This window comes from Suncus etruscus, chromosome 19 (genome assembly GCF_024139225.1).
Source record: "Suncus etruscus isolate mSunEtr1 chromosome 19, mSunEtr1.pri.cur, whole genome shotgun sequence".
Lineage (NCBI taxonomy): Eukaryota > Metazoa > Chordata > Mammalia > Eulipotyphla > Soricidae > Suncus > Suncus etruscus.
In genome coordinates, this window is record NC_064866.1 from 5,177,014 (window position 1) to 5,753,729 (window position 576,716).

General features: G+C 37.5%; 3 protein-coding genes and 2 non-coding genes across 5 annotated transcripts; 3 read left to right on the forward strand and 2 right to left on the reverse strand.

Annotated features, from left to right (window-relative positions):
* Positions 1 to 88,149: 88,149 nt before the first annotated feature.
* LOC125997784 (small nucleolar RNA SNORA51) lies at positions 88,150 to 88,282 on the forward strand. Its single transcript, XR_007491803.1, has one exon. It is a non-coding gene; the product is annotated as a small nucleolar RNA SNORA51 (small nucleolar RNA).
* Positions 88,283 to 96,002: 7,720 nt separating this feature from the next.
* On the forward strand, positions 96,003 to 332,395 carry SPAG17 (sperm associated antigen 17). Its single transcript, XM_049766018.1, has 49 exons — positions 96,003 to 96,089; positions 143,021 to 143,161; positions 143,630 to 143,716; positions 178,225 to 178,356; positions 193,972 to 194,164; positions 196,137 to 196,331; positions 198,194 to 198,375; positions 202,171 to 202,332; positions 203,817 to 203,892; positions 204,082 to 204,197; positions 213,437 to 213,574; positions 213,667 to 213,777; positions 214,347 to 214,497; positions 216,863 to 217,090; positions 217,187 to 217,405; positions 227,017 to 227,069; positions 227,695 to 227,808; positions 237,023 to 237,177; positions 252,614 to 252,789; positions 255,132 to 255,220; positions 257,416 to 257,652; positions 259,949 to 260,060; positions 262,172 to 262,315; positions 266,665 to 266,778; positions 270,317 to 270,486; positions 273,791 to 273,908; positions 275,361 to 275,536; positions 278,765 to 278,924; positions 281,506 to 281,509; positions 287,832 to 288,042; positions 295,090 to 295,234; positions 298,149 to 298,303; positions 302,569 to 302,757; positions 304,716 to 304,861; positions 304,981 to 305,111; positions 308,307 to 308,434; positions 309,150 to 309,332; positions 310,410 to 310,523; positions 313,804 to 313,849; positions 315,922 to 316,018; positions 316,240 to 316,287; positions 316,661 to 316,748; positions 317,517 to 317,619; positions 319,838 to 319,969; positions 320,375 to 320,511; positions 322,194 to 322,378; positions 323,327 to 323,387; positions 328,457 to 328,601; positions 332,259 to 332,395. The coding sequence occupies exons 1-49, from the start codon at positions 96,003 to 96,005 to the stop codon at positions 332,393 to 332,395; spliced, it is 6,621 nt and encodes a 2,206-aa protein (XP_049621975.1).
* Positions 332,396 to 340,746: 8,351 nt separating this feature from the next.
* On the reverse strand, positions 340,747 to 383,200 carry WDR3 (WD repeat domain 3). Its single transcript, XM_049765904.1, has 27 exons — positions 383,192 to 383,200; positions 380,695 to 380,896; positions 379,083 to 379,292; positions 377,054 to 377,172; positions 371,650 to 371,728; positions 370,070 to 370,165; positions 369,209 to 369,322; positions 368,778 to 368,879; positions 368,285 to 368,382; positions 367,060 to 367,167; positions 365,666 to 365,896; positions 363,853 to 363,946; positions 359,263 to 359,364; positions 355,109 to 355,194; positions 354,811 to 354,946; positions 353,082 to 353,138; positions 351,739 to 351,839; positions 351,055 to 351,166; positions 350,408 to 350,542; positions 350,103 to 350,153; positions 349,111 to 349,176; positions 348,590 to 348,682; positions 347,947 to 347,994; positions 347,229 to 347,272; positions 343,891 to 344,019; positions 341,382 to 341,475; positions 340,747 to 340,928 (listed from the first exon to the last, which is right to left on the reverse strand). Exons 2-27 carry the CDS (start codon positions 380,863 to 380,865, stop codon positions 340,773 to 340,775), a joined length of 2,832 nt encoding a protein of 943 aa, XP_049621861.1. The 5' UTR covers positions 380,866 to 380,896; positions 383,192 to 383,200; the 3' UTR covers positions 340,747 to 340,772.
* On the reverse strand, positions 357,689 to 357,828 carry LOC125997763 (small nucleolar RNA SNORA29). The gene has a single exon (XR_007491783.1). It is a non-coding gene; the product is annotated as a small nucleolar RNA SNORA29 (small nucleolar RNA).
* A 209-nt stretch (positions 383,201 to 383,409) lies between the features above and the next one.
* GDAP2 (ganglioside induced differentiation associated protein 2) lies at positions 383,410 to 453,591 on the forward strand. Its single transcript, XM_049765926.1, has 14 exons — positions 383,410 to 383,530; positions 395,777 to 396,012; positions 397,083 to 397,222; positions 405,101 to 405,254; positions 406,287 to 406,375; positions 413,308 to 413,384; positions 422,222 to 422,381; positions 423,559 to 423,712; positions 433,104 to 433,180; positions 436,309 to 436,385; positions 437,541 to 437,680; positions 438,988 to 439,042; positions 449,089 to 449,232; positions 453,382 to 453,591. The coding sequence occupies exons 2-14, from the start codon at positions 395,837 to 395,839 to the stop codon at positions 453,427 to 453,429; spliced, it is 1,491 nt and encodes a 496-aa protein (XP_049621883.1). The 5' UTR covers positions 383,410 to 383,530; positions 395,777 to 395,836; the 3' UTR covers positions 453,430 to 453,591.
* Positions 453,592 to 576,716: the final 123,125 nt, after the last annotated feature.

The window sequence follows — 576,716 nt, forward strand, 5'->3', positions numbered from 1 at the left end:
CCAGCCCTCCTCTCTTTTGTCTCTGAAAATTATTGCAAGAATGTCTTTCATTTTTTCTTAAAAACCGTAGATGAGGGAGACTATTCTGCGTCTTTCTCTCTCCCTCTGGGAATTGGTCTCTCATGTATATGTCCCTGAATGTTCTGAATCTTCACATCATTAAACTCACAAGCACATGTGATGCTCTGGACACATTGAACCTCCAGTTATGGGAGATTGGAGAGATAGTGCAGGAGAGAAAGTGCTTGCCTTGCACACAGCCAACCTGGGTTTAATCCCGAACACTCTTCAGGTTCTACAATCTTCTCTATGAAACATTTTGTATATATTTCTGCTATTTCACCAACACCTTTTTTGAGTCTTCCTAAAAGAATAAAATCCAAATTTTATATTCACTTGTCCGTGCAATTTTTATATTGTAGTACTATGCCATAGCTTGACATTCATGATCATTTTTGGTCTTGAATTTTTGAGTGGGGAACACCTAGCAATGCTCAAGGATTACTCCTTATCTGAACTCAGAGAATCTGAACTCTGAAATCACTCCTTGCTGTGCTCTGGTGGACCATATGGGATGCTCAGAACCAACCCAAGTTGGCTATATTCAAGGCAAGCATTTAACATGCTGCACTGCACTAACTCTTGTTTGTGGATGACTTTAGTTCAACACACCCCAGTACTTCATATGGTCCCCATTAGGAGTGAGCTTTAGTTATGAAGTCAGAAGTCTCGGGTCTTAGGTACCGGAGATATAGCATAGAGGTTGGGCATTTGCCTTGCATGCAGCCAGGTTCAATTTCTGGCATTCCATCTGGTCCTCCAGTCTGCCTGGGGTGATTTCTGAGTGCAGATCCAGGAGTAACCCCTGAGCACTGCTGGATGTGGCCCAGAAGCCAATCAATCAATCCATCAATCCATAGATAAATAAATAATAAATAAATAAAGTTTTTTTTTAAAAAAAGAAGTAAACCAGGAGTCTGAATCAAGTGAACAGAGTGTGGACCAAAAATCAGGAAGCAGAGGGACTAAGAAAGGAAAAGAAAGGAAACAGGAAAAGAGAAGGAGGAGAGCAGGAGAAATAGAGGAGAGAAGGGGTAGAAGGATAGAAGAGTAAAATTAAGTAGAATAAAGGAGAAGAAAAAAGAAGAGAAGAGAAGAGAGGAGAAGAGAAGGGGAATAGAGAAGAAAGGTGAAGGAAGAGCAAAAGAATAAGAGTGGGAGAGGAGGGGAGAGAATAATAAAAGAGGAGAGGAGAAAAAAGGGGAGAGGTAAAAGGAGTAGAGAAGAGGGAAGAGGAAGCATGGAAGAAGAGGGGAAGGGAGGAGAAAAAGAAAGGATGTCAAGGATAGGAAAGGAGAGGTGAGAAAAAGGAAGGAGACAGAGGAAAGGAAATAAGAGATTTTTGCAAAAGTTGACAATCATAGGAAACATGGGACAAACATGGGACAAACAAAAAAGGTTGATAACAAAGAGGTCCTATTTGGAAGAGTTGGTGGTAGTGAGCAGGGAACTTGAGAAATACACCAAATATTTACATGGCCTTGGCTGTTGGAAAGGATCAAGGTCCTAGACCCTGGAGATAAGAGGATGAGATGAAGAAATAGCTAAGCACTTGAGGCCAGAAGATATCTGTGGGGTGCCCTGATTTATTTGGGGGAAGTCATTCAGCAGCAGCTTTCCATTAGAGATTGCAAATTTCTTTTTCCCTTCTTAATGTTCGAAAGTAAACTTTAGTGTCCACTCCATCCCCAGTTCAAAATTATGCCAAAGAGGATGGAAAGATGGTATGGGATTAAGGTCCCTGTGTGGCAGATAGCTATGTTAATGACCTTGTTTTGAATCTCAGTACTGCCAGTCCTTGACCCTCAAACATAAATCCAGGTATAACTTCTAAGCACAGAGTCAAGTATGGGCCCTGAGTGCTGCCAAAATGAAAATGAAAATTATACCAAGTATAAAGCAAGATCTCATTTATACATAAATCTTAGGAAAAGTTATATTAAGAGACACTTGTTGTGGATAGGAGGCAGGTAAACCATTATTGCTGCTATTAGCTCTCTAAAGATTTAATAAATAATGTGCCTGATTTTTTCAAGGCTTTGGTGGGCCCTTTATTTTTTGTTTGATTTTTTTTATAGTTGCAGGTTCACGTGATGAAATTAAGAACTATTTCCCGAAATTGCTAAAACCATAATATCAAGTTATAAAATTCTGATATCATGAAATTATGTTAGACTTTATGTACAGTTAAGTCGTGGCCTACAAGTACTTTCTACGAGGCATTTTAGTACAGAATTGCACAAATAGAATATGACGGGTCAGTCTCTGAAATCTCATGGGAGATTCTAAGCTTCTGCATAAGAACTGTATTAATAAGAGTGGCATTCGTGCTTTAACTTGCCAGATCTGAGGTCGCAATAGCAAAATACTGTTCCCTATCCCAGTATTTCTAAGCTAGTCACATAGTTTCTGTTGAGGATCTGGGAGCTGTTATATAAACAGATAGAATTTCTCAAGGAAGACAAGTGATTTGACCCAAAAAAATAATAACAATAACAATTCAAAATAAATTTTGAATCTACTGGACTTACCACCTACTTATAAAAAGCTGAGGGTTACTTAATGAGGTAGAGCCCTACAAGTCAAATCAATTTAAAGGACTAAATTTAAAAAGTCAAGTCAGTTGAAGTCAGCTGGTGTGATTTGCTGCCACCAGGGAAGGCCAAGTCAAACACTGTACTAGAGTTTGAAAACAACGAGGTCATCTAAAGACCATTCCTTGCATTCAACTCAGGTCAGAAGAGGATAAAGATCTGAGTAATCAGGGCTGAAGTTTCAGAACATGATGTGATTACGGTGGTGTTCACTCTCTCATGGACAGCCTTCCCAGCTGGCACTGGGTCTGATGAAATTCCCTTCCTCCGGCATGTGGAACCTTTGCCACATGAGATGGATGGGGACATCCCCACAGCCTGACCTATTACTTTGTGTTCTCATAAAATCATCATGGAGTCTAGTAGACCCTTCCCTGTCGGCACAAGGAAGAGTCCATCCACCATCATGGGAATGGAAAGGTACTGCATGGAGCAAATACATAATGCTAATGTGTGGTTTTTGAATAGTCAACTATGAAATTCTGGAAACACACGAAGAGTGGTTCTAACCCACATATCTTTCAATGCCAATGGGAGTAGAAAGAGACAATTAAAAATTAAAGAAGAAGTAATCCTGCTAATCCTGCCCAGAACTACCCAAGAACTACTTTAAGTTTAGGGACACACATGCTCAGCCTTCAGACATGCCTAAGGGTGCATTTTGTTAATCCCTATCACCGTGTGTCAGGGATAAGTGATCTATGACTAAAAATAGTGTGAGGACAGCAATACCAGCCATTTAGGGCTGAAGTAAGGACACAGTGGAAAATTTGACAGTAGCACTGTAGAACCTTCCTGGCCTGAGGCCACTTGCTCAAGGACAAATTATCTGGCTTCATCTGTTGGGGAAGCTTGATAGAAAGGTTTGCTGGGTGCTTTTACTTTTATTTTGGTAGTTACTGTTTTTTGTTTGCTTGCTTTTTGTGTTTACTGTTGTTTGTTGGGTTTTTTTTTTTCTTCTTTCAGCAGAACCAACTTGAATCATCTTGTTCTGCCTCATGAATTGAGAGGGAAAATAAAAATGAATGGTACCAGGACCAAACAGCCGTATGAACATTGAGTGGAACTAAAAATATGATCAGACTTAAACACCAAACCCAAAGTCAACAACAACAGAATTATACCCTAGCTACAACAAGCTAGACACAGAGGAGAACAGTTACACTAGCAATCCGGGGGCAAAGAAGGGAGTTATGGGACACATGTTGGGAAAAGGTGGGGGTAGAGGGAGGACAACCCTGGTGATGGGAATGGCCCTGATTCATTGTCAGTATGTTCCTTAAATATTACTGTGAATGATTTGTTGTTCACTTTTGGTCACAATAAAATTATTAAAATAAAATAAAATAAAAGATTAGTTTTTTTTAATTTTTTTCTTATTAACGTCTTTATTTATACAATTTAATTACAAACATGATTGTAGTTGGGTTTCAGTCATATAAAGAACACCCCCTCTTCACCAATGTGACATTCCCATTACCAATGTGCAAATCTCCCACCTCCCTACCCCTCACCCTCGCCTATATTTGAGACAAGCTTTCTATTTCCCTTATTCATGCTTGTCGTCTTATTTTATTGGGTACCTTCTGTATCTAAACTAAAGCACTAAAGATGTAATGATATAAACTATAGCTTTTGACTAGGGAAAAAGGATCCCTTAATAACTGAGTGCTATTTTAAGGAATATGTCAAATAAGATTTAAAAACAAATTCTACTTTACTGCATTAACTTTTCTATGAAAGTTTTTACTTTCTAATACCTACCCTAAGAAAAATAAAGCAAAATAAGAAGAGATTTTCACCCTTCTTCATCCTAGTATGATCTTTTGGGTGGAAAGAAAAAGCAGAGAGATGGGAAAAATTGTTTAGGTCACATTTACTTTTTTATTTAAATTAGTGACAAGTAGTTAGTATCAAGAACTACTCCCCATGTGATATGTGAGTTTAGTGTTATATTTTCCTACTCTCCACCTCCTTATGTGTCCTATATCTGGACAGAGACTAAACAATATTACACTTCAATGCTTGCTCTTTGGGCACAGTTGGAGTTTCGACAAAGCCAAAACTAAAGATTTAATAATTGTTTGTGCAGAATGATGCGCAGCACCCTTTAGTTTCACCCACAATTAGAGGGTGATGCAGAGAGCTCAGTCTTTAAGCAGGTTGTTATTGTTGTTAAGTTCTCTGGGTGTTAAAGGGAAGTCTCTGTTGAATAGGTCTATGCCAGAGCAGTGGTAGGGTCTTCACTGGTAGAGGATTGCATTCAGGTGATGTAGTACACAACCATGGTTGTTTTGTAGATAGCATCCCTGGTTCAGGGGTAAATGGACAATGCCCACTCTTTCAAGACATGAGCCAGGTCTTTATGACAATACTCAGGGTGTAAGGTCCGACTGCATTACAAGATTTGGGTGTTCCCATCTCTATAAGATAAGAACGTGTTTGAATATAATTTCCCATTTTAATGTGCCTATGCAAAGGAAGAACAGTATCACATGGTGAGATTGGTGCCTATGGGGATGCTAGAAGAAGTCTAACAAACCAATTGACTTGGTTCTTATATAAACGTTAAATGGAGGGACACTTCTACAAACTTCCTTATTTAACAGATAACAAAGGGATAAAAAGTGGGGAAAATAAATAATCTAACTTAGACAGTGGACTCAATTGTCACCGTTTGTGGGAACTATTCAGAAACCTAGTATGGTAGTAACCACAGTTACACAATGAAGGAAGGAAGAGGCCAAGAGGCTTCTGAGAGTAGACAAGTAGGAAAAGAGTACTGGTCTATTCCCAGCCTGAGAGTCCATCCTCCCATTTTTTATTTTAAATATATATGGTACCCACACACGAACTGGTCTCTTCCCAGCCTGAGAGTCCATCCTCCCATTTTTATTTTGAATAAAAACTGCCCCTGCGCAGTTTTTAAAATGGCGACCAATGAGAAAAAAAAAAAAACACCAGTGAATGTCACAATATACACCATATAAGATATGGACATATTCTGAGATCCTTGGCTACAGAAACCTGACATCAACAACAGTGACTGTGTGAAAAATAAAAGTGTATTGGCACTACAGACAATGACTTGGGTTGGACAACCTAATAAGCCTGAAGCCTAGAATTGGTCTTATGCCAGAAAACTTCAGGGGTAAGGTCTTCTTGTATTTAGGTCAAGGCTTTTTCTTTCCATGTCCCCTATATTTTTCTGGGCCTATGCAAACAATTTCCACACTAACACAGTCTTTGAGGTGCTCCTTGGACTCATTCTTAATGAATTATTGTATTATGATCAATTGTGTCAACAATACTACAGCTTTTAATGTTAAGGGAGTTGCATAAATTTTTTGGCTTTGGATTGCTTTGTGTAAGAAATATAATGTACTACAATCTGGGGGCTCGAGGGACAAAGTAAATGTACATATTAAAATAAATAAAAAAAGAATATTCTAAAACATAAATAAAATTTATTATTTATGAAAAAATAATTGTGCATATACTTGTATTTAAAATGAGAATGAAACAAAAGTGACTGCATAAAAAGCCTGAATAAATAAATAAATAAATAAATAATAAATAAATATATGTAATTCATGCCCCATTTGTCCACAGATAGAAGAAATTGTTCCTTTCATCTATTTCCAGTAGGCTCAGTCCCTCTTTAAGCTTTAGGACCAGTTTTGAAATGGGAAAATTAAAGGAGTTCTGGATTCTTTTCAACTTTTCAATAACATCTGTAGTTAATCCAATATATAAATCCAATCTGGGATTTGGGTCCCTGCTTTATTCCCCAGGACTTCAGCCTCTATGATAACTTTCCCAGAAACTGAATTCTACTCCCTTATTCATGATGCTAAGGATTTAGGAGTAGAGCAAGAATGAATAAATGGGACCAGGGAGAGATTGTTATTCCAAAACAACAAAAAAAATTTGAGCAAATTTTCAAACTTAACACAAAACTTAAAATAATTGCATCGGTGTAGAAAACAATTACTAGAGTCAGTTCCTTGAATGTTACAACAGAAGGCACAAATTGTATGCGTAAATGTACATTGACATTCCCAAATTCAAACAGCAACAGAATTTATTGGTATTTTGAAAACCAGGAAACTCTCAATATGCTCCAAGATGTTCTAATATATGTCAAAGGAAATTATACCTTGCTATCCTCTAAGATCTTAAAGGATCATTTGGAAAAAAATTTCAAAAGCCTTTTATCCTTAATACTGTTATTTATCTCCAACCACTTAAGTCAACTCAACAGGGACTTTTAGCATGAATATTAAATTTATTTGATTGATGAAGCAGAAGCTAAGATGAAGAAGAAATTAATTCATCCATTAATATACTTCCAAAATATCTACACATGTAAATTATGAGTCTTAGGTTCAAGTTTGTTGAATATATTAGTAAATAATTATCAAAGTTCTATAGAATAAATGTCATTAATGTATGTAGAGAAATATTCCCTGCTAAATAAAAACCTTACTGGTTGTCTATTACAGTACTTTCTGTACATTTACTTTTTTTTTGTTTTTGTTTTTTTTTGGGGCCACACTCGTTTGATGCACAGGGGTTACTCCTGGCTAAGTGCTCGAAATTGCCCCTGGCTTGGGGGAGCCATATGGGACGCTGGGGGATTGAATCGTGGTCTTTCCTTGACTAGCGCTTGCAAGGCAGATACCTTACCTCTGCGCCACCTCACCGGCCCCCATTTACTATTATTTATAAGGTTTAAGGAGACAGAGCAATAGCACAGTGAGTAGGGCATGCCTTGCATGAGGCCAACCTGGGTTTGATCCCCAGTATGCCATATGGTCCCCCAAGCCTGCTAGGAGTGATTTCTGAGCGTAGATCCATAAGTAACCCCAAGAATTGCTCATATGACCCAAAAAACAAACAAATAAAAACCCAAAAAGAATGAAAAAGAAGGAATACAAAATTTGAGGTAGTTGTTGACAGCTTTGAAAGGAGCATTGATCCATAGAGTTCAGTTGCTCTTAAATATCCAACAAACTGAAAGGTTAATCTTCCAAGAAACTTAACCAAAACATGGCTGACTCATCCAGTTCGAGCATCAGATAAATGAAACATGAAGAATTTATGTTAAACATCTCACTAATAAACACAGGTCAACCACCCATTCATTCATTGCTCTGTGGTTGCCCATCACAGAAAACTTGTAAACAATACTATTTACTCATCTGGGGATCATTAAATCATGACTCACCCTAAGTTTTATGATAGGTTTAGTTTCCATGTTAGAACCATCAATGACACATTTCTGAAATATTCAATTATATAGAGGGGTCAAAATGATCAGTGTGATGTGTATAGCACCTTGAAAGAAAAGTTGGGGTTAGAGAGAAGGGTTTTATAGATCTGAATGATGTCCAATTATATTTGCTTGTTGTGAAAATTGGTCCCAGAGTCAAGCATAACAGAATATGTCAGCACGTTGTGTATGAAGACTGCCAGCTGCACAACAAAAACGAGAAGATGAAAGTTTCTCTCAGAAGAGTGCTTTACACCTCTTTGGCAATTCCATCTGGAAAATCTCAAAACAGTTGATTAATTTAATTATATATTTATAATTATGTTTTACACTAGGTTCCATAGAGAGGAAATGAACATTTATTGAGAGCTTCCCTCGTGCCAAACACTGGACGGGTTGTTTGACAAATGTAATGGGATGCTAGAATGGAACTTAATACTGAGATGTGGAGAAACAATCTGCTCTAATTTGCGCAATTGGCAAAGATAAAAAAATTACTCTCATATACTCAATTAGTCACTAACGTCATGAATATAAAAAATCAAGCAGTGTAGCAGTAGTATATATACACATATATGACACACTTATTTTTATTATTTTAATAATATATTTATTTAGGCACCATAATTACACAATGCTTGTGGTTGGGTTTCAGTTATAAAAAAGAACACACCTTTTCACCAGTGCAACATTCCCACCACCAGTGCCCCCAACTCCGTCTTCTCCCACCCCCCTGCCTGTGTTTGAGATAGGCATTCTATTTCTCTAACTCACTACCATTGTTATGATAGTTATTAGTGTAGTTATTTTTCTAACTGAACTCACCACTTTTATGGGTGGACTTCAAATCATGGGTTGGTCCTTCCAGCTCTCATCTCTATTGTCTCTGCATATAACTATAATCATGCCTTTTATTTTTCTTAACTACTACAGATGAGTGAGACTATTCAATGAAGGACACACTTTTAAATATCTTCAACTATTTGAGTGAATTGAGCTCTGATTTGAAAGCTCCTTCAAGAGCAAAAGGGTGAGATACTGCACCCTAAAATCAAATTCAGGGGCCAGAAAGATAGTTCAGGGAGTAACAGGTTTGCTTTGCTGTGACCAGCTCAACTTTGCTACGCAATCCAGTGTATAGTCCTCCAAGCACTGCTCAGAAAGACTCCTGAGCACATAGCCAAGAGCAACCTCCGATCACCACTGAATGGTGTTCAAAAATAAGAAATCTGAAAACAAACCACCAGATCTTAAGGAGATTTTTGACAACACAAATATGTTTATCTTTGTATAAGTCCTATGAACATATAGAGACATGAAGCTTGGATATTTGGATCACACTAAGGAATATAAACAAGCAGATATGGATCAACAAGGACTGAGAGACTACAGGACGGTCATTGACGACCTTCTGAGTCATAGCAGGATTATTTTTGAGGAAAAGTGTTTTAAAATAGTATTATTAATGCTTCTGGTTTTGGTTCACAAAATTAGTGCTCTTCTACCACCAAAAAGCCAAAAGCTACCCATCTTTATCATTCTGTCAGTTCTAAGATTTTGTGTATTTTCTGGGAGCAACATAAAAATATAATTGCCTGGAGAGTCAAGAGAACCGTGGTGGGTAGCATGGAAGCTTCTGGATGCCTAGAGGCAGTGTGAAAAGTCAAACAGTCTAGGATGAGAAGGAGATTTTAGTCAGGAGAACCTCACTGTTTGCTGAGGGCAGGATCACCAAAGTTCTTTCAGAAACACTCAGAAAAGAAAGAATAATTCAAGTATATTTATATACATTTGGGCCCCACGGACTGTTGCTCCTGGAATATCACAACTTTAGCAATTTCCCTTACCTATGCTGTCTCGTTTCAGCTCTAACACTAGAAAAATAAAAAAGCTCTGGTTAGAGAAGAAAGCTCCACGAGGAATGAGAGAAACACCTAATTATAGTACCTTTCCTTGACTCTACACTTTCTACTCAGGTCATTATATGTTAATGAAGTGAAAATTATAAGATGCATAATGTGTGTAATATGCATATGCATATAGAAACTCAAATAGACCTTCTAGGGAGGAAGCATAATGTCTAAAATAAAAAAACACACTGGAAGCAAGTAGCACTTGAAAAGACAAAAATCTCAATGAATTTAAACAGTACAATATTAATCATAAAGAAATAGAGAAATAGATTTAAAATGAACAGAAAGTTAGTGATTCTTTTTCTTAAAGGTTTCTATCTGTTGGGAATTAAAAGCCAAATATAGAAATTAATAATTTTGTGCAATAGTAAAGTTCTGGTCAGGGCTAGTTGGAAAGATATTAAGATATCTTCAGAATGATGACCAGGTCAAGAAGATAAAACAGATACAAAATATAGGGGCTGGGAGATAGTAACAGCAACTCAGGTTTGATTCCTGACAACACATGGTCCCTTGAGCATTACTGGGTACAACTCTAGACACTTCCAACACTACTAGGTTGTCAGCCTATAGGCTTATTTCTGGCACCTCAGTGCCTAAAGAACATCACATCTTAGTCATGAGTGGTGTTTCTACAGTGCTCAAAAGTTCTTTTCATGGGACCGGAGAGATAGCATGGAGGTAAGGCATTTGCCTTGCATGTGGAAGGATGGTGGCTCGAATCCCAGCATCCCATATAGTCCCCTGGGCTTGCCAGGAGTGACTTCTGAGAGTAGAGTCAGGGGTAACCCCTGAACACTGCTGGGCATGACCCAAAAACCCAACCTTCCCCCCCAAAAGTTCTTTTCATTGAAACTGATAGGCAAAAAATTGCCAATAGGTCTTCAAGTTTCCTTAGCATCATTTAGGAACTCCCCCAAAAGAAATGCATAGTTCAATAAAACCTTAGAGAAATTAATTAATTGAAAGTAGTTTGGGTTGGATTTTGGAATTCCATCTACCTAAGTCAGTTAATAAATTTTGAATATATTTACAGCAACACCAGGGAGTAGCTAAATTTAATCTAATGATATACCATCTAAAGATATGCCTTGGAGTCCATGTCAACTTAAGGCCATAATAAATAACCCAGTGTGGTTATTCTGTGGTCAGAATGTCACTTACAGAGGTTCTCAATCTTTGTACTATGTAATATTATGTATGATGCAATGCATTTTTGTTTGATTACTGCTTATCTTCTAAGATGATAAAATTACATCCTGAACTCTCTGAACAAATGGAATCATCTCAGATATTTACAACACCACATCTCTTATTCCTGTCTTGGCTATGACCCAAATATGAAAACAACTTAATTAAGAATGAAAGACTGGGCCCGGAGAGATAGCACAGCAGCGTTTGCCTTGCAAGCAGCCCATCCAGGACCAAAGGTGGTTGGTTCAAATCCCGGTGTCCCATATGGTCCACCGTGCCTGCCAGGAGCTATTTCTGAGCAGACAGCCAGGAGTAACCCCTGAGCACCGCCGGGAGTGGCCCAAAAACCAAAAAACAAAAACAAAAACAAAAACAAAAAGCAAAAAAAAAAAGATTATTTCTCAGCATAGATTAAATATGAATTAAGCTACTTTATGATATTTTTCTTTTCCAAGGAAAATTTCTCAGACAGTAACAGAGTTGACCTAGTTGATAAAATGCTTATTATAGCTTGGAAAAATGTCATACAATTTTCATCATCGATGGAATGGATTATCAGATGAAATAATTTAAGACTCATATTATAAGTTAATTATGCCCCTGAACCTGGTATTTAAAAAGTGTAAAACAATAATATACCCAAATATACAAAAAGACTCACAAAGACACTATACTATTGTTATCAACAAACTAACTTGATAATTATGTTGGGACATTAAAAATTGTCAAAAAATGATTAAATATGAAATTACAGCTAGTGCAAGTTAAAAAGATATTCCAAAAATAACAAAAAGCCTGAACTTTTTTATTTGTAAATGACTAGTACTCATGGAGAAATTCAATGGCTTGACTAATAAAAAAAGGATTGTTTTCCACGTTTTTTTCTAACAAATGTAATACTTTTATTTTCTTGTAGGCATGCACTAATAATTTGTTAAATAGGTTATTGCAATTTTTCCTAGCCCCAAAATAAAGTTTATCATTGTAACACTCAGCATAAGCAATGATTTTAACCAGTTGTTTGCATTTTAAAATTTTAACTCCAAGTCCTGTGACATTCTGTCAAAAGTACATTCAGTTAGTTCTGTTTTTGCTGGGATCTAGCTTGTGCATTGATTTTGCTCATTTATTTTTCTTTATTATTATCAAATAAAGAAGTATTTCCCTTCTTTCCAGCTGTCAATAAGATACTTCTGACTATAAGCTTCAAGAGTTGTTGGCTTTAGGGATAATTTAACGATTGCATATTTGTTCCCAGTGATTGATCCATATTATATATTTTATTATAAACTATGGAATATAATGAAGGATTTGCTGAAGAGTTGAGAAAATTTTATTTTGTATAAAAAACAAGTCATTCTCATCCTCTAGATTAAGTTTAGGAAAATAGTCCTAACTACTGTGAAAGAAAATAGATTTGAAAGGAAATTTGAGAAAGAAAGTGGATTTGACATGAACACAGATGTAAACCTCCTGAATAAAATATTATTAAACTGAATTTAACAAATCTTTAAAGATATCATATAGCATGATCAAGTGGGATTAATTCTAGTGATGTATAATTCACAAATTAGTGTGACATACAATAATATCAATACAAAGAATAAAACATCTTATTAGCTCATAAGTGCATAAAATTATGTAGAAAAATTAGACATCTATACAGTATAACAAAATCTCAAAAAATAACACATGGGGAGATAACTCAGTAATCGTCACTGTCAAAGTCATACTGAATAGAAGAAAAGATAAGCACTGAAAAGTTTGTTCTTTAAATTAGGTGTAAGTTAAAATAAATGCCTCACTTTTATTCAAGATAGTGGTAGAAGTTTTAGCTAGAGAAAGTAGATAAATAACAAAAATTAAAACATTCCATATAGAAAATGAAGAATTAAAATGATCTCTATATGCAGATGGTTTTAAATAGATATAAAACCCTATAGACCACCCAAAAATGTGCTCTAATGAATAAAATTTAGCACAGTGATAGGATACAAAGATATATATATGTATGTATACATACATATATATATATATATATATAAATCACTTATAGTAACTGAATTTTAAATTTTTTAATTTAAATTTTTAAATTTTTCTTTATAGGGACCAGAATAAAAGGACAGCATGTAGGACAATTGCCTTCATCAGCACCCTGTATAGTCTCCCAGAGCCCTTCCAAGACTGATCCTAGAGCACAGAACTCTAGAAGTAAGTCCAGTATACAATGAGGTGCCCCTCCCCCCAAAAGTACAACAAGAAAATCTATTGTTGCATTAAATAGAATATAATTTCTGAGAACAAAATTGCTAAACAGAAAATTTTAGTATCTCTGTACTAAAAACTATAGGCTTTGTTAAAAATTAAAAAAAATTTTGCAGTGAATTTACTTAAATGGATTCATCTTTCCAAACCATGTCCAATAAACATAATACCGTTACTTACAGATAATGTAAAAAGGTGGCATGGCCCTTGAATATTAGACTGTTACTATCTTTAAAAATGATATACCTGACTTTGGCTTTCTTCCAGACAAGATTAAGGGTAAAAGTGTTGATGAGAGGGTGGGGAGGAGGGAGATTTGGGACATTGGTGATGGGAATGTTGCACTGGTGATGGGTGGTGTTCTCTACATGACTGAAACCCAAATACAATCATGTATGTAATAAAGTTGGTTAAATAAAAAAATTTAAAGAAAACATAAATAAGTTTAGCTGTGGGGAAAAAACCCAACTGTATAATGAACAAACTTGTAACCAGTGTTTAAATAAAATAATTAAAAATAAATTAATTAAGAAAAAAGAATCCTATATTATGACTCCTTGAAATACTCTCATAATTATACATCTTTTATGGGTAGTCTAATGTATTCTCCCCTTTTTAACTCTAGAAGTTGAAAACTGTGAAACCAACATAACCTTCCTTAACACAGGTAAAACCTATATCTGATTTTCCTGTTTATATTTTCAGACCTTCCACTACTGAAATAAAGATAGAGTATCTCTCTTTTTATTCTATATAAAATAGATCACTCCAAAAAAATGTTATTCTGAACAATCATTCTGGAGATATAACTCTCCATATATATGATCTTGTCTTTATGCATGATCTGATTTTTGGAGTCCTTTGATCTTTCATATTAAACCCACTCATATGTGCACTTTAAAATAAATCCGAAATTTGGGTTGCAACTTCACTTTCTATTATGAAATGACTTGTCTTTAGTAACATCATCCTTTCTCAATAAGCAATAGTCCCTTAGCAAGTGATGCTAGTAACCACTTTGGGGTTCACTTTTTACTGGGTAAAGAACTAGGAGTCTAGAAAGAGTCAAGTATAAACAAGTATAGAGTAGGCAAGAAGGAATAATGAGGATAAATTCCCTAGTGAGCATAAAAATCTGACTGCTTATGAACTTGAATTCTGCAGCCAGTATCCTTTTAGTCCCCTTGGATTAAAATGACCTGGTGAACTCGTGTGTTAACCTAACTGCGAAGAGATGAAAAAAACGCAGCTAAGAATTAATAAACTCTGCAACTAGATCAAGGTTTCGAAATGCATCCTCGTTAAAACTGGCACAAGTGGGAATTTCAGAGCCATATCCTCTGACACTAAAATTACCTCTACACTCAACAATTGGCTTTCCTAAATCATACCTTTTCTGTGTTTATTCTTTTTGGGGAACCTCAAGCAGCCAAGTTTCTCCAGATCCTGCAAGTGTAAAATTGATGACATAATCAAGTGATGGTGTCTATGGGACTATTACAGGAGGATTAAGCTATTATCAACGAATCAGGAACGAGTATTGTTTTATCAGCATGGGAGTGTTTTCAATTAATTTGTAATTAAATAAAGGAAGCAATTTACTGGGTCTTGAAAAAGTCAGGGCTGGGGGAGGCTTATCTCATCAGTCTCAGCTGTGCATTCCTCATGCACCGGCTCATTGTTTAGATCACAGTGGAGATACATGATCTGACCTATAGGAGTAATTCAATAAAACATCAATATTTTTCTTCCTTTAACCCAGGGTGTTGTGATGACTGGTGAAATCTGCCTGGAATGGCTTCTACCCTGAGCTCCATCAAGGTCTCCTCTTCGGCTTCAGGTCTCACTGCTGTTTCAGCTATTTCTGCCAAAGAACCTGCCCATGTCAGAAATGATGTAGCTGTGGATTTAATAAGTTGCGATGTGAATTAAATGACTTTGTATCTGGATTTTGAGGGCACCATATTGGCATGCTTATAAATACGGTATTGGCAGGAACAGAAAAGTGATCCTATATGTTGAAAAGCCATATACTGCTAGAAAAAGCAAGTAAGCATTTGGGTACAGAAAGGTCCCAATGTCTCCTTTCTTCAAGAGAAAGGAGAAAGGATATCAATCCACAGAACTCCTAATGAAAGAGGCCCAGTTGGAATCTCTCCTATGTCTAACCTACAACAAAGCCGATATTTAACAATTCCCCTTATCTTCAAAACATGCATGATCCCCCTAACCTACAGCACCCTAAAATCATGACAGTTCCATTAAAGGATAATAGAAGCACAACACCAATTAAAACAGCTTTGCTTTCTAAGGAAAGCCTACCTATAAATAGAAAGGTGCCACAAAAAGAGTTGTACAAAATGTAAGAGTTTATAGTCATCTCTCTTCCCCCCATTTTTCATGGGGTTAGGTTGTTTTCTTCTCATAAAATTCTACCACTGCTTTGTATATCTTTGGTGTTAACCTTTCATCAGATTAATGGTTGGGCAAATATTTTCTCCTCATCTGTAAAGTGTCTTTTTTATTCTGTTCATCATTTATTTTGTACTGGAGAAGCTTCTTCATTTGATGTACTTTCATTTATTTATCTTTGCTTCCGTTTTCTTGGCTAGTTGCATGGAACTATTAATGATAACCCTAGCTTCAATATCATGATGTGTTGTATCTATGCTATACTTAATATATTTTATTTATTAATATATGATGTAAAATATTTTATATGTTTTATTAGAGTTTTGTGTATGCTGTTAAGTGTCTGAATTCATTGTTTTTGCATGTAAATATCAGTTTTTCCAATACATTTTCTTTAGAGGATTTCTTTGCTACATGTAACACTCTTATCCCTCCATTCAAGATGAACTGTTCAAACAACTAGGGATCTGTCCCTGGTCTTTCAATTCTAAGAGTCTCCTTATTCCAGTACCCCACTCTTTTGATTACTACAGCTTTATTATACAGTTTGAAGTTGGGTCAAGAGAAGAATCCAAATGGCTGAGGCTATTTACATAAGGTAAAGCACTTGCCCTGAAAGTTACCAACCCAAGTTCAATCTCCAGCATCCAGATGGTCCCCTGAGTACTTCCAGGAGTAATTACTGAGTATTCTAGAGCCAAGACTAAGCATGATCACCACTGCATGTAACCCCAAAACAAAAAAAGAAAGGGGAGAATGAGAAGCTTCTATCTTTTAACATAGGATTGCTTTTCCAAAACAAAAACAAAAACAAAAAATAACCCAAAGGGGCCAAAGTGTAGCACAGTGGTAGAGTGTTTGCTTTGCATATGGCTGACCCAGGATGGTGGTGGATTCGATCCCCGGATCACATTTGGTACCCCGAGCCAGGAACAATTTCTGAGTGCAGAGCCAAGAGTAACCCCTGAGCACCACCCAGGTATTCCCCACCTCCCCCAAAAAAAGATTGCTTTGGTTCTTCAGGGGTGTTATATTGTTCCATATAAATGTCAACGTTTTTATCTATGACTTTAAAAATTGCCATGGGTATTTTATAGAGATGGAAACCTGCATTTGTTCTAAATATTTCAGCAATACCTTGCCAATAATTTTTCATTTTTTCCACTGACTTGACTACAGATGACTTTCTGTCATTTTCAAGTAGTCTTAAATACCTTTCTCACAGTCCTGACTATAAATATCATTTTTAAAGTCCACTTAACAGGTGGACTTATCAACACCTTTGCAGCTATTTTAGAAAAAAAAGAGTTATTACTTAAATTTTACAGTAGTGTTTTTTAAAAAAAAGATTTTGGTTTTTTTCTAAAGGAAAAGAAAAAATTGCTTGACGTGAGAGTGAAACAGACATAAGACCTTATTCCCTTTTAGCCCAGCCTGCTGCAGTGTCTAACACTCCCCATCTGAAACTTTCTCCCTGTCTGGATCTGCCCATTGTCCTATTGACTTTCAAACTGACAATTCATTAAAACTAAGGTAGCATTCAGTTTTATCCCTTATGTAGGTAGGGCTTACAGACCTTTGACCAGCATGAAGAAGTTACAGAAGACTAATTTTCACCCCTTAAAAGATTTTAAGGTGATGAAATCTCCAGGGGGGAACAGAAAGCAAGTAGGCAGGAAGGCAGGGAAGGGGTTCCCCCTTTCCTAAAGTAATGAATTCTTGAGATGTAATGAAAAAAACAAGAGACAGAATTTGGAGAAATTACTTCATCATTAGTAGGAAATACCTGGCACGATGGTAGACCCAAAGAAAATTGGACCCCCTACCAGGGAAACTTCAACAAGAACCCTAAAGGAATATCAAAGTCTATCAACTACCCTTAACCCTTCCCCCTGGCAACCACCCTAGCAACAGAATTCTTATCTGGGTAGAAAGCCCCATGTGGAAAAACCCTACAAAAGTCAATTAAGAACATTGAGCATCGCACATGTATTTGCCTGCGTATTTGGTATCCTAGCATGTGTCACCTGTATCTCTCCTCGTGAGATGTGAACTTTTCTATGTTTTTTTTCTGAGTTGTGTGCCAAGGCTTCCTTTACCTTTGGAGAATACCTTCAGCTCTCTGGAGTATGTTACTCTCTTGCTGCTCACTCTATTTCTTATCCTCTCCCTCTTTTTCCTCACTACCTTCCAGTCAATTCTATTTTTTAATCTGTAAACTAAATGAAAAGAAAGAAAAGGGTTTCAGACTTTTCCATAAAGTAAAGTGAAATGTTCTTTTATTCAGTCTTTTTCTCAAACTACTAGTAAAGGAGAAAAAATGTGAAATTCTACTAAACCCATTCTAGAATACTTTAACAAAATAATGTGTCATTTTGAAAAGATAAATATCCAATAAATTCTAATCCAAACAGAATGTCAAATAATAAGTGTCAAGTGAGTCCGACCCCAGAAAACCAGGATAGTCATGTTTTCTTAGAAGTCTTCTCCAACATGACTAAAACACAACTCCAATCGTATTTGTAATCAAGGTGTTTAAATAAAGATATAAAAAAGAAGTCTTCTCCAATTCCAACTTGATATTGTACAGTTTGATGAAAATCATTGCTCATTTAGAGCAATTCCAAGATATGATGTTTAACATTATTCCTGAAATATCTATGTCTTCCTGTTAGCAGTCAACTTCCATCTATTTTTTTTAATATTTATTAAGTTTGTGGTAAAGAGATGCTGAATTAATTCGTATCTCTCAAACAAGACATATAAAATGAGTTAGGTAAGAGAACCAGTAAATAGAGTCCAGCTCACATCTCATTGTTATGACATGTTATAAGATTAATTACCATGGAGGATAGTGGATAAGGGTCTCCCCAGGACTGTTTGAGATCATAGGGATCAACCACTTCACTAATATTCAGCTAGGTGGTGCAGGTCTGAAATGAGTGGTTTTTAAGTACCAGTAGGGCGATACCAGAAAGTACTCCGAAGTCCTTTTTGGGTTGAATATTGAACTCAAGACATCATGCATGAAAGGTATATACTTTAGCCTTCAGCCATTGTCCAGGCCAATCACCGTTTTTAAATAGGTTTTCTTTTTTTTATCATATGTATATGACAGTTATTTCCATGTGTGTGCAGGACCCAGCATAGTACCTAGTATCCAGTTACTTAATATTAATTTCATAAACAATTAATAAAGTGCTAGTAGTTTTGAAATCTGAAAGAATAGAATTTCAAAGGAGATGAAAAACCCAAGAAGACTTCAATAAGATAAACTCAAAGAGGAAGCCCAAAGTAAATTGAGAAGAGTAAGAAAGGATCTTCTAGTCATTGGGAAGAAACAAGTGTAAACACATGGATATGAGAAATAGCATATGCTTAGGGAAATCCAAGTTATTCTGGATTATTGTGGAATAAAGTGGAGACATGACAGAGAATAAATTCAGAACTAGTTGGAAATTTGGTCAACTTTAGTCATGGTGAAATTAGGATTGCTTTAAGACTGCACATATAGATTTAAATGACTTTTTTGAGGAATGGAAGATTCAACTTCATCCAAACTCCTGAATCAACAACAACAACAAAAAATGAAACTTAGAAAAATTAGAGTTCAGACCAACATGGTTATGAATCCTTGGAAAGAAAAAAGAATTAAATCTGTCCCAAATTAGACCTGTTCATCTGGATCAGATATAGGAAAGAGATTTTCTTAAGCACTCGGTCTTTGAATTAGAGTTTCAGTTGATCAGTCTCTGTTTGATTTAAATAACAAATTAATTAATCAATAAAATATAAAGGGAATTCAATTAATTAGAATCACTTAACGTTTCTAACACACTCCCTTGTTTAATTGTCTTGACTTTAAGAATATCTATCTTTTCCAAGAAGAAAATTGGACAATTTAGTGATTACAAATGATGGAAATTATTTGCAAGTTGTGTGAATGCCTGTATGATTATAGAAGGCAAGTGGAATGAGGGATGGCATAAAGCAGAGAATAAAATTGTCTTTTTGTCAGCGCCTTTAGCTACACGATCACTGAAAATACTTCTGGGATTTTGTCCACATTGTTATCTCTTGCTTAGGGTATTATAATTCTCTTGCTCAAATTCCCACATCTAGTTTCTAACCATTACTATAGGGTTAATTATCTTTCTAAAGCCCAATCCCTTTACCAGTTTTACGTTAACATCTCCCATGAATAATATACACCCCATATTTTCCCATACAGACTGACCAATTCATAATTATCCAAGTATTCCTTCACTTAAACACTTCCATGTATTTTATCTTAGAACTCATTTGACTGATATTTTATCCAATTCAAAATTCAATTGGTTAAATGACTGTTTCTCTTACTTTTTTTTTTTTTTTTGTCACACCAGGCAGCGCTCAGAGGTTACTCCTGGCACTACACTCAGAAATCACTCCTGGCAGGCTTGGGGGACCATATGGGATGCTGGGATTCGAACCACCATCCTACTGCATGCAAGGCAAATGCCCTATCTCCTTGCTATCTCTCTGGCCCCTCTTACCTTTTGTCTGAAAGCACCTCACTACTTTTCCAACTCTTGTGAGAATTTGTCTTTTAAATATTGTGTGTACTTTGCACTTTATAATAAATTATATGTATGCATATATACATATGCTGAATTTTCATTGTTCTTGAATTCTGAATTTTGCCCAAGTTTGCATTCCTTAGACTTCCTATCATAGTGTCTGACTCATAGTGGGAAGCCAATAAAGAATGGAATGAGTCAAGGTGTCAGGAGACTTCCTTTTGCCAAAGAAATGCTGAGAGCTGAGGGATTCTCTGAGCAAAACTAGTCAAACTACAATGCCTCTTTATTCCCAGCTGGCTTAGGTGGTGGTGAAGTTCCCAGCTGGGAACATCTGTGCCAGTTGGGGCCAGCTGAATAGCTAGCAATACTGCAGAATAAAAACATCAGGCAGGGGTATATTTTTTTCCATACTACTAACTTGGTCTTAAGTAGTTGTATCCCTGGGAAGTCTATCCACATTTCTCAGGCTTCTGGGTGGGCTTCTGAGCATTTGTGTCACTTGTTAACTAAAGTCTCTGGAAGTGTTTTTGTTCTAGTTTCTTTGTCATCTGAGTAAGGGAAGTCTTGTATATTTGGCTCCCAGAATTTCCTAGATTCTCTTTAGAGAGTGACTGGTATCAGGATGACCATATTGGGAATACTGCTATAGCAAATAATTATTTCTTTAAATTCACTCATTTTCAAGGACATATAGTGCGTATATGTTTTTAAAATGAGAAAACCAAGTCCAGAGAGATTGTATAGTTAATAGAGAGTCAGAAACTCAGTTTCAACCAAGCATTCTGAACTTCAACACAGTCCTAACACAGTTATGGTGGAGTGTGCTATCTTAGTGTAAATAGGAATAAACTCTAAGTAGTTTCTGTCCTTAGAACTACATTCAATAGTTTCTGAATTTAGCGTCCAGAATAAAATTAAGAAAGTCTTATGTTCAAAGGAAATTGCATTGGAATTGCATTACCAAAGAGGAACTTTTAGCTCACTGGAAAACCACAGAAGTGAGACAAGCAGGTGGACAAAAATAAAATCAATATCACATACTTGGAATATTCTAGCACTTCTACAACTCTATACATATATTATGTTGAATGACCTAAGATATATATCATTCTGGATCTTGATACTAGACATGAATGATAGAAAAGAGGTTTAAAGTTAGTCCTTGAGATATGTAAAACATAGAACCGGAGAGACAGTATAGCAAGCACATTTTCCTTGACCACAGCCAAGCCAGGTTTGAACCTTGGTATCCCATTTGGTCCCCTGAGCACTGTCTGAGTGCAGAGCCAGGAAAACCTCTGAGCTTCATCACCAGGTGCAAACCAAAAAATACTTTTTAATTGCCCAAAGGATTCTTCAACTAGAGTCTCTAGGCAAAGACTGATGACCATTTGCCAGGAAATCATACATCAATAACGTATTGATATTCTTTAAGGTCTTTTGCAAGGAAAACCTGTTGTGATTCTACAAAAATCATGATATATTTACAGAGTTATCAGACTGAAATGAGTTTCCATCTGCAGATCTTTATTCACTGAAAATATTTATGCCAATTAAATCATACTTTGATACTTTGACTGTTGGAGTTATCGGATTGTTTGTATGTGGTATTAAATTGAAAGCTGGAATCTAGGAAATAGGAAAAATATAACTAAGGTAGAAAAGACATTATTAATGATATAAAATATGTGAATACCTTATATTTGACAAAGGGTTACTGTCTAAGATGTAAAAAAATGCTCACCAAACTAAATTCAAGCAAACAACCTCATTAGAAATAGGGAAAAGAGGGGCCAGAGTGGTGGCACAAGTGATAGGATGTTTGCCTTGCATGCACTAATGTAGGACAGACTTCGGTTCAATCCCCTGTGTCCTATATAGTCCCCAATCCAGGTGCAATTTTTGAGTGCATATCCAGGAGTTACCCCTGAGTGTCATCAGGTGTGGCCCAAAAAACAAAAAACAAAAAAGTTTTATTAGACTGGAGCAATAACGCATTGACTACACACACCCAACTGAGGTTTTAACCTTGGCATCCATATGGTCCACAAGCAAATTGCCAGTGATAATTCCTGAATGAAAGCCAGGAGTACAAAGTGTCAGTACTGAGAAATTGTGGTATAGGTACATAATAAAAAACTAATTAGTTACTAACATCATTTATAGTGTAAGATACTCAGCTATTAACATTATTTATAATTTAATATAAAATCAAACATTTTGCTACATATGGGTAGAATTCTAGGGTTTCGTGTTAAAAAATATAAGACAGAAAAAAAGACAGACACAGGGTGATCTGTGGAATGCTATGTGCAATATAAAGAAAATAAGCAAAGAAACAACAGCCAATGAAAACAAACTTTTCAACTAGAACAACAAAGCTAAGTTGACCAAGTAAAAGATGGAAAAAGAAGAGAACAGATGGGCCAGAGCGGTAGCACAGCAGTAGGGTGTTTGCTTTGCACACAAGCAATCCAGGACCGACAATGATTTTAATTCCAGCATCCCCTATGGTCCCCGTGCCTGCCAGGAGTGATTCCTGAGCAAAGAGCCAGGAGTAACACCAGATGTGATCCCCAAAAAAGAAGGGAACAGATAAGAAGTGACCTAGAGGTGCAGGAATATTGGCACTGTTGTGATAGGGTTGGTTATACTAACACTGCCTGCCCAAAGCTTAAGCCTTGCAAATCATATTACCTGGATAAAAATAAATAAAAATCTAGTTATACATTCAAACTATATCACAGATGGACAGTACAAGGCAATCCACATAGCAGTAATTTTATTTCTCCAACATTTTATAAGTGGGAAAAGGATTTTGGTAGACATGTGTGTCATAAGTAGACATGTGTAAGAGTATACAATACTCATCGTCTAGTAGAGGCAATGGAGAAACTCAGCCAAAGCCATTGGTGTCACATAGTTTTGTCTGGATGAGACAAATGTGACGCAAGCCTTCCCAGGACATTCTCACATAACCACATGTTCTACATCCAAAAATTTCATTCTCCTTAGCAAAACTATTTCGTCTTTTCCAGAGAAGGGGAACAAAGTATAGGGCCCTTGGCATGACTTTTGTGGCTAGCATATTGTAATAGAAGGAGAGCAATGGTTGGCATAACCTACTGTAGGGTTTTGGACATTCAAATACCTATACTAAAATCCTAAAGGATGCTTCTGGAGCAATCTAGTGTATTCTTCTAAATATTCTCTTTAGAAAATGTAGGGAAGTTACAGAAGTGATGAGAAAAAGTTCCGATGAGGCATGAGAGACAGGGTGGGCATAGTAAGGCAGAATAATAACAAAGAACACATTAGGACATAAAGTGATCAAATCAAACTTCAGGAAAAAATAAAGTCAGGAAAAGGAAATGGATTGGAAGTAGGAAGAAATTGAAAGTCTTGAGACATTATTTCTTAAAGATGGGCCGCCAATGAGCTATATTTGAATCCACTTTAATACTTACTAAAATACAGCTTCTTGCATCTCCAATCTATTTTACAGAATTAGAAATTTGAAAGGTCACTTGAAACGTCCTCATTAGGTTATTCTTGTTTGTTTGTGGCTAGTTATGCTTCAGACTTACCGCTGGCTCTACACTCAGGTATCCCTCCTGGGAGTGCTTGAGGGACCATAGGATGACAGTGGTCTACACCAGGGTGGCTATGTGCGAGGCAAGTATCCTACTTGGTGTATTATTACTCTATCATCTAGGTTATTCTTTTTGATGCCAAAGTTTGAGAACTAGGAAAACTACAGTCCTTAGAACTGAAAATAAAAAGTGGCAATTCATATGCTTCAGGTGCATAGAGAACACATGGATGAGAGCCAGAACTTTCTACTCTGTGTAATAAAATGTATTTGCAATTCTAGAAGGTATCGTTTTGATATGTGTACTCTGTAGAAGTCATGGCCCTAGATACCATAATAATGTGTCAGGGAAAAGATTTGAATAATGTTTTGCTAGTGATAACCCTTCCCCCACTCCCATCCATCCTACCTAATACAACTAGAACCCAAAATATGGAGTTCATCACAAAGAGTGGTGAGTGCAGTTAGAGAAATAACTACACTAACAACTACCATGACAATGTTAATGAGTGAGAGAAGTAGAATGCTTGTCTCGAATACAGGCAGGGGTGGGGGAGGAGAAAGATGGGGGTACAGGTGGTGGAAATGTTGCACTGGTGAAGGGTGGTGTTTATTTCATGACTGAAACCCAACTGCAATCATGTTTGTAACCATGGTACTTAAATAAAGATATTATATAAAAATAAATAAAATATAATAAAAAATAAAATAAAATGAGTCCTTAACTTCTTGAGTAGGGCTATGTACTAGAATTGCTAAATAAAGAATGTGACAATCTGTGATAAGAAAGAGATGTAAGAAAACCATAGATGATATGAAGTAGGGGCTAAAAATATCCATTTTGAGTAAGAGCCAGAGAAGAAACAAAGAGGCTGGCCCTGAGAAATTCAACTGAGAGAAGAAGAAAGATGAAGTGGCAAGGACTCAGAGGGGAATTCTTGGGAATTCAAACAGGATTTTATGAGATTTTTGTCAAATAGTTTGTGATGTAATCTCTCTTCCCACCATCATTCCCAAGTAAATTCTTACCCAGAAAGCCTCTTAGAAAACTTCTGGGACACCAGTGACATGCCAGGTTTTGCTATGAGGTGGCTGGCACTGGCCAAGAACAGAGGCTACCCAGTTACCTTCAGTCCTAACACCATAAACCCATTCTGGCTAATGCACTTGCCAACTTTGCCACCCAAGTCTATCCTGCTCACCTCTACTGTCTCTCTCGTATGAACCCCTTGTGGATTTTACAGAATCTGTGTGGTAATTTTATTTATTGCCTCAGTGTTTTCCAAGCAGAGAATCTGGAATTAGAGTGACCTTTCACCCACAGCAGCTGCTGATTTATCACAGGATAAATCTGTTAGAGTCTCTTCCAGATGTTGATGTTCCTGACATGAAGCCATTTAATTTGAAATGGTCTCAGCTGGAAAATGAGGCGCAGGATTTTTATAGTCACAGAACAAGGCAGAAATTTTATTCCCCACACCCTTTATTTTTTAACAAGCCCAAAAGGTGCTAGTGGTAGAAACCACAATGTAAAGAAATTTCAATCCTGGATTCAGCAAAGCATATCTGGAAGAAGTCTCAAACAGGAGAGGCAAGTTCAATGGGTCTTATAAAGGACATCAATGTTGAAGTCTCAGTAAAGCTCAGCGGGAGCTGGAAGGAATCTGCAGATGTTTGGGATCTCTGCACAGATCAGGTGAGAGAAGAAGTCTATTCCCTCGCCCCAATCACAAAGAAGGAACATATGAATTTGATGCATAACTCTACCCTACCCTAGTGCCAGGATCACTTCTGCAGATTAACTGCCTGCAGGTCAGACTTTCCATCATTAGGTGGTCCAAGGTACCTGTCAGAGTCCCCAACCTATTAAATGCTGTATAAAGAATTTCAGTACCTTCACACTGTTCTGGATCCCTGCCAGGAGAAGGTGGGTGGTACTAAGTGGTTGCCAACCTTGGGGAGCAGTTATCTGTGTTGGAAAGGAGACATTATTCACGATTCTTTTCATTGTCAAAAAAAAAACCAGCTCTGTGAGTGAAGATGAACTTGGAGGTGAAATAAAGATCAGAATGAAATCCATCTGGATTTGACTCATGAGGCAACCTCTCACTCATAAAACGTAGGGTGCAGCCAAACTCCAAATCAAGTCAGGAGAGGATCTTCCTCAAAGAAGCAGATCACGCTTGTGTTTAAGGCTTTAAGTTCAAATATGCACCAATCTTAGTTTGCACAGCCAAACAACTGTACCAAAGAGACAGCAAATTCAAGAACTGGAGTGGAGTTTTTCTTCAGACTTTTAAAGTTTCTCAAGTCAATCATCTCAGATTCTAAATCTTACCCTGAAATTCTCTTCCTCGTCATGTGATCAATGGAGATAATAAAACCATGTCACTGGAATATTAAGAGGATGTAGAAGGGACCATGTGTTCCATGTTTTGAATCTTCCAGAAAGATAATTAGTGTTTAAATGCAAAATATGTTTTTAATTTAATTATATGAAGGGACAAGTTGGGCAAATTATGCAAACTGAAAGAATTGGATCGTGGGGATATTTGGAAATGTTTACCGCAATTCTACAGCCAAGCAAGATTCAAGTTCCTGATTCTCCCTGGATTTGTCACATCTGGATATACTTATTTTGGAATAGGTGCCCACTTCCTAACCCACAATTTTTTTTATAATAGTAAGCCCAGCATTTCCACCCAGGGCAAGTCACTTTAGCATGATCTTTTTTATATTAGTTCTTTGCTGGTAGGATTGAACCTACCAGAAACAATCATATTTTTTTAAATAGAGCAAAATTACTGAGCTGTGACTTTATTAACTAAAATATTAATATGAAAACGTTCACTGTAGTGGGACTCATTATCCAAAAGTATTGTCCATCCTTGCCAGACATCTGGATTTGGTGGAGAAACATCTGAGTGGCTCAAACTGAATTTTTCCTTTTCAGTTGGATGTTTTGGTGTCCTGTAAGACTTGCCTCAGTCAAGACTTGGCAGGAAGAAAAATAAAATAAAAAAACAACTGAATGACTTAATGCAATATAGCAGTCTTAAAAGAATAAATATTTTTCATTTATGATTTCCATGATGTGAATAGACAAAAAAATAAAAATAAAATCCCACAGCATTCTTCTTAAAAAGGTCAATGTGTAATGACCAGGCAACAGAAAATAATGAACAAAACTCTCAAACCTCTTACACAATTCAGGCTAATGATCGATAAATTAGGAAGCCATAAAGTAATTCAGAATAAGCTGAACTCTAAATTACTTGCATCTATTTGGAAATTATGAGTCCATGAAACTTAGCAGCCAACAATGAACATGATGTGAGGTATAAAAAGTGTTTAGAAGAACCCACTCTTTTTGAAAGCTAATAAAGAATGGAGAAGAATTCCAGAAATCTGGTTAAAAAGAAATATTATTAGTTCAAACTGGGAAAGGAGGAAAGGGATTCAAAACACTACCCTTCCTTAAAACTCAGCTCCTTTACAGTTGAGGGCTTACACGTCACTTCGTCACTTCCCCCTGTAGACTTCTTAGAGGCTCTTGAAAGAGAAAGGGCATGGCACATACAAGGTGCATCTCTGGACAAATGAGACTCCGAGCGGGGTCTCAAACTCAATTTACCTGCGGGCTACAGGAGGCAAAGTCGGGGTGATCCTTGAGTGCAAAGTCAGTAGTAAGCTTTGAACATTGGAGGGTGTGACTCAAACAACTAAAACAAAACAAAACAAAACAAAACAAAAAGAGTCCTCTAGGGCAGGGCCACAAAATGTTGTACGGAGGGCCATTTGCGACCCTTGGGCTGCAAGTTTGAGACCCCTGCTAGGGTTAAGAATTAAATTGACAACATTGCTGTAGTCTTAAACTAAGAGCTAAATAATTTGTAGCATATTTCCTTCTTCATTCTTCCCCCTCTCCTTAGCTTTCATACACTATCTTAGGAATATTAGTTCTCTAGACCTTTGGAAAAATCACCAGAACTACTTTGCTAATAGTCTGCCCTGTTAATTGTATAGTTTCCTTCCTCCCTCCCTTCCTTCCTTCCTTCCTCCCTCCGTCCCTCCCTTCTTCTTTCCTTCCTTCCTCCCTCCCTTCCTTCCTTCCTTCCTCCCTCCCTCCCTCCCTCCCTCCCTCCCTCCTTTCTTTCTTTCTTTCTTTCTTTCTTTCTTTCTTTCTTTCTTTCTTTCTTTCTTTCTTTCTTTCTTTCTTTCTTTCTTTCTTTCTTTCTTTCTTTCTTTCTTTCTTCCTTCCTTCCTTCCTTCCTTCCTTCCTTCCTTCCTTCCTTCCTTCCTTTCTTTCTTTCTTTCTTTCTTTCTTTCTTTTCCTTCTTTTTCTACTGTAGAAGAGTTTATTGAAGAGAAATAACACATTGTTTTAATCGACACAGTAGAGCTTCCAAAGAAAGAGATTTGGCTGACATTCTTAGGTGACATATTTCAGACCATATTTTTCGGTTCCTTTAGGTGGAAAACTGCTTTCTATAGATTACTTAATCCTTAGAAAGGATAAGCAGAAAACATGTACCCAGTTTGAGGGAGAAAATACATTTTATATAAAATATACTAAAACTATTACATGCAAAAGATAAGAAATATATATATACATAAAGATTAATTAACTACATACATTTTGGGCTGTAGTGATAGCACAGCTGTAGGGCATTTGCTTTACCCATGGCCCACCCAGGAAGGACCCGGTTCAATCCCCAGCATTCCATATGGTCCTCCAAGCCTACCAGGAGCAATTTCTGAGTGCAGAGCTAGGAGTAACTCCTGAGCACTGCTGAGTGTGACCAAAATAAAAAACAAACAAACAAAATAACAATGTACATTTAATTTCTGTGGGTTTGTCTCTTCATCTGTAAAAATGCAAAAAAATGAAGAGCATAACTTTATTGATAGCATTTATTTACAAGTTGTCAAGACTTACAGGAAGTAAGCACTTGTTAAATGAAAGAGAGCACTGGAACATGTAAAGCACATGCAAAGTGAATTTTCTAACTAAAGGTAAGGGCAAACCTATGCTTTCAGTGGCATTGCTAAAATCAGGTAGTAAACGTGAGGTAATAGGCAAAGAGACATGGAATAGAGTTTTGGAGGTAGTGTTCATAAAAGTCAATAAATCGACAGATAGTTCAGAAGCAGCAGACCCTAGTATGGGCAGGCAGTGAACACATGAACAATATTAAAAGTTTATAGAAATACGGATGGAAATGAATACAATGAGATTCAACTGAGAAAAATGCAAAGTAATGCATTTGGGAGAAAGTAACAAGAAACACATGAGTTGGAAATATCTTGTAGCAAGAAAACTCAGCTAGAAACAGAATTGTACCAGTGAGCAGAAGATGGATGATCTCTGCATTCCCTGTGGATGCCATACTTGGAATTCTGAGTTCAAATGTTCCCCTTTAAAAATAAGTGATGAGAAAGAAAAATGAAGAGACTATCGGTAAACTGCAGAACGAATTGCATAATCAAAGGCCGACTTAAAATGAGAATTTCAAAATTCCTTAGCAGAGTCTGGCTGGATTCTAAATTATAATAGGAACATGGAACATGGCGAACCTCACTTTGTAAATTTCTATGTAATTAGGGAAAATTAGAGAAGTGTCAGAAACCTACTTCCTGACTTCTATTTTACAAAGAAAGCCAAAACTCAAATTCTATGTGTATTGTTATTGTTGTTTTTCTCTTAAAGATGTATGAGGCCAGGCCAGGAGAGATAACACAGTGGTGTTTGCCTTGCAAGTAGCCGATCCAGGACCTAAGGTGGTTGGTTCGAATCCCGGTGTCCCATATGGCCCCCCTGTGCCTGCCAGGAGCTATTTCTGAGCAGACAGCCAGGAGTAACCGCTGAGCACTGCCGGGTGTGGCCCAAAAACAAAAACAAAAACAAAAACAAAAGATATATAGGGCCAAAGCAATAGCATAGTGGTAGGGTGATTGCCTTGCACTTGACTGACCCAGGACCGTTGTTGTCCCATATGGTCCCCCAAGCCAGGAGCTATTTCTGAGCGCATAAACAGGAGTAATCCCTTAGAGTCACCGGGTGTGGCCCAAACACCCCCCCAAAAAAAGAAAAGAAAAGAAAGGAAAAAAATAAGATGTAGTTCATTGAAGTGAATTTACTTATAAAACTGTAAATGTTAATAATAATAACAACAACAACAACAATAATAAAGGATCTCTTGCTTGCTTGTTACCTGGTAATCTCTTAAAATGGTATAACTTTTGATGTCTTATATATAAGCATAAATTTATTATTTTTATGTCTTGGGACCTCCCCTTATCACCATCATCAAATCTCTCCTGGTTTTTTTTCTCTACTGACTAGTTTCCTCTACCGCATACCATCTCCTTCTATAATATACATGTCTTCTTCACCTGACAAGGTGGCTTTTCTCAGAAGTCAGCTGCAGCTTAAGAAACTTCTCTCTGTCAAAGTTGGTTTTGTTTTCTGTCAATAAGGTATCTTATTGAGATACTGTGTTGTCTTTGACTCTTTGTTACTCCTTTATTGTGTATCTTTAAGTCCCACTAATGAAAGATGTCATTCTAAGATAAAATGAATAGACATGTTCATATGTTCTGGTGAGAAAGTTGTGAGCAAGGAATTATTATGCACTGCTGGTGGGAATGTTGTCTGCTTTGACTCCTGTGGAAAACAGTATGTAATGTCCTTGGTAAAGTTAGAATTGAGCTACATATAACCCCCAAACAATTTTTTTTTGGCTTTTTGGGCCACACCCGGTGACACTCAGGGGTTACTCCTGGCTATGATCTCATCAGAAATCACTCCTGGTTTGGGGGGACCATATGGGACTCTGGGGATTGAACCTGGTCTGTCTTGGGTCAACCCGCTCAAGGCAAACACCCTGTCACTGTGCTATCTATCCGGCACCAGTTGCATAGATTTTATTGTGTAACTATATCATCACTTCTTGATCCATTCAACTGTAGTAAACCATTTGAGTTGTTTCCATATCTTGGTTATTACATTAAGTACTGCAATTAACATCAATGTATATATAGTCTTTTGAATTAAAGTTTCTGTGTTTGAGAGATAAGTGATTTGGGGCCTTTTAGACTTCCATCAAGGCCACGTATTATAAATCCCTTATTTATATCCCACTATATCTGAGGGTCAAAATGGTGTCTCCCACTTTTTTCCCATAAGGCCTCATATAAATGTATTTCTCAGAAATATGAAGTGAATAGAATGTTCCATTTTCCTCTCATTGCTTACTTCTTAAGCTGTTCCTTGACAGAAAATTTTGGAATGCAATGTATATAATGTTGGGATACAATATGTAACATAATTGGTATAAGATTATAATATTATTTGTTCCCTTTATATACTTTATCCGTGGAAGTCCTTTTCAGAATCACATCTAAACAACAAAGCACAAGTAGTCACTCTCCCATCAAATATAGCCACATATCAAATCCTAACAAGTGTAGCCACAATTTATTGACCAATTCTACTCTTCAGCTTCAACTGAAATGTGTTTTATATTTAGAAGATTCTAGGCATTGTGTAGCATAATACATTTATCTAATAAGAACAAATTCATGGTGAAATAAATAGAAAATATGCCTCGTGTACCCCAAATCTCAAAGAAGTGATCAACAAATTGTGTCTCAGTAATCTTTCCATGTGATAGCTTGAGGAAGTCGTGTTTATGACTTTAATATATGTTCATATTATATCCTTTTGCTGTAAATTAATATTGTGTGTCCAGCCCAGTGCAATATGTAACTCGTTTAATTTTCACAACCTTCTAATGTATAATTGTTGTCACTGCTTTACAGATGAGTAGATTGAAACAAAGAGAAGTTAAGAAATATGCTGCAATTTGACAGCTAAAGTGCAAAAGAATTAAATGCCATGCATTTCTAACTTCAGGGCCTGGTATATCAACAGCCTAAAACTTCACAACTCTTTTAAAACAGTTAATATTTTTGATACAACCTCTCTTCTCTGGTCTCTTGAGTCTTCAGGCCTTTTCCAAATGACAAGTTTGCAATTCATGTTGATCGTTATGTCTGTTCTCTGAACTAGCTCTACAGCTCTATGTTGTTGTCCAGTATAGTTCTCCAAAATAATTCTGGCATCCTAATGTGAACTGACTGACACTCAAGAAGCAAATGATGACCTCTCTCTAAAGACACATTCAACTCAGGAACTTTTATTTCTGGAGTCATTTGCCATATCAGTGCCAGGCCATGTGCCCATGCTTAGCTAAACAATGAACTATGGAAAGCTTTCTCGGCAAACCCTCTGACAAGTGAAAGAAACCATGATATCAGTAAGTAAAAGCTATCCTCCACTATCCCCATCTAGACAAGTCTGTAGGTATTATGTAGGCCTCACATGAAGGAATTTTTACAGTTAGGATCCTTTATTAGCAGCACTTCTAGGAGAGAGTCAAAAAGAGTGAACACCTAGAAAATGGGAATTTTCTTTTAAGGATGTTATTTTCTTAACATTAAAAGCCAAATGGAAAAGATGTAAAAAGGGAAGAAGTTACTTTCTCTTTTCTGTTTACTTTTCTTTCCTTTCCTCTCCTTTTCTTTCTTTCCTTTCCTTTTGTTTCTTTTCTTATTTTTTCTCTTTTGAGTCTTTGGGTTGGGGGCCATACCCATCAGTCCTCAAGTTGACTCTTAGCTCTTTGCTCAGGGACCTCTCCTGGTGGCGATCAGAAAACTGTATAGGGTATCCAGAATTGAACTCTGGTTATTTCTCAAATCCCACATTAAATCTTCATATACAGAAGAATTCATATCCAGCCTATGGGACATTTTAGATGCTGAGATTTCTCATTTCTTAGAATACTTTGTTCAAAAAAGTAGAACTGGAGTGGGTTCTAACCTAGATAAAGAGGTCAGGCCTCCCTTAAATGAGAATTTCTTCCCTTGACATATGGGGATTGAGTGTTTCTTAGCGAATATGTTTCCTCTAATTACTAATTATACCAGAGAAAAGGGCTTTATGGCCAGAGTCCTGGAAATGTGAAATCTGATCAGTAGAGATTTACAGTAAAGATGTAAGATTGATATGTGACGTCAGACAGCTGGCAACGATGCCCATCGGGCCAGGAGGCCAGCAGCTGCTCATAGCAGATTTGAGAGAGGTGGTGATGGGGATAATATAGAACTTTATGGAGAGTCAGGAAGAAGAGATGAGTAGGAACATCTATATTTTAATAATTTTATTGTGACCAACATGAATTACAGTAGTGACAGTGAAATAGGACCATTCTCACCACCAGTGTTGTCTTCCCTCCACCCCTGTTCCCAGCATGCATTCTATACTACCTCTCTTGCCCCCCTGGACTGCTAGTATAATAGGTCCCCTCTGTGTATAGATTGATGTAGATTTGGATAATTGATTCTGTTGTCCTTGACTTTGGGTTTGGTGTTTAGGTATGATCAATTTTGAATCCATCGACCTCTAGGTTATGGGCCCAGCATGCTTCCACTGAACTACTCTGCTACAAGGTATAATCTTTTTTAATTTATACTTAATGTTCATGCAACAGTTTGCTCCTGGTAGCATCTACTTTTTTTGAAGCAGAACAAGAGGATTCAAGTTCTGTGGTTCTGTAGAAAAAAAAAAAGAAAAAAGAATCTGGGAGGAGCTTGTCTAGAAGCTATAAAAATAGATTTCAAAGAAAAAAGAAAACTAAAAAAAGAAATCAAAAGACCTAACCAAAACAAGCAATAACAAAAAACACAACTAAACAAAAAGAAAAGGAAAGGTCCGGTGTGGCAAGGTTTTGTTTGTTTGTTTGATTTTGCATAGGTAGAGTAAGTATTGGGGGGAAATTAGGAAGGGAATCCCCTTGGGCTAGGAGATACAGGGTTTCTCCTTCCTTGAAGCATACCATCATAGGAACTACTACAGGCTCTGGACATGCTCATTGTGGAACTCCAAGGAACATCTTTTTTTTTTTTTATCAGAATTATTTTATTTTTTTTTAATGCATAATTTTTTTTTATTTAAACACCTTGATTACATACATGATTGTGTTTGGGTTTCAGTCATAAAAGGAACACCACCCATCACCAGTGCAACATTCCCATCACCCAAGTCCCAAATCTCCCTCCTCCCCACCCAACCCCCGCCTGTACCCTAAATAGGCTCTACATTTCCCTCATACATTCTCAATATTAGGACAGTTCAAAATGTAGTTATTTCTCTAACTAAACTCATCACTCTTTGTGGTGAGCTTCCTGAGGTGAGCTGGAACTTCCAGCTCTTTTCTCTTTTGTGTCTGAAAATTATTATTACAAGGGTGTCTTTCATTTTTCTTAAAACCCATAGATGAGTGAGACCATTCTGCGTTTTTCTCTCTCTCTCTGACTTATTTCACTCAGCATAATAGATTCCATGTACATCCATGTATAGGAAAATTTCATGACTTCATCTCTCCTGACAGCTGCATAATATTCCATTGTGTATATGTACCACAGTTTCTTTAGCCATTCGTCTGTTGAAGGGCATCTTGGTTGTTTCCAGAGTCTTGCTATGGTAAATAGAGCTGCAATGAATATAGGTGTAAGGAAGGGGTTTTTGTATTGTATTTTTGTGTTCCTAGGGTATATTCCTAGGAGTGGTATAGCTGGATCGTATGGGAGCTCGATTTCCAGTTTTTGGAGGAATCTCCATATCGCTTTCCATAAAGGTTGAACTAGACGGCATTCCCACCAGCAGTGGATAAGAGTTCCTTTCTCTCCACATCCCCGCCAACACTGTTTATTCTCATTCTTTGTGATGTGTGCCATTCTCTGGGGTGTGAGGTGGTATCTCATCGTTGCTTTGATTTGCATCTCCCTGATGATTAGTGATGTGGAACATTTTTTCATGTGTCTTTTGGCCATGCGTATTTCTTCTTTGTCAAAGTGTCTGTTCATTTCTTCTCCCCATTTTTTGATGGGGTTAGATGTTTTTTCTTGTAAAGTTCTGTCAGTGCCTTGTATATTTTGGAGATTAGCCCCTTATCTGATGGGTATTGGGTGAATAGTTTCTCCCACTCAGTGGGTGGCTCTTGTATCCTGGGCACTATTTCCTTTGAGGTGCAGAAGCTTCTCAGCTTAATATATTCCCATCTGTTAATCTCTGCTTTCACTTGCTTGGAGAGTGCAGTTTCCTCCTTGAAGATGCCTGTAATGTCCTGGAGTGTTTTGCCTATGTGCTGTTCTATATATCTTATGGTTTTGGGGCTGATATCGAGGTCTTTAATCCATTTGGATTTTACCTTTGTACATGATGTTAGCTGGGGGTCTAAGTTTAATTTTTTGCAAGTGGCTATCCAATTGTGCCAACACCACTTGTTGAAGAGGCTTTCCCTGCTCCATTTAGGATTTCCTGCTCCTTTATCAAAAATTAGATGGTTGTATCTCTGGGGAACATTTTCTGAGTATTCAAGCCTATTCCACTGATCTGAGGACCTATCCTTATTCCAATACCATGCTGTTTTGATAACTGTTGCTTTGTAGTACAGTTTAAAGTTGGGAAAAGTAATTCCTCCCATATTCTTTTTCCCAATGATTGCTTTAGCTATTCGAGGGTGTTTATTGTTCCAAATGAATTTCAAAAGTGTCTGATCCACTTCTTTGAAGAATGTCATGGGTATCATTAGAGGGATGGCATTAAATCTGTATAATGCCTTGGGGAGTATTGCCATTTTGATGATGTTAATCCTGCCAATCCATGAGCAGGGTATGTGTTTCCATTTCCGTGTGTCCTCTCTTATTTCTTGGAGCAGAGTTTTATAGTTTTCTTTGTATAGGTCCTTCACATATTTAGTCAAGTTGATTCCAAGATATTTGAGTTTGTGTGGTACTATTGTGAATGGGGTTGTTTTCTTAATGTCCATTTCATCCTTATTACTATTGGTATATAGAAAGGCCATTGATTTTTGTGTGTTAATTTTGTAGCCTGCCACCTTGCTATATGAGTCTATTGTTTCTAGAAGCTTTTTGATAGAGTCTTTAGGGTTTTCTAAGTAGAGTATCATGTCATCTGCAAACAGTGAGAGCTTGACTTCTTCCTTTCCTATCTGGATTCCCTTGATATCCTTTTCTTGCCTAATCGCTATAGCAAGTACTTCCAGTGCTATGTTGAATAGGAGTGGTGAGAGAGGACAGCCTTGTCTTGTGCCAGAATTTAGAGGGAAGGCTTTCAGTTTTTCTCCATTGAGGATAATATTTGCCACTGGCTTGTGGTAGATGGCCTTCACTATATTGAGAAAGGTTCCTTCCATTCCCATCTTGCTGAGAGTTTTGATCAAGAATGGGTGTTGGACCTTATCAAATGCTTTCTCTGCATCTATTGATAAGATCATGTGGTTTTTATTTTTCTTGTTATTGATGTTGTGTATTATGTTGATAGATTTACGGATGTTAAACCAGCCTTGCATTCCTGGGATGAAACCTACTTGATTGTAGTGGATGATCTTCTTAACGAGGCATTGAATCCTATTTGCCAGGATTTTGTTGAGGATCTTTGCATCTGCATTCATCAGTGATATTGGTCTGTAATTTTCTTTTTTGGTAGCGTCTCTGTCTGGTTTAGGTATCAAGGTGATGTTGGCTTCATAAAAGCTATTTGGAAGTGTTTCTGTTTGTTCAATTTCATGAAAGAGTCTTGCCAAGATTGGCAGTAGTTCCTCTTGGAAAGTTTGATAGAATTCATTAGTGAATCCATCTGGACCTGGGCTTTTGTTTTTCGGCAGACATTTGATTACTGTTTTAATTTCATCAATGGTGATGGGGGTGTTTAGATATGCTACATCCTCTTCCTTCAACCGTGGAAGATTATAAGAGTCCAAGAATTTATCCATTTCTTCCAGGTTCTCATTTTTAGTGGCGTAGAGTTTTTCAAAGTAGTTTCTGATTACCCTTTGAATCTCTGTCATATCAGTAGTGATCTCTCCTTTTTCATTCCTGATACGAGTTATCAAGTTTCTCTCTCTCTCTTTCTTTGTTAGGTTTGCCAGTGGTCTATCAATCTTGTTTATTTTTTCAAAGAACCAACTTCTGCTTTCGTTGATCTTTCGGATTGTTTTTTGAGTTTCCACTTCGTTGATTTCTGCTCTCAGCTTTGTTATTTCCTTCTGTCTTCCTATTCTTGGGTCCTTTTGTTGAGCATTTTCTAGTTCTATTAGCTGTGTCATTAAGCTACTCAGGTAAGCTCCTTCTTCCTTCCTGATGTGTGCTTGCAAAGCTATAAATTTTCCTCTCAGTACTGCTTTTGCTGTGTCCCATAAGTTCTGAGAGTTTGTGTCTTTATTGTCATTTGTTTCCAGGAACCTTTTTATTTCCTCCTTGATTTCATCTCGGACCCACTGGTTATTGAGCATGAGGCTGTTTAACTTCCAGGTGTTAAAGTGTTTCTTCTGAGTCCCTTTGGAGTTCACAAATAATTTCAGAGCCTTGTGGTCAGCGAAGGTAGTCTGCAAAATTTCTATCCTCTTGATCTTATGGAGGTATGTTTTATGTGCCAGCATGTAGTCTATCCTGGAGAATGTCCCATGTACATTGGAGAAGAATGTGTATCCAGGTTTCTGGGGATGGAGTGTCCTATATATATCCACTAGGCCTCTTTCTTCCATTTCTCTCCTCAGGTCTAGTATATTCTTGTTGGGTTTCAGTCTGGTTGACCTGTCCAGTGTTGACAAAGCCGTGTTAAGGTCCCCCACAATTATTGTGTTGTTGTTGATATTATTTTTCAGATTTGTCAACAGTTGTATTAAATATTTTGCTGGCCCCTCATTCGGTGCATATATGTTTAGGAGAGTGAATTCTTCCTGCTCTACGTACCCCTTGATTAATATAAAATGTCCGTCTTTGTCCCTTACAACCTTCCTGAGTATAAAGTTTGCATTATCTGATATTAGTATGGCCACTCCAGCTTTTTTATGGGTGTTGTTTGCTTGGATAACTTTTCTCCAGCCTTTTATTTTGAGTCTATGTTTGTTCTGACTACTCAGGTGCGTTTCTTGTAGGCAGCAGAAGGTTGGATTGAGTTTTTTGATCCATTTAGCCACTCTGTGTCTCTTAACTGGTGCATTTAGTCCATTGACATTGAGAGAAAGAATTGTCCTGGGATTTAACGCCATCTTTATTTCAAAATTTGGTGTGTCTTTTGGGTAGTCTTGTCTTAGATTAGGTCTTTCAGTTTTTCTCTTAAGACTGGTTTTGTGTTTGTGAAGTTTCTGAGCTGTTTTTTGTCTGTGAAACCATGTATTCTTCCATCAAACCGGAAAGTGAGTTTTGCTGGGTATAGTATTCTAGGTGAAGCATTCATTTCATTCAGTCTTGTCACAATATCCCACCACTGCTTTCTGGCATTGAGCGTTTCTGGTGACAGGTCTGCTGTAAATCTCAGGGAAGCTTGCTTGAACATGATTTCCCCTTTTGATCTTGCTGTTTTCAGAATTCTGTCTCTATCTGTGGGATTTGTCATTGTGACTAGGATGTGTCTTGGGGTGGTTTTTCTGGGGTCTCTTTTGGTTGGTACTCTTCGGGCATGCAGGATTTGATCACATATATTCTTTAGCTCTGGAAGTTTCTCTTTAATGATGTTCTTGACCATTGATTCTTCCTGGAAATTTTCTTCCTGGGTCTCTGGGACTCCAATGATTCTTAAGTTGTTTCTGTTGATCTTATCATAGACTTCTATTTTCATCTGTTCCCATTCTTTGACTAATTTTTCCATTGTCTGCTCATTTGCTTTAAGTTTTTTGTCCAATCTCTCCTGCTGTATGGAATTGTTATGTATCTCATCTTCCACAGCACCAAGTCTATTCTCAGCTTCTGATACCCTGTCCCAGAGCTTATCCATTTTGTCATTCACTTCGTTTACTGACTTTTTCAGTCCTGTTAGTTGACATGTTATTTCAGTTTGGAGTTTTGTCATTTCTGCCTTCATATTTTCTTGGTTCTTATTAGTGTTCTGTTCAACTCGATCCATGGTTTCTTGGAGTCTGTTGAGCACCTTCCATATTGCTAGTCTAAAGTCCTTATCTGAGAGGTTGATTAGTTGTTCAGTCATTATCTGGTCCTCAGAATTGTCATCTTCATTCTCTATGTCTGATGCTGGCCTGCGTTGTTTCCCCATTGTCACACTTGTATTGTTGGTTTTTATACGTGTTGTGGTGGTATTCATTGTCTATATGATGTAGGCAGCACACTCCTCTGGCTCCTCCCTTTCTGGATGGGCTGACTTGCCTCTAAGGGAGGGGAGTCCTCCGTGGATGAAGCCTCACACTGGGTCAAATCTTAGGCCCGAGCATGCAACAGAGAAGACAGTCCAGAGAGAAATGTTTGCTTCTGTGATATAGCGCCGTTCTTAGTGTGATTTTTCCTTCTTGTTGCAATGGAGTTCTTTCCTTAGAAAGAGTGCACAGCCGCGTAGCGAAGCGGAGCGGCCATGCTCCTCTGAGCCTCTTTTTGCCCCACTCGCAAGAGTTTCACGCAAGAGGACAGTAGACAGACATAGACAGGTCACACTCACAGTCTTTCACAGCTGAGCCCCACTGGGCCGGTGTCGGAACTCCAAGGAACATCTTAACCGTCCCCTGCCCCATTCTTCTTTCTGAGACTTAGAGATAAGTGTATATTATGCTTCTATGTCTGAGGCTGTAGTCAATAGGTGACTGGCATAAAATGTAGTTACTGAAGTGAGAAACTTTAGATTGTGAATAAGCACTGAGTAATTATCTTTATCATTTTTAGCATTTCACACAAACCCTTAGGATCAGATAGCAATGCCACTTCCTAGAACCTACCCTGGGCTTCCATAGTCTGAATCTTTCCCTTTCTTTTTCTTCTTTTTTTTCTTCCAGATTTCTGTTTTGTTTGTCTTTGAGCCACACTCGGCAGTTGTCAGTAACTCTGGATCTACAGAGTTATTCTTTGAGGTATGCTGGAGAATATATGGGATTCCAAGGATGAAACCCAAATAGGATGCATGCTAGGCTAGCACCCTACCCAATGTACTAACATCCAGCCTCCCTCTGAGTCTCTGAAGTGGGGGTAGTTTCATCTTTAATTGTTTTCTTTCTTCATCACCCCATTCATTTTCTTCTTTGCACCTAAGCCATGATCAACATCTCTTCTTTTCCTGTCTTTCCCACGGGAAGAGATGATGTTCAAAGGATCAGGGGGTGCCACCTTAGATGAATATCCCCTGGCATAATAACTATTTGTTCATTGGATATATCAGTAAATTGTAGGAAAAGAGAAAAGGTAGAAGGCTAAGAGCACTGTCCCTGAAATATGAATTAAAAACAACAATGAAGTATTATTCCAAACAGTAAGAGTAGTACATAACAAGAATGCTGAAAACTATTGTTACAATAAATAAAATAAAAAGAGAAGCTTTATTCACTGATGGTGGGGGACATTGTCTCGTTCCTTCTTTACAGGAAACAATATGGGGATTTCTAAAATAAAAACAAAATAAAACTAAATATGACCCATAAATTATACTTCATGACACTTATCCCTGAAAGACAATATATTAATTTGAAGTGATAGATGCAAACCTATATATTGCAATGCTTACTACAATAGTCAAAATATAGAAACAACTCAAAGTCCAATGGTACACAAAAAGAAAAGAAGTTGTGAATATATAATAGATAATATATACTTATACATACCCACTATACAGCCACAATAAAATAATGAAATCATGTGGCTTGGACTAAACTGGAGGGTAACATGTGGAATAAAATTAGAGGGAGAAGGATCAATACCAGATGATCTTACTCATCTGTGGAAAATAAAACAAGGGTAGGGACAATATTAATAGATAACAAACCCTGACTTGTTTGTTGAGAATACCAGGTAAAGGGGTGAGGGAAGACAGTATGCAGGAGGAATGAAGAGGCAGACTAGAGATAACACTAGAGTACTGGTGTGTGTGTTTACTTGGGCATTTCTGTGATTAATGCATATACCTAGAACATAAATATTTCAAAAACTGGCATCCCTGAAAACAGAACAATGAGGAACTTTGAGCATCACTGGTGAGACAACTTCCCCAAATAAATTACTTTTAAATCACACAATGCTCACTCTGATGAAGAACAAGCCAAGAACAGGCCAGATTCCTTTCTTTGGAATTCTTGGCCAAGGATTAATCAGAGTGACACTCAAGAGAGAATGAGATTACTAACTACCATATTTTCCGGCGTATAAGACGACCAGGCGTATAAGACGACTGGATTTAGCTCCGAAGAAGTATATGTATAAAGTCTCACCTACCATGTCAAAAAGTATGGAAACAGTCTCAGGGATCATAAAGGACATGGGGAAAGAAATAGCCAGCATTTCTGTGTTTCATTTTGGGACTCTTCATGTGAAGATCATTGCTTGGCATTGGTAGGGTCTCACTGGCCTTGCCAGATATTTTCACCTTTCCATTATTCCACTAATAACGGGTTAAACATCAAGTTCTTAATAACCCTGAGGCTTTGCATTGCCTTGGAAGTACCAGCATACTCTTTGGCCATTACATGAACTGTCCTTGATCTGCAGGGTTGCTATGCCATCCAGAGGAAACACGTGTCATGGCAGTCTTCATAAACTCATAAAGACTAGGATGGAATGAGCTCTATTCTTATGAGGTCCTAGAAAAAAAGACGTCCCTTTACATGGTGGGGGGCAGGGGGAAATCCACAGGCTTTCTTTGGGTAAGGCCATGTTGGCTCCTTCACCACTACTATTCTTTCCCACATCTCTGAGAGTCATTATCACAAGCTCTGTCAGTTCCAGGATCCACCGGATCCAGGAAGGGATGACGAACAGGAAAACACAACAAAACCCGAACTATGAGTGAGTTTTTTCTTCTCATTTCTAAAAGGATATAAAGATTCAAACATTCCTTGTCACAGAATAGAATAGCCATCAGTAGTTCTCAATCTAAGTTGGCATAGTTTTTCATGGAGTTTTAAGAGCGTTGGCATTTGTGAAGGAGTTGAACTCTCAAGACTACTTACTGTGTTTTGTAAACTATAAATATAGAAAACTATATAAATAGTTTTCACAAACTATTTCTGAGAGGTAAGCAAATAAAATACTATTGTCCTTTTTTGAGATCAGTAAGCAGACGTGTCTTTCTGTACTTTCTGTGTAAGGAATTCTGCATCCCACAGAATTCAGCTCATTAAATGCAAGTCCCTGTAGGAAACCTTGCTAAATTTCCTTCTGGAAGGCCTAACTTTCTTTGCTTCACCCTTGTGCTAACCCTTCAGTGACAGTCCCATCCTGTGGGATTTTAATAATGTGCTTTAAAAAGTCTCCTTTACGCAATAAATTCTGCTCTTTTCTAGAGTAGAGGGGGATTGGTTTTCTGTATCTTTCTGTATCTCCCCAACCTCCCTTCCACCTTCTCTCTGCACCACCCCCATTTACTTTAAAAGTAATTTTAAGTAAAGTACTTTTAAAGACTGACACATAAAAGATACTGAGAGTAAAAAAAGAAAAAAACACATTCAAAAGAAGGAAAGTTAAGTAACTTACCCCAAAAGTCATGCGGTATAGCATCAGAGTTCTGATGTTGAGTGCAAGACATAGTTCTAAACTAGGCTGTCATCTTGCTTATTTGATTGTACACACAAAGTGACACGTATTTTTAAGTATGATTTTACTAACAAAGAAATGAAGACCATGCAACCCGGGCCGGTTCATTCTCAAGTATGATTAGACGATGGCTTATAGGCCACATCTATGCTTTAAATCAAGATTATTTTCAGGTCTAATGAAAATGACATGGTGGCTTTAGCTTCACAAGGAAAGAACTTAGAGCTAATCAGCCCTGGGAAATGCCACCATCTGAGATGCCAAGGAGAAAACAAAGAAATGAAATCGGTTAAGAGTCACCCCTCAAGAACCTTCCAAGGCTGTGGGGCTGCTGAGATGAATCCTAGCCACAGGTTTAATTGGCTTTGCAAGAGGCCACAGCTGTTACTATAGAGAAGAGTGGGACCTAAACCCTGTTTTCTTTCTTTTAATATTTTGCTCATCTTCTCAGGATGGTCTGAGCTGTCTTGTCCCCCAACTTCTCCTAAATGATGCTTTCTTCAGTGCCTTGTATATTGGCCTGCTTCTATAGTTGTTGCAGAATACACCAAATAAGAGACAGAACCATACATGCAAGTCATGTATGTGTTCTACCACTTGAACCACATCTTTGACTCAGCTTTTCTTTCCATTTCCAGCACTTCAATAATACAAGTAATGTACTCGCTAAATGTCTCTCTCTCTGATTAAGTATGTAAGTCATCAAAAGTAGAGATTTAATAGAAAAGGATAGACCCCTGGCAACACAGAAGAGATTTTTTTTCCTCATTTTAGCAACCAAGATTGCCCTTAGTCTTTTCATTAGAAGGTAGAAACATGAGCAAAGTAGACGTAGTTGTCCTATTATTTTAATTTTGACCAGCATACAAATTTGTCCATACAAAATTTTCCCCTTTGGGCTGAAGCAAGAGTAAGCAGGTAGACTACTTTGCTTACAGATGGGGTTCTATCCCTAGCACCTCAAAAGGTCCCCCCGAGCTCCACCAGAAATGATCCCTGAACACATATATAGCGAGTAATTAAATTTAGTGGTATTAAGCAGTGCCAGCAATGGGAAAATAAAAGAAATTGAATCCCCCCACAGAATCACAAATAGGTTGGACTCAAAGCTAAAAATTAATAGGCCAGAGAGTATTATGAGGAACGTTAGCTTCATCCTCAAACTGTTCTCTCCTTTTATTTCATTAAGTTTCAAACATGTCTCTATCATATTTGTATCTTCATATCAAACATACTTTCTTACAACCATAGGCAATGTAGTGTTGTCCATATTACTTTTAGAAAAGAAATGTACATTCTGTTTATGTTCAAGTAGCCACAATGTTTTCTTAATTTCTTAGGAAATTAAAATATTACTTAAATATGCAAAACATTTATCCTCTAACTAAATATTTTATGAATGTTATTTAAATATTTAAATATCATTAAAATCAATATCTAAAATAATTAAAATTAAATAAATTCACATTAATAAATTTATTGATAATAAATATAAATGATAATATTTTGAGGAAATTCATTTAAAATCTAAATTAAAGTATTCTCTAAAAACTACATTCTCTCCAAAGTCAAAATTCAAAGGTTCCCAAGTGCTTTTTGGTTAACGATTTATTCAGTCCCCTCAGGGGATTATTCCTACGATTAGTCTTAGATTCTTTCTATATTCAACATGCCCTCATCCTCTCATTACTAACTATGAATCACTTGAAACTTAGTGTTTCAGGAAACTCATAATTAACACTCAATTCATGGGCCACTTAAGTAACTGTCAGTTGATGTTCACTAAGCTATTTTATGAGTCTCTTTCTTTTCTTGTGTGTGTGTGTGTGTGTGTGTGTGTGTGTTTGTGTACCAAGGATATGTAAACCACAATATGAGATATTTTCACATCATCTGACATCTAAGTAGAATCCAAACATGGCAAAATTTCTTTATCTCCTCTTCTTCCCCTCCTTCAAGGCTGCAGCAATTATTTAAAGCCATGAGACTGTTTTGCTTATTTATTTGTTTATTTGCTTGTCTTTATGTATTTTTTCTTTGCAAGTCAGCCCTTGATGGAGTTGACTGATGGAGGGCTGGAGGATGAGGTCTTTCCCCTCCAGCTCGGAGCATGCGTCTGCCACCCTGTCCAGCCGTCGGTTCTGAGGTGAAACGGCGGGTAAACAGCTCGCAGACAGTCAGGCTTGTGGAAATATTAGCTTTATTCGGTGGACAAGACTGAAGTCCAAAGTCTCAGCCTTAGTTCCAGCCAAAAAGCCCTTCGCCTTCCACAGACCCTTGTTTTTATCCCCCAGAATCAGGTACCATCCAATGGTGGGATCAGATACCACCCAATGGTGGAAGCAGAATCAGGTACCAGCCTAGGGTGGGGGCAGAATGCCAGGTCACACCCTAGGGTAGGGCACAATCACCGATCAGGGTAGGGTCAGTAACATAATAATCCCATAAAATATTTATATACACAACATTTTTTGGTGCTAGCCACTCCCAAATTAAAAGTCACAATTCAGAAGCCAGAGGGAAGCCAGGACTATTCTTAAGTATCTACAACCAGACAGACAATGCATGTGATCTGATAGCTGCCTAGCATCAGTGTCTTTAAGAGTGAGGAGGAAAGGTTTTATTTCCACAAAATAGCCCAAAACAGGGAATGAAAGTGATATAAATAACCCATAATGTCTTGATTCTCCCTTCCTTTTAAGGAAGGAATAAATTTTCTTTCCTACATTCAGGTGGTCCTCAGATGTCCTAAACTAAGACTCAGTGAGAATGACATTTTCATAACCATCCTGCACAAATTGGTCTACCTTGATCTTAGTCCCTACATGGGGTTCTGGGATTTTCACCCATTGGAAACGTTAGAGGGAAGCAGGCTCAGGAGAAGTAAAATTCCTTTCTCTGTGTTGGAAAACAGCCAAGATTGTGAGGGTTAATCACCCAAATCTTGTAAAAGGTACCACGGGGCCTTTAATAAACATGGAAACTCTTGGTTTTACACTTCATCTGTGCCATAAGGAGTTTGGAGTTATAGAGAAATAATCTACGCAATGCCCCAAAGTAGAGGCAGAACGTCAGAGACAGAGAGCCTGCAATTGTGATCTCTGAGAATAGAGACTTGAGATTTAAAGAGAGATTCTTTGAGTGATAGTTTTCCATTGCCTTCAAGGTCAAATCTAAAAACCAAGCATTTCAAGGAGTAAATGACCTTTATCAAGTAGCTTTATGTCCTCTTTGCTCTCCTGGGTGCTGTCGACCACTCAGTTTTCAAGTACTATATGAAATACTGTCTCAGGAATACAATCTTTCTCCCTTTTAGTGCCTATCTACTTTGAAACACACTTGTTTTTATATTTCCTTAAGTTAGTTTATTATCGGTTGGGAAATTCTAGAGGTAAGTCCTCAACAAAGGAACTAAGTGTGGATTTTCATTTTGTTCTGAGTCATAGTTTAAACTAAATTTACATTTTTATTATATCTAAAAAGTCAAATATCACATAATTACTTGTTGAATGTGCTGGCAAAATTTAATGGCGCCATTTTCAAATTTAAAAAGTATGGTTTGAATGTAAGCTGCTTAATATTTCATTATGCTACCCATTTTGATGATTATGACGAAGGATACCAGAAGAAAATTTGTGTGTATAGGGGGTGTTTTGTTTTACTATGTTTTTCTAGTGTGATGTAACTTTTCAAAATCAAGGCATTAACAAAGCATATACACTGTCACACTGAACCACTTCTACAAATCCTAAAAAGATATAATTTTTTTGATTTTGTGAGACTAGACCAGGCTTGGTATTCAGGGATCACTCCTTCCAATGCTATCTTTTTTTTTTTGCTGGATATTGAACCCATGTCTCCTTTTTGTGAAGCGTGCACTTTAGCTATTTCTTTCGCTTTAGGAAAATATAACTTTAAAGAATGAAGTCCTTCTCTCAGAGTTTAGATTATTATGTCCACAAATAAATGAAGAACTTTGGGGACTGGAGATGTAGAATAGGAGGGAAGGAACTTGCATTATATGCCTACTTCAATCCTTGACATTTCTTATGGATTCCTGAGTACCAACAAAGCTGATCTCTGGTCACTTTGCCAAAAAAAAGAACTTTGTAGGGGTCTGAAAAATAGTATATTGGGTAGGGGTCTTGCTTTTTACATGGCTAAGTTTATTACCTAGCATCCCATAAGGTCTCCTGGGCCCAATCTGATGTAATCCTTGAGAATAGAGACAGGAGTAAGCCCTGCGCACCACCAGGTCTGGCCTAGGCCCCCAAAGAACCTTCTGAGTTTCGATAGACCTCAGAAAGAAAACAATTAAAACCCATCATTTTTATCCTGAAGAGACAAAATACTCTTGTATTGTTAGTACAACAGCAAAAATTTGATGTACATTAAAAGAAAATGTCAAAAGTTTTAGTTACGAGAAAAGCATGCCCCCAAATTCAAAAATTTAAGGTGAGACATCTTATTACAAAGTAATTATAATAAAAATTTTCATTATGAATTTCCCTCTCCTATTCTATTGAGTTGGTTCATGATAAAAAAGCACCCTTACTACAACTAAGAATTTTACCTTTATAAGTAGCATTTTATTCAGAATATAATTTACATATATATAAAAAGACCAAATATTAAACATAAACAATTTCATGACTTTAGACATATGTAGACAATTTTGGAAAATAGTTACAAGTAGAAAATTTACTTTGTTTTTTTAATAAAAAGTGTGTAACAATTAGTAGTGAAATTAATTATAAGATAAATCTTGGATTTTGCACTATTAATATTAAGGAGTATATTCAGAATTCACATATCTTTTTTTTTAATTTATTTAAACACCTTAATTACATACATGATTGTGTTTGGGTTTCAGTCATGTAAAGAACACCACCCATCACCAGTGCAACATTCCCATCACCAATGTCCCAAGTCTCCCTTCTCCCCACCCGTCCCCCACCTGTACTCTAGACAGGCTCTCCATTTTCCTCATACATTCTCGTTATTAGGACAGTTCAAAATGTAGTTATTTCCCTAACTAAACTCATCACTCTTTGTGATGAGCTTCCTGAGGTGAGCTGGAACTTCCAGCTCTTTTCTCTTTTGTGTCTGAAAATTATTATTACAAGGGTGTCTTTCATTTTTCTTAAAACCCATAGATGAGTGAGACCATTCTGCGTTTTTCTCTCTCTCTGACTTATTTCACTCAGCATAATAGATTCCGTGTACATCCATGTATAGGAAAATTTCATGACTTCATCTCTCCTGACAGCTGCATAATATTCCATTGTGTATATGTACCACAGTTTCTTTAGCCATTCGTCTGTTGAAGGGCATCTTGGTTGTTTCCAGAGTCTTGCTATGGTAAATAGTGCTGCAATGAATATAGGTGTAAGGAAGGGGTTTTTGTATTGGATTTTTGTGTTCCTAGGGTATATGCCTAGGAGTGGTATAGCTGGATCGTTTGGAAGCTCGATTTCCAGTTTTTGGAGGAATCTCTATATCGCTTTCCATAAAGGTTGAACTAGACGGCATTCCCACCAGCAGTGGATAAGAGTTCCTTTCTCTCCACATCCCCGCCAACACTGTTTATTCTCATTCTTTGTGATGTGTGCCATTCTCTGGGGTGTGAGGTGGTATCTCATTGTTGTTTTGATTTGCATCTCCCTAATGATTAGTGATGTGGAACATTTTTTCATGTGTCTTTTGGCCATGTGTATTTCTTCTTTGTCAAAGTGTCTGTTCATTTCTTCTCCCCATTTTTTGATGGGGTTAGATATTTTTTCTTGTAAAGTTCTGTCAGTGCCTTGTATATTTTGGAGATTAGCCCCTTATCTGATGGGTATTGGGTGAATAGTTTCTCCCACTCAGTGGGTGGCTCTTGTATCCTGGGCACTATTTCCTTTGAGGTGCAGAAGCTTCTCAGCTTAATATATTCCCATCTGTTAATCTCTGCTTTCACTTGCTTGGAGAGTGCAGTTTCCTCCTTGAAGATGCCTGTAATGTCCTGGAGTGTTTTGCCTATGTGCTGTTCTATATATCTTATGGTTTTGGGGCTGATATCGAGGTCTTTAATCCATTTGGATTTTACCTTCGTACATGATGTTAGCTGGGGGTCTAAGTTCAATTTTTTGCAATTGGCTATCCAATTGTGCCAACACCACTTGTTGAAGAGGCTTTCCCTGCTCCATTTAGGATTTCCTGCTCCTTTATCAAAAATTAGGTGGTTGTATGTCTGGGGAACATTTTCTGAGTATTCAAGCCTATTCCACTGATCTGAGGGCCTGTCCTTATTCCAATACCATGCTGTTTTGATAACTATTGCTTTGTAGTACAGTTTAAAGTTGGGGAAAGTAATTCCTCCCATATTCTTTTTCCCTATGATTGCTTTAGCTATTCGAGGGTGTTTATTGTTCCAAATGAATTTCAAAAGTGTCTGATCCACTTCTTTGAAGAATGTCATGGGTATCTTTAGAGGGATGGCATTAAATCTGTATAATGCCTTGGGGAGTATTGCCATTTTGATGATGTTAATCCTGCCAATCCATGAGCAGGGTATGCGTTTCCATTTCCGTGTGTCCTCTCTTATTTCTTGGAGCAGAGTTTTATAGTTTTCCTTGTATAGGTCCTTCACATATTTAGTCAATTTGATTCCAAGATATTTGAGTTTGTGTGGCACTATTGATTCACATATCTTTTTTAAAGATAAAATTAATAATAGCATGCCTTATTTATTGATTTTGTTTTCATTGATAATTTTCTGAATAAATATACTTTCTTTCTATATTTAGAAGTTTCATTTTGTTATGTTAAGTTCCTAATTTGAAGTGTTCTACAGAGAGTTTTCACCAAGCTTATAAGAATAATATCCACTCTGCGAACTTGATTTTTGGCCTTGCACTCATTCACTTGTGTTAGTTATTTTTCCCCTTTTTACCAATTTATCTTGTGCATTTCAACTGGAAATATAGTAAATCCAGCCCATATATCTTAAGCCATTTCCAACAACTAGAGAGTTATAGTCAAACAAATGTATAATAAATTAAAAACTGGAAAAGATAACTTTGAGTGGCAAAATGAGGCAGAAAGTACATTTATCTTGGGTTTTTCTCATATATAATAAAATGAAAAATTCTAATAATTTTCATTTTATTCTGCCATTGGTCTTTGCCTGGTTCACAATAGCATAAATTTTTTTAGATTTATATACCTTGTCTATCTCATTAATACTGAAGGTGTAGAAGTTTGTCCCATCTAGAGGCTCTGTTTTCTTTATTTCATTATTTTAGACCAATGTGTATGTGTGTGTGTGTCTGTCTGTCTGTCTGTCTGTCTGTGTGTGTGTCTGTGTGTGCATGTGAAACACAATTATTGTTTACTGTTGATTCTTGTGCAATAGTTTGTCTTTTTTGTTTTGTTTTGGGTTTTTCTGGGGGGATGACCACACCTGGTAATACTCGGGGTTTATACTCTTGGCTCTGCTATTAGGAAACAATCTTCAAAAATCTCTGAGAGCCATATGTACTACTAGAAATGGAACCTGGGTCAACCACAAATATGGCAAGAGCTCTACCTGCTGAGTTACCTGTTTGGCTCTCAATTTATGTTAAAGAAATCACATTTAAGTCTGAGCCACCTGTGATACATGCTTGTGGCAAATATCAAAGAATGTGTATGGTATTAGGGACTCGAAAATGAAGACATTTTCTAGGAAGCATTTTCCATGAAAGTGAACATAAGGAATACTGAAAATGGACCTTTTCCCTCACTGAAAATTATCAGCAAATCAGTGGTACTTCCACATGAATCTTATTTGGGAATGATTGCTACATACTTTTACTTATTTGAGTATTTTATTTTTGGTATTGTGCCTGGTATCTTTCCACCTACAGTTAGGAATTAGGAATTCCAACTATAAGGAAAAAGAGAAAACTTTGAGTATCCTCCGACCCTGACTTTAGTTCAGGCCTCTCCCTGCAGCTCCATCCTCTAAACTTTTCCAATCTCTGATCCCTTCTTCCTCAAATAAAGTGCAATTGTCTGGATGTTTATTCTTACATTAGATATCTGGTGAAAACATAAGCTATTGAAATAAAAAGAGACTCAATATTTTTTTTAAAACCTTGAAGGAAATGTAGAACAAATATTTCTGGGATTTAATTCCACTTTTTTTTTTTTGTTTGGTTTTTGGGCCACACCCGTTTGACGCTCAGGGGTTACTCCTGGCTATGTGCTCAGAAATCGCCCCTGGCTTGGGGGGACCATATGGGACGCCGGGGGATCGAACCGCGGTCCGTTCCTTGGTAGCGCTTACAAGGCAGACACCTTATCTCCAGCGCCACCTTCCCGGCCCCCCTTAATTCCACTTTTAAGTGTTGGTGTACTAAACAGTCATTTTTATTATTTGTATTTCCCTAAAGAAAGGAACGTAAAGATAGAGAAGCTAAAATAGACGAAATCAAGAATTCAGTCCTCACAACCTCCTGAATCACATCGATTTAGAATCTGCTTTTGAAAAAAATAATTTTTATTCAGACCAATGTGAATTACAAGTTTTTCCCAGTTATATTTAAAGTACATAGTGACAGTGAATTAGGGCCATTCCCACCACTAATGTTAACCTCCCCAAACCCTGTATGCACCCCATAACTCCACCCTTAGCCCCCTGGACTGCTAATGTAACAGGTCCCTTTTGTGTATAGCTTGTTGTGGTTTGGGTCTCTTGATTCTATTGTCATTAATTTTGGATTGGATATTTAGGTCTGCCCTTTTTTTATGTCCATTCAATCAATGTTCATGATGAGACTGCTTGTCTTTGGTACCATCCACATTTTTTTTTATTTTTCCTCAATTTATGAGGCAGAACAAGATGATTCACATTCTATGGTTCTGTTGGGGAAAAAAGTGGGGAGGAACCCCTGTCTAGAAGCTATAAATTATTTATAAAGTACTTTTAGTGAATAGTTGAACCAAAAAATTAAGAGAACTTCTAGCATGGATTTAAGTACAAATTGTCAGGATAATGTTGTTTGTTAAATGTCCCAAAGTATATCATAAAATAATACACACAAAACACATGCATAATGAATGCATGTGTTTTTGGTGCCCCCGAGTTTAATAAAAAATGAGTATAATGACTTTATAAGCACACATTTTTTCACTTCTCTAGAACTCTTTGAATGCATCTGAAGGAGAACGGAAATATAACAAATAATCTGAAGAAAAAATTGTTTTGAGCCTTGCCTATGAAGAAGTTAACCTCCGCTTTCCACTTATCTCAGCTGAGCCATGTCCTTGGAAAGTGACACATGCCACGAGTTAATATCCATGTCAGCGGATCTATGTAAGGTGCCACTTTCAGTCTGAGCAAGGGGTAAAAATTCTACCTTCTGGTCCCAGCCATCCGAACCTCTCTACAAAGCAGATCAATCAGTATGGGGCTGCCCCCTTGAGGTTTAAGGAAATCTGTTTCCTAAAATGCGTTAGGATCTAAAAAGGATTTCAGAGAAAGCTGAAAATAATCCAAATCTATTTCAAAAAGAAGCAAGATGGCTTAAATTAAAAAAAATTAACTTACACAGCTGTAATTATCCACAGATTCCATTCAGTAAAATTATACAATAGATTATATAATCAATTCCTCAACAAATTTTAAATGAACCACAGGTTTTGAAACTAAGAATACGTGACTAAATTGTCTTTTAAAATTCATAGTTCACAGAATGTAGTTGACTTCTTGAAAGCACTTATGAAACATCTATTGAAGATAAGGCACCAGGTAAACACTTTCCATTAGTGGTTTGTTTCCTGACCACAGTAATTAATCCCATATAAATAAATTCAGGAACTGGAATACCCAAAGTAACTTCTCAACTCTCTGCTTCGTACATTTTAAAACAACAATCCTCTCTCCTATCTATTTGTAGTCAAATGCTAGTTGCCACATTTTTTTTAATCTTTATACAATCAAAATCAATTTATTATCACTGGTCCCTAAGACTACCTACATACTTGTGAGGACAAATGGTAGATGATTCTGATGGACTTTATTGAGTCTGTACTAGTGAGTCAGAGAGACTTAGGAAATAAATGATCATGACCTTAGACCAAGTTAGTTTACTACATTTGAAGTCTGCAATTTGGGAGTGATGTGCTTACTCTCCTCATCATAGTGCCCTTTTGTTGCTATATAGTTAGAACCTAATTAGAATATAATGTAATGCAATGACAATCTTATGTTGTTAGTGATGAAAAATCAGATTAAAAAGCAACCTGATATTATTATTAGAGCAAATAACATTTGTCTGAGATGAGAAAAGCTATTATGTTAAAATATGAATGCTTTTTTTCTGGCTAGTAGGGTAATGGTTAATTTGATTTTTTCTGAGAAATGAATTGAGGAAAAGAAAAAGAACATCAAATATAGCACAATTGAAATCCTAGGAGACAGACTCCAGTTCTTCTCAATTGGTAAATTTGAAAGGAAAATAAGCATTAAAGTGAGGAAAAATAGAGGTGCTGGCCCTAACTGAGTTATGTAGGATTCTTGCTCTCGAACAGCGGGAAGAAATGATTAAAGATATGTTATCATTTCTTTTCTAAAAAAGAAGCATATTCTTAAAAAAGTTTTGAAATAGCTAAAATATTATTTTTTAAGGATGTAAATTGCTGAACTCTTTCATATTGCCTAAGCTGAAAGTTGTCCAAATTCCTTTGAAAAAGAAACTTTAAGGATGAGGGCCATACCACTTTTAGAGGGAGATTTCCCTTCTCGGTGGAGCTAAGCAGTGTTTCCAAAATATCTGGCTGGATCTTAAAAGTCACTCATGACAGGTGATAATTGATTACATATTGAGTTTGCCAAAAACTCTAATGTCATTGGCATATAGAGACACAGCATTACCACAGTGTGCATGTGCAAAGAGCTGGAACACAAATAGAGGGCTTCATAAATTAAATTTAATGTTTCGTAGCTCTTCTTTAACCAAACAAAGTAGGTGTGGAAATTATTTTAAGTTAAAATTTATTTCTGTGTAAAATAAAACAAATCTCTGGGTAATAAGTGGAATGAGAAAGCAGCATTGAAGATCATGTATAGTTCTAAATTGAACTTTAAAGAGAAAAGATATTTCCATATTAAAAGAAAAAGTTCAAACGCTAAAAGTTCAGTCGTGGTTGGTATATAAAATAGTAAAAATAAAATGTGAATATGCACACAAAATCATTGAAGAGCATCTGTTAGTGAGAATATTTAAATGAATAAATAGATTTGGTGTTTTTTTCCTACTTTTTCGAAATTTTCTGTTTATTATAATGCTGTGATTTACCAAGTTGTTTATAATCAATCATTTTGGGAATTAAATATTCAAACACCAATTCTACCACCAGTGTGACCTTCCCTTCGCCAATGTTGCCACTCTAACTTCCACCAGCGTAGCTTGACTTCATGCAGACAAAAACAAATTTGCTTCATATTGTTTGTTACAACAGAAAGGCAAATGGAACTATCAAACCTTAGCTCAACACAGGTCACTTTGAATTGATTGTTATATTTCACTGTGGAGTTACCAAAATCAGTGTCTTAGGACTTAGTAGATTGTGGGTTGGTGCTTAGGTGTGTTGTTGTTTAGGCTCATTGAAATGGATAGATTACTGGGGCAGGTAAGTAGTAGGGGAATCCCCCCTCCCTTTGGCAATAAGTTATTGGGAATTAATAAAATCGAAAAGATGGAATTTGAAGAAGCCACTCTTGTCACTAATCTTAAAATACCAGGAAACTGGGATACTTAAACTAAGGCATGATAAGAGAAGTTCCAGTAGTTCAAAATCCAGGGAAGAAAGGTCAAAGAAGATCAGCTGATCTCAAGCGGTCTTCCCGATGATCACAATGGGACTCATAACATAGATAGAAAGCCCTATAAGGGACAAGTTGAGAGAAACCCTAAATAAACCAACTGAGAACAAAGGAGAGGCACAAATGTGCTCCCTAGATCCAATGAAATATGTTGCCCCATCTTCCCTCTTAAGACATGTACTTTCCTACTCTGTGTGTTGGGGCTCTCTTCACCTTTGGAGAAGCCCACACTTTCTCTCTTTAGTATATTATTCCCTCTTTCTTCTCTGTTTCCTTCCTCAGGATTTCCCAGTGAAACCTGTTTTAACTTCACTCTTCCTCTCTCTCTGTGAAATACTGTTGGGCACTGGTTAAGAGTAAGAGAGAGAGGACAGTTGGTAAGTCAGACAAAGACACAAGAATGCAAAACCCAGAAGCAGTGTATTTGCTTAGCTAGGTAAGGGTCCAAGACTTGCCCTTGAGAGCAGGCTTCCAGTCAAGGACCCTGAGTCACTATTCCGCTCAGATTATATACTTGTTCAACATCACTATAGACCCACCCAGTTACCCACCCAGGTAACCTATTGTTACCTGCTATTTCAAAGAATACACCTTCTATTTTATTGGGTACCACTTAATGTTAAAATTATGACAGCCTTATTCCACGGTGATAGACATTGATGTACATGTCTTTTTTTTTTTTATTTATATCTCCCATCCTGCATCCATATGGGACATCCAGGCCATCTAGTCCTGACTGGTAGTCCCCCATCATCCCCAACTCTTATCTGAAGGTCATATTCCAATAGGCCTACAAGCTAACAAAGGGAGTATACAGAAGCTACTAAGCAGCTTAAAGCAATTTAGCAAAGAGCAGAAACTTTCATGGGGAAATCAAAAATCTCAGGGTTCCACAATAATTTTCTGGGAGAGAAGGCAACTGGCCTGAAAGCCCAGGCAAAGCAGTCATCCAGGAATATCCACAGGCATCATTACTATGTAACTTCCCCCCTCAGATTTTTTATTATACATTGGGCTGACACATGGAAGATATTGTTGACCATGTAGTTTGGGATTTATAGATCAAAAACAACTTAGGTAGATTGAAAGTTTGATTAGACTAAGTCACAGAGCTGAGCCATTTCTATCAGAAGGTAGAGGTGTGACACTGTTGTTCAGAAAGAAAAGGGAATTTGTGCCCTTTGTGGCCCCACTTTGTGAGAATGCCACAGAGATATCAGCTAAGAGCCAGTGGCCTGGAAAATACAGGTGACTATTATTTTATTTTGGAGCTTGGCGGAGGAACTAACAGGATTTCTGCGAGGAAGATGGCAGCTGTGTGCAGGAAGTTTGGCTCAATCCAATTTCACAGGGAAATACAGTTTTCAGCCCTATAGTCTAATCTTACCTGAAACTTGGAGCCCCAAGCAATAATGGGGAAGGCACACAATTTATATATTTTCAGCCCCTGTATTCCAGGTACATGTCCATATTCATTCAAGGCACATATTAAGAAACGCATATGCTAGATTAAGCCATGCATCTTGTTTACGAGCCTGGTTTGCTTGTTGTTGTCCAACCCTTTCCCTCTCAGAGAACCAGGGAGAATTTTTCTAATTTCATTTCGGGCATTGGACGGGCCTAGTCCCATTTTGTTGTCATAGGTTCAGGCCAGAAATGTGTAATGACAACACTCTAGTTCACAATATTATTTGGTTTTAGTTGTGGAGCTGAGCCTTTTCTATCGGAGTTCTGTAAGGATGGCATTAGGTTGCTTTAGTTCATTCAGAAAAGGTAATCTGTTCCTTTTTCCTGAGCATGCCACAGAGATTATCAGCCAGAACCCACAGACTAGAAAAGTATCAGTGGCCATTATTTTCTTTTTCACATTAACATTTTTACATTAATTTTTATTTTGACCAAAGTAGATAACAAATCATTCACAGTAGTATTTTAGGTACATAGTGACATTGACTCAGGGGTATTCTCACCATCAGTTCTGTCCTCCCTCCACCCCTATTTCCAGCATGCGTCCCATATCCCCTTCCTTTGCCCCCCAGGCTGCTAGTATAAGTGGTCCCCTCTGTGTCTAGCTTGTTGTAGATTGGGTATCGATTCTGTTGTAGTTGGCTTTGGATTTGGTGTTTAAGTCTGATCATATTTTATTCCTACTCAATGTTCATATGCCTGTTTGGTCTTGGTGCCCTCCATTCTTTCCCCCTCAATTTGTGAGGTAGAACAAGGTCGTTCAAGTTATGTGGTTCTGTTTGAAGGTAAGAAGAAAAAAATAAAAAGAATAAAAGGGGGGGCAAAAATTCAAACAAGCAAAAAATGGGAGGAGTCCTTCTAGAGACTAAAAATCAGTTTAAGAAAAGAAAGGGGAAAAGGAAGGAAAACATAAATCATCCCCCCCCAAAAATAAAAAACCAACCAACAAACAAAAAACCTGAAAAGCACCACAGCAATAAAGACAACAAGCAAACACTAATCATGGTCACGAATAAAGACAAATCAAAGCGCAGAAAAAAGAAGAGAAAAATAAAGGCAAAGAAAAGAAAAAAAATGCAACAACAATTACAAAAAAAAAATAATTTGTGCTATTAACTTTTATGTATGCAGAGAACTGCAATCCAGGACTATTTGAAGAAATTATATATCAACTTTACCAAAAAACCATTATCTGCCTATTCTATTCTGGAAATGCCCATGTTTTCTCTTGAGCATATATTTTTTGTCTACTTTTCTCCTTCCTTCTTTTTATTTCCCAAGTATACTTGTTTTACTTATTTGTCTTCTCCTGGAGTTCTTTCCTATTGAAACAAAAGGTACTAATCCCCCCAAAAGATTTAGGACTGACTTTCCTTTCTTGTGAAGAGCAATTCCTTGCTCCAGTTTTAATCCTTTGCTCCCTGAAAAATATGGTGGCAGGTGTTACCTCCCACACCATCTAAAGCAAGTGGACCTCAGGTGCATTTTGATGTTCATCAAAGATTTTCATCAGTTCTAAACTTCCCAGGTACTTCCTGGAGTAACTAAGAGGGAAATGGTAGATTTCTTTCTTGGGATGCCTTCTCTCATCTTCCCTTTTTCACATAAGTAGCTCAGGAAACACTACTTCTTCTCTGGTAGGTGTTGTATCTCCCAACAACAACATGATTTAATCCTATGAACACATAATTATGTGTACGCTGTAGACCTCAAAGCAAAAGCAATAATTTTCACCAGTAAAATAGACGCATTCCAAAACAACAGAGGATAGTTCAGATCTCATAGCAAAACACAAGCACACTTTTTCAGACCAAAAGGAAGAGTTTTTCTTGACCTTAGAAGAGACATAATCTCAGTGGTTGAGTTTTGCAAGCTTACTCCTCCTCCTCCAACCCCTGGGGCAGCTTCTGTGGGATATTCTCTTCTGGTTAGATTGATTGGGAATTAATTAGAAATCTCTTCTAGGTTTCCCATCTCATTTATGTTTTCTGTATATTTTTTACAGCATTAAAAATTAAAAGATTTGAATTGGGAATTAATTAGAAATCTCTTCTAGGTTTCCCATCTCATTTATGTTTTCTGTATATTTTTTACAGCATTAAAAATTTGAATTTGAAATTGACATTGAAAAGTCAATTATTATATGGCACCTAGAAGTTCAGTGAGACCAAATCTATTTGGTATTTGCAATGCTATAAGAGAAAACATACCAGTTACTCTTATCGGCAATTACACTGTACCACACTATTTTTGTTCATCCATCTAAAATCCATCTCTATTGATGTCCTTTATTAACATGATCACTTAGGATATAAACTAATGATTTACTAGTCAAGTTATACTTCTTTCTCTTAGGATGTCTTTTTATCCAAACTGACACCTCTGGACAACTAATTTTCATTTCAGTCAATTGTTTATACTATGCAGCACTAGCCAGTCACTAAAATAATAAAGATTTTTTTCTTTTGATGTACCTCACACTGCACATCTGCTTCAGCTCCTCTGCCAGATGTTCCTATTCATTTATATTTTTTGCGTAAGTTCTTGAGATACTTCTGCTCTGGGAAAACACATATTAGTGCTATAAACCATGTTACACAGAATGTCAAAGTAAGTAGTGTGTTTACCAAAATTTACACAACAACTTCAATCTACTAAATGCAATTTGATTCTAGAAATTGTTCAAATACACACTTTGTATTGAGACCTTAAATCATTCTTGATTCCTGTTTTAGGTTTTATTTATATTAAAATATCCATTGGCAAAATGCAAAGCAGGATTTTCAAAGCTGTATCTACTGCAAAAACATTCAATAAATAGGCATCTGTGATCAGTTAGTGCTTTTCACCAGATCTGAATCACTTCCAAAATTATTTTCATAGCATATAATTCTAATATAAATGTATTTAGCACCTAGTATATGTCAGATACATGCTTTATACTTCACAAAAATGTCACTGAATTCCCATAAGGCAATTGCTGCTAGAATATCTCTCTGGCAGAAGCCTGGATTTGACATCCCTGGTAAATGACAGAGCAAGGAATCAAGTCCAGAATAGCTTGAATCTTCCCTAACTTTCCTATCATACCACTTTGATATCAAATAGCATGGTTTCATTACTTAATAGAGTTGTTCAAGTCACACACCAGCAAAACTTAATGCTTAACCTAATTGTAGTTTCAGATTCTCCCTAAAGATTATTTGTTTTGTTTTGTTTTGTTTTTGGGCCACACCTGGTGATGCTCAATGGTTACTCCTGGCTATGTGCTCAGAAATTGCTCCTGGCTGAGAGAACCATATGGGATGCTGGGGGATCGAATCTCAGTCCATCCTACTCTATTGCGGGCAAGGCAGATGCTTTAATCTCTTGTGCCACGGCTCTGGCCCCACCAAAGTAGATTTTTAAACCAATCTGTAGGTTCTAATCTGTAGGTTCAGCAACAATGAAGTTATTTGAATAATTTGCATAATAAAGCCTCCCCATCTTTTCCAAAGAAAACTGTTTTTTGCCTGTAAAGCCTTTTCTTATTTATGGGGGAACTTTGTTTTTCTTCCCTCTTGAGGGCTACCATACCTTCCATTTTGTACAATTCCCTTCAAAGCCTTTCTACTTATTAGATGGCATATCACCAAAGTTATGAGCCTTTTAATAAGCCATTTAAAAAAAATTAAGGCCACTACTAATATTTCTAAATTTGGTGGCTGATGCTTGTAACAGAATATGTATATTTTGTTTTGGAGTGAATACAATAACTCTTTTGGATTTTGTGCACAAAAAGTGGCATTTCAAGGAACCCAGGAGTAAGTTGCCTGTTTTACAAGCATGAAGCCAAAAAGTTGGTCTCCTGTAGCTCCTCACAGGTTGAGGGTGATTTCAGTGCCTCAGTAGATGAATGATCTCTGACACAAGACAACTAAGAGTATGAGCAGTATAGTTCTCATAAAAATAACTTAGGGAAGTTATTCAACCTGGTGATGGTTGAAAGACACATGCAAGAAGAAATACCAGAGGTGTAAGAAAAGTTGCAAGACTATGGAAACAACCTAGATGCCCTTCAACAGACGAATGGCTAAAGAAACTGTGGTACATATACACAATGGAATATTATGCAGCTGTCAGGAGAGATGAAGTCATGAAATTTTCCTATACATGGATGTACAAGAAATCTATTATGCTGAGTGAAATAAGTCAGAGAGAGAGAGAGAGAGAAACGCAGAATGGTCTCACTCATCTATGGGTTTTAAGAAAAATGAAAGACATTCTTGCAATAATAATTTTCAGACACAAAAGAGAAAAGAGCTGGAAGTTCCAGCTCACCTCAGGAAGCTCACCACAAAGAGTGATGAGTTTAGTTAGAGAAATAACTACATTTTGAACTGTCCTAATAATGAGCATGTATGAGGGAAATGGAGAGCCTGTTTACAGTACAGGCGGGGGTCGGGTGGGGAGGAGGAGACTTGGGACATTGGTGTTGGGAATGTTGCACTGGTGATGGGTGGTGTTCTTTACATGACTGAAACCCAAACACAAACATGTATGTAATCAAGGTGTTTAAATAAAAAAAAAAAGAAAAGTTGTCCTAATTTTAAGATCAAATACAAGTGAAGGATGATTTAAAAAAAGCATGTAGCCATTCCAAACACAAGCATGCATAACTACAAAGCCAACAAAATGAAGAGTTGGAGATGTGAAGGACCCATATCCAACTATCATACTTTATGTTTCCTCTTCAATCCCTCCATCACATGATACTTTGACCACAGATGTGTATATTTGGCCTGGATTGCTCATCCAACTTTCCTCACAAAGCAGTGTCCCTCAGCAGTAATCCTGTCCAAATATTTTCACAACCTGAGCAGTTTACTATGGACAATTGGTGCTGCCAACTATATTCTGGGCAAGTCGTGAAGAAGCCTGGATGTCTACGCCATGGAGCCCTCCCCACTTTTTTGGTAGGGATTTATGTTTAGAGAAAAAAAAAATTGTTGTGAAGGATAAGAGTGTTTCGTTTTGTTTTGCTTTGTTTTGTTTTTCTTTCAGTTGACAACCATTGTTTCAGCATACTAGAACTTCTATTAGTGAGATTTGTTGCATAGTCCCTGAAGAAAGCAGTGAAAGTGTGAACATGCTGGGAACAGAGGTGGATGGAAGACAACAATGGTGGTGAAAATGCCCCTAAGTGTGAACATTTAGACAGGGGCATCCAAAAAATGTCATGTGGTTTTCTTTTTCTTTCTCTTTTTCTTTCTCTTTCTTTCTTTCTTTCTTTCTTTCTTTTTTCTTTCTTTTCTTTCTTTCTTTCTTTCTTTCTTTCTTTCTTTCTTTCTTTCTTTTTCTTTCTTTCTTTTCATTTTTCTTTCTTTCTTATTATTTCTTTCTCTTTCTTCTCTTTTTCTTTCTCTTTTCTTTCTCTTTTTCTTTCTTTCATTCTGTCTTTCTTTCATTTTTTCTTTCTTTTTTCTTCTTTATTTCTTCTTTCTTTCTTCTTCATTCCTTCTTTTTCTCTTCTTTCTTTCTCTCTTTTTCTCTTTCTTCCTTATTTTCTTTCTTTCTCTCTTCTTTCTTCTTTCTTCCTTTTCTTTTTCCTTCTTCTTTCTTCCTTCTTTTTCTTCTTTCTTTCTCTCTTTTTCTTTCCTTTCTCTTTTGTTTCCTTCCTTCCTTCCTTCCTTCCTTCCTTCTCTCTTTTTCTCTTTCTTCCTTATTTTCTTTCTTTCTCTCTTCTTTCTTCTTTCTTCCTTTTCTTTCTTTCTTTCTTCTTTCTTCTTCTTTCTTTCTTTCTTTCTTTCCTTCTTTCTTTCTTCCTTTCTTCTCTCTTCTTTTTTCTTTTTTTGTGCTTTAAAGTGAAAGAAAAGCTCAAAGCTGCCTCCAGTTCCCCCTTGTTTTTAGGAATGAGCAACCTGAAACCGCAAGGAAAGGATAGAAGGCCTTTATTCCCCCCCTTCTCCGCTATGGGAGCACAGAACATGTCTTTGGAACCGTCATGCAAATTTTGGCAAAGGCACTACTTATGTGCATATTCTCCATCACATCTCACTTATGGCTTCTAAGATGAGCTTTTACTTTGGTTTTTGTTTGTTTTGTTTTGTTTTGTTTTGGCCACACCCAGTGATGCTCAGGGGTTATTCCTGACTATGTGCTCAGAAATCACTCTTGACTTGGGGGACCATAATAGACACCAGGGAGTGAACTGAGGTCCGTCCTGGGTCAGCTTTGTCCTGCAAGGCAAATGCCTAACCACTGCGCCATTGCTCCAGCCCCGTGATGTGCTTTTTTTTTTTTTTTAACTTTGAATGGTTTCACTGAAGAACACCATGGTGTTTTCAGACCCTCCTTGACATTCTTTCTTAGTCTACCTTCTTTCTTCGGGGTGCTTAATTCTGCTCATGAATTTCATTATACATGAGAAGATAATTGACTAATCATAGACATACCCATAATTGTTGAGTATTACAGACATATGCCAACAGACATATCCCCTTGGTAGTCACCACAAGTCAAAGCCTCTACTCACCACCTCTTTCAAAGATTTTAATTCTGTCATGTTCCATGATTCAATGTCTAGCAACATTAAACATTTACTTTCTCAAACAAGAACCCTGAACATAACATTTCTGTTTTAACACTCAGTTCATTCCATTAGTCACCATTACCAATTAATTCGTTTAGACTCTTCATTCCCTCTAGGGTCTTTCTGCTTTACTTCTCTTTCATCTCAGATCCAGCACTACCCGACAGGTCTTTCTCTCACCTATTTTCCCCATTTGATTTTTTTAAATTTTAATAATTTTTTTGACCAAAGTGGATTACAAATCTTTCACAGTAATATTTTAGGCACATAATGACATTAACAGGGGCATTTTCACCACCAATGTTGTCTTCCCTCCACCCCTATTCCCAGCATGCATCCCATAACCCCCTCTTTTGCCCACCCCCAGCTGCTAGTATAAGTGGTCCCCTCTGTGCCTAGCTTGTTTTAGATTGGGTATTGATTCTGTTATCATTGGCTTTGGATTTGGTGTTCAAGTCTGATCATTTTTTGTTTCTACATAATGTTCATATGACTATTTGGTCTTTGTAACCTCCGTTATTACTCCCTTAATTTGTGAGGCAGAGCAAGATGGTTCAAGTTATGTGGTTCTGTTTGAAGGAAAGGCCACATATTACATTTGTATCTGTTTTGTTTCTTCATTGCAAAATAAGATATATGCAGTGTGCATAAGAATTCATTCATAAGTTTTGTTTTTACTATAGTCAGACCCTCCAATGGTCTGAGGGACAGTGAACTGGCCCCCTGTTTAAAAAGTTTGAGGACCCCTGGTTAAAGCCATAACACGATAAGGGGTAGAAAGTGCCATGGGTATACAATCAAAGCAAAGAGTTTTAAAAATGGTACTTATGTATGTATGTATGTATAGATATGTTACATTAAGAATTTAAATCATTTATATTTGGAGTTCTCAGGAAAAGCTAAATACTTTTTTAATACAATGATTGATGCATTAGAAATTTATTGTAACACCTTGCTTTTACTCAAAACAGAGGTGTTCCCCAACTTTCTCTTTCCTTTCACCTCTCCTCTTTGACATGTAAAAGTAGATTGGCTTATAGGTACTTTTGTCACTCACTCCTCTTGGTTGATAATAAAGAGGTTTCTGTTTGGCTTGGCCTGGCCAAAGAGAGACCATAAGGTGGTAAAGTCACTGACTCCATGATTCTCTTCTCACTCTTGGTTTATTTATGCACGAACCAGCTTCAGACCAGCTCACCAGAAGTTGGAAATGCAGTGTGTGGGTAATTTCACAGAAATTTACATTTAATATCAAGCTAACAATTAGTTAAATTTAATCTACTAATTTCTTCTTTAGAAAGGATAGTGGTGATGGTGGTGGTGGTGGTGGTGGAGGGATTAAAGCCTGTCTAGAGTACAGGCGGGTTGGGTGGTGAGGAGGGAGATTTGGGACATTGGTGGTGGGAATGTTGCACCGGTGAGGGGGTGTTCTTTACATGACTGAAACCCAACTAAATCATATTTGTAATCAACGTGTTTAAATAAAGATATTAATAAAAAATGAAATACATTAGAAATAAAAAAAGAAAATACATTTAAAAATAGAACAGATGCTGCAGGAGAGGGCAGTGTGGTGAAGGGTGGGATGATGTGAGAACGATGGAATGAAAAATTTCCAGGTTTTATGGCCGCAAGTTGCAATGTCATAATATAAGCTGCTACTCTTGAAAATAAGAATTCTGCTAGATGTCCATTTAAAGGATTTATAAGTTTTGATCTTGCACAAAGAAAAAGCTCAAATAAAATGACTTCAAAATTTCAGTGTTTAAGTTATACTGGTAAACAAATTATTTGATTGCCATTTATAAAATATTTATAGAGGAGCCAGAGTGGTGGCAAAGCAGTAGGGCATTTGCCTTGCACATGGCTGACCTAGGACTGACCATGGGTTTGATCCCCTGGTATCCCATATGGTCCCCCAAGCCAGGAGTGATTTCTGAGCACATGGCCAGGAGTAACCCCTGAGCATCAGTGGATGTGGTCCCCAAAACAAAACAAAACAAAATATTTATAGAAAATCTGATTAAGCAGGTTATCTTCCTACCAAAATTTTTCCTTTACAGAAAGCATGTAACAAGAATCTTGTTGGGGATTGAGGGGTGAGGGGGGCTTATTATTGAACCCCTTTCTGTTTCTTATCTCTATCTTGCATTTCTCGAAATCAATAATGTGATTTTAAGTGTCAAATAATCAATTTTCTATGGAAATTTAAATAAAGGATATGATTTGCAGAACTTGACGATTTCTATGGGACAAATACTCTCATCAGAGCCAGTTATAAGTGACCAAGGTCATGTCAAGTTGAGGAAAGACATACATAATCAATTGGCCCTAGCCAGTGTGAGTCAACACGCAACCAGACCACTGCCAGAATCCTGGGACTGACTTATCTAAAGAGAATTCTTCTGGGAAGATCTTTCCAGAGCAGTTTATCAGGCTTTTGTTGCCTTAATCTAAAAGCCTTTGTATTACTCATGTATTATTATCTACTTAACCACAGTAGGTGCCCAGTGCAGGAGAAAACTCTGCTTCACAAGGACATTCAGATGCCAGTCTGAGAGGTTTCTTTTAATGGAAAGTCATGGCATAAAGAAGGTCATGGAGACAAGGGTGTTGGAATTCACCAATTTAGCTCACGTTTCATTAGTAAGAACAAGTTTGGCAACTCCAACGAAGTGCAAAGAGTGTGTCAAGTCAAAGGAAGAGAAGAATGAAAGATTTGGTGCAAACCACTCTTGGCAATCATGATGATTTCAGCAGCCATGACTGTATTTTTTGAAAATTTAGGACAAAGCACATTCAGGGGCTAAAAAGGGGTTCAGAGGAATAAATCAGCCAACCTAAATGCACTGAGAAAAATAAGAAAATCAACCCAGAGATACCAATTGAAAATTTTTTCTTTGAGTTTGTATTGTTCTGGGGTCATCCTCAGCAGTTGCTCAAGGCTTACTTATGGCTCTATTCAGGGACCACTTCTGGAATTGAGCTGGGGCTAGTTACATGCAAAACAACTACCTTGATCCCTATTCTATCAGTTAACTGGCCTATATGACAATTTTTAACTGTCATTTTATGTTATTGTTCAAAACCAATTGTTCTCTTTTTGACCAGAAAGGTTATTACAGCTCAACCAAAAACCTAGACAGGATGGGGCCGGCAAGGTGGGACTAGAGGTAAGGTGTCTGCCTTGCAAGCACTAGCCAAGGAAGGACTGTGTTTTGATCCCCCGGTGTCCCATATGGTCCCCCCAAGCCAGGGGCAATTTCTGAGTGCTTAGCCAGGAGTAACCCCTGAGCATCAAATGGGTGTGCCCCGAACCCCCCCCAAATAAAAACCACCTAGACAGGTATTACTCTGGTGTTCTTAACTACACTAGAGAGATATTGTAAGTTATTATGAATTTTCTTGTCTAAATAATAAACTAGCAGTTTAAGTGTTTTAAAGTCTAGTAAGCCCAAGGTTCTTTTTCAGCAGCATATATCATTCTTGCAAGATGTCAAGTTTTTTCCTCTTTGAGATAAGGAAAGCCTTAGACAGGGCGTTGGGAATCCCATAGACTCATGCTTAATGTCATGGCATATTTTGGGGGAAAGGGGTTAGAGTGATAGTACAATGGGTAGGGAGTTTGCCTGGCATTCAATCAACTTGGGATGTTGATTCTTGGTATCCCATAGGTCCTGTTTGTCCCACAGAGTGATCCCTGAGAGCGGAACTAGGAGTATGCTCTGAGCACCATATGTGACCCCCCAAAAAAACAAAAAATGCAATGAAAGTCAGAGCATTTCATGTTAATGCAATAGATAAGTGGTTTCTGCTATTGAAGTTCAGTGTGGAAGTTCCTTTTAGGGCATATTACTAATGATAGGGTATCAGACGCCTCAAATTCTTCCGTTTCTTCGCAAACTTTTTTCCAGATCACACATATGTTTTTTTTTTAATATTTTATTGAAACACTTGTTTCAAACACAAAGTTTTTCATAGTTGGGTTTTAGACATACAATGGATTAGGGCCAATCCCACAACATGTTGACCTCCCTCCACCAAAGTTTCCAGACTGTCTCCCAGCCTGCTTGTGTAATGGGCCCATTTTAGGTTTTGATTGTTTGGATCTCATGATTTCATTGTTGTTGACTTTGGCTTGGATATCTAATTACGCCCATTTTTAATACCATCAATGCACCTGAGACTACTTGGCCTTTAGCCCTCATTATTTCATATTTGTGTTTCTCCTCCACTCAATTTATTTCCTTCTCCTCACTATACTCTGAGACCAAGAGTGTTTGAGACAACTCCCATTTAAGCCATTATATTTTTTCATACAGTTATTCTAAATACCACATATAAGTGCTATCATTCTGTATTTATCCTACTTTTTCTGGGTTACTTCATTTAACATAATACTACCTTCCAGTTCATCCATGTTGCAGAAAATTGAATATTGCACTATTCCTTGTAGCCACACATGATCTTAACCACTTCTATTCTGAAAGTCAAAATGAGCCTAAGGCTAAAAATGTGCAAATGCACAGAGAAATACCAGACAATGTGGTTTTGACTGAAGCTCCATCCTTAATGAATTTCGGCAATGATTGAATTTGGAAACATCTCCTTTCTTGGGGTCTTCAAATTTCTCTTCAACAAATGGAAAGTATAGAGGTCAAAGCAATCCCACTTTCTTTTCCACACTTCGAGGAACTGATCTGCATAAAGGAAAGAAAGCTCATGGGGAAGGCCCCTGAACTCCATTGGAATTTTCAACCCTGAAAATACTGGGTTTCATATATGGGATTTCTAGAGCAAATTGTTCCTAGCATTCTTGAAAGGAATCACTGCTTCATGAATTAAGTGAAAAACATTTTACTTCTTCTTTTCCAGGTTCAAAAGCCACTTTAGGGCTGGAACAATGGTACAAGAGAGAGGATATTTGCTTTGCATGTGGACAACCTGGGTTCAATTCCTGGCACCCGATTTGGTCTCCTGAACCCACCACATGTGACCTCTTAGCACAGAACCAAGAGTAAGCCCTGAGTATTGCTAGATGTGGCCCCCAAAACAATAAACAAATAATTATATAAATGCTACTTTGATTATCTGAGGAAGTCAGAGTAAATGGTGAAGACTGCTAGCTACCGCTGTGGTCCTCGAAAGCAATTCTTCCTGATAATTTATGGAACATTCTGCTGGAATATTTGCCTCATCCTTTAGACAACTGCTTTATAACTGCAGCCTTGAGTTCAGCCTCTCCCTGTAACCCCGCCAACCTATTACAAAAAATCTCAGCCTATGCAAGCAGCCTGCAAAGGAATGGGTCTTAGGACTTCCCTGAAATGAAGGCAATAGACCGCAGCCTGTGCAGAGAGTATATGGTTTGGAATATTTCCATCAAATATTAAACCATACAAGAATTTTCACTCATCTTCATCCTGGAGGTTACAAAACAACTCTGCTCTAATGAATTCTTTACATTGGCAGCTCTTCTATTTTTCTCCCTTCCTCCTCGGATTCCCAACTTCCACCTCAACCCTCCTCCTTGCCTTGCTGTGAGAGTCTCACATGTGGTAACACTTTTCCTTGATTTAGGCCTTGAATTGGTCTACACCTGTGTAGACCTTCTAGCAAGGGCTCAGCAGGCTTCCCAGAGAGGTCATGCTCCAGAAGTGCTCTGCGCACACAGGGCCCGTCACTCTCTGCTAAGACCTGCCAGCACCTTGCCTCCTCCTTTGTTCCAGGCATTCAGACACCTCCATATATTACTCCCAATATGCCATTTTTCCCCTGAAGTTTACAGGGATGCAGTCAGTCTTCATAGCATGACACCCCAGGATTTCCTTTAGAAAGTTTGTCAAAGCCTGCGACCTTAAAAGGGAAATGTAAAATAAAAAGACAAAAAGAAAAAAGAAAAAAAATGAGAGAAAAAAAATAGAAGTAAAACTTTACTTGAAACTTTCTGGAATGTTCTCCTAATAATATTGTGAGGTTGATTTTGTGCATCTTTTAAATTAAAAAGAAAAGAAACTGAGGTTCAAGTAAGTCAAATGAAGTGATCAAAGTCATAGTGCCAGATGGTCAGAATAATGATTGAAGGGTAAAGCCTTAAGTGCAGGTCCAAAATACTGTCAAACTATAAAGCCAATTTTTTTGTTTTGTTGTTTGGAGATGTAGCCATTAATTCGTAGCTAGGAATTGAGGTTCTATACTAGATGTCCTATAGAAATTGTTTCATTTTTCCCAATAGTCCCAACAGGTAGGTTTAGCTTAAATACTTACAGGACTATACAGAAATGGACACCATGAAAATTACATTGTCCAAGACTGAAGAGATTGTACAGGAGCAAGGTACCTGACCTGAATTGTGGCCAACTCAGATTCTATTGTCACATATAGTTGCCTGAGTCCTGCCAAGAGTTATTCTTGAACAGAGTCAAGAGTTAGCCCTCTAAAGTACAGGTGGGGGTTCGGTGGGGAGGAGAAAGAATTGGGACATTGGTGATGGGAATGTTGCGCTGTTGAAGGGGGGTGTTCTTTACATGACTGAAATTCAACTACAATCATATTTGTAATGAAAGTGTTTAAATAAAGATATTATTTAAAAAAAAGAGTTAGCCCTCAGCACAATCAGATGTTATCCATAAACAAACCAGCTAAAAGTTAATATTGTCCAAAATCACATTTCCAAGTATAGGTGAAATCCTAATACATTCTGTCTCAAATTGTTTACTTTTCATAATAAAAAAATAATGGGTAGCTTCTATGTTTTTAGGATTTAAGAAGATTCTCATTTTAACTCACCAAGAATATCATCTCTGGTTCCTGTCCACGCATTCTCTCCTAATGATAAGGAACCATTTTCTCTTCCTCAATCCTAAATGTGCTATAAACTGGTTCATTTCCTTTGGTAAATGACACTGGCCAGATGTTTTGGAGTCTTTTTGGAAGATGGATTAAAGGAATAAACTTTATTTCACTTGAGTGGTCTCATCCTTGGATTCTGGATTCTAGTATTTGGGGGCTTGTTCCAGATTGAACTGACAATGACTCAGTTGCCAGCAAGGCTGCCTAGGTCCTGGAACATAAAGTGGGACACCCTCTAGAAGAGTTCCTGAGGGTGCAGCAGAGAAGATCTCCTGAGGGCACGCCAGCAGAGGTAGGCTGTCTCTGCACATGAAGGGTGGAGCCTGAGTCTTGCCATGTGTTTTGCAAATGGGAGACATTTTAAAAGGCCTCTGCTATGCTCCATGCGTGGCCATAACCACCCCATCCTGAAAGCTCTTGAAATCTCCTGAGAGCACACTAGCAGAGGTAGACTGTCTCTTCCTAGGAAGAACAAAGAGCCAGAGGAGTCCATCCTCTCCATTCTGCTTTGAAACTACACACATATTCTAGCCAAAGAAAATGCAGCAGCACAACATGTATAAAACACCACACTACACACATTACAATGGAGAAACAATGCAGGCCAACACCATGATAGAGAATAAAGGTGGCAGCTCTAAAGACCCAAAAAGTGCCAACCACCTATTTAGCCTTTCAGATAAGGAGTTTAGAAAAGAAATATGGAGAATATTCAAATATTCAAGTCAAAGAAAGCATGGATAGAGATGAACAACCACAAATAAGAATTAAGAGGATATAAAGATAGAAATAAGAAAACACCAAACTTAAAAAACAGGACTGAAAAACTTAGTAGATGAAATGAAAACCTCACTAGAAAGCTTCTCCAACAGAGTAATAGCAGCTGAGGACAGAATAAGTGAGCTAGAAGATGAGGTGCATAACAACTCCATACATCAGAAGAGATCAGAATAGAGCCTTAAAGCAAATGACCAAAGGAAGAAACCTTGAAAGAATGTGAACAGACAAAAGTAGAAGTCTTTGATAAACTCAACAGAATAGAAGGAACTTTCCTCAATATAGTCAAGGCCATCTACCACTAGCCAATGAAAAATATTATTCTCAATGAAGATAAACTAATAATCTTTTCTCTAAAATCTGATACAAGACAAGGATGCCCTCTCTCACCACTCCTTTTTAAAATAGTGCTTGAAGTTCTTGCCATAGTGATTAGGCAAGAAAAATAAATTAAGGGCATCCAAGTAGAAAAGGAAGAAGTCAAGCTCTCATTGTTTGCATCTACTAGACTAGACTACACTAGACTAGACTTAGAAAACCCTAAGGACTATACCAAAAAGCTTCTAGAAACAATAAATTCATATAGCAATGTGGCAGGCTACAAAATTAAAACTCAAAAACCAATTGCTTATATACCAATATTGATAGAGAATAAATGGAAATTATAAAACAATCTTATTCACATTAGCGCCCCACAAATTCAAAAAACCTTGCACTCATCTTAACTAAAGAGGTAAAGGATCTATACGAATAAAACTACACAACCTTGCTTTAAGAAATGAAAAGGACACAAGGATATGAAGATACATATCCTGTTTATGAATTGAGATAATTAACATTATTAAAATGTCAATACTCCTCAAAGCTTTGTACAGATTTAATGTGATCTCTCTAAAGGCACCCATGACATTCTTCAAAGACAAGTGGATCAAACATTCCTGACATACATGTGGAACAAAGAAAACCCACAAGTAGCTAAATCATTCCTTAGGAAAAGGAATATGGGTGGCATCACTTTTCTCAAGTTTAAATTATATTACAAAGCTGTATTCATTATAACAACATGGTATTGGAATAAAAACAGACCACCAAATCAAATGAATAGACTTGAATATTTAGAGAATGTTCCTTGGCATACAATCAATTATTATTAAATAAAGGGGCAAGAAATACAAAATGGAGCAAGGAAAGCATCTTCAACAAGTGGTGTTGGCACAACTGGTGAGTCATATGCAAAAAGGTGAACTCCTACCTCCATCTAAAACCATGAACAAAGATCAAATCTAAATGGATTAAAGACTTTGATATCAGACCCAAATCCATAAGGTATATAGAACGACATGTAGGTAAAACACTCCATGACATTGAAACTAAAGGCATCTTCAAGGAGGAAACTTATTGTCCAGTTGTGAAATTGAAGATAAACAAATGGAACTATATTAAACTGAGAAGCTTCTGTACTTCAAAGGAAATAGTGACTAAGATATAAAAGTTATCTACAGAATGGGAGAAATTATTCACCCAATACACATCAGATAAGGGGGAAATGTCTAAGATATACAATGTACTGACAGAATTTAATAAGAGAAAAACATTTATGAGCTGGAGCGGTAGCACAAGCGGTGGAACATCTGTCTTGCATGCACTTACCAAGATGAACCACGGTTTGATCCCCCAGTGTCCCATATGGTCCCTCAAGCCAGGAGTTATTTCCGAGCACATAGCCATGAGTAACCCCTGAGCGTCACTGGGTGTGGCCCAAAAAGCAAAACAAACAAAAAGAAACCACATTTAATTCCATCAAAAATGGGGAGAAGAAATGAGTAATTTCTCAAATAAGAAATACAAATGGCCAAAAAGGCACATGAAAAATGTCCCACATCTTGTAAAGTTCTGTCAGTGCCTTGTATATTTTGGATATTAGCCCCTTATTTGATAAATATTGGGAGAATAGTTTTTCCCACTCAGTGTTAGGAATTTAGATTTTTCCTATCTACAAAGCACACTATAAAAAATAAACACAATAAAAATGAGTACTGTAGTTGGCATTTTGTTAACAACACAAAATTGAAGTCACTGGTCAAAAGGCAAGAAATAGCCACCAGCAGCCCCTCCTACCAACACCAATATAGCTCCAAGATAAATATAATGTTGCTTAGTAAATGAATAATGGAGTTACTGAGCATAACAGCTTACTCAGCCTTCTGGGGCCTTTTTGCCAAGTTCTGTCTTCTTAGAGCTAGTCATAATAAATACAGAAAAATATCATACTAATCCAGGCATGTACTGTTATTAAAAATTGTCCAGATATTTCTTGGACCTGTGCCACCTCCAGCTGCTCAGGTACATGCCTTCCTCAGCCTTTCTCCTCTGTCACTGCCACATCAGAATGAGCCATCATGTGTGGATAACCAGTTATTTCTCACCAACATAAAGGACCTTCCCATGTGGAATTTCTACACTGGGAATAATAACAGCAAAGAGAAGATGCAGAAAGTTCCTGGAATTATTATATGAGATAGTTGCCTACAAGAAAACCTGCTCTATTAACCCGAGTAGTGTCTCTATAAAGATGGATGCACCAGGTTTCTCCTTCAAAAATGGCAGAAATATTGTATGATGAATGCTATGATGTTGAAGCCATGTCAGGAAACCCAAAGGAAACAAACAACAGCAGAGATAAACTGCAAAATACAATTTATGTGTTTTTAAAAGATGATAAGAATGGGTGGAGAGTCATTTATGAGCTATTTAAAATGATGACACTTTGCAAAGGACCTGTAACTATAACACAGAAAATAGAATTGTTTTCTGAGTTTTATGTCAACTCATTTTGTCATAAATTTCAGAGCCTCATCTGGACACCACACAGGATCATCAGCGGTTCTCTGATTCATTAAAGCATGTTTGATTAAAACACTAAAACTAAGGAATATTTCCCAATAATTTTATAATTTATAAGAATTTTCTCAAACACATTATTCTTCCAATAATCCTGTGAGGCAAATTCTACCACTTACTGGTAATTTATATTTGTGAGTTAATTGATATAGTCAAAGTTAAGTGACTCAAGTAATACAGTGTGATGGTGAATTTTATGTGCCAGCTTGACTGAGTCACTTGGATGCCCAGCTATTTAAATATTATCTGCAAGGGGGTTTTTCATGTAAGAATTTATTTAAATTGGTAGGCAGATATAAAACAGATTACTTTCCCCAGCATTATCCCATATAATACCACAAAAGCCAAACAAACAAACAAACAAACACAAAAAAAGGGGGGGGGGAATCTTTGCCTGCATGATTGAGCTGGGTAAACTGTCTCCTGCCATCAAGCTGGAGCTGTCACCATTTTTTCCTGACTTGGAATTATTAGGATCTAAAGTTTGATTTAGAATTAACTTGGACCAAACTTTGCTGTGAACATAAGTATACCCATGACAAGCTCAAGTTTTAAGGAACGACAAGTAGGCCTGAACAGCCAGTTTCAGGAACTTTGAGGGCATGTACCAAAACAGATAAAAAAGCAACACCCGTGGGGTCTGTTGGTGGACAAGGTCACAGGTACCCAGTTGGCTCCCAGCCCCTTTTCTACTACATCAGATGATGAAGACCCCCAAAGCCCTATAAAAACAATATTCCACTCTAGATATCTAGTCATAAAAGGAAACACCCTAGACAACACCAATCAACTTCCAGGTTAACTGTGATTGTTTGAAGCCTCTGTAACCCAATAAAAGGAGCCTACGAGCTCAGTAAGGGGTTATTGCCTTACAGGGGCCACCCCAGCATGTTGGTAAATAAAATCGCATGACTTATTGCAGTGCTGTTCATCTCCTTGGTGGTCTTCGTAGGATGAATCTTAAGTTCAGAGCTTACAGAATGGGTCTACACAAAGCATAGTTACGGCCTCTATAGTTATGTGAGTTTTTTTTTAATAAAATGACATCGACTATATATTATTGTTTCTATTTATCTGAAAAACACTTACTAATATTATGGGTTCTTTGGGACTTGCAAGCAATACATTCCTACTCCTAACCCCCCTAATCAAGGCAAATTTGAAAGCCTAGAAATAATACCTACAAAACCAATGAGAGGAGAAACTGATTTTTCTACGCTCAGAACCAAGGCTCCAGTCCTTCGTGACCTCAGATAACAAAGCCTAAATTATGCTGTGTGTCTCATACTGACTTAGATACAGTCAAAACAGAAAGAAATATAATATGGTTTCTCTTTTTTTTTTTTATGGAGAAAGATCTCTTTTTCATAAGCATGTATCTAATTAAGACATAGGAGTTATGGAACAATGAAATTATTAGTTTTGGATAGAAAGAGGCAAGGCTCGGTTTAAGAAAAACAGGGCTGGAGCAATAATACAGGCACTTGGTTTAGAGTACTTGCTTTGGGGGCCACTTGCTTTGTACGCATGAGTGACTTAAGCTTGCTCTCCTACAACCCATAGAATTCCTGGCACCCTATCTGACCTTCCCAAGCCATGCCAGGTTTGATCCCAGAGCACAGAGCCAGGGATAAACTTTTAGCAAATCCAGGTGTGCTTCCCAAAGACAAAATTAATTAAAAAAGAAAAACATAAAGAGTCAAGCATACAGAGGAGATGGAATAATTTTAATAACATAATCATAATCATATTGCAAGAAGTCTCAGTTATGGATTTCTCAAGATCATAAATTCTTCCTCAGGCCTTAGATTCATGGAAGACTCAGAGACAATGAATAAAATATAAATTAAATAGTAGCCTAACAGATATTCCAAAAGGCCCCCAAATTAGCCAGACCATCCGGTATAATCTTTGTATTTTCTATCAAAATTCTTGTCACCAGGAGCCGGAAAGATATCATGGAGGCAGGGCATTTGCCTTGCATTCAGAAGGACAGTGGTTGGAATCCCGGCATCCCATATGGTACCCCGAGCCTGTCAGGAGCGATTTCTGAGCATAGAGCCAGGAGTAACCCCTGAGGGCTGCCGGGTGTGACCCAAAAAAACAAAAAGATGAAAAAAAAATTCTTGTCACTTGATAAGTCACACGAAGACTCAGTTTCCTATTAAATAATAATAAAAACACACACACACACACAATTTGAGCCATATTCAATTTAGTCCTATACTAAATTCATCCCTGGTTGGGGAATTTATTTTCTTTTCCTTTATACTTCCTTTCCAATAAACTTTTCTATTTTCAACTTTTCTACTTTCAACTGAATCTTTATTACTACACATTTCCAATATTTTAGAACTTGGGAGCCTTGGTCCCAAGGTCCCATGACAGAGATCCACTGTCATGGCACCTGTATCATAATGAATAAATGACGTTCATAGTTTATAAAAAATACAATATGATCGTCTCCTCAAAGTAATTCAAGTCTTTCTGTCTCCTACTAGGTTTGTTCTCTCTCTTGAACACCATGTCTCTCTTTAGCATCCTTCATATTTCTCTAAGTGAATTTTTTAACCATGCTGACACACTAAAATTAGTGTTAATCAAAGTGTTTCAGGCAGGAAAGTGGGGAGTGAGGAAAGTAACCTTAAGCAGACAGTGTTTCTATCTCTTCTTTCAACCCACCTGTCCACCGAACATTGTCAGGACTGTTGAAGTTGGCTACAAGCAACTGAATTCTCATCGTGCTGGAGCCAGAAATCACTCTTTCGTGGAAAAGAAAAGTCATCCCTAATCTCAGCACAGGAGTTCCAGGAATGTTACCTACCTTCCCTTGCTAAAAAGGAACTTCATTTGGAATCCAAATACTAATGAAGCAACGTAGTTTTTATTGAAAGATCTGATCTTTCTTTAACGAACGAGATATATGTTTAAGAAGAACATGGCTTCTCCAGAATAAAACAAAGTTGAAAATTGCTTTTGGGATAAAGTTGTATATCATTTCTCCAAAGAGCCTTGGCCTAAGTTTTTGCAAACAAAAAAGTTATTCTGGGTGTGTCATGGGAAAATTTTTTTATTCTTGATAGTCATTTAATAGTCTTATCAAGATCTTTAAATTCTTCTGTAACTTCTCCTTTTCTGAAGTTTCAGTTTCTGCTTCTCCAATGAACTCAGGACTTACATCCAATGAGATGTGGTCTTTGTATCTTTGAATTTCTTCAGGGCTAGGCAATGTCTTCTTTAGTTTTTTTTTCTCCAAATTACATTATTAGGATTGTCTACCTACCTACAACAAACCACAGTTGACTATGAGCCTCCAATGTTACGTCTCTCTCTAAATGCCTGCCCCAGAGAGAAACCAGGGCATTGGTGATGGGAAATTTTCATGGGTGAAGGAATGGTGTACATTATACGACTAAAATTCAATCATGAACAACTTTGTAATCCCAGTGTTTAAATAAAATAACATTTTTTCTATTATTTATTTTGTCACTGAATATAAATGTGAGAATTTGGAGGGAAAAATTTCTAACAATAAAAGGGTCTCTGAATCAATCCAGAATTGGTTTCCTCTGTTGAAAGAAAAAAATAGTAGTGTTGGGGTTTGTTTTGTTTTGTTTTTATTTGTTTTCTTGTTTGTTCTTTTTTCTTAAATTTTATTTTTATTTTTTAATAATAATAATAATAATAATACAAAAATGTTCACCTAACATATTGCCATCTGGTTGCCACAACTGATCTTTCTGCTCTGCAAATCTGAACCACTGTTCCTTTCTCTTCTTGTTCTTCAGACTATTCCTGCTCTGCTCTCTCCCACTTCAAAATGCTCAAGAAATGCAATTCAGTGTCGTTATACTGCCAGCAGCCCACTCCATCTGTTTCTATCCACCAAGCCCTTCCTCAATATTTCTTAGTGCATTGTTCATTTCCCAAGGGCAACATAGGGCCCCCTCCAATGAGGGGGTGGAGTGGAGTAGAAGGAGTAAATACAAGGTGTGGTTCCAGTTGAATCTGCATTTTATATCTATGCTGTTCTCCAGTAAGTGATTTTTGTAGAGTTTGTTGCCTATTACTGTGTGACCTTTGACTGGAGGATTTCCTGTGCTACATATGTGCTCAGTATCTTTCTCATGTGGTAGATAATGTCTTTGATTGCAATGGCATTTATTCCATGCTTGAAAAATTTATGCAGCCTCATTTTTTAAAGTCCTTCTGGGATGTGTGTGTGTGTGTGTGTGTGTGTGTGTGTTTGTGTTTAAACTCTTTCAGGGTATTAATTATGGTAAATGACTTTGTTTTAATTCTTTCCAAAATATATTCCTATAGTTAAATCTTTTATAGAGTAGCTTATGTAGGTTTTTCCTTTTTATATTCAACTGTTTCTATTATTGGCCAGGCTCTATTTGGCTTCAATATGCACAGAAAATTTACACATGCAAAATAAAATGTGTTGATATTGATTAAATAGAAGTTTAAGGAAAATAAACTCATAAATTGTATTCACATAAATATCAATTCTTAAAGTTAAAAACACACGTGTTTGCACATGTTGAAGTTACCAGACACTTATCTAGTTGCTCAAACTAAAACTCTCAAGTGTACAGATTATAAATTGAATAGTGAAGAAGCTATTTACCGTGCTATCATCTTGTTTAATTTTAATGGCTGCTTTGTCTAAGATAGACATTAACTACACATGGATTTTAAAACCTACATGTCAAACATAATGGTACACTAAATGCAACGAACAACATTTGATTTCCAAAAATATTTAAATGACATTTGAAAATAGAAAAAAGGTATTTAATAAACTGGCAATAATGTATAAAAATCCTCAGAAGCCAAAATGAAAACAAAAGTCCGAAACTAAGAAAGTAAGGAAGCACCAACATGGTGGGAGAGCTTAGGAGGGATGAAATGGACCTCGGGAAATGATTGGTATTTGAAACATGGTATGCTTGAATCCAGTTGTGAATAATTTTGTAATTTCATGATGACTAAATTAAAAAAAATTAAGGAAAGAAAAACACTAAAGTAAGCATTTGTTCCAGGTGTTAACACTCAAGTGTTAAGCAAGTGAGGAGCTGAATAGTCTAGAAACAGCATCTAGGGCTTCCCCAAGAGAAGTCATCTGTAAGCTCCCAGATAAAATTGCACCTTTGTCAAAATAGAAAGCAGAAATATGTGCAAATGTAGACTCAGAATAAACAGGAAAGAAATTACATGCTCTAGTCTTTGCAAAGTTCAAAAATTTACCTATTTCCTATTTCAAAACTATAAACTCACTTTTAAAATGTAACTCAGGGGATGGAGAGGAAGTTCAGTTGGGTTGAATGTATGCTCTGACTGTGGAAGTCCCACAGTCTCACAGAAAATGCTCTGAGCACCACTAGGAGAAACACGCTAGCACAAAGCCAGAAGTAGCTGCTGAGCACCAATGGATGTGGCCCTTAACACCAACAACCAAAAAAAAAAAGTAATATAATCAATTTTAAATTGAACTTACCCTTATGAAAAAAAATATTTAACTCAGTCCTTAAATATTTTATTCATATGAATTCAAATTCAGAGGAAACTAGTAATAAAATTTATAAAAATAATCCACAATAAGTCCAGAAATTATATATATTCAAACATGTTAATACTCCAAATGATAGAAATATCAAGAATATGAAATAACTATTTGTATACTGTAGTATTAAAGGAATTTATTAAAGAGATCAAATAAGACCACCCCATGAAAAAATATCACAGAGATTTACTGTAACCGAGAAAAAGACTACATAGATACACTGCAATAGAAATTTAAAACAAAATAATGAAATATTAAGCAGAAAGTTAAATATCAGTATAGAGAGAACCATCAATTTAGATGATAAATCTAAATGGATTACAAAAAATTCAACACAACTTAAAGCCAAATTTGATTTAAAGTCGAAGACAAATTTATAAATCTGTCTTTAAGGGATAAATTTATTTACTTTGTTGTTGTTGTTTTTTCAGGAAGAAGCAAAATAATGAAGCAAGGGAGTTTTTCTTGAAAAAGATGGGAGGGAAGAGTTAGAGAGAAGTATGGATTCAAGAGACAACACAAGCTTCTCCAGAGTGGAAATATGCAAGCAAAGAAACAGATAAGAAAGCAAGATACATGTAACTGAAACTCAATTATGAACCACTTTGAAATTGTGAGAAAACAAAACAGAAGGGTTGTGAAATTGTGAAAAATAACCCTAGGTTATTATAAAAAAATAAACTTGTAACTACAGGGTTTAAAGAAGGAATAAATTGAGAAAGAGGGAGAGGGAAGGAGAGAGAGAGAGAGAGAGAGAGAGAGAGAGAGAGAGAGACAGAGAGACAGAGAGACAGAGAGACAGAGAGACAGAGAGACAGAGAGCGCACAAGGGCCTGAAGAGCCTGAAGAGCAATATTTCTAGCAGCTACCCAAACAATTTAACAGAGTAACCAGGCAATATTTCAGTCAGGATAGTTTTTTTTAATTAATAGAAGCCATATTCACTGAGCCAGGGCCTGGGGGAAGCTGAAGTTTTATCTTGTCATGCTCATTTTAACAGTATAGGCTTGACAGTCAGAGCTCTGTCCTACTTTAGGTACAGAGAGATATTTAAGGTCATCTGGATGTCACCTGGCAGTGCTAGGATGATATGCGAATCAAGGGATCAAATCTCTTGAATATGCTAAACATGTACTCTACCATTTGAACCATCTCCTCTGTCCCTGAGTGGAAATATTTTTAATAGAGTTAACCCTGATGTCTTTACATTAGACATTGTTGTCATAAGTTGAAGAAGGCCCATTAATTTTAAGTGCACACCAAAAATTACAAAATTAAGCACAGAATCAACCATTAAAACATATCAATAAATTTTAAACACAGACCTCATTCACAACACAATAACCAAGTTAAGTTCAATTTCATATGAAAGAGATAACTAGGAAAATTCACATCCTTGAAAACAACCACATTTCCAGTAATCTCTGGGTCATAAAGAAATCACAATAAAAATATAAAGAATAGCAATAATGAAATACTACTTATAAAGCCTTGTGGTATAAAAACTAAAGTAATATGTCAAGAGCCTTTTGAGGACCTTAATGGTTATAGCAGCAGAAAAAATATGACTCAGATTAATGTAATAAACACCAATCGTTTTGCAGTGAGAAATAATAGGAAACAACATAAAATATTGAAGAGAAGAACAAAGACAATTGTAAAATAAATAGTAAACATGAGGGCTAAAATAATTGCACAAACGTAAGTTGCACCAAGTGACCTTGGTTCATTTCCCAATACTGCATATGGCACCTCAAACACTACCATAAACACTACCACTGGGTGTCTACCTGTCCCCTTCTCCCTCCAAAAAACAAATAAAATTAATGGGAAATGCATGAACAACACAAAGAGACTCAAGAAGTACAAGATATTCTTAAAACAAACAAACAATGCAGTTGACTAAGCCCTGGAAATATTATTCTATTCAAGTAAAAGAAAGAATGCCCACATGAATACAACTTTCAAAATAAAGGGGCGATTTCTGAACGCAGAGCTAGGAGTAACCCCTAAGCGTCACCAGATGTGGTCCAAAAAAAATCAAAAAAAGAATGAAGGAGGAAGAATTATTTTAATAATAAAAATGATAACAGTAGGACATTATAACAGTCTTACATCATCAACTACAAAGCTAAAGATTTTTAAGAGAAGTCTGACTTGTTACAACAAACTTAAGACTAGCTCGGACAGTGAAATATTATTACACAATAAAGGAAATCAACTCATTGTTAAATATTTTTCACCAAAAGAAAAATCTCACCAAAACTATATTTTTTTAAACTTTATATATTTATTGATTGATTGATTTTTGGGTCACCCTCACCAGTGGGTTCACTCTGGGATCACTTCTGGCTCTGCACCCTGACAGGCTGGAGGACCTTATGGGATGCCAGAAATCAAACCTGCTCCTTCCCAGGTTGGCTGCATGCAAGGCAAACGCCCTACAGCTGTGTTATTTCTCTGGCCACTAAAACTATAATTTTTGGAGGTAATCACACCCAATATAACTAATAACTTAAACTCTTAGCAAACAGTAAAAGAGTAAACAACACTCAATCTGTTTTATAGTCTAGTATAACTTTACTTATAAGGAAAGCTGGGATAAAAGTATCAATTAGGCCAAGGAAATTCCCTTTCTAATTTCCCCAATATTTGCTGTGTCTACACAGAAAAAAAAAAGAGCAGCACAAAACAATTTTTGTTTAGGGTTTTTGTTATTGTTGTTGCTGTTGTTGTTTTCATTTTTTGGGCTTGGTTTTGTTTTTATTTCAGGATCGTCGTTATTTATGTGGTGGTTGTCTTTATTGCTGTGGTGCGGTTTGGGTTTTTTTGTTTGATTTTTCTTTTTGTATTGTTGATGTGTTTCTTTTCCTTTTCCCCTTTCTGCTCTCAAAGTAATATGTATAGCCTCTAGAAGGACTCCGCCCACTTTTTGCTTGTTTGATTTTTACTCCCATTTTATTTTCTTCTTTTCCTCAAACAGAACCACATAACTTGAACCCATCTTGTTCTGCCTCTCAAATTGAGGGGGAAACAATGGAGGGTACCAAGACCAAACAGTTGTATGATCACTAAGTCATAATAAAAAAAGATCAGTCTTAAACACCAAATCCAAAGCCAATGACAACAGAATCGATACCCAATCTACAACAGGCTAGACACAGAGGGGACAACTTATACTAACAGCCCTGTGGTTAAGGGAGGGGAATATGGGATGAATGCTGGGAATGGGGTGGAGGGAGTACAACTTTGGTGGTGCCCTGATTCAATGTCAATATGTGTCTAAAATATTACTGTGAACAATATGTAATCCACTCTGGTCAAAATGAAAATTATTATTCTTATTGCACATACCATAGGAATCTTCATTTCCCTGGTGAAGGATTGAATTGGGTTGAATTAAAATAATTTAAATATTGACTAAATAAATAGCACATAACTATACTGGGGAATTTTGTTTTCATAAACAGCAAAGTAAAGCACCAAATTCAGAGGCCTTAGAGTGCTGGCCTCTTGAGGGGATAGATTTAGCAATGCTCAAAACTTGCTCGTGGTTTTGAGCATAAAAAGAGCTATTTTCTCTTTTCTGAAGAATAATTCACAGCCTCCAATGCCTAAATATTGTAGGTGAACATATAGAAACTCCTCTATGACACATTCCCTAAAAATTCATGTCTGTGGCAATTGTAAGATGCCACCATAAGTCCTGGAGTTATATTACAGTGGGTAATATGTCTTGCATGTGGTCAACCCAGGTTTGATCCCTGGAATCCCAAACGGTTCCCTGAACTCTACCAGGAATGCTCCCTGACTCTAGAGCCAGAAGTAAGTCCTGAACACTGCTGAACGTGACTCAAAACAAGCAAAAAAAAATATGCCACTATAGACAAAGAACCTTATTATTTTTTAATAAATGAACTCATCAAAAATTGGATGTGAAAAAAACTTGTAGAGTGTGCTAGAAAGATGGAAAGGAATAACATGCTTATGAAAGATTCTTTTGCTGGACTATTTCATGAGAAACCTCACAGGACAAAGAAATGAAAGAAGAGAAGGAAGGGTCAGCAGGAAATGAACAGCCCATAACAGGCAGTATTACTTCATAAGTAGGAAAAAAGATACAATTGGATAAAATAAGTTGGAAAGTTATACTATTGTCTGTGGTGCCAGGCTTTAATAGCATCAAATAAAAGAAGTACAAAACAAAAGGGGAGAGGGAGAGGATGCAGTCTGAGTGATGAGAATAAAAAGGGTAAAAGAAGCCCAAAAGGGAGAAAAATAAAAACCAAAAAAGAAAAAGAAGGAAAATAGAAAAAAAGAAAAAGAAGAGAAAGAAAAAAGAAGAAAAAATAAAAACGAAGTACACAACAATTTTGTTAAGTGAATTCTCAGTTGCATGATAGCTTGTGGATAGCTTTACCCAGTTATCAGTTTCCTCATGTTTATTGTAGAGTGCAAAATAGAATCATAGTTAACAAAATCTGTATCATGAATCAGTGAATGAATAAATAATAAACTAATAGCAGGCTAGAAAGAATAAGTTATTTTCTTTTATGAAGTGGTGAGTGTAAGAATGAACTAATGTTTACCTTCAAGTAGATCTGTGTTTATATGTATAATTTATTCAGAGAGAAAAATAATTGTGTGTGGAGGCTGGAGTGATAGTACAGCAGGTAGAGTCTTGTATGTGGATGAGTTGGGTTGGATGGACCCAGGTTTGATTCTCAGCATCCCATATGGTCCCCGTGCCTGCCAGGAACAATTTCTGAATGCAGAGCCAGTAGTAGCTGCCCCTGAACACCACTGGGTGTGTCCCAAAAACACCAACAAAAAAGGAAAACAGACTTACACTAAGCTCCTCCCCCACATGGGCATTTCCTTCTTCCTCCTCTACACTACTATATACTTTCCTACCTTCTAAAAATAAATTAGGTAAACTTTATATTGGGAAAGGAGCACAGTGGTAGGGTCTTTGCCTTGCAAGTGGCCAACCAGGAATAGATCTGGTTCCCCAGCACCCATATGGTCCCCAGAGCCTGCCAGGAGCGATTTTTGAGTACAGAGCCAGGAATAACACCTGAGCACTGTCATTTGCAGCCCAAAACCAGACAAACAAAAAAGTTATAAAGGGCATAGCATATGCCACAGGTTTTTATAAGAAATGTTGTTGTTGTTGTTTTTGTTGTTGTTTTTGTGCCACACCCAGCGATGCTCAATGGTTTCTCCAGTCTCACACTCCAGAAATTACTCCTGGCAGGCTTGGGCCAAATGGGATACTGGAAATTGTACCCGGGATGACTGTGTGCAAGGCAAACACCCTACCCACTGTGCTATCGCTCCAGCCTGTGAGAAATTATTTCCAATAGCTACTTTAATCTTCACAATAACCTTATAATGTAAAGTGCTAATCTCTGACACATAAATACAAAACTGCAGTAAGTGTGTGTGAGATAGAGAGAGAAACAGAGAGAGAGAGAGAGAAAACGGGGAGAAATTTATGTATAATTTGGTCAAGGCTTTTACATAGCAAACCAGAGATTGGGGCAGTGAACTGAACCCAACAGAAACAAATGTGCCCACTCAGTACTCGGGGATCTCTGTAAACTATTCGCTATGATTGGATTTTATGTATTGAAATAACTGTGTATCATACTGAAGAAGCACATAGCAATTTAACATATTAATATCTAGAAGTTTCATAAACTAAGATTATTTTTTGTGTGTGTTTTGTTTTGTTTGGGGGGGAGCACACCCAATGGTGCTTAGAACTTACTCCTGGCTTTGTATTCAGGGATTACTGCTGGTCGATTTCAAACCACATGGGATACTGGGGATTGATTCTGAGTTGGCTGTGTACAAAGCCAGTTCCCTACCCAATGCACATTGGTTGGTCCCAGAAATAACAGGGTTTTAAACTTCTATCCAGAATAAAGGAAGAGAAGAGATTATATGTATACATATGTGAGTTTCTTAAGCTTTCTATAAAAACATACAAAGTGAGAGATTGACTTTGTGGAATAAATTGTCAATGGTTATTATCCAAAACTACAATGAAAAAAAGAGTCTTATTCTAAAGGATTAAGACTTCTGTCTGATTCACAACAGAATCTATACCCAATCTACAGCAAGCTGTACAAGTGGGGACCAGTTACACTAGTATTCTGGGGGGTAAAGGAGGAAGATATGGGATGCATGCTGGGAACAAGGGTGGAGGGAGGACAACACTAGTGGTGGGAATGCCCTTGATTCATTGTCACTATGTACCTTAAATATTTCTGTGAAAGATTTTTAATTCAAAAAAAATTAAATAAAAAACAAATAGAAAAAATGACTTCTGTCTGATTCTCATGTTACATATATGATTTGACAAAAATAAATTTTATAAAATATGGATGATTGATGAATTATATAACTTGATTGTAAACAGTAATGGAAGTTTAGAGATTATAAAGGAGAAATTAGAACTACTGAAACCAAAAAAAAAAATCACAACTAATAAGAAAAGAAAAAGTGAAGTCCAAAATCAAAGCATAACAAAGAATAAGGTCTTGTTTTATTTAATATAGTGGAGAGCTGAAATATAAGAAAGCGTCAATGAAGCCATTATTTTAGCAGATGAAGTTAGAAATGGTTGGCTCCCATTAAGAAAATGGTAGAAGAGTTGAATAGATTTATTCAGAAATGAAATGGGGTCTTGAAAACAACCTCTAAGAGGACCCTTAGAAGCAGTATTTATTCTGCTGACTGGCTGATGCAGTAACTGAAATGATTTTATTATATTTTATTTTTGGTGGATGCTTCCCAAGTAGTGCTCAGGAGAGTTAGAGGCCCCAACAGTAAATCTCAATCAGCCAGATTGGTGGCTAGGGGCAAGGAGTTGAGGATGTAATGCTGTCTAGTCCTGGAAGAGTTGGGAATTACCCAGTCTACCCTAGTGGTGCTCACTAGGACTTCATCTTGATTAGGACTTACATGGTGCCAGGGATAAAAGTAGGGTTAGTTGCATGCAGGGTTTGAGCCTAAACAATTGTACAATCTCCACAGACCTGTTTTAGTTTTGAATGTCTTTCTTAAGATCTTTTTCTTCTTATTTATTGTCTGACATCAGGTACTTTTTTCCCCCTCTGATAGTCTTTAATTCGATTAATTTCAGCCATAAGGGAGAACTTTCACTGTTACTTTATTCAAGATGTGTATGTAGAAGGGATAGGATGAAGTTTTGCTTGGTAACAGAGGAATTCATCCTTTTCCACACTGACATCTTTATGAAACAAGGTAGATTTCCATTAAATGGTTCTATTCCTATTTTATTCATATCAGAGAGTTTCATATTTCAATAAAATCCCACGTCTTAAAAATACTTCTTAAAAGTATAAAATGCTAATGTGAACATTTATTTATATATCTGAAGAAGTCAAGCATATTGATACTTAAAAATGTCAAATAATGCATATTAGAATAAAACATTGTAGGGATCAGGGCATATTGTACAACAAATAAGGTGCTTGCCTTATTTTTAATTTTTTCATGTTTATTTAAAAAAACAATAAAAACAAGAATATTTTCCCTCTGGTTTGAAAAAAATAATTAGTTCTTCAGATCAGTATATTGTAAAGATTGGGACTAAAATATGGTTCTACTAAGGCATCAAGGATAAATAGTTCATGTTATTGGAAAGTACATTTTTTTGAAATGTTTGACTCTTAAATTGACATATTATTGTTTTAATTAAACACTGTGTATACAGGTTGTTAATAATACAGTTTTTTATTTTAAATCTTTTTTTATTTTTTTAATAACTTTATTTATGGGTGCTTATCTTAAATGTGGCCTACCCAGGTTCAATGAATGGCACCTGAGCCCTAGAAGGAGGGAACGTTCAGATTGGGGCTAGGAATAAACAAATAAAATCTATATTATAGTAAAAGTTATTTTTAAATATTGCACTAAAATGACAGCAAATATAATTATCATTTTTTAAATTTAGACATTGATCTACAGTCATTTACAATTATTTTTTAGGCATACAATGTTCCTGCTTCAATCCGCATCCTGTACTACTTAATCTAGACTACCACCCTTCCCAACCTTAGTCCTTTAATGAAGTTTTACTGATAAACTAGAGATTTCCAAAAGAAACAGTCAATAAAAATTAAAGGAAAATAGGCAAAGAACATGAATATGAAGGACTACTTTATTAAATTACATATGATGACATGTCCTCTAACTATTCCTATATTCCTGTAACCAAGATCTACAAACCCAAGAAAACTAGTAGACTAATTTTTTGTCTAAAAACTCTGGTCTAAGGTTCAGGGAACTGATGCAACCAATGGTTTAAGTCACTGTTTAGTTCAAAGGACTAAAAATCCAGCACCCTTTTGTTTTATTCATGGCCTCAATTAATTGGATTTTGCTCAAACACAAAGGTAAGAATGATCTTTACTCAGTCTACTGGGACAAATGCTTATTCTGATTTCTTCCAGACATAGCTTCATAGATACTCACCAAAATAATGTCATTTGGGCATCCATTGGCCCAGTTAGATGATCTATAAATAACTACTACAATTACTTAAATCCAAGAACAGTAAGAAAAGTTACCTGCTTAAGAGCTGCATTTTGATGATTACTTACTATGTTCTGAAGACTTTCAATCAGTAGCTCACCTCTTACCTCTTTCCCCCTATATTCCTAAATCTTTTTTCAATCTTTCTTACCTGACCAAAATTTCTAGTAACTCAAGCCTATCAGAAACTCCCTTCTGGAAATACTGTCATCCTTTGGCTTTGCAGCAAACCTCATTTATATTTTCTCTTTTCTATCTGATACACATCTACTCACAGATCTTTCTGCTTACTTATAGACATTGGCTACCGAATCCCTAAAGATTCACTCTTTTCCCTGCCTCTCTGCCTATTGTATGGTCTCTCCAGGTTAACTCATCCATTCAGGCATCATTGCTACACAGCTAGAGATGATCCATTCCTGTCTACTTCTGCTAGGAGTACCTTATATCATGTCTAATTCCTGGTTTTACATGATTAGCTCTCTCAAAAATACACTGGTTGAATATATTTAAATCTAACATCATAATTTCCTCACTTTTCCAATTCCAGACCATTCTTTTATTTTATCATTATAAATAACACAGATTGATTAGTAGCATACAATCTCATCACATAAATTCCATTTCTTTTCAGAAATGATAAGCCTATAAGATTCTCAATATGAAAGGCAAAAATAAAAATTAACCCACATGCCCAAGAACAGATGATTGGCTAAAGAATCTGTGATATATCTACACAATCATTAGCATTATTATTGGAAAAAGGAAGTCAAGAAATTTGCTTATACTTGGCTGGATATGGAGAGTATTATGCAGAGTAAAATGAGTCAGAGGGATAATAATAGACACAGGATAATAACAATCATTTTGTGGGATGTCAGAAAAAAAGATACTATGGTAATAATATCCAGAAACAATAGAGATGAGAACCAGGAGAAGCAATACAGTTAGGGCACAGAAGGGAATCACAAGAATAGTTGGAATTGATCATTCTAGACAAAAGTGGGGTGCTAAGAGGGGCTAAAGTAATAGTCATGATACATACCCCTTCGATAACAACAGTGCAAGCCAAAAACAGGTGAAGAATTTATATATATATATATATATGAAAAGATAAGGCCTCCCAATTCTTACCACAGGCTGTGTTCTTTACACTGACTGTATAGAAAGAAGAGGTACAGTAAATACACCCCATATACACCTCAATCCAAGCCCTTTGTCTGGTCTGTATTGTGAATTGGGGGACCAAACAAAACTAAAAAGCGGGGGGGGGGAGAGAGAGAGAAGTAAAATGTCTGCCAAGAGGCAAGCAAGGGAAGGGTGAGAAGGTGGGAGGAAAAGGGGGCCATTGGTGGTGGGATATGTGCACTGGTTAAGGGTGATGAGCATCGTATGACTGAAACTCAATCATGAACAATTTTGTAACCACAGTATTTAAATAAAGTAATTATTAAAAAAAAAAAAAGAATTTGCAGGGGACAAAGCAGTAACGCAGTGATAGGGCTCTTGCCTTACACGCGACTGACACAGGACGGACCTTGGTTTGATCCCGGAGTCCCATGTGGTTCCCAAGTCGGGAGTGATTTCTGAGTACATAGCCAGAATAACTTCTGAGCATCACAGGGTGTAGCCCAAACCATTCTCCCTGCAAAAAAGAGCTTGCGAAATAAAAAGTATAGACAGAATATATTAAAAACTATTGAATAAATAAATGAGTTTGCAAACATGAAAGAAAAGGTAGAAATTTAATTTTACTTATTCCCCTTCTCAGTTTCGGAAGCAATAAGCAGCCTGATTTGGATTTGCTTGACACCAAAAAGTAACACAGAAGTTGGAAGTTTGCAAAAGAAATCTTAGTGCAAACACAGATTATCATGCATGATAGAAAAAAGAAACTATTCGTTGTTGAGTTTCAACTTTACAGGATCATCCTCAAACTTCCCTGGAAGTCATTCAGACATCTTTTGACCCTGCAGTTTTAAGAGAAGATCAGGCTAGGAAAATGGAAGAGAGCATTTCATGGAGGAAGATTAAAAAATAGAGCTAATAGCTTTGCCCCAGCCATCATATATAGTGTTTCCCATTCCTAGGATCCCCATTATAATTATATTTTCTCTCCCAAATCTTGCTCTGTGGTCTGTATAATATATTGGTACCCGCTCTAACTACAACTTTTTAAGGTTGTACATAGATAAAGTGAAAGTTATTATCTAAATTAGCACAAATTTTGATGGAACATTCTGATAAAACATTAAGAAATCAGACAGTTAGCTAAGCATTTAGAGAAGGAACTTTCATGAGTTATGAATTTTACAATAGTCCCCAAGAGATTTGCAGCCAATCCCTTCACTGAAGACATTTAAAATTAGATTCACAGCAAAACTCGAGTGAGAGACTACTAGAGTGAAAACTCCCACACTAACAAATATAAAACAGATGAATTTTTAGCTTTTTTCTATTTTCAGCATATACACCCGCTATTTCTCTGATTCATTAAAACAAAATATATCTAGTAAATTAGACTCTTGGCCATAAATAACATAAAAATTAAACTGACATCACTTAATTGTGGGTCCAGAGACCTGCAGCTGTATGATGACACTCAAGGCCAACACTGTAAACTTTGAATATGGCTTTTATCACTGACAGAAACAGTTCTTAAGACGGCTCTTGTTTAGAAAGACATCTCCTCCCAGACTCCCCACAATTCACTTGGGATTATGAATGCTAAGCATGACAGCTGATTTTAAATGCCACCATGATGCATAGGGAGAGATGTGATATCCGAAATAACTGGATTCTAAACAATAAGGGTCTTTAAAGATTAAAGTCAGCACTTTAAATTGCACTTACTACAGAAGAGGAAGCTGATGCTGACCATAGAACGCAGGTGCAATATTCTCCATATGTTTGAATATATTGTAGCTGCAAGAGATCAAACCCTCTGCATTACACTGAAGGAAACCTCAAGGATGGTGTAATGCAACATTTTGTTTGGAAGGCTAAGGACAAGATTATGACCCTCAATGACACAGATGTCATGACCCAAGGTGTCCTAGAATATTGGATGCCAACCTCAGACATTGCTAGAGTCTTCTTGGTCAATGAAAGCAGTCAGCTAAGCTGCTGAATGTACTTTGATTACCTAGATTCTTGGTCTAACAGTGAATTGGTACAGGACCAAAGTAGCACAGCAGTAGGGTGCTTGCTTTGCATGTGGCTGACATAGGAGACCTGGTTAAGATTTCCAGAAACCTATATGGTCCCCTGAGCACAGAGCCAGGAATAAACCCTAAGCACCATTGGGCAGCACCTCATATAGTTTTTTGAGCCTATGAGATGTAATTCCTGAGTACAGTCCAGGAATAATTCTTGAGTACAACTGGGCATAGCTCTCAACCCCAAAAATAAATAAATAAAGTTATTCGCAGTGAAAAATTTGCCAACATTGATTAATGGCTAGACCCATTGAAGTGTGAGAAATAATTTCTTCAAACTTTACACATAAATAAGAATTTATCTAAACTCTTAAGATAAAAGTAAAAATTTGGGGGAGAATGATGTAATAATAGCATTTTTATAAAAGTCATGGTCCACTTAAAAAGGCAATCCTTAGTGAACTAAATGGATAGTAAAAGCAAGATTTTGTGAAAAAAATTTAAACAAACTGGAATAATTCTGTCAATGTGAAAGAAAATTCTCCAAATATTATAGTTTTGTTTTAGTCACTAACATGTGGGAAAATTCAGGTAGAAAAGTATTTGCTTAGATTTAATAGAGGAAACAATTTATTATATTCCCCTTTAAAAATCCATAAATGTCTGACAGATGGTAATTTTTCCTTATTCTTGCCAGTGTCCCATTAAAACTAAATAACTTTCTCTTAAAACTATGAGTATTGTCATTCACACCTTTTCTTTGAAATTAAACAGACCAGTTCTCTGCTCATATTCCCTTTAAACTGAATTATTATATACTATCGCCCATTTTTGTATCATAAATTAACTAAAGTGCCACATTCTTTAGAATAATGAAAATTGCCAACTTGACAACAAGAATTCTATGATAAAATATTTACTTTAAACTCTCTCTAGCTTTCGATAGATAGGGTTTTACAGAGTAAACTACAGAAAAACCAATTCTTTAACTTTAAAGTTTTCAGTTTGACTATTAAATATTCAACTGTTTTTAGATTACTTCCTAAATTGTTATAGTTGGTGTATATTGATAGCTAGGCAGTGAATACCTAGACTTCTAAATATTGAGTGTATTTCCATAAATCTACATAATATAATTTTACTCATTTATTTACTTCAATATGAAAGCAATTTTTGAAGAAATGTGGTAATTTGAGGGATGATTCGATTGTACAGGATTTAGGATACATGCCACAGGAAAGGGTTTAGGCTATTCCACATGGCCTCCTGAACATGCTAGTGTGGCCTTCATGAATGAAACAACAGGCAATTGATTGAATAGCATCAGTAGGAACTCTGAGCATCCCATGTGAGACCCCTTATAAAATGTGATTACTTAATAAATAAGAAAAAAGTATACTGAAGACATAAGTGAGGTAATTGGGGTGTTATTTGTGAATATTACCAGTTAGTGTCCATGGTTAAGGTCTTTATCTCTCTAGCAGTAGCCAACATTGAGTCTTCTGTTTGAAAGTAAAAAAGTATTTTATTTCTCAGGCCATTAATGGGGAAGCTGGCTGCAGTCAGATGTATGGATAGTTGAATCTAACATGAAAATTATAAAAATGTTAGCATAGAATAGCTGTCCAGTATATTTACTATTCCAACAGGTTAAGGAAATAAATCTGTTTACTTGTCCATTTAATAGGCCTAGACAAATGTCTGTAAAGGGGAAGGCAAGGTTATCTCTGTCATAGCAAATATTCAGAGGCTAAACTTTCAGAGACACTCCAATACCTGAGCAAACAGGAAAATCTAGACAATGTTTTGGGACTGTATTTCAGGGTCAGGCTTAAAAATGGAGATAAAACCTTCTGACTGACATCTCATCTCATTGGCTAGAACCCAGTCACATGCTCCCATCTAAAGATACGGTCAACTTAACTACAGAGGAGAAAAGAAAATGAAATCTTTCGTGAATAACTAGCCAGTTTCATTACAATAAATATCCCAGTAACAATATCCCAACATTGGATATAAGACCTTCCCTTGCATGCAGTAAACTTTTTCGGATCTTTAGTATGTCCTTCTAGTCCACCAAGTACTTCCGGTATTTGTCCTGAGCACAGAACCAGGAATAATACCTGAGCATCTTTGGGAGTGGTCCCAGATCTAATATATATATTAGATGAATAAATTAAAAATAATATCTTACTTTATTGCTGAAAAATTACTGAGGAAAAATTATCACTTGTAAGATGGATTTCATAAGTCCTTACATTTGACAAGTCCTTACAACTTTAAAACTTAACTTTTTTTTCCTCTTGTCTGCAATCGATTAGTTTTTGGCTAGTGATTGGACTGAACTGCTATTTGTGCTCAATTATGAAGTAAACATTCACATTCATAAAAAAGAAAATTAGTAAATAAGATTAAAAAAATACTCACCACACCAGCCCCCTCTTTTATTAGTTCATAATTATAGCTCCCACACAGGGGATCCCACCCACTTTCTTTTCTTTTTTAATTAGAACCATAGATCATGAATCATCTTTTTTCTGCCTCCTATTTCTATGTCTTTCTAAAAACTGAAAAATAAAGTAGATGGTACCAGGGGCAACGCAGTTTCATGAGCATTGAGTGGAAATAAAACAATGGTATGGCCTAAATACCCAATCCAAAGTTAACAACAATAGAATCAAGAGACCCAAACCACAACAAGCTCTCCACAAAAGGAACCTGATATACTAGCATTCCAGAAGCTAAGGGTGGAGGTATGAGATGCATGCTGGGAGCAGTGGCACAGGGAGGTCAACACTGGTGGTGAAAATTGCCCTAATTCACTCTCACGATGGACCTTAAATATAACTGTGAAAGACTTGGAATTCACATTGGTCTCAATAAAATTTAAAAAGAGAAAATTAGTAAATTATATAGATATTTATATACGTATTTATAACATAAAAATCTAATGTAAACACTAAAGTATATATAAATAAGTGTATATAAACTAAAATATATATAAAGTAAAGTTTAAAATTGAGATATAAATATATAAATTATAATATTTCTTTTTTTTTTTTTGGTTTTTGGGCCACACCTGGCGGTGCTCAGGGGTCACTCCTGACTGTCTGCTTAGAAATAGTTCCTGGCAGGCATGGGGGACCATATGGGACACCGGGATTCGAACCAACCACCTTTGGTCCTGAATTGGCTGCTTGCAAGGCAAACGCCGCTGTGCTATCTCTCCGGGCCCAAATTATAATATTTCTAATACACAATAAAGTTTCTTTAAGGCTCATAAGTAGGAAGTCAATTTGTGTATGTGTATAATAAGACAGTTTTAGTTGAATTCAGAAGACATGAGGGTAGAGAAAGAGAGAAAAACTATTCAAGGGAGAATATAGGCTTTAAAGGACAAATCTAAACATTGATTTTATTATTTTTTTATTATTATTATTTTGGGTTTTCACTACATCAGCAGCACTCAGGGGTTACTTGTGACTCTGTGCTCAGAAATCACTCATGGCAGACTCAGGAGCCATATAGGACTCAGGGATCTGAAACACTGTTCGTCCTAAATAGCTGTGTGCAAGGCAAACACCCTACCTGTTGTGCATTTATTTTTTTATAGCATAAAAATGTAGGGTTTTTTGTTCCTATTTACATTTTAGTGTAGAAAATTTGAAGACAATTTTATAATAGAACAAAGGTCACCTAGGCAATTACTACTCTTGAAACCTTGGTGAAAATCTGTCTAGTTTTTTTATTTGATTTTTGGGCCTCACTGGGAGGTGCTCAGGAGTTTATTCCTGGCTCTACTGGACTCAGGGGTCGCTCCTGGTGGACTTGGAACTATTTGAAATAATAGATTCCAGCTCTGCTACATGCAAGGCAAATGTCCGACACTCTGTTCTATCTCTAGCCTAGGAAAAAAACCCTTTTTTGTATGACACTAAGCACCACCATGTGGAAAACATGTCTCCTCCCAAGAAAAGAAGAGTGTGAGATGTGCCTTATACTATTATAAAGGTCTGAATCTATTCCCCTTCCCAGCCCAGAATTCTTACAAGAAAGAGTTTTAAAAACATAAATTTCAATTTCATGTGGAAAATCTGCTTCCTTTTAAGGAAACCAGAGAGACTTGCTTGTTCAACAGTCTTTTAAATATTAAAGATTTTAAATGCACATTCTGTTTAGTATCTATCTGTGGTTTTATTATTTCAATTTTATATTTCGCCACCCGTGCAACAAACCCACTCTGCCTGAAGTGGCTTCCTTGAAATCCCACTGATGGCTGTGGAACAGAAGCAGCCTGCAGCATCTATCTGAAAGAATTAAGGTGGAAAAACTCTCCTTGGCCTCTACCTTATGAACAGCAGTTGAAATGCATCATCTTGAAATCTAGACTCCAGATGAAAGAAGAGGAGTCACTGGATATCACTATGGTCTTTGCAATTTCTTACTCTGATCAATCTTAAATACCCAACTCAAAGCTAGTGACAATAGAATCAAGAGACCCAAACCACAACTCTACACAAAAGGGACCTGTCACACTTCCCCTTGTGGAAGGTCACCTGGTGGGGTTACTTTCAGGTGGTCAACTTCCTCACCTTGATTACCTTTTTACCACTGTGAAAAAAAACGGAAGCATCTCTTCTCCAGGAAAAGGGCAAACTTTCCTGGAAGGAATAGCTCAGTTTTGATGATTTAAGGACTAAAGCAAAATACCCTTGGTTGAGTTTGGTCTCTGGGTGCTTACAAATCCGTTTGATTGCAACAACAATAAAAGAAAAATATAGAAAAAATGAGTAGAGCTCCCCAAAGTTTTCTTCTTTCATGTTGGTGAGTTTATTCTGGTAGTCAGTAGTGTAGAGCTTAACTACTAGATCATATAATTGTAGGAGAATTTTTATATACTGCAGGATTTGAATTAGTTATTAAAATACTTGAACCACACAAGTATCCAAAAGAAAAGAGCTCGTACAGTTACTACTACCCCAACTACTAGTACCACTCCTTGATACCTGCCCAACTAGGCTATTTTATTTTTCTGTTTTACTTTACATTATTTTTTAAAAATAATATCTTTATTTAAGCATATGATTACAAACATGATTGTAGTTGGGTTTCAGTCATAAAAAAAGTAAAACCTTCACCAGTGCAATATCCCCATCACCAATGTTCCCCATAGTGGTGAGAGCAAGAGTGAAAGAAAGAAAACATTTATGTACAAGTGGGAGACAGCTTTTAAAAACTGAGAATGAAAAATAATAATAAAAAAATTAAAAAGACATGAATGCCATCTACAGTTCTACAGAGGGTCCCTTGCAGGAGTAATTGGATCAGTTTAGTAAGGCCCTGGGATACAGAAAGAAGACTCAAGCAGATGAGGTGCAGAGAAAAATTTCCTTCCACGAGGGTGATTGAGTTCTCCTTTTGGGGTACCCCGATGAATTCCAGGAATTTTGAGTTCCTGGCCCATGCCAAGGGCCAGAAAAGTCTCCAAGAAGCAGCAGAGGGATGAAGTATGTGAAAGCAATTGGATTTTTCAGCCAGCCTCGTCTTGTTCTCTGTTTGCAGGAAAATCCAGATCTCTGGGCAGTAAATAGCATCTCCAGGGGCTGCAAATTTTGGTCCAGGGAAGTCCTGCGCCTGCAAATGCAATTGCTATGGAGACACAAGCGGTTGACCCAGGGATTGCAAACAGGTTGCAAGGAGGAAAGGAATGCAACCAGACACTGGGCGGGGCCACGGTTACTATGGCAGCGGGGAGGACGCCTAGCTGGGGCCTAGTGCCTGTTTCAACGCCCCAGGTTTTCTGTCTTTACCAATGGCACCCAAGAAAGAGAAAGGTGGGTCTGGAAATATTGGCCCGAAGCTATGGGAACCATCACTCATTGCAGCACAGTTCAATCAGGTGAGTTCAGAGAACCCCTAAATCCTCCCAGGCCAGTTGCAAGCCCAATCTCCCTACCAGGATACTTTCCAGTCCTGCAGCCCAAAGTGTTTGTTGCCACTGAATCTTTTTGCTCTCAAAAAGACCTGTAAGGACTATGGGGCCTTTTTTTGGACTGGGTGGGATTTTAAGAGCCAGGAAAGGCCCTTGGATGGACTTCCTTTCAACATCTAGGTCCTCAAACTTGTCCACATGGACCTAGTTGTCTTTTTAGAAATATTTACCTTGTCCTGGCCTATAGTTATCTTCCTCCAAGTTAATCAAATTTCTATATTTAATTCCTATCTAACAAAATATCATTCCTATATGATAAAATTCCTATATTTTATTCCTGCAGTGCCTTGCAGGTCAGAACTCTGGTTGAATCTTCTGTAGTTTGCATGGCCCATAGTAAAATGTAAGTAATTGAGCAGGCAAGCACTGTCAGGGCAATGTAGTTTTACATCTAGAGGAGAAAGCCTGTCTTTCTTATGCAAGGCCACTGCTACTCCTTTGTCAAAGTTTAATTCTTTGTCAACTTTGAAGTTTTCTGGACTTTTCCCAGCTGACTTCAGGCTGCTAAGCATATTCGAAGAATGCCCACAAAGGCACAAAGCACAACACAACATGCCTTCCTCATGACTTCAAATTGCACTGAGTTTCAGAACTGGCTTGCTGCCTTCCAGTTCAGGTCCATCCATCTCTGGTCACTTGGGGATGTCATAGCTCTTGTCATCTCTGGCTGGAATTCCACTCAAGCCCTAAGTTTCTAAATGCAGGTAAATATTGGGAAGGAAGGAGGATGATTAAGGGATTTCCAGCCTGTTTTTCCAAAATACCTTAAAAACTGGGAAATATTTTGTGTGTGTATACGTATCCAGTATCCTAGAAACTTATAGAAAAAATCTGCAGTCTTTTGGTGCACTTTTGAGAACTATTTATTACATTCTTTTCCACTGTAATCAACTTCTATAAATTGGCCTGATAATAAAATTGATTTTATTTAAAAAAATAATGTATACTAATAAAAACAAAATTCTTGAACCTATTTAAGAAGTTGGTGATACTGACATGATATGGCATGGCATAGAGGGTTTTTGGTGATTTTGTTTGTTTGTTTGTTTTTGGTTTTGAGCCACACCTGGTGATGCTCAGGGATTACTCCTGACTATGCACTCAAAAATCGCTCCTAGCTTGAGGGACCATATGGGACATGAGGGATCGAACTGTGGTCCGTCCTAGAACAGTTGCATGCAAGGCAAACTCCTTACCACTGCATCATCGCTCTGGCCCTGCTTTTGGTGATTATTATATAGGAATGAAAGGTGTCCACTCAGAATTTTCCAGTATATTCTCAATTTTTAAAGGTATTTTTCAAAATACTCTGCAAAAGCACCCTCTTTGGCTTTTATAAGTTCAAACTAGCCAGGATATTTTTTTTCTCCGCCATTTTCTTTGAGATTGTATAGGCCAAGCTAGAGCTTGGAATGCCTTCCTTCTGTTTGAATTATAAACTGCTGAACAACGGAGTTTGATAGAGGTGCTGAAATTGCATTAACTTCAGTGTTGCATATATGAAGCTATAATTTCCTTGTTAAATGGAAAACCTAGAGGCACTGTTTTTACTCATGACTGGAAAACCTGAAATAATATGCAGCTTTCTTGGTCCTGCCCAAATGGTATAAGTTCAATAAATCTTCTATTTAGTCAAACTCAAACTCAAAATATAGCTACAGAGAGTGAACTTAATTGTGTTAAAATACAGATTTTTATTGTAGAAGGAGAGTTGCACTCCATCCCTTCTCATTTTTACTCTCAGCTTGATTTCATACCTGATGAAACAATAAAATTCCTACATTAACTCAGAAATACAATGCCCAGAGGCATAGCCTAATCACCAATGTGACTTAAATTTGGGGGGCATATTTAAATATGATGACAAATGTGTGAATTCTTTATCTTCCTGGTCATTTTTTACATCATGGATAATTTAAAAAAAAACGTATTGCCTTTTTTTATCAGCATGTTTTTTTTTTCATGTACTTGTTATGTGCAAAATTGTGTTGTGGAATGTTTAATGTTTTATGATACTACCTTTTGTGTTGTGTTTATGTGCTAAGGATTGGAGATAAGGAAATTCCATCTCCCAGATTTCTTAAATAACCTAGTTTCTGGAATTAACTATGTTAGGGTGTTTGCCTTGAATGCTGCTGACCCTGGTGTCCCATATGGTTTTCCAAGCCAGGAGCTATTTCTGAATGCATAGCCAAGAGTAACCCTTCAGCATCACCAGGTGTGGCCCAAAAAACAAAAACCAAAAAAAAAAAAAAAAAAAAAAAAAAAGAATGGTTACAGTGAAAAGAGGACAATTGTTTTTAGGTCACTAGACCAGTGTATGCTATGGCATCAATTGACTTGTGGGATTATTCTGACCTCATCCCACTCAGTATAGCCTTGTTGCTTGTTGGTTAGAGACCTTTTTGGAGCATATTGGATTGGTATGTAGATCCCACCTCTGGTGTGGTCTCTTCCTTTGGAATAAATACTCGGATATTCAGGGAAATGATCTCTTGCATTTCTGGACTTCCACAGAGTTTGCTGCTTCTTAGAGGCTGAAGGCTTACGTGTTGGAATTCTTGGATCTCTTTCTGTGTGTGTGTGTGTGTGTGTGTGTGTGTGTGATTTCCTAGATCGACATTTGTTTCTAGACCCACATCTTTCCAGTGTTTTGGCTTTAGAACCTGAGCAATAATTCTATAGTATGCCATAAATAAATCTGGGCTATTTGGGGAAATGATAAATGGGAAGTTAGACCACTTCTGAGGGTACATTGCTCCTAAATTTGTTCACCTAATAGCTATTAAATAACTTTTCTGTCCATGCAGCAAAAATCTTAGGTGATTAAATTTGCTGCTACACAGATGATAGATCTGTGGAGAGTATTTATGGAGAATATCATGCTGAGTGAAATTTGGAGGACAGGAATAGATCTGCCTTATGAGACAGAGTAAGGGAACATCAAATTTCCAAAGGTAGCAGAAACAATTGATATTTTGAAGGAAGCATAACACACGGTAGGGGCAGTGGCAAGGATAGAATGGGTATGGAAAACACTAGTGCAATGGTAAAGGGAAGCAGACACTGTGGTGGAGAGTATGGTGTTGGAATGTTTTATACATGAAATTATGCCATTATCAATATTCTAGGTCATGCTACCCAAAATAAAATAGTAAAAACCATGTAAGTTATTAATATATATAAAATATTATCTCAAGTTACATTATAAGCATATCTTAATGGGAGTTTGTATGTGACAGAAATTATTTTTATAGCTCTAGCATCATGTAGAAGCTTTGTTGTTATCTTTTTTAATTTTTAGTTTTTTAATTTTTTAAGATTTCTTTCATTTTAAATTGATATCCCTATTGTAAGTAATTTTTAAAAAATTATTAGTCCAGGATCTAAAGCTATTTCAAAAATTCTTTTATTTTTCATCTTTTAAATAATACCTTTATTTAAGCACTATGATTACAAACATGTTTGTAGTTGGGTATCAGTTATAAAAAAAGAACACCTCCCTTTCACCAGTGCAACTGTTTGCAATTTCTCAAAAAACTGGAAATTGAGCTCCCATATGATCCAACTATTCCACTCCTAGGTATACACCCAAGGGACACAAAACACAATACAAAAAATATGGCTTCTGCTCACCTATATTTATTGCAGCTTTATTTATAATAGCCAGAATCTAGAAACAACCTAAATGCTTGACAACAGAAGAATGGCTAAAGAAACTGTGGTACATATACACAATGGACTACTATGCAGCCATCAAGAAAAATGGTTATGACCTTTTCCTATACATGAATGGACATGGAAACTATTATGCTGGGTAAAATAAGTCAGAGAGAGAGATAAATGCAGAATAGTCTCACTCATCTGTGGGATTTAAGAAAATTAAAAGATAGTATTGTCATAATACCAAGAGACAATAGAGATGAATGCTAGAAGGACCATCCCACGATATGAAGCTTACCATAAAGAGTGTTGAGTGCAGTTAGAGAAATAACTATACTGACAACTATAGTGATAATGGTAACAAGAGAGAGAAATATAATGTCTGTCTCAAAGACAGGCAGGAGGTGGTGGAGGAGGGAGATGGGAGAGCATTGGTGGTGCTTCTGAATTTTTATGGCCACAGTGAGAGGTTAACTACATGACTTAAAAGATCAGTGACAAAATGTAGTTAGTGACAAATTGTTCTAAAATACTATAAATGTTTTTATTGTGCTAAATATAACATAGTCACTATTTTAACCATTTAAAAGTATACGGTTAATGACAGTATGTACATTTATTTTGTCATATAATCATTACTTTCAATTAAATTTCCACCCATTCCTTTTGTCAGCCCTTGAAAAAATTTACTTTTTGTTTTCATGTTTAATTACCCCCAGGTACTTCATGAATATCATAGCACATAGAATTTTCTCTATGACTGATGTTTCACTTAACACAATACCTTTCATACTTATTCATTTGTAGTAAATATTAGGATATTCTTTTTTTTTTTTTTTTTTTTTTTTTTTTGGTTTTTGGGCCACACCCTGTGACGCTCAGGGGTTACTCCTGGCTGTGCGCTCAGAAGTTGCTCCTGGCTTCTTGGGGGACCATATGGGATGCCGGGGGATCGAACCGCGGTCCGTCTTAGGCTAGCGCAGGCAAGGCAGGCACCTTACCTCCAGCGCCACCGCCCGGCCCCTATTAGGGTATTCTTAATCTGAGGCTGCTTCCAAATTCTTGGCTATTGTGAAAAATGCTAGTATTAACATGAATATAAAACTATGCATCCTGCTTTTCTTTTTAAGTTATATGTCCCAACTTTTATATATTTTTAACAAATATGTAAGGATATGTGCTAAATTTTATGGTTCAGTCAGTAGGGACTTCCATACCGGTTTTTCATAGCAATAATATTTTATGTATAGCCTCTAAATCTCTACATCATACCCACACTTGAAATAATGAATCAGGGGCTGGAGCGATAGCACACTGGTAGGGCTTTTGCCTTGCATGCAGCTGACCCAGGACGGATCTGGGTTTGATCCCTGGCGTCCCATATGGTCCCTCAAAGCCCGAAGTGATTTCTGAGCACATAACCAGGAGAGTAAGCCCTGAGCGTCTTTGAGTGTGGCCCTTAAACCAAAATGATATGGAACATACATATATTTAATATCCTAGAGAGAGACACATATCTTGTCTGGTATAAAGTAATATTTCATTATGGTTTTGATTTAGGCATCCCTCATGATTAGTGATACTGACCATTTTTTAAAGTTCCTCTTGGTCAATTGTATGTTTTCTTTCATCCATTCTAAGCTCTGATTTTTTGGATTTTGTTGCTGTTGTGATTTAGGAGTTCTTTATATATTCTTTTTTTATTAACAATTTTCATTTTGACCAAAGTGGACTGCAAATCATTCACAATAGTATTTTAGGTACATAATGACATTGAATCAGGAGCATTCCCACCACCAATGTTGTCCTCCTTCCACCCCTGTTCCCAGCATGCATCTCATATCACCCCTCCTTTGCCCCTGGGCTGCTAGTATAAATGGTCCCTTCAGTGTCTAGCTTGTTGTAGATTGGGTATCGTTTCTATTGTAGTTGGCTTTGGATTTGGTGTTCAAGTCTGATCAATTTTTATTTCTACTCAATATTCTTAAGACTGTTAGGTCTTATATATGCTTATAAATAATCTGTAACTATTTGATTACATCTGAGTTGCTTTTTCACTAAGTCATTGATGTACAATTTTTAGTTTTGATGAACTTTAAAGTGCATTTAAATTTTCTTTTGTTGACTCTGAATGTGAAGGCATATCCAAGCAATCATTGTCAAACCCAACATAATGAATTCCCTGATATATTTTCTTCTAATAGTTTTATATGCCTTCTATATAGGTATTTTATTCATTTTGAGTTAAGTTTTTGCTTTGAGGTAAGAGTTCAAATTTATTGTTTTATGCAAAATGTTTCCAAATTTCTGATCAATAATTATTATAAGCAATGTTTTACCTAAGTTAAGAAGATTTGTTTCCAAACAATATTATATTAGTCTATCTTTACATACGTTTCCTCTTAGTTTTGACAGAATCTCGTAAAGATCAAAGAATAAGTCTTCTAATTTGGAGACTCTATTAGATTGGTTTTGGCTATCTGGATTCACTTTAGCTACCTCATAAATTTTAAGAAGAATTTTTCTATCCTCAAAAATTATCACAGATAAATTTGATAAGAATCAAAAATGGGAGGATTAACATTTTAACAATATTTTACTATGTGTTATTTTAATTTAGTCCTATCTCTGATCCTTTGGATATTATTTGCAAGGTATATTCTTTTCTATCCTTTCATTTTTGTAATAATATTTTAAAATTTAAACACTATAGTTTAAAAGTTATTCATAATACAGTTATTTCTGTCATGTCAACACCAATCCCACCACCAATACAACAGCATTCCCTCCAACTTTTTCCTCAGTCTCACACCTTCACAAAGCTGCCTGTTGGCAGGTACAAATAATTTGTTTAATATTGCTTGTTGCAACTAAATGGTAATATAATTATCAGAAAAATACTTCATTTGTGTTTTGTTTTGTTTTTATCTCGGGATCATGTTTATTGTTTGGTTTATGTCTTTATTGCTGGAGTGTTTATTGCTGTGGTGCTATAGGGTTTTTTGTTTGATTTTTTTTTGTATTCTTGTTATGTTTTTCTTCCCTCTTCCCTTCCTTCTCTTAAATTAATATTTATAGCCTCTAGAAGGACTCCTCCCAGGTTTTCTTCTGCTTGTTTGATTTTTGCACCCCCTTTTTTCTTGAACCTCTTAAACCACATAAGAACATAAAAACCACATAACTTGAACCTCTTGTTCTGCCTCACAAATAGAGGAAAAAATAATGGAGGGTACCAAGACCAAATAGTCATATGAACATTGAGTAGAAATAAAAAATGATCAGACTTAAACACCAAATCGAAAGCCAACGATACCCAGTCTACAACAAGCTAGACACAGAGAGGACCACTTATACTAGCAGTCTGGGGAGAAGGGGCAAAGGAGGGGAATATGGGATGCATGCTTGAAACAGGGGTGGAGGGAGGACAACATTGCTTGTGGGAATGTCCCTGATCCAATGTCACTATGTAGCCCAAATATTACTGTGAAAAATTTGTAATCCACTTTGGTCAAAACAAAATTTTTTTTCTGAGTGGATTGGGGGACACTTTCTTTTTTTAATTTTTTTATTTAAACAACTTTATTACATACATAATTGGGTTTGGGTTTCAGTCATGTAAAGAACACCACCCATCACCAGTGCAACATTCCCATCACCAATGTCCCAAATCTCCCTCCTCCCCACCCAACCCCCGCCTGTACTTTAGACAGGCTTTCTATTTCTCTCGTTATTTGGAAATATTCTCATTATTAGGATAGTTCGAAACGTAGTTATTTCTCTAACTAAACTCATCCCTGTTTGTGGTGAGCTTCATGAGATGAGCTGTAACTTCTAGCTCTTTTCTCTTTTGTGTCTGAAAGTTATTATTGCAATAATGTCTTTCATTTTTCTTAAAACCCATAGATGTATTTTAAAAAAAAGGAGATTTGTGAAAACTGTCATATCTTACAATGGGGTCGTTAAGTTATTGTCTGCAGGTTTACTTCGCTGTTTGTTGTTCTTTGAGCATTCTGTTGTTGGTTTTGTTTGTTTAACTTACATGATTTCTTTGATAATTTCATATCTTATTTGGTGCATTCCTACTATGTGGTCAGTATTGAAAAATATAGAGGTGACATATAGTTGCATGCTCCAGGACTTTGAGAATCTGTGGAGGTGGGCTAATACCCTGACATGGCTAAAGCTGTGGATCAGGACCATGGCTGCCAGGACTTCTAGAAATACAGAAACATGATGTGCGTGGTATAAAGCTGCCTGTCTTGACTCCAAATAGACACCAGAGATTTCCCCAAAACTGGCATACCTGGAACTTTTGGTTGTTCAGTGTCTGAGAGATTAGTGGAAAAGAGCAGTGGTGGATGTTGGGCAGCTGCTCAGGCTTCAGCAGATTGGGGGTGTTATCCTGGCCCCCTCTCAAGACTTCCCATGGTGATCAACTGTAATACCAATAGCCACAAGTGTTTGCGGCTTGACTTGCCTCTCTTTTGAGAGTGAAATGACCCATTCTTTCATTTTTAACCTGTGTATGTTCTTAGATCTAAAGTGAATGTTTTGTAGACTGTATGTAGTTAGACCCATGTTTTTCTATTCTTTCTGCCAGTCTTTGTCTTTTGATCAAAGAATTTTACCCAGTTGCATATTTATTGATATAAAACAAATGTTAAAAATAAATTGTTCCCTGTCTTACAGCTTTTTGTTCTTCATTCTCTCTATTTGTTCTTTGTAGTCATGCATTTTTATTCCTTTCTTATTTTGGTTTGTGTACACCTTATGTTTTCTTTGTGGTTACCATTTATATATGTTTATATAGCAAAAATATAAAAATATTTCTTATTAACTTCACCTTAATTTCAATCTCATATAAAAACTTTTAATTTCTTTTATTTTCTCATTAATGTCACAAATTACATCTCTATATGTTGTACACCTGTTAAAATAGAATTGTGATTTTTGTGTGCATTTTCTAAATCCCTTGGGAATCTTTAAAAGAAAGTTTCAAGTAAAATTTCAATGTTTTAAATATTTTGAAGAAATGTAAAATTGTACCCATAAAGCAATTGTAATTTTTAGGCATTGATAAAACATTATAAAATTGTACTACTGTAGAGCAATGGATAAGGCATTTGCCTTGCATGTAGCTGGCCCAATTTTAATTCCAGGCAATGAACATGGTTGCTTCAACCGTACTAAAAGTGATCCAAAACAGAGTCAGGAATAAACCTTGAACACTGTCAGATATGGCCCAAGAACCCAAAAAAGTTTTTTCACGTATTTATCTTTGCAAAGAATTTTTTTTTGTGTGTGTGTAGCTGAAAACTCTCTCAATTTTATCTCAAAGAAATTTTTCTAGCCTATTGATTAAGGTAATCCTAGTGGAAATAAACATCAGCTTCTGTTTTCCGAAGAGTATTATAGTTTCTCCCTCATTTTTTTTAAATATAATTTTACTGGATTGGAACTCGCAGTTCTGTTTTTCGTTAGATGTGTCATCTGCCTTCTAACTTGGAATATGTTTGTCAAAAACTTATGGATAATATCAAGGATTCATTTGTACACCACCACTTTCTCTTTTCTTGCTTCTTTTAAGATTCTTTGTTTTTTTTACCATTTGATTGTGTCTTTTGATATTTGATATGAGTCCCTTTGTGTTTGTTGAGCTTCTTGAATTTGTGTATCCATGTATTCCTCCAAATTTGGAATCTTGTATACACGATTTCTTAAAAAACAAACAAACAAACTTTGGGGTCTTATCTGGTGATGATCAGGACCTAATCTCTGGTTCAACTATTAGGGGTAGCCTTAGAAACCATTTGCTTTTTACTATATCTTTGGCCACTTGATTCCTTTTACAATTTTTCAGATACTGTGCTTTTAATTATTTTTTTCTATGCCCTTTTTTAAATGGTCATTTTATGGAATTATATACCAGATACAATACATAATATCTGAATATTTTGTGTCCCTTATGTCTATGAGACACATTTTTCATTGGTTTGTTTTCTTTCTCTATAATTGAAAAACGGGAATTCAAGGTTCCTAATTTTTTTAAAACCTATCTATTGCTTTCTTTTAGTTTCTCTAGTGAAATTGTCAATTTAGTGATCGCCTTTTAGCTTTAGAGAATATTTTTAATATTCTCTATCTTTACTTCATTCATTTATCATTTTCTTTTTATACTTTAGCTTTTAATTCATGTTCTTCAGCTCTTTAAACATATTTTAACTTATTAAAATGTTTTTTTTTTTTTTTACAAAATCTAAGTCAAGCATCTCTTCAAGGATGGTTTCTGGAAACTTTCTGAATAAACTATTTTCTTCTATAACCTTGTTTTGCTACGTGATATTTTGTTGAAAATTCAACATCTCTTCCAGATTTTGAAAAATGGTGAAGAAAAAGTTGCCTTGGTCAGTAGGTTCTACCTTGAGTCTTGAGAACATTTCTTTTTTTTTTTTTTTTTTTTTTTTTTTTTAGCAGGAAGAAAACAGATTTAACTTAGATTTAATGTATATGGCATCCCACAGAGACTTGGGGTGTCCCCCAATAGTCAAACACTTAGGGTCCCATTGCCATCCTAACTGAGGGAGAAGGGGGCAGGAGTCTGATTCTTGGAAGGGAAGGAAGACAATTAACAAACACTACATTGGTAGATAAATGGGCAGGGCTGAGCAGAATCATTGGGACCAAAAATCTTGGAAGAAAATGGCTTGTCTCGGTTCCCCCAGTGCCTCACACCAGTTTGAATCTTTCTGGTTATCTCTGCCAGACCCCAGTCTGATTCCTGAGAAGGACACCCTTACAAATGAAGGTTTCCCCTCATGCAGGTGAATGCCTAACAAAGGGTTCATTCCGGTTTCCCCTCATGCAGGTGAATGCCTAACAAAGGGTTCATTCCCACTCGAGAAAACTCTTTAACATACACTTTATCTCTAGGTTAAACCTTCTTTTAGGATCGAAGCACGTGACCAGTCAGACCACCAAAGCAGTACCTGCGATGTACAGACCTAAACTACAGGCTCTAGTCATCGAACACATTCAACCAAACCAGCATTCCCTTGCTATTCTCTTCTTTCTTCTCTCTACTTTTTTTTTCTTCTCTTTTCTTTTTCTCTTCTATTCTTCTCTTTACTTTTTTCCCTTTCTCTTCTCCCTTTCTTTCTACGGTATTTTCTCTTTTCTCTGTCTTCATACCCCTCCCATATACCTTCCCCTTTCTCCCCCCCAGAAATCCAACTATCCCTTCACCCCTCAATCCCATCCAGATCTCCCACCATATTATAACTCTCCACCCTCAGTCCTTAATCTTTTAGGCATCAAGATCGACCTCCTACCCAATGAACCAGTACCCAGCACCCAGGCGAGGGGACACCCAGCCGAACCCACACCTCGTCTCCTGCAAGAAAAGACAGCCAACTCCCCTGTGGACTCATGCTGCGAGACCCTCCCTACCAACTCCCCCTAACGTGGACTGTTTCTTGAAACCGGACTTAGGTCCAATAGTATCCCCAATGCAAGAACTCTTCCAAGACCTCCCTGCTGCAAATTTCTACCAATCTGAAGAGGGTCAGGGGGTATGATTGGAAGATGCCTGGGAGCCCACACACCACAAGTAAAATCCAAAAGACAATGGGAAAACTGTACTTCCAACATAGGCATAAGACCTGTAATACACCACCTCTTTACCTGTTCTCCCCCAAATGCAAAGTAGTCTTTTGCACCACTTTGGTCCTTTAAAAACTTCGCTAACTCATTTTATTTCTTTTTTCTTTTTTTTTATTTATTTATTTAAATGTTTGCCCTACATATACATTTGTGGGCACATACACTTTTATTTCCTTTTTTTTTTTAATCGTTTTTGGGTATGTGACCTATTTCTGTTATCCACTTTGTCCACCCCAAATACTCCGACATATAATGGAGCACCACTTCCCCCTGCAAAGGCACACTAAATAAAGGGGAAATCTTACATATTTAAAAAAAAAAAGAGCTCTTATCTACTAGAGATAGGAACTCATAGTTGTTTACAATACAGGAATATCTCCAACCTTGAAAATATGTCATGTGGAATCAACTTAGACCTCAGGTGATTAGATATCATCCATCCAGCCTTGAACCCTGGATCCCAGACATAGAAATGGCACAGCTCTTCACAACAGCTGCAAGAAACAAACTCCATCTGGGACAGCCTTAATACTGCAGGGTCAACAACAAGGGCCAGCTCTAACATGATATCCCGACAATGAGGAAAATGTGAACAACTTGACCTTAGAACAGTTTAGCCTACCTTACCAGCTAACGACAAGACAAAACCAGAAGACATGGCACCCTTTGGTAGATACAAAAGCCAAGATCGTGATTTACAGATGACTGGTTGCTAGAACCACGACCAGACCGTATACATCTTGGGACCAACATAAAAGCCCTAGTCTAGGGTTTGAACTAAGACCTGCACAATAAACATGATCCCCAGTTCCAAAGGTCCGGCAGAGACAATTGTAACGGAAAGGGGCTTCTGGAAGAACAAAGAAAGATGCTATCCTAGATGCCTTCCTAGGTTTAGCGCAAAGACCAAGATCACCAACCACAGAAGATGGATTAAAATGGCACTGAGGCAACAGAACCTCTAGATTCACAAAGACTGACTTCACCATAAGTCCCACCTCAGGATATGTACAGATACTGAGACCTCTAAACACAGAGCTCTGACTGTATCACACTGGACAGAGCAGAAGCCTTCCACACACCAAAAAAAAAAAAAAAAAAAAAAACACAACCGGGAGAGTAATGATCCTGAGCAAAGACTAGAGCTGATCCCATGACAGTATACTCCAAGGACGGAGAAACCCCATATCTCATAGGGCAAGTGAATTCCTTTTCGAATGACCCCAATATTTACTGTGCCAGGGCAGGAGGGAAAAAAAAATACAAAAAACACAAAACCTTTGTTATTTATATATATCTTACCTTCATCTATTATTTTTATTATTATTTTTATTTACCTAGCTATTTTGGTCGATTTCTCAGTTTGGATGTGATTATTGAAATTGTTGTCCCCAATTATTCTTATTTTTTTTTTCTCTTCCTTTCTTTTCTTTCGTTATGTGCTACGCCATGTTTCTTATTTCAAGACCACGGCGTGTTTTTTGTTTGTTTGTGTTTGTTTTTTGTTTGTTTTGTTTTGTTTTTTATCTGTTTTTTTTTTTTTTGTGGTGCTTATCGTTATAGCTGGAGTCCTCACTGGATATTTGACACTTCTTTTGGTACTGGTGAAGTGTTTCAACTTCTTTTTCTCCTTCATTTCCCAAATCGATGATGAGAACCTCTAGAAGGATTCTGCCCATTTTTGGGGTATTAAACTCTTACCCCAGTTTATTTATTTTCTCTTTTTCAGGCAAAACCACGCAACTTGAACTAGCCACCCCTGCCCCTACTTAGAGGGGGAAATAAGGGAGGCATCAAGACCAAACTGATGCAAGACTACTAAGTAGTTGGTTAGAGACAGAGGGGACCACATATTCTAGCCGCCCTGGGGGTGAGGGAAGAGAAAAAGGGAGGTAAGACAAAAACGGAGGTGTAGGGAGGGCAATTTGGGGATGGGAATCCCCCCTGATTTTATGTAAATATGTACCTAAAATATTATTGTCAACAATATGTAAGCCACTATGATCAAAATAAAAATTATATTAAAAAAGAAAGAAGTAAGAAAAAAAGAAATAAAGAAAGAAAGAAAAGAAAGGAAGGAAGAAAGAAAGACAGAAAAGGAAGAAAGAAAGAGAAGAAAGAAAGAAGAAAGAAAGAAAGAAAGAAAGAAAGAAAGAAAGAAAGAAAGAAGAAAGAAAGAAAGAAAGAAAGAAAGAAAGAAAGAAAGAAAGAAAGAAAGAAAGAAAGAAGAAAGAAAAGAAAGAAAGAAAGAAAGAAGAAAGAAGAAAGAAAGAAAGAAAGAAAGAAAGAAAGAAAGAAAGAAAGAAAGAAAGAAAGAAAGAAAGAAAGAAAGAAAGAAAGAAAGAAAGAAAGAAAGAAAGAAAGAAAGAAAGAAAGAAAGAAAGAAAGAAAGAAAGAAAGAAAGAAAGAAAGAAAGAAAGAAAGAAAAAGAAAGAAAGAAGAAAGACGCTTTGACAACTGAACATTTCTATGATGAACATTTCTCAGGCCTTTTCTGGGCCCGGGTATGTGATTTTTATTATTTATGTTTTCTCAAATGCGTGATTACTTTCAATTTCTTAATATAGCAGTGAGTCTCACCCCAACTTCTGCTTGGGGTCCAGAATGTTCAAATATGTTCTTTTTTAATTACATAATTTTTATTTTGACCAAAGTAAATTACAAATCGTTCACAGTAATATTTTAGACACATAGTGACATTGAATCAGAGACATTCCCACCACCAGTGTTGCCTTCCCTCCACCCCTGTTCCCAGCATGCATCCCATATCCCCCTCCTTTGAATTCTGAGCTGCTAGTAGAAGTGGTTCCTTCTGTGTCTAGCTTGTTGTAGATTGGGTTTCAGTTCTGTTGTCGTTGGCTTTGTATTTAGTGTTTAAGTATGATCATTTTTTAATTTCTACTCAATATTCAAACAAATATGTTTTATGACTATAATCTCTTTTTAATGATTTGTCATTTCCCTAAAATATTTGTGTATCAGGGCTGTAGAGGTAGCACTATGGTAAGGGTCTTGCATGCAGCTGAGCCAGGACTGATGTGGGTTCAATCCCCTGAGCCAGAAGCCATTTCTGAATGCAAAGCCCTGAGTGCCACTGGGTGTGGCAAAAAAATAATAAATAAAATAAAATATTCTTATATCCTGGAGCCTACAACTAATCTCAATAGTTCCTACTCATCTAAGATTCAAGCATACTCTTCTTCTCTTTCAGATTCTCAAGTCAAATGAGACATAAAACAGTGTCTCTCAGGAAGTCTATAGATGGATTATAACATAGCAAAGAAATTGTATTATGATCTCCGAATTTATAAGGAGGAACGAACCAATAATGAAGCTAGTCTCTAACCTTCAAAGCCACACATCCTCAGAAAGAGAATCGGGCAAAGGAGAAACACGTACTATGGAAAGTCCTACCAAGTTGAATGTGGCTTTTTGTTGACTTGTTTTATTACTTATGGATAGGAACTTGAAAAATTATTTGATCAGTGTTTAAATACGAATACAAAGTGTTGCTTAAAGCACTCCCTAACCTGTATCTCATCACTTTCTTCTTTTTTATGGCCTCTTGTCTCCCCTTCTAGTTCTTAAATAAAATACTTACTTTACAATAAATAAAGACCCTTTAAAAGACAAAGTAATAAGAGCAAAAGAGAAATAAGGGAAAGCATCTATTTTGCAGAAACTAGCCTGCCTCCTTACATCTCTCATTCTCAGACTCTCTTAATATTTAAAAGAGAGAAAAGCCACATGTTGTTATTGTTCCTGGTATTATGATATTCTTCTTGGTGTTTCTGCTCAAGGCTGGCTCATTAGCATCTTAGATCATTTCTTTTGTTTTGTTTTGTTTTTGGTCACACCCAGCAACACTAAGGGGTTACTCCTGGCTCTATTCTCAGAAATCGCTCCTGGCAGGCTCAAGGACCATATGGGATGCCAGGGGTTTGAACCACCGACCTTCTGCACGCAAGGCAAATGCCTTACCTCCATGCTATGTCTTCGGCCCCATCTTAGATCATTTCTGTCTTGCAACTGTCCAATAACACTGAAATTCTCAGCATCCCTAAAGCCCATTTGTGAACGATTGATCTTGTTATATAGTCTGCATCTTAAGTTTTCTTGATTTTCCTTGGCTTTTCCTCATCTCCATCTCGTCTCCATTCACGAAATACGTTCTTCCTAGCTCAGGCCTTTATCTTTTGATATATGAATATTCATGAGAATCATTTACTCTATAAAGTCATCTATTGCTCTTTGTTGAATGAATCAAAACTGTTTCAAAATAAAAGAGCTGGAACCAGAATTAAAACTATCACATGCCTCTGGATTTGGATTGATAAATGCAAAGAAATCTTTTCTTTTTCTATTCTTTTTTTTTTGGCGGGGGAGGCATACCCAGTGATGCTCAGGATTTATTCCTGGCTATGTGCTCAGAAATCACTCCTGGCTTGGGGGACCATATGGGACACCAGGGGATAGAACCCGGGAATCAAACTTTGATCTGTTCTGGGGAAACCACATGCAAGGCAAATGCCCTACTGATGCGCCATCACTTTGGCCCCAAGAAGGCTTTTCTTACCATAGCCTTCCCCTGAAAGCCAGTAATGGAAGATAACCTATTGGATATTGAACCTTTAATTAATTTAATTAAACCTTTAATTAATTTTTTCTTTAGATTTATAAATAAATTGAGGTATTCCACAAAGGACCTGCCTACAAGAGACTTTATCAATGGCCAAAGTGCCTTCCAGGGCCCACCAGTCTGTAGTCTGCCCTTAAAATAGATGGTCTTGGTCTTTGTTCCTCTTTGCTGCTCTTAGCTGCTCTTACTATGTAGGCAAGATCTTTGTGTGTTTGTGTGTGTGTGTATGTGTGTGTGTTAAAATGGTTATGAAAGTAATTGTCAGGATTTTACTGAGTTGTCTGTTGCTATTGAGCCTTCTATAGTACTGTTCACTTATTGGAATAAGAAGTCATACGAATAGAACTAGAGGAGGAGAAACACCAACTGATCTCACTTATCTGTAGTGTATAGAATTATATAGAATGAGGAATACAAGTTTTAAGAGGGAGTGAATGCTTAGATTACTCCCCTAGAATATAGAAAGGAGGACAAGGAAAGAAAGAAATTAAAATGGGGGGAGGTGGATAGAAGGTAATAGGGTCAGGGTCCTTGGGCATATTGAAAGTATAGAGGTATGGTATTTCTCTATCCCCAAACCACATAGCCAATACCACTGAAAGCCTGCATTCCAAACTACAATAACTAAACTTAAAATTTTGCCAGTCTTATTTTTCCTTTCTTTTGGTTTTTGTTTTGTTTCCTATTTCAGGACCTTGGTTATTGTATGGCTGCTGTCTATATTGCTCTGGTGCTTTTTGAGTCTTTTGTTTGATTTTTTTATCTTTTATTTTTAATTTTTTGTACTGTTGTTATGTTTTTCTTCCTTTTCCCTCTCTGCTCTTAAACTGATAAATATAGCCTCTAGAAGGACTCCTCTCATATTTTGCTTGTTCTTTTTTTTGCCCCATTTTATTTTATTATTATTATTATTATTATTATTTTCTTCTCCTTCCTTCAAACAGAACCACACAACTTGAACCATCTTGCTCTGCGTCACAAATGGAAGGGGAAATAATGGAGGGTAACAAGACCAAACAATCACATGAACATTAAGTAGAAATAAAAAAGGTTTAAACTTAAGCACCAAATCTAAAGCCAATGACAACAGAATTGATACCCGAATCACAACATACTAGACACAGAGAGGACCATCTATACTAGCAGCCTGGGGCAGGGGAGGGATAAAAAATGGGGGATATGTGATGCATCCTGGAAACAGGGGTGGAGGGAGGACAATATTGGTGGTGGAAATGCCCCTGATTCACTATCACTATGTACCTAAAATATTGCTGTGAAAGATTTGCAATCCACTTTGATAAAAATAATAAAAAGAAAAATTGCCTGTCAAGGAGCCAGGATGGAGGGTGGAACAAGGAGTAGAAGGGGCACTGGTTGAAGCAAGTTGACACTGATAATGGAATCGGCCTTGAAACATAGTAGGCCTGAGCTCAACTATGAATTACTTTTTAATTCATTGTGCCTTAATAAAAAAAATAATGAAAAATAAAACTTCCTGAAAGTTAGGTACAAAGGACTGGAGCTCAGAGCTTCACCCCTGTCGGAAACAGAGCACATCAGAAGGAGCCCCTTAGCATAAACATAAAAATTTTCTGACATTTCTGCCACCCCCCAACATTGAGATAATTTATACTGAAATTTCTCCCTTATTAGAATATTATAATCAAATAAAAATCTACCTTTAATTTTTGAAAAAATAAAGACAATAACATAAAAACACAATATTTTCATTTACCAGATATTGGTTCTGTTTTTCCTAGCTACTGTGATCAGTCTGGCCTCTACCCTTAATCTCAGCAAGGGGAAGATTCAGATGGGATTCAGGGATTTCACAATTTGAAAGAAAAGGTTCTTGTCCATATGAATGACTCAAACAAACCTCTACAAATATACTTCTGTAATACCTAATTTTATTCCACAGTATAAAAATGTATCAGCAGCAACAAAGGCTATTTATGAGAGAGAGAGAGAGAGAGAGAGAGAGAGAGGAGAGAGAAGAGAGAAGAAAAAGAGAGAAAGAGAGGAGAGAGAGAGAGAGAGAGAGAGAGAGAGAGAGAGAGAGAGACTCCATTACCAACCAAAAGCCATTCTTGTGAAAATTTCTTAGAATATTTGAAAAATAGAAGCCAGAGAGATATAGTATGATGGGTAGGCCTTGCAGGCAATCAACCAACCTCTATCCCAGGTTTGGCCCCTTGAACTCACCGAGAGTGATTCCTGAGTGCAAAGCCTGAACACCATAGAGTATGGCCCCAAAATATTCAGTTTAAGAGCTTCCTTATACTTCAGTTGAAGAATAATATTTTTTTTCATATAAAAATTAGCTTAGTGACGCTAGCTAGTTGTGCAAGCTTGCGTAGTAAGTCCTGAGCAAATCTTCTAATCCTTGTAAAAGTTTGGATGACGGAGAAGCGTTCATGATAGGATTTCTGAAACATTAATATCTTCAACCTCATAAGACTGAAGTGTATGCAGATATTAGGAGACAATGTATTGAGCCCTGTTGAGTTTGTGTGGTGAGAGAGAAGTGTTCAGTTGAACTAAAGTGCTTGAAACCATTAGAAATGTAGTTTATAAAAAGGGAAAATATATTTTATTGCACAGAACCCTTGAACATTTTTTGAGAGGCAGTAAAGGATTTTTCAACTTTTTTTTTTTGATCTTAAACAGTAAGCTATTTCTCATGTTAATGTGTTTTTAAGACTTACTGGAAATACTCATAATATGAGCTGAAGACTGATGTCTGGCAGCAAGCGTGTTTATGAAATTGGGTTGGTTTTTATTACTGTATTTTCTGAAACACGCTTTCATTGATATTTACAAAACAAATTGCCAGTTCACACAAAGGCTGTTTTAATAAAAGCCAATAAAAACAACTGAGTTGCTAGGAAGAATGTTAAGAGGGAAATGGACTTTTCATAACCTTCCAGTATAATTTCCCTCTTTGGACAAAAATGTATTATGCGAATGAGCTTGGGACCAGAGGAATAAGCATGTCAAAATATCCACCTATATGTTATATGTGATCATGTTTATTGCATGAGAAAAATATTAAATATAAGTAAAATTTAAGTGTTGCCAAAATGACTTTGGCAACATCTTAGGAAAATGTTAGTTAAGGAATGGTCATAGCGTACTGTGTTTTAGTTTTAGCCATAGAAAAATCATCATTGACTTCTAGTTACCCACAGGATAAAAATCCAAGTTTCATGGTCCAGATAATTTGGCATTCTCTGCCTATTTCCACCTTTTAATCTCTGGCTTCTCCAATTCAGTGGTCTCTGTGGTACCACCAGATACATACAAGTTTTATAGTGTCATGTTTTCCCTTAAATATCTCTTTACCTCCAATCATTCTATTTCACTAAATTCTTCTCTGTATCTTCTATGAAAGGAGCTGAAGTCATACCATCTTAACACCCACAGTCTTTTTTCCTCTGTCCATTCCATCACTTTGCTGATTGTTATCATTGATGCTATTCTAAATTGAGCTGTAATGTAACAATTTCTCTGCCATCTTTTATTACATCTACATTCCCTTACATCATTGCAAATTCTTGGAGGGTAGCAAAAGATTATTATATTTTATTTCCTTAGCCTGGTCAGAATATCTAATAATAATAAGCACGAAGTGAATCAGATTCATTAACTGTATTTTACTGGGTCAACCTCCTGGATTGTTTTTTCTTTTAAGCTCCAAAACCATGACTAACCCATTTGTTTTGAGAACATAAAACAGGAATAGTGATTGGAATGTGTGCGCAAACATCTTTTTAAAAGATTGATGAAATAATCTTAGTGTATTTAGTATCTTAGAACATTCAAATCTAGACTCTGGATTTCTCTCTTTGAATCTGTTATCAAGTTTTTACTGTCTAGTTGAAAGGTGTTACCAGTTACTGAGTAAATCACTAGGATTAAAGACCAAACTCATTGCTTTTATTCTGCTTTTTCTGCACATATATTGTCTTTCCTGATCATCTTACTTAAACTACACTGCTCTATCCACTTGCCCTAGTTTCATTCTTGATCTATTTCATGTTATTGTTCTACTTTTTTTCATGTGAATTTCATGTGAATATAAGCTCTATGAATATAGGGTTTTAACTTTTCTTTTTCGGGGGGGGGGGGGGAAGTGGTCAGTGCTCAGGTCTTACTCTTTTTGCAGTGCTCAGGGTACCATATGTGGTATAGGGACCAAACCCGGGTTGGCTGCATGCAAAGCAAACACTCTACTTGTAGGAGTTCCCTTACTGATAACTCTCTAGCACTTGACATTGAGAAACTCAAATAACAATCATTAAAATATTGGCATACTCATTAGCCGATTTAAATTTCATTTCCTACATCTTGTTCTTCTCTGAGCCATTGAGTTGACATGAGCAATGTTCATGGGTTCTTCCATATATTTTTTTGAAATTGGTAGTCATATAATTTGTAGTTCTTTAATCATAGAAAAATATTTCTATCGTATTGTTCATAATATTAAAAATCTCTCAGCTTTTGAATTTTTAATAATTACATCATAAAATTTTTAGCCTCATATTTTCTGAGATGTTTTATATACTTAATTTTTTTATTATCAGCTAAGCCACAAAACAATTTCTAAGAAGTTCATATTTATTTAGTTGGCTTGATTTTACAAGTAATTGGCCATTCTAAACCCACTTTATTTACCAACATAATGGGACTAAAGTTCAGTATTAGGGCTGAAGTTTTTCATCAAAGAAGTTAATATTTCTTTTATGTCTGCCATAAAATAGACCATTTCTGTGTAATTTATTAAATAACTTGCAAATTTTTCTCCTATAAATTTTACTTTATTTTGAGATGGTTTGAAATTTGTATGATTTATTTCTATGTTCCTATTTATCATCTCTTTTAGATAGTTTATGTTACTAGTTGTATATGGGCAACATATTTTCATTAATTATAAACTAAGAGAGTATTAACATTTCTTTAGAATATTTTAATTTAAAAGCCCCCAAAAGTTAATTATATTTTTCAAATGCTTAACTTCTCCCACTTTACAATTTACATTACAAAGGGACACACAAGGCTTGGCATGATTTCCACCCAGTGTTCAGTTCTAATACTGTTTGCCAGGCCCTAATGGTTTCTAATGTTCGATCGCAAGTTGGCTTCTGATGTTTCATTGTCTCTGTCATTGACTTAAGATATGGTAGTAAATTGAAAATTTTGCCAAGAGGAAGAATTTATTTGGTATATGTCTTTTGGGTGTCTTCTGGATAATATTGCATTTAATGATTTATGACTTCTGGAACCTTTTTCAAAATTGAAAATTCCAAATGTCCTGTGTCCTCGTTTTAATAGTTTTTAGGTAAATAATTATGAATGACCATTTTTCTTGGTGCCTGTTAAAATCATTTCAGATATCACACAGATGTTGTTCTACCAAGTTTTAGTGGCTCTACCAAGTTGTTCAACAACAGAGATTGATCATTTATGCTTGCTGAAAGACTTCATAAAGTGAAAAGCAATTGCTGAGTAGTTTCATATTTATGTGGAATAGAACTATCCAAAGAAAGCTGTCATTAAAAATAACTTGAACTTTGTGTTCCTAGGGTATATCCCTAGGAGTGGTACCACTGAGTTGAACAGGCGCTCAATTTCCAGTTTTTGGAGGAATCTCCATATCGCTGTCCAGAAAGGTTGAACTAGTCGGCATTCCCACCAGCAGTGCATAAGAGTTCCTTTCTCTCCAAATTCCCGCCAACACTACTTGTTTTCATTCTTTGTGATGTGTGCCAGTCTCTGTGGTGTGAGGTGGTACTTCATAGTTGTTTTGATTTGCATCTCCCTGATGATTAGTGATGTGGTGCATTTTTTCATGTGCCTTTTGGCCATTTGTAGAAATATTTGAGAAATATGTTTCCTAGAGGAGGAGGGTTAACAAAAGAAGGAGATTTCTGTCATACTTGATAGATATATAACATAAACATGTTACATAGTAGGTGCTCTCATGTCTAGAGAAAATTTTAAGGGATACCCTTCTTTCTCTGACATAATGCTTTGAGTTTATCATTCTTAAAGTCATAGCTCAATTTTCCCCACTACTGCCTTTCCAATTTCCCTGTTTCTATAGTATTTATGTATAATAGGATGATAGTACATACCATGCTTGTTATAGTTATTGGTATGTTGGTGCTCCATTTCACTGTGAACTCTGCAAGGGCAAGAAGTCTTTAGATCTATAGGTTCTCTTTGGAAAGAAAGCCCCTGACTTTCTTTTCTTCGTATGTGTATAGTGTTTATATATAATTGGATATCATGTTTATTATAGTGACCGATGTGTTTGTGCTCCACCTCACTATGAACAAGAGCAAGAAGCCTTTTGGTCTTTAGCTTCTCTTTGCAACATAGTAGTGGGAGCATATTTGATTTTGTTTGTTTTTGTTTTGTTTTGGAGAAACAACCAGGAAACTCGGGGTCTGTTCATGGCTCAAAGCTTTGGGGGAATAAATGGTGCTAGAGTAGGTTTCCTACATGCAAAGAATGTATTCCAGCATATGAAATAATTTCTCCAACCCCTCCATCTTTCTTTTAAAATTTACTTTATTTAAGGGCTAGAACAGTAGCACAAGCAGTAGGGTGTTTGCCTTGCACACACTAACCTAGGAAAAACTGCAGTTCAACCCCCCCAGCATTTCATATGGTTCCCCAAGCCAGGAGAAATTTCTGAGCTCATATCCAGGAATATCTCCTGAGCATCACAGGGTGTAGGGAAAAAATTACTTTATTTAAAGAGCATAGCTCACATACTTGGTCACAATACATTTGTTTTTAGATAAGTGGAAGTGAAGTAATTAAAGGAAAATTTAAAAATGAAAATTTGATAATATTATTATATCTCCAATGAGGTCATTAAGTCATTGTGAGAAGGTACAGTAAGCTCTTGTTGGCCATTTATTGCTTAATTTGTTTTTGAACACTAGGTAGATTCAGACAAACATTGATATCTAAATGTGCTTTTACAGGAGGGATTGTATTAAATAAAAATCTATGGCTGCATGGTCAGTAATTCAAAGCACTATTGCTGATATTGTGATTTTGGCTGCCAGATCTTCCAGAAGTACAAGGAAATGGACATATACACTGCTCATGGGTGGAAAGGATGAAGATAATTAAAATGACAATACTTCCCAAGGCATTGTATAGATTTAATGTAATCCATATACAAATACTCATGACATTTTTTTTAAAAAGTGGATCAAACTCTCTTGAGATTCATTTGGAAGAATACATTTCCTTGAACAGCTAAAGCAATCTTTGGGAAAAATAAGATGGAGGCATCACTTTCCCAACTTTGAACTGTAACATAAAGCAGTAGTCATTAAAACAGCACTATGAATTAAAGAAAGACTCTCAGATAAGTGGAATAGACTTGAATATTCTGAGACTTACCTCCCACATATATGATGAATTAATTATTGATAAAGGGGGAAGACATAAAAGTGGAACCTCTTCAACAAATGGTGTTGGTAAAACTGGTCAACTACATGCAAAAATGTAAATTCAGTCCTCTCTCTGACACCATGCAAAAAGATCAAATCAAAATGGATTAAAGACCTTGATATTAGACCTGAAACATAAGGTATGCAGAGGAAAAGGTAGGCAAAACACTCCATGATATTAAAGTTAAAGGCATGTTCAAGAATGAAACACCACTGGCCAAGCAAGTGGCAGAAAAGATAAACACTTGGGACAACATCTGAAGCTGCTGCATTTCAAAGAAACAGTGAGGATACAAAGACTACACATGTAATGAGCAAAACTATTCACCCAGTATCTATCAGATAAGGGTTAATATCTATGATATACAAACTATTGATAGAGCTTAGAAGGAAAAAATACCTAACTTATGCAAAAATGAGGAGAAGATATGAACAGACATTTCCTCAAAGAAGATATAGATGGCCAAAGGACACATGAACAAAATTCTCTATGACATTGCTCATCAGGGAGAATCAAATCAAAACAACCATGAAATATCTCAGACCACAGAGACTGGCACACATCATAAAGAATAAGAAGAACTAGTTCTAGCATGTACTCAGGAAAAAAAGGGATCTCATTCATTGCTGGTGGAAAAGTAGACTAGCCCAGCTTTTTTGGAAAAAAATATGGATATTTATCAGAAAACTATAAATTGAGCTTCCATATGATCCAGCAATACCTCTCCTAAGGATATATCATAGAGTCCACAAAACACCACGCAGAAAAGCACATTAAATTCCTAGTTTATAACAGCACTATTTAAAAAAGCAGAATCTGGAAATGAGCAAAATGCCTGAGAACAGATAATTGGCTAAAGAAACTGCGGCATAGCTACATAACAGAATACTATGCAGCTAGAAAAATGAACCAATGAAATTTGATTATACAGGGATGGATATTGAGAACATTATGGTGAATGAAACAAATCAGAGCGGGAGGGATAAACATACAATGATTTCACTTATTTATAGGATGTATAAAAAATAAAAGTATGGAAATATTATCCAGAGACAATAGAAATGAGAGCCAGCAAGACCAGTCCATGGTAGGAAGCTTGCCAGAAGTTTATTGGTGAAAATTATTGCATCACCAATGAAGTCATTAATACAATGGCAGAAGGTTTAGTAGGCTCTTGTTATATGTCTAGTCTATTAAACTGGGTGTTCCTTTAAGGATGACAGCATCAAACAAATGAAACTGTCTAGAAATCCAAAACTATGTATGATACTACAAATTTTAAGACCATATACTTCTGGACTTCCTGGAAGAAAGTTGGATTTGATGATCAGGACTGCATTTGTGGGCTTAGTTACAGCTGCCAGGGTTTCCCAAAAGAAGGAAGATATGGGGGTTGAGTGCCAACACTTGCTCCAAAAAAGAATTAGAGTTTTGGTGAAACTGTTCCCCACCTTGTTCTCACATTAAACATTTAGAAAACTAAGCAAGAATAAAGACAGCTTCTTTAGTTGCACTTGTTAATGTAATTATAAAGGCAGAATATTAAATAATATCTATTGCTTAATTTTTGTGCATGTTTACAAATAAATCTAGGAAAAAAACTTATGGAAAATTTGATTTATTGTGACCATATTTTCAATCTTGGCTATTAAAATAAATGTGAATATATTGCATCCTGCTTTGTGACCAATATGCCACTTTTATCAAAAGGATAAATGCAAAAAATTATCTTTTGGGGTTGATATTTGGTTTGAGGAGGTAACTCTTTGATGCTTAGTCCTTTATTGTGATTAATAATGAAATAATGTGTTGAGAAACCTCAGTTTTGGGTCATGAGCAGAACTTTGTAAATTTAGTGAAAAACTTATAGGAGCTAAACTTTCAACACATATTTCAAAGCTACTAGGAAAATCAGCCCATCCTCATGTCAGCTAAACCTTCTAGAATCCCTTTTCTTTTTATTTTATTTTATTCTGTTTTATTTTATCTTCCTTTCTTATTTTTGGGGGGTTTGTGGTACACCTGATGGCTCACAGGGGTTACACCTTGCTCTATGCTCAGAAATTATTCTTGGCATGAACCTGAGAGAAAGCATGGAGGTAAGGTGTTTGCTTGCATGCAGAAGGTCGGTGGTTCAAATCCCGGCATCCCACATGGTCCTCAGAGCCTGCCAGGAGCGATTTCTGATCATAGAGCCAGGAGCAACCTATGAGCACTGCCCAGTGTGACCCAAAAACCAAAAAAAGAAAAAATAAACTACTCTTGACAGGTTCAGGGGACCATATTAGATGAAGGAGATCAAATCCAGGTCTGCCACATGCAAAGCAAATGCCCTTCCTGCTTTGCTATTGCTCTGGGCCCATAGAATCCCTTTTCTTATCTAGTGGTACCTTTCCTGAAAAGATGCTCCATCTTTGTCAACATTTTTTTCTTTTGTTCAAACTCTTTGGTGAATACATCATCTCTAATTATTTGTAGAAGCCAGAGTTCTAGCAAAATTATGGTTGATGAGATTTTCTCTCCACTTCTAATTTTAAGTGCTGGTAAAAAGTCTTTAAAGTCATTTAACTTAGTTTGGTCAAGAATAGTTTTCAGTCAAATGAATGAATGTATAGAAATAAAAATGGTGGGGTTTTTCATAGAGATTTAAATTCATTGAATTGGGTTGTCTAACTTGGATAGAAAAAAGGGAACTAAAGCAAAGACAGTCTAAGAAAGGTGATTATCTTATTTTGTGAGGGAATCTTCATAGTACACATTCTTGGAGTTTAAATACCATGCCTTCTGCCCATGTAATGTGGGTAAGCCTTTGGAAAAAATAGGCCCTTATAAAGCTGCCAGCAACAGATTCCCTCCAGTTTGGGACAGGTTTATCCTCTTTTTAACTTGTTGAAAGTTCTTCTCATTTTCCATCCCTTGTTCTAGCTTGCTGTCTACACTTTTATTCTTATTCCTTTCCCCAATTCTCCACTGGACTTTAGAAGAGGTGGCCTAATGATCATTGGCAGAAGTATACCATTATAGGGAAATCATTGAAAGCATTATGAATTTCCAGGATATTAAGTCAAACATTCCCAGATATACAGTAATTTAACAATACATTCCAAAGGGGCCAGTTCAATAGTATATAACAGGAAGGGTGTTTGCTTTGCATGTGGCTGACCTGGGTTCAATCCCTAGAATCCCATGTTATTCCATGAACACCACCAGAAGTGATCCCTGAGCACAGAGCCAGGAGTAAGCCTTGAGCTCAGATTGGTGTGGTCCAAAAACAACAATAAGAGGGAAAGATAACTTTATTTTTAAAATTTTCCCTGAGTCCTTATAGTCCTCACTAACATGAGAAATAGAGGATTGTCTGACTCTATGTGTATCTGGTATGTTTTTCTTCAGGTTGTTTCCTTTTAGTACATTTTTAAATAATGGAAATAATTTCAGACTACTTTCACCAGGGTCAGAAGTTTAGTACAGGGGTTAAAGCAACTTATTCTGGTTTTATCTCTGATGCCATACATGATCTCCCAAGCACTTCTAAGAGTAACTACCTAGCACAGAGCCAGGAACAGCTCCTGGGCACCACAAGGTATGCCCCAAAAGAAAACTAAATTTCATGCATAATCTAGTGGATATGGAATTTATTCATATCATCGAGTAATTAAATTTAATCAAAAATTGTTCCTTATATATTTTGTAAATATCCTTTTTTGTAAACTGGGGACAGGGGAAAGAGCCAGTAATAAAGATCATTAACAATATCCTGCCAATGAGGAGTCTATAATCTGAAAAATAATAGTCACTAGTGTTTCTAAAAGTTAGGTATTTATATTAGAAACAATAGTATCACCTGGGAACCTACAAATACATATTCTTGGAGTCTACCCTGAATTTACTGGATTACTGAATGAAAAACACAGGGTGGAGGGAACTCAAGTGATTCATTCTGTACTGAGTACAATTCTGACACATGCTAAAAGCCAAGACAAACACGAATTTAGTGACCACAATGTATTACTATATTACTGGCATAAAAGTGATAACATTTCATGGGCCTGCAGTGGACATAGTGGAAATAGTTGAGCTCTAAGACATATAGGAGAATTCAAAAATGCAATAGGAGTTTTAGATAGAAGGAAGACATACCACATTTTTTATGAAAGAGACTGAGAAAGGCATCTGGCCTATTTGTGATACACAGTTAATCACTAGCTAGATATTACCAGATACTAAACACTCACTGTAATATCAACCCTCACTACAACTCTTAAAAATTATTTACCCCTTCACTTGAAAAAGATAATGTTCAAGAATGTACACAGAGCAAATAACCTGGGTGCTATTAAGAATGTAGAAGAGTATTGTGAAATATGGTCTTAGAAATCTGAACAAGTATAAAGACTTAGGATTTTAATTTGTGGAGTTTGTGGGGTTTTTTTTCTGTAGTCTAAAGAATAAGCCATTATTTCTAAAGAATAGAAACATCTAATCCTATCAAAAAATGGGGAGAAGAAATGAACAGACACTTTGACAAAGAAGAAATACAAATGGCCAAAAGGCACATGAAAAAATACTCCTCATCACTAATCATCAGGGAGATGCAAATCAAAACAACGATGAGATACCATCTCACACCACAGAGATTGGCACACATTACAAAGAACTAGAACAATCAGTGCCTGCGGGGATGTGGATAGAAAGGAACTCTTATACACTGCTGGTGGGAATGCCATCTAGTCCAACCTCTATGGAAAGCGATATAAAGATTCCTCCAAAAACTGGAAATTGAGCTCCCATTTGACCCAGCTATTCCACTCCTAGGGATATACCCTAGGAACACAAGAATACAATACAAAAATTCCTTCCTCACACCTATATTTATTGCAGCACTATTCACAATAGCCAGGCTCTGGAAACAACCAAGATATCCTTCAACAAATGAATGGCTAAAGAAACTGTGGTACATATACACAATGGAATATTATGCAGCCGTCAGGAGAGATTAAGTCATGAAATTTTCCTATACATGGATGTACATGGAATCTATCATGCTGAGTGCAATAAGTCAGAGGAAGAGAGAAGAGATGCAGAATAGTCTCACTCATCTATGAGTTTTAAGAAAAATAAAAGTCATTTTTGCAACAATCCTGAGACAATGAGAGGAGGGCTGGAACTTCCAGCTCACTTCATGAAGCTCACTACGAAGAGTGGTGAGTGCAATTATAGAAATAACTACACTGAGAACTACCATAACCATGTGAATGAATGAGGGAACTGGAAAGCCTGTCTAAAGTACAGATGGGGGTGCGGTGGGATAGAGGGAAATTTGGGACATTGGTGGTGGGAATGTTGCACTGGTGAAGGGGGCTGTTTTTTACATGACTGAAACCTAATCAAAATCATATTTGTAATCAAGATGTTTAAATAAAGATATTATTAAAAAGAATAGAATGTTATTTCTATAAAGTATGGATGACTTATTTCTCTCTCTGACTTAATTTATAAGTTAAATAAGTCAGAGGGAGGAAGATAGACATAGAATAGTCTCACTCATCTATGGTTTTAAGAAAAATAGGACATTATTGTAATAATGCCCAGAGACAATAGAGATGAGGGGCTGGAAGGACTGGCTCAGGATATGAAGTTCACTACAGAGTGGTGAATGCAGTTAGAGAAATAACCACACTAACAGCTAACAGCTAACATGACAGTGTTAATGAGTGAAAGAATTAGTCTGTCTCAAATACAGGTGGGGGGTGATGGGGGACATAGGTAATGGGAATGTTGAACTGATAAAGGGGGTGTATTTTTTATGACTGAATCCCAACTACTGTCATGTTTATAATCAAGGTACTAAAACATTAAGTACGGATGAATTGCTTAAATTGATATCTGAAGAAAATTAATCATTTGGAAATAGAAGAGGCTGGAAGCTTAGCTATTCTAGGTTCAAGGTAATTACAAGTTAAACTAAAATAATAACCATACAAATAAAAAGAAAGGGAAAGGCTCAAGAAACTGAAGAAACTAACTGCAATTGTATGCCCCAAAAATTAGGAAAATTTTGAAATTATGATAAATTGTCAAAATTGAAAAATATCAGAGTCTAACATTTAGTAGAATGAATTTAGGTAATATTTTCATTGTGATAGGAATATTTTTGTTGGGGTAGTGTTTGGTTCCTTATACAGAGTTCAAGATCTTAGGCAAATGAGTTTGAAATAGTAGTGGGACTTCAAAATAGAAATATTTAGTAAGAAGTCAAATGCATTCACTCTCATTCACCAGTCATGGTTGAAAATATTGGTGTTGTCAGAAGAGGTGAGAGTGACTACCATGGGAGCATTTTTTAGTATTCAGTAGTGAGTATGAACTAAGAGTAGACCATGCAGTTGGAAAGAGAATTCTGGAGAATATTCTAAAAGTTCTGACTTATAAGACAGAAAGAAAACATAGAGCCTATTGATAGGAGAAGAAACAGCTAAAGGAGTAAAGACAAAATGATCTGGAGGTCCGATTAGAGAGAGGAGCATTTGAAAAGGGAGGAACCATAAGCAAAAAGTGTTTTGTTGAAGAGATGGCGTGAATGCCGTTTTGTGGGAAGTGAAAGAGCAAGAGACATAGTCAACGAATTCCGTCACCATTTCTTCAGGGGCGCCTGCCCCCCCTTTTTTATTTAATTTAATTTTTATTTTGATCATAGTGGTTTACATATTGCTGACAATAATATTTTAGGTACATATTTACATAAAATCAGGGGGGATTTCCATCACCAATTTGTCCTCCCAACACCTCCGTTTTTGTCCTGCCTCACATATGCTTTTCCCTCTCCCCTAGGGCTGCCAGAATATGTTGTTCCCTCTGTATCTAGCCTAATACTTAGTAGTCTTGCACCTGTTTGGTCCTGGTGCCTCCCTTATTTCCCCCTCTAACTGGGAGGCAGGACTAGCTAGTTCAAGTTACGTGGTTTTGTTTGAAGAAGGGAATAGTAGTAAACTGGGGTAAAGGTCTAATACGCAGAAAATAAGCGGAATTCTTCTAGAGGGTCTCATCCTCAGTTAGAGAGACCAAGGAGAAAAAGGTGAAACACTCCACCAGTACAAAAAGAAGTGTCAAATATCCAGTGAGGACTCCAACAATAACGCTAAGCACCGCATTAAAAAAAATAATAATAAAATAAAAAAATAAAAACAAATAAAAAAAAGAAAAAAAACGCCACGGTCTTGAGATAAGAAACATGGCTGAGCATATAATGAAAGAAAAGAAAAGAAAAGAAAAGAAAAAAAGAAAAGAAGTGTAAATGGGGGCAACAGCTTCAATAACCACACCAAAAAAATAAAAAATAATAAAAAAAATAATAAAAGAAAAAAAACGCCACGGTCTTGAGATAAGAAATATGGCTGAGCATATAATGAAAGAAAAGAAAAGAAAAGAAAAGAAAAGAAAAGAAAAGAAAAGAAAAGAAAAGAAAAGAAAAGAAAAGAAAAGAAAAGAAAAGAAAAAAGTGTAAATGGGGGCAACAGCTTCAATAACCACACCAAAACAAAGGTGTGCCTTTGTTTAAGGGGCGCCTGCCCTTAAATCTTTTCTCTAGATGCAGGGAAAGATGTGGGCAAGGAAAAGGCCATCACTGAACATTATGACTGCTCAGATATTCTTTCTTCTGCTGTACTGTGGGCCTTTTGATAACATACTTTGTGGTGCTCTTTTAGATGCATAATAGCACAAAAGGTAAAATAACAAGCATATTTATGCTATCACAAAAGTTTGGAAATTACTAGTTTGCCTTTCTAAAATATCCCTAATAAAAAAAAAACAAGGCACATCTTTGTTTTTACTCAGACCCTCAATTCCATTCCTTTTCTTACTTCCCAGAAACACACTCTTATAATCCTTACATATATTTTGAACCTTTGAATCTTTCTCTATCCACAAACAATTTATATTATTGTATGAAGTGTTCATTTTTAAGTTTACCAAATGGGTTCGTATGATTCTTATTATGTCTGAAATGAAACTTTGGGCTTCTTGAAACTTTGGGCTTCTTGCTTACCACACAGCCACAGATCTATTTCAGGATTCTATAATTTGTCTTTATATGCAAAATTATACTTTTAAATCTGTTCATAGTGAATGTACAGATTTAGTTCTTTTTTTTTTTGGGGGGGGGGGTCACACTGGCAGAGCTTAGGGGTTACTCCTGGCTCAGAAATCACTCCTGGCAGGCATGGGGGACCATATGGGATGCCGGGATTAGAACCACAGACCTTCCGCATGCAAGGCAAACGTCTCACCTCTATGCTATCTCTCTGGCCACCCAGATTTAGTTCTTTTTGTTTTTAAATTAGATTTCTTTATTTTAAACACTATAGTTTACAGAGTTGCTCATCATATACAATTATTTCTGACATTCAGCGCACACAATCTACGTGTGTAAAATGACCTCCAACATTGTCACTAGTTTCTCAACCTCCTCTAATCATGTTCTTTGCAGGTATGAATGATTTAATTAAAATTGATTGTTCCAACTAAATAAAATTGAAATTATTGAAAAAACTTCATTAAGGGGCTAGAGCAGTGGCACAGAGATAGAGTGTTTTCCTTGCACATGGCTGACCTAGGATGGACCTTGGTTTGATTTCCCTGCATCCCATATGGTCCCCTAAGCCAGGAGCGATTTCTGAGCACATAGCCAGGAGTAACCCTGAGCTCCACCATTCTGGCCCCAAAACCTAAAACAAATTAAAAAAAAACCCTCATTAAAAGAAAATTGGTGAAAAATATCTCACAATGGGATCATTATATCATTTTCTGACAGTTTACTGAACTGTTACTAGCTGTATATTTGGTTTCTATGATAATTTCACATCTAGTTTGATATATTTCTACAGGGAAGTCAGTATACTAATAAAATTATGGGGGTATCCTATAGCTGCTTATGCAACCAGGCAGTCCAGGACTTGGTAGATCTGGAAAGCTGAGCTGATGAGTGCAAGCTGCAAAATCAATGGCTCATGGGTATGGCTTCCAGGATTTCTGGAAATACAGAGGTGTGGCGGGAGGCGGCATGTCCTGGCTGCAAAGGGTCCCGGAGATTTCAGCCACAAAACCAGCAGGCATACCTGGAGTTTCTGGATTTTTTTTTTTTTTTTTTTTGGTGACTAGGAGTCTTTGCAGAGATAAGTGAAAAAGCAATAAAGCTGAGCCATTGTCATGGCAGCAATTGTAGAGTGGGGTTTGTCTGAGTTCTTTGTATAAACTGCCTTTATCAGTTCACCTTTATATTCTGCATTTCTAGGACAGATATTCACATAAGAAATATTAATGATTGAATAAGTTAGTTTAAATACCATATTTAAAAAGTGACACTTTGTACGATTTTTATAGTTATGAAATACCTTTATCTATCATCTTATTTCCCTCCTCAAGTTGATGTTCTTTTCAAGATAGTGGTTATACGTCTTGCCTCTATATTTTATTTCTGCTGTCCACTTCAATGTTAAATACAGGGGAACTCCCATTAAATATTGGTTGAATAAATGAAAGGGTCCCTGCTAGTCACATTATTTTACTAAGTTCAAATATTTAAATATTTTTTCCAGAATCAGGACTCACGATCAAAAATTCTGATAGTAAAACCAGTGCTATTTTTATTACACCATTGAAAAGACTATTAGAAGGACTATATTAGAGAATTAGTAGGAAAGAAATAATTATAATGAATTACTGCCCTGATGTACTCAGTAAATAGAGTCCATGTTCATATTTAATTGTAGAAAACTAACAACCATATCCAAAACTACGTACTTGGAATTCATCTTGATTATTAACTTGGAGGATTTTGTCACATGACCTTAACTGAGGTTCAGACTGTGAAGGAAATATATGAATTTTGAGAACGTATTGAATTGCAGGAAGAAAGAAATGACCTGGAAGTAGTTTTACCCCAATTTAACTGTGATCTTCTAGTTACCATGAACTATGCTCCCTGGTTTCAGTGACACGTTCCCACTTGGCTTTCCTCTTTCGGTCTGCCCTCTAAGAAACCCTTCTCTAGCATTGTGGCAGTTGAGGGGAGGATTTAAGAAATTACAAGCAGTCTAGGGGAAAAGATGTCAAGAATTGCCACACTCTCATCTGCCTTCCTGTTGCAATTCTTTGATGTTAATCATTGTATTTTATATTTAATTTCCCCCTATAAAATATCAAAATCAATGATCAAATTGATAATTAAAAGTAGTATTCTAACTCCCCTGAAGGGTTACTCAAAGAAACTGGAGTCCTTAAGTCACCTGCACAAGGTAAAGACCCCCTTGCCCAAATCACACTGATTTAAAACTTTTATTTAAATTTTATTTTAGCACTTACAATGCTATTAATGATATAAGGTTTTATGCATACAGTTCCTAATAGTCTCACCTGTGCCCACTTCTCTCTATTATTTCCTAGCCTCCTCTGCCTATCCAATTTAGTTCTATAAATCAGTTCTCATGTTTTGTTGTCATTGGTCATTTGTTTTTCCTTTATTATATGCTTATTTATATACCATATGTAAGAAATAATTCCGTATCTGTCTCTTTGTTTATTTTCCTAACTTCACTCTGCTTTCTAATCTCCAGATCCATCCTTGTATAAGTAAGTTGCTTGATTTTTACTTTACTATCTTCACTTATAACCAAAGTGTATTGTATAGCGTATGCCATAGCTTCTGTCTTCCCTGCTTTGTTCTCAGACCACTTGGTTCATTTTCAGATTTTGACTACTGTAAAAAATGCTTCAGAAAACATAGGAGTGCAAATGTCTTTCTGAATAGAGGTTTTCGGCTACTGGGGTAGATACCAAGAAGAGGGATTTCTCATTTGATTAATTTGTAATATGGAAGATAGTACCTCATCAAGGAAGGCAGGAAAAGGCCTCATGTCTGAGGAATGAGTTGATGAAAGATCGTAGCCTTTAACATCTGATGATGAAAAGAGATCTCCTTTCTTTGGGGTGAGTTCCTGATTCCAATTTTATATTTGTGGGGCAATTAAAAGGACTCCTCTTGGTTTTGCTTGGTCTCCTCTGTTAGAAGAATGTCTCTGATATGTAATATTTGTTTGAAAACCCAAAGAAGCTTGTTTCCTTTTGAGGTTCGCCTTCCTTTTTTTTTTAATGTTCTGAAGTTCATTTTGGACCTCAGATTTTGCTCCAAGCAATAAAACTCATTGGGTTGTACTAACATAATGGAGCCATAATTTTAGCCAACTGTTGGGGATGGGGAGAGGGTTAAGGTGTGTAGTGGTTTCTGTGGTTTCTCTGTGGAGTAGAATTCCCTGCAAAGCTTTTCCATGTGGTGTTTTAATAGCTGTCTTAAAACTCTCTGATGCATGGAGCAAAACTGAATTAGGCTCATGTGCTAGATTGGAGGGGTGGGCCAAGGACTCTGAAAAAAAAAAAAAAAAACAAAGAAAAACAATCAAAAAGCTTTAGCTCAGGCTGAACTATCTAAAGATGATCTTCGGAGCATATCCAAATTCAAAAATCACAGGAACCACCACTTCTTTTAATCCATTTTTGCAGCACTTTCTAAGGCAAATCCTTAATATTTCTTTTGCAAATACGATTTACCATGATATAGTACTTTATCATTTACAGTATTACCCTAGACATATTTGTCCACTGGAGTACTGCAGCTACCTTTGAAAGATTATATTAGTAAATCAACTTTTATAAATGAGAAGACCAAGTCTCTAAGACTCGGGGTTAGTTCACAAAAACAAAAGAAAATAAAGCACAAATATGTTACAGATACAGAGTGTGGTATGACTTCATAGCTCTGCAACTTTTATAACTTTATTCATAATATTTAATATTTATAAAACCAAGAAAACAGCGATATGAGTGTGTAGATACACAGTCAAGATGTTTCTAGACCAAATTTTCACCAATTATTATAACAGGCTACACTGTTCTCTAAATGTCAAAGGAATAAGCTTTCTCCTATCCAAGTACTCACTTATTCATAAACATGCTTCCTTAACTGATAAAATGCCACATACTTAGTTGGTAACCCAGAACTAGAGCATATGTAAAAATTCTCTTTAGTGTGTGGTTTTGGCTGGTAAGTTCAGGAAATATTCATTGAATGCTGTTATGACTCAAATGTATTCTACCACTTGAGCCATGGCCCCACCTCATTAGTATTCATTTCTGAAAATTCAAATATCTGGGAGGGAAAATAAACTCTTAGATATTCTTAGTTCACAGAACCTTGAACTATATTGCAGATGAGTTCTTGAAAACTGACTTTAAGTCAAACAGTGTAATGACATTGAATCAAATTTGGTACTTGCATGATGCCATTTTAATTTTTGCTCATGTCAGAGAATTATTTTTTTCATTGTTATAATGAAAGTTATTGAGCTGAATGACATATTTGACCTCCTAATATAGTAAGGCTTTGGGGTGATTAGGAAGGTAATAGCTGCAATTCAAACACCATGCATCTAGCCATGTTCTGTTATTTTTCTTTAGCCAAATAAGTTGATTCCTAGCTTTGATTCAAATTAGCCTGACGCTATTACCTTCCTTCCCATTTTCCTGGTAATTCCTCAGTTTCTATCTCCATAGTCAGCCTATACAGTTCTATCCTTAGTGTCTTTTCTTTGGTTGATGAGGGGTGAATATCCAAGAATAAAATAACTTGAGGTCTCCATCTCTCCCATGCTCATTCATTCTTTAGCTCACAAAACTTTGAAAGATTCAAATAGTACATTCATGTTTTTTTCTTTCCTTTCCAAAGACCTGACACATTTAGACCCTTAGCTGCATTTTTCCATTGAAAAATATAATCAGCTTTAGAGTTTATAACTTGTTCATGGTTGTCCAAAACAAAAACTTACAAATTGAATCATTCAGATTGCTCTGTGCTTTACTGTGATACAACTGTTGATATTATATTTGAGCTTTGAGCCTTGGTTCATCCATAAACCACTTATATGTGAAACAACATATATGAAATCAACATGTTGGATCTAATGATTAGCAAAAGCAGAAGTCAGCTCCAATCCCCTAACGTGTTCATGATGTTGGCTCTTGCTAAATGCAAGAGGAAGGCTTTTTAATGGTTTTTTCATTCAATCTTAACTGTGATCCTAAGAGATATATATTGTCATTATTTCCTTTTACACTTGATAGAGAAGTTAAGAAATTTGTCCAGGGACCAGAGCAATAGCACAGCAGGTAGGGTGTTTGCTTTGCATGCAGAAGGTTCCCCCCAAGTCTGCCAGGAGTGATTTCTGAACACAGAAACAAGAGTAACTCTGGAGCTCCACTAAGTGTGGCCCCAAAATAAAAAAAAATTAATAAGACTAAAAGAAATAAATAAAAAAAAATCTCTATAGGTATAACATCAGTGCACCGAAATTTAAATCCAGGCAACATGATTGAATGCCTGATTCGTCGTCTTTGTGCCACGTGATTTGTATTTCTCCATGGAACGTCCAGAATGAAAGACAGTCTGGTGACCTGTGAGCAAAGAATGCTAGAACGCCTTCTCTAATATTGACTTCCATGCTTAGATGCCTGTTGGACGAGCAAAAGTAGAGCAAAAAGTGTTGAATGGATTGACCTTCTGTAGTACCTTTGGTGCATCCCTCTCCTGACTTTCTCCAATGCTCTTGGTTGAGTCCATTTTTGAAACAGGACACTCAAGATTGTGTCATCTGAAACTATATTGAAAATTATCAGTTCACACACACATCCAGCTGCAGCAGATGGCTATGGGATGCAATAAGTGGAGAGAAAACTGGCTTGCCCTCAATTCTTTCTCAGAGGCAGTCTTGGCTTCTTCAAAGGAGATCAGCTTTAAGTCAACTTTTGACTCAAGGGCTTTCTGCATGCCTTTGAAGGAGTTGCATGGATGATTGAAGTGCTGGTTGATTGGCTGTGATAGTCTTTGCTCACGAAGGGAAAAGTTGTGACTTAAGCATTTACCATTGCTAAGTACTTCCTATGAAGCAAACTTTAGATTATTTAATGCAAATTCATTAACAGTGACAGGTAGATACAGTACACACCAGGCAGAAAAAGCATGAAAAAAACATCAAAACTCAATTACAATGCATGTATTGTGTTGAATGCAGTGGTGTTGAATGCTGCAGGAGGCTGATAACAGATTCAAATGCTGTACCTCCCCAGAATGTAAATCTACATTACTCATTCTGTATATGGCTTCCCTCTATCTCCTTTTTCTTTGTACTGCTCCCTAAAATTCTTCTACCATAAAGTCAAATTAATAAGAATTTCAAAGGTGGACCAGGACCAAACTTCATGTATGTGTGAGGCTCTGGGTTTAATTCCTAGTATGTCTGTGGACACACACACACACACACACACACAGTGTAATATCTAAACTGCCTAAATATCTTACATATCTTATTCTTTTGGACTACAACCCTTGGTGTTCAGGGCTTATTCCTGGATCTATGCTCAGTAATCACTCCTATCAAGGTAAGTAGTCTACCCACTGCATTCAATGTTTAATCTTCAAATTACATAAATATCTTATAATATGGTTGAGAAAACAGGACAGTCAGATGAACCAATTCCTATAAGAAGCAGTCTGTGTAAAGCATAATCGTATGTCAAACTACTAGAAATGAAACTCTTAATAAATTTTGAAGAAACTTTAAGTAGAGACGAATCTATAATAAGAGTTTAATAGAAGCAATAAGAATCATAGAACTGACTATCTTGGTTGTTCATAATGTTCTTGCTTGTTATGTAAGCAAACAAACCCATTTTTAGCCTATATTACCAAACTATTTTACAGTTAGAATCTCTTTTTAACAAACACAATTATAGCAAGCAGCTCTATGTAATAAAAATATTTCTTCTGCTGGCCCACAGCCCACACTAACACGGTTTTGTTGATGGAGATCCAAGACTTCTTTTGAAGGAAAAAGCCCCATATGAGAAAGACATTCAGAAATCCCTGTCCATTTGGCAGTAAATCTACTTAACAAAAAGGTTATCCTTTCAACAGGACACACATAGAAAGTATGTTTGCATATCTGCACAGAGTTCAATAATTCGTAGCAAAATCTGATTTTCCCCCCAACACTGCGTTGATTTTATGTGGGGTTCATGTATCTATCCATCTTTCTCAAACAAGGTGTTGACCACTCTTGGTTAGTAGATTTTGGCAGACTCTGATGAAAGTTTTAGGGTTATGGGATTCTCATCTCAGATCTTTTTTCGACCAGGTGGTATCCCCAGTAGTCTGACAAAGGTGGAAGAAAAGAGTGTCTGATCTACCACTGCATTCCCCAAACCAACTGAAGTAGGAGCCCCAGGATCATTGTCCAAAAGTTACGTTCCCTTATGTTTGTGCAAAGGAGGTTTTGTGATTCTCTTAGAAAATGAGAGTGTCAGAGTAAAATTTTAAGAATTCTCACTAGATGAAAGGAAAATAGTTATTAATCTACCCAGTGTCTCCAGGACAGGGGGCTTTATGTGAGACAGCCAGATTCCCTGCATTTTACATGAATACTTTTATGCCTTAGGAGACTTGTATGTAAGTGTTTGGGTTAAGACGCCCTCCTGCCAGGTTTCAAATTACGTGAGGCTTGTAAAGTAAATAAAAGGTAATGGATTGTGTCCATACATGACTTCATTCCATCCTTTGAGTGGCTTTATCAATAACTACTAGGGAGTAAAATTCTGCAATAACCAAGCAAAACATGTGCATCCAGGCAATAGGGCTAGCTTTATTTCCTGAGGTACTTGCTGCTAAAATCCTTTTCTCTCTTGCATTCCACCAGTGTAGTTTTTCCAAAATGATTCATGTTTTACTTTCTTTAGGCTTTTTCTACTAGTGGCACCCAAGGTTTTTTTTTGTTGAATGGTCTTAAATAAATTCACCTATATATAAGTAGGGACACTATTGCTCCCTCTGCCCCTACAGGTATAGTGAATCGTGCTGTAATCTCCACAGCCAACATGCATTCTCTGAATGCAAATTCTCTTGCTGCCTGGCAAAGTCAAATGTAGGAACTTCATTAACTGTGTACTGGGTGGGCTGTGGGGGAAAGCTATAGTTTCAATAACATTTTGCCAAATATAATTTGTATTTTATTTTTTCCCAAATAATTTCTACTTCTAAAGCTGTTGCCAGTAACTAGGGTTTATAGTTATCTTGAAATATTTAAAGATTTAAGCTGTATTTGTAGAGCTTTATTTTTAAGAAAGAAAACTAATCAGACATAGAAATGCCTTGCTCATTACTTGGTTCCTACGCATTTCTTGGCATCTCACTGCCCCCTGGTGCAGATGCCAGTGAGAACATACTGTACTTATGGCTTGCTTTCTGTTATGATCTACGAAGTCCATTTCATGCTTTCTTGGGAGGTTCTGGCAACCTTATTGAGCATTTATCCATGACTAGGAGAAAGCTCTACATGAGTTCTTCTTTACCAAATAGATCTATTTCTTTAACTTGCGTGTGTTTTTCTTTCTTTGTTTTTTAATTTTTAGTGTGACCAATGTGAATTGCAAGTCTTTCACAGTTATATTTAAGGTACATAAATAGTGACAGAGAATTAGGGCCATTTCCACCACCAGTGTTGACCTCCCTCTGCCATAGTTCCCAGCATGCTTCCGCCACTCTTCCCAGCATGCATCCCATAGCTCCCCTCTTTGCCCTCTGGACTGTTAGTGTAACAGGTCCCCTTTGTATATAGCTTGCTGTAGGTTGGGTATCTTGATTCTGTTGTCATTGACTTTGGGTTTGGTATTTAGGTCTGATCATTTTTTATTTCCACTCAATGTTCATCTAATTGTTTGCTCCTGGTACCATCTATTTATTTCCCTCAATTTATGAGACAGAACAATATGATTAAAATTCTTTGGTTCTGTTGGGTAAAAAAAGAAAAGAAAAAAGAAAGAAAGCTGGGAGGAGTTCATCTAGATGAAGCTATGAATATCAATTTCTACAATAATGTTTGTAATCAAGGTGTTTAAATAAAGGTATTTAAAAAAAGAAGGAAAGAACTTGGGTATTTGACAACAGGACTAAGGCTATTAAGTAAACCCAATTAAGACTGCTTTCCCTACTGAATTCATATTATTTGAGAAAAGAAATTTTATCATTTAAGTCCGTTGGGTGGATTTTTTTATTTTTGTACTTGCATTCTCTGACATCATAATTGATACAACTCCTAATAAATACAGTTATGAAATCACAAGCAAGACATGTGTGAATAAAGATAACTTCATAGTCAAAATAAAAAAAAAACTAAAATAAAATAAGTAAAGGAAAAGAAAGAAAAAGAAAATGCAATGACATAACACACAACAGCAACAATAAACAATTGTTAAACAACAACAAGAAAGGAAATAAAAAGTGAGGAGGGCTGATGTGTTTTGTTTTGTTCTGCTTTTGCATAGGCACAGTAAGTATTGGGGAAATTAGAAAGGGAATTTCCTTGGCCTAAGAGATACAGGGTTTCTCCACTCTTGAAACATACTGTCATGGAAACAACTACAACCTCCGGACATGCTCATGCGTGTGTCTTTTTCTCTCTGTAAATAATAGTGCACCAACTGAAAAGTGATTATGTACAAGAGGATTTTGCTGAGCTAGTGGATTCTTGAGAATTGTAAGGATAATTTGCATAAGAATTTGTAGTTTATTGTGAAATTTAAATAAATGGGTATGGATCCCTCCTCAAATGTCCAGGCCTCTATTTCACCTATGTACAACATAACTCAACCTGTCCCTGGTGCTGCTCCATCCCATCATGCATGACTTCCTAAGTTGTTCCCCATGGTCTACTTTCCTTCAATATATGGTGACTTGGACTTGTCCCTGCACCACTCTACCCAGTGCCCACTTTCTTGTCGCTGAGCCTTTCCTGGACTCCTCCCCAATTGGACCAGCTTTCCTAATCTCTGATCACTGCCAACATACATGTGAGTGAAGCTACTCTGCTTTGTGCCTGACACTGGCTGTACCCCAGTTTTCCCATCTCTAACCCCTGTCATGTCCTGCTAGGGGTGACTTCTATACTCACTATCTGTTTCTTGGACCTTGAGGCCTGCCTGAAGGATGCCTTCTGTCTCAGTGTGTGAGATTTTTCTAATCCTGCAGTCTGCCGGAGCATATGGGGAGGGAGTAGAGGAGAAGGGAGGGAGAGAGGTAGAGAGAGAAAGAGAGAGATCAAGGGAAAGAGAGGACAGAGAAAGGAAGAGAGAGGAGAGAAGAGAGAAAAGAGAACGAACTTGGGGGCAGCTTGCTTTTATCTGCTGTGCTCTCAGATCCCCAGCTATCCCTTTCATTGGCTACCTGTTCATTGGTTTAGATTTAAAGTGAAATGGCTTAATTCACCTTCAACTCTCACTGTAACAAAGGTATTCCTGGGGCTGGAGCAATAGCACCACAATAGGGCATTTGCCTAGCATGTTGCTGACCCAGAACAAACCTGGGTTCGAACCCCGGCTTTCCATATGATCCCCCAAGCCAGGAGTGATTTCTGAGCGCATGCCAGGAGTAACCCCTGAGTGTTACCGGGTGTGGCCCCCAAACAAAGCAAAACAAACAAACAAAAACCCAAAGGTATTCCTTAGGGATTCAATGAGATTGCATGCCAGACTCCTGGGTAATTCTCAATGATTGGTAGTTTCTTCCTTCTCATGTCAACTTATTTTTTTCTGGTTGGAAATGATAACATTTGCTTTCAATAGTATGGCTTGATGATAGGTCGTGGTGATCTGTTTCTAAATTGCCAGTCCCACCCTTAGCTGAGAAAAGGTTCTTTCTTCTCACCATTGGATTTCACATATGGTAAGGTCATTTGCACGGATAGAAATTAAGGAATTAGAGATGTCGGTTCTTTAGTATTAAAGGTGTAACGACATCTTTCAAGGTGCTACTTGTTCAGTAACATTGAGTATTTTATTAGAGATTGTTTCTACTTTTAATGGCGATGAAAATTGCATCACACACAAAAATAAGAAGGAATCTAATAGGTGATATTTTTACTCCCAAAAGGTAATTTTATTTTAACTTTTTTAAACTTTATTTATTGATTGATTAATTGATTGATTTGGTTGTTGGGCCGCACCCAGCAGTGCTCAGGATTTGCTCCTGGATCTGCACTCAGAAATTGCCTCTATATGTCTGGGGGACCATATGGATGCCAGGAATCCAACCAGGTCCCTACCAGGTCAGCTACATGCAAGGCAAAAGCCCTACTGCTATGCTATCTCTCTGGTCCGCAAAAGTTAATTTTTTTGTTTTTTCTTTTGGTTATTTTATTGGCTTTTGGGGCCACACCCATTTGATGCTCAGGGGTTACTCCTGGCTAAGTGCTCAGAAATTGCCCCTGGCTTGGGGGAACCATATGAGACGCCAGGGTATGGAACCACAGTCCTCCCTTGGCTAGTGCTTGCAAGGCAGACACCTTACCTCTAGCGCCACCTCACCGGTCCCGTAATTTTTCAATAATAAGAATTTTTTGAAAGAATACTTTTGTTATTTCTGCTCTCAGAATCATTATTTTAAAAAATGGGTGCTTTAATCTTTCAGTCCTTAATTGGCTAACAACTAAAATGGTTTCAGACTCGTGATAATTGGGTCACACTTATAGCCATCCACAAATACTTTGTAGGTAAATTATATTTTATGCTTTTATCTATGTTTCTGGTTTTGTTGCTAGCATGGAAAATCGGGTGAGTTTTGTTACAGAGTATTGTTAAGACATTTCCATATATAGAAATGAGAAGGTTAAAGATAGTTACTGTTTGATAAAGGAAATAGGACACATGTTCCTGAAAATACACATGGAACCATAAAAGACCTCAGATCAGCTAAAGCAATCAAGAGTAGAGGTTGATAGGTGTTCTTCTGTACAGCCTTCAATTACCAGCACTGTCAGTTCAGGGGTCTGGAGGCCTTAGCAGCAAAAAAGTGTTAAGAGTCTGCTTTGGACTATAAGTATTTGGAATATAAATATAAATAAAAATATTGCAAATCGCCATGTCTAAAGGGAAATAAAATGGAAGAGAGAAAGAGAAAGAGATCTCCCATAGATGCGGGAAGCACAGGACAATATTGCAAACCACAGTGTCTAAAGGGAAAAAGAGAGAGAAAGAGTAAGAGGGGGAGAGAGAGAGAGAGAGAGAGAGAGAGAGAGAGAGAGAGAGAGATCTCCCATAGATGGGGGAAGGATAGGACAATATTGCAAACTACAGTATCTAAAGGGAAATAAAATGGGAGAGAGAAAAAGAGGGAGAGATCTCCCGTAGATGGGGGAAGCACAGGATAATATTGCAAACCACAGTGTCTAAAGAGAAAGGGGGAGAGAAAGAGAGAGAGCGAGAGAGAGAGAAAGAGAGAGAGAGATCTCCCATAGATGTGGGAAGGACAGGAAGGAAACTAGACATTGGTGGTAGGAAATGTGCACTAGTCATGCCATACACTGTATGACTTAAATTCAATCATGAACAACTTTGTGTCTGTAGAAACTAACAACAGTATTATGAACAACCTTGTAACCACAGTGTTTAAATATAGTAAAAAACATATACATTTACTATTAAATAAAAGGGGAGATGAATGTTGATATTGTATGACTGAGACTCAATCATGAACATGGTGATTCAACTAAAGAATTTATTTTACTAAAAATAATAATGTATGGGGCCGTAGCGATAGTACAGGTGTTTGCTTTGCGTGCAGCCAACACAGGATGGAGCCCAGTTCGAATTCCAGCATCCCATATGGTCCCCCCTGCCTGCCAGGAGTGACTTCTGAGTGCAGAGCCAGGAGGAACCCTGAGCATCACTGGGTCTGACCAAAAAAAATCAAATAATAATAATAATAATAATAATAATAATAAAAGTATAAATAAAATACTAATACATATAATGAAGAAACCATGGGAAACATACTCCATGGCAATGGCTTCTACAATTAATTTAGAAATTAAGTTTCTGCAGCAAGAAAAACAAGCAAATGGGATTACATTAAACTAAAATGTTTCTTTTTTGAGTTTATAATTTATAATTAATATTTTCACTGTGTATAATATTTTTATTATAATAATAATTTTATTTTAACCAAAGTGGATTACATATCTTTCTAAGTAATATTTTAGGTTGGAACAGAGGCATTCCCACCACCAGTGGTGTCCTCCTTCTACCCCTGTTCCCAACATGCATTCCCATATCCCCCTCCCTTATCCCCAGGGCTGCTAGTATAAGTGGTCCCCTCTGTATGTAACTTGTTGTGGATTGGGTATGGATTCTGTTGTAGATGGCTTTGAATTTGGTGTTTAAGTCCGGTCATTTTTTTATTACTACTTAGAGATCATACAACTGTTTGGTCTTGGTACCCTCCATTATTTCCCCTTCAATTTGTAAAGCAGACCAAGATGGTTCAAGTTATGTGGTTCTGTTTGAAGAAAAGAAAAAAAAATGAAATGGGGCAAAATTCAAACAAATGTTTCTTAATAGTGAATGAAAGCATCATGAATGTGAAATGATAGCCTACTGTTATCTTTTGTACATCATGCATCTGATAATTTTCATCAAGAAGGAAAGAAGGAAAGGAGTGAGTAAGGAAGGAAGATGAGAGAGGGAGAAAGGGATAGCTGAATAAGAATAAGAAAATCACCTTTTAATTTTTTCGATATTTTGGTGCCAGCCAGAGACATGCCTCAATATCTAGAGTGTATTCTGCACACGCAGGAAACCTAGGTTTGACCCCCATCATGCCATGGGCTCCCAATCTCTGCCAGAAATATCCCTGAACACAGAGCTAGGAGTAGTGCAACATCAGATGTAGTTCCCAATCCCCATAATACAATGAATAAAAATTATCACCCAGGAGATAACCCAAAGGACTGAGCAGATTTTTTGCAAGTAGGAGGCACACATTTTATCCCATATTCCCAAGAGCATCACTGATCCCCAATCACAAAGCCAGCACCCCTGTTTTTCTGCCATAGTGAATTAAATGCCCCATCACATACAACAAACACATTATTTGTTATAAATTTTCATGCCCATGTTTTAATATTTTAGACCATTTCTTATTGAGCATGAAAAAAAAATTCTTACGGGTGAACTAGCAATACTTTCTTTCTAATTGGCTGGAGAAGACATGTTTTGGTTTTTCATTTTGCCAAAAATTCGATAATTTAACTTTTCTTGATATAATGTAATTATTAATATTGCTCAACAAATATTTATTGAACTTTTACTGTCTTTGGATGTATGTGGGAACAGATTCCCCCTTTTGAGCTTATATTTTGATGTGTATTATAAAAATACAAATTATCTATTGCTTCTCAACGCCAAATTATTCTTGGATGAAATTCTAATAAAAATGTGTTCAAAAAACATTTAGGCCTAAATTTCTCCAAGAAAAAAAAAAAATTTTTTTTTCAAGTTGAATGAACTTTGACACAATACTGCCGCCTGGTGGCTTCTTAAATCAGGTGTACACAACACTACAGGGTCATTTTTCTCTGAACCTTTATTTAACCTGTCAGGTGAGGTTTAGAGAAAACTTAAAAATATTTTTTTTACGTAGTAAACTTTGACCTAAAATTAACCTGACGACGTGGAGGGGGGGTGTTGCTGTTGTTGTTTTTGTTGTTGTTGCTGTTGTTTTGTTTTTAATGTAATCTTTTTTGTTTTTTTTTTTTTGGAAAGCCAGAGCAAGTTTAATAAATTAATATGTCAGGGTTTGCATTCTCTAACTCTAAAATACTTTATCAAGCTCTGGTAATCAAGACAATGTATAACTAAAATATATGCATAGGCAAGTCGTAGAAGAGAAATGAGATCCCAGAAGTAAACCCACACACGTGAACAACTAATTTATGACAAAGAATCTAGGAGCATTAAGTTAACAAATGAAAGCTTCTTCAGCACAAATTGAATAATCACACAGGAAAAATAAAATAAAAACCCTATGTCCCATCATACACGTAAATTTATGAATCAAAATACTAGAGCAGAATAAAGAACATATAAGAAAATATTAGTAAAACTCTCTATGACATTGAGAGTTATCTCCAATGATTTGACTCATAAAGAAAATAAGAATAAAAACAAATAAGACCATCTCAAACTAAAAAGTTGTTGCATTGCAGAAGGAAAAAGTATTTTAAATGCCATATTGGTGCAACTCTATGGAAACAACTCTGGCAGTTTTGGGGGAAAAAATCCTAAGAATAGAGCTTCCATATAACCCAGAGATTCCATTTATTGACATCTAACTCAAGGATCCCCAAACACTGTTACAAATGGACATTTATAAGAGTGTGTTCTTTTCAGTGCTATTGCCAAAATCTGGAAACAACCCAAGTTCAGCTCATAGAGAAATAGATAATAATATCTTTTCTGTTTTTTACAGGCCGACTGGAAGTGTTCCGTTGCTTTTGTTGTCGGTGACAAGATAGAGGATGAGCTTCTCATTAATGCCCTCATCCAAGCTATTGAGCTTCCCCAGAGAAAACTTTTCAGCGTGGTGTCCTGGCAAGCTCTTCTCCAACAGGTATAGTACCTTGCCTACCTTTAAGCTTTTGCACAGATTTTCCTAAACTAGAATAAAAACATATTAAGTTTGGGGGGGGGTGAAATGTGATGAGCAAAGTATTTGCAGCAAATATTTTTAAAGCAAGCATACATTTGACTGAATTTGGGTGAATCATTTTATCACATCATTTCATTGTCTACTCAATTGACACCGAATTTTATGCCAGGATCAAACCAGCTCTATGTGCTAGAATCTATGAGTTATTTAGTAAAAGATTCAATAGTAAAAGACAAAATGTGTTGTAGCGTAGTCTACAAGGAATGATCAAAAGAACATCCACAGCACTGTGACTGGTAGGGGTCAAGAAGGGAAGGAAGTTGTGACAGAGAAATTATCTACATCCTGTCAGATAGCACCCACAAATACAATTACTGACAATCTGCCATCCTAAAAGTATTTCACCAATTCAGTGATTATATTTTACAGATCAATGAAATATATCCATTTCCTGGAGCCACAGGAAAAACAAAGGGAAAGAAACCTATAGGCAGTGGACCTTCCTTATATTCCGAGGTAGGTGAATTTATTTATTAGCAATAGACCTTTATAACATTAGAAAATGAGGTCCAGCTCACGATATGAAGCTCACCACAAAGAGTGGTAATTGCAATTAGAGAAATAACTACACTGAGAACTATTCTAACAATGTGAATAAATGAGGGAAGTAGAAAGTCTGTCTCAAATTACAGGTGGGGGGTGACAGGGAGGAGGGAGATTTGGGACACTGGTGATGGGAATGTGGCACTGGTGAAGGGGGGGTGTTCTTTATATGACTGAAACCCAATTACAATCCTATTTGTAGCCACAGTATTTAAATAAAGATATTAAAATTAAAAATGAGAATTAAAGTAACCTGAAAATCACCTTTTAAACAATTTGATTCAGGACTAGAGTTGAGGGTATTTGCCTGGCTGACCCAGGTTTGGTCCCTGGCGTCCCTTATGGTCCACTGAGCCTGCTAGGAGTCATTTTTGAATGCAGAACCAAGAGTAATAACTACTGAACTTGTCCAAGTTTGGCCCAAAAACCAAAAAAAAATTTTTTAATTCATTTTGCAAAGGAAAAATTCTGGGTTTTGTTGGCAGTGATGCTGGACACTTAAAACAAACTTCTTCCCTCTGATAAAAAATTCTTCCTAGAAATAAAATTGTCCAAGTTTGGGGCTGGAACGATGGTGCAACGATAAGGCATTTGCCTTGTATGTGGCTGACCCAGGATGGATCTGGATTAGATCCCTGGCGTTCCATATGGTCCCCCAAGCCAGGAGCGATTTCTGAGCACATAGTCAGAAGCAACCCCTGAGCATCACCGGGTGTGGCCCAAAAATCTAAAAAAAAAAATTAATTGTCTTAGTTTATCTTATCTATCTTTGGCTTTCGTTGAAGACAATTAAACCAGAATATTCTATATGTAGAAGTGTCTGATCCTACTTATTTATGAAAATTATTGAGTAAGTGATTGTATGTTCATGAATTGCAAAGCACTGGCTTCGTTTGAGAAATATAAAAATGCCAGAGATAATGTTTTCTGTACTAGTCTGTACATAGCTGTAATAATTTTGCATCTGTTTATGAAGTTAGTACGCATTTAGCACCATACTTTAACCAATGTGAAAATAACAGTGATCTTTGGATAAAGGGTTCTACTTCTAGCATGCTTACCCTCAAAATCTGGCTTGGGGGAAGAGTGGATTTGTGTAAAGGATTTAGAACTGATATTCAGTACCAAGGGGATTTCTTCTCACTCTTCCTTGTTAATGTCTAAAACACAAGTTACAAGAAACTATAAAAGTCAACCATTAATTAAAATCTCACTTAAAAATATCCAGGGACTTTTTTTTAATGCCTCTGCAGACCCAAAGAATAAACATTTTTTTGGATCTTTCTAAAGTGAACTTTTTGCCCTTTATTTCAGTGATGACTCATAAAACATTTTATGTGTCTTCGATCTTGGATGGTTTTGTAATAGGCACTTCAGAATTGCTTAAGGATGCTCAGAACAGATTTCCTTGGATTTATTTACCGTAGACAGTTCTGTGGATTTTATAGCAGTGACTCTGAACTCCCACTTCTCACAATCACAGAACTCTGTTGTCCTCCAACTGTGAAGCTTCTCTTTTGTTATGCTCAGGTGTGCTCTCCAGTTCGAAACATCATGTGATACCTGGGTTGAAAACTATTGAAAATATTCTTCTGAAGTAGCCATACAAATCTATGGCCTCTTCTGAGGTCTGGTATCAATTAGACCCCCAAAGGACTCTTTCTTCTTCAAAGATTCTCAGTACAATTCAGAGATGATAACAGGCCAGTTTGACATCTAATCTGGACAGGCATTTTGACTTGGATGTGGGCTTGCAGAATATTATAAAACCACCCCTCTCCAGCATATGCTTGGTTGTCTCTCCACTCGGGGAGGTCCCTTTCACATCTGGCTTTACCACATTCTTCCAGCATTTGGGAAATAACCCTCCCACACCCACTCACATACCCTTTTCTGAATGATTCCAGAACAACAGCGAAGGTCTGATGAGCATCACAGAGATTAGTCTTGGGTGCCCCAGACACATATTACTGACAATCACTGTGGCAGAAATGCTCCCCCCTCCCAAAAAAAAAAAAAAAAAAGTCCAGCCAATCTCAACTCCTAAACAGCATTAGCTAAAGACAGAACGCACATCCAGCCAAGTGGGGCACGTTTCTAATCTCAGTCTGTGCATATTTAAGCACTAGCCAGGAACTATGGTTTGCACCTCACTCCAAATGAATAGAAATCCTGGGAGAATAACATAGGAAGCTCCCCAGAGCTGTGAGTGGTTGTCATAAAATAAGTCAAATTACTTTGGGATGTTTATGAATATATGCGAACAGACTGTGCTTGGGTCTAGTTCTGCTTAAAGTCATAAATGATGTGTTTCAACTAGGTCATATGTTACATACTGGTAACATCCTCAGGACTCTATGTAGAAAGTCTATTTTCTTTCTTTCAAGAGGTAAGGATATAGCATGTGGCAAGGCACTTGTTTTGTATATGTGAGACCTTGGGTTTCAATTTCTAACACTGAAAAAAATTTTAGACTCATCTTTTTTTTTCCCTACCCCAAAACAAATAGTGATGGAGTTGGGGATCAAGGCAAAGCTATTCTAACAAAAACACATCTGTTACAAGGGAAACTCAGTTTTATTTGCTTGCATACCTTTCTTTTTTGGGCAACTTGAAAATCAATTTTATAAAGGCCTTGCATTTATATTTATTTCTATTTGTAGGTCGATTTCTTGGTCTTAAGTCATCCTTTAAATAGAGTTCTATCCAATTTGGCTTTCTGGCTTGGTAGCCTGTGGTCATTAGGAGCAGCAAATTAAAGTGTAGCTTATTGTACTGCAGTTTATTCAGAAGCAGTAAAATGGTATCAAAACCGCAGAACGTATTTCCAACGACGACTTGAAATGTCTGGGTTCGCAAAGACCACATTCCTGAATGATTCGCTCAAACTCTCATTTGGATGGGTTGGTGTTGCGTCTACACAACCTTCTTCCAAAATTGTGTAACTTCCTGAAACTTTAGAATTTCATCTAGCCATGGTATTGTATATATGAGACAGTCTTTATTTATAAACCACGGTTCTTTGAAAACCTGCTTAGATCTGTGCTCATAGAATTCCAATTTGACAGAGCTGGAGCCTATTTGTTCATTCACCTTTTTGTAGAAACCGATTTTCTTTAACAGAAACTTCTGCAAGGAATCATGAAGGAATGCAAAGATAATATTCTCCTTTATGTGTAGTTTTAGGAATGTTAGCTATGACTTTTTTCTTTTTTATTATTATTAATAATAAATATATTTTAATCACGAGGATGAAGGAGGTAATGCTCTGGCATGACAAATGAGCACAATTTTCTGCTTGGAATCATGTTGATATGGATATGTGAAAACGCATATACAAATACTGTTTTCATTGCACGATGAAAAAATTAAAAAATAACAACTTACTAGCTCAAGCATTAATGTCAAATAAAATATAGACTAAGGGGCTGGAAAAATTGATATATTGCTAATTTTTTTAATGTACTTTTGGGGAGACTAGCTGGCCCTATTCTCAGGGATCACTTCTGGTAGGACCAGATGCAATACTGGGATAAAAGCTGCATTGGTCACATACTGGACAAGATTTCTACCTACTGTACTATCTTTCAGCTTCCCCTCCCCCAGGAATTAATAGTATAAAACTTAATTTAAGAATCTCAATGACATGGGGGCCGGTAGAGCATGCATAGTGGTAGAGCATTTGCCTTGCATGAGGCTGACCCAGGATGGACTGTGTTTCGATTTTTGAGCACATAGCTAGGAGTAACCCCTGAGCAGCACTGGGTGTAGCCCAATACCAAAAATAAAATAAAATAGTTTTAATATCTCAGAGAAAAATTAAACAAAATTTTAAAACTTATAGTTTAAAATTTCTACTAGCTTGACATTATAAAAAGTTCAAGACTTAACAGTCGTATGGACATTGAATAGGAATAAAAAAAATGATCAGACTTAAACACCAAATCTAAAGTCAACAAAACAGAATCAATACCCAATCTACAACAAGCTAGACACAGAGGGGGCCACTTATACTAGCAGCCCAGGAGGCCAAAAAAAAAAAAAAAAGAGGACTACAGGATGCATTCTGGGAACAGGGGTGGAGAGAGGACAACACTGGTGGTGGGAATGGTCCTGATTCAATGTCACTATGTACCTTAAATATTACTGTTAAAGATTTGGTTACAATAAAAATTATTTAAAAAACTATAAAAAAAAGTTCAGTGAATGTTTGTTAAACACGTGAATAATTCAGAAATTGATGAAGTCCATGGAGAATAGTGGAGGTGTGATGGAAGGCATTCAACAGAAGAGATTGCCGCCAGTAAGAAGAAACAGAAGAGAAGGTGCCTTCCAGTGCAGTTCTGTGGGTTGGTAAAGAAAAATGTGGATGACACTTTTGACATTTTATTTATTTACTTTTGATGGTTTAAATATATTGTTTCCAAATAACTTCTATCATAAACAAAACTCTTTTATATGTGGGAGATGGCGGAAGAGAGGAGGTTAGTTCTAACCTAATCAGGACACAAAAGCACTTGAATTTGACCCTGATTGAATGCAAGCCCCTCTTTCCATAAACTCTCTCACTGGGTTCTAGGCTGTCAGATCTTTGATCCATAGACCTTCACATTCATATTCATATGCAGGAAAGGGAATTCTAAAGGAAGGAACTGCTGAGGAAGAGGTATATGTCAGACTTGACAGCAGGGCTGGAGAGATACCACAGCGGTTAAGGCGCTTGTCTTTAAGATGCAGCTGAACTCAATTTGATCCCAAGCATTGCATATGTTTCCCTTGAACACCACCAGGACTGATCCCTAAGCACTCTGCCAGGAGTAAGCCCTGAGTACCACCAGGTGTGACTCAAACCTTCTCCTCAAAGGAAGAATACTAATAGTCATTGAAAGTAAATGACTTTGAATTTTAGGAACCAAAAATATTGGGAACCAAAGCTTCCAATATGAGAGTGTGCCATTCATACAAAGGTTCTCACCTATGATCAAATCTGATACATAATACCTGAGCACTATAAGAAAAATACATAGATTCAGATTTTACTGTTTGACTTTGATAAATGGATAAGAAAACCCACCAATTTTAGAAGGGCTTCTTGATCCAAACTTATTGGAAATCAGAGTCAACTATCTTTAAAAGTTTTAGGTTTCACTCTATGGTTCTCTTGGTTTCTTGCTCTGGTAATCCTTGTGTCTCCTAACCTGGAAATGAACCTTCATACACACGTGGACTGGGATTTATATGCCAGTGACTTACTCCAAAAAGATTGTCACTAAAATGAATAAATTAACTGCTGAAATGAAACGGATCTATAAAAAATAAAAGTTAAATACCATAGTTGGTGGCCAGATCTCTCTTTTAAGCAGACAGTTCTATACAGAACTTGGATGATGCAAAAGATTGTGTTTTATATATAAATATTTATAAATAAATATATATAAATATAAATATATATAAACATATATATTTATATAATTGAAATTATATAAATGCAAAAATTATTTTATATTTATAAATATTTATATTTATAAATATTTATAAATAAATATATATAAATATATATTTATATAATTGAAATTATATAAATGCAAAAATTATTTTTAAAAATTGAGGACAAGATGAATAATTTAGTTTTCTATATTTTAAGCAAGGAATGGCTTTTGGCTTTTATATTGGGATTTTTTTGGTTGGAGATCATAAAATGTGGAAGGATTTTTCTGATATGTGATTTGAGAGTAGTAGATTTGAGAGACCATTTTTTATTTTAAAAATCCTTTACTAGTACTTTATTATCCTCAAATATAATAGATTTGGGAGTATGGAGTTCATACCCAGCAATGCACAGGGACTACTACTGGCTCAGTGATCTCAGGATTAAATTTGAATCTTCTGCAAGAAAAGCATGTGCTCAGCCATTTGAGCCATCTCTCCATTCTCAACACTAGTTTCTTTTTCCTCCTTCCTTTTTCTGCTTGTGCAGATATATTTCTCAGCTCTTTCCAACAAATAACTCACTATAACTCACCGGTTAGAACACAGAATTAATTATAACCTACTTGCTGTATTTTTCCAGCTTCCCAACATGAAACTCATTTCTTAAACGGTGTCTCAAATTGTCTTTTCAATGGAATTGCATGCAGGCTCTTCTTTGGGGGGGACTGGCCCTTGTCATCATGAAAAATGGAAAACTCATAGTTCAGAGATAGAAACAAATATTATGTGAAAACATTTAAGAGATTTGTAGTTATTAAAATGGCAGATCTACTGGGAGCAGAAAGAACAGTGTGTCATGGAAGAAACACGGGAAGGGGAGACAGGAAGCATTTTCCTGGCCTTTTCAATCCTGCGTTTTAAAACAAAACAAAAAAAAAATTCAGGGAGAATTGGAAGGGAGCCAACCTAATGCCGTTATTTCATAGAGCTTAGGGACACACCAGGAAATTACAGGCCAGTTAGTTTGACTTTACTTGTAGGGAAAGTATTAAAAACTGCTGCAGGAGATCAAGTAAAAGGATGCTTAGAAAAGCACAGCTTGATTAAGGCAAGCCTGGGCAGCGTGGTTTTCGGAAAGGGAAGGTCATGTCTTAGGAACTTGTTGAAATTCTTTGAAGCTATTATGACCAATACAGTCTTCAAAGCCTGCAGGAGGCCCTGTATCTGCCTATCTTTCTTGTTCCACCTCAGTGCTTCGGGGATTCAGATCCCAGCTACATCAGGGCCTTGGCACTTCACATTTAGAAACCACTTATCAAAATAGCATAAAATAACCTCGGATGGAAGATTTTAAAAGCTGGAACCAATTAATACAACCTGATATTTATAAATGTAAAATAAGGACTTGGAACAGAATTTAGGAATATTGCGCTATAACAAAGAGGGACTACGTAGGGACTAACTATAAAAACAATCTGGGAGCTTGGAGACCCAAATCTAGACTGTTGGAAGCACTTCTCACCCAAAGCAAGGCAAAGGAGGATAATTCGCTGTGCTTAGACTCTTACATGCACAGGAGAGGTATAAAGAGTTGCAAATAAATGGATTTTGTTGAGATGGGAAAAGAAGTGGTCAAATACGCTAACAGCTCTGAGCCAACAAGACTTTCACAAGACAGAAAAACAGAGCTAAGAAGTCACGTCCAGGGCAGTAAGGTCAGAATTCCATTACCTAAGGAATGAGATTCCAGGGTTCAAATGCACTTACTTCTCAAATCAGAAGTCTGGAGTTCTGTTTTCAATGAAAAGAACGCAAGCAAGGGCATTAAAAAACATTTGGGCCATGCCCGCAGCTAATCAGGACCCCATAGCAAGTAGTCAGCCGACCTAAAGGAGGGAAAGTCCCTGGCGATGAATAATATGAAAATAGAGGTGTCTTAGAGCAAGCATAAAAAATGTATAACCCACAAGGTTTGGGGGACCAGCTAGGATGTTCTATCAATAAAATATTTGTTTGATAAGATAGAAAATTAGTGAAAAATTTCAAGATATAGGGCCAGAAAGATAGCATAGAGGTTGAGGCACTTTCTTGCCTTGCATGTGCCTGACCCTAATTTAATCAATCCCTGGTACCACATGGTCCCCTGAGCACTTCCAGGAGTGACCTCTGATCAAAGAACCTCTGAACACAGTTGGCTATGATACCTTTCTCTCATCCATGTACTTCCCTCCAAAATTTCAAGGCACATATCTGTAGAAGAGCAGACATAATAATTTAAGCAAGATTGAACCAATGAAGTGTGCACCTTTGTTTCACCAAGTCTGGACAGGGGTATATGATAATGTATACCAAATACTTAACTCTCTATGCCCACCATGAATTAAATGATTCAAGGAAGGAATCAGGAAGACTTCAACTATATCTATGACTGTGAAGAGTTTATACTTATGAATGACATACTGACCATTTATTTAATATGTTCATATTATTAATTTTGATGAATGATAACTAAATTATTTGTCAATTGAGTTATTAATTGAATATAGGTGTATTGAACCTTGACTATTGACCACTTAACATATATTAACTTCTATAAGACTCTCAAAGGCCTACCAGTAGGTACTTACAAAGGATGAAAGTGGCGTTTAGATGATAGAATTATACAATGTTTATAAAATAAGTCGTGGAAGGAAAAATGTTCTCACCAATTTTTGCAATATAAAGAGATAAATTTGATGACTAGACCACATAAAAGAATACCATCCACCAGTGAGCATTAGAATTGACAATGGATCTAAGGTTACCTAAGGAGAAGAAAGAAAGGGTTAGGGAGTAAGGTTTCCTGAGTAGAAAGATGGTAATTTTCCTTTATAAAAGAATCATAATCACTAGAAAACAATATAGCATAGTTTAGTCAAGTAAAGTAATTATTCATTTGGAAGCCTCTGCTTCTTCCTGCTATATTACACAAACTAATTGATGAAGACCTTAGATTCTATGGGTTTAGCATTTTATAAATATAAAGATACTATTAGTAATTCCTGAAGCTATAGTCTGTTCATTGCTTTTCCTACCTCAGGCAGAAACAATAAAAAAGATATGGCTACAAGTGAAGTCATTAGAAAAGTTTGTTCATGTTATTGAATTACATTGAGAACTTACTTTGTCCAAACATTTGGACAAAAGGAATTTTAAATTCATATAGAAAAAATTTATATAAATGAGTCTTTTTCTTGGGGGGAAGAGGAAAAGTTAAAACACATTCAGAGATGAAAGTGTGGAAAGAAGTGCCTATTTGATATTAACTAATTTTGTGTTTCTAAGATAATTGTCAAAAACAAAATTTATCTCCAGAGTACCTTCTACTCGTTGTGAGAGATACAACCTAGTGGTTAGATGCACTGATCCAAAGTATTTTGCTTGAATGTATACCCTGATTTTGTTATTCACTAGCAGTTAGATATCGGTCAAGTTAGTTAACTCAACTGGCCTGCTATTTTCTCTTTGTAAAATTAGTGTAGATGGTGGCATCTATTTATGTAATATTGATTATTAAAGGAGATAATATAAAATATTTAGCAATGCTGGCATATACTGTCCATTAATGTTTAATTATTGTGATTAATACTTTGCATGATAAAGTTATTCATTCTAAAGGTTGATTTTTTGCATTGGAACATGAAAGAACTAAAGATATCTATGAAGATTTATCTTTAATTTTATTGTGGCTAAAAAATCTGAGTTATTTCTAAATATGCAATTTAGTGGTATTAACTATATCAATACTTATGCAATCAATCTCCACAAGAGTTCCATTTTACAAAGCTAAAATTCTATACTCAATAAAAAATAATAAGTCTGGGGGCTGGGCCCGGAGAGATAGCGCAGCGGCGTTTGCCTTGCAAGCAGCCGATCCAGGACCAAAGGTGGTTGGTTCAAATCCCGGTGTCCCATATGGTCCCCCGTGCCTGCCAGGTGCTATTTCTCAGCAGACAGCCAGGAGTAACCCCTAAGCGCCGCCGGGTGTGGCCCAAAAACCAAAAAAAAATAAATAAATAAGTCTGGGGGCTGGAACATTGAACTGCACAACAGGTAGGGTGTTTGCCTTGCACATGGCTACCCCAGGTTTGATCACCAGCATCCCATATGGTTCTCTGAGCCTGCCAGAAGTAATTTCGAGTATTGAGCCAGGAATAACCTGAGTGCTACTGGCTGTGGCCCCCAAATTTAAAATAAATAAAAGTCCATTTTCTGCTTTCTCCTGGTCCTTGGTGAACATTATTATATTTTGCTTTATTTCTCTTCTATTTTGGATTAGATAACCTTAGATATTTAGTGAAAGTGGAATCATAGTGCATTTGTTTCTTAGTTTATTTTACTTCACATAATAGTACCAAAATTCAGTCATGTTGCAGTATAGGTATGTCAGAAGTTCCTTTTTATAAGAAAAAGATATATCATCAAATGTATTTAGCACATTTGTTTACCCCTTTAAACATGGATATAGGGCTGGAGAGATGATACAGCAAGTATGGTTCTAAACAGCAACATGACTGACTATGTTTAGCCTCTAGCATCCCATATAGTCCAATAGGCCCCACCATAACACAGAACCAAGAGTAAGTCCTGAACACTGCCAAGTGTTGCCTGAATACAAACAAAGATGGATGTATATATCTTTGAGTAAATCTTCAAAGCAACTCAGTAAGGTATAGAATAGATAATACTTCATTTCCATGCATTCCACAGATACTTGAGTGGATTTTATGCCAAATTTATAATTGAATCTATCTTGGTAACTAAAATAGATAAATATAAATAAATATAAAATAGATAAATACAATAGATAAGCAGAAAAAACAAATGTGTATAAGATACACATAATTATAATGTGATGTGGTTGTCCTAAATCAGAAAGAATTGTGAATGCAAATGGACAAGATAGCATGGGGTAGAAAGAAAACAAGCTGAACAAAGGAGAAAATATTTCAGCAGAATAACAATATGTGACAGAAGAATCAGATATCAAAGGAAAATAATGTGACATGATAGAGGAATAAAAAAGACCAGTATATTCAGAATATAAAAAAGTGAACGGAAGTCAGCTTGCCTTCCAAGGCTTTCTGGGTACCTGCCGCCAAGCAGATTCCCTTTTCTGTCTCTGTATTCAATGAGTAGTGTTGGGACAATTGATCAGCCACATGCAAAAATTGTGAATGCAGACCTCTACCACCATGCACAAAGGTCAAATAAAAAATGGATTAAAGACCAAACCTTGATATCAGACTCAAAACGATTAGGTATACAGGAGAAATTGTAGGCAAAACAATCTATGACATTGAGACTAGCAGCATCTTCAAGGAGGAAACACCACTGTTCAAACAAGTGAAAGCAGAGATATAAAGAAATGGAACTACATTAAACTGAGAAGCTTCTGAATCTCAAAGGAAATAGTGAGTAGGAAACAAAGTTCACCCACGAAATAGGAGAAACTATTCACCCAATACCCATCAAATAAGGGAATAATATCTAAGATACAGTGACAGAACTTAACAAGAAAAAAATCTAATCTCATCAAAATGGGGAAAAGAAATGAACAGACATTTCCTCATAGAAGAAATACAGATGACCAAATGACACATAAAAAATGCCCCACATCACTAATCTTCAGGGAGATGCAAATCAAAACAACAATGAGGTACCATCTCATGCCACAAAAACTGGCACACATTAGAAAGAACAAGAAGGTGCTGGCATGGATGTGGGGAGAAAGGAACACTCTTATTCACTGCTGGTGGGAATTTCATCTAATTCATCCTTTCAGGAAAACAACATGGATATTCCTCAAAAGCCTGAAAATTGAGCTCCCATATGATCCAAAAATACCATTCCTAGGGATATATACCCTAGGAACACAAAAACACAATATAAAAATGCCCTCTGCATTCCTATGTTCATTGCAGCACTATTTACAATAGCCAGAATCTGAAAACAACCCAGATGCCGGACAACAGATGAGTGGCTAAAGAAATTGGTACAACTACACAATGGAATACTAAGCAGCTGTGAGGAAAAATGAAGTCATAAAATTTGCTTATACATGAATGGATATGGAGACTATTATGCTGAGTGAAATGAGTCAAAGAGAGGTAGACACAGAATAGTCTCACTCATTTGTGGGATTTAAGAAAAATAAAAGACAATATGGTAATAATATCCAGAGACAATAGAGATGAGGGTTGGAAGGACAAGCCCATGATACGAAGCTTACCACAAAGAGTGGTGAGTGCAGTTAGAGAAATAATTACACTAGCAACTACCACGCCAATAATAAGGAGAAAGAGAAATTGAATGCCTGTCTGGAAGACAGGCAGGGGGTGAGGGAGGAGGAAGATTGGCGACATTAGTGACGGGAACATTACACTGGTAAAGGGTGGTGTACATTCAATGACTGAAACCCAACTATGAGCAATTTTGTAACCACGGTAATTAAATAAAGAAATTATTTTTAAAAAAGAAAAAGAAACGTAAAAGGAATGCACGGGGATATAAGATAAATCTGCTGGACTTGGCAAGCCATTGTTAATAATTTGCTTTTTTTTCCTCAACAAAAGTGGGGATTTATAAATGCTTCTAAAATGACAAGTGACACATGTGAGTGGTCTAAAGTATTTTCCTGGTGCTCAGGATAGAATAAGTTATGCGGGAGGCAGAAGGGAAGCATGGATAAGAGGCTATTGAAGTATTCCTAGAGAAAGTGTGTGCAGAGAAGCAAGGTGTATTTTGCGGGAACCATCAGCGAAATTGTGCCAGGGATGTAGGGGTGTAAAACAAAGCTATGAGCAAAGAAACTGAGTGAAAATATCTCCGGATATAATGATAATTGAAAAACAAATTTGGGGAAAGTTTGAAAGTACAGTTTGGGGTTATGCTAAAGTTTAAATAGCTGAGCAATAGCCAAGAGGAAATGTTGCAAAAGAAGTGATTTTCTTTAGTCTTTTCTTTTTCAGATCCTAAGAGCTTAGCTTAATAATGAGGCAGAGAAAAGATCAAAGGGATATTTGCTGACCAAAAAATATTAGTGTATTATAATTGAAAGACTAAGGAAAGTTACTTGTAAGAATGGCAACAGTGAACAATAGATGATCATTTGAACAATTTAAGTTCAATAGTACTTTCTAAGTCCTTGCGATTTGAATGCCATCCATTTTCTATTCCTTTTTTATAGTGCGTTTCAAACTGGAAATTGGGTGACAGTCTAGTGGTTTACAAAAATATTTAGCTGAGTGACACTATGTGTGTCTATCCATATAAATCATGTTATAATGTGTTTATTATTATTGTAAATATAGATAAATACAGTTCTTTAAAAAACTATGCCTCAAGGGCCAAAGCAATGGCACAGCATTAGTGTGCTTGCCTTGCACGTGGTTGACCTAGGATGCACCGTGGTTGGGTCCCCTGGCATCTTAGATGGTCCCCCAAGCCAGAAGCGATTTCTGAGTGCATAGATCAGAGTAACCCCTGAGAGTCACCAGGTGTTGCCCCAAAACAAACAGATAAATAAAAAAAAAACATACAGCTATGCCCCAGAGTCCTCTAAACCTATTTTATGGTGTATATATTTTTATTTTTAGTTTTTGGGTTTAGGATACACCTTGCCATGTGCTCAGGGGCTAGTCATGGCTCTGAGCTCAGAAATTACTCTGGCAGGCTCGAGGAACCATATGGAATGCTAGGGATCAACCCCAGATCAGATGTGTGCAAAACAAATGCCCTATTCACTGTGTAATTATTCCAGCCCTGTTACCTTAACTTTTTTAATTTTCTTTCCTATCTCACCTGATGCTGATATTAAGGATATTTATATATAAACATATATATGTATGTGTGTGTGTGTCAAGAACTTGTGTAAATTTACATTGTATTCAGCAACTGTGTCCAGAATTCAATCAGTACTGGATAATGGACCTATATCGAATTAGGTCTGGCTTCTGCTATCCTTCTATTTTGGGATTTTATAATACCTTGTAGCCACTCTGATATAAAAGTTGTATATTGAATCCCTAGTTGAAATTGAATCTGTTCCTCATTGAGCCCGATAGCTGACCTCATTTATTGTTCATAACTTTAAGCCAAAGGTGTAGTCCCTAGACTAAATAGGTTGGAAAGAGAAGAATGAGAGGGTCAAAAGACTCATCCAAACAGTCAAAGAAGTAACAATGATATAGAGGCTCTATTTCTCTGGAGGGAAAGAAAATATAATTTGGTTTACATTATATAAGTTGTCATGAATTTACATTTAACCTCTGATTTTGAAGTTTTTACATTTTTTCTCTATCATTGGTTGCAAGGAAAGAAAAGAGAAAACAAAGTAAAGGTAGAAAAAGTAACTTAGATATTTTTACTTACATGTGTTGAAAATGAAAAGCTACTCTGCATTTTTTTTTTTTTTTGGTTTTTGGTTTCTGGGTCACACCCGGCAGTGCTCAGGGGTTACTCCTGGCTCCACACTCAGAAATCGCTCTTGGCAGACTTGGGGGACCATATGGGATGCTGGGATTTGAACCACTGTCCTTCTGCATGCAAGGCAAACACACTACCTTCATGCTATCTCTCCGGCCCCTACTCTGCATATTAAGCACTCAATATTAATGTTAATATGTGACTTCATGTAGATATTATATATTGATATATATTCTTCATTTATATAAATATAATTGGCCAAACTCCCCTAAAACTTAATATTAAGGAGTATGATAATGTAAGTTAGCCAAAATGTGACCTTGTGTGTTGGACTTAAAGATACATAGCAAGTTAAAAATCAAAGATCTACTGCTCCTAACTTGTTGAAATAAATATCTGGAACTCAGATGTTGAGCCAGGCTTGTATTGAACTTTGTACAACCTTAAACTTAGTAGTTTATTATCATCCTAATTCCTTAATTACAATTTTTTTCTAAAAACACAGACCTTAGGCTCTGTTCCCTCAGTCACCAAGTAACCTTTAACGAGGTTATCTTCTTCATCAATGGAAGAACATCTAATTACTCAAATTAATTCTGAAATCTTGCAGTTTCATCTCTGAGGTTGTGAAGTTATCTCAGAGGCCACCAGTTCTGGGCCTTATGTCCTTTTTGAATTGCTAGTCTCATTGCATTCTCAATGATTCATTTTAGGGGTATTACTGGGAGGGGGAAAAAAAGATCCTATCTGGATTTAATGCCAGGGGATAATATATTACTTTATGTAGCTAATAAAATTTCAAGGACTGACAGCAAATTTCTGATTTGCTTTTCCCCCAGTAAATATCTGCTTTGAATTATGCATAAAGAATTCTTTCTGCCAACTTATTTCAATTCTCTGTGCAAAATCATCCACAGAACATTGTCAGGGGGTTCCTACAGAGGTTTCTTTTAGGATTTCTCAGCCATTGGAGGAATAGATTCTCTCTGGTTTTTGTTTGTTTGTTTGCTTTGTTTATTTGTATTGTTTTTGAGCAAGCACAGAAAAATGTATTAAGTTGGGAAATTGGTCCAGTTTATACAAATGTTTTCCCTTTTTGAAAGCAGAGACGCAGACACAGATTAGTCATCAGAAGGGGAAAGAGTTTTTGGTCTCACTCTGTGCTTGAATCCTGTTTTATATTTGCAGTCCCGCCCTGTGAGTAGGTGGAGTATGCAATTGCCCTGAGATGTGATTTAAGAGGTGCTGGATATTCTGCCTGTCCAAAAATAACCCCCACACCCTCCCTTTAATTTCAGCACAGTGTCCATAAAACCTTGGTTGAGATGAAATGAAACTGCATTTCAGAATGTTAACCCATTCTATTCATTATTCTATCAGCATATATTTGTTTATCAGATACAAACTAGACCCTAAGGGGATAAAGAAAGGCCTTTAGCAAGGCCCAAGGCTTACACTTGTTATAAGTCACCAGAAGCCATTTCTGCCTAACCAAGAGTGATTTATTTACACTAACCCTTTTCTCTACTCATTACTTCACTCATACATTCAACCCGTCAGTTCATCCATTTTTGCTGAATCCATATTTTATGGAAGATAATATTTCTTAAATAGTTCACATTCTTCATTGAGACCTTTAAAGAAAAAAACATTGATATTTGGAAGACTCCTCAAACAACTACACACCGTGTCAACTCTGATCACAAAGAATTTGCAGGACTCTTGCATCAGACAGTTCACAAGTTGCAAATGAAGGAAGTCAGCAGTGAAGTGACTTGTTCAGCTCTCACAGGAATGAATACAGAGCTTCCCATTGCAATTCAGGCATCCTCACTCCAAACTCGGGGTTCGTTCTACTATGTCAAGCTTTCCAAAACCTGGACTCTACTATAATCAAGGAGCTGACAGTTGAGTTTAACCTGCTTCGTAATTGCTTCAAGTTCAGAAAGTAAGCTCTGGGATTTTTCACCATTGATATTACTGAGGCAGTTTTTCCCTCAGTACAGTTTCTGAAAGCACTTTATCAAGCACAGACTTCTGGGGGGCATACAGTTGGCATCAACAACTTTTTAAAATTTATTTAAAGAAAATGCATCACTAGTGGACATGGTTGATTATAACATATTTTCTTCCAGATAAGTGAAAGCGAAGTTATTAAAAATTAGAAAAAAAGGGGACATAATGGTGGTGCAAGCAATAGGGCATTTGCCTTACACGCTCTGACCTAGGACGGATCATGATTTGATCCCCTGTCATCCCAAATGGTCCCCCAAGTCAGGAGCGATTTCTGAGAACTTAGCCAGGAGTGGGCCCTGAGTGTCACTGGGTGTGGCCGCAAACACCAAAAAATTTAGAATGAAAAATAAATTAGAAGAGAAGAGAAAGAAAAATTACAGTAGCAAGCACATTTGTGAAAATTATTGCATTTCCAATCAAGTAATGAATACATTAGCAGAAGGTTTAGTAAGCTCTGGTTTCTTTTTCTTCAAACAGGTTATATATTTTATTTATTTTCTTCAAAGGAAAATAGATAAACTATTTATAATATCTTTATTAAACACCTTGTGATTATAGTTGGGTCTCTGTCATGTAAATAACATTCCCCTTCACCAGTTCAACATTCCCACCACCAATGTCCTGAATCTCTCTCCTCTTTGTCAGCTCTCTATTTTGTTAAATTGGGGTGTTTTCTTTTAGAGATGAGATCATCAAACAAATGAAGTTGTCCAGAAATTCAAAGCACTATTATATTGGTTTTTGTTTTTGCGACATTTAAGAATCAATACTGAGCTACCAAGAGTTCTGGAAGAAGGAAAATACGGGGGTAGGGTGTGTGCAGTCATGCCAAAAATCCCTAGTGATATCAGTCCCCAAAAACGGCATGCCTGAAGTGTGGTCAAATTGGTGGCCCCGAAGTGAATCATAGAGGCAGGGCCATTGGGGAAATGGAGATTCTGGATGATGGAGGCAGCAAGTGTGGCTTCAGTAGGTTAGGGACTTGACCCACCCTTTCTTCCTGAGATGGACAGCTTTGTGCTGCATGGGTTGGTGTGGCCATATTTTTCACAGCTTGGTTTATATCTCATTCAAGAACTGAGTCACACTATGGAGGTTGCCCAGTTCGCACATCATGTCAACAATTTCTGTTGGGTTTTATCCTTCACATCATTTCACAGATCACCCACCCCCCAAAACACTCCCACTGCCCTGTCTTCTGCTTAAAGCACTAACAACCTTGTAGAAAGTTGTAAACTACAATAGAACAGATTAGGTCAAAGGAACAAAGTTAAATTGTCGGGAATCAGGGTCATTTTCTAGATTAAACCCGTAGGCCTCAGAGAATTTAAGATAATAAATTGGAAGTTGTGGAATCACCTGAATAAATGTTTGGACGTGGCTTAAAGCTAAGATTTGTGTGTCCAAAATGCATACACCTTGTTCTGTGGTGGGACACATGCATCTCCACTCCTTTTGCTCATGTATTTGCGTACTGTCTGTAGTTCTAGTTGACCCTCTTTTAGCTATAAGAACACTGCCACTCGCTTTATATTTCTTCCTTAGCAAGCTCATAGCAAGTTGAACGGCAGCATGTATAATTTTTATGTAGGCATTTCTTTTCTCGTTTGTTTTTGTTTGTGTTTGGGGTCACACCCGGCAGCGCTCAGGGGTTACTCCTGACTCTATGCTCAGAACTTGCCCCTGGCAGGCACGGGGAACTATATGGGATGCCGGGGTTCAAAGCACCATCCTTCTGAATGCAAGGCAAACGCTTTACCTCCATGCTATCTCTCCGGCCCCATCTAGGCATTTCTATATATCACTCAGATAACTCTGTTCAGATGCTTTTCTTTTATGAAATTGCCCTGGATGCCCCACCTCAAAATTCATCTTGTTATCTTCTATTGCAAATGTTTGTATTTATTCAAGGTTCGCTCTGAGAACATGTGAACCTCAATATTAAAGCCACAGTACTATCAGCCTGCATTTTTCAAGCCATTGAGCTCAAATATGCCATCAGTTAAAATATGAGCAGATAAATAAATGGATATGAGATAAATATCACAACAAAAGCAGAAAATCCTCAAATTGGGAAATTAAAACAGAGGAAGAAAAAATCTAGTCAGGCTTTCTATTGTCTCCCCTGTCTTCACACACACACACACACACACACACACACACACACACACACACACACACACACACTTGTGGATAGCCTGGTGGAAGTCCAGGAGCTGATTTTGAGATTAAAGTCATTGATCTCCAGATGACTTGGTAGTACTCAATGAGTGTTTGTGGAATGGATAAACTTAGAAACAGATCCTCCGCTGACACATGGTCTACCTGTACATTAGATATTCTCATAGCATTGCATTCTGAATTGCAAAAATTGGTGACATTTGATCACTAGTCTTTGAATATCCTGGCTTGGCAAGAGGAGGGCTAGAATTCAGCACACACTCACCCACTTAAGCATCATGGTTTCAAAATTGTTCATGATTGAGTTTTTGACATAGAATGTATAGGATCCTTCACCAGTACTCTTTTTCTGCCACCAATGTTCCCAGTTTCCCTCCTACACCACCACCTGCCTTTTTTTTTTTTAGTAGATATTTTACTTCTATCTCTCTCTTTCGTTTTTGGCACTATGATTTGAACTATTGCTAATGAAAGGGTATCATGTATATTACTTTATCCCTTTTCAGCACCCAGTCTTGTCCAGAATGATCAGTTCAACTATCATGGCCATAGTGGACACTTTACTGATGTCACTGTACTGCTCCGTTACTTCTGTGAAGCTTCCTACCACATTATCTTGTACCATATTATCTTTTATTTTTCTTATATCTCACAAATGAGAGATTATTCTGTCATTTCCTAGCCTCTGACTCAGCATAATAATCTCCATATCTGGGGCCAGAGCGATAGCTCAGCAGTATGGCATTTGCCTTGCAGGTGGCTGACCCAAGACAGACCTCGATTCAATCCCCGGCATCCCATATGGTCCCCCAAGCCAGGAGCAACTTCTGAGTGCAGAGCCAAGAGTAACCACTGAACATCACTGGTGTGGCCCAAAATCAAAAATAAAAACACTCTCTATATCTATCCAAATATAAGCACATTTCATGACTTTATTTTCCTAACAGCTATGTAGTATTCCATTATGTAGATGTATCACAGTTTATTTAGTCACTCATCTGTTCTCAGGTACTTGGGTTGTTTTCAGATTCTGCTTATTGTAAATAGTGCTGTTACAAACATGAATGCAGAGGGCTTTTCTGGTGTTTTTGGGTAGCCAGGAAATATCCCAAGCGTGTTATTCAGCATGGTCTTTTTGTTTGTTTGTTTGTTTGTTTGTTTTCTTTTGAGGCCAGGACTGGTAGTGCTTTAGGATTTACTCCTGGCACAATACTCAAGGGAGGCTGAAATACTAGGAATCAAACCTAGGCGTCATGCCTGAAAACCATTGAGTTCTCTCCAGCCCTTAATCAGAGTATAACTCATTGTTTGCCACTCACCTTGTGTTCAGCTTGAAAAACAGATCTAAATTCCTTCTAACGCTGCTAATTTGAATACATCCTCTCTAACATGTTTTAAATTATAGTCACTATGATAAGCACAAACCTTAACACTCAGTCATAATTTTATTGCCCCTGGCTTGTGAGTATGGAATTGATTAGAGGGAAATGACTAGTTCCATTTTCAGGTTTCTTGTGATAATAGGAGGGGACCCCTGTATAGTCTTAACTCAGAATGGGGAATGCTTGCTGTAAGTAATTTTAAAACAGATTGTAAGGGAAGGGCTGGAGCAATAATACAGTATGTACGGTTTTTGTCTTGCATGCGTTCCATCCCTGGCACCATTTAGTATGCCCAGAGCACCCCCATGGGTGTCCTTGAGTGAAGAGCCAGGAGTAAGTCCTAAGTACAACCTGGTATGACTCTGGCCATATAAAAAATGAACACAAAAACTAATAAAAATCAGATTGTAAGTACTATAAGTATAATAAAAGGAATATCCAATCCTGTGGACACTGCACAAGACCTAGGTAGACAAAAATATGAGAAAGTGATGATGGCATAAGTGCAAGAAGGGTCTCCTGGAATATGCCTCAGGGACAGGTAGCAGGAGCAAGCAAGAGAGAGTTTAGTAGATAAATCAGGCTACCAAGGATTGATACGGAAAGTTCTTTTGGTCTAAGACTTTCTGATTTCCTTTTTCCACATACCTTAAAAATCACCCAGAGATTTCAATAAAGTAATACTTATTGACATCATTATTATAACTATTACCATCAGTATTATTTGTGTGTGAGGTATTGAACTCAGGCCTAATTTGGTCTACCATTAAGTCATATATCTAACTTCTTAAGAATTTTGGGTTGATTTATTTTTTGGGGGGTGGTCTCACCCAATGATAATTGGGAGCTATTATTTTGTGTGTATGTAGTTTTATTTTCTTTAATTTTTTATTTTCATTGTGGTCAAAGTGAATTACAAATCTTTCACAGTAATATTTAAGGCATATAGTGACAATGAATGAGGGCATCTCACCACCAACATTGTCCTCCCTCCACCCCTGTTCCCAGCATGCACCCCATATCTCCCTCCTTTACACCTTTATACCTCCTTTACACCTCTATAATACTCTATACCTCTATAGTGTAACTGTTCCCCACTTGTAGAGTTTGTTGTAGATTGTGTATCGATTCTGTTGTTGTTGACTTTGGGTTTGGTGTTCAAGTCTGATCATGTTTTATTACCACTAAATATTCATAAGATTATCTGGTCTTGGTAACATCTATTTTTCTCCCTCAAATTATGAGGCTGATCAAGGTGATTCCAGTAATGTGGTTCTTGTTGGAGATATAAGAAAAGATATGGGAGAAGAAAAGAAAAAAAACAAAAACAAAATTAAGTGCTATTCTTATCATACATTGTTCAGGAGAACCTGTGAGTCTGGGAATTCAATTCAGGCCTCCTGCATACAAAGCATGTGCTCTTGCCCATTAATCTAAACTCCGTTTTATAAAATTATTTCTTCTATTTAATTAACATGCTTTATACCTAGAGATGCATCAGATTTTATATGTTACATGTGCGGACTTAGGAAAATGAGTCAGATAAAAATCTGACCATCCCAGCCATGAAAGTAATCAAACCTAGTCCACAATTTCAGGATGAGAGAGTGAAATCCCTAAGAAGAGATTTTTTTTTTTAAAAAAATGTCTTAGAGTTGTGTCACAAATTTCAGTCTAAGCTGACAAAAAAAAAAAAATCAAGTAACTTCATAGGGATGGGAACTTCTTGGGACTAAAGGAAAAATCTTGGGGCTGTAGAGATAATATAAATTTTAAGGCATTTGCCCTACAAACAGACAATATGGTCTGATCCCTGGCACCAATGTTCCCCCAGAACAGAATCAGGGAAGATTCTGAACAAAGAGCTAAGAAGTAAATGCTGAACACTATCAGTTATATCCCGCCCAGCCCCTCATAAGTAAAATTAGTTAAATTAATGGAAAGATCTTGATCTTATAAAAATTGTAGGAAGAGCATGGCTTTGCCTGTCTGATGCCCTGAGTTTGATGTAACATTACCACTAGGTATGATTCTGAGCATCCCATCACCACCACCACCAACAACAACAACAACAACCAGGACTGGGAAAATTAGAAAATTATGTTGCTGATCCACAACTGAAACTGAACTTCCTATATCATCCTTCCACATAACACCTCCTCTAGCTATATGGATATTTAGAAATATTTAGATATTTAGATATATTTAGATATTTAGATATATTGGATATTTCGCCAGGTAACTAGTGAAGACCTTCTTTAGCGAAAAAGGGAAACTTTGGTTTTTCTTCTTTGAAATACTGATTCTGACAAATATTCTTAAAAGAGAGCTCTGCGCTTTTTGACATGTGCAGATTAGATGTTCAAAATGCATATCTCCTTTGGGAAAATCATCATATTTCAAATTATACATGTCTGTATAGCGTAGATCTGTTGTACCTTCCATGAATTTGTTATTACTGCTCCTGAAACTTCCTTCCAGCCCCAAAGAGGTCTTAATCCCTGTCAAATATTATTATGTAACCAACTTTTATGTAGTCTTGAAAGAGCTTGTTTATTTAGTTTCAGTGACTTCTTGTTTCTGCCAAATATTATTTCATTTCAGCACAGATGTAAAGGGTCCAATGACTGGAATTATTTTACAACTCTCACATTGTCAAGAGACGGATACCAGTTTAATTATGGACAGCTGAAAATGATCTCTGAGTCACCTGCTAAAGATATTCATCATCTTTATGAACTTCTCACCAAGCTGTGGTCTGAGTACAGTTCCTTTTGCATCAGACAGTCAATGTGATCTGTACAAAGTCTCTCTCTTCCATCACTTTTACGTTTCGAGATAGACAGCTATTCAGAGCTTGATTATTTTCTTTTCCTCTCTTCAAAGTGAGGAAGTATGCTTCAGTCATCCTCCTTCTTTGGCTTTCCATCTTTTCTGTCTCTCTTCCTTGTGCTCCAATCTGTCACCCTTACTCTCCCAGCTGCTTTTTCAAACTATGGCACACTGAAAACTTTTCATTATTTAGAGACTGTCAGTTGGATAGACTAGACCTAGAAAGGATCAAATAATGGAATGATTTGATTTAATTGCCTCTCTATTAATGCAATTAACCAATGTGATTAATGAAAGGACGGAGGAAGGAGGAGAGGAGATAGAAGAAGGAGAATGTGGGTTTCAGAACACTTCTAATTGTTCCATGTCACATTGAAGAAAATCAACAGCAAACTTACTTTCTTCTTCTCTACCATGAAAGCTTCACCAGAACACAATGCATTTTTATACCTGCTTTTGTTATCTCTTCAACTAAGGGGATGTTGATTTATTCAGATGTTGATTTGTCAGAGAAGAGGAAGAGTTAGATCAGAGATTCCCAAAAGGTAACTGTCTAATCACCCCCTTTTCAGAAAAAAAAATTAGTCAGCATGTCCTGAAAAAATAACTTCTTTAACCAACAGAAAATGTTCCTCCAGCTTCAAAATTCTGAATTAAATAAGATGACAAGTGATGATTTTCACCGCTGATAATAAAAATCAAGTCACTACCATGCCTGTCCTTATGTTCTTCACTCTCTTAATTACTATTTTCCCCAAGCTAGGCTGACAGGTCATAACAAATACAAATCCTGTTCTTATTGGTAGCACCTACCAATGCAATGCATACGCATTGATTGCTTTGGTTTATTTCCTTTTCCTCTATTTAAAATTGTAAATATATTTCAGAGAAAATTAAAAAAAAACATGTTTATTTATCATTCACCAGGTTGTCTTTTTTATAAAATTCTATTTTATTTTTTATATTTTTAATTTTTTATTGTGGACAAAGTGGATTACGGATCTTTCACAGTAACATTTAAGGAACAAAATGGCAATGAGTCATGGGCATTTCCATCACCAGTGTTGTCCTCCCTCCACCCCTGTTCCCAGCATACATTCCATATCTTTCTCCTTTACCCCCAGAGTTGCTTCTGTAACAAGCAAGTCCCTTCTGTGTATAGCTTGTAGATTGGGTATCGATTCTGTTGTCATTGAGTTTGGGTTTGGTGTTAAATAAGTCTGATCATTTTTTATTTCTACTCAATGTTCATACGACTGTTTGGTCCTAGTACCATCTTTTTACCACCTCAATTTATGAGGCAGGACAAGATGATTCAAGTTATGTGGTTTTGTTTGAAAAAAAAAAAAGAAAGATAAAAGAAAAAACTGGGAGGAGTCCATCTAGAGGTTATAAATGTCCATTCAAAAGAAGAAAGGAAAAAAAGAAGAAAAACATACCAAAATCAAAAAATAAACAAACAAATATCAAAACTAGCAACTCCAAAATAAAATCACAACAGCCAGTCTGTCTTTTTATGGATTACTTCATCTATTTTTCAATAATTCTTATTGTTATTAGGGGGAAATCTGAGAAACTGGAGTTTTCTGCCAATCTCAGTCCTTCATCAGAGAAATAATTTAAGGGCAAGACAATATAAAAAACAGTAAAGATTTATTAAAGAAATAATACACACTCTAGGCATGGTCACTGGTGCTTTCAAGGGAAAGATTTACTGTGGGTTGGGTAAAGGATACTTAACAAGTGAGTTAAGTAAGGGGAACTGTCTATACTTCCCTGAATCTGCATAGTTCAATTCTCTCCAAATCAACCATGTGCCTCAGGTTAGACACACCATAGTCTTGCATAGAGAATCCAATTTTCCTTCATTGTCTGGCATTAGTAGTGGATTTTAATTTAAAACAGTGTTTCTCAACTTTCTCCAGTGATGACCCCTTCCACCCTTATTTCTTTCTTATGATCTCCTCTGTCCCACCATTTTGCCTTTTAGCCTCATGGTGTGGTCCTTACATTTGCATGATTTTCAATTGCGCACCCCATTACAATTCTTTCTTATGGTCTTCTCTGCCCCACCATTTTGCCTCCTACTATCATGATGTGGCCCTTACATTTGCATGATTTTTACCTGCACCTCCCTTAGAATATTAAGGACCTACAATGGCCCATCTGGATCCTGGTTGAGGACAATTTAAGAGTTAACACTATGTGCATTATGGCCACACTGAATAACTGAACAGTTCAGAAACAAGGTATTTCATTGGTCCAAAAATATTTGATTATATCAGGGCCAACAATTAAGAGACTCAGATATCTTTTTTTATATTTCTCTTCTTTCCTCCTTTCTCGCTCCTCCAGGACTTCCATCTAAAAATCTGCCTGCCTACTCTAACATTAGGAGGTCTGCACATTTCATAATCTGTCATTGGTCTTTAGATCAATGGTTCTCTACCAGGAATAAAAATTTTTCCTTCAGACAAATTTGGCTTGTGTCACTGACCAGTATCTGGAGATATCTTTGGTTACCACAGATGGTTAGACAACACTAAACTTGTACAACACAATGAAGACCCCCCTAAAGAATGTCTTGACTCAAAATGTCAATAGCTCCAACTTGGGAGACCCTACTAAAAATCGAAAGGCCATATTTAAGTGTTAACCATCTTCCCAAAGCTTCCATGAGGTATTTGAGAAGTTTAAGAATACAAGTGTAGACTGTGCTTTTTACTATTTGCAACATACGTGATTGAAGCAGCCTTAGTAGCTGACTTGTCATGCTTCATCACAGAGGACCTAACATTTCCATCGTTTTCCATGAGAGTATCTCCAAATAAGCAACTTCAGTCATTGGTAAATGAATCATCTGCTCTTCCTGTAAAATGAAAAATTAATCCATCCAAAGCAGCCCTTGAAAAATGAAGAATTTACCCAAATAAAGTAACCTTTGATACTAAACAATAAAAATATATGTGCGGGAGCCAGAGAGATAGAACAGGGCTATGGGGTTTGCTTTTCATGTTTTTCCCCAGTGCAATCCCTGGCACTATTTATGGTCCCCTGAGCACCCCTAGGAATCATTCCTGAGTGTAGTCCTCCAAAAAATGCTCCCAAATAAGTAAGATACACATATTAGATCAAAAGTTTCCTTGAATAATATATAATAATATATACATCAACAAATAGCCATGCTATGAAAGCAACAATCACTGGAGATAGCACAGTGTAGATACACAATTTACTATGATTAAAAAATCATCCATATTTAATATTTTATGATAAAAGTTAAACAAAATTCCTTGTGTTCTTCAAGATCATCAGATATAAATTGTAAATAGTCTACAATATTAACTTTTAAGGTGCCAATAAAAGGGTAGCATTCTATTTTTATTCTTCAGTAGACATAATCTTAATTTTTAAGTGTTTTCAGAAATGGTATACTTTTTCTTCCTGATTTTTATTTTAACACTGTGATTTACAAAGTTGTTCATACTACAGTCATTTCCGGTATTAAATGTTCAAATACCAGTTCCACTCTCAATATGACCTTCCATTCATCAGTGTCCCCAATTATCCATCCACCACCATAGCCTGCCTCCTAGTAGGCGCATAAAAGTTTTACTTCATATTGCTTATTACAACACAAAAGCAACTGGAATTATCAATTATCTGTGAGCAACACAGGTAAATTTGAAATCATTGTTATATCTCTCCATAATATTGTCTAAGGATTCTGATTGGTGCTAGTTGGGCCTTCTGTGTTACCTTCTGTGTAAGCTCCTGTGTTCATACTACAAGATATGTACCATACTCCATACAAAGGTCCAAACCATATTTACTTGTCTGAGCCATCCAGGGACACTGCAAATTTTAATGTAAATAGAAAGATGACTTCCCTCTCTGAATTCTTTTTTTTTAATTTTTTTATTTTGAATTATGAGAACAAAAGATGCAAAGAAAGAGGACAAGGTAAAGTTACAGTGGAAGGACAATCAGCCATAACATAATTCTCAGACGAAGTCCCCTTGCTGATATCTTAACTTTGAACTTTCAGCCAAAGAACATTAAGATAAATAAAACAGAATCCATGTACAATTACTTTGTCCCTCAAGTCCCCAGATTGTAGCACATTATAATATTTCTTAACAGCACACAAGGCAACATAAAGCCATAAAACTTATGTAACTCCTTAAACATTAGAGGCATAGTATTTTTTACATTTCCATGTACATGCATATTAGCTTAAGTTAACCTCAAATTTTAAGTGGGTGCATTTAACCTCAAATTTTAAGTGGGTGCATTTTAAGGATTAGTGTCAAAGCAGCACAGTTAAAATGGTGTTAGAGTGGCAATTATTGTTTGCATAGGCCCACCAAAATATGAGAGGCATGGAAAGGAATAACCTTGGCCTAAATACAAAGAAATCCTACCCCTGAAGTTTCCTGGCATAAGACCAACTCTAGGCTTCAGGCAAGTTATCGTCCAATCCAAGACATTGTCTGTAGTGCCAACACACTTTCACACATTCTGCCCTTTTGCATACCCCTTCATAAGATCATATTTCTCTTTAACTTCCTTAGTTCCTCTCTGAATTCTTAACCACAACACCTTTTACTTATGAAATTATTCCATTGGTCTATCTTTTGTGTAATTAAAAATTAATCTTTTATTTAATTAAAAAGAGTTAATCTTTTTTGTAATTAAAAAATAAAATCCTAAAGTTGGGACTGGAGAAGCAGCAGGGCATTTGCCTTGCACATGGCTGACCTAGTACAGACCATGATTTGATCCCCTGGCATCCCATATGGTTCCCCGAGCCAGGAGCAATTTCTGAGCGCATAGCCCAGAGTAACCCCTGAGCATCACTGGGTGTGGCCCAAAATCAAACAAACAAAAAAAAACAACCTTAAGGTTTAGCCACTTGTTAAATAAGAAATAAATTGTATTAATGAATGAATGCACTTCATTCAAATGAGTTCCTAAATTAAATCTTTTCTATTTTAGTAGTAGGCAGGAGGGATTTAGAAGCAAAAGGATGCAACAGAAGAGAACGGGGTCACAAAAGCTGGAAACAAACTTTATAATTCCACTTAGCCCGTGAACTATAGATATTCATTACTTTCTGCCTTGTGATTCTCAGGAGTGGCTTCTGGCTCTTTGCTTAGAAATCACTCCTGGTGGGTGCAGAGAACCATAACAGATAACTATCATGCCTAACTCTAAATAAAATAAATGAAACTATTTTCCTACTATCTGCTGTCCCACAGACACGCCTTATTTCCAATATTATGCACAAACTATATAGATAGCTATTTAAAATTTTAATCAATTAACGTATAAAATTGAGGTGGTTGGAGATAGTACAGCGGATAAGGTATTTTCCTTGCATGTATCTGACCTTCGTTAAAACCCTAGAATCTCAAATATACTTCTAAATCTACTAGTAATGAGCCATGAATGCAGAGCTAGGAGTAATCCCTAATCATTGCCAGGTATAGCCCTAAAGAAATAAAAAAGATTTATTTTAGAGTTTTTTAGAGATTTTTGACTTTAAAAATTTTCAGTTTTATTATGCATTAGAGCCTTTATCTTGCATGTGTTTGTTCTATTGGATTCAAGTCCCAGAACTGTTCCTCGTTCCAAAAAAATTCACTCAGTCATAGGAACATTATTCAAGTGAACAGCAATTACATGTGGTAGGATGCAACTGTATAGTACAAATAATGAAGAGGTAAGATAATAACAGATAAGACCCAAAAATTGAACCATCCTGAAATTAAGGTGGAAAATCTGAGAATATTCAGTGTTGAGGAAATGGGCTTTTTATATTGCAGTGTAAGAGAAAAAAAATACAACTAACTTTTCAAATGTAAATTAGAAAACATCACTCAATATGTAAAAATGCATGTTTGGGCCCAGAAAGATAGCATAACAGGTAGAGTGTTTGCCTTGCACGTGACCAACCTGGGTTTGATCCCCGGCATTCCATATGGTCCCCCTAGCCTGCCAGGAGTAATTTCTGAGCACAGAGCTAGGAGGAATCTCTGAGTGCCACCAGGTGTGGCCCCAAAACAAACAACAACAACAACAAAGTGTATGTTCATTTGATAGAAGAATAAAATGAAATTTCCTAAATGTCCTTCAATAAGAATCAAACTGGTGGGTCCAGAGTGGTAGCACAGTGGTAGGGCATTTGCCTTGCACATGGCTGACCCAGGACAAACATGGGTTCAACCACAAGCATCCCATATGGTCCCTTGAGCCAGGAGCGATTTCTGAGCACAGAGCCAGAAATAACTCCTGAGCATAGTTGGATGTGGCCTTGAAAACCCCAAAACAAACAAACAAAAAAGAATCAACCTGGTTAAATAATTCATCAAGGAATTCATAGAAAGGGTATAGAAATAATTTCTAAATATAGAAGTAAAATAGGGCTAGATAGTACATCAAGTAAAGATCTTTTCTTACATGTGTCTCACCCAAATTTGATGCCAGATGGTCCCCTGAACAGTGCCAGTAATGATTCCTAAGCTAAAACCATGAGTAACCCCAGATCATCACCAGTTGTGACCCAGTCCCCCCAAGTTAAATAATCCCGTAATTATAGGTGTAAGTAATACATGTCAGTCCAGTAAGCTATCCTAGATTTTATTTGTTTTGTTTTGTTTGTTTTTGTTTGGAGGACATTCCTAGTAGGTTTGGGGGGCCATATGGGATACTGGGAATCAAACCTGAGTCAACAGCCTCATGCAAGGCAAATGCCCCACCCACTGTGCTATTTCTCTGGCCACCCTAGATTTTTTTTTGTGTAAAGACAAAATCACTGACTACTTGAAAATATTAAAGTATTATTTTATAAATAATAAATGTAAATGAACATAATAAGTGCATGAGAACTTACATCAGCATTCATGAAATTGGTTTAAAGAGATTATCCTTGAAAGAGGGCATAATATGGAAGCCTCTTCATTATACAGACTTCTGGTGCTGTTTGGATTTTTTTATCATGATAAATGCTATTAAGTATCATTATGTTTAATCAGCTCTATGATGAAGAAAATGAGTTACCTCAAGAGATGTTAATACCACAAGAAATTGATCTTTAGAGTATTTAAAAGAAAAATACTATTTTTCAGTCCTCTGTTAGCATGAAATAAGTAAAATTTATATTCTTGCTGTTTATGGAAACGTTTATACATCCAAAACACTGCATTCTTGATAAATAAGTTCTATCCCATGCTTCATCATCTCTGTTCCAGTAAAGGAAGTCTTTGAGAAAATAAAAAAGAGGGGTGGTATACATTGTATGATTGAAACTCAATAATGAAAACTTTTATGAACACAGTGATTAAATTAAGTAATTACTTTATTTAAAAAAAGAATAAAAAATTTTTGAGAACTAATAGTTAAGTGAAATTTTTAGAGGGAATGTCTTCTCTTAGAGACCCTTCTTTTTTTTTTTTTTTTTTGTTTTTTGTTTGGGGTCACACCCGCAGCGCTTGGGTTACTCCTGGCTCCACACTTAGAAATCACTCCTGGCAGGCTGAGGAGACCATATGGGATGCCGGGATACGAACCACTGTCCTTCTGCATGCAAGGCAAATGCCCCACCTCCATGCTATCTCTCCAGCCCCTTCTTTCTTTATTTTAAGGCAGTTTATTGATTGATTGATTGATTGATTGATTGATTGGTTTGGGGACCACACTCAGCAATGCTCAGGGGTTACTCCTGGCTCTGTGCTCAGAAATTGCTCCTGGCAAGCTCAGGGCACCACATGGGATGCCAGGAATTGAACCAGGTCCATCCTGGGTGAGCTATATGCAAGGCAAATGCCTTACTGTTGTGCTATCTCTCTGGCCTTAACTACCTTTCTTTCTGTCTTCCCTCCATGGTCCTGCACCAGAATATCCCATTCTTACCTACACCATCTCTTTCTTCTGGCCAGTTCTAGGCAAGAACCTAGAAAATATAGCTCCCAAGTCCTTATTCAATTGAAATAATTATAGAGCAAGTTAGACAACAATAACGATTTCAGCTACTCTGTTTGCTTTTTAAGCACACCAGGAAAATGGCTGTTGACCTCAAGGACGTGTCAGTCAATCTATATATTTATCAATCAGATCCACCTTGCATCTATAACTATACAGCCATGTATGCATCGATCATCGTCATATTACATATGTTATAGGATGTATGTGTTTTTATGTATATGACTATACATGTAAATGGGTTTTCATAGAATTGTCTAACACTATTCTAAGTGTTTCTCAAAGCAGATACTCACTGTGATTCTATGTTGGAGTACCAAGAGACATGGACAGAGGATGAGAAAGCACTATTGTTCAATCCCCATACAAGGAAAAAATTTGGTTTCTGTGTTACATTTTTGTTGAATCAGAATATTAGATAGTGATCATGACCTAAGACTTTGAGCCAAGTCAGTGTTGAGGGAATTTTTTAAAATTTCCTACTATGCTGAGAATTACAAACTTCCTAATAGAAAATGGGACATCCACCCTCAAAATAACATCTCCACATGAGAAAATTTAATGAGTTTCCCTGCCTCAACTGCACCCCTAAAAATCACTTTTCCACCTCCAGCACCTCCAAGATGGCGCTCCACCTGGGAGATCAACCTTAACCTTTTCCTCGCCCACCCCTCACCCTGGAAGGCTGCTTTGCCTGACCCAAGTACCCCCCCCCCAAAAAAAAAGTCAGCCCTAGCCTGGAAACAGTTTTATTCTTTCTTATTGAGCCTCATTTGTCCATAAAATTCATTTCTTAAGTGTTTGACTCATTTGGTATTTTGCCTTGATGACTACCCAGATTTTGACCTATTAAAAAAGTGGGATTTTTGCCTAGCTCTGGAAGCTTAAGTTACTCACTAACACCTCCAAGCACACCATTCCCACCTTCTCTTGTATTCCTTGTCATCTAGCCTTCCATTGTATGCATATTCCCAAATATTTATAAAGACACCCAAAAATACAAATATATTGGTGAGAAACTAGATGAGTAACCCTTACAAAGCTGAAAGATTGAAGATTTGATTAAATTTTGATTAATATAAGTAGCGCTTGCCCAGGACTATTTTTCGAAGGTATGTAAACAGTTGGATTTTCCTTTCAAATTCTATTTCTTTTGCCTTTTTTCTTCCTGCGAAGCGGATTTTGCAAACAAAGCTCCTTGAAATTTTTGACTTCTCTCCTGCAAGCAAACCACCCGGCTCCTGATTGGATGGAATGGAGAATTATGGGGTAGGAGAGGAAAGAATTTTCATAGAAAGTCGTTTGTAAACATTTCTTTTGCATTCTCTCCTGGGAATGCTCCACAACAGACCAAACAAATTTCAGACTCATTTTCACTTCCCCAGAGACTTCTTTTATCTTCTGTTATCCCAAAGTATTCACATCTCATTCCTCTCCAGGGACAAACCAAAAGAAAAGTGACAAGTGTGGGTTATTAAGCTGCCTTAGAATGAACTCAGTCATGTCCACTGCCTTCCTTGGCTAACTGGTGCCTGTCTGACCTCCACATAGCCCCAGCGGTGACAGGAGGTAGGAGCCTGCTTCAGACCTTCATGGCAGCCTACCCCTCCCCTAGTTCCACTGCTCAGCAATTCCAACGACAGCCCCTCACTGCAGACTTGCCTGCATTACAGTGGGGTTACAGTTAGGTTGATACCGTGCCAAATTTACATTTTAAACCCAGCTCTCTACAGACAATTTTAGACCGACCAGAAATAGCTTTTATGGCCTGCAAAATACCTTTCTCTGGGGACATTTTGTTGTGCTTTGAGTACATTTTCACACAGTGAGGTAACCTGTATAGACTCGAGTCATAGACACACAAGGATAGGGGTAAGGAGCAACTCCAGAGACGACCCATCCATCACCACGACGCCAGGCAGGCTTCCCCCAAGTCACTCCAGACATAGATAAATATTCTGTGTTCACAGGTCATCAGGAAAAAAGGCTCCACACCGCTCCGGGGTGACCAAGTTTGGTGTTGACTTCCCTTCAACACTGTTATTATACTTGGATTACTGGGAAACGCCCCCCTAACCCCCACTGGACTGCTGTGAGCTTAGAAAACCCAAATTTGTGCATATTTTTGGAGCCAGATGTCAGCAAGCAGCCAGATTGTCAACACAGTTTAACGGTCTTGAAAAATGCCTATTTCAAACCCAGTACCTCTACTCCAGGGGCCGGACCCAATTTGATAAGTTTTCACTTTGCAGTGAATGCACCACTGTCCATCCCCCACTCAAATCTGACTGTCAGTAAATGGGGAGGTTATGCAAGTTGATCTTTAGTCATCCCTGCTCTTAAAGGTCCACTTTGGTCAAAATAAAACGTATTTAATTAAAAAAAAAAGATCACAGCTATTATGTCCCTGCCCCTAACTTGTATTAACAGGAGAACTGCACAGAAAGAAGTGGCCCAAATAAAAATTGAAAATGAAAACATAGTCTTAAATTAAAGGTAACTGCCCTTTTCATGAGCAGTGCTCTCTCTCTCTCTCTCTCTCTCTCTCTCTCTCTCTCTCTCTCTCTCTCTCTCTCTCTCTCTCTCTCTCTCTCTCTCACACACACACACACACACACACACACACAAATCCACACACAGAGTTTTCTGTTCCTTTGGTTATTGGAAATAGCAACTTGAAAGAAGGCCTTTCTCTTGGCTTTTCTTCTGCCATGCAATGCATGCAGCAAACCCCCATCATCTTGGAGAGGTCCCATTCCATTTTGGCAAAGGCTAATTCACAGGGCCTTGTGCAGTGAAAAGCAAAAACACCCAAGAGCTAGCTCTCTTTCTTTGGGCTATTTCCCTTGGCAAAGTGGAAATTCATGAAGAACCCCATTGGTCAGGAAAGTCCAATGGCAGGAGTGGTATGTACCTCAAGCAAGACCTTGCAGTTGGATGAGCTGTCTGTGCTCAGTGATTGTCTGTGCCTGAGCCTTGGTCTTGAAAATCGACACCATATGCGAGTTGGAGGAGTAATTGCTCCGAGGGGGGAAGAAATGCAACATGTCAGAACATTTTAGTAACACCTAATTCATCCTGGGGTTATAAATAAATCTGTGGCTTGCTTAAAAACAAAAGTCGAAAAATACTTTGACTAGATTACTTTTGTGACAGCGCTTCCGGCAGAGGTGAACTTTATTAGCGAGACAACATGAAGAAAGAGAAACACATAACAACTTTTTATGGGATATTTTACGTGATTTTATTTTTTTTGCAGTAAATAAAGTGGTTATAGGACTCCAAGGAAAAGGGCCCAGATGTTAGAGAGTTGTGCGAAATTTAGGGGAAGCAAGCTGTAAAAAGTGCAGCCATAAAGCAGCCTGCCAGTGCCACACATCTGGACAATACAGCTGTGTGTTCCCAGTGGCTGTCGTCACCCCCAAGAAAACTCAATAACCTTATTTCACCCCAATTAGGCTGCATTCCAGCGGGATCAACGTTTATATTGCGAGGGGTGAGGAACGACATACGCGTGGCACCTCTGTGTCAAACAGCTTTTATCTTGGATTCGAATTTGGTCACCAAGAAATAAAACACTGCTAACATAACCCTTTCCATTATTCTAAAACTCGACTTAACTTACAACGTCCTAATAAGTCACAGGTTGACAGTTTTGACTCTTGGTGGTGCCAAACAATAGACTTTCTATTGAAAAGAGACTGTCTATGAAAAGTGACCTGTCCCTCATGGTGCACAGCCTCCCCTTCTCTGTCCTTTTTTGGGGGGTCTAGACTATCATAGAAAACATTCTTCTTCATTGGGAAAAGAAGTTCATTTGTTTTTAAATGATATCTTTATTTAAGCACCATGATTATGAACATGTTTGTAGTTGGGTTTCGGTCATAAAAAGAACATTCCCCTTGACCAGTGCGCCATTCCCATCGATTGACACAAACCCAATTTTTGTTGAGAATAAATGCTCACTCTCTGTGGTATTAGGACATTTTTTCCTAAATTTTGCAATGAGGCACCTTTGCAGGAAGACAAATATGACCCAACTCAAACAGCATTTCAGCTTTTTAGCCACTGATGGAGGCTCTGCCAAAGGCTTAAAGTGCCACTTTTGTTAATAAGCTTATTTCTTTGTAGGTGTTAATGGCAGCAAAAGCAATTATGGAGAATGGCGAGAAATTAACTTTACCGCTGATAGGAAAACTCTTGAAATTCCAGCTTCTCCACATTAAATCCAAGGACCAACAGCGACGGGAAAATGAAAAGAAGGTACTGTTAGGGAGTGAATTTTCTAGAGAGCAAGCAGTAAATGAATGGCATTGAAACCTGGTGCTCCAGGACCCCTTTACCTTGGCATGGTTAGAAGTTACTTCAACTTCTTAGGAGAAAGTCAAAAGTCAGTCATCTCTTAGAGGAGTTATATCTTCTCAGAGACAAGACCATTAAAAAAAGTTCCTTTAGAAACAGGACAAATTTAAGGGCTTGTGGTTGATTGTTTTTAATTTAATCAATATCAAAGCAGGGAATCAAAGAAGTTGGGAAAAGCATGTAAAAATAAGGGGTGAATTAATCATCAAAGTCAGGTATATTTAAAATATTTTATATGATGCAAAACAGAAGTATCTATTAAAGTAATTGGCTACATCTATATCTTCATAATAATCTGAGTATTTCACCATCAGTCCATCACTACCATGCCCATGTTATATGATTATTTTTTCACATGTCGCTTTTTTTTATTTAATTTGCCCATGAAAATAATTTTGTTCTTTCCAAAGCTTTATTATTTTCATCTGAAAAAATTTTTGAATTCTTTTTGAAAAGAGATTCCAGGTTCAAATCCATTTGCTATTATTATTACTCAAAGAGATGTTTTTCCAGAGTAAAGTGCTATTTTTAATATCATGCCAGAATTAATTTTTTGAAAGTTGAACGTTTTTGTTTGTGCCTGAATAATGCCTTTTGTGTGTATGAAATAGATTTCAATGTAACTTGTGCTTTTATATGCCAAAGTGAAAGAGTCAAATAAATTAATGGAAGAAGAAAGAAAGTAAATATGTTCTACAAATAGCTTACCTGTAGAAAGGTTATCTAATCTGGGTTACCTATTTGAACTTGACTCATAAGAACAAAGTTATAGAAAAATAATAAAAACACCTTATAATTGCAAAAGAGGACTTAATAGTTTTCAACGAAGTCCTCTCTATAGAATTGGACTAAACTGGTATCTACTATCCTTAGGAAAATTCTCTTTATATGAATTCAGTCGATGAAATATTTTTCCATCCATTGAATCTCTTTTCATCTTGTCCAGGAAGGTTTGTACCTTAAGGAAATACACAGTAAAATTGAGACTTGGCAGAAGAAAATTTGGAAAATTGGAAACTGGTATAGAAACATATTTTCATGCCTGTTTAAATTCCAATGTCATAGGAGAATTTGAATTATAAAAGTAATGTATGAAAACTCTTGCACCCCCTGATCGCTTTGTGGTTTTCCCAAGCACTTACTAATATACCTACAGAGTTAATAGGTGTCAGTTACTTGTTTGCCATCAATTTAAAGTGAGTAATTGTGGTAGAAGTCGGTTTTAGATTTCAGTTAACATATTTTAAGTAGCAATAACTGGAATACTCTGGCAGTACATGCAAAGCTTTTAAAGTTAGCAATAACAAAAATTTTTGTCTGCGTTGTTCCTTTGCTTTCTGTCTTTGAAATGTGAAGTCAAAATAATAATAGTCTGAGTGTTAATCATATGAGTTTATGAGATACAGAAATAATCAAACCATTGATTGAAAATGCAAGTATTCTAAGAAATGGTGGCTTGAAATTTTAATATGGGTTTTAAAAGAGTAATATACGTGTAAATGAATACTTCAAGCAATTATATAATCCAATTTGATGTCTTCGTTAAACTTTCTCCCCAAAACATCAGCCACAAATCTGGGAGTTGCCAACGTCATGAGCAAGTGTTAAATAAGATGATGAAAACTAAATGTTTCGAATTACTCTCCAGGAAACTCTCTTGGTAAATATTCAGGGAGTTACTTGATATCTGTGTTCATTTTAACAATAATGCCTAGCAGGTCAGTTGGAACCACCAAGATTATTTAGGTTCATAGAGATAGCACACTGAATAAGGCCCTTGCCTTGCATGTGTCTGGCCCAGGTTTGATTCCTATTACCCCATATGGTCTCATGAACCACACCAAGATTCCCTAAACACAGAGCCAGGAGTAACCCCTGAAAACTTTGACCTGACAAAAAAAAAATAAAGTAAATAATTCAAAAATAAAATTATTGCTTGTAAGCTGGAGATTTTGGCAGAAAGCGAAGTATAAAGGTATGCTTTTATATATACAAGCCAGGCTGTGGATTACAAAATGAATAAAGGGAAAAGATGATTCTACCAAAATCTTTCTTTTTTTTGAACCCAGGGTGAAATTCTGAGATTTCTCCAAAGGACATGACTGTCTTTTCAGGTTTTTAACATCAATGTATGGATGGTTCTTTTCCAATGTTAATGTTGTTCACATATATACAACACAAAGAGGGATTTGTATCTTTTATGTTCAAGTTTTAGACTTACAAATTTTTAAATGAATATTTAAATAATCCATAGAAAATGATGAGGGACAGGGGGCAATGGGTTTGGTGATGGAAGGAAATTACAGAACTAAATAGCCAAGCCAGAGACAACAAAAATGAAAACGTGAAATCCAATCTTTTAACACCAAAATTAAATAATGGGCCTTTTAAGATGGTGGACTGGGGGCTTCGAGTTGGGGGCATTGCTTTTGATTACATTCATTGAATTACTTATATCACTTTGTCTGGGCTATGACTCCTTTGGTTTGTTCAAGAGGAAAATTACGGGCTAGATTAAATTTGTTTTAAAATAGAAGAAAAATTATTTCTTAGAAGAACAGTTACTTTAGAAACCTTTGTGGGCCCGGAGAGATAGCACAGCGATGTTTGCCTTGCAAGCAGCCGATCCAGGAACAAAGGCGGTTGGTTCGAATCCCGGTGTCCCATATGGTCTCCCGTGCCTGCCAGGAGCTATTTCTGAGCAGACAGCCAGGAGTAACCACTGAGCACCGCCGGGTGTGGCCCAAAAACCAAAAAAAAAAAAAAAAAAGAAACCTTTGTGGATGTCTTCAAATTATATTATTGCCTCTCTCTAACTTAGTTGAATTATGGTCTGTCTCTAATTTGTTTACAATTTAAATGAATCATACCTATTTAAGAAACATTACCAATTGGGAAACTCCATGTTGGTTACTTCTAAATATGTATATCATGAAGAATATATACTGTAATTATGTAACTATAACTTAGTATTTCAGAATTTTGGTTTAAGATTTTTTTCATAAAATTATTCCAAATTTAATTTTTTCTATTCTAATATTAGAACAAGTGTTTTGTTTAGAAATTTCCACACATATTATCCCTCTACATTCATCTCAACATTTATTTCACATTTGCTGCTTTATCCTACCAATTTATAGTTAATTAAATTAAACATTTAAATAAATAATATGCTGCTTGAATATTTGTATTATATTTGTTAGAATTTTAAAATAAATTGCATGATATCTATTCTGATCCATGTATTTAACTAGTCATCTAAATATTTTAAGTTAATTTACATTTAACTATAATTTATATCTACACATTATAGATATTTATTTAAAACAGAAGTCCCTGGATTTTAGTTAATAATGCATAAAACATATCAAGGATTCAACTAAAAGAATATGTATCTTCAAAAACAGGTAGAAATTAAAAAAAACAGGTGAAAATTAACATAATATAAAAATAACCCTTAAAATAGTCTATAACTCAAAAGGGTTTCACAAAGATACAAATATCTTTTAACAGTGCTTTCACTTTAATTTTGGATTCAACCAGTCCCTATTTTCTTAGAGATTTGCAGCCATCTCTTTTACATAAAAGCAGAAAATTCTTTCTCTTTATGGCGTATACACTGAATACAAATTACCTTGTTTCCCAGAAGTAAAGAGAATGGAGATATGCAGAAAAGAACTATGGAGAGATGGCATTAAAACAATTCAAAGCTAAAAGTGCCTCAATGTGTTAAGTCATCATGAGGAAGAGACCAACCCACCCGGGAGGGCCTGATCCAGAGAAGGGATGAAGAGAAAGTAGGTTAGTTTTACAGACATTTCCATGCAATTCCATGAAATGCAAAGCTTACTCCATTCGAAACCTTGAAACACTGGAAAGCAGCCAATGTAAGCCATTGTGTGTGTGTGTTTTGTTTTAGAAAGAAATGCCATAGGGACATACCGGGAAATTATAGGCTGGTTAGTTTTGATTCGGTTGTGGTTAAAAATCTTCAGAAACTATTCAAGGAAATCAAAGAGAGGAAGAGCAGGAATCCAGTGGAGAGAGTAACCATGTGGTTTCAGGAAAGAAATCACTCACCTCACTAACTGGATGGAATACTTTGAGGCCAAATGATCGAAGTAAGGATGCTATGAACTGTTGGATCTAAAGCAATACAAGGTTCAACAACTCAGTTGGCTAACTTGTCTATAATATAGAATAACACCTTCTTCACTGGGGTGCTTTCTTTTGTCTAATGTTGTTTTGAATGGCCTTAAATTTAAAAACAACAAAGGAATATCTGCCTTGATGGTGCATAGACTAATTGATTCTATTTGAGACTTTTACCACTATCCTAGTAGTCAAGTTGTCAAATTTATTTGTTGAGTTTATTCGGTTCTCACTAATGCCTTCTGATTCATAAAGCAGGTTGTTTAGGATACTACACTAAGTAAACAAGTTATTTTAGATACTAGTGATATGTTTTATTCCATTAAGTAAAATCTTATTTCCTTTTTTTTTGGGGGGGGGGTTCAGCAAGCCCATGGGCCGCTGTGGTGGTGGTTCTTTTCTTTTTTTAACTAGCACATATTCTTTATTGTTTAGATTATTTCTAAATGCTATATATACCAAACCAAATATGTCCTTTTTAATTTTTTTGTTTTTATTTTAAATGATCATTTAAGAACTTAGTTACAGAAATGTTCACATTTGGGTTTCAGTCAGTGCAACTTTCTCACTACCAGTGTTCGACATTCCCCGTCGTCGCCCCACTTCCTGCCTATCTCTGGGGCAGGCATTTTGCTTCTCTCTCTCTCTAACTTTCTCTCTCTTTCTTCTTCCCTCCCTCCCCCTCTCTCCTCTGTGACACTGTGGTTTGCACTATTATTAATAAAAGGCTGCCACATGTATCACTTTATCCCCTTTCAGCACCGAGTTCTTGTGCAAAGTAATCAGTTCCAACTATCATTATCATGGTAGACCTTTCTTTTTTTAATATCTTTATTTAAACACCTTGATTACAAACTTGATTATGGTTGGGTTTCAGTTATGTAAAGAACACCTCCCTTCACCAGGGCAACATTCCCACCACCAATGTCCCAAATCTCCCTCCTCCCCACCCTACCCCCACCTGTACTCTAGACAGGCTTTCCACTTCCCTCGTTCATTCACTTTGTTATAATAGTTCTCAATGTAGTTATTTCTCTATCTGCACTAATCACTCTGTGGTTAGCCTCATGTCTTGAGCTGGACCTTCCAGCCCTCCTCTCTTTTGTCTCTGAAAATTATTGCAAGAATGTCTTTCATTTTTCTTAAAATCCATATATGAGTGAGACTATTCTGTGTCTTTATCTCTTCCTCTTACTTATTTCACTCAGCATAATAGATTCCATGTACATCCATGTATAGGAAAATTTCATGACTTCATCTCTCCTAACAGCTGCATAATAAAATGATGGGGATTCTTAAACAATTGGACTGGTTGTTAGATTCAAGGGCCACAGGATTCGATGGTGCCTTCTTTAAAAAATATATATAAACTTGTTTGTCTTCCCTCAAGATACAACTCCAGTGCAAACAACAACAATTGCCACTCTCACACCATTTTTACTGTATTTCTTTAACTCTTACCCTTAAAAAAAAAGAGCTTACTACTAAACCTTCTGCTAGTGCTTTAGTAAGTTCATTGGTGATTCAATAATTTTCAAAAATATACTTGCTACTGAACTTTTTCTTCTTGCTTTTCTCTTCCATCTCTTTAGTTTTTCTTTCATTGTTCTATTTTTTTAGAACTTTGCTTTTGTTCTTCCTGAAACAAATGTATTATGATCAGTTATGTCAACTATGTGATGCATTTTTTAAATAAAGTTAATTAAAAAAGAGACAATTCCTAATCATCTTTTGATACTATGCTCTTTTCTTTACATCACCAGTAACTGTTTTCCTTCTTGCACTATAGCTATAAGTTATACAATGTATATATTTAGTACAACTTAAGAATACAGCTAAAATAATTTATCTTATATGAATCCAAATTATGTCTCCACTTCTCAAATTGTCCTGATTATGACACTATATGCTTAAATGTAGCTTTCCTTTATTCCTTTTTTAAACTATTTTATTAAATGGTGTTTTATTTGGAGACCACTCCTGATGATGCTTAGGGGTTAATTTCTCCTGACTCTTCACTGAGAAATCATTGCCGGAGGTGTGGGAGGGACTATATAGGATGCCAGGAATCAAATCCAGTTGGCTGCATGTAGGACAAGTGACCTATCTGTTTACCTTGTACTATTGCTCTGGCAATAGCTCTTTCTTAAAAACTATTTTATTTTTTATTTTTAAAAGCTTGATTGATTGATTGATTGGTTTTGGGGCCACACTCAGCAGCACTCAGGGGTCACTCCTGGCTCTGCACTCAGAAATTGCCCCACGGTAGGCTGGGGATGATATGGAATGCCAGGAATTGAACCAGGTTCCTCCCAGGTTGGCCAAATGCAAGGAAAATGCCCTACCTCTGTGTTATCTCTTCAGCCCCTAAAAACTATTTTAATAGATTTTTTATACCTCCCACTTTATCACCCTCCCCCTGTCACCCTTTCCCTTTGGTAGTCACAGTTCTATAGTAATGAAAAATGGTTTATCTTTTTATCTCTTTATCACATTTTTGTCCTTATAATTCACACATAAGTGAAATCATCCAGTACTTTTGTTTTTCCTTTTAACTGACTAATTTAATTCCCTTAAGCTTCTTCCATTTTATTTAAAATGGCAAAATTTCATCTTTCTATTGCTCAGTACAATTCCGTATATGCACCACATCTTCTTTATCAACTCATGTATGAAATTGGCTCTTCAGTGGCCTCCAATTTGAGCTACCATAAATAATGCTGCAATAATATAGGTATAAATTTCTGTGTTAATATTTTCTTATTCTTTGGAAAGATAACCAACAGTGGGGTTTGCCATATTAGATCTTTACCTCTATGGAAAGTTTATCATATGTTTCTCTCCTATCATATCTCTACTTTTAACTTCTTAAGGAATCATCATTGCTTTAGTTTTCCAAAATGACCATGCAGATTTATAGTTTAATTGGGATACTATCAACAATGAGCATGTTTTATATAGTGTAGGAAAATGTAAAGAAATGTTTTATTTTTACTTATTCATTCGATTTTGGGCCACTACTCATGGAGGGAGTAGAGCCCTGCTCAGGGGTCCCTCATAGCATTGCTCCTGTGGCTATATTCAAAGTGGAAATTGAACTGGCATCAGACACGTGTAATACAAATGCCTTACTACTTGCATTTCTCTAAATTATTAACAAAAACAACATTTAAATTAAAATACTCTTTTTCATTTAAAATAACTACAGTTAAACATGTGAATAATAACTTAACATTCTTGATTGGTGCTATTCCAACCTCTTTATGCATGTTATATCATTGAATCTTTCAAATGACTTTTTACAGTACAATTATTCCTAATTTGTTGACTTGAAAAATAAGGGTGAAGTGGTTATTTCTCAAGGCCAAATAGTTATTAAATTGTGGAGCTGCGATCCAAATTCAAATTTTTCAGTCTAAAGATAGTGTTCTCAGCCTCTGTATATACTCCTTCCAGGTCTTCAGTAGTTGTGTGACATATCTCTCTTGGCTATACTCAGTAATGCCAGCAGCACAAAGATGGCATTTCTTTGTGGGAATGATACCTTGCTCACCAATCTTCCAATTACCATCTAGCCCTGCTCATCTCATTAAATGCAACATCCTGAAGACGAAAAATGGGACAAAATAACAAAAACAACATGGGTACTGGAGAGATAGTATAGGGGTTAGGATGCTCACTTTACAGAAGACCAATCTGGGTTTGATACTGGGCACTTATGTTATTTTGCTACTTGAAACTCACATTATCATCTGAACTTTGCCAGAAGTGATTTCTTAGTAGAGTCGGGTATGCCCAAAACAACACTGTGTGTGGCTTAAAGATAGAATAGAATAAAATAGAACAAAACGAAAAGTGAAAATGACAAGATTAGGGGTTCTATATAGGCCTAGTACTTAATACTAGATAAAAAAAAAAGTGAAATGTGAGGGCCGGAGAGACAGTGTGGAGGTAGGGCATTCACCTTGCATGCAGAAGGTCAGTGGTTCAAATCCCAGCATCCCATATGGTCCCCCGAGTCTGCCAAGAGTGATTTCTGAGTGTAGAGCCAGGAGGAACCCCTGAGCACTGCCAGGTGTGACTCAAAAAAAAAAAAAAGAAAAAAGAAAAAAACACCCCAATTTATTATTGATTGAGAAAAGGTTTCCCTCAGCTCTCTCAATTATGAACAGATGACCACAGAATCGGAATTTGCAACTTGCATGTAATGCAATAAAATAAAATAAAATAAAATAAAATAAAATAAAATAAAGTAAAATTAAGAGGAGCCAAAGAAGTTGGTGTGAAGATAATTTTTTAATGTTTTAGTGAGGAGTTAACTTTATGAATGCCTAACTAATCTGTGTTCTCCCTCCTCTCATAAATTCTAGACATTCATTCAAAATTTCTTGCTTAAAATTGAGAGAATACAGGTAGAAAGAGAAGAAATCATCATTTTCTGTTGATTGGGGCTAGATAGAACAGAATGTTTTACTTTTGCACCAAAGAAAATTCTAGAAAAGGTATCTTTACATACAATCAGAAATACGAATAATTTTTCTAATTTAGCTTGAGTGTGAATGATTGTAACCATGAGGAATAGACTGAACTTGTAAGACATGGGTAGAACTACTAGACTTGAATATGGGAAAGCAGAAGAAACTGTTCAAGAAAATTGTTCAGAAATTCAACAAGAATTTCTCTACCTGGACCTAGAGCCCAAGAGGGCCCAAGAAATTCTATTAATTTTTATTCTTTACCATCTATTTTCTCTGTTTTAAGAAAGTACATTTGTAATTCTCTTCCTGGTGAATTCTTTGCATAGTAACACTTCTTCAAATTTTTCTCATTGAAGATACAGCATTGTTAAATAGAAACAGTACTAAGAGTTATTATGTACAGACCATAACAATAAAAATTATGTAAAAATATGCGTAAATATTATTTGAAAGAATGCACTAAGATCTCTTTACTCATCTTCTCTGTACGGTGGAAGTCTTGCAATTTTTGTAGGTTCTTTTTATTACTTACTTTTTTAATTATTTTTTATATTTTATTTAAACACCTTGACTACATACATGATTGTGTTTGGGTTTCAGTCATGTAAAGAACACCACCCATCACCAGTGCAACATTCCCATCACCAATGTTCCAAATATCCCTCCTCCCCACCCAACATCCGCTCTGGTTCTTTTATGTCTCTTCTTACATTGGATTTTATTCTTCATAGTCTTCATGAAAATTTGCAGCTACTTGTAAGCTCAATGAAATAGTACCTCACACTTTTCTGGTGTAGAGAGAAATATGGAGGCTTTTGGTACCCATCTATCTTGCCTTGTGCTTTTTTGTTGCCTGCACCAAGGGAGATGGCACTGAAATTAAAATTTAGAATAACATTAATTTACTAAATAAAAGAAAAATTAAATTGACATCTACCACAATTCTGTAACTTTCTGTTCTCTTTGACTGTTTATTATTGTGAAGAGTACATTTGTATTATTGAAAGTAAATTGTGACCCCTGGGTAAAATATGACAGATTTGACTTGAACATTGAGTGTCCCTTTCCTATTTATTTTTTATTTTATTTTATTTTATTATATTTTGTTTTGGGACTACACACAGGCAGGCATCCTGGCTCTCTGCTCAGAATCTCTCCTGGTAATCACGAAGGATCATATGGGATGCCAGGTTTTGAACCACTGTGGTCCTGAGCCTGCAGCTTGAAAGGCAAATGTCCTACTGCTGTGCTATCTCTCTGCCCCCTCCCTTTCGTTTCAATTTCCCTTTGCCTCCTTGAACTCCAAAATTCACCCCTGTAAATGTCTTTTTCTTTCCTTTTTCAAACTTTATTTAAAAATGCATCATACAGTTGATATAGTTAAACATAATACATTTGTTTCCTGAGAAGTAAGAGCAAAGTTATTATTAAAAGAAAGAAAGATGGGGGCTGGAGAGACAGCACAGCAGTAGGGTATTTGCCTTGCATGCAGCCAACCCAGGAGGAACCTGGTTCAATTCCCAGCATCTCATCTGGTCCCCCACCCTACCAGGGATGATTTCTTAGTGCAGAGCAAGGAGTAACCCCTGAGCAGTGCCATGTGTGGCCCCAAACCAATCAATCAATCAATCAATAAAGTTTACAAAAAAAAGAAAGGAAAAAGTAAAGATGAAAAATGAATAGACATGATGTTAACTGGGGGTCTAAGTTCAATTTTTTGCAAGTGGCTAGCCAGTTGTGCCAACACCACTTGTTGAAGAGGCTTTCTTTGCTCCATTTAGGATTTCTTGCTTCTTTATCAAAAAGAAGATGATTGTATGTCTGGGGAACATTCTCTGAGTATTCAAGACTATTTCACTGATCTGAGTGTTTCTCTTTATTCCAATACCATGCTGTTTTGATAACTATTGTTTTGTAGTAAAGTTTAAAATAGAGGAAAGTAATTTCTCCCATATTCATTTTCCCAATGATTGCTTTAGCTATTCTAGGGTGTTTATTGTTCCAAATGAATTTCAAAAGTGCCTGATCCACTTCTTTGAAGAATGTCATGGGTATCTTTAGAGGGATCGCATTAAATCTGTATAATGCTTTGGGGAGTATTACCATTTTAATGATGTTAATCCTTCTAATCCATGAGCAGGGTATGTGTTTCTATTTCCACGTGTCCTCTCTTATTCCTTGGAGTAAAGTTTTATAGTTTTCTTTGTATAGGTTCTTCACATCTTTAGTCAAGTTAACTCCAAGATATTTGAGTTTGTGTGGCACTATTGTGAATGGGGTTGTTTCCTTAATGTCCATTTCTTCCATATTCCCAATGGTGTATATAAAGGCCATTGATTTTTGTGTGTTAATTTTATAGCCTGCCACCTCCTATATAAGTCTATTGTTTCTAGAAGCTTTTTGGTAAACTCTTTAGGGTTTTCTAAGTAGAGTATCATGTCATCTGCAAACAACAAGAGCTTGACTTCTTCCTTTCCTATCTGGATTCCCTTAATGTCTTTTTCTTGCATAATCGCTATAGCAAGTACTTCCAGTGCTATATTGAATGGGAGTGGTGAGAGAGGGCAGCCTTGTCTTGTGCGAGAATTTAGAGGGAAGGATTTTAGTTTTTCACCATTGAGGATAATATTTGCCACTGGCTTGTGGTAGATGACCTCGATATCCGACCCGAAACCATAAGATATATAGAACAACACATAAGCAAAACACTCCAGGACATTGAGACTACAGGCATCTTCAAGGAGGAAACTGCAATCTCCAAGCAAGTGAAAGCAGAGATTAACAGATGGGAATATATTAAGCTGAGAAGCTTCTGCACCTACAGGAAATAGCGCCCAGGATACAAGAGCCACCCACTGAGTGGGAGAAAGTATTCACCCAGTACCCATCAGATAAGGGGCTAATCTCCAAAATATACAAGGCACTGACAGAAATTTAGAAGAAAAAACATCTAATCTCATCAAAAAATGGGGAGAAGAAATGGACAGACACTTTGACAAAGAAGAAATACAAATGGCCAAAAGACACATGAAAAAATGCTCCACATCACTAATCATCAGGAGATGCAAATCAAAACAACTATGAGGTACCACCTCACACCCCAGAGATTGGCACACATCACAAAGAATGAGAACAAGCAGTGCTGGCGGGGATGTGGAGAAAAAGTAACTCTTATCCACTGCTGGTGGGAATGCTGTCTAGTCCAGCCTCTATGGAAAGCAATATGGAGATTCCTCCAAAAACTGGAAATTGAGCTCCCATACGATTTAGCTATACCACTCCTATGAATATACCCTAGGAACACAAAAATACAATACAAAAATCCCTTCCTTACACCTATATTCATTACAGCACTATTTACCATAGCAAGATTCTGGAAACAACCAAGATGTCCTTCAACAGATGAATGGCTAAACAAACTGTGGTACATATACACAATGGAATATTATGCAGCTGTCCAGAGAGATGAAGTCATAAAATTTTCCTATACATGGATGTACATGGAATCTATTATGCTGAGTGAAATAAGTCAGAGAGAGAAAGAATAAAACACAGAATGGTCTACTGATCTATGGGTTTTAAGAAAAATGAAAGACATTCTTGCAATAATCATTTTCAGACACAAAAGAGAGAAGGGCTGGAAGTTCCAGCTCACCTCATGAAGCTCACCACAAACAGAGATGAGTTTACTTAGAGAAATAACTACGTTTTTAACTATACTAATAATGAGAATGTATGAGGGAAATGGAAAGCCTGTCTAGAGTACAGGCGGGGGTTGGGTGGGGAGGAGGGAGATTTGGGACATTCGTGATGGGAATGTTGCACTGGTGATGGGTGGTGTTCTTTACATGACTGAAACCCAAACACAATCATGTATGTAATCAAGGTGTTTAAATAAAATATATAAAAATAAATGGATACGAATTCTGTAGTAATGTCATAAAATGTTTATCATTGCTTAGGATGCTTTTTTGTACAATATAACTATTATGTTATATTTTGCCTGTTTATTAAATTAGGGCTTTTCATAGTTTTACTTGATCTATCTAATTTCAATTAGAATATATACTTGAAGAGAATAAAAAGACGTATTCATTCAAAAACAAAAGAAAAAGAAAAATGAATAGAAGAAAGACATTTTATAAAAAAAAAAGGTAAAAAGAATAGGAGCAAGCACATTTGTGAAACTTTTTGTATCTCCAATGAAATCATTAATAAATGACAGAAGGTTTATTAGCTGCCCATTATGTTAAATTGGTATGTTTCTGTAAGAATGACAGCATCAAATAAATGAAGTTGTCCATCAACTCAGAGCACTGTTACTGATACAGCAAATTTTAGGGGCATGTGCTCAACTGCTTGGCTTCCTGGAAGAAGGAAGATATGAAGAGAGAGTGCCCATATTCATTCCAAAATTTTCTGGTTATATCAGTCCAAAACTTGTGTAGCTGAAGTTTGATCAGTTTGGTGTCTTAGAAGCAAAGTCTAGAGGGGTACTGAGGCAGGGCCATTGGGAAAACAGTAATTCTAGGTGATGATGAGCAGGCTTGGTTTGTTTCAGCAGGGTGGAAGCTTGGCCCACCCTCTCCTCCTGAGATGGCCAGCTTTGTTTTGTTTTGTTTTGTTAAATAATATCTTATTTAAACACCATGATTACAAACATGTTTGTAGTTGGATTTCAGTCAGAAAAAGAACACCCCCTTCACCAGTGCAACATTCCTACCACCAATGCTCTCCAATTCCCTTCTCCCCCACCCCCGGCATGTATTCTACTTCTCTTACTAATAAACATTGTCTTGATAGTTGTTTGTGTGGTTATTTCTCTAACAACACTCACTACTCTTTGTGGTGAGCTTCATATCATGAGCCAATCCTTCCAGCCTTCAGTGAGATGACCAACTTTGTGCTGCATGGCTTATATATATAATTTTTCTTTACACATCTCTGAGAAAAATGTGAGTCTATGTAGCTGGCCCGATACAACCAGGGTGACTGCATTTGTGAGCATGGTTACCGCAGGAATTTATTCTTTAACATTTGCCTTCAACTTTCCTAAGGTGTTTGGCCTCTTACTTATACACATGAAATTTATTTTCTGGAAAACACTGGACTCTATCATGATTTGTGTCTGTTCCCACTACAGACTCTCAATGACACCTGAAAATTTTGGTTGATGCCATCTTTACTCTAAGGGACAGTGGAGTAACTCAGTATGCAGACAGAGGCACCAGGTACATAGGGAGAATCTATGGGCACCTCTGATACTTCTCATAAATGCTAAAGAAAAAGTGGATTCTCCAAAGTCTTTAAATCCAGATGCCATATTGAGCAGAGAACTCTCTTTTTTGTTTATGGCTACCAAAGCAAATTTTTCTCTCCAAAATCTTCATGTCCTAGAATAGTTTTCCTCATATGATTTCATACCTTAAGGAAAGTAAAGAACCACATAGATTATAATATACAATGATTTATTTAGCCCTTTATTTCCCTATTTTTTCACTCACATTATGAATTCCATATTTGTTAAGTCATAGAAAAGTGCATAATTGAAGTCTACTCTGGATCCTCTTATACTTTATCAGCCAATAGTATATTTCTTTTTTTTTATATTTTGACCAAATTGGATTATAAATCTTTGACATTAAATTTTTAGGTACATAGTGACATTGAATCAGGGGCATTCCCACCATCAATGTTGTCCTCCGTCCACCCCTGTTCCCAGCATGCATTTCATATTTCCCTCCTTTACCACCTGGGTTGCTAGTATAGGTGGTCCTCTCTGTGTTTAGCATGTTGTAGATTGGGTGTCGATTCTATTGACATTGGCTTTGGATTTGGTGTTTATAAGTCTGTTCATTTTTTCACTTCTACTTAATGTTCATATGACTGTCTGGTCTTGGAACTCTCCATTATTCCCTCCTCATTTTGTGAGGCAAAACAAGATGGTTCCAATTATGTGGTTCTGTTTGAAAAAATAAAATAAAATAAAATGGGGCAAAAATTAAACAAGCAAAAAATGGGAGGAGTCCTTCTAGAGGTTATAAATATCAGCTTAAGAGAAGAATGGGGGGAAAGGGAGAAACATAACAACAATACTAAAAAAAATAGTATATTTCTTTTCAATGCACAAAATCTATTTATAAATACAAACATTAAAAGCATAATTACAAGGTTATGCACAGAGTTTGGGCAATTTTTGGAAATAAATAATGGTGGGAAAGTTTGGGTTTTTACATGGTACCTGGCAATCTAAACATTCCCCAGGACAGAGTATAGAGAATTTGCTTCGCCAATGATAATTGATGCTACTGATCCTATCTTCAATGTATCAGCTGCTATCAATCATTAATTATGTTTATATATTTTAATTAAATATCATAGTGGTAGGTTCCTGCAAGATAAAAGAGTCTATTTGTCTTAAAGTTGATTATACTATAATTTTATTAGAGAATTTTTATAGGTAAATTTTTTAAATTTTTAGTAGTTTGTTCATTGGAGAATTATATCCATCCCCAATACTCAAATGCATATTCCCTATAGTTAGATAACAAAATAAGGCAGTAAAATAAATCTCAGTACCTTCCCTTTCCATGTATTTAGTCATCCATTCTTCCTGCCTCTGAAAAACTGACATTGTTTAGTAAATAACTTTATTTTCCTTTAGGAGACATTCTTTTCTGTCTCTTGGGACCCACCTATACAGTCCCCATGCACAAATGATTTTCCCTCACAATTTGAGCCTAATGTGGACTCTCCACTCTCCTGATGCCAAGAATGAATAAATGAAGAGAACTGGAGAACCAATTCAACTGATGGTAAAGGAAAACAAAAGCCATTTCCTTGCGCATGTAACAATGTGGAGATCTATTATTCTCTCTCTTTTCAGATGTCAGAAGACAGGCTTAAGGTAGATAAAGAAAAAGCGAAAGGAAAATCTTCCAAGGAGAAGAAGATCTCAAATACCAGTGGCAAGTTAAGCAAAGGAAAGGGAAAGGAGCTACCTGAGGCGAGCTTCACCGTGAAAAAGAGCACCCAGTTAAAACGGAGGGGAGAAGAGGATGAAATTAAGTCTTACATTGGTCAGTAAAGTGCTCCTGAGAGTGTTACTTTTCACTAATGGAATAACTAGAAATAAAACCAATAGCTGCGCTTGATCTTTTCAAGTCATTTCACTCTTTATAAAGCCATAAATTATCTACTTGCATGGCACCCTCATGAGAAAATATCTAGCTTTCAATTCATTTATGTTTCCCGTACATAGAATGGTTCGAACTATTCTAAACGTGTTGCAAGCACATGTATATAGTACAAATAATTGCAACTAAGAAATGAAATAACTGGCTGATTATTTCATCATATTGGAAACTTTAAAAGTTCCACATAATTATAAGGGAAAGTGAAGTGAATGAAATTCAGAGCAAATAGATCACTGATCTCAATTTCTCTCTCTTCATTTGCCCTAGATCCATTAACTAGATTTTCTTCCCTTTTTAAACTGTTGATGGAAAAAGGATTTGACTAAGACTGCTCTGCCAGCCAACTGCATTATATTTAGTGAGATGCCATGCCTTCACATCTTTTAATACTGTCAACCACTCAATCTATCTATAAAAAAAATAACCAAAAAAAAAGAAAAGAAAAAAAACTCACAAGCCTTGGAAGAGATAACTTAATGGTTTGCATAATCAATATAGACACATTTGTTTCTATCAATAAACTCATTTGTTTAGTACAGAGATCCCCAAACTTTTAAAACAGGGGCTCAGTTCACTGTTTTTAAGAGTTTTGAGGACTAAACTATAGTCTATAAAGTAAACTATTAATTATAGTGGCCTGCAGGCCATAATTTGAGGATCCCTGCCCAGGGAGGAGTCAAGAAACAGAGAAGGAGGGGAATCAGAGAGTGCAGGGCATATTTTACACATGCGCACTGTAGCCCTGGATAAATGGCTGCTAAGCAGGATAAATGTCCTCAGCTGGAAAGATGCTGTCTGCAGGCCCCTAGGTTGAGGACCGCTGTTTTAATGATAGAAGAAAACTGATTGAAAGTTCATGCAAGTTCATGCGTTTATCATGTTATTTGTAAATTGGTCTTAATATGCTATCAGAATCACAATGATTCTCAGCTCCAAAATAAAAAATTTTTTTTTGGTTTTTGGGCCACACTCGGCAGCACTCAGGGGTTAGTCCTGACTCTATGCTCAGAAATCGCCCCTGGCAGGCACAGGGGACTATATGGGATGCCGGGATTTGAACCACTGTCCTTCTGCATGAAAGGCAAACACCTTACCTTCATGCTATCTCTCCGGCCCCAGCCCCAAGATCTTATATTCTAAGAAAAAAATCATGTTTTGACACTAATAAAGCAGCAAAAACAAGGAAATAATAATTCCAGGAAAGTATATATATATATATATATATATATATATATATATATATATATGTATGTATGTATGTATACTTATATTACATATATGTAAATATATATTCACTAAATGGAATTGATACTTGTTGCTACTTAACTTGTCTTAGCATTTACATCTAGTGACATAAATATACATGATACTTTGATGGGAAGTTTATCCATACTCAATATTTCCCTCACTTGTAAACACCTCTACTTATAAAATACCATAAAGCTGTGACTACTTTTAGTTCAGCAATAAAACCAGATGGTGCTCAAAAGACATTACACATTTAGACTCAACTCTATGCATATATATTTTTCAAAACTATTTCTATATATGTAAATAATAATTTTACCCAAAAAAGCGAGCATTGTCTATGACCACAGTGTAATTGTCCTTCCATTATGCATATATCTCATTTGTTAAAGTGACTTAATATTTTGTATAAATGGCCACAGCTTCTTGCTAGAAAGGCAATAATGAGAACCAGTCAACACAACTAAATTCCAGCCAACTAGACTGTTATTTGGCAAGTGATGGGGATTATAGATGCATAAATAATGTAGAGAGCCATTGAACTAACTGGGTGCAAGCTGTTCTCTTTTCGAAGGAGGGCTGATCTTCTTTATGGTATTTTGAACAGATGATGAGCCAGATGATGGTGCCCAACATTACATTATAGTTGTGGGCTTCAAGAATCCTCAGCTATTAGCAATTATGACTGAGCTTGGCATTCCCATAAGCAGCGTGATTAAAATATCTTCCGAGAATTATGGACCTCTGCGGACACACCTGGCAGCAGTTAGCCAGCAGCAGGAAGCACTTGCTCATCCAAAAGGTATGTAGTCTGCTATGCAACTTACTTCGTCCTTCAAAATTACCATGGTCCTTAAAGTACAGATACAATTTGCTCTCCAAAATATAGTCATGCGCTATATACATTATTAAATACTGAAACAGTTTTGACTTGCTATTTATCCTGCTACCACTAGCCAAGTGTTGTAAATTTTAGAAATTAAAATCATATTCTGAGCTCCTATCCCTGTGTTGCCACAGAAAACATAGGGGTGGGCCAGATTTGGGTTTTCGCAACATATTTCTCAGAAACCTTAGGTCTATAAATTCTATTTAAAGATTGTTACTATGGATCTTCTATAGGTAATCTGTCCTTCCAGAAGCTGCATCGACAAACTGGCTCAAATAAGATCAAAACCTTGAATTCTTGCAATGTTTGGCTACTGGTTCATTGTGATAAATCAGAAAAGTGATTTTATTTTCTAGGACTTAAACTATGAAGTTTAATTCCAACCATATCATACAGCCATTGAGAAGCCCTGGGATCTTTATCTTCTAAAGGATCCCAAACTTAAGTTTGAGCTACAAAGTCCCATTTTCAGAAACAAAAGTAGTCAGTTCTTCCCCAGTAAATATCTGCCTTCTTTAAGAGAAAAAGTTTAAGTGCTCCTGATTTTACCTAACTACCACCAGCGATTGAGTCACCCCACTACCTTCACTTAGTTAAACACAGGAGATAATCAAGGTATGTAATCACTAGGTAACCATTTATCTTCAGTAGCAGAACTGTGACTTGATTCTTAAGATTACAAGTTCAAGTTCTTTCTGTCATATGCTTCTGTTTTATGGTTATTCACGTCTTTTGTTCAGAGATTTGTAATGTACATGACCACATCTCAGCAATTTTTGAACAACCAGGCAGTTCTAGGGATTAAACCCAGGCCCCTTGCCTACAATGCATGTATTACAGCCTATTGGCCCAAATACCATGTGGTCCTCAAATGTATTTCTAAGGAATTAGGGAGAAAAGAGAAAATAGTCAAAGCAGATTTGTCTGCTCCTATGTAGATATGATTTAAGAGAAATAAAAACATTAAACATTTATGTTCTTACATGGGTGATCTTATCATTTATCTTGACATCAGTGATAAAATGAAGGGATAGATAAAGTCAGGGCGGTGGCACAGCAGTAAGGTGTCTGCCTTGCACGCACTAGTCTAGGACAGACCTCAGTTCAATCCCCAGCGTCCCATATGACCAGGTGCCCCAAGCCAGGAACAATTTCTGAGCACATAGCCAGGAGTAACCCCTGAGTGCCACCAGGTTTGGTCCCCCCCAAAAATGAAGGGATAGAGTAAGCTCATGTGTAATATCAGTTTCGGAAATAAAATCCTCTGGCTTTATGATTAAACATCTTAGGTCTAGAATCTTTTTTTTTTTGGGTGGGGGCACACCTGGCAGTGCTCAGGGGTTACTCCTGGCTGTCTGCTCAGAAATAGCTCCTGGCAGGCACGGGGGACTATATGGGACACCGGGATTCGAACCAACCACCTTAGGTCCTGGATCGGCTGCTTGCAAGGCAAACACCGCTGTGCTATCTCACCGGATCCTAGAATCTTTTCAACATTATTTTTGTTTCCCATTTTCTGGTGGTACAGGAAATCAAACCCTAAGTTTCACATACTCGAGCACTCCACCACAAAGCTTTCTCTCTAGACCACCATTAAATTTCTTATGTGCATTTTCCTGGCACCATACTGGCATCATGTAGCCAGTTCCCTTATGTTGGGAAGAAATTAAACAATCTATATTGTAGTAAATGGAAGTGATAGATACATCATTTATGTCTGGGGGTGGAATTCAACACCCCATGTTGTAGTAAAATGTGTTCTTTTCTGTTATTAGATATAGAAGCTGAAAACTTGAAGAAAATGAATGCCGAAAAAGAACTTGAAATGTTTTGGAAGTACTTGGAGCCAATCCTGAATAACGAGAAACCTGAAACAAATCTCTTTGATGTGGCCCAACTTCATTATGTACTCAAGGAAGAATACTTTCCTTCTGACTGGTCAAACAGTGAAATGATGGTTAGTGCACAAATTAATGAGTGGATAAATTGGTGGTTTGAACATATGACACTGTAGAGCCATGACTATGTTTATTAATTCCAAGGCTATATGCAGAAGACAATATGGACCAACATCTATGCTAAGCTCCTTTAGCTGTCAGGAAGTGGGAACAGTGACTTATTTTTCAGGGCTTACTTTTTGCTCTGCTCAGGGTGAACTCCTGAAGGTGCTGGAGATAGAACCGTGGTCGTTTATGTGCAAGGCAAACTCTTTAATCCTTATGTTATCTGTCCAGTTCCCTTTTTCTTTGGTATTTAGTGAAAGTACAAAGAACAATATGTAGATTGAGATAATAATAATATTTCTTTTATTTGGTCATTTGTATCTCAGCAATGTTCTTGGGTGGAGCTTCACTCTATAATTGTGGAAAAAACTGAATTTTTACAGTTGGCTGGTTATGTTGTAATTTTAAAAACATATGGGTTCCAAAATACTGTTTCCTAAACCCTTGATTATATTGCCCAAATTGGACCTTTAATTTTTATTGTTAGTTTGGTTTTTGATTCATATCATAGGATGCTCAAGAGCTACTCCTTACTGTCCTCAAATGTCATTCACTGCAGCTCTTAGGGGACCCTACAATGCCAGAAATAAAACCTGGGCCTCCTATATGTAAAGCCTATGCTCAGCATATTGTGCTTTCTTCCAGCATGATGAGCTTCCTTTTATTCCTAAGTAATATTTTAAAGTATATTTGACCGACAAGATTTTCTTCATAAGATGGTTTAACTTCAACCCAGCAATGAGCAGGCATCCTGCTCATTGTGCAAACTCATGGTGGGTTTGCAGAAAGACCAAAACCACAGGAAGGTCACATATGTGTAGGTGCTCCAGTATTTTAAATACATACTAAGTTTCATATTAAGAAAAATTAGAATGCGCTTGCATTTCAAGTCCTTGTTCTTCCTTGAACACATATCTCCTGGCTTGTCTCTTTGCTTGCCTTTTTATCACTCTAGAAAAGCCTCTATTCTATCCTGAGCATGTATTTTTTTATTCTCCCTTTACATATTTATTAGTAGGTTTTATTCAATAAAATCTAGATTAAATTTAAAGAAAGAAGAAGAAGAAATAAAACACGCTCATGGGTGTTTAGAGAAGTGGTTACAGAAAACTTCTCAGTTTTTTTTCTGGTCAATCTCACATCCCAACAAACAGAGACCAGGGGTGCTGACTTCCTTGCCTTCATAAAGAGTCCAACATCAAGGAAGCTGAACCAAGTGCAGAGTCCTGCGAAGGAGATGAACATCACATGAAAAACATGAGGGAATTGGATGAGGTAGATTGAGGAAGGGAGGGAGACTGCATACAGTGGCCATCTCAGAGGATAGCAAAAGCAAGGTCTGGGATAGTTTTTAATCCATGGGAGGATGCTTGGAGTCTTGATTCATCCCAAGTTAGATGTATACTTGATGAAGCAACTGAAAAACTCAAATGGGAGGTGTGGATATGAATCTTGAAGGCGAACATGAATTAAATTAGCAGCAACGGATAGACCAGCTTGAGTTACCTTAACTGACAATGAAAGGCATTAGATGTAACTGTAGAAACAGGACACTTGAAGTGATTATCTTGTCCACCACAGATTAATCAATTCCAGGCTTGCCTACTCTAAAAGGGTGAGGCTAACCATAGCAGAGCTATGGATGATGGCAGATCTTGAACTAGGTACAACTGGCTTCTCTAGACATTTCTTGCATATCTTCTTTCCAACCTTCATTTGTAGATCTTAATTAATCTTTTCCACTTCGCCCTTCATTCTCCTGCCTCCTGCACCTGATCTCACAAAAAACAGAGCCAGTGCTGTCTGACTTTATTGTTTCCTAAAGCCATAAAAGATTGTTTTATTGGTTTATGAAGGTAGGCCTGTGTTTCTTAATACTAGAGATGATGACATCTCAAGTAATTTACATACATGAAAACTCCATGCTATTTTATTGGAATTTCAGATTACATTCAACAAATGTGTGATTTGTTAGGAGAAGAGTCTATTTCCCTGGTCTCCCGACATCCCACCTCAGAGTCACTTTTCTACATTTTCTTCTCCAGTACAGCAGCTTTTCTCTCAAAAATGTCAAAACTATGGCTAACAAAATCTCAAATCCACTGATTTCTGTTGGTAGAAATAGCCCTCTTCTCATCTGGGTCAAGATCTGACTATGTTCTCTGTGAAAAAGATGATGCCATTTTTATTTCAGTTGGACAAAGGTGGTTTTGGTCATGCATAGTATTTCTTGAACCATAATTCAGGGGTGGAAATAAAAACTTTTTTGAAGGAAGCCACATTAAGTACCTTTTATTTCTATTCTGACTGAGACTTTCTTCTCTGTATCTTGTTGTTGTTTTTTTAAATATATTTATTTAAGCACCATGATTACAAACATGTTTGTAGTTGGGTTTCAGTCATAAAAAGAACACCCCCCCTTCACTAGTGCAACATTCCTACCACCACTGACACCCAATTTCGTCCTCCCCCACTCCCTGCCTGTATTCGAGATAGGCATATATCTTTATGTCCCAGGCACAAAGTGATATTAGATGAAATATATTGAATTCAAGATAGAGTATATCAAGTATTGTGTTATTCCTACAGAGATGGAAATACCAGGGCATACAACCACACCCTCAAAAGAACCAGATCCACTATTAGCATCCTGTTTCTCACACAACAGTCCAAATCATTTTGTTCACTCCAATATTTTTATTAATATCTTTATTTAAACACTTTGATTACAAACATGATTGTAGTTGGGTTTCAGTCATGTAAAGAACACCCCCCATCACTAGTGCAACATTCCCATCACCAATGTCCCAAATCTCCCTCCTCCCCACCCCACCCCCACCTGCACTTGAGACAGGCTTTCTGCTTCCCTCATTTATTCACATTGTTAGGATAGTTCTCAATGTAGTTATTTCTCTAACAACACTCATCACTCTTCGTGGTGAGCTTCATGTAGTGAGCTGGACCTTTCAGCCCTCCTATTTGTCTCTGAGAATTATTGACAAAATAGTCTCACTCACCCCAATATTTTAATCACTCCCTTTTTAGAGAAACTGAGTGACTTTGGCTATATGTTACTTTCAAACACACATATATACAGAGTAGAATGCCCTGTCTTCTGGGCACAGGAAGTCTAGCGGTGTACTCTTTATATGAGGATGGAGCAGTCACTGCTCTGCCTTCTACCTGGAAGAAATTCCCTAACCCCCCAAAACTGTCTCATTTCACTTCAGATTTTCAACTCAGAGGATTTTGCCTTTATTTGCTTTCAAGCAGACATCCTCCTAACAGTGTTTTTCTACATCCACTCCATGTTAACTAAAAGAAGAGCTGCAAGGAAACAATTTTGATTGCACATATATGACTGTGTGCTTGGGTAGATGATACTCAAAACTGAGCTTGGGAATTCTCCAGTTTTTCTTGCACCATCAAGAAGAACGCATTGCTTATGTTGAGAGAAGGATAGAACTGACTTCTTTGGCATGTTATTTTAGGAACTGTGATATCAAGAATAAGGGCCACACTGCTCAAGATAATTTCGAGGGTGATTTCACTTAGGCAAGAAAATAATTAGGCTCTTAAAATATTAGACAGCCAGAAGATCCTCCAAAAGGAAGAGTCTACATTAGTGTGAACATAACTAGAAGCAGTTCCCTGTGAAATGTAACGGGATCAGCTGTCCAAAGAGACAAACCAGACATCTCATTCCAGCACTATGAGACTAATAACTGTCATTATTCTCTCACCTGTAGTTGGAATTGGGCACCATTATTTTTGAAAATGTTGCCTGTTTGATGTATGACTGCCTAGATTGGAAAAGGCAGCACCAGCACTATTTGGAAAGCATGAAACTTACTTATGTCCCACTTATGTTTGCCGAGAGACCTGTCTTGGAAACCATATTTCTTCCTGAGGTATGTATGTGCCCCAGTGTCCTCAGGGAGTTGGGGGATTGACTGGACAACCTACTTCCCATGTTTGTAAAATGGATGAAGAAAATTTTACATAAATGTATATCTTATGTAGTCCTATCTGCTGTGATCTAATAGGTGAGGATGCAAACAAGATCAGGATGTCAAAAGGTGCCTAAGTGGTGAGAGCTTTCTGAAGCTACCTAATCATTGGCTATATTTAGAAATGGCAGTGGAATCCATTTTTCAGCCATTATTACAATGACAATATAATTCTGAACAAGGCAGGATATTGATAAATAAACAGCACACCAATCATGTACTGGCACTAGCAAAAGATCTGATGATACAATAATAAGCAAGACCTACTTCTACTTCTCTCCTTTTCTATTTCTTCTTCATGAAGTTTAGCTTTTAGAGGGGATGGGTATCTAGCAAGCAGTAGTTTTGTTGGGTTCATGTTAGCAGTCCAGTGATAAGACAAAGAGACTACCTGGCAATGCAAGTCACAAAGTGGTGTTTTATTTGCTTAACTAGCTAAGGGTCCAAGACTTCCACCTGGGAGCAGTCTTCCAGTCAAGGAACCCGAGCGTGGGGAAGGAAGGAGGGAGGGAGGGAGGAAGGGAGGGGGAGAGAGAGAGAAAGAGAGAAAGAAAGAAAAAAAGAAAGAAGAGAGAGAGAAAGAGAAAGAAAGAAAGAAGAAAGAAAGAAAGAAAGAAAGAAAGAAAGAAAAAAGAAAGAAAGAAAGAAAGAAAAGAAGAAAGAAAGAAAAAAGAAAGAAAGAAAGAAAGAAAGAAAGAAGAAAGAAAGAAAGAAAGAAAGAAAGAAAGAAAGAAAGAAAGAAAGAAAGAAAGAAAGAAAAGAAAGAAAGAAAGAAAGAAAAGAAGAAAGAAGAAAAAAGAGGAAAAAGGAGGAGGAAGGAAGGAAGGAAGGAAGGAAGGAAGGAAGGAAGGAAGGAAGGAAGGAAGGAAGGAAGGAAGGAAGGAAGGAAGGAAGGAAGGAAGGAAGGAAGGAAGAAAAAGAAGATAGATAGATAGATGATAGATAGATAGATAGATAGATGATAGATAGATAGATAGATAGATAGATAGATAGATAGATAGATAGATAGATAGATAGATAGATAGATAGATAGATAGATAGATAGATAGATAGATAGATGGGAAAGATGACATGATTCCGAGTCCCCCAGGAAAAGACCTTTTTGAAACTTGATGTTCCACTTCTCCAGCATTTTCCTGGAAATTACATACTGAACTGTGTTATGGGGGTTGTTGAAAACTGTCCATCGCCATTTCTTTCCTATTCTTTTCTTCCTTAGGTAAAATTCCGTTCATATGTTCCGATTATTTGCATACACTTTTGCAGTGTGAATATTCCTATACACTCCTGTGATCCTGTCAGATCCATCATACTAGCCTCTGTTAAATGCTTCTTTCAGCCAGATAACTGAGTTATTGCTCTTTTAATTCTTATATATTCCACAGGTTGTTACATCAGTATCTACAAAGAAGAAGCCACAAATTGAAGATCAACTTCCACCATCAGGCATGTACGGGACCTGTTGGTGGATAATAAACATCAGAAACTGGTGTTTATGGGAAGGGCAGAAGGGCAGCACCCCTTGTCATTTTCCAATGTCTCTCCGCTTCTATATCCCACGTTGATTAATAGTTTGAGTTTGTGGGTTAAATCTTTATAGAAGTGCAGAACACATCTTAACTTAGTAATTGTAATTTGCATATTTTACAGTGTCTTTCGTGGGCATCACCTCTGAAGTAGATATGAGATATTATAATGATTTGTTGAACATGATTCCAGAGGAATTTATTTCGGTGCCTCTAATTCTTCATTGTATGCTGGAACAGGTAAGTGGATAAGGTTGAGAAGTCCCCTACAAAAAAGAGTACTGTCAGTTACTTCAACTTTCTTTGGTCTTTTTTGTTATTGTTATTATTGTTTGCAAGAAGGGGAGAAAATCAAAGGCTTTATTTACTTTCCGACTTTTGCTTTACTATTCTTTTTTTAATTAATATCTTTATTTAAGCACTACGATTACAAGTCTGTTTGTATTTAGGTTTCAGTTATAAAAATGAACACACACACCATTCACCAGTGCAGCATTCCCATCACCAATGCCCCCCCCATTTCCCTCCTCCCCCACTCCCTGCCTATATTCGAGACAGGCTTTCTATTTCTCTCACTCGCTACCACTATTATGATAGTTGTCAGTGTAGTTATTTCTCTAACTGAACTCACCACTTTTTGGTAAACTACATACCTTAGGACAGTCCTTCCAGCCCTCATTTGTCTATTGTCTCTGGGCATTATCAAGATAACGTCTTTTATTTTTATAAATCCCATAGATGAGTGAGACTATTCTGTGTGTGTGTCTCTCTCTCTGAATTTTCACTCAGCATAATAGTTTCCATGTCCATTCATGTATAGGAAAATTTTATGACTTCATCTCTTATTTTTTAAACTTGATTGATTGATTGATTGATTGGCCCTTGAGCCACATCCAGTGGCGTTCAGGGGTCACTCCTGGCTCTGCACTCAAAATCACCCCCGTAGGTTGGGGGCCCATATGGAATGCCAGGAATATAACTGCTCCCTCCAAGATTGGCCACATGCAAGGCAAATGCCCTACCGCTGTTGTATCTCTCCAGTCCAGACTTTATCTCTTTTGAAGCTGCATTATATTCCATTGTATATATGTACCACACTTTTTTGGCCACTATTCTGTTGTCAGAAATTTGAGTTGTTTCCAGATTCTGGCTATTATAAATAGCGCTGCATTGAATATAGGTGTGTAGAAGGCATTTTGGTGTTGTTTTTGTGTTCCTAGGGTATATATCCCTAGGAGTGATATGGCTGGGTCATATGGAAGCTCAATCCCACCAGCTACTTAGCTATTCTTTTTTAGCAGGTGGGGCCACATCCTGAGGTTGTCAATGTTTACTCCTGGCCCTGTGCTCAGAAATTACTTCTGGTGGTGCTCAGAGACCATATGCACCGTTGGTGAATGAAATTGGGTTGATCTAATGCGAGGCAAGCACTTTAACCCTTGTACTATATTGACTCCAGCTATCTTTTATTTTTTATTAATTCACCATAATATATAGTTAAAAAGCTGTTGATGGTTGATCTTCATACAATGTTTCAACAACTGGTCCTTCAGAAGTGAATGAACACCATCAATAATCCCAATTTCCTCCCGATTTTTCTTACTCTTTTGTCCCTGTTTTCCATTTAGTCACAGTGGTTTGCAACACTACTACTGAGATGAAATCATATATATCATTTTACCTTCTTTTAACACCCATTTTTTGTCCAAAGTGAACATTTTTAACTATCATTGTCTTAGTAGTCCTTCCTCTGTTATAACTGCATCCACCCCCCACAACTTTTCTGGCAAGCTTTCTACTATAGACCAGTCCTCCCTCCTGTCTGTTGTATTTGGGTATTGTTCTCATAAATGTTTTTATAGCCTGCAAAGGAGTGTGATCATTCTGTTTGTCTCTCTCCCTCTCTGATTCATTTTATGCAGCATGGTACTCTTCAGATATATCCATAACTTCATTTTTCCTAACTGTTGAGTCATATTTCACTGTGTAGATGTACCAGTTTCTTTATACTATAATCTGTTTGGGGGTACTTGGGTTGTTTTCAGATTCTGACTATTATAACTAGTGCTGCAATGAACATAGGAATGCAAATGCCTTTTCTGCATTGTATTTTGGGGTCCCTGTGGTATATTCCCAGGAGCAGTATTGCCAGATCATATGGAAGCTCAATTTCTAGTTTTTTAAGTAACATCCACATATTCTAAAATGTCTGGAGTAGTATATATTCTTATTAGCACTTCAAGCTACTCATTTTCTTTTGAGTCTCTATTTGACTATATTCTGTTTTTTTTTCAATGCATTCCATTTATATTTTATGTTGATATATATTTAATTTGGAACACAAATGACCATGCTGACAGCTTACCCATGGCTCTATACTCATAGAACACTCCTGGAGATGCTCAGAGAAACATGTGCTTCTAGGAATAGAACCAGGGTTGACTACAAATGTGTTACTCCTGCTGTGCACACTATCTGTCCTACATTTCTTTTTCATATAAATTATTTTATTTAAAGACAATATATTACATAGTTGTGAATAAAACATTTAAAAATATTTTATTTACAAGTATTCTATAATAAAATTATTTTATTAGTGTAATAAAAATATTTTTGAAAATCAATTTAGCTTTCAGTGAGATCACTAAATCATCTATCATTAGAACATTTGCTAAGCGACTTGTTGCAGTTGATTTTCTGTTGTTTTGTTTCTGAAAATTTAGTGGCTTTTATTTCATATTAATGTCTAACTTGGTGTGCTTCTACTGGGATAACGGTATTGAAAAAAATTGATACTGAAATTCCAAGTTTTGTGGCTAATGTTGAGGCTTTTGCGGGCCATGGTTTTGACTGCTAGGGCTTCTGGAAGTACAAGAAGGCTGGAGAGGGTGGTTGCACTCATTTCAAAAAAGTCCTGAAGATGTCAGCTCAATTACCAGCAAGCCTTGAGTTTTGGTCAGTTTGGCATCTGGGTGAGTGGTGAAGCTGGGTCATTGGAAAAGCAGTGGTTATGGGTGGTGGGTGAACTGACATGGCTTCAAAAGGGTTGTTGTGTCTTGGCTCACTCTCTTCTGCCAATATTGCCAGCTTTGGGCTACATGGCCATTGCACCCATGATTTTTTATGACTTGGTATTCATCTCTTTTGAGAATAGAGTGAGTCTAAGGAGATGACCAAAAGCAGGCATGTTAACTGCATTTGTTGGTGTGGTTTGGGCTACCAGGGCTTTCCGAGGTAAAAGAATGGGAAGCGTGTTGCATTCACTTTCAAAACGTTTTGGAGATGTCAGCCCAAAGTTTCAGTCAGTTTAGCGTCTCTATCGAGCTCTGTATTTGAGCATGCTCTTTCATTTCTTCTTTATTTTTTTAAGCGCCAGCTTATAACTTGATTACTTTATGTTTCAGAAAACATGGCATGCATTGTAATTTTGGGGAGGAGGATATACCAAGATGTGGTCAGGGCTTACTTCTTACTCTGCATTCAAGGATCAGTTCTGTTGTCATATCTTTGTCATAAATATTAGATATTGTCACTGTTATAGGTCTCCCATATCTTTTCAAAACTTTTTTTATTATAATACCATGATTTACCAAGTTGTTCACAAGTTAGTTGTTTAATCCATTAAATATTAAAATGCCAATCCCAGCACTAGTGTGTATTTACTTCAACCAGTGTCCCCAGTTTCCCAGCTACCACCATAGCCTACCCCTTTCAGGCACAGGTTTACTTCAGAATCACAACACAAAGAGAAATGAAATGATCAAAACTTTTATCATTCTTTAATAATGATCAATTTGCAATCATTGTTATATGTCTCCATGGTGTTACTAGTCACTGTCTAAGGATTTTCTGGGCTGTGGTTGGTGCTTGTTGAGGCAGAATTCTGTGTTGTTTAGTCTCACCGAACTTGATGTTCTTCTATTCAACTTTCCCATCAGATTTGCTGTGATACTACTGGGGTGACATTATTATGAAATTTGGAGGTGTCATGGACTGCGCATTCCAGAATCTTTAGAATAAATTTGGTGGCTTGGCAGTTTGATAAGGATGCTGTACTTTCCTGCAGAAAGAAAATCTGCCTGCCCCATTTCTAGAAAGCCCTAATTCTCAACCTATATCGGACTACCTGGGAAAAGTCTTTCCTTTGGAGTTTATTTGGGGAGCTGGCTGCTTTTTCTCTAACATCTTTTATTGACATGTTTTTCTTCTAGTTCAATGTCAACACATTGAATGTGGCAAACTTTTGTGAGTTAACTTGGTAGTAATGGTTTATTGTTGACTTTTATGGTTTACTTTGCTGTAATGGTTTATTATTTCTAGGAGCTTTTAAATGCACCCTTTACAGTCCTCAATGTATAATATCATGTTATCTGCAAATAGTGACAATTTTACTTCTTTTCCAATTTGAATCCCTTTTATTTCTTTATTTTTTTTGGCCTGGCTGCTTTTGCTAATATTTCTAATATTATATTGAGTAAAAGGGTAGTGGACATTCTTTCTATGTACCTTACCTTAAAAAAAGTGCTCTCAGCTGGAAGTTACAGCTCACCTAATGAAGCTCACCACAAACAGGGATGAGTTTAGTTAGAGAAACAACTATGTTTTAAACTATCCTAATAATGAGAATGTATGAGAGAAATAGAAAGGCTGTCTAGAGTACAGGCGGGGGTTGCGTGGGGAGGAGGGAGATTTGGGACATTGGTGATGGGAATGTTGCACTGGTGATGTGTGGTGTTCTTTACATGACTGAAACCCAAACACAATCATGTATGTAATAAAGTTGTTTAAATAAAATTAAAAAGTGCTCTCAGTTTTTCACCATTGAGAATAATACTAGATGTGGATTTACTACAGATGGCCATTACTATCTTAGGGTTCCCTCCAGCCCATATAGTTGGGGGATTTTGTATCAAATGTATGCTGTATCTTGTTGAAAATGTTCTCTGAATCAATTAGTATGAAAATATAATTTTTATATTTTCTTCAATTGATGTTGTACCCCATTAATAGTTAGGTCTATTAACTTATTTGCATCTGTTGAACTATCCTTGCATTTCTGGGATCAATTCCACTTGTTAGTGGCACATCATTTATTTTTACATGCTACTGAATTCAGTTCACTAAGTTTTTATTTGAGAATATTTGCATCAATGTTCATCAGAGAAATCGATCTGAAATTTTTTTTCTAGTACTATTTCTATTTAGGGGTAGATTAGTATCATACTAACTTCATAGCTGTTTTTAAGGATTCCTGTTTCTTCAATATCTTGGAAGCACTTAAGGAGTAAAATAAGTCATCTTTGAAGACTTGAAAGAACTCAGCAATTAACCATTCTGCATCGGGCCTTTTGTTCTTGGGAATTTTCTTAATTACTGTTTTAATTTTCTTGTAATTGGTGTGGTTAGGTTTTTGTTTTTATCTCCTCTTTATTTTTGAGAAATTACACAATTTTAGGAATCTCTTTCATTTTCTCCAGCTTAATTTGTTCATAGTAATCCCATAGTATGTTGAGTTTTTGAGCTTTCTGTTGTAATTTATCCCCATTAACTTCTGATTTCCTTATCTGAGTATTCTCTCTTTTTTGTTTTTATTTATGAACGTAACCAGTAGTTTCTCTATTTTGTTTGTTCTTTCAAATGTCCAATTCCTGATTTCACTGGCTCTCTATATTGTTTTTATATAATTGATTGACACTCTAGTTTTTATTTTTTCCTTAACTTTTGCTAGTTTTGGGGTTCATTTGTCATTTCTTTCCCAAGTATTAAAGTTGTGTATTTAGGCTGTTGATTTGAGCTTTTTTTCTAATTCCTAACATGAGCCTGTATTGCTATGAAACTTCCTTTTAGATAGCTTTTGCTGCATATTATCAAGTACAATAGTTTGCATATTTTTCTTTTTTCATTTGTTTGTTTTGTGGGCCATACTTGTGCTGCTCAAGCTATGAGCTCAGAAATTGCTCCTGGCTTGGAGGACTATATGGGATGCCGGGGGATTGAATCATGGTCCGGTCCATTCTAGGTTAGCACATGCAAGGCAAATGCCATATTGCTTGCATTGTTTGCTTATTTTCCTTAGTTTCAAAGAATTTTTATTTTTTCTCTCATTTCCTCTTTGATAAAATTTTTATTTAGCAGCATTTTGTTTACTTCCAAATGTTGTTTTCCCCCAATTTTTTGTTTCCCCTCCAATTCCCTCAATTGTTATGTTAATTTCTACTTTCATGGCATCATGATCTGGAATAATAGTGCTTTATATAATTTTGATATGCATAAACTTATGTATTCTGAGTTATGCCTTAGTATGTAATCCATCCTGGAGAATGGTCCATGTTCATTAGAGAAAAATACATATTAAAATTTTTGGACGTGGGGCTGGACCAATAGCACAGTGGTAGGGCAATTGCCTTGCACATGGCCAACCCAGGATGGACACCAGTTTGATTCCCAGCATCCCTTATGGTCCCCTGAGCCTGCCAGGATCTATTTCTGAGTGCAGAGCCAAGAGTAAGCCCTGAGTGCTTCTGGGTGTGACACCCCCAAAAAAAATGAAAAAAAAAAAAAAAGGTTTTGGATGATGGAAGACCCTATATATGTCCATTAAGTTCTTCAAATTATTCATTTTGGGATCTTGGGCTCTACTAATTTTCTGTTTGTTTGACATGTCTAGTTGTGAAAGTGTTGAATTTTACCTCTACTACTGTGTTTCTTTCCATGTGTTTGTTTAGGTCTGTGATAAGAATCTTTATAAACTTTGCTGTTCCTTCATTTTCTGTCTGTATGCTGATGAATTGTGGTGCTGACACACATTTGGCTGAAGTGCTACTAAAAATTGCATGTGGTTTTGGGGATCACAGACAGTGGCCCGGTTTAAACAGCAAAGCTATAGGAATTTGAACCCATGACCTTAGATGTTTAAGGCAGATACTCTCAGTTACTGTGTTATTCCACTGGGTTTCTTCATTTAAGTTTCCATTCCATTTTATTCATTTAGCAATTCCAGCTTAACTTGCAACTTATCTATTCTTTAGTATGATGTCATCTTTCATGGAAGTTTATTTCAATAAAACTGTCTTTTATTTATTTTTGGTTTTGGGGTCACACTCGGCAATGCTCAGGGGTTACTCCTGGCTCTATGCTCCTGGCAGGCTGGGGGACCATATGGGATGCTGGGATTTGAACCACTGTCCTCCTGCATGCAAGGCAAATGTTATCTCCCTGACCCCTGTCTTTATTTTTTAATTCTCTAATTTTTTATAACTTCTATTCTTGTCCCTCCTTCATGGATATATCATAGTATTATTATGATGATGATAATTATAATCTCTCTGGTTATTAAAATGTTTATTTTATATAAATGTTATATAGGTAGGTTGTAAATATATAATATATAGGTAGGTTGTAAATATCTAGCTTGTAAATTTTTTAAATAATAAAATGTGTATTTTAGATAATGTCTTTAGATAATGTTTTAGATAATGTCTTTCAGACATTATCAATTTGTTACTTCCTGTAAGTATTTTTATATTTGTTCTGTGTTTTCAGTTTTTAAATAAACTTCATACGCACTCACATTTGCCTTTAATTTACCCATTACATTTTTAGAAAACCACTAGTCTATCATAAAATTGTTTATAAAAGCTCAAAAGTGGGGCCTAAATATCAAGTAGGGTGTTTATCTTGCATCAGCTGACCTTGGTTTAATTCCTGGCACCACATATGGCCTCTAATATCACCAGAGTAATTCCTGAGCCCAGAACCAGAAGTCAGCATTAAGCACCATCACCCCCCAAAATAAAAAAGCTCAAAAGCCCTGTGGAGCATGCCATATCATCATTTGATTTATTGTGTTCTTATTCAACTTATTGATTCAACTCCAAGCAACTGCTTGTTTATCAGCTACCATATTCTAGATACCAAAGGGGATAATTGATAACCTCTAGAGCCAAGCAGGAAGAAGATACATATCTAATAGTAGAAACATGTTGACGAAGAGGAGAAAACAGTAAACTAGACTGGGGGTGGGGAGAATTTTATAGAATGGCTTCTTGGAGTTTTACTTTTCAGAGATGGAATGGTTTTAAGTGGGTCTTTGTGACTAGAGTAGTCCAAGAGCGGTAGTTGAAAGATATTAAGTGGAGAACTGAGTAGATATGAGTGACACTTGAAAAACTATTCATGTTGATAAACATAAAAATACCTGAGGATATTTTGTCTTTTTACTGTAGCAAGGATTCTCTAGAGAGGGTGCTTTTCTTTTCCAGGAAAAAAAAAATTTCAGAGATATACATTATTGTCACAATTGATGGATTGTTTCCTGGTGATTAATGGATCAAAAATAAGGATTTTACTATACATTTTATATTATACAGCACAACCCCCTTCAAAAATAATTGTCCCATCTCAAATTTCTTATATTCCATGTTCAGAACCCTTGGAGGGCAAGGTAAATCATAAATGATGATTGTGGTATTTAAGTTAAATAGGAAAGCAATATATTTAAGATTCTTATTATAACTTCTCTTATCATGTAAAACTGGAGGCATGAGTGATAGCACGGCAGGGAGGATACTGGCAACACACACACTTTGATCCCTGGCATCTCATATGGACCCCTGAGGCTGCAGGAGAAAATCCTGAGTGTAGAGCCAGGAGTAACCTCCGGGCATTATTGGATATGGCCCACAAACCAAAACCAATAACAACAACCAAAAACCAAACAAACCAACCAAAAAGAAACCAGGTATTTTATCTTTCTAGACCTTACTTCCTCATATAAAAGAAGCTATTACTTGTTACTAATCTCATCATCTCTAATTTTTCTATCCTGAAGAAAGAATGAGGACTTGATCTGACCTGTTCTTCCTTCTAATTATTTGGGCTGAAATTAGTTATTCTCTTTTGACTCACCCTAGTTTCTTTCTCTGTCAAATGGAAAACACTGTCCATGGAAAACATTGTAGATGGACATGGAAATGGAAACACTTCAGCTGTGAGACTTACATAAGTGAGATAATGTCTGTAAAGTTGACCCCACATATTGTCTGGTCTGTGTGAAAATTTGTCTGCACAGTTTTGAATACTTTGAGAGGGAATTATTTATAAAATGTATTATTTTGATTTCTACTATAGAAAATTTTCCTGAGTGCCATGTATCTTGTATGATGTCAATACTAATACATGTTTTAAAATGTTATCCAGTGTTGAGTTTGAAACCCAACTATGAAGGACTTTGTAAATTGCACTGCTTTCGATAAAATAAATCAAAATTAAAAATTAAAAAATTTTCTATTGTAATGGATGAATCATAAAACTTTCCCATTCCTATTGGTAGGTATTGGTATAATGTCACTTTGCATAGTCATTGTAGTTCACAGGGGAAAAAAATGCCTTGTTTTTTCTAAGAGCAAATGAGAAAATATGTAAATATTAATGAAGATCTGACCATGAAACCGATTCCCTCCAACTGCTTCTTTCAATAGGTTGTGGCAACTGAAGAAGATGCTGCCCCGCCCAGTTTGGTGCCGCCATCTCCCAGAGCAGATGGGTTGGACCCAAGAATCGCATCTCACATAGTGTCCATTCTGCCTTCTCTTTGCCTCACAGAGAAAGAGAGAAAGGTCAGATGGCTTGGAGCTATTTATAAAGCTTGCATGCTTTGCAAAAAAATGTGGCTGTTCTCTTTTCATCAATATTATTTTCATTTAAATAGAATCTCCACAAAATATTCTTAGCTGAAGAAGAGGAAAGAAAATCTGGGCCCACTGGCCCTCTTCTACTGAACTATCATGATCTTCATGCCCATAAAAAGTATGCCTTGAAGGTAAGTAAAGTGACTAGTGAGTTGTGAGTTGCCTACATAACTGATGCAAAAAAAATGTAATTGTTCAAGTGAAGAAATCTCTAGAAGATGGCTCTATTTTGATTCAGAATATAGTATGCTTACAATGGGAGTTCTCTGAACGTCGAACTGAATTGGGAAGAAATGACCTCAGCAAAAGAAATTTTCCTAACTTCAGCAGCCAAATTATCTATTATTAAACTGTGATAACCAATTTGCACTAAGTTCTGATTATTGTTAGTTTTAAATATTGGCTACTGGGAAAAACAAATGGAAGCCAGACTAGAACCCTGAAAGAAAAAGATAACTTTGGCATTTTGTCACAGTGAATGAAGAATTGGGCATTTTTATGCATCAGGAACCTCTGGTAAAGTGAGAACTAGCCTTTATGACCTTCAGCAAAAACCAAGAATTTGTCTTCCCCAATTACTGTGATTTCCCCCATTCCCAAATAATGAGAGTGCAGGTATCATGTTTTGCCTTTTCCATATGTATAAGGCACTTGACAGTTTACCATTAATGTCTTCTGTCATATTGCTCTTTTTCATCAGGACCAAAATATTTTTGACCCAATTCAAATTGAGGAAGAAATGCAGTCCAAGTTGCCACTGTGGGAATTCCTCAATTTTCCACTGCCCATTCCAGGGAACAGTACTAAACGTCTCGCTACAATTCATGAGCTCATGCACTTCTGTACAAATGGTGAGTACCTTGGTTGGTTTTAGCTTAAACTAATCTTTCATTTGCTCGCGTTGCCTCTTCAGATTAAATGACTCAGGCGGAAAGTATTTGGATTATTCAGAAGCTAAGGGTGAGGTCTTTTAATCGACCAACCTGACCCAATTTTCCTACCTGGAAAAATGTCCTTAGCAATATTTGGATAACTAGTGCATTGCATTGTTCTTCATTGCTCATTCAAAGATGCAATGCATTCTTTCATGAGAGTATAGCTTTCTTTCCACTGTGTTTTTCCCAAGAAGAAAAATCTTCTCTTCTCTCTCCACAGTCTTAATCTAAACTCCCTCATGAAAATCACAAAGGAGAGGACAGTACTTACATAGTTAAGAACAGATTGTTTTCTTGGTAGTTGTGATTTACATGTGTTATTTGTCTCTTCTCACAACAGGAAGAGCCCATTTTGTTCTTTAAGGATGATAGTAAAGGAGTTCTTTTCTATTTTAATTGTGACCATTGTGTGAATAACAAGTCTTTCACAGAAGTATTTCAGACATATAGTGACAGTGAATTAGGGCCATTTCTACCACCAGTGTTGACCTCCCCTTTCCATAGTTCCCAGCATGTGTCTCATACCTCCACCCTTTGCCTCATGGACTGATAATGTAACAGGTTCATTTTGTATTTCGCTTGTTATAGTTTGGGTCTCTTGATTCTATTGTCATTGACTTTGACTTGGGTATTTAGATCTGACCTTTTTTTCTCACTCAATGCTCCTGAGACCCTTTGGCCCCGAGAATAAGTTTGGAAGAGAGAGTGCTGAAGTGCTGGCTTTTCCAAAGGCAAGAGAGCCCTGGTACACAACCCAGCATAGAATTATGAAATTCCACATCTGAAGAAGGGATGTGGGCTACATGAGCTTGAGGCCCATGTACCCAGTCACCATGTGCCCAGACAACACATGTTGCCTCCTGTAAAAGGAGTTCTTTTTGTTTGTTTGTTTTTGTTTTGGGGTCACACCCGGCAGCACTCAGGGGTTACGGCAGGCTCAGGGAACCATATGGGATGTGGGGATTTGAACCACCGTCCTTCTGCATGCAAGGCAAATGCTCTTACCTCCATGCTATTGCTGCACCCATAAAAGGAGTTCTTAATCAAATTTACTATCATCATCTCATAATAGAGTTGCTGGGATTTTATGAAACAGACTTTTATGAAAAAAATTTTATGAAACCATTTCCTAAAATCATATCCCATTCTATATTTTTGCTTAATTATTTAGAAATCTTTTGTCTTTCCTACCAGCCTTCTGTTAAGCAGAAGTCCCTTCCAAACATTATCGCTTTATCTTTATCTGACTTTATCCTCTTACCATTGCTTTTTGGCTTACCTTTTTCCAGAAGCTAGTAGAATTAATATTCCACAAGGTCAGGGATTTCATTCTTTGGTCACCTCTGGGGTCTCAGCCTTAATTATAATCGATGAGTTTAAAATATCTTTTGTAAGTAAAAGATATTTGTGAAATGAATAAATATACAAACTTCCCTAAATTCTGGTATTTTTACCTCTTGCCCATCTTTTCTAAAACTTACTGATAATTTTAAGAAAAATTCTTCACTTCTCCCCATCTCTTTCAGAGAAAGGGGAAATGATCTGTGAATTGTAAATATGCTATTATCATTTAAACTTTTTCTTTGAATATTATGCATATTTATCAGTGTCTATTTTGAATCTAATAATTTGAAATTTTATATTATAAGAGCCAAATATCTTAAATCTTAGGTACCTTTGTCAAAGCCTACTACTTAGAAAAATGAGTGAATGAATGAGAGAGTAAATAGATGAGTGAGTAATATCAAAGAACAAATAAATGGAGCTCCTTGTATGATGATAACCTTTGAAACAAAGTTATGGAAAGTACCATATTTTAACCTACCACTTCATGTGGATGGAAGAAGCCCTTTTCTGGTCCTAATAAATAGTAAACTCTTCTAACTCTAACAGTGTATATTAAACAAGTGATTTTTAGTTTATAATTACAATAGTAGCAACGTCTTAAAAAGAATAAATTTTAAGTATATTCAATCCATAGTATGCCATGGAAAATCCAAGTGAATCAGTCTAGGCATCTAATAATGATCAAGCTGTAATGAAATTTAGGGGCACATTGCTAATAAATTATAGCTTCATTGTATGGTTTCCTTATAACTAGTTAGCTTTAACCTGTGTTTCAGAATTGTGGAGTCCATATTTAAAGTCAGGTCAACTCCCACTATGGGGTTCACTCCTTGGTCATTCTTGTGGGCAAAACCCTGGCTGCCCTCTGGTAATTTTCTTTCAGGGGCTAATAAGCACATTCCTAAAAACCATGTATCTTTTTTTTTTTTAATAGATATCTTGAGTTGGAATGAAGTAGAAAGAGCTTTCAAAGTATTTACTTTTGAGAGCCTAAAACTCTCTGAGGTTGATGAAGATGGAAACTTAATATCTGCTAAGATGATGTTTGGTGCCAATTCTGAGATGTTCGACATCCCATGGGACAACCCGGCCAAATTTGCCAAGCATATAAGGCAGAAATATACCGCACAAAATAAAGCCGAAGAGACCCAACAGCAAACAGGTACATTGCATGGATGAACCAAAAACTCTTTCTTGAATTTTTATTACCTGCTTTTCTAGTATTTCTAGTGTCTTATGGATCATCTGCACTGAATAGATATGGAACCCAAAGACCGAATACTATTTGTGAGTCAGAATTTGCCAGTACCTGTGCCAGAGGGGGAGAATAATAAAGACTTACCAGACTGTCGTTCCACTGATGCCTACGATAAAAAGTGTTCTGATCCGAGTATTAAGAAAACCTTAGACTCTGCATATAAAGAAGCATCTAGTTGCCTTTCAAGCCTGAAATGTCAGTTCCAAGGTGATCTTTTGGGTAAGTAAATGCATACATGTGTGTGTGTGTGTGCGTGCGTGTGCACTTGCACAGTACTGTAGAATGAATACCCCCCCCAAATCAGAAGATGCATTATTTAAATACCCCTGTTTAATAACAGTTGGATTTGGGAACTGTATTTCCCACATTTCCCACAAATGACTGTGCTTAAGGCTTCTTCTGGCTACTGTGCTCAGGGATCCTGGAAGACTCTGGAATCAAACCCAGGAGGCTCTCATGCAAGAAAAATGTGTCCTCCCCAGGGTTCTATTTCTTTGACCCTACTCATAGTTTAATTTAAAACTGTACTAATTTGCTAAGGTCATAACAGACAAAAAAAAAAAAACACTAAGATTTTGAAAAAGAAATGTTCAAATAATTATAATTTAATAAATAATAAGCCAGTGACAATATACAGTTTTATTTCTCTTACCTTCAAACAGAAATACATAACTTGAACCATTTTGTCTGCCTCACAAATTGAGGGGGAAATAATGGAGGGCACCAAGACCAAACAGTTGTATAAACATTAAGTAGAAATAAAAAATGATCAGACTTGAACACCTGATCAGACTTGAACACCAAATCCAAAGCCAACAACAACAGAAACAATATCCACAGAAGGGACCACTTATACTAACAGTCCGGGGGGGGGGGAGGGGGAACAGTATGAGATGCATGCTGGGAACAGGGGTGGAGGGAGGACAACATTGATGGTGGGAATGCTCCCGATTCAATGTCACTATGTACCTGAAATACTACTGTGAATGATTTGTAATACACTTTGGTCAAAATAAAAATTATTAACATAAAAAATATTTATCATGGGGCTGGACTGATAGCACAGCAGGTAGGGTGTTTGCTTTGTTTTGATTTTCAGCATCCCGTAAGGTCTATGAGCCTACCAGGAGTGATTCCTGAGAGCAGAGCCAGGAATAACCACTGAGCACCACTGGATTGGGCCCAAACAAAACAAAGCAATTTATCATTAGAATTTCACAGGGCTATTGGTATTATATTCAAATATTACTTGTAAACTCCGTGCAGCAACATAATGACTGCCTTAATGAATATAAGGAGCAGTGTAGAATTTACTGGGAAATAGTTTAGTAGTCAGAGGCACATGCTCTGAACATATGGGGGGGGGGGTAACCTTAAATCCCACATGATTCCACTAAACATCACAAAATATAACCCAGGCAGCCCCCCACTACACCCAGGTGATTCTGATGACTTTCATCATTACAGGCAGGGGACCCAATCAGTACCATATCCTCAGCTACCCAAACACTCGTTCTGGTTGGCAGCTTATAGCTGGCCCCATTGAGCACTGCTTTGGAAGAATATTCTCACCATTCCCCTGCAAACACATACACATACATAAACACACACACAGTGATCAACGAATAATGATAAGTAACTCAAATAACTACTCTCATTCTAGTACTCAGTACCTTATATTATGTTACGTTAGGTCATGTTAGGAGGTGTGGGATCCTAGAAGAATGTTAGGCTTAATTTGTGTTGAGTGAACTTGGACACAGCCACTGTTAAAGTCATGAAAATGCAGCTGTTATTTCTATCTAATAAGCTCCAATGAGGGGGGCTGGAACGGTGACACGGGGTGGTAAGGCTTCTGCCTTGCTGGCTCTAGCCTAGGATGGATTGTGGTTCAATCCCCCAGCATCCCGTATGGTTCCCCCAAGCCAGAAGTAACCCCTGAGCATCACTGGGTGTGGCCCCAAAACAAAAATAAATAAATAAATAAATAAATAAAAAATAAATAATAAAAGGTTCCAATGAGTCCCCACAAATCTACAAAAAAGGGTCATTCCTTAGCCTAATATACATGATTATTCCAGTAGTGCCAGATCATTTTTACCCAAAATGTTTTTTTTATTTTTTACCTTTTGTTTACATTATTGGTGACTAGTGGGACTCAGGATTTACTTCTGGTTCTGCACTCAGAAATTACTCTTGGCAGGGCTCAAGGGACCATATGGGATAGCAGGGATTGAACCATGTGCAAGGCAAGTCTTGCCTTATTAACTATACTATCACTCTAGTCCTTTGCTTATTTCTTCTATCCAAACAGAATTAGGTTCTTTGTAGGGGTACAATAGCCTCATCCAGGAAAAGAAAGAGAGAGAGAAAGAGAGAGAGAGGTCATAAGTATGTATCTAGTGGGGCTTTTACATATCAAAGGAGTAAGTTTAAGAAAGAAGATGGATAATTGGAGGAACATCTTTGTTTAGGGTTGATAGCTGGGTTTCATCTTATAATTGCCTATACTGTTAATGATGGTTGACATGAATATAATTTCAATACTACATCTGTCGCCAGTGTACCCACCTCAGTCCCCAGAGGATCACAATGCCCCTCTATTTCAAATCCACCCCCTAAACTTAGTTGAATGGACCAGTTCTTCCATTGTGTTTCTTTTGGCTCTTCTTGCTACCTTGCTGTATGTCTATTCATTCCTTTCCTTTTTCCTGACTTCACTTGGCATGATATCCTCTGTACTATCCATATTGTGGCAGATTGCATGATTTTATTCTTTCTTAGGACTGCATAGTGTTCCATCATTTATATATATATACACATGTATATATATATACATGTATATATACATCATAATTTCTTGATCCATTCTTCTCTAGTTGTGTTATTTCTATATATTGGCTATTGTACTGTTATATTGAACACTGGTAATTTATATATCCTTTCACATTAATGTTTTTGTGTTTGGAAAATATGTGCCTCCCAAAAATAACTGGGTTATATGGGAGTTATATTCCTGTTTTGTTTGGTTGGTTTTCTGTTTTTGTAGATATCTCTATGTGCTTTTCATAGAGACTGACCAGACAACATTTGCACCAATGGTGAGAATACTACCATTCCTGTTCTCAGAATTTTTGACATATGTCACTCATACTGGCATGAGATGATATCTCAGTACTGTTTTGATTTGCATTTCCCTAAACATGAGTGACAATGAGCACTGTTTCATATGCATATTGATCATATGTGGTATTAAGAAATGCAATGGTTTAAGTAGGAATCGTCTCAAATATCCTTGGCCTAAAGGTATAGTAAGAAAAAGGAAGGAAAATGATTGTAGGAGAAGAAACACAAATATGAAAGGACAGGAGCCAAGTGGTCTCAGGGGCTTTGGTGGAAGAAAGAAAAAAAGGGATAGAATAAATATCCAAACCAAAGGCCAATAAAATCAAGAGACCCAAACTCTAATAATCTAAACTTTAAATGGGCCTTGCTTTACTGGTAGACTGGGGAACAAAGGAAGGTGGTTAGGATACACATTGGGAATATGTTGGAGGAAGGTTGATAATGGTGATTAGATTGGCCCTGATTCACTGCATGTCTAAAAGCCAACTATGAAGGACTTTAAAATCCAATAATTTTAATAAAATAAAAATTTTTAAAGATGATAGAAAAAATATTTAAAAATTGTAGCAACAAACAAAAAAATCCTCCAATCTTATAATGGTTATTTTTAAAATTGTTACAACAAACATTATATATCAGGGAAATAAATTGCTACAACAAACATATCAGGTAAAAAGTATAAAGATATCCTTTGACATCAGAAGATTTTCCATATAAGCACATATTCGATAGGGCACTTTTAGGACAAGATAAAAGATTTAAGAAGTATAAAATTGGGAGCTGGAGCGGTGGTGCAAGTGGTAAGGCATTTGCCTTGTGCGTGCTAACCTAGGACGGACCATGGTTCGATCCCCTGGTGTCCCATATGGTCCCCCAAGCCATGAGTGATATCTGAACACATAGCCAGAAGTAACCCTGAGCATCACCGGGTGTGGCCCAAAACCAAAAAAATAAAAAAGTATAAAATTGTAAAAAGAAAAACATAAAATTATTTTATAGATGTTACATATCCCCAAAATATGTATAACCCACATATATGCAATCCAAAGTGATCTATGTTATTTACATATTTACATACATACATAGCAGTGATATGTAAGCCAAATATAGAATGGGGGGTGTGAAAAAAATACATACTATGCCTGGAAAACTGGGACTTCTATCACTTTTCTTACACTAAGCCTCTATTTTCTTTGATGCTTTTATTGTGCTTTTGGAGGAACCAAACCTGGTAATGCTCAGGATGTGTTCCTGGCTCTTCACTCAGGATTTACGTAAGCATATGGGATGCTGGGGATCAAATCTGAGTGAGCTGTGTGCAAGGCAAGTGAGTGCCTTATCTACTGGACACATGTATTACTCAGACCTCCTCTTGTACATTTTTGTATGTCGTATTTCATACTTTTCTAAAGCATCCCATGAAATGGTCCATAAGAAAATGGAAGTTAGGTCAGTATTGACAAAAGGTTTGATTGTCACTTTTAATTATTTATCTAGATGAGAGTAGAAATCAAAGGTGGAGTTTATTTAAGGAAAATGTGCTATCCCAGTGCGTGTATAATTTCCTAGTAAGAGTATACCTACTTAATTTAAGTATGGCTGCCCAATGGGAGTATGCTTGCTCAATAGGAGTATGCCCAGTGAAAAGAGTATGTTTGACAGTGAGAACATGCTTGCCTAGTGAAAGTATACCCAGTGAGAATTTGCTTCATTACTGAGAATATTTGTTTTGTTAGAATATGCCAGAGAGAGCATGCTATCCTAGTAAGAATATGCTTGCCTAGTGAAAGTAAGCTTGTGCAGTTAAGGATAATATGCTTGCCTAGAGTAGAAAAATGAAGATGAAGGAGAAACTACATAACACTGTCTTTTGCCCTGTAATATTTCAAACACTGTAGTTAGATATTTTGCATATATTAACATTCTGTATAATATACAGAACATTTTTTTTATTTTTATTTTTTATTTTTACAGAACGTTATTTTTTATTATACAGGAACATTCTTTTTTTTATTTCACACCCAACAAGCGTGGAGTCACTCCTTGCTCTGCACTCAGAAATCACCTCTGGCAGGCTGGGGGACCATATAGGATGCCAGGAATCAAACCAGGTCCCTTCCGGGTCAGCCAATGCAAGGCAAATGCCCTACCACTATGCTCTTGGGCCCCAAAGACATTATTATCCCAGTTCTGGAGACAAGGCAATGAAGTATCAAGAGGGCTAAATTCAGCTACATCCAAGCAGTAGGCAGGGTAGCAATGGAAGGTTGTCTGACTCATTTTCTTCTGTGTCTTGTGCTTTCCTTGGTTGCAGAAATACCTCATGATGTATGATTTTATCCATGTGTGTAGTAACTGCATTATGTTGACATCTCTGATTTTGTTGCCTTTGGGTCTCCATTTCCTTCTCCCAGAAGAGTCAATTGCTAGTCTTCTGTGCCTCTTAGCCTCGATCATAAAAAATTTAATTAAGTTAACCTGGAATATTAGAGCATTAGTGTATCCTAAGGGAATATATGACCCAAAAATCAATGTTGAATGTATATGAAGCCAAAAAAGACAAGAAAGGCACAGACCTAAGATTTCTCATTTATTTTTCTTTTAGAGCAACCAATATTGAATTTTCTCAGGCAACTTTTGCCATCTGGTGGTCAAACCACATAAATTGGTGTCTGTATGCTAGTAAAATAGAAATGACCATAGCAACCTAAATCACCAAGGGCTAAAAATATGAAAATGGAGAGTGCATTGTAGAGGTTGAGAAATCTTGAGAGTTGAACTTGTGACCCACAAAGATGCTGCATATTTTGTGTTGATCCATATCAAGGGGTATTTATATTTGAGTGTCGAGGCAGCTGAGCCTTGGTGCCTTCCTGTAACCATTGGTTGAATAAAAGAGAGAGAAATACTGATCATATCCTCTTTTTTTTAATTGAATCATACTTCTAAGGCAGTCACTTTAAATCTCTTTAAACAAAGAAGAAATTGTTCGTGTATTTCCTGAATAACCATCTTAGCATCCAATACAGATACCAAAGTCTGGTTTTGGACACGAACAGCTGAATATTTGTACATTTCTTAACCAAACACTGGATTTTCATCTGAGACTGTTTTTGAACTTGACAGGGCCTATTGGATATTTATGAAAAACCTGAGAGTTGATAACCATGAGGCTATAGGTTTAGATGTGCCCTTTATGCTTGTTGGGTGTTTTTTTTAATAAAGTAAGTGCTTTGCAGAGGGATCTTGTTATCTCTAAAGTAAAACAGATTAGGAAAGCTGTTTTTCAAAGGGATGAGAATGTGTCCATTTCCAGATGTGTCAAAAACTACTGAATCATAGTTAAAGGATTATGAGCATAAGGCAGATATGAGAGAGAAAAAAGAAAGAGAAAGAAAGAAAGAAAGAAAGAAAGAAAGAAAGAAAGAAAGAAAGAAAGAAAGAAAGAAAGAAAGAAAGAAAGAAAGAAAGAAAGAAAGAAAGAAAGAAAGAAAGAAAGAAAGAAAGAAAGAAAGAAAGAAAGAAAGAAAGAAAGAAAGAAAGAAAGAAAGTGAAGGAAGAAGAATGGAAGGAAGGAGGGAGGAAGAGAGAACGGGAGTAGGGATTGGGGAGAGAGGAAGGAAGGATACAAAAGAAGAATGGAAAGGAAAGAAAGGAAGGAAGGAAAAGAAGGGAGGGAAGGAAGGAAAGGAAAGGAAAGGAGGGAGGAAGGGAGGCAGGAAGGAAGGGGGAGGGAGGGAGGAGGGAAGGGAGGAAGGAAGGGAGGAAGGAAGAAAGGAAGGAGGGAGGGAGGGAGGGAGGAAAGGAGGGAAGGAAGGAGGAAATTTCACCTTACTCTTAACTAAAGTGTTCATATTGGTTTTAGAATTCACCTTTCCTTGACAATGGATGCACAATTTTTATAACACATTTTCTAAACTGGAGGATTTTTTGTGCTGGATTCTTAGACAGAGAAGGGAATATCAAATCATTCAGAAATCTGGCAGTTCACAGAATAGAATCATTTTTTATTTCACAGATTTCATATCAATTGCTTCAAGCATACATGGGACCTCATAGTCTATTTAGTGTTACAGTTGGCCTTTAAGCTCTTTTGAATGCCTGTGTTTACACAAATAGTACACTGAATTGACTTTATTGTTTTCCTCTAAATCGAGATAGAACATTCAAGCTATCTCTTTCACCAACACAAAGCAAGATGGAGCTATTATTGAAAATATAAGAAGAAAATATTAAAAGAAATGCTAATATTAGTCTATCATTGGCATACAGAATTAACTGCTTTTCCATAAACCCATATAGAATTTTCAGTCATGGAATTAAAAGTTAAATCTTATACTTGTTGTAGTTTTACTCACAATCCTGTTCTCTCATATGGCTCACTATTTCTGTTCCTTTTTAAGGAATATAAATTTCTCTTATTTAAATATACATGTACATATATATAAGTATTACTAGTGCTAAACACATGAAATATAGTTAGAAAACATAAGATAAGGATCTTCTCTTAAGGACTTTACATGCAAAATGGAGACAATGGCATAAATACACCAAGTATTTTCAAAAGACCTATCGAGCATTTGCCTTGCATGCTTTAAATCCTGGATTTGATTTTTGACTCCCAGGAAGAATAAAAAAATAAGCCCACAAAAACCCTACATTGTTCCCTAAATTAAGTGGAAAAATCTGATGAAAATTTTCCATTTTATTACAAAAAGTGAAATGAGAAATTAACATATTCAGTATTTGTTTTATAGTTATCATTTCTGTAAACTCATGGAGAAATCATCAAGCTCCCACTCCAGAACAATGAGATATAAGCTATATAGTTATTGTAATATTTTTGCTTTTACTATATGCTAGTGTTGTTTATGATTTATCTTTATTTGGGGGGCCCACAGCTAACATTATCAGGGGCTACTCTCAGCTCCACATTTGAGGGTGATTCTGGTTATGCTCAATGGACCAGGCAGTACCTGAGATCAGATCTGAGCCTCCCACATTCAAAGCATGTTCTCAGTCCATTGACCTTTTTCTATGATCCTATTAGGATTAATATATTTTTGATTTATGTATTATAAGATATGACTTGATAGGTTATTTTTTGGATCTGATTGGCCATAATTTTTTTCCATTCAAAATAAAGGTATTTACTTCTTTCCTTTATGCCAGTGACCTTACACTAGTTTTTACAGAAACATTTGACTTTTAAGTTAGTGAGAAAAACTATGTCAGGAGCTGGTAAATACTATAGTAATAAAAAATAAATCAGGGGTAAGAGGAAGATGATTCTTAAAAAGATAACAAAAGAGCAGTAATATGAATAAATGGTTCAAAATGGGTGAATATCTAGAAACAAAACACATCAGCCAGATTTAAAATTAGTGCAAAAACCTGAAGACACCCCAAATTTCCTTTGAATCTGAAGTGAAATGAGCCAGAGACAATTCAAGTAGAAACATTTGGAATGTATGTGGGGACAATTCATATACAATACAACACAGTAGGTATTTATTTACTTTTCTAAGAGTGGTATATGTTAGGTCTGCTCCATTGGTCAACAATGTCATAAATATGTCACAAAACTCTTCCTTTTTGCCATTGTTTTGGTCAGTTTTGGAGAATGCCATATATTTTATATGCATTTCTCCATTAGCAATCACAGTCACAAGAATCTATTACAGATTGTGAAACGTTCTCAGCAAAGACATTTGTTTATCTGTGTTCAACTTATTTCTTATGCAATTCTTCCTTCCTTGTGCCATTTGCTAATTTTAGGAATTATTGGAGCATGACTTGCTCCATAGCCAAGAATGATATCACAATCCCAAACATCATTGAAATATAATCATTGGCCACAAGAAGAGAAACTTGAATGGTTTATATTGCTCCATGGTATGCTGTTTAGGAGTCCAGCTCTCCAATCATTTGTTCATAAGTAAAGCCTACAAAACCCCATTTATAAATCAGCTTATGCTATTTGAAGCTGTCAAATCCTAGAATGAATAATAATGGAACTGGAGTGATAGCACAGTGGGGTAGGGGGGTGTTTGTCTTGCACGCAGCCAACCTAGGTTTGATCCCCGGCATTCCATATGGTCCCCCAAGACCATCAGGAGTGATTCCTGAATACAGAGCCAGGAGGAATCCCTGAGTACTGCTGGAATTGGCAAAATAAATAAATAAAATGAATAATAAATGGAAGAAGAGCATAACAGAATGATAAAACAGTACCATTTCCTAATAGCGTTTATCTAGTGGTTTTTTTCCAGATACCCTTGACCCTGGCATAATCTGCCAATTATAAGACACACAGAAGCTTAAAAATTCTTGCAATAGTTGCCAGCATGACAAGAAAAATGGTGTGTGTTAAGCAACTGGTATTGTTTAGTTGGCATTTGCAACTTGTAGAAGGACTTTGTTAGAAGTGAGTCAGACAGAAGGCTGAGTATTTGATATGATTTAAGATTGTATCATATAGGAAGCTGCGTTCTTTTCAAAGGGTTGAGCTGAACTTTTCCAGGTAGACCCTGATTTAGAATTACTGACACAAATACCCCTTCGGAGGCATGAAACATGCCTTTCAGGAATTGCCTTTTCAGCACAGAGACATATTTCATACAGGCAACCTAAAACTACATAGCAGCGACCAGCGCAAGAACAAAGCCTGAACACAACTGGTTGTTGGTGTCTTTGATTTACAGACCAGAATGAGTTCAAAGATGAAACTGTCATAAAGGCTGATCCTCTTGAAAAGGTAAGAATTCCCCCCCCCCTAAAATGTGTCGATACAAGTTAGATGATCTAAGCAAATTCATGACCCAGAATGAGAAGCACTTAAAAAAAATTAAAGAAAAGAAGAAACTCAGACAGGAGATGCTGATGCCAGAAAAAAAGGGGGGGGGGGTTGGTGGTATTCAGACATCCCAGACCAGTTCCAACCAGAGAAAAAGGAGTTAATTTTGCTCTCTAGCTTAGGCAAGACTTGCAAACTCTATGCACCCCACTAGACTGTGGCTTGGCAGCCCCACAAACACCTGCTGACCATACAGCCGTGTAGAACGAATGCTGTCTTGAAGTGAGTTCAGAAAAACCTGCCTCTAATTGCTAACAGGACTCTGAAGAATATAACCTAACAATAAAAATATTTAGATTATGTTGCCCATAAAATAAAGGAGGGGGAAAAAAAAGTCAAAGGCATATTCTTTCTGGCAACAGTCCTCCTAAAATGCTGCCATATGGATTGATACATATGCAGATTCCCCCCAATTAGATGGAGTGCATGCGAGATCACTGATGCAATCCAAGAGGGCTTCACTTGGTTTTAAACAAATTAAAGCTGAAATTGGATGCCTTTATTTATTTATTTATTTATTTTCTAGAAACCCAACAAGATGACAGTTGAAGCAGTTTTAGAGGATATAAAGAAAACGCAGCAACGCAGTCTAGCCGACTGGAGTTTTACTGAACATTTTAAGCCAAAAGTTCTGCTTCAGGTACTAACGAATTATGAGTCAGTCTCTGGGAGGGGCTCAGAGAGGTCCAGAGTGTGATTGAAAAGAGTTTATTTCTAGGTCACTCTCTCAGATAAAATTCAGGACAATAGTCTCATTGATTTGAGCTATAACATGATTTTTATCTCTAAATTGTTCCCCTGTGAAATTTCAGGGAATTTTCATAATCATCTCAATTGCACTTCTCAAAACAATACTTTTTAAGGAAAAAGAATCGTACATGATGGCGATGCATCATTTCTAGAAAATGCCATAAGATGTTCCTGAGAACAAATCTCTCCCCTGCACCCACTCCCTATCGGCTGTCCCTTTAGTTTTCATTGCATTGCAAAAGTATTTCTGTGGTAGTTAATGGTCAGTGGAAACTGCATTGTTCATTTTTGTTCATTCAGCACACGCCTATGGCAAATAATGATCAATATGTGTAATTAATACATTTAATCCTAGACATTGTTCTAAGAAGCAGAAGCTGTTTAAACCATGGGAAAGTGAAGGGCCTTTACCAAAGTCAATTTTGCTCGGGGTCACATAGCTATGAGTCATAGAAGCAAGATGGGACCCCAAGAAGCATAATTCTTAAGATATTTGCCCTGAACAAGGCACTGACAGAAATTTACAAGGAAAAAAACATCTAATCCCATCAAAAAATGGGGAGAAGAAATGGACAGACACTTTGACAAAGAAGAAATACAAATGGCCAAAAGACACATGAAAAAATGCTCCACATCACTAATCATCAGGGAGATGCAAATCAAAGCATCTATGAGGTACCACCTCACACCACAGAGATTGGCACACATCACAAAGAATGAGAACAAGCAGTGTTGGTGGGGATGTGGAGAGAATGGAACTCTTATCCACTGCTGGTGGGAATGCCATCTAGTTCAACCTTTATGGAAACCTTTATGGAGATTCCTCCAAAAACTGGAAATCGAGATCCCATACGACCCAACTATACCACTCCTAGGAATATACCCTAGGAACACAAAAATACAATACAAAAATCCCTTCCTTATACCTATATTCATTGCAGTACTATTTACCATACCAAGACTCTGGAAACAGCCAAGATGCCCTTCAACAGATGAATGGCTAAAGAAACTGTGGTACATATACACAATGGAATATTATGCAGCTGTCAGGAGAGATGAAGTCATGAAATTTTCCTATACATGGATGTACATGGAATCTATTATGCTGAGTGAAATAAGTCAGAGAGAGAGAGAAGGATGCAGAATGGTCTCACTCACCTATGGGTTTTAAGAAAAATGAAAGACATTCTTTCAATAACAACTTTCAGACACAAAAGGAAAAGAGCTGGAAGTAACAGCTCTCCTCATGAAGCTCACCACAAACAGGGATGAATTTAGTTAGAGAAATAAGTACGTTTTGAACTATCCTAATAATGAGAATGTAAGAGGGAAATAGAAAGCCTGTCTAGAGTACAGGTGGGGGTCGGGTGGGGAGGAGGGAGATTTGGGACATTGGTGATGGGAATGTTGCACTGGTGATGGGCGGTGTTCTTTACATGACTGAAACCGAAACACAATCATGTATGCAATAAAGTTGTTTAAATAAAAAAAAAAGATATTTGCCCTGAACTCCTTTACAAAACAGCAAAACAGTATGGGTCCCCTTTGTTCTGTTGCTACTTTCATGTTATGCAAAAACTTGACTCTCTTTTCTGTTTTAGCTTTTTAGTCTCAGTTTTACATTTATCAAATTTTATGTATTTTTACAGTCAAAAAGTTCTGCAATGAATTTTATGGGGAAAGCATATCTCTGTCCATTCCGATACCTAGATTTCCATAGTTAAAGATATTCAAGATCTCTTTACCTGTCTGTCCTTTTGTAACTCAATTATTTCTAAATAACGAGTACATATAGGGGAAAGGAGTGATATTACAGTAGTAGGGCATTTGCCTTGCACACAGGACGGACCTGGGTTCAATCCCTGACATGTCATATGGTTTTCAGAGCCTGCCAGGAGCCATTTCTGAGTGCAGAGGCAGGAGTAAACCCTGAGCAACTGCCAGGTATGGCTCCAAAACAAACAAAAACAAACAAACAAACAAAGAAACAAATACATATATATGTCTACATATGTGTATATGTTTTGTTTTAGTTTTGACCATCCTCAACAATTGACTCCCTCTTGAGCAAATAGATCTGCCCTGACCCCGATCCACCACATATAAACACATGTGTGTGCCTAGCCCATATCATCATTACTTGCCATTGTCCTACACTGTTAAGTCTATTACAATTTCTGGTTGAATAAATATGCAGTATTCGCCATATTTCAAGACTTTAAATATTCTTCACAGCTGAAGACCGTAGTATTATTCCATGATACCATTTCACTTTTGAATCTCCTTATGCCTTCTCTGGTGTTCATTTCCCTCAGCTCCCCCTCCTCTCCTTTTCCCCATTCATTTCATTTGCCATGCATTTATCATGACTCACCCCCAAACTCTACCAAAGAGTAAATCTCCTCTCAATACATTCAAATCTAGCAGGCACTCTATCAACTTTATTGTCGAGGCAGCATCTTGCCCATATGCTCTGAACTTCTGCTCTCTCTCTCCCCCTAACTCTCTAGGCCTGTTTCACAGCTGTGGCTCTGGGATCTCCCCACCCCTTTATTGTCCTCCTGGCCACATCCTTTGCCTTTCTTTTTCTCTTCGATACTCCTTCCTGAATTCCAGTAACCAATTAGGTTACTCTCATTTTTGTAGGTGATTTTCTCTCAGTAGCTTCTCCAATTAATCACTGGTAGGTGATCTCTTAATATTTGAAAATACCCTAATTCTGGTTTTAAATTTACTAGAAAGTTTTTTTTTCATTCATGTAATACTAGTTTATAGCATTATATAAGTTTCAGATGTATCACATTATAAATCAGAATCTCTATTCTACTTTATGGTAACCATCAAAGTCTTGTTTTCACTGGTCACCATACAATTAATCCCCTTTTTCTGCCTTATTTTTTTTTTGGGGGGGGGGAGTGGAGATAGTCTGAATTAGCTTTCTGTTTGGTTTTGTTTGTTCATTAGTATTGCCATTTCATCTTCTGTGTCTGATGTCTGAATCTTCCATGTGGTTCCTTCCTTCAATGCCTTCTGGCTTCATTTTGTTGCAAATGTCAGGATTTCTTTTTTTCTTTTTTTATTCCATCTGAGTAGAAGTAGTAGTTCATTGCAATAATTACATCATCACCAATCATTAGTCAATGGCCACTTAGGTTGTTTCAATGATTGGATTTGTTAATAAGGCTCCCTTAACCTGATATTTATCCCATAGTTTAATTTTACATAAAATGCAGAATCAATAGACATTTTCCTTGATAATTTTGGAGACATTTTTTAATAGTCTTCTAGATTTCTGTTCTGTCATTGTAGAAAAACAAAATTAAACCACAAGGGAATTCCATTTCTGATGTTTTTTGAAAGTTGATCTTTTCCCCTTCTCTCTGGAAGATTTTGAGATCTCATTTTTGTTCCATTATTTTATATTTCTTACTGATGTACCTGTACCTCGTAGTTTTCTTTCTAAGCATTGCAGTGGTGGATCTAGTAAAAATTCTGTCCTTATACTCTAGAAATTCTTTACAATCTTTATATATTTTATAATTTACCCTCTATTACCTTTTTCTTTCTTTCTTTCTTTCTTTTTTTTTTTTTAATTCCTGGAGTTGACTTTACTTCTGTAATGAAGTTTCTGGGCTTTATATTTCCCTGTCTTTTTTCTTCTGGTTTCCAACACTTTATTTTTCTTAGTCCTGAAAATAAGGCCTAACTTTTCTATTGAGACTTCTGTATCTGTTATTGTCTTCGCTGTCTCAAATTCTACTTTTTTACATTTTTTAATTGCTTTATTTAAACACGGTGGTTAAAAATTGTTCATGATTGAGTTTCAGTCATACAATATGCACCACTTTTGACCAGTTTCACCAGTGCTCATTTCCCATGACCAATGTTCCCAGTTTATCTCTATCCTGCCCGCTGCTTGCTTCTAGGGCAGAAATTGCATCTCTCTCTTTCTCTCTATCTCTTTCTCTTCCTTTATAATTTCAAAACTTTTTGTGATTAATTGTGGGGGAAGTCCTCTACTCAGAGATCATTCATGGCAGTGCTTAGATATGCTTGGATCTGGGATAAAACCATGGTTGGTCACGCGCAGGTACATTCCTTAATCCCTGTGCTATCTTTCCACTATAGTTATTTTTTTTTTATTTCAGGTAACCTAGTTATAATCATGTTAGCTTTTTTTATTGCTTGTCTATTTGTTTTGTTTCTTGGGTTTTGGGTATATGAGTCACACTCAGTGTTGCCCAGGGGATACTCCTTACTCTGCACTGAGGAATTACTCCTGGTGTGCTCAGGGAACCACATGAGCAAATGGGATGCCAGGGATTGAACCCAGGTGGGCTGCGTGCAAAACGAACATCTTACCTGCTATACTATTTCTCTAGCCCCTAATAATGTTGTTTTATTGTATTAAATTTTTCCTCTTTAACCATTTTATTGAGATAATGGGATTTTAAGTACTGTTTTGTTTTGTTTTGTTTTTTTGTTTGTTTTGGTTTGGTTTTTGGGCCACACCCGGCGGTGCTCAGGGGTTACTCCTGGCTGCCTGCTCAGAAATAGCTCCTGGCAGGCACGGGGGACCATATGGGACACCGGGATTCGAACCAACCACCTTTGGTCCTGGATCGGCTGCTTGCAAGGCAAATGCCGCAGCGCTATCTCTCCGGGCCCTTAAGTACTGTTTTTATAAAAATATTATTCCAACACTACACCTATCATCAGATGACCTGTTTCCCTCCACCAATGGCACAAGGATCCCTTCCATGTAAGCTCGGTTCTATTGACAAAAATATTTAGTTCCCATGACTTTACCCAGTTGTTCCTTTATGAAGCTATACCTTTTATAGACCACGTACGGGAGACCTTTCTTAAAAAATTTATTGTGGAGGAGGTGAGACCTATAAGCCTCAATTAAATCAGTTAGGTGATTTAATATGTTAGAAAACATATTAAAAATAATGCTTGAGTTATAGGCATTAATAAATCAGATATCATATTAAAATCTCTATAAATGAAAAATAAAGATCACCTGGTTATACACAGAACATTCAATATAAATTATAGCATTAATTCATTATTGCAAATGTGTAAAATTTCTTAGTAAATTAGAAGTCAACAAGCATTTCTTTACCTAGAAGAGGTCGACTAGTACAGCTGTGAATGAAATGCCAGAGACAATGCCAAGACCTGAGAAGTTTGTCTTTTAAAGATGGTTCATTATGTTTCTGCAAAACTGGTTTGAAGAATATGAATTCCGAAACATATAATATATCCCTGAAGCCCTATATTGTTCCTTTCGATCTGGATGATCATATATATTGAGGGATAGACTGATATTCTTAGTGTTGTGTTTTTTTTTTAATTTAGGTTTTGTACTTTCCCTTCCACTCTAGTCTTACTTATAGAGTCTCATTTGATAGATCTATGACACATATATGTCTTCCTTTATATGTTATTTCCTTTTTTAAAAAATCTTAGCTCATCCAGAATTCTGCCTCTATCTTTGATTTGACATTTTGAGCACAGTATGTCTTGAAGTTTTTCTATTTGAATCTATCTTCAATGTAACTCTTTGGGCCTCTTGGATCTGAGTAACCAAATCCCTCAATTTGGAAAATTCTTATCTTTTATTTCTGTACATTTTAGTTCTTCATCTATTTCATCTTATTTTTCTCAGAGACTTCAATGACTCTTATATTGTTCCTCCTGGATTCATCCCAATTCCCTGTTGTGCTTTTCATTTCTTTTTAGACTTTTCTTTATTTCTCTCTTCACATTTCCTAAAGGTTTTCTGCATCTCATCTTATAGTTCCCTGATCTTTTTTACACCTTCTATTGAATTTTTTTTAAATTTTATCTACCATATTCTTTAGGTTTGCCCTATCCAGGGAAGTCAAGGTTAGCCTCTCAGTATCAGCCAATTGAAATACAATATGAGTATATACATGTTTGTATTACATATTTAGTATAAAATCTAATATATATCATTAATATTTTATTTACTCTTGATTACATATTGAAGATATTTCTGATATTTATTAAATTATACACATACATGTGTGCTCACACGCATGCACACAAACATTTGTGTTTTGGTGCCACACCCAATAGTGCTCAGTGATTATCTCCTGGTTCCTCACTCAGATTTACTCCTGGAAGACTTGTAAAGGGAATGGGGAACCACATGGAAAGCAAGTGATCCAACTCATGTTGGTCGCATGCAAAGCAAAAAGCCTACCCGCTATACTCTCACTCTAGGCTCTAAATAAAATATGTGTTAAAGTTAACTTATGTTTAGCCTTTAGTCATCTAACTACTGTATCATTTAAGATAGCACATTTCCACATTCGTGACGCCACACATTTCTTCGGACAATGTTCATTTAGATGTCTAAGTAAGTCTTTCTCTGTACGATAGCTCTATCTCAGCCATCTCTCTCCTCAAAACCCACCTCTCAATTCAATACTATCATTTCTGATTTGATGACTTTGGAGATGGGTAATCAGTTAGTTACTCAGAATTAGCAAAGATTTTGAAAGACTCTAATTAGTATTCTTGAAACTGTTTTTAAATTAGGGGCTGGAGAGACAGCACAGCGGTAGGGCATTGGCCTACCAAGTGGCCAACCCAGGAGGGACCTGGTTGGATTCCCAGCATCTCTTGTGCTCCTCAGCCTGCCAGGGATGATTTCTGAGTGCGGAGTCATGAGTAACCGCTGGATGTGGCCCAGAAGCCAATTATAAATAAATAAATAAAGTTTAAAAAATACTTTAGGGCCTGGAGAGATAGCACAGAGGCGTTTGCCTTGCAAGCAGCCGATCCAGGACCAAAGATGGTTGGTTCGAATCCCGGTGTCCCATATGGTCCCCCGTGCCTGCCAGGAGCCATTTCTGAGCAGACAGCCAGGAGTAACCCCTGAGCACCGCCGGGTGTGGCCCAAAAACCAAAAAATAAATAAATAAATAAATAATAATAATAATAATAATAATAATAATAATAATAATAATAATAAATAAAAATACTTTGAATTAGATTGGGGGTGTAGCTCAGTAGTAAAGCTCTTACATTGCCTGTATGTAGCTCTGCATTTTATCTTTTATTCTGCCTAAACAAAATATTTTAAACTGAAGTTGACACTTTTCACTGCCACTCTGACTTTGCTATTTCCTAAAACTTTCTGAACTTTTGTGGGGGGGGCTTTGGTTTTGGTTTTTGGAACACATCCTGCAAAGCTCAGGGTTTACTCATGGCTCTGCACTGAGAAATTACTCCTACAGGATCAGAAGACCATATGGGATGCCAGAGGTATAAGACAAACACCCTACGGGTACTATTGTTCTTACTCCCAGATGTTCATTTTATTTTGTCTTTTGTTTATTTGTTTGTTTTTGTTTCTGAGCCACACCCAGTGGTGCTCAGGGGTTACTCCTGGCTATTCACTCAGAAATTGCTCCTGGCTCTGGGGACCATGTGGGATACGGGAAATCGAACCCAGGTCTGTCCTGGGTCAGCTGTGTGCAAGACAAATGCCCTACCGCTGTGCTATCGCTCCGGCCTCTAAATGTTTATTTTTTTTTATTTTTTTTTTTTTTTTGGTTTTTGGGCCACACCCGTTTGACGCTCAGGGGTTACTCCTGGCTATGACTCAGAAGTCGCTCCTGGCTTGGGGGACCATATGGGACACCGGGGGATCGAACCGCGGTCCGTCCTAGGCTAGCGCTGGCAAGGCAGACACCTTACCTTTAGCGCCACCACCCGGCCCCTAAATGTTTATTTTTTAATGAAAAAAAATTCACTAATTAATGAGTATAGCATTGCTAATATAGAATAAAAGGCAAAAACCAAGTATTAAAATAAGTTATATAAAAATGTATTAAACTTGATTGAGAGCAACTATAATTTCAAATCTTTTATATATACCTATCTACACATATATATGTAGCCCAGCAGCCAAAGTTAACATGTAAATACAAATCTTGCAAAGCCCTGTATATATATACGCATTAGAAATTATTTTTTTAATAGTTCTTGAGATTAAAGTCTGAAAGGAACTTGCCTTTCAGACTTTACTCAAAACAAAGTAAAGTAATGAATGGTGCCCCACATACTTTTTAAATACAAAAACATTCATCACACTTGTATTTCTTTTCTTGGCTCTCAGGAAACAGATGTAAAAGTTTTAATGTCACTCCATAAAGAAATTCTCACAGGGAACGAGACTGGAGAAGTACGTGTATTATTTTGGTTATACTACCAATGAAAAATTGAAAGCTAAGGTAAAATGCAGAAAAAGCCTTTCCTAACAAAACACATAATTCTGTTTTTAGATCATCCAAATGCCAGAGAACTGAAAATTGCCTCCATCCAACTGATATTGAAATTGAAAATAAAAAAAAACCCCACAGCTGTCTAATTTATTTGCCTGTGGATATACTACTTTTTGGTACTGATTGACAGGAAAAAAAAAACAAAACAAAGCACCATCTTCCCCTTCAGTTGTTGCCCCCAACTGGAGTATATGTAGAGTAGAATGTTCTGGCATGGCCAGTATAGAATTTAAGTTGAAACAATGCTTACCAGAAAGATTTTTCACACCATTTTTCTTTGATTTTAAATAAAGTACAGGAGAGCACAATGGAGTGCAAAATCGTGAGAGTTAGAGGAGAGATACCAATGAGGGTCTTGGCAGCAGAAATTGTAAACTCTGTCTTTTTGGACAAGTTTTTTTTTAATTTTGTCAAGGCCAGTTGATGCTGAAAAATGAAAATTGCAGATCAAAACAGGAAAATTAGTCATAACTATCTGGGTATTTAAAAATGATAAAGATGAAATATATAAAGGTAAAGAGAAATGAATAATCAACTGCTTGACTTAATTATTTCTGAGAATTAATATATTATCTTACAGGATTAATAAAAAAGTATTTAAGCAAAGGTTTTCAGAGTCTGATTTCTTTTCTATGAGGGTTGCTGAAATCTTCCAAGAAATATTTACCATTTGCATTGTCACATTGAGGAAATCCAGTGTAGATAGGAGAGAATAAAAATGGCAGCAGAGAAATAGGTTTTGGGAAAGACGTATGGTGATGCAATTATTTTGCTTTTCAGGTTCTTCAAGAAGCTAATCAGCAATACAAGTGTATTGATTCATATTACCACACCCAAGATAACTCTTTACTATTAGTTTTTCATAATCCAATGAATTCGAAGCGTATGCATTGTGAAAATTGGGAAACTTCACTTCACTCTAATGTTGGATTCAGGTACCCAATGTAGATGATACAGTTTATTATCCTACTTAGCTTGCTCCTTGTTTTTAGTTCTTTATTCTACGGTAGGAGATTCAACTTACTGTAAATAGTTCTGTAGTTCTATAGAGTCATTTTTTTCTCTCTAAATTGAATATTTGATGTATGTTGCATACTAAAAGAAGTTCTAAAAATGATGCACTGCAGAAAATCAGCTTTCTTGACCTCACTTTATTGTGTGGAATGTTACTAGTGATTCCATTTGATTTATTAATAAAATTTCCTTTGGAAGATTAAAAGTAGGAACCTCAAGACATTTTGCATGCTAGTTTTGGTCAACTTTGTTGTCTGAAGAAGACAGATGAAAAGCAAAACTGACTAACATTCAACAAAAAACTAAGATCTTGGGAGATCTTTTCCTCCCTGTTTCCTTAGATTATGGGTTTCTATCTTTGATTTTCAATTACTGGTTGCTGATGTACATTCAGTGCTTACTATTTTGCATGTCATTGTAACAAACATGGTAATATATATATATATATATATATATATATATATATATATATATATATATATATATATATATAAATAACAGAAAATAGGTGGCATGCACGTTCATTGGGAAAGCATGTGACGCACACATACATACACAGAAACTACATTTTAAAGTGAGTCCATTTTTAGACTGTGGCATATAATAGATGTAGTATATGAAAAAGTTTCCATAAGATTATTCTTGGAATTGTTGTATATAAAAGTATTTCCTTAGCATTGTTCTGTGACTATTGCCCCCACCTAGCCCTTCCAGGTGGGGGCGCTGTGGAGTTGGCAATAAATAGCTTGATGGACAGGGGAGAGGGGTCCTTTTGCGAAAGCTGCAGGCTGCAAGAGGATTCTCTCGCTCTCTTTGCCCAATCTTTTACACCCTATCCTTCTGGTCTGTGTGGATTATTATTTGCTGCGGATAAATATTACCAAGGTCTCCCCCCGAAAGGGGACAAGGGGATGCGAAGTAATTTCTCATTCTGGGGACTGTTCTTGGATTCACAAATACCCAACAAAGGATTTAACAGCCAAGATAATTTACAATAGGTGTATCAAGCTAATCTTTTGAGCTACTAGTCTGTAATTTGGTTTTGTTCTTTATTGCCAGTAATTATATGTTTTATTTTTATTATGCTCTTATTTACTGATAAGTGATTCCTATAAAATTTTGAAAGAACAAATTTCTTGTTCCAGGTATTGAATGTTCGACTATTAAAGTGGAGTTGTTTTCGTTGTTTATTTTTAATGGGTTTATGTGGATATGGGATACTCTCTATTAGGTTTTTATAAGTTCTCTCACGTCTGGAGTGATAGTACAGCAAGTGGGGTGCTTGTCTTCCTATTGTCATGAGTTCCATCCACGAAACCCCAGAAGATTGTCTGAGCACTGCCAGGAATGATCCCTGAATGTAGTGCCAGAAATAAACCATAAAAACAGCCAGTGTCGCCTCATTCCCCCACTAAAATGTTCCTCTGAGGCCCAAGAGGTAGCACAGCAGGCAAGGACCTGGGATAGCACGTTTCTGTCCCCAGGTTCAGTTCCTAACATTTTCTATATCTTTTATATTCTCCTAAGCAGCACCAAGAGCAATGCCTGAGTGCAAAGCAAGGAGTAAACCCTAGGAACTGTCTGTTATGGTAACCCACCTCTTGAAAAAAGTTTTCTCTGAGTACTTTTCAGGTCTGGTGTGTTAAAACAGTGGATAAGACTCTTGTCTTGCCTGTGACTGACCTGAGTTCAATCCCTAGACACCCCTGTGATCCCCTGAACACAGTCAGGACTTATCCCTGAGCACAGAGCTGAAAATACACCCTGAACACTATTAGGTATGGCCAAAAAAAAAAAAAAAGCAAAATAAAAGAAAGAATAGTCTCACTCATCTATGGGACATACAAAAAATAAAAGACAGTATGATAGTAATATCCAGAGATGGGGCCGGAGAGATGGCGCAAGAGGTAAGGCGTCTGCCTTGTGCACTCTAGCCTAGGAGGGACCGCGGTTCGATCCCCCAGCGTCCTATATTGTCCCCCAAGCCAGGAGCGATTTCTGAGCGCATAGCCAGGAGTAACCTCTGAGCAACACCAGGTGTGGCCGAAAAGCCAATAAATAAATAGAAATAATATCCAGAGACAATAAAGATGAGGGTTGGGAGGACAGTTCATAATATGAAGCTTGCAACAAAGAGTGGTTGGTACAGTTAGAGCATTAATTTCACTGACATGACAGTGCCAGTTGAAATTTAACACTCTGGACATGAACTGGATGCTGACAAGGATAAAGTGATATGCATGGCACCTAATTGACAATAGTGAAAACCACAAGAGAGAGAGAGAGAGTGGAGAGAGAGAGAGAGAGAGAGAGAGAGAGAGAGAGAGAGAGAGAGAGAGAGAGAGAGAGAAGTATAATGCCTGTCCCAGAGATAGGCAGTCAAGGGTGGGAGGAAAATGGGGGACATTGGTGGCGGAAAAATTACACTGGTGAAGGCAGTGTACATTTTATGACTGAAATCCAACTATGAATATTTCTGTAACCAAGGTGTTTAAATAAAGAAATTATTATTAAAAAAAAAAAAAAGAAGAAGTCTTGGGCCCGGAGAGATAGCACAGCAGCGTTTGCCTTGCAAGCAGCCGATCCAGGACCAAAGGTGGTTGGTTCGAATCCCGGTGTCCCATATGGTCCCCCGTGCCTGCCAGGAGCTATTTCTGAGCAGGCAGCCAGGAGTAACCCCTGAGCACCGCCGGGTGTGGTCCAAAAACAGAACAAACGAACAAAAAATAATAAAATAAAAAAGAAAGAAGTCTTAATAAAAGATTACTAAATTATGCCCAATTATGTTCCATGTTTTTGGTATTTAATATTTTTATTTAATACCATTATATGAAAATAGTAAATTACGTTAATTATTTGAGCTTTTCCCTCCCTATATCTTCTGCAACATATGTGATTTCTCCCTGGAAGCCCCAATCTTACCACCTACCTCTTAAACCCAAAGCTGTATGAACACTACACATTCAAGTAACAATTTTACCCCTTCAGCCCCACTAATATTCAACATTATTGGTTTGGATATTTTGCCTCAAACTTCCACACTTACCCTCTAAGCAAATTGAACTATTAGATATTCGCCTATATGAACACTGCAGTAGTATTTAAGGACACAGAAATGGTTAGATTAGAAAATTATAAGGATTTTGCAGACATATAGAGAAATTGTTCAGATATTAGACAACTAGGAATCTGAAGCTCAAATCACAGTGCCACAGGTCCTTAAAAACAAAGAGGAAACAGGAATCCACATACTCTGAGACAGAGGCACTAATCTAGCTCAAATAAAATCTCAAAGCTTATTGATGAATCTAAATCAATATCTCATGCAATGACCATGGAAATTAAGGCAACTGAAGTAGTAATATATATATATATATATATATATATATATATATATATAATAGCAATTTGCAGCAATACAATTCAGTATGTGGAGGGTAGTATCAGTGATATTGAAAACACAATACCAATAATGAAATGACTAAGAAAAAGAGAAAGTAAGCAAATGAAAGAGAATATACAAGGAATTATCTGTGAAGCATTGAAATACCAGAAGGAGAGCAAAGGGAAAGGTGAAGAATGGACTGCAAAGATGTAATTACTAAGAACTTTGATCATCTATTGAGTGAGACACCTGCATATATTCTAGGGACCCAAAGGGTCCCAAACAAAATAGATTCAAACAAAAACAAAACCAAGACACTATGTACTCAAAATGGTAAAATCAAAAGGCATATACAGACTACTTAAAGCAGTAACAGAGAAGAAAACCCTCAAATATAAAGGGAATGATGTAACAGAATAGTAACAGAACTTCATTATAATATCTTAAAAACCAGAAAAGAGTGGAATGACATATTTGAAGTATTGAATGAAAAAATAATTCAGCCTAGAGTCTACTATCCTATCAAGCTATCACTTAGATTTTGAGAGATCAATAAGAACCTTTCAGGCAAAGGAGAACTGGCAGTATTCGCAACAACTAAACCAATCCTCCAAGAATTACTAAAAGATAAGGTGTTTGTCTTGTATATGGCCAGCCAGGGTTCTATCCTGAACTTCATTTTGTCCCCCAAACCTACCAGGAGTAATTTCTGAGTGCAGTGCCAGGAGTGACCTGAGTGACCTGAGTGCCACCAATAGAGATATTACTATTGATCTCCAAAAATGCACCTCCATCTTTAGTACACATGGAACAGATTCAGGATAAATTGCATATTAGGGCATAGCTAAACATATAAATTTACAAATATAGATATTTTATGAAGAATCTCCTAAATGCATAATGAAAGAAAAGTATAAATTAACAACAGAAAAATTGGGGGAAAATTCCAACAGGTGGAAGCTGAACAAAACACTGAAACTGATTCAAGAGGAAAACACTGAAGAATAAAAAGATTTATTGAAACTATTGACAAAAATGATACAAGCTATCTGAATCTATGGGTTAGATCAAAAGTTCTACTACTGGGGAAATTTATAGCAATGGGTGTCTGTAATAAGAAAGAAGTCAAAATCAATAATATAAGTACACTCCAAAAATTTGGAGAAGGAGCAACAAATAAGACAAAAAGGGTGGTAGAAGAAAAATAGTAAAAATGAGAGCAGAATTAAACAATATAAAAATCATGAAAGCAATTCAAAGAATCAATAAAACCAGGGATTGATGCTTTTAAAGAACAAGCTACATAAATATTTAGCTAGACTCAAGAGAAATAAAAAAGAGAAAATATTCAACTAAATTAGAGCAGACCCTTTAGTAATTCAAACCATAATTAAAGTTTATTACAAACAACTTAATGATCTTAAACTGGAGAATCTAGAATAAATGAATAGACTCTTAGGGTCCTATAATCTCTCATGGCTAAATGAGGAAGAAATAGAAAGCCTAAACAGGCCAATCACACACAAATAAAGACATCAAAACAGTCATTAAGAATCTCCACTATAGTAAAAGTCTGATTCCAGATGGGTTCACTGCTGAGTTTTAACAATAATTTAACAATATTTTAGAAAATATTTTATATTTAATGAGAATGTATGAGGGAAATTGAGAACCTGTTTAGAGTACAGGTGGGGGTCGGGTGGGGAGGAGGGAGACTTGGGACATTGGTGATGGGAATGTTGCACTGGTGTTATAAAAAAAGAAAAAAAAAGTTATTGGGAAAAAAAAAAGAAAATATTTTACCTGTACTTGTTATCCTCTGCCAAAACATCAAAGACACAAGAATCCTTCTTAACACCTTCTATGATTCTAACTTTACATGAATACCCAATCAGAGACCCAACATTTAAGACCAATCTTCCTAATGAATACTGATGCCAAAATCCATAACAAAATCTTAGCTAATTAAATTCTACAACATATAAAAAATCATACACCTACATCAATTGGGATTTTTATCAAGGAGTGAAGGATAAGCAAATGAACTAATATAATACATCACATTAATAAAAGGAAACATAAGAACCATATGATTATCAATTTATGCAGAGAAGCTTTTGACAAAATCTAACATCCATTCATAAAAAAAAACCTCAACAAAATAGGGGTGATCCCAACTACAATCATGTTTGTAATCATGGTGTTTAAATAAAAATATAATTTAATTAAAAATAGGGGTGAGGGGAACTTTCCTCAATGTAGGAAATGTGATCTACAGCAAACCCACAGCTAGTATCATTTGTGATAGTGACAAACTGAAACCATTTCCTTTGAGATCAGGCACAAGACAAGAATTTCCATTACCTCCACTTTTATCCAATATAATACTAGAAGTCCTGGCTACTGCAATCAGGCAGGGGAAAAAATCAAAGGGATTCAAGTTGGAAAACAATAAGACAAATTACTACTATTTGCAGGTAATATGATACTATACATAAAAGACAGCAAAGGATCCACACAAAACAATCACTTAGAAACAAAAAATTCAATGCAGCAAAATAGCTGGCTCAAAGTCAACAGATAAAATCGGTTGAATTTCTTATCTACAAAAAAATTAATCATAAAAGAAATATCAAGGAGTCATTCTATTTAAAATAATATACCAAAACATCAAGTATCTAGGAATCAATAAAAGCCATCAGAGGGCTATTTCATGATGATGTCAAACCACAAAGAAAAGGAAGATCTTAAAAAATGGAAACATGGGCCCGGAGAGATAGCACAGCGGTGTTTGCCTTGCAAGCAGCCAATCCAGGACCAAAGGTGATTGGTTCGAATCCCGGTGTCCCATATGGTCCCCTGTGCCTTCCAGGAGCTACTTCTGAGCAGACAGCCAGGAGTAAGCCCTGAGCACCGCCGGGTGTGGCCCAAAAACCAAAAACCAAAAAAAAAGGAAACATTTTGGGGCCAGCGCGGTGGTGTTAGAGGTAAGGTGTCTGCCATGCCAGCGCTAGCCTAGGACGAACCACAGTTCGATCCCCCGGGGTCCCATAGTGTCCCCCAAGCCAGGAGCGACTTCTGAGAGCATAGCCAGGAGTAACCCCTGAGCGTTACTGAGTGTGACCCAAAAACCAAAATAAATAAATAAATAAATAAATAAATAAATAAATAAATAAATAAATGAAAACATTTTATGCTCATGGATTAGAAGAATCAGTATTGTTAAAATGTCTATCATATATATACCATGTCACATGAGACCACACATGTAACCCCATGAATGTTAACAGTGGAAAAAATTAAGATCTGGCCTATATTATATTAGTTCATGGGCTGAAAAGCTGGGGAAGAAATTTTTCTTATTTGTATATATTAGAAAACTGTGAATTTCCTTGATTGACATCACCATATGAACGGAGATGACACTATTAATTTAGATTCAAGAAATTATCTGTATGTTTGTGTAGACTTGCGACCTATATGCAACTTTAACTAAATGAGATAGTTTTTACTCTTATAACTGTATATAGGCTTTCCCACTCTTCCAAAATTTATTAACTAATTAACTTTGTAAATTTCTATAATATTTTGCTGCACCAATTGTAGAAGTCTTTTCAGTGTTACATTTTACTTCTCAGAGAAAAACCAAAAGTTATTTTATCAAGGTATCACTGCCAGCTTTAGCAGCATATGGTGGTGGATCTTTCATAGACATTTGTAATATATTTAAAATAAGATTGTAAAATCCTTGTTTTTACAAAGCTTAAACTATCAAGGACAAACTCCATATATAGAGTTTTGATAAGGAAGCTAAGACATGAAATGGTGTAAAGATAACTGGTTCAACAAATGTTGATGATATCTATATATATGACATTAAATCTTGAATCAATATTCTATACTGTATACAAAAGTGAATTCAAAGTACCAGCTCAAGGACCTTGAGATATTACTGGAAATATAAATACATTGAGGGAAACATAGGCAGAATGTTCAAAGATTTGGACCTCTAAGTTATCTCCAGTGATCTCATACCATTGGTAAAGCAACAAAATAAAAAATAGTACAATGGGAGTACATTGAAATAAAGAGTTTCAGAATTGCAAAAGAAACATGGGCTAAAACTAAAAGATAAGTTATTAAATGGAAAACAATATTCACATTCAACACAACCAATTCATAATTTATATTCAGGATATATAAAGTACTCACAAAAATCAACCAAAAATAATTCAAACCCCCTATGAAAATATAGAGAGAGGTGGGCCTTAATAATATTACAGTGAGTAGAATATATGTCTTGCATGTGGCTAATATAGGTTTGATCACCAGCATACTATACAGTCCCCAGAGTCCTCAGGAAGTAATTCCTGAGTTCAGAGCCAAGAGTAACCTCTGAGCACTTCCAGGTTTCATCCAAAAACAAACAAACAAGCAGACAAAAATAAGTTGATCATCAGTAGACACATGAAAATTTTCTCAGTATCATTAATCCTAGAGAACTCCAGACAAATCAAGACAACAGTGAGATACCATCTCACACAGTGAGAATGACACATAACAAAAATAGTAAGAACTGAGAGAATCCAGCCTGTGATGCTGGAGAGGTGGGCCCAGCATTCTAAACACGCTTGCCATGAGGGGAGCAAGGAGCCCATCAGTGAAGTAGAAGAGGGGAAACCAGCATTCCACAAGAAGATTGGTGCGTTCTCTGCATTGGCACATTTGTTCTACTCAGTGAGCTCCAGCACAACACTAAAAACGCCACCACACTGCTAAGGTCATAATGGTAAAACACCACACAGAACTTCACAAGAACCAGCAAATGAAGATGATAATTCTGAAGACCCAACTAGTACCAGCTATTTATGTAACCTCTCTGATAAGAAATTTAGAGAGGAAATGTTCAAATACACAAGAACTCAAAGGAATTATGGAACAAATGGAATAAACAGCCAATTAGACTCAAGAAATTATAACATTAGAAAGTAGAAAACTTCAAATAGAAATAACAGGACTGAAAATGTAGTAGGTGAAGTCACTGGAAGTCCTCACCAACAGAGTAATCGCTGTTGAAGACAGAATCAGTGATATAGAATATGAGCTGCATTACTTCATATAACAGAAGAGGTTGTAAAAGAGCCTTAATATAAATGAACAAAGAATGGCAATATTTCTCAAAATAAACAAATAGACAAAAATAATACTGTGGGATAAACACATAAAATAAACAAACAAAACACAATGGAAACCCAGAGATACTGGAAGAAAATCCCTATGAAGAATCAACATTCAAGGGCCTCATTGCTGAGAAGTACCTAGGGCTAAAGAGAACATGCTCCTACGTCCTTGATGTCAAAAAAGTAGCAGCTAAAAGAGACACAAAAGAAAAGTACTTCAAGGCACTTCTTAGTCACAGTGATGAAAACCACAGAGATAGAATACTGAAAGCAGCATGATCAAAAAGGGAGATAACATACAAAGAAGTAGCCTTAATATTTAAAACAGATTTATCACAAGCAACCTTTAAGGTCTGAAAGCAGTGATGGGGAATAGTGAAAAAAATCATAGAAATGAATGCCTCACCAAGAATAGGTCACTCAGTCAAACTTTCATTCAGGTTCAAAGGAAAGATATAAAGCTTCAGAAAAAATAATAGCTCAGCAACTTTAGAGACTCAAAGTCAACCTTAAAAATAACTGAGGGGTCTTCTTTAAGGCTAGTCAGATCATCATACCAAACTCCTACAAAATGTGACACAAATTCCCATAAAAATCATATATCTCAACATCAATGACTAAAAGTACCAATTCAGTGACATAGAGAGGAAAAGTGAATCAGAAATTGAATCCAACATTTTGCTGCCTGCAGAAAACATATCTGAATAATCCGAGCAAACAGAGTCAAAGTCAAAAATTGGAGGACAATTTTTCAAGCAAACAACTGCCTTTAAAACGCTATGGAGGTCATACAAATATCAGAAGACATAGTCTCAGGCTTAGAAGAGACAGAGATGGGCATTTTTGAATAATCAAGGAATGTGTACATCAGGGAGAAATCAAACTCCTAAACAAATATGCACCCAATAAGGGGCCAGAAAAATACTTAAAAATACTGTTAACAGATTTGAAGAAAGACATCAATAGCAATACAATAGTAGTGGGAGACATCAACACAGCCCTATCACCTCTTGATAGATCAACCAAGCTAAAATTTAAAAAGGATATATGGCTTTGAAGGAAAAATATGAAACAAAGTGGCTTTGTGTATATATATGTAAGGTATATATATATATATTAGACTTTTCATCCTCAGTAAGTTAAATTCACATTCTTCTTCAATATGCATGGGACTTTCTCCAAGATAGACCACATGCTGGCCATAAGGCATACCTACATAAAATCAAAAGTATAAAAATTGTATTAACTATCTACTCAGATGCACTGAAATAGAAATGAATTACATAAACTCTCAGAGAAATAAATTTAATTTCAGGAAATTAAACAATTCACAACTGAACAACCCATGGAACAGAGACAAAATGAGAGGGAAAAAATCAAGATATTCCTTAAAACAAATGAGAATAAAAACAAGAATTATCAGAATTTGTGGGAAACAACAGAACTGGTATTAAAAGGAAAATGTTATAGCTTTTCAAGAATTCATCCGGAAGGAATAAATGGCCTACATAACTAATTTAATGGCACAGCTTAAAAACTTGGAAAATAACCAGAAAATGAGCCCAAATGAGCCCAAAGTAGGCAGGAAGAAGGAAATAATAAAATTTAGAACAGAAATTACTTATCTGGATATACAAATAAATGAAAATATCAATAAAAGCAAGAGTGGGTACTTTAAAAAATGAACAAGATGAACAAGATCAATAAATTGTTTGCAAGATACACAAAGAAGGAGAGAAAAAGAGAAAAAACTAACAAACCAAACCAGACATGAATTGGGGATGTCATACATAATATAAAATATATAATATATAATATATACATAATACAAAAATTCATAGCATGATTAAAGATTATTCTGGGAATCTTAATGCCACAAAACAAGAGAACCTGGAAGAAATTGAAAAATCCTTAGATTCATATAATCTCCCCTGGTTGAACCAAGATAATCTTAAATATATGAACATCTCCATCACTATTGAAAAAATTGAAATGGTAATCAAAAGGATATGCACAAACAAAAACCTATAGATAGACAGGTTTGAATTCTTCCAAACCTTTAAAAAGAACTAACCGCCAATACTTTTCAGGCTTTTCCAGGTATTGAAGAAACAGAAACAGAAACGCTTCCAAATATTTCTATGAAGCTAACCTCACCCTGATACCCAAAGCAGACGCAGACACGACAAAAAAATAGAGCCACAGATTTATATCCCTGATGAACACAGATGCAAAGATCCTCAAAAACAAAAGAACAAAAACAAAAAATCTAACAAGCAGTATCCAACAACTCATCAAAGAGTTTATACACCATGACCAAGTAAGATTCATCCAGGGACTCAAGGATAGATAAACATATGCAAGTCAGTCCATATAATACACCATATCAATAAAAGAAAAAATAATACTTATTTTATATTATAAATATAAAATCATATATTCACAGAAATACATGCAAAGAAAGACAAGGTTCAACAGCCATTCCTGGTATAAACTCTCAACAAGATGGTAAGTGAAAGAAGTTTTCTGAATATATTTAAGAATATTTGCCACAAAAATACTCAATGGGAAAAAGATTTAAAAAAATTTAAAAAAAAAGCCTTTTCTCTAAGTTCTGTCACAAGACAACATTGTCCACTCTTTCCACTTCTATTCAATCTGGTACTGGAAGTACTTGCCATAGCAATTAGACAAAAAGAAAATACCAAGTTCATCTAAATACGAAAGGAAGAAGTCAAATTCTCACTGTTGCAGATGACATGATATTATATTTAGAAAATTCTAAAACTCTACAAAAGTATTCTAGAAAAATAGATTTGTATGGTAGAGTAGTTGCAGGCTAAAAATTAATTCTCAAAAACTCATGACTTGTATGTGCAATTAATGAAAGATAGGAGATATTTTAAAATCCCATTCACAATTGTGCCTCAGGAAATCAAGTACTTGGGAGTCAACTTAACCTAATAGATAATAAACCTATACAAAGGAGACTATAAAACATTGCTTCAAGAAATAAAACAGAACACAAGGAAATGGAGACATATATACCTTGTTCATGGACTGGGAGGATTAACATAACAAAAATGGCAATATTCCCAAAACAGTGACAGATTTAATGCTATAAGAATATCCATGACATTTTTAAAGAAATGAATTAAACACTTATAAAATTTATTAAGAATAAAATATATTGCAAATAGCTAAATCCATTCTTGGGGAAAAAAGATGGAAAGCATTACTTTTTTCAACTTTAAACTGTATTATAAAGCAGCAGTCATAAGTCAGCATGGTACAAGAATAAAAACAGACCCTAAGATCACTGGAATAGACTTGAATATTCTAAAACTAACCTTCTGGTTTACAATAGGAAATAAATTAAGGCTGGAAAGAAAAAGAAAAATTGAAGTAACCTTGGAACAGAAGTCTGGGCTTCAGTGATATTGGTGTTGTAAGATGGTGATAAAATTATGTATCCAAAGCAAGCACTAAACAATACTGAAAACATTTGCTGCAATCATTGAGCTTTTTTTGTTTTGTTTTTGCTTAAATTATGTATCCAAAGCAAGCACTAAACAATACTGAAAACATTTGCTGCAATCATTGAGCTTTTTTTGTTTTGTTTTTGTTTTTTGGTTTTTTGGGCCACACCCAATGATGCTCAGGGGTTACTCCTGGCTCTGCACTCAGAAATAGCCCTTTGCTTTGGGGGACACCAGGGATGGAACCAATGCCTGTCGTAGATCAGCTGTGTGCAAGACAAACACCCTACCACTGTGCTATCACTCTGGTCCCACCACTGAGCTTTTTAATATGCCTGTCAAAATGGCAGATGGAATGGGGCACAGGAGATGATGGAGCATTGCAATACTGCTCATGGAAATTTTTTAAATTATTTGAGAATTTAACCAAATTGCATATCTCTAAAAAGAGGTATCCAATTAGTTTAAACCCATAATGTTTAGAATACTTGCACCTATATTTTTAGCCAAGACTCGCCTTTAATACTCCCAATTTTAAGTATTCAGACCTAGCTTGAGTTTTGAGATTATTCTAGTGTCATATTAGCCAAAGGATATTCTCCATTTTATTTATTTATTTTTTAATTTTCTCAAAGATTCAGATAAACTTCAATTTGATATTCAGTTGATTTCTGAGAGCAGAGCCAGAAGTAAACCCTGACTACTGCTGGGTGTGGCCCAAAACTAAACAAAACCAAGCAAAACAGAAACCTCAAGTCTATGACGTCTGATTAATATCAGCACCCTAGCCTTTTTATAAAATTGTTTGCTTGAGGGATTGTCTTCCAACCTTTGACTTTGAGTCTGTTTTCTTGAACTATTCAGATGTGTTTTCTGGAGGTAGCAAAATGTTGGATTCAATTTTCTAATTTATTTTGTCCTTTGGGTGTCTCAATTGGTGCATTTTGTCCATTGAGACTGACAGGTTATTGTCATGGAATTCCATGCCATTGTTTTGGTAGAAATTTGGTGTGCTTATGAAATTTTCCTGCATTAAAATACCCCTTTCAGTTCTTCTTTAAAGTTAGTTGTGAGTCTAAACTTGCTGAGTTGTTTTCTTATCAGTGAAACAGTATATCCATCCTTTTTAAACCTGAATGAAAGTCCTGTTGGGTGAAGTATTCATGAACATGTATTCATTTCATTGAGTTTTTAAACTATATCCCACCACAACCTTTGTGCCTGGAGGGTTTCTTATGATAAATTTGCTGCAAATCTTAAGGATGTTTCTTTAAATGTCATTTTTCTTTTGGATATTTCTGACTTCAGTATTCTATCTCTACATGGGTTTTTTTTGGGTTTTTTTTTGTTTGTTTTTTTCGAGCCACACCTGTTTGATGCTCAGGGGTTACTCCTGGCTAAGTGCTCAGAAATTGCCCCTGGCTTGGGGGGACCATATGGGACGCCTGGGGATCGAACTGCAGTCCTTCCTTGGCGAGCGCTTGCAAGGCAGACACCTTACCTCTAGCGCCACCTCGCCAGTCCCTATGTGGTTGGTTTGTTTGTTTTTATCATTATGAACAGGATGTGACTTGGCATTGTTTCCCTCGATACTCTTTGAGTTGGTATTCTTCAGTCATCCAGGTTGTGGGTTCATGCATTTTTCAGCTCTGGAGGCTTCTCCACAATGATGTATTTGATTCTTCATAGGGGTTTTCTTCCTGGCTTTCTGGGAACCCAATAATTTCTATGTTGTTTCTGTCAAATATATCCGAAAGGTCTGTCATCACTGTTCACTTATTTCAAAGATTATTTCCATATTTTGTTAATTTTAAGACTCTTTTCCAACCTCTTTTGTTGTATGGAGGCTTTATGAAACTCATCTTTCGTCTCAGATTCTATGCTCAGTAGTTGTTCCTCTGTTGTTGAGGCCTTTCAATGAGTTTTTCTCTGTTTGTTTGTTTTTTAATGTGTTGCGGTGGTACTTATTGACTAGATGAAATGTGCTGCTGCAAGCCCAGCTAGTGTGGCTGAAAGGTGCTCTCTTTGTTCTGCTCCCGATGTTTCTTTTTCCCTTTTTCCCTTGGGCACACTGACCTGGGTTTTAAGAAAAATAAAAAACATTATTGTAATAATGCCCAGAGACAATAGAGTTGCATCAATCTTTAAATTCTTGGCTTGAATGAAAATAATTCATTAGGGAGGCCCCATACCGGAGCCCTTCTCCCTGGCCTGGGGAGTGCTGGGAGGCTTGGCAGGCCCCCAGCCGTCCTTGTCTTTTTCCCCTGACTTCAGGCCTTCCCTGGGTGCCAGCTCAGATGGCCAGAAGTGGGTTCAGGTGGACTCTTAGTGGTCCTCAGGCTTCCCCCTGCCTCTCCATACACTAATGGAAATGCACTTTGGGAGGAGGGCGGGCCGTTTTAGTACTGGTTTATGTTAGGACAGACACTGGAATTTTTTTTCTCCTTGTTTTCCTATTGATAGTATTGTATGCATATATTTTATATATCCATAACATCCATCTTGTATTGTGACCTTGATACTGCCCTACAAATCTCATTTCTAATATTTTACTGCCTCAGTCCCAACCCTTAATTCCCCCTATCTTCTCAGTAGGTGCAGCTCATGACATGAAGCTCACCACATAGAGTGATGAGTGCAGTTAGAGAAATAACTACACTGAAAACTATCATAACAATGTGAATGAATGAGGGAAAAAGAAGGCCTGTCTCGAGTACAGGTGTGGGTGGGGTGGGAAGTAGGTAGATCTGGGAAATTGGTGGTGGGAATCCTGCACTGGTGAAGGGGGGTGTTCTTTACATGGCTGTAATCATACAATTGCAATTATATTTGTAATCACGGTGTTTAAATAAAGATAATTTATTTTAAAAAAGAAAATAATTCATTAAAAATTTTTCACTATGTGTGTGTGTATGTGTGTGTGTGTTTGGGCCACACCCGATAAGGCTCAGGAACTACTCCTAGCTCTGCACTCAGAAATTGCTCCTGGCTTGGGATTCTGGGGGATCGAACCATGGTCCATCCTAGGTCAGCTGTGTGCAAGGCAAATGCCCTACCGCTGCACTATTGCTCCTGCCCCATAAAATTTTTCACTTCTTTTACTGTCAATGAGATTGGGCAAATTCATATGTTCTCTTTATATTTCACTACTTCGAATAAAGTTATTTAATATATATATATATATATATTTGAGTTTATTGCATGTGTTACATGAGCAATTTGAGATTTGTTCACTTTTTGAAGTTTATTTGCATATTCAGGATCTTACTCACATTAACTAATATTTCTCTTTTTATGTGGCAATTGCTTTTAGGAATTATTTGGAACTTGTTGCAAAATCCATTCAGGACTGGATCATAAATGAAGAAGCTAAGTATCAAGAACTTAAAATGACTGAAGAAATCAATAAGAACAAATCTGGTCAGGAAATGAAAATGTTCAGTGCCAGAACTTCTTCTAGCAGACTTTACTCTGTTAAAAAATCTAAAAGTACGTGGTTAAAGTAAATTACAGTGATATTACCAAGTATGATTATAGTCAGTACTGTGACTATTTCAGAAATAACCTACAAAATGTGAGCTACCAGCAAAATTAATGTGATTCCCCACTTAAAAACTTTATAATTACTTCACTCCATATATTATGAGATTGCGGGTAATTTGACCCTACGTCCTGCTAGTTATGGAAGGTTCTATTTATTGTACAAAGTGAATGCAGTTTTTAATGGAAAAATAATTTATTCCAGGGTAGAGTTATATACAAATATATGTATATACATATATACATATTTCTATACATATTTCTATATTTCCTATTTCTTTCTAATCATAATTTTTCTTTATTCAATGTTTTTGAAAATTTGATTTATAACTGGCATTTAACTTTGGTCTCTAAACTGAGAGAAAGTTACTTTTGCTAGTTATAGTCAGAGTATTCCAAGTAACATTAGTTCCTCTATGAAAAAAATGAATTGAAAAGTATATTCTTTTAGATAATAGATTAGGCTATGAAAGTCATGCATAGTCATTTGACATAGAATTTGGAAACCTGTGATTTGCTTCTGAATAAATGGTGGCCTATCATGAAAATGTTTTACAGTATTCTGGTATTGGATATTCCAATGCTTCTAAGTTTTGTTGCATTTTTAGGGAAAAGTCAGATGTCTTGTCTTCATTTTTCGTAGGATTAACAGATTCAGCGATGTAACATTTGTTGAAATGTATGGGATAAATTTAGCCACTGTATATGTATTAGAATATTTATAGTTTAAAAGAAATGAACTGAAAGAAGATCTTTCCTACAAAATCATAGGGACTATTTGTGGGTAGAAATTTAAAAGTAAATGGAAAAGAATTCTTGAGTATTTAGAGCAAAGTCTTGACAGGATGTTGGATTAACAAGTGTATTTGTCTTTTGCTACTGTTAATTCCATTAACTGTTAACTGCCAGTGGAAGATAGAAGGTGGCAACAAGCAGGGAGGATAATTGTGGTTACTTATCTGAAAAATGAGGCTTTTACTGGATTTGAGCAAAAGAAATAGGCACCCTGTTAACATTTGTGTTTGTTTTGTTTGTTTGTTTTGACACATCTGGCCATTGTTATGGATATTACTGACTCTCCAATCAGGAATAGCTCCTGGTAGGACTTTGGGAACTATTTGGTGTACTGAGAATTGAACCCGGGTCAGCCTCATGCAAGGCAAGCACCCTACCTGTTGTATCATCACTCCAGCCCCATGTTTTTATTTTATTTTATTTTATTTTTAATCTTTATTGATTGATTGGTTTCTGGGTCACACCCAGTGACCCTCAAGGGTTACTTCAGGCTCTGCACTCAGAATCTCCCCTGACAGACTAGGGGACCACATGGATGCCAGGAATCAAACCACTTCCCACCCAGGTCGGCCACATGCAAGACAAATGTCCTACCGCTGTGCTTTGGCCACCATGTTTTTGTTTTAAGAGACAAAACTGAGAGTGATCTTTAATAAGACAGCAGAAACATACAATTTTCAAAGTTGTAGCCTCTACCCATTACTGAAGTAATTTGTGCTTGGCTTGATTCTAAAATACAATATGTAGCTGGAGAGATAACATGGAGGTAGAGCGTTTGTCTTGCACGCAGGACAGTGGTTCGAATCCCGGCATCTCATATGGTCCCCCAAGCCTGCCAGGAGTGATTTCTGAGCCTAGAGCCAGGAATAACCCCTAAGCGCTGCTGGGTGTGACCCAAAAACCAAAAATAAATAAATAAATAAATAAATAAATAAATAAATAAAATATTTAAAACTAAGCCAATGATGATTGTTTATTATCTACCAAAATATTTATATTTATATATATAATCTATAAGCTGGATCTTTTTTAATACGTGTGTACAGCTAAGTATCAAGTACATGGAATAATAAATTGAACTATATAAAAAAGAGATATGGGACTACCTTATAACAACTGTGTCTTAGAATTTACTTGCCTATTGACAAGTCAACTTTGCCAGTTAACTGCCTTTCCTTTATCTTCTGAGTACAAACAAAATGCCAATAACTACATAGGTGGCTGTATTGGTCCAGAAAATAGAATATAACTAAGAGGTAGAATATTTTTAGTTTGAGGCCTCTCAAAATGGAGGAAACATTTAAAACAGAAAAATAAAAATGACAAAGAAATGGTTATCAACGTTTTTTTAAAAATATTTTTACAATTTTTTTCTTGTAATCATGGATTTGATAAACCTGAAGATTCTGCCCCTTCCACTCCTAAATCTTTGTTCTTTCTAAGTAAAATTTTGATTTAAGGAGTTACTAAGAAGTTTCATTTTTCTCTGGTTCTAGGTAAAGGAATGAGTAAAACAGAGCTATTGGAACAAGAAAAAGAAAAAGAGAAAGAGAAGATTTCTTTTGTTTTAGAAGGTTCTCTCAAGGTAATACAATTAAATATAAATGATATTGTGCAATCATAAATTTAACATTGTGTTAGCTGGGGGTCTGAGTTTGCTTTTTTGCAAGTGTCTAACAGTGTGCCAACACCACTTGTTGAAGAGGCTTTCCTTGCTCCATTTAGGAATTCTTGCTCCTTTATCAAAAATTAAGTGAGTGTATGCATGGGGAGCATTCTCTGAGTACTCAAGCCTATTTCACTGATCTGAGGGTCTATCTTTATTCCAATACCATGCTCTTTTGATAACTATTGCTTTGTAATACAGTTTAAAATTGGGAAAAGTAGCGCCTCCCATATTCCTTTTCCCGGGGATTGCTTTAGCTATTCGAGGGTGTTTATTGTTCCAAATGAATTTCAGAAGTGTTTGATCCACTTCTTTGAAGAATGATGATAGGGAAGAAATGGACATTAAGAAAATGACCCCATTCACATTTGTGCCACACAAACTCAAATATCTTGGAGACAATTTGACTAAAGACGTGAAGGACCTATACAAAGAAAACTATAAAGCCCTGCTCCAAGAAATAAGAGAGGACACCAGGAAATGGAAACACATACCCTGCTCATGGATTGCCAGAATTAACATCATTAAAATGGCAATACTCCCCCAAAAATTTGTACAGATTTAATGCGATCCCCCTATAGATACCCATGACATATTTCATATAAATCTTAAAATGTCAGCACAATATTATTCATCATATTAAGTTTTAAATGTATACACTTGCAAAATTAGTTTTTGAGACTATTTTACTGTATCAGTTTATCACCAACTCATCAGATTTTTTGGAACTCCAAGAGAATGGTTCTATTCACCTATGTTTTGGGGGTCACCATCTCCATAGACAGAGACAGGGAGAGAGATCTATTCAAATATATGAGATTAAAAAGTGAACATAATAAATAAACAATTGGTCAAAACCATTAGAACTGGAGAGTTGTATTTAGAACTGAGCTTACACGAGGAAATTGAGGGTTGGAAAGATCCTTGGGAAACTGGTAGAAGGAAGAGGACATTCTGGTGATAAATATGGCATTAAATGACGTATCTAAGAAGATTATGGTTAACAGTATTATAAATCTTGGTACTTCAATAAACATTTTTTACGAAAAGATATAATATACCTATAGCATGAAAACAGTAAATGAGGTAGGAGAGGAAGAGGCAGTGACATAAAAATTGGGGCCAGAGCAGTGGCACAGCAGTAGGGCATTTGCCTTGCATGAGGTGGATCTAGGACAGACCACAGTTCGACCCCCCGGCATCCCATATGGTCCCCCAAACCAGAAGTGATTTCTGAGCACAGAGCCAAGAGTAACCCCTGAGCGTCACTGGGTGTGGCTCAAAAACCAAATAAATAAATAAAAATAAATAAAAGTGACTTAAAATCTTGTGGAAAGTTTTTGACTGTGGTGTTGGTGAAGTTACTTACAATAACTTTATATGCCAAAAAAACATAAATGAACACTGTTGTTATCATGCCAGATCAGCTTCTTTCTCTCTTTAGAAACAATGATATGTATGTTTGTTTATATATTTTCTATACAGATGTTCTAGGTCTGATCTCCCCAGTTATATCTCTAACCACTGTAATTCTATTAAATCCCCCAACTAGCATCTTCCTGAACTATCTTCTGTGAATATGTCTTTGGAAAAAATTGTTGTCTATCTCCAATGTTTACCTCTCTCCTTGAATTTTCTCACAACCTTTACATTCATTATTGATGCTAATTACATTGGTGTTTTTATATGCTTATCATTATTTTAAAATATTTTATATGAGGCATATTTTATTGACATTTGGTCTATCACAGTTTTTAATAAGCCATGCTCAGAACCAAAATTGAAATTTGTTCTACTATTAGAAAGATAAGAGGCAGGAAGACAAGAAAAAACCCTGAATCAGTAGTTCAGGCTAAAAATAAAAAGAACTAAAGAAAAAGAAAATAGTGACAGAGAATGCTAAAGTGGAGATAGTTCTGAAGAAAATTGGCAGTCTTTAAAACACATATTTTGACTGAGAGAACTCTGAGGAGGACCCAGGGTTTCTAGGTTTCAGAATTGTGATTTGATAGCAATAGCATTTATAAAAAAAATCATGTTAAGTTTTCCCAGAAATAAATATAAATAGGGTTTTATTTGTTTCCATTTTTTTCATTTTTGTTATATGCTTACAGGCATGGAAAGAAGAACAAGAAAAAATAGCAGAAGAAGAACGCTTAAGGGAAGAAAAAAAGGCAGAAAAGAAGAATAGGGAAGTTGGTAAGAAGAAAGGCAAGGAAAGGGTAGAAAAAGAGGAGACCAAGAATCTGAAAAAAAAATCTGTTAGTAAGGAGAGAAATAGAGATGAGCCGATGAAGATCCCTGAAGATGCAGAGGTGTTAAATATCTCGCAACCTGAGATCACATACCCGGTAAAAGGAATTCTAAAATATCTGTTGGGGTCATTCCCAAGTGGAAGGGTTCTTGGACTACTTCACCTTGCTTCAGAATATTTAGGGGTTCTTCTAGTACAGATATCTTCTCAAATCTCTGATATTCACATTTGATATCACAGACCTCAATCGCTGTCTATCTAGCCAGTTTCTCTTAATAAAATAAAACCAGGTTATAAGGGGCAACAAACATGTAAATGTAACACAAACGCATAGATTTTGTTGTCGGAGAGATAGTATAGCAGGTAATGCGCTTGCCTTGCACGTGACTAGCCCAAATTCAATCCCTAGTACTTCATGTGGTCCCTGAACATCTTTGTTTGTGACCCAAAATTAGGCAAACAAATAAATAAGTAATCACTTATCATTATATGCAACTATGCTACTGCAAAGGGTTGAAATGGATACCAGTTGTTTGTATCTCACATGATAGTATTTACAAAGTATATTTGATTGATCCCTCGTGCTTTAACCAAAAATTTTCATTGAGCAAACTGTCCCTTAGTCAATTTGTGAGGATCATCTGAAAAAAGAATGAAAAAAATGTCACTGGCCTTTCTCCTACTACTCTAAGCCAATTGTCTAGCTCTCCATGCATCACAATTCTGCAGAACACTATGAGAAGCTCTTGCTTTATGTTTACTTGTAGAATAAGAGGAAAATGTTGGCCCATGGCCCTTATACACCTTTACAATTATGTGGTCCAATCCTGGTACATGATGATCTGGTTCATTCTAGACTGCCCATGGTCCATCTGCCTCTATTGTATAGACCCAAATAATATTTTCAATGCTCAAATGGTCCTTGGACCAAAAATCCTTTTCCATTCCTAGTCTTAGAATATAAACTGCCATGATTCCTTAATATGTCAATTAATTCTTAAAAATAACAACCAATGAAAGAGAAATTGATTTCTACTCACATTTCTTTGGCAATGGTCAATGATTTGATTTAATTTAAATTGTTTTTGTTTTTAAGAGTGATGAGTTTAGTTAGAGAAATAACTACATTTTGAACTGTCCTAATAATGAAAATGCATGAGGGAAATGGAAAGCCTGTCTAGAGTACAGGTGGGGGTCGGGTGGGGAGGAGGGAGATTTGGGACACTGGTGATGGGAATGTTGCACTGGTGATGGGTGGTGTTCTTTACATGACTGAAACCAAAACACAATCATGTATGTAATCAAGGTGTTTAAATAAAATATATAAAAAAAGAACAAGGGGGCCGGAGAGATAGCTTGGAGGTAAGGCGTTTGCCTTTCATGCAGAAGGTCATCGGTTCAAATCCTGGCGTCCCATATGGTCCCCCGTGCCTGCCAGGAGCAATTTCTGAGCATGGAGCCAGGAGTAACCCCTGAGCACTGCCGGGTGTGACCCAAAAACCACAAAAAATAAATAAATAAATAAATAAATAAATAAATAAATAAATAAATAAATAAATTCACTATATATTGAAAAAAAATTGTTTTTGTTTTTGGACCACACCAGGTGATGCTCAGGGGTTACTTCTGGCTATGCGCTCAGAAGTCGCTCCTGACTTGACTGACCATATGGGACACCAGGGGATCGGTCTGTCCTAGGCTAGTGTAGGCAAGGCAGGTACCTTGCACCACCGCAGGCCCCACAATGATTTTATTTGAACTGGGTCTGAGGGTGATTCAGTGGCCAGAATGGAAAATAACAGATGGCCTTTGGGCTTTCTTTATCTTTTCACCTTTCTATTCCCATTTTTGTGATAACCAGGGATTGTTCATGACACTTGATTTGTGCTCACACATTTGGGTATGATGCTTACCAGAGACTACATTCCTGGCTGTGGTACTTGCACATGTATTGGCCAGGATGTCACGCCCTTGGTCATGGTGTTTGCACAGCTTTTTGTTAGTGGTGATGATTTACATGGTGTTGGAAGAAGACAGGGACAGAGAGGAGTTGTCCCCATTAATTGAAATACTAGCATGTACCTGATTGCAAAACTGTATGCAATATTGGGGATCAAAGGCAGTAGAGTTGCCAGGCACAACTGCAAGTTTTTGTTAGCACATATGAGGGCCACAAAGTGTCAAACTCATGGCCTCACTCTTCAATCGCCGAATAATTTCCAGACCCCAGACTTCCCTTGTTTCTACCTTCACTGAAGCACCACAGGAGATGCTGAAGGAGAACATGGCTGCTTACCCTGAGCCTACAAAATGACTGCCTCGTTGATAAGGTTTGATTTTTTGCCAATTGCAGTTTCACAGCAAAAACATAATTTTTTTTTTTTACATTCTAGTTTCACGGATACAACATGGGAGACATACCCATCCAAATCTCAGGAACCAACACGTATCTGTATCCTTCAGATGGAGGACAGATTGAAGTCGAAAAGACAACATTTGTAAAAGGTACATTGAAGAGTTCTAGGTTAGATTCTGGAAAATAACACTTGGGGACTTACTACCTGTTTCCATTTATTTAGCAGCAAATAAATTTCTTCTGTATTCAGCAGTCTTTCCCTGGGAAAGTGGCCTGGTGATGAACTGAGAAAATTCTAGTCTGGAATTATCCTGAGAAAAATCTTTAATTCTTCCCAAAGGGAGTACTGACCTAGGCTTTGGGCATCCTGTAGGGAGATTATGCAGGATTACCTTTTCAATAACTTTACAATGTTTTAATGGCTCCTCTCAGCATTTTTTTACAATATGTTTTTTATTTGTATTTTATTTTATTTTTTCATTATTATAATAATTTTTATTTTGACCAAAGGGGATTACATATCTTTAACAGTAATATTTTAGTTAAATATTAACATTGAATCAGAGGCTTCCCATCACCAAAGTTGTCCTCCCTCCATCCCCGTTCCCAGCTTGCATCCCATATCCCCCTCTCTTACCCCCTGGGCTGCTAGTATAAGTGGTCCCCTCTGTGTCTAGCTTGTTGTAGATTGGGTATTGATACTTTTGTCGTTGGTTTTGGATTTGGTGTTTAAGTCTGATCATTTTTATTACTACTTAGTCATCATACAACTGCTTGGTCTTGGTACCCTTCATTATTTCCCCCTCAATTTGAGAGGCGGAGTAAGATGGTTCAAGTTATGTGGATCTGTTTGAAGAAAAGAAAAGCAATAGCATGGAGTAAAAATCAAACAAGGCAAAAATGGGCCGATTCCTTAGAGGCTCTCAACATCAGTTTGAGGGAAGAAAGGGAAAGAAGAAGAGAAACACTACAACAATACAAAAAGAAAAATCAAACAAAAAAATCTAATGAGCACTACAGCACTAAAGACAAATGATTCCTCTATGGGTTTAAGGACCCTAAGCTTTGTCTGATAGCAAACAGTGACCTTTGAGTGGTGTGAAGATTTCAGAAAGGAAATGGAACCAGTGTCTGTTGATTATAATGTGTCTGTGGCATACAAGATTGTACCCCAGCAAGTATCAGAATGGTTCCTCCATCCCCAACCCTCTCCATATATGTGATAGCAGCCCATTCTGTCTCACTCTCACTCTTTCTTCCTCTTTCTCTCTCTCTGTCCTTCCCCATCTTTTTTTCACTATTTCTCTTTCTCTTTTCTCAACCATTTAATGAGGCAATGAGAGGTGATGCCCTGTGTAAAATCTTAAGCCAAGTGAAAACATTACTAGTGACTAGACAATGAACAAAAGATCACACCAGTGAAGTAATGAAAGGGATTTCTAATATATATAAGTATGTGTCTTCATTTATATTTCCACATTTTATATTTTAAATATCATCACCTGGGTATAGGATACACCTAGTAGTAATTAAAGGCAAAGCTGAGAATCTCATGAGAGAAGCACTAGATTCTAATTAAAAATACTATGACAGGTTAAAAAGTATATCAAAAGTTTTCCAAAGTTTATTGCTCTTTACCAATATTTGTGTATAAATGCAATATAGATATTTTCCAGATTTTTCAGAGTAATTGAAGTATTAATTCTAATCATCTCAATCTTGAGATGTGGTAGCCCAAAATTAAAAATAAAAACTGGATTCATAAAATAAATCGATGGCAAACATAGTATGGCTTATACAGATGTTGTGTTATTAAAAAGTCGTATAACCGAAATCTACATAATCTTATAAATCAGTTAAAAATTGCTTAGAGGGCAAAAAATGAATCTGAACATTAGAAAAGGTAATGCATTAAGGAGATCCTTAACCATCTTTACCAACCATTACTACCATAACATTAAGTAATTCTTCATTCATTGCAAAACCTTTTCATATTAATCATGCAAAGTGGTTTATCGTGATGTTGAGTAGAGATTTACAGTGCCTCTGTCATTTTACCTTTTCTTCTGCAATCTTAGTCTTATCTACGCTTATTCCTCTTATTTCTCCATTACACTACTTCGTTAGGAATGTTATTTAAAAAAAATATTGTGGTATCACTAGCTGTTTCCTAGTTTAAATGTCACGTTGCTCTATTGAGAAGTTCTGCCAAGGAGCTTAGGGTATATTTAACCTGTTTCTAACGTATGACTATTTCCAGGCTCAACTTTTGTCAAAGTGAAAGTTAACAAGGACAAGCACAGTTTTGTTGTTCATTTAATAGACCCTAAACAAATTGTGAAAGAGGAAATACTAGAAGATGATGATGTTTCAGAAGAATCGAGAGAACAAAATGTTGAAGTGGGTAAGAAGCTGCATTGTTGTGACGAATGGAAACTCAAATTTATTTTTTAATATCTTTTAGTACGTTGATTACAGACATGATTGTAGTTGGGTTTCAGTGATATAAGGCACACACCCCTTCACTATTACAACATTCTCATCACCAGTACCCCTATTTCCCTCCTCCCACCTGCATTTAAGACAGACTTTTACTTCTGGAAAATCATATTTAATGCAACAAATCTGTCCTCTAGAAAGGAACATGCTTTCCTTGTCTTATCATGTAGAATTTTTTTTTGGTTTTTGTTTTTGTTTTGGGGTCACACCTGGCAGCGCTCAGGGGTTACTCCTGGCTCCACGCTAAGAAATCACTCCTGGCAGGCTCGGGGGGACCATCTGGGATTCCGGGATTTGAGCCACCGTCCTTCTGCATGCAAGGCAAATGCCTTACCTCAAGTATCTCTCCAGCCTCAACCATGTAGAATTTTTCTAGATTTTCAGCCACGACTGCTTTTATAATTTCCTAATATAATGTACAAATACATTACTTATATAGACCATCGATATAAAGATGTATAAATAGGCTCCGTACTTGACTTTTGCTTCCAGTTGGCACCTAAATCCTTATTCTACTTCTCATACAAAGCTTACCTAGCCCAGCTACCTTTTTATTTATTTTTTGGTAGCATCTTTGAAATTACAACAGCTATTTGGTATGAATTTTGTTTTATGTACTTAAACCAAATGCAAGCTCTAGGACCTAGATTCTCATTAATTGATTCCTGCTTAGGTTTAGCTCTCTCCAATATTCACAACAAATGATAGTTTGTCTCTGTGCTTTATCGCTTAATTCTCCCTACAGCATCAGATTTCTTAAGTTACAAAGAAGAGAAAATATTACAAATCTAACAAGAGTCTAACAACTCGCAGGTATAAATGTCCATTGGTAAAACATCATGACAATTTTTGAAAAAACTATTTAACAAATCAAGCACTATCACTCAGGAAAATCATTTCTAGTTCAATTGAACAAGGGTTATTCTTCTAACAAATGAAGATTAGTTGATAAAAACGTTTGTAATTAAAACAAATAATTGATAACTCAGTCTATTATTAATTTTTGTTATGATCACAAATGGTTTTATTTTTTGTTTGTTTGTTTGGTTTTGGTTTTTTGGGTCATGCCTGGCAGTGCTCAGAGGTTACTTGTGATTCTTCACTCAGAAATTTCTCCTGGCAGGCTTCAGGGAACTATATGGGATGCCGGAATTCGAAACACCATCTCTCCTGTATCAGCTGCGTTCAAGGCAAACACTCTACCGCTGTGCTATCTTTCTGGCCCCTGATCACAGTGTTATGAAAACTCAAGAGCACACAATTTCACAAGTATGAATTTATCAGGAACTCAAAAAAATTAAATATTTTTATTGGTTCCAGAAAGATAGTAAAGTAGGTCAATCATTTGCCTCATACACGCTGAATTGTGTTTGACCCCTGGTCTCACATATGGTTCCCTGAGCATCACAGAGTAATTGTCTGAGCACAGAGCCAAGATTAATCCTTGAGTATTGATTCAATTGTGGTCAAAAAATTTCAATTAATTATGTAAATAGTTTTAAGTATCTGGTTTATTACAAAAATATACAAAATATAAGAATATTTAAATAAGGTAAGTTATCCATAATTCTATAATCTAACAGTAACCACTATTTATTAAATATTATAAACATATTTGTATATATTAAATTTTCCTTGAAATAGTATTTAAACATTTTACTTATTACATATTTTTGTTTTACATATTAATGCAATTTATAACTAATTATATTTAGGTCTATTTATAAGTGTGTTTGTATTTATGTATGCAGATACATTTATTTGAAAAGGTTGTTTTTTTGCATGGTAAGTGATTGTCCAATATTAACCCCTAATATTAGTTAATACAATCCCAGATTCTCAATTTTTCTTTTAATCTTAGTTTCAATTTCATAGGAGTGTAAAATTTTGGCTCAAATTTGAGTAGTGATCTATAATCCATGGATATTTGACATTTACATTTTAGTAGGGGCTGCTAAAAATAAATATAAAATAAAGTTAGAAGGAAAAAAAAGTGAAGAATATGTACTAGAGATCATATGTGGCCTAAGAATGTTTGTGAGTTGAACTAGGCAGATGCAGAGCAAATGATCAGAGACATGAACAGAGCAAAATGCAGAGAAAGGAAGAAAGATGATGAAAGAAACAAGGAAGCAATGGCTTTCTCTCTTTTGCACTGGCTTTCTGCTATGCATATATTTATTGTTGATTTAGTTTTAAGTCATCTTTTCTAATGGGATACATGGTTGCATGTAATCCTAGTGGTGCATATATCTATGTATCACAGATATCTTGCTAAATATAGGCTGTATAAATCATCTTGTTTCTTTTGATTCACTATTTATAGAAGCACCTTGGTTAAAAATTGTTCATGCTTGAATTTCAGTCATACAATATACATCTCCTTTCATTGGTTCACATTTTCCATCACCAATGTTCCCAGTTTTTCTCCCACCCTCACCCCTGCCTGCCTCTGGATGCTTCTCTATCTTCTCTCTCTTCTTTCTTGCTCTCTCTCTTCCTTCCTCTCTCCCCCATTTCTCTTTACAATTCATAGTTAGCATTACACCTATCTTTTAGTTCTAGATTAAAATTAAATGAGTCCTCGGAGCTAGAGAGATAGCACAGTGGTAGGGCATTTACCTTGCATGCTGCCGACCCAGGACTGACTTGGGTTTGATTCCTGGCATCCATATGGTCCCCTGTGCCTTCTCAGGGCAATTTCTGAGCCCAGAGCCAGGAATAACCCCTGGGTACTGCTGGGTGTGACCCCACAAAAAAAATTAAATAAGTCCTTATAGTCTGGAAATAGTTCTTCTTCAGTCCAGAAAAAATTTCTTCAGTTATTTATTTTTCTCTTTAACGTGTTCTTTTTTGTTTCCTGAAATACCTAAGTTTCTTACCTAACCCATGACTACCTTCTTTTTAAACACTTGGTGTAGGTTTACAAGTGTTTTCAAAAATAACCTATAGATGAATGAGACTATTCTGTGTCTATCTCTCTCTCTGATTCATTTCACTCAGCATAATAGTTTCCATATCCATCCATGTATAGGAAAATTTCATGACTTCATCTCTCCTGGCGGCTGCATAGTATTCCATTTTAAGAGTTTTAGGTTCAAATGAGGAGAGAAAACAGATCTGTTGATCACCTAGTCAATGCAGATCAATCATTCATATGGTAGTCTAAAAAAAGTTTTAAAATTAAAATAATCCATTTGGTCTTAATTTTTACACATTTAAATGCCTTCACATCTTGATGCCTGAGAGATAACACAGCAGGTATGGCATTTGCCTTACATGGGGCTGACCCAGGTTTAATCCTTGACATCCCATATGGTTCTCCAAACTTGCCAGGAGTGATTTCTGAGCCAGGAGTAACCCCTGAGCGCTGCTGGGCGTGCCCACAAACAAAACAAAACAAAACAAAGACACAAAACAAACAAACAAAAAACCACACAACCCCTCCCCCCAAAAAACTACAGAAATCTTCGCATTTCAAAACATATTTAAAAATAGTTTCAGTGAAACAAAAAGTGCAGCAAAACAAGAACCTTTATACATTATTTACAACATGAAGTAATAGGTAAAGGGAGGCAAACCAAAGGTAAAATGCACTGTAGGGAACCCAGTGGACATAAAAGAATATTAACTAATAAAATAAAAGCAAAAGTCATGCATAGATATATTCCATGTTATATAAGAGACAAGGAAGCTTGCCCTTTTTCTGGCCTTGAGGGTTTCTTGGGAATTAAGTTCCTGCCATTAACTTCACTTCACTTCTTTTTTTTTTTTTATTTAAACACCTTGATTACATACATGATTGTGTTTGGGTTTCAGTCATGTAAAGAACACCCCCCATCACCAGTGCAACATTCCCATCACCAATGTCCCAAGTCTCCCTCCTCCCCACCCGACCCCCGTCTGTACTCTAAACAGGCTCTCCATTTCCCTCATACATTCTCATTATTAGGACAGTTCAAAATGTAGTTATTTCTCTAACTAAACTCATCACTCTTTGTGGTGAGCTTCCTGAGGTGAGCTGGAACTTCCAGCTCTTTTCTCTTTTGTGTCTGAAAACGATTATTGCAAGAATGTCTTTCATTTTTCTTAAAACCCATAGATGAGTGAGAGCATTCTGCGTTTTTCTCTCTCTCTCTGACTTATTGACAGAGTAAATGGCAGGGACTGAATTCCCCAACTTTGAGCTGAATTTTACTAACATTTTTTTAAAATAAAGTTGAACTATCCTTGATCTTACATTTTGTCTTTTAGATGAATTTCATGCAAAGAATAAAATTGTCAGCAAGTTTGGATCTTTCTCTGCCACCTTGGAAAATGGAATTTGTCTCTCAATAAGTTATTATGGGTCAAGTGGACTGGCTCCAGGTGAATAAATACAATAGAGAGAATAAGTATGCTACGATAGATAGGTCTGTCTACCAAATCTGTCAGTTCATGTGTTGACAATGTATTCTTACTAATGTCTCTTTGCCAACATGTATGAATATGTATGTGTGCATTGTATGTATAAGTATTTCATATGAATATGTATGTATAAGTATTTCATACATGAAAAATAGCAGGAGTAGACAGGATTTTTGATTGGTTGTTTGGTTGTTTGTTTGAGGCCACACCCTGCCTGCCTACAGATTTCTGTGCTTGGGAACTATTCCTGGACATGCTAAGGGGACCATGTGATGCCAGGCATCAGAAAGAGGCCTCCCACATGCAAAGCATTCATTCATTCAACCCACTGAGCTTTTTTCCTAGCCTTGATAAATGAAACAGGATTTGCTACGATTCTGTAATCATGGTGCTTAAATAAAGATATTATTGGGACTGGAGTAGTGGTGCAAGCAGTAAGGTATTTGCTTTGCACTCACTAACCTAGGATGGACTGAGGTTCGATCCCCCAGCATCCCATATGGTCCGCCCAAGCCAGGAGTGATTTTTGAGCGCATAGTCAGGAGGAACTCCTGAGCGTCACCCAGTGTGGCCCAAAAAGCTAAATAAATAAATAAATAAATAAATAAATAAATAAATAAATAAATAAATAAAAAGATGAAATTGGTTAAGCTAAGTGGTAAAAACAGTATTTCCTATCTATATGCATGTTAATATATACATATATACAAACAGAGATATATTCTAATTGTCTCTGTTAATCATCCATTGTGAATAAGCCCATTATTTGTTGCCAAAGAAAGCAATAAGAAAAGCCTTTCCCAAAAAACCCTCTTGGTTTCAACAAAACTTTATTGACTCCTATAATTATGGAGTTGTTCAGAAGTGCTTCGGGAAGTTGAACTTCAAGAAACCATTTTGAAAGATTTACATACACTACACTGTTTTTTAAATTAATTTTTACTTTGACCACAGTGGATTACAAATCTTTCACAGTCATATTTTAGGTCCATAGTGACATTGAATCAGGGGCCTTCCCACCACCAGGGTGGTCCTCTCTCCACCCCTGTTCCCAGCTTACATCCTATATCAATTCTCCTTTGCTCCCCTGGGCTGCTAGAATAAATGGTCCCTTCTGTGTCTAGCTTGTTGTAGATTGGGTATCGATTCCGTTGTCCTTAACTTTGGATTTGGTGTTTTAAGTCTGATCATTTTTTTTTTTAGTTCTACTCAATGTTCATACAACTGTGTGGTCTTGGTACCCTCCATTTTTCCCCTTCAATTTATGAGGCAAAACAAGATGATTCAAGTTATGTGGTTCTGTTTGAAGAAAAGAAAAAAGGGCAAAAATCAAGCAAAAAACCGGAAGGAGTACATCTAGAGGTTATAAAAATCAATTTAAGAGAAGAAAGAGAAAAAAGAAGAAAAACATAGAACCCGAAAAGCACGATAGCAATAAAGACAACAACCAAACCCTACTCTTAAAATTCTTCAACAACACTTTCTTGACAAATGTAATCATATACCAATTTTCAAAAATAACTTAAAAATTTTGAATTCTCATGCAGTTTACAGGGATCAAATTATAACATATTAAAGTCTTTCCCCACAAAATATAAAGGTACTAAATATATATAAAAACATACATATGTTTTTATATATATTTATATATATATATAATGTGACTTTAAAACCATGTGTTAGTGTAGATAATGCTGATCCGAGTATTTATTCTACTATAGTTCCTTCAAAGGCTGAATTTCTATGTTTTTTTTTTAATATTCTTACCGTGGACCAAATACTGTACATTCTAGTGAATTATAGAGACCATTACACTTAAAATGCATTGGTATTCTTTGGAGTTTTGTCCTTTAATCTTGTATTTTAAATCAACATTTGGAGAAGTCACCTAAAATATGTCTTAAAATTTGTCTAACACACAGTTATTAAAACATATTATTACTTGAGGCTGAAGTAATAGTACAAGATGTAGGATACTTACTTTATGTGTGGCAAGTCTTGGTGTGATTTAACAGCACCCAGTGTGGTCTCCTAAACCCTTCAGGAGTGAGCCCTAAGCATAGAAACAGGAATAAATTCTATGCACCATTGGGTGTGACTTAAACAAAATATATCTCATCTGAATATTGATAAAAATATTATAAAATAAAATACTTATATCCTATTCTATCAACTGTGATATTTCCTAAATAATTTTTTAATTTTTATTTAATTCTTAAATTATATGCAATTACACCTTCTAAAACAAATATTCCTAACCTTAGTATAATACTGCTTTTAAAAATGTTTATATTGTGGATAAATAATACTACTTTACCCTCTTTTTGGGGTGGGGAAGCACACTGCTGATGATCAGGGGTTACTCCTGGGTGTGAGCTCAGAAATCGCTCCTGACTTGGGGGACAATCTGGGACGACAGGAGATCAAACCTTGGTTTGTCCTGGGTCAGCTGCATGCAAGGCAAATAAATGCCCTACTGCTGTGCCATTGCTCCATCCCCAAATATTCTGTTAGCTACCCCTGTTCCGTTTTTCTAGAAGATGCCCGCTTGTTCTGGTTTTCTATATAATTCTGTATTTTCCAAAAATAATACACTCTCAACAAAACATTGTAATGATGATGAATAACTATTCACTATTTAAGTTTCTTATAGTTGCATCCACAATAGCTACTCAATTCATGGCACCTAAAAGTGGGTGCTCCATAAATATTTACTAAATAAGAGAATGGATGGGAATGAAAGAGAAGAGTAACTTCTAGTAACTGGATGGCTATTACTATTAGAGCTTCGTATGGGCCAAGCAACTTGCCAATTCAGAGTCAGTCATGAATAAAATCATGGTATGTCTATTCAATATGCAAACTAATAGGCAGGTATTTAGAGAGAAATTTCTAGGGAAAGCTATATACTTCAGAAAGTATCACTGAGGTAAGTTGGAACTGTACAATCAAAGCAACAAGGAGACTGGAGAGATAAGAGACTGGAGAGATAATATAGCAGGTAGGCTTGCCTTACATGTGACCAGCCTAGGTTCAATCCTCACTATCCCAGATGCTCCCCTTACCACTTCCAGGAGTAATTTTTTTTTTGATTTTTCGGGCCACACCCATTTGATGCTCAGAGGTTACTCCTGGCTAAGTGCTCAGAAATTGCCCCTGGCTTGGGGGGACCATATGGGACGCTGGGGAATCGAACTGTGGTCCTTCCTTGGCTAGCACTTGCAAGGCAGAAACCTTACCTCTAGCGCCACCTCGCCGGCCCCAGGAGTAATTCTTAAGTGAAGAACTAGGAATAATCCTTGAGAATTGCTGGGTGTGGACCCAAAACAAAAATAAAGAAATGAAGCAACAGAGAAATTCATCCAACTGATACATGGTAGTAAACAAGGCAAAAATTATTACTAATATAAATGAGAATTTGAGATGCAGACTTTATTGTAGCATATTTTCATACATAAATGTTTAATTGACTTTTTCTCCTTTTTTTTTTTTTTACTAGAGGTCAAAGATCCTAATTTGGAAGCAATGCTGGATATTCCATCAGCACTTTCTCCAACAATCATTCCCACCCTGGCAGTTCCCCAAACCAAAGCAAAAGTGAGAAAAAGCAAAGAAAAACCCAAGGAATCTCTTAGGGAAGAGGAGGCAATGAAGGAAGAAGAGAAAAAAGTAAATGAGCCAAGGACCTTAACACCCATGGCTATATTCTATTTCTCCCTCAAATTTCACTTTTTAAAAAGTCCTGATTATGTCATTAGCAGAATTATCATGCATACATGTTATTATGCGATTCATTAACATACCTTTAGATTTCAATTTTCTGTGGGCAAGAAATTTGCAACAGGAACTGGTTTTCCATGCCAGTTGACATAGTTTATACAAACTATCTTAGATCTTATATATATGCTCTGAAATTCTCAACAATTGTCTGAGAATGACCTTAGAACGATAGTCTCTTTCAAGGTATAGAAATTAAGAAAACATTAGATAAAAGATTCACTTAGCTAGAAGAAAATTTGATGCAAAACATTAAATTCATTTATTATGATTGAGGGTCTGAGGAATTTAGTAACAAATCACAGCAGCAGAATTGAGGAAACTGAAAAGCAAATCAATATAAATGGAGACAACACATAGAAAAATCCACGAAAATGAAAAGAAATATAAGGTATAATTTTTAAAATGGAAATAAATGCAAGATACTAAAGAACAGCAAGAGGCAGGCAGTCAAGGGAAGGTTGCTTGCATTCATAAAAGATCCAAGAGTTCTCAACCCTAATGCCAGCATACCTGGTGTTTTGGTATGTTAGGCATCTCTGCAGAAATCAGTAGTAAAGAGATGAAGATAGGCTATTTGCAGGGTGGTAATTGTTGGTTTGTGGATGCAGCTACCAAGATTTGGCAGGGTGGGTTCTTAGCCCACCCCTTCTCCAAAGAGTGCCCCAGATTTCAGCTGCCAGAGCGGCATACCCATGATTTTTTCATGGCTTGGTTTCCATCTCTTTCTAGAATAAAATGAGTCTATTGAACTGGCTGGTGAGCTGACATGGTGACATGTCTGCAGCTCCATAATTTTTTTTTAAGTAATGAATACTTTATTTTTGGAGGCTGTACCTTGTTGAGGCACTTATTTTTTCTAGTTTGTTTTTTGCAGTGTGCTTGTCTTTGAGTACAGAATTATTATGAAATGGTTGCAATTTTAATTATACCTTCATGCCCTTTATTCTTGTCTTTAAATTATTACATTGGATGTTGTTTTTATGATTATAGCTGGTTATTTTTTATAGTTGCCTTTTATCAGATTGCATATGAGTAGAAGTTTTTAATTTATTTAAAGAAAATACATCACATAAATGACACAAATGATCATAATACATTTGTTTTGGGAAGAACAAAGGCACAGTTATTAAAGAAATAGAAAGATAAAACTAAAGAGATGGAAGAGAAAGGAAAATAGAAAAAGTTCAGTAGCAAGTAGATTTTTGAAAATGATTGAATCACTGATGAATTCATTAAAGCTCTAGCAAAAAGTATAGTAATATCTTCTTTCTTTTTTTTTTTTAAGGATAAGAGTTAAAGAAATACAGTGAAAACGGTGTTAGAGTGGCAATTGTTGTTTGCATAGGCCCAGGAAAATATGGGGAAAATGGAAAGGAAAAGCCTTTGCCTAAATACAAGGAGACCTTACCCTGAGGCTTTTCTGGCATACTCTGAGCTCCAGGCATACTAGGTTGTCCAACCTCTGATCATTCTCAGTGGTCCCAGAAAAAAATTTTTTTCACACAATGCTGTGGTTGGTGTCAAGTTTCTGTAGTTAAAGATCCTGGATTCTGGACCCGGAGAGATAGCACAGCGGCGTTTGCCTTGCAAACAGCCGATCCAGGACCAAAGGTGGTTGGTTCGAATCCCCGTGTCCCACATGGTCCCCCGTGCCTGCTAGGAGCTATTTCTGAGCAGACAGCCAGGAGTAACCCCTGAGCACCGCCGGGTGTGACCCAAAAACAAAAACAAAAACAAAAACAAAAACAAAAACAAACAAAAAAAAAAGATCCTGGATTCTGTGCATATTCTACATTGAAGTCAGGATATGTGCAACGTCCTCTAGTTTCACCTTCAATTAGAGGGCAATGCTGAGAGCCCTGCCCTGAAAGCACGTTGTTGTTGATGTTAAGTCTTCTGGGTGTTAAGGGAACCCTCTTTGGAGTAAGTTGATGCCAGGGCAATGGTAGGGTCTTCCCTGGTAGAGGATTGCTTCCAGGTGATGTTATAGACAACCATGGTTGTTTCGTAGATGGCATCCCTGGTTCAGGGGTGAATGGAGAATGCTCATTCTTCTGAGGCCTGTGCCAGGTCATTATGTCAATAAATATGATTCGATTTTTAAAACTAACTGAGTTTGCATCTGAGTTAGATGCTGGTTTTGTTGTCTTTTTTTTTTTTTTTTTGCATATAAAGTATGTGAGTGTATATTATTCAATTTAGGATGGGCCAATACTTCATTTTGCTATAAGAAAATTTACTTTGTCTTGATTTACAAGGAGATAAATTTGGCATTCAAAAGCAATAGGATAGAGCTGGAATGATAGCATAGTAGGAGGTCATTGTCTTGCATGTGGCTGACGCTGGTCTCATCTCCAACAGTTCATATGATCCCCTGAGCCTGCCAGGAGTAACCCCTGAGCACTGCCAGATATGGCCCCAAAACAAAACAAAAGTAAGATATATATATATCTTATATATATATATATATATATATATATATATATATATATATATATATATATAGTCTGAGCAATTTGTACAGCAGGTAGGGCTCTTGCCTTGCAAACAACCAACCCAGGTTTGATCCCAGCATTCCATACTGTCCTCTGAGTTCACCAGAAGTGACCCGAGTGCAAAGTTATAAGTGTGTGTCCTTCCAATAAATACAAGCGATTGGAGAACATGAATTTCAAAAATTAAAATTTAAATACTATTAAATACAAATTAATTTTATTGGAGACCAGAGAAATAACGCACCAGGAAGGGCACTTGCCTTTGAACCCACAACCTGGATTCAGTCCCCAGAACTATATACATATGGTCCCCCATGTCCTTCTAGGAGTGATTCCTGAGTACAGAGACAAGAGTAATCACCTGAGAACTATGGGGTGGGCTTTATAGAAATTGTTTCATGCTATTGAAAGCATCCCTAGTAAATCAATTTTTAAATGATGATGGTAATGGGATATTATTGATGATTTTGTGTTCAATGATACAATTTTTAGGGACAGGTTTATATCTTGAGCATTTTAGTTCATTTTACAGAATTTCATAAATTCTTTTTTCAAGTTTTTTGTTTTTAATTTATTGTCAGCTAATTATTCATGTTTCGTCCATTGTGATAAAATATCAAGAACATAGACATAACTTATTCATAAATCAAAAAAAATTAAGAAAATGACAATTCATTTACATTTTAAACTATCTACAGGAAGAAATGGAACCAGAATTCGTTATTGAAGAGATTCCCTTTGCTTCCACCTTCCAAAATCTCAATGTTTCTTGCCCTAATGGACTTCTCGTGACCTTTCTTGGGCAAGAGTACTCAGGTAAAGTGAAGATTGTAGAAGGGATAAGGAAGCAAGGGAGAAAAAAATATGGAAAATGAATAGCAATCAAAATTATTTCTATTAGTTATTATTCCTAATAGTTAAAAGTACTTGTTGTGGATAATGAATCACAGACTAAGAATATTTTTTCACCACATTTAGGTACTGTTATTTGCCACTGTTACTAATAGTATTTTTGCTTTCCATTTATTACTCCCTTTTGTTAAGCTCATTTGTTACTCCTTTACTAAGCATGTATATATTTACATATGTATGTTTATATATGTATATCAATATACATATATGATATATACATGTATATTACATATAATAGAGAAGGCATTCTATTTTTGTCTCTTTTCTTCTCGCTGACTTTATTTATCAAAACAATTAGCCTGATAATTATACTTAGGGAAGTAAGAAGAGAGGGCCAAATACAGAATGATTTGTTTTGTGTGGGATATAAAGAAACATAGTAAGGAAACAACAAATGCCCCCAAAACAATAGCAACTGAGAACTGGTCTTTGGCAGGAAGAAAATCACTGCAGGTAGAATGGAGGGGGAAGAATGAGAGGAGGGGACATTGGAATAATGGTGGAGGGAAGTCAACACAGGTGATAGGTGCGGTGTTGGATACTTTCATGCAAAATAAAAAAATTGACATACGGCCTAAAAATTGTTAAAATGACAAAAATGGGGAGAGGAGATAAAGAGAGACTTCTCCATAAAAGACATTATGATGGCTGATAGGCATATGAAAATGTGCATTTTAAGGGACAGGGTGAGAAGCTAAGAGGAATATCTGGAGATGATAGTGGAGAGAAAATGTCAGCAGATACTGAGCTGCTTCTGTGTGCTAGAAACTCTCAGTAGTTGGTGTCTGTTTTGAAGGGTTGACAAGGTGCTTTTGTCCTTGAGAGCAAAGAGCAAAAGATGCACACAATCTGGATTTGTTAGAGATGAGGAAATTATGATAGCTTGGCAAGATGATGAATATTTAGGAAGAGCAAGCTTTGGGTCAGTGACCTCCCCTGCAGCTCCAAGCAACCTGGGGCCAGCAGAAGAGCCTTGCATATCCTGGTGCAAAAAGCTTTCAAAGAGAATTGTGTATGCCACCAGAAGAAGAGGAAACATCAAAGACAGTAGCCAAATTCCTTTCTTATTTTTGCCCTGTAATGTCCCAGACTTGCCTGGAGAAAATGACTTACATGTGGAGATGGAAGGTGCCTCGTAAGTCCTGGTTTATGATCTTATTTTCTCCGTCTCACTCCATCTCACAAAGACAGCAGTGAGCCAGTATTTACAGTCGCCATAACAGGGAAAATGTCCTATTATGTAAAGGCAGACAAAAGAATGAAAATACTTATGGAAGAAGATGATATCCACACAGCATTGCTCCATTCACAGTAAAGCTTCCATTGTTTGTTTTTTTGTTTTGTTTTTTCCAAAAGATCATTTTATCATGGATGACGATCCCAGTTGTAACATCATGGTCAGACAGAGCTATCCCCAAAAAGTGAGACATTCTGAGTTCTACAAGGAGAGGCCATTAATGGAGCAAGAGGCATCAAGGGTTATCACCAGTCAAGGAACCGTTGTCAAATACATGTTGGATGGATCCACCCAGGTAAAAACATGTTAGATAAATGCGTTTTTGCCACAAAATGAAACAAGCTTTGGGTAAGGAAAGAGAAACAGCTCATTTGAAAATACAATGACACTGCCATTCTAACATAAGATGCAAAATAAATTTGTCATTCTGTGATACAGGATTGCAGAGAGCAGTGTTTCCTCATTCCCCTTCTCTCTTCCCATCTTAAAACAATAATAATCAGAAGACCTGGAAGATTCTAGAAAATGCAGTCAGAGGGTATCATATTGTGAAGATATACTAGTCTGACTAAAATAGAAAACCTCAGGAGATAGTTCAAGTGGTAGGTAGCATACCTAGCATTCATAAGGCACTAAGCTCTATTTCTGGTTTCCATGTGTTTGTTAATAAACAAGTTGTTATTTTTCTGCAAGAGGAAAATAAAAAAACATGCTGCAAAATTAAAAATTAGAACAAAAGTTCAAATACAGATGTTTCACATATGGAGTCCCGGGTTCAGAACATCAGGTTAATGGCTAGGTTAAATTATCGTCTAGAAGATAAGAACCAGAAACCCTAATAACCAGAAGCCATGTGTCCTGCTTTGTACTCTGCTTTATGACAAGCCAGGAGCTCCTCACAGACAGAAGAACCCCACTAAGAAGCAAACTTAGAAATATAACCAAAGCCAATAATCACTTATAGGGTAGAAAAGCAATCTTATTAAAGAAGGGTACAACATTCAATTTTAAAAAATAATACCTAACAAGAAGCAAAGTTTTTTCATTTTGAAAATGACTAAAAGTAATAAAATCTGAAGTCAGGTACTGAGATATTAAACTCTGACAGTCCATAAAATCATATAAATTGTTTTTAGACATTGCCTTGGAAAAAAATTCAAGAGTTCTTATATATTAAAAGTTACAGGTGTATAGGCCATGGATGTAATAGAGTACATACATATATGAGTGTAACAGACTATGTACATCACATGTATGAGGTCTTGAGTTCAATCCTTGGCATCACCAAAAGAAGTAATATTGTGAAAGATTGGGGGAAAATAATTATGGAAGAGAAAAAGATTGAAGCATTGAAAGGATATCAATTAGATAGACTTTCTAAGAGAACAAAGTATTGAGAATAAAGAAAAATAAAAGGGTATCTTCCCAGAATTAAAAAAAAAATACTAAGATTAAGACATGTGTTAGACATTTGCCTTGCATGCAGCCAATTCAGGATGGATGGTGGTTCGAATCCCAGCATGTCAGGAGCGACTTCTAAGCACAGAGCCAGGAGTAAACCCTGAGTGCTGCTGGATGTGACCAAAACAAACATACAAAAATATTAAGATTAAATAGAACCAAGTGCTAAAGAATCGCTATAATTTGGAAGAACCAGAAAGGTAGTATAGCGCATCAGGAATTGTCTTGGATGCAGCTCACCCAAGGTTGATCTGTGGTATGTCCTCTGACCCTCGTGGAATGATTACTGATCACAGAGTCAGGAATAAGCCCCATGTATTACCATTTGTGAACCCCCCCCCAAAAAAAAAAAAAAAACAAAGAAAAAACAATCATTTGGTATTTTGTAGTACAATTTTAGGACTTGATAGGTAAGTAATTTCTAAACGTCTCTAACAGAACTCATCAAAAAATAACTACTAGTTAGCATTGGATTTCTCAGTAGCAATACTGACAATGGTCTTTGTCTTATGCTTGTAAGGTATTGATACTGAGCATTGGTACTTGAAGTACTTACCCGTAGTAAAGAGATTTTTGATGGAAACTAAACATTTCTTTTTTAAAAAATCTTTATTGATTGACTGGTTTGGGGGACACACCCATGGTACTCAAGAGTTACTCCTGATTCTGTGCTCAGAAATCACCCCTGGCAAGCTAGGAGACCATATGGGCTGTGGGGAATCCAACCTGGTCCCTCCCTGGTCAACTGCATGCAAGGCAAATGCCCTACTGCTGTGCTATCTCTCCAGCCCCAAAACTAAACATTTCTAAGTGACACATTTTTAATGTAGTCATTAGAAAAATTGAAGTAGCATGGATAATTTTCCAGTTGCTTAACAGAAAAGTAATAAATGGGGAAAAACAACACTCTAAATAACAGAATAAAAGACAGAAAAACAATTTTAATTAAAAGTACCATGATTTACAAAGTAACTCATAGTTGAGTTTAGACTTAACAGTTTTCTAGCACCAATCCCATCATCAATGTCAACCTTCCTCTACTAATGCTCCCAGAGTCCATCCCATACCTCCCCTTCCCAGTCCGCCATCTTAACAGGCACATTTTAAAGTTTGGTTATTAAGGTTTGGGTCCCATGATTTTAGTGTTGTTATTGACATGGTTTTGATATTTAGTTCTATCCTTCCTTAACATCAGCAGTGTACCTGAATTCCTTTGACTCCTACCCCTCATTATATCATATCAAAGATAGGAATTTTTATCAAAGACGAGGACAAGGGAAGGATGAAACAGAGCTCAGAGTCCACTGGTAACCTCTTTCTGAGGCACAAACTCAGGCATTGCCAGGGCAAATATTGTTAATGAGACATTAACATTCTTTGTGATTGAACCCCAACTTATTCTGCTCATTGCTATCACCCCTGGGTTCTAAGAAGTCCCCATATTTATACAGAGTTAGCACATAAAAATAATTATTTCTAAATAAAATACAAGAGAAAGGGATGGAAATAGAGGGGAGATGATCAAAGGGCAAGACAGGTTCTGGCTGGGTACCAGAAGAAATAGGTTAGGTTTTGTTGTCACAAATAATCAATGAACCAAAAAAATAAGAACCAAAAAGGTGTTGGGGTTGAGAGAGATGGAAAGAACAGCAGATTCATGGCAACAAAAAGCAGGAGAAAAAAGAAATAGAAGGCAACCAGAAACCATCACATACTATCATTATATTAATTAGAAAGCTATTGTCTCTGTGCTCCAAATTTACCTTTCTATGTTTTGTGATGTTGAATCTTTGGATTTTTTTACTTAATTGGTTAATTAATTAATTTTGGTGCCACACCTGGTGGTACTCAGGGGTTACTACTGACTCTGTGCTAAGGAGTGATTTCCTGGTGTGGCTCAATTCTGGGAATGAAACTCAAATCAGATGCATGCAAGGACAGTGGCCTATCTCTGGCTCCATTAATTTTAATTTAAATCTGTTCAAATCCTTCATTTCAAATCTTGTGTATCGTTAGCTGTCCTCTTCCTTCTTGGAAAGTTAAACTTTAGTTTTTCTTTCAGATTCTCTTTGCAAATGGTGCTGTAAGCAGTAGTCCTGATCCTGGGCCTATTTGTCCTCCTGTTGAGATTCCAGCCAGCCTTCATAGTGGTGACATCATAGACACAGCCTCTCAGCAGAAATCAGAAATAACTCCTTTGGATGTTGTCACAAAGAAAGGTAGTAACTGATTTCTAATTAACTTACGTTGACTTTAATAAAGTCTTCAAGTATTTAATAAATGATAGGCATTAGAATTATACTTCTTTCTCTATAATTTCATAGTCATATTCATGCATTGTATAGTATTTTAAAAGCCGCATTATGTATTAAAATTCATAATGTTTCAAGAATTACGTTTTCTCTGGGTTATAAGTAAGATATTTTTCTACATCATTGCATACTCTTAAGCAAGATTAGTTTTTACCTGCTGTGCTTCAGGGTTGGTTGTGCAAAGCCTTGATGCCAAGGTTTTGAGAAGACACAGACATGCCTCTGATTCTATGACTTTTTCCTTCGTGTAGCAGGACGACCATAACAGAAAAGAAAAAATTGGTAAACAAGAGGGCTTCTCTGTCTTTCTGTAGCAGGGGAGAAAATATTTTCAGATTCCAGAATTCCCAATCCTTGCAACTCATTCAGTAGATCAAGTCAGGGACCTGGACTTGAAAAAACTATCATCCAGTATTTTTTCCTAAAATCTGAACACAGCTAGTAAGGGCAAAGAAAGTGTAGCTAGCAATCCACAGTGTCTGCCTTACTTGACCCTGCAAACTCTCTCCCCTCAGAGATATTTTCTGATCTGCATTCCTATTAGGAAAACATCTACTTCCTCTTATTCCTGCTAGTTCTAACTATCCTCATTTTTAAGTAGAACATTCATGCATCTTAGGAAGAAAAAATATAATTTGTAAATGCCTACTATGGAGTATTACTCAAATTTTTGTTTGTTGGTCAGTTGGTTGGTTGGTTGTTTTGGTGCAACACCTGGTGGCGCTCAGGAATCTTGTGAACATTATATTAAAGGAAATAAACAAGATTATTTTGAGGTAATTACAATAGTTAAAATCAAAGACAAGGGGGCCGGAGAGATAGCATGAAGGTAGGGCGTTTGCCTTGCATGCAGAAGTATGGTGGTGGTTCGAATCCCAGAAACCCATATGGTCCCCGGAGCCTGCCAAGAGCGATTTCTGAGCATAAAGCCAGGAGTAACCCCTGAGCACTTCCAGGTGTGACCCCAAAACAAAACTAAACTAAAAATAAAAGACAAGGTTGGAGAGATGATATAGCAAATAATATTATTATGGTCTTACCTGGCCTTGCTTGCAGTTGACCTGGGTTTGCACTCTGACTCTCTATATGGTCCCCTGAGCACCACTGGGGGTGATCCCTAGAGCACTATCAGGAATAAGCCCTAAACACATCTGGGTGTGGCTCCAAATTTTAAAAATATGTTTTTATTTAAAACTAAAATGGAATAAAATCAAAGACAAAGGGAATTTTGATTGGTGGGAATTTATGGGGGATCAGAGAGAGCTTTTTAATTATTTTCATTTCCATTTTACTGGAGATGGAAGTAGTGATACTTGTATAATAAAAGTATTTAAACCAATGAACTGCAGAATAGTTAAATTTTTTGTTTTGTTTTTTTTTGTTTGTTTGTTTGTTTGTTTGTTTTTGGGTCACACCCAGTGGTCCTCAGGGGTCACTCCTGGCTGTCTGCTCAGAAATAGCTCCTGGCAGGCACGGGGGGACCATATGGGACACCGGGATTCGAACCACGCACCTTCGGTCCTGGATAGGCTGCTTGCAAGGCAAACGCCGCTGTGCTATCTCTCCAGGTCCTGAATAGTTAAATTTTAAATGCTATAGATATGTATTTTCCCAAGACTTTAAAATTTTTAGTAGCTCTGACATAGAAAAATTAGGTGGGAGAAATAGTACAGTGTATTATCATACCATGTCCCTGCCTTGTACTACTGAGGTAGATTAGCATGGGTTCAAATCTCTGCCGTCCCATATGTTCTTTTATTTTAAAAAAGCTTTATTTATTTATTTATTTATTTATTTATTTATTGTCTTTGGGGTCATACCCAGTGATTCTCAAGAGTTACTCCAGGCTCTGGACTCAGAAATTGCCCTGGCAGGCTGGGGGACTATAGGGGATGCCGGGAATCGAATCGGGTCCCTCTCCGGTTGGCCACACTAGACAAAAGATCTATGCTGTACTATCTCTCTGACCCCAAATCCCATATGTTTTGGGCACAATTGTACTATTTGATCTTGGCAGTCCTTCTTTTAGTGAATCTTTCTTCTCCTCCAAAAAAAAAATAAATGGATAATTGGAAAGTAAAATCTAAGTGCTTTTTACTATTGTTAATTTTTCTCTGATTTGTAATGGCATTAAAAGTTTTAGTGGGGGCTGGACAGATAGCATGGAGGTAAGGTGTTTGCCTTTCATGCAGAAGGACGGCGGTTCGAATCCCAGTATCCCATATGGTCCCCTGTGCCTGCCAGGGGCGATTTCTGAGCATAGAGCCAGGAGTAACCCCTAAGTGCTGCCGGGTGAGGACCCCCCCCCAAAAAAAGTTTTAGTGAATATTCTGTTTACATCTTGTCTTGATTTACTATGGGGTGGCCATCATATTCATATTACTTTGTTAGATCTTTAATATATAATATATGTGTTGTTTTATACCACAAATATGAATTCTTTACAATTATTGACTTATTTGAAAGTTTGATATTTTTCTTTATTATTAAGAAATGTGGGGCCGGGCGGTGGCACTAAAGGTAAGGTGCCTGCCTTGCCTGTGCTAGCCTTGGACGGATCGCGGTTCGATCCCCCGGTGTCCCATATGGTCCCCCAAGCCAGGAGCAACTTCTGAGCACATAGCCAGGAGTAACCTCTGAGCGTTACCGGGTGTGGCCCAAAAACCAAAAAAAAAAAAAAAAAAAAAAAAAGAAATGTATGGTAACCTATGTATTAATAACAGATATGTGTGTTTTATGTACCAACCACAGCTATTAATTATTTTAAATCACTGAATTATTTTAAGGATCAATATTTTTCTTTATATTATATTAATAAATACAACTTTTATGAGCTACATGCTTAAATAGTCCTAATTTACCAATGATGCAATAGGACTCAGTGATATATATTAAGTAAATTCATTTGAGTTCTCTCAGCTAGTTTCACACGCCTTCAGTGATCTGAAAGCTAGATTTGACCTATTTTGTTCATTTCATACATGTTATCATTATATCCAATGACCTTGTATGAGGGGTCATAAATTTCTTTATTTCTTTGGCTACTGAAAATTTAAAGGGATAAATTCTCCTTCCATTATAACTGATGATCAGTTCCTAGTTGGAGAAGTGAATGAAAAGAATCGCATAGTTTTCAGTACTTCCCAGCTCAAGAGTTTCCTCTTTTGTCTATATAGGAGCACTTGATGAGAGAGTAACCACTTCTCTTAAAATCTATGCCTAAAGCTTGAGGCCTGGCTCCCACCCCAAACTATGTTTCCTTTTGCTGCATTCTCCCACCCCTGCAGCCCCTCATACCCTCTTCTCAAATCACCACCTGCACACAACTAACTCTGCTTCCTGTCTGGGATATAAACCAGCCTCCTACCCTCACTTCCTCACCTCTGCTTCCTGCCCTCCCCCACCTCATTCATCATAGCCATCCCCCAACTCAGGAGCCCGCAAAATTTTTTTAAATAACTTTTATTTTGACCAAAGTGGATTACAAATATTTCCCAGTAATATTTTAGGTCCATAGTGACATTGAATCAGGGGCCTTCCCACCACCAATGTTGTCCTCCCTCCACCCCTGTTCCCAGCATGCATCCCATACCCCACTCCTTTCCCCTCTGGTCCCCTCTGTTTTTTTAGCAGCTAGCTTGTTGTAGATTGGGTATCGGTTCTGTTGTCATTGGTTTTGGATTTGGTGTTTAAGTCTGATCATTTTTTTAATTTCTCAATGTTCATATGACTGTTTGGTCTTGGTAATATCCATTATTTTCCTCTCAATTTATGAGGCAGAACAAGATGATTCAAGTTATGTGGTTCTGTTTGAAGGGAAAAAAGGGGGGGGGGGCAAAAATCAAACAAGCAAAAAAATGAGAGGAGTCTTTCTAGAGGCTATAAATATCAATTTAAGAAAAGAAAGGGGAAAAGGAAGAAAAACAACAATACAAAAAAAAACCTACAATGACCAAAATTTTTTTTCAAATAAAAACCCCCGAAAAGCACCACAGCAATAAAGACAACAATCAACAAATGACCACGATCCGGAAATAAAAACAAAACAAAGAGGAGCCTGCAAATTTTTACTGTATGCTGATTCCAACTGTATTGATCCCTGTCTAGTTAGTACTTGGGTCCTACCTTTACTCCCAATGATGCACCCCAAAAAATTCTCACAAGGTACCCACAGCTGCTAGAAATTAGTATAGTGAGCACTAATTTGATTCAGTGACTAGGAGCATAGGATCACTACTCAAATCACCTGAAATTCAGAGCTACACACACACACACACACACACACACACACACACACACACACACACACAGCACGAGGAGTACCAGAAATACAAATAAATTTTAATGAAGAAATGCAGCTATTCCAATAGATAGTGACAGAAATTCAGGTAGATTCTTGGGCACATACGTCCAAATTTTCGATGCTGCTAGAGAATAATGTAAGAGCAACCGTCTTTTCAAAGTTCACTGAACTGAGGAAATGATGGAAGAAAGACAATATTTTTTTTAAATTGAATTAAAGAATTCATTAAAACAGAACTGAAAGAGCTAAAGAATATAGACCACAGAACTCAACAACTGAAAGGGAGAGACTGAAAATCAAATGTGGCCTTTAAGGAAAGAATAGTCTCACTGTTATGTGAGATTTAAGAAAAAGAAAAGACAGTATAATAATAACACCCAGAGACGATAGAGATGAGGGTTGGAAAGACCAGCTTATGATAACGAGCTTATCACAGAGAATGGTAAATGGAGATAGAGATATAACTACACTAACAACTACTATGACAATGATAGAGAAATATAATGCCTATCTTGAAGACAGGGAGGAGGTGGGGAGAGGTAGAAAATGGGGGTACAATAGTGGTGGGAAAGTTGCACTAGTGAAGGGGCATGTTCATTTTATGACTGAAACCCAACTCTGGACATGTTTGTAACCATGTGCTTAAATATATAAATTATAAAAGAAAACAAACAAAAATAATATAAAGGAGGTAAGAGGAAATAGAATGAGAAAACTTAGGGTACTTAATGGATAAAAGCAAGAGAAAAAGCCAGCAAGTTATAGGAATTCCAGAAAAAGAGAGCAAAGGGAAGTGGAGAGAATGCCTGGTGGTAATGACAATAACTAACAACTTCCACAATATGAGGAGACTTCTAAGCAAAATTAACATAAAACAGAACAAAAACAAAACACCTTGCAATCAAAATGTCAAACACCAATGGCACAGTGGCAAGAAAGAAGCAAAGCCTCAAATAGAATGGAAACAACCTAAAATTCACATCTGATTTCTCCAATGAGACTCAACAAGCAAAAAAGAACAGAATAATATATTTAACCAACATATTGAAATTAAAAAATCCTCAACCCAGAATCCTTTAGCCTATAAGGCTATCACTCAAATTTTAGGTGAGGAAAAAATACTTGACAGACAAAAAAAAAAAAATACTAACTTAATATTGCATCAAAATACCGCATCAAAACCAGTTCTGCGAAGATAATTAATAAATGACTTAAATTTTCATTGAAAAATTGCAGCAACACGGGGCCGGAGAGATAGCATGGAGGTAAGGCGTTTGCCTCTCATGCAGAAGGTCAGTGGTTCGAATCCCAACATCCCATAGGGTCCCCCAAGCCTGCCAGGAGCGATTTCTGAGCATAGAACCAGGAGTAACCCCTGAGCGCAGCCGGGTGTGACCCAAAAACTAAAAAAAAAAAAATTGCAGCAACAAACCTCTTCACAAATCAATAATATTGTTAATGGACTGAACTCTTTTTATCAAAGACCCAGAATGGTTGAAGAGATTAGGAAACAAAACTCAACCTTCTGCGATTTCTGAGACACATCTGAACTGTCTAGATAAAACAGGCTCAGATTGAAAGGATAAAAAGCTATAATATAGAATAAACAACTTACAAAACACAGGGAAAATTATGCTTATATCAGACCAAATCATATTCAAGAAATAAGTACTATGAAGTAAAACATTACAAACTGGTTAAGGGATCATTAGAACTTTAACCATCTTAACAAAATACACAAATGAAGGATCTATGAAGTTTATAAAGTATCTGCTATGAAGGCATCGAGTGAATCATAGATGTGAACACAAGAGCAGTAGGATTTTTTAATATCCCACTTTCAACACTGAAGATAAGTCAGAGTATCAATGAAGAAAGAAGAAACATAAAAAAGGAATCGGAAGAACTGTAATTAAGAGACATATTTTGGATCCTATGTATGAGCATGAAGGTCCTCATCATAGCAGAAAATGATATCTAAAGAGATCTAATTTGGGGGGAGTGGAGAGATAGCACAGCAGTAAGGCATTTGCTTCTCATGCAGCCAACCTGGGAGGGACCTAGTTTAATTCCAGGCATCCCAAATGGTCCCCCCAGGTTTCCAGGGGCAATTTCTTTTTCTTTTTCTTTAATATATTAATAATTTTTTTATCAAAGTAGATTACGAATCTTTCACAGTAGTATTTCAGGTACATAGTGACATTGAATCAGGGGCATTCCCACCCCCAATGCTGTCCTCCCTCCACCCTGTTCCCAGTATGCATCTCATATCACCCCTCCTTTGCCCCCTGGGCTGCTAGTATAAGTGGTCCCTTCTGTGTCTAGCCTGTTGTAGTTTGGGTATCCTTTCTGTTGTAGTTGACTTTGTAGTTGGTGTTCAAGTCTGATCATTTTTTATTTCTACTCAATGTTCATATGACTGTTTGGTCTTGGTGCCCTCCATTATTTCCCCCTCAATTTGAGAGGCAGAACAAGATGGTTCAAGTTATGTGGTTCTGTTTGAAGGTAAGGATAAAAAAAGAAAAAAGAGAAAGGGGGAGGGGACAAAAATTCAAGCAAGCAAAAAATGGAAGGAGTCCTTCTAGAGATTATAAATATCAGTTTAAGAAAAGAATGGAAAAAGGAAGGTAAACATAAAAATAAGACAAGAAAAAACAACCCTCCCAAAAAAAACAAAAAAACAAAAAACAAATGAAAGACCTAAAAAGCACCACAGCAATACAAAGCACACAAAAAAAAGAAAGAAAAAACAACAATAACAACAACAACAACAATAACAAAAAATTAATTTGTGCTTTTTTTTGATAAGCATAGTAAGTATTGGGGAGATTTTCTAATCTAAGGGAATTCCCTTAGCCTAAGAGATACAGGGTTTCTCCACCCTTGAAGAATACTGTCATGAGAATATCTATAGGATCCTTCCATGCTCTTTTTCTCTTCTCTAGGTCCTTTTGTGTTCTCTGGAAACTTTCCGCTCAGTCGTGAGTGATAAAATCAGGCCTCAGTAACTAGAGATCTCAGTATTTGCATAAGTCATAGGATGGCGACTAGAATGAAATCTTTCTTTACGTTTCTAGAAGTTCTGTTCCAACACTGTAATTTTAAGCAGTCTTGGTTTTTGCACCGGTCCTAGTATGAAGCCTAGTAGTATCTTTAAATATTATTCATGATTTATTTCTTCCTTGTCTTTCTAGAATTTCAGTTTATTACATTTATTACATATTATTACATTGCCATTTTTACCTGCCTTTCATTACTTCTATCATGCTAACGCTCTGATTTTTATTCTTAATGATTATTAGAGGCCTGTCCATCATTTAACAATCTGAAAATATATAAACAGTCCCAAATAAAATTTTAGGGCAAACTTATCTTTATGCTATTTTTTGAGTTATCATTTCCTTTAGCTGAGTCTGTGTCTTAAGCTAATATCAGTGCCTGGATCATACATTCTAAATCTAAAGAATTTTTATGGAGTGAAAAGTTTTGTTTACAGTGTAAAGTCATTGCTTTTAAGTTGCTTCTGAGTCAGAGTTTGCCTTACAATCGAGGCTGGTAACTCTGGCAAGCCTCATCTAGAAATTACTGTTATGCATGCAAATTGAATTCATGCAAATTGAGGGACTGAGATATTTATCAGAATTCCACAAGAAACTGTTTTCGTGTTTCATCTTTATTCAATTCTGCCTTCCTGTTTCAAATGGATGGTGCTGGGATGGAATAGTAAGAGTTATGTATCAGGTGATTATCAATGTAATTAAACTATGTAAATCCTCTCCTAAGCAATCAAGGATATGGCTGGGTAGTAAAGTTTTCCACATCTAGAGCTGAAGATAGATGCTTCTTCTATATGACTGTAAAGATCACAAATGACAAAAATCAGGGAAATAAAAAACTAAAAATCTAATAAAAACTAGAGTCAAATAGTAAAAAAAAAAAAAGTTTGACTAACATATAGGAGAAAGCGTAGTCTCGTAAAGGAGAAAAGAGAGAGAGAAAAAGAGAAAGAATTTACACAACTCCAAATATGCAATTCAAGTTATATATATATGTATATACATACATATATATATAGCACCAAGACTTAGAAATGTATAAAAATTGGCCAAGTATTTTTCAATAAAAGAGTGAGCTATTTATGTAGGAAATTCCAGTTCCAAGAATAATATTTTATAATCTGACATTTCTCCTGTTCAGAATAATACAATTATAGATAACTGGAAAGCGCACTTTACATGTGGACCCCCAGGTTGAATTTCTGATACCATATTGTCCGTTGAGTATTGCTGAAAATCACTTCCAAGTATCAAAATGAGGGTAGCTCCCAAGCACTAATGAGTGTGGCCCAAAATTCTAACTAAAACAAATTCTATAGTTGATGAATATTACTTAGAATTTCTGCATATATTGTCTGAAGTAGCATGCTCTGTGTCAAATGTGATAAATAAATCATACACTTAAAGTCACAGTCATTTTTATTTGCTTGTTTTTATTTGAGGTGTCTCGGGAAAAAGTCACAAAATCCAGTCACCATTGATACATAAGAGCGAAATCCAGGAACATCCTCCAGAAATCATTCAAATAGTAACACCCGTGGAGTCTAATGTAGGGACCTGGTTTACAATCACACCTGAAGGAAATCGGATTGCCACCAAAGGATTGGAAAGATTGTCAGATTTAACCCCATATTTAGCCTTTCAGGCCACCGACCCTACTAATGGAATGGTATGGCAAACTCTTATATAGAGCAATAGTTTATTAATCATTAGTTTTAAATAATATACTATAATGAAAGAGTATTGAGTAGTGAATGAGTGAATAGGTAGAGGATCATGTAAAGGGGCGGATGAATGGATGAATGAAAATTGGAGATGGTCCATCTTCCCAAATCTAAAATGTGTGTGACTTATTTGACCATCATGTGTGCTGGTTATGTATATAATATGAAAGTTATATATCATATTATATATTTAACAATATGTATACTAAATAGTAATACAAATATACATAAAAGAGCAATATACAATATATGTAAAAACAACCATACATAATATAATAGCAATTTTAATGTCAGAAGCCATAAATTTTCAGAAGTCATAAATGTGTCAGAAATAATAAATAAATATGTCAGAAGTCACAAATTTTCTATACCACTGTCAATATAAGTATGGTTAGTAATGTATTCTAGACAAAGATCATGTGTTTGTGTTAAAGTTTTAGTTTTTAGAAGCGAAGTACAACGCTTTATTTTTCCTTTTATGTATGCATCTGAAGTGAGTGATTGAAATGTGTTCATAACCCCTGACTTGAAAGAACTTCAAAGGAAAGGTTCGCACTAAAAACCTCAAGAATTCAACACACCTCAGAGCAACTGGACCATCTGATTTATAGCATAAGAATAAGGGATGAATATATGATACAGGATGATCACAGATGAAAAACATTGGGCATCAACCAGTCCAGAAAGAGCTGAAGTCAAGATAAGAACCAGTTTATGATGAATGAGAACTGACCTCTTTCTATTCTTCACTTATTCTTGATAACTTGGGTAGAATAAGGCAATATCTTTGAGTTGGCACTGCAATTTGTGTTAATTAAGCCAGAATCAAATATGAGCTGCCATGACATATTAAGCATCATACTAAGCAAAATGAAGAGAACTTTAGGTGATTTATCTCTAGTTTCTGGATTTACACTAGTTGATAACTACAAGGTGCTGGCAAAAGAGAAAAAATTTTATTCTCTCTTCTTCAGTGTACTGGTGAAATTGTGTTGTAATTGTCTTCCTTGTTTGCTAGGGTTTTTTTTTCTTTCCTAAGACTCAAAGTACATATTTCAGAAAACCTTTTTGGTCTGCTCAAATAATTCACTTAAATTCACCTCTGATAGGTGTTGTCTGACTGAATATGCAAACTTGATGAATATGCACTTTTTAACTCTCAATTTCTATTGCCGATATTTATTACCCTATGGAAGCATCAACACCTCAGAGGTGTGATTCAAGCAGAAATTAAATACCCTACATCTACTGTAACATGGCAGTAATTGGTCAATTTACATGTAATGTTACATTACTACATGTAATTGTAGTATTTGGGGGGGTTGATTTTTGAGCCACACCCAGTGATGCTCAGGGGTTACTCCTGGCTATGCACTCAGAAATCGCTCCTAGAGCTGGGGACCATATGGGACATCTGGGGGATCGAACCGTGGTCTGTTCTAGGTCAACCACATGCAAGGCAAGTGTCCTACCACTTGTGCCACTGCTCCAGCCACAATTGTAGTATTTTCGGAGTATTCACTGTGTCACATCCTGCTCTCATTGCTTTCCTTAAGACATTTAATTCTCACAACAAACTGTTGATTCAGGTAAGATAATTAGACTAAGAAAGAGGGGCCAGAGCAACAGCGCACCAGTAGAGCCTTTGACTTGCACATAGCTGACTAAGGACGGTCCTGGTTCAATCCCAGGTGTCCCATATGATCCCCCAAGCAAGGAGCAATTTTTGAGTGCATAGCCAGAAGTAACTCCTGAGCAACACCAGCTGTCGCCCGAAAGCAAACAAAAAAAATAGACTAAGAGAGGATGAGTATTTTCCCAAGATCACATAGCTAGTTGCAGAGCTGGAATTATAAACCTGGCATTGTATTTCAGGTCCCATATACCTGTCAGCTGTATAGTTGAGGATCAATAAATTGGCATGACCATATGTATATGAAATTAATTGAAAATGTATCTGTGCTTTTTTCATAACATAGACAGAAATTAGGTGCTAGAAGAGTAGGTACTGACTAATAATAACCTGGTTGTGACCTCTAGTCACACTTCTTAGTACATTTATGTCCCTGCACAAGTTTCTAATATGGGTTTCCTTATGCTTTATATATAATGTGGGTTTATAGTCATCACCTAAAATACTTGAGAAGAGTAGAACCAGATTTAGCACTATCAGGTATTAAGTAAACTTCCTTGGTATTGTGTTTCTACCATAACTGAGCATAATTATTATCTCACCCTGTGATACCAGAAGACATCAAAGTTATATGACATGATAAAATGTTTGAATCACTATAAACAATGACATGTCAATATCTATGTTAAAAAGAGATCTAGAATTAACTTTCTGTTTTGTTTTGTTTTTTTGGGGGACATACCTGGCTGTGTTTAGGGGTTACTCCTGGCTCCACAATCAAAAATTGCTCCTGACAGATTCAGGGGACCATATGGGGTGCTGGTAATCAAACCCAGGTCCCTCCTGAGTCATCCTCGTGCAAGGCAAATGCCCTGTCTTTGTGCTATCTCTCCTGCCCTAGAATTAACCATTCTAACTCAATGACCCAATGTTATGTGTTCTCCCAGCCACAGCTCAGTTAACCCACTTTTTCAGATGAGGAGATTGGAACACAGAAGCATTAGGTAATTTTTCCATGTAACCCAATAATTCCTGGAGCTCAATTTGAACTCAGGCAACTTACAAACACACACACACACACACACACACACACACACACACACTACAGACCTGAGGTTTAGAGTTTCACTAGTTCTTAATTCAAGTATATATGGGTCTGATTGTTGTTTCATATCAAAACACTTGCCAGAACTAATTTAATGTATGTGTGTGTGATTTTATCCACACCCAGCTATTCTCAGGAATTATTCCAGGAAGGGCTCAGGAAATCACATGAGGTACCAGAGATCAAACTCGGGCTGTCAACATGCAAAGCAAGCAGCCTGCCTGATGTACTATCTCTCCAGTCCAAAATTATTTTTTTAATTCCTGCTCAAATACAATACTTAAACTTTGCCATAGTGTTTTGCTGTCTTTATATAAAAGCTGAAGTCTTTTTGTAGCTGAAAGCCCTCTTCGACTTAACTCTGTCTTTCTAGCCTTGTATTACACTGTCCTCTCCGCCATCCTGATCTCCCACACACCTTTCACCTTCCTTGCTTCCCTTGCAGCTTCACTCCAAATCCAAACTCTGGCTGTGCTTGTGAGAACAAAGCCAGACCACATCAGGACCTGCATTGAAACCACCAGTGGTTCTTGTACTGTCTGCTTTAGCAACTCTTCTATAACTTTCCTCCTACTGGGTTATTATTTGAAGAGAAGAAATTAAACTTTCATTGTGCTCCTACTATCTATCAGAGGCCACATACTAATCAACACCCAGAAAATTTGGGATTAAATTATAATCCAATTATATTATAATCCAATGGGATTATATTAAATAAATCCAAACCCTACTAGGCTGAAAAAAAATGATTACCGCTTGGCTTCTTGTCATGGATAATTCAGCTGTTATTTGTTTTGTTTTATTGGTTTCTGAGTCACAACTAGCAGTGTTCGGGGCTTTCTTCTGGCTCATTTACTTAGGGGACCATATGGGATACTTGGGATGAAACACAGGCTGGCCTTATGCAAGGCAAACCTTACCTGATGTATCCAGCCCCTTCAGTTGTTTTTCCTCTCAAACCTTATATCCATTTCCCACAGTGTTGTATTAAATAATTAAGGATGGAGCTGGATGGCGGTGGATGGCGATGGATTTCTTTCTGCCACCCCAGGCCACGTGGCTCAGCAACCCCATGAACCTGCGAGTTTCAGGCCCAGGTGAAACGCGAAATCACTCACTCACAGGCAGGCTTCAGGAAGAATCATCTTTATTTATGCCCTAGCCACCACATGTGTGTGGCCTATCTCATAACCTTTCAAGCATACAGCCATTCTAGGCTTGCCCTGCATCTTATCCTCTTTCAGCCATCTCCCTCAGAGAGCCCACCAGGGCCAAAAGGCAAAAGCCCCTAATCCCCTGGCTTCCGGGTTTATCTTTCTATTCCAAGACCCCTCCCAGGAATGGGCCGGGCTTAGCAGGTAAGGTCACACCTATTATCCGGTTCCCAAGACCCCTCCCAGAAATGGGTGGGTCTCAGGTCGCTACACGTAAATCCAGGGTGGAGTAACATTTCCCCCTTCTTTAAAATATAAAAAGAGCCTTTTGTAATTTTGACTCCACCTTTAGCCAAAGGTGGGTTAATATTTTCATGCAGCAACGTAATAAAGTGAAAATTAATATACCAGCCCTATTTAAAAAACATAACATTTTTGCAAAATATACTTTACACCTGTAACCTAAAATTCTATTAATGCTTTTTTACCAAGCATTATTCCGGAACTTTTATGTTTCTATACTCTTAAACTATATTGGGGGAACTTTATTGTTCCTATACCTTTCCTATACACAAGTACTTCAGCATACATGCATAACATACATTTTAAAAACAGGCTAAGTACATTAAAATACACAGTAAAACATTTTGCAATTGAAAATATTAACTATGAAAGACAACAAAACACATTTAAATTATAAAGAAAATGCCTAAGACAAAGATGCAGGTGGTTAGAAATTAGATGTTTTAGTTGGGCTAAGCTGTATTACCTCCCTATTTTTTTTTAAACCATTAACTTACTAAAACTTATCCCATTACCAACTATGAGTAAAATATAACTACCCACTAATTTCCTACACCTAAAACCATAGTTCAGATGATTAATTTGTCCCACGCTGATCTTACAACGTGGCTTCTGTAAACTTGCTGGTTTGTTCACGCTGATCTCACCACGTGGCTTTCTTTCATAGTTTTAGGCCCCGCAGATGGTTCTGTAGACCATGAGGTTGCAGGTTTGCTTCTGCTGTTTCACCTTTCCAGGCTTGCAGCGGAGCAAAAGCTGAGCTGAGCTGAGCTGAGGCGTTCCTGCTTTTGGGCCAATAGGAGCTTTTCGCCGCTTTTCCCCTCCGGGCAGCACTTAGCAAGCCAGTTTTTGGCCACAGCTTTTTTGCAGAGGGCTTTTGGATGTTCAAAGTTCAAAGTTATTTAAACTAAAAGTTCAGTTCGAAATTTCCAAAGTTGAAATCCAAATTCAAGCCAAAGGTCATTCTCAGAAAATCAGTCCATTTTAAATAGTCTTTTTTCTCCTCCGTTTCCAATTTAGACTTTTAATCAGTTTTTGTACAGGCCGAGGTTTTTGTTTCTTGTAACAAAGTTTCAGTTCTGGGCCTGGGCTGGAGGTGATGCAAGCTTCCACCTCCCTTCTTTCAGTTGCCCTTCTTTCCCTAGAAGGGGTTACGGCTATGTTTGAACATTGTTGCATGTGGCCCAGGGTTTTGGGCTCAGTGCACCCGAAAAGAGCCAAAATGAAACTGAAAAGCAGAAATCTCACCATGTTAGCTGTTTTCTTGGGTCCAGGATTCAGGTCAAAGTTCGGAGCGCCATTTGTAGGGTTTCTTCGCTGTTAACTTTGCTGGGTATTTGTGAATCCAAGAACAGTCCCCAGAATGAGAAATTACTTCCCATATACTTTTTCCCGTGATGCACTTATGCAAACAGCCACTCTTTTACAATTGCTTAGTTATTCTTTTTACAATTAAAAATATATATATTATTTATTTCTGTACATTATTATTGTTTATTGTTTCTTTACAAAAAAAGGGGGAATTGTAGCATATGAAAAAGTTTCCATAAGATGATTCTTGGAATTGTATATAAAAGTGTTTCCTTAGGATTGTTCTGTGACTTTTGCCCCACCTAACCCTTCCAGGTGGGGCGCTGTGGAGTTGGCAATAAATAGCTTGAGGGACAGGAGTGAGGGGTCCTTCTGTGAAAAAGCTGCTGGCTGCAGGAGGATTCTCTGGCTCTCCTTGCCCGATCTTTTAAACCCTATCGTTCTTGTCTGTGTGGATTATTATTTGCTGCGGATAAATATTACCAAGGTCTTCCCCCGAAAGGGGACAAGGGGATGGGAAGTAATATCTCATTCTGGGGACTGTTCTTGTATTCACAAATACCCAGCAAAGTTAACAGCGAAGAAACCTTGCACCACAGTAAAACTGTTCAGTAATGAAAGGAATAATGAGTCAAAATTGAACATCAGGTTAATAATTTAACAGTTGGAGTAGAGGATACAAGATGGGAACTAAAGCATTATCAGAGAAGTCTCTTCAACCAGTTGGAAGGTTCAGCACCTACCCAAGGAAGCTTCTATGGCACTCAAAAGTCAGAAATTTGAGCTTCTCATCAACTTGACAGTAATGCCGCTATTTCTGTGTACTCACATTAATCTTCATGTTCTGTGCCGGTAACATGAGGCCAAGACCTGTAGACTGATATATCTCAAGTAGCCTCTGTGTGCAATGTTTGACTTTAAGCCTTTTTTATCCAAGGATGCAGGACCTGGGATCATTTTCCCAAGCAGGTTTGGGTCCTAACTGTGATGATGTGAGGTTTTTACTCATAATAGTGCTTCAAAAATGAAGATACATTGGTTCTGAAGTAAGTCAACCACAACCCAACACTCATGGTGGCACTTGCTGAAAGTTTAACTTTCTCTAAGGATATTTCTTTGTCCACAGAAAGGAAATATTGTTTTCTATCCCCTGGATTAGGGTAAAAGTTTGCTCAAGAAAATACAATAAAGGACCAGAGGGGTGGCACAAGTGGTAGGGCTTTTTTGCCTTATACAATCTGATGGGTTCGATCCCCGACATCCCATATGGTCCCCCAAGCCAGAAGATATTTCTCAGCGCAGAGCCAGGAGTAACCCCTGAACATCACCGGGTGTGGTCCAAAAACAAACAAAAAACAAAAAATAGAATAAAATATGTTGTGATAAATAAATGGTATTTGAATTAGTGTTTAATTGAATCTACAAAGAAACACAATAGGGACTAACCATCTGGTCCAATGATTACTCTCTACCTTTACATGTTCAGATTATGACAACTCGAGAAGACAAAGTGATCATTGTTGAGAAAAAGGATGGTACCTGCATAGTGGATCATGCGGACGGTACAAGAATCACAACCTTTTATCAAGTTTATGAAGAGCAAATTATTCCTCAAGATTACCAAGGAACAAGTACATTTTGTGTATATTATATATAATCAAATGGTTTTGATTGTATTTTATATCTTAAGATAAGGGGAAGTATCTGTTTATTTCCTCCCCTCCCCAATGTTTGAGGGTTTGGTTGTTTGGTTTATATTTTTCATTTTTTTTTATAAAATAGTATGAGTGATTTATATGCCTTTATATTAACCCTTTATCAGATAGTGATGGGCAAGGAACTTTTAATTTTGAGACTGCCTCTCATTGTCAGAAAAATGATGTGAGACAAAAGCATGCAGTAGTTGGTTGCTGCAGGCATCTTGCTTCTCAGCATCTCTAGTGAGGAGCAAATCCAAAAACGGGTAACACGAGCGGTCGAATATGAAATGATGAAACCACATTATTTGTATGTGGAGTATGTGGAGTCAACACATCTTTTGGCAGGAGTGTGACAAGTTTAATTTTTTGAGCAGGGAGATTTATAGGGGTAAAACTAGCCATAGGTGTAGAGAAGAATAATTATAATCACAAAGCAAAGTACAATAGTAACAATACCTAAGCTATGGGTATGACTGTAAAAATTCTAATTTACAAAGGAGATGGTTACAACTAAAGGCAGCTCTTAGCAAGCTTATTTCAAATGCCAAATCAGGATTAGGAGGAAGTAGGAAATATCTAGGAACTTTATCTATGCTGAGCTGGGCTCTATAGTTTTAGAGGTCAAGTAAAGGAAGAACCCAAATCCCCTTAGTTGTGGTTAGGTGTGATTCCCTTTTTCTAAGGAGAGTCAATAGCCCAGGTTCTGCTTTCTGGCTTCTCCCTTGATTACCAGAAACTGCAGCTGCAAGGACATATTGTCTTTGCTATAGCTGCTAAATATTATCCAGAAAAAGGGGTTCTCTTAGTATCTTTGATGCTGGAATTTCTGAGCCAAATTATTTGACAGAGGCCCTAAATTTGCCTGATATTTATAAAGGAGAGATAGCCAAATACTGACTGAAAATATAATGCCAAGCATCTCTTTTGAAATTCCTCAACCATCCACGCAGGGGAAAAAGGTGTCCACAGCGGGCCTTTGAGGAACCCCGTGGGGGTTATTTTAGTTTTCCCCACCAGGAAAATCTGAGGATACATCTGGTGGGCTGAGCTCCCCTAAAAGTTTATGTCTGCCATGGCAGTTGGTAATTTTCTGAACTTTTTTTTTAAGTGTTCAAAATCATTACTTCTTCTAATTCTTTTTTTCATATATTTATTTTATTTATTTTCATAATAATGATTTTTATTTTGACCAAAGTGGATCACATATCTTTCACAGTAATATTTTAGGTATATATTGGCATGGATCAGGGGAATTCCCACCACCAAAGTTGTCCTCCCTCCACCCTTGTTCCCAGCATGCATCCCATTTTCCCCTCCCTTACCCACCGGGCTGCTAGTATAAGTGGTCCCCTCTGTGTCTAGCTTGTTGTAGATTGGGTATCGATTTTGTTGTCGTTGTATTGGGTTTGGCATTTAAGTTTGATCATTTTTATTACTACTTAGTGATCCTACAACTGTTTGGTCTTGGTGCCCTCCATTGTTTCCCCCTCAAATTGAAAGGCGGAACAAGTTGGTTCTGGACTTTCTTTATCAAGCATGAAAGTTTATTATTTTCTCTAGGCTGTTTAAACAAATATTTTTTAAAAAGTGTTCCTTGACCCTGCTCCCTTACCAAGCACTGCTTTTTTACTGTCAGAATTTTCTTGTTTTGTGTATTAAATAATTTTCAAATTAAATATAACACAATAGACAAGTGGAGTGGAAAAGGGGGAACTTTCCTATTCTATTGCTACTCAGAGTAAAAATTAAAAGAACCAGAGGGGCTAGAGCAATAGCACAGAGGGTAGGGCATTTGCTTTGCATGCTGCTGATTTATGTTTGATCCCCAGCATTTCACATGACTTCCCAAGCGTATCAGGAGTAATTTCTGGACTCAGAACCAGGAGTAACCCTGAGTGTTTCCAGATGTGGCCAAAAAAAAAAGTTGAGAGTACATTTTAAATTTTTACTAAGTCTAAAATTTCATATCTGATGTATTAATGGAGGGACCTAAATTGACAGAAGGGGAAATTTTCTTACACTTTTGTGCAGGAGAACGATTGCAAGTGTTCTACTTAGTCTAGATTAATCATAGAGACATAAATGTTCATTGCCTTTAGGCTAGAACATTAAAATGGTGTCTAATTAGAAATAAGTTATACATTACATTAAAAATTGAGAAACATACACACTACACATGAGTACGTATCCAGGTAGCTGAAGGTTTCAAAATAAGTATATGTAATATACCCCTACCTGATACAAAATTAAAGGTCACAAAATACTGCATGCATGTTGTTCTCTATACCTCTAATTGTCAAAAGGCATGAAATTGTATTGTAACAGAATATAAAAAACTTAAATATTATCTAATATTTATTTTATATTCATCTTAAATGGCTGAAGAGATAGTATAGTGAGTAGGGCACTTGCCTTGCATAGGGCTGATCTAGGTTCTATCTCTGATGTCCCATACAGTTTCCAAACACTCCTAGTAGTAATTAGAGCACAGAGCTTGGAGTACCATCATGGGATGTGTCTCTTTCATAAAATAAAATAAAATATTAAAGCACATGGAAGAGAACTGATCAGTATACATTTTGATCGGTGAGGAGAAGAGTGGTTAAATTATATTTTGTGCTCTTCCGGATGTTTCCAACTTCTCAAAGTCATGAGTAATGAGAATAATGGAATGCCCTCATTAAGAGTAGATAGTTTGGTGAAATTATTCTGAGTCCTTCTCCAGTTCTGCAGGGAATTTGACTGCTAGTTCAGCAGCCAGAAGACAGTGACAAGCTATGTAGTCTGAAGCACTTTTCCCAATGTGTATGCCTTAGCATATCTACTTACTGGCATTTTCTTGCAGTAGAAAATTTGGAGACTGTCACCAGGCAGGTGAAGTGCATGAGGATCGAAAATGAACATTATGCCACAATCATCACCAACTGTGAGGATAGTAGCTGCTGTGCCACCTTTGGGGATGGGACGTCTGTTATTGCAAAGCCCCAGGGAGTATATCAGGTAGGTCTGGGGACAAATAGGATTGACAAATTAACTGGAAGATTAGTGGCAGGGGGGTTTTCTGCCATATGGACGTTGGATAATCTTCTCATTTGATCTTAAAACACACTTCTTCATCTCTTTTACTTTCTTTATCTTCTTTTCACTATTTGTTCCAGGGAAACATTTTCCTGCTTGTCTTACAAAGTTTTGGTATTTTTGGCTCAAGGTTTTAGACCAAAATATATGTTTTTGAGGTCCTTTTTTGTGGCTATTACTGTGGTTGACTGTGGTTGTTAGTAGTGCTCTTGTGTATTTTGGCTTCCCTCATCATCTCTGTGTTCTTTTTCGCTCTTTCTCCAGATCACCTAACTCCACCCATCCCCACTTTGTGGGATTTTCCCACAGTACAGGATGGAAAAGTCCTTAAGGACATTTAAGGGTCCTGGGAGAAATAGTTTGCCCAGCTGAAGCAAAGCTTTGCTCCATAAATAAACCAAACCAATTAACATCTATTTTTTAGTTATTTAATTTTAAAGTTTATATTCCAAGATACCTTCAGCTAGATCTCTATTGATGGCCTTGGCAAGCACCATCATTATTTTGTCATTCATCAACATGCATAGGACAGTGGGATTTAGGCCGTATTTTAGATGATAGATAGATAGATAGATAGATAGATAGATAGATAGATAGATAGATAGATAGATAGATAGATAGATAGATAGATGATAGATAGATAGATAGATAGATAGATAGATAGATAGATAGATAGATAGATAGACAGATAGATAGACAGATAGATTGATAGAGATAGATGATAGAAAAGATATATATAGAGATAGATATATAAGAGAGATAGATGATAGATAAGATAGATGATTGATAAATATATAGATGATTGATAGAGATAGATGATAGAGATAGATATAGATAGATAGATAGATAGATAGATAGATGATAGGTAGGTAGATAGATAGATAGATAGATAGATAGATGAAAGATAGGTAGACAGACAGACAGATAGATAGATAGATTAAAGATAGATAGATGATAGATAGATAGATGATAGATAGATGATAGATAGATAGATAGATAGATAGATAGATAGATAGATAGATAGATAGATAGATAGATAGATAGATAGATAGATGATGGATGGATGATGGATGGATGATAGATAGATAGATAGATAGATAGATAGATAGATAGATAGATAGATAGATAGATAGATAGATAGATAGATGATGGATGATAGATAGATAGATAGATAGATAGATAGATAGATAGATAGATAGATAGATAGATAGATAAAAACTGATATGGTCACTAATGTATCTTGTCACCACTAGAGAAATGAACCAAGACATTAGAAAGGAAGCAGGTATAATGTTTTCTTTTCCCTATGATAATGTGACATGAATAGGGGAAAAGGCCATTCACCAAGTTGGAGAATTTCAAACAAGGATTCTAACAGATTTGTTCTATTCTGTGATAAACCTTTTGTCCCTGTGCTGGAAACCAAAGGCAGTTTTCCTATACCTGAAGTTTCTTGTATTTTAGGAGAAATGATGTGTGAATGTGGGCATGGCTGTCTGCCCATCTGCTCACCTACTTGTCTTGTTTATCTGCTAGAATAAATTTCTGACTACCCTTCTAAGCCAATATTTCCTCACACCAGTCTGAGGTATCCTAAATGATTACTTTGGGAACACCTAGATGATTTTTTGAGAGAAGATACATTAATGTAAACAGAATTTAGAAGAATACTACTATAAATAACTTTTTCAAAATTGAATCACAGTGAATTGCAGGGCTTCAAAGCTACTGAATATTGAATTTTAGGCATACAATATTCCAACACCAATTCCTTTATTGGTGAGCAAAAAAATGTTAAGAATATTTGTCTTTCAGTCTAGGATAGACTTTTGACATTGTTTGTTTGATATGGTTTATTTCCTTGTAGGCCTTAGATGAAAGCCATGATCCTATATTCATCCTTCTCCCTTTCTTTTGGTTTGCTTAGCATGACACTTTCAAACTCGTCCACATTGGAGCAAGATCTCATTTTTCTTATAGTTTCATGATACTCCAATCTGTATATATGTCATAATATTTTTATCCATTCATCAGTTATTTGACACTGGTGGTATCCACATCCTGACTATTATAATAAATGAAGATAGGGGTGCATTATTTTTAAATTAATGGGATTTGGGGGTATAGAGTAAAGTAAAATCACTGGATATATGGAAACTTTATCCTTATTTTTTGAGAAACATTTTGGAAGTGACTCTGAGACAGTCGGGGAAACTTGAGCACTTTGGTGGCAGTTGAGATTGACACCATTAATTATTGTTTCCAAGTTAATTAAACGATAATAAAAATAAATAAAAGAAGGTATTTAAGGCTGAGAGATGTACAGTGGGTAGAATGATTGCCTTGAATGTGGTAGATACAGGTTCAATCCCCAGCACGCCATCTGTTCTTTGAACCCATCAGGAATGACCCCTGACTGCAGAGCCAGTGGGAAGCCCTTAGCACCCACCAATAAAAAGAGTATTTATCTCTCTTTAGCATTGACAAAAACAAATACTTTATAGTAGATAATATATCTTCCCCTATTCAGTGTGAGGAATCAGTTGAAAGAGACAATTTGTGGGGGGGTTGGGTCACACCCAGTGGTGCTCAGGGGTTACTCCTGGCTCTACACTCAAAATCGCCCCTGGCAGGTGAAAGAGACCATTTTTATACAATAATCAAACCCATGTGCATTCCTAAACTTAGAAGAATTTTATTTGCTAACTGGCTATAAAATTCATCAAAGACATCTTGAACAAAATATACAGGTCTTGCTTTATGTGTCATGTTGTTTCTCTCTATGCTTCAGCACAAGTAATTCTCCGGGTTAACTTTGGGTCTTAGTTTTGCTTCAAGGCCACACCTGAACTCAGGGCTTATTCCTGGTCCTGAACTCATTACTGGTGGTGCTCAGAGTATCATAGAGTATCATGATTGCCAAGGAATCAAACCCAGTCAGTCACATACAGCGCAAGTCCCTTATTCATTGTACTATTTCTTGGGCCTAATGGTTAACTTTTTAGAAGAAAAAAGTTCCTTTTTATTAGGCTTACTTTCTGGCATTTTTAAATGATAACTTCACTGGGTCTTAATAAGTCTGTGGGTTACTGGCTATTTTTGTCTGTTTAGAGTATTATTTATAAAGCTATATGGTCATTCTGTACTTTGTGTATATATTCGAATATATGGGTCAGCCGCATACGAGGCAAATGCCTTACCACTGTGCTATCTCTCCATCCCCTCTTTCTCTTCTTTTTAATAACTTTGTTCTCACTTATCTAGGATAAAACATATAATAGTAAACTATGTCAACTATGTGATGTATTTTATTTTAAAAATAAAAAATAATTAATCCTTCTTAAAAAACAATTGGAATTTGAAAAAATGCTAAATGCAATCTTTTCAGAATTCTGGGACACAACCTAAAGATTAGAATAGTCTGAAGATTATGATGTTTGCTTGTTTGTTGCCACAATTTCCACTACAAATGCAAGCAAAGGGGGTTCATACAGTTCTGTGAATGTGAATGTGGGAATCCAGGAGAAAACCAAGGAATGCATGCAACTTAGAAGCTATAAGTTGCAAGAACCTATTTAACTTTATTTTTTTGAAACAGAAGATTATTAATTTAAGAGAAAAAGTATATATGATTTGTAGTCTATTATTTTAAACATTTTGAATATAGCATGTCACTGCTTCTTAAATTCTGTGGCTTCATGGATAAATATATACATATGTGTATATATGTGTGTATAATATAATAAAGAAAGCATAAAATAAAGAGGAAAATGGAGGGCAGCAGAGGGAGTAAGGAACATGAGAGGAGAGAAGAGAAGGAAGGTGTGGAGAGGAAAATGGAAGAAAAGAAGAGGAGAACTTTCAGGAAAAACAGCAAGATTTATGATTTAATATGTTCCTCTCTCACCAGCTAGATGGTGGCCTTAAAATATATTTTCTCACTTCATATTACCAAGGAAAATTAGCATATCAATGCCACTGAAAGAGGAAGATTAGATTTCAAGTTCCCCCCAAAACTCCATTCCCCTAAACCCTACTATTGTTTGTGATCTCCATGGATTTGTAGATATCCATCTATAGATTGTTTTCATCAAATGTAGGCTTTTAAGCAATCATTTCTTCATATCTTTCTTGTATCATTCTAATTCTATCCCTCAATTCTTGGTATATGTGTGTTATTCTTCTAGGTACTACCTCCAAACACAGGCTGTCTTCTTATTGATAAAAATTGTTCAGCTACATATTCTCATGAATCAAACAGTAATATGTACCATGCAGTTCCCAAAACTGATGAACTGAGATGTAGTAGATACATCATGAGGCATACATCAGAAGTTATCTGTGAGGTCTTGGATCCTGAGGGAAACCAATTTCAGGTAAAGTACATAATTTGTTTTTTTCATTTTAGGGTTAAGCTTAGGGTTAGGGTGTTATGGTAATTGGTTTGGCTTAGACTTAGATTTATTTATTTTTATTTTATTTAATCTCCATGTTTACAAAAATTTTCATTCTTGGGTTTCAGTCATAAAATGTATACCACCCTTAACAGTGCAATCTTCTCACCAGTATTTCTCCATTTCTCTCCCCCCACACCAACACCCTGCCTATCTCTCAGACAGACATTCATAATTAAAAAATTACCATGTCTGTATTCAAGGGAGAGTGAAGCAGCAGGAAAGTTTCTTTTTATTTGTTTGTTTTGGGGCCACATCCATCAGCTCTCAGGTTACTTCTGGCTCTGCACTCAGAAATCGATCCTGGTTCAGGGGATCATATGGGATGACAGGGATCGAACCTAGGTCTGTCCTGGGTCAGTCGTGTGTAAGGTAAACACCCTGCTGCTGCTCTATCGTTTGGCCCTGAAATTTTCTTTTTGATTCAGCAGAGAACACATGGTGAGAAATACCAGATAGTGAGGATCTTAGAATTGGGGAGGTGGGAAATGTGAGGAAAAATAAAGAATTACTCTGTCTATTTAGAGTAGATTAACACAGAGAATTGTGAAGCCGTAGGCAAGTTTCTTTAACTCAACAGAGAAAACATGGTGAGAAAGATCAGGTAGTGAGGATCTTAGCATGTTGAATAGTGGGAGGAGCGGAGAATCACACAACTCCTTCATAGTATAGCTCTGACCTCTTTTTCTCTGTTCTTTGATATTGCAACTTTCCTCTTACCTCTAGACCAGGTGGTGGCCAATTATAGCCACTTACTTATTTATGTATTCCTAAAAGCTAAAATGACTTGAATTGTTATTGGTTTGAAAAAAAATCAAAAGAAAAACCTTTTATCATGATGTAAGAAAATTATAAGAATTCCTATATCAGTGTCTTTATGTAATATACAGGACACAATCATGGTAACTTGTTCGTATGCTATCAATAGCTGCTTTTGCAAATAAAAGTTGAATAATTGCGACAAAGACTCCATTGCCTGAAAACACTAAAATATTGGGTACATAAATATAGAATAGTGAGTAGGATGCTTGCCTTGCACACTGCTAACCTGGCAAGCACTCCATTATGGTCCCCTGAGTACTGTTAGGGTTGATCCCCAAGTACAGAGCCAGGAATTACCCTTGAGTATTGCTGGGTGTGGTCTAAAAAACAAACAAGCAAAAAAAAAAAAAAACTCTAAAATGTTTACTTACTGATCCTTAACAAAATAAAAGGTGACAGCTCTTTTTCTAGCACTACTGTTGTTTTTCTTGCCTTGCCCGATATGGGAGTTTCATCTATTGATTAATGATTGGTAGAATTATTTTCATTCTGAAACTATATCATTAAGCATTCGACATGGTTTTGATTTTCAGACAAGCCATAATCTTTTTTGACCTGTGATAAGGAAGAAGAAAGAGAGTCATTGTTGTGTAACTTAAAACTGCCAACATATTTCAATGTATAATAATTGAAGTAGAAGCTGAAATTCCAGTGACCTCTAGGCTGAAACGCAGAAATTACCCAGGGTATTTGCCTTGCATGCAACCAACCCAGGACAGACCCAGGTTGGATCCCATATGGTTTCCTGCGTCTGCCAGGAGCTATTTCTGAATACAGAGCTAGAAGTAATCCCTGAGCGTTGCTGGTCATGGCCCAAAAACTAAAGAAAAGAGAGAGATTACTTGCTTTCTCCAATTTAATAAATAGAAATATACAGTATTTTATTATATAATCATAGTATTTTAAGTATTATAGTACTATCATAAAGACATAGCTTTTGTTATAATCCTTTTATTTTACTTACAATCCTTTTGTTATAAATTCATTTGATTGTTTATATTATAACTTTACATTGTATTTTCCAAAACTTTTAGATGTTATTTTATTTTGTCCTTTAGGTCTTGTCTGATGGTAGCATATTTACTACATTGCCTGAAAACAATGTGGAAAATGACTTAAGTGAAAACTTCAAGGACTATGATAGTTTATCAACAGTCCATCTTCATAAGAATCATCTGCAGGTCTATGGTGAACATATCCCCAGGTGACAAACTAAATTGGCTATAAGTGTTTAACAATTTGTTAAAAAAAATTTTTTTCCAGTTCAAGCATCATTTTACCTGAGTCTTTCAAGCTAACAGAGAATTACATGTCTTCAACTAGGTTCTTTGTCATCTATGCCGATGGTTCAGGGATGGAACTTCTTCGAGACAGTGACATTGAAGAATTCCTATCGGTGGCTTATGGAGAATCAACTTCTGTAGTTCTACAAGAGCCAGTACAAGAACAGCCAGGTAGACCATCCACCATATTGAATTTATCTGTAACCCTTTACCAACTCACCTTCCTCACCACCTATTTACCACGTCACTTACCTATTAATTCTTGTTTTCCACCTTTGCTTGCCTTTGGGAGAGAAAAATAGTTGGGGCCACTTCTAGTATTGATCTAGGGCTATTTCTAGTTCTGTGCTCAGGAATGACCCCCGGAGGTGGTACCAAGGTACCTTCTGACTCTGTAAGTAGGTATATTGACTCCTATTTATGCGTTTGTTTCATCTTAATAGGAGGAAAAAAAGCTATTTCTTTTAAGTTTTTTTTATTGTGAAGTGATGGCAAAAAGGTAGGGCATTTGCCTTGCACACACTAATCTAGGACTGACCATGGTTCAATCCTCCAGCGTCCCATATGGTCCCCTAACCCAGGAATGATTTCTTAGCGCATAGCCAGGAGTAACCTCTGAGTGTCACTGGGTGTGGCCCTTCCCCAGAAAAAAATAGGTTTTTTTGTTGGTTATTTTAAAGATGAAGCCTTGCTGAGTTTAATATAAGAAAAGAAAGTTGATTTGGTAAATAAATTAGAAAACTAACCTGAAATACTGAATTTAAGACTATATTTTTTGAGGATTTATGTTACTTTAATTAATTTTAAATAAATCAGAATATGATTACAAGTTGGAGACACATACTACAGTACATTAAATTAACTTCTGGTACATGTAATACATATGTATATGTGAACATAAATATATGCTCATGTTATCTGTATAGAACTGTGTGTTATGACTAAACTTACATGTGTATGTTATCTTTTCTCTGAGTGGAAATGTGTTTGTGCTCCTTTATGAACATGCTTGAATTTGTGTATGTATATGTATATTTAGTGTATTGAAAACTTGTGAAACTATTCATTTTATACCGTTTTTCTAATTCTTCATTTAAATCCTATATAAACTAGCAACCACCATGCATTATACACTGGCTTGTTAGAAATACAATGGTGATATGATAGGCATGGAACTTTTGTAGAGTTTCTAATTCAATGAGAGAGAGGGAAATTAAGGAGTCATAGAAATAGGTTTAGGACTGTAAGTTGGGAGAAAAATGTATAAAGGGAAAGAAGTTCAATGAATGTATTTAACAGAATAAGCAAAGATAGTTTAATAGACTTTCTTGAAGACACTAGAGCTAAGAGCTGTTGGATAAGTAAGCATCAATTAAGAGAAGGGACAGCTTGGAAGAGAAACGACAAGGGAGATAAAGTATTGGAGAATGTGGGAAAAAAAGGTCTGAAGCAGAGAAAGAAAGAAAAAGAAAAAAGGAAAGAAAGAAAGAAAGAAAGAAAGAAAGAAAGAAAGAAAGAAAGAAAGAAAGAAAGAAAGAAAGAAAGAAAGAAAGAAAGAAAGAAAGAAAGAAAGAAAGAAAGAAAGAAAGAAAGGAAGGAAGGAAGGAAGGAAGAAAGAAAGAGAAAGGAAGGAAGGAAGGAAGGAAGAAAGAAAGAAGAAAGAGAGAGAAAGAAAGAAAGAAAGAAAGAAAGAAAGAAAGAAAGAAAGAAAGAAAGAAAGAAAGAAAGAAAGAAAGAAAGGAAGGAAGGAAGGAAGGAAGGAAGGAAGGAAGGAAGGAAGGAAGGAAGGAAGGAAGGAAGGAAGGAAGGAAGGAAGGAAGGAAGGAGGAAGGAAGGAAGGAAGGAAGGAGGAAGGAAGGAAGGAAGGAAGGAAGAAGGAAAGGGAAGGAAAGGGAAGGAAGGAAGGAAAGGAAAGGAAGGAAGGAAAGGAAAGGAAGGAAAGCGAAGGAGGGAGGGAGGAAGGGAGGGAGGGAGGAAGGAAGGGAGGGAGGAAGGGAGGGAGGGAGGAAGGGAGGGAGGGAGGAAGGAAAGAAGGAAAGAAGGAGGAAGGAAGGAAAGAAAGAAGGAAGGAAGGAAGGAAGGAAGGAAGGAAGGAAGGAAGGAAGGAAGGAAGGAAGGAAGGAAGGAAAGAAGGAGGAAGGAAAGAAAGAAGGAGGAAAGAAAGAAAGGAGGAAGGAAAGAAAGAAGGAAGATGAAAAGAAAGAAGAAAGAAGGAAAAAAGAAAGAAGAAAAGAAAGAAGAAAAAAGGAAAGAAGAAAGAAAAAAGAAAAAGAAAAAGAAAAAGAAAGAAGGAAAGAAAGAGAAAGAAAGAAAGAAAGAAAGAAAGAAAGAAAGAAAGAAAGAAAGAAAGAAAGAAAGAAAGAAAGAAAGAAAGAAAGAAAGAAAGAAAGAAAGAAAGAAAGAAAGAAAGAGAGAGAGAGAGAGAGAGAAAGAAAGAAAGAAAGAAAGAAAGAAAGAAAGAAAGAAAGAAAGAAAGAAAGAAAGAAAGAAAGAAAGAAAGAAAGAAAGAAAGAAAGAAAGAAAGAAAGAAAGAAAGAAAGAGAAGGAAGGAAGGAAGGAAGGAAGGAAAGAAGGAAAGGAAGAAAAGAAAGAAAGAAAAGATGATAGATGATAGATAGATAGATAGATAGATAGATAGATAGATAGATAGATAGATAGATAGATAGATAGATAGATAGATAGATAGATAGATAGATAGATAGATAGATAGATAGATGTACAAATTTAGAAAAGGACAAGAAAAGATTAAGGAATCCATTTTACCAAGAAGCAAAGGGAAGTAGAATTTTAATCATGGATTAGCATAAGTCACTTGGTTTCTGGGGAAAGGCTTCCTTCATAGGGTAGATAGGCGTCGAACTATTAGTTAGTTCAACCTGTGGAGTACAATAGGATCTCAAAGACAAAGGATCTAAGTCAGTGGAGAGGGAAAAAAGTTATAAACTCAAAAACTGCTTAGGATAAGCAGACAGGACTTGAGAATAATTTTTGAAGAATATTGGGGTGCTATTTAATATTTCCTGGTGATCTAAATGTGGTCACCAAGTGTTGCAATATATTTAAAAATCCTACCATTCAAGTTAGAGTGTAAGATTTCTGAAAAAAATTAAGAAAAGATTCTCCATGAGCAAAAGAGGTTTCTGGATTTAGTAAATATTTATTTAATTTAAATTTCTCATAACATTTTTGGTACTTCTTGTTTGTGGAGGAACCACACCCAGTAGTACTCCGGAGCCACCAGCATGACATGGGGGAGGACATGGACTGCCATCAAGGCTTCTCATGTGTCCTACTAATTGAAGCACATCCCTAGCACCAGAAACATTTTTTATGGATAAATGATCCTCTCAAAATTCTTTGAACCAGGTACCTTGAGCATAACAGTTCTCCGTCCCTTTTATGAAGCGTCACAGTGGCTAATGAAGAAAGAACTCGATACAATTGTTCCTCCTAATCTTCGATCAAGATCGTGGGACACATTTCCTTCAATTGAGGTAGAAGCATGTTTTTGTTTTGTTTTGTTCTGGGGACACACCAATGATGTTCAGCTCAGGGCTTATTTCTGGTTGCCCTGCACGTGATAGACCTGGGTTCAATCCTTGGCATCCCATTTGGTTCCCTGAACACCAACAGAAGTGATTCCTGAGTGTAGAGCCAGGAGTAAGCACTGAGCTCTGTGGGAAGGACCCCAAAACAACAAAATTTTAAAATAATAATAAAAATATAAAAATTAAATATCCAAATTTAAAAATATATTAATTAAATATACAAATTTGGGGGAACATATATAAAGAGGAAAGCTTTCCTAGATTTGTTGATTTTTAATTACCTATGTACTTACATTAGCAGATTTTTGTTTTGGGGGGGCCATACCCAATGATGTGCTCAGGGCTTGCTCCTGGCTCTGTGCTCAGAGATAAGGTTTAGCAAGCTTAGGAGACTGTCTGGGGTGCTGGGTATCAAGTCAGTCACCTGCTATAAGGCAAATACTTTGCCCTCTCCTACCAAACTTTTTGAGCAGTGATTTTGTTTACCATTATATTTCCAAGCAAGTTGTTTTGACTGTAACTGTCTACATAGGAGAGTAACCCACCCACACAAAATATGAAATATTCTCATATATATGGGCAGAAAAGTGACTCTTTTTTCTTAAAGTTACTCTTAAAACTTTCTGATATATTCTTCACTGGTTGTTGTTTTTGATTATAGAAAAAAACTCCAGGACCTCCTTTTGGCACTCACATTTGGAAGGGTCTTAATATTGGTGCCAAAAAACTCATAAGCACACCTGCTCCACTACTCAAGAATCCGAGTGTGCTACAGATTCGAAAGTTTATCCAGCATAAAGTCTTAAAGGATGATGTGAAAATCCAGCTACAAATTTCCCTTAAGGTAGTAGAATCAGGGTAATATGATAAAAGAAAAAACCTTAAATAGGGCAATAATTCCTGTTGATTTTTTGACTGAAGTAACTAATTCTACCATATTGGAATTCTCTATATTTATCTGATGCCATGTATGAGTGTTAGTTTTCCAGATGACATAATTTTGAGAGGTTAAAAACTACTTCATAGTTCCCCCAATGGGAACTTTTGAAGACCCAAAGAGAAGATGAATAACCTTTATATATGACAGATATAGACTATAACCCTTTTCCCACAGTATGGACAATTTCGCTATTGGCCCCTGGACAAAAGGTATAACTGAAAATTGATCTGATAGCCATGGAAGTAAAGTGTTATTGATTTCTGAAATTAGTATAAGAATTTGCAAAATTATACACTTCGTTGTATAATCATATCTGTGACATATTGCTGGACTGGGACACTCACTAGCTCTTTGAGTCCAATGGTAAGGACTTCTTAGTTAACTCTCTCAGAATAAGAACTATATTTGTTTTGCTGATGATTATATATCCAGCATCTGGCATAGTAGAGGACCATTATGTAGAAAAATGGATCAAGTATTTTTGGGAAAGATAAAGTGGTCTCTTGGAAACAAAGGCATAAATAGAATCACCAGGACTATCCTTGGAAAAGACTCTAAAAATATTTAACCCAATTTTGTTCACATTTTTGGATAAGGACCTTAAAGATATTGTATTAACAGCTGTTCTCTCTGTAAGACTCATAGAGTGCTAATATCTTATGTCCCTTTAAATGATTTGCCTTGGGACTTCCAGATATTTGCTTATATAAACACATTTTTCTGAAAAACCTTTCAGATTGCTTTGCCAGTAATAGGCTATCAAGCCATATATATTTTTAGGAATTGTAAAATATTTTAAATTTGGAGCAGAGAGATAATATAGCTGGTAAGGCACTGGCTTGGCTCACAGCTGATCCATATTGGATCCCTGGACACTGAATATGGTTCCCTAAGACAGGAGTAACTCTTGAATAAAATGTTACTTGATCCGCCCTCAATCTTTCAAGTTGACACTATTTTTTTAATATTTGTATTGGTTAGGATTATATTAACCACATTCTAAGGAAAGAAGATGAGCTACAGGAAATGAGAGTGAAAGATCTCAGATCTGAAGAAGAAAGAGGCAATGCTGCAGATCTCCTTAAGCTAGTGATGGTGAGATGAAATGTTTCATATACCGATTTTTCAATTGTTTCATGGTTTTAATTTTGAAAAAAAAAAGCACAAGGAATAGTTATTTCTGCAGCTTCTAGGAAGCACTTAATCTATCATTGTAGTTTCTTATTTCTATGGAGGGCTTTTTTCCTTATATATTAAATTTTTCAAGCACTTATTTGGCTCTTCCTTAAATAAAATAATTCTGAAGGTTTATATAGGAAAGCTTACTGCTTCAGAGAAATGAACATATATTTGAAATGTTGATTGAATGAATGAACCAGAAAAATTTAGAAAAAATAGAAATTTCTACAAATGAAAATGAGGTCCGGGGCCGGTGAGGTGGCGCTAGAGGTAAGGTATCTGCCTTGCATGCGCTAGCCAAGGAAGGACCACGGTTCGATCCCCCGACGTCCCATATGGTCCCCCCAAGCCAGGGGCAATTTCTGAGCACTTAGCCAGGAGTAACCCCTGAGCATCAAATGGGTGTGGCCCAAAATAAACAAACAAACAAACAAAAAAAGAAAATGAGGTCCATTTTAAGAAATCTGATATTAATACTAAAAAAATATAGTGTTTGTCATTTTTCTTTGGTTTTTGGACAACACACAGTAATGTTCAATGTTTTTTTTCTTTATTTAAACATCTTGATTACATATATGATTGTGATTAGGTTTCAGTCATGTAAAGAACACCCCCATCACCAGTCCAACATTCCAACTACCAATGTCCCAAATCTCCCTCCATCCCACCCCACTCCCACCTGTACTCCAGAAAGGCTTTCCAGTTCCCTCATTCATTCACATGATTATGGTAGCACTCTGTGTAGTTATTTCTATAACTGCACTCACCACTCTTTGTGGTGAGATTCATGAAGTGAGGTGGAAGTTCCAGCCCTCCTCTCATTGTCTCTGAGGTTTGTTGCAAAAATGACTTTTATTTTTCTTAAAATCCATAGATGAGTGAGACTATTCTGCATCTCTCTCTCCCTCTGACTTATTTCACTCAGCAGGATAGATTCCATGTACATCCATGTATAGGAAAATTTCATGACTTCATTTCTCCTGACAGCTGCATAATATTCCATTGTGTATATGTACCACAGTTTCTTTTTTTTTTTTTTTTTTTTTTGGTTTTTGGGCAACACCCAGTAACGCTCAGGGGTTACTCCTGGCTATGCACTCAGAAGAAGTTGCTCCTGGCTTGGGGGACCATATGGGACACCGGGGGATCGAACCGCGGTCCATCCAAGGCTAGCGCAGGCAAGGCAGGCACCTTACCTTTAGCGCCACTGCCCGGCCCCATACCACAGTTTCTTTAGCCATTCGTCTGTTGAAGGGTATCTTGGTTGTTTTTAGAGCCTGGTTATTGTGAATAGTGCTGCAATAAATATAGGTGTGAGGAAGGGGTTTTTGTATTGTATTCTTGTGTTCTTAGTGTATATCCCTAGGAGTGGAATAGCTGGGTCGAATGGGAGCTCAATTTCCAGATTTTGGAGGAATCTCCATATCGCTTTCCATAGAGATTGGACTAGATGGCATTCCCACCAGCGGTGGATAAGAGTTCCTTTCTCTCCACATCCCCACCAGCACTGATTGTTCTCATTTTTTGTGATGTATGCCAATCTCTGTGGTGTGAGATGGTATCTCATTGTCATTTTGTTTTTCATCTCCCTAATGATTAGTGATGAGGAGCATTTTTTCATGTGCCTTTTGGCCATTTGTATTTCTTTTTTTTAATCAAAGTGTCTGTTCATTGCTTCTACCCATTTTTTGATGGGATTAGATGTTTTTTCTTGTAAAGTTCTGTCAGTTGCCCTGTATATTTTGGAGATTAGCCCTTTATCTGATAGGTGTTGGGTGAATAGTTTCTCCCACTCGGTGGGTGGCTCTTGTATCCTGGGCACTATTTCTTTTGAGGTGCAGAAGCTTCTCAGCTTAATGTATTCCCATCTGTTGATCTCTGCTTCCACTTGTTTGGAAGGTGCAGTTTCCTCCTTGAAGATGCCTTTAGTCTCAATGTCGTGGAGTGTTTTACCGACGTGTTGTTCTATATACCTTATGGTATCAGGTCTGATATCAAGGTGGCAGGCTACAAAATTAACACACAGAAATCAATGGCCTTTTTATACTCCAATAATGATACGGAAGAGAAGGACGTCAAGAAGGCAATCCCATTCATATTAGTGTCACAGAGACTCAAATATCTTGGAGTCAACTTCACCAAAGACGTGAAGGACCTATACAAAGAAAACTATAAAGCCCTGCTCCAAGAAATAAGAGAGGACACATTAAATGGAAACACATACCCTGCTCATGGGTTGGCAAGATTAACATCATTAAAATGGCAATGCTCCCCAAAGCATTATACAGATTTAAGGCAATCCCCTTAAAAATACCCATGACATTCTTCAAAGAAGTGGATCAAACACTTATGAAGTTCATCTGGAACAATAAACACCCTCGAATAGTTAAAGCACTCCTAGGAAAAAGGAAAATGGGAGGCATTACTTTCTCCGACTTTAAACTGTACTACAAAGCAATGGTATTGGAATGAAGACAGACCCTCAGATCAGTGGAATAGGCTCGAGTTCTCAATGTTCCCCAGACATACAATCACCTAATTTTTGACAAGGGAGCAAGAAATACTAAGTGGAGCAGGGAAACCTCTTCAACAAGTGGTGCTGGCAGAACTGGTTAGCCACTTGCAAAAAAGCGAACATAGACCCCCAGTTAACATCATGTACGAAGGTAATGTTCAATGTTACTCCTGACTCAACACTGGAGGGTTTAGGGGACCATTGGGATGCCAGGGATCAAACCTGGTAATTTGTGTGCAAGGTAAAGTCACTATACATTGTACCATTAATCATCTAGTTTTGTATTATCATTAATAAACAAATTAATCCTGGGCTACAGAGATATTACAGAGGCTACAATGAATGCCTTGCATGCAGCTGACCCCAGTTCTATCCCTGGCATTACATAGTCCCAGGTACAGTTCAAGAGGTCCTTAGCCCTTCCCTGGTAGCCTGGAGAATTCCTATCTCTACAGTACCTGAGAAGTAATGCATCATCAGTCCTTTGTGTTGAGCTACTGACACAGTTGGCCAAGATTTACAGGGAAGGACCTCTGACTTCCTGAATACTGTTTGGATACCTCAACCCTGCCAATTAATCTATCAGTAATTTCTATAAAGAATCAATTGAGCATATAAATAATGCTTCTAAACAAAGTGAATATTTATGGAATATAATGATGAATTCTATCTTTGTTTCAGTCTTTCCCTAAAATGGAGGAAACTACAAAAAGTCACATTAGTGAAGGTAACAATATTTAATTTTCTCCAAAAATTATTTCAGATTTCAAAGAAAATTTATACCATATTTTCCGGCATATAAGACGACTTTTGAAACAAGAAAAAGACAGCTGAAAATTGGGGGTCATCTTATACGCTGAGTATATCCTGAAAAAGGTTCCAATGTGCCGCTAAATGAAAATTGTCTGAATATTGCCACAAAACAAAATTTTCAACTGGATCCTGCACCAATCACTGCAAGGCTGCTCGGACCACCTCTCTGACTCAGCCAGTCCAAGCAGGCTTTTGATGCATGCAAATTAGACAATGTTCTGGTGTCAAAAGCCTGCTCAGATGGGCCAGAGTCAGAGAGGAAGTCTATTACAGTAGAACCTTTGAATCTTTGTTTGTTGTGATTGGCTCCCTGTGGTACATACAGTTGCAGCACAGGAAACGTTCTGTCTGATACAGCAAATATAGGCCTAAACCTATGTTTTAACTGCAAAATTATACCGCCAGTTGTCTTATACGCCAGAAAATACGATACTTCTGACATTTGATATAAGAATTATAAAATGCTATATATACATATCTGTGTTGTATTGGTCGTAATGCATTGTAAAACTTTATTTGCATAAATTTTCCTGACTAAATGATAAGATTTTGGGGGTACAGAGGGTAGGGCATTTGCCTTACATGTGGCTGACCCGGATTCAATCCCTGAAATCCATATGATCCCCTGAATCTTCCAGGAGTAATTTCTGTGTGCAGAGCCAAGAGTAACCCTGAGAGCTGCCAGGTGTGCCCCCACACACACAAACACAAAATTGTGAGATCCTTAAAACTGTTGACATTTAAATTTCATCTGTTGAATGGAAAAGTAGACATTGTCTTTTTATATTAGCCTTATGTTGTATTCAGACAGAAAATAAAGTCAGCCAAGGACATATATGTGTCTCCCAAGGATACATAAGCATGTTGAATTATTAATATTAATTATTAATATTAAGCAAAGATGCAAATATTGCATTGTTTTAAACTATGTGTGTCCCTAGAAGTCTAAACTTAGGTCCTGTACTCATTTGAGACACAATTTATCGTTTATTTTTTAAAATACAACATCTCACCAAGATTCTATTCTTGGATTCACTGGCCAAATGATTGGCCAATGTATTATATCCTTATCTTTGGGTTCAAATATTTAGATATATCTTAGAAAAATAATTTCAATAAGTGACTTTTCTTGTCTTTAAAAGTTTTGATTCTTCAGAAGAATTTCTTCTCTCTTTGGGGGGAGACGGTAGAGGATATGACCTACTAGTGCCCACGGCTATGTTACCACTAAGAAATCACTTACTCTGTGCTCAGGAATTACTCCTGACAGTGCTTAGGGGACCATATGCAAAGCAGTGGACTGATCAATGTTGGTTGCATGCAAGGTCAATACCTTACTTTGTTTATTATCTTATACGTAAGAAGAATTTAAATAGAATAAAGATTTAAAAAAAAAGAATATTTTCTACTGAAAGTGCCTCTTCTATATTTTACATTTTGACTAGAAGACATATGTCCTTTAATAGAATATTTCATAATATAGTCTTATGTACAGTTTCTTAATTAGAGAAATTCTGGCAAATTCTTAGTAAATTAGGGGCCAGACAATAATACATTAGTGGGTAGGACATTTGCCTTGTAGGCAAAGCAGGACTGATTTTGCTTCATGTATGATCTTCTGTGCACTGATAGGAGTAATTCCTGAATACAGATCCAGGAGTAACCCTTAAGCATCACCTGTTGTTCCTTCCGAAATAAAAATTTATTAGATTAAGTATAGAGTTTTCTCACTTAACTGAAGTTGGAAGGGGCTTATTAGTGATATTAGTGGAGGGAACAGACATTCTGCTGGTGGGTGTGGTGGTGGGTTGAGGTAAAAATATATCATTAACAGTATTGTAAATCATGGAGCCTCAATAAAAAATGGGAAAAAATATAGTTTGTTTAAAGAAATATCTCATATTTGTCATGGTTATGGTGTAAAGAAAGCTTGTCACAACAATTTGAGTTGTTGAAAGTCAAAGTTAATAGCAACTAATTTTAAAGTTGCAGATCACCTGACTGACTTATTCACGAAAACTTTGACTGATGTCTCGTATCCATCAGACATATATGATGAAGATGAAATGGAAAAAAAGTTGAGGTAAGCTGATCTAATGTGCTTCACTTAACCCTAAGCATAAAATGACAGATGGATGGAGAGATATCAGTGTCCTAACTCTGGAAAATGATATCAGTGAATTTACAGTCTTCTGCATCCCACATTGTGATCAATTTATCTTACAGTGGTGGGGGTTTTTTTATTATTATTGTTTGCAAGCCAACACAGCTTTTATATAAGTGTATTTTTCTTTCCTTTACTAGGAACTTGATATCACAAAAGAACTGGCAAGAAAAGATAACTAAAACAAGGTAATTCTATCCTGAAGTATATGTAAGCATATGGAAAGGACCTGATATGTAAAATCAAAGAGTTTTTGAAGGGGTTGAAAGGTATTAACAACTGTTATATTGTATATACCTGATAGATTTCTAAGAAACTCATAACAGTGGTTTTCTAGAGAGAGAAGCTCAGGGAAAATGTAAGCTGGAGAACTTTGGAAATCACAATGGTGTCAGTAAAATATTTTTTTAAAAAAACAAAGTGAACTGAAAGTTGAAACAAAAAATTTGATGAGTTCAATGCTACCAGTTTTATAATTAGTGATTCCTTCTTCCATGGGATTTCCTACTTAAACACAACAAATAATATTCTCTTTTGCATCATTATGGGCATACCAAACAGGAAGGAAATTGAAAAAACAAAACGATATGTCATGGAAATTCGGAACAAAATGATCTCACCCTACTTCAGTTCTGAATTTAAGTCCCAGGTAATTTAATATGATTAACAGTTAAATTCTTCATAAAAGTTGCTATAAATGCATATGTTGCTATGTAAGCTAAATTGTCTGATATTTTTATTTTTCCTGCAATGAGTTCCTATTGTCTAATATCTACCTTTCAAACCTATGTCCTCACAAGTATATGAGATGAACTATTAGTTTTATGTTTTCTATTTAAAAAATTATCTGCAATTGCATTCTATTTACTTCTTGCCTATACTATCTAACTGTTAGTCATACTTTCCCATCTATTTTTTTGAGAGTAAATGTCTCCTTATTGTTAACTATCTTCTGTTAAATCTATTTTGAAGTTTTTATTCTATTAAAATTCCCTCAAGTTTTAGCTGCCAAGTCAATAGTAATAGTCAAGCAGTAGTTCTAAGCTATAGCTAACTCTTTGGGGTTCATGAAAGTCCATCTCTTCCATAAAACTTCGAACCCCTGAAGAAGAGGGAACATTTTTTTTTATGTTTAGATATGTCTGTTTATCTACTAAAAACTTCTATTACTACTACTATGAACTGAAGGCTGCCAAAGTAGTCAGTTATGGGAAATTATATCAAATTAGCAAAGCTAGAATTGATTTGATCAGTCTTTCAAATATGCTTTTACTTCCCAGCTCTATTTCACAACCCTGGGGGGTAGGATGGGATATGTTTTTGCCATCATTCTTCGCTTGTTCTGCTTGGTCAGTCATCTTTCATCCATGTCTAAACTGTTTTCTAAAAATGTTTTCTCTTTTCTTTTTCCTTTAAGTTTAATTATTTGGATGCTCTTTCCAAAAACTTGCCTCCTTTTACAAAGAAAGAGGAGAGCACAAACAACATATCGGCTCAAAATCTATCTCATATCTACCTAGGTAATGTATTCTTGAAGTTCCTACTTTCACTAATGTGCTTTACTGAAGACATAGTTTACTTTGAGCATAACTTGTTCCTATCACCTTTTGTCTTTGCAATCATTAATGACATAAAGCAACCATCACTTGCCCTTCGGCATAGCTTACTGTGATTAGTATACTACATATTAGAGTTAAATGAAGAAACAAAGATGTAAATAACTTATTATTAATTCTGTATACCTCATATTTACCTAAAAACATTCACAAGAGCTGATTAATTTAAAAGAGATAAGGGTCCATGAGATGGTTTAGCTTTGCATATGAGTCCTGTGTTAGATTTCCCAGCTCCAAGTGGTCCTTTAAGCACTACTGCTTATAACTTTTCCTTAAAAAAATTAATAGAGGGGCCTGAGTGATAGCAGAACAGTAGGGTGTTCGCCTTGCACACAGCAGATCCAGGACAGACCTCGTTCGATCCCCGGTGTCCCCTATGGTCCCCCGAACCATATGTTATTTCTGAGCACATAGCCAGGAGTAACCCCTGAGAGTCACTGGGTGTGGCCCCCCCAAAAGCAAAAACTACTTAATAGAAATGTTTCTTTTCTTCAAAACAGAAATAAAATGTTACTAGAGAACAGGGCATTCACACAGTCTCAATATTTCAACCCATATATTACCCACTAATTACTAAAAAATATTTACAAAGGAGTGAATATATAAGATTTTCCACCTTAAACAACATCAATTTAAAAGAAGAAAGGGAAAAAAGAAAAAACAAACAAGCAAAACAAATCCAAAAACCAAAATAAGCAACAACAAAAAACACTACAGCAACAATAAACAACAACAATAAAGAAAGGAAAAAGAAAAAAGAAAGGAGGGCTGGTGTGGCAAGGTTTTGTGTATTTTTTGGTTTTGTTTTTTGGTTCGCTTATTGTTTAGGGTTTTTTTTTTTCATAGGCACAGTAAGTATTGGAGAATTAGAAAGGGAATTCCCTTGGCATAAGAGATACAGATTTCTCTGCTCATTTTTTTAATGAATCTATTCATACATATTTATTTTAGTGACTCTAACCAGAGAAAATTATTAGATCAATATATAATACTCACATTATATAATAAATTTTGAACTCAGAAGAGGTCAATATCACTAAAACAATAAAAATATATTCTATGATGTCATGGTAAAAATAACAAAAATACTGTGCTGTTGTAGATTAAAATAAGCCTGGGTTAGATCCCTGATGTCCCATATGATACCTTGAGCCAGGAATGATTTCTGAGTGCATAGCCAGGAGTAACCCCTGAGCGTCACCAGGTGTGGCCCCAAAACAAACAAACAAAAAAAAAAACCCTTGCATTTGATGCTTTAACTTTGGATGCTCCAGCAAGGAGAGGAAAAGCACAATTAATGATAGTTTATAGCAATTATATAAATTCTGTTATATGAAAGTCCATGAATGGGGTTTATGGAATTACTCTAAATTTTCTTCGTTGTTATGATGGTTTTGTGGTAATGTTGAAGAATGTCTCCATTTCAAAAAAATACATGACAAAGAATGTAGGGGTGGAATGAATTCTATTGCTTCTTTTCAATAATTTGGGTAGTTAAAATACCAAGATAAAGGGATTTTTTTTTATCCCGCAACACAATACTAGATGGTTAGTTGCCTATAATAACCACAGACAAAATAGGAAGGACAGCAACAGAACTCCAAACAAATAAACACAAATCCAACTCTCTTCTGAAAGAAATGTTCAAAGCAAAGTTGAAGGCTGGAATAATTAAGGACCTGTTGATATGAAGGGATAGAAGCGGAAATTACATTAAATTGTGAAACTGCCAGTATCTCTTGCACACTGGATGGCCAATTCAACAAATCAATTCTTAGCCTTGTGAAAGCAGATGGTGCCCGAGAAAAATTTTAGCAAACTATTCTAGGTTTCCAACTCAGTCAAGAGAGTTTGGTATACACAAGTGGGAATGTATTTACACCCCCAGCTTGATATAGTCCTTCACAATATGTTATCTTTCTTTTTTATTTTTTTAATATTTTTATTTAAACACCTTGATTACAAATATGATTGTAGTTGGGTTTCAATCATCTTTCTAAACAGGTTGGGAAGGCTGTGGGAAGCCCATTGAAAGTTCATTAAAAAGAAGCATATGAGCACTAGTCATGATTGCACCAGTGTCCAAAATAATATTTCATAATATGTATTTGGATTTTTTTAGGACCTACGTTATATAAATCTTCACTAAAGACACAGTCAAATATGTCCACTTTTCAAAAATCAGTGAGCTTTATAGATAACAAGGAGGACGTTACCCAGGACCATATTGGAAATGTACCCATATCTACCAAAGGTGGGACAGTCTTTTGTGGTATCTATCTCATTGCTTCTCCCAACAAAGCATATGCAAAAACTTCTTTGTAAAATGTAACATTGATGGAGGTAGGAGGAAAATTGGGAACACTGCTAGCAAAAAAATGTGCATATATGAATGGTGTTGTACATTAAATGACTGAAGTTTAATTATGAACAACTTTATTACTGTATATCTCATGGTGATTTAATTTAAGAATTTATTTATATATAAATAAATATATGTAAATAGAATTTTACTTTTAAAAGACCAGAATTAATACAGTTTTTGTTCTTTTCCCTAAAAAAGTTCTTTAAAAAAACATCTCCCAAGTTTCTACATTATGTTATTTCCTTAAGTGTCTGAATAAAATGTTAACATAGCATAATTCTAATTTTTTAACAGAACCAGAACCTTCTGAACCTGAAAAAATCCTAACCCAGTCATTGTTGGAGGATGTCACAGGACAAGCCAGCAAAGAGAGAGAGAAGTTACCTCGCTATTTGAAGAGTTCTAAACCCAAATCTCAACCTCCCACAAAGGTGAAATGGAAAAATGTCCCAGAGTCCATCAGTGGCTCTTGAAATCCTGACTCATTGACATTATAAATTGCCACCTAAAATGGGTGCAATTTGACAGCAACCCAGAGAGTTGTAATGTCCCATCAATAGGTTTGTCAATAATGTAAATTAGCTAGGAGGACCCATGGAGTAGAGGATTTATTCTATATGTCCACTTGTGGCCAGGAAATGCATTCTGTTAACCAGAAGGTTAGGCAGGTTTATAGCCAAGAGAACAAGAACTGTAGCATTATACAAGCAAGAGTGAAGGTAAACAAATTGTGGCTGTTTATTCTTGGTAATCACACAGAAACTGACTGGATTCCCAACATGACTTAAAGGTCATAATAACCATTCCTGGGCTGCTCTCAGCCTCAGCTGTGTCCTTTTACTAAAATCTCTATTATCTCATGATAGAGTTGAGATTGGATTACCTTCCATCGCAGAGGGAAACTAAGGTTATGCTTTCAAGCTATCTCATACAAGCCATAAGAACAATCTTATGAAATGATTGTTCAACCATTGATTGCTTGAGATCAGTCATTCTGGGACTGCCTACACCAAAAAACAAATTAGCAAATACAACACTATAAAAAGTTATTTGGGGAAATCTTTCAGATTTGGGATAAAATCTACATCATTTACATGGTTGCAAGACATGGCCCAATTTGCTTCATAGCTTTACTTCCCCAAACTCACTACCATTGTAGGGTGTTCTGAGCTCTTTTAAAGCACTCAGTGACAATAAATAAATAAATAAACAAACAAACAAACAAACAAACAAACACACTAAGTGGAGCCAGAAAGATAATACAGAAGGCAGAGTGCTTGCCTTGTCCGTGTTGACATAGAAGCAATTTCCAGCACCACTATGCCCTGCTAGGAGTGAGCCCTGAGCACTGCCACATATGCCCCCTCCTCAGTATAAAAAACAATTAAAGAACTAAGCTTTAATAGAAAGTAGCTTAGGATGGAGCACTAAGCTCTTTCCTTCATTAGAGCCTCTAAAATTAATACCTCATACCAGCTCTGTTGAGAAAGCTTCCTTGAACCCACCAGTTTAGGTGTTATGGTTATCCTTAGATAGTACCATGACAAACTGTGTCCAATGCCTGTATAGAACTCATCAGATTAATACTGGAAATGTAAGGAACATTTCAAAAACCATTACAAGCATGCTTATTACTAGGAACTTAGTCTAATTATGGATTCTGACAAAACAATGGGTCTGGTAAGTGCTTGAGGATCCACAGTTCTATCCAGTGATAACAGTGCTTCCGGTCTGAGAACTGATAAGGACATGAGGGTGAGTGGTTTCCTGATAAATAGTATTTGCAATATATGAGGACTCCATTTTTGGCCTATTCACCTATTCATTTTCTATAGTTGGAGTTAGTGAGTGATTCTGCTGGAACCTATGGTTTGATGATAAATGAAAGAAAAGGACATCAACTTGAGAATCAGGCACACTTGACTTTGAAACTTTAACTCTAACATCTAAAACACTTCTTAACTGTGCTGTGGCAAGGAATCACTGAGGCTGAAAAGGAGCACATCCAAAAGTTAAAGTCACCTCTAACAACTAGGCCTTTTTTTTTCTGATGTTTTTCTGCTTGAAAGGGAATCATTTCATTGTATTTTATTGCTTTCTCCTTAATGCACAGGTAGAAGATATTGTTGGAGGGAGAGTAAATACATCCTCTGTTGCTTTGGCTGCTATTAATAACTCGAATGCTCCCATGTGCGAATTCCATCTTCTTCCATCATCAGTGAAGCTGGGAGAGATTGAAGAAGGATACACTTATGTGACTGTTGTAAAGCTCAAGAATGTTGGTGTGGACTTTTGCAGGTGAGGCCAATTCACCAAGCATCTTCCCCATTCCCCTTCTCTGACTGATTTATCTTTGACTTTCTACATCAGCGACTGTCTATTGGACTGGTCTATGATTAGAACTAGAAACTGGAATCTTTCCAGCCTTCATCTAGCTAGTTAGTCACTGATTTTCATCCATTCATCCATCCTTCAACAAGTCACCATTGACCTGCTAGCTTCAACTATGTAGTAGATTCTTCAGTAGATCTGTGAAGATCCTCTTCTGTCCAGCACACAACTTCACTTTATTTTTTACCTTGGGAACTCCAGGAACCAAGGAGCATCTTAGTCAAGTTGATGATATAGGAAGCATATCTGGGGTCAATGTGGAGATAGACTTTCCTTTGACATTTTAATTTATTGCAAGTCTTTCAAGTTATGCAAAGATTACAGACTATAGGAGAAGAGGATTAGGCATTTCAGCATAAGCAAAGGTCTTTCTTTTATTTGCAAGTCCTTCAATATTTTAAGATTTCAATATTTTCCATAAGGAAATCTCTGAATATACAAACCTCATCTTAAGACAAAGCAAGATCTGATCTCCCATGTATCACTCAATTCCAAAAAAGATATTTTTATGATCTGGGCAGTCAGAATTCAGGTTCAGTAGAAGATCACTGCAGACCAGGCCACACACCAACCAAACATTTCCAATTCTGCTGGGCCAACCTTCTGTTAGACATTTGAGAACAAAGAACTGTAACTTGGGCTGGAGTTTATGTTTTACCAACTGATGAAAACTGTTGGAAAGACTATTGTAAACTGGGGCCTAAATTCTCCACACATTTTGGTGTGATTTTCCGAACTGTGTTGAGTACCTGGTTAGCGAATATTACACCTGCTTGGTTTTTTAGCATATCAGCTCATCTATTGCTCATGTTTTATTTTATGATTTGTATTTATTCTCATGTGTTTATTTGACAGGTTTAAGGTGAAACAGCCCCCGCCTAGCACAGGACTGAGAGTGACCTACAAACCTGGACCTGTGAGTTCTATTACTAATGAGTGTGTGTGTGTGTGTGTGTGTGTGTGTGTGTGTGTGTGTGTGTGACTGTATATGTCTCCAGATAAGTGGACTCTTAGGTCATACTGCCCATTCAGCTAAAACCATATGTGAGTCTATTTTTTCTAGTATCATAAGCAAAAGATTCCAGATCTTAGTACAAGATGTGACTTGACATCTCTTACTTTGTGGAATAGTCATGAAATGAATCCTATGTGTAAGCAGAGTTAAATTTCACCTCACTTGTCCCCAAACTACAACAATGATCAGGTATATGGAAAAAATCACTAAAAAATTAAATATGCTTTAAAATGTACTTGGAAAACATTATCTGAAGAGATAGCTTGCAACAAATCCTGTGAAATAAAAAATCTCTTAAAATTAAGTAATATTAAAATTAAGTAATATTTCATTTTTGGTATTTTATGTAATGTGTTTTGTTCTCATGAGATCTGCCAGAAAAATATTATTTAATGACAGTTGTAAATAACAGGATAATAAAATCACCAGCTGCCTCATTTTTCCAAAGGTCTCTGAGAATGTAGTTTTTGAAATGTCAAACTATTTTACTTGATGCATTCTCCCAGATGGAGTACCTAGTATAAAATATGTATCATTACACACTTTGAATGATATTTCCAGAAATGTGAGATAAAATAAAGGTTGTTTCATAATGTCACTGAGATATAACATTATTCCTGTAAGTCTTAACCTTTGTTGCTTGGTAAGTTTTAACAACCTTTTCATTTCAGTCAACAAATTTTGAGTTCCTTTCATATGTCACTAATTGCTAATAGTGTTGGGCTTCTTCAAAGATATAAAAAAATAAGTTAGGGGCCAGAGAGATAAGTAGTTGAGCATTTATCTAGAATCCGTTAGGTCCAGAGTTTGATTCTCAATACTGCCAGTCTCTGACCACTACCAGGTATGGTGGGCCCATGAGAACAAAGAACAAAAAAATCTTTTTTTGGGAGAGGGCCACAACCAGCAATGCTCCAGGGTTACTCCTGGCTCTGCAATGAGAAATCACTCCTGGCTTGGGGGACCATATGGAATGCCAGGAATTAAACCCAGGTCCGTTCTAAGTCTACATGCAAGGCAAACGCCCTACTGTTGTGTTATCAATCCGGCTCCCAAGGAATCTCGTCCTATAATCAACACAACTGGGTCCTGAGATATTAGAGTAGCCACCGATCCATGTAAACAAAGAGTTCACATTTAGACCAGTGCAATTTAGAATAGTGCAAGATAGCTGGCTTCTTGGTCTGACTCCACTATCATAAAGCTTTACTCTGTTATTGATTCATTGAGTATCACACCTGGTTTGTTGCTTCTGTAATAGCGAAATAAGAAATCATTTCTTCCAGTTTTTCTCTCTTTCTTTCTTTTTTTAAAAAATAATTTCTAGGGCCCGGAGAGATAGCACAGCGGCGTTTGCCTTGCAAGCAGCCAATCCTGGACCAAAGGTGGTTGGTTCAAATCCCGGTGTCCCATATGGTCCCCCATGCCTGCCAGGAGCTATTTCTGAGCAGATAGCCAGGAGTAACCCCTGAGCACTGCTGGGTGTGGCCCAAAACCCAAAAAAAAAATAATTTCTATTTATTGGAGTCTATTTTTTCATTTGACTATAAGTGTAGGTGATCACTTTACATCATAGGGTTATAGGAAATTTTTTATTTTTTATTCATATCTTTATTTAAACACTTTGGTTACAAATATGATTTTAGTTATATTTTTCTTTAATGTTTAATAGCTCTGTGAACATTGAGAATATATTACTTTTAGTGGTACACGGTTCTTGAAAAAAGTCTTGATTTTTTTATATATTGTCATTTGCAATATTTTAGCAGCTCACTACAATTCATTTTAATAAAAATAAAGTGTACTCAGTGATGATAGAGAAAATAGTGTTAAAGACCTCTTGGGACAGAAAAAGGCTGTCATATGGTCACGTGTTCATTCATTTTCATCTGCGCCATTAGGCTGACATTACTTTCAGGAGTCACTATAATATTGCTACACAGTCCATTATACTGAGAAGAACTTTCCTTGAACTTCACATGGAGATTGAGTAAAGCTCTTCTATTTGTTTTTTGAAGTATTCTCTCAGCTCAGGTCTCTTAGTTTTTAATGTTGCTGTCAGAAAGCCATTTTGAACTGAGAACATGTCACGGTGAATGTGAATGGCTTTAACCTGTTCAAAAGAACATCTATGGATTTTAAGAAAAATGAAAGACATTTTTTAACAGTATCTCAGAGACCAGAGAGATGAGGGCTGGTAAGATATAGCTCATGATATGAAACTTATCACATAGAGTGATGAGTGCAGTTAGAGATATAACTACACTGAAAACTATCATAACAATGTGAATGAATGAGGGAAGTAGAAGCCAGTCTAGAGTACAGGCGGGGTGGGGTGGGGAGGAGGAAGATATGGGAAACTGCTGGTGGGAATCTTGCATTGGTGAAGGGGGGTGTTCTTTACATGACTGTAATCATACAACTGCAATCAGGTTTGTAACTACGGTGTTTAAAGTAATTAAAAAAATATGATTGTTGTTGGGTTTCAGTCATGTAAAGAACACCCCCCTTCATCAGTGTAACATTCACAGGCTTTGATTCCAGACAAAAAACACATTTTGGGGTTAGCTCCATTAACTCCTGCACATCTCTCCAAAAATAATCCACGATGGTACTACATCAAGGTTTCAGAATTTTTTCTACAGAAAACAAAACTGAACATTTAAAGCAAGTTCTTCTGCTTTTCTGGAAAGTCTGTCAAATTACTTTCATTTAAAGTAGGTATGATGCCAAAAGGCCAAATGACTTCATAAATACTAAAAACTCAGCATATATTCTTTGAAGATTATTCTACTCTGTTAGTTGTTTCTCGGTGAGTTGTCATCACTAAATGACCATGTTCCAAGCCTAGGAAACTTGTATGATGGTAGGATTGCAGCTTCCCTCATGCTCCCACTGTCCTCCCCAGCCCTGCTCCAAATGTGGGGCTGAAGACTTGCTTCTCGGAAGCAAAACTGCTGGATAACCTAAGAATATTGCTGGGGGAAAAATAGCAGCATATTTCAATTCTATTATTTCTAAAAGTAGAATAAAGAAAAAATTTCACTTATATCTAATTGCTTTCCATTTGGTAGTTTCTGAATTATTTCTTCCAGATAGCTGTTCTCAAGTCTGCTTTAAAAGGCACCTTCTGGAGAGGCAGCTTAAAATTATAAACTGTTTTTCCCCCTTCCTGGGCTAGTGTATACTTCAAGGAACAAGGAAGAACCCATGTTGGCTATATCTCTTTTTGATACATATCAAGTTTCTTTGTTGCTGCAAATCTCCACTCACCTTTCAGATAGCAGCTCTTTGATATGTAAACTAATTCTGACTTTCTCTGCTAGATTTATATGTCAAATTTCTGGTAATTTATGGAAAATACATGAAACCAAGTAAGGCAAAGCAGGCGAAGTTATATGATTCACCCAGTCACTTTGAATAAATTTGAGAAATTCCAGGTTGATGGAACTAGTCAGGCAATGGACTGGGGAAAAATACACTTAGAGTAGACCAGTGTATCAGCTAGAAGAAAATATTTGCCAGTAAGTGGTGAGGCCAAGATGACCCAAAGAGAGTAATCAGAGACTCAATCATGCAGACAAAAACAATACATCCAACATTAAAGAATGCATTAAGGGACCCTCATTCACTGTTGGTGGGACTGTCAGCCACTTTAGAAAACAATATATACATTACTGAAAAAACTAGTAATTAGGAGTCATTGTGACCTAACAATTCTGCTTCTAGAAATATACCCAAAGAATCCCAAAACGCAATACATAAAATACACCTTCACTCCTATGTTTATTGTAGCGCTTACTCACAATAGCCAATCTGGAAACAGGCAATAGAACAAGGACATACAGGTGGATAAAGAAGTTTGGCACATCTACACAATGGAATATTTCATAACTGGTGGTATGTATCACCATCAATTTTAAATAATAGAAGATTAGAAGCTGGAGCAATGGCACAATGGTAGGGCATTTGCTTTGCACACATCTGACCCAGGATAGACCTGGGTTCAATCCCTGTGTCCTGTATGATGCCCCAAGCCAGGAGCGATTTCTGAGTGCATAGCCAGGAGTAACCCCGGAGCATCACACACATATATACATACATATATGATTAAAATTTTATTATCTCAAAAATAATTTATCTCTACCAGCACTGGCATTAAAAAAATAACAGAATTATATGCATTAAGAAGTTTTGTTTTTAGGGGCCACGGTATGGTTTTCTGAGTGAAGTACGTGTCACTAGGTGAAGCCTAGAATTCGAAGTCCATACTACTACCAACAAAACACACTGTGAAGAGTCTTAAATGTACCTTCAGTGCTGTTCCCAATGCCTGGGCATTTAATTTGTGTGTGTGTGTGTATGTGTGTGTGTGTGTGTGTGTGTGTGTGTGTGTGTGTGTGGCGTTCATACTTCTTTTCTAAATATTAAGTGCATAATTTTTTGTCCTTCAATAATTTATCTTGGGTCCCATTTTCTCAATACAATTCTAAAAACTCTACTGCAAAACATTTTTTCTAATTGATGTTGACAGCCATCATTCCTTACTTCCCAAATTATAAATGACAAGCAAAAAAAATGACAGAGGTTTTCCTGAATCTGTTGTTTTGTTTTGCCTTCCAAGTATTTCTCTGAGTGGCCCAGGGGTCATTCCCAGAGATTATCTGGGAATAGGCGAGTAGCTGACATCTAAGGCCCTAGGATTCGGGGCTACCTGGACTTCAGTGTCAGAGACAGCATGAGATCCATCAGGGCCTCACCGAGCAATGCTCCGGGCAACATCTGACAAGACTTGGGGAGCCATGTTGTACTGAGAAATCAAACCAGGATTAGGTACAATGGAATACACCCTTGCCACTTCTCCCTCTGGTTTATAGAAGCTTTAATTGAAGTCCCATGCTCAAGTTAGTGTTGAAACCAAGAACTGAACTCAGACTTATTTAATCCTCACAGTAGGTTGTGTCTTTTAGGTGGCATCTGGCTTGCACAGAGAACTGAAGGTGGAGTTATTTGCCATGGCAATTGGAGAGGAAAATATGACAGGATCCTTAAACATCTCTCACAATATTGAGATTGTGACAGAGAACAGTATCTTGCAATTGCCCGTGGAAGCCAATATCCTTTCAAGTTTCACATGCTTAGTTATGTTCTTACAAAAATGGCATTTGAGCAAGGAAACCATGGAACCGAAGTGCTGTTTTCTAACTATCTTGCTCTGACATATTGTGTCTTTATTAGTTCTATCTTTTTGGGGGGTGGGTGGGTTTGGGTCACACCTGGTGATGCTCAGGGGGTTATTCCTGGCTATGCACTCAGAAATCACTCCTGGCTCAGGGACCATATGGAATGCCGGGGATTGAATTGTGGTCTGTCCTGAATAAGCTGTGTGAAAGGCAAATGCCCTACCAGTGTGTTATCACTCCTGTAAAAGCCCAACAGTGGCATGATACTATTGATACTACTTACTACTAATACTAATAGTACAATGTATTGTGTGTATATATATATATATATATATATATATATATATATATACAAGGTATTAATGGGGCATGAAAGTATATCAGAAAAGCTTTTTTGTTGTTATTGCCTGTTTTGGGGACACAATACAGTTGTTGTTGGTGAACATATACAGTGTAAGGGACTGACACATCTGACACGTGTAAGGCAAAACTTTTAGCCCCTAAACTATCTCTCAGGCACAGAAGTATTTTTTGTAAATTTTTAAGAAACATTATTCAGGATAGGTGATTCCTTCCTTTTGTTTTGTTTTGTTTTTTGTTTTTGTTTTTGTTTTTGGGCCACAACTGTTGATGCTCAGGGGTTACTCCTAGCTATGTGTTCAGAAATCGCTCCTGGCTTGGGGGGACTATATGGGACTCCAGAAAATCAAACTTCGGTCTGTCCTAGGCTAGCGCTTGCAAGGCAGATGCCTTACCTCTAGTGCCATCTCTCCAGCCCTACGTAATTCCTTCTTATAAAGACTTGATGAATAATTAGTGAATTACATATGTATTTTTCACATTATTTTCCTCACATATAAATATAGAGACATCAGTGACTTGCTATATGCAGGGAATACTGTATAAATCATGAGTAGAAAAATAAAATTAGACTATTGAGACATATAAACTCATGGCAGAAATAATTATCACTTGATTCCTTTATTTTTTGGATTACATGTATGTATGACATGAATAACATACTTTTTGTGTTATATTCTATATATATATGTATATTTAGTCACACATATATGTTTTAAGGTCACACCCAGTGGTGTTCAGGGCATGCTCTTGGTTCTGTGCCGTAGGCTGGCTTTGGTCCCGTTGCATTAGAGAACTTCTTTGAATTTTTTCAAGGAGAGTGAATGCATGAACAGCATATGACAAAATGTGGAGAAATGAGAGACCACACAAATATATTTGGGAGAACAGTGTGTTCTGAATTTAATGAGAAGAATAGGGATATAAATGAGGGATTTAGCCAGACATAGTTTTTTTCTATGGCACAAAAAGAATGCTTTCCTATGTTAAATTACAACATGGCTCTCTTGTAAATGGAAAAACAAAGCAATTCACATGGGTCCTGATAAACAGATGCATTTCAAGTAAAAATCCAGATTTAAAAGGAGAAGATAAGGGCCGGAGCAGTGGCACAGCAGTAGGGCATTTGCCTTGCATGTGGTGGACCCAGGACTGACCTTTGTTTGATCCCAGGTGTCCCATAGGGTCCCCAAGCCAGGAGTGATTTCTTAGTGCATAGCCAGGAGTAACCCCTGAGCGTCAACGGTGTGGCCCAAAGCCAAAAAAAGAAAAAAAAGGAGAAGATAAATTTTAACATCTTAAAACATTGTCTGTTAGGCTAGTCCTGGATGTTAATACAGTTAGAGGATTTTGCAAGGAGCCAGGTATTCCTATTCACAGAGGGAATAGGTTTTGTTTTGGAGGCTAATACAGATAACTAACTTTCTAAGGTCTGACTAAAAAATAGTTTTTTTTTTAAAGCTTATCTGAGATGTAAACCGAGTGAAGTTTTTCTCAATAGCCCAATATTATTTCTTGAACAAAACTTTGAGTGTAAGTTCTGAGTCTAGAACTAGTTAGCAGATGCTCAAAGTCTTAGAGATGTCAAAAAAAAACAGAGCATTCCTTTCTGTTTCAAACTGCAAGGGCATTTAGAAGACAAAAAGAAAGAAGTTGTCTTTATGTGTCTTTTTGGTGCTGAGCTTTCCAGGTAAAGAAATTTAATCAAGACTATATTTGCCTGTAAAAATATTATTTTAGGAAGTAAAGGATTCAACTATATACACACTAAATGCACCAGAAGGGAGATTTATCTTTAGACTAATTAAATGTTTGTTAGAAGCAAGCAAAATATCAGTACCTTTAACAGGAATCTTGATCAGCCATCCATACTGAGGTTAAAACTTCTCAGTGGACCTTCTGATAAGATTTCCTTTTGAACTCTTTAAGCCACAGAGATAGCAGAGTGGTAGGGTGTTTGCCTTCCAAACAGCTGATCTAGGACAGATGGTTGTTAGAATCCTGGCATCCCATAGTGATCCCTTAGTGAAGAGCCCTGAGAACTGCCAGGTTTTGGGGCCAGAGAGATAGCACAGTGGTAGGGAATTTGCCTTGCATGTGGCTGACCTGGGGAGGGACCCGTTCAATTCCAGGCATTCCATATGGTCCTCCAGCCTGCCAGGGGCTATTTCTGAGTGCAGAGCCCTGAGCACTACTGGCTGTGGCAAAAAACAACAACAACAACAACAACAACAAAAACCAATTGATCAATCAATCTCGATCAATCATGTTTAAAAAATATTTTTAAAAAGAATTACCAGGTTTTTATTTATTTATTTATTTATTTATTTTTTGTTTTCGGGCCACACCCATTTGATGCTCAGGGGTTACTCCTAGCTAAGCTCTCAGAAATTGCCCCTGGCTTGGGGGGACCATATGGAACACCGGGGATCAAACCACAGTCCTTCCTTGGCTAGCGCTTGCAAGGCAGACATCTTACCTCTAGCGGCACCTCGCCGGCCCCAAGAATTACCAGGCTTTTAACACACACACACCAATGCAAAAACAAAAATGAGAGGAGAGAACCAGTGTTTTGCTTTTTATTGGGGGCCGAAAATATGCAAAAAGTCCTTGCATATTTTCTTAACTAAATGTTAACTAACTAAATGTTAATCCATAAAACCTAAATTTCTGTCAACAGAAATCATTTTATATTTACACTATTGAACATTTAATTTTCTTGCTTGGCAGTCCCCCTTACCCCAACTAGTCATAGACAAAGATGGTGAAATATTTATTGACATGGATGTGGACATGGCATGGAGCCTGGTTTTGGTAAAAAAAGAAAGAAAGAAAGAAAAGGTCACAGTTTGCAGAGAAACATCAACTAGAAGAAATAAACACTAATATCACCCTTCATCCCCTATTCTGAACACCAAGAATTTGCAGGACATAGTGCAGAAAATCTGAAATGCAGTAATGATGCTAAGAGATTCTAGGTTTTTTTTTTATTTTTTGGGGGGGCCCACATCCGGCAATACTCGAGTTTCTTCTGATTCTGCACTCAGGAATTAATCCTGGCAGCATAAGCAAATGCCCTGTATTGAACCCTGGACAGTTGTACAAGGCAAACACCCAACACACAGTATTATTGCTCAGACCCCTGAGAGGATATCCTAATTCTAAAATGTTATCTGGGTATTTGCAAATCGTTTGGTTGTGATGTCATAGTCCTTAACAAGCATTTTACCAGTTTTACGAAGCAGCAACTATGCTGAGAGAGAAACCAATTTTTTCCAGGGGATTCCTACATCCACGATCCAGAGGACCACTAAAATTAGTCCCCCCTCACTGGGAGTCTTCTTATCTCGTGACATTTCTCAGTAGATCCAGTAAGTAATAAATGGGGTTTTGATTGTTGTGTGCATTCAGAATCGTGAACTTTGACCTGTTTGTGTTTCCCTTCTTTCAGTTCCCAAAGAACTACTTAAGCCTAGTGAAATGAAAAATATTTCATTACAAATGACATAGTCCTTCCTTGATGTATAGCATCACATCCAATCTTCAAACTAATTTAAGACCTGACCTTCCCATTAAAGAATGAAGGAATCTCAAAGACTCTTAAGTGGAAGATGTAAAAATCTTAGCCTACTTCATGACGAGTCTCAAGTTCATTCCTTTATGTGTTATTTTCAACTGTAAGATGACTGACTCTCCAAAAAGCAGGGGGTGTAAACACACAAACCAGGAGGTCTTTTGAACTTGAGAAACTTAAACCCAGTTGTTTTCAGATGTTTGGGACTTAACATCAGATATATAAACATATGATGTTTTTCTTTGCTTTGTTTTGAAGCCATACGCAAGGGACCATATGTTGTGCTGAGATCAAATTAGGGTCTGCCACATCCAGGACAAGTATCTTTCCCCTGTAATATTTCTCTAGTCCCTTATATTATTCTTTTGTTTTTATTTTTGAGGCTCAGAGCTTACATCTGTTCTACACTCAGGGCTAATTCCTGGTGGGCTCAGGGCAACAAATAGAGTACAGATTAAAATCAATAGGCCACATGCAAGGCAAGCACTCTACTCTCTGTACTATCCTACCAACCCCTCCATGTTCTTTAAAATTACTGACAATCTCACAGAGCTTAATTTCTATAGGTTATAGTTATCAATATTAACCATATTAGAAATTAAGCCTGAACTATATGACGTCTGTAAAAGTAATATGGAATATTTTTAATGAAAACATCTGGTCTTATAGAGCATAATTGGATTCTCATCTATAGTCTGTATTCTATCTAAAACCCATCATGCAGGTATCAAAAGCTCTTTTTTGTGTTCATGAGCGGAATAAAAGGTCAAGTAATATTTTAAGTATCTTCTTTCAGCTTGTTTTAATCTGGATTCGTATCTTAGGGCTCCCATAACAGACAATCATAAACTTGGTGACTTATAACAAACATATATTCTCTGTAATTTAGGAGGCCAGAATGAAATAAGGTGCCAGCATGGTTGATTTATGAAAAATTCATCTGGGGGCCAGAGAGGTAGCACAGTGGTAGGGTGCTTACCTTGTATGCAGCTGACCTAGGATGAACCTGGTTCGATCCCTGGCATCCCATATGGTCCCCCAAGTCAGGAGTGATTTCTGAACGCATAGCCAGGAGTAACCCCTGAGCATCACGGGTTTGTGGCCCAAAAAACCAAAAAAAAATTTTTTTTTGACTCATCTGATCCTAACATCCCCCAAAGACTTTGTCAGTTGTAGCATTAAGCCTAAACCCCAAATCTCATCTAAATAGCATCAATTCAAAGGGGCCAGAGGAATAGTACAAGAGGTAAGGTGCTTGCGTTGCATGTTGCAGACCCTCGTACAATCTCAGGCAACACACATGGTCCCCAAGCACCACCAGAGTGACCTCTGAGCACAGAGCCAGGAGTAAGTCATGGACACCTTGAGTGTGGCCTCAACTCCTCTTTATTGTTCCTACCCCTCGACCCAGCACCATCTTGAAAAGATTTAAATCTCTTCACTTAATCCTGAGAGAATGAGAATGGTATGAGCAACAGAATGTCATCCTATGCATGGTTACGCGCGCCCGTGCACACACACACACACACACACACACACACACACACACACACACACACGACTAATTCAAGCAAGGCTGGAACCCAGAAGAGCAAACTTGAAAAACATTTCAAGGTCTGGGAAAGATAACATGATCTGCCTTCTGAGCCAAGTCTTTACACACACACACACACACACACACACACACACACACACACACATTCAAGCAAGGGAAAGGTAGCTTGATCCGAGTGCTATGATTTGAGTGCTAAGGTCTTTACGCACACAACACACACAAGAGAAAGGTAGCTTGATCTGAGTGCTATGGTCTTCACACACACACACACACACACATTCAAGCAAGGGAAAGGTAGCTTGATCCGAGTGCTATGATTTGAGTGCTAAGGTCTTTATGCACACAACACACACAAGAGAAAGGTAGCTTGATCTGAGTGCTATGGTCTTCACACACACACACACACACACACACACACATTCAAGCAAGGGAAAGGTAGCTTGATCCGAGTGCTATGATTTGAGTGCTAAGGTCTTTACGCACACAACACACACAAGAGAAAGGTAGCTTGATCTGAGTGCTATGGTCTTCACACACACACACACACACACACACACACACACACACACACACACACACACACACACACACACATTCAAGCAAGGGAAAGATAGCTTGATCTGAGTGCTATGGTCTATGGGTTCTACCCTTTTGAACTTCAGCCTAGAACACAGTTCCATCCACTGGTTCCCATTTCCTTATAGAACCGTAGAAACCGGGCAGCCTCACTTCATTTTGTTTTGTTTGTCTCAGTAACTTCAGTTGATAATTTCTCAAAATCTCTGCCACTCTTCATAGACTGTAGGGATGACTCATTATATCACAAGCCTAATCTTTCTAGCTGACTTTTTCAGCCACACCTTTGAATTTTTTTTCAGCCTTTCTTAATATATTTGGCAACAGAACAGACTGTCTTCTGTAGGCTAGAGGACAAAGTAAATCACATTGTTTCTGTTTGCTGACCAAATCCTTCCTCAATTTATTCCTTTCCTCTTAAATTTTAATATACAAGTCCATCTCCCATACTTTTTTTCCCCCTTGGAAACCTTAACTATTCAAATTCAGTATCTACAAATCCCACTTTTTTATTTTGGTTTTAGTCACACATGGCAGGGTTTATTATGACCCCCATGCTAAAGTTATTTCTATGTACGCCAGGAAGTCACAGTATTATAACTACTTTTGTGTAAGACTGAGAGAGGATTTGGTTTCCATGCCTGACCTTGCTTTTAGTGGTGACCAGAAGAATCCTTGGGGTTCCCTGGCCTGTGGTCACTCTCTCCATTTCGTTTCTGCCTTGTCACTTGTTCTAGGCCTATAATTGTACCAGTAATTGAATTTAGGGCTCAATCACCTAGCATGACTTTATTTTAACTAAGTTTGTAAGGACCCTATTTCCAATAATGGCACATTTCTCATCACTGGATAGACAGACATTTGTTGGAGTCTTTGATTTAGATATTTTATAGTTTGGAAAATATTTTTTGGTTTTTGGGCCACACCCGGCATTGCTCGGGGGTTACTCCTGGCTGTCTGTTCAGAAATAGCTCCTGACAGGCACGGGGGACCATATGGGACACCGGAATTCGAACCAACCATCGTTGGTCCTGGATCAGCTGCTTGCAAGGCAAACGCCGCTGTGCTATCTCTCCGGGCCCCAGGAAAATATTTTTGCTGTATTTTTTTTTTTTTTTTGGTGGTGTATTACCTGCCAATATTCAGAGGTTACTCTTGGTTAGGTGCCTGGGAATCACTCCTGGCAATGCTTGGGGGACCAAAAGATATATAACACTCCAGTCCCCCTCAGAGTGTTGTTGATTCTCATTAAAAATGATCCTAAGATTTGGACCACACTCTGGGAACCAGTGTAAAAGCAATGCTTATCCTTAATATTCCTGTGAGTGACTTTCAGAAATTATCACCTCAGACTTAAGGGTGACATTTTCTTCTCTAGATGGATAATTTTGAAAACTATGAAATAGCTTTCAAAGAAAGATTCGAATGCTTCATGCATCTACCTAAGAAATACCTTTCTCCATCCCCTACCCACAATGCCAAGATGGGGAGCAGGGTCTCACACTGCCAAGGATCTTATACAACTCTACCATTGAATCACAGTCCCAACTTCATGAAATGCTTTGTTTAAAGACTACTTTTAATCCTCTTTGTTCAATGTCATAGAGAGCATAAAAAAAAATTCCTTATTGTGCTCTTTTAGTAACATTTATGTTAGAGTTTCTAACTCACCCATAGTTAACATGTAACTTATTTCTAATATTTTCTTTTTTTTGTCTATTGGAATTGTTCTAAATTTTGTTTTACAGTAAGGTTTTTATCTTTTTTTAATGGGTCACACCCAGCAGTGCTCAGGGGTCACTCCTAGTTCTGTGTTCAGAAATTGCTCCTGGCAGGCACGGGGAACCATATGGGATGCCAGGATTTGAACCACCGTCTGTTCTGGATCAGCTGCATGCAAGGCGAATGCCCTACCATTGTGCCATCTCTCCAGCCCAAGAAGGTGGATTTTATTTTTAATTTGAGCCAGTTGGAAACACTTTTGTTCAAGCAGCTATTATTGTGCCTACTTGGAGAGCTAGAATATGAAACATTAACTAGATTAGGTAATTTGGTCTAGAGAAGCTATAGAAGTTATCTGTTGCTACAAAATAAACAATCTCCAAACTTAGAGCAATGCATATTTACCACTTATTCTTCTGTGGACCGGGAATCTAGGCACAACTCTATTGGGAACTCTTGTCCAAGTAGGACAAAAATGCTCTCAGTAGGGCGCTAGAGCGGTGGCGCAAGCAGTAGGGTGCTTGCCTTGCATGTGCTAACCTTGGACGAACTGTGGTTCAATCTCTTGGCGTCCCATATGGTTCCCAAAGCTGAAAATGATTTCTGAGCACAGAGCCAGGAGGAACCTCTGAGCATTACTGGGTGTGGCCCAAAAACAAAAAGCAAGAGTTGAATGTGAGCAGAACAGCACACAGGTTCATAATCTTAATCTTAATCCTGAAAGAACCAGTAGAGCCACGCTCCAGAAGATAATAAATAGTACACGAAATATATAGTGTGCATAGTACATTAAATGGCAATAGTATTAGCAAAGTCAGTTGTCATTCCATGCTTGCTATTCAGTAGAAACACATCAAAGATTCCTAGAACCCCCATTTGGAAATGAAGGAATAGAATTTACAACAAAAGTTGTTCTCCTTATGATCTCAGTCCCATCTCAAGAACCTTAAACTTTGAAGAGGAAGATTGGGGCTTTTTCCTAAAATTCTGCCACATGTGCCCTTGACTAGCTGTACTTTGCATGATCTTTTATAGCTCAGAGCAAAGTCAGAGCCCAGCTCTATGCTCTCTGCCAAATCCCATTGCCTCCTTAGTCACTGTTCAATACTGTAATATTTCTTTAGAAAAATATAATTTATGACATTTGCTGTTGAAGATTAAATCAACTTTATGGATATTTACTGCCAAACCTCATAGCCAGGTAACCTCATAGTTGTTAAGGAAATGCTTATTAGAAAGGGTTGGAAAGAGCAGGGAAGAAGGGTATTTGCCTTGCATGCAGCCGACCCAGGATGGTTGGATGCTCCTGGCATCCCATATGGTCCCCCGAGCCTGTCAGGGGTAATTTTTGAGCACAGAGTCAGCAGTAACCCCTGAGCACTACCGGGTGTGACCCAAAAACCCAAACCCCACCCCCCAAAAAAAAGAAAGAAAAATACTTATTAGGAATCTTACACCTCACTATATTTAAAATATGAATCTTTAAAACTCACATCAGTGTTCATAATTCAAGATTATCTTCATCTTGTGGTTTGCTTAACTTGATTAAACCCTATATTGGTTCCAGATGTGTTAGTATAAACATTTTTGGTTTGACCCTAAAATATATATCAAAAGGTATAAAAAATATAACTAGTAATAACAAAGTAAATAAAGCCTGAAACTTCTTAGTAAGAAAACAGCATACACTCAAGATAAAGATATTAATCACATAATTCTCTGTATCAATTTATACATAAGACCTATATATTTTAAGCACGCCTAGATCTTATATCATTTTTAAACAATTCATGAAGCCTATCTTAGGGCATTATAATCTTCTATAGAATAACAGTGTGGCATTTGCAAGGAATATTATGAATTTCTAGGGATCTATAACATTATCTCAGGATTATATGCAGCCGATGTTTGGCTACATCAAATACAGATTTAATAACTAGAAATCTGCTGAGCTTGAATTGCACTCTTTTACCGCACTTATTAAGCTGAAATCTTTAAGGGGAAGGAATGTCAAGTATTTAAGATGAAGGAATCTAGACTAAATGCTCAAGCTGTTATTATAAACTTATCGCTGCTTCTACCATGAAGTGTTTTCGTAAGCTAAAACAAAAGCTTGACTTTTGGGAAACAAAAGCACCTTCAAATACCCTAGTCAGTTGGAGATGGTGGTTAACTTGCGGAGGAACAATACCTTTAAAACAAAAGCATAATGACTGATAACCAATACCAATCTAGCATGTGTTCCTGGGACTTGTTTTGGTTTGCAAACAAATCATTGACTTCTCTGATCAAGAATGCTCAGAAATAAACAGAACAAAGATTCTTTGTTCTCAATATGAGAGAATCCTTATTATTCCAAAGAATTAATTCTTGGGGGCTAGAAAGATAGTATAGTGGTTAGGGGCACTTGCTTTGTACATGAACTGCCCAAGTCTGATCTCTGGCATCTGCTTTGGCCCCTCCCAAAGACCACCAGGAGCATCACCACAAGTTAAAAAAAAGAAATTCCAGGATTCATTCTAGTTGCAGGATTTTAGCCTCGAGCCTATGAAAGATTTCATATCTTGCCTCAGGAATTCTGCCAACTTTCTCCAACAAACATGTTAACACTCCACTGCAGTTCCTACATTCTTCTGGTGACTGTGTCATGCTTAATTAGGAACAAAGAGACTTGGGAACAAAGAGAGGTCCAGCCAGGGGCCAGAGAGAGAGAGAGCAGTGAGGTAGGGCATTTGCCTTGCACGCAGAAGGATGGTGATTCGAATCCCGGCATCCCACATGGTCCCCTGAGCCTGCCAGGAGCAATGTCTGAGCGTAGAGCCAGGAGTGCTGCTGGTGTGACCCAAAAACCAAAAAAAAAAAAAAGAGAGGTCCAGCCCTGGGGCCAGAGCAGTGGTGCAAGCAGTAAAGCATCACTGGGTGTACCCCAAAAATTAAAAAAAAAAAGAATGGCAGCTCTAAAGGGAAATTTTATTAATGCCCATCAGCATAACTAGATGAAATGAACCAATTTTCTGACACGAACTACTGAAACCAACACAGGAACACAGAAAAAAAATTAGAACTATAGCAAAGGGGCTGATGTAGTGATTAAAATGTCCCCATGAAAGCAGTCCCACTGAGGCCAACTTAGGATGGACCTAGGTTCAATCCCCGGTGTCCCATATGGTCCCCCAAGCCAGGAGCAATTTCTGAGTGCATAACCAGGAAGTAACCCCTGTGCATCACTGGGTGTGGCCCAAAATAAAAAAACAAAACAAAAAAAACCCACCTTTTTCCTTCCCCAATTCACCCCCCCCCTTCTGTTTTTGGTTCATATTCTGATGCTCAGAGCTTATTCCTGGCACTGCACTAAGGAGTCACTCTTGGTAGATGTCAGGGAAACCATATGGGGTGCTAGGACCAACTTGGGTCAGTAACAAGCAAAGTAAGTTTTATCTGCTATACTATCGCTGCCACCCCTCCCCAAATTTCTATCATGCCCATATGAACACACACACACCTCTCCCCCCCAAGAAAGCAATCTTATCTTGCCACCCTTTAATTAGAGACCATTTTATTTGAAGTATAAACAACAGCTAAAACCTTTTTCTATATACAGATATAATAACCTACAAGAGGTGAGGTTTAAGGCAGGTTATTCCAGAGAAGTTTATAGCCTACACATTATCATAGGCATTATTGGGCAGAGGGCAATCATTAGACACTTGATTGTCTAAGAAGGTAGGCTCTAATATTAACAAATAATAATACATCACCCAAAAATCTTTGTCATAGAATAAGAAAAAAATTATCAAACTAAAAAAATGACCTTTGCTCCTACTGGCATAAAAAGAGACAAATTCTCCATCTTTAGCAGCAAAGTGAAGATTTTTTGGAACTAAAATAGCTTTGAATACAACAAAACAAAAAAACAACAATAACAAACCCCCCTAAAAACTTCTCCAAAGAGGAGCCTAGGTTGGGATTTCTTAAAAAGTTGGAACCACACCAAGAGATCTTTTCCAACTCAATGAATTTTGTAATCTGGTTTTTTAGATGACACGAACTCCGAAGCTGCATATAAAGTCCTTTCTTTAAAAAAGTAGAAAAAGAGGGCCAGAGCGGTGGCGCAAGTGGTAAGGCAGGGTCTGCCTTGCCTGCGCTAGCCTAGGACAGACCGCGGTTGGATCCCCTGGCATCCCATATGGTTCCCCAAGCCAGGAGCGATTTCTGAGCAGAGCCAGGAGTAACCCCTGAGCATCACCGGGAATGGCCTCCCCAAAAAACCAAATTTACAAAAAAAAAAAAAAAATAGAAAAAGGTCATCTTCAATCTTAAGTCAAAGTTAAGATTAACTTCTCCCTTTTTTTCCTCTTCCTCTTCTTCTCCTCCAGATGACTTGTAGCATCAGCAAAAAACGTAACTTCACTTCTGGCTTCACATTCTCTCCTGAGAAAATCAAGACCGGCCATATTGAAGCCAATAACATCCTGGGGACAAGACAAGAAAGATGAAATATAAATATTAGCTCATAGACAGAAAAGCTGGGTCACTCTGCTTCAGGTGTTGTTATTTCTCTTTCTCTGTGTAAGGTTCTTCTAATTTTTTTCCCAATCCATACCAACTAGAACCTTTCCACTAATAGAGACATATGCGTGATGCACACTGTTAGAGAAAGCACTCTCCATTTTTTTTTTTTTTTGGTTTTAGAGCCCCACCTGGTGACGCTCAGAGGTTACTCCTGGCTCTGTGCTCAGAAATCACTCCTGGTTTGGGGGATCATATGGGACACTGGGGGATCGAACCGCAGTCCACTCTAGGTTAGTGTGTGCAGGGCAGATGCCCTACCGCTTGCACCACTGCTCCAGCCCCTCACTCTCTTACTTCTAAATCACATGTGTATGGCTTCCCTCTTGTTGCCATTTCTCTCCAAAGACACTTACCCGAACTTGGCTGACTTTTGAAATCGTTGTTTCCTTTAATTTTTCGATCACGGGCACAAGCATTTGGTTGCTAGTGATCTGCCCAAAGTGAATCCTAGTAGAAAATGAAGAGTCAGTTTGTAAATAGGAAGAGTGGTTTTGCCTTGATTCGTGTGCCCCGGAATTAGCCAATAAACACAACAACAGAACAAAAGTTGAACTTCATTACATAATGGGTACAGAAATGCTTCTATTTTTTTTTTAACTTTATTGATTGATTAGTTTGGTTTCTAGACCACACCCAGTGGCGCTCAAGGGTCACACCTGGCTCTGCACTAAGAAATCGCCCCTGGCAGGCTGGGGGACCATATGAGATGCCAGTAATAAAACCGGGTCCTTCCAGGGTCAGTTGCATGCAAGGCAAATGCCCCACAGCTATGCTATTTTTTGACCCCCAGAAATGATACCAGCCAAAAACCAAAAAAAACAAAACAAAACTCCAAACTAAGGGGCTGGAGCAGTGGCGCTAGAGGTAAGGCATCTGCCTTGCAAGGGCCAGTCTAGGATGGACCATGGTTTGGTCCCCTGGCGTCCCATATAGTCCCCCAAGCCAGGAGCGATTTCTGAGTGCATAGCCAGGAGTAACCCCTAAGGGTCAAATGGTGTGATCCCAAAACCAAAAAAAAACAAAAACAAAAACAAAAAACCACAACTCCAAACTGAAAAAAATTTCTTCCCTAATAATTCAATCTATTTGGTGACAATCTAAGAACTAGCCACTTCAAGCCTTCCATCATATTCATATTAGTTACCAAGCTGACTTTTCCCCCAGCAATCCCTCACACAGCCAGTTTCTAATGAGTCATTTGGCAGACAGGGAAAATGAGTCTTCTGAGAAACACTGCTTCAAAAAATATTCAAATTTCTAGCGCGGCCACAACAAAACAATAGATGGCATCTATAGTGTCAACTCCTACCTATAGTACCAAGATGACTAGAAAATTTATATTCTTCTAATACTGCCATTCACCCTTGCCCTTAACAGTGATCCGCCATGTCTGTCAGGCGTTGCCTGACAATTGCCCTCTACAATCTTCTGAAAGGCAGAATTGACAATGCTGCAACAGCACAAACGTCACAGCAATAGGAATTAGTGTTATGAATTTGTGTCCCCTAATAATTTTCCCCAAATTACAAGTATGATAGTGATATAAACTTGTCGCTTGTGTCTTTTTCTTTGGGGCTACTGTCCTCATAGAATAAAAGAAATGAAGAGGAGTATTACAAATCATAAAAATTGGTCAAGTCATCACATTTTCTATCAACTTTAGTTTCTCCAATGATTTGGCATTAGCTGATAATAATTAGCTGATAATGAGAGTTGACTAACACAACAGCATTGTAAGAAAGGATCAGTTTAACTTTGTTCCTAGAACCTGCTACAACAGTTGGAGGGGTGAAGTGGGAGAAAGTCTCTGTAAATATGTTTTCAATACATGCTTATATATATATATACATACATACATACATACATACATACATATATTTGGGTTTTTGGGTCACACCCGGCAGCGCTTAGGGGCTACTCCTGGCTCTATGCTCAGGAATCGCTCCTGGCAGGCACGGGGGATGGTATGGGATGCCGGGATTCGAATCACTGACCTTCTGCACGCAAAGCAAACACCTTACCTCCACGCTATCTCTCAGCCCCAATACATGCTAATATTAATGGACATCCTTAAAATACACCTTAGTAAGATTCTTCATATTTAATGATATAACCCAATAACCCCAAATATCATGTTTCTCGGTACCCTTGTATATTTGGCCCAACTATTCTATTCATATCTGTTGAGATCTGGGAAATAAACCTTCAAATGCTCTATGAGCTCAAAACAAAACCATTCAGTTTTAAATAGTTCTAAAAAGAAAAGAACACAAAACCAAAACAAAAAAATTAAAAATAAGACTTGAAGAAGAGCATGTACATTTGGTAAGAACCTCAAAAACCTTAAAAAAAGTGTTTGCTCCTATGGTTTAAGGAGATGGATCATCAGAGGCCAGAATGACAGGGCGGGGCTATTGCCCTGCTTGTAGCTGACCTTGGTTCTATCCCCTGTCATTCTATAGGGTTCAAGATCACTTCTGGAACGATCCTTGAGCATTGCTGAGTATGGTCCTCCACAAAAATAAAAGAAATAGGGGCTGGAGTAGGGTATTTGCCTTGCCCGCGCTAACCTAGAACAAACCATGGTTCATTCCCCCAGCAACCCATATGGTCCCCTGAGCCAGGAGCGTTTTCTGAGCACATAGCCAAAAGTAACCCCTGAGTGTCACCGGGTGTGGCCCCAAAACAAAAACAAAAAAAATAAAGAAATAGACAAATGTGATTCCAATGCCTACAAAATAAAACACCAGCTCGTGAAACGAAGTGGTTCCAAAGCAGGAACCACTTCAGTTCAGGTGCTATCGTATCAGGGTGCTATGCTGAGCAGACACGATTGCTTTTTGGAAAGGGATCTTTCGTTACCTGAGGAGAAAGAAGAGGCAGCGACACAGAAGTTCAATATCAGTGCCCAGCTGGATGAACTCATCGAAGAGCTTAAGCATGTCTGGAACGTATGAGAAGGGCAGGACAAGCAGAGCTTCTTCCAATTCACTGCAGGGCACAAAGAAATAAGATAACACATTTCTTAAAATACTTACTCAGCTTGGAAATCTTTTCTTTAATTTGTTCTTGAAGCACCCTGTGCTGCCTCAGGGACCACAGAGTGCCAGGGCTGAAGCCCAGGGCTTCTGCATATACAGATGTGCTGTCTTCCAGTGCTCTGTGGAAGTTTGGACTGCTTTTACATCTGAAACTCTCATTCAAATAGTCCATGATAAATATTTATCTATGGGGCCAGAATGGTGGCACAGCGGTAGGATGTTTGCCTTATACACGCTAACCTAGGACGGACTGCAGTTCGATCCCTGGCATCTCCATATAGTCCCCCAAGCCAGGAGTGACTTCTGAGTGCATATCCAGGAGTAATCCCTGAGCATCAATGGGTATGACCCCATAAACACCCAAATAAATATTCATCTATCATCTAGACAGTTCTCTTGTTCAAATGTTTTGGAATTTATATTTATATTTGACATTTTAATAATTTTATACATTTGGGCTTAGCATGATAGGAAAATCTACTATATATTTTCTATTTGATTAAAAATTAATATCTATAGGATTAAAAATAATTAATCTTGAGGTCGGCGTGGTGGCGCAGCAGTAGGGCATTTGCTAACCTACGACAGACTGCAGTTCGATCCCTCAGCGTCCCATATGGTTCCCCAAGCCAGAGGTGATTTCTGAGCACATAGCCAGGAGTAACCCCCGAGCATCAATAGGTGTGACTCCCCTCAAAAAAAAAAACAAAAACCAAAATAAATATTCATCTATTGTCTAGACGATTCTCTTGTTCAAATGTTTTGGAGTTCATATTTGACATTTTAATAATTTTATATATTTTGGCTTAGCATGGTAGGACAATCTACTACAGTTTTTTCTTTCTGATAAAGTTAATCTCTATAGGAGTAAAAAAATCTTGGGGCTGGAGCGATAGCACATCAGTGGGGCATTTGCCTTGCACGCAGCTGACCCAGGATGGACCTGGGCTCGATATCTGGCATCCCATATGGTCCCCCAAGTCTGCCAGGAGAGATTTCTGAGCATAGAGATAGGAGTAAGCTCTGAACGCCACTGGGTGTTGCCCAGAAAAAAAATTAATCTCATAGTTCTTTCACCGTTTGTTGACTATTTACATGTAAAAGAGTCTGCTCCAGAGATTTTTGCTTGTGTTTTGGTAGTGGCAGTGGGTGGAGGGGGTTAAGAAAGTGGTTTGGATCACAACAAGCATGTGCTTGAGGGACTGTATGGGATGCTGGGGATCAAACCCAGTTGGCTGTGTGCAAGTCTAACACCCTACCCACTATACTACCACTCCAGCCTCTGCATCAGGATTTTTAATGTATTTTGATGACTCTGAGCAATTCCATATATAATTACTTTAATTTTGCTAGGATATAGTACATTAGTTTATGCAGATCTCTCCTTTTTTGTTGTGGATTTGTCTTTGTTGAATTACTGTTGTTGCTTTTTTGGGGGGAAGGAGGGGTGTTGTTGTTATGCTCAGGGCTTACTTATGGCTCTACTCAGGGATCAGGGGATCATATATGGTGCCAGGGACTAGACCAAGGTCAACTGTGTGCAAGGAAAACACCTTATCTGCTACATTTGTACTATCACTGAGCTCACTACCTTATTTTCTTAAGCTAGTTCTAGTACTATTCCATCAGCTCTAACTAGGAAATTAGAAATCTCAAAAGGGTTTAAATTAAGAACATATCAGACTACTCTTAAACACTTAACCTTGGGGGGCTGGAGAGATAGCATGGAGGTAAGGCGTTTGCCTTCCATGCAGGAGGTCATCGGTTCGAATCCCGGCGCCCCATATGGTCCCCCGTGCCTGCCAGGAGCAATTTCTGAGCCTGGAGCCAGGAATAACCCCTGAGCGCTGCCGGGTGTGACCCAAAAACCACAAAAAAAAAAACAAAAAAAACAAAAAAAAAAAAACCACTTAACCTTAGCATTAAGGAATGTATTGCTCCTCCGTTAATTTAAACTAAAAAATATTCTCTAGTGAAATATCATCTTCAGTTAGGTTTGTTTCTGTTTATTCTCAGATATATGTAAATATTATAATTTATTAAGAAAACATTAATTTCCATTAGGCCTAACTAATAAATATAACCAGAGGTGAAATGACAAGATTCCAAAATACATGCAAAGACCTTATAAAAGCTCACAATTTCATCACAGATGTCCATTTAACATATTTCTGCAATAAACTTTTGAACTAGGGAGGGAAAAAAATCCTCCAAAGAAAACAAGACAATGAGCTCAGCTCACTACCACTATCAGTGGTAGTACTCTAGTTTTAAAAATAATAGAGAGGGGCCGGAACGGTGGCACGGAGTGGTAAGGCGTCTGCTTTGCTGGTGCTAGCCTAGGATGGACCACAGTTCGATCCCCCGGCATCCCATATGGTCCCCCAAGCCAAGAACGATTTCTGAGGACATAGCCAGGAGTAACCCCCGAGTGTCACTGGGTGTGGCTCCAAAAAACAAAACAAAAAAAACAAACAAAAATGAACAATTATATGCAAGGTGGTCACTACAGCAATATTAATAGCAAAAACCAAATTCAACATCTAACAGTCATTTGTACAAAGAAGTGTTTTAAATTGGTGACAGTGTTTGTGAATGGTATGAAAAGCTTGTACAAAAGCTTGGGAAACACTGTCCAAAAGAAAAAGAACAGAATATAAAATAAATATAATATGATCTGTATAGTTCATTCAAATAATCAGGAAGAAATAATAAACCAGAAAATGTGAACAGCTGGTAAGTTTGCCAGGTTACATATATCACTCTTTCACTTATCCTTCAAAGTTTCCACCTATTTTAGGGCTTGTCTTCTAATTCTACTCCAAAAAAGGACAATGGATTCTTTTCTATAAAAATTCTGACAATTTTAAACCAAACTCTAAGGAAGATAGCCAACAATGATAATTTCTACTTAATTCGTTTTTTGTTTTGTTTTGGGTCATACTCGGTGACGCTCAGGGGTTACTCCTGATTATGAGCTCAGAAATCACTCCTGGCTTGGGGACCGTATGGGACGCCAGGGATTGCACCCAGGTCCATCCTGGGTCAGCTGCGTGCAAGGCAAATGCCCTACCGCTGTATCACTCTGGCCCTTATTTAATACATTTTTATATAAAAGTGTTTAGGTGACATTTGTAGTAAATTGGTGCTAGAACTTACCTTGACTTGATTCCTTTTAAAATCTCTAACACATAAGCTGATGGCTACAAAGTAAGAAATAATGGCATTAGGGACTCACTTGATTGGTTTCTAGTGAAATGCTCTAATTCCTATCCGATCACCTTAAAAACAGCAATCTCTCTCAAGAAAGAAAGAATGCTATGAAGAGGCAATGCTGGCATGGGTCAGATCTAGGCTCATAAAACAGCTAACTCTTCCCATATCTCTCACCTTCTGTTGAAGGCCAGCTTCTTCTCAGAAAAGGAAGTCACACAGACTCAAAGAATTCCTTCCCGAGTGCCACAGATCAGTACAGTATTGACTCAACATTTCTAATCAATTATAGATAACTTCCTATTCTTCCTCTCCTCCTCTCCTCTACTGGACAAACCCAATTCGACTCATTTCTATTTCTCTTAGGTGAATTAACCCTTCAAGGGGTTTTGGATCTGGGAAATAAACAAGCACTAGAAAATGCCCGTCCAGACTAGTTAAAATGGTGGGCCTGACCCTTCCCCAAAGCTGCTCACACCATGTGGTGCCGAGGATTGAACTGGGCCACCTTCCCCCTGCATTTCTCTATCTCTAGCACAAAAGAGGATGTTTTCTTAAAGACTAAGTATTTCCCACTACATCTATGCTCAAAATCGTAATTTTTCTCCACTTCCATTCTTGCCCCCAAATGTACCTAAGGGGAGATGTTAGACATGCCACTTACAGAGATATTTCCATAAGCCATTAAGATGGGGTTGACGGGAAGACGGACCTACAATAAAGTCAATGTCATTAAAAATGGAGACTCTGATAACATAATTCTAGATTTTTGACAAGAGAAAACAGAACAGACCTTAAAAACGTAAAGAAGTGATAACATTATCTGCATTTTAGTTTTTACAGTACTAGCACGTTTGGGCAAATCATCATTTCACCTCAAAATCATACAGATACCAATAGATTTCCCAAATCAATGTAAAACAATGTGGTCAATACAGTGATCTATTAAAGCTTCTTTGTAAGTTTGTAAGTTCCTCAACTCCTTTTCTTAAAACCAGGACTTAAAAATATGAGGGGTATCTTACACCTCATATGACAGTAGTTTTAGGGGTTCATTCATTCTCCACACCAAGTCCAGTTCCCCATCTCCTTCCCCAAGTAAATTTGATTGCGAGTGTTTATCTTTTTGATTTCATATATCCATTCTCTGTCCTCTCTACCCCCTCACCCAATGTTCTCTTTCTATCATCAGAACCGAAAAAGATACTATTACATTTTTCCCTTCCTAACCTAAGTTATAAAATCCTGAAATGCCTACATCTATAAGTGTTTTCTCTTTATTTGATAAAGTTACTACACCATTTTACCTCTTTTCCGGCAGCTTTACAAATGGCTTTGTGTTCTTTCATTTTTGCAGTCTCTTCTCGGTACAGCTCAATAGCCTCCATGATCCTTTCAGCCTATAATGATGTCAATGATGACAGAAACCATCATGTTACTCTCTACCCAGAAAACCCATTGGAAGATTAACAAGTGAAATAGCTTTAACTGGTAATAAAGGCATGCTGGTAGAAAGCCAACTGTACAGATGCCTGGCTTTATTTTTTTGTTTGTTTTTTTTTCTTTTATTCGATGGGGATGAGACTAAGAGTCAATTGGTGAGATCTTAAGAACATGCTTCAAGAATGTGACATTCAAGAGACCAAGACATGTGTTACTCAGGCCAAAGACAGGTTTAGTACTAATCCTATCCTTGGTTACCAGGGGGATAAACATGTTAAAATCTCCACCTATGGACTATCCAATGGACTATTTGGTTGATAAAAATTTACCAAAGAGTTGAGATCCTATTGGAAGAATGAATACTATACAAGTAAGATCAACTTACTGCTTTGACAGTTTCAATAGTTTTCTTTCCAGTAAAGTAATTGTCACCTTGAGTTTCTCCTGGAACCTATGAGATAAAAAGGAAGATGCTTGAATATTACTACGGATAGTGAAAACCAATAAATGATATCCACAAAAGAGCAGGCATTAACATTTTAGAATTATAGTAAACAGTGCTATTAGCTTCCATTAAGTTCTTTTAGTTTTGTTTTGTTTCTGGCCACACTTGGCAATGTTTAGAAAACCACATGTGGTGCCAGGGGTTAAACCTAGGTCAGCTGCATGTAACCTTACCCACTATACTATCACTCTGGCCCCCATTAATTCATCTCAAGAGGCAGACACTATTAAGAGGTCTTGGTATAGACTGACATTGTTTCTTAAAAAACTTCTATAAATGGTTAAAGAGAACAGTCAATCTCGCTATTTATTTATTTATTTTGGCTTCTACAATAAATTCCCCATAGCCTGTTGAATGGAATTCATTCAGCACCAAAACTCGGTTAATCATTTGTGCCACAAAGGTCAAGGCATACAGGTGAATAAAATATTATCACCCAGAATCTCATATATAGTTGGGAATGACTTAATCCCAATCTAATTCCATTAGAAACTCTTGATATTAGGAGCTAAGGGGAATTCATTACATTGGTGGTATTAAGAAAGGACAGAACCAAATATCCAAGCCACAGAGTCAGTAACAATGAAATCATGAGACCCAAACATTAGTAACCAAAATAAAAAATGGGCCTGTTAAAATAGCAGGCTGGGGTGGGAATAGTGGCACAGGATGGACTCTGGAAACACTGGTGGAAGGAAGTTGACATTGGTGGTGGGATCTGTGCTAAAACATTGTATGTCTAAACCCAATTATCACTAACTTTGTAAATCACAATGATTTAAATAAAAAATAAAAACAACAGTTGAAATTAATAATAGCATAATGATAGGGGAAAAATCTCAGGGTAGCAAAAAAAAATACATATCACTCACTGTTGGTTGATCTTCTTTGGCCACACTCTCTTCATATTCTTTTTCCCTTTCCTGTATAAATTAACATAAATTAAGAGTCATAAATTAACTTGGGAAAAAAATATAGTCTCTGTGCAGTGAAATGGGCAATTGCTTCTTTCAAATCATAACCCCGATGGGGATCTTTGTCTCCAATTGTACAGTTGTAACAGTGTCACCGGTTATGAGAATGTTCTCGAAGTTTCAATCAATCACCGGTGATGGTATAACTAGAAAAAAAAACATCGCCTTCAGAGTCCCACAACAAACCTGTCCTCGAATCTTACCATCTCCCGCTCTTCTTCAAGAATAAGAGGCTCCCTTGTTTTCTCCCAGAGTCTCAAGGATTTGTCATGGGAAGATGACACAACATAGTCTCCATTGGGACTGATGGCCAAGCACCAGACTTCCTGATGGTGCCCCTGGAGTGAAAAGGAGAAACAAAAAAATACATATGAATAATATTGTATGCAGAGGGATTAGATAAGCTGTCTTAATTATTTTAGACAACCTGATTACACTGGAGAGACTACAGCTAAGTTCCAAACTAATTTTTGTTTTGAGGTCACATCTGGCAGTGTTCAGGGTGTACTGCTGGCTCTACTCAAATATCACTCCTGATGGGGCTAACCAAGCAGCCTACCCACTGTACTAGCTCCTAGCACTCTAAGCCCTTAGCTCAAAGTAATTTGTTCTTCATTTTTTTTGTCACACCTGGAATTGCTCAGGGGTTACTCCTGGCTCTGCATTCAGGAATCACTCCTGGTGATGCTCTGGAGACCATATGGGGTGCCAGAGATCAAATCTGAATGCAAGGCAAACACCCCACCTGCTGTACTAGTACATCACTCCCACCCCAGAGAACTTAAAAATTCTTCTTTTTTCTTTTAAGTAGTTCTTAAAGACCAAGCAAACATATCAGACAAGAGGTTACCTCCAGAGTTTGTATGTGTTCAAATTTATCTCCATCCCACTGCTTAATCTTACGGTCTTTTCCAGCAGTGAAGAAGAGGTGAGATTTGGGCACAAACTTTAGGAACATCACACTGAAAAGAGAGGAAAGTGTGTACATTAGGTTTTTTTTTAAAAAACTATGTAAGTCATGGCATTTCAAAAATAAATTGACGCATAATCAGAAAAATAAAAAAAGCTTTGCAAATCTGAGTTGCTAGAGTACTCCAGTTTAGATCTTAGGCTTTTTATTTTTATTTTATTTATTTATTTATTTATTTATTTATTTATTTATTTATTTATTTATTTATTTATTTATTTATTTTTGCTAATGTATGTATTTACTGTCATTAACATCTGCAAACACACATGAAACAGTGGGGGTGAACTGCAATTCTTTTTTTAAATTATTATTATTGTTTTACTTTATTTTTATGCTTTTTGAGCCACACTCGGTGATGCTCAGGGGTTACTCCTGGTGCTCAGAAATCACTCCTGGCTTGGGGGACCTTATAGGATGCCGGGGGGTGCAACCATGTTCCGTCCTAGGTTAGCACATGCAAGGCAAACACCCTGCTGCTTGCGCCACTGCTCTGGCCCTGGTTTTTAGGCTTCTAAATTTAGAAGACATGGTTCAAGATGGCTCCACGGGAAATACTTGATGTACCTGTCCTCATGTGCAAAGAGGGACTTGTGGCAATCTCCAAAGTCCAAACCCCAGATCTTCACATTCCTGTCGGCAGAGCCAGTAGCTATGAGTGCTCCATCCTAAGACAAAAAAAAAAAAAAAAAAAAAAAAAATCATTGTTTTACTTAATTACCTGATATCTAAATTAAGTTTTCCAGAACATTCGATCCATGTCTTTCCAAAACATTAAAATGAATGTCAATAGAAATCTGACTAAAGCTCTTTACCAAGAGCCCAATTCTTCACTTCTACTACAGGTGTATTGGTTAAATGCGTCTCTGGTAGAGCATGCATGTTTCCTATTCATATGAGGCTTTATGTTTGAAGAATTGGAATCGAAAAGGAAAAAATAAAACATGAAATCATGCCACACAGCCACCCACTCTGTGCTTAATGATGGGGTAGGGTATGTGGAGGAAAAGAGAAGGTGAAAACGAGAATCTTCTTAAAATATTTATGACCTAGAATTTTCCCCCATCTTCCTTCTCTAAACTGTACTGTTTGAATACCTTTGAATGGTTTGAAGAGTAAAAAAGCATATCCAAAAAAAAAAAAAAAAGTGTCAATACTTTTAAACAGAAAGCAGAAACAGCTAAAGCATGGGGTCAGGTTCTTTCACTCAGACAAGATGCTTGTAAATATATATCATCACTCCAAACTATAAATAGATATTACAAAAGCATAATTTTGGTCAACAAACTGAAAAACTACCTGCATAGGATAGAACCTTATAAATACCCATATATAAATTCCATCTCTATCTTTTGTATGAGTATTATTCTTCAGAATAGATGATAGATGCCCCTTTTAAAAAGGTTCCCATATGCAGGGGTCCTCAAACTTTTTAAACAGGGGGCCAGTTCACTGTCCCTCAGACCATTGGAGGGTCTGACTATAGTAAAAGCAAAACTTAGGAACGAATTCTTATGCACACTGCATATATCTTATTTTGCAATGAAGAAACAAAACAGATACAAATACAATATGTGGCCCGTGGGCCATAGTTTGAGGACCACTGTAGAGTATTCTACCAATTACAATGTTTTAGATAACAAAATCCTATTTAGAGAAATAGCAACATGTTCTTAATTCTAAAGATTAATTCAAGTAATTATAAAACTATTTTTGTGAATTAGTCCAAAAAATTTTAAGAGATTATATATATATATATATATATATATATGGTAATGTTAGAATGCTATTATATATTTCTGAGATGGATAACAGAAATGGAAATAATTTTAAATGATGGAATTTAATCAAAAACTAAGAAAGTACTTTATAGAAACTTGTTATTAAGATACTATTTAAAATTTACTTACAGAAGAGATGTCCATGCATATAACAGGCAGTTTGTGTCCATAAAGTGAGAGGAAAAACTGAGTGATTGGGGAAAAAAAAAAGAATATGTTATTCTATAAAATATAGGCATGATTTATCAAATAAGAACAAAAATAAAACAATGCAAAAAAACAGCTGCAGATTGCTTTAAATCTCCTTTTTTGAGGGGGAAAATTTTGAGATTCTGTGATTTAGTGTTATTGGCAATGGTTTCTCATACACAAAATTCCATTACCACCCTTACCTCTCCCAAGAACCCCGACAGCCTTCCCTTCCAAAACCTTCCCCAGCTCTACTGTGTTGAAAAATTCTTCTTTTATCACCTTGGGACCTTTGTCGCTACCTTCTGTTTACCTGTAAGTCTCATATATGAGAAAGATATATCTATCTATCCCTTTCCTTCTGCCTGACTTCACTCAGCATGACATCCTGTAGCTCCATCCATTTTTTTTTTTTTTGCAAATTACATGATTTTCAAAGAAGACTAACTACTATAAGCAGCTTTTGTTCATGCTCATACATAGGCCCCCGCATACTACTGCCAAGAACATTGCAATATAGACGTATGGGATGTCCTGGGAACCTATGTCTCAGATAAAACATGATAAAGGTATTTTTTGAACCTCTTAGATGTTGGGGAACTGGGGTAGTCGGAGAGATAATACAGAATTTAAGAAATCTGCCTTACATGTGCAAGAGTAATTCATATGGTGCCATGAGCACTGCTGGGTATGGTTCAAATAACAAGTTAGTCTTCAGGTCATTTAGCAATGCTCTCTAAACTACTGGTTACATCACTGAAGGAGATAGTGCAAAAGACTGGAGTGCATTCTTTGCAGGAGTCCTTGGTTCAAACCCTATCACTGCAGTCCCAAGTACTGCTGGATATAGGTCCCCAAAAAAGTCCAAACAAAAACTATTGGCTATAACTGAATTTTCTGAACGGTGTAAATAGAGCTTGCTTTAGATAAGATACAATTTACATAGAAAATTTAGCTTGGAATTCCCAACACCAAAGTTGTCCTCCCTCCACCCCCGTTCGCAGCTGAATTCCCCTGATTCAATGTTAATATATACCTAAAATATTACTGTGAAAGATATGTAATCCACTTGGTCAAAATAAAAATTATTATAAAAAATAGTAAGGCAATAAATATACTTCCTCTACAAAAAAAAAACCAGAATGAAGTCATTAAGTCAACAAATCAATAATAAGCCTACTCTTTATTATAAGAATAACTCTGTAATAAGTCAACCTGTTATTAAAATAAGGAGCTGTTTCCAGTAAAAAAAAAAAAGAAAAGAAAAGAAAATTTAGCTTGAAAAACAAATGGTCACAACATGTAAAAACCCAAAGGGTTCTTTGAAAATTAGTCTCCTAAGCATGCCAATGAGGTTCTGATTAAACCAAGTGTTTAGAAAACTATGCTCTGTTGTGTAGTATCAAAGCTATTTCTTCATCATTTCAACTCAAATTCTGTTTCTTATTTTGTTTAATTTTGAGGGCCACACCTGATGATACACAGTGGTATTCTTGGCTCTGCATTCAGGGAGCACTCCTGGTAGATTCAGAGATGCTGGGTCATCAAACCTGGGCTTCCACATTGCAAGGCAAGCATGCTACCTGCTGTACTACCAGTCTAATCCCTCATTTGAAATTCTTAAGGTTAATCAGAAAGTCAAGATATTTCCCAGGTATGAACACTGTACCTTTAAAGTGTCAACGTAGAAAATTTTCACAGTACAGTCCAGCAAAGACACAGCCAACAACTTTTGATTGGGAGAATAATTGACACACAAAACATCTTCATCCAGCTGCAAGGATCGGGTCTGCTTCACAGAAAGCCTACCACCGCAAAAAGCATCAGCAAAATGATCAAATAGTATCCCGCAAAGGCAGACGATAATCCTAAAAATTCTGGAGCTCAAATGAAACACATACGTCCAAATACTTATTTAGTGGTTTCCACTCTCCCTCCAAGGTACACAAATAAAAATGTTTACTTACCGCTTTTGCGTACTATTTTTATCTTTTACCAGCTCAAAATCCCAGAATTTGACAGACTGATCGGCACCTCCCGTCACAAAGCCATGCTGCAATCAAATGACATGTCAATATAAAAAAATGTCTGCCCAACGTTTAGTAAGATACATTTTAAAAAAGACATATGAGATCATTTTCTATTTTGTGGCACCAGATATGAATATCAAAAACACTATATCTAACTGCTTTCATTGTTCTTTATGGGTCTGCCACCCTGTGCCTCTTCTGAGAATTCCTTGCAAAGATTTACACAAACAAATGTTAATTCAGAACAGTTTGAGGGTCAAAATAATTTTCTGTTCAATAACAAAATAGTTGACAAATAGTCATTGAGTGTACAATCTAAATTTATTCTAATTACTGACCTCAGAAGGGTTCAAATTTATTCTTGCAAAAAATCTACTAAAACTGTCCAAGGTCTGAAGCGATAGCACAGCAGGTAGAACATTTGTCTTGCATACAGCTAGCTAGCTTGGGTTCAATTCTAAATACCCAATATGGTCCCCAAAGCCCACCAGAACTGATTCTTGAGCACAGAACCAGGAGTAACCCCCTGAGAAGCGCTGAGTATGGCCCAAAATTAAAAATTCAAAAAAAAGTCCAAAATTATTTTCTTTCCTTTCTTTTCTTTCTTTCTTTCTTTCTTTCTTTCTTTCTTTCTTTCTTTCTTTCTTTCTTTCTTTCTTTCTTTCTTTCTTTCTTTCTTTCTTTCTTTCTTTCTTTCTTTCTCTCTCTCTCTCTCTCTCTCTCTCTCTCTCTCTCTCACTCTCTCCCTCTTTCTTTCTTTCTTTCTTTCTTTCTTTCTTTCTTTCTTTCTTTCTTTCTTTCTTTCTTTCTTTCTTTCTTTCTTTCTTTCTTTCTTTCTTTCTTTCTTTCTTTCTTTCTTCTTTCTTTCTTCTTCTTTCTTCTTCTTTCTTCTTCTTCTTTCTTTCTTTCTGCCATATGGGATGCTGGGATTCGGACCACGTCCTTCTGCATGAAAGGCAAATACCTTACCTCCATGCTATCTCTCCAGCCCCCCAAAATTATTTCTTAATATCAAGAAACCAAGTCTCATTATACTATATTATGATGTAAAGTAAATTGCATAAAATCAAGTCACTTCAGGGGTCTCAAACTCAATTTACCTGCGGGCAGCAGGAGGCAAAGTCGGGGTGATCCTTGAGTGCAAAGTCAGTAGTAAGCCTTGAACATTGGGGGGTGTGACCCAAACAACTAAAACAAAACAAAACAACAACAAAAAAAGTTTCCTCTAGGGCAGGGCCACAAAATGTTGTACGAAGGGCTGTTTGTGGCCCATGGGCCTCAAGTTTGAGACCCCTGCACTAGATCTTAGGTATTTATTCCATTCCAGATCTAACAGAAAACAGCCTTACAATGACCCTCAATTTTGTTGTAAAGATTAAGATGAAGGGTTTATGAAACCATTCAAGGAAAATGGCCCTTTGAAACCTCACTTGCACCCAAACACACGCACACATGTATGACATCAGAGGTCCCTTCCTTCCTTCCTTCCTTCCTTCCTTCCTTCCTTCCTTCCTTCCTTCCTTCCTTCCTTCCTTCCTTCCTCCCTCCCTCTTTCCTTCCTTCCTTCCTTCCTTCCTTCCTTCCTTCCTTCCTTCCTTCCCTCCTCCCTCCCTCCCTCCTTCCTTCCTTCCTTCCCTTCCTTCCTCCCTCCCTCCCTCCCTCCCTCCCTCCCTCCCCTCCCTCCCTCCCTCCCTCCCCTCCCTCCCTCCTTCCTTCCTTCCCTCCCTCCCTCCCTCCCTCCCTCCCTCCCTCCCTCCCTCCCTCCCTCCCTCCCTTCCTTCCTTCCTCCCTCCTTTTTATCTCTCCTGGCTATGTGCACAGAAATCACTCCTGGCTTGGGGGACCATATGAGACACCTAGGGATCGAACCACAGTCCGTCCTAGGTTAGCGCGTGCAAGGCAGATGCCCTACCGCTTGTGCCACCGCTCAGGCCCCACATCAGAGGTTCTTACCCATGTGCCTATGGCCATGGTTGAAAACTAAGGAAAGACCAAAAAAAACGGGAACTCTGGGTTACAGCCTGAGGGAGGCGCAGCCAAAAATTACAAAGCAAAAAGCCCTAGCAAGGGAAAATAGGTTGCCAGATTCTAGACCAGGAACGTGTACACAGGAGAAATCAGCAAAATAAGGCCACTGTACACAGAAGACTGGCATACAGCCCAGGCACAGAACTTTAGGATGGGAATTGAGGGACAACTGACATTCCAGTAAATCAAGTGACCAGGATATTGGGGAGAGACCTAGAAGCCCCCTATTTAAAATGTACAATAAACTAACTTATAAGCAAAAAAAGATGGCAAAAATGGATGTGAAAATACTTCAGCTACAAACATATGACTAAGGGGCCAGAGCAATAGCGCAGCAGTAGGGTGTTTGCCTTGCATGCAGCCAATACAAGACAGACCCTGGTTCAAACCCCAGCATACCTTAGGATCCCCTGAGGCTGTCAGGAGTGACTCCCCCCGCCCCCCACAAATATATAAGATATGATTGATATTTTATTTTATTTTATTTTATTTTTTCTGTTCAGCCATTTCATATAGGAGGAGGATACAGAGAAATCCTCCCACTTCAGATCATGGCTATTTTACTCTCTCCCACAAGCATAGCCACTAAAATCTATCAATAGGAGAAAATGTGGTAGTCAAGTGGGAACAGGATTGATATTTTAAATTTATAGTATTTTGTTTTGATCCTAAACAGCAATGCATACTCTAATTCCAGATTCCTTTTGTTCAAAAATAGTATAAACTCTTTTGGGGCCGGAGTGATACCATAGCGGTAGGACATTGGCCTTGCAAATGGCTGACCCAGGATGGACCAGTTTGGTTCCCCAAGCCAGGAGCGATTTCTGGGCAGAGCCAGGTGTAACCCCTAAGCATCATCGGGTGTGGCCAAAAAATTTCCTCATCCCCCCCAAAAAAGTAGTATAAACTTTTAGTAGTATTAGCTTTTAGTATTAACTCGAGTTTGTGATTTTGAGAATATTCAGAGATATAATACTTGGGGTACACAATCTCTGAACTGTCAGAAATATTTCAAAATATTCTGAGCAACAGTACAATTTCAAGAAGGACGGTTTTTAGTTTGGGGCTACACTTGAAAGTTCTCAGGGCTTACTCCCTGGCTCTATGCTCAGGGATCATTCCTGGCAGTGCTCAAGGGACTATATGTGGTGCTGGTGATGAAACCCAGGTTGGCTTCATGCAAAAACAAGCACCCACTAGATATGAGTCAGTCCCAAGCGTAGTTTTCCAAGATGAGGCCTTTAAAGAGAAGTACGATTCATTAACTTGGGCAGGACTGACAAAAACACAAGCAAAAATTAAAACTAAACTAAACTAAAACCTACATGACCAGCAGAAAAGTCGTTCTATTTTCTGCAAATGTTACCCAGGAATTCTTCTTAATAGGAATCACAGATCATGATACAGACTGGAGTGGCAACTTAAAGGATTGAAGGCATGCATTGCTTTGCATGTTCCATGCCTTTTGCAAGTTTGGCCTCAAGGATATAGTGACCTGAGCATTCCCAGATGTGATCCTTGACCTTTTTGTTTTCTTTGGTTTTTGGGTCATACCCAGGGCAGTACTAAGGGGTTATTCCTAGCTCTGCGCTCAGAAATTGCTCCAGGCAAGCACAGGGGACCATATGGGATGCTGGTATTCGAACCACTGTCCAATGTGCAAATGCCCTACTGCTGTGCTATCTCTCTGAGCCCATTCATTGCACTTTAAGCAAAGAGCAGCCTTTAAGCACTGCCAGGTTTAGCCTGTGAACAAAAAAGAAAAAACAACGAACAACTCAAGATGAAGCCATCTGCCATCATACAGATTACGAGCAAGGGCAGCTGAATCTTAATGCATTTCATGATTGTTTTTTGAATCACTGGTATATAAAGGAACACTGAAATCTAAATATTCATAGACTTTCTTTAAAGACACCCTAAGATAATTCATCACTAGGCAGTAGTAAAACTTCAAATGAGAAATGAGAGATGGTAAAAGACTTCCATTAAAAAAAAAAAAAAAAAAGGTAAAGTGCAGCTCAAGAAATGAAGTTCAAATCTCAACATCTTGGTTTAGTTACCTGATCAGGAGAGAGAGACATGGACCATAAGGCGCCATCATGTGCTTCTATGGCCTCCAAAAGATTTCCCGAGGCCAAGTCATAGATTTGCAGTTTTCCTGTCTAAGAAAGACACAAAATAGCTCTCGTCAACACACCTAGATCCTTAAAGGTTCCTGCAGACACAGCTTAGAAAAATATTCACGAGCAAGCCACAGCAATGGAGCCAATCGCTGTGACCTAGAGTCCATGCTATATGCTTTATATCGCAACTGAAATGCTGCAGTCTCATATTGATGTACTGACATAACCCAGTGTGTGCTCTGCAACTGTGGAAGAAAACAACTCCATAAAACAAGGCTCTTGTCACCTTCACTGGTTCCCCAGCCTTGAAAGGCAAACTATCATGGCCATAAGCAATTCAGAACACACATGGTAGTACATGGTGATTCTAAACATGGGTAAAGTTCCAACAGTCTTTTAAATCACTATTTTGTCTTGTGATCTTTCATTATTTGGTCTCCTTCCTCAACATTGCACTGACAATGAGAAACAGTATTTTTTTTTTTTTTTTGGAGAGGCGAATTGGGGACACAAGGACCCAAAATTGGTGGTATTCAGGGTATATATATCCTTGCTCTGTGCTCGGGGACCACTCCTAGAGGAGCTCAGAAGATTATTGTGTTGCTTTACAACTTACTACTTGGTTTCACCCAAAATAAAGATCACTTGTGATTTCTTAGTATGTTTGTTTACAACTTGGTTTTACCCAAAACAGAATTTTTTTCCTAATTGGCAAATATTTTACATGTCTCAGACTGGTTCAGGATAGGCCTCTGTCCTTATTCCCCTACCAAGGGGTGGTCTCTGGACTCAATAAAAACTGCAGTTCTGATAGGCAGCTTTTTCTCTCAGGGTGAGAAGAGAGATTTCTCTCAGGGTGAGAAATGTGTATTTGTTTCATTCCCAGCTTTGTTTGGATTTTTTTTTCCTGGGCAACCTATGCTCCAGACCCTCTTCCCCTGGGTGGAAATAAGGCATTTGGGGCCATTACAATGATGTATTGCAGGGATCAAGCATGGGTTGGCATAGCAAGGCCAAGTGCTTCAACTGCTGTCTATCACTCTGGCCCAGAAGAAATAAAACTTTTAACAGAAATGTGAGGGACAGCAATGAATATCAAAAGACTCTCAGTAAATGGGGCTGGAGCAGTGGTGCAAGCGGTAGGACGTTTGCCTGCATGTGCTAACCTAGGACAGATCACGGTTTGATCCTCCGGCACCCCATAAGGTCCCCCAAGCCAGGAGCGATTTCTGAGCACATAACCAGGAGTAACCCCTGAGCGTCACCAGGTGTGGCCCCAAAACAAACAAAAATAATAACATTAACAACAACAACAATAATAATAAAAGAAAACTCAGTAACTTAGAATCAGTAATACTTTTTTGTTTAGTTCTGTATCTATCGTCACGACACACCACAGCAAACACCTCTAAACATCCAAGCTAGGACAAGCTTCTGAGCAAAGCTAGACAACTTAACCCAAGGACTGCATTTTCCCACACCATGGCCTTTATGGAGTTCAGTTGCATGAATCTGTTTCTGCATCCATAAGACTCCCAGACACTCAAAAGTGTTGTAATAATTATGAGACAGTAACTGCAGAATAGACTTAGATGAGGATCAGTACATTGGTCATACTGGTAGTCACAATAGTAATTTACAAAACACTTCCAATAGCACATAATAGCTATTTAAAATGAAGAAAAAAATAAACAAAATCTTTCATTATTATTGAATTACCCCCCAACCAAATATGATCCTCTGAGCAGTGCCAGGAGGAAGCCCTGAGCACAGCCCTGTGAGGCCCCCCCAAAAAATATAGGGAATGGGAATGGAGCTAACACAGCGATAGGGCGTTGACTTTGCATGAAGCTGACCCAGCAGGGACCTGGTTGGATTCCCAGCATTCCATATGGTCCCCAGCCTGCCAGGGGTGATTTCTGAGTGCAGAGCCAGAAGATACCCCTGAGCGCTGCTGGGTGTGGTCCCAAAACCAATAAATAAATACATTCAGAAATATATATCCACATATATATATGTATATGTATAACAAATTTTTCCTTGAGACTTATCCCAAACATTCTCCAGTACATTTTATATATTTTGCTGGACTTAAAATTGTACATTGTAATACAATATATGTAGGCAAAAACATAAAATCATCCCGCCATCATGTACACATGGCTGTGGTACTTTAACGACAAGCACTTATTCCAAATATCTCACTTATCTTGCTCCATTTTTATTGTCCGCCTAGACTACTTCTGCTTGCATTTCTAAGCCGTTGTCTTCTATTTGCCAATCTCTGCTAAGTATTTGGTAAAGAAAGGTAGGTTACTGGCATTTTACAGAAGAAAACCCAGGCTTAAAGTATGAATTAACTTGCACAATGGTATGATTACTGTAACTAGAAGGACTGGAACTAACTTTGGTCTTTTCGGCACTGAAGTAAAAGCCACTGTTGGAAAGTTTCATCACCCCCTTGCCTGGAAGGAAGAGACTTAGTTAGGGACAGGTGTTAATAAAAATCACCATTTTTTTTTAGGTGAGTAACCCATATCAAACCATGTCTGCTTATTTCCACCATTGGCTCTCGGCCACTGAATTAGCAATGGGAATGCAGACTTAGTCAGTTTGTCTTTATGAAAGGCTTTCATCTGCCAAGCATGAGATTTGGAACTTGATGCCTTTTCTCAAAACACAACTACGTGTGTGCTTAGAATAGTGCTTCTGAATTATTTTCTGTCATGCCCCCCTAGGAAGAAGAAAACATTTTCGCGCTCACCCCTAAGCGACTGTAAGTAGTATCTTTATTAAAAAAAAAAACAAAAAAAACTTTAACCTGCAAAACAAAAATATGTAAAATAATTTGAGCTGATTTTTTTCATCAGAGGTGATGTCTGGATGAATGGCTACAATGAGCAAGTTATGCAATGCAAAGCTTTTCGAAGTGGGGTTTGAAGCAGGACACAGCGACTCTCAGTTCCAGAGGCATTCAGAGACATAAACACAGGGCTTAGCTTGTTATGACAGTGTTTGCCGAGGTCAAACGCGCTCCACTTTATGGAGCCTCGCGCTCCCCTGGGGGGGGGTGCACCCCACTATTTGAGAATCACTAGTCTAGAAAGATGAATTAAGTGGCTACCAGGTTAGCACAGTGGGTAGGGCATCTAACTGCCCTGCATGTGGGCAACCCAGGTTGAATACCCAGCATCCCACATGGTCCCCCAAGCCTGCCTGGAGTCATTTTTGAGCCAGAGTAAGAAGTAACCCCTGAGCACCACCCCAAAATATCCACTACATCTTTGATGTGCATTAATAAAGATGCAATCCAAGACTGCCTGAGGGCCAAAGAGATAGTACAGCAGATAGGGCACTGGCCATACAATGCTGTTGAGCTGGGTTTTATCCCTAGCATCCCATATGGTACCCTGAGCCTGCCAGGGAGCAATTCCTGAGTGCAAAGTCAAAAGTAAGCCATGAGTACAGCTGGATATGATGGAAAACAAATAAATAAAAAAGACTGCCCAAAATAATTCTATTATGAACAAATTTGTAATAATTTGTGTCAATAATTAAAAGATCACCAAGATGTCAATAATATTGGAGTCATGAATTTAATTTTCCTCTATATAATGTTGACATTTGATTTGTTAATTTCTTTTTTGTGTCTGTTTTAGGGGGCCACACCTGGTAGCACTCAGGGGTTACTCCTGGCTTTTGCGCTCAGAAATCAATCCTGGCAGGCTCAGGGGACCGTAATGGGATGGCGGGGATCGAACCCGGGTCTGTCCTGGGTCAGAAGTGTGCAAGGCAAATGCTCTACCACTGTGCTATTTCTCTGGTCCTTGATTTGTTAATTTTAAAAGACAATAACAATACTTTAACACATAAGGAAAGGGGTGCTAGGGAGATAGATGGAAGAGCTGTAGCACGTGCTTTGCATGAAGGAGTTCTTGTTTCCAGCCGAAAGTCCCCTGAGCGTCAAGTCATAAGTAATATCTGAGTACTGTGGGGGACTCAAAAAAAAAAAAAAAAAAAAGGGAGGGGGCTATAAACTAAAATCCTCCCATATAATTACTCAAAATTCCTGGGACCAGTGTAATAGTACAGCAGGTACGTTCTTTTTTTTTGTTTTGCACTTGGCCAAACTGGATTTAATCCTTAGCATCCCATATAATCCTGAATCCCACCAGAAGTAATTTCTGAGTGTAGAGCCAAGATTACCATCTCAGCATTGCTAGGTGTGGCCCCAAAACCAAAAAAACCAAACCCAAACAAAATAGTTGAAATTTCTGGACTAAAGGGTTAGTACAGCAGGTAGTGAGCTTGCTATATATGCAGGAAATCCAGGGTCCATCGCCAGCTCCCCTATGCTTCTCTGGTTCCCACCTGAAATGATCCTTGAGTGCAGAGCTAGGACTAAGTCCTGACTGAGAACTGCCAGTTGTGGCCCAAATATAAAAATAAAAAAGGAACTCCAGACTTCTTAGTTTTCAACAATACTAAATATAAAAGTACCCCATATCCAAGAAAGCCTCAGTTTACCTTTGTTCCTATGATCACCTGCTTGTCACCAGGTACGAAAAATGAGCAGAGTGCATATTCGCAGGTCATTGTACGAATACACTGCAGCGTTGATCTGAAGAAAGGAGAAATCAAAAATGGAGGTGAAAAGAACTTAGACCCATCTGAAAAGCCAGGGTGGATGCTTCAATACATATGTAGTGACAGTTGGGAACATAAAAGAAGATAATGTCAGAATAATTCTTGGATCAGGCCCATTTATAATCATGGGAGAACATATCAAATGCACTTAACTTAGCCTTTTCTTTAGGCATACCGTATTTTCCGGCATATAAGACGACTTTTGAAACAAAAGAAAGCCAACCGAAAATCGAGGGTAGTCTTATACCCCAAGTATATCCCAAAAAATGTTTCAATATGCTGCTAAACAAAACAAACAAACAAAAATATCAGGCCGCAGTTTCCAAATCGCTTTCTTGGGGGCTCCCAAACAGTACTCAGGAGATCCGGGCGCCACTTCTGGCAAAACCCAGCTAACTGTGTTGGTGGTTCAGTGCTAGGGTCCGAGGATGGGGTGTTGTTTGGTTCATGTAGTTGGGGAGATTAACTGACGCCACCAGGGAATTGCCAGAAAAGGTGCCTATGATAAGGGACCAATTACTGCAAGGCTGCTTGGACCAAATCTACACTGTAAAAAGCCTGCTCAGATTGGCCAGTCAAAGAGGACGTCTATTACAGTATAACCTTTGAACCTTTGCTTGTTGTGATTGGCTCACTGTGGTACATACAGTTGCAGCACAGGAACGTTCTATCCGATACAGCGAATATAGGCCTAGACCTATGTTTTAACTGCAAAATTAGGGGGTCATCTTATACGCCAGAAAATATGGTAGGTACATTCTAATTCAAAAATATAGACTTTAACAGGAAACCATTTGCTGAGCTCAGTAGAACTTGATCATCTGCTACTAGGAAGTGAGTTCATAGGATTGCAAGTTGAATATATGTGTGTGTGTGTGTGTGTGTGTGTGTGTGTGTGTGTATATATCCATCCCTAACATTTTATTTCACTGGCCCAATACTATGAATATTCTATAAATCATGCCAAATACTATTCTAGGTACACAGCACACACACTACTGAACTCAACAGAAAAGGCCTCAAACCTTGTAAATTCTCACACTCTTAGAGAATAAAACGGTGAAGACAAAGTAGAGTAGTGAGAAATAAGATCTGACAGAACCTTGGCTTTTATCATCTCTTCTTGTGGGGGTCGTAGGAGGCAGGTGGAGAAGGAATCTCCAGGAAGTGTTCAGGGGAATCAGAATCACTCTTAATTCTTGGCACAGACTATTTAATGCTATGGCTTGGTGATATGATGCTGCTCATATCTGGCACCAGCATCTCTGGATGAAGCCCCAGATGTCACTTAATACCAACTGAGGAAATTGTATTAAGGACCTTAGGGAGTTTTTTTTTTTTTTTTTTTCGTTTTATTAACCACACCTGGTGACGCTCAGGGGTACTCCTGGCTATGTGCTTAGAAATCGCTCCTGACTTGGGAATCTATGGGACACCGGGGGATCAAACCAGGGTCCATCCTAGGCTAGCGCAGGCAAGGCAGATGCCTTACCGCTCCATGCCACCACTCCAGCCCGAACCTTAGGGAGTTTTTAATTAATTATCAAAAATACTGAAAAATAACTCGAAGGGGTGCCACCACTCCAGCCTGGACCTTAGGGAGTTTTTAATTAATTATCAAAAATACTGAAAAATAACTCAAAGAGAAGAAAGTACCATTGGTGGTAGCTACAGAAAACGTCTTTCCACAAACCTGTTCCAGATCTTAGCAGAATCAGCCGAGGCAGAAAGGACAGCAATATTGTCTGAGCTGAATGACAGGGTTCGGACATCACTGCGATGGCCCCCGATGGTGATTCTACTAGTCCTGACTGGCTGAGGAGCTGCCACGGAGGGGTTCAGTGAATATAATTCTACCAAGTTGTTTTGCAGCAGGAAGACAGCCTTTAACTCTCCTTGAGGGGACTGAAACAAGTCGAAGGACCTGCGGGAGAAAATAATCACAGATGATCTAGATATCAATTTAGCTCATAAATTAGCTTTCGGTTAGGATAAAGACTTGGCAATGTTCTCAATCTATACAAAGTCTTAACAACTATAAACAAATTTCAAATAAGGGGCTGGAGCAATAATAGTATAACAGGTAAGGTAGATGCCTTGCATGTAGCCAACCCAAGTTTGATGCCAGCATCCCAGATGATTCACTGAGTGTAGCTCAGTAGCTACCGAGAGAGATTACTGAGTGCAGAACCAGGAGTAAGTACTGAGCACAGCAAGGTATGGACAGGACAAAAAATAAATAAATACATTTAAAAAAAAAAACACCAAAAATCCCAAAATAAACAACCCAGAATTTTACATACAAATAAGAGAGCTGTGTCAAGCATAAATTTTTTTTTTTTTTTTTTTTTTTGCCACACTCAACAGTGCTCAGAGATTACTCCCAGTTCTGGAATCTCTCCTGGCTATGCTTGGGGGACCATAGGGGATACCAGGGATCAAGGCACAATAACTACACACTGTACTATATTTGGGTATCCATGCTTTAGAGGCAAAGCAAATCCTTTCTGACCCTGAAGCATATGTAAGAAAAAGTAGCAGAAATGAACAGTAGATAATAAAAAGAGCTAAGTATATGGGTTAACCGTAAGAGCGGCAAGAACTTTAGTGATATATAAGTGATTCATCACTTCATACTCCAAATACATATTCTGGGCAGAGAGAGGGCTGATGAGATAGCCAGTGGGTAAGTGCTTGCTGTGAATGTGGCTGACTCTCCAGTTTGGTACCCAGCTCCATAGGGTCTCCTAAGCACCATCAGGTATGGCCCCCCAAAACCAACTCAGCCCCAAATCCATAAAGACTGACCACAAATAGCATGAAGAGGCCAATCCAATTTTGTAGCTCCTCAGTTCTATAATGTTGCTTAGCTTTCTCTCAGATATCTGAGATATTTTTTTTTTGTTTTTGGGTCACACCCAGCAGTGTTCAGGGGTTACTCCTGGCTGTCTGGTCAGAAATAGCTCCTGGCAGACACGGGGGACCATATGGGACACCGGGATTTGAACCAAACACCTTTGGTCCTAGATCGGCTGCTGTGCTATCTCTCCGGGCCCAGATATCTGAGATATTAAATTTTTTACTCACTTGATTTTGGCAGAAGTTCTGATATTGGTCAACCGTTGGATTTCATCTTGCAGAGTCATTTCAACACTGACTTCAAGATCTTCCTCTTCCCCTTCACAAGAATTTAATCTGGGGATAGAGGGGGAAGAAAGTATCATATATATGATATATGTTTATCCAAATATAAACATATATACAAATGTTTTTCTTAAAAAAAATGCCTTGCATTCACTTGAATTTTCAAGTTCTGGCTCCAAGAATAGTAACTGTGTGACCTTGGAAGAGTTATAACTATGAGAATTAAAATAGATTGTCCAGGTAGAAATGCTTGGAGAACAACAGATTCATAAATATGAAGTACTGTTCCACATAACAGTTGCCTTCAATAGGTGAATTTTGAATCCTGAAGGTATCAGTCTATCACATTTCTGGTATGAGTTATGGTAACTCACAACATTCCACTGAAATATTTCTGGTAAACTAGTTTAGGAAATCTTTCACCCAGCACTTACTCAGTCATATCTAGTAAATCATAGATCTCAAAAGATTTGCCAGTTATAATGACTTTCTTCAAGATCAACCTCAATTGTAAAATCTAGGTAGTTTCTTTCTCACATTATGCATTCCAGCCTCCTCCTTCCTATACAGCTGATGTCATTAAAGAATGAAATTAAAACTTTGCCTACTGCTACTCTACAAAATCTTCTTTCTTTCTTTCTTTCTTTCTTTCTTTCTTTCTTTCTTTCTTTCTTTCTTTCTTTCTTTCTTTCTTTCTTTCTTTCTTTCTTTCTTTCCTTCTTTCTTTCCTTCTTTCTTTCCTTCTTTCTTTCCTTCCTTCCTTCCTTCCTTCCTTCCTTCCTTCCTTCCTTCCTTCCTTCCTTCCTTCCTTCCTTCCTTCCTTCCTTCCTTCCTTCCTTCCTTCTTTCTTTCTTTCTTTCTTTCTTTCTTTTTGGTGTTTGGGCCACACCCGTTTGACGCTCAAGGGTTACTCCTGGCTATGCACTCAGAAATCGCCCCTGGCTTGGGGGGACCATATGGGACGCCGGGGATCGAACCGTGGTCCGTCCTACACTAGCGCTTGCAAGGCAGACACCTTACCTCTAGCACCACCTTCCAGGCCCCATAAAATCTACTTTCCATGAAGTGCTGATAGAGCACTTATCTCCTTTAAAAAAAAGCCAGTTTTCGATGAATAATAAAGTTGCCCACCCCAGGTACTTAAATTAATTATTACACAATTACACACTTGGCTTTCTTTTTCGCTTTCTTCATCTTCTTATCCCTTTTCTTCTGAATTTCTTCTTTGGAAAGGATAGAAAATATTTCTAGCACAGAATCAGTTCCCTAAAACACAAAGGTATATGTGAGTCTAAGATGATCAATTTGCTTATTCTCAGGACAAGTTAACATTTCCTTTTATCCCCTTATTAGTTGTATTATTTTGGTCACTCATTCTCAGATTTGCATTCTCACCATCGTAGACACAGTATTTCACATCCACAGTGATGTTTTAAGACTAAATAAAATGTTCGTGCTTTTAAATTGCTTAGAAAAACAAGTATTTGACAGGTGGATGCTAACAAAAATAGGGCTATTGTTACTGGAGCTGTTAACAGAACTATATAAAATGAACCAACAGGACCCAAGAAAAACCTATCCCTATATTGAATATGACAAAAAAAGAACCTCTGGAAGGAACAGCCTACATTTTGTCACTTTTCTCCTACTTTGGTACTCACATGACAAGCAAGAATCCTGCCTGTTTTGTCCACCGCGAGGTTCACAACTCTGTCCCTTCCTTCCCGCATTATGGAACCAACTTTTCTGCAAGCAAGGATTCGCTACAAAAGAATAGAAATTAAATGTGAGTTCTGGGAAGCATCTGAAAAGATAACAATACCCCCAAACTGCAGTTTTACAAAGGGAATCTTAAAATAACGAATTGTGTGATTCTCATTTTTTTCTATGACTAGACTCAACTGAAATTATGACACAGAAATTAATTCTAAGGGCTGGAGCAAGAGTTTAAGTGGATGGGGTGAATATTGTGCATGGAGGGGGCCTGGGGTAAATTCCCTGGCATGGTTCCCTCTAATAGCCTACCAGGTGTATTGTATATTGGGAGTCAATATCCAAAATTAATTAATTCAATGAAGAAAAAATGACTTACATCTTCTGGAGCTTCCTCTGCCTCAGAAGTCACATCCTCTGCTTCATGTTTGTCTTGTGTCTCAGGGAATGATCTTTTGGCTTTCTTGAGCTCTGGTTCTTCGGGATCATCAACCTGTTTTATCACAAGGGGGAAAATCAAAGCAGAAACACGTGTTTCAGATGATTGAACTTTAAGGGCTTTCAAGGGGCCTCTCGGATCAAATCTCTTCAATGGCCAGAAGTGTATCAGCAAACATTAAAAACTGGCTAGGAAACATAAACTAACATCACTCGCTCATTATCGCCTTCAATAATTTTTTGATGGCATATGAACTCTTGTGTAGCAATAAGATGAGAAAAATGATATAACTCTTCTCTCACTGAGTCAAAACTTTCTTGTAAAAAGGCTTAGCATATTCCAGAAAGAACTTCAAATAATCATCAATAATGACAAAAGCCCTGCGAGCATTTTTTCCTTACAAATGGAACTTTTGCAAATTTGAGAAAAAGTTAGATTCCTTTCAAAACACACTACTTCATACATACACACAAAACCCATAGAAGTTCTTGTTTGCAGGCTAGAATTACGGATATTTGAAAGTCTACCAATGAATACCCCAAAGTTTGGCAATCACTAGGTTAGTGAGCAAAATATTGACTTAGCAATGCCAGACCTGGTAAGCCCAAAGGAATTCTTCCCAGTTCAAATACATGAGGACAGTGCCACAATGAAGACAGGTATTTACTCAGATGTTGTAGGTTATCATCATAAACCAGGCAGAATTGGCAGAATTCTGAGACAAAGGGATTACACCTCAATATCAGTGAACCTACACAGCTCCTAAAACGTGAGTCTACCTCAGAGCCAGAAAGTCTTTACCTCTTGCAAAAATGTCAGGTCCCAGGCCCGTAGTTCACTGTCAGAAGCTCCTGTGATAAGTCGCTTTCCTTCTGACACCAGCACCAATCCCCACACCTACAAAGATATTAAAAAGATCAGATAAATATTTCCATCTGTCCTATCTTTACATCACTGATGTACTTGAATCCCCTTGATTCCTTCCTCCCTGTCATCTGAGTTTGCTACCAGCCACACACACATCCAGGGCCTTTGCCTGACACTGGTCACTTTAATACTCCTGAATTGAGAAGCCTCTCATCAATAGTCAGGAGGGGTCCCCGGGATCCCTGAGGGCTCCACAAAACATCATTTAGATACAGCAATTTGGCACAAATCTTAACAAGAAACCACTCAAATGAAGACTTTGTATTTTTAGTTTTGTTTTGGGGCTATACTTGGCGATGCTCAGGGGTTACCCTGGCTCTGCAGAGAAATTACTCCTGGCAGTGCTTGGGGGAACCATATGGGATGCTAGGGATTAAAGCCACATCTGGTACATGCAAGGCAAACATCCTGCCTACTGTACTATCACTAAAGCCCTCAAATGAAATCTTTAATTTTGATACTACTTTGCTTCCTGCAGAGCCTAGCAAAGAGGTGCTCCAGTGACATTTCCTACATTATTTTTAGCAGCAAATATTCAAGAACCAACCAATAAAAATACCAGTAACTGAAGTCAATAGTCAAACTCTGTATTTGGCCTTTCCTTTATATGCCAGGTATGTTTTGGAAAGCCTGGTGGGAACTGAGCACACAGTATGCAAAGATATAAAATAGTCTCTAGTACTGGGCTGGTGTGAAAATATACTAAGCAAGGTACTTGTCTTACATGCAGTCTATCCAGGTTTGATCCCTAGCATCTCATACAGTTCCTGCAGCACCACCTGAAGTGCAGACCACTGAGTGCAGAACCAGGAGCAACCCCTGAGCATTGCTGGGTAAAGCTCCAAAACAAAAGCAAAAACAAAAACAAAATTAAAAACTCTCTGGCCTTGGGCTGGAACAATGGCGCAAATGATGGGGCGCTTGCCTTGCACGCTCTAACTTAGGATGGAATACAGTTCGATCCCTGGCATCCCATATGGTCCCCCAAGCCAGGAGCAATTTCTAAGCACAGAGCCAGGAGTAACCCCTGAGCATCACCGGGTGTGGCCCTCCCCCCAAAAAAAATAAAGCACACAAAAAAATATTTTTCTGGCCTGTACCGAATCAGGAACCTATTTCAAGAGCCACAAATTTCTAGTTATGCGTCTGGGCTGGTGCCGCACACACGCCTCCTATCATGAAAGCAGACATATTACTCGATGATGAAACTCATACCTTAGCTGACTTTTCACAGGCCAAACTTATCCAAGCCCATTTTTTTCTTCAATGCCAGAGCAAGCATACCCACTCTCCAGGGCTAGCATTCCTCCCACCACAACAACCTTCCCATTTCAAGATGGCACAGGATTGACATAAACAGCAGAAACAAGGAACCACTCCAGTGCAAGTGGACGGACAGACTGCATTTCCTTCTTGCTTTTGACCCTTTCCCTGGGTTCTGACCCTCCACACACCTCAGTTCGGTGGCCGACCATTGTTTTGAAGCAGTGCTGGGTATCGAGGTCCCACCACTTCACCATGGTGTCTTTCCCACTAAAAGACATTGGGAGAAAAAAAAATTCATTAGGGATAGGAACAGAGAAAGAAAGAAATCAAGGAGAGCAGAGAAAGATGGGAAGCAGTAGAGGACAAGGTTGAAAGATTTGAACACTGGTGGTAAAGAAGTGGTACAGGCAACTACACTGAAATTATGAGATCCAAACTTCAACTACCAATCTTACAACTGTGCCTATCAAGGTGACAGAGTGAGGGGACATGGCATAAAATGGAATCTGGAGACACTTTTGGAGGAAAGTTGATACTGGTGGTGGGATTAGTGCTGAAACAATATAGGTCTAAAATTCAACTAGGCATAACTTTGCAAATCACAGTGCTGGAACACAATATATTTAAAAAAAAATTCATTAAGACACATGAAATGATGTGGGGCTGGAGAGATAGCACAGCAGTGGGGTGTTTGCCTTGTATGCGGCTGACCCGGGAGGGACCTGGTTTGATCCCCGGCATCCCATATGGTCCTCCAGCCTGCCTGCCAATGGGCGATTTCTGAGTGCAGAGCCAGGAGTGGTCCCTGAGCACCACCGGGTGTGACCCAAAAACCAATCAATCAATCAATAAAGTTTAACAAATTTAAAAAAAAAGACACATTCGATGAGTAGAATCCAGAACTCATCTGCTACATTTCAAAACAAAATATAGGAGCCGGAGAGATAGCATGAAGGTAGGGTGTTTGCCTTGCATGCAGAAGGACAGTGCTTCAAATCCCAGCATCCCAGATGGTCCTCTGAGCCTGTCAGGAGTGATTTCTGAGCACAGAGCCAGGAGTAACCCCTGAGCACTGTCAGTGTAACCCCTAAACAAAACAAAACAAAAAAGACAAAATATAGTCCTGGGGATGAGGCTGAGAGGTAGTAGCAGACCTGTCTTGCATGTATGAAGTCATGAGTTTGATCCCCTGCACTGCCCAGCATCATCTTGGCCCAGATTTATTATCACTGGGATTCCTGAAGCCATGACCAAATACGTATGTGAGCAAAGCAAGTTAAGTGTGTTCCCTCCCTTCTACCCTTAAGAACACTGCAACCAATTACTGGACCCCCAATCATTACAGCAACAAAGAGAAGAGAGGTGGGCAAAGAAGAGAGACAGCAGAGATTCCCAAACTTATTAGGTTTACTGACCCCTATTGGAAGAAATAGTTTTCAATTTCCCTCTTACCCCCAACCTTCTTTTATTTTTTTTTTTAATAATTTGATTGATTGATTAGTTGGTTGGTTGGTTTTAGGGCCACGTCCAGTGGCACTCAGAGGTTTCTACTGGCTTTACACTCAGAAATCACCCCTGGCAGGCCGGGGGACCATCTGGGAAGCCTAGAATCAAACCAGGTCCCTCCTAGGTGGGCTGCATGCAAGGAAAATGCCCTACCACTGTGCTATCTCTCCCGCCTCATCCTAACCTCTTAGAAACAAACAGAAAGTCCTTCCTTTCTAGATTGTGCCCAAAGTGATTTACTCCCTGGACAGGGTCAGCATCGGGTGCAGGTAGCACATAGTAACTCCCACTTTGGGTAACATTGATACACAGCAATATCTGAAGTGACTTTTCTACTCTTTTTCATTCTTTTGATTTTGTTTTTGGGCCATATGTGGCCATGCTCAGGACTTACTCCTGACAGCGCTTAGAAATCACTCCTGGAGGGGGGCGATAGAAATAGCACAGCCATAGGGCATTTGCCTTGTCTGCAGCTGACTCAGGACGAACAGTAGTTCAAATCCCAGCATCCCATATGCCGGCCTGCCAGGACTGATTCTCAGTGAAGAGCCAGGAATAACTCCTGAGCACTACCGGGTGTGACCCAAAAAAGAAAAAGAAAGAAATCACTCCTGGAGTGACTCAGAGAACTATTTGGGGTACCAGGTACCAGGTATTGAACTAGGATGAGCTATAGACAAGGCCCTAGCCCTCGATATCTTTCAAAAAGAAACTAATTGTAAAGAGGAGCTGAGTCTGATGGAGAATACGGTGTTGGAACACTGTACACATGAAACCAAATCAATACTGTATTGTTAAGTTACAGTATTTCAACTGGAATTAATAAAAATAAAAAGAGGGGCCAGAGAGATAGCACAGTGATAGGGCATTAGCCTTGCATGCAGCCGACCTAAGAGGGATGAATCCTAGCATCCCATATAGTCAGTCCCCTGTGCCTGCCAGGCATGATTTCTCAGCACAGAGCCAGCAGTAAACCCTGAGTGCCGCTGGGTGTGACCCAAAAACAAAAAAGAAAAAGAAAAGAAAAAAGATGGTTGATTCTTCATGTGACTAAGAGGTGGAATATAAAAGAATTCACCTGTTAGCACATGAGTCACTGAATTGAGTGCAAAAGGAGGGGCCAGAGTGGTAGCACAGTGGTAGGATGTTTGCCTTGTGTGCAACTGACCCAGGAAGGACATGGGTTTGATCCCCCAACCCAGGATCGATTTCTGAGCACAGAGCCAGGAGTAACCCTTGAGCGTCACCGGGCGTGTCCCCGCAAAACAAAACAAAACAGAGTACAAAAGGACAATACATTTGACCTACTGGCCAATTTACTTCTACTGCCACCATCACAGGACACAGGTTGATATTCCTTCACCCCAATACAATCATCCCAGACTTCTCATTGACTATTCCCAGCTCCCCAGTTCACTGTCTCTATGTCCTGCAAACATCGCCTCTCTTCATTCCCTGAGCCCAACTCCTGCTAGCCATTTCTGGGTACAAATTTAGGAAAAAATTTAGGTCCCACTGCCTGAATTATTTGAACACTGTTTCATTTGTGCTTTGTCCCTTCCTTATCCCTCGTCACATCTGACCTAAGTGACCTAATTTTTCTCAATTTACACTTGCTCAAATAGAAATGAACTCAAATCAAAATAAGTTTCTTTGATCAGATTTCCCATTCGCTGCGTCTTATGGCCCTTCCTGCTCTGAAGGCTTTCTCCATACTCACAAATGTGTTTACTTGTTAGGGGTTAATAGATCCTGGATGCAAACATCTATATATCTGAGGTACACAGTATTGCTGAGTCTCATCCTAATTGGTATGAATGAGAATTCTTCAAGAATTAAAATATAGCAGTTCCTCCTTCATACACAAACTCGGGGAGCAAGGAGGCAAAAACCTGACTTATGAAGTCTATCCTAGGTAATCACACCTGAAAACATTACGAAATAGCTTCCTTTCCTTTACAGATTTAGGTAGTCTGTGATCTCTGACTCTGTGGCATTTGAACTTACATCACCTGATTTACTCCCAAGTGGACCGTCAGAGCACTTGGGATCAGTCACCAGCAGTTCTTCTAATGACTGCCTGGCAAACCTGCATATCCTGAATCTTCTTAGGGAGGCTAAAAAAAGGGGCTGAGGAGATGGTGAAAAGGCATGGAGCACAGGCTTTGCAAAATGGGAGCTCAGGGGTTCAATTCCTGACAGAGCTAGGATAATGCCCATGCACCACTCTTTTTTTTTGTTTTTTGGGCCACACCCGGCAGTGCTCAGGGGTTACTCCTGGCTGTCTGCTCAGAAATAGCTCCTGGCAGGCACGGGGGATAATATGGGACACCGGGATTCGAACCAACCACCTTAGGTCCTGGATCGGCTGCTTGCAAGGCAAATACCGCTGTGCTATCTCTTCGGGCCCCCATGCACCACTCTTCCTTTTTTCCTAAACTAAATACAAGCACTTACCTCCCCAACTCTGCATTCATCCCCCAATTATCCCACCAAGTCATTTAGCATGCACACCCAAATTTCTTTACTAGGACCAACCCACAGTTCTGCAGAAGTGGGTTTTACTTTCAGCGATGACTCTCCCTTGCTGTGCTCCTGCGTACATTTCAAACTATGTGAGCTATACTTCTGAGTTGCCTCTTCTGGACTTCTTCAATAATTTCACCCTTTCAAAGTTCATTTTTATGAAGGGGGGTACACAGGAGAAAATACCAAAGTCAAGATGCCACACCTCTCCCACTTCCATCTCCTCCAAAGACCCAAATTTCTACCCTTTGCTTTTATCTGTCTTTTTCTTTTTTGAAAAAAAATTTTTATGTATTTTATTTAAACACCTTGATTACATACATGATTGTGTTTGGGTTTCAGTCATGTAAAGAACACCACCCATTACCAGTGCAACATTCCCATCACCAATGTCCCAAATCTCCCTCCTCCCCACCCGACCCCCGCCTGTACTCTAGACAGGCTTTCCATTTCCCTCATACATTCTCATTATTAGGACAGTTCAAAATGTAGTTATTTCTCTAACTAAACTCATCACTCTTTGTCCATGCATCACTCCTAAAGGAGCCCCCAAGAGCCAGTTGTAACATCCCTCCCAAATCAAAACAAAGGAATGCTATCCCTTTCAAAAAGCAGGCTATTATGCTGAGTGAAATAAGTCAGAGGGAGAGAGATAGACACAGAATAGTCTCACTCAGCTATGGTTTTTTAAGAAAAATAAATGACATTATTGTAATAATGCCCAGAGACAATAGAGATAAGGGCCGGAAGAACCAGGTCATGATATGCTTACCACAGAGAGTGATGAGTGCAGGTAGAGAAATAACTACAATGACAACTATGGTGACAATGTCAATGAGTGAGAGAAGTAGAATGCCTGCCTGAAATACAGGTGGGGGTAGAAGAGGGAGATGGGGGACATTGATGGGAATGCTGCACTGGTGGAGAGGGGGTGTTCTTTTTATGACTGAACCCCAACTACAATCATGTTTGTAATCAAGGTGCTTAAATAAAGATAACATATGTAAGAAAAAATACTTGTATTTATACCTGCCCATGCAATATATTGCTTTCCCTAATTATTTTTTTTCTTTTTGGGGCCACAACAGATAGCATTCAGGCGTTACCCCTGGCTAGGTGCTCAGAAATTGCTCCTGGCTTGGGGGACAATATGGGTTGACAGGGGATCAAACCTCAGTCCGTCCTAGGCTAGCAAAAGCAAGGCAGATGGCCTTACAGCCTGCACCACCGCTCCAGCCCATTTTCCCTAATATTTATGGATGTGATGAACAGACTCCAGCTTATTCAACTGAAGGCATCCCAAAGGGCTAAGGAACATGGAAAAGCTTTTATCGGGGGGAAATGTCGGATCTGAAAAGGTAATTCAAAGAATGCTCTCACAATCTCTGAAGAGTTCCAATTATTTCTGAGGGGAAGGTTGGGAGAAGAAAGCAGGATATATACAGCACATGAGCTTGAGGATATGGCAGAGAAATGAGTCAGAAAAGCCAATTTCCTGGCTGACTTCTCTTCGGTATATCGACCCAGCACAGCACTGAAATGAAACTGTCCCTTCTTTACCTCGTCACAAGCAGGTTCTTTTCCCTGAGAAACAACACCTGTGTTACAGCATCCTTGTGGCCCTTTAGACGGTAGAGGCCACTTTCATTAATCACATCCCACACGATCACATCTGTATCCTAAAGAGATTAAAAGCAAAGAGACATCTTTCAGGGAAAGCCGATCTTCAAATAATACAATGAAGTATTTCCTTTACAAAATCCATAAACAAAAATCAACCCCCAAACAAAATACGTGTCATTTAATCCTTACAAAACACTTAGAAAAGCAGACATTAAAAAGAGAAAATGAACACCAGTAAATTCCAACTTCCAAATATTTTATCAATCATTATATTTTGTCCTTGTCTTTGCCCAACTTTATCTAGAAGGCCAGGTTATTTTCCAATTAAAAAATGAAGATGTTGGGCCCGGAGAGATAGCACAGCGGTGTGTGCCTTGCAAGCAGCCTATCCAGGACCAAAGGTGGTTGGTTCTAATCCCGGTGTCCCATATGGTCCCCCGTGCCTGCCAGGAGCTATTTCTGAGCAGACAGCCAGGAGTAACCCCTGAGCACCGCCGGATATGACCCAAAAACCAAAAAAAAAAAAAAAAATGAAGATGTTGTTCAAATTATTTTCCATCACCTCCATGGTTTTTCTGTTTGATTTCTGGACCACACCTGGCAGCACTCAGGGGTTAATCCTGGCTCTGCACTCGAAATCGCTCCTGGCATGATAGGGGGACCAAATGGGATGCTGGAAATCAAACCTGATCGTTTTTGGGTCAGCCACAGGTCCGCCACACACAAGGCAAAAGCCCTACCGCTGTGCTACAGCTCTGACCCTCCATAATTTTTTCATTTAAGATATTTCCATTTTTCTACATCTTTCCAGATATATTCTCTTTTCTCATACTCTTATCTATCCTAGAGATTTATACCTTTCTTTAATTACTACTTAAGTAATTTCTAGTCTTCTGCTATGATAAATGTACAACAAATTGCATGATTTTATCTTCTTTTAAAGCCCAGTAGCATTCCACCATGCACAAGTACCATGTTTTCTATTTAGTGCTTGAAAATATGCTGATTAGAAATGTCAGTGATCGGGGCCGGGCGGTGGCGCTGGAGGTAAGGTGCCTGCCTTGCCTGCGCTAGCCTAGGACGGACCGTGGTTCGATCCCCCGGCGTCCCATATGGTCCCCCAAGAAGCCAGGAGCAACTTCTGAGCACATAGCCAGGAGTAACCCCTGAGCGTCACAGGGTGTGGCCCAAAAACCAAAAAAAAAAAAAAGAAATGTCAGTGATCTTGTTTCTAGGATATCCATTTTTCTGTATAATTCTATGCTGCCTTGTTAACACATCAATATGATATGCCTTAAACTTCATGACAGATTAATACATAAAATATATTTTAACATATATGTATATATTAAATATGACATAACAGATTTTTGTATCCTTATAAGTGAATTTGCCAGTTTTTTCTCAAAATCTAGGTGTTTCTTATTTACTTTTTTTAAATGTTTTTAGATCTTGCCCATATTCCAGAAAAACATCAAGCAAATAAATAAATAAATAAATAAATAAATAAATAAATAAATAAGCAAGCAAGCTTTGGAATCTTTACCCAATCTTAACTTTATAAAATCAGAACATATTATACTACCATCATTTCCATTCTTTGCCTTTTCATTCAAAAACTTAGTGTGTTTCCCTACTTAAGCTTTCCTTTACACTTTGTAGTAAAGTGCCACAGAAATTTTATGATCATCACTAAAAGAATCATCATTAATCTCTCTCAGGCTTTCTCTTTGTGTACTGTCGTTGGGCAGCATTTCCACAAGGATGATACACAGCATATGACATGAAATGCCCCAGCTTGTCTCTCTATTGAAGAGGTTTTTATGAAAGAATTAGGGAAAAAAAATCACAAAATACACATGTCAATTTGGATCTACCCTTCTTGCACTATTTCTCCCATGTACACTATTTGAGCAAAAGCCATTCACTCTTTTAATAGTCTGGGCATCAGTTTCTTAAGTCTTACCTTGGAGCCAGATGCCAAACTGCCTCCCAGCTGATCATACTTCAGGGAAGTGATAGCTGCTTTGTGTCCATTGAATGTCACATTGCCTTCCCCACTCAGGAGACTGAAGATTCGGATAGATCCATCCTCATATCCAACAGCTAAATGAAGCCCATCTGGGGAAGGGCACAAGCAAGTGACTTCTTGTTTAAGCCCTTGAAGAATGAGGATCTGAAATCATAAAGACAAAAAGTTAAGTTGAGAATCTTAGCATGTCATCAAGGGAAAAGATTGGGAATAATTGGGCACAGTAAATTTAAAACACCAATAATTTAAATCTCTCTGCTACCAATTCATCACAAAACCCCATAATCCATGTCAACTTCTTTAATATAGAAACTGTTACTTGTACTAAGCAACAAAACATTCACAAAAAGTTAAAATGATTTTCTCCCCAAGTTTTACATTAACCTAAAACATGAAATACTTCCCAAGCAGTACTAATAATCGCTGATTGCTTATCATATCATACACATTGCTTTTAACTGCTTATAAAGCATATACTAATATTAATGTGCTGCACTTTATAAGATCAGCTCAAACTGTATCAAAGTGCTGTTAAACCATGAATGGCAATAAATAGCCAAGTATTAACCTCCTTCAAGAATCACATAGTTGAGTAAACAATATCAAAAGGCTTTTTATTTGGTTTAAGAGAAGTGGATTAGTTAAGGGATTTAGAGTGACACAAAGTACTAATATCGTTGTTCTTTGGCCACACCTGGCAGGATTCAGGACTCACTCCTAAATCTGTTCTCGGGGATCACCTCATTGGTGTTTGGGGGACCACATGTAGTCTCAGGTATAAAATGGAAGTTAGCTGCATACAAGACAAACACCTTAATCTCTGTACTTTCCCCAAATGCCTAATATTTTATAACAGGTTGTAAATGGAAATACATTCACCCTATTTGAAAAAAAAATACAGAGAACTAATTAAGCAGAGAGAAGCAAACATGTCGATAATAATGAATACAAATAAATAGTATCAATATGAATAGCAAGACAGGTTTGCTCTTCTGAACATGTATCACTCTTGTTTTCCTGTTTGTTTATTTGCCTATTTCCACTCTGGAGAAGTCTTTGTTCTCTCTCAAACATGTATCTCTCTCTTTTTCTCTCCCTTCACATCTTTCTAAATAAGTTTTAATAAAAGCTATTTTGTGGAGGCTGGAGAGCTAGCACAGCGGTAGTGCATTTGCCTTGCACACAGTCAACCCAAGACAGACTGGGGGTTCGAATTCTGGCATCCCATATAGTCCCCCAAGTCTGCCAGGAGCTATTTCTGAGTGCAGAGCCAAAAGTAACCACTAAGAGCCGCTGGGTGGGACCCAAAAACAAAACAAAAAAACCAAAACACTATTCTGTTTTTAAAGAGAAAAAGATACCTTAGAGATAAGTCAGTCCATGGCTGTGGTTTTCAGAACTTATTGTAAAATAATTTAAAGAACCCAACTTTCTCATCTAGGGGCACACAAATTATTATCTGTGCATAAGATCAGAGTCCTCCCACTTCTGCTTCTTCATCCTCAGAACCTCATTATCAACTTCAAGTTAGCTGAATGCGGCTCACCTTCTCTCCTTTCCTTAAATCCCAGATGAAAACATGTTCGCAAGCAGGCACCGCCACATAGCGTCCCTTTTCACCACGAAGCGTCACAAAGACAATATTGCCTTTTTGGCTGCCAATAAGCCCAAATACTGCGCTGGCAACAAAGCGGAGGTATTGCTTGGTGAGTCCCATGTTGTCCTGTCTGATATCCAAGTAGAGGCAACTGCATGTGCAAACAAACAAACAAACAAACAAACAAAAAAAAAACCTCAGTATTCCAATACCTGGGATCTACTGGGTTAACAAGCATCCATGGTTTATACCATGACAAAACTTACCTTTATTTACTCTATTCAAATAGCTGACATAAAGCACTTGGATATTGTTTTTTATGCATTACTGATCCAACATATAAGTATTGACACCATTCGAGAGATACTGACACTTTGGCACTGAATCAAACAAACTTCCCAAGCTTAACATACATACTTTACAGTAGACAGTGGTTCTCAAAGTCCACTATGCACCCTACTCAGCTGGGTAAATATAGAAACAGTCTGCAAGGAAGCAGCTCTGCTTCATTTTCCTGTAGCTCACTGAGAAGGAGATGGAGCCAGGATTTTCCATTACCAATAAGTTCCCAAGTAATCCCACTCTTGCTACTGACATGCACTAATTTATATAGTTCCTCAATTTGAAAATTATCATTCTAGTACATAGAGGTGTCTGTCCTTAATTTTTCAAACTCTGACAGCCAACTCTACTTGTCACAGAAAAATGGGAAGACTGATGCAAATCTAAACTCAATCTAGGGAGCAGGAGTGATAGCACCGAGGGTAGTGTGTTTGTCTTGCATTGCTTTGCCAACCCGAATTTGAACCCATATGGTCCCCGAGACTGCCAAGAGTGATTTCTGAGCACAGAGCCAGGAGTAACTCCTGAGACAGCAAGGTGTGGCCCCAAACCAAAAACAAACAAAAAACTTGAAGTGTTTTGCTTCTCAAATCCTTATTGTTCTCTGAAACTAAGATACAATCTTTCCAAGAGGTAGATTCTAAATCTTGTAATTTTTTGGTTCATCAGCAAAAGAAAAAAAAATCAGTAGAATCAAGACAGAATGCTATTAAGGTAACCTTTCAGCATTAAATGTAGATAGTGAGGTAAACATGACAGTGATTTAATCATATAGTAAATAATGCAAATGGAAAGGCAGCTATCAGATTGTAGAACGTCATATATTCTTCACTGAGATAAGAGTTATTTTCACCCTCATTTTACAGAAAAGGAAGCCAGGCAGATATGTGAACTGCTGGCTATTGAGGCAAGTAAGTGCCAAATCAGAATCCAATCCAGTTTACTTTAAGTCTTTGGTTATTAATAACTAAGCTACACTACTTTTTGCCTCTTCTCTTTTGTCTTATACTTAAAACTATCTTCCATGCTATAGCAGGTAAGGCACTAGCCTTGCATGTGGCCAACCAGGTTTGATCCCTGGCACCCCATGTACTGCCAGGAATGGCTCCTGAGTGGAGAGCCAGGAGTAACTCTTGAGCATCACTGGGTATAGGCCCCAGATCAAAACAAACCAAAGTAAATAGATTATCTTCCAATACAACTCAAAATGGTTTACTTGGGTTTCAGGAATGTCTCCGAATCTTTTGCAAAGAGTTGCCCATCTTTTCTGACCTTGCCTCAATCCTCTCTCTATCATCCCTGTAGGTTTAACTCAAAGCACAGTCAGTCAGTCCCCCCCTCAAATGCAAACAGCATCAATACTACAGAATATGAGTTGTGATTGTGGATCCTGAGATCCTAAAATGTCAAGAGAGGACAAGGAGAATGCCCCAGGTGCACAAATAACCCAGAGCATCTCTAAGACAGCGTTTTCAACCACTGTGCCTCAGCACAATAGTGTGCCAAGAGATATTGTCTAGTGTGCCATGGGAAAAAATTCCAATTTCATCCCTAACGTGCAGCTTTGGCTCACAAATAAGACCAAAAAGGCCCAGTTTTCACACTGAGTAAGTGAACAGAAATATGAACGAGTATAATATAATATATAATAATAAAGTAATCATCAAATAATGTCTTTGTGTTTATTTGATTCCTATTCCAGAGTAGGAATATATAAATAAATATAAATATAAATAGTAATATAATTTACTTTATAATATAGTCAATAGAGGCACAGAGTTAATTATTTTTTAACATTTTCTCATGGTGGTGTGCCTCGTGATTATTTTTCATGGAAAAAAGTGTGCACTGGCACAAAAAAAGTTGAAAAACACTGCCCTAAGGGTTCTGCATGCAACTCCCATCCATGCCTGCCTGACCCAGGAACATTGCCAGAAAACCTTTAAATCCAAAAATCCACCCAGATTCTTATCCCCCTTAGAGATCAGCCTCATATTCACCCTTTTTAGTTTGCATCTGGCATGGGAAGAAAACCCTAGCCCGAACCCCAGAGATTGCAAGAGGCCAGAAAGCATCCCAGCCAGAACCTTGCAAGCACACTTACCTAGGCCTCCATGAGGCTTCTCGCAAGAGCCCGCCCTTTCCGGGTCAACTCAGGGTTCACTTCCGCCTATCCGTCAATTCCTTGGCCCCTATAGCTGGAAATGACGTCAGCATCGGGCAAACGCCGGCTTCTGATTGGTGGACAAAGTCCGGGCGGAAGTAGCTCTTCTGGAGCCTTGGAAGTCCTGGCAGCCGGTCACTCCTGGTGCTGCTGCTGCTGCTTCTGCTGCTGCTTCTTTGCTTCTCCGGCCCAGGGCGAGGCCTGCTCTGCTACTTGGTCGCTTTCTCCCAGGAATCGAACCGAACCCGCCTGGATGGGACCTCAGGAGAGTTGTGAGAGGTGGGACTGAGTGTCTGTCTGTCTGTCTGCTTGGCCCCCAAATTCCTTGGGCCTGCATGACATTGGGTGGTTTTTGGGTTTTCTCTGGGTTCTGAGCCCAAGAGGCTGAGTGTGCCTGCCTGCCTGCCTGCCTGCCTGTTTGTCTGTCTGTCTATCTGTCTGTCTGTCTGGTCTCTGTCTGGTCTGTCTGTCTGCCTTGTCCCCAAGTCCCTTGGGCCTGCGTGACATATGGGTGGCTTTTTCTGGGGGTTCTGAGCCCAGGAGGCTGAGTGTGTCTGGCTGTCTTCTCTGTCGTCTGTCTGTATTTTTGTTTGTCCGTCTTGTCCATCTGTCTTGGCTATCTGTCTGTCTTAACTGTCTGTTTTGTCCATCTGCCTGTCTGCCTGGTCCCCAAGTCTCTTGTGCGTGCATGACATTTGGGTGGTTTTTCTGTGCATTCTGAGCCCAGGAGGCTGAGTTTGTGTGTCTCTCCTGTCTGTCTGTCTTGTATGTCTGTCTTGTCTGTCTGTGTCTGTCTTGTCTCTCTGTCTTTCTGTCTTGCCTGCCTTGGTCTGTCTTGTCTGTCAGTCTTGGCTGTCTGTCTTGTCTGTCTATCTTGTCTCTCTGTCTGTCTGTCTGTCTGTCTGCCTGGTCCCCAAGTCCCTTGGGCCTGTATGACATTTGGGTGGTTTTGCTGTGGGTTCTGAACCCAGGAGGCTGAGTTTGTCTGTCTTTTTTGTCTTTCTGTCTTGTCTGTCAGCCTTGGCTGTCTGTCTTGTCTTGTCTGTTTGTCCTGTCTGTCTATCTGTCTGTCTTGTCTGTGTCTCTCTGACTTGTCTGTCTTTCTGTCTTGTCTGTCTGTCTTTTCTATGTCTGTCTTGTCTGTCTGTGTCTCTCTGAATTGGCTATCTTGTCTATGTCTGTCTTGTCTGTCATATCTCTCTGTCTTGTCTGTCTGTCTTGTCTGTCTATCTGTCTTGTCTGTCTGTGTCTGTCTTGTCTGTCTTTGTGTTTGTCTGTCTGTCTGTTTGTCTGTCTGCATGACATTGGGTGGGTTCTGTGGGTTCTGAGCCCAGGTTGCTGAGTTTGTCTGTCTGACCATCTGTCTTTGCCTGACATTTGTTTGTCTGTCTGCCTAGTTCCCAAGTCCCTTGGGCCTGCATGACATTTGGGTGGTTTTTCTGTGGGTTCTGAGCCCAGGAGGCTGAGTTTGTCTGTCTGTACATTTGTCTGTCTTGGTCTTTGTCTGTCTGTTCATCTGTCTGTCCATCTGTCTGTCTGCCTGGTCCGCAAGTCCCTGGGGCATGCATGACACTGGGTGTTTTTTCTGTGGGTTCGGAGCACAGGAGGCTAAGTGTGTCTGTCTGTCCATCTGTCCGTCTTGCCTGATTGTCTGCCTGCACAGTCTGCAAGTTCCTCAGGGGCCTGCATGACATTTTGGTGTGGCTTTGTGTTTCCTTTCTTCCTTCCCTCTTTCCTTTTTTCTTCCTGTTGGGGTGTGGTGTGGGGAAGTGACCAGGCCTGACTGACTTCCCTAAGCCTCATGCCTGCTCCCCTCCCCAACACTTGGATATTAGATTTGATATTTTATAATCAAAGCAATACCCGACTGATTGATTGATTGATTGATTGATTGATTGCATTTGTGGGTGGGTTTATGTTTGCACAGTGTTTAGGGAAAAATCGAAATGAATAGATTGCTATGCACAAGTTTTCTCTCTTTACTAGACAAGAGATCTGCAAGCCAGGCAGGATTCTCTATTTTGGCTTTTGTGATCTATAATTCCCTGGTTTTTTTTTAATCATTTTTGGTGCCAAGGCACACTTTTTTCATGAAAAAATAAAAATCACGAGGTACACCACAATTATTAGAAAATATTTCAAAAAATGTAACTCTGTGCCTATCTTGACTATCAAGAAAGTAACTTTCTGGAATAGAAATCATATAAATGCAAAGAAATTACTTTATAATTATTTAGTTATTATTTTATAATTATTTATTATTTCATAATAAAGTATTTGATGATGATTGGTCTCTGTGAGCCGAAGCCATATGTTAGGGATGAAATTGGAATTTTTCTCACTGCACACCAGACAATATCTCACGGCGTACTAGTGTGTCGCGACACAGTGGTTGAAAAATGCTGGTCTCGGGGGCGGGCGGTGGCGCTGGAGGTAAGGTGCCTGCCTTGCCTGCGCTAGCCTAGGACGGACCGCGGTTCGATCCCCCGGTGTCCCATATGGTCCCCCAAGAAGCCAGGAGCAACTTCTGAGCGCATAGCCAGGAGTAACCCCTGAGAGTCACAGGGTGTGGCCCAAAAACCAAAAAAAAAAAAAAAAAAAAAAAAGAAAAATGCTGGTCTCTATTATTTGATTTTCCTAGACTTGAGTTTTTTTTTGTTTTGCTTTGTTTTTAATTTTCCCTTAGAAGGGGCTCACAGGAGGTGGATATCCAGCACATTCAGCAGTGCTGAGGCAAGAAGTAAAACTCAATCCAAATCCAAATCCAAATCCCTCTAAGGATATATATTTTAGAAGGCCAGATAAGGAAGATCTTATTTAGTAAGTTAGTTAGTTTTAGGGCCACACCTGGCAGTTACTCAAGGATTACTCCAGGCTCTGCATTCAGAAATCACTCCAGGCAAGGCTCAGGGGACCTGGATCAAATCGGCAAGAAGTGGATCAAATCTGGAGCTGCTGCAAGTATGCAAGCATGCCACTCCTGCCCCTTAACTTTTAAGCTGTCCTGGCTCTTGAGTTTTTAAGATATTTGCACCAGTCTGTTCTGCACAAGGCAGTTACAGTAGTAGAACATGGTTATATATAAGCCTGTAGATAGTTGCACCAGTATAGATATTTTATTGTGGTTTTTTTTTGGGGGGGGCGCCACACCTGTTGACGCTCAAGGGTACTCCTGGCTATGCGCTCAGAAATTGCCCCTGACTTGGGGGACCATAAGGGACGCTGGGGGTTCAAACTGTGGTCTGTCCTAGGCTAGCGCTGGCAAGGTAGATGCCTTACCTCTAGTACTACCGCTCTGGCCCAAGTATAGATATTTTAAAGTAACTTGGCTGTGGGTTAGATGAATGAGAAGGGGTGGAATGGTTGCAACACACTTTCAGTAAGTCCTACTCAATTTTAGAAGGGTAGATTTTAAGACTAGAAAGATAATACAGCATATTGCCATTACAGGTTTTATTCCTGGCATCCTATTTGATCCCCCAAATTGACCAGGAGTAATTAATTCCTCAGTGTAGAGCTGAACACTGCTAGGTGTGGTGCCAAAATGAAAAAATAGAATAGAATAAAAGGAGAGTTGTATTTTAGGTGGGTGGGTTACTACTAGATGTGGATTATTGTATATATATTGGTTTTTGGGTCACACCCGGCAGCGCTCAGGGGTTACTCCTGGGTCTACACTCAGGAATCGCTCCTGGCAGACTCGGGGGACCATGTGGGATGCTGGGATTTGAACCACCGTCCTTCTGCATGCAAGGCAAATACCTTACCTCCATGCTATTTCTCCGGCCCCATGGATTATTGTATATTATAGGGGAAAATATATGCTTTAGGGAAATGCATAGTCTAGATTCCATTTCCATGATACCTTTTGCATTATCAGATTTGATGAGAACTATTATTAATATGGAAGACCACAAATAATGTCAGTGTTTACCAGATTTGTCTGTGTAAAGCCTGTCCTCTCAATAGTTTAATGGAAGTATTGACTTTTTGCACCTCTAATAACATTTTGTCTGATTCTTATCACTTTACCATCTTACGAGTTTCCTTGCAAGTTAAATAAAATCTTAAACACATGTTCACTCATTTTTATATTCGAATGCTTCATACATAGTATTATCTTTAAAGATGTTAACTTAGCATTACTCAGTATCATTGGAATGGACAATCACAAATGGAAAAAATAATTTTAGTAGTTGGTGAAAGAAAATCTGCTAAAGATGATGCATCTGTCTTGTAAGCTTTTTAGTATTAGATTAAAAACTATCGCCCTAGATTTATATTTCTCAAATTGCTCAATTTAATAATACTTAGACTGAAACCATTTTAATTGATTTTAATAAGAAAAAATTTTAAATTAAAGAATATTTTTAATTTAGCATCAATACAAAGTTGATGCTACCAACTCACCATAAAAACAAGCACTTCATATCTTTCTGAAGTTTGACCTGGCCCATTGACATAACTTAGAAATATTTCTGCTATAGAATAGCAACCAGATTATCCTCATTTTTGCTTTGAATGGTTTCGACTGTCATTCAAAATACTTCCTTTGAAAAACAGACTGCATTCCTATTATTTATATTACAGGTGTTTTTTTTTTTTTTTGTGGGAGTTCTGTTTTATTTTTGATTTCTGGGCCATACCCAGCTGTGCTCAGGGGCTACTCCTGGCTCTGTGCTCAGAGGACAGTATGGGACATAAGGTTCGACTCCAGGTGGACTGCATGCGAGGCAAATGCCTTACATCCTGTACTATCTTTTAGATAGTATTTAATATTTTATTATTAGCTATTGTTTTCTTGATATATTCAATAAATAAATTAAAAATTTTCATTGACATGTCTATTTGCAAAAAAATTATATATAGGTATTGCCAGTGGGAGACACTCAAAGGGGACCATGAAGCTGCCTTAGCCGAGTACATTCCTCTCCTTTTTGACATGCCTCTGTTAATGGAGAAGTGAACAGTGGGAGGTTAGGACTGAGGGTAACCATTCCTATTCCTCTCTTGGCCACACCTGAGATCCACTTGATTTTTTAGGAATGAGAAGTCGTCCTATTACCCATGTTTTCTGTGATCCATGGGACAAAAATTTGTTTTGTTTTGTTTTGCTGGGAAAGTCAGTCCTGACCTCAGTCTAGTTTCAATGAAAATTTTTATCCAAAAAGAGATTTTTTTTTTTAAAGTGCTCAAGAGAATTTAGGCTTCGTCAGAGAGTCTGATGAAGTGAAAAAATACACTACTTATCCAGAGTTGGGATGGAAGTGTCGAGTGGGTGTGCTCTGTTGTGATAGTCATTTTAAAGGAAGAAGAATTTTGTCATTCAAGATCTGCCTTATCCTTAGGGCACAGTGGGTTGGGCTGTTGTCTAGCACATGAACTACCTGGATTTGATCCCAGGCCCCCTGAACCTGCCTGGAGTGATTTCTGAATACAGAGCCTGGAGTAACCCCTGAGTGCCTGCCAGATGTGGCCCCCAAAAGTAACTACCAACTAAATTAGATCTTCCTTATCTGGTCTTTTGAAGTATATCCTTAGAAGAGGTATTTGGATTTGGAGTGAGTTTTACTTCCTAAATTGGAGCCTCAGGCTGGTTATAAACCTGTCCTGGGCAGAGTGAGATAGCTTCTTTTCTGTTTTGGTTTCATTCCTTCCAGAAATTCATACTGGGGGCATACCTCCATTCCTTTAAGTATCTGGAATTATTGAGCTCTGAGCACAACCAAGAGTAAGCCCTGAAATCTGAATACAGCTGGGGATAGCCTACTCTACCCCCTAAAATGAATCAGGGATCTGATGTTCCTAAAGTTGTCTTTACCTATTGCTGTATTGCCTAGCTGATGTATGTTGGAAGAAAAGGGGCAAATAATTTCCTTTTGGTAATAAACTACCTGATTTAAGATTGGTACTAATCATGTCATTCATGGCTTAGTGCCTTAGGCTTCATCTAAACTTGACTACTAATTTAATACCCAGTATTAATACCCAGTATCTCGTGGGTATTAAGATATTTCACAATGGCTTTTTTAAGATTTAGAAAGGAAGAGCTGGAGAGATAGCACAGTGGTAGGGCGTTTGCCTTGCACTGCCCGCAGCTGATCCAGGACAAATGGTGGTTTGATTCCCGGCATCCCATATGGTCCCCTGAACCTGCAGGAGCGATTTCTGAGCACAGAGCCAAGAGTAATCTCTGAGTACTTCAGGGTGTAACCCAAAAACCAAATCCAAAAGAAAAAAAAAAAGATTTAGAAAGGAGATCCAACAAATTCATCTGACTTAATGTGATTGGAGGTGAAGGACAACTACCAGTATGTATTGTCAAAGAAGAGAATAGAATTTCAGGGAGAAAAAGAATAATAAATGACGTGAGGGCCCGGAGAGATAGCACAGCGGCGTTTGCCTTGCAAGCAGCAGATCCAGGACCAAAGGTGGTTGGTTCGAATACCGGTGTCCCATATGGTCCCCCCGTGCCTGCCAGGAGCGATTTCTGAGCAGACAGCCAGGAGTAACCCCTGAGCACCGCCGGGTGTGGCCCAAAAACCAAAATAAATAAATAAATAAATAAATAAATAAATAAATAAATAAATAAATGACGTGAAAGAGCAGTTTTTGCATTGTTACAGAGGTGGAAACAAAATTGTAGTAGGTTCAGGAAAATGGAAGAAAATGAAGTAAAACTAAAGAACACAACTTTTTTTAAAAGTTAAGTGGTGTTGAGGCCAGAGTGGTGATGCAATGGTAGGGCGTTTGCCTTGCATGCGCTAACCTAGGATGGACTTTGGTTCAATCCCCCAGCATCCAATACGGTTCCCCAAGCCAGGAGCAATTTCTGAGTGCATAGCCAAGAGTAACCCCTGAGCAACACTGGGTGTGGCTCAGAAAACAAAAACAAACAAATAAAACAAAACAAAACAAAAAAGTTAAGTGGTGTTAAAAAGACTTTAGCTTGTGCAGGCAGATACATAAGGGGGCCCTGGTAAACTACTTTAATAAATTAGTAAAAATTTATGAAGAATTTACCTTGAAGGAGCCCAAAGACATGAAGACCTTTGTGACTATAATACCTGAGCTCTTTGGAGTGGAAAAACAGATTACCAGTCTGGTGGGGAATTCCAAGGCCCCCACACATAGAGGATGACCTCTCAGAAAAGGAGAAGCTAAAGAGAAGCATGTAGACATTAGGAAAAGACCATCAACTGTGCTAGAGATGAGATTAAGAAAAGATCAATAGTGCAAGGTTTTGCTGTGACAACACCCATCCTCATTTTCTTGTGTAGAAGAAAATGCAATCTGTATACAAAACTCCAAGGGAAAAAAATGTTTTTTTGAGGAATTTTCTCTAGAAAGTTTTTCTGGGCTTATTCTTCAAATCCATTTTCTCTCTTGGAAATAGATTTGCTTGCTTATCTTTATATTCGCTCATTTTTCCCCATTCTTTTTTTTTTTCTTTTTTGAGTCACAACTGGCAGTGCTCAGGGGTTACTCCTGACTCTATCTCAGAAATTGCTCCTGGCAGGCTTGGGTACCAAATGGGATCTTGGGATTCAAACTACTGACCTTCTGCATGCAAGGCAAACGCCTTACCTCCATGCTATCTCTCCGGCCCCAACTTTTCCCATTCTTTAGTAGCTCTTCCTCTCCTCTCCCCTCATATCTTTCTAAGTAAAATTCATTCAGCAAAATCTATCTTGCTTCAGTGTTTTTTTTCCTCCTCTTCAAATTCTTTTCTGTGAGGGAAAGGTAATGAACCTGAAATGCCTTTGTGAAGGTATGAACTGACTTTCCTTTACTAATGTAAGCAACTCCTCCCGGGGCCAGAGAGAAGGCATTGGAGGTAGGGCTTTTGCCTTGCATGCAAAAGGACAGTGGTTTGAATCCCAGCATCCCATATGGTCCCCCAAGCCTGCCAGGAGTGATTTCTGAGCGTAGAGCCTGGAGGAACCCCTGAGTGCTGCCGGGTGTGACCCAAAAACAAAAATCAAAACCAAAAAAAAAAGCAACTCTTCCCTCCATCCTGATTCCACAGCCCCACAAGAAATCAATCTGGCAGGGACCAGAGTGAAAAAACAGTAGGAGGGCATTTGCCTTGCATGCCTGGACCTGGGTTCTGAATGCAGAGGAAGGAGTAACCAAAACAGAGAGAGAGGAGAGAAGAAAGAGTGAGTAAATACTGGGCCACCAGGTGTGACCTCAAAACACAAAGAGAGAGAGAGAGAGAGAGAGAGAGAGAGAGAGAGAGAGAGAGAGAGAGAGAGAGAGAGAGAGAGAGAGAGAGAGAGAGAGAATGAGAATGAGAATGAAAATGTAGTGGCGACCCAGATTGGATAGCAGAGTGGTGGGAGCACTCTTTTTCTTGATTTTAACCCTCCTCACTCTCCACTTTATGAAACCATTATCTGAAGAATAAATAGAGTAGAAAATAATGTTTGGCACTTAGACTGGGAAAGAGTAACAGAGAAACACTGGACAGTGAATTGATGTTTTGACTCTCAGAGGAGAGAGAGCTAGTGTGGTGGAGTGAAATGTTAATAGTCACTGATGTGGTGACTTGAAATGAATGGAATCCAATGGAAACCCATTTGCAAATGAGAGTGACTGAAAACAAAGGTTGAATAGAGGGAAATTAAGAGAATTCTAACTAGAATCTCCTCTTCAATGAGGAATGATGGAGAGGGAATGGGGTAGCTTTATTACCTTTTACTTAGATCTAAGACTGTCTTTAGCTATGGTACTTGGGTTAATTAAAACTAAGCCTTTTTTGTTTGTTTGTTTTTGGGTTTTGGGCCACACATAGTGATGCTCAGGGGTCACTTCTGGTTATGCACTCAGAAATCACTCCTGCTTCGGGGGACCATATGGGATGCTGGGGATCGAACCCAGGTCCGTCCTGGGTCAGCCACGTGCAAGGCAAACACCACACCTCTGTGCTATCAATTCACCCCTTAAACCTCCTAAGGGGTTTTGAGACCCTCACTAGAAAATCAGTATTCCAATGTCTGCTTGTGCAATTTCTGTATGATTAGAGCAAGAATGTTTGCAAATCATTGTACCTGCCATAATTTTTGTTTTAGATCTTTGCAAGTGAAGGGTTCACAGATTGACTCTTACTCCGATCTGTAGAACTCTTCGACATTTATCCTGAGCTGTCACTTTCTGCAGAAGACAGCCTTTCTTTCTCCAAGCTAAGCAAATTTTTTTTCTGCGATTCATAGTACATCTATCACAGATTTTACCTCTGCTTATTTCTATCATTATGTGTGTGTTTTCTCAGGGTCTTTCCCATTTGACACTTGACTTCCTGGAGCATAGTAGGCAAATAGGCATCAAATAACTCACAGTTTCTGTGGATTAGTATGTCAAAGGTAGCTTACATGTAGGATCAGCTCAGTGTTTTCTTAAGATTGTAGTCAAAAGGTCAGGTGGGACTGAAGTCATTTGAAAGCCCACTGGATCTAGAGGCTCCACTTTTTTTTTTCTTTTGGGGGGGGATTTGGTTTTTGGGCCACACTTGGTGATGCTCAGGGGTCACTGCTGGTTATGTGCTCAAAAATCGCTCCTGCTTCAAGGGACCATTTGGGATGCTGGGAATTGAACCAAGGTCTGTCCTGGATTGGCTGCGTGCAAGGCAAAGCCTTACTTCTGTGTCATTACTCCAACCCCTAGAGGTTCCATTTTAAGGAGATTTATTCACAAGCTTGGCAGTGATGCTGCTGTTGGCAGGAACTCTCAAGATGACCAGCTCAGGTCATCATGGATAATGACTTAAGGAGGATGTTCATACCAGGATGCCGATCTCAGGGAAGGACATCTTAGAGACCCTGCATGGGATAACACAGTGTCAACCAAGAACAATGAAAATAATAGCCAAAATAGTATTGATGAAGGGACCAAGGGACCAGTTGACATAGGAAATGCCAAGTCACCTGCATTCATTTTAGCAGCAGTTTTATGACTCCCACTCCACTCTGCCCCAGAAGCACTGAAGCAGAATCAGAGAAAACATGTTGGGAGTAATTCCTGAGTGCAGAACCAGACATCAGGTGCTAAATGGTGTTAGTTTCTTTACTTCAAATTTATGTTAAAGGAATGTTTAGTGTCAAACAAGAATAACCCATGACTAGGGATGTTGATAGTGGTAAATCATGTGAGTAAGGCGTTGGGCTTGATCCTGTGCAAGATATGCAGTAATATATAAATAACCATATACATTATATATATACAAAAATAGTATTATTATATTCTCATACAGTTTTATTATGGTATAATCTACAAGTCCCTTCTGAGGTTATTATTTAAGATAATCACATTTCCTACCTCTTGTTTTAGGAAGAAAAGCAAGGGATTTGGTGCTTATTCTTTAACATGTTATTCATAAACATGTTGTTTCTGCATGCTTATTCTTATCTTATGTTTTTCACGTGGGCACCACGGGTTTGCCTGATTCCTTGTTTACCACTGGAGTAACCCCTGAACCCATTGGAGTCATCCCTAAGCACTGCTGTTGTAAACCCCCCCCCAATAAAATGTCATTTTTAAGAGGTGATCTTGAGCAAGATTCTCTAATGTATTCCTGTCATATATAGATTAAGATCTAGACTACTTACAGTGATTTATAAACTGCCTAATATGTTCACAACCTCATCACCTCCTACACCTTTGCTATTTATTCTACTCTAGCCAAAGAGATCTTGTCCATTGGTGACTACAATAAGATTTTTCACTTGCTATTTTCTCTGTCTGAAACACTCCCCAGAACTTCTCATAATTTGTCCTCTCACTTTAATGAGATTTTTTTACAAGTATGTTTTCTCCTCTGTATTGCCTCTATACCTGCTTGTGTGTTTCTTGATTTGTCTTTCATCTCTCTAAGATGTTCAGTTTCTGTTAGGGCAGGAACTTGCTTTATCTTAATCATCACTTTGTCTTCTGACCCTGAAATGCTATCTGACATGTAATAGATGCTTACAGAGATTTATTGAATGAATAAGAACAGCTGTCTGACTTCTTGGCCAGTTAACTACAGTTTTGACATATTACAGTGCCCTTTACCTCTCTGCAATATTTTACTGCATCTCTTGGTTACCCTTCTCATCTAATTTCTACGTTTGAGTACAACCATCTTACCATATTTGTGTCTCTTGCACTTTATCTTATAAATTGTCCAGTAGTCCTACCCTATCTTCCTTTGGCTGTCAATTCCATGCCTCCGTATACATTGGATTTAGTGCAAACTTTCATTGTAATTTCTCAGACCCCTGAGCTCTCTCTAGATTGTTTTCTTTTTATTGGATTATTATGAATTACAAAGTTACAAAGATATTTATGATTGGGTTTCAGGCATATATTTTTCCAACACCAAGCCCTTCACCAGTGTCCGCAACCTGTCAGCAATGTCCCCAGTCCTATGTGACAGGTACTATTTTCCTCGACCCTATCCCCCATTGTCCTAATGTTCCCTTCCCCAACTTAACCCGACACCAGTACTGATCTTACTATTGAAGATTCTCCGCTATATCTCTGTTATTTTATAACAGTTCTTCTTCTCTTTATTTCTGTTGCCATTGGGCGTTTGATATTCCCCTATGAAGTTTCTTCATATCCCACATACGAGAGAAATCATTGTAAGTCTCTTCCTCTCCCTCTGATAGACGTCACTCAACAGAATACTCTCCATATTCATTCATGTTACAGCAAATTGCATAACATTATTTTTTCTCATGACCAAGTAGTATTTTGTTGTGTGTATGTTATATAAGCATAGATATGTTTATATGTCATACATGACATATTATATAAATGTGCATATGTTGTATATGTAAAGAAATTATAGTTTCTTTATCCAATCATTTGTTTGTGGGCATTTGGGTTGTTTTCATATTTTGACTATTATATGTAGAGCACCAATGAATATAAGAGTGCAGATGTCTTTTCTGCATTGTGCTTTTGAGTTGCAGGGCTGTATTCTCAGAAGTGAAATTGCTGGGTCCTATGGAAGATTACTTCCTACTTATTTTGAGAATGTCCATACTGTCTTTCAAAATGGCTGGACCAGTAGACATTCCCACCAGCAGTGAATGAGGGCCTCTTTTCCCCCACATCCTCCCCAACACTGGCCACCAATGTTATCTTTGTCAATTTTGAAGCACCTAGAATTCACTCTAACTCCTCCCCTTCATTTCCCCCCTTCTTCCCCTCCTATCCCCAGTAGCAGACATTCTGTGTTTAATAAATGGTCTTGTGTTCTGGAAAGTAGGACTAGTATGACTATGTGATTATCGTCATGACTGAATTTCTTCCAAAAAATTCATGCTTAAATAATCCCCTTTTCTTTTCTTCTGTTTTAGAAAAGCTGGAGAGGTCTATGTTGTACATTGATTTTATGGACTAGTTAAGTCAGTATCATCATAGAGTGCACAATGAAGCATTTCATAGTAGAGTGTTGCTTTTTGTTTTGTTTGCTCTAACGGAAGTGAAGTACTATCTGTGCTTAGAAAACAAGACTTTCTTCTTTTTTTTCTGAAGCTAAATTCTCCAGTGAATCTTGAATTGGCAAGAAAGTGGAGAAGCTGAAGTTCCCATTCCATGGATCCCTTGGGGGCACCTTCCCAGTTTGTGGATGTGGAAACATTACCAAGTTGGCGCAGCTCCTGTGAAGATGAATTAGATGCTTCTGACTCCGCAGCTGAAACACTTCAGGAAGACACAATTAGATCGCCTTTCCTTTATAACAAGGATATTAATGGGAAAGTGGTTCTTTGGTAAGACTTTGGTTTATTTATTGATTTCTTTATTTGGGGTTTTGGGCCACACCTGGTAGCGCTCAGGGGCGGGTTACTCCTGGATACGCACTCAGATATTACTCCTGACAGGCAGAGGGGACCATATGGGATGCTGAAAATTGAACTTGGGTTGGCCATGAGCAAGGCAAATGACTTACTCTACCCACTGTGCTATCGCTTTGGCCTTGGTTAATACTTAAATTTAATCCTATTTTTTTCCCTAAACATTTTTGGTGACTCTTACCCATCTTCTAATAATGTACTTTTCTGTTTCTATGAGGTTCACCTGTTTTATATAAAGAAAATCAGTTGCGACTCTGGCACGTTGTTTTTCAGATTCATTCATGAATCAGTGTTTTGCTCCGTTTTAAGATCAAATAATATCCTATTGTACAGAAATACCACATCTGGTTTATCAATTTTATTAGTTGATTCATTTTTTGTTGTTTCCAGTGGGCTATTGTAAAACTACTATTTATGATAGCATTATAAAGCTATTATTCTGAACTCTTTAAAATATGTTTAGCTCTTTAAGCATTCTGTTACAATTAAAAGAAAGTATATAAGACAAAAGGGAACAAGTACCACTAAACATGATGGTTTGGTGTGCTGTAGCAATGACACTAAAGAGCTGATTTGGGGCTAGAAAGATAATATAGGAATTATGACTTGCCTTCTATGAGCTGACCAAGTTCAGGTACCAAGGTTTGGTCACCCACATATCACCAAGAGTGACCTCTGAGCACAGAGCCAGGAATAGCTCTGAGGGCTGCTGAATGTAGTCAAAAAACATATAGGCATATTCACAGTAAGCAATTGTAGAAAAGTAATCCTAACTAAAAATATGTCTATAAAAACTATTTGTATGTATGTACACATATGACTGTGATGTGTTTATACACACATACTTTTCTAATATTGCTTAGTTTATAAGCCAACGAAACCCACATAGTAAAGGTATGTGGCTAGAATGTTTTGTAAGAATTAGAAACTAGTTTCCTTATCTTCTTCCTATTTCCACACATGAGCTGTCTTTTTTGTTTCCTCAGGAAAGGAGATGTGGCCTTGCTGAACTGTACGGCCATTGTGAATACCAGCAATGAAAGTCTTACAGATAAGAACCCTGTGTCAGAAAGTATCTTCATGCTTGCAGGGCCTGATTTGAAAGAGGACCTCCAGAAACTCAAAGGTGAATGAAATTGCTTAAATTTGTTATAGCTTAAAAAACAAATTATTTTTATACCTTTAACCTTGAGGAAGACTATTTTGCATGTCAGAAGGCTATGCAGATTTGTTGTTGAAATTATGAAAAATTATTTTTTGAAGAGGCTGGAGAGAGTACAGCAGGTAGGATGCTTTCCTTGCATGTAGCCAACCCTCATTGAATCTCAGCATCCCATAAGGTCTCCCCAAGTCCCTCTAGAAGTGATTTCTGAGTGCAGAGCCAGGAGCATTTAGCACTGATTTCTTAGTACCAAACACAACTAGATTTGGCCACAAAATCAACAATAATTTTTTCTTTTTTTTTTTTTTTTTGGTCTGTTTGGCCACACCCAGTGACACTCAGGGGTTACTCCTGGCTATGCACTGAGAAATTGCTCCTGGCTTGGGGGACCATATGGGATATGAGGGGATCAAACTATGGTCTGTCCTAGGTCAGCCATGTGCAAGGCAAATGCCCTACCACTTGTGCCACCACTCTGGCCTCAATATTATTCTTTTTTTTAAAAAAGCCTTATGTACTATTATAAATTGAAACTGTACTCTGTAAAATTTTTCTGTTGTGATCCTGAATCTTACAATGATAATCACTGTTACCAATTTGGAAGCTTGTTTCTAGCTGGATATTTCTTTTTGTTTTGTTTTGTTTTGTTTTTGGGCCACACCCAGCAGTGCTCAGCGGTTACTCCTGGCTGTCTGCTCAGAAATAGCTCCTGGCAGGCACGGGGGACCATATGGGACAGGGGGATTCGAACCAACCACCTTTGGTCCTGGATCGGCTGCTTGCAAGGCAAACGCCACTGTGCCATCTCTCCGGGCCCTAGTTGGATATTTTTACACTGATAATTCATTTAAAAACAATGCTCTTTCATCTAAACTGAAAACCTTTTTTTATCATAATTAATGTGATTTTTACTGATCTTCACAGTATGTGCTGAAATTCTGAAGTGAAAGTCACTTCTGAAGAAAATGAAAATGCAAATGCTTCTGTGAACTGGAAGCAGGAAAAGTTCAGGATCTTGTTTCCTTCCCTTCTTTGCACTTTCTTAAACAAGCCTAGCAACCTTTCGCTGTTACTTAAATGCAAGTGGAATATTGTGAAACTTAACCATTCCATTTCTAAGAAGTATGATGAGAAGTGCAATGCTTCTTAAAATATATGCTGCAAATTCCAGCTGTATGAAATCATGATTCTTTGACTGCTAGCATTAATGCTGACTGGTGGTTTGTAGTCTACTAGAAATAGTAGAATCCAGGCTGTGAAGAGTCCATGAAAACAGGAACAAAGAATTATCTGGCAAGGATCCTAAAGTTGGCGGCTGTGAGAGCAGAAAGGAAAAAACCATTCTGTTAATCTGAAAACATGACACCTTGAAGAACACGTGAAAATTAGAAATTAAGTAATACTGATATTGTGGGAAGTTTTTTTTGATAAAAATAATCAAATGTTCTCAAAAAATTCTAATAGCATGTTTGTGTCTCTATGCCTTCTCACTCTATAAAGCTTGATTAGAGAATATAGATTTTTCCAAATCTTCCTTGGTGGTGGGAATGTTGCACCAATGAAGGGGGCTGTTCTTTACATGACTGAAACCCAACTACCATCATATTTGTAATCAAAGTGTTTAAATAAAGATATTAATAAAAAAAAGAAAATGTAGATTTACAAATAACCTCAATATTTGCAGCATGTACTTGGTAGTATCCAAGTTTTGTATTCCACAGATCTTCTGTGCAATATTTATTTTCTAACTGCATTTAATTTCCTTAACAGTAAGATAGAGAAAATGATAATAGTTTCTGCCTTACTTCCTGAGAGGTAACCACAGTTCACTGAGATTTGGAAATAGAAAAAAATGATTACATGAAGACTAGATTAAATAATGTTTGTTAAGTGCTAAGCATAGCCTAAGTGTATAGTTAGTGTCATTACTGACAGTTTACTAAATGTTCAGACTAGCATTACAGAAGGCCTTAGCAAATCTTTGCCAACTTGAAAAGAGATTATGAATGTACACTAAAGGGATAAATACTTATTCCTATCTTTTTTTTTAAATGATATTTTCAGTAATTTAGGAAGTGATGACGAAGTTTAGCTTACCAAAGTTGTAGGTGATAGAAAGGTAGAAGAAATCTCAGGAAAATTGGGAGAATAGGCTAAAGGTGTTTAAATACATGTATTGACTCGAAAATGAATCAAAGAAGTAAAAGGCTGATAGGGATAAATTAATATATTTTCAGTATGCTGGAAATGTTCTAAAAGTTTACTCAGTAAAGAAAAGGAATATTTTTTTCTTTTTTCTATTTATTTCCTACTCATGATTATTGTTTGGTTGATGTCTTTATTGCTGTGGTGCTTTTTTGTAGTCACTGGTTTTGGGTTTTTTGTTTGTTTGTTTTTATTGTTGTTACTGTTGTAGTTTTGTTTTTTGTTTTTCTAGTTCTTTTTTGTATTTTTTTTGTCTTTTTGTTATGTTTTTCTTCTTTTTTCCCTTTCTTCTTTTAAATTAATATTTATAATCTCTAGATGGACTCCTCCCAGGTTTTGTTTGCTTTTTGTTTATTTGTTTTTGTTTTTCCTTTCTTTTCTTTTTTCTTTCTTTTCTTTTTCCTTTTCTTTTCTTTTCCTTTTTTCTTTTGCTCTTTTCTTTCTTTTTTATTTCTTTCCTTTTCTTTTCTTTCTTTTCTTTTCTCTTTTCTTTTCTTTTTTTCTTTAGAACCACATAACCTGAATCATCTTGCTCTGCCTCTTAAGTTAAGGGAGAAAAAAAATGGATGGTACCAAGATCAAACAATCATATGAGCATTGAGTAGAAATAAAAAAATGATCAGACAAACACCAAATCCAAAAGCAAAGACAACAGAACTGATACCCAATCTACAACAAGCTAGACACAGAGGGGACCACTTCTACTAGCAGCCCGGTGGGGAGGTGGGGGCAAAAGAGGGGGGTCTGGGTTGGATGCTGGGAACAGAGGTGGAGGGAGGACAACACTGATGGTGGGACTTCCCCTGATTCAGTGTCACTGTGAACCTAAAATATTACTGTGAAATATTTGTAATTCACTTTGGTCACAATAAAAAGTATTGAGAAAAAAAAGAAAAGGGAAAACCCAGGCCAACACACTTCTTACGCAAGAAGGTATTTGCTTATCTAGGTAAAATATCATCCTCCAAAGTATGCTTCGTTCTGCTAGTTTATCCAGTTCAGAATCTAAACCATACATTACATCTTGTTATAGCTCTTTGTTTCTTTTTTTATATCTAGCACAGTTCATTGTATTTGTTTGTTTGTTTGGGGGAGGAGGGTTCCATTCCTGGCTCTTGCTTCTAAATTACTTCTGGCAGGCTCTGCAGACCATTTGGGATTGAACCGGAGTTAACTGCATGCAAGGCAAATGTCCTACCTGCTGTGCTATCATTCAGGCCCCTCACAGTTCACTTTATAATGCTGATTTGTGGAGTAAACTAGGTCAGATTTTTTTTTCCAGATGCCCCACCATCTGGCTTTATCGGATTTACCTGAGGCTCCATAAGTTTATGACTTTATCCTCTCTAGCATGTAAACTGGAAGTTACATCAGATGGAAGCCAGTTTGATTAAGACATTTCACTGAGCTGTATACTCAAAGTTATACCCTTTCGAAGATGTGTAAGATTTGCTCGAACCATTGCTTATACGTTGCTCAGATTAAAATAAATCTGTATTAGTGTATGATAGTTTAATCTTTCTATTTGTAACTAACAACAATCTATATGGTATTGCTTAACTTTTATGAATATCTACTTACTCCTTACACTTTCATTTATTACTTGTGACGACAGTTTACAATTATTTTTTGTTTGTTTGTTTTTGGGTCACACCCAGCGGTGCTCAGCGGTTACTCCTGGCTCTGTGCTCAAAATTGCCCCTAGCAGGCTCAGGGGACCATATGGGATGCTGAGAATTGAACCCAGGTCTGTCTGGGTCAGCAGTGTGCAAGGCAATTGCCCTACTGGTGTGTTTGCTATCTCTCCGGCCCCAGTTTACAATTCTTGTCTGAATCAGTGATTTTAAATTAATGATGTTGTGTTGTATTAAAATTTATCATTTTATCCACATTATTAGATAACATTTTTAGGTCTTCCTCACTAATTCATATTGAGTTAAGACACAATAATGTATCTTAGTTCTCAATAGAGAGGCAGGGTAAATGTTTAAATTTTAATTACCTTTTCTGAAATTAAAATCTGCTTTGATAATTGCCTCATTGTGCTAGATTAGTTTTCCTCACCTTTCTCTTTTGGGGGGGGGGGGTATTATATGATAGTGCCAGAGGGAAAAAGCAAGCCTTTAACTTGCCCTTCAGCCTCAGTTCCTTTTCTTCAGGGATTGGTACTTTGAAAATGTTCTTTTAGTTTTTGTTGGTTCTTTCTCTCATTTACCATTTGTTTACAAATTATGTGCTGAAGTGATTGTATTGATTTTCTTTCTTTTGACTTACTGTGTGAACTCTTTATTTATTTATTTATTTATTTATTTAGTTATTTAGTTAGTTAGTTAGTTAGTTAGTTAGTTAGTTAGTTAGTTAGTTTTGGTTTTTCGGCCACACCCAGTGATGCTCAGGAGTTACTCTTGGCTTTGCGCTCAGAAATCACTGCTGGTTTGGGGGACCCTATGGGATGCCGGGGATCAAACCCAGGTCTGTCCTGGGTCAGCCACATAAAAGGCAAATGCCCTATCTCTATGCTATCGCTCCTGCTCCACTGTGTGAACTCTTATCATTGCATTTTTAGACCCTTTACGTATTCTCTTCCACCTTCACCTTATTGTATTGGTCTGTCAAAATTTGAGAATTCAGCATTAGCACTACGATTATATAAATATTGTTCATAGCTAATTAGAAAACAGATTTTGAGTGCTGTCCAGCTCTTTTCCCTCTAAGATATTGATATGATTACTTGTTTAATTCTTCTTGGCTTCTATCAGAAAAAAAAAACTCAGACTTTTAATGATTCTGTAGAAATTTATTTTTCCTTCCCTTGCTGCCGCTGCAATGACAGGAAGTTGCATGCATGTAGTCGCAATGTTAACAGGGACATCACAGTGCAAACATGTATGTTGCAGTGCTCACAAATGTCCTTGCTAAGTTTAACATCTTTTGTTGTGGTACTTGTCCAAATCTTGTTTGCAGTGCTAACATAGTGGCAGTGATGCTGGAAATCACACTTTGTTGTGACTCTGGGATTCTAAAGGACAGTACCTCTGACTTTGTGTTTGACATCATAAGTGGCATTGATAGAAATGGAACTCATGAATTCACACTTGTAAGGCGGGCACTGAACTATCCCCAGACAGAAATGGAACTCTCAGTTGAGTCAAAGGCTTGGGCTTATTTTCCGGTACCATTTTTTATGTGTATATACACACCCAAACATACCTTTATCTTCTACATTTAATTGGTAACTCTGGGTTGGAAATCATTTTCCAGAGTTTAGGAAGTTAGGAAGGCACTCTATTATTTTTATTATTTCTTTTTAAAAAATCTACTGCTATTCTTATTTTTGTATATTCTGATTTCTTTGGATGTTTATCATCTGCATGTCTTATGTTCTTATCATTTCATACTAATGGAAGATTTGGGTGTTGTATAAGGTCTTTGAGTAGAGAAACTCATTTCTTCCATTCTAAAACCTTTCTTTCTTTTTAAAAAAGATGATTTTCATCTCTCTGTGTTATCTGTTCTTTCTATTCTCTTGAAGAAATCTTTTTGAATACTGACTTTTTGTTTAATCCTCTAGTTTTCGGTTACTATATCTCTTTCTATCTTTGTTATTTTATGGAAGATATTTTTCAAATGAAGGCTTAACTCATCTGTTGAACTTTGAACTACATATGTTGATACATTTTCACTTGGTTATGTTATGAAAGTGCCATTTTTTATTTTAACCTGTCTGTTTTTTTTGGGTTTTTTTGGGGGGGGCACACCTGATGATGCGCAAGGGTTATTCCTGATTGTGCTCTCGGAAATTGTTCCTGGCTTGGTGGACCATATGGGACTCCAGGGATTGAACCAGGTCCATCCTGGGTCAGCCACATGCAAGGCAAACATCCTACCACTGCGCTATCGTGCTGGCCTTGCACCTGTTCATTTTTTTTTCCTTTTCTTTTTTTCTTCTCCTCATCCTGTTCATTTTTAAAGTGAAATTCTGGTTTTGTTTTGGAGATATAATACCTTCTCTTGCTTCTCTGAGTAGCAGTCGTAGTAATTATGGCTTTGGGAAAGTTTAGATCGTATTTAAAATTTTCCTTCTTTGCACTGTCAAGTTTTGAGCGTTTACTTTGCCCTCCTTTTATTGAAGATATTCCTGCTGCCATTGTGATTCTTGATCAGCTATATTTGAAAGGGAAGAACTGAGAAATGTGTTGTGTGATAGCAAAAGTCATTGTTTGGTGCATCTGTTATCTAAATGATAAATAGATGATAAAGCAGAAGTCTTCTGAGTTAGGGGAAAGATCTACTCAGTTAATTGATTCTGCTGGTTTTTTTTTGTTTGTTTGTTTGTTTTTGGCATGAACCTCTTAGTTTGTTGGAATGGAATTTCCAGAAGTAGAAGCCATAACTATTGAATTTAACATTTGAACGAAATACCGACTTTTCAGCTTGGGCCAGGCTTCTGGAGTTCAAAAACGAGTTTAAAAGCAGTCAATGTCAACATATCATTTTGAGATAAAGAAATCACCTAGGCTGACCTTAGGGGAGGGATTGTACTTGACTATTAATAACTGAGTTATCACCTCTTTTTAGTTCCACTTCACTTCACAGCCTTTCCTTTCTTCTATGTATTCAGTTTTTCTTTTATTTTTTTATAATTTTTATTGTGGCCCAAGTAAATTACAAGTCTTTCACAGTAATATTTAAGGTACATAGTGACAATGAATCAGGGGCATTCCCACTACCAGTGATATCCTCCCTCCACCCCTGTTCCCAGCACATATCCCATATCTCCCTCCTTTACCCCCAAGAATACTGGTATAACTGGTTGCCACTTGTACAATTGCTGTGGATTAGGTATAGATTCTGTTGTCATTGACTTTGAGTTTGATGACCATTTTTAATTTCCACTGCATGTATGCGAGTGTCTGGACCTGGTACCATTCGTTTTTTCTCCCTCAATTTATGAGGCTGAACAAGATGATTTAAGCAGTGTGGTTCTGTTGAAGATAAAGAAAAAGGAAATGGAAAAGAAGAAGGGAAAAAAAGAAAGAAAAAACTAGGAGGGCTCCTTCTAGGTGATATAAGTATCAATTTAGAAGAGGGAAGGGAAAAAAGAAGAAACCTTTCTTATTTTCTGCAGTGACAACACTGTGCTGCATATTTATTTGTTCTTGAGAAGAGACTTACTGAAAAGGGACTTACTCGTGACCCTATGGAATAGGAAGTTTGGGCAGGGAATGACCAAACCCTTGCCTAAAATATCTCCCACAGGGAAGCTGTGGATTCAGAGTTGGAATCACAGCTGTTAGTTTGAACCCCAATAACTTCTAGTTTCAAACAATATGCTTTCTACTGACTATTCTGTATAACCTATTTCTGCAGTTGAATTCCTTTGCTTTGCTAAATGAATAATCCCCGCTGCCTTAATGTCTTCTGAAATTTTCTTGACGCTATATTTTGTTCTCTTTGTCCATCTGCCATGTTGCTTATTTTCCATTTTGGAAACAGATAAATGTGTGTGTGCAATCCATGTTTTTAGCTGATTTCTCAGTTATTAATACTTGCTTTTGGGGTGGATTTTGTTTTGTTCTTGTTGTACTTGCTTTCCTAATTCCTCTCTGACTTATATGTATGCTCTATGATTCCCAGGCTGCCGGACAGGTGAAGCAAAATTGACCAAAGGATTTCATCTAGCTGCCCGGTTCATCATTCATACAGTGGGACCCAAATACAAGAGCCGGTATCGTACAGCAGCTGAGAGTTCCCTATACAGCTGTTACAGAAATGTGCTTCAGCTTGCCAAGTATGACTTCTCCATTTTGGGGGCATTTACTCAAAGTCAATGACAACAGAATCTATACCTAACCCACAGCAAGCTGTACAAGTGGGGACCAGTTATACTAGTATTCTTGTGAAATATTACTGTGAAAGACTTGTAATTTTCTTGGGCCACAATAAAAATTATAAAAAAATAAAAGAAACACTGAAGACATAGAAGAAAGGAAAGGCTGTGAAGTGAAGTGGCATCATGCATTGTTTAAAAGTGAAATCCAGGGGCTGGACAGATAGCGCAGTGGTAGGACATTTGCCTTGCATGCAGCCTACACAGGAGGGCCTGGTTTGATTCCCATCATCCCATATGGTCCCCTAGACTGCCATTGGTGATTTCTGAGTGCAGAGCCAGAGTAACCCCTGAGCACTGCTGGGTGTGGCCCAATGACCAGTTAATCAAGTCATCAAATAAATGAAGTTTTGAAAAGATAAATAAAGTGAAATCTATTCAATTTGGATTTGAAGTTTCAAATGACATCAAACTTAGATGTCAAATTTGAAAGGATTTGATTATCTAGGAGAAACCTGGAGATAAAATTGTCTTCTCAAATTATTTTATCTTCAGAGCATATAGAAGGAATAAATAGATGAAAGAATAATAAAAGGAATATATGTGAATGACTTAAGATTTTCACCTGTTTAAGGGTAGAGAGATAATTCAGCAGGCAGGGTGCTTGCCTTGCATGTGGCCAACTCAGGTTTGGCCTCTGGTGCCCCATATGGTTTTTGAGCTCACCAAGAGAGAGCCCTGAACATAGCCAGGTGTAGCCCCAAAAAACAAACAAAGCATGATTTTTCACATGTTCCCATTTTACTCAGTCTTTACCTGATGCATACTTTCCCTAAATTTTTCAATTAAGCTATATTCATGTAATCATTAAACAGTTTATTCATTGACTAAATGAAAAGGATGATTTCAATTTATTTTTAAATTTTTATTTGTGTGTGTGTGTGTGTGCTGTATTGTTTATTGGCAATCTTTCTGTTTTCTGTTTGATTTCAGAGAGCAGTCCATGTCTTCTGTTGGGTTCTGTGTCATCAATTCTGCAAAGCGAGGTTATCCCTTAGAAGATGCAACACACATAGCACTCCGTAAGTTATCTTGATGTACATTGGGTAGGATAGCACTATACACAGAGGATGGGAACACCTTTCTTCATCACTAAATATTCATATCCAAAGAAGATTCATCGATGAACTAACAAGCCATGAACCTCTGGAGGAACCTTTGTTTTGATAAGTTATAGAGTTCTCAGTTTGTGTCCCTGGGTTGGCATTTTTATCCAATTAAAGTCTTAAAGACATATAGATTAAAATTGAAAATAGTATCAAGCAAGTAGAATGGTATTGCACTGAGTTTGTGACCGATGCATAATTCAGAATAATGTTAATGGTCTGTAATAATAAAGTGAAAGTAGATTTCAGAATGACCAAGTTTTTGTAAGTTTTACCATTTAAAAAGTGGTGGTAGTTAAAATAAAGATCTACATTTAGGTTTTTAGAAAGACGGATCTTAATTATTCTAGATTTAATGCCTTATATGTGATATACAAATAAGATACTTGGCTTAAAGTCCTCTATGACCTCAATGTATTATCTTATATGAACTCAGATTTACTGAAAGTTTGGTGTATAATTCTTATCTCATGAGACATTGACAAGCAAAAGAAAAGTTTAGTATCAGTATTATTCTCTTAAAGAGAAATATCCTTTAGTTTTATGAACCCCATCTTTCAACAATAGTCCAAGTATAGATTTCATCACTGCTAGACTTTTAGACTTTTTAGCTCTTTGGGATTATCAGAAGCTTATAGAAAATTAGTTGTATACTTTGTTGCCCCATCCATCCATCCATTCTCTTTCTCCTCCATATTGCAAGAGTCCTTGCATATTCTTGTAAGGATTGTAACAGAGAAATCCTCCAACTATTTTAGGCAGATTTAAGACCATATGACAAAGAAGTCCTGCTTGAGATTGGATTATTTATACCGTATTTTCCGGCATATAAGACGACTTTTGAAACAAACCAAAAAAAGGCAACCGAAAATGGGGGGTTGTCTTATATGCCGAGTATATCCCCAAAAATGTTTCACTATGCCGCTAAACGAACATTGTCTGAATATTGCCACAAAACGAATTTTCCAACTCAACCAATCACTGCAAGGCTGCTCGGACCGCCTCTCTATCTCAGCCAATCCAAGCAGGCTTTTGATGCATACCAATTGGACAATGTTCTGGACCCGAATCTATACTGTAAAGAGCCTGCTCAGATGGGCCAGAGTCAGAGAGGAAGTCTATGACAGTAGAACCTTTGAACCTTTGCTTGTTGTGATTGGCTCCCTGTGGGACATACAGTTGCAGCACAGGAACGTTTTGTCTGATACAGCGAATATAGGCCTAAACCTATGTTTTAACTGCAAAGTTAGGGGGTCCTCTTATACACCCAGTCGTCTTATACGCCGGAAAATACGGTAATTAAAAGGGTTTTTATTTTTTTAGCTCTTGTGACTCTTCTCATGCAGAGACTAAATGAGCATCTGTTGCAGATACTATAGTAAATATTCCTTATTTAGAAAAAAAATTATACGGGGCCAGAGAGATAGCATGGAGGTAAGGCGTTTGCCTTTCATGCAGAAGGTCATAGGTTAGAATCCCGGCATCTCATATGGTCCCCCATGCCTGCCAGAGCAATTTCTGAGCATGGAGCCAGGAGTAACCCCTGAGCACTGCCAGGTGTGACCCAAAAAATCACAAAAAAAAAAAAAAGAAAGAAAAGAAAAGAAATTATATAAGATTATCTCTAAGACTTTTGCTCATTTGTGGACCACAATTGGTGGTGCTTCTAGTACTGCAAAGTGGACCTACGAGGTGCCATAGATAAAGGCCTGGTCACCATGTGCTCAGCAAATGCCTTATGACTTTGTACTCTTTGCAACCCCAACTTCTTCTTTTTATTTATTTATTTATTTATTTATTTATTTATTTATTTATTTATTTATTTATTTATTTATTTTGGATTTTGGGCCACACCTGGTGATGTTCAGGGATTACTCCTGGCTATGCGCTCAGAAATCGCTCCGAGATTGGGGGACCATATGGAACACCTAGGGATCGAACTGTGGTCTGTCCTAGGTCAGCCATGTACAAGGCAAATATGCCCTAACAGTGCGCCATCACTCTGACCCCATCCTAACTTCTCTTTTATCTCTGGAATCCAATGATTAATTTAAAGTCTTACCAAAAACTCACAAAGGCAGTTAAATTTATTTAAAAATATTTTAAAATTTGTAAAACAGAAAAAAAAAATGGGGGCAAGTCATAAATTGTCTTATTGGATAACTAGCTCTTTTGAAATCTAAAATTTTCGGCCCAGAGATATGGTGCAGATGTTTAGACACTTGTGTTACAGAGGTATGGTACCTTATATACTACCAGGAATAAACCTTGACTGAGCACAGGCAGGTGTGACCCCCAAATTTAAAAAAAATAAATGAATAAATCTATGTTTAAGATCTACTGTTTAAGAATTTCATAAGTACATTTATATAATTTGTGAGTTATAGTTTATGTTCGCTTTAATTTTTTTTTTTGGGGGAGCCATACCCAGTGACTCTCAGGGGTTACTCCTGACTCTGCACTCAGAAATCACTCTTGGCAGGCTCAGAGGATCAAACCTGAGTCAGTTGTGTGCGAAGCAAATGCCCTACCCACTGTGCTATCACTCCTCCCCATGTTATAGTTTATATTTGGCTGAGCATATTGAAGTGTAGAATTCTTTTCATCTTAATATTTCTTTCTTTTTTGGGGGGGTTCACATCTGGCAGTGCTCAGGGGTCACTCCTAGCTCTATGCTCAGAAATCGCTCCTGGCAGGCTCGGGGGACCATGAGATGCCGGGATTCGAACCACCGACCTTCTACATGCAAGGCAAATGCCTTACCTCCATGCTATCTCTCTGGCCCCTCATCTTTATATTTCTTTTTTGTTTTGTTTTGTTTTTGTTTTTGGGCCACACCCGGTGGTGCTCAGGGGTTACTCCTGGCTGTCTGCTCAGAAATAGCTCCTGGCAGGGCACGGGGGACCATATGGGACACCGGGATTTAAACCAACCACCTTTGGTCCTGGATCAGCTGCTTGCAAGGCAAACGCCGCTGTGCTATCTCTCCAGGCCCTATATTTCTAATACTTTTATAAATTAAAAAAATTGCAAATGTTATTTTCATAAGACATCTATATTTTAAAAGAAATGAATTTTGTTCCCAATTGTCTGTTTAGCTGATGATCACTTTGCAGATTAAAAAAACAGAAATTTGCTATGTTTTCAAAATTATGCAGCCTTAAGACATTTCTAGGCTTTTTTACTCCAAGTAACCGATTAGACTAGATGATTTTTTTGTACTTTCTTTGAAACTGTTTCAGTAATAAATATTATTTAACTAGTCTGCATGTATTATAAATGTGCCTTATCAAAACAAAATTTCTGCCTTTATGTAATTCTTCATGGTATTTGATAGGTCTCAACAATCTCTAATTTAGATCAACTTTTGCCCTGTTTTCTCTTAGCTTGAACTAAAGCCCTCTTTTTCATCTCCATTCTTTCTGAAAGTAATCACAATGATGAAAATTTAAAGAGAGTATCATCTCATAGAAGGGGCTCTGAAAAGTGTCAGGAATACAGGGGGTTTTGTTCCCAGTTCTTTTGATCTGATCCTAACTGTGTGACCCCCAAGTAGACTATTTGCTGTGTAATGGTATAAGCTTAAGCACTAATTCTTATAACAGCAGACAAGGAGTTGCAGTAAGTATAAAGAATTTTTATGAAGCCATTTCTAGAAATTTATTTAGCTCAGAGGAAATATTAGGGTTTAATATTGGAAAGCTCAGTTACATTTTATAAGGCCTATTTGACTTTATTATACTATAAATCTAGCAGCAAAACATAGATAACAGCGCCCTTTGCTCAAATACTTTCTGAGCATTTGAGAAAGAAATGGCGTATCCACTTTTGTGCCATCTACGGGCCATCAACAAATCTAATGAAGCAATTCTGAGTCTTTAGTACCAGTATCTTTACTACTAATCAAACCGTTGCAAAAAATATTTCTTTTGAAACCTATGTAAAGTCTTTTTGATGACTCCATTAAGACAGTTTATCTATTTTTTATTTTTTATTTTTGGTCCATACCAGTGACACTCAGGGGTTACTCGTGGCTATGCACTCAGAAGTCGTTCCTGGCATGGGGGACCATATGGGACACTGGGGAATCAAATTGCGGTCCATCCTAGGTCAGCTGCCTGCAAGACAAACGCCCTACTGCTGTGCCATTGCTCCAGCCCCAATACAGTTTATTTTTTTGTTCATGTCTAATTCAGTTCTTCTGAAAAACTCTAAAGAAACATCTGCATTAAAATACATGTATCAGGTTACTTATTTATTCAAAAAAGCTTTGAATGACTACTGTGGGTCAGGAGGACCTTTACAGATATAGGAAATGAGACAATGGTGAGAATAAATGACAAAAAAAAATTTTAAAGCAATAAAATAAAAAATGTGGAACTGGAGCCGTGGCGCAAGCTAGCCAAGCTGCCTTGCCCACGCTAGCCTAGAATGGACCATGGTTCGATCCCCCAGCATCCCATATGGTCCCCCAAGCCAGGAGCGATTTCTGAGCGCATAGCCAGGAGTCAACCCTGAGCATCACCAGGTGTAGTCCAAAAACCAAAAAAAAAAACATTTTTAAAAGTACTTGGGCTCTTTGCTGTCCACTATGATGTGCCAGGTGTTATTCTCAGCAATAACAGGATTTTTCACAGAAATTTAAATATATAATCCTGGTTGGTTCTAGAGAATGATGCACAGTTGAGAGTTTGGAAGGAATAGTCTGTAATGGCACTTAATGCTAGAGCTTTTTGTTCATGACTTTGTCCTTCTGTTTCTTTTTTTCTGAAAAAATAGCTTCTATATAATTAATTCTGTTGTTGGAATTCAATTTGGTGTGATACCCCAAAGAAACCCTACAAATGTATATGCTTCAAATTATTATGTATAGACATACCATTAAAAGTTAAGTTGATGGGACTGAAACAATGGCGCAGTAGTAGGGCATTTGCCTTGCACGCAGATGACCCAGGATGGACCTCAGTTTGGTCCCCAGTGTCCCATGTGGTCCACGGAGCCAGGAGCAATTTCTGAGTGCAGAGCCAGGAGTAACCCCTGAGCGTCATAGGGTGTGCCTCCCCCCCCCAAAAAAAAAAAAAACGCTGGCTATGGTCTTTGAATCTTACTAATGCCTTGGAAAGCATTTAGTTCGAGAGTAGTTTAAGAAATTAAACTGATTCAGAGAAGAGGTAACTCAGACGACTCAGCCTATTGGTATATTAAGAGATCATGAGCTACCAGGAGCAATCTATAAGCACTACAGTAGGAGTTTATCATTGTCATGTGTGGGGTGAAAAATGAACAAAATGGGTAAAAATGAACAAAATTCGGGCAAAAATGAATGTATATATTTGTATTAGTGTGGATTGTTTTTTTGTTGTTGTTGTTTGTTTGTTTGTTTGTTTTGGAACCAAGAAATGGGGGGAAAGTGCTACTCCCTCTTATGTCTGGGGTATTTTGTGGTACTGGGAATCAAAGTCAGGCCTTCACCATACAAAGCCTGTCCTCCGTCTCTTCCAGCAGTCTCCCAGGCCTGAGTAAACAGCTTGAAAACACAGAAAATACTTAAGAGTTTATTGCGAAAGACTTTGTAAACACGAGGAGCCTTAGAGCAGCTGGAAGAAAGAAGTAATGGATATAGGAAATGACAGCAGTAGAATTTAAGATGGTAGCTCACTGGCAATAAAAGAAGAGGGGGAAAAGTGAAGGAAGCAGGGAAATAAAAATCATAGCATGCAAAAGGGATGATCGGTCTAAATGAGGTAGAGAATTATAGGTAAAGGAAAAGGTTTTACAGGAGATAGGTGGAAGATAAAAAGTTTGGGCCAGGCTTGAGCATTTTGAGTATGAGTTATCTGAATTTACTGGGTCTTTGTTCAGTGGGCAGTAGGGTACTCTTTAGTCTGGAAAACAGAATGTAAAGATTTGAGACTCCTTCAGCATTTTGGCTTAGAATTTAACCAGAAAGTTCATGTACTGAAGAGAAAATAACACCTGTAATAAATATGTTGTATTATATGGCATCCCTATGTGTAGAAGAATAATTTTGTAGGCCCTGAGCACAGTTTGGTGAAGCCCAGAAAACAAAAGGAAAAATCATTTATGGTTGATCAGAAATAAATTTGGAAACAGCTCCAAAAACTCAACTTTGCTTGATAGGATTTTGATAGAGATAAAGAACGAAACAAGAGGTGCCGGAGCGATGGCATAGCAGTAGGGCACTTGCCTTGCATGCAGCCAACACAGGACAGATCCCGGTTTGATTCCCGGCATCCCATATGGTCCTCCAAGCCTGCCAGGAGCCATTTCTGAGCACAGAGCCTGGAGTAACCCCTGAGTGCGGCTGGATGTGACTCCCCCCAGCACCATCCAAAAAAAAAAAAAAAGAACCAAGAAAGAGAATTAAAACTAGGGGCTATGTGGAAAAATACTTCTGCTAGATCATTTGGATCAAAGATTGGCCCCAGGTAATGAGAGGAATATGTTGAATAAGGGAGAAATTGTCCAGAGCCAATATCTTTGATTGCCAGTCAGTGTTTTAGGCCCAGATATTAGAACAGTAAATAAAATAAAGCACTCATTGTTTAGGAGCTCTGGTTCTAGTCTGGGGCTATCGAGAGGTCAGGAGATGGACTAAACAGGAAATTCCACAGAATGTCTCAAGAGCAACTCAGGGAAAGCAAATCAGAAAAGGCTTTAAAGAGTCACTTGGATGAGCTTCACTGATAAGTTTTGTTTGAATAAAAACTGAAATAAATTGAAGAGTGATCCATTACAAAAATGAAACCCTATGTTGTTTTTTTCTTCACACACAAGTAATTTTCTGTGTATTGAATCACTTTTTCTTCTTTCTCCTCCACCCTTAGGCACCGTCAGGCGATTCCTAGAGATCCATGGCGAGAGCATTGAAAAAGTAGTATTTGCTGTCTCTGAGCTTGAAGAGGTATTTTGCTGATTCTGTGGCAGTTTTTTAAATCATATTTTCAATTTGTGTTTACCATGTTTTAATATCTACTCACTTGCCAGCTGGCAAATGCCAATTATGTATATATCAGAAGCAAGATTTATCATCATTTATTGAAAAAGACTGTATTAGAAACTTAGAATCAAGTCAAGGAGAATTTTGTTCCCTGGTTTGTCACTGCTTACTTAGTGAGATATTTTCAGGTGAAGTTTGCTCTGCATCCTTTTCTCTGATAACTCTCAAGCTATTCTGTAAGGTTTCCCAGTTTTCCCAACAAAGCTGGGAAAGCTTTGTTGTTTTCTTGATCCATTCACGGATCACAGCTTTGTTGAAGGTCTGTCAGTAAGCCACATTGGACTTCTAGACTTTGTTGTGTGTATTTAGGTTTAGTGTGTTTTGATTTACATTTAGAGTCATTTAGTTTTTTTTTCTGGTCCTATTGACTTGGTTTTATTTTGCTCTCTGATTCATCCTGTGTAATTTTTCAGTGTTGTGTCCTCATACAAGTTACTAACCTCCCTGTGCAAAATAGAATAGAATGAGTACAAAATAGAAAGTTGGTATTTGTATCATGGAAATTGTGTGATAAATGACATGAAATACCTACTCAAAGTATATATGGCTACATACATGATTAGGAATATTTTTGAATTACTTACTTCACCTTGTTTCCTCTTCTTCATTTATTGGTTAATATGGTTAATACTCTTTTTTTTGGGGGGGGTTTGATTTTTTGGGTCACACCCGGCAATGCTCAGGGGTTACTTCTGGCTCTATGCTCAGAAATCGCTCCTGGCAGGCTCGGGGGGCCATATGGGATGCTGGGATTTGAACCACCATCCTTCTGCATTCAAAGCAAACGCCCTACCTCCTTGCTATCTCTCTGGCCCCGTATGGTAGGTACTCTTTATTGAGTGTCTAACAGACATCAGATTTTCTGTGCTAGTTTGGGGGAATATACCAAAAGAACAGGTCATGGACACTTTAAAAATAACTCATCTATTGGAGGAAATAGATAATTCAGACCATTCTGACAAGTACACTGGAAAACATAAGCACACATGACTCCAGCTGGGGATAGGGTCATGGCTACTTTCCATAGAATGTGATACGGAAGTTAAGACAATTATAACAAAGGTTTCCCAGGGAGGGGCAAGGGGCAAGTGACAAGAATCACATGAGCACTGAGTAAAGAGATTAAGTAGCATAAAGGGTGTATTGTTTAGGCCAGAGTGATAGCATAAGCAGGCAGGGCATTTGCCTTGCACATGGCCAACCAGAGTTTGTTCTCTGGCATCCCACATGGCCTCCTGAGATTACCAGGAGTGATTTCTGAGTGCAGAGCCAGAATAACCCCTGATCACTGCTGGGCATAGGCTAACAACTGAAAAAATAAAGGGATATTGTTGCTAATGCATTAAATGTGAGACTAGGAAAAGCAGAGATGAAAAACAGGTCAGGGCAAGATCACTCAAGGCTTTATGCTTGGATTATATCACTCACACTGTGGAAAAACTCAAGTTATGGGATTTTGCACACAGAAGTGATGAGGTCTGATTCATATTTTTACTTCAAGATCATTTGGGAGGAGAAAAACTGGTAACAAGAAGAAAAAGGCAATGCAGTAGAGTAGGGGTCTCAAACTCACAGCCCGCGGGCCATTTGCAGCCCTCTGTACAACATTGTGTGGCCCGCGGCCGGCCTTCAAATATCGCAGTATTCGCAATTATTCGCTTACCGAATAATCGCAATAAAAATCACATTAGTAAAACAAATCGCATTAAACATTTGCATACCCCGAGCAGTTCCGTTCGGGGTATGCAAATGTTTAATGTGATTTTTTTTCCTACAATGCAATTTTTTATTGTGAATATTCGGTAAGCGAATAATCGTAAATACTTTGCGCCTATTGCAGACATCATTCCCGCTGCTCCTGTCCGCTGTCCCTTGCATTGTTGGAGGCCTAAGGGAGAGAAGTATATTACAGAATTAGATTTTGTCATACCTTCATAATGACTTCATCAAAGCCTGCAGTGAAGAGAAAGATTGATGACGAGCACAGATAATTCCAGGAAAAGTGGGAGACGCAGTATTTCTTTGTTGAGCACAGCGGCATCCCCACATGTCTTATTTGCTCAGAGAAAGTTGCAGTGCACAAGGAATACAACTTGAAATGCCATTATTCAACTAAACATGCTGAGGAATGTGCAAAATATCGAGGAAATGAGAGAGCCAAGTGTGTTGCCAGTCTTAAAGCATGTCTAATGAGACAACAAGATTTCTTCAAGAAAGCAACCAAAACGGAGGTGTAGGGAGGACAATTTGGTGATGGGAATCCCCCTGATTTTGTGTAAATATGTACCTAAAATATTATTGTCAACAATATGTAAGCCACTACGATCAAAATAAAAATTATATTATAAATAAATAAATAAATAAATAAATAAATAAATAAATAAATAAATAAATAAATAAATAAATAAAGGAAAGCAACCAAAGTGAATGTTGCATCAGTCGAAGCTAGCTACATGGTTAGTGAGATGATTGCTAAGGCAGGGAAACCATTCACAGAAAGAGAGTTTGTTAAAAAATGCATGTTACAGGCTGCAAGTATTATCTGTCTGGAAAAGAAAGGTCAGTTTAGCAAAATGAGCCTTTCTGCCAACACTGTGGCAGAGCACATTTCTGACATGTCAAGTGACATTTATCATCAACTGTGTGAGAAAGCCAAATCTTTTGATGCATACTCAGTTGCTCTTGATGAGGGCACAGATATAACAGACACTGCACAGCTCACAATTTATGACCGCGGTGTTGATTACAATTTTGAATTGACACGAGGAGCTGCTCACAATAATTCCAATGCATGGCCAGACCACCGCTAATGAGATATTTCGGCATCTGTGTGATGCCATTGAGAATGCAGGTTTGCCATGGAAGAGGTTTGTTGGAATAATAACCGATGGAGCACCATCGATGACAGGGAGGAAAAATGGACTGGTGGCACTTGTTCAAAAAAAACTTGAAGAGGAGGGTGTAGAGAAGGCCATTGCTCTTCACTGCATTATCCATCAGCAGGCCCTTTGCATAAATGCCTGCTGTGTGACAATGTGGTCTGTTGTTGTGAAATGCATCAACCAAATCAGATCCAGGGGCTTCCGTGCTTTTTTAGAGGAAATGGAGTCAGAATATGGAGATGTGCTCTATTTCACCGAGTTACGTTGGCTCAGCAGGGGAAATGTCCCTGAAAGATTTTTTGAGTTGAGAGAAGTGAAAGCCTTCATGGAGAAGAATGGAAATGCTGTTTCTGAGTTGAGTGATCACAAATGGCTCTTGGACTTAGCTTTTCTTGTTGGCATCACACATAAGCTGAATGTACTAAACAAGATGTTACAAGGCCTGGGGAAGCTTATCAGTGCTGCCTATGACAACGTGAGAGCATTCTCCACAGAACTTGTGTTATGGAAATCCCAGCTCTCTCAGACAAACCTTTGCCATTTCCCAGCATGCAAGGAACTTGTGGATGCAGGCATATCATTCAGTGGTGAGAAATATGTTGATGCTGTTTTTAAGCTAGAGAAGGAATTTAATCACAGGTTTGCAGACTTCAAAAAGCACAGAGCCACTTTCTAGATTTTTGTGGACCCCTTTTCCTTTGATGTGCAAGATGCCTCTCCTGTGCTTCAAATGGAGCTCATTGACGTGCAGTGCAGCTCTGATCTCAAAGCCAAGTTCAGGGAGATTAGTGGAAAAGCAGGCATGCATGGGCAATTTTTGAGAGAATTGCCCCCCAGCTTTCCTGAGCTTTCCCCAATGTTCAAGCGTACCATGTGCCTTTTTGGGAACACATTTGTGTGAAAAGTTATTCTCCACATTGAACTTTAATAAGTCAAAGTACAGGTCTAGACTTAATGATGATCATATTCAAGCCATACTGAGGGTCTCAACTGCTTCCTCTCTAAAGCCAAATGTGGTTCAGATTTGTGAGAAGAAGCGCTGTCTAAGTCTCTGGCAGCAAGGAATAGGCAAAAGATGCCATGTTCAGAAGAAATAATTAAAACTGTTAATAGTGACGTTTGAGGACATTTTTTTTTGTGAAATCCCTTATGCGGCCCTGCCTCACCCCGACTTTGCCTCCTGCGGCCCCCAGATAAATTGACTTTGAGACCCCTGCAGTAGAGGGATGAATGCTTGTGTGAGCATTACCTGAGCCTCCTGATCCCTAAGCATTGCTGGATGTAGCTCTGAAGGATCCCAGATGTCTCCAGATGTTGCCCAGGCAGCCTCCAAGCATACTGGGGTGACCCTGTTGATCCCCCAGTGAAGTCAGCTGAAGTCAGTAGTCATAACCGTAAACTAGAATAATAATGCCAGCAACGAAGTAACAAGTAGAAAGTCTTGGGAGTACAGATTAGATTCTTTCTGGATGTGTTGAATCATAGGCAGAAATATTAGGAATTGTGGGACCATCAGGGACAGATGGCCAAGCCCTATACAGATCAGTGTAAAGCTAGGAATAAAGTCTGGACATTAGTCATTATACTAAAGCAGGACATTTTATCTTGGTGAGAGCCAGGTGGACAAAGATCACTCAAAGGTGTGATGAGCGTTTGCCCTTCAGTGCTTTGACAGTATATGCGTCCCCTATCCTACACTCAGACCAAAAGGAAAGTCTTTAGTATATCTGGTGGGGATAGGGCGAGAATTGTCTTCAATATCAATCATATAGATCCAAAGGAGTCTTTTGGGTTTTTCTGAATAATTTTTGAAGAATAATAAAGAGATAAGGGAAAACTATTTTATGAAGTATTTCAGTTTATTAAATTAACTTAATATATAACTTTATTTTAATCCACTGATTAATACATTAAATCATTAAATCTAATTTAAACACAACAGACCTCTTTGTATCACGTTGGTTGTGCAAAACTCTTCACAAAAGCTCTTTGTTGCACAAGCATCATCTATCTTGAAAAGTTGACTCATTTATCCAAAAGTTAGGCCGAGATTTCACTGTCAGATGTATCTAGAAAAGATTTGAAAGCATGTTCATAGGAAAATTGGTGCATGTGAGTTTATGCCAGCATTATTCCTGATAGGCAGAAATTTAAAGCAGCTTACCTGGCATTGCTATGTGGCATATCTATAGAATTATTCATCCACAGTTAAGTATAGATTGATGCTTGCTTCAAGATGGGTTGTTCTTGGAAGTATCATGCTAAATAAAAGAAACCTGGCATAGAAGCTGCTGAACATTCTCTGGTAGAACTAGACTATGGGGATGAAAACTCTGGGATATTTTCCAGGGGTTCGGTCTAGAGCCCCTCTATAACCACCCCACCACTGGAAGACCCTGCAGCCCTGCCCACAACTGGCATAAAAGCGTCCTAGCTCCTCTACCAAGCTCCAAAAGAAAATAATGGCTGCTGGTATTTGCCAGGTAGTTGATCTGGGCTGATACTTCTGTGGAATTCTCACAAGGGATGGGGGATGTTTTTGGTGAAACCACAGTAGACTAGCTTCACACCACACCACACCACACCACACACATCCAACAAAAGGAAGCCCACCTCCAATACTTAGCTGTCTCAAGGTGCCAAGCCAGCAAATTTGCTCTAGATCTATAGTTCCTGGAGCATATACTACTTCAAAATGTTATAGTAGTGATTTCCCAGTAGGAATCTATTTGGAAAGTTATGGAAAGATTTTATGCCAGCTGTGGGCTGGGTTACAGGTTCTTCCAGTGGTGGGGTGGTTATGGAGAGGCTAGGCCGAACCCCTGGAAAATATCCCAGAGTTTTCATCCCCATAGTCTAGTTCTACCAGAGAATGTTCAGCAGCTTCTATGCCAGGTTTCTTTTATTTAGCATGATACTTCCAAGGACAACCCATCTCGGAGCAAGCATCAATCTATACTTACCTGTGGATCAATAATACTATAGATATGCCACACAGCAATGCCAGGTAAGCTGTTTCTACTTTCTTGACTGTCAGGAGTAATGCTGGGATAATCTCACAAGCACAAATTTTTCTATGAACATGCTTTTCAACATCTTTTCTAAATACATCTGACAGTTGAAATCTCAGCCTAACTTTTTGAATAAATGAGTCAACTTTTCAATAAATAAAGCTTGTCATAAAATCTCCCAACCTCAGTGAGCCTTAGACAGAAGACTCAACTGCACCCAACCACAGCCATGAATCCTTAGACCACTGACTTTAGTAACACCATGGAGAGATATAAGAATATCTCAGATTTATCCTTGTTGACCTAGGTTTTGGGAATTCCATTTGCCTTTGTGTTGTAACAGACAATATGAAGTAAATTTGTTTGTACCTGCATGGAGACACGCTATAGTTGTGTGGTTGGGAGAATGGGGAGACTGGTGAAGGGGAGGGTCATATGGTAGTGGGATTGGTGTTTGAACATGTAATGCCTGAGAGTTACTATATATAGAAAAATCACTGCTATAATAGATTTAAAAAAAAATAAATTGAGCACAGAAAGCCACATACTATAATCCGATTTGTGGCAGACTCATAAGGACAGACTCCAAACGAGGGCCATGTGCCTCCAATGGTATCCTGAGGTTTTTCAGTGCTTACCCATGGTGGTGGGCCTTGTGATGTTTGGGAGGCTTTGCAGTGCATCTTTGTACATGTAACACATACAACTGTGAGCCCTAAGCTGATTTGCCTTTCTCTATAATCCGTTTTCATATACAGACAATCCTCGCTTAAAGACCTACCTGTTTTAGCGACCACTCGCACTTACGACCATGATCTTCTATTTTATTTTATTTTAAATATCCTTTTTCCATCCTGTACACTCTACAGGTACAGTCCTGTGGTTTTTGTGGTGCTTGAATGGACCGACTTTACTAACTTTTCTGTTCTGTAATTCATTGCAGGACTCTACGCAAATGACACAACTATGCAAATGAAAACAAGTGACGTTTTCAGTTTGCTCTTCTCGTTATTTTACTTATTCAGAATCCTGTATTGGTCAAATACTATGCACATGCTGGACTACTGTAGACCGTACATGCAATTGCCTCACTTAACGACCAATTCACTTAACAACCCAAGTCGTTGAAAGGGGAACTTGGTCATTAAGCGAAGAGTATCTTGTAATATGTAGCATGTATTAATCCAGGAAGACGAGTGACCCGGGGACAGATGGTGAAAATGTTCTAACATCATGTTGATGATTACAGTTTTATGAATATACTAAAAGCCCACTGAATCATTTATAAAGGGTGAATTTGATGGCATACATGAATATCTCAATTTTTAAAAGTTGCTGCCTTTTTATACATTCTGTGACACATTTACATTAACTGTCTTCTTTTATCGACCCTGAAACATAACGCAGTTCTCTGAGAGAATTAATTAGAAAACTGATGGGTCATGACTCTGATTTATTGTCTCAATCAGGTTCATGGTTCCTTTGGCTTCTCCTTATTCTGCTTTAGCCTTATTTAGTAGAGCTGGAAATAACTGAAGAGTAATAGTAATACAATTTCTAGTATGATGTAAAAAATAAAAAATGGTCCCCAAGATACAGGACTAGAAAAAAATTAATGGATTTACAGAGTCTAATGAGTTACGCTTATGGACATGATAAAGTGGCAGATTTGGTGTGATTTTTGGTATGGGTAGGCCTTTCCGGGCAGACATTGGAGTGACTCCAAGTAACCCTGGTTCTGGGCTATGTAGACCCTTCTGTTCACTGCAGTCATTGATGATGTTAATGGACATGGGGCCATTCTCAGCAGTACTGAGACAGCAAAACTCCAGGCAGCACGCACAAGTTCTGTGTTCCAGCCTTATTTATTTTTTTTTTTTTGTAACTTTTTTTTTGCTTTTTGCATTTGGGGGGAAGGACACATCCAGTGACACTCGGGATTAACTTCTGGCTATGCACTCAAAAATCACTCCTGGCTTGGGGGACAATAGAGGACTCCAGGGGATCGAACCGCGGTCCTTCCTAAGTTAGCGTGTGCAAGGCAAACACCCTACCATTTGCACCACTGCTCCGACCTCATGTTCTAGTCTTTTGAGTTAGTTTCTCAGCTTCTGAGTTGTTGTTGTTGTTGTTGTTGTTTGTTTTTTTGTTTTGTTTTGTTTTGTTTTTTTGGTTTTTGGGTCACATCCGGCTCTGCTCAGGGGTGACTCCTGGCTATCTGCTCAGAAATAGCTCCTGGCAGACACGAGAGACCATATGGGACACCGGGATTTGAACCAACCACCTTAGGTCCTGGATTAGCTGCTTGCAAGGCAAACACCGCTGAGCTATCTCTCCGGGCCCTTCTGAGTTTTATTTTAAAATAGAATTTACCTTTTTAATTCTCTGAGAAATCTCCAGCCAGAAAAAATAGAACTCATTAAATAGAAATAGAAATATGTTGGCCCCAAAAGTTTGAGCTGTTTAAAAAGAGTTCCAAAAACAAAATCTGAGTTATAGTATATCATTCTGAATTTTATGGAGGTCAAATTTGAACTAGAACTTCAGAGACATATTGTGAGCAAGATACAGGAAGGAAATGAGGCAAGAGCACCAGGGCCGAAATAGTGTCAGGCCTGTGACCTGAAGTTAACAACGTAGGAGCCAAATCTAATTTTGACCAGCTCGCAATGTCCTGATCTTTTAACACAAACCAATTGGAAGCTAGACCTAACCTGGAACGTGATTAAAAAAAAAAAAAAATCTTGTTGAGGGCTGTCTTATCCACACGGTATTTGCAGTAGTCCTCAACGCTGCTGATGCTTGCTTCTTCATTGTTTTCACAGCATGTCTTCCTTTTCCGACACAGGCCACTTATCAAAAGCTGCTACCTCTGTACTTCCCACGGTCCTTGAAGGAGGAGAGTCAGTCTTTGCCATACCTCCCTGCAGATATCGGAAATGCAGAAGGGGAGCCCGTGGTACCAGAACGACAAATACGAATAAGTGAAAAGCCTGGTGCTCCAGAGGGTATGTGCCACCATTTTTAATTTTTCTCTTTATTTTTTGAATAAATGGACCATACATTGTTTTTTAAAACTTCATTGATTGATTGATTGGTTTCTGGGCCACACACAGCGGTGCTCAGGGGTTACTCCTGGCTCTGCACTCAGAAATCGCTCCTGGTTGGCTAGAGGACCACATAGGATGCTGGGAATCGAACCGGATCCCTCCCAGGTCGGCCTCATGCAAGGCAAATGCCTCACCGATGTGCTATCTCTCAGGTCCTAAGGGACCATGCTTGACAGTGCTCAAGGAAGTCACTTCCAGCATTGTAGAAGGGACCATATGGGATACTTATGATCAAACCCAGGTCAGCCACATGCAAGGCAAATGTCCGACCCACTGTACTATCACTCCAGATCCCCAGTTTAAACTTTTTTGTTTGTTTTTGGGTCACACCTGGCCACACTCAGGGGTTACTCCTGGCTCTACACTCAAAAATCATACCTGGCACACTTGGGGACCCTATGGGATACCATAAATAGAACCAGGAACCGTCCTACGTTGGCCACATGTAAGGCAATCCCTACCACTCTGCTATTGCTTCATTCTGTCAGTTTATTTTTTATTTTATTTTATTTTATTTTATTTTTTTGGTTCTTTGAGGCCACACCCGGTGACGCTCAGGGATTACTCCTGGCTATGCACTCAGATATCGCTCCTGACTTGGGGGGACCATATGGGATGCCGGGGATCAAACCATTGTTTGTCCTAGGTTAGCCGCATTCAAGTCAAATGCCCTACTGCTGTGTCACCACTCTGGCCTCTCAGTTTAATTAATTAATTTATTTATTTATTTATTTATTTATTTATTTATTTTGGTTTTTGGGCCACACCCGGCAGTGCTCAGGGGTGACTCCTGGCTGTCTGCTCAGAAATAGCTCCTGGCAGACACGGGGGACCATATGGGACACCGGGATTCGAACCAACCACCTTTGGTCCTGGATCGGCTGCTTGCAAGGCAAACGCCGCTGTGCTATCTCTCTGGGCCCCTCAGTTTAATATTTTCAGGGGAAGAAAAAATCTGATGACCTCAGATCTTCACTTATTCACTGTTGTATCTATTGCAACATTAGCATTATATTTGTAGCATTTATTGTCAAAGACCGTCACAACCTCCCTGTTAATACTATTTTTATTACAGACAGCCAAGAAGAAGATGAGGGATTGGGTGTTGACCTCTCTTTTATTGGCTCCCATGCTTTTGCCCGAATGGAGGGAGACATTGATAAGCAAAGAAGATTGATTCTTCAGGGACAGTTGTCAGAAGCAGCTCTACAGAAGCAACATCAAAGGAAGTAAGGCAAATTCCTTTGGGAGTCACAGTACCAAGGAAGTAAGAAAGGGGCTTATGTCTACTCAGGGCTCTACTTAGTATGTTGTGGGTAACCCCTCCACATTCTCATTATAGTATGTGTCTTAGGTTATCTTTGTGACAATTTAGTGAGGAGAGAGTGCATGCCCAATTTAGGTGCAGAAACTCAAAGTTAGGGCCTTGAGTGACAGTACAGCAGGTAGGGTGTCTGTCTTGTATGCGGCCGATCCAGGTTTGATCCCAAGCGTCCCATATGATCCCCTGAGCCTGCCAGAAGTAACTCCTGAGTACAGAGGCAGGAATAGTCCCTGAGCTTCTCTGACTGTGGCCCCAAAACAAAACAAACAAACAAACAAAAAATAGTTAAAGTTAAGTGAGTTCCCAGTGGTTTTATTTTTTTGTTTGTTTGTTTGTTTGGGTTTTTTTGTTTTTGGGTCACACCCGGAAACGCTCAGGGATTACTCCTGGGTCTACGCTCAGAAATCGCTCCTGGCAGGCTCGGGGGACCATATGGGATGCTGGGATTCAAACCACAGTCTTTCTGCATGCAAGGCAAATGACCTACCTCCATGCTATCTCTCCAGCCTCCCCAGTGTATTTTATCAGTGGAGCACACACCTGTTTCTTCTCCTCTTCACAATAATTGAAGTATGGCTTCTGTAAAGGTAGAAAACATACAGGATTTTACATGAGTCATAATAGAATTTGACCTATATTTTGACATGTTTTCTAAAGCAATTCTAGTTCAATCTTTTTTAACTAAACCTAAGTGTAGCTGTCTTTCTTCTGAATCAGTTTTTCCAGATCACTGTTTTCCCAAGGTAAGTCTTTGGAAAGCTTACAACTTTTCAAAAACTGTCAAAGGGAAGACAAAAGTAATAAATGAACAATACTATCATTTTTTATCTTATAGGTTAAGGCTGTCTATTCTTTTGAACATGAGTAATCTTGTTGTGTTTTGTCTTTGCACATTGGTATTTGTTCAGGTTTTGTTTTGTTCCGTTTGGGGGCCACAACTGGCAGGGCTTGGGGCTTACTCCTGGCTCAGTGCTCCGGGATCCAACCTGGGTCTGTTACATGCAAGGCAAATGCCCCTACCTTTGTACTATTCCTCCAACCCCTTGTTCATTGTGTTTTGTTTTAGTTTTTATTTTGTTTTGTTTTAGGTCATAACCAGCAAAGCATAGGGCTTACTCCTAGAGGTGCTAGGGCAGGAAGTGGGAGAACCATCTGAGATGCTGGGGTTTGAAACCTAGGTCAGGTATGCAAGGCAAACGCCTTGCTCATTGTGCTATCTTTTAGGTTTCCTTATTCATTTTTAATGGACTACTCTCATCCTTCAATTCCTGCCAGTTTTCCATATTTTGGCTCAGAACTATTGTCTCAGGAAGCTTAGTTCCTAAGTCTAGAATAGATGCTGTCTCCATATACATTTCTTTTTACATCTTGTAAAAATGCAAAGTAGAGGGGCCGGAGTAGTAGCACAGTGGTAGGGTGTTTGCTTTGCACATGGCTGACTCAGGACAAATATGGGTTCAATCCCCAGCATCCCATATGGTCCCCTGAGCCAGGAGAGATTTCTGGCTGCAGAGCCAGGAGTAACTCCTGAGCACCGCCAGTGTGACCCAAAAAACGAAAACAAAACAAAACAAAAAACTCACAAAGTAGAGTATAGCTTTTTTCTTTCATTTTGTTTTGGGGGGGCACCCTCAGCAGTGCTCTGTTCTTACTCCTGAGTCTGCTTAAGGATCACAGCTGGCCGTTCTAAGGGAACTGTATTTAGTTCTGGGAATTAAATCGGGGTTGGGTGCCTGCAGAGCAAGTTGTACTCTCTCTCTGAATCCAAAGGACAATTTTTTATTACAATGTTGTAATGATGTCTAGTTGTGGTCATGTTTAGAGTTTTGTTAAGCTAGATAATACCATATACAGTTAAGGGAGGAGGGGGCTGCTAAAAAAAAGAACAAAAAACTATGTTTTGTGTGTTCTTGTTTTCGCATGCAAAAAGCATGTTCACCACTAAGGGGCACCAGTGAATAACTTTTAGAAAGACAATCACATGAACTTTAAGTGGTTTAAAAATCAGAATGGTCTCACTCATCTATGGGTTTTAAGAAAAAAAAAAGACACCCTTGTAATAATAATTTTCAGACACAAAAGAGAAAAGAGCTGGAAGTTCCAGCTCACCTCAGGAAGCTCACCACAAAGAGTGATGAGTTTAGTTAGAGAAATAACTACATTTTGAACTGTCCTAATATTGAGAATGTATGAGGGAAATGTTGAGCCTGTTTAGGGTACAGGCGGGGGTTGGGTGGGGAGGAGGGAGATTTGGGACTTGGGTGATGGGAATGTTGCACTGGTGATGGGTGGTGTTCCTTTTATGACTGAAACCCAAACACAATCATGTATGTAATCAAGGTGTTTAAATAAAAAAAAATTAAAAAAAAAAAAAAGAACATACAAAAAAGGAAGAGAAACTTAAAGAGAACATGTGTATCTAATAAGGAGATGAAGAAATGCACACAACTAAGCAGGATTCACTAGAATAAAAAAAAAAATCATCTTCTGAGAGAAGAAAAATGTCTACCACACAGGCAGGCAGGAGGGGAAAGTGGGGGACATAGGGGCAGGAAATGTGCACTGGTGAAAGAATAGGTTGTTGAGCATGGTATTACCAAATCTCAATTGTGAACAACTTTTTAGCTGTATATCTCATTGTGATTCAATTAAAAAAAATATTTGGGGGACCGGAGCGGTGGCGTAAGCAGTAGAGCATTTGCCTTGCCTGTGCTAGCCTAGGACAGACCTCAGTTCGATCCTCCGGCGTCCCATATGGTCCCCCAAGCCAGGAGTGGTTTCTGAGCACATAGCCAGGAGTAACCCCTAAGCGTTACGGGGTGTGGCCCAAAAACCAAACAAAAATAAATAAATAAAAAATTAAATAAATTATTTTGAAAATTTTAAGTAAGCCCCCCTTCACATGATTGGGGTTTTGGCTTATCTATTTTTAAGCTTTGTGACATTATAGTTCATACACTAACAGATTAAGTTATCTCATGGGTTGGTTATTTCATGGGTTAGTTTGCAACTATCTGTTTTCAGATCTTCTTTGCACTGTTTGGTTTGAAACCAAACCAGGTGATGTTCAGAGATTACTCCTGGCTCTGTGCTCAGGGATTACTCCTTGTGGAGCAAAGGGGGTGAAAGTTGGGAATTGAACCTGTGTTGGCTTTGTGAAAGGCAAATGCCCTACTCACTGTCCTATGAGTCCATACCCTGAATATATTGTTTTTATCAGAAGCTGGAGCAATAATACAGCGGGACTACTTTCCTTGGAGGTTCCCCAGGTACCCCCAAGACTTATCCCTAAGCACCGAGCCAGGAATAAGCCCTAACAACCAGGTGTGAACCAGCCTTTCTAGTAAATTAATAATAAGCTTTATTTTATTTCCTCCTAACCCCCAAATAAAATAAAATTCAAGTATTATCTTTGGTCACAAGATGAATATTTGTTTTTTTTTAAAATGGCAAGCCTACTTTGTTGTGTCATTATGCTTTTTGTATGGGTATTTTTGTTTCATTTTGGTGCTCAGAACCTCATATAAAAAGCTTGGACTGAGCTATATCCAGATTCTAATTTTCCTATTTGCAAAACATTAAAAAAGAAATAGATGCATTTTCACAAGTATACTTGCTACTGAACTTTTTCTTTTTTTTCTTCTTCTCTCCCATTTTATTATTTTTAGTTTTATTTCTATTTTCTTTTTACTTCTTAATAACTTTGCTTTCTGCATTCTTGAAACAAATGTATTTATGATCAGTTATGTTTTAAATTAATAAAAACTACCTAGTTATATTAGATACCCAAAGTTTTGTCAGCCATTCTTTGAAATAGTTTTTATTTGTTTGTTTATTTTCATTTTTTGGGCCACACCCCGGTGATGCTCGGGGTTACTCCTGGATTTGTGCTCAGAAATCACTCCTGTCTCAGGGGACCATATGGAAAGCCGGGGATTGAAACTAGGTCCATCTTGGGTCAACTCCGTGCAAGGCAAACGCCCTACCCCTGTGCTATCGCTCTGATCATGTTCTGTTTAAAAAAAAAATCACTATTTCAGTTTAGAAACCACTCACTTAGTGCTTTGCATTTGAAGGGGTTTGGATTTTTAATATTTGGGCCACACTGGGTTTCTTCAGGCTGCACACTCAAGTATCCCTTAGGAGGACTTGTGGAACACTAAGAGTATGGTGTGCTAAGGGATTGAAACCAGGTTGGTTTTGCACAAGACGTGCACCCTTCCTGCTGCTCTTTATCTAGATAGTCTTCTTTCCTAGTAATAGTCCTTTTAAAATAACTTTATATTCTAATTTATACAAGTTTCTTCCCCTTTGTGACATTGATGTTAAAAAGTGGTATTCTGGGGCCAAAGTGGTCCAGGACAGGCCTGGGTTCGATACCCAGCATCCCATATGGTCCCCTGATCCTGCCACGAACGATTTCTGAGCACAGAGCCAGGAGTAACTTCTGAGCACCACTGAGTGTCCCCCCCCTCCCCAAAATTCCTAGAAATTGTGTTAATGAGTTAACAAAATTAATTATTCTTACTTTTCTCTTGAACACTGTTATCGTTGTTTGTTAGAGTTTGTTATAGTTGTTTGTTTCTTTGGGTTTTGATTTGTTTTTGGGGGGTCACACCTGACAGGCTCGTGGCTCTGCACTCAGGAATCACTCATGGCAGTACTCTGAAAACCATAATTGAATTCTGGGGATCGAACCCAGATTGGCCACATGCAAAGCAAGCGTCTTCCCTGCTGCACTATTGCTTTGACCCCCTTGAACACTTTTAAATGAAAATGCTTACTTTTTCCTTGTGATTGTTTAGCTTTAAGGACACAGTGGCTGCTAATATAGCCTGGTGACTTCTTTGGGGGTGGGGTGGGGTTATATCTAGTGGTACTCAGGGTTTATTCCTGGCTCTGTACTCAGGGCTCATTTCTGATGGTTCAGTGGACCATATGGGATGCCGGGGATCAAATCCAGGTTGGCTGCATGCAAAGCAAACACACCAATCTGCTCTATACTTAACTCCAACCCTATGGTACCTCTTTCTTGGTCCATACTCCCATCCCTTCCATTTTTACTGATTGCCTTTGCATCGTTAGTGCATATGTCAACAGATTGAAAAGTGTAAATAATGCTGCATCATTGTTAAGCCAATACTATTGATCTTGTAGACCCTTTTTAAAAAGTACCATGGGATTGGAGCAATGGCACAGTGGTAGGGTGTTTGCCCTGCACACGGTTGACCCAGGACAGACCTGGTTTTGATCCCGGGCGTCCCATATGGTCCCCCAATTAGGAGCAATTTCTAAGCGCATAGCCAGGAGTAATCCCTGAGCGTCACCGGGTGTGGCCCAAAAATAAAAAATAAATAAATAAATAAAGTACCAGGACTTCAGGTGATATTTCAGGCTATCTGAAGCATATATCTCACCAAGTTGTTATGGTTGAGGGAAATTCTGGGAATCATCTTGTACCATTTCCCAGAATTGAGCACGTAGTTTATGAGCATGTCTGTGAAGAGTTCAGAGGACACTCATTAAACTTACTAGCGCTTCTGTGCTACAGGCTTAGGAATCGTTCTTTTAAAGCTTCCTTTTGGATTTCTTAGATTCTTCGTGTTGTGAGTCAGTGATCCTTTTACAGAGAATCAGTTGATTCCCAATAGTGACTTATCCAAAGTTATTATAGTCATTGAAGGAGAGCTTTCAAAGCAGCCCCCGTAGATTATCGCCCTTCTCTCCCCATCTTCAGCTTAAATTCACAGCCCACTTTCAGAGGGACTGGAAGACCTTCATTTTTATGACTTGTACTTTTTCAAATCTGTCAGATAGCCTCCTTCATCTCTCTCTTTGTCTCTCTCTTTGTCTCTCTTTCTTTCACTCTCTCTCTCTCTTCCTCCCCTCTTGTCTCCTTTCTTCTCCTTTCCTCTCTTCTCTTTCCTCTTTCTCCACCTCCTCTTCTTCTTCTCCTCTTCTCTCATATGTTTTAATTTCTCTGAGTACTATTGATTCTTTGGAATTTAAATTTGTGTTTGAATGGTTTGTTCATCTATCTGTCTTTTTTTTAATAAACAGATAATTCCACTATCTTTTTCTTTGGGATTTTCAAGTGGCTTTTTTTTTTAAGTTTTGGGGCCATACTCAGCAGTGCTCTGATGTTACTCCTGGCTCTGTGATATAGAAACTGGTAGATATTTATTGAATTCCTGTACATATTTTATACTAAGATATGATGCTTATAATGCATTAAAATATACTAGGTTGGGATTAGAGCTATAGTGCTCTGCATAAGGCTCTTGACTTGCACACAGCCAACCTGGATTCAATCTCCATTACCCAATATGGTCCCCTGAGCTTCACCCAGAGTAATTTCTGAGCCCAGAGCCCAGAGTAAGCCCTGAGCACAGCTAGGTGTGCCTCCTCCCCCCCCCAAAAAAAGAATATGTTGGGGTCAGAGAATGATACTATTGATAAGATATATGTCTGACCTGGATTGATCCCAGAACTTTGATTCCCTTGAATTCACCCTTCTAAGCACATTTCTGTGATAGGATAGAATTTCTCCTTCTAGGATAGGATAGGTCCTGGAGGCCTCTGCCAGTGCTCTGGTGACAGACCAATAAACCTCAGAACAGCAGAATCTTAACAGTATCACATCCTTGGCTCTTACCTTGACCCACTGGCCTGGTTGGTTGTACCTAAAAGTTGACTCTTGGGGCCGGAGCGGTGGTGCAAATGGTAGGGCATCTGCCTTGCATACACTAACCTAGGACTAACCTAGGGTGGACCAAAGTTTGATCCCCTGGCGTCCTATAGGGTCCCCCTATCCAGGAGTGATTTCTGAGCGCATAGCCAGGAGTAACCCCTGAGCATCATTGGGTATGGCCCCCAAAAAAGCAAAACAAAACAAAAACAAAAAGAAAAAGAAGTTGCCTCTTGGTGCCCTGAGCTTCCTGAGCACTGCATGGGAGCCCCTTCCTTCTTCCCACCTTCCCTCCCCCCAAAAGACATTAAAGACATTAAATAGTAAATTCTATTTATTCTTGCAAGTTAGAGGACTAAATCATAAAAAATTTAGATACAGCACAGTTAGGGATTAGTGTAAATAACCTCTGAAGTAATGGGCCAGCGAGGTACAGCTCAAAGGGAAAGATCAGTGCTTCATGTGAAGAAGCACTGGTCCTTCACCTGGTCCCACAATACCAATGGGATTAACCCCCCACAAAAAAGAGTAAAATGGTGCATAGAAATAGGTAAATACAAATCTTGGCTTGCAAATTCAAATCTATTTGAAAGCTTGTTGTCTTTGACCTTTCCATTTGCAAAGGTGGACAAGTTTCCCAGTTTAAAAATGCAGACTGTATACTTGTATTGCTTGCTATATTTTTGTAGGCTACAACATTCTTTATAACAGCAAGCTTCTATTTGTTGGTTATTATCTGCGTGTGATAGACTTATAAGTATCCTTTGCTGTGTATTGTACTTTATAGCTGAAAGTCCGTGTTCTGCATAGGTACCACTCTGCAGCCCAGGGAAACAAGAATAAAGGTTTATAGAACTGAGAAACGAAAAACTTTGCATAGAAGATTATAAGATTCAAACAATTCTAACTTCTACTTTGTGTTTGCTATTATGTGTAGGGTGTGTTATGTAATTGAGAGTTGCCTTTTATACAGTTAGGTTCCCTGAAAGCTAGGTTAGGTTCCCTGAAAGCTTTTATTCGCAGCCAAATCGTAGTTAACATTTAAAGATTCAATATGAGCTAAAATTTTATTGTAAGTCAAATAGCAACTAGTTCAATGCAACATAGTTTAATTAAATTTACTAAAATTGTTGATATTGCTGATAATCATGTGAACCAAATAATAATTTAAGTAAACATATGTCAAAATTTCTCGGCTATTACTAGACACATCAATTATGTTTTAATTTTCACTTTATTTTTCTTTTTATTATTTTTTTATTTAAACTTTATTACATATATGTTTGGGTTTGGGTTTCAGTCATGTAAAGAACACCACCCATCACCAGTGCAACGTTCCCATCACCAATGTCCCAAATCTCCCTCCTCCCCACCCAACCCCCGCCTGTACTCTAGACAGGCTTTCTATTTCCCTCGTACATTCTCATTATTAGGATAGTTCAAAACGTAGTTATTTCTCTAACTAAACTCATCACTCTTTGTGGTGAGCTTCCTGAGGTGAGCTGTAACTTCCAGCTCTTTTCCTTTCATGTCTGAAAGTTGTTATTGCAAGAATGTCTTTCATTTTTCTTAAAACCCATAGATGAGTGAGCCTGTATTTTTAAATAAAGTAAAATATTCATAGTTTAAGTCATTATTGATATCATTCTTGTGTCTTAGTCATATTTTCTGTATGATTTTTATTGAATTATAAAGAAAATTTTAAGCATGTATTACGAACACCTCCCTTTCTCAGTAATTGAGCTTGTATCAGTCAATAAATAGTGGGCCCGGAGAGATAGCACAGCAGCGTTTGCCTTGCAAGCAGCAGATCTAGAGCCAAAGGTGGTTGTTTCGAATCCCGGTGTCCCATAGGGTCCCCCGTGCCTGCCAGGAGCTATTTCTGAGCAGACAGCCAGGAGTAACCCCTGAGCACTGCTGGGTGTGGCCCAAAACACCCCCCCCAAAAAATAGTGGAGACTTTGCATAGAATAATTGCCTCCCTTACTTCTTCCTTCCTTCCTTCTTTCCTTTCCTTTTTTCTTTCTTCTTTCTTCCTTTCTTTTTCTTCTTTCTTTCCCTTTTTCTTTTTCTTTTTCTTTCTTCTTTCTTCCTTTCTTCCTTCCTTTCTTTCTTCTTTCTTCCTCTCTCTCTCTCTTTCTTTCTTCTTTTCTTTCTTTCTTTCTTCTTTCTTTCTTCTTTCTTTCTTTTCTTCTTTCTTTCTCTTTCTTTCTTTCTTTCTTTCTCTCTCTCTCTCTCTCTCTCTCTTTCTTTCTTTCTTTCTTTCTTTCTTTCTTTCTTTCTTCTTTCTTTCTTTCTTTCTTTCTTTCTTTCTTGTTTTTGAGCCACACCCAGTGACGCTCAGGGATTACTCCTGGCTATGTGTTCAGAAATTGCTCCTAGCTTGGGAGACCATATGGGATGTCAGGGGATCGAACTGCAGTCTGTCCTAGGTTAGCACATGCAAGGCAGACGCCCTATCAATTGTGCCACCGTTCTGGCCCCTGACTTCTTTCTTATTAGAGTAAAATAACAGTTTATTTCAGAATAGTAAAAGATAAAATCAGGTCTCATTTAAAAGTTTACTTTACAGGGATATAACCATCATATCTACCCTTTATTTCTCTAGTTATAATCGCTGGTTGTGTCAAGCTCGATCTGAGGATCTGTCTGATATCGCGTCTCTAAAAGCATTATACCAAACAGGTAATTGTTTTTTACTAATTAAGGGCCCTACCTACTAGCGTATTATTAATCTCAGCTTTTCTGATTTTGTCCATTTTATCTCCGAGCAAAGTTTTTGTAGTAATGAGAATAATTTTTGCTCATCATATCCTTAAAATAATAACTCAGCCTATAAAACTATCAACATGTAAACTTCTGCTTTAACTTTACTTAATTTCTTTGTAGTATTCTTTGTTCTTGCATATGTGAATTTCCAGCTTTAGGTCCTTGGAACATGAAAACACACACACACACAGACACACACTCTCTCTCTCTCTCTCTCTCTCTCTCTCTCTCTCTCTCTATCTCTATCTCTATCTCTCTCTCTTTCTCTCTCTTTCTCTCACTGTACACACAGTTCCCAGCAAAGAGCATGTACATACCACACTGACAAACTTTTTGCCTTTAGAACTACCATGATTCATGTTACCTAAATTTATAAATATGCCAGGCTCTTGGATTATATTTCATTATATAAATTAACATAGGAGTGTATTATATACTCATTGATTTATTTATTCATAGACAAAACATTGATTTTTCAGATTTGAGTTTTATTTATTTTTTTCTTGAATCACCAATGTTAGTAAAAAGTGGACTTACAGCAGTCCTTTGGAAAAAGAAGATGGAGGCATTATTTTCTCCAACTTCAAACCTTATGATAAAGTTGTAGTCATTAAAACAGCATGGTATTGGAATAAAGATAGACCCTCAGTTAAGTGGAATACATTTGAGTACCCTGAGATGAACCTCAAGTATATATGATCATCTAATCATTGATAAAGGGGCAAGAAATAAGAAGTTATGTTGGGGGAAAAAAGTGAACTCTGACCTCTCTTTAATGCTGTATACGAAAGTCAAATCAAATGATATCAGACCTTGATAGTAGATCTGAAACCATATGGTATATAGAAGAAAAACTCTCCATGACATTGAAACTAAAGGCTTCTTCAAAGAAGAAATACCACTGACCAAGAAGCAAGTAGGACTACATTAAACTTAAGAAGCTTCTGCATCTCAGAGGAAACTATGACAAGGATACAGACTGCCTCCAGATTGGGAGAAACCCAATACCCATCTGATAAGGTGTTAATATCTAAGCTATATAAGATACTGGTAGGACTTGACCTTACATTGGGTTAAAACATCTAACACTATTTACAAATGGGAAGAAGAGATGAACAAAAACGTATTCAAAGAAGACATAAAAATGTCCCAAAAGGCACATAGAAAAAACCTCCACATCATTAATCGTCAAACAAATCAAAACAACAGTGAGATACTATCTCACATCACAGAGACTGACAGACATCAAAAAGAACAAAAATATGGGCCGGAGCCACAGTACAGCAGGTAGGGCATTTGTCTTGCACATAGCTAACCTGGGTTCAATTTCCAGTATCCCATATGGTGCCCTGAGCACAAAGCCAGGAGTAACCCCTGAGCACTGAGCACTACCAAGTCTGGCCCAAATTTAAAAAAAAAAAAAAAAAAAAAAAAAAAGGAACAAGTAAAACCAGTGCTGACATGGGTGCAAGGAGAGAGGGATTCTCATTCACTGTTGGTGGGAATGTTGACTGCTCCATCCTTTTTGGAAAACAATATGGATATTCCTAAAAAAACTAGAAATTGGGGCTGGGCGGTGGCGCTAGAGGTAAGGTGCCTGCCTTGCCTGCGCTAGCCTTGGATGGACTGCGGTTCGATCCCCCGGTGTCCCATATGGTCCCCCAAGCCAGGAGCGACTTCTGAGCGCATAGCCAGGAGTAACCCCTGAGCGTCACGGGTGTGGCCCAAAAACAAACAAACAAAAAACAAAACAAAAACAAAACAAAACAAAACAAAAACTAGAAATTGAGATTCTGTATGACCCTGCAATACTACTCCTAGGAACCCAGAAATAATGCAGAAATGCCCTCTGTACTCCGTGTTCATTGCAGCACTATTAACAATAGCCAGAATCCAGAAACAATGCAAGTGCCTGAGAACAGCTAAGTGTGGCTAAAGACATCAATACAGTGTCATACTATGCAGGTATTAGGAAAATAAAGTCATGAAATTTGCTTTTACATGGATGGAAATGGAGAGTGTTATACCTAGCAGAATGATTCAGGGAAAGGAATAGATTTAGAATCATGACATTCATTGGTGGGATATTAAAAAAATAATGATAGCCTGGTATTAATATTCAGAGACAATAGAGTGGAGGTCCACGACGACAAGTTCCTGGTAGGGAGCTTGTTACAAATAGTGGGGGATTGCTGTTAGGGCAAAGAAGGAACCACTATGACAATAATAGTTGGAAATGATTTCTAGGTGCTGCAAGGAGATAAAATGATGTGCATACTTTCTCTGCAGTACCAATATGGCAAACCACAATGTCTAAAAAGAAAAGAAATGAAGAGAGAAGAAAATTTTCTGCACCAGAGTCATACAGGGGGTAGGACAGGAGGGAAACTGAGGAAACTGGTTGAGAAAAATGTGCACTGGTCAATGGTATACGTTATATGTCTAAAGAACTTTGATGGGGATGTTACACTGGTCAAAGAGGGTGTTCTTTTTTTATGACTGAAAGCCAGTTACAATCATGTTTGTAATCTTGGTGCTTAAATAAAGTTATTATAAAAAGTTAAAAGATCTAAGACAATAGCATTGTGAAAAAATAGAACTTCATAACTGTCCCATGGTGATTCAATTGAAGAGTTAATTTTAAAAAATAGGGAAAAAATGGAGTTGGGTTTAAACAAAAAGCAATTACTGAAAAAAATTCACCCAGAGACCTTACCTTTGGCCATTCCAAATTAAAATCCTATAAAGAGGTTATATCTTAAAAAGTCACAGCAGTCACTAAAGTCAATAAAGCTTAGAAAACAAAGTTTTGCCTTGCTCGTGGCCAATCCAGTTCTATTCCTCAGCACTCCACAGGATTCCCCCAAGCCTGCCAGGGGGTAGGCTTCTGAGCACAAAACCAGGAGTCACCCCTGAGCACTGCCAATTGTGGCTCCCAAACAAAACACAAGCTTAAGGTGAAATTGGAGGGGAAAATGGTTGAGACCAGGACATAGGGTATTTTGAGGTCATGTTTGGGCACTGATTCCATTCCCTCTTTGTAGGTGTTGATAACTGTGGTCGCACAGTGATGGTGGTAGTTGGACGCAACATTCCTGTAACATTAATAGATATGGATAAGGTAAGCATAAAATGGCCCTTTTACAAATAATGCTTTTAAAAAAATAATAAATGTAATATGAGGCTAGAGTGATAGTTCAGCGGGGAAGGATCTTGCTTTGCATGACCTGGATTGGATTCCCTGGCATCCCATATAGTTCTATATACACTGCCAGACATAATTCCTGACTGCAGAGCCAAGAGTAATCCATGACTGCCGCAAGATCTGACCAAAAAAAAAAAAAAAATGTTGAATATTGGTGCCAGAGTGCTGGCATAGCAGTAGGATGTTTGCCTTGCACACAGTTGACCCAGGACAGACTGCAGTTCGATCCCCTGGTGTCCCATATGGACCCCAAGCCAGAAGCGATTTCTGAGTGTATAGCCAGGAGTAATCTCTGAGCGTCACCGGGTGTGGCCCCAAAACTAAATTAAAAAAATGTTGAATATGAATTGAGTACCGAGCTTAGAATAGGAGGTAAAGTAGAACTGAGTATTTGACAGTCTGGCCCAAAAGGCCTGTGAGTTGGCAAGTCACTGAGTTATGGGTCTGGCTTCTTTCTCAAGGAGAAACAAAAATAGTGGAATACCCAGATCTGATCTCTCAGACATGCAACTGCCCTGTTTAAGACATGATGTTAACTGGCAGGTTTTTGTTTGACTGCTCGCTTGGAAATTGTGCCCTTTTTGTTTTAAACTGAATAATTCACTTTTCTTCATTTATCTGAAAGGAAAAAACAGGCAGAGAAGTAGTTGGTGCTGTAACATTATATGCCCCCAAATTAGCTAGGAATAACTTTGTGTTTTAAATTTTAAAGTGAATTTTGAAGTCACTGATTTTAAAAACGAGTTGGAGGCAAAGCCAGGAGACAGTGGATAGGGCGCTTTCCTTACACAAGACCAAATCAGATGTGATCTCTGGAACCCTATAGGGTCCCCCAAACCTTGCCAGGAATGATTCCTGAGTGCAGAGCCAAGAGTCATCGCTGAACAAGGCCAGATATGGCCCCAAAACAAGAAAAAGAAAAAAGAAAATGGAGTTGAGAGTCTGAGAAACCCATCTGTCCTGCCTAGGACATAAATCAGACTAATCTTCAGAATTTGTTTTCCCTCTCAACCTCTGGGAAAGAGACTGCTAGGAAAGTGATGCTTGCCTTGTTTCTCCTTGTTCTTCCAGGCACTCTTATATTTCATCCATGTGATGGATCATATTGCTGTGAAAGAATACGTACTGGTGTATTTTCACACACTGACCAGCGAATACAATCACCTAGACTCCGAGTTCCTGAAGAAAGTCTACGACGTCGTTGATGTCAAGTTAGTTATTAGAAATTATCGATAACAGAGCCAGAGAGATAGCACAGAGGTAGAATGTTTGCCTTGCATGCGGCCAACCATGGAGGGACCCAGTTCGGTTTCCAGCATCCCAGATGGTCCCCCAGCCTGCCGTGGGTGATTTCTGAGTGCAGAGCCAGGAGTGACCCCTAAGTGTCACAAGGTCTGGCCCAGAAACCAACCGATCAATCAATCAATCAATAATCACATAAGTTTAAAAAGAAAAGAAATTGTCAAGAGCAGAAAACGCTTCTTTCTTCTAATTACTGATCAATAGAAAGCAATGCTGCATGTTTTATGAAAGGATATTTTATATAGCAGGTTTTTGTTTTATATGGAATAGAGACTTATATTTTTTTAAAAAAAAAAACTCTTTAACCTCAGTTTACTTTGCATTTAAGTAAACATGCACGTGGAAATCATCCTGCTTTCAAATGCTTTGAGAAAGGGTTAGGGTTAGTACCAATCTTTGCCTAAAAAATAACAAAAAGAGGGCCAAAGAGATTGCACAGCTGTGTTAGCCTTGCATGCAGCCAACCCAGGAGGGACCCGGTTTTGTTCCTGGCATCCCAAATGGTCCCCCCAGCCTGCCAGTGGCAATTCCTGAGTGCAGAGCCAGAAGTAACCCCTGAGTGACACTGGGTGTGACCCAGTCAATCAATCAATAAATAAATAAAGTTAAAAAAAAGAAAATAACAAAAAGTAGCATCTCCTATTAATATGTTGTGTTTCACTTATCAGAATAATTCATAACATTTCATTTAAGCCAGTGGCTCCTAAGTTTGTTAATTCCAGAGATTCTAGCTCTATATTTGAAAATGGCGTACAAGGGCCGGAGAGATAGCACAGTGGGAGAGGCATTTAGTAACCTGTCCTGGGCTCAGTGCTGGGCAATCTTTATGCCCTTATGATCCCCAAGTTTGCAAGGAGTTATCCTTGAGCAGAGCCAGGAGTAAGTGCTGACCACAGCAGGGTGTAACTTCAAAACAAAAATGGTTCACAGTATCTATTTAAACAGGAATTTACTTTGTCCTTGCTCAAAGTGGCTCTTTCCCAACCAAGGAAAAAAAAAAACACACTATCTCTTATCAAAGAAACACATTAAGTAATGGAATGTTCTCAAACCTGTTCCTGACATTTCACTTAAAATGACACTTTGTAGTTTGAGAGGTATTTGAAAATTTGTATTTCACGTGTATATATAATCTAGACTCTAGCAATAAATCATCCCAAAATGATGACTGATGTTAGACATGATTTAAACTGATCTTGTTTTGATTTTCAATCAGGTACAAGAGGAACTTGAAGGCTGTTTACTTTGTCCATCCAACATTTCGCTCCAAGGTACTGTAGTTTTTGTTTTGAGCTAAATCATGAACTTAAGTAACTATATGCCAGCATAGTAGATTTCAGTGTCTTATTTTATAGTAGCCATGTGAATTCTAATTTTTCTGTGAATGCTTCCTTCTAAGTGATAATGAGTTGTAGTTTTTAAGTTTTGGTTTCCTATAACTAGTATTTTTGTGGGCAACCTCATAAGCTATTTACCTCTCAGTCCTTGATCTTCATTCTCTATTCATCTCTGTTCATTCTGTTGCCACAGAGCATTTTTCTTCCTATGCTTATAATTAATTCCTGTCTATCTATGCTTTAGATCTCAGCTCAACAAAAGACATTTTGGGGGCTGGAGTCACAGTGCAATGAGTAAGGTGCTTGCCTTGCACATTGCTAACCCCCAAATTCAATCTCCAGCATCCCATATAGTTCCCCAAACACTATCAAGGGTGATTTCTGAACACAGAGCCAGCAATATTCCCTGAAAATAGTTATGGGTTGGCCAAAAAAAACAATATAAATAAAAAGCTTTTATCCACCTGTACTGTAGATACTCCTATCATTGTTATAGTTGTCATTCTGTGTGTGTGTTTGTGTGTGTGTGTGTGTGTGTGTGTGTGATGCTGAAAATCGAATGCAGGACCTCACATATGGCAAGATACATGCTCTACCATTGAGTCTGCTTTTCACCCTGCTGTTTAATATTGAAAGGGATAAAATTTCTTGCAATTTTATCCCGAGTATTTAATTTTATAATTTAACCTATCGAGACATCTTCTATTTTTACTTTTTCTGCAATGTTATCTTTTTATTCTTTGCATAATCTCAAACCCATATTCCATCCCTTTAGCACTACTCTAAAGGCCTAAAATTATGACCTCTTGCTCATGTACCTGTCATGCATGCCATCGAAACCTGATTTGGAAATAACCCCCTTGTTCTGCTCTTTTCTTGTACCTGGATTCTGAATACTGATGGGGAAATCCTGGAGCCTGGTGACTCAGCTCTGCAGCCTTGGTGGGCTTTCTTAGCCAGGGGTCTCTGCTATCTCTCTGACTAGGACCTGCCTCATTCTTTAGGCTTCTTAAGTTCTGTCCACCATTACCTCCTGTTGCAAGTCAGCCCCTGAAGAGGTTGACTGATGGAGGGATGGAGGATGAGGTCTTTCCCCTTCAGCTCGAAGTACGCGTCTGCCACCCTGTCTAGCCGACGGTTCTGAGGTGAAACGGCGGGTAAACAGCTCACAGTCAGTCAGGCTTGTAGAAATAATAGCTTTATTCAGTGGACAAGACTGAAGTCCAAAGCCTCAGCATCAGTTCCTGCCAAAAGCCTCTCGCCTTCCACAGACCCTTGTTTTTATCCCCCAGAATCAGGTACCACCCAATAGTGGGATCAGATACCACCCAATGGTGGAAGCAGAATCAGGTACCACCCTCGGGTGGGGGAAGAATGCCAGGTCACACCCTAGGGTAGGGCACAATCACCTATCAGGGTAGGATCAGTAATATAATAATCCCCTAAAATATTTACATACACAACAATCTCCTCACTCTACTACCTAGCCTTGCTTTGATCTTAACAGAAAATTTAGGAAATATCAGTACCGAGCACCCCTTCTCCTCACTCCACTGCTCAGAAAATTTATTCTTATCATTTGCTTCTGTCCCTCTTCACAGATCTATATTCCCTCTTCCTGAACTCAATCCACCTGTGACTAGGATTCCCAAGTGACCACAAGAATGTTTCATAAGCACTCTTCATCCCACTCACCATTTTGTTCAAGCCTACCTTCAAATTCCACTTCTGAAGTGGATAATCATATTAGACCCCTTTTTCAGACTAAGGAATTGATGCTGAAAGGGGTGAAATCGCTTTCCCTAAGCTAGCAACTAATAAATTGATACCTTGGCTGCTCTTTCAGTAATTATCCTCTTTCTACTCTCCCTCTTTCCTAAACTTAACTCATCAACTTCTTTTTCCTTTTCCCCACCTTCCCTTCTTGACTCTGCCCCTCTTTCAATCCCATATTCCCCCAATTTGTTCCCCTGAACCTTCTAGTCCCCTGATCCCTACCAAGAGTGATTCCCAAGTATCAAGAGGTATGGCCCCCACACAAAAAAATATGTTGGGCATATTAGCAATAGATTTAATGTTGATGTTTTCAAAGTAGTCTTTTTATTTTGCAAGAAGTATAAAATATATTAAATACTTAGAAATGAGGGCCGGAGCAGTGGTGTAGGGCATAAGGCCTTTCGCACACTAGCCTAAGACAGACCGCGGTTCGATCCCCTGGCGTCCCATATGGTCCCCCAAGCCAGGAGCGATTTCTGAGCGCATAGCAGGAGTAACACCTGAGTGTCACTTGGTGTAGCACAAACACACAAAAACGTACAGATCTAAAAAAGGTGAAATGCTCTGTAAAAGAAAAAAAGGTAGAGGGCCATCACTGCCACCATATTCAAAGCTAAAACTGCAGGGCTTCACTCTGAGGAAGTAGCAAAAAAATGAATAAATATAGGGATAGATAAAATAGAGAATCCAGAGAGAAAGGAAGAACTTGCTTTGAACAAAAAAATGGAAAAGTAGATCAGTAGAGAAAGGATAGTCTGTTCAACAAGCAAGATCAGAGTAATTGGATTACACATAAACAACTTGGACATATCTTTCTTCGTCTGTGAATACGAAGTCAGAACCGATTGAGCACCTAAGTGAAAAACTTCAGTTTTGCAGTTGATATAACTATATAAATCATCCATTCTACTCCTAGATACCTAGCTGGGACAAAATAGAAACACCTCCATGCCCATTTTTGCATAAGTATTCATTATTATGAATAGTCATTCATATGACTATGAAAACCAGGAAACTACCCATATCTCCTTCATTTGGGGATTAGACAAACTGGTAGATAGATTTATATACTCAAACGCAGCTCAGCAGTAAAAAAGAATGGACTATTAACATGTGTGGAACTCAGATTATGCTGAGAAAATGAGATATCAGGCGCAAAACAATATATACACTGCCTGATTCCTTTCACACAGGATTTGAGTAGATAAAAACACCTATAGAATTGCTGAATACAAAATAATTATATAGGGTGGAAAGGTGGAGAGACAAGCTATAAAGCTCCCCAAAATCTTTGGGAATAATAAGTGTGTTATTTTCTTGATTCTGTGACAATAGTTCTGGGTGTGTAAGTCAAAGCATAGCAAGTTGTGTGTTTTAAATATGTAGTTTGTTTTAAGTATGTAGTTTTATTTAGTTTTGCTTCTTTTTTTTAATATAATATTTTTTTATTTTGACCAAAGTGGATTACAAATCATTCACACTAAAGTTTTAGGTATATAGTGACATTGAGTCAGAGGCATTCCCACCACCAATGTCGTCCTCCCTCTCCCCCCATTTTTAGAAGGCATCCCATATCCTCCTCCTTTGCTCCCTGGGCTGCTAGTATAAGTGGTCCCCTCTGTGTCTTATGTCAGCAGTATTTCAATAAATTTCTTCCTTACCTTAAAAACAGCTTCAATGATATTGCAGCACAGTTTCTGGAATAGCTGAAATTTTGTAGCACAGAAACTGCCAGATATTTCTAGTGATGTGGAGTAATTATATTTCTAAGTGATAATAGTAATATTCAGTTGTGGGGCTGCTTTGAAAACAGTTGTGACAGTTTCTTGTATGTCAAATATATACCTAATCTGTAATCTAGCAGATCTTCTGCTAGGCATTGACTTAATTGAAATGAAAGAAAGCATAGACACATAAAAAGACTTCAGCATGACTGTTCATAGCAGTAATAACTGGAAACTGCCCAGATATCCTTCAGTTGGATTATAAATAATTAAACTCTGGAATTTTCTTGTAATGGAATATTATTTGGCAATAAAGGAGAACATGCTGGTATACGTATCGTGGAAGACTCTTGAAAACATTTTGTTAAGTGAAGCAAGCCTTCCTTCCATGTAAGTCATGCTCTGTGATTCCATCGACACACGAAATTTGGAGAAAGCAAAACCTAAGCCATGGAATGAAAAAAGAAAGTTGGTTTTTCTCTGGAAAGTGACTTATGGAAAAGGAGCTTGAACAAACTTTCTAATGTGATAACTATCTGCATTTCAATGGGATCATGCAGGAATTTGAATAAATAGCAAAAGTGTACTTTAACTCTGTGTAGTTCATCCAAAGTAAGTTTTCCAGCAAAGAATCTGAACAAATGTTAAACTCTACTTTGATGGGGTGCCAACTCAGTTTTACCAGGCATTGTCAGGTGTAGCCCCTGGAAGTCCCTGAGCATAGCAGAGTGGTCCCTGGTGTCACATCCCTGTCACCCCTATGCTGAACTGATGATCTGATAAGTCAAGAATCACCACTTGGGCCTCTTGGACCTCCTGAACAACTCTTTGGAGGTCCAAAATAGCAAACAAGCTAAATATTTTGGTGATTTTTTTTTCTTTTTAAATATACTTAGACCCTAAAAGCAAGCTAACTATAAAAGAAATAATGTTTCCCTGAACAAGATCTTATAAAACTTAAATCTAACTGAAATATAAATATTAATAAATAAAATAATATCAAATGGTTAACTGAAAAGTTATTTCAGAAAAAAATACTTTTCTGATGTCAACTTGTATTGTATTGTATTGTATTCAACTTGAGATTGTTAGAAAAGATACAAATGAAAAAAAGAACCAACTGAGATCTAACTACCCCCTCATCTACAGCACTGAAAGTTTGCAGACACTCTCCTTCTCATGGAGGGTAGCACCTCAAATTTAGGTATTAGCACTAGTAGCTTTGGCCATCACATCTGAAGTTCCTTCATCGAGGAGTCAGTCCCTAGGTCAAGCAAGGGCTGAAGACCAGATGTAGAAAGTGAAAGCCATCCTGTGACTACATCCCAGTTTTATTCTGGAACAAGGAAAATGAAGTTCAACTTAAAAGGCGTGCAATGAAACGAAATGCACCATTCTGTTTGTACTAAATCAAAACTAAAAATAGGGTAGTTGTCATTAGAAAAATGATGAGAGGAGCTTAAGGGATCATAAAACAATAAAACCATAACTGTTCTCATTCCCCTCCGCCAGTCTTTTCCAGGCCACTGGACCAAAGTGATAGTCAGTTGACTGCCCATATAAATCACTACTGCTGTTCTTTTTGAAGTTTACTAATAGGAAGGAAACTAAGTGGACTCACTTTCTGGCTGTGGTCAGTTACTTGAGCACACATGTTCTGTGGCCAGGCTTGTCCTAGTTTATATTTTTGTGGCTCTATTTTCTAGGCTTTGAAATAAGAGTAATTGGATGATAGAATTTCTAGCATTCACAGAGAATTAGGAAGCTTACTGGGTATGAGAGTGCGGTCGAGGGGAATAGGACAAGAGAACACTACAGCAGTGGTGATGGGAAATTTTAACTGGGAGGTGGGGGTGTGCTTAAAGTTGATAAAAGTATTAAGTATCAGGGGCCGGAGCGATGGCACAATGGTTTGGCACATGCCTTGCATACAGCTGATCCAGGACAGACCTCAGTTCAATCCCGTGTCCCATCTGGTCTCATAAGCCATGAGTGATTTCTGAGCGCATAGCTAGGAGTAACCCCTGAGCATCACCTGGTGTGGCCCAAAAACCAAAAACAAAACAAAACAAAAAAAAGGTATTAAGCCTGAAACTTTATCACAAACAGTGAGTAAGCGCATATCTTAGAAGCACTTAGGTGGGTGGAAATGGGTGAAACGGGGGATATTGATCTAAAATGGCGGATATATGGGTGTCCCTGGATAGAAAACTTTTTAATGATGTTTCCATTTGTCTACTCTGAATATTTTCTCATCTGAGTTTTGGAGGTTCTAAGAGGAATAAATGCAATAAAGAAAGGTATTTCTATTCTTTCCTCATCCAAATTTTTCCTTTGATTTTTGTCACTCTTTTCACTGTCAATATTCTGATCTATTCAGGAATCCTATGTTAGACCTATATATTTAAAAGGGACATTAAAAATTAAGAAAGTATAATGTGCTCATTTTCTAGATAAAGAAATTGAGTCTAAGTTGAGTGTTATTTATTTTTATTATTGATAGGAAAGAATATCAGACCTTCCCTAAATAGTAGTAAAATAGTAATTTCAAAACTTCCTGTTTCTTCCCCACTTGTTAAATCATTCAGTACACGCTAGATTCCATATTTTCTGTTTTAGGCTTCGATTAGTCTGTATGCGTATGGTATGAAATAAGATAATCTTTCACACTAAGGAATTTACAATCTGTTTTGAGACTGAAATTGAGTCTTTCCTGTGAGTAAAGACAGTGCTGTTGGAATACTTAGAAGTTTCTTCCCCAGCTCTGAGCGGGGATGGTCAAAGAGAGCTTTCTCGATGAAAATAAAATCTGATCTGAGCTCTGAAAGACAATAAACAAAGAATTGCAGAAAAGGCAGCATGCAAGAAGATTCTTACATAAGGCCCATTGTATAAAAATCTCTCATTTCTCTTTAATTTTACAAAATTTTTTCCAAGTAGCCACTCCTTATATATAAATATTTATCTATTTAAGTTCTTTATAGTTTAGTGTATTTTGCCTTCATTATTTAATCTTTTTTGTTTTGGTTTGTTTTGTTTTGAGTAACTCAGAGTTACTCCTGGCTCTGCACTCAGAAAGCTAAGCTCCTTTCTTAGGGGACATTCTGGGATGCTGGGAATCGAACTCAGGTCTGTCCTGGGTCAGCCTCATGCAAGGCAAATGCCCTACTGCTGTGCTATTGCTCCAGCCCATTAGTCATTAGTCATTCTTATAATCTTATAAATTCTTATGATCTAGTACATTATTGGAATCTGTTACGTTACATGCAAATACCATACAATGCTTCACACACAGTGTAGCCGGTCTATGCGTAATTTCTTATACAAATGTATTGTCTGACCCATCCTTGAGTTGCCTCTTTATTCTGACTCTTCATTCTTATTTTCTCCAGTGCTTTGTAAAATATTGAAAATATCCTTGCCCTTTCATATTTCTTTATTAACTATCTTTAGCTATTCATAGAACTCCTAATTTGGTTCTAGAAATCGGTATCAGTTTGGTATGTAATGGTATATTTATTAGAAATTACTGTAGAAAAGCTAGTTTGGAGGTTTTGTGAAGCTGACTTTATTCTATCAAGGTGCCAGAACTTTCCTAATAACCTCTCTCTCCAATTTTTGTAATATGGGCAGAGAGGCATGACAGAACGTAATGTTACTATTTGAGGCCTAGACAGTCTGGTTAGTGTTGCAAGTATAACCATGAAAGTCATAAAATAGCTCTTATCCTTATTGGTTGATCTTTTACTAAATACTTGAAGGCCTCGTTGTATCTGCACCTCGTAAACCTCTATACTATCATTTTCGTATTATAGTTTTATGATGGTCTATGACTTAGGGAAACGATAGAAAGGAACATGAATATCTGAAATACTATGTAGTTGGAAAACATAAACAAGATTTAAATCAATTGAGAGGAAAATCTGCTTGAAATTATAAGAGAAATAATGGTAAAGATGAATCTACTGAGTGTAGTAATTTGAATAGCAGGGCCAGAACGAAGTACAGAAAACAATACCTTGCATACAGCCAACCCCGATTTGATACCTAGCAACACATAGTCTCCGGAGCCCACCAAGACCGCAGAGCCAGGAGTAAGCCCTGAGCATCACCAGATATGGCTTAAACGCAAACAAAATATAGGAAAATCTAGATAAGACGAGATTGGATGCATTCAGGGTGGTACAGCCGAAGACATTTACACCTATGCAAAAAAATACCTGCTCCCCCCCACACTTATTTCTTTTTATCTTTTAGATAGGAGATCCTGACTTTTTCATATAACCTTGGGACATGGATTGCTTTGTTTTACCTCATATTTCTGCTTTTATCTTTAAAATTAAGAAAAAAAAGAATAAGAAAGGATGAGGGTCTAAGGTGCATTTGTGAAGAAAACAAAGGACAGAACTAAATATCCAAGCCAACGTCAACAACAATAGAATGAAGAGATCCAAACTACAACAATCTACACTCCAATTGGGCCTGTTATTCTGGCAGGTTGGGGGCCATGGGGTGGTAGTGGAAGAACGAATTCTTGGTAATTGATGGAGGGAGGTTGACAATGGTGGTAGGAATGGCCCTGATACCCTGTATATCAGAAATCCAAATATGAAGTAATTTGTAAGTCATAATGGTTTCAATTAAATGAATTAATCTAAGACACTACCCACCATTTTTTAAAAAAAAAAAAAGAAAACTCTAGTTAAATTTTTCATGAAGATTAGATTAGTTCTAAATCTCCATTTTTTTGATTTGTGAGTAGGTGTTTAGGGACCTGAAATATGTGGAGAATTTACAATGACAAAGTAGTTGGGAAGATCGTGGTAGGCTATCAAATAGATCAACAAAGTTATTGACATCAGTAACAAGGTTTATAATCTGTGCAGTTACACATTTGGAATTTACCATGCCAGCATCTGAGAATAGGTAAACATTTGTAAATTCAATAGGAATTCTAACAATACTCTAATTTCACTCAGCTGTTTTGTAAGTTATGGGCAATTAGGGGCTAGTTGTGATGGCCAGTTAATGATAAGTGAACAATATTTTAGAATCCCTTGCTGTTAACTAGTTTGTGTCAATAATGTTTGTTCTCAAGAGTTCTTTCTTTATTTCTTTCATTTTCTTTCCTCCTTCCTTCCCTCCCTCCCTCCCTCCTTCCTTCTTCCTTCCCTCCTTCACTCCCTCCTTCCTTCCTTCCTTCCTTCCTTCCTTCCTTCCTTCCTTCCTTCCTTCCTTCCTACCTTCCTTCCTTCCTTCTTTCCTTCCTTCCTTTCTTCCTTTTGGATGTTGGACCACACCTAGTGATGCTCAAGCTTTACTCCTGACTCTATGCTCAAAAATTGCTCCTGGCTTGGGGGGACCATATGGGATGTCAGGGATCAAACCCAGGTTCATCCTGGGTCAGCTGCGTGGAATACAAATGCCCTACTGCTGCACCCTTGCTCCGGTCCCATAAGAGTTCTCAGTACAACACATTTTGCTGACTGATTTTTTTTTAGGCAATTTATATGTAAAATGAAATAAGCAAAGATCAGCCTACATTCATCTCTAGAACAATCACTTGGATTGACCAAGAAAGAGAGATTTTCCAAATCGCAATTGAAAAGTGTTTAAATATTAGCAAAATAGTTTTTTTCAGTCTTACTTAAAAATGAAAATCTATAAGATGTGGAAATATTAAATGAAGTGCCTGTGACTTTACCAGAGAATACAGTATTCTAACCACAGCACACACAGTAAGACGAACACATTGCAAAGAGCACAGACTTGGAAGCATGTAAGCAAGTAACGGAACCAGGAGCTTCATGGAAAAAATAAACAACTCATTACCCCATTTCCCAGTAATTCCTCTAGTTTGCATCTTTTAGTTGGGCCTCTTTTCTAATATTCATAATTCATCAAAATTATTGCATAGCTCACTAGAAACTATAATCTGCACTTAAAGGAACATTGTTTATGGGGCCAGAGCAATAGCACAGCAATAGGGCATTTGCCTTGCACATGGCCAACCCTGGACAGACCATGGTTCAATTCCCGGCATCCCATATGGTTCCTGAGCCTGCCAGAAGTGATATCTGAGTGCAGAGCTAGAAGTCACCCCTGAGCACTGCCCGGTGTGGCCCATAAACAAAAAAAAAAAAAAAGGAGGAACTCTGTTTATTACTGTTTATTAAAGGGTTATTCTTCTGTCTGTCAAACTCACTTTTGAAAGACAGTTTCTATCTTATACATTTTTTAAAATTATGCTTGTAGGGTCAGCAATAGCACAGCAGGTAGGACATTTTTCTTGAATGTATCCAACCCAGATTTGATCTCCGTCATCCCATATAGTCTCTCAAGCCTGCCAGGAGTTATGTCTGAGTGTCTCAGTAACCCCTGAGCACCACCAACTGTGTGTCCCTCCCCAAAATTATGTTTGTGATTCCACCTCGGGCTACTAACTTAAATTCTTTTTTTTTTTTTCTTCTGTTAATTCAGGTATCAACATGGTTTTTTACCACCTTTTCTGTCTCAGGACTGAAGGACAAAATCCACCATGTGGACAGCCTCCACCAGCTCTTCTCTGCAATATCACCGGAACAGATCGACTTTCCTCCCTTCGTCCTTGAATATGATGCCAGGGTAAGAATGCTAGTTCTTTCTCACCCTATCAGAAGAATATTCTGAGTATATGTAGAACAGTCCCTCTGAGTGCAACACCCTTTCATTCTAATATATTACTTATGCAGTTACCAAGTTTTAGTAAACTGGAGAATACCATTTTACATTCTTCTCTACAGTGACCAGGAAAATGCTTTATCCACAGAGAAAGCTTCCCCTCAATAAAAATTTCAATAGAAGTTGATATTCTGTGGGCTTTTGGGGTTTTCTTTTTTGCTTAGATTTGAGACTACTCTTGGTTGTAGTACTGCTTTTCTAATCATCTTGAGGTTCCTAAGCCTCTGCCTAATTACATTAAAATTGAATCCCTTCCCTTCTCTTCCCTTCCCTTTTCTTCCCTTCCCTTCCCTTCCCTCCCCTTCCTTCCCCCCCAAAAAAACATTGAATGCCTTTTCATAAACAGCCAGAAAATTCTGTTGATATATATTTTCTTGTTAATTGCCAAAATCAAGTCTACCTAGAAGTTTCAAGTTTCATTTTGCTTCAAGGGAATTTATATTTTTAAGAACATCAAATAATGTAATCTTCTTACTAGTAGTATAACATTAATATTAAAATTAGTATTAGCATGTATATAGTCTAATACAGGGGTGACGAAACAGTTCGACACAAAGAGCCAAAATTTGAAACTGTGAGAGTCAGAGAGCCACACCACGCAGTTACCTGCCAAAACAGACAAACACTCACAAAAAAGCATATCATTTTAACAATAATATATTAAACACATATTGCATTTTGCCATTTTAAGTGAGGGTAAAAATCCTGTTCGCCACCCCGGTCTAATAGGTAATAAATTCTTGCCACTAGCAGAAGACTTCTTGAATTTTATCAAAGCTCTATTTCTTTGATTTTGTCATTTTAAAGTAAAGAGATGCTTAGTTAAATGATCATGTCCCTTTAAAATATTTTTGGGGCTGGAGAGATAGTAAAGTGGGTAAGTTACTTGCCTTGCTTGAGGTTGACCCTGGTTAAGTCTCCAGTATCCCATATGGGACCCAAGCACAACCAGGTGTAACCCAAAGGCAAAAAGTAAACAGCAAAAAGTAAATGTTGCATGTCTGTACATATATTATATTGTATTATATTATATTATTATATTATAATATATTGAATGAATTATTCTCTGTTGTACAAATTTATTCAGTAAGATACATACTATATAATACTTTCATTCTCTAACTTAGTCTGTTGCCACTACGTGAAGAGCAAAATCTTTATTTACATAGTTATTGCAAGTCTGGGTTTATCCACACTTGGCAGTGCTCAGTGGCAACATATATGGTGTCAGTAATAAGACTCAGTTCAGCCTAATACAAGGCAAGTGCCTTACCTGCTGTGCTAGCTTTCTAGCCCAGGCATAAAGTATTTAGTGTGCTTTAGAGATTAATAAGATTTCTTGTTTCCCATTGCTCAGAGCAGATTTATAACTAGAGCATCTGGACCATAGCTACAAAGAATTTTTTATATATGGGAGCATGGCATGGGGATGCAATAGCCAGCTGGCACTCATAACTTAGGTTCCTACCATTACCAAAAATTTGTGAAGGTATGGGACTGGAGTGCTGGCGCAGCGGTAGAGCATTTATCTTGCATGCAGCTGACCTAGGATAGACCAAGGTTCCATCCCCTGGTGTCCCATATAGTCCCCAAGCCAGGAGCTATTTCTGAACTCATAGCCAGAAGTAACCCCTGAGCATCACCGGGTGTGGGCCAAAACTTAAAAACAAAATTGTGAAGGTGAATATATAGGAAGCAGAGGAAGAACATCAGTAACCGGTATGTATTCACTGCAGATTGCTAGAATAGAAAATGACTTTATTATTATCATTCTATTTAACACTTCAAATGATGGATAGCAGCTATGTAAAAGGCACTGAAAAAAATCTATACTAGAAAAACTTTAAAATGACAGTTCAAAGTAGCTCTTACTGTCTGGATTTATAACTTACTTTTTGAGTTATATATATATATATATATATATACTCAACATGTGTATGTGTATGTATATATATATATGTATACATACACATACACATGTTGAGTTGTACGGTTGTATTGGTTAAAAAACCCAAAGGGCTATTTTTTTTTTTTTTTTGGTTTTTGGGCCACACCCGGTAACGCTCAGGGGTTACTCCTGGCTATGCGCTCAGAAGTTGCTCCTGGCTTGGGGGACCATATGGGACGCCGGGGGATCGAACCGCGGTCCGTCCAAGGCTAGCGCAGGCAAGGCAGGCACCTTACCTCTTGTGCCACCACGCCCGGCCCCCTCAAAGGGCTATTTTTGTTTGGTTGATTTTGGGGTCACATCCAGCCATAGTTGGGGCTTATTCCTGGCTCTGCTCTCAGGAATCACTCCTAACAGACTTGGGGAACCCTATGAGGTGTCAGGAGTAAACCTGGGTCAGCCATGTGCAAAGCCAAGTGCTCTGTCCCCCCCGCCATATCTCTTTTGTCTTTAAAGGACTGTTTATAATGAGAAAATTAGTTTTCCTACTTACCTTCTGCTTCTCCTAATAATGATTCTTTGGGACCAAGTTACTTTGCCAAAGCATCTGCTCTGAAGGATGGCAGAAATTTTGAATCACAAAGGCACTCAGATGACTTCTAATCACCTGCTGAATGTTGTAAGACCTGATAGATTCCATGAGGTATAAGAATGAATTTCTCCTGCTATCAGAAAATGGAATTTCCCAATTTGTTTGATTATTTGGGGAATCTGGTAGCACTATTGCCATTAATTGATATAGAAGAGGGGCCAGAGAGATAGCACAGCTGGAGGGCATTTACCTTGCATTTGGCCAACCTGGGAGGGTCCCAGTTTAATTCCTGGCATCCCATATGCCCCCCCCAGCCTGCCAGGGGCTATTTCTGAGTAGTGCAGAGCCAGAAGAACCCCTGAGTGCCACCAGATGTGGTGGCCCAGAAACCAATCAATCAATCAATCAATAAAGTTTAAAGAAAAAGGAAGAAACTTATTAATAAGAGCCTTAACAGTTCATCACTGTAATGTAAATTTATCATAAAGAACTACTGATTCCATCTTACCTCCCAAACTCTGTCTATTAAGTGTCTGTGTTGCGGCTGTACGTGTTTTCTGCGAATTACTGAAGCACAAGGTATTTATCAAAGAATTATGTCCCTTAGAAGAAATGGATATTATGCTTTATAAATCTAATTTAGAGCCCTTCTACCATAAGGTTATTCGTCTTGACATTTTATTAAGATAAAACTAGCCAAAATGAGATCAAGAACATTTCCCCTTATACTGATTTGTTGCTTTTTGACACTTGACATTAAAGGTTTGGCTTTTAATTCTCTATCTTGGTCTTAAATAAAATCCCCTGGGAACTGTAATTGTTTCAAGCCTTGCCACTCAGGCATGTCATGGAGAAGGCTTATTTCTGCCAAAACACTTAAAGTTATTAAATTCCTGTGATAATGTGCTTTTTGTTTCATAACTCTATATTAAGATTTCGTTCAGAGTAAGTCATTACACTCTGACCATAAAATCAGAACGTGGGTATGAGATCTGAATAGATGTAGATCTAAATTCAGGCACTTCTTGTGACGTGCTAGGGAATTTGAGGTGAATTTTGCAGTCTCGTTTTCCTTTTCTGTAAAATTAGCATGTTACCTCCTCTATCTCATTATGTGAGAGATTTATCATGCAAAAAAAAAAAAAGGACTGAAACAGATTTTGGTATAGTGAGTGGTAATGTTTTAGTTTTAATGTCATTCCGGGGAACTGGAGTGATAGTTCAGTGGGTAGGGAACTTATCTTACAAGCAACTACCCAGAATTCAATCCCCAGCATTCCATATGGGCCCCTGAACCCTTCTGGAGTTGATTCCTGAGAGTTGAAACCCTGATCACTACTGAGTGTAGGCACCAAAACAAAAAATAAATAAATAAATAAATAAATAAATAAATAAATAAACATCATTCTGATTACCTGATTACCATCTCCTTCTAAATCCAATGGAGCTGAGGGTTTGCTAGTATGTCCTTGATGTTCTACAAACATTGTCTCAGCTATAAGTCCCTTCTTGTACATAGTTGGTAAAAATCGCTCTTATAACCACATGTTCTTGTCTCTTTTTCTCTGCACAGGAAAATGGACCTTACTGTACATCTTATCCCCCATCGCCAGATTTGTGACTTGCCATCTTTCAGTGCTATCAGTTTCCAAGGATGTGACTCTCTCCATGAATCACGACCGAGTGACGTGATAACTCATTTTTTGCTGTACAGACCCAGAGAGCCTTTTGTTCGTCACCTCTCTGGTATTTTTTTATTGACTGTATATTTTCTGGCACATAAGCAATCTGAAAAAGAGAGTAGGCCATTCTGAACTGCACACTTATTTTAAATTTGTATATTTGTATTAAATGAAAAAAATCAGAGAGTCATTCATACAAGGTGGGGAACAGCTTTTCAGTATCCGCAAGAAACTGGATTCTCCAATAGACAAGCCACTGCTGTTCATATCATCTGTGACACTGCACGCTTCTTTGTGTAATTTGAGTATCTCTCAAAATATATATGTATATGCTGACTGGTTGCATTGTTTGTTTCAGACCTTAGCTTTATTTTTAGGCAGAGAATTGAGTTATTACAAATGAGAATCATCTGGGTTTGGGAGGAATTGGTTTTTTGGGGCAGTGAGTTTTTTTTTTTTTTTTTCTTTTGGTAGGCGGAATATCTCATTTGTGTTCAGGGTTTATTCCTGGCTCTGTACTCAGGGATTACTCCTCATGGGTCTAAAGGAATCCTATAGACTGCTGCAGGTCAAATTTAGGATGGCAAATGTCCTTCTCGCTGTACCCCAAAAATTACCCCAACAATGTGAATAAAACACCTGATTATAAACAACAAAACTTAGCAAAATATGGGACTTATAGAATTTTATTATACCAGTTAAGACTTCAAGGACTAAAGTGATTTTTGGTCGTCTACCTAAAATCATGACTGATTTGATGATCTAGGTCTAGCAGGAGTTTCCATTCTAGTGCTCATAAAAGCATTTCGAAAGACTCTGTCAGAGAGCCTCTCCAGGGGTCTGCTATTTTTCAGAAACTGGAATGCTCTTTCTTTGCTGTTTTGGACTGTTTCCTCTAAAGACATTTATTAGTAGTTTCTTTTGACCTGCTTCTATAGATATTGGAGGAAGGGTTTAACAGGGAACAAAATTTCAGGCCTTTTTTTTTTTTTAACGCTCAGACTCTATTGCAGCCTAAACTTGCTTATGAATAATAAAAAATTAGGTGCCTTTGCCTACCTCACCAAGATAGCAGAAGGATAGCGTTTAGAGAGCTCTTGAGGTGTTTGGAGGGTAGAAAATGCTAGAGCTTGGGGCCGGAGAGATAGCATGGAGGTACGGCGTTTGCCTTTCATGCAGGAGGTCATCGGTTCGAATCCCGGCGCCCCATATGGTCCCCCGTGCCTGCCAGGAGCAATTTCTGAGCCTGGAGCCAGGAATAACCCCTGAGCACTGCCCGGTGTGACCCCCCCCCCAAAAAAAAAAAAAACCACCAAAAAAAAAAAAAGAAAAGAAAATGCTAGAGCCTTGATTGTGTATGGTGGGGTGCCTTCATTTGGGATCGAAATGATAATAAACTTGAAGGATGTGCCACAAGACATTGCTAATGTCCTTGGCACTCTTGGGCAATTTCCTTTCCTTGGGAGAGGAGCTTTTAGTGCAAAGACCCAGCCCTTTGGGCTTCTTTTGTCCAGTCTGTCTTCTGGCCTGCTCACTTGCCCAGCGCTACACTTTCACAAGAGGCATCTGTTAGCCATTTTAAACACTTCTTCTTGAATTAAGGTCAAGCTATTATCATTTCCATCTGAGCCTCTCCATATTCCCATTGGTTTCTACGCCCCCCTCCCCAATTGCTCTCACCCCACACATGGCAGCTAAGGGAAGGAAAAAGTCGACATTTCATTCTAATATGCATAGGATTGTGCTTCCAAGGATCCCATTCACTATGCCCAAATTCTTCACTAAGGTCAAAGAACAGCCCTTGTTTATGATAGAGAAAAAAAAAAAAAAACCAGTGTTTGTTTCAGCCACATCCTGCATTTTCCCATATAAATACAATAAATTATGTTTATATATAATATAAATTTTCAGATGAGCACGTAATACCTTTTGCATGTATCATTAAGCAGCTTTGCTTTGCGTCAGAAATCAAAATTCTTAATATATTTCTTTAATAGATATTTATTTCTTTATTTCTTTTTTATTTTTTTAATATACATTTATTTCTTAAGAATTTCCTATATATGTTTCCTGGTTTTAGGCAATATTAAGCTTTCTTTCAAATACTGTTTCTTAAGAAACCCTTGAAACTTGAAAACATGAAATATTTACTCTTTATTTCTAGTCATTTGTTAGGTGATATTTGATGCATTTTTACAGTTGGGCATTTATAAAAATATACCTTTCTGTTGTTTCTTTTGTTGTTGCTAAATATGGACCTGGTGTCTGACATGAGTCTTTTTCTCTGTAGATAACAGAGATTGGAAACGTTTGCCATTTAAAAGGAAATAAATTTATTATATGTATAGTTTCTTAAAGGCAGTAGTTTTGAAAGAATGTCTCATTGCTATATTCATACTACAATTAGGAATCCTGGAAGGATCCTTCAAAAGCTGAGATTCTAATTCAATTTTTGTTCTACTTTCTTAGTAGAAATCTTAGTAAATCTTAGTAATCTTACTAAATCTTACTTGGGACCAAGTAGATTCTTTTATTGCCACCTAATGTGCTATGTGATGCAATTGTTTTAATGCACTATATCCTAGCAGGGGACCTTGAAATTGGAATTATTAAGCAGTAATTGATTTAAATCTGCCCATGTCATTTGGCATGGTAACATGTATAACATACAATACAGGGTAAAGAGGTAGGTAGCTGTGTGAGGATCACCACAGCAGTTGGTAACAATCCAGAATACCATCAAGTCTGTAATTTCATTAAACTTTGGTCATGCCAAATAATGGTAAAATGGAAGAAGAAACGATTTACAAAATATTGAGTCGATTCATTAATTAATGCATGCAAGACGTGATTTTTAAATAAATACTTTTCTTGTTTAGCATATACATCAAGTCTTAATTCTTCTAGATCCAAGTTCTTGCTAGCAAAATCAGTTCTTGGAAAAACCTCAATCTTTATTTAGGTGTATTGATCAAATAGTTTATATTCTAAAGATTTTCTATTGTAGACTTATTTCATTGGCTGGTACTGTATCCATCTACAGAAGTTGAAGGATTATAATAGTACTTTTGGTAAGAAAAATTGTATATAGGGTTTTGGTCAAATATTTGAAGTTTATAAAGGTTGAAATTTCTGTATAAAGCTGAATATGGTTATTCTAGTGGGAAAATATGATTTACCTATTTCTACCTATTTTTTTAGATATTACTGAATGAATTTAGTAATGGTTTAATGTAACTTCCAAAGCTAAAATCACTATTTGTGCTTCCCTGACATATTTTCTTTTTGTAAGGATGTATGTGTAAATGTCTAGTTTAAATTGCTTAATATATGAACCCAAATTATTAGAATTTGAAGAACTGAAAAGAGAAGGATTGTATGGTTCTAGAAACAGTGGGTTCATTGCTTTGAGGACTAAAAGACTACAACTAGTATAGAAGCCTCTAAAATTAATTTTACCCAGTTTCAAGTTACAGTTCTTTTATACTCCACATTTACCAGAGGTTTTTTTTTTTTACTCTAGCATTAAATATGCCTCATAATATCTGAATGGGTCTGCTTCACAATTTCTTAAGGCATGAAGGATAAAACTTGGTTCTACCCAAAATATAAATTATGTTTCATAAATCCAACAAGTGTAAGGATTGGGCACACAGACTTAGTTATATTTACATATATAACTACATTAGATGTATACATGTCTACACAATAGTAATCTGCTTTGCTTTATGTTCTTCAAATGAGTTTTCTATAGCCTGCATAAAGGAAGATAGAGCAATAAATGGTTCAGGCTTTGTTTCTACTAAAATCATCCCAAAGGCACCAAGGTCATTTTGATTCACAGATATTACTTTTCATTTTTGCATGTGCCTTCTAAGATAGTGCCCATGAATCTTTTTAAATGTAAGCATGTCGTAACTTTATAGGGCCACTGAAATGAAGCAAAGCATGGATATTTTCTAGTCCAGTTGCAATAACAAATATGTAATGGCTAATGTGACCTATTGTTTTTGTTGAACAACGAAAGCTATTACATTTTGATTACAGAATCACATTTTTATTGTTATTGCATTTTGCTTGGGAAAACACAATTAAAAACCAAGCCAAGACTTTGGCAAACCAGATCTTGTGAGCCAGAAAGTTTAAATGAACGTATAATATTTAGATCCAAAGAGATAGCACAATGGTAGGGCATTTGTCTTGCATGCAGCCAACTCTGGAGGGACCCAGTTTGATTCCCGGCATCCCATATGGTCCCCCCCAGCCTGCCAGGGGCGATTTTTGAGTGCAGTGCCAGGAGTAACCCCTGAATGTTGCTGGTTATGGCCCAAAAACCAATCAATCAATAACGTTTAAAAAAAAAGAGTATAACATATATAAATGACAATTGTGGTTGTACACAAAGGAGACCTAAACATGTTTTGATTGACTTGTTTAATTTTTTTTTCTCAGAATTTAGAAAGCTTTTAGGAACTTTTATACTATGCATATACTTTGGTCTTTTTGAGTAGAAGTTAAATTCAACACTTCACTCTATACATAGTCTTTAAATTCACAGTAAAATGATAAGGTTTATATTAAACCTCAGGGTAAGCAGTCAGTTTTTTTGTTGTTGTGGGGCCTTACCCAACAGTGCTTAGGGATTACTCCTGGCTCTGTGCTCAGAGTTCACTCTTGGCAGTGCCTGGAAGAACTAATGCTTTGAGCATAAGTTGGATACATGCAAGGCAAGTGCCCTACCCTCTGTACTGTCTTTCTAGCCACATTTTGGGGTCTTTTTTTCACCATAGTTAATCTACAGAGTGTAACATATAATGAACTTTACTGATAGACTTTACTGTGGAAGTTTAAGCTAGTACTTTTCAGAATTCCCCTTACCCCTCACACACACACACACACACACACACACACACACTCATGTCAATATCTAACCTAGTGGTGTAGACTAATGGTTTGGTGCTTGATGGTTTGGTGCTATCGGTGACACAGGCAGCCAGTTCTGGGAGTTTGGGGCCATTCCATTCCAGAGAGTTTTGTCTGTCCTTGCACACACTAGGCCAAAAACGTGGACTCTTGCTCCAGCCCACTTGTCCGACTTGAGTGTGCAGTTTAAAGCAGCCAGAAATATAACAAATGCTGGGTCAGTTATAGACAGTTTGGGGTAAAACTTTTTTTAGGGAAAAGAGGCAGCTCCATTGCTGCAGTTCCTTCCTGTATTGGTGAGGGTTTCTTGTAGTGCTTATTGCATTGAATGTGAGCAATTCTTGAAGTTAGAAGTGAGCTTTTGAAGTTCACAATTGAGCTGTGTATTTGTGTGTATTATGTATGTGTATGTTTCGGGGGAGTTCTCAAGGAGCTGTGCTTGACTGCTTGAAGCTGCAGATAGAAAAGATGGAGGGCTTGCACACAATATTTTAGAAGACAGACCTGCAGCTGGTACATAGCACATTCATTCATGCTGCATTATTTAGGACAGCCGCTAGCTACTAGCTTCAAGGCTAGGCAGATAGGGAATGTGTTTGTGGACCCTGGAAGTAGATAGTAATTTGATGGTCATAGCTCTTATTTTTTAAATTTTTAATATTGAGATTCTTTAGTTTGCAGTGTTATTGATAACAGTTTCTCATGCATATATTTTTACAGTGTGCCTATCTCCAAAGGACCCAGTAACCTCTCCTTCCATCCTCTTTTCCTACTACCAACTCAGTTTTTTGGACCAGTTTTCCTCTTATGTTGCCTTTTCCCCTTTTCTTTAAGCTCTATACAAGTTCAATATTCCTTTTTGACTTCACTCAATACAGCATGGTATTGGAATAAAGACAGACCCTCAGATCAGTGGAATAGGCTTGAGTTCTCAGACAATGTTCCCCAGACATACAATCACCTAATCTTTGACAAACGAGCAAGAAATCCTAAGTGGAGCAGGGAAAACTCTTCAACAAGTGGTGCTGGCAGAACTGGTTAGCCACTTGCAAAAAAGCGAACATAGACCCCCAGTTAACATCATGTACGAAGGTAAAATCCGAATGGATTAAAGACCTTGATATCAGACCTGATACCATAAGGTATATAGAACCACATGTCAGTAAAACACTCCATGACATTGAGACTAAAGGCATGTTCAAGGAGGAAACTGCACTTTCCAAACAAGTGGAAACAGAGATCAACTGATGGGAATACATTAAGCTGAGAAGCTTCTACACATCAAAAGAAATAGTGCCCAGGATACAAGAGCCACCCACCGTGTGGGAGAAACTATTCACCCAACACCCATCAGATAAGGGGCTAATCTCCAAAATATACAGGGCACTGACAGAATTTTACAAGAGAAAAACATCTAATCCCATCAAAAAATGGGGAGAAGAAATGAACAGACACTTTGATAAAAAAGAAATACAAATACAAAATACAAATACATGTGCCAAAAGGCACATGAAAAAATGCTCCACATCACTAATCATCAGGGAGATGCAAATCAAATTCCACCCATGTCTCTATGGATTGCATGAGTTTGCTCTTAGGTGACACGTTTCCTCTGCATATATTCCTATATGATGGAAATTGAACATATAAAAGATGTATTCTAGTCAAGTAGAAGTAAGTTACAACAGGGGCCAAATAGATGGTACAGCGAGCAGGGACCTGGGTTTGATCCCCAAGCACCCACCCCCTGAGCCCTGCAAAAGAAAGGAAGGAAAGAAATAATCCCTTAGGATGGGGTGGAGGAAAACTCTTCCCCTCTCCATTCATTTGCAAGCTACAGAGGGGAGAGCTGGGCTTGGAGATCACACATGCCAGCAGTTTGCCCCTTGCACTGGTATGTGGTGGGCACTGGGGCTGGACAGCTAGCCAAGGAACCCCCCGGACTGCCAGTTAGTCTGGGGGGCCAGATTCCCCCATGCCAGAATGGTCTTCATGGCCACATCTGGTAACCTGGGCCTTGGGCGATAGGATGAGGTGGAGGAAAACTCCCTTCTCCATTCATTCACAAGCTGCAGAGGTGAGAGCTGGGCTTGGAGACCACACATAACAGGACAGCTAGCCAAAGCAGATTTATCTCAACCATAGCAGCCCCTCTGCAGGGGTGTCCTTTTTTTTCTTTTTTCTTTTTTTTTTACCGATAACCATTTTCAAAAGCGCGCGGGCGACATATACCCTCTAACATCATTCAAAAATATTCTAATTCTTGACTATAGGAAAGGAAATGGAATATCCTATATATGGAGGATAGCACTCAAATTGATCTCTGAAGTCAGTGTCTAAGTGAATGTTACTTTCTGTACTGTTGTCCTCTCTGACCTCCGAGCCTTATCCTTAAATATTTCATGTATACAATGTATATAGCCCCTCTTCTATATTGCTTTTCCACACCCAGAGACCTTTCTACTTCCCCCCCATATCCTAACCCGGATTTGTTGTCTCCCCCTTATTTAACCCTCTTTACCCTCAGTTTTTAACCTGTTAGGCACCAAGACCGACCTCCTTCCCAACAGACCACCATCCAGATCCTCAATGAAAGACACCCTCTTGATCCCTCATCTTGTGTCTCAGCAAGAAACCACAACCAGTAAGCCTCCTGACTCAAGCTTGTGACCCCTCTCACCCCCATCAAATCGTGGACGGTTGCATGATACCAGATTCAGCTGCAGCAAAACCCCAATTCAAGGTCACTACAGGACTCTGAAATGCCACAAATCATATCTTAAACTCTAGACCAAAGTCTGTGATACAAAAAAGTACCTTGGCTTTCACTCCCCACAAGAATATATCAGAAGACCTGATTGGGAGGCCTATATTGCCTATGCAAGCTTAATACCTTTATAATAATGTATCTTAAGATATGTATTCCTAAACATAAAGATAGCCTCCCCCATTATTTTCTTTCTTCAAATACCTTTTTTTCCCTCTTTTCTCTCAATTTCCTTTCTTTTTTTATATCTCAATTTTATCTATATGTTCTATTTTTATATATATATACATATTTTTCGCTACCCTCACCAGTTTTGGTGCTGCTTAGTACAAAATCTAAGAAAATGTCTTGCCTGGGACAAAAGCTCAGACCACACCACAGATACTGTATGTGTAGCCTGTCATCCTTACCCAGAATAGCACTAGCAATACAAAAGGACACCATATGTTTTTGTATAGGCACAGTAAATAAGGGGAAATCATGGACTAAGACACAAGATCTTATCTTCTAAGGATAAGAACTCACACTTTTTATACAAGGGTGCCTCCCATCCTGGACGTGTGTCATGTGGATACAACTCAGTCTCCACGAGATTGGACAGTTCATTCTCAAATCCCAGATCCCAGACGTAGAACTGAAACAACCCCCTGCAACAACACCGGAACTAAGCTCCGTTGGGAGATATACTTGTGCCAGTGTTAATATGACAATGAGGACAGCGAGGAAATGACAACTTGACCTAAGACCAGGAGGTCCTATCACATCACCTAACACTGAGTGGAAATCAGAAAATGTAACGTCCTTTGAACAATGAAAACTAAGAGTGCTAACTACAGAAAACTGACTTTGACAACTGTGACTGGGCAGAATGTACCTTGAGACCATTAAGGGAAACCCTACCCTAGGCTATAGCCCAGATCTCCTACAAAAATCAAGATTTCTTAGTGCAGAGGCCCAATTTTGACAACAGAGACTGAGCAGAACCTTTGGAACCATAATTTCCTAGACTTCGGCTTAGGGAATGAGCAAAAACATGGAGCACATGATACAAAAAACTGAATACACCAGCAATGTTGGAACAGTAACTCTAGAACCTTAAAGACTCTATCCTAGGCCTTGTCCTAGGACCTGCGCAAATACCAAGATTGCTTGCTACAGTGGCCTTATTGTCTCATCCACAACCAAGAGGAAAGGTTCCTGACACCACAAAAAAAAAAAAAAAAAAAAAAACCCTGGGATATGGCAATGAGAAGGTATGGAGCCAGTGGTTGTTCCCATGACAATATGCTTCAAGAGTGGAGAAACCCTGAATCTCTTAGGCTACGGGAATTTCCTTCCTTCCCCAATACTTACTGTGCCTATACAAAAAAAAAAAAAAAAAGGTGGGGTAACACCAAGCCCTGCCACTGCACCACTTTTTCTGGTTTTGTTTTGCTTTATTTTTTGTTTGTTTTTTTTTTTTTATATTATTTCACTTCTTTTTTTTCTTCCACTTTTTTCTTTCTTTTTCACTTTTGTGGATATTATTTGGTGATTTTTTTTCTTTCTATTTTTAGTAGTTGATACCAAGTTTTTTTTCTCTTTTCCTTAACCTTTTTATCTCCAACAGAATAGCATAACTTGAATCATTCAGCCTCATAAATTGGGCCGGGGGAGAATGATACCAGGACCAGTCATATAAACATGTAGTGTAAATAAAAAATGACCAGACTGGAACACCAAACAGAATAGATACCCAACCTATAACAAGCTGTAAGGCGGAGACCAGTTACACTAGGATTCTGGGGGGTGAAGGAGGGATATGTAAGTAAAAAACAAAAAAGAATAAAAAACAAAGGAAGGAAAAAAACCAAATAACTGTAGTAGAATGCCTGTCTCAAATACAGGAAGGGGATGGGAAGTGGGGGGGGGGGGGAATGTTACACTGGTGAAGGGGGGGGTGTTTTGTTTGTTACTGTAACCCAACGTTGATCATGTTACTTAAATAAAAAATATATTAAAAAAGAAAGAAATAATCCCTTAGATATAAACCAGCTGTCAGAGAAGAGCACTGGCTCACGAACAAAGATTTGAAATAAAATCCCTTGGCCTTCAAGCTCCTAGCATCTCCAAATGTGTTGATAATTTATGACAGAATTTTTTAACCTGAGCAAGTATGGCCCTCTGGACTTCCAGGATATTCCATTGGGACCACAGGTGAAAATTGCATAAACAGAGGACAACAGAATGAGATGAGGCCAATCAGTAGGACTGGAGGCTATAAGGACACAAGGTCAGAAAGGGGCCTGGATTGGAAGAAGACTGAAAGCATGACTGTAAAGCAAACAGAATGATAGGACATCCTTCTCCCAATCTTGTTATCCCACACATCTAGGACAGTCTGTGATAAGAAGCAGATGTGTTTGAAATACAGACTGGGGCCCACCCTAGAACAAGGCGATCCAACTCCCCACTTCTCATAGTCTCTAGGGTGATTAGCTTGAAGATTTAACAGTTATTCTTGTCTCCTGCCTCCAGCCCTGACTCAGTGTAGTTGCTAACCAAATTATGTAATCTCTGCCTCTGATTCTGTAACATGGGATCGAAAATCGGGTTATTATATTAGAGATCAGTTACCCAAATGTTACGTAACATTTAAGAGTGAGTGTAGAATTTCCACTATAAATAGGTACTCTTTCGAATAAATGGAAAGAGAGAGAAGTTTTCAAATTATTTGATCTCACTTTCTTTCCACCTTTGATGGTATTTATGTGACAGTGAGGATGTTTAGCCCTTTGAAATGGTAGTGAAAGATTTTATTCATGGGTTTTATTTAGTCTTTGGTGCTTAGGGAGGAGTAAAGACAGAAAAATAAATAAACTTTTCCAAAGTTCCCAAATGGTGTTTGTCTTAGCAAGCCCCTAATATAGACAACAGCCATCATTTCAATCAGAGAGCATCAAGTCATAAAAGTAAAAGTATCCCCAAGAATATAAGCAAATTTGCTGAACCTGGAGAGATACTAAATGCTTAATGGACTTTAGTCATAACATGTGGTAACCTTAGATTAATTGAAATGTTTGAAATGGAATATTTTATAGAAAAGTTATTTGTTCAATCAGAAAATAGCCTGGTTTCAACCTTTTTGGAAGTGTGTTTCAGTATTATTTTGTGTGTGTTTCAGTGTTAGTATTAATGTGGTTAAGTATTAATGTTATTGTACCAGTGTTATTATCAATGTGCCTCATATAGCAAATAGAATATGTGTATGCTAATATTTGTTTATGTGACTCTAGAGAAAGCATATCCAGATCTTTCTATAACTCATCGTTTTTTAGCAAGAAATCATTTGATTTATTTAAAAATTAACAAATGTGATTATGAGCATTTAAATACTAAAATAGAAGCCTATGCCTTATTTATTTATTTATTTATTTATTTATTTTTGGTTTTTGGGTCAAACCCTGAGTAGTACTAAGGGGTTATTCCTGGCTTTGTGCGAAGAAATCACTCCTGGCAGGCACAGAGGACCATCAGGGATGCCGGGATTTGAACCACCATTTGTCCTGGCTTAGCTGCATGCAAGGCAAGCGCCCTACCACTTTGCTATCTCTCCGGCCCCATGAGCCTTATCTTTTGTTTTGTTTTTGGCCACACCCGGTGATGCTCAGGGGTTACTCCTGGCTGCGCGCTCAGAAATAGCTCCTGGCTTGGGGGACCATACAGGACGGGGACTGAACTGCGGTCCGTCCTAGGCTAGTGCAGGCAAGGCAGACTCCTTACCCTTTGCGCCACCACTCTGGCCCTGAGCCTTATCTTTTGAGTAGCTTTTAATGTGTTGTCATTTTATAAAAGTTTAAACTTAATTAAGTAACTATGGGTCACGAAGTTATTGATAGTTGAGTTTTAGGTATGTAATATTTCAACACCAATCTCACTACCGTTGTCAACTCCCATCACCATTGCTCCTATATTTCATTTCATCATTCTCTCAACAACCTCCAACCTTGGTCGGCACATTAAAGTTTAGTAGTTTCAGCTTCTAGATCTCATATTTTCAATATTGCAGAGTCTATCCTTTGGGTATATGTAACACATAAAACTCTTCTATATTCCCAAAATAACCAGAGCCCAGACCCCTCTACCCTTATATTACTTCGCTTTCTCATCTTCCTTCCACCTGGATTTTATCTCTGGCCTCCCTATCCTCTGGGGTCAAGAGTGATTGTATCCCACTACATTACATTTTCTAATACAATAATTTTTATGTCACAGGTAATATTATTCCTGTGTTTATCTTAGTAAACAATGGTATCTTCCAGTCCAACCAGGTTACAGAAAATTGTATGATTGCATCATTCTTTGTAGCTGTATAGTATTTCTTTGTATACATGTACCACATCTTCATAATCCATCTGTCATAGAAAACCTAACTAAGTTGATTCTGTATTTTAGTACTTACTGCAGCAATGAATAGAAGTGTGTTTACAACCTTTTAAATGAATGTTTATAAGTCATGGGGATACTTAAAAGTGGAATTGTTGGTTTATATGAGAGCTCAATTCTAAGTCTACTGAGGACTCTCCATATCGTTTTCCACAGGGGTTGAACCAGACAACATTCCCACTAGTAGTGGATGTGAGTTCCCCTTACACCAAATCCCACCAACACAGATTGTTCTACTATTTTTGATATGTGCTGGTTCTCACTGGTGTGTGATGATATCTTGTTGCCTTCATTTGGATTTCTATAACGATAAGTAATGCTGAGCACTTTTTCATGTACCTATTGGACATCCACTTGTATATATATCTGAGAATAATCTATTCATTTCCTCATTTTTGTTAGGGGTTTGAATTTGTTTTTTGTTGATCTTTATCAGTTCTTTATATATTCTTTATATTCTTTTATATTCAACCCTTATCCAAAGGATTGAAGGGTAATACTTTTTCACATATAGTTAGCTGTCTTGGTTTTAACCCATATTTCTTTTGCCACATAGAAACTCTTTTTAAAATTTATTTCTTTATTTAAAGTACATGCTTCACAGAGTTGACATAAATGATCCTAATTCATTTGTTAAGAAAAATTATTAAAATTATTAGAAAATTTATTTAAAATAGAAAGAAAATCAAAAAACTAAAAAAATGTAAGAAAAAGAAAGAAGAAAAAGTTCAGTAGCAAATATATTAGTGAAAATTATTGTACCTCCAATAAAGTCAATAATACAATAGTAGAAGGTTTAGTAAGCTCTTTTTTTAAGATAGATTAAGAATACAATAAAAAAGGTATGTTTATGGCAATTCTGTGCATAGGTACAGCAAAATATGGGAGAAATAGAAAGGAAAACCTTTATTTAGTGTAGTTCCATTTGTTTATTTTCTATTTTTTGCCTTTGCTAATGGTATCAAATCATTGAAGAGGTCCAAATCTTGGAGTGTTACCTGTGTTTTTTCTCAATGTACTTTAGTTTTGGGTCAGATCTCTGTTTTTCATTCACTTTGAGTTGCCTTTTGTGAAAAGTGTGAGATATGGATCGTTTTAATTTCTTTTATATAATTATCCTCTTTCTAGCACCATTTGTTGAAGATGCTATATTTACCCCAATTTATGTTCTCAGCTCTTTTATCAAAACTGAACTCTCCATAAAAACAGCGTTTGTTGTTGGAGAATTGATTCTGATCCATTGATCAGAGAGACTATCTTTATTCCAGTACGAGGCAGTACTGTCACTATATAGTTTTATAATACAGTCCCAAATTAGGTAATGAGATACCTTCACCTTTCTTGTTTTTCTATATGCTTTGGCTATTCGGTCTTTTCTCATTCCATATAAATTTTATTATTGACTTTTCTAAGTCCCTGAAGAATACCATCTGAAGTTGTTTGGGTATGTATTGCATTGAATCTATATAATAGCTTAGATAGGATAGTCATTTTAACTATTGATTTTTTTCAATCCATGACCATACAATATTTTTCCTAGGGTCTTCTGTCTCTTTTTCTTAAGTGATTTAAATTTATCATGATATAAACTTCTACATCTTTTGTTAAGTTTATTCCTAGATAATTGATTTTTGATACTATTTTAAGTGCAATCAACTTGATCTATTTCTCTTCTGACTTATTTTTTGTATATAAAAATGCTACAGTTTTTGTAGATTGACCTTGTGTTTTGTGCAGCTGTGCCATATCCTTTATCCCAAATTACAGAGAAAATTAATTTTCTGTTATATATTTTTCCCTGATCACCAAGCTTCAAGCTCAAAGTAGTAGCATTATCTTCCCTGGACCTCCAGCTCCCTAGTTCCTGTCCTCAAATAAAGAATTCTGGAGTGGTGATGGGTGGTGTTCTTTACATTACTGAAACCCAAACACAATCATGTATGTAATAAAGTTGTTTAAATAAAATTTAAAAAAATAAAAAATAGAAATAAGAAAATGAAATGGAATGAGGAAAGTAGAAAGCCTGTCTCAAATACAGGCAGTGGTAGGGGTGGTAGGAAGGTGGAAGATTTGGGACATTGGTGATGGGAATGTTGCACTGGTGAAGGGGGATGTTCTTTATATGACTAAAACCTAACTTCAATCATGTTTTTAATCAAATTATAGAAAGAAAGAAAGAAAGAAAGAAAGAAAGAAAGAAAGAAAGAAAGAAAGAAAGAAAGAAAGAAAGAAAGAAAGAAAGAAAGAAAGAAAGAAAGAAGAAAGAAAAAAGAAAGAAAGAAAAGAAAGAAAGAAAGAAAGAAAGAAAGAAGAAGAAGAAAGAAGGAAAGAAGGAAGGAAGGAAGGAAGGAAGGGGAAGGAAGAAAGAAAGAAAGAAAAGAAAGAAGAAAGAAAGAAAGAAAGAAAGAAAGAAGAAAGAAAAAGAAAGAAAGAAAGAAGAAAGAAAGAAGAAAGAAAGAAAGAAGAAAGAGAAGGAAGGAAAAGAAGGAAGGAAGGAAGGAAGGAAGGAGGAAGGAAGGAAGGAAGGAAGAAGAAAGAAAGAAGAAGAAAGAAAGAAAGAAAGAAGAAAGAAAGGAAGAAAAGAAGGAAGGAAAAAAAGAAAAAGAAAAAAGAAAATAAAGAAAGGAAAGAAGAAGAAAGGAAGAAGGAAGAAAGGAAGAAAGAAAAAGAAAGAAGAAAGAAAGAAAGAAAGAAAAGAGAAAGAAAAAAAAAAAAAAGAAAGAAAGAAAAAGAAAAAAAAAAAAAAAAAAAAGAAAAAAAAAAAGAAAGAAAGAAAGAGAGAAAGAGAGAGAGAGAGGGAGGGAGGGAGGGAGGGAGGGAGGGAGGGAGGGAGGGAGGAAGGAAGGAAGGAAGGAAGGAAGGAAGGAAGGAAGGAAGGAAGGAAGGAAGGAAGGAAGGAAGGAAGGAAGGAAGGAAGGAAGGAAGAAGGAAGGAAGGAAGGAAAAGAATTCTGGAGTACCACTCTAAGTCCTCTAGTGGTAAAGGAATTTTAGGGATGACTTTCTTTTCTTTCCAATTTCTGTCTCTCCTATTTCTACAGAATTATTTCCTCTCCACAGATTGATGGATCTTCACTGCAGGCACAGACTCAGTATCGAAACAAGATTTGGCTATCAGCTTTGAAAGAACTCACTCATGATGGATTACCAAGTACTTGTCCCAACTTCTTATCCCCATTCATTGTCCCTTTAATCCTCTAGGCTGCCAAGATGTTTTCAGAATATTCTGCCTAATTTATGCCAATAAAAACTTAGGGCTGGTTGCTAAGCCTGTGAGGGACTAGAGACCAAATTGTACTGTCATTATTCTTTTATCTTATTCATTATACATGCGACTTAAAAAAAAAACCAAGTTTTTAATGTAATAATAATTAAATAATAGTAGCTACAATTTCAGGACACTGGGCATTCCAAATTATGTTATTTCACTAAATTCTTACAATAGCCTTGCTAGTTAGATATTTTTCCCAGAAGACTGATAAAGACTTTTCCAGAAGACTGATAAAAAAATCTTGGAAAAATAAAAAGCTTGCTATAGAGTAATAACAGGGAATAAGTTTTTGAAAGGCAGAGAAAATTGGGTGAATCTGCAATTTTAGACTGAAATAATCAAGCAACCTGTTAAGTTTCAGGGGCAAGTATATAGAAACAGAAGCGTCTATTCAAATTAAATTGGAGCTCTGCCACTGATGGCTTTAACTGTGGTTTTAGCTCCTTTGAAATTCAGTTCTCTTCTGTGTATATTACTCATACAGGGTCATTGTGATCGATCATCAATGACTTAATATTTATGAAATTCTCATCAAGGACCTTGGGATGTACATAGAGTGCACAGTAGGAGAGCTTCTTCTACCTTACTGGCATGAGGTCACTAGTTCCATCTCAGGAACACCACATTGCAGAATATGGTCCCAGCATCATTGACAGTGAGATTCCCCAGTGTCAACAAAAAGAGTAACCCCCCCATAGTCTTGCATAGTCATTGCATCCATGAAGGGGAAGGAGAAGAGACAACAAATAAATAAATTCTCATTCTGTACTTACTGTCTTATTTACTCTAATTGCAATGATTAGTTTCACTGCAGAATCTCTTTTATTTTATTTCTATTGAAACCATTGTGATCTACAAAGTCCTTTATAGTTGAATTTTAGACATAGAGTGAATCAGGACTATTTCCACTACCAGTGTTGACTGCCCTCCATCAACGATCCCAGAGTATGTACTATATATAACACCTTTTCCTTGGGGCCAGAGAGATAGCATGGAGGTAAGGCATTTGCCTTTCATGCAGAAGGGTGGTGGTTCGAATCCCAGCATCCCATATGGTCTTCCGTGCCTGCCAGGGGCACAGAGCCAGGAGTAACCCCTGAGTGCTGCCAGGTGTGACCCAAAAACTAAAACAAAACACCCTTTCCCCCCTAACCTGCCAGTATAAAAGGCACTTTTAAGTTTAGATTGTTCAAGTTTAGGTCTTTTGATTCTATTCTTGTTGACTTGGCTTGGATATTTAGTTCTGTGCTTTTTTGCTATACCAATGCATCCAAGAGCACTTGGCCCCTGGGCCCCATCCTTTCTTTCTCCTTTCTTAATTTTATAGAAAAAAATGCAGAAATATGAAGTAAAACAAAGTAATTCGTGCCCCCAGGTTCTATGAAAAAGGTAGGAGCCCCCATTTAAAAGATAAAAAAATTAAATAAAAAAGAAGAAAAAAAAACCAATAAAAGAGGGAGGTGGCAATTTTTGCCATAGATGCAGCAAATGTTGGGGGAAATAGAAAGGAAAATCATTTCGCCTAAAATCAAGGAGACTCTACCCATGAAGCATACTGCCATAAGACCAACTAACTATAGGCTCCAGCATACTAAGTTGTCAAACCCCAAAGTCTTAATTAATGGTCCTAGTGAAAGTTCTCTTCAATCACAGTGGCCGCAGTCAGGTTTTTATACTTAGGGATCTTAGTTTTTGCATGAATCCGATGTTGAAGTCAGGGAATCACAGAGCGTCTTCGGGTTTCATCTCACCATTAGGTGGTAATACAGGGAAACCTGCCCTGAAAGCAGGTTGTGTCTGTTTCCACATCAACATAGTGTCATATGATCACACTCTGGAGCAAGTTGGTGCCAGGGCAGCATTAGGGTCTTCTCTGGTAGAAGTTTGATTCCTGGTGCTGGTGCAGAAAACCAGGCCAGTTCCAAAGATGGGATCTAAGGTTCAGGGGTGAAAGGCCAATGTTCAACCAACTAAATCCTAATCCTGTGACAAATGTGCAGGATGAAAGGCCCCCCTGCAATATAAAAGTTATGAGTTCCTATCCATATTAGATAAGAACTTTTTTCTGGGGGGGGGGGGCAGAGAAAAATGAATTTCTTTCCATACGTAGCATTTACTCATTTTAATGTGCTTATGTAAAAAAGGAACAATGCCACATGATGCTGGAGGTGGCTTCTTTCCTACAGTCATCAGTGGGATTTCGATGAATCCACTTTAGGGAGAGTGGGTTACACTTGAGACGAAATATGAAATAATGAGACTACACAAAAATACATGTATGCAGGCCTGCACCTGCAATAGACGTGAGACAAATTTACTCTCCAGGCTGGGAGTATATAAAGGGTAAAGGGACAGACATATCATGAAAGGAATGCCCACAGTTGTTTCTTTCAAGGTACAGGAACTACAAATACACATGGCTTTAGGTGGTTTGTAATCTTAGAATAAAGTTCAGTTAAAAGCCAGAGAATATTGCAAGCAGCCGATCCAGGACCAAAGGTGGTTGGTTCGAATCCCGGTGTCCCAGATGGTCCCCTGTGCCTGTCAGGAGCTATTTCTGAGCAGTCAGCCAGGAGTAACCCCTGAGCACCGCTGGGTGTGGCCCAAAACAAACAAAAAAAAAGAAGCCAGAGAATAAAAGGAAGACTAATTCCTTACATATCAAAGTAGTTCCTGGCCCTAGGTGTCATTACTGATGTAAATTAAGGGATAGCAGGAATCCTGGTTTCCTGCCTAATAACAAATATCCTTAACCTGAGGGAATAGTTTTCTAGGTAGGGGCTAAGGCCAACTTCCTATGGTCTGGTAATAGTAAGAGATAAAACTTATGAAAGGGGTACAGAATTATACCTAATAAATAGCCTAATTCTACATTGGCCAAATCTGTTTGTTAGCAGGTATTCAAAGTGACTGGGAAAGAAAGTCCCTGAAGCAAAGTCATCCTGCTGTGGTGCTCAAAGACATGAAGAGAAGCCATTGTCTTGAAGATGGTATGTTTTGAATTAGCCATTGTAAGTAAATGGACTGACAGAAAGAGACCAAGTCTATCTTATTTCGTGGAGAACTTTCTCTAGGAAAAGGAATTTGATAGAGGCCCTATTTTGGCCTGTAATTTTTACAAGGGAGAGAATGTGCCAAATAATAAGAAATTGTGATGTCACTATCATGTCATGAATATCAGAAATACTGCCAGTAATCCATGTAGGGGGTATAATTAACATCCACCAATCGGTCCTGCTGGCAAAAATATTTCTTGGGGGAATATCAGCTCACTGCACCAAGAAAGTCTATTGACACATCTGGTGGGCTTGCTTCCCCTATATAGGAGACATCTAGCTGCATGACATGACAACATGATACTAATGGTGCATATGGGGGTAAAAATAACAAGCTAGACAATCCCTATAACCTGGTTCTAACATGAACTCAGAATCCAAGAGTAACTTATCTACTAGAATTTCCTACTAAACAAATCCAAAGATTAAAGTATGGGGAAAACTATATTTACATAAGGAAATACACAATAATAATTATATTTATTAAGGAACTACATCTAAAGAAATATACATATTTTCTTTAAGTCTTTTTGAATAGTCTGGTGGGGGGAATAAATCCGGACTACAGCTTCAGCCTGCAACATGATTTTGTGGAGTCTTAAAAATGGCTCCCAATAGTCATGGATCAGGAAATACCCTCTAGCTGGTGGTCTCTCAAAAGCCAAATTCAGTAGCAAGCAACAGTCCACAGCTAAGGGAAATGGCAGAAAAGCGACTGCTAAGAGAAAATCAGCAGCAGTGGTGGTAGCAGCCTCTTCCCAAGCTTAGGAAAAATGGGCTGCAAAGCTGTATTTTTGCTTGGAAGTTGGGTGGGTGGGGGGAACGTTCTGGTTCTTAGGGAGTTAAGAACTTGGGGCAAAAAGGTTAAATAGGCTGGGGCTAGAGAGATAGCACAGCAGTAGGGTGTTTGCCTTGCATAAGGCTGACCCAGGAGGAACTTGGTTCAATTCCCCACATCCCATATGTTCCCTTAGCCTGCCAGGAGTGATTTTTGAGTGCAGAATGAAGAGTAACCCATGAGTGCTGCCAGGAGTGACTCTAAAATCAATAAATAAAGTTAAAAATTTGGTTTAATAATCACCTGGCAGCAATCCTCTACCAGGGAAGACACTACCACTGCTCTCACATCGACCTACTCAAAAGAGACTTCCCTTAACACCCAGAAAACTTAACAACAACAACAACAACAACAACAACAACAACAACAACAACCAAGACCTGCTTTCAGGATAGGGCTCTCTGCATTGCCCTCTCATTGCGAGGTAAAGCCAGCAAGTCAAATGGAAAGGTTTTCTATTTTCTAAGTAAAGCCTCATTGGTAAACTTTACCGAAGAAAGATTTTCTGGGTTAGATTGTGCATAGAGTATTCTTAAAACAACCATAATTTTCAAGTCTATATGGTAATGAGCACTGTAAAAAGGAGTCTACACCATAAAGTATTATCTAACAGGCTCTCTTCCTGAAAGCAAACTGAAATAATGACCAATATGGTATAATAGTAGACTAGCTTGAACTGAAAATAAATTGCAACAACATAATGAATGAGCACAGTACCAAGAGTATGGCATGCAGTTGCCTATTGCAATGTTATTTGTGGACATAACATTTGATCATATTAGCATATGCAATCAAATGGAAATGAATAGATTAGAATTATTTGTCAAAGGGCTGGAGAGATAGCACAGCGTTAGGGCCTTGCATGCAGCCAATCCTGGACAAATGTTGGTTCAAATCCCAGCATCTCATATGGTCCCCAGAGCCTGCCAAGAGCTATTCTGAGTGCAGAGCCAGAAGTAACCCCTGAGCACTCCCAAGTGTGACTCCCCCCTAAAAACAAACAAAAGAATTGTCAAGACATCTTAATGAGCACTATATTTTGAGTCTAATGTAATATAGCACTGCAGTGCAAAACTAAGACAACAAACCTATATATACAAGAACCACTGTGAACAAAAAGATTTTAGTTATTATAGACATTTTAAAATTAAGACACTAAAGTTCCAACTGTAGTTGGAATCCAGGTCTTCTAAATGCATTCTACAACTGTTTCTGTGGATGAAAGCATTAGAACATTATTATAGACATCTATAAAGAGCAGTTGGTTGACAACCTTTTCAATCTAAACAGCTGTATCTGTTGTCACTGCAGAATCTTAAGAGATTCATGCATCTTTATAGTATGGTCAGAAGATACCTCATCTCTTTGATATAAATTTTCCCTTTAAAATAAAATTATGTGGGGGCTGGAGTGGTGGCACAAGGAGTAAGGCATCTGCTTTGCCTGCACTAGCCTAGGACAGACTGTGGTTCAATACCCAGACATCCCATTAGGTTCCCCAAGCCAGAAACGATTTCTGAGCTCATAGCCAGGAGTAATCCCTGAGCATCACCAGGTGTAGCCCAAAAACAAACAAACAAAAAAAATAAAATAAAAATTATGTGGAGTTTTTTGTTTGTTCATTTGGGGGCCACATTGGTAATGTTCAAGGGTTACTTCTAACTTTATATTAAGGAATTACCCTTTGCAGACTACAAAGATTTTCTGGATATCAGAGATTGAACCCAGGTCAATGGTGTGCAAGGCAATGGCCCTACCCACTGTACTATTTCTCCAACCCAAGAAAATGACAATTTAAAATGGTTGCAAACTATTTTTGGTAAACAGCCATATAGTAAATATTTCAGATTTTTGAGACCATATAGTTTCATCACTATTCAATTCTGCATAGCACAGAAATAAACATAGAAAACCTTTAAACAAACTTGTACCTTTTCTCCAGTTACAATATATTTATGAAACCTGTTGTTGCATTTCATATAACTTTCAGGTATAGAAAATGCTATTTATTTTTTAGTTGTTTAAATATATAACAATGACTTAGTATTTGGACCATGTGCAAACAGGCCATGAGCCATAATTTTGCAACACCTATCTTAAATAATTGACACTTCTAGCTGTTATGAATTCAGAAGAATCTTAATTAAGGAAAATCCATGTGAAGGAAGAAAATGAGCAACCTAACCTGAATCCTATCAGCAAGTTAACCTGAATCATAGCCATATTAATTACAGTCTTGCCTAATACAAGTCACATAATAATTCCTTTGAGCATAACACTTTAATTTTCATTTATAAAAACGATATAGTGATGGGGCTAGAGCAATAGGGCAGCAACTAGCACATTTGATCCCCACTATCCCAGATGGTTCCCATGTGGTCTACTGCTAGAAGGGATCTCTGAGTGGAGAACCAGAAATAAGTCTTGAGTACTGCCAACACAAGCCAAAAAATAAAATAAGGTGAAGAAAAAATAAAGAAAAGTGATACTTAGCACATTAATATCTAAAAAGTTTTCTTCTCTACATAGTTCCGGAATATTTTTTAAAGATTGTGATTTCATTAAAAGTCCCTTTCTCAAAAAATTATTTGAAAATTGCTTTTATTGGATCCAAGTTGTTTCACCATGGAAAATTGAAACAACAGCCTATAAAAGATAACTTGCAATTTTTTGGCCTTTGGAAATATAGCAGTTCATGTAATATCCACTCTTCGCCTGCTAAAGGCCACAAAACTTGTATCCAGAATGTTACCTGAACAAGCCTTTGCTTTTTTTTTTATTTATTATGAAATAGCATCTATTTTCTACCTCTTAACTTCCTGGTAAGGCAATGATGTAGGGTGAGAATTAATACTGAGACATTAAATTCAAAAGTTACTGTTTTCTTTTCTCCTACAAAGCATCTGTTACAACTTGCTCTTATTTACATCAGGACCTTACAGTTGTAGGACTGAGGGATTTTTGTCTTCACAGAATGCTCTAAATTTTCTTGTTCTTGTTGGGTATGATAATATATCAAGTAGAGAACACTTGCCTTACACAAGTCCAATCCAGTTTCCATTTCTGGCATCCCTCATGGTCCCCCAAGCCTCCCCAGTGTGTGATCACACACAATTGTGTGTGTTTGTGAATATTTATAAAACATGGCTGTACTGCTGTTATCTCCTCCGGAAAAGTTCCAGTCAAAATCCTGAGTTATTTTCCTGGGCCAAATCCCTCTCTGCAAACATAGATCATTCGTGTCATTTTTCCCTATGGCACCATTTTCAGCTCAGACTCCGCTATAGCAATTGTTAAAAATAGGAAAATACTCCCATGTGAGTTAGTAAATAGCAGCTAGGCTGAATCCTCCTAATACCCTTTGCTCTTTTAGCCATCTCTCAGATCCCCTGGCCCTCCTCCAATCCAGAACTAAAAATTTAGCACCTACTGCCCACTAGACAGACTTTCCTATAAGATTATGGTCAGCATCTCCTCTCATTGGCCAGTGCCATACTATATATTATGTATACATATATATACACACATATATATTATAAAATACTATATATTACTACTTATATGAATGATGTGAAACGGTTCTGTTTCATTCAGTGTAATATCCCTTCAACAGGCTATGGCATCTGGGAAGCTATAAATAATAATAATGATATAAACTTTAATTAGTTTAAAAGTGAAATGTGAATCAGGATACTGTAGAGTTGTTGGTGTGCATATCTTGCATGCACAGAGCCCAGATGCATACACCAAATCTTAGCACCAAGTAGAACTAGAGAATCACCAGATGCAGACATGGAGGCCACCAGCTCTACTAGGTTGCCCTAAGTATGCTCAACTCTCTAAAGCTTCAGCAGCGCTGTATCCTCAGGCCCTCACATTTGCACCACTGGCCTCACCAGTGAGGAGCCCCTGAGCTTCCTGTCACACGAGTGGGACAGCGACTTCCTCTCCCCACTCAAAAACAAAACAAACCAAAAAACAAAACCAGGAAAACCACTCAATCAGTATTTGGTAACTACTTGATGAATCAAAGAAAGAGAAATAAAACATCTTCACACCTTTGTGAACAGCCAAATATCCCTTTCCTTTGGTTAGCAGCCTTGTTTCACAATCATGACTCTTTAAATATATATATATATATATATATGTCAATTATGTAAACTGTTTGATACATGGTCTTTAAAGTAATTTACATAAATTAAATTGACATAATTTATGTTAACCACTCTGTTTAAAGATCACGTATCATACAGTGAACATAGTTGATCATAATACATTTGTTTCCAGTTAAGTGGGAGAGAAATTATTACAAAAGAAAAAAAGAATAGAATAAAATAAAAAGAGTAGAGTAACAAGAAAATTTGTGAAAATTAATAAGATCAGTAAGTCTTTGACAGATTTAGTAAGCTGTTTGTGCTACTTGATTATTATGTTACTTCTTTTGTTCCTGACATTAGGAGGCTTCAGATGCATATTCGCAATGAAATCAGTGTGTTCTTTCTGAGATGACAGTAGTAAAATGATTGGAGTTGTCTTGGATGAACTGAGCACCATTGCTTATTGTGAGTCTTTAGTGGAATGTGATTTTTAGCTGCCAGGTCTTCTGGAAGTAAAAGAAGGCAGGGGAAGATTGCCTGCACTCACTCTAGAAAAATTCTTGGAGATAACAGCCCAAATACAGATAAACCTGAAATTTTGATAATATTGGTGTCTTTGCAGAGAATTATACATGATTGGTGAAGCAGGGCTATTGGCAAAGTGAGATTTGTGGGTGATGGGTGCAGCTGGCATGGCTTCCGCAGGGTGGAACTTGGTCTGCCTCTCCTCATGAGATTGCTAGCTTTTATCTGAATGGCTGGGTGTACCCATAATATTTTCATGCCTTGGGTTATGTCTTTTTTGAGTGCAAACAGTCTATGGAGTTGGTCGAATTCAGACAGGGTGACTGTATTCCTAGAGCCTGGTGACAACCATAACTCTTCATAATTTCTTTTTTCCCAAGAAACATGAATATGAAGAACAGGATGGGGTCTCTGGTCCCAAATTTCCATATTGGTGAGCTCATACTAGGCCTAAAGCTAGAAGCTAATAATTTTCCACTGAAACCGTTAGATAAGAAGACTGTGAGGTGATGAGCCATCTCATAGTGTTGGGTCATAATGGAAAGTAAGGACCCACCATAACGAAGATAAATCCGAAAGTCTCTGAGCAAGAGCTAAGAGCTGTTCCCATTTTTCCTAATAAATGGACCTCTCCACACCCAGAAAGAGCTTCCCCCCAATGGCTTCAGATGCACCCTCAGAGCTCCTGGCAAATGAAGTTCACCTACAAAAACCCTGCCCATGAATGTTCCTCTTTACCAGACTAGGTAGGAGGGAAAGAAGAAGCACAAACATTTCACATTATCTTAGAATTTCAATCTTCCCTCCATGACTCAAGAGACACCTGTGAATGTTCTTGAACTTCTGAAAGTGTTGTTAGCTGGCACCACCTCGTTTAGTTTTACTTGGCAATGGGTTATCTACTCTTGGTCCAAATTAGCCAGTAGAAGTCCCTTCCGAATATCACTTGATAGTTGCATGTGTATTGGATCCCACACTTACCTTCCTTATGTTTTCTGTCTTTTGCAGACATCCCCAAATGAAAGTACCTCTAAGTCATCCCTGTCTTTCAAGGAGTTGCTAGCTACTAGATTTTTAATATCTAAATCTCCTTTGGTTCTATCACTCTTCTTGATCACACAGAAGTGGGCCTGTGCTTGTATTTCTTTTCTTTTTTTTTCTTTTTTTTTTTTTTTTTTGGTCACACCCGGCGGTGCTCAGGGGTTACTCCTGGCTGTCTGCTCAGAAATAGCTCCTGGCAGGCATGGGGGACCATATGGGACACCGGGATTCGAACCAACCACCTTTGGTCCTGGATCGGCTGCTTGCAAGGCAAATGCCACTGTGCTATCTCTCCGGGCCCCTGTGCTTGTATTTCTGAGCCAGTCATATAAATAAAAATGCCACAAGGCAATGCTGTACGCTTCTCAACTATCATACTGCTAAGAGATTTTTTTAATGTTTAATGCCCTGTGGATGGCAAATTTTGTTCTTTGTTGAGTGGTCTTTATTTAAAATAGCTCTTTCCTGAGAAAGCAGATGTCTCACAGGGTGAAGCATAAGTCTTCAATAAGCAAATCCCTGCATTTGATCCCCAACTCAACATGGCCTATGTCTAGTCCTGGTGGCCCTTGAACACCAGTAGAATATGCAGCACCGGGGCCGGGTAGGTGGCGCTGGAGGTAAGGTGTCTGCCTTGCAAGCGCTAGCCAAGGAAGGACCGCGGTTCGATCCCCCGGCGTCCCATATGGTCCCCCCAAGCCAGGGGTGATTTCTGAGCACATAGCCAGGAGTAACCCCTGAGCGTCAAACGGGTGTGGCCCAAAAACCAAAAAAAAAAAAAAAAAAAAAAAAAAGAATATGCAGCACCACCATTGAGTTCAATCTAGAATGATCAAGCCAAATATTTCAGGAGTGGTACCCTGGACCCCACTATGACCACTACCAAAATTTTATTAAAATAAAATAAAATGGCAATTAGTGTTGGGCTCAAGTGCTCTCATGCTGCTAAATGGAAGAAATCTGCTCTGTACCAGATGGAGAAAAACCACATTTTCTTGATTGCATTTCAAAGGCCACCCTTTAAATGATAACATGTTTCCTTTAAACTTCTTTTGGGGCCATACACCATCTTGAGAAAGGGATGATTTCATCACGTTTGTTCATCCTTCATTCCTATTCCATCCCTATTCCAGCTATCAGGAGCCCAATATATGACTCATGAGAGCCTTGTGCTAGTCTGTCGTGTGTGTGTGTGTGTGTGTGTGTGTGTGTGTGTGTGTGTGTGTGTGTGTGTTACATCCAGGGTGGTGGAGGGTCCTGATAGTCTGTTGAAATGTGGTGGCTCTCCTGTCATACAACAACAAATTTCAAGATTTACCGGCTCTGTGTGTAGTGACTCTTAGGTTCCAGCTTCACTACCGACTGCCTTTTGAGCAACTTATTATTCCTTACTGTAGTTGTTTCTCTGTTTGCTGCCTAGGTTATCCTTTCCTTCCTTGAATTTGCCTTTCTTCTCCACATCTGCAAATAAGCTTTTGGGTGCTGCTGGCTTGCCTTTATTTTTTGGTAAAGCTGCAATAATCACAGGCATTTTTATAACCTTCCTGGTGAGTTTTGGTTAAAGACAGCAATGCCCACACACTCTACACTCCAATAGGCAAACACCAAAGTAGTCGCAGCACTAAAATTAGCTTCTGCATTCCATAAGGAGTGAGTTCTTTTTTACTCAGTCAGGGACTGAGTGCCACTCTCCATTCTTACAGCAAATGGAAACTCTATCTTTTATACTTTCTTTTACCATGACAAAATAAACATAAAATAAATACTCCTTAGCTATAAGACATTCTTGGGGTAGAAAGCTCTACACCCACATTTTTTCCAGACTTACCTTTTGCCTCAGGGATCACTTCTAGAGGATTATTTATGCGGAGAACCATAAGTGATGCCAGAGATTGAACCTAGGTTAGCAGGGTTCAAGGTATGTTCCCTATCTGCTATACTATTTCTCCAGCCTGACTATAATACTATGCTTTTTTAACTACTTTGTTTATTGTTGGTGGGGTATGACCAATACTGAACTAGTTCATACTGTACTATGGTCATGAAGAACAGCAGACATGTTTTTAACACGATTACTAAGGTGGGTAATGTAAGCAGGAAATAAACATCATGTTTTGAGTATCTAAGTTACGGAAGTATTTAACTAATGCTATTTTTCTTTTTTTATTATAATTTTTATTTTATTTTATTTTATTTTTGTTTTTTGGGCCACACTCGATGGTGCTCAGGGGTTACTCCTGGCTATCTGCTCAGAAATAGCTCCTGGCAAGCACAGGGGACCATATGGGATGCCGGGATTTGAACCAACCACCTTAGGTTCTGGATCAGCTGCTTGCAAGGCAAATGCCGCTGTGCTATCTCTCTGGCCCCTATAATTATTATTTTGACCAAAGTGGATTACAAATCATTCACAATAAAATTTTAGGAATATAGTGACATTGAATCAGGGGCATTCCCACCACCAATGTTATCCTCCCTCTCCCCCCATTAATGGCAATAACTAATGCTATTAACCAAACAGTGCAGTATTTTGGCAAATGGAAGGCGCCTATCCTGATTTAAAAAGAAAGCCTTGAATATACACTATGCTTTAAGCATTGAAAACATCATTTTCTTGTTGTGTTGTTGTCCTCTCTGTTTCTAAATCCTAACTCAGCAAAGTGTGACAGAAAGAAAACAGACTTTGAGATAAGAAGATTTTGGTTTGAACTCCAGTTGCGTTGGATTTAGTGTGTTTGTGTGGGGTGGGTGTTGTTTTTAGCATATCTGCTTTTCATCCTCAGCCCTTCTTCATTTATTATGATATTTTAGTACCTCAAAGTATAAGGGAAGATCAATTATAAATAACTAAAATCCAATATCCAAGTAATAAAACATCATCATCCTCATCATCACATCTTCTATAAATCAATAGCATCTTTGATCAAGGGCATTGTGAGGATTTACCAGAAACCTATCTTTATAAATGACTCCTCAAGTCTAATGTCATAAATTACAATATGTGATAAATTACTTTGTTGAGGCAAATTCCTATAAAGAACACAGAGCAACAGAAGCAGTGCACAGAGTTCTTTGACTTTAGGTCAATGATTACATCCTGTTGTAGTATTTTGGAAAAGATCGGCGACCAACCTGGAGGTGGAAGATAGAGAAAAGAAGTGACAAAAATGTTAAGATTCTCTGAGCAGATATGTCATGGAATGAGTTAGAGTGGATGAGGACATTATGTTCAGTGATAAAAGTCCAGATATTTGGCCAAAGTCTGTACAAAACTATTGCTGACTTTCTTGAAGAAGAAGAAAAAAATACTTACTTTGTGAAGTATTGAGCACACATTCCAGCCAAGAATTATTTGTTCTAAGAAACCTCTGGTCAAGATGAGTGTACTTTCATGTCTTCTAATTTTAATATTTTTCCCCAAATAAATATGTGGGACTCCAGTGACAGTTAAGTGAACCTTTAAAACACCTACAACTTTATTTGAGTTTGAGGATATTCCAGGCAGGTAAGCCTATACATAAAATATGGAATCACTCTACAAAAGATGGCCTTATTTGGTTGTGGTTTTAGGGAGAGATTTTCCAGAATAGGTCTGGAGAGTATGTTGATCCAACATAAAATGTGTCTTTTAAAATAAATTCTACAAGCACTCCTGAGTCAAATCAATAACTCTTGTAGATAGAGTTAGGTGTGAGGAATGCACATAGTGACAGGAAATGAGTGTTCTTCATAGTTTTGCCACAGAAATATTTGTGAACAAAAGATAAACAGCCTGCTGCAGAGTCCCAAAGTACTTTCTCCCACTAGATAAGCAAAGTGCAATTTTACATCTCAACTTCCAGTAAGAGAAACCCACATGCTGATTTACAAATTTGGCTTCATCTTTGGTCAGTTGCCCCGTTGTCTTTATACAATTGGAGAATGGACTCAGCAGGAGATAAGATGTAATCACTATAATCCACATGCCTTCCATGTGTGAGGCTCTGGGATCAATTTCTGGCACTATAAAAATAAACAGATAATAATAATGTGACAAAACCAATTTGAAATTACATAGGAGTGCAGGGACTTAGAATTTTTACCTTGGATTTCACCCTCTGTGTTCTATATACATAAAGCACAATAGGGATTTTGCTTCAGGGCCCATACATAGTCCCTACTCTTGGCTCTGTGAACATGGATTATTCCTAGTGGGGCACAGGGGAACATCTGGGGTGCCAGGATTGAATACAGGTCAGCAATGTGCAAAGCAATGCCTTATGCACTGCCCCATCTTTGCAGCTTCTCTCTACTCTTGTCTTTTGTATTTCAAAATTAAAAGACAGTAATAACCCCAGAGAGAGATTGAACTACAATGGTGATGTAAATAACCAGTGTTTAAAATCCCTTATCATATGGCAGACATTATTCTAAGTATATGAACACATTTGATTCTCTAAAAAATCCTGAAAGTATAGAAAATTTATAGTCATCATTTTCATATGGGAAAATTAAGTCACAAGAGTTAATACTCAGAATCATATTAGTGGTAGGCTTGGACATTGGACATTTAAATGTTGTTAATGTCTCCAGACCTTCCATTTGCTTATTATGTGTTTTATTGATGGGAGGGGCAGTTACCGTCCTAAAGAAACCTTCTGAGTAGGTGGTGAGATCAATAGAAATTCAAGCTCACTGTTAGATTTATTAATATATCAAGTAACACCAATGGGGGCTTCTCCTAAGAGAAGGAGCTCTTAGGTATTGACATGTTTTTGTTATTTGTTCATTTGTTTTATCAGTTTTTGTGAATTACAGAGATTTTCATATTGGACTTTAGGTATACAGTATTTTGGCACCAATGTTTTCACCAGTTTTCACTTTGCTCCACTAATGTTCCCACAAACCTGCCTCTAATTATAACCGCATTTCCCATAAAATTATAACTACATCTCCCTTTGCTCTAAACTTGAGCCTGTCTTTAGATTCATATTCTTAACTTTACTTACAGAAAATTTCTTATGTACTTGCCTCAGTCTTCTTCCCTCCCAACTTTCTCATAGGTAGGGAGATTCCTTTCTTATGCATCCCTGCTCTACCTGCAGTACTTAACCTGAAAGCTTTCCTACAGATTCTGCCTAGGTCCTACATTTTGCAAGACATCATTTCACAGTGATTTGTCATAGAAGATAAATATTAGACAAAAAAAGGACTGAGAGAAGTATAATATATGTCTTAAATACAGACAGATAGAGATAGGGAGTATTGATGACTGGAAGGTTGCACCGATGAATGGGAGTATTTTTATAACTGAAATCTAACTACAAACATGTTTGTAATCATGATGCTTAAATAAAGATATTGTTTAAAAAAAAACCTACTCAAAATCCTGGTGAGATGGAGGCAGCATGCTGTCACCTTATTCCTTGCTGATCACCACCTTCCAATAAATGAAAGAAAACATACCACTAGGAGCGATTATTTGGGGGCTAAATTCATATGGCTTGATTGGAATAAGTAGAGTAGAAGGGAGAAAATCTGAGATACAATGATTACAAGAAGTAAGTTTTAGAGTATATCAGAAGGAATTAAAAGTAAAGCACAAATAGAGTACGTAGAAAACAACCTATAGAAATTATGTAAAAATGACAATTAGAAGCATTAAGTATATGATGTAGTTGTAGGTATATACATCTATATGGCTATAGATTTAGGTATATTGGCAAATACTAAGAGCATGTGAATGCTTTTTCTCAACTTTTCCATTTTTAATCTGTATAAACTATAAATTTTGGCTGGGAATGAAAAGTGAAAAGCGATGAGTGATTCAAAGTGAGAAAGACAAATACTGCCTGAGTGTATGAAAACGATTTGATAATTAAACCAAAGTGTGATTGTGAGAAAAATTGATCATTTGACATTTATGGTACAACAGTGTTTTTTTTCCTTCTAAATATTTAACATGCCTGATCCTTAATGATGCCACTATCTTTCCAAACACCCTTTTGGAATGGACCAATTTCTACTTGAGAACACTGAGAGACCAGTTAAAGGCTGGATGCTGTTCTTTTGTCATAGGTGGTGACAAAGAGTAAGTGGGAATCTGAGTGGTAGTGCTTGACAAAAAAACAGTGAAAAAAGAGGGGCAGAGGAAGTGCGGGTGTAATGTAATGGAGTGAAACAAAATAGCCCCTGATGCAATATTTGCTGACTCAAAATAGCCTCAACTGGTCTCAAACAACCCAGAAACACCACAATGGTGGAGGCTATTCTCATATCTGTGGACATTTGACCATTTTCTTTTTGGGCTATTATGAATAAATTTTCATAGGCATTTATATACCCATTGTGGGATAGATATATGCAGTAATGTCTCTTGGCAACATACCTTATGACCCATCAAGTTCACTTGATGGATGACAGGCAAGACTTATATTTGGTTATGTTAAAAACTGCCCCTTATCTCTAATATCAAGCATAAAACAAGATTATCTGCTCACACAACTTTTATTCAATATAGTATTTTTTTATTTTTGGTTTTGGGGCCACACCCAGTGATGGTCAGGAGTTACTCCTGGCTATGCACTCAGAAATCGTTCCTGGCTCAGGGGACCATATGGAACACCAGAGGATCGAACCGCGGTCTGTCCTAGGTCAGCCATGTGCAAGACAAATATCCTCCTGCTACACCACCGCTCTGGCCCCTCAATATAATATTGAATAGCAATTAGGCAAGAAAAAAAATACAGGTGTTCAGATAGGAAAAGAACTTAAACTTTCACTGTTTTCATATTACATGATACTACATCTAGAAAACCCTAAATACTACCCCATAAAAGCTCAAAGAGACCAGAGATTTTTATAATAGAGTAGCAGGTTACAAAAATAACATGCAAAAGTCCTATAAGCAGCTGTAAGAAAAATAAAAGCAAGTGATATGCTGCTATGTGGATGGATCTGGACAGTATCATGCTGAATAAAATCAATCATATGAGAGGAACAGACTTAGAACACCTCTGACTTTCATATGTGGGGCATAAGGAAACTTCATGGGGGGAATATCAAATACCCAAAGGTAATATAAATGAAGAATAGAAGAACGGGTCTTCAGTAGAAAGCTTGCCACTGGGGCAGAGGCTGGGAGGAGAGAATTAGAGAAGGGAACACTAGGACAATGATGGAGAGAAAATTGTCTGTTCTGGAAGTAGTCTGGGAGAGGGTGAAAGGAAAAATGGAGACACTGGTAGAAGGTAGTAGGCACTAATGAAGGATGTATTGAAACAACATAACTTAAAATTCCATCATGAATGTCTTTATAACTGTTTTATTTATAGTGATTCAATTATAAAGAACTGCTAGTTAGAGAGAAAAGTCAAGTGGTAAAGTACATTCCTAGCATGTGCAATTCTTGAGTTTGATGCCTGAAGTTGCATTGTCTTCTCCCTCCCCAGTACCATTAAGTATAATCCTTTGCAATCTCTGAATATGCCAAGTTCTTCTTATGGACCGCCTGGATATCATAGATTACTGATGACTGACACCCCCATCCCCAGTGATGATGGCAGTGGTCAACTCTGCACAGTTGAGCCACCCAGATTGAACATCAACTGAGAGTAGCTTCTGGATTCTCTTTTTTCTGTCAGCCCCATTGCTGCTCATCGCATTTGAGTCCCTGAGTCTCATCCATGGGCACAAAACAAACAAACATAAAGAGCAAACAAAATTGCTGTGACCTTTCCTTTAACTATAGTATGTCAGCAATGTGTGACTCAGTCATTGCATTCCAGATGTTTGCTCGAGAAAAAATAAGGCATATGTTCATCCAAAAACTTGTGTGAAAATGTTCATAGAAGCTATATTTGTAGTAGCAAGGAATTAATCCAATCAGTTGGTGAATTCATCAATCAAACTGACATACAATAAAATACTTTTCAGGAATAAAAACCAACTATTGATTGAGACAACATGGATGGATCTCAAAACAATTATTTGAATAAATAAAAGTGAATACTAAATATGCATATTAGATGAACCGAGATACATAATATTTCAGAACAGAACAACTAATTTGTACTAAAAGTTTAAGAGTAAGCATGGTGGGAGCAAAGAGTACAAAAGTAGCTGTAAAGAAAGAAGTAGGGTCTGGAGTGATAGTAGGTAGGGTGTTTGCCTTGTATACAGCTGACCCAGGTTCAACCCTCTGCATCCTATATGTTCTCCTGAAAATCACCAGGGATTTATCCCTGAGCATCACTATGTGTGCCCCAATCTCCCTCCCAAAAAGAAGAAAATGATAAAAGAAAATATTTGGAGATGGCAGCCATGTTCACATGTTCATTTTCTTAACCATGGTTTTATGGGAAATAAGCATGTCAGGCAGAACTCAGCAAATAGTACATGTCAAAACATGTACTAATGTATATGAGTTATACCTTAACTTCAGAAAAATCACACTAGTCGAATTTCCAAAACGGTTCAATTTACACTGTCAGCAGTATGTAAGAAATTTTTACTATATTTAAAGAAAATGTATCACATATTGACCATAATAAATTTGTTTCCAGATAAGTTAGAGTAGTTATTATTTTTTAAAAATAGAAAGAAAAAATAAAGAAGAAAAAGGAAGAAAAGAAAGAAAATTAAAATATATAATTCACTTTGATTAAAATAAAAAATAAATGAATTAAAAAGAAAAACAATCATCTTCCTAACTTTTCTTTAGTGAAGTTATAAAGTTTATAATAGTACTTAATGCAGTTTTATTTGAGAGGTGGGGGTGTGTTTGGGCCACACCTGGTTGTGCTCAGAGCTCACTTCTGGTTTTTCGCTTAGAGATCACTCCTGGCAGAGTCCAGAGGACCGTATATGAAGCAAGAAATCAAATCTGGGTCACTCATGGGCAAGGCAAGCACACTTCCTGTTATATTACCTCTCTGGTCCCTGAGATAATTTTTTTATAGTTGAAGAGCTGATGAATTAATCTCTCCACTACGATTTCAGAATCCCTACATCAGTATACCAATCTCTTTCCTTCACACAACCCCTTCCTCAGTTCCTGTCTTTATGATTTCTTGAGCTTACCATGAACTCTTCCAGTTTTATCCATGATGTCATGAATCATAAACGGAGAGACGTTATCTATTCTTATAGCCTAACAGTATTCCATTGCATATAAAAACATCTTCATCTACTCATCCATCATAAATTTGCACTGTTTTCCATATTAACTAGTTAATGAATTAATATTGGATATTAATATTACCTCAGTGAGTATGCATAGATAGATGGATAGATAGATATGCATTTGAATTAATACTGTTTGTGGTCTTTGCATAGACACATAAGAGTTGAATTGGTGGATCATATAGTAAATACACATCTTTTTTTAATTCTGAGGTATTGTTATTCCCATATTGTTTTCCACAGAGGAAATTTTACATCCCTGTCAATAGTGTATGAGGGCTCCTTTTTCTCTGCAGCCTTACTAGCACTTGTTATTTTTTAATCTTTTTGTTTTGGGGGCCATACCAAGAAGTGCTCAAGGTTTACTCCTGGCTCTGTTTTCATAGATAACTCTTGATAGGCTTGGGGGACATAGCGAATGCTGGAGATTAAATATGGATTTTTCTACATATAAGGAAAGTGCTATCCTTTCTATTCTGCTGTACTATAGTCTGGTCCCTAGAACTTGTTTTGGGGCACTTTGACAGAGGTCATTCTCAAAGGTTTGCGATGATGTCTCCAGGCTGTTTGAATTTTTAAACAGATAGATAGTATGTAATAAAATGGTTAAGCTTAAGTAAGAACATTTTTCTACACTTATTAGTTATCTGTGTATCTCTTTTGGTGAAATGTCTATTCAGTTCTTCCTCCAGCTTTTGATTGGGTTGTTTGTTTTCGTTCCTGAGTTTTGTGGATTTTTTGTTTAGTTTAATTTGATGGATGATGATAATCCGTTGATGGATTATGATGTCCAAAATCATAATGGATTATGATTTTAAAATATGTTCTGGTGCAATAGACTCTTGTTTTTAAGTTTCTTTCACTGAAAAATAAATTTAGCTTGATGCAATCCCATTTGCTTATTTTTTCTCTTATTTCCCAAGAGTTCACAGAAGGCATCACTGAAGCCAGTATTTCATAGTGTGTTATATGTTTTCTTCTGTGTATATTATGACCAAATTTATTCATTTATTTTGTGACTCATGATCCAGTTTTATTCTTTTCTATGTGGATATCCAGTTTTTCCAACACTATTTATTAAAGTGATGGCTTTTTTTCTATGCGGCTTTTTTTTTGTCATGACTCCATTGTCCATATGTGCAAAATTTTATTTCTGGACTCTCATTTTATTCACTTTTGGTACACATATATAAATGCTTTGGTGAGATGGTCATGTTAAAAAAGTTAATTCTTGGGCTGGCAAGATAAGATAGCAGGTACAGCACTAGCTTTGCATGCTGCTAACTCAAGTTCAATTCCTGGCTTTCAGATTAGTCACCTAAGCCCTGCCAGGAGTTATCCCTGAGCTCAGTGCCAGGACTAAGCCCTGAGTACTGCTCCTGTTGTAAATCCAAACCAAAAAAAAAAAAAAAACAAGAAAAAAGGAAGTTAATTCTTCCATTTATGAACATGGAATATCTTTCCATCTCCTATGTTTTTTTCTCCCACCTTTTGAAGCGCAAGTCTTTCACTCCCATTAAGTTGATTCCCAGGTACTTAAATTTTTGTTGTATTTTTGTTTGGGTGCTACATCCAGAGGTGCTTGATGATATGCTGGCTCTGTGTCTGGAGGTCATGCCTGGAGAATCTTGGAGGACTATGTGGTGCCAGGGGACAAATCAGGAGTTCCTGCACAAATCCTTCTGCTCACTCATTGAGTATTCTCTTTACCCTTAATGCTATTTTAAATACGTAGTTTTCTTGATTTCTAGATATTTATCTTTTTATTTTTTTATTTTATTTATTTAAAGAAAATACACACATAGTTTATATGGTTACTCATAATAAATTTGTTTCCAGATAAGTAAAGGCAAAATTATTTGGGAAAAAATGGAAGTAAAAAATAAAATGGAGAAGAGAAAAAGAAAGAAAGAAAAAAAGAAAAAGTATAGTAGCACTCAGTTGTGAAAATTATTGTATCACCAATGAAGTCATTATTACAATGGCAAAAAGTTTAGTAAGCTCTTGTTGTTATATGTTCAGTCTATTAAATTGGGGTGTTCCTTAAGGGGTGACAGCATCAAACAAATGAATCTGTCCAGAAATTCAAAGATTTGATACTACAAATTTTAGAGAGTTTGGTGCGTGTGTTGATCTGCCTTCCCTTAATGCAGTTCCTCCAGTTCTTCTTTTAAGGTTGATTTTGAGTCTGTAATATTTCTGAGCTGTTGTTTATCCATGAAGCTATCTATCTTTTCTTAAAATATGAATGAAAGTCTGGCTGGATGAAGTATTCTTAGTTTGAATTAATTTTGTTCAGGTTTTTTATTTTATGATACCTGATCACTGCCATTGGGCTCAGATGATTGCTTGTGATAAATCAGATGTAACTCTTTTTTAAAAAATAATATCTAACTTCACTCACTACTTTTTGTGGTGAGCTTCATATCCTGAGCTGATCTTTCCAGCCCTCATCTCTATTTTCTCTGGGCATTATTACAATGATTATTACAATAATTTGTTTTTCTTAAGACCCATAGATGCATGAGACTATTCTGTGTCTATTTCTCTCTCTGATTTATTTCACTCAGCATAATAGTTTCCATGTCTATCCACGTGTAGAAAAATCTCATAACTTTATCTCTCCTGACAGCTGCATAGTATTCTACTTCTTTCTTTCCTTTACCTTTCATAACTCAGAAGTCATCTAGGAGCCTGTGACAATTGAATTGAAGAGACTGTCACCATTTTTTTGGTTTGTTTTATTGGGCCACATCCAGCAGTACTCAGGGGTTACTCCTGGCTCTGTGCTCAGATATTACTCCTGGCAGGCACAGGGGACCATGTAGGATGCCGGGATTCAAACCAACATAGGTCCTGGGTCAGCTTCTTGCAAGGCAAACTCACCATCCTTGTGCAATCTCTCCAGCCCCCCATCACCTTTTCTATAGTCCCAGATCTTAGAGTGGTAGATAGGTCCCAGTTTTGCTATTATTTTATTTTGTGGTCTCACCTGGCAATGCTCAGGTATTACTCTTATCTTTGCATTTAGAAATCACTCCTGGAGGTGATTAGGGGATCATGGGATGATAAAAATTGAAATCAAGCCTTACCTACTGTATTATATTGCTCCAGCCCATTTAGTCCCAATTTGAAGACAACTTATATTCAGGCATGTGAAAAGAGCTGAGCTTGTGGAATTTGCCTAAACATGAAGAAAATTTAGTATTCACCCTTCAAACAGTCACTATGTCTTTTCCATGCAGCATAAAGAACTATCCACTCTTAACTGAGACAAAGACTCACAAAGTATATGTCAGCAGCTAGCTATACCGACTCCATGAAAGGGAAAACTAGAGATATAGTCAAATTGACTGAAACTTCCATCTCTCTTTCCCTTTTAGTGAGAAAAGAAGTTGGGCCCATATTCGAGATATTTGGGAGCTATTCCAGACTCCACACTCAGAAATGACCCTGGCTGTGACTGCACGTGGTGCCTGGTTGAATCTGTGTTTGCTATATGCAAGACAAGGACCAGAATATTTCCCCTAGTCTCACTTTTTTTTTTTTATAAATAATTACTTTATCTAAGCACTGTGGTTAAAATTTTTTTCATGATTTAGTTTCTGTCATAGAATATACATCATCCTACACCAGTATACTTTTCCCATCAATAATGTTCCTAGTTACCTTCTCACCCACCACCTCTCACTTGCCTCTGGGGCAGACATTTCTTCTCTCTCTCTCTCTCTCTCTCTCTCTCTCTCTCTCTCTCTCTCTCTCTCTCTCTCTCTCTCTCTCTCTCTCTCTCTCTCTCTCTCTCACCTTTTTGACACTGTGATTTGTACTATTGAAGTCTCACATTTGAAACCTAAACAGTTATTTACTTCACTTTTATAATTTAACAAATTGGAAATTAGTAAGAATGTTTGCCTAGTAATATTGAGTTTCTCAATGCAGAAGGCAGAGTTTACTACCAAACGCATATCTATACCAGTAGCCCAACACCTATTTGGATATATTTTCTTTTCCTAGTCTAATTTTTATTGTCTGATTTTAATTGAAGGCATCTGTATTTATTTATTTATTTTTTCTTTTTGGGCCACACCCAGCGTTGCTCAGGGGTTACTCCTGGCTGTCTGCTCAGAAATGGCTCCTGGCAGGCATGGGGGACCATATGGGACACCGGGATTCGAACCAACCACCTTAGGTCTTGGATCGGCTGTTTACAAGGCAAACGCCGCTGTGCTATCTCTCCGGGCCCGGCATCTGTATTTTTGAGGTGTTTTTTTTTGGGGGGGGCACATCTATCTGTTCTCCAGGCTTACTTATGTACTTAGAGATCACTCCTGGAAGGCTCAGGAGGCCATATATGGTATAGGGGCTTGAATTGGGCTAGTATGTTACTTACAAGAAATGAGAGGCACTTGCTTTTCCACACTAACAACCACTCTCCCTCCATCTCTGTTTATTTTAGGTGGTAGAGGTAGATACTTATCAGTGTTTAGGGGTTATTCCTAACTCTACACTCAAGGATCACTTTGGATGGGATTCAAGAACTTTATGGAATGCTGGAGAGTAAAGACAGGATGGCTGCATGCAAGGCAAGTGCCCTACCTGCTAATATTCCAGTCCCCAAATTGTTTTACTTTGCTTTGGAGCCATACACAGCAGTGCTTGGGGCTTATTTCTGTCTCTGCTCTTAGGAGTAAATCCTGGCAGGCTTGGGTTGCTTCATATGGTAACATGGTATACAATGCTGGGATTGAACCCAGGTTGTCTATTTGTAAGGCAGAGCACTACCAAGTGTACTATGGCTTTGGCCTCTTTTCCTCCAACTCTGAAGACCAAGGTGAATATATAGCTTCAGTGACTTCTCTCATAGAAGGGAGATATATTCTGCATGGTTAAGTTCTTCCAAAATAAGCTCAGTCTTCTCACATATTCTTATCTTCCATAAAGGGAAACATTTTCTCTTTTGTTCTGAATGGCTTGTGTAGTCCAGTTAAGTAGGCCAGTGATAAACATCTTTTCATTCACATGATGAACTTGTGTGGTGTAAGAGCTAAGGTCTATCAGGGGTCCTCAAACTTTTTAAACAGGGGGCCAGTTCACTGTTCCTCAGACCATTGGAGGTCTGACTATAGTAAAAACAAAACTTATGAACGAATTCTTATGCACACTGCATATATCTTATTTTGCAATGAAAAACAAAACAGATACAAATACAATATGTGGCCCGCGGGCCATCGTTTGAGGACCACTGGTAGATTCTCTGAAGCCTGGATACTTCACAGAGTTAAGTTTACCTGTCTTAAGGTAAACAAAAGACAGTGCTTAAGGTCTTCCAGGGTCTAGGTGTCATCATGGCCACCATGTCCTATGAATTGGTATGTCCCATGGATGCTTACACAGGAACAACTTTACCCGGAAATGGCCTGCCAGTGTTTGAGGCCTGTGAAATAGTGGATGAGAATACTAAGGTGTATGCCACACAGTTATATCTGCTGCATGACACTGCCTACATGCTAAAGGAGAACAGCAAAAAAGGAAGCCTTGGAGTTCCCAGATGGGGCTGGCTTTGTAATGCCTGGGCTTGGAGCTGCTACATGTTTCAGTCAAATAAAATGCTATGCACATGCTAAGGAGGTTGTACCCAGGATACCATTGCAAGCTGCAATGGTCTTCTGCCCCTGAAGCCCTCGAAACATCTTTATGTGTTAAGAAATTGAGGGATAGAAGCCAAGGAGTGGAAGCAATGGGTCATATGGGAACTCTTTTATCTTTGGGGGTGTACTCTTATTATTTTTCCATAGAGACTGAAACTCACTATATTCCCAGCATTAGTGAATGAAAGCTCCTGTGTTGTCATCTCCCACCAACAGTGGCTATTTCTAATCTTTTCAATATTTGCCATTTCCCCAAGTGTGAGGTGATATTTCCACATCCTTGCATCTTTCTAATAATGAGTGCTGAACACCTTTTCACATGCCTGTTGGAAGTCTGTACATCCTCTTCAGAGAAACATTTGCGCATTTCTTATCTCCATTTTCAAATGATATGATTGATTTTTTTGGTGTTGATATTTGTGAGCACTATATATCTTGGATATTAGCCTTTTGTCTGATGTATTTTGTGCAAATATTTTCTCCCTAGTCAGTAGGTATTTTCTTAATTTTAGCTTTAGATTCTTTAGTCAAAGGAAACATTTTAAATTTTGTGTTGTCTTATTTGTTTATTTTCAATTTTTGTTATATTGCACTGGAGTCAAATCACTGAAGACCCTTCTGAGGTACATATCCTGTAGAATCGCCTGTTTTTGTCAATGTGTTTTATGGCTTCTGATTTATTCTTAAGACCTTTAATCCATTTTGGGTTAACTGCTAGGATTGTCATAAGATCCAATTCCAGGGTCCTTTTTTTTTTTTTTTTTTTGGCATATTGCATGCTTCCAATTTTTGTAGACACCATTTTAAACTGTTAAAGGCTGTTAAAGGACTTGAAAAATCGGGATCCCAGGTAAGTTTAGTAATTTTGTTTGTTTGTTTGTTTATTTTGGTCACACTGGCAGTGCTCAGGGGTCACTCCTGGCTCTACATTCAGAAATCAATCCTGGCAGGCACAGGGGACAATATGGGATTCTGGGATTCGAACCACAGTCCTTCTGCATGAAAGGCAAATACCTTACCTCCATGCTATCTCTCTGGCCCCAAGTTTAGTAATTTTTACACTGCATCAATCATGAAATAACAGAAAAACTACTTTAAATCTTCTCACAATGTAGAAATATTGGAATTTTAGAACTTTTTTTTTCCATGGCTCCATTATTTCTTGCTAACACATTTTAGGACAGGTCTCCCTTACTAATGTAAAGCCTGTGCCAAATCTGCCAGACTTTGTCTTCATCAAATGCCTGACTCTCCTTTAGCAAAATGACTCCTTTGACTTTTGCCACAAATTCTCATTCTTGAGTCTGTCTTTAAAAGATCTTTGCATTGGGCCAGGACAAAAATATTAAAAATAAATTGCAAATCCAATTTCTGTCTGGAGTCTATTTGAGAAGACAAAGAAAACATTACATTTATTTGAAAATGAGCTCATAATTTATTATTCATATTCAAGGCATACAAATGGGACACATGGAGCCAGTGTCCTCTGGATACTGCTGGGATGGTCTGGATTATCCCAGGTTAACTCAGCAGTGAATCCTTGTGCATTCATACTTAAACATAAATCAGTTGGCAATAATCATTGGAAGGGGATTCTAGACCCCTGAGTTCAAAAAAAAAATACAAAAGCCCAAATACATTATTAAATCAGTTATATTAACCAGAAAAACAATATTGCATAGTAAATTTTTGCTTAGATCTGGAAATAATGACATTATGTTATAACAACAGCTAACATATAATATATATCATAGATATTAGCTCTTTTAATATGAATATTAGAAACGTTTTCTTCCTTTTATATATTCATAAACTTTAGAAAACTAATAGACAAAATAAGTATATGAGACATCCTGGAAGGCCAGGAACTTATCTCTCTAGCATCTTTGCTCTGCCTACTGCACCACACTGTTTCAGTTTGGTAGAGAAAGAAAAAGGAATGTAATGAGTCAGAGATTCAATTTCCTGGAAGAGTCCTTAGGGTCTAGTGCAAGACTCTAATTTTGGAGTCAGATTAGATTTGCATCTATCGTGTTATTAGCAAGACCCTGATCCTCCAAATCTCCACTTACTTCAGTTGCAAGAGTTTGTAATGTCTACTTTGGGGGGGTCATCTGATGTACAGGAAGTAACTAGTAAATGGTTGTAACTTTTGCTAGAAATGAGCTTGGGTGAAAACGCAGATAGGTTTTTCACTTGTATATGTTTAGTTGAATTGGTTGGAATAAAGAGTTTGTGAGACAAAGAGACATACATACTAGGGCTGGAGAGGTAATACAGGAAGTAAGATGCTTGCTTTTCATGCAGATAACTTGATCCCAAGTACCCAGTAAGTTTCCCGACCATATTCTTGTTGGAGATAGCAATGATACCTGAGCGTAGAGACAGGAGTAACCACTGAGCATGACTAGTTGTACCCTATCCCCCAAATAATAATATATAACAACAAAACAACACACACATACCAATGCTGTTGACTTCTAGAGAGAGAAAAGTACTACAATTATTTCCTCAATACTTCTTTTTATAACCCTGTTCTAGAAAAAAGTTATTTGTGGATATAAAGAAGAACTTCCCTAGGACATAGAATTGAAAGATTAGTTTAAAGAATTGTATGTGATCTTGTGTGGTTTGAACACACTATTGTACACAGAGCAAGTGCACAAAAAATGGTGAGAGCTTGCATCACTTTTTATTTGCCATGTTCCATCTCTATATTCTATGCTTGTTGGCTTATTTGTTTTTTTTTTGTTTGTTTGTTTGTTTGTAGGCTACACCTGTAAGTGCTCAGAGTTTTCTCCTATCTTTGCATTCAGGAACTACTCCTGGTAATGCTTGGGGGACTATATGAGATGCTGGAAATCAAACACAGTTGGTCTCATGCAAGGCAAATACGCTCTCCATTGTGCTACCACTCTGCATTCTCCCACCTATCTCTATGTTCTTAAATCAGTAAACATCCTTGTGGCCAGAGGGATAGCACAGTGGGTAGTGCATTTACCTTGCATGAAGTCACCTAGATCTGACTCTATATGGTCCCCTGAGCCCCGCCAGGAATGACCCCTGAGCACAGAGCGAGGAGTAACCCTGAGGACCGCCAGGCATGTCCCAAGTAAACTTCCTTGCCCTTGGGACATTCTCATAGCCACATACCCAGATCTAATATTTTTATTTATTCATGTTTATTCATTGGGAGGTGGAGGGTTTCCCCAACATTACTCAGGGATTCCAGAGTTACTCCCTGACTCATATGTACTAATCTGGTGCTATTCTCGATATAGTGATGAAAAAGATAGACAATACCTCTGGGAACAAATGTTCTCATGGGAAGAGAATCATACAATAAGTAGGCCAGGGATCCACTATGAGTCAGTGATCAACAAAAAAATATAAAATAGGATGCTGAATGCTGCTGGATGGGGTTCTTTGGGATTGGGCAAGCTTGAATAAAGTATATTCTAAAGATGGGGATATACAAAGGTTTGTAGTCAGATAACGTTCAGTGTACTTTGACAGAGGGAAAGTTATGTGGGGACAGGTTGTGTGGGAAAACTGCAGGTGAGATAAAATGTGGTAGAAGATAAGGCAGGAAGGTTGGAAAGACACATCAGGTAGTATTCTCATGGCAAAGAATTTTGAGTTGATGCCAAGTGCAATAGGAAACCACCGCAGATGATCATGCCGGGGCGTATTCTGACTTAGAAACATATACTTTTCATTGTGACAAAATTTATATAACAAGTTTAAAATCAAAAGTGACCACTTCAGTTGCACTTTGTACTTAGCCACGTGCACTTACCATCAGTCTGTGTTTAGCAAAGGTCTAAATTCTAGGTTGATGTGGAAAATGAATGGTAAGAAAGCAAGAGAACATAGAAGAAACATACCTGAGGCCAATCCAAATGGGATGAGCGTCGGAGAAGGAAGCAGGGAAGGTAGGGAGAAGTGAAATTATTGCCCAGGCAGAATTCTTCTGACTTTCTAAGAGTCTCCATATAGTGTGTAGGAGAAAAACATGAAAGCTATGGAAGCTTTTGCAAAGTGTTTCCATCATTAGGGTAAATAGGAGTGTAATATTGCTCAAGAGAGTGAACAGGACTGGATGGTCTCTCGAGGTTCTCCAGTTGTCCTGAGATGCTCTGATGCTTTAAAGATGGGGAAATGGTCTCTGGGCAAATGAGGGGAAGATTTATTTGAAGATTTCCTTGATCCCAGGCAAGTGCCCGAGTACTTCCAGAGACACTTCCAGCCCATTGTCTAACCAAATACTTGGTGAGAACAGGCAAAATGGGCCTCTTTCCAACCTGCTGGGCTACGTCAGGGCTACGGGGGCGTGCATGGGAATCCGGGTTAGCCTCCCAGACACTGCACATTTAAGCAGAAAGTGCCCCAACGCTTAAGCTCTCTCTCAGACCTCCAAGATGGCCAGTAAAAACACACTGGGTGGTGAGGCCCCAGGCCAGAGAGGAGAGAGTGTTTCCAGCAGTCCTCTAAAAGATAACTTACTGGCACTGAGCAGAGCTTGGCAGGTCGGAGCATTTTCCCCGGAAACCTAAGAGACGACTCAGTGTCTGCATTCAGGTGACAAGATCTCCAAGAAAGACACTCTTCAAAAGACATCTTCCTTCCCTTTCTTCTGTTACCCTAAATCCAAACCCATTGGAACCATATAAGATGGAGAGCTTGATCTCAATAAGGCAAAGAATATGCTTTCTTATTATTAGACTCTTACTAGGAAAATAAAGAGGTATAGTTTTGAAATTGAAATGTTTATTGGAAAGTAGAAGAGATAAATAAAACTCCCTGATAGGGAGGAATTTAGTATAGAATTAAGCTCACAAATAAAACTTTAAAACTACGTGTAATATGACTCTACTCTGTTATAAGAGTTGTTTTCTAGCTGCAAGAACCAATAGCTTTTGGAGTCCAGATAGACTACATAAAAATTTGCATCTCCATGAACTTGTTAAAAATGCAAATTTACAGGGGCCTGAGTGAGAGCCTTGCCCACAGCTGATACAGGATGGATGGTGGTTCGAATCTCATAGGGTCCACCAAGCCAGGAATATTTCTGAGCACCTAACCAGGAGTAACCTTTGAGCATCACAGGGTCTGCCCCCCCCAAAAAAAAACCCCAAAAAATAAAAATGCAAATTTAGAGATTAATGAAGGAATTTGGGGGAATAGCCCAGCAATCTGTGTGTTTATTTAAATACCTTTGAGAAGCATATATGGAGGCCTACAGAAAGTCTGAAAAGGGCAATGAAATCGCTGGATCAGGTGATGAAGATAGGAAATGGAACCCAGAAAGAAGGTGTTTTGACTTGGTAGGTGTAGAGGACAATCTTTGGGGGTCTTCTCTCTTCTCTACAGGAAATTTAGAAATTTTTTAAAAGTATAGTTCTTTTACAGTTCTAGTTTGACCACTGACAGTATCAACAAACTTTAAACAGTGTACTCTTTTCTTATACAGTAAATTATATTTGATAATAAATGCATAAGCTGCTATATACATCACCAGAGAATATGAATAGAGAGTGGCTCGAATTCGGTTTCCAGAAAAGAGATTTGGTGACAGATTTGCACCCAGAAGTTTTTTGTTTTTTATTTGATTGGTAGTTGCTTTTTTTTTTTTAATTTTATTTTGGAATTATACTCAGTGACACAGAGGGCTTATACTTGGCTGTGAGCTTTTGGATCTTTCCTGGCAGTGCCTGAAAAACCTAATACAGTGCTAAGAATAGAATCTGTGTTAGCTACGTGCAAGACACACCACTTACCTGCTGTTCCATCTCTCTGATTTTTATTGGGTATATTTTATTGGGTATATTTCCACAGATATATGTGTAAGTATTACTCATAGAGAGAGAACTGGCTCATAACATAGCTGTAATGGAAGCCTAAACAAGTTTTCATTGAGCTTTGGAGTTAGAAGTGCCCAGAGAGAGATCCAGTTGGAGCAAAGAAATCCAACTTTTATGTTACAGCCTTACCCCATTGTTGGCTGTGAGCTGCCCCTAAAAGATGCCTTAATCTTGGTCCAGGTAGTTTCATGCCAAGGACACTGCCCATTAAGGATCACAGCTGGGAACTATCAACATCTGGGAGCTGGGCACAGCCTCCTGCAGAGGGAATCTGGAGAGATTAGGAAAAGATTCTCTACTAAAGGCCTTCCAGATTGGGTAAGGTCAGAAAAAAAAACTTAGATGCTGAAAACAGAACCCAAATCCCTCAATAATCACCACATGGAAAGAACCAAAGGCAAATAGAAAGACTGCCAGGGGCTCATCATTGAAACAGAAAAGCCAGTTTTGACACAGGATAGAACAGCAAGAGGGAAAAAGAAGCACCGGGATCCAAGATGAAGGGAGAGGTCTTCCAGCAAATTCAGCTACACAATCTCAAGAAACCAAGACAGATAGAAAGATAGGCTCAGAAGAGTCATTTTTAACCCAGATTAATGTGTCCTTAAAAAGTGTAGTCCTTTTGCTCCACTTCTTCCAGTAAATGAGCCCCACAACAACACATATAAAACACTATACTTCAATGGTCACAATGGGTAAACAACAAAGAACACCACCATACTTAACGAATGAAGAGTTAGTTTTGAAAACTCAGCCACCTTTATAGCCTCTCTGATAAGGACTTCAGAGAGGAAATTTTGAAAATATTCAAGAAATTCAAAGAAACCATGGAATGACCAGCCATGAAGACTCAAGAGGATGTGAGAACAGAAATGAGAAAACTTCACTCAGTAAAGTGACATTCGTGTCACTTTATTATCATTAGTGAAAACCACAGTGTCAAATAAAGAGAGACAGAGAGAATGAAAAAAGTAAAATGCTTGTTCCAGAAACAGGTAGGGGAGAAAGGGTTGGAGGGAAGAGGAATCAAGAAGATTGGGAGGGAAATTGGGGACAGGCGTGGTGGGAAATGCACACCGGAGAAGGATGTGCATTGTATGACTGTAACTCAATCATGAACAACTCTATCTATAAAAAATAACTCTATTATAAACAACCTTGTCACCATAGTGTTAAAATAATTTTTTATTGTTTGTTTTGTGTGTTTTTTCTTATTTTTGGACCACACCTAGCAGTGCTCAGGGATTACTCATGGCTCTGTGCTTGGGAACCATATGGGATGCTGGGGTGAGCCACTTCAAGGCAACTCCCTTCCATACTGTGCTATCACTCCAACACCTTAAATAAATAAAAATAATAAACTGGGGCCAGAGTGAAAGCACAGCTGTAGGGCATTTGCCTTGCATGTGAATGACCTAGACAGACCTGAGTTCCAAATTTTATTTAGGTTTGAAAAAAAGATAAACATGTATATAGATAAATAATTTCTCTGGAACTTTACGGACGCAAAACAACCCTTAAAAAAAAGAACTTAAGGGTCTACTTTTAAGGCAAGACAAACACACAAAATCTGCAAAAGAAAGGGCATAAAATTCCATGACATTATTTTCTCTCAACATCATGAACTAAAATCAACAATTAAGAGTTACAGAATGGCAACATGGATCAGAAAACCGAAACCAACATTTTTCTGTCTGCAAGAGACATATTTGAATAGTAAGAGCAAACACAGACTTACAATCAAAGGATAGAAGATAATCCTTCAAGCAAACAATTCCCTTACAAATGGTAGGGTGGCCATACGAATATCAGGTGGCATAGACTCCAGGCTGATAAGAGAGGGTTATTTCTCAATAATCAAGGGATATGGACATCAGAAAAAAATTACACTTCTAAAGTCCTCCCCAACGAGGGTCCAGAGAGAAATACTTCAAACAACCACTAATAATCTTGAAGAAAGACATCAATAGCAGCACAGTAGTGTTTGGAGACTCCAATTTTGCTTAGTCACCTCTTGATAGATCAACCAGGCTAAAATTCAACAAGGATATACTGACTTTAAACTAAGAAATGAAATATAGTGGCTTATCAATAAATAGTTGATATAAGTATGATAGCATATAATATAATTAGTGTAAATCATATAATAAATGAATCATGCATGATTCTATGTTTTATTATATATTTGTCATGTGGTCATATATTTTATTACATACTATGTAGTCTGTATGTTCATATAGGATATATCTATAAGCTTCTATCTCTCTTTATATCTATGGCTTTTCATCCCCAAGAAGCTGTATACATATTCTTCTCCAATTCACATTGGATAATCTCCAAGATAGACCACAGGTTGGCCACAAAGCATAAAAGTAAGAGGATATAAATTGTATAAACTATCTTCTCAGATCAGGATTTACTAAAAAGAGGAATTACAAACAGAAATAGAGAAATAACTTTAAAACTTGGAAATTAAATTGTTCGCTCCTGTAAAGCCAGTAGATCAGAGAGGAAATCAAAATATTCCTATAAAAATGAGAATGAAGACACGAATTATCAGAATTTGTGGGACACAGCAAAAAGCAGTATTAAGAGGAAAAAATTTTATAGCTTTTTAAGCATGCTTCAGGAAGAATGAAAGGGCCAACATAAATAACTTAATGCACAGGTTACAAAATTAGAAAATGACTGATAATATTAGCTGAAATTAGGCAGTTAGAAGAAAATAATAAAACTTAGAGCAGAAATTAATTAAGGAGAAGCTTCCCCCAAAACAATCAAGGAGAGCAAGAGTTGGTTCTTCGAAGAAAATAAACAGGATCATTACACCATTAGCAAGACTCACAAAAGAGAAAAAAGAGAGCTTTAATAAATAAAAACAGAATTGAAAAGGGGTATGCTACTACAGATAATACAGAAATTCAAAGGGTAATCAGAGTTTACTTTGAGAGTCTTTTATGCCACAGATCCTGGAAGAAATGGATAAATTCTTGGACTCCAATGGTTGAGCCAAGATCATATGATTAACAGACCTATCACAAATGAGGAAATTGAAAAGCTAGTGTCAAGCTTCCCAAGAAGAGAAGCACAGGTGTAGATGGATTCACTAGTGAATTCTTTCAAATTTTTAAAGAGAACCTACTGCCAACTCTTTTCAGTCTCTTCCAGTTTATTGAAGAAACTGGAAATGCTCCTACACAGTTTCTATGAAGCTAGCATCACCCTTATACAAAAAGCAGACAGACATCACCAAAAATGAGATTACATGTAATATCCTTGGTGAACACAGATGCAAATATTCTCAACAAAATACTAGCAAATAGAATCCAACAGCTCATTAAGAAGAACCAAGTAGGACTCATCCCAGATAGGCAACATACACAAGTCAATCAATATAACAATCAATAAAAATTTAAATAATATGATCATAGAAATAGATATAGAAAAAGAATTTGACAAGGTTCACTCATAATAAAAATTTTCAACAAGATGGGAACTTAAGGAAATTTCTAAATGCTGTCAAAGCCGTGCACTGCAAATGCATGACAAATATTATACCCAATGGGGAAAGCAAAAATACTTTCCTCTAAGATCTGGCACTAGACAAGTTTGTCCCCCCATCACATTTATTCAACATAGTACTGATGTACTTGACATAATATTTGGTCAAGAAAAAGTTCTCAAGAGCATTCATACAGAATTTTTTTTTTGTTTTTTTGGGCCACACCCATTTGATGCTCAGGGGTTACTCCTGGCTAAGCGCTCAGAAATTGCCGCTGGCTTGGGGGGACCATATGGGACACCGGGGGATTGAACTGCGGTCCTTCCTTGGCTAGCACTTGCAAAGCAGACACCTTACCTCTAGTGCCCCCTCACCGGCCCCAAGGGCATTCATATAGGAAAGGAAGATGTCAACCTCTTGTTGCAGATGGCATACTATAACTAGAAAATACAAAAGACTCCTTAAAAAGCTTCTAGAAACAATAGATTTATATACTAGGAATGCTACATAATTAGCACACAAAAATTCATAGCTTTTCTATATATAAATAATAAAAGAAAAGAATAACATCCCATTCACAATTGTGCCTCAGAAAAGCATGTACCTGAGTCAACTTAATGAAAAGATGTAAAAGACCTATATAAAGAAAACTATGAAACACTTCGAGAAATAAAAGATGACACAAATAATTGAAATATATACACTGCTCATATATTGTGAGGATTAACATCATTAAAATAGAAGCTAGTTCCCAAGCATTGCACAAATTTAATATAATCCCTATAAGAATATCCATGCCATTTTCAAAGAAATAGATCAAACATCCTGAAATTTTATGGAATAATAAACCTCCAAGAATAGCTAAAGTAATCCTTGGGGAAAAAGAAGATGAGAGGCATTACTTTTCCCAACTTCAAACTGTCCTATAAATCAGTAGTCATTAATCATTAAAACAGCATGGTACTGGAATAAAGACAGACCATCGGATCATTGAAATACACTTGAATATTCTGAGACTGATCCCCAGGTTTACTAACAATTAATCTTTCATAAACATAAATCTTTCACAAATATAAAGTGGACCAAGGAAAACCTCGTCAGCAAGTGGTGTTAGGAAAAGTGGTCCATTACATGCAAAAAAAAAAAAATGAGCTCATACTCCTCTTTAACACCATGTATGAAGGTCAAATCAAAATGGAAGACCTGAAACCTGAAAATGAAAGACCTGAAACTCTATTATCAAACCTGAAACTTTTTCTCTATGGAGAGTAAAGGCTAGGCAGAACACTCCATGACATTGAAGTTAAAAGCATCTTTAAGAGTGAAACATCATTGGCTAAGTAAGTAGAAGCAAAGATAACCTTTGGGCTCAGCCATAGCAAAGTAGGTAGGGCATTTGCCTTGTACATCTCAGAATTGATCCCTGTCATCCTATATGGTTCCCCCGAGCCTTCCAGGAATGATTTCTGAGCACAGAGCCAGAAGTAACCCCCTGAGCACTGCTGGATGTGGCCTTCAAACAAACACAAAGCTTCTGCACTTCAAAGGAAATGGTGAGTAGGATATAAAGACTACCCACAGGATGGAAGAAACTATTCATCCAATACCTATCAGAAAAGAAGTTAACTTCTAAGTTATACAAGCACTGGTAGAGCTTAGCAAGAATAAAGCATCTAACTTCATCCAAAACATGGGGAGAAGAAATGAACAGACATTTCCTCAAAGAAATCCAATGGCCAAAAGGCAGATGTAAAATGCTCTACATCATTAATCATCAGGATGGTGTAAATCAAATCAACATTGCGGAATCATCTCATGCCACAGAAATTATCACACATTACAAAGAACAAGAAAAAGCAGTGCTACTCAGGGCAGTGCCTATCCCTGACTCACACTCTAGTGAGAGTGTGAGCTATTAGAATGGCATTGTAAAGAACCTCATAAGAGGTGCCCAGAGGCTGAGGACACCCTGAACTAAGATAGATGACCACAGGGCTGTGTAACCTCAGAAAGGCCAGTGCCCTTAGAAGGGTGCACCCAGCCCAGCCCTGAGCTTCAGGCTGCCTTCCTCTGTGGACACACACAGTTTGGAGAAGCTCACAGCAGGGCATGGGCCAATGCTTTATCCTGTCATGGACCTAATTCACGCTTGACAAAATGGAATGGCTCCTGCCAATCCCAGCTTTGTTCCCATCTTTGTCTCTCTGTACTTCTTGTCTGGTAGTTATTTATTGACTCTGGTAGCAACCGGTTCTTAAATAAAGATGGTTTCCAAAAGAAAAAAAAAGAAGCAGTGTTAAATAAAAATATTATTTAAAAAAACAAATAAGAAGTGCTTGCATGGACACAGAGAGAAAGGGACATTCATTCAGTGCTGATAGGAATGTCTACTAGTCTAGCTTTTTATTTTTTGGATATTCCTCAAAAAACTAGAAATTAAGCTTCCATATAATTCAGCATTTCCACTCCTAGAAATATATCCTAGGAGCCCGAATATACAGTGCAGAAAAATTTTCTGCATTCCTACATTTATTGCAGTGCTTTTCACAATAGCCAGAAGCTGGAAACAACTCATGCACTTGAGAGTAGATGAGTGGCTATCGAAACTGGTATATGTACACAATGGAATACTATGAAGATGTTAGGAAAAGTGAAGGCATAAAATTTTATTATACAATGGATGTATATGGAGAGCATTATACTGAGTGAAATGAGTCAGAGAAAGAGGTAGAGACATAGACTTGTCACACTCAAATGTGGGATATTACGGTAATAATACCCAGAGACCTTAGAGATGAAGGCCAGGAAAACCACTCCATTGTAGGAACATCGCCACAAATAGCAGTTGAATACAATTAGGGTAGAGAAAGGACCACAATGACTATGATAGTTAAAAATGATTGTTATGAACAAGAACTGGGTGCTTAAAAGAGATCAAGAGATATGCATGATGCCCTTTCAGTAATAATATTGCAAACCACAGTTTCTGGGGGGGAATGGAAGAGAGAGAGAGAGAGAGAGAGAGAGAGAGAGAGAGAGAGAGAAGAAAAATGTCTGCTAGAGGCAGGGCGCAGAGATACCCCAGGATTAGATCCCAGGTACCAATGTGGTTCTCTTGATTTCTCTTTCCAAGGTGATAGGGAAGAAATTATAGGGACTGGAAATTTAGCACCTTTACCTGAGAAATTCTGCTCTTAGCAGAGGAAGTTCTTACTGCTGCTCTCTCTCTCTCTCTCTCTCTCTCTCTCTCTCTCTCTCTCCTCTCTCTCTCTCCTCCTCTCTCTCTCTCTCTCCCTCTCTCTCTCTCTCTCTCTCTCTCTCCTCACCTTCTCTCCTCTCTCCTCTCTCTCTCTCCTCTCTCTCACTCCTCTCCCCACCTCTCTCTCTCTCACTCTCTCTCTCTCTCTCTCTCTCTCTCTCTCTCTCTCTCTCTCTCTCTCTCTCTCTCTCCCCTGGTCTCCTGTGGGGTAATACTGAAAGACTGCAGGCATAGCAGGTCTGAAAGATGTTTTACCTGCACAATTGGGTCAGACAATAATCTGGGACCTAGAGAAGAGGAAAGAGATAATGCCAGGAGATTGAATTCACCCTGAAATTTAGTTTGAGTGCCTGTCAGTCTTCGAAGAAGCTTTTCTGTCATTCCCTGGGACTCGTCCAATCAACTTTGGGGAAAGAGGTGTCATCTCTTTTTGAAGCAAGCCAGAACCCAGTCCCCAGGGCTTTGGAGCAGCCAACTGAACTCTGGCGATTCCTTGTCATTGTGCTTTAACGCGATGCCAGTAGGCCCCACCCTAGCCCTGCTGTGGGTCGAAACAGCCTGTGCCAAAGATTTGGTTCTTCCTTCCTTCCCTCCTTCCTTCCTTCCTTCCTTCCTTCCTTCCTTCCTTCCTTCCTTCCTTCCTTCCTTCCCTCCTTCCTTCCTTCCTCCTTCCTTCCTTCCCTCCTTCCTTCCCTCCTTCCTTCCTTCCCTCCTTCCTTCCCTCCTTCCCTCCTTCCTTCCTTCCTTCCCTCCTTCCTTTCTTCCTTCCTTCCCTCCTTCCTTCCTTCCTTCCCTCCTTCCTTCCTTCCTTCCTTCCTTCCTTCCTTCCTTCCTTCCCTCCCTCCCTCCCTCCTTCCTTCCTTCCTTCCTTCCTTCCTTCCTTCCTTCCTTCCTTCCTTCCTTCCTTCCTTCCTTCTTTTCTTTCTTTCTTTCCTTATCTTTCTTTTTTGTTATACCTTCTTTTTCTTTCCCTTTCTTTCTCTTCTTTTCTCTCCTTTTTCTTTTTCTCTTTCTTATTTTTCCTTCTATGTTTTCTTCTTTCTTCCTTATTTTCTATTTCATTTTTGCTTTCTTTTTCTTTCTTTTCATTTTTCTTTCTTTTCTTTCTCTTTTTCCCTTTTCTTTCCTCTTTCTATCCTTTTCTTTCTCTCCTTTCTTTCCTTTTCTTTTTTCTTTCTTTCTTTTTTTCTTGTTCTACCTTCTTTCTATTTCTCTTTCCCTTTTTCTTTCTCTTCTTTCTCCTTTTCTTCTTTCTTTCTTTCTTTCTTTCCTTCCTTTCTTCATTTTCTTTTTCTTTCTATTTTCTTTTCATCTTTCTTTTTTTTCTTTTGTTCTACTTTCTCTTTTTCTTTTTCTCTCACCTTTCTCTCTCTCTTTTTTCTTCCTTTCTCTTTTGCTTTTTTTCTAGTTTTCAGAACAATATCTTGCAAGGCTCAGAATCTTATTCATGGTGGTTCTGGATCAAGATTACTCCTGATGGTGCTCAAGGATTCAGTGACACGCATCAAAACAACTACCTTAACTGTTGTCCAAACTTTCAGATCCAAGGCTTGGTCTTTATAAACCTCAGGCCACAAAATATTCAGAGCATTCCTGGGTTATAGCAAATATCCAGTTTTCCCTAGCAGTTACTTATCAAGAGCTATACCTTTGGTTTCTGTCTCTGTGTTCTGTTTAAGAATAGGAATGAGGGCCAGAGAGACAGCATGGAGGTAAGGCGTTTTCCTTGCATGCAGAAGGTCAGTGGTTCGAATCCTGGCATCCCATATGGTCCCCTGAGCCTGCCAGGAGTGATTTCTGAGCGTAGAACCAGAAGGAACCCCTGAGCACTGCCGGGTCTGACCCAAAAACCCAACACCCGCCAAAAAAAAGAATAGTAATGATCCCTAAAATATTACTGTGAAAGATTTCTAATCCACTTTGTCAAATAAAAATTTAAAAAGAAATAAAAAGAATAGGAATGATGAGGCCTCTAATACAATGCTGGTTTACCAAGCAAGATCTTGGAAAAATGCCTGGTAGATGAATAAGTGATTACATGCATAGCAAATGCCTCGATGAAGATTTATGAAAGCCTTGAATCCATGAACCAGTTGAATCAAAGACTAGACTCAACTAGAACATCGAATTTTATAGTAGAGGGTGAGCAGTAGAATGATAGCATCCTCCATTCTTGGCAAGTTTTCTGTTACATTCACTATTACACTTCTGCTTCTGGCACTCAATGCAGCAATGAAATGAGGCTATAGAAGGCAGAATGGGAAGCCTTAGAAGTGAAAACAATGCTATAGTAGGGACCCTATAAAAGGTGGTATATGGAAGAGGGAGGAAGCTGTGTTTTATCTGCTAAGGCATTTGTGAATATGTACTTGGCAAGGTCTTCATATTAGTCTTTCTATGACACTTGGTGCAAGCCTATCTTTCCCCACACTTTTATTGTCTCCTGAGTCACTTTCCAAGCCATCCTCTGACCTTCAGGATATGCCTTTCTAAGTCTAAAGCAAAAGCAGTCCTAATGGTTGTCTACCCTTCCCTCATTCAGCAGCTATGGCTTCTTCAAATCAGCTAATACCTCTCTGCCCAGAGGCAGAGCCTTCCCTTGTGATCTTCCCTTTTTTTTGCCAGTCCCTTCCTTTGAGATCTTGGGTCTTCTTTTTGGAGAGTATATGCCAGTCAACTTCTGCAGGTTTCTATATTCTTGGAACAGAAAATGGAAGAATTTCATGCCAGCTGCCTGCAAGTTTCCCCTGTGTCTTGAAGAACTAGTCATTATCTCTCCTTTACAACAAAGACACCATAACATTAATGCTACATGTCTGAGTCTTTAATGCAATCATGATATATAATAAGAGGAATAGAAATGCAACAAAAAATCTATACAAAGGAAAAATTATACAACCACATTTTCGGTGTTACTATGGACCAAAAATATCTTTGTATTTGTTTCTGGTGTAGTAGTTAAGGTAAAAAGACTAGGTTCTAGAATAAGCTTATAGTCCAAACTCTCAGTAACAACACTTAGAATAGTTTTATTACTCCCAATCATATCCAATACTAGGTTTTTAATGATCAAGGCCCCTCATGGGATGAATCATGGACCTTCCTTGAGATTTAATTATCTTCTTAGATCTTGCCATCCTTTAACTTCCTCAGCTAAAAATTAAGAAGTAGAAGGTTGAGGAGAAAGGTCTGAATCTTAATCCCTTGGCACTGAAAGTGAGACATCCTTTCTGCCCATCCTTTCTGAATGGGACTTGGCTACCTAGTCTACATGGTGTAACTTGTATGCAAAAGTATTGCATACCCACTTTCTGGCTGCAGTGAGAAAGCCCCCTTCCCTCCATATAGGACCTGTGAAGTCTCAAGTTGAAACGAAAAGCTCAGAAAAATAGCACACTGTATAGAGGCAGCTAGCAAATATGTTCAGTGGCACACTGAAGATGCTGAGGAATTGGATCTATCACACTGGGGACATAAGCATGGAACAATGGGGTAGGGTTACAGAAGTCCTGTATGTAGTGAAAGAAAGGTGGAGAGCCAGCCAAGTTGTAGCTCTGGAAGAGAGAAGATCCATATGTGTAGTTGCTGTGTGACTTTGGGAAGTGAGTGGCAAGAAAGTTTTCTGATGTCTCTTGTCAGGAATTAGCAAAACATACAGCACAAGTTTCAGGGTAGGAGAGTGAAGAGGGTAACCCCAGGTCATGGAGTCAAAGGCATTAAACCTGATCATGTCCTTTCTGAAATCAGATAGGATGTGGTTTGGACAACATCGTGAATATACTAAAAAGTCACTAAATCTTATGCTGGAAGAGGGGGAATTTTATGATCTGTGAGGATTGCTCACTAAAAAAATAGTGAGAAATAAATGTTCCAACTTTTTTTAAATGCTCCTTTTGTATCTGTATTTTATTTTATTTTTTGGATCATCTTTAATTCTTACTTTTAATTGGTGGAGGTGTTTGGGGCACATCTAATTGTGTCCAGGGGTCACACTCCTGTACTCTGTTGACGGATCATTCCTGGCTTATACAATGCCAGAGATCAAACTTGGATCTGCAGCATGTAAGGCAAGTACCTTTTTCTTTGTACTATCTTTCCAGTCCTAATTGTTACATAATTTTTACTTAGACATTTTTAAATGGCTTGATTTTACTTATACTTAATAGTTCATAGATATCCCAGATTATACTTAACAGTTCATAGATATCCCTGGCAGTGCTTGTATAACTATATGCAGTTCTAGTATGGAACCCAACATTTTCTATAATCAAAGCCTGTGCTTAACTGCTTGAAACACACTCAGAAAACTGATTCATTAAGGATTGATGTAATTACTATATAATGTAATTAATCCTTACATTAATATGAAAGGTCTAATGTCTCTAATATTTTCAATAAAAGCCTGAGATTCACTAAGGTTAAATGACCCAAAGTCATAGAATTGCAAGAGCCAGAACTCACACTCGAATCTGCCTAATTCTTGCTGGTTCCCTCAGTAAATCACTGTCACTTAACTGACAGTCACTCCATAATACTGGTGTTATCAATTAATATTTGTGTGATCAAACACATATTTTTAATTAATGATTCACTGAAAAATTCTTGGAAGTTGGTGATATGCTTAACTTCAGAGACAAATCGCTGAGGCTGAGACTCATCACTAATTCAGCCCACAGCTGGCAATGCCAACTTTCGAATCTTGTCTGACTTCAAAAGTTCTTGGTGTACTTTCATTTGGAAATCCATCAGAATAATTTCTCTTTACAGTGCCAATTGTGATTCTATTTTCTGAACAAATAAAGCTTGCTTTTCCCTGCCTGACTCAAATCCAGTTAACTTTCCTGTGTGCTTTCTTTCTCTTCTGTTTTCCATTAATCAAGGTCTACAGTTTTCTAAGTTGGATTCAGAGTTTCTCAACAAAGTTCATACTATTTCATCCTAATTATGTCTACCTTTGTCCTTTAAATAGGTAGAATACTGGGATTTTATAGCCATGATTCAAACAAAGTGCCCTCTTTGGCCAGACCTATTCTATTTGTTACAGTTCATGCAAGACATGTATAAAAATGGAGCATAATTGTATTTAGAAACTTTGATATGAAATTACATTGCTATGATCTCGAGTTGCATAATCCCTGGATTTATAATTTCTTAATTTCATTTTTGTAGACATTCATTTTCTGTTTTACAAAATATAAACCACAGATTGGATTTTTCAAAATGATTCTGTACCAATAATGAGAAAGATTGACCTAGACAAGGACTAATTTTTTTCATGTCACACCCCTTTTTGGCCGAGAAATGCAACATGGGTGATCACTGCCAGAAACATCTTGCATTCATTACATGATTGATTTTGAATTAATTTTTGGCCATTGCATATTCAAAGACATTTTACTGGAGCCAAGTTTTTGTGCCACCCCCCATATTCAGTGGTGTGACCTCATATGAGGTCAACGCCCATAGTGTGTAAGTTACTAGGACCTGAACACAGGTCAGCAAACGGTGAACCACAAGCTTAGTCAAGCTAACCATCAATTTTTGAAATAGCAGTTGTTAATGAAAACACATTCAATTAACTTCCATGTTATCGGACTGATTTTATGCTACAATGGTATCTATAATTGGGACAGGTACCACATGACACATGGGAACGTTGCACTGGTGAATGGGGGTGTTTGTTACATGACTGAAACCCAACTACAATCATATTTGTAATCAATGTGTTTAAATAAAGATAGTAATAAAAAAGAAATATTCAAAAAAAAGATGAAAATGTTTACTAACTGGACCTTCACAGAAGAAATTAAGTTAATCTTATCTAGCCAGTTTGGATTTTCTCAGTCATGAATGATTATTAAGCACAGTATTAAATACAAAACCTATGGACAATTTCTATCCCTAGAGATCTATCATTTTCCTGGGGGTATAGCCTGTGCAGGTTGTTTTACAGGAATTTAATTTTAAAAAAACTTTTCAACGACTGTTTTTTTATTTTCTCAGAAACTTTCAACTATAGCTGGGAATCAGAATAACTGTGAAAGAGAGCCACCCTGAAGCTACTTATTCAGAATACTAAAGTCAGGAAATTAAGCACAATTGCTTGTACTTTGTAAAGTAAATTCTGCATCAGTCATATAGATATAAAGAAGGGAATTAAGAAAATTTGCTATAGACTTTGAAACAAGGGTTTCTAAGGTTGTAATATATATATATGAATTCCATAAACTCTTTTAAGGAGGGATATTTAGGACATTGGTGGTGGGAGTGTTGCACCAGTGAAGGGGGGTGTTCTTTAAATGACTGAAACCCAACTACAATCATATTTGTTATCAAAGTGTTTAAATAAAGATATGAATATAAAAAATGTAGGCTTCTATGCTGAGTGTATAACTTAGTGGCAAAGCACTTGTTTTGCATGTGCAAGGCTCTGAGTTTGATCCTTGCCACAAGAAATAAAGAAGTAGACCCCCCCCCAAGCTTGTAGTAGCATATGCCACTACATGACATCTCTGAATTCCTCAATACTAACATCCCAGTAGGAACACATCAAATTAGAAGTTAAGTAGCATAGAAGCCAACTAAGTTAACAACAAAACTAATAATACAAAATGGTCAACTGGCAATAAATAGCATAGTAAACTTTCAATGATCCATTGTGAGATATAACAATTTTAATTAAAGTTTCTTTATTAAGTTTTCTTTCAATAATTCCATCACCATTTGGTAGTAACAAGCAATATAAGTTATTTTATGCTTTCCCTGGAAGCAGACTTGTGTGGGTGGGAAACTGGGAATAATGGTATAAGGAGTTTTATATTGGTGATGGGGTTGGTGTTGGAACATTGACTTCCAGAAACAAGTTTTTTATGAACAACTTTGTAAGACCAGGTATTTAAATAAAGTAATACATTATTTAAAAAAATAGATTCCAAGGATCACCTCTGGTAAGTTTAATTCAGTTATTCTCAGATAGATGTGATCTGAGAATATGCATTTTTAGCACATTCTGGGGCAGAAGGCATTGTTGATCCAGTCTCAAAGAAATACTGGTCTAGTACACTATGCACTTGGCTTCTATTCAGCTCCTGCAAAATGACTTAGGTATCTGGCATTCCCCCACCCCATTCTTAGAGGAAGAGAACAACCCTTCTTTTGTCTTTCTTTTCAGGGGTGGTGTCTGTTCTAAACATATTAACATATGTGGAAGTATTTATGTTAAATGAAGAAAAATGCAGAAAGAAGAACGTCATAAATCCCTGGATGACTGAGAATAATATAGCTTGTTCCAACTGCACACTCATTTATATTATTCCAAAGATTGTTGAGAGGTACATTCAGGCAGCTGGACCAGAATTAAGACAGATGGACTTGGACTTTTTCTTTTACTTAGCCCTTTTTAAAAAATGTATTGCTGAGATAACAACACCTTCACATATATAGATTATTAAAATTAAACTGAAATTTCACAAAATTGTAAAGCATGATGTTTCAAACAATTTTCAAGAACTGAATATTTCTCCTTTAATAGATCCATCAAGGTAAGAAATTCGTAATGTGAGTCATTTTATTCAAATACATTTACAGTTAACACGAAACGGAGAAATTCCATAAAAGCACAATGTAGTAAGATGGAGAAAAGAATTAAGAAAATGTTAAGAAAATATCTTAATAGGCCTATAAAAGTTTTGGTGTATTTTATTTTAAAATAAAACATAGGCTGTTTTAGAAAATATATGATACAGCATCTGCATTAGTAAGTAAAATTATAGTGAGAATTTCTATAAATGTAAAATAGCATCTGAATAGAATTAAAGGAAAACTTTCTCTTATCATTAAGAGCACAGTAAAGCAGTGTAGCAGGCAAGTTTTTAACATATTGTAGAGAGTTAATGGCATCGTGCATTGAGAGATGTAAACACCATTGGTGAATGGCACTTTCAATAGCAAAGTGCTTCAAAATTTATCTTATGTTTTGTAGAAGCTCATTCAATGTTTCTTACAAAACTGACTTCAATATACAGTGAACTTTTTGCTGTCTGTCCATAAAATTCTGTGTAGTTATTCAAATAGGAATGATAACGAAGCTGGATATTCCTGGTGAGATATTCATTTTATTAATTCATTTTACAATTTCCCTTTACTTTCTTCTAACTCAGAGATTCACATTTGGTCGTCTTATGGGCTTTCCTTTATATAAGTTCTTATTTTTGATCCTGCTGCTTGTAATATTATGTCCCTTTGGCTTTTGCCATCTAAATTATAAAGTGTTTTGGATGTTTTTCTATTCGAGTCTATGATTTTCTGGAACTGTTCTAGCCTCTTGGATCTTGGTTCCTGTACTCCTCAACTTTGGAAAATTATTAGCTTAGAGTTCTTTTTCTTTTTTCTTTTTTTTTTTTTTTGATTTATTTATTTAACTAGTGGTTCATCAGTGAATTTACTTTTCTGTTCTTCAGGGACTATATAAAGATTTTGTTTTGTTTTGTTTTGTTTCGTTGGGCCATACTTGGCAAAGCCCAGGGCTTACTACTGCCTCTGAACTCTGGATTTGCTTCTGGCAATTCTCAGGGGGCCTTATGAAGTTCCAGAGATGGAGCACAGGTCAGCCAAATGCAAGACAAATGCCTTACCCATTGTACTATCTCTCCAACCCCTACAATGATTCTTGCACTATTGAAGTTGACATATCTCATAGTGCTCTGAACAAAGTGTGCACTACTAATTTCTTTTCATACTTATCCCTATCTTCTGTTGTTTTCTAGATTTGAGAATTTATCTAAGAATTCCTTGACATTTTTCATCTGCTGTTCATTGACTCCTAAGTCCTAAGTTGTTGCTGTTGTTGTTTTCATATCACTTTTGGGTAGTCATGTGTGTTTTCATATCACCAACCATATATTCCATTTCTAAAATTTCTGATTGATTGATTGGTTTTGGTTTGGATGCCATACCTGGTGTGCTCAGGTATTAAACCTTGCTCTGTGCTCCGGACTCATTCCTGATAAAGTTAGGGGACCATATGCGGATCAAATAAATCCAGGTTGGCTATATGCAAGCCAGCATCCTACACCCAGTCCTATCTGTCCAGAGCCCAATTTCTGAAACATCTGAATATAGTATTGTCATGTTCATGTTCATATTTCCTGTGCTTTGCTGACTACTTCTGCCATAATGACCTTGAGCTCATAAAATATTCTTAACATGGTGTCATCCAAATCATTCTCTGAGAGACAACAGAACAGGCTGTTACCGGAAGTACTTTCCATTTAATTAACTGAACTTATTGAACTAAGTGGGCTTCTATGCATCTTCCTCATTGTGATTGCTGTGTTCCTCCTTATGTTAATGTTTGTCTTTAGATTCCCTGTAAATGTCATGCAGGTTCAGAAGAGGAAGAGGTGGCCAACTTAGTTGGCAAAGACGTTCTGGTGTTGAGGCTACCTGAACTCAGCTGGAAGAAAAAGAAATCTGTTTCAAGGTCAAAAAAAGACTCCTGGATGTCAACTGGTTCTGGTGCTTTTATTATTTATTTTTTATTTTTCTCTTCTGTGATTTATTTTTTACTTTTTAAAATAACTTTTATTTAAGTGTTATGATTACAAACATGTTCATAGTTGGGTTTCAGCCATAAAATGCACACCCCCCTCCACCAGTGTAACTTTCCTACCACCGTTGTCCCCCCATTTCTTACCTCCCCTCAGTTCCTGCCTCTCTTCAAGACAGGCATTGTGTTTTTCTCTCTATAGTTGCCATGGTAGCTCTTAGTGTAGTGATTTTTCTAACTTACCACTCTTTGTAATAAGCTTGTTATCATGGAGTGGTTCTTCCAGCCCTCACCTATATTTTCTTTGAGTGTTATTTTTATACTGTTTTTATTTTTTCTTAGACCCCACATATGAGTGAGACTATTCTGTGCTTATTTCTCTCCCTCTGACTTATTTCACTCAACATAATAGTCTCCAAATCCATCCATGTATAAGCAAATTTTGTGACTTATTTTTTTCCTAACAGCTGCATAGTATCCCATTGTATAGATGTACCACAGTTTCTTTAGCCACTCATCTGTTGTTGGGCATCTTGGTTGCTTCCAGATTCTGTTATTGTAAATAGTGCTGCTATGAACATAGGAGTGCAGAGGACATTATTTTATTTTATTTTATTTTATTTTAATGCCTTTAATGGAACTTTTTCTACATCTTTTAATGTGTCCCTATAGTAATAGGAATATAAAAAAGAAATGGAGTGGGCAAGCTGTTTGCCTTGCATGTGGCTGACCAGGGTTTCATCCCCATCACCCCATATAATCCCTCAAACCCTGCCAGCAGTGATTTCTACTTGGAGAGCTATGAGTAAATGCTGAGCACAGCCAGGTGTGATCCAAAACTAAAAAAGAAAAGCAAAAAAGAAAAGGAAGCATTGTTTAAGCATTTAACATAGATTATTTTAATTCATGTTTGCATCTGTTCTTTAAGTTATCATGATGTTCCTTTGAAAGAGACATGGTTCAACTGGGGCACAAATGACCTGTTATTGACTTCCTCTTCTTCCTGTCAACCATCCTCACCCTGGTTTCTAAAGGAAACCAGAACTCAGTAGCCTGCTGTTATACAGAAGCAGCACTTCACTAATGACAGTCTTTTGTTGGACTAACTCAACAAAGGTCAGCCAACTATGGTCCAGGGGTCAAATTCAGCCAACCATTTTGTCAAGAAAAATATTGCCGAAACAGCAACATCCATTCATTTACAGTGACTGTGCCTATTTTCATGCATCAAGGGCAGAGTTGAGTAGTTATGCCAGATTGCATGTTTTGAAAAAAGCCTAAAATATTCTCTTTCTAGTCAGTTACAGAAATATTTTTCCATCATCTAACAATATCCCTGGCCTGGTATGAAGCTTGTTTGAATAAGGTCCCATGGTTTTTGCTGTGTAAATTGTTCTTAGATATTTGCTTCAGAACCTTTGTAAGTGTTAGACAACAAATGCCAGTAACACAAGGGGAAAAATTGCCTTTTTGTACCAGCAAAGCAGCAAAAATACCATGACAAGTAAGAAAAGTCTGCTCTAGAAGAGAGAGTTGATTAGTAATTCACAACCACAAATTTATGACTTTTGTCTATAGTAGGACAAAACAATTGGTCCAATGCAAGATCCAAGTTGTCTGATCATCAGACCTAGTCAGAGTCTCATGCCTCTGACTTGCTCCCCATTTTATTGATCTTATAATAAAACTACTTGAACTTTAGGAGCTCCTTTTACCCACAAACCATTGGGGATATTTATCTGAGGATGAGACTTGATGCCATGTCCAACTACTCTGTGCTACGGGTACTCTCTACTTTGTGCTCAGTAGTTGTTGTTTGAAGACCAACCATGTGGTACCATAGATTGAACCAGGGTTGGCTCCATGCAAGACACTTTTGCCCCAACCCTACAACCAAATATTTAGTTTTAGGGTATGAAGCTTGACAATAATATTCATAAGGATCTAGATATAACTATTATCAATCCATAAAACAATACTAACTCTACCAAATTATGTGCTTAACCTCATACATGGCAAATTGGCTGGATCAAAACAGGTACATACACCAGCCATTTTCTTCTTTACAGCAAGGTTCTCCATAATAGTAGCTCCTTATGGTTTATGGTTTATGCATGCTTTATACCTAACAACAGAGATGAAGTCATCTGTGCTCATATTGATCCTGGTTTGAAAGCATCGAAGGGGCATTGTGGTGTTTAGGTGACTTGAATACCTCTCCTCTTAATGCTGTTTGAGAACAAAAACAGGAGTTAAAGCAGACTTTCATCATCATTACTCTGGAAATGGCTTTGAAATGCTTCTTCAAATAGCATATGAGTGTCTCGAAATCATTCTTGAGATTTTTTTTCTCATTTCTGGTAGGAGTTAGTGGTCTTGATGTCCTTTGGAGAAGCCTCACTGTTTTTCTTCTATGGTATGCTGGACTTAGGATAGCTTTGCTATTATTGCTTCTGTTCATCAGAAACCCCAAATGCTACTCGTTTATTCAAACAATAAAGTTGTCCACTCCTACATAGACCTGACTACAAAGAACCCTAAGGGTACTCAGGAAATAGACAAAAGCAAAATAGACTCAGACCACTAGTGCTGTGGGAACTTGGGCTTAGCAGTGATGATTGTTAGGAAAACTTCTTAGAGTGGGATGGGTAACATCCAGATGCATTTTATTTTATTTTATTTTATTTGCAATAAGAGTCACTCTAGTGTTGTTTTGGGACCACACCCAGCAGTGCTTAGCAGGCTATGAGATGCTGAGGATCAAAACCAAGACCTCGCACATGTTTGGCACTTGCTACACCACTTGCACTCTTGACCCCAACAGCCATATGCATTTTAAAGTTTTTTTGAGGAGCTAATCAATATAATTGAGGATAGGAATAGAACGATGGTCAGATAAAAACAACTATATTAATCCTGAAGTATAAGAAAAGCTTGGGCCCGGAGAGATAGCACAGCAGCGTTTGCCTTGCAAGCAGCTGATCCAGGACCAAAGGTGGATGGTTCGAATCCCAGTGTCCCATATGGTCCCCCGTGCCTGCCAGGAGCTATTTCTGAACAGACAGCCAGGAGTAACCCCTGAGCACCGCCGGGTGTGGCCCAAAAACCAAAAAAAAAAAAAAAAAAAAAAGGCTAAAGATTTGGAAAGACCAATTTCTGTCTGACTTGACCTCTGGTAGAGCCTGGTGGTGTGTTTCTAGAGGACCTGCCAGCAGTTTGGCTGTACACGTGCCATCTGTCATGGAAACTCAGATCACAGTCTACCTTAGAAAATGTATTTCTGCTCTTAAATCATTCTGGGCTTTTCCTTCCTCCAACTACTTTGACCAGGGAGCTATGGTTTTAGCTAAATGTGGCATAAACTGGCTCTTCCAAGAATGGTACACCTCTCTGATGAACTTCATAATTTTAAGGGAAAGAAATCGAGCCTCAAAATCCTTGCTGCCACCTTTCCCAAAGCTGTATGACTTCCAGACCACCACCCCACGTGTAAACACCATTAAGTCAGATTTGCTCAGCACCATGTTCTGTTGACATTTATGAGTCTTGAGCCAACCGTAGGCCCTTCTTGCACAATCATGATTTACAGCTGTCTGAATGCTGTGAATTTTCCTCGTTCCTGCAAAGTTTTTACTTGGGAGGCTTAAAGACTATCGAGACCCCTGTCCCAGTTCTCAGAAAGTGAACACATCAAAAACAGTTCATACAAGCTTTGTACTTAGTTTTATGGTTTTCATAAGGGTTACAGCTGCTGCCAGCAACATCTGGAACTGGGAATGTATCTGGTCACGTTGCAATAAGAGGAGGCTCAGTTGGTTGGGCTTCCCTGGCTTTTTGTTTGCTTGTTTTATTTTTATTTGTTTTTTGTTGTTGTGATTGTTGTTTACTTTTGGGGTCCCACCCAGCTGTGCTCAGGGGTTATTCCTGGCTCTGCATTCAGGAATCACTTCTGGCAGTCTTGGGAGACCATATGGGATGTTGGGGATGAAACCTGGATCAACTGTGTGCAAGGCAAATGCTTTGCTTACTTTCATAATGCTCCAACCCTTGTTTTGTTTGTTTGTTGTTGTTGTTGCTGTTTTTAAAGACTCAGGAGGCAGAATTGCAAAGAAGGTTTAAAGACATTAAATGTAGTTGAGGCATAGAGAGCTCAGTGATAGATCTGTTTTTTGCCTAAGGAGAGAGTAGACTTGTCTGCCTGATGGGAGATCCCATCAAGTAGAAGACAATCACTAACAGTCTTCCAAATTCAGTCTCCCTAATCCTTCATTCCTTTAATTTTATTATTCTTCTGCTCTGAGCCAGACTGCAGACTCTACAGCCAGTTAGTTCCTCACCCTCCTCCCATCAAAATATTCTTACCAACACCCATGGTAAAAAAAAAATCCCCAATGTGCTCATATATACTTGCAGGAAATGTTCAGTGCAAACAGATTTAAGACACAGGGCAATGGGTGACCTCTTCTCCTGTTATAAAAATTCCTCTACTCATTACAATCATGTTTTGTTAATAAAAAGTCATAGATATTTTTCATTTCTTCATACTTTCCTCCAGATTTCTGGGTCCATCTTATTGTCAATGCTTGATAAATTAGGTTAGGATTATATGTGATTATTTAAAATGTTATACTCCAAGAAGAAACTATTCTTTTAAGTTGGATTTCTGGAATCAACTGATAGCCAAAGAATGTTTCTGTAATATTATTTCAGTAGCATGATTGAGAATTTGAGGTAAGAAGTGGACAGAGTACCTTAGCAGCTGGTAAAGATCTTGATGGCCATCTATAAAATCTTCCACATCGTGGGGTTCTCCCTGAGGCACCCTAATTGCTTGATCATTTCCAGTTATGGGAACATATTTCTGTGAGAGGCAGCTTTTCAGCTTTCGAATGTTTTGGCCTGCAAATGTTTTATTTTTACTTACTCTCTCTTCTCTTCTGTTCTTTCTCTTCTCTTCTCTTCTCTTCTCTTCTCTTCTCTCTCTTTCTCTTCTCTTCTCTTCTCTTCTCTTCTCTTCTCTTCTTTTTCCCCACCCCTCAGAAGATGACCAAACCCCTTTTTCTTTCTTTGGAACCTACATAACTCTAAAAATTATGCCAAAATTCCAATAACCTGTGCTATAATTCACTTACAAGGGCCTGCCAAAAAACACAAATAGACATCCCTACCTACATCAGTTCTTTCAAATACCATTGAATTGGCTGGATCATAAGATCCATATAACAAAGCAACTTACACAGTAGCCCGTGCCAGTTGCAAGGCCGTTGGTAGTCTGGGTTTCATTTGAAACATAAGTGCTCTCATTTTTGAGAAATAGCTTTAAGCCTATTACTAAGTCTTCTAAAAGACTAAACACTTTAAAATGATCTGCTAAATCGCTTTCTTTCTTTTGTTGCTGTTTGCTTTGTTTTCTGAGGAATTTTTTTTTAGGAGGGGACATATGCAGCAAAGCTCAGAGCTTATTCTTCTCTTTGAGCTAACGGATCACTCCTATAAATGCTTAGGGGATCATATATTGGGCCAGTTATCAGATTAGATTTGACTGCATGAAGGTAAAAATGTTAACCTTTGTACTATCCAATCCACGACTAAATTTCTCTTTTTTTTCCTTTTTTTTTGGGGGGGGGGCATACCAGCAATGCTCAAGCATTACTCATTGCTCTGAAATCAGAAATTATTTATGCAAATGCTCAAGAGAATCATATCAGATGCCAGGGATCAAACCTGAATCAGTCATGTGCAAGGCAAGTGTCTTACTTTCTGTGCTATCTCTCTGCCCTTTCCATCACATTTCTGTGCAACATGAGCTGCCCATCATAAACTGGGGGTGCTATTTATTTAATTGACCAAGTCATAAGATTAGATATGCACTGCAACATTTCCTTGGTGCAAAGCGATTTATGCTTATAGCTTAAACACCCAAGTTCATCTTAAAACACGCAAGTAAGTTATGTGAAGAAGTGGCTAAAATATCCAAATTTCTCACCCCCAGTGGACTGCATTCTCTTTCCCAGTCTATACCTGCAATCTGATGGAGGAATTCCCTGCTACCAATTCACAGAGAAAGAGATGTCTGGTTAAAAAATGGCTCAGCACTACGTACAGGCATCACCTAAAGGTGGACAGAGGGAGCAATGCAGTCCTATCTGGGATACCCCCAAATTCAGCAAAAGGAAATCCTCCTGGTGGGTAGAATCAAACCGTACAACTATTTTTGCACATTTCTCCAAAGGAGAAATATCCAGTCACTCAGTTATTTGCTTAATATAACAAATGGTTTGATTGGAGAGTCAGAGATTTAAGAGGAATGTGAAATATTGGTGAAAAAGAAAATTTAGGAAAGAGGAATGTAACAAGGCTCACTAGGTCAGGCTTGGTATAATTTAGGGTTAGAATTAATAATAGGGAAAGATAAGGATTTGGGTAGGATTGAGGTGTTAAGTCTTCTGTGATCAAATTGAAAATGCATGACAAGTAAGTATAGGCCAATTTTTAATTTTAGCTAATTGGGAGGTTTAGGCTGTGGTTTGTCACAATAATATTAGCATACCCATTAGTATTAGGGTTAGGATTAAATTCAGGTTTGTTTGTTTAGTGATTTTTTTGTATTCATAATTATCATTGAATTTAAAGTAATTGGTTTTTGGCATCAGCTAAGGTTAAGCTTAGCATAGGTTAAAGTTAGTATTAGGATAAGTATAAGTTTGAGGTTAGGGTTGTGTGTTAATTTTGCTGTGCTCAAATTTAAAAATGCAAGTTAAGTATTGGATGATTCTTAAATTTTGGCACTCTGGTAAATTTAAGCTTTGGCTTCCTTCAGGATTATTATCAGACTAGAGTTAGCATTAGAATTAGAGTTAGAGATAAGTCAAGGTTTGTGAGGTTTTAGGTATAAGTTATTTCTATGTTCAGAATTAAAAATGCAAGCTAATTATAGCATAAACATAAAATTTAGACTCACTGTTTTTTATTCTGGTGTCAAAGTCAAGTTCAGTATATTTTAGGGTTAGGACTAGATTTATGGTTAGTGTTAGAGATTGCATAGGAATTCTGTGTTGTGTTGGTGTTTCCAAAGTTATAAATGCAATTAAGTAATGGGATATTGTAAAAATTTTTGCTGATTGGTACATTTAGGCTTAAGCTTGGGTCATGGTTAGTATAAGGTCAGAGTTGGCATTAAAACTAGGGTGATGGATATGGTTTGGTTAGGTTTGTGTTGAGCTTCGCTCTTATGTTTTTCTGTATTCAAAGTTAGATATTCCAGTTAAGTACAGAATTTTTGTTAAATTGAGTCTAAAACGAGTAATTTTGGAGTCAGCTAAAGTCAGGATTAATATAGGTTAGTACTATATTTGTGAATTTTAGAGATTGTATAAAGGCAAGTTTTTAATTTTATTGTGTTCAAAATTATAAATGCAAATTAAGTTTAGGCAAATTTTAATTATGTCTTCTTGGTAGGTTTAGGCCAAGTCTGATGTTATGGTTATCATAAAAAATAGGGTTGTCATTAGGATTAAGATTAGGGCTAAGTATAGGGTAAAGTTTGTATAGGGATTAACTGTTTAGGCATTTCCTTGTTCACAGTTAAACCTGAAAGTTAAGAATAGGGTGATTGTTAAATTTAAGTTAACAGTTTATTTTCTTGGCATCTGCTAAAAAGAGATGTAGAGTAGATTATATATAGTTTTAGGGTAATAAAGTTATGGATAGTATAGGATATTGTATTAAAGTTTATTGTGTTAAAGTTTAAAATGCAAAGTAATTAGTCCAGTTTGTAAAATTTTTGCTAATTGCTTATTTAAACCTCAGCTTGCTTCATGGTTACATAAGGTTCTAGTTAGCATTAGGATTAATGCTAAAGTCAATATCAGATTTGTGTAGAGGCTAGGTGTTATGTTTTTCTATGTTCAATTTTAAAACACAAATTAAATATAGAGTTATGGTGCAATTGAGGCTCAGGTAGTTTTTGGCATCAGCTAAATTCAAGGTTATTTTAAGGTTATGTTTGGATTAGGATTATAGCTAGAGTGAAGATTAGCAATTGTTTAGAGGTTATGTCTTAAGTTTTACTTGGTTCAAAATTATCAGCGCAAATTACACACTGGGAAAGTGTTAAATTTTTGCTACATGGGTCATGGCTAGTATAAGGTTAAGGATAATATTTGGATTAGGGCTAAATCCAAAAATTGGATTAGGTTGGTGTTAGGATTCCATGTTATGCTTTTCTCTGTTCATATTCAAGTTATTCAAATTAAGTATAGAATGACTACTAAATTGAGGTTAATTTGTAGATTTGACCATTGATTAATATCAGTCTTAGTATAGGTTAGGGTTAGGATTAGGAATATGGCTATGATTGGAGATTATGTAAATTTAGGTCTTACTTTTCCTATTTTCAAAATTAAAAATGTAAGTTAACTATAGGAAAATTATTAAATTTTGAATAATTGGTATGTTTGGGCCTTGGCTTCCATCATGATTTTCATAAAGTTAGAATAAGTATTAGCTATTACTATAATATAATATATAGTAAATATGATATGATATATAAAACAATATAATATCAGGTATTATTAGTTATTAGGGTTAGGGCTAAGGTTAAGGATAGGTTTCTGTTTTGATTAGATGTTAGAAATTGTGTGTGTGGGTGTGTGTGTGTTCACAGTTAAAAAGATGTTAGCATAGTGAGTAGGGCATTGCATGCATCCCACCTGAGTTTGATCTCTGACATCCCTTTTTGGTCCTTCAGAACCTGCCAGGAGTAATTTCTGAGACAGATCAAGGAGTAACCCCTGAGTGTTCCCGGGTGTGGCCCCAAAATAAAAACTAATACATGTTAAATTTAGGGTGATTGCTAAATGTAAGATTAGTATAGGATGCAGATTAGAGCTAGGGTTAGACTTAAAGATTGTATAGTAGTTCAGTATTAAGTTTTCTGTATTGAAAGTTTAAAATGCAAGTTAAAAGCATTAGACAATATTTAAGTTTTGCTTGTTGGTAATAGTAGACTGGCTAGGGTAATATATATATATATATGATTAAGGTTACGGGGCCAGATAGATAGCATGTAGAAGGGCTTTTGCCTTGCATGCAGAAGTACAGTAGTCAAATCCCGGCATCCCATGTGGTCCCCTGTGCTGGATAGGATAGATTTCTGAGCATAGAGCTGAAGTGGCCCCTGAGTACTGCTAGGTGTGACCCAAAAACCCAAAACCCAAGCCCCCCCAAAAAAAGATTAGGGTTAACATTAGTAATACTATTAGGATTAGGTTCACTATTAGGTTTGAGCAGGTTTTAGAAATTGTTTTTTTTCTCTATTTGTAGTCAATAACTAAACTTTATAGCTATTTTAAAATTTAGACTAATTGGTAATTTTTGGCATCTGCTAAGGTCCAATTTAGTATAGGTTAAGAATAGGATGAGGATTAGGACTAGGCTTAGGGTTAGGGATTATGTAGGCATTAGTTGTTATGTTGACTGTGTTCAAAGTTAAAAGCCAGTATGTATAAGGATATTGTTGAGCATCTCCGAGGCTTCTGCACCTGCTGATGGTAGGGGACCTTCCCCCATCTCCACCCCTCCCCTGATACGTCTCTGAGGCTTCTGGGGATGGCAGACAGTAGAAGATCTTCCTCTGTCTCATCCCTCCCCCAATCATATCCCCAAGGTCTCGGAGCCCCTGGGATGGGCTAGGAACTACAGACGAGAGGGGCTTCCAGCAGAGGCCTGGAGGGGATGAAGCTCTGCTGACTTCCACATAGGGGAGGAGGACAAGGGAGCCAGGCTCAACAGCCCTCTCCACCATTGTGGCTAGGAGCAGTACTGGACTGGCTGGCAACAAGAGGGGGCAACAACTAATCAGGGTCTGCTAGAGGGCACTCTAGAGGCCAAACCTCAGCCAGCCCACCCAACAGTCCCACCCAGAGCTGCAATCCAGAGAAGGGATCCAGCCCCATACCACAGGGAGTAAAAGCAGGCCGAAATCGGAAGGCACTGCTCTCCAAGCCACACCAATAACTGCAGAGAAACATGGGTAAACTGAAGAGGACCCTAACAACTGGAGACACAGAGAGACCCTTGTAAGTTCCCAAGTTCACCAAAACGCACAGATCCAATAGATGAAGATTTAAAAGCAGCCATGAGAAAGGAAATGCAAGCCATGGTAAAGGGTATGAGAGAATCGCTAGGCACCGAGTACAAGAAATCCATGGAAGAACAAATTAGCCAAATTAAAGAAGATCTGATACAAAACATAAGAGACTGCATACAAAAGAAATTAAAGGAATCAACAGACACTGTAAAAAGCCATACGAGCAGAATCACAGAGTTGGAGAAGCACATAGAAGTACTCGAAGGAAAACTGCAAACCAAAAACGACCAGGAAACCAACAAGGAAATAAGAGGCAAGGCACTGGAAGGAAAAGTCCAGTACTTAATGAACAAAGACAAAAGAAATAATCTAAGAATTTTAGGTATACCAGAAGGGGAGGAAACAGGGAAAGGGGAAGAACAAGAAGCTATGGAAATAATAGCAGAAAATTTCCCCACCCTTTGGAAAAAGGACTCCCTGGAAATCCAGGAAGTGAAAAGAGTAACCAATAAAATAGACCCTAATAAACCAACACCAAGACATGTAGTAATCCAAATTGCAAAGAAAACAAAGAGAAAGATGAACTCCTTAAAGTAATAAGGGGAAAAAACACTCAAGTACAAAGGAAGGGACATAAGAATCAAACCAGATCTCCCATTTGAAACAATACAAGCAAGAAGACAGTGGAATGAAATATTTAAAGGACTGAATAAAAGAAATTTCAAGCCTAGGGTACAATACCCAGCAAAACTATCATTCATATGGTATGGTGGCTAAAAACATTCTCAAACAAAAACAATCTTCCATTATTTGTGCAAACAAAACCGATTCTAAATGACCTACTCAGATACAAACTACACAATCCAAACCCCCGATTTTAACAACAACCACCCTACACAACACAACTGCAAAACAGCCCTCTCTGTCGATAATCTCCCTAAATGATAACGGACTAAAATCTCCCATTAAAAGACACATAGTAGAGAACTGGATTAGAAAACATAAATCAGACTTCTGATGCCTGCAAGAAACACACCTACAAGTACAGGACAGACATAGGCTTAGAATAAAAGGATGGAACTCAATCTTTCAGGCCAATGGAAAACAAAAAAGAGCAGGGACAGCCATTCTTATATCAGACCAAATTCCATTCAACCTCAAGAAAGTGATCAGAGACAAAGAGTGTCATTACATACTAATCAGGGGAACACTAGATCAAGAGGTACTAACCCTGATCAATATTTATGCACCTAATGTAAAGTCAGCAAAATATGTGAGGCAGTTGCTCACTAACCTGCAGAAACTCATGAAGGGAAATGTGATAATAGTAGGAGATCTCAATACTCCACTATCACCACTGGACAGATTCACCAAAGAGAAAAATAGCAAAGAAATAAGAGCCCTAAATGAAAAATTAGAAGATCTAGGGCTAATAGACTTATATAGGGCCCTCCACCTCCAGAAAACAGAATACACATTCTTCTCAAGCCCTCGTGGAACCTTCTCCAGAATAGACCATGTCTTAGGATACAAATCTAACCTATATAAAACCACAAGTGTAAGGATCATTAGAAGCACCCTATCAGATCAGTATGCAACAGAGGTCAAAATTGACTGCAAGAAGAAGAAATGAAGAAAAACTAGTACCTGGAGATTAAACAACATGCTGCTCAATAACAGCTGGATCAAAGAGCAACTCAAGGAAGAAATAAAAAGATTCCTTGAGACAAACGATAATGAAGAGACAACTTGTCAAAATTTGTGGGACACAGCAAAAGCAGTAATAGGGGTAAACTCATAGCAATACAGGCCTATATCAAGAAAAGAGGAAAATGTCAAAATCAACTGTTTAAAGAAACATCTCAAGGAATTGGAACAACAGCAGCAAAGAAATCCAACCACAACCAGAAGGCAAGAAATAATAAAAATCAGAGCAGAAATATACAACATAGAAACTAAGAAAACAATACAAAAAATTAATGAGTCCAGGAGTTGGTTTTTCAAAAAAATAAAGAAGATAGACAAACCACTGGCAAAAATCACCAAAAAAGAGGAAAAACACCCAAATCAGTAGTATCACAAATGAAAGGGGAGAGATTACAACAGAACCCCAAGAAATACAGCATATCATGAGGTCATATTATGAACAACTATACTCAGGTAGGCTGGAGTACCCAGTAGAAATCGACAGATTCCTGGAAAAATACCATCTTCCGATACTGGAAAAGGAAGACCTGGAAAGCCTAAAGAGACCAATCACTTCAGAGAAAATTGAAGATTTAATTAAGAAACTCCCTAAGAATAAAAGTCCAGGCCCAGATGGATTTATGGGTGAATTCTATCAAACATTCCGAGAAGACTTACTATAAATTTTCCACAGGCTCTTCCAAACCATCGAAAAAAAAGGAATCCTCCCCAACTCATTTTATGAGGCTAATATGACACTCATTCCCAAAGATGGCAAAGACACCACCAAGAAAGAAAATTACAGATCAATCTCACTAATGAACATAGATGCAAAGATACTCACCAAAATCTTAGCAAACCGAATCCAGCACTTCATCAAAAAGATTATACACCATGACCAAGTGGGTTTTGTCCCAGGAATGCAAGGTTGGTTCAACATACGCAAATCAATCAACATCATACATCACATCAAAAATAAGAAAGACAAAAACCACATAATCATATCAATTGATACAGAGAAGGCATTTGACAAAATCCAACACCCTTTTATGTTGAAGACACTCAACAAAATAGGGTTAGAAGGAACCTTCCTCAAGATAGTTACAGCTATCTATGAAAAGCCCACAGCCAAAATTATCCTTAATGGCGAAAAACTAGAAGCATTTCCACTAAGTTCAGGAACTAAGCAAGGCTGTCCACTCTGTCACTCTTATTCAATATAATCTTAGAAGTCCTAGCAATAGCAATACGGCAAGAGAAGGGAATCAAAGGAATCGAAATTGGGAAAGAGGAACTGAAACTATCTCTTTTTGCAGATGATGTGGTGATATATATATCAAAAACCCTAAAGAGTCCACAGTAAAACTCCTAGAAACAATTAACCAATACAGCAAAGTGGCTGGATACAAAGTCAATACACAAAAGACAGTAGCGTTTCTCTATATAAATAACGAAGTTGAAGAGAGAGAGAGAGAGAGAGATTAAAAATACAATTTCATTTAAAATAGTATCAAAAATATTAGGTACCTGGGAATCAACCTTACAAGGGAAGTGAAGGACCTATACCAGGGAAACTTCAAAACACTTCAGAAAGAAATTGAAGAGGATCTAAGGAAATGGAAGAACATCCCATGTTAATGGGTAGGTAAAATCAACATAGTCAAAATGACTATCCTACCCAAACTACTATATAGATTTAATGCAATCCCTATCCAAATTCAGACATCATTCTTTAAAGAATTAGAACAATCCATCCAAAATTCATCTGGAAACACAAAAGACCCCGGACAGCCAAACACATATTGAAAAACAAGAAGCTGGGTGGCATCTCTTTACCTAACCTGAAACTATACTATAAAGCCATAGTGATCAAAACAGCATGGTACTGGAACAAAGACAGGACCTCAGACCAATGGGTCAGAACAGAATTCCCAGACATAAACCCCCAGATATACAGCCAACTAATATTTGACAAATAAGTCAAGAACTTGAAATGGAACAAAGAAAGTCTCTTCAACAAATGGTGTTGGTACAACTGGAAAACACCTGTAAGAAATTGAAAATTGACCCATACCTCACTCCTTATACAAAAGTCAACTGAAAATGGATCAAAGACCTTGAAATCAGAACTGAATCTATAAAGTTTATTGAGAATAAAATAGGCAGAACACTCGAAGACCTATATATCAAAAAGGTCTTCGAGGATGGAGCACCAATGGCAAGAACTTTAGCATCAAACATAAACAAATGGGACTACATCAAACTAAAAAGCTTCTGCATGGTGAAAGAAACCCTACTTAACACAAGAAGACAGTTAACTGAATGGGAAAAATCTTTGCACTCAACATGTCAGATAAAGTGCTGATATCTAGAATATACAAAGCACTCAGAAAGCTGAGCCCCCCCAAAACCAAATAAAGCCATAAAAATAGGGATATGAAATGAATAGAAACTTCTCTGAGGAAGACCAAAGGATGGGCAACAAACACATGAAAACATGCTCACCTTTACTTATCATTAGGAAAATCCAAATCAAGACAACAAAGAGGTACCACCTTGCACCAGTGAGGATGGCTCACATAAAAAATAATGGGAACAATCTCTGTTGGCGGGGTTGTGGTATGAAAGGCACTCTCATCCAGTGCTGGTGGGAATGCCCCTAGTCCAACACCTATGGAGAACAGTCTGCAGAGTGCTCAAGAAACTCAGAATTGAGCTGCCATTTGATCCAGCAATTGCTCTTCTAGGTATCTACCCCCAAGTCGGAAGGACATTCATCCCATAGTATGTGTGCATCCAACTATTTATCTCAGCACTCAGTATAATAGCCAAGTTTTAAAACCAACCTCAATGTCCAACAACAGATGAGTGGATCATTAAGATGTGGTATCTATACACAATAGAATACTACATGGCAGTCAGAAATAATACAATCATAAATTTTGCAGCAACATGGATGGACCTAGAACATATTATGTTAAACAAAGCAAGCCAGAAGACGAAAGATAAATACAGAATGATAGCATTATTCTGAAGTACCTATAATAGACCCCAGATATACAACCAAAACCCCACGATTAAATAACAGGATGTAACAGGATAGAAACCTCAAACATTGTAATAATCACCATATACTGGGATGTAGAGCCCAAAACAAAGGGAAGAGAAACAACACAAAGCCTGACTATACATTATATCATAAAGAAATCAGCAACAGCAGAAACAGCAGTGTAGAGAGAACAGGTATGTAATTATCGTTTTACTACAAAGGCCCATAATAATTTACTAGGGATCTTATACAGGATTAAAGGTAAAGATTATGATGGGAAATTATTGACTCCAACGGAAACATTTCAAAACATTATGGTTGAATGCCTTAACCTTACCACATTTAAAATAACCTCTCAGTTTTTCTGCCCAAAGGGGTTCCTGGATACAAAGGGTGAACATCCTTTGGTGGTACCTCAGTGCTGAGTCATACGAGGCACCATATTCAGCTTGCATCATGAAAATGTCTGGATAAAACTCTTTAACATTCCCTTTATCTCTAGATTATGCCTTCTTTTAGGACCTGAAGTGCATGACCAGCCAGACCACCAAAGCAACAACCGTGACCTACAGATTTTTACTACAGGGCCTAAGCATCAAACACATTCAAGCAAACTAACATGCCCTTGCTCTTTTACCCTCTCTTCTCATTATTTCATATTTTTGTTATTGTTTAATTGTTGGTTTGTTTTGTTCTGTTTTGTTCTTCCCTTTCTCTCTTCTTGTCTCCCTCTTCTTCCATCTTCTTCTCCTCATTACCATCAATTCAATCCATGTCAAATAAAAACCACACGGTTACCTCTTCTATAGGAAAGGAAAGAAAGATGATATATAGGGTGCTGTGGACAATACTGCAAATGGGAAACATGTATATAGATAGACCTCACTAACACAACAATTAGTACTCGAGACACGAAACCTATACATATCCAAAAGTTGATCTATTAGTTTCCTTTTCTTACAAGTACTATACCTACCTATCTTTCTGTACTCAGCATATCTCTTGCCCTCCCCACCTCTCTACATTAATATATACCTAAGCTAATTTCTATATGTTTATATGTGGGCAGGTGCACACAGAGATAGGAATCCTCCTTAAGAGACAAACCTAAACCACAAACAACCCATACCTATACCCTATATAACCTCTCCCATGTACTATTCCCTCTCCCCCCCAAAACCTATCCCTTCACCCCTTAATCCAATCCCCAATATCCCCACCATATAATAACTTTTCACCCTCAGTTCTTAACCCATTAGGCATCAAGACCAACCTCCTACCCCAATGAACAAGTACCTAGTACCCAAGTGAAGGGACACCCACTCAAACTCACAGCTCATTCCCTGCAAGAAAATACAACCAACACCCCAACTGACTCATGCAGTGTGGCCCTCCTAATCACCTCTCCCTAATGTGGACTGTGGCTTGATACCGGATTAGCTCCAAAAGGACAAAAACTCTACCCAAGACCTCCCTGCCTGGAGTCCACACCTCACAAGGAAATCTCAAAAGACAATAGGGAAGCCTATATTACGCTATCATCATAAGTATAGACCTATATAACACTACCTCTTATACTGTTTCTCCCCAAATGTAATCTCCTGTTTCACTTTCTCCCTTTTTCTTTCTTTTTCTTTTTTTCCCCCTTGTTCATTTTTTTATTTGTCTTGTTCTAGTTATTTTTCTTTTTATTATTTTTTTTTTGCTTCTTTTGGGTCACAGCCAGTGATGCTCGGAGGGTATTCCTGGCTCTGTGCTCGGAGGTTGCCTCTCATGGGCATGGGGGACCATGTGACATGCCGGGATATGAGCCACCGTTCTTCTGTAGGAAGAACAGACGACTTGCCTCCATGCTATTCCTCCTGGCCCCACTTTATTCCTTTAATTATGTCTTTTATTTAATCTTTTTTTAAGAAACTCTTTTTTCTTTAGATATGTCTGAGCATATATATTTTTAGTTTTTGTCATGGGTCTGTTTTCTTCTCTCTCCACCCCCAAATCCACCAGCAATATAATGTAGCACCACTTCTTTCTGCAAATGCATACTAAAAATAAGGGAAATTTTACGTGTATAAACAAGCTCTTATCTACTAGGGATAAGAACTTATACATTTTTACAACACAGGGACATCTCCCACCCTGAATGTATGTCATGTGGAACCAACCTAGACTCCAGGGAAATAGGCACCGACCGTCCAACCTTGACTCCTGGATCCCAGACATAGAAATGACAGAGTTCTCCACAACAGCTCCAGAAACCAAATCCCCTCCAGGGCATTCATAATGCTGCTCTGACGCCAACATACGCCAGTTCTAAATTGATAAACTGACAATGAGGAAATGGGAACAACTAGATCAAAGAGCAAGTTATCCTTCCTTACCAGCCAACGATAAGACAAAATCAGAAGACATGTCACCCCTTGATCTGTGCAAAAACCAAGATTGCTCTATACAGATGACTGGTTGTTACAACCAGGACTAGACAGTATGCATCTCAGGACCAACAACAACAACAACAAAAAGCTCTAACCTAGCTTTTAGTCTACAGAAAAATTTAGGTTTAGTCTTAAATTATGGTTAGTTGTGTATAGGAAATAAGTGTTAGGTTTTCCTCTGTTGATAGTTAAAAATTCAAGTTAAATATAGGAAAAAATTTTAAAATTATTAAATAATTGTTAGATTGAAATCAAAAATTAGTTTTTCAATAGAATGAGCAGAATTGACACATATTTACTCAGACTCATGAGGAAAAAAGGAGAAAATCTCAATATATTGGACCAGAGAAAAACGGGGAGAAACCACAATAACCACCTAAGAAATACAAAGATCTTAAGAGGCTGCTATGAACAACTTTATGTCACTACCCTGCCTAATATACCAAGAAGAAATGGAAAATTTCTTAGAATCATACAATTTCCAAAAATTGAATTGAGAAAAAGTATAAAATCTTGAAAAGACAAATCACAAGTAAGAAAACTGATAAAATAGTAATTAACTGATAACATTAACTGATAAAATCAGTAATGAAATATCTCCAGAACCAATTCTTGACTGTATAAGTTTACTAGTGAGTTCTACCAAGGCTTCAGAAAACATATACTATCTTTTCTCACCAATATCTTCCAAAATATTAAAGATATGATGATCCTTTCTAATAAAGCTATGAAGCCTTCACTACCATAATAGAAAATTCAAACTGATTCCAAGAATATACTAAAATGTTCATACATTATAATCAAATGTGATTCATTTCATGCGAGACTGTTTTAACATACATAAATAAATTAATGGTATATTCCACATTAATGGAAGAAGTCATAAAAACTTGTAATCATATCATTATATGCAAATGTTATGAAAATATTCACTATCCACTTAGATTTAAAAAATACTCAATAAAATAAGGATTGAAGAAATGAGCCTCAAACTGCTAGTTTACAAGTCTACTTCCAGCATCTCATAAATAACTTTGTTTCTGTGAAAAAAAAAAAAACCCCAAACAATTGTATTATGAACTAACTTGTACCCACAATGTTTATAGAATGCAATTTGTTAAAAAATACAATTATATTTAAGATTGAGATTAAGATTAGGATAATATTGAGGCATTAGATAGTACTAGGTTTTTCTATATTCATAGCTTAAAATTCAAATTCAGTGAAAACCTGAAAGCTAACCTTCTGAGCAAAGGCATAAGAAATCCTTATCCACAACAATTATGCAAGTAAAAGAAATGAAAGCACTGCAAATTATGAAAAAATTAAACTCTCCCTACTGGACATGACAAGAGTTTTTTTGTGTTTGTTATTGTTGTTGTTGTTGTTGTTTTTAGGAGACCATACCTGCAGTGTTTCAAGTTTACTCCTGGATTTTTTTTTTCAGGGATCATTACTGGCAATGCTCTGGAGACCCTCTCAGGGGTCCTCAAACTTTTTAAACAGGGGGTCAGTTCACTGTCCCTCAGACCATTGGAGGGTCTGACTCTAGTAAAAACAAAACTTATGAACGAAGTCTTATGCACACTGCATATATCTTATTTTGCAATGAAGAAACAAAACAGATACAAATACAATATGTGGCCCACGGGCCATAGTTTGAGGACCACTGCGTGGTGCCAAGGCTCTAACCATGATCAACTGTATGAAAGTGTGAACCTTCACCCCTGTATTTTTACTTCAGTCCCAAAATTTTATAGGAGATCCTGAGGACTCCATAGGAAGCCATGTAGAGCCCACTAAAACAAAACAAAACAAAAATACTCAATAAGAATAAATAATATTGTAAAGTAGCAGACAAAAAATCAGTACACAAAGACCTGTTGTATTTTATGTGCAAGGGATGAACTAGACGTAAAAGATATAAAAAAGACAACAGCATTTAAAATAGCATCCATAGAGCTGGAGTGATAATACAATGGGTAAGACATTTGCCTTGCACATAGCTAGTTCAGGTTTGATCCCCAGAACCCCATAGTTTCCACAAACACTAACAGTATAATTTTTAAATACAGAGCCAGAAGTAACCCTTAATATTGTTGGTGTGGCTCAAAATAAAAAAACTTTTTAATAGTGTCCAAAAATATGAACTAATAGGAATCAACAAAGGATGTTAAAAACTTATATAACAAAAAGGTTTGGGCCTGGAGAGATAGCACACCTTGCAAGCAGCTGATCCAGGACCAAAGGTGGTTGGTTTGAATCCCGGTGTCCCGTATGGTCCCCATGCCTGCCAGGAGCTATTTCTGAGCAGACAGCCAGGAGTAACCCCTGAGCATCGCTGGGTGTGGCCCAAAAACCAAAAAAAAAAAAAGTTTAGGTTATTATTAAAATAAATAGATGAGGACACACCAGCAAATTAAAAAACATTTCGTGTTAATGGATCAGAAAAATTAGCATTGTCAAAATGACCACACTACCAAGAAGTTATTAATGTTTAACTTAGTTCTTCTTAAAATTTGTGATACTCTTTAGAGACTTAGAACTAAGTTTATTGAAATTTTGATGAATTATAAAACTCTCTAAATATCTAAAGCTATACATAGGAAAAATATGGTAAATATTGCATTTCCTGTCTTTATTATGCTATATAGCTAAGTAATCAAAACCCTGTGGTACTAAAATAAAGATAGACTTTCCCACCAATGGAACAGAATTGAAAGCCAATAAAGAAACTCTCAGATCTACAGACAATAAATTTATGACAAAGAAACTAGGTGCATAAAATAGAACAAAAAATTGTTTTCAACAAATAGTAGTTGAAAAACAAGATGAAAGAAAGAAGGAAGGAAAGAAGAAAGAAAGAAAAAGAAAGAAAGAAAGAAAGAAAGAAAGAAAGAAAGAAAGAAAGAAAAGAAAGAAAGAAAGAAAAAGAGAAAGAAAGAAGAAGAAAGAAAAGAAAGAGAGAAAGAAAGAAAGAAAGAAGAAAGAAAGAAGAAAGAAAGAAGAAAGAAAGAAAGAAAGAAAGAAAGAAAGAAAAGAAAAGAAAGAAAGAAAGAAAAGAAAGAAAGAAAGAAAGAAAGAAAGAAAGAAAAGAAAGAAGAAAAAGAAAGAAGAAAGAGAAAGAAAGAAGAAAGAGAAAGAAAAGAGAAGAAAGAAAGAAAAGAGAAAGAAAGAAGAAAGAGAGAAAAAGAAAGAAGAAAGAAAGAAAAGAAAGAAAGAAAGAAAGAAAGAAAGAAAAGAGAAGAAGAAAGAAAGAAAGAAAAGAAAGAAAGAAGAAAAAGAAAGAAAGAAAGAAAGAAAAAGAAAATAAAGATAAAGTAACTATCTTCATCTCACACAATACACAAATTTTAACTCAATGTAAATTTGAGATTAGACCAGAATTCACAAATTACACTATAAAAACATAAACAGATCTCTGATATATGAACTTCAGAGATATTTTCAGTAATTTGACTCAATTGGCAAAGATAGAAACCAAAATAAACAAACTAAAATATTTTTCATATGGCAGAGTAAATGGGTTTTAAAAAGACACCCTAATATAAACCATTTATTTTTTAACATTGATTTTTACTTTTGATTGCCAAGAACTCCATTCTGGAACCAAACATGCTGTCATCTGGGCTGATACAGCTACTAACTAAAAAGCAGATAAGGTAACAGATCTACCCATCCCAGGAGGTTTTTCTAGTAGTAGCCTAAAATCTTGCTACTGACTTCAGTGACCCCATTTCTTACTTTACAGTACCTTGATTTCCACTCTTAGTTTTTAATTTCACCAAAAGTAAAGTTGTGAACTCTTAGTCCTATACTGGATATAGTACACATTTGGTCTCCTTCCTTCTATCCCTTTTATAATAATGTTTATATAGAGATAGATAGACATAATCTATAGAAATAGATTATATCTTATAAATACATCTTTACATTATTTTCTCTATTGTACCCATTTTTACATTATTTCCTTTATTGTACTATTTAACATATTGTCATATAAAATGTATTGATCTTATGAGAAGATATTTTGTATTTCACTGTATTTGTTTCACTTTGTAGCACTTAAATATCTTCCTTTATCTTTCCTCTTTTCTTCTTCCAACATTTAAATTTTTATTTTTAATCTAAATTGTTGTGATTTACAAAGTTATTCATAATTGAATTTTATACATACAAATTTTACGTCCTAATCCCACCACCAGTGTTAACCTCCCTCTGCCAATGTTCCAGAGTCCATTCCATGCCACCACTATCCTCATCCCAGTTTGTCACTGGAACAGGCTTATTTTTAAGTTTGGTTATTAAAGTTTGAAATTAATTGTTGTTGACTCATTGGATTGGATATTTAGCTTTGTCCTTTCTTAAAACCACCAATGCACCTGAGTCTGTTACTATTTGTTTTTAAACTATAAACTTTATTTTCTCCATATGACTTATATTACTAAGTAAAATGCTTTCTAGGTCTATCCATATAATTGCAAATGGTAGGGCTTCTTTTTTTATCAATAATTTTTATGTTACATCAAAGTGTTGAAGTGACAGTATAGATCAAGATTCAGTGACTTAATCTTCTTTTCTGGAGAAAGTCTACTGTATAAAAGAGTGCAGATGTATCTAGTTATGTAAAATTATGACCTTGTTATTGTATATGCATATAGATTTTGTATTTTATTTAAGGGGGTGTGATGAATGCCAGATTTTGAGGCATTGACTTCTGGTGGCTAATTTTACATGTCAGCTTGAGTAGGACATGGGACATTCACAATAAGCCAGGCTTCTGGGTATGTCAATGAATATATTTGTAGACAAGACTAGCATTTGAACCAATGGACACACTCCAGTTGATTGCCATTCATGATATAGATGGCTATATCCAATCCGTGGAGATCTGACTACTGCAAAAGACAAAGGAAGATGGAACTTTTGTTGTTGTTGTTGTTGTTTTGATTTTGTTTTTTGTTTTGTGGGTCACACCTGGCAGCTCTCAGGGGTTACTCCTGGCTCTACACTCAGAAATCACTGCTGGCAGGCTCAGGGGAGCATATGGGATGCCGAAATTCTAACCACCATCCTTCTGCATGCAAGGCAAATGCCCTACCTCCATGCTATCTCTCTGGTCCCCAAAAGATGGAATTCTTCTCATCTCCTTTTACACACATACTTCCTACTTTTATTCACCTGTTTGGGCTGGATCATCTCATCTCCTTTACTTAGACCAGGGGTTCTCAAACTATGGCCCTCATGAGGAAACTTATCCAGCCTGCTGGGTATTGTTACCACTGCTGCCTGTCCTGCTTAGCTTATCCTGGCCCAATTCTCCTACTAACTGTCTCTTGACTCCTCTTCTCCAACTCCGGCAAGGGTCCTCAACTATGTCCTGCCCAAAACAGGCCCATCATTTCCATTGAAATATTGCTAACTTTGTTGATTTAACTTTACATGTTCTTCATTTTAAATATTGTATTTGTTTCTTGTTGGTTTTTTTTTTAACTTCAAAATAAGATATGAGCAGTGTGCATAGGAATTTGTTCATAGCTTTTTTTTTGAAAAATTTCTATTTTATTTTTACTACAGTGGATTAAAAATATTTCATCATAATATTTCAGGTACATAGTGACATTCATTGAATCAGGGGCCTTCCCACCATCAGTGTTGTCCTCCCTCCCTCCACCCCTGTTCCCAGCATGCATCCCATATCCCACTCCCTTGCCCCCCAGGCTGCTAGTATAAGTGGTCCCCTCTGTGTCTAGCTTGTTGTAGATTGGGTATTGATTTTGTTGTCTTTGTCTTTGGATTTGGTATTTAAGTCTGATCATTTTTTATCACTACTTAATGATCATTATGACTGTTTGGTCTTGGTACCCTCCATTTTATCTCCTCCAATTTGTGAGGTAGAACAAGATGTTTCAAGTTATGTGGTTTTGTTAGAAGGAAAGAAGGAAAAAAAGGGGGGGAATCAAACAAGCAAAAATGGGAGGAGTCCTTCTAGAGGCCATAAATGTCAATTTAAAAGAAGAAAGGGGAAAATGAAGAAAAACATAAGGACAGAGCAGAAGCCTTCCACACACCAAAAAAAAAAAACAAACCACAACCTGGAGAGTAATGATCCTGAGCAAAGACTAGAGCTGATTCCATGACAGTATACTCCAAGGACGGAGAAACCCCATATCTTATAGGGCAAGTGAATTCTTTTTCGAATGACCCCAATATTTACTGTGCCAGGGCAGGAGGGAAAAAAAAAATACAAAAAACACAAAACCTTGGTTATGTATATATATATATATATATATCTTACCTTCATTTATTATTGTTATTATTATTTTTATTTACCCAGCTATTTTGGTCGATTCCTCAGTTTGGATGTGATTATTGAAATTGTTGGCCCCAATTATTCTTTTTTTTTTTTTTCTTTTCTTTCTCTTCCTTTCTTTTCTTTCGTTATGTGCTACGCCATGTTTCTTTTTTTTTTTTTTTTTTTTTTTTTTTTTTTTTTTTTTTTTGTTTTTTGGGTCACACCCGGCAGTGCTCAGGGGTTACTCCTGGCTCCATGCTCAGAAATTGCTCCTGGCAGGCACAGGGGACCATATGGGATGCTGGGATTCGAACCGATGACCTCTTGCATGAAAGGCAAACGCTTTACCTCCATGCTATCTCTCCAGCCCCTACGCCATGTTTCTTATTTCAAGACCACGGCGTGTTTTTTGTTTGTTTGTGTTTGTTTTTAGTTTGTTTTGGTTTGTTTTTTATCTGTTTTTTTGTGGTGCTTATCGTTATAGCTGGAGTCCTCACTGGATATTTGACACTTCTTTGGTACTGGTGGAGTGTTTCAACTTCTTTTTCTCCTTCATTTCCCAAATCGATGATGAGAACCTCTAGAAGGATTCTGCCCATTTTCGGGGTATTAAACTCTTACCCCGGTTTATTTATTTTCTCTTTTTCAGGCAAAACCACGCAACTTGAACTAGCTACCCCTGCCCCTACTTAGAGGGGGAAATAAGGGAGGCATCAAGACCAAACTGATGCAAGACTACTAAGTAGTTGGTTAGAGACAGAGGGGACCACATATTCTAGCCGCCCTGGGGGTGAGGGAAGAGGAAATGGGAGGTAAGACAGAAACGGGGGTGTAGGGAGGACAATTTGGGGATGGGAATCCCCCCTGATTTTATGTAAATATGTACCTAAAATATTATTGTCAACAATATGTAAGCCACTATGATCAAAATAAAAATTATATTAAAAAAAAAAGAATACAAAAAAGGAAAACCAAACTAAGAAACAAAAAAAAACAACCCTAAAAGCATAGTTTTTTTAACTACAGACTTGCCCTTCAGTGGCCTGAGGACAGTAAACTGGCCCCTTGTTCAAAAAATTTGAGAATGCCTGCAATAGCCTGATTTTAGAACTTAAATTCTCAGGCCTTCCTAATGAAACTCAATGACAACTCAGATATTCCTTGTTCTCCATTGTACAAGACAGATGATAGGAATTCTTAGCTTCCACCTCTTTTATTTACCTATTAATCTATCCATCTATTGATTGATGTATAATTTTTCTTAATAATTATTTATGACTACGTATGTATATAGAATACTAGTATTCATAATTCTAGATGTAAAAAAATCTTAATGACTTTTGAGCCATTTTAACTTTTATATTTTTTAGGACAAAAATGAAATTTTTATAAAAGAAGTTGATCTGTTCTATTTCTTCTGTAACAGTGCTGAATGAATATGTCACAAATTGGGTTACACAAGCATTTGTGGAGCCCACAGCACCAGGCACTAATTATTTGTCTATACCCAGTTGAGTTCCTCTCCAATTACCACTACATCTGTTGTGTCAGCTCTTCTCAGGTTCCTGTAACACCCCAGGCTCTTTTCTCTCAAATAATGACCTCAGCAGCTACTTTATATGCAAACATCTACTTTATATTTCGTGCCCTCCCAATTGTCTCTTATCTCTCGTAATAAAATGTATATATATTTTTTCATTTCAGGTACTTCACAAAATCATTGCAAGAATACTTAAGGAGAAATTATATTTTATATATTTTGTGCTCAGATGTTTGGCCTCGTGAGCCTATCAGTTTATATATTTATATCATATATACAAATGGTATATTCATCTAGTACTTTTAGAATTTGTTCTATAGCCTCCTCAGACCATACCAACTACCACGATCACCATCACCAAATAATTTTGCCACTGAATAATAAAATTTCTTTGAATTGTGGTGAAATAAGCTTAACATAAAATCAGTGATTTAAACCGTTGTCAAGGGTGCAGTTCAATAACTTTATGTATATTCATACTGCTCAACTAATCTCAAGAACTCTTAATCATTTAAAAATGAAACTTTATCTCCTCAAACAACTCTCAAGCCTTAGTCCATTAAAGATGCTATACAATAAGTATAATATAGACTTGATGGAGTGGCTTTAACTACACATTTATTTCTCAATTATGGGACTAGAAAGTCCAAGACCAAGTGTTTGGCAGCTTGAAACACATTCCCAGAAGCATCTTTTCATTTGATCAAAATTTCAGTTTTCATATTTGTCTTGATTTGGGGGCTACGCCCAGCAGTGCAACCATGCTACCCCATTTCAGTGCTCTGGGATCATGTTGCTTCCAAAGGTACTTAGGCAAAAATAAAGTGTTGATTAAATATAAAATTTAAAGCCCATGTGTTGGGCTGCTATGCTTGAAGAAGGGTAGTAGTGGTGAAAAAAAATTCACAGTCATTAAAGTTTTATTGGAGTCAGCTTGCTTTATTCCCTCGTGGCCTTTTCTCTGCCATATGCAGATTTTGAACCATGTCTGCCTAACTCATCTCTTTCTCTCAGGAGTTCTCTCTGCCTCCCTTTGGGCTGCTTTCCATGCTTCTTTGCTGCCTTGTCTCTTCTCCCCAGCCAGCCCCTTTTTTCTTTATTCAAAACCTAAGACCCCTCCAAGATGTGGTTGACTCTGACCATCCAGGTGAGGTATACATCAACAGAAAGCTTAGGACAATGAGGGAAGATATATCTTACAATAAAGTCCTAGGTATTGAACCAGGTACTTCTACCTACAAAACATGCACTCCAGCTTATTGAGTCAACTCCCTGTGCCAATCTTTTCATTTTAATACTAAAGAATATTTCCTTGAGTTAATAGGTGTGTATACTTGCATACACTTATCCCTATACATAGAACTTAACTTGTTCATTTATCTGTGAGTTGTTTCTACTGTTTAGAGCAGGCCGAGGAAGCATGCATTTGACCCAGTTCCCAGTTTAATGTAAACGTTGTCAGCAATACATAGCACATATTCTCCATCTGGGATTTGAGAATAATTGGTCCAAATATTGCATTCATCTTTTACTGTCCATTTCTTTTTTTTCTAATTTTGGGGCCACACCCGGTGACACTCAGGGGTTACTCCTGGCTCTGTGCTCAGAAATCACTTCTGGCTTGGGGGACCATGTGGGACCCCTGGGGATTGAACCAAGGTCCGTCCTAGGTTAGCGCATGCAAGGTAAACGCCCTAACGCTTGCCCCACCACTCTGGCCCCGACTGTCTATGTCTTTATGTACCTATTTACTGAGTCTTGTGGGTGTTACATTGAATGCTGCCAGTAATATTAAATTCCCTGCTGGGGAGGAATTTTCACTGCTTTCTTGTCTCACTGCTTGTTTTTCATACCAGTTATTTGTAGTCTAACAACTTAGAACTTGTGGATAATTCTCTGATAGATCTTTCAGAGTCAAATCAATCTTCCTTTCCACTGACAATTGGCAGGTTATTATGTATCAGGGTTTAAACGCTATCTCTTGCTAGTTAAAGGAATATATGTCTTAGTAATTTCCTTTTTATAACGGCAGGATATTTTCAAATTTCTGGACCAAGGCTTCCAATAAGTATTTGTCATGATTCACTTGGGAAAGCAAACTTAAAATTTATGTTACTCATAAATTTCTATAAAGAAGCAACCTCATTTTTCGAGATAGCAAACCGCAGTTTATTATGTGGCTAGTGAAATATGAAGGGTTTTTGAGGTTTTAAAAAATTATTCAGATATATAATATGAGATATTTTTAGTTTATCATCTTTATGAGCAGAGTTGCATTCATTGCATGAGATTTAAGACCATATGTGATCTCATTCTTGTAGAACTCTGCTGGCCACTCCTAGCTGGACTGTTCTGTGCTTGACGGGTGTCACATGATCACTCAAACAAGCCAAGTTGGTTTTGCTTTTTAGTCCTCTACATCTTTGTGGCTTATGCCATTCGACAGGCATCTAAATTCTATCATAATAGAAGCTTATATAATGCAAACATGAGAGTACATTTTGTATTTCACTGGTTAAGTTTAATTTGAGTAACTAGTAATTTTGAATTGCATGACTAAATCAGTTGTCCTGCTTTGAACTTACCCCTTAGCAGCCATGAATGTGGGTGGAGAGCAAGAGTTTTCTCCTCTGGTTGGGAGGAGACACAGATGTCTTGGAGGAAGCAACGACTTCTTTCAAAGACAGGAAAACAGAAAGAAGAATCGTCCAAGTCTCTTGTAGAATTCTATAAAACAGGAAGGCCTTAAGCTGTCAAAACAACAGAGATAAGATAAAGGATGGAAGATGACAGTAAGCTTTAAGGGACCGGATTTAGAAACATTGCCTAACTCAGAACTGATTTAGGTCCAAACCTCAACAAAAGTGGTCTCTCTTACAAAGAAGGAAATAAGTCAGCTTTGCCCATGCTGCTTAGGTGTTTTGTGACAAAGCAGCATCTTTCTTAAAGACTTAACAGAATATGCCTACATAGAGACCATCTTCATAAAAATTTCCAATATTTGTAGAGACTATGATCTTCCCTACTACTTGTTTGATTTTTTTTTTTTAGTTTCCTCATCAAATACTACTTTTTTTCCTCTTACGAAGTACCTGCTAATTAACAAACTGGTACACTCTAGTTTGCTTTGTTCATTTTTTGGTCAGGGAGGTAAGGTCACAACTGGTAGTGCTCAATGATCAGTCCTGGTGATGCCTGAGAATTGTGCTTAGTGCTGGGGATTGAACTGGGTATGATTACTTGCAAAGCAAGCACTCTAATCATTGTACCATCTCTCTGGCACTCCTATGCTTCATCTTGAGCAAAAGTGTCTTAATGTCCCTGCTCTTTTATTTAATGAAATCTTTATTTAAGCACCATGATTACAAAAATGATTGTAGTTGGGTTTTAGTCACAAACAGAACACCCCATTCACCATTACAACATTCCCACCACCAATGCCCCCTTTCTCCTTCCCAACCCCTGCCTGTACTCCAGACAGGAATTCTACTTCTCCCACTCATTAAGATTGTCATGATAGATGTTCGTGTAGTTATTTCCCTAACTGCACTCACCACTCTTTGTGGTGAGGTTCATATTGTGAGCCGGTCTTTCTGGCCCTCATCTCTATTGTCTCTGGGCATTAGTAGAATAATTTTCTTATTTTTCTTAAAACCCATAGATGAGTGAGACCATTCTGTGTCTTTCTCTCTCTCTCTCTCTCTCTCTCTCTCTCTCTCTCTCTCTCTCTCTCTCTCTCTCTCACTCTCTCTCTCTGACTTATTTCACTCAGCATAATAGATTCCATGTACATCCATGTATAGGAGAATTTTATGACTTCATCTCTCCTGACGGCTGCATAATACTCCATTGTGTATATGTACCACAGTTTCTTTAGCCACTCATCTGTTGAAGGGCATCATGGGTTGTTTCCAGAGTCTTGATATGGTAAATAGTGCTGCAATGAATATAGGTTTAAGAAAGGGGTTTTTGTATTGTATTTTTGTGTTCCTAGGGTATATTCCTAGGAGTGGTATAGCTGGGTCATACGGGAGCTCAATTTCCAGTTTTTGGAGGAATCTCCATATCGCTCTCCAGAAGGGTTGAACTAGTCAGCATTCCCACCAGCAGTGGATAAGAGTTCCTTTCTCACCGCATCCCCACCAACACTGCTTGTTCTCATTCTTTGTGATGTGTGCCAATCTCTGTGGTGTGAGGTGGTACCTCATAGTTGTTTTGATTTGCATCTCCCTGATGATTAGTGATGTGGAGCATTTTTTCATGTGCCTTTTGGCTATTTGTATTTCTTCTTTGAGGAAGTGTCTGTTCACTTCTTCTCCCCATTTTTTGATGTTTCATTCTTGTTAAGTTCTGTCAGTACCTTGTATATTTTCTATATTAACCCCTTATCTGATGGGTATTGAGTGAATAGCTTCTTCCATTCCGTGAGTGGCTTTTGTATCTTAGGCACTATTTTCTTTGAGGTGCAGAAGCTTCTCTGGTTAATATATTCCCATCTGTTTATCTCTGCTTCCACTTGTTTAGAGAGTGAATGTCTCTGTTCTTAGTTTGACAAGAATACTTGAGAGCCAAAGGGAACAAATTCAAAGCTCTTAGAGGGTATTATTTTATTGATAGATGACAAGGTAGAATTCTTCCCCTCTGTAACTAGGAATTAATTACATTTTGGGGAGAGGGTACTCAAGAGATCACCCCTGGTTGAGTGTGGGGACCACATGGGATCCTGGGTTTCCAATTTAGGTCAGCTGAGAGGAAAACAAATGTATCCACTATATTATCTCTAAAATCTCAGCATTAGTCACTTTTGATAATGGTGATGCCTTCCATTTTCTTTTTCTAAGGTTTTCTTTAGCTATTCTTGGGCATTTATTATTCCAAATGAATTTCAGGAGTGTTGGATCCACTTATTTGAGAATGCCATGGGTATCTTAGAGATTGCATTAAATCTGTATAATGCTTTGGGGGAGTATTGGCATTTTAATTGTTAATACCCCCAATCTATGAACAGAGTATATGTCTCCATTTTTTTCTTGTGTCCCATTTTATTTCTTGAAGCAATGTTTTATCGTTTTCTTTGTATAGGTTCTTAATTCCTTTAATTAAGTTGACGCCAAGGTATTTGAATTTATGTGGTGCTATTGTGAATGGGATTTTTTTTTCTCTTGGCAATTTCTTTCCTTACAGAACCTGATATTATAAATTAAGAATCTAATTTTCTTATGAGAACAATTGTATTTATATTTTCGTTTTCTTTCTTTTTTAATATTTTTTATTTAAGCACCTTGGTTACAAACATGATTGTGGTTGGGTTTCAATCATATCAGACAACACCCCCCCATCACCAGTGCAACATTCCCATCACCAATGACCCAAATATTTTTCCCTCCTCCCCGCCCCTACCTGTACTCTAGACAGGCTTTCCACTTCCCTCATATATTCTCTTTGTTAGGATAGTTCGCAATGTGGTTATTCTCTAACTAAACTCATCACTCTTTGTAGTGAGGTTCATGAGGTGGGCTGTGACGTCCAGCCCTCCTCGCTTTTGTCTCTAAAAATTGTTGAGAAATGTCTTTCATTTTTCTTAAAACCCCTAGATGAGTGAGACCATTCTTCATCTTCCTTTTTCTCTCTGACTTATTTCACTCAGCATGATAGATTCCATGTACATCCATGTATAGGAAAATTTCATGACTTCATCTCTCCTGACGGCTGCATAATATTCAATCGTGTCTATGTACCACAGTTTCTTTAGCCATTCATCTGTTGAAGGGCATCTTGGTTGTTTCCAGTGTCTTGGTATGGTAAATAGTGCTGCAATAAATATGGGTGTAAGGAAGGGGTTTTTGTATTGTATTTTTGGGTTCCTAGGGTATATTCCTAGGAGTGGTATAGCTGGATCATATGGGAGCTCAATTTCCAGTTTTTGGAGGAATCTCCATATCGCTCTCCAGAAGGGTTGAATTAGTCAGCATTCCCACCAGTAGTGGATAAGAGCTCCTTTCTCACCGCATCCCCGCCAACACTGCTTGTTCTCATTCTTTGTGATATGTGCCAGTCTCTGTGGTGTGAGGTGGTACCTCATAGTTGTTTTGATTTGCATCTCCCTGATGATTAGTGATGTGGAGCATTTTTCATGTGCCTTTTGGCCAGTGAATGGGATTTTTTTATGTCAGTTTTTCCTCTATCATTATTTGTATATAAGACAGCCATTGATTTATGTGAGTTAACTTTGTAAGCCCATTCCTTTTCTATATGAATCTATTGTTTAAACTGTCATTTGCTTAAAATGGTAAACTACAGGATTAGTTCATAATTTGACACTGGTGTTATTCAAAGTTGTTCAGGAATAAAGATGGAATACTCTGGATCTTTCAATTAACTCTAATTACTCTATAGATTAAATTCAATTTTGGAAACCAAAGTTATACTTTTTCAAAAGTGAATATCTTGGGGGAAAGGTATAGAGAGAGTATAGTGGGTAGGGTGCTTGCATTGTTGCAGTTGACTTGGGTCCCATCCCTGCACACCATATGATCCCCTCCCTCTGCTTGCCAGGAGTGATTCTTGAGCCAAAGCCAGGAGGAGCAAGCTCCAAGCACTGCCAGTAACAAAAGGTGAATGATCTTCAATATCATGGTCTTGCCTAAAAGTTCAAACACATTTCATGCATATTTCCTTTTGAATAAATCTTAAATTCTGTTTATTTGGTGGATATTTTACAAAAACAAACGGAATATATTAAAAATAACCTGCAATGGAAACTAAGGGAATCACCCCTTGGCCAAAAGCAGTCATGTTTCTGGTGAAGTGATGGGTATTGTTTATGACATGACTGAAATTCAATCCTGAACAACTTTGTAATTGTGTATGAATCTCAATTAAAGATTGTATTGAAGATTCAATTAAAGAATTCATTTAATTATGATCCCTGTGGTGCTCACATTTATCCGGCATCACCTGGGGTTTTCTGATATCTGGCCCCTTTGGGTTCTCAACAAAGTTGAGTGTCTGGAGCACTGTCGTCAAGTAAGTATGACTTCTACAACTCTAAAGGGTGTGGTCCTGCTTTGTGCCTCAACTGAAAGATACGTAAGCACTGCCGCAAGAAGTACAATTCCCAGTGATGACTACAACCAGATGAGCACAAGTTCCACGACTGAAAGGAGCATGACCCCTAGCAAACATGTGAGCACCATAACCAAATGAGCAAATACCATGACCGAACAAGGTGTGACATCAAGCCATTGGATCAACAATAGCAAAGTAAAAGGAAAGGGAGGAGAGGAGGAAGGCTGGGGATGGTAGGAAAGGAAGGGTGGAGGGAGGGGAGGCAAATGAAGGGAAGGGGAGGCAAGGGAAGGCAAGGTAAAGGAAGGGAAGGCAAGGGAAGGCAAGGGAAGGGAAGGCAAGGTAAAGGAAGGGAAGGCAAGGGAAGGCAAGGTAAAGGAAGGGAAGGCAAGGGAAGGCAAGGGAAGGGAAGGCAAGGTAAAGGAAGGGAAGGCAAGGGAAGGCAAGGGAAGGGAAGGCAAGGCAAGGGAAGGGAAGGGAAGGAAAGGGGAAGACAAAGGAAAGCAAGGGAATGGAAGGGAAGGCAAGGCAAGGCAAGGAAAGGCATGGCAGGGCAAGGCAAGGCAAAGCAAGGCAAGGCAAGGCAAGGGAAGACAAGGCAAGGGAATGCAAGGGAAGGGAAAGAAAGGGAAGGCAAAGGGAAGGGAAGGGGAGGGGAGGGAAGGAAAAGGAAGGGAAAAGAAGGGAAGGGAAGGAAGATAAAGGAAGTGAAGGGAAGGCAAGAGAAGAGAAGGAAATTGAAGGCAAGGGAAGGCAAGGGAATGGAAGGCAAGAGAAGAGAAGGGAATTGAAGGCAAGGGAAGGGAAGGGAAGGGAAGGGAAGGGAAAACTAATAGTCTGAAATTGTTTTCACATCAACATCAACAACTGCCTTGCAAACAGCAATTATTTCAGCTTCTATAAATCAACCAGCGTTTATTCCTCTAGAGCTCATGTCCAGTTATATCATTCTCCTGCTTAAAATCATTCAGTATCTCCCACCATCCTCAGCCCAAATTCCAAACTGCTTAGCATAGGGTTGTAAAAGAACACTAAGCCAGTTTAATCAAATAACCCTTGGCTTACACATCAGTTTCAAATACTTAAACCTGCCTTAGATCACCCTATAAAAGGAGAAAAAATTTATCTATTTGTTGGGTATTGGTAATCAAAGATAAGGAGTCCCCCACCCTCCCCTCACCCAATCATTTTCATTCTCTCTTCCACAGTGACACAGTAGAACATTTTTAAGGTTTGAACATTATTTCTCTTTTTAACTTTGGAAGAGAAAGTTGTGCTAATGGCTCCTCCAAGACAATAAATCAGCCTTTGGGACCCCCAATTATTTATCCTAGAAGAGTTGAAAAAATTGAGCTGGATCAAAGCATATTCCAAATTACAGGTATGTTACAGCAATTCATAAGAGCCTGGTAATGCGTCCATATTTTCTACCCTCAACAGTGCTATGTGTATTTTGAATCTTCTCTTATGAGACTGTACTTCCATGCGTGCACATAACTTCTCACTGGTTTATATTTTCCTGTGAAGTATGAAAAAAGAGGAGAGACACAAAATAGGGAAACAAACTTTCCTTATATTTAAACCAAATGGCCAACAGTGGGACTCCAAGGTCAGATTTAAGGTGAGAAGAAAACTCTATCTAGTTATGATATTCCCCAAACTAGGTGGGCCTTTTGCTATTGCAAGGACAAATCAGTTCTAGGAAATCTTGGATTGAATGGTAGTTCATTATACCTTCATAATAATACTTGAACACATTCAAATCACATCACTTGGTGCCATGACCATTTATATAGTTACCATGACGAACCATGAAAGTGACTAGGATTATGAACAAGAACTTGGTGCTGGAAGAAAATAAAGTGATAGGCATGATATTTCATCATCAAAAATATTGCAAACCACAGTGTTTAAAGGAAAAAATGGAAGAGAGAGAGACAGAGAGAGACCGAGAGGAAGGCAGAAAGGAGGGGAGGAGAAAAACTGAGGACATTGGTGATAGGAAATGTGCACTGGTGAAGGGTGTTGTACTTTGTATGACTGGAACTCAATTATGAACAACTTTGAAATTGAAAAAAATTATATATAAAAAAACTTGTATTCATGGTGTTTAAATAAAGTAGTTAATTTTTAAAAATACAGAAAAACTTCGCACCATCCTGACTTCAATGTAGGATATACAGATTCCAGGACCTTCAATAAAAATGCAGAAAAAAGTAAAAAGAAATAAAGAATGTGACCAGATATAGACAGGGCCTTCGACCCTGAGTGTTCTGGTTCATTTGTAGAAATGGTGGGAGGTAATTGGAAGCAGCTAGCCATTAAAAATATTTTTAATATTTTAGAGAAGTAGAATGTCTGTCTCGAATATAGTCAGGGGCAGAGAAGGAAGGAGATGAGGGGCATTGGTGATGGGAATGTTTCACTGGTGAAGGGGGGAGTTCTTTTTATGACTGAAACCCAACTACAATCATGTTTGTCATCATGGTGCCTAAATAAAAATATTATTCAAGTTTTTCAAAAAATGGCAAAACAAAGACAGCATTGTCTTTTGGGACTATCTTTGCTACTTCTTCACTCTCTTAAATAAATATTTCACTTTAGCCACAGTTGAACTATAGCTGAATTTACTTGCCTTCTTTAAAATTTAATGTTTTCTTTTAAATATTTTGTGCTTTCCATGAAATCCTTCTTGGGAAACACAAGAAGCAAAAGGGAAGGTGGGGCAAAGACGTAGGGAGTCTGGCAGTTTGTGCCAAAGCCCTTATCATTCTTGATGCTTTTTTAATTCTAAGACTCAGCAAGGCTATCAGGGGTGTAATCATGACTGAATCAAATATTAGGAAGTCAGATTTAGTCCTTGTAAATACTTTTCTGACTAGATCTGAGTGACCGTATAAAATTATGTCTGGTTCATTGCATAATTTATACAAAGCATTTATCATCAGATCTTGATGGTTATAATATCTTTTATAAGATATATCCTGTTTGGCTTAAGCTACTTTGGCATGAGCCTTTGCATTTAGCATCCTATTAGATGACATTTATTATAAAACAACTCTTAACTCTATGCAGGTTCATAATCACAAGGAACATGTGTCTATGTAGTCTCCTTTAGACTGGCCTCTGCAGGCAATTGGGCCTATCTACTGTCATAAAAGATTACTATGAAATTAAATAATTTTAGGTAGATGATCTCCAACTCTTAATCCTATAGGAAGCGTTTCATTTATATAATAATTTCAAAAGCAATTTAAATAATTACCTAAGAACAATTTCACTTGGCTTCATACTGAGAACTTCACCAGAAACCTTTATTGTCTTCAATTAGTCCTTCCTCTACTGTGGCTTAATTTTTCTTCCTTTTCTTTTTGTGGGAATGTGTCTGTTTGGGCCACACATGGCAGCTCTCAAAAATTACTCCTGGCTCTGTGCTCAGAAATCCCTCCTGGCAGGTTCTGGGGACCATATGGGATACTGGGGATTGAAACCTGGTCAGTCTCTGGTTGGATGCCTGCAAGGCAAATGCCCTACTACTGTAATATTGCTCCATCCCCTCTTCTTTCTTTTTTCCCTTCCTTCCTTCCTTCCTTCCTTCCTTCCTTCCTTCCTTCCTTCCTTCCTTCCTTCCTTCCTTCCTTCCTTCCTTCCTTCTTTCCTTCCTTTCTTTCTTCCTCTCTTTCTTTTTCTTTCTTTTATCTTTTTTCTTTCTTTCTTTCTTTCTTTCCTTCTTTCCTTCTTTCCTTCCTTCCTTCTTTATTTTTCTTTTTCTTTCTCTTCTTTCTCTTCTCTTCTCTTCTCTTCTCTTCTTTCTTTCTTTCTTTCTTTCTTTCTTTCTTTCTTTCTTTCTTTCTTTCTTTTTTTTTTTTTTTTTGGTTTTTGGGCCACACCCGTTTGACGCTCAGGGGTTACTCCTGGCTATGTGCTCAGAAATCGCCCCTGGCTTGGGGGGACCATATGGGACACCGGGGGATCGAACCGCGGTCCTTCCTTGGCTAGCGCTTGCAAGGCAGACACCTTACCTCCAGCGCCACCTACCCGGCCCCTTTCTTTCTTTCTTTCTTTCTTTCTTTCTTTCTTTCTTTCTTTCTTTCTTTCTTTCTTTCTTTCTTTCTTTCTTTCTTTCTTTCTTTCTTTCTTTCTTTCTTTCTTTCTTTCTTTCTTTCTTTCTTTCTTTCTTTCTTTCTTTCTTTCTTTCTTTCTTTCTCTTACTCTCTTTATCTTTATTTCTCTTTCTCTTACTTTCCTTCTTTCTTTCAGGCGACACTTAATAGTGTGCAACAATCATTCCTGGTGAGTCTTGGGGGACCATATGTTCCTGGGGATCAAACCTGGGTTAGCCACATGCAAGGCAAATGCCCCAACTGCAGTACTATTGCTCTAGTCCTGATATTTTTTTGTTTGTTTGTTTACTCCTTATCTTGATCAGTATAAGTGGCAGGTTATTCCTTCCTATTTAAGTCTCAACTACTTTCTTTTAGATTAAAAATATGATGCCTAGGGCTATGATGCTTAAATGTCAGCCTGCATTATACCACTCAGCAGGTTTAGGGGAGCATAAATCTCTTTGCACTTGGAATTCTCACTCAATTGGCACGAGAAAAGAGTTTCCCCAAACATGCCTTTTCAGGAAGTTTCAGGTGGTCAGATTCAGTTCTTCTGGGGAACAGGATTTCACTATTCCACCACAGAATAAACCCTTAGGAATTTTGTCTTTTTCTTGACAGTTCCTTAAGGCCTTGTAGAGAGAGAACTATCTATTTCTTAAGTAGTACATTCTTTCTGCCAGATGATGAATCCCAAATGCATGGGAAGAAAAGAGTGCAGGGTGAGAAGTGGGAGACAGAAGAGAGTTCTCTGTGACCAAGAAAGAAGACTCTGCCCTCTAAACAAACAGCAAGATGGTGGAGGTCACAGATCACATGTAAGAAGGTGCCATTGTTACATTATAAAAAAAAAGTTAGGGGAAGCCAGAGACACTAAAAGATAGGGAACTTGCCTTGCATGCAGCCAACCCAAGGTCTATCCCTGGCATCCCATATGGTCCTCAGGTCACCAGGCGAAATTCTCCAGCACCTTGGGGATGTGCCCCCTCAAAAAAAAATGCACATCAAATTTTAAAGCCACAAAACATAAAGGTAAGTTCCTCTCTGCGTCTTCTTTTCCTCACCAACAAATATGAAAAAAATAATAGAGCCTATGCGCATCATTCAAGTGTTAGACAATAATCTTGCATGTGCAAGGCTCTGGGTTTGATTCGTCATACCACATAAACTCCTCCCCCACAGCACCATGGGGTATGATTTCCAGAGAAAGGGTATAAGGGATTGACACTTGTCTTGCGTGCTGTCAACACTAGTTAAATTTCTGGCGCCATATACGGTCCTTCAAACACCACCAGGAATACAAAGCACAGAGCAAAAATAGCAAGAATAGTATAAGTGTTGCTCAAATACCTTCTTCTACTATAAAAACAATTAGGTAGGACTATTAATATATCATACTTCATAAGGCTGTGATAAGGGCTAAGAAAGTAAACATATACAGAAGAAAAGTACAGTAATAATAAATAAAAGTACAGTATCCTATTAAATATTTACTGACTCTTCTGGCTCCTCCCTATACACAATGGAATATTATGCAGCTGTCAGGAGAGATGAAGTCATGAAATTTTCCTATACATGGATGTACACGGAATCTATTATGCTGAGTGAAATAAGTCAGAGAGAGAGAGAAAAACGCAGAATGGTCTCACTCATCTATGGGTTTTAAGAAAAATGAAAGACACCCTTGTAATAATAATTTTCAGACACAAAAGAGAAAAGAGCTGGAAGTTCCAGCTCACCTCAGGAAGCTCACCACAAAGAGTGATGAGTTTAGTTAGGGAAATAACTACATTTTGAACTGTCCTAATAACGAGAATGTATGAGGAAAATGGAGAGCCTGTCTAGAGTACAGGCGGGGGTCGGGTGGGGAGGAGGGAGACTTGGGACATTGGTGATGGGAATGTTGCACTGGTGATGGGTGGTGTTCTTTACATGACTGAAACCCAAACACAATCATGTATGTAATTAAGGTGTTTAAATAAATTAAAAAATAATAATAAATATTAAAAAAATAAATAAATATTTACTGACAATAAATAAAAGCACAGTGCCATATTATAGTAACAGCAAATGTCTATATACTGTTGACTGTTTACTTGGTACTTATAAAGTATACTTCATTGCTAATTTATTTCATATTTATAATACCTATGAAATGAACTTGATTATTAGCTCATCCTCCCATTAAGAAAACAGACACAAAAGGCTTTACTAATGGTCTCAAGATCACATTTTGGCCTTTTTGGCTAAGACTAAGCAGAGAGATGGGTTCATTCTACTAGTAAGGGGTGGCGGTATTGTAGGACAAAACTAAACAGGCTGATTCTAGAAACCATCTTTCAGCATCAATAGGCACAAAGCAATTTCTTAAGAGGTCGAATCCCTGTTCTTTGCTAATTTGGTATTATGTGAAATAAAAATTCTTACTTGTTCATTTCATTTTTTTTATTGGACAAAACTAGAAATCTGAATTTTTCTAGCATTCCCTATTCTGAAAGGTCACTGGATGGGTTAAAGAGAAAACACCTACAAGCATCATACTTCTAAGTTCTATCTCCAACCAGAAGGTGAAGACAGGGTAAGGTGGGTAGATCGTTAGCAATCTGGACCAGTGGGGCAATGCAGAATCAACTCCCCACATATCTGCTATTACATCTGGCTTATGGGCAGTGAATTGCAACATATTTCTATAGCATGCTTTTCTTCATGTTCATAGTTTTCCTTGTATGGCATATTTCTCTTCCTGTTCATGTTCATAGCCTCTTCACTTTTATTCCTTTCATACTTCTCAATTCAAGACCAAAGAATACCTCTCTTGCCTAAGTTACCCAACTCTTTTCTACAGATATGCTGATCTCCCCCTTCTTGAAATGAATAATTATTTCTAAATATATGAAAGAACAATTTAAATATTTATCTAGACTACTAGTATTCAACCCATGTCTTGTCACTTCTGAACAATTCCTTTAATTTTGACCTATTTTTATGAAAACTAAAAGCAGCCTGTCTAAATTTCCAGGCCTTGAAACTTAAAGGCTCAATATAAGGCATACTGAAAGAATAAGATCAAGAAATCAAATAAAGCAAATAATTCCAATTTCTGGCAGAAGGACTGAGGCTGTGACTTGATTTTCATCTTACAGAGTCTGGCCTGTTCAGCGGGAAACAAAAAGTTCTATGTCATGATGACATAATATCAGTTTCCTAAAATATACCAAGCTGATTTTTTGCAGCTGGATCTGGGATTTTTCTTCTATTTTACTCTAGGTTAGCCCCCAGGCCAACTCCCCACCAGACTGTGCTTCTTCTTTAAAAGTCAATGAAAGTTTTTCCATGCATTGGCCCCACTGAGACAATTGATGATGACTATGGTGCAAAAGCCATTCAGTGGTGATGGAATATGAATTAAGGACTTTTTTTTCTTAGAAGATGATGAACAAGTAACCCTGGAATCAGACCCTTTAGCAAGTATATCAACACATGCTAAATTGAACTGTCCCTACCAGCCCAAGTTTCTATAGTCTTTTTTCTCCAAGCAGAGTTATCTCCATCTTCAGCAGCTGCATTTCAGCTTATCAGACATTTGTGTTATTCTCAGAATGTTGAAGGACAATAGCAGAAGTTCACCCTAAAAAAAAAAAGAGTGTTTCCATAAATTTATGACAATTAGTGCAATTTGTGACTTTGACTTTTATTTAACTGCAAAGAACCAAATCTAATCACTTTCATTAAAATGCCATGTTCATGAACATAATCACCATGTCTGCTTTTGGCCAGCTTCATAGACTCACTTTGTTCTCGAAAAAGTTGTAAAACAAGCTGTGAAAATGGGTACACTGTCCATGAGCTGAAAGCTGGCAATATCAGAAGGAGATGATGGGCCAAGTTTCCACCCTGCCAAAACCATGCCGACTGCACCCAGAACCCACAACCACTACTCATCTACGGTTCTCTGCAGTTACCAATCTGACCTCCAGATATGACGGTATTTGGGCTGACACCACCAGAATTATTTTGGAGTGCAGAAAACCTTTCCCCCAAACTTCTCATACTTATGCAAGTCCTGACAACTGAAAATAAAAGCTGTGGTATCAGCAATAATACCGGTACTACACGACTGCATAGCTCTGTTTTTTTATTATTTATTTTATTGTTTATTATTTATTTATTATTCCTCATAGGAACACCAACTTAGATGCCAGTGTGTATATAAAGTCACCTAATATTCAGAAACAAAACAAGTAGCAAATAGGGGCCAGTGTAGTGGTACAGCAGTAGATTGTTTGCCTTGCACGCACTAACCTAGGACAGACCGCGGTTCAATCCCCAGGTGTTTCATATGGTCCCCCAGTCAGGAGCAATTTCTGAGCCCATATCCAGGAGTAACCCCTGATCATCATCGGGCGTGGCCCAAAAACAAAAAGACCAACAAACAAAAAACAAACCAACACATGACTTACATAGATTCAATCCCTTGTACCCTCCAGTGGTCATACCAGTATTTATACTCTGCTCTGATGGTTGATTTTGGGAAATAACTAATCCCTAAAGTTATTATCCTACTTTAATGCATTTATTTTGCTTATTTACTATTATTAGGCAGAAAGCATTAATTCCCTATTCCTTGTGTTTTAATGTAGAAGGTTTTCCATTTGGATAATACATTTTAGTATATATTTTTTAATTTTTTTATTTAATATGCATCACATAGTTGATATAACTGAACATAGTACATTTGTTTCAAGATAAGAGAAATCAAAGGCATTGAAAAATAAAAAAAATAGAAAGAAATAATACATTTGTCTCAAGATAAGGGAAACCAAAGTCATTAAAAAATAGAAAGAAAATAGAAAAAAAATTAAAAATAAAATGGAAGAGAAGAAAAAAGAAATAGAAGAAAGCTCAGTAGCAAGTATATTTGTGGAAATTATTATATCTTCAATAAAGTCATTAATACAATAGCAGAAGGTTTAGTAGATCTCTTTTATTTTAAAGATAAAAGATAAAAATACAATGAAAAAGGTGTGTATATGGCAGTTATTGTTTGCATAGGCACAGCAAAATATGAAAGAAATAGAAAGGAAAAACCTTTGGCCTAAAACAGGGAGACCTAACCCATGAAGTATCTTGGCATAGGACCAACTATAGGCTTCAGGCATGCTAAGTTGTCTAACCCCAAAGTCTTTCTTAGTCCCAGTAAAAGCTCTTCACAATCAGGATTGTTGCTATCAGATTTCTGTAGTTAGAGATCCTGGTTTCTTTACAAATCCTATGTTGAAGTCAGGGTGACACAGAGCTTCTGTTTTTATCTCACCATTAGGTGGTATGCAGAGAACCCTACCCTAAAAGCAGGTTATTGCTGTTACCAAGTCGTCATGGTGTCATATGACCTCACTCTGGAGTAAGTCAATTCCAGGGCAGCAGTAGGGTCTTCCCTGGTAGAAGTCCAATTCCTGGTGTGGATGTAGAAAACCATACTATTTTCATAGATGGGGTCGAAGGTTCATGGGTAAATGGTCAATGTCAGAATCCTAAGCCAAGTCACTATGGCAGGTGTTCAGGGTGTAAGGCCCCACTGCAATATAAAATTTATGTGTTACTATCTTTATTAGATAAGAACTTATTTGCACATGTAAGATTTCCCCATTTTAATGTGCCTGTGCAAAAAGGAACAATGCCACTTGGTTCTACTGATGTATATGGGGGTAAAAATAACAAGCTAAACAACCCTATCACCTGGTTCTAACATAAACTCAAAAGTCTAGGACAACATATCTACTAGAATTCTCTACTAAATAGGTCCCCAAAAAGTAGGGGAAATTGCTGTTACATAAGAAGATGGACAATAAGGGTTATAGCTATTAAGAGCATGCATCTAAAGAAATATTCAAAGGTGATATACATGTCCCCCTTAAGTCTTTTGAAATAATCTAGATGAGGGAATAATATACAGAGCACAGTATCAGCCTATGATTTGGTCTTGTGAAGTCTAAAAAAAATGGCTCTCAGCAGTCACATATAAGGAAATGTCCTCAAGCCAGGGGCTTCTCAGAAATCGAATCTGGTAGTGAACAACAGTTCACAGTAAAATGAAGTGAGTAAAAAAGGGTCACTAAGAGTGCAGAAGCAGCAGAGGCAGCTTTTTCTTGGAATGAGAATCTATTTGTTCACTTTGGGAGATGATTAGCAGCTGTCTGGGGTGTTGGGAATGATCAGCTTCCTGAGCAGTTAAGAACTGAGGGTAAAAAGGATTAAGTGGAGGGAAATAACAGATGGGGATGAGAGAGTGAAGGAGTAGAAAAGAATTTGTAAGGTGATAAAGCAAAGGGGGGAAGAAAGGGTTATATATATCACAGGAGGATGGGCAGTATACAACATAGACAGACACTATGTATATTACTGATAGACACTGAGGTGGCTAAAAATACACGCATGCATAGACAGACACTGAGGATCGAACCATGGGTTACAGTTGAAAACCTGACCCAGTTGAAAAAGTACATAATGTTTAAAAAATATAAAGTCAGATGGAAAGGTTTTCCATTTTCTAGGCCAATCATGATCAGAGAGGATAAAATTTTCTGAAGAAAAGCTTCATGGGTTAGGTTGTGACTAGAGCATTCTTAAAAATAATCATAATTGGGCCCAGAGAGATAGCACAGTGGCATTTGCCTTTCAAGCAGCCGATCCAGGACCAAAGGTGGTTGGTTCGAATCCCGGTGTCCCATATGGTCCCCTGTGCCTGCCAGGAGCTATTTCTGAGCAGACAGCCAGGAGTAACCCCTGAGCACCGCCGGTGTGACCCAAAAACAAAAAACAAAAACGAAAATAATCATAATTTTGGGGACCGGAGAGATAGCACAGCGGTAGGGCATTTGCCTTGCATGCAGAAGGATGGTGGTTTGAATCCCGGCATCCCATATGGTCCCCCGAGCCTCCCAGGAGCAATTTCTGAGCATAGAGCCAGGAGTAGCCCTGAGTGCTGCCAAGTGTGACCCCCCTTAAAATACACAAAAAAAAATCATAATTTTTAAATCTTGAAAACTAATTGATTATGGTAATGATCACTACTAGAGGCGTTCACACCATGAAATATTGTCTAGCAGGTCTTGAGCATCTAGTTCTTTTCCTAAAAGCAATCTAAAATCATGAGCATTATGGTATAACGGTAAACTACTTAAAATTGAAGACAGATTACAATAACATATTCAATGAAAAAGCTCCATGACAGGAGTTCCTGGCATGCAGTTGCATATTCCACTGCTGTCTGTGGACATAAATATTAGATTATATTAGCATGCATAATCAAATAGAAAATGTATAGATTAGAATTTTTGTCTCAACATTATCATAATGAGCCCTGTCTTCTGAGTCTAATACAGTATTAGCATTAGTATATTGCAATGTGAAACTGGGGTGGCCACCTGTATCTCCAAGCACCACCGTGGATCAAGGAGTTATTATAGACATAGTAATATGAAGACATTAAAACTACTTACAACAAGTAGTATAATAGGAGTCCCTGGCTTCCAAATGCATTCTGCTCCCATTTCTGTGGATAAAAGCATTAGAACATTTTATAGACATCTATAAAGAACAGTTGGTTGAACAACTGTTCGATCTAAACAACTGTATCCAATCTTTACAAGAAAGTTGAATCCATTGACATTTAAGGAAACTATTGACAGAAAGGGCTGTTGTGCCATTATATTATATAGGGTTGCTGTTGTTACAATTGGGGATTTGTTTTTTGTAATTGCTCTTTGAGTAGCTATTTTAATATTGAGAGTTCTTTTTTTTTGTCTGAGAATGTTTTTCATCCTCCCTTCCATGTAAATGAGAGTTTGGCTTAATTCTTATGTTGTTTCCTTCACACTTGAGATATTTTTTTCTCCCTTACTGCTTAAAAGAGTCAGTCTCTCTTTGTTTTTTGACATTTGGATTACCAAATGTCTTGGTGTTGCTCTGTTATGGTCTATTTTGTTTGGCATTCTTTATACCTCTTGGATTTGTAGAGAAATCTCTTTCCCAAGGGTGGGGAAATTCTCTGCTATTATATCTTTCACTACTTGTTCTTCCCCTTTCCTGTTTTCTTTTCCTTCTGAAATTCCTATACTTGGAAGATTATTTCTCTTGTCTTTGTTCATTAAGTACCTTACATTTTCTTCCAGGGTTTTGTCTCTCCTTTCTTTTTGATTTTTTTTTACTACTCTTGGCTTGTAATTTGTCTTCAAGTTTGTCTTGTGATTCTCCACCTGTTTAATTCTACTATAATTGCTTGCTAACATGTCTTTTAGTTCCTTGAGTTCCATTTGTATGGATTCTCTCATCTTCTAAAATAGTTCTTCTTTGAGTTGGTAGAATTGTTCATCTATAGATTTCTTAATTTCATAGGCTAATGACTCCTTGATTTCCATTGCTAAACCATTATGTGTTGATTTTAGGTTCTCTGTAAGGTTCAGGCATTTGGGTGGACTTGGAGATTTGCCAGGATTTCTCTCCATATCCCCCACAGTAGATATCCTCTTTAGCTTTCCCATTTATCTTTGCATTTAGTGGTTTGGAGTGCTGGAATATCAGGGTGTTGAAAGAAGTGCTAGATCCGATCTGCCAGGAAGTCTATGATATATATTGAAATGACTTCATCTACATGGTTTGGGAAAAGGAAGACTGATGGAAAGTAAGGGGTTTTAGTAATGGCACTGGAACCCACAAGGAGACTGGAGAGGAGGCCCCATTCAAGCTTGGTAGAGGGGGTTAGGACTGAAGCCTCCCTCTTCCATCCCATACATAGGCCTCACTGTCCCCAGGGAACAAAGATTTAGCAATGGTGCTGGAACCCAGAAGGATCTTGGGAAAGACCTAAAAAGACAGCTCAGTTTGCGTTTGGTGGAAGGGATTAAGGTGTGAGGCTCCACATTCCTCCCTGACACCAACCTGGCTGGCCCCAAATGACAGATGACCAGTAAAGGCAGTGGAACTCAGAAGGAGACTCTGGATAAGCCTCTTGACCTACACTGATAGAGGAAAATAAAATTCTCTTTGCAAATGATTTTGGGAAGTAGAATTGGATATTGGTGGTTCTGATTCTTCTAATATCCCTTTGCACTCTGCAGGCTGGCAAAAAAAGTGGATTATAATGCTCTCTCCTACAATTCAGAGGGAAGAAATGTAAACAATCTTTAGACCTACTTCTAGTCACCCTACTCTAGATTGCAGGGAATTTGCCAACAAGCAGAAAATGCCATGTGAATAAATTTAAAGGTCTGTTTACTTTTTCCTCTCCTGAATCAATTACAATCAAGTTGCCAACAATACTGCGCTGGAAGGACATTTTGAGAAAAACAGATGAGAGAGTGCCTCACTTAAAAAGATCAAGTTATTAGTCTTTATTACAGAAGCTGGCATTGTGAGTGGATTAGCTTCCCTAAGAACTTAAGGCCCTGAGGACAGTCAGGAATGAGTTTATAAAGATTAAGACCACATCCTAGTGAGACAACAAACACAGTGAATGGGTAAAGGGCTACAGGATCTGTGAGCAAAGCCAGTTACTGAAGCAAAATAAGCTAATGGTTAATTGAATTAAAGTCATGGAGATCCATTGGCTCTTAGCTAGGGGCTGATTGGAGACAAGGCAGTGATGGGAGCTGAATGGTTTGTTTATGGGTTGTACTTATTAATGGGTTACACCCTGAAACAATAAAGATGAATTCCCTTCTAGCTGACAGGATTGGAGAGAAATAAAGAAAAACTTGGCATTGTTGCTTTCTTTGTTTTTTTTTTGGGGGGGGTACCACAATGACAGTGCTCAAGGCTTACTGGCTTTGTGCTCAGAGGTCACTGTTGACAGGCCCAGGGTAACCATTTCGGTTCCAAAGATCAAATCCAAGACAGCTACATGCAGGCAAGTGTCCTCTGTGTTATCTATCTGGCCCCATTATTTTTTTTTATCATTTTATTTTCATCATTCAATGGCAGAACATTTAATTTGTGTTAGATCAGTTAATTAATAGCTTATCATCTAATCTTTCTCTATAATGATCTTATCTTTTTTAAGACATCAAAACCCTACCAAAAATCAAATTTTCTTTTAGAGTTCTAAGGATGGTTCATATTATCTTAAAATTTCGACCTACTCTTTTATTCTCCTTTACCTCATTCCAGAAGCTGTATAAGTAAATTTTCTTGGGCTCTCTATTCACATTTATTTAGCTTAGCTCTTCCTTTTTTAGCATCCTTCTTTCCAGAAGTTTTCATTTTAGCATTTAACACCTTTTTCATTTTAAATCTTGTGTTAATGCCTTTTTAACATCTCTTTATTACCTTTTCCAAAGTCACTTTCAAGAGTCTGATATGATAGAGAACAAATGAGTCTAGAGATAAAACAAAGTTGGGAACTGCAATGTTAAATAGGCTGAGTGCACAGTACGATTGTAGAATACGTGTAGACAGAGAAAAAATAGGGACAAGAATTGGTCATAGAGTGTCATAAAAGCCAAGAGGGGAGAAGATTTCAACTAGAAGTGAGTGGAAAACAATATCCAAGAGAAAAAAAGTAAATATGATAATGTTATAGTACCTTCCAAAAATTGATAAGTAGATAGTCAGTGATAGCATTGCTAAGAGTCAATTTAGTCTAGAGATAGATAAAAAGTTATGATAGATAAGTTTCTAGACTTCTTTGTGTTGTCTTCCTTTCTCTTTCCCATTGATAACCAAGCTGGAATAAACTTTCCTAGATATCAATTTGTCTTTATTATCTTTTTATTGTCAATTATTATCTTTTTATTATCAATGTTTATAATGTTGATTTGGTATTTTTCTTAGGCTATTTTTACATAGGTGTCTGATAAATTGTTTCATCCAGGCAGAAACTCTTTCACCATACTTGCTCCGTATCATAATTCGCATCTTGAAAGCCTTCTTTCCCTCACATTCCATCTAACTGTCAATCCACTTTTGTCATACAACCTGGCAGAAAGTAAAGACTTATGGTCAAAGGGTAGCTTGTCTGTTACCTGTCATTTATAGCTAGAAAATTATACTATGAACAGAATAGTACATGTTATAAACACTTTCCAACTTTAAACTGAATCTGACACTTTAGTTAGTTAGGAGGAGCGATATGGGTTGCAGGCTGGGAACAGGGGTGGAGGGAGGACAACATTGGTGGAGAAAATACCCTTGATTCAATGTCACCATGTACCTAAAATATTACTGTGAAAGATTTTTAATCGACTGTGGTAAAAATAAAAATGTTCTCAAAATAAAACATAAAAACAACCTGAGAGCTAATTGATGTCTCACTTGGACAAAACTCATTAAATGAATGTCTATTAGGAAAAACTGAATTGCACATAATAAACATGGCATTGACTTATAAATTTAAATTTTAAAGAGGGACACTATCAGTTCCAAAATATTTGGTCAGGAAACAAAATATGCATGTTTTATAAAGAATTATGGTATTATAAGGGTGTTGAATAAAATAATTAATAAGGCCCTTTGTATGGAGCTGGATGGAGATGGATGGTGATGGAGGCCTTTCTCCTCCAGTCCAGGACCACGTGTAAGCACCTCCTGTTCAGCCGGTGGTTCTGAAGTGATCTCAGCAGGTAAACAGCTCACTCACAGGCAGGTTCCAAGAAATATCAGCTTTATTTGCCCTGGCCAACATGTGTGGCCTATAATCTTAAACCTATTTAAGCATGGTATTGTCAGTTTGCCCTGTGTCTAGCTTCTTTCAGCCATCTCTCCTCCTGCTACCTCTCCATCCAGGCAAATCCCCTTTTTGCCCTTCCGACCAAACCTCTTATTACCTCCAAAGACCCCTCACAGAAATGGGAGGTCTGTTAGCAGGTAAGATTACACAGGAGGAATGGGGGTGTGGTAACATAAGGGAATACAGAACATAATCCTGAAAGGTCTATGAAAAATAAATTTTCTCATAAAAATAAACTTAGAAGTCTTAGGACTGGAGAGTTAGTATAGAGGATGGTGTCTTCACTTGCATGTGATAAACCAAGGTTTGATCCCCCAAACCCCATGTCATACCCTAAGTTCATCAGGTGTGATCTCTGAGCACAGAGATAGAAATCAGCTCTGAGCATAGCTAAATATGGCCCTAAAACCAAACCAAACAAAATAAAACAAGTTTTGATATTTTTCTTTTGGAAACTTTCAGATCAGTTTAAAGTTGGAAAGAGTATATAGATTATATAGTAATTAAGCTGTTTAAAGTATATTTTTCTAACTATAAAAGCCAGATGATAAACCATTCTTTTGATTTCAAAGTCTTTACTTTCTGCCAGGTTGCCAAAAGTAGGTAGACTATCAGATATAAAGTAGGAAAAAGAAAAACATTAAAAAGGCAAAATTAAAGACCTAGATAAATGAAAAAGAAAATTGTTTATAATTTGGAAGACTGAATATTATGATAGTGTCATTTTTTTTCCAAAATTATTTGAAATTAAGCACAATTTTTAAAATTAAATCAACAGGAGATATGAAGTTAAAAGATTATTGATAGTCGAGATTCATTTATCCAATGTTCCAGAACTCATCCCTTTACCAGTGTTCAATTTTCCACCACTAGTTTCCTCAATTACCTTCCTGTCTACCCATCCTACCCTCAGGCTGCCTCTATGACTCTCTCTCTCTCTCTCTCTCTCTCTCTCTCTCTCTCTCTCTCTCTCTCTCTCTCTCTCTCTCTCTCTCTCTCTCTCTCTCTCTCTCTCTCTCCTCTTCTCTCCTCTCCTCTCCTCTTCTCTTTCTATTTATTCTGATTTTTCCTTTTAGGCACATCGTTTGAAAAGAGGTGTCATGCATATAACTATTTCTTATCAATTCCCAGTTCTTATCCAAAATTATCATTTCCAGCTATTATTGTCCTGGAGATTCCTTTTCTATCATAACTGCACTTCCCACCATCATTTCTATTGTCTTTGAATATTATTCTCATACTACTTTTTTTTTTAATATCAAGCAGATGAGTGCAATCACTTTATGTCTGTCCCTCTCCCTCTGACTCATTTCACTCAGCATGAGACTTCCATTTCTTCACATGTAAGCAAATTTCACGACTTCATTATTTCCAACAACTACATACTTCGTATTCATTGTGTTGATGTACCACAGTTTTTTTATTCACTCATTTGTTCTTGGAAAATTAGCTGTTACCAGAACTTGTCTATCATGAATAGTGCTGCAATGAATATAGCAGTGTAGAGGCCTTTCCTGCATTTATTTTTTTTTGCCCTGAGAGCTGTATATTCCCGGGAGTTATATTTTTGGGTTAACAAAAAACTCCACTTCTAGTTTTTTTTGAAGAAAGTTCATACTATTTTCCAAAAGACTCACCCAAAAGACATTCCTACTAGGTGTGAATAAGAGTCCCTTTCTTCTTGCATCTGCACCAGCACTAGTTTTTCTTGTTTTCTTTTTTGCTTTTCTTCTCCTAGGGGAAGGAGAGCCACATCAGGTAGTGATCAGACATTAATCTTGTCTCTGTGCTCACAAATCACTCCTGGCAGTTTCGAAGGAACCTATGGGATGCCAGAGATTAAACCTGAGTCCCTGCATGCAAATCAAAAGCCCTCCCAACTGTGCTATTGCTTCCGCCCCTTTTGTTCTTCCTGATGCATTCAAATCTCTGTGGTCTTAGGTGATATCACATTGTTGTTTTGATTGCAATTCCCTAAATGATATGAGACATTTTTTTCATGTGCCTGTGGCCAACTGTATTTTTTCTTTTAGGAAATTTATGTTCATCTCTTCACTTTATTTTAGATGGAGTTGGATATCTTCTTTTTCTTTCTTATTTATTTATTTATTTATTTTTGTGGTTTTTGGGTCACACCCGGCAGCGCTCAGGGGTTTTTTCTGGCTCCAGGCTCAGAAATTGCTCCTGGCAGGCACAGGGGACCATATGGGACGCTGGGATTCGAACCGATGACCTCCTGCATGAAAGGCAAACGCCTTACCTCCATGCTATCTCTCCAGCCCCGATATCTTCTTCTTTTTAAGTTCTACCAGTACCTTATATATCTTAGATATTAATCCCTTAACAGCTGGAAATTGGGTGAATACCGTATAAACTCAAGTATAAGCAGAGTTTTTCTGGCACAAAATTTGTGCCAAAAACCTGAACTTGGCTTATACTCGGGTCATACAGGTTATTTGATTTATGCACAGAATCAAATGCACGTAGTCTCCAGTCATCTTCTGCCATCTGTCTTCTGTAGTGGGTGGGGCTTCAGCTCAGCCCACGTGTCTTGGCTGAGCTGAGAGATAGGGAGCTGAACTGAACTGGATGCCACTAAACTATTTAACCCACAATATTCAATGACACATTTAATTACATGAAAAACCCATATAAGGCAGTAAACTTGTGTAAATAAGTGTTTCTAAATCTTGAATCCTTATAATCAGGGGTTTTGAAGTATAAAGATTCAGGACTTTTAAATGTTTACAATGCATTACTGTCTTAAATGGTTAATTCCCTTTATTAAAGTTGCCATTGAATATTATGGGTTAATGTGGTATGTTAATGGTATAGAGTATATCAAAGAATCATATATTATAAATATAAACATGTATATATTTATTTACTGATTCCTCAATTATTGTTATTGTTTTGGATATATATTTTTATTTTTGAAATTTACCAGTGACTGCTGCATTTTCCACCTTGGTTTATACTTGAGTCACTAAGTTTTCCCAGTTTTTAGGGTAAAATTAGGGGGTTGGCTTATACTAAAGTATTTACTGCAATTTCTCCCATTGTGTGGGCAGTCTTTGTATGCTGATCATTGTTTTCTTTGAGGTATAGAAGCTTCTTAATTTAATGTAGTTCCTTTTATTTATTTTTTATCATTTCTTCCATTTGCGTGGGTTTTCATCCTTGAAGATGCCTTTAGCTTCAGTGTCATAAAGTGTTCTTCCTATGTTTTCCTCCATGTACATCATGGTTTTAGGTCTGATACCAAGATCTTTAATTCATTTTTATTTGACCTTTCTACATAATCTTAGATAGAGGCCTAGTTCATTTACTTGTATGTAGCTAACCAGTTTTAGCAACAAAACTTGCTGAGAAAGGTTTTGTTGGGGACTGTTTGGAATAATTAAAAAGCCCTTTCACTAATCAAAATGGAGTCTCTGAAAGTCTGAGCCAAAGTGCTTAAGTGACAAGCTGCATGCAAGTAGATGTGGCCTTTTTGCCCTTGGACCCAAAGAAATAGAAATAGCCTAGAGCTAGGGAGTCACTAGGCTCCAAGATGTCCTTGTAAAGACAGGGGTCAAAAGGCCCAAGCTGAGATTAGATTTTTGTATTTTGTTGCTCAAAGATAATGTGGATCTCTTGACTGATAATAATCTTATTAACCTTGGAAAATCAAGATGTTCCCATGGAAAGTTACAGCGATTCCTATTGCGCCTCGCCCCTACTCTCTTTGTTTTGCATTGTCTATAAAAGGTCTATTTTTCCCTTTATTAAATGGACTCTTGATTGGAACTTTTCGCCTTGAGTCTCCTTGTCTTCCCAATCCCTCTTTTCTTTCAGGCCGGAATCCCCTTCGTGAATCGTGAATAACTGTTGTGGTCTCCAGCCTCTCCTGCGGGTAGGGATTGAGGTCCCTGGGGGGCTGCAAGGTTTCTTTTTGCTGCTCCTTAATCAAAAATTAACTTATATGCCTGAGGATCTCTCTCGGAATATCCAATTCTACCCCATCAATCTGATAGTCTGTTTTTATTCCAATACCCTGCCATTTTAATTTCTACTGCTTTGTAGTATAGTTTGATATTGGGAGAGTGAGGCCTTGCTCCTTATTTTTCGCAAGGATTGCTTTAGCTATACATGGAGATTTATTGCTCCATATTAATTTCACAAATGTTTTATCTTATTTGAAAAATGTCCTGGGTATCTTTATAGGAACTGTGTTAAATCTGTACAATGTTTAGGGAAGTATCACAATCTTGATGGCATTAATCCCTCCAATCCATGAGCAGAAAATTTCTTCATGACCTCTTTTTATTTCTTGAAGAGTGCTTTATAGTTTCCTTTGTATAGGTCTTTCACCTCTATAGTTAAGTTGCTGCTGAGGTACTTTATTTTCTGAAACACAATTGTGAATAGTATTGTTTTGAAATTTCTCTTTCATTATTAATATATAGGAAAGCCATGGACTTTTACATGTTGATTTTGTAGCCTACTACTTTACTGTATAAACCTATTGTTTCTAGAAGATATTTGTAGAGTCTTTAGGATTTTTAAAATAGAATATCATATTACCTGAAAATAGTGAGAGCTTGACTTCTTTACTTGCTTTCTGGATGCCCTTGATATCTTTTTATTGTCTAATTGCTTTGGCAAGTACTTTCAGTACTATATTGAATAAAGTTAGTGAGAATGGGCAATCTTTTCCTGTGCCTATTCTTAGGGATAATGTTTTCCCCACTGAGTATAATGCTTGCCTATATTGTGATAAATGGCTTGACTATATTGAGGGAAGTTCTTTCGATTCTCATTTTGCTGAGATGTATTTTTTCACAAATAAGTGTTAGATCTTACCAAATGTTCCTATGTATTTATTTTTATCATCTTATTTTTTCTTTTATTGATGTGGTGCATTTTGTTGACTTGCATAAATTAAGCCATCCTTGCATCTCTGGAATGAACTCTACTTGGCCATGGTGTGTGGTGTGTAATTCTTTTGATGCATTTTTAAATTCTATTTGCTAGTATTTTGTTAAGGGTTTTTTTGCATTTGTGATTAGCAAGGATATGGGCCTGTTCTCTCTCTCTCTCTCTTTTTCTCTCTCTCTCTCTCTTTCTTCTCTCTCCTCTCTCCTCTCTCTCCCTCTCTCTCCTGTCTCTCCTCTCTCTCCTCTCTCTCTCTCTTCTCTCTCTCTCTCTGTATGTGACTGCCTGCTTTTGGTATCAGAGTTATGTTAGCTTGGTATAACTAATTGGGAATGTTTCTATTTCTTCAATTTCCTGGAAAAGCCTGAAAAGTATTGGCACTAGTCCTCTTTAAAGATTAGAAAGAATTCACTGGTGAATACATCTGGGCCTGAGCTTTTGTTTGGGGAAAAGCTTTTAATTACCATTTCAATTTCCTCAATAATGATAAGTATGCTCAGGTACTCCAACTTGATTTAGTCAAAGAATTTATCCGTTTCTTTTAGGTTCTCTTACTTTGTGGCACAGAGATTCTCAAAGTAATCTCTGAGGGTCCTTCAAATTTCTATGGTGTCTGTGGTGATATCCTTTACTTTCTGATTCAGTTTATCAGAGTTCTCTCTCCTGTGAAGTTATGTATTGTTCCTTTATATCTGAATGAGTCTGGATGGGTAAAATATTCTTGTTGAGGCATTCATTTTATTGATTTCTTTTCATTATATCCCTCTACTGTCTTTGGGTTTGGATGGTTTTTCTTTGGTAAATTTGCTGTAAATCTTAAGGATGCTCCTTCGCATGTAAGTTTCTTATAATCTTGCTGCTTTCAGTATTCTATCTTTATCTATGGTTTTTAATCATTCTGATTAGGATGTGCTTGGATGTTTTTTTTTGTTTGTTTGTTTGTTTGTTTGTTTTTTGGTTTTTGGGTCACACCCGGCAGTGCTCAGGGGTTACTCCTGGCTCTATACTCAGAAATCGCTCCTGGCAGGCACGGGGGACCATATGGGACACCGGGATTTGAACCACGAACCTTCTGCATGAAAGGCAAACGCCTTATCTCCATGCTATCTCTCCGGCCCCTTGCTTAAATGTTTTTATATGGGTCTCTTTTAGCTGGTACTTTGCAGACATCTAGAATAGAGATTCATATATTCTCCAACTCTGGAAACTTCGCAGCAATAATGTCTTTGACATTATTCACAGTGGGTTTTTTCCTGACTTTCTGGGACTCCAGAGATTTTTATGTTATTTTTATGTTATTTCTCACAAATTGATTCCAAGGTTCTCTTGTCATCAGTTCTTTTATATAGAGAGTTTATTTTCCCCCTCATCTTCTTTTGTTTTCTGGAGGTTTTCTGCACTCACTTTATATTTGAACTGATTTATTTGGTCTTCAGCTGCTGGCGAGGCATTCCAATAAATTTTTCAATTCACCTAACAATTTTTTTCATTTCAAAATTTATGTTTGCATTTTTATCATTTCTGCTTTCAGATTCTCTTGTATTTTATTGCCAGTATGTTCCATTGTTTATTTGAGCTCATTGAACATACCAATCATTTTTAGTCTGAACTCCTTTTCAGAGAGGTTATTTAAGGGGTTACTATGGATTGGGTATTATAGGATTGCAATCTTTACCCATGAGGCTTGATGGGGCTGTGAATTGCTTTGACATCATTCCTTTTGTATTCTAAAAAGGCTTCTTTCCTGTATCAAGTCAATCTTCCCCACTGCCAGAGAAGTTTCAGGAAAGCTTATATGGATGAGAGTTTATTTTGCTGCCTTGTAAGTCACTTCTTATTTGGGAGGCCAGACCCCTAGGCATGGCCTCTATCTGTGGATTAGCCACAGTCTTTTCATTTTGGCCAGTAAGCACACTTTTTAAAATTTATAAAATGTCATATACATTATATATCAATAAAAACAATTAAATTATTATGTGATAATTTATTTTCCATATCTCTATTCCTAATAAGGGCCATAAGTTCTGTTGTTATTTTTTAATTTAATTTTTCTTTTAAAATAAGAACTCTTACTAAATCAGTTATGCTCCTTAAGGGAGCATTTGCTCTTCTCAATTCTCTAACAAAATAATTGCTGTTGATAAGTAACTCAAAATTAAAAATATCAAATTTTTAACTTGAAAATATTTTCTCCATGAATAATAATGTTTAGAAAAAACTTGGTGTACCATGGAAGCAATTCAACTCAGTTCCTGGAAGATTTCACGAGACACTGTATTATCCTCATTCAGCACATATTCATGGAACACTTATCATGAAACATATCTATAGTGTTCTTAAATCTTAATATCTAGAAGTAAGTTGAGAATAATGAGGACTTTATACATAAAGTATATTTAACTAGGTAATTGTCATTTTCATTATGGAAGTTTCTAAATCTAAGGAAGCAAGAAAGAAGGAATGAAGAAAAGAGGAGGAAGAAAGGAAGAAAGATAAAGAAGAATGAAAAAGTGGAAAATAAAAAAAAAAGGAAAGTGAGAAACAGAAATTAAGAAAAAAGGTGGATGGGGCCGGGCGGTGGCGCTAAAGGTAAGGTGCCTGCCTTGCCAGCGCTGCCTTGGATGGACCGCGGTTCGATCCCTCGGTGTCCCATATGGTCCCCCAAGCCAGGAGCAACTTCTGAGCACATAGCCAGGAGTAACCCCTGAGCGTTACCGGGTGTGGCCCAAAAACCAAAAAAAAAAAAAAAAAAAAAAGAAAAAAAAGAAAAAAGGTGGAAAACAAAGGAGTAGGAAGAGAGAAAAAGAAATAAAAGAAGGAAGAAAAAGAAGAGAAAGAATGAGAAAAAAATTCTGAGAGAGAAACAAGGAAAGATGAGAGAAAAGAGAAAAGATAAGAAATAGAGAAAGAAAAAAGAAAGTGAAAGATGGAAAAAAGAAAAGTGAGAAAGAAGAAAATTAAAAAGAGCAAAAGAAAAAAGAAATAAAGAAGAGGAAGGGATAGAGAAAGGAAAGAAGGAAGGAGTAAGGGAATAAAGGAAGGGAGGGAAAGAAAGAAAAACATGAAAAACAAAAAATGAAAGTCAGAAAGAAATAGTTTAAAAATAAGGAAAAATAGGAAAGGGAAAAAAGAAAGAAGGAAATGAAGTAATAGAGGAAAAAGAAAGAGAAAAAAGGATAAAGGAAGGAAACTGAGAAAGACAAAAAAGCAAAAGAAAGTAAAGAGAAAGTGTGAGGAAGGAAGGAAGGAAGGAAGGAAGGAAGGAAGGAAGGAAGGAAGGAAGGAAGGAAGGAAGGAAGGAAGGAAGGAAGGAAGGAAGGAAGGAAGGAAGGAAGGAAGGAAGGAAGGGAAAACTAAGTGGTCTAATGAATACGCAATAAATATGTGGTCTAATGAGACCACTGCTTCTCTCTACCCTTTATTCATTCTGACCTTGATCGTGGTCCACAAGTTTAAAGGAATAAAGGACCCCAACACCTATGAAAGCATCTCTAAACCTGAAACAGAACAAATGTGCCTGACTCTCTCACTAATCAAATCCATCTTGTGCATGAGACCTTATGAACTTCTGCCAGAGGGAAATGTCAAACACATGGTCTCAGGTCATTCTTATCCCTGGGAAAGCTTGGAAATGACTGTGTCAAAAATGCAAAACCCTTCCAGGAAAGTTCACCTTCTGGCATTGTCCCCTTCCCTTGGCTCTGGAGACAGTTTCGGGGACACTCTGCTTTGGGAAAATAAAGGCAGCCATTAGTTAACCCAAGCCAGAATGAGCAGATGATCTGGCATTCTGAGAACATTCTAGGCATATTCCTCCAAGAACTACCACAGAAATGACAGACAGTTCCAGGAAAAGGAGGTGTAACCTAGACTCATGGCTTAGGCACATTTAGGCCAATAAGCCAAGTGCAGCCTTGCTGGAGTCAGGCTGGAGGACATAGTTGGCTTCTGCTGCAAATAAGTCCGTTAAATTCTCCCAATTTTATTGGAGAAAACGTTGGCTTCCATTCAAGACCCCCCATGGGCCTGCAAGCTGATGTCCAGTCAAAACTCTCAATGCCAGATTCTGGGAACAAGCTTGCCATGTTTCAGAAAAGAGTGAATAGATTCCAAATCACACCATTAACAGTTTTGCCCAAAGCACCATTCTGCAGTTCTATACCTATGTGTATATGTGCGTTCCTCTTCCTGCTACAATCTCTGACTATGTTTTGGAAAGTCCTGCTTAGCTTTTATTTCTCTCTCTCCCTTTTCTTTTTTGGAAGTCCTATTTTTCTTTGCAGAATTATCTCAAGGATTAACTCCATGATGTTTTCTTGGATTTCTTTAATTCCAAGCAATTTGTCATCTAACTTTCTAAATTTTCTTATAGTCAATGTTCTAACTTTATATTCTAGCGATTTGTGAAGGCTCTCTTTTTAGAAAGACAAAAACAATCAAATCATAAGTATTTAATGGATGAGAATCATATCTCATTCTTTTTTAATCACATTCTATTTCCAAAGCTCTGAATCCTCCCCCACCACATCTCTGCTTTTGCATGAGAAAATTAATTTTTTTTAATTATTTTAATTCTTTGAGAAACACTTGGTGCTGATAGGACTTATTCCTGGCTCTGTGTTCGGGGATCTCTCTTAGCAGTGCTCAAAAGACCCTCTGATGCTGGAAATCAAACTTGGGTCAGCAATGTGGACGGCAAATATCCAACCAGCTTTAATATTTTTCTGGGCCCTACATATAATAGGATTTTTAAAAGCTTGAGAGAATGATATTAAAAAACAAAAACAAAACCAGACTTTAGAGCAAGTCACTGGTAACAGTCAGAACTTTTTCATGTCTGCAAAGGGCAAGTTTGAGTCTCCTTCATAACCTCCTTGGGCCAATAATATTCAAGTTAGAAAAATATTCACACTCAATCATGCTCAAATGAACCAGAACTGTTAGAAAATCAATAAGTAGTTCCATCTAAGTAATTTTACAGATGACTGTAACTTATTTAAATCCAGATATTTAAGTGGTTTATAAACTCTGCTTTCCCAGAGGCATTTAAAATATCTCTGGAAAGTCCAAAACAAATTAATTATAGTAGTTGTATCCACAGAGAATAACTTAGACATTAAGGAAGAGAGGATGGAAGAGATTCTATTTTTTAGCGACTTTGGGATTTTGAATGATGTATATCTATTACATATTATTACACAGGTTTTAGTGATTTATATTTCATTTTGAGTATCAGGGGTGGGGCTGGGATATACTTTTCATTTTATCACAATAGCATATAGCATAATGCTAGTGACATCCATTCTTACTTATTTTTAAAAATAATATATTTATTAAAGCACCATGATTACAAACATGTTTGTAGTTTGGTTTCATTTATAAAAATGAAAACCAACCTTAACCAGTGCAACCTTCCCACCACCAATTCCCTCATCTCCCTCCTCCCCCAACCCCTACTTGTATTTGAGACATAAATTTTATTTCTCTCACTCACTACCATTGAACATGATAGTTGTTAGTGTAGTTATTACTCTAATTGAACTCACCACTCTTTGTGGTAGCTTCATATCTTGCTCCAGTCCTTTCAGCCATCATCTCTATGGACTCTTGTGTATTATTACAATAATGTCTTTTATTTTTCTTAAATCCCATAACTGAGTAAGATTATTCTATGTCTATCTCTCTCCCTCTGACTTGTTTTACTCAGCATAATAGTTTCTATGTCCATACATGTATAGAAAAATTTTATGACTTCATTTTTTCTGATGGTGCATAATATTCCATTGTGTGTATATACAACAGTTTCTTTAGCCACTAATCTGTTGTCGGGCATCTGGGTTGTTTCCAGATTCTGGATATTGAAAATAGCACTGTAATGATTATAGGTGAGACTAAACTTGCAGGGGTCTCAAACTCAATTTACCTGCGGGCCACAGGAGGCAAAGTCGGGGTGATCCTTGAGTGCAAAGTCAGTAGTAAGCCTTGAACATTGGGGTGTGTAACCCAAACAAATAAAACAAAACAAAATTCCTCTAGGACAGGGCCACAAAATGTTGCATGGAGGGCCATTTGCGGCCCTCGGGTCAGTAGTTTGAAACCCCTGGAAGGCATCTTCAATAGAAAACATCACTGTACAAACAAGTCAAAGCAGAGATAAACAAATGAGACTATATTAAGCTGAGAAGCTTCTGCACCTCAAAGGAAATAGTGACTTGGATACAAAAGCCACCTACAGAATGGGAGAAACTATTTACCCAATACCCATCAGATAAGATGCTAATATCTAAGATATACAAGGTACTGACAGAACTTAACAAGAAAAAAACATCTAACCCTATCAAAAAATGGAGAAAAGAAATAAACAGACTTTCCTCAAAAAAGAAATACAAATGGTCAAAAGACTCATGAAAAAATGCTCCACATCATTATCAGGGAGCTTCAAAGCAAAACAACAATGAGGTACCATCTCACGCCACAGAGACTGGCACACATCATAAAGATTAAGAATAATCTGTGCTGGCGGGGATGTGGAAAGAAAGAAACTCTTATTCACTGCTGGTGGGAATGCCATCTAGAGCAGCCTATATGGAAAACAATATGGAGATTCCTAAAAAAAAAAAAAAAAAACCTGGAAATTGAGCTCCCATATGATCCAGCTATACTACTCCTAGGGATTTACCCTGGGAAAACAAAAACACAATACAAAATAGAAGCAATAAATTCATATAGCAAAGTGGCAGGCTACAAAATTAACACAAATCAATGGCTTTTTAAATACAAATAATGATAGGGAAGAAATGGACATTAAAAAAAAAAACAAAACAATCTCACTAACATTAGTGCCACACAAACTCAAATACCTTGGAGTCAACTTAGCTAAAGAGGTGAGGGACCTATGCAAAGAAAACTACAAAATCCTGCTTCAAGAAATAAAAGAGATACAAGAAAATAGAGACACATACCCTGCTCATGAATTGGGAGAAATAACATTATTAATATGGCAATACTCCCCAAAGCATTGTTAAGATTTAATGCAATCCCTCTAAGGATATCCATGAAAGTCTTCAAAAAAGTGGATCAAACACTCCTGAAATTTATTTGGAACAATGAACACCCTGGAATATCTAGAGCAACCCTTAGGAAAAAGCATATTACTTTACCCAACTTCAAATTGTACTACGAATTCCCCAATTTCAATTGTACTACAAAGCAATAGTCATTAAAATAGCATGACTTTAGAATAAAGACAGTTCCTCCCTCCAATCAGTGGAATAGACTTGAATATTCAGAAAATGTTTTCCAGACATACAACCAATTAGTCTTTGATAAAGGGTCAAGAAATGCAAAATGGAGCAAGGAAAGCCTCTTCAACAACTGGTGTTGGGACAACTGGTCAGCCACATGCAAAAAAGTGAACTCAAATTTTCATCTAACACCATGCACAAAGGTCAAATACAAATAGATTAAAGACCCTGATATCAGACTGGAACCATAGGTATATAGAACATGTAGGTAAAACACTCCATGGCATTGAGACATTCTTATTTCTTTGCATATAATTTTTGGACATAATTTAATTTATCTTTCTAAATATTAACTCTTCATTGTCAGCATTATTCTGTCTTGTCCTAAAATAGCATTCATTCAAAATTAAATGGGATTTTCCCTTCTTCCACAAAAAAAGGCTTTCACACTGCTCAGCCTCTAGAATAGTTCAGAATGTCATTAAAGTCAACTTTTCCCCTCTTCTGATTTCTTAATTTGTTAAATGTGAATTTAAAGTCAAAAGATATCATAAAATAAGTTAAAAATCACTAAATAGATTGGTTGGAGAGATTGTACAACAGACAAGGTGCTTGTTTTTTGTTTGTTTGTTTGTTTTTGTTTTGGGGCCACACCCGGCGGTACTCAGGGGTTACTCCTGGCTGTCTGCTCAGAAATAGCTCCTGGCAGGCACGGGACATGCAGGCATGTGGGACACCAGGATTCGAACCAACCACCTTTGGTCCTGGATCGGCTGCTTGCAAGGCAAACGCTGCTGTGCTATCTCTCCGGGCCCAAGGTGCTTGTTATACACACGAGTGCAGCAGCTTTGACACCATATGGTTCTCAGAGCCACACCAAGAGTGAATTCTGAGCAAAGAGCCAGGAGTAAGCCCCGAGTTTATGTTGAGGGTGCCCCTTCCAAATACAACAAAAAAATCACCAAGTAGAAAAGTAAAAGAGAATTACAAAAATTTGAAAAATGTTGCCAGCTCTGGAGCTTACATAAATGTGTAGATTTATGTGGGTTTTGTAATATGGAGTGGATTGAGTGACTTTTTTAGCACAATTCAATTTTTAAAATTTCAATTTTTTAATTATAACACCATAACTTAACAAGTTGTCTATAAT

Excerpts from the sequence above, each read along its gene's own strand:
- WDR3 (XM_049765904.1), bottom strand. The coding sequence starts at position 380,865 with ATGGGACTCACCAAGCAATACCTCCGCTTTGTTGCCAGCGCAGTATTT. Across the intron at positions 369,323-370,069 it reads ACCTGACATTTTTGCAAGAG|GTTGATGATCCCGAAGAACC; the intron begins GTAAAGACTTTC and ends GTGATAAAACAG. Across the intron at positions 363,947-365,665 it reads TCTGCTAAGATCTGGAACAG|ATCAACGCTGCAGTGTATTC; the intron begins GTTTGTGGAAAG and ends TCCTTTCTTCAG.
- GDAP2 (XM_049765926.1), top strand. The coding sequence starts at position 395,837 with ATGGATCCCTTGGGGGCACCTTCCCAGTTTGTGGATGTGGAAACATTA. Across the intron at positions 405,255-406,286 it reads AATGTGCTTCAGCTTGCCAA|AGAGCAGTCCATGTCTTCTG; the intron begins GTATGACTTCTC and ends GTTTGATTTCAG. Across the intron at positions 437,681-438,987 it reads TACGACGTCGTTGATGTCAA|GTACAAGAGGAACTTGAAGG; the intron begins GTTAGTTATTAG and ends ATTTTCAATCAG.
- SPAG17 (XM_049766018.1), top strand. The coding sequence starts at position 96,003 with ATGGCACCCAAGAAAGAGAAAGGTGGGTCTGGAAATATTGGCCCGAAG. Across the intron at positions 295,235-298,148 it reads TCAAGATTACCAAGGAACAA|TAGAAAATTTGGAGACTGTC; the intron begins GTACATTTTGTG and ends ATTTTCTTGCAG. Across the intron at positions 313,850-315,921 it reads AAAAAGTCACATTAGTGAAG|TTGCAGATCACCTGACTGAC; the intron begins GTAACAATATTT and ends CTAATTTTAAAG.